A 576,716-nucleotide genomic window follows, 5' to 3' on the forward strand; every position below is an offset into this window, starting at 1 on the left:
ATTCAGCCTACTTATTTGACCTGCTCCACCCCTCTGAAGGCAGGGAGACGCCATTAAGTCTGCAGCCTGTGGTGCCCTGATCAGTCCAAAGCAATCAGTAACTGCTCCACTGATTACAAGGGAATAACCACAAGGCTCATGTTTAATAATATGGAATATTTAAATTATGTACCTATGATTTTTCTTTGTCTGACACACAGCTATGTCCCATATTTATGTACCTGATACCTTTTAATAGAATAATTTTCTGTAAAAAATGTACCTGACAACTTAGCAGCTACCTAGGAGGGTGCTACAAAAGACTTACCTTTAACAGATAACGTGCTGAGGGCCTTTCTGTTTTATTTTTCTTTGTATTCATAGACAGATAACAGGGATGTGCTTATTCCTGCAGCGCAATCTTATCTCCTCAATCTCTCTGCACTTGGATGAAATATTGAAAGTGTTTACATTACCCAAGTGGCTAATTCGTGAGCAGCTCCCGTCTCCATTTCTCAACATGATGTCCTGAATTAAGTCAGGATTTAATTCCCGTGTTCTGTGGCAGAGGCCTTCACCGTCTCCTATAGCAATCCATCAATTCTCTAATTCTGCAACACCTGAATACGTGAGAGTTAAAAACAGCTTTGTCACTTTACAATAACGATGAACGAGCTTCGGCTTTCTGATATCCGACCTATTCACGGAAGAGAAGGTTTAATGTTCTGTGCTACAAAATTCCAAATAGGGTAAAATATATTACAATATATGTTCCATGCTCTTAGCATTTAAAAAGTATTCTTGTGTCATCCTTTGTACAGTATTTCTTTATTGAAAATTCTTATAAACACTTTAATCCAAACCATGGATGTGTGTATGACAGTATTCCGTATATAAATATATACTATACCAGGGCTCAAAATGTCCCTGTCATTGTTGTGGGACGCAAAGCAGCTGCCTCATAAGTGCCAACTATCCCAGTTCTATTCCCTTGTCCCTTGAAGTTTTATTTCTTTGCTGTGTCCTGATATCTCAGTGTGAAGTGCTGCTACTAATGCTGCCCAGCTCTGCTCTTTTGTTGTGTACAGATGACTCACCTGCAGACCCTGGCCCGGATTCAGAAAGAATTTACGTCGGCGTATCTATTGATACGCCGCGTAAATTCAAAGTTGCGCCGGCGTATCTTCTTTCTGTATTCAGAAAGCAAGATACGCCGAAATTAGGCTAAGATCCAACTGGCGTAAGTCTCTTACGCCGTCGTATCTTAGTTGCATATTTACGCTGGCCGCTAGGCGGCGCTTCCGTCGATTTACGAGAGGAATATGCTAATTAGGTAGATACGCCGATTCAGAAATGTACGTCCGCCCGGCGCATTTTTTTACGTCGTTTACGTTAGGCGTTTTTTCCGGCGTAAAGTTACCCCTGCTATATGAGGGGTATCCTATGTTAAGTATGGATGTCGTTCCCGCGTCAAATTTAGAAAATTTAAGTCGTTTGCGTAAGTGGTTCGCGAATAGGGCTGTACGTAAGTTACGTTCACGTCTAAAGCATTGACGATTTGCGGCGTAATTTTGAGCAAGCGCACTGGGATTCTTTCACGAACGGCGCATGCGCCATTCGTAAAAAACGTCAAATACGCGGGGTCACATGTAATTTAAAAAAAAAAACGCCCACATCATCTAGATTTGAATTAGGCGGCCTTACGCCAGACCACATACGTTACGCCGCCGTAACTTAGGGCGCAAATTCTTATGAATACGGAACTTGCGCTCTAATTTACGGCGGCGTAACGTATCTGAGATACGTTACGCCCCGCCGATAGATACACCAATGTATCTGAATCCAGGCCCCTGTGTTTACATGTAAATAACCCACATTCATATATAAATAACATGAGCATTCATATGCAAATAGCGGCGGCATTCATATGTAAATAGTGGCGGCATTCATATGTAAATAAAGGCGGCATTCATATATATATATCATGCCTTCTGCAGTGAAGAGATGATGTGCTGTAACCTCTAGCAACCAATCAGTAAGCAGTATTACTGTACAGTAATCTCTAGCAACCAATCAACAAGAAGAAATCATGTGCTGTAACCTCTAGCAATTAATCATTGAGCCGTTATGTGTGCTCTAACCTCTAGCAACCAGTCAGTAAGTGGTAATGATATGCTGTAACCTCTGGCAACCAATCGCGATCACTGCCTGATCTGATACAGTAAACTGATTTTAAGTCTATCTGATATTTATTGTATGTCTCAGAGCAGGTGGAGATTAAAATTGCATTGGGGGGGCAAGATTTTTTTTGCCCAGGGTCCAATTAACATTAAAGACTGCCCTGGCGTTGATGGGGCTGCTTATGTAATTTAAAAAAAAAAATGTCGTAATAAGGCAGCAGAAGTTCACCCTAAAATTAAGGTTTGGACACATGAACTTTGATAAATTCATAGCATGATGTTTGACTATTCGCACTCGTGTCTAGCAATCCGAATTGGAAACTGACAGCCATTTACCAGTGACACAATACAGCTCACGGCGTCACTCATCCCCCCTCTCCCCATGCTGTCTACATCTTGTGACTGCAAAGCCTGACTTAGAAACTCTCCATCTGTGCCCTGATGCTGTCAAGAGAGCAAGGGGGTGCTGAGTGGCTGGCAGTTTCCAGTTCAGGTTGCTGGACAACTGGAGTGCAGACAGTCCAACACTGTGCTATGCATTTATTAAACGTGCATGTGTTATAGCTAGAGATGGAAAGGCCTTGAAAAAATAGAAAAAATTGGGAAAATAATAATTTTGGTATACATTTCAAAGCATTTTTTTTCAAGAAAGAAAAAAAAAGTGTGGAAAATTATCTTTCTGCCACTAGGGGGCACTGTAGGGGAAAGGCTCCAGGGTAGTTTGCTTGTGGGCACTATCTTGTATTTCTTACAGTTGGGCGATGATTGGGATACAGTTGATGATACTTTAAGGCCTGAGAGGACAGAAACTAATACCGCGTACACACAACCGTTTTTCGGGTTGTAAAAAATTACGGTTTCATTTTTTTTTTATTATTTAAATATATCAAACATGTTATACTTACATTCCCTGTGTAATGGTTTTGCACAGAGCAGCCCAGAGCCTCCTCTTCTCAGGTCCCTCACTGGCGCTCCAGGCCCCTCCCACCTGCCGAGTGCCCCCACAGCAAGCAGCATGCAATGGCGGCATCTGAGCCGAGCCGCTGCTCTGTGTGTCCATTCAGACACGGAGCCACGGTTCGGCCCCGTCCCCTCTTTCTCTCCTCTTTGGTTCACTGACTTTGACTGACAGCAGCGAGAGCCAATGATGTCGCGCTGCTAAACATACAAATTGTAGCGCTAAGTGATGTGATAAAAATAAACACTAAGGCCCAGATTCTCAAAGGACTTATGACGGCGTATCGCCATGTACGCCGTTGTAAGTCCGAATGAGAGCCGTTGTATCTATGCGGCTGATTCTTAGAATCAGTTACGCATAAATTTGGCTAAGATACGAGCGGCGTAAGTCTCTTACTCCGTCGTATCTTAGTTGCATATTTACGCTGGCCGCTAGGTGGCGCTTCCGTAGATTTCCACGTCGAATATGCAAATTAGCTAGATAAGCCAATTCACAAACGTACGTGCGCCTGGCGTAGCAAGATACGTTGTTTACGTAAGACATAAGCCGGCGTAAAGTTACCTCTCATAAAGCAGGGGTAGGCCATGTTAGGTATGGATGTCGGAAACGTACGAACAGCGTCGTATTTTACGTCGTTTGCGTAAGTCGTTCGTGAATGGGGCTGGACGTAAGTTACGTTCACGTCGAAAGCATTGACTATTTGCGGCGTAATTTTGAGCATGCACACTGGGATACGTTCACGGACGGCGCATGCGCCGTTCGTTAAAAACGTCAATCACGTCGGGTCACGAATCATTAGCATAAAACACGCCCACACTAGCCTACTTTGAATTACGCGGGCTTACGCCAGCACAGTTAAACTACGCCGCCGTAACTTTGGGCGCAAGTTCTTTGAGAATACGGGACCTGCCTCACTAAGTTACGGCGGCGTAGTGTATCTGAGATACGCTACGCCCGCCTATAGATAGGCGCGTCTACGAGAATCTGGCCCTAAATGTCTATACCAAAACACCAAGTGACAGATGTGTAAAAAATACATATGATATAAGAAAAAGTCCAAAAAATGTATAATCTGTTGAAAACTTGATAGATGAGATCTAATTCAATAATTTCAGGATCATACCCTTTATCAATGAACCTCTTCTTAAGAATTTTAGCCTGTACATTGAAGGTGTTAATGTCCGAGCAATTTCTACGTAATCTCAGAAATTTACTCCAGGGATCAGTCTTCTTAAAAAAAGTTTTAAAATTAAACTTTGATTATCAACAATGTTGATCTCAAGGTCTAAAAATTTAATCATCTCCTGGCTGGCTGTATAAGTAATAGATATGCCTCTATCATTGTGATTCAAATGACTCATGAAATATCTCAAGTGACGCCATGCTGCCATCCCAGAGGAGGAGGATGTCGTCTATGTATCTGGCCCACAACACCAGTGAACCGGTGTCGTGGGCATAGACGACATCCTCCTCCCACTTGGCCATAAACAGGTTGGCAAGACTTGGGGCATACTTAGCCCCCAAGGCAACACCGCGCAGTTGGAGATAGAACTGGTCATTAAACCAGAAATAACTACGCTTTGTAGCAAATTCCAAAAGTTCCATGATGAAATCAGTTTGAAAAAAAGCTAACGTGTGATCCTTCTTTAAATAATAATGTACAGCCTCAAAACCTCTATCATGTGGAATACATGTATAAAGCGAGGCTACATCAGCTGTTACCATGATGTAGTCACCTCGTATGTCCACATTTTCCAGTTTCCTAATTGTAGCACCCGTGTCACCTAAATAGGACGGTGTGCGTTTGACCAATGGCTGTAAAAAATTGTCAATATATCGACCCCCCTGTGAAGTCACGGAGTCGATCCCACTGACAATGGGTCGACCTGGTGGGTGAACAGGGTCCCTGTGGACCTTAGGTAAATAATAAATCGTGGGTACCCTAGGGACCGTGGGAACTAAAAAATTATTTTCCTTCAGGTTTAAAATCTCTCTACTAAAACCACTATCTACCAAACTCTGGAGTTCTGTTTTGAACCGAGAGGTAGGATTGGTGGACAGCATTTGATATGTATTACCGTATTTTCCAGCATATAAGACGACTTTTGGCGTGTAAAATAATGCCCCAAAAGTCGTGGGTCGTCTTATACGCCGGGTACCTGTGGTCAAACGGCGGCCATCCATGATTCAAAAGCCACGCCTCCGCCTCCAGGCTGTTCCGTGAAAGGCGGAACACTCGTTTTCCCAGCAGAGCCTCTGTTTAGTGTTCAGCCTATCACGGATGCCTTCTCATCCTCACCCTCGGCCTCGGACGAGAGGACATCTGTGATAGGCGGAACACTGAACAGAGGCTCTGCTGGGAAAACGAGTGTTCCTCCTATCACAGCCTGAGGAGGAGGCGTGGCTTTTGAATCATGGATGGCCGCCGTCTGACATACTGTGCATACAGGAGAAGGTAGGGAGAACATCGAGGCATGTTGGTAATGGCACAGTGAGGCATGTTGGTAATGGCACAGTGAGGCATGTTGGTAATGGCACAGTGAGGCATGTTGGTAATGGCACAGTGAGGCATGTTGGTAATGGCACAGTGAGATATGTTCCTAATGGCACAGTGAGGCATGTTCCTAATGGCACAGTGAGGCATGTTCCTAATGGCACAGTGAGGTAGGCAATGGCACTGTGAGGCATGTAATGTAATGGCACAGTGAGATCTGAAAAAAGCCTGTTTATGTCAGCTGTTGTTCCTGTCAGCGGTTGTTCTGGCTACCCCTCAGCTTCCAGACAGACTAGTATGAAGGGGGTAGTCTTATACGGCGAGTATATCCCAAAACTATGTGACAGGGATGGAGACACACCACCTCATATAAAGTCCCAAATTTCCCCCCTTCTCTGCAGGATTGGAGGGAAGCCATAATAGGGAGAATGGTCTCTATACGGACCTGATCTATCCCTATATCTGGCTGGGGAGGCATCATAAAATTGATCATCATGATCATCATAGCTACGTTGGGCATTCGAATGGTGGGAATTGCCTCTCGAATATCCCCTACCATCTCTGTTACCTCTAGGTTTCCCTCTTCCTCGACGTTGTTGATTAGAAGCATGGGGAGTAGAATATTCAACTCTAGACTAAGATGCCTGAAACTCGCCTCCTTGGGACACCTGCATAGAGGGAGTTCTTGGCGGACCCAACAAACCATGACTGCTCCCCAGCCGTAGGTCCCCCAGACAACAAACTTTGCACACTTGTAGAGGAGAAATTGGGCTACGTGTGTGGAAAGTTCTGAGTCAAGGGGACCTACGACCGTCCGGTACCGGGTCCCCAGAGTCACCGGAGAAATGACTGTTTAACATGGTAGTCTATGGAAGGGGTTCCCAGGTTTGAAAAATCGGTGCTCCCTGGCCGTAGATCCCCCGGACAACAAACTTTGCACACTTGTAGAGGAAGAGTGGGGCTACATGGGCGGCTGATACCTGGTCCCCAAAGTCCGGGAGATCAGGTGCAAAAAGGTGACTCGTGTATAAGCCGAGGGGGGCATTTTCAGCACAAAAAAATGTGCTGAAAAACTTGGCTTATACTCGAGTATATACAGTAATCATTTTTAATTCAAATATCAATTTTTAATTGGAATATCCAAATCTGACCAAATGGTAAGGTTCACAGGAGGTTAACATATCTTATACAATGGATACATAATCATATAGTTCTTATCACTACACACTTATGATGGGCTAGCAAATAAACAGGTGGGGATTCAGCAAATAAACAGGTGGGGATTCAGAAACTTAAGAAGAATAAACCAAAAGCAGTACCTCCCCGGTCCTCTTGCTCTGTTCCCATGCCCGCCTGCCTTTTATCAGTAACTTCTTTTCCCGTTTCCTAATACCACTGTATTGACCACACACTTCTTCCTCCCCTCTGTTCCCTTGTCCATTCCTATACCCCACCTAACCCCCCCTTAAACCTAGAATCAACATAATCCTCAACAAAACAAAACAACAACCAAAAAAAAAAAAAAATGGGAAAACCCCGCCAACCCCCCCCCCTCCTCTAATATATAATCAGGTTTATATATTTTAGGATTATGTGCACACACATGTGTTCATTAAGATCTGTGCGAGAATGTTGGGAACATCTTGTTATCATTTCCACATAAATTTTATCTTCATGTTATATTGTGATTTTGTATCATTTACATTAGATCTTGCACTGGTATGTATATTGTTTATCATTATTTATCTTTACTTTATTCATCATTTGAAATCTCAAATTATTGTTGTTATTATTTATTATTTATCATTGTTCTTACCCTAAATTTATGGATGTACACCATGGGAGGAGAAAAACAATGACAATAACCATGGGCCAGATTCACAGAAGAAATACTCCGGAGTATCTACTGATACTCCGGCGTATTTTCAAATTTGCCGCTTCGTATCTTTAGTTTGAATCCTCAAACCAAGATACAACGGCTTTTGGCTTCGATCCGACAGGCGTACGGCTTCGTACGCCTTCGGAACGTAGGTGTAATACTTCGGCGCCCGCTGGGTGGAGTTTGCGTCGTTTTCCGCGTCAGGTATGCTAATTAGCTGTTTACGGCGATCCACGAAGGTGCGCGCGTTCGTCGCATTCTCTTACGTCGTCGCTAGTCGGCTTTTCCCGGCATATAGTTACAGCTGCTATTTCTTGGCCTATCTTTAGACTGGCCATGTTAAAGTATGGCCGTCGTTCCCGCGTCGAATTTTACATTTTTTTTTTTGCGTAAGTCGTCCGTGAATAGGAAAGGACGTAGCTCACGTCGACGTTCAAAAAATCACGTCGGTGCGACGTAGTTTCGCGCAAAGCACGGCGGGAAATATCAAAACGGAGCATGCGCAGTCGGTTCGGCGCGGGAACGCGCCTAATTTAAATGATCCACGCCCCATTTGAATTAGGCGGGCTTGCGCCGGACGGATTTACGCTACGCCGCCACAAGTTTACAGGCAAGTGCTTTGTGAATCAAGCACTTGCCCGTAAAACTTGCGGCGGTGTAACGTAAATGCAATACGTTACGCCGCCTGAATTCTACCTGAATCTGGCCCCATATGTCTAACATACATATATACTGTATATATATGTTTATTTGTTCATTTAATAAACCTTTCTGGTTTGGTGGACCCTTATATAGATCATCATAACTTCAACTCCATATCCCAGGTGTCTCCTATATTTTGGGTGTTGCTCTAAAGTTTGATTGTGTGGGTAGGTCCTTTCTGATTGGCTGTTAAACCTTTGAAGTTTTTTCTATAAATACCCATGATCAATCTTTAGTCATTTTGCTACGACTACACGCCACAACAAGATGTGAAATGCGTTAGCTGTTCCCCCTGTTCCTCCTTATACATGAAGTGACTGCATTTGGATTTTATCTTTTCATTATCAATAAATATGCCTTCTATGGTGTGCAGCTGTCCAGGATCTTTTTCTTCCTTCAAGCTTGTGTAGAGCCAGCACCTGTGAGTTCTATTAGGCCTTGTACACACGGTCGGACTGTCCGATGAAAACGGTCCGCCGGAACGTTTTCATCGGACATGTCCACTGCCGGATTTTGGTCTGATGGCTGTACACACCATCAGACCAAATTCCCCGCGGACAGCGAACGTGGTGACGTGGCCGCGCCATCGCCGCGATGATGACGCGGCGACGTGCGCGACCCTGGAAGGTCAATGCTTCCACGCATGCGTCAAATCACTTTGACGCATACGAGGGCTTTCGGCCGAGCGGACATGTCCGGTGAGTCGTACAGACGACCGAACATGTCCGACGGACAGGCTTCCAGCGAACATGTTTCCGGTCCGGTCGGCCGTACAGACGACCGAACATGTCCGCGGAAACTGGTCCGCGGACCAGTTTCAGCAGACATGTTTGGTCGTGTGTACGAGGCCTAAGGGCGTGTGTTTTGGTATAGATTTGAAAGGCTGAAGTGGCAACCTTTGTTTCAAGCTGTCGGGTGCTGTCGCCGCCATTGCGGGTAAGGGAACCCGGCAGTGTAGCCTTAAGGCTTCACACTGGGAACCCTACTAAGCATGCTTGAGGCTCTGCTTCTTTCTCCTACTGGCCCGGCGACAGGGGAAGGAGGAGGGAGCCGAGCTGCTGGGGTAATTTGCTGGGGTCGAACTCTCGGAAGTGGGGACAGGATACCTGTCTTATCCGCTCCCCCCAAAAGGTGCCAAATGTGGCACTGGAGGGGGTAGGAGACAAATGAGCAGAAGTTCCACTTTTGGGTGAAACACCGCTTTAAAGTGGAGGTTCACCCAAAAAATAAATTTTTAACATTACATTCAGCCGAGTTGTCCTAATGACAATCGGCTGTTTTTTTTTGTTTTTTTTTCGTACATACCTTATTTTCACCGCCGCTTCCGGGTATGTCTTCCGCGGGACTGGGCATTCCTATCTGATTGACAGGCTTCCGACCGTCGCATACTACGCTTCACAAGTTGCCGAAAGAAGCCGAACGTCGGTGCGCAGGCGCCGTATAGAGCCGCACCGACGTTCGGCAACTCGTGATGCGCTGTATGCGACAGTCGGAAGCCTGTCAATCAGATAGGAACGCCCAGTCCTGCAGAAGACATACCCAGAAGCGGCGGTGAAAATAAGGTATGTACGAAAAAAAAATAAAAAAAAACAGCCGATTGTCATTAGGACAACTTGGCTGAATGTAATGTTAAAAATTAATTTTTGGGTGAACCCCTGCTTTAAGTGCTCTGGACTGAGACAAGTACACATTATAGAGGGATATGCTTTGTTTATATTTCATGTTGTTTACAACCCCGTTTTAAGTGTTTGTTAACCCATATATACAAATCACTGCCAGCCCCTCTATTATAGGCAGGCATAGCACACTGCATTAGTCTTTTTATAAAAATTAGGCTTATAAACACCGATTTAGAATGATCTTTAGGCCGGTCATGTGACTGTACATCTCCCATACATGGCTTCTGAAGGAGGGGCTGAGCGGCCATGTGACCTCCCCAGCTGACGTCAGAGGGAGATCTCGGCCCCTCCTTCAGAAGCCATGTATGGGAGATGTACAGTCACATGACCGGCCTAAAGATCATTCTAAATCGGTGTTTATAAGCCTAATTTTTATAAAAAGTCTAATGCAGTGTGCTATGCCTGCCTATAATAGAAGCCCTGGAGACCGGCCGAGAGGCAGAGAAGGGAACACAAGAAGTGGCAGGATCAGCCAGGTTTTTTTTTTTACAGTTTAGAGGGGGTCAGATTACACAGCATAAGCACTGTGGTGTTTAATCTGCTCTAAGGGACCAGGATCTCTATTTTCTTGAGCAATTCATTTTTTTTTAAAACAAAGAAACGTCAGATATTCTTATAGTGTCTTTACTTGTGTTGACTGCAATTCGAATTTCCGAAGAGAATAAAATAGAAAAGAATAAAATAGAGAGGAGCATAATAGAATAGAAAATAATAGAATAGAAAAAAACAGAACAAAATAGAAAATAAAAGAATAGAGTAAAACAGAACAAAATAGAAAATAAATGAATAGAGTAAAACAGAACAAAATATAATAATACATAAAAAATAACTGAATATGAAAAATAGAAAATAATGGAATATAATAGAGAAGAGTATAATAGAATAGAAAAGAATAGAATAGAAAAAAAACAGAACAAAATAAAAGAATAGAGTAAAACAGAACAAAATATAATAGAAAATAAAATAACAGAATAAAAAAATGAAAATAAAGGAATAGAATAGAATAGAATAAAAAGAATATAACCATTTCCCAAAATTCAAATAGAATAAGTTTGAAGGACAATATTCAACAATTATTTGTGCAGTGGTGGTTCTTTAAATCGCAAATTGCAATTTAGATCCTTCCATCCTCATTCTCTCCCCAGCTCCAGCAAGGCTTAGATGTCTCTATGTGCCTCTGAGGTGTTTGCTTCCAGCTTTCTAATGCGCTGTTGGCAGAAGAGCCTGGCTGGCAATATGCTGTTTAGTCAATGGCACTATTGCATCAGGCAGAACTTGAAAAGTGAAGCCATGTAGATTGTGAGTCATCATAGCGTAAAGTCAATGCTTGGCTACCTGTTTCTATATACACAATTTTTGGCTCACCATACAGCTTGCAGTTGGCATTTTATTCTGGCCAATGGGCATCAGGGACCATTCACATTCATGTGCCCAACCTTGTTTATACGAATTATTAGGCACAATTTACATTTAGGTCTGCTTCAGTCTATTGAGTGAGCATTAGGCCCCATACACACGATAGAATCCATCCGCAGATAAATCCCAGCAAATGGGTTTCTGCGGATAGATCCTATGGTGTGTACACGCCAGCGGATCTGTTTCCGCTGAGAAATCTCCTCTGGGATGGATTCCAGCAGATCGGATATTTGCTGACATGCACAACAAATCCATCTGCTGGAATCCATTCCAACGGATGGATCCGCTCGTCTGTACAGACTTACCGGATCCATCCGTCCAAAGGGATTCCCCGCACGCGTCGTAATGATTTGACGCATGCGTGGAATTCCTTATATGACAGCGTCGCGCCCGTCGCCGCGTCATAATAGCGGCGACGGCGCGACACGTCATCGCCAGAGGATTTCAGCGCGGATTTCAATGCGATGGTGTGTACACGCCATCGCATAGAAATCTTCTGAAATCCTCGAGAGGATTTATCCGCGGATACGGTCCGCTGGACCGTATCTGCGGATAAATCCTCTCGTGTGTATGGGGCCTTAGGGTAGGTGGGTAGTGGTATACAAGTCTAGATAGACTTTCCTATCAGCTCTAACAAATTAGGTCCTGCGGTGGTTTCTTTCCAGATCATATAACCTGATCATATAAAGCTCTATTTGTGGGAAAAAAAGGACGCCAATTTTGTTTGGGAGCCACGTCGCATTGTCAGTTAAAATGACGCAGTGCTGAATCGCAAAAAGTGGCCCGGTCATTGACCAGCAAAATGGTCCGGGGCTTAAGTGGTTAATGTCCCACCCTTCCTATCAACACTCTTCATGCTGAAATGTTTAAAGTGGACCTAAAAGCCCAATTTCAGGAATTGGACAAAATCTACCTTGCAGGGGTCCTGCAAGTATTAAATGTGCATTCCAGATGGAGCCAAAGGGGCTGCATTACTTACAGTTTTCAAATCTAATTAGAATAGTTTTCGAATCAAATTCGAATTTCTGAATATAATAGAATAGAAAATAACGGAATAGAATAGAGAAACATATACTAGAATAGAATAGAAAATGTTTTGGACTATAATAGAGCAGGGATATGCAATTAGCGAACCTCCAGCTTTTGCAAAACTGCCTCTGCCTCTGGGTGTCATGCTTGTGGCTGTCAGAGTCTTGCTTTGCCTCATGGGACTTGTAGTTCAGCTGTTGCAAAACTGCCTCTGCCTCTGGGTGTCATGCTTGTGGGTGTCAGAGTCTTGCTTTGCCTCATGGGACTTGTAGTTCTGCAACAGCTGGAGGTCTGCTAATTGCATATCCCTGTAATAGAGTAAAACAGAACAGAATACAAAATAAAAAAATAGCGTAAAACAGAACAAAATATAATAGAAAATAAAAGAACAGAATAAAATAAAATAGAAAATAAAGGAATAGAAGGAAATAGAAAGAATATACCGTATTTATCGGCGTATATCGCGCACATTTTTGCCCTGAAAATCAGGGCAAAATCGTGGGTGCGCGATATACGCCGATACCCGCTTTCCCGCGCCGAGTTTTGAATACTGCGCCGACATATACCGAGCGCAGTACACTCGGGTATAGTCGGCCAGTCTCGGCTTCTTCCGCGGTCACGTCCTGGATACCCGCTTTCCCGCGCCGAGTTTTGAATACTGCGCCGACATATACCGAGCGCAGTACACTCGGGTATAGTCGGCCAGTCTCGGCTTCTTCCGCGGTCACGTCCTGGACGTACAGGACGTGAGCGCGACAGTTGCCGAGCCTGCCCGAGTGTACTGCGCTCGGTATATGCTGGCGCAGTATTCAGAACTCGGCGCGGGAAACGAGCGGGGAGGACGCAAGGACGCCGGACCTGCCGAAGAGGACACCGGACCCGCCGAAGAGGACACCGGACCCGCCGCAGAAGGACACCCGAAACCGCAGAAGGACACCCGAAGCCGCAGAAGGACGCCGGACCCGACGAGGCCGCCGATGGACCCGCGCAAGACACCAAAACTGTAAGTACAAAAATAACTTCTACAGGATTGGGGGTCCCTTTAGGGGTGTGCGGTATACGCGGGAGCGCGTTATACCACGATAAATACGGTAACCATTTCCCAAAATTCAAATAGAATAAATAGAATAAATTTGAATTTGAAAAGAATAGAAAATAATAGATTAGAAAAAAATAGAAAATAAAATAATAGAATTGACTAGAATTGAAAATAAATAAACGAATACAATAGAATAGAAAGAATATAACCATCTTCCGAAATTCAAAGTTCAAAAACAATAGAAAGGAATTGAATAAACAATAGAAAATAAGAGAATTCAATAGAATTAATATAAAAAAAATCATTATTCGAATTTCAAATAGAATAAGTTTTTAATAGAATAGATTTGATTAGAATTTAATGTAAAAGAATAGAACAGAAAATAAAAGAATAGAATAGAAAAAAAAATAGAATGGAATAGAATAGAAAAAATATAACATAATATAACAATACATTTGAGTTTGAATGAAATTCCTTGAAATCTTCAACATCCTGCAGTTGAAGTGGTTGTTGGATCCCTCGCTGCACATTGTGGTTCCGCTAATGACATCGTAACATTGAGGATGGCATAAGTAAGGCTAGACAAACACTGTGCAAACTCCTTTTGCCCCAGGTTTCTGGGTTGCAGGAAATACATTTGCACGATTCTCCCATCAACAGAATCCTTCCTGCCAAGCAATTGTCTTCTCCCCCTGGCGCAAACAAACGAAAAAAAACAAAACAATTTCAGCCACACTGTGCCCATCAAATGCAGCCACTGTGCCATGCCATCAATTGTCGCCACTGTGCCATCAATTGTTGCCACTGTGCCATGCCTTCAAATGCAGCCATTGTGCCATGCAACGCAGCCACTGTGCCATCATTTATCACCACTGTGCCCATCAATTGTCACCACTGTGCCATCAAACCCAGCCACTGTGCCAATCAATTGTCGCCACTGTGCCATCAATTGTCGACACTGTGCCATCAATTGTCGCCACTGTGCCATGCCAAACGCAGCCACTGTGCCATCAATTGTCACCAATGTGCCCATCAATTGTCATCACTGTGCCATCAAACGCAGCCACTGTTCCCACATCAATTGTTACCACTGTGCCCACATCAATTGTTACCACTGTGCCCTTTAATTGTCGCCACTGTGCCCTTTAATTGTTGCCACTGTGCCCTTTAATTGTTGCCACTGTGCCCCTTAATTGTTGCCACTGTGCCCCTTAATTGTTGCTACTGTGCCCTTTAATTGTCGCCACTGTGCCCTTTAATTGTTGCCACTGTGCCCTTTAATTGTTGCCACTGTGCCCTTTAATTGTTCGCTACGGTGCCCTTTAATTGTCGCCACTGTGCCCTTTAATTGTTGCCACTGTGCCCTGTAAAATGCTGCCCCCTTGCCCCCCCCCCACCTGGCACTTACCTTTCTGGGGTCAGACATCCTTCTTTCACAGTCCCTCGATGTCTTCTCCTGCCCTCGATGACGCTTCAGCCAATCAGGTTACCGGTAACCAGAACCGGTGAACCTGATTGGCTGAGACGCCTGTCAGTCTTATCCAAGGAAGTGGCGGTGCGGGAGCAAGAGGGGGCGGCACTCCGGCGCCCTCTATGGACGCACCGCCACTGGCCCCTGTTCACATCGGCGCAATTTGACATGTCAAATCGAATGCCAAATCGCAGTCTATTTCCGGCAACTGCACCGTCTCAATCATTGCAATGTTACTTTGCGGCGCCGCACCGATTTCCAGGCTGAGAGCGCACACTCTCTGCGACCCGAGCCCATCCTATATTGAAGCCTCTCCATTGGAATTCATGCGCTAATGTCCTGAAAGGGGCCTGACGCATGGATAGGGGAATGGACGGGCCGCCCCTGAGATGTTGGATGTTCCCATGAACCGAGTGCTTTTTCAGGTTATTGGAGGGACAAACCCGGGACAATGCACTGGCACCAAGATGGCGGTAAGGCGGCAGATTTGGTTTATTACTTTTCACTGCATTCTTATTGACTTGTATTGGGTAATAAAATCAGCTGAATCTCAGATAAATAGGACATGTTGCATTTCTAGACCGCAATCCCTGCAATAAACTGCGCCAAATATTGATCAGATTTTATCTATTCCCCTGCAAAAGGTATGATGAAATCTAATTTGTATAAGTAATGTAAATGACAGGATGATTTTCTTTTGTACAAATGTCATCTTGAGCTGTAATCAGTTAGATGAATTGGTGGAGTTATTGATCCATTAATCCGATGGCCTTTGACAGGAAGAAGGAATTTATTTTCTGACGTGGACATAAATTCATAACAAACTCATTGGGTTTTGTTTTGCATTTATCTGGATCATCGTTGTTAGTATTAAAATTGGGCTATGGAATTTAATTGTAAAAAAAAACTGGGCTATGGAAAATTAATAAAAATAGAAACACTCTAATGCCCTGTACACACGATCGGTTCGTCTAATGAAAACAGACCGATGGACCGTTTTCATCGGACGAACCGATCGTGTGTGGGCCCCATCGTTTTCTTTCCCATCGGTAAAAAAAAATAGAACATGTTTTAAAATTTTCTGATGGTTAAAAAAAACGATAGAAAAAAACGATCGTCTGTGGGGAAATCCATCGGTCAAAAATCCACGCATGCTCAGAATCAAGTCGACGCATGCTCGGAAGCATTGAACTTAATTTTTCTCTACACGTCGTTGGACACGATCGGATTTTTAACTGATGGTGTGGAGGCAAGACTGATGAAAGTCAGCTTCATCGGATATCTGATGAAAAAATCCATCGGTCCGTTTTCATCCGATGAACCGATCGTGTGTACAGGGCATAAGCCTACCAAATGAAAGGAAATGAGAGCATAATAAATGCCAAAATATTAAAATAGAAATTTAAATATTAACCACTTAACGCCCGCCGCACGCCTATTTACGTCCACAGAATGGCACGTACAGGCAGATGGGCGTATATATACGTCCCTGCCTTCTAGCGGGTCGGGGGTCCGATCGGGACCCCCTCCACTGCGTGCAGCGGGCGGCTTACCTCGGGGAGCGATCCGGGACGACGGCGCGGCTATTCATTTATAGCCGCCCCGTCGCGATCGCTCCCCGGAGCTGAAGAACGGGGAGAGCCGTATGTAAACACGGCTTCCCGTGCTTCACTGTGGCGGCTGCATCGATCGAGTGATTCCTTTTATAAGGAGACTCGATTGATGATGTCAGTCCTACAGCCACACCCCCCTACAGTTGTAAACACACACTAGGTGAACCCTAACTCCTACAGCGCCCCCTGTGGTTAACTCCCAAACTGCAACTGTCATTTTCACAATAAACAATGCAATTTAAATGCATTTTTTGCTGTGAAAATGACAATGGTCCCAAAAATGTGTCAAAATTGTCCGAAGTATCCGCCATAATGTCGCAGTCACGAAAAAAATCGCTGATCGCCGCCAATAGTAGTAAAAAAATTTTTTTTTTATAAAAATGCAATAAAACTATCCCCTATTTTGTAAACGCTATAAATTTTGCGCAAACCAATCGATAACACTTATTGCGATTTTTTTTAACAAAAATAGGTAGAAGAATACGTATCGGCCTAAACTGAGGAAATTTTTTTTTTTATATATGTTTTTGGGGGATATTTATTATAGCAAAAAGTAAAAAATATTGCATTTTTTTCAAAATTGTCGCTCTATTTTTGTTTATAGCGCAAAAAATAAAAACCGCAGAGGTGATCAAATACCACCAAAAGAAAGCTCTATTTGTGGGGAAAAAAGGACGCCAATTTTGTTTGGGAGCCACGTCGCACGACCGCGCAATTGTCTGTTAAAGCGACACAGTGCCGAATCGCAAAACCTGGCCTGGCCAGGCTCCATCGGACATTTGCTGTCAGAATTTCCAACAACAAAAATTTGAGAGCTGGTTCTCAAATTTCCCGACACCAAGTTTTGTTGTCGGAAATTCCGACCATGTGTACACAATTCCGATGCACAAAATTCCACGCATGCTCTGAATCAAGCAGAAGAGCCGCACTGGCTATTGAACTTAATTTTTCTTGGCTCGTCGCAGTGTTGTACGTCACCGTGTTCTTGACGTTCGGAATTTCCGACAACATTTGTGTGACCGTGTGTATGCAAGACAAGTTTGAGCCAAAATCCGTCAGAATGTCCGATTGTGTGTACGCGGCATAAGATAGGCCCACAGGCTAAACAAGAGAAATTGCGTGCATTAGAAACTGCATCAAGCAAGACACAGCCTACCTCATTTCTGGGCTGGAGGATGTCCAGCATCTTCGAGCGCTTTCCTGCGCCCAGGGTGTGCCAGGTGTGCCTGGGAACACCCTATTCACCCTGTGTGGTGCAGATTCCCCTTGTTTAAACCTAATTAGTGTAGGTACTTACACTATCCTGAAAGTCTTGGGGGCAGGGAATGTAGCCTTATGGTCAGGGCCTCCCTTTGGGGGAGCCCCAACTAGCCCCCTGAAGAATGGGGTCTGCCTGGTTTTGGCTTGGTGGACCATGAGTTCCTCAGTCCCCATCGGGAGCCCTGCGTCCAAAGGGATCAGGGCAAGGGTCCTTTCTGGTTGGAGGAGGACCATGTGTACACCTTGTGCACTTTTTTGTGTGCTTTACTTTTGTGTAATGATCCAACATTAGTACAGCAATCTCCCCCGCTGAGCTGTTGCGTTCTGACAGGGGGATGGCCATTGGCTGAGAGCGCTGATCGGCAGCCAATTGGCAGCTGGTTTTCCAGTATGCCCGCCTAACAGAAGCCAGCCAAACAACTGGCATCTGTTGGACCGGCTTGCTTATAGTAAACAAAGGCCGAAGGTCGGCCGGTTTTTATTGGACCGCCCGGTGTCGCATGGCATTTGGCACGTGTGTACTTAAGTGAAGACTTGTAGCCAGATTCAGGTAGCTTTACGCCGGCGTATCAGTAGATACGCCGACGTAACTCTGAATCTACGCCGTCGTAAGTTTAAGTGTATGCTCAAACTGAGATACACTTAAACCTATCTAAGATACGACGGCCTGCGCCGTCGTATCTTAGGGTGCAATATTTCCGCTGGCCGCTAGGTGGCACTTCCGTTGAGTTTGGCGTAGAATATGCAAATGAATAGATACGCCGATTCACAAACGTACGCTTGCCCGTCGCAGTAAAGATACGCTGTTTCCGTAAGAGGTACGCCGGCGTAAAGATAAAGATGCTCCCTAGCTGGCCTAATCAATGTTAAGTATGGCCGTCGTTCCCACGTCGAAATTTGAAAAATTTATGTTGTTTGCGTAAGTCATCCGTGAATGGGGCTGGACGTCATTTACGTTCACGTCTAAACCAATACATCCTTGCGGCGCACTTTGGAGCAATGCACACTGGGATATGTACACGGACGGCGCATGCGCCGTTCGTAAAAAACGTCAATCACGGCGGGTCACGAGTAATTTACATAAAACACGCCCCCCTCATCCTCATTTGAATTAGGAGCGCTTACGCCGGCCTATTGACGCTACACCGCCGTAACTTAGGAGGCAAGTGCTTTGTGAATACAGCACTTGCCTCACTTACTTACGGCGGCGTAGCGTAAATACGATACGATACGCCGCCGGAAAGATGCGCCGCCGTACCTGAATCTGGCTATTGGAGTTCTCAAATGATATAAGGGCCTTACATTTTTCAAATTATCATCAATAGGCCATAAATGAAATGTCATGCCGCATACACACGAGCGGAAATTCCTTGGATGTTTTTTCCGACGTAATTCCGCTTAAGCTTGGCTTGCATACACACGATCGCACAAAAGTTCTCTGAACTTTCGACCGTCAAGAACGTGCTTACATACAATACTACGATGAGGCAAGAAAATTAAGTTCAATGCTTTCGAGCATGCATTGAATTGTTTCCGAGCATGCGTCGGAATTTTGCGTGTCAGAATTGCCACAGACGATCGTATTTTCCGACAGGAATTTTTTCCCATTGGTAAATTTGAGAACCAGCTCTCAATCTTTTGCTGGCAGAAATTCCAACAGCAAAAGTCTGATGGAGCATACACACGGTCGGAATTTCCGACCAAAAGCTCACATCGGACTTTTGCTGGTGTACGCGGCATTCGTATTCAGCAGACCAACCCTTTAATAGCTAGATTTAGGTAGCCGGGCGCAACGTTAGGCAGGCGTAGCGTATGGCATATACGCTACGCCGCCGTAAGTTAGAGAGGCAAGTGCTGTATTCACAAAGCACTTGCCTCCTAAGTTACGGCGGCGTAGCGTAAATGTGGCCGGCGTAAGCGTGCCTAATTCAAATGAGGATGGGGGGGCGTGTTTTATGTAAATGATTGGTGACACGTTTTTTACAAACGGCGCATGCGCCGTCCATGTACATATCCCAGTGTGCATTGCTCCAAAGTACGCCGCAAGGACGTATTGGTTTCAACGTGAACGTAAATTACGTCCAGCCCCATTCACGGACGACTTACGCAAACGACGTAAAATTTTCAAATTTCGACATGGGAACGATGGCCATACTTAAAGCGGGATTCCACCCGCAAATTTTTTTTTTTTAAAAGTCAGCAGCTACTAACAGTGTAGCTGCTGACTTTTAATAAGGACACTTACCTGTCCTACTTACCCGCGCTGATGGCCCCCCCGATGCCGATCCCACGATCGATGCAGGTCCCGCGCCGCCATTCACACTAGGGGAAACAGGCAGTAAAGCCTTACGGCTTCACTGCCCATTTCCTACTGCGCATGCGCGAGTCTCGCGCTGACTTGTGAATGGGCTCACTGAGAACACACACAGTTCCCAGAAAGCAGCGCACCCCATTCACTAGGAGAAGATGAAGAAGAAGACGGACCGCGGCTACGGAAGATGCAGATTATGAACTTCCGCATAGCAACAGGTATTTCGGGTGAGTATACATTTTTTTTTTTTCATTTTTTTTTTTGATTTTTGGGCAAATGTTTTTTTCCTGGGTGGAACTCCACTTTAACATTGGCTAGGCCACCTAGGGGGCAGCTTTATCTTTACGCGGCGTACCTCTTACGGAAACAGCGTATCTTTACTGCGACGGGCAAGCGTACGTTTGTGAATCGGCGTATCTATTCATTTGCATATTCTACGCCGAACTCAACAGAAGTGCCACCTAGCGGCCAGCGGAAATATTGCACCCTAAGATACGACGACGTAGGACAGTTCCGCCGCTCGTATCTTAGCCTAATTTAAGCGTATCTGGTTTCAAGAATACGCTTAAATTTAGGACGGCGTAGATTCAGAGTTACGTCGGCGTAAAGCTACCTGAATCTAGCTATAAATCTTCAATCTCTCTTTTTTTTGTGTGCAAAGTAACTTTGAGTCTAGCTTGATGTTCACTTGACACGGATTCTCAAAATTTTTAGTTCCAGAAAGGTCACTTGTCTCCCAGACGCACAATATATTGATATTTTCCACCGCGCCTCCATCTATGACCTCCCATTCCCTGACTATTCCCGTCGCCTCGTCTCGTCTTGTCTGTCTCAACTTCTACACTTAACAAGGACGATTGCATTTCCTCCACCCTTCACGAGTGCCTTTAAACGTCACCAGAATCCATGTCACCTTTACTCGTGGCGTCTGGGGGACCGCGTCCCTCGCGTCAGCAATGTTGCCTGCAGACTGGGTCATGTAAGGTCAACAAAAAGGCAACAATGACTTCCTATTAATGCTATCATGTTATCACTTACCAATTACATCTTAACTGGCGTCGGACTTAATAATCAAACAAAAGATTGTAGAAGACATTTAAAGCGTTTTTTTAGGCTGCGATTTCTTTTTTTTTTAAGTCAGCCGCTACAAACACTGTAGCTGCTGACTTTTAATTAGGATAAGGTGACAAATAAAATAAAAGTAGGCATTTGGATCCCAAGCCAAAGACCAAAGAGGGGGGGGGGGGGGCAGTTGGACTATTACGGTACGATAAGCAAATGTAGAATGCAAGTGTAAAATAAGGTATATAAAAAAGTTTTTTATTAGTATAAACATAAAATATACAGACAATACAATATAAAAATAGTGACGATCCATATGTGTCACCACAGTATTCAGCCCCTGGAGGGGGGGAAGATCACGGTGGGAATAGGGGTCACTGAGGGTGTCTCTACTAGTTTTGCGGCTTTAGCCGCTTCGTCAGGAGAACAATCTACGACCCCCATCATCCGCGGCGGCAGGAGGGACCAGGTGAGGTCTCCAGTGGCGACCGGGAGGGGGACATATGTGTGAATGGACTAGATCTGTACTGGTAAGTGTCAGAAGTAAGGAGTCCCTGGGAAGAGGACCCAGCCGGAGCTGGTATTTAGATAACATGGTAGTTGAAGGATGCTAGGGCAACGGCTTAGTGCACAATGCAAGGTGCAAAAAGGATGCACCTGAAGCTGGAGGTTCAGAGCCAGAATAGCTGTCCGCTGGGTGAAAAGGCAGCAGTCCCGGGACCGGCAGTCCATCACAGACGCGAGTGAGGAAGAGCCATCAACGGCTCTTCCTGTTTACATCGTGATCAGCCGTGATTGGACACGACTGATCACGTGGTAAAGCACCACCGGCGGAGGCTCTTTACCGAGATCGGAGATGCAGGTTGTCAGGCTGACACCCCGTCAATAGACGTCCAGTCAGGATTTCACAACCACTTCCTGGACGTCAATTGTCTATTGACCGGGCGGGAAGTGGTTAAAATAATGCTGCACTAGGAGTGGTTTGGCGCTTCTCTCCCCCTTTTTTTCCTTGCCCTCCTATTTTTTTAGTAAATCTAAACTGCTAAATACTTTTTCTCATCAGCAGTATATATCAGTCTTGTGACTGCTATCAGTGTCTGGTTAAAGCTTGTAGGACAAGTTTTCATTCTCCTCTGGCTGTCCTATGAAACTGCAAGACCCCTGACTCTCTGTCTGGACAGTGATGCTTGGCCCTGTGCTGATCACATGCACCCTCCTAAAAAAACAAAATAAAACCTCTCTAGCAATACACACCAAACTGAGCATGTACAGAGTGACTCCATAGACTCTGTGTTACGTCCGTGGACATATCCCAGTGTGCATTGCTCCAAAGTACGCCGCAAGGACGTATTGGTTTCGACATGAACGTAAATTACGTCCAGCCCCATTCACGGACGACTTACACAAACGACGTAAAATTTTCAAATTTCGACGCGGGAACGACGGCCAAACTTAACATTGGCTAGGCCAGCTATTTGTTCGACTAACTTTATGCCGGAAAAAGCCTTACGTAAACGACGTAAAAAAATGCGCCGGGCGCACGTACGTTTCTGAATCGGCATATCTAGCTCATTTGCATATTCTACGCCGAACTCAAAGGAAGCGCCACCTAGCGGCCAGCGTAAATATGCACCCTAAGATACGACGGCATAGGAGACTTACGCCGCTCGTATCTTAGCCTAATTTAAGCGTATCTGGTTTCCAGAATACGCTTAAATTTACGACGGCGTAGATTCAGAGTTACGACGGCGTAACTGTCTCTGAATCCAGCTATATGTCTCTATGAGGGCAATATCAATTCTAAACCCTAGAATAAGCGTATCATTTTGCAAAAGCTGTTTTAATGAATATCTACTGCCATCTACTGTTTTATTTGATGTATAGCATGAACATGTAGCCATAAATGGAAAGTTGTGAGAAATAACTGACTATAACACTAAGGCCGCGTACACACGGTCTGTCCAAACCGATGAGAATGGTCCGACGGGCCATTTCCATCGGTTCACCGCTGAACTGGCCTGATGGTCTGATGTGCGTACACACCATTGTTCCAAAAACCGATCGGGTCAGAACGCGGTGACGTCAAACACACGACGTGCTGAATAAAACAAAGTTCAAGGCTTCCAAGCATGCGTAGACTTGATTCTGAGCATTCGCGGGTTTTGAACCGATGCTTTTCTGTACTAACCATCGGTTTGGACCGATCGGGCAGCGGTCCATCGGTTCGGTTTTGAAGCATGTTTTAAAATTTTGGACCGAAAGACAACAGACCGATGGGCTATACACACGGTCGGTTTGGACCGATGAAACTGAACCTCGGTCCATTCTCATCGGTTTTGTCCGACCGTGTGTAGGCGGCCTTAGGGCGAGGGTGCCCAACCTTTTGAAGAGCGAGGGTCACCTAAGGCCCCGTACACACGAGAGGATCGATCCGCTGAAATTGATCCGCGGATCGGTTTCAGCGGATAGATCCGCTGGTGTGTACGATCCAGCGGATATTTATCCGCGGATATATTTCGGGCCGACCGATTTTCAGCGGATAAAAATTTCTTAGCATGCTAAGAAATCTATCCGCTGGAATCGGCTCCAGCGGATCAATCGATCCGGTGGTCTGTACAGACTCACCGGATCGATCCGTCCGAACCCATCCCTCGCATGCGTCGTAATGATTCGACGCATGCGTGGAATTCCTTATATGACAGCGTCGCGCACGTCGCCGCGTCATCATCGCGGCGACGGCGTGACACATCATCGCGATGGGAATTCAGCGCGGATTTCGATCCGATGGTGTGTACACTCCATCGGATCAAAATCCTCAGAGGATTTATCCGCAGAAACAGTCCGGAGTACCGTATCCGTGGATAAATCCTATCGTGTGTACTAGCATAAGCGACTTGGTAACCGGTCGCGGGCCACAATGAGCAGAGCGGGTGGATGGCAGCCCACTCTACTCTATAGAGCCCACTCTACTTTTTTATTTTCTGCGGATTGGAGGTAGGCGTTTGTAAACGGTCACTTACATCTTCTACTCCTTAGAGGTGAATGGAGGGTCCAATTGGGTCAGACTGACTGTGTCAAAGGGGCCTATGGCTCAGTGCAGGTAACCCGCAGGTACACTGCTCTGCACCTGTGGATCCATTTGAAAGCCGCCCAGTAACTGCTACAGAACTGATATCCCCATATACACTGTGATTTTAGTAATAAACTTGCCTTTAATAACAGTATTCTATTCTATTCCATCCCAGAGCAGGAGGTCGCAGGACACATCAGAGGGCTCCACGGGCCACATGTGGCCCCTGGGCCACTGGTTGGGCACCCCTGACTTAGGGGTTTATTGGAAGTGCAGTCGCTGTAAATATGAGGGGAAGACCTGAAATGAGGGGAAGCTCTGCTGATTTTATCATCCAATCATATACAAGCAAAAATGCTGTTTTTTATTTCCCTTGCATTTCCCCCTCAGATCTACAGCGACTGCATTTCCAAATTCCATTTCCAACTTGCAGTGCACTTGTAGTGCAAAATGGATTTGCCTTTAGTAAATAACCCCCTTAGACCCCTTTAACACTGGTGCACTTTTCAGGCATTTTAGCCTTAAAAATAGCGCCTGAAAAGCGCCTCCCTTGCCTCCCCAGTGTGAAAGCCGAAGTGCTTTCACACTGGGGCGGTGCGCTTGCAGGACGGGAAAAAAAGTCTTGCAAGCAGCATCTTTGGGGCATCTCAGGTGTCCCCAGCGGAGTGCTTCATTACATCTCAGGTGTCCCCAGCGGAGTGCTTCCTTACATCTCAGGTGTCCCCAGCGGAGTGCTTCCTTACATCTCAGGTGTCCCCAGTGGAGTGCCTCCTTACATCTCAGGTGTCCCCAGCGGAGTGCTTCCTTACATCTCAGGTGTCCCCAGCGGAGTGCCTCCTTACATCTCAGGTGTCCCCAGCGGAGTGCCTCCTTACATCTCAGGTGTCCCCAGCGGAGTGCTTCCTTACATCTCAGGTGTCCCCAGCGGAGTGCTTCCTTACATCTCAGGTGTCCCCATCTAGTGGAGTGCTTCCTTACATCTCAGGTGTCCCCAGCGGAGTGCTTCCTTACATCTCAGGTGTCCCCATCTAGTGGAGTGCCTCCTTACATCTCAGGTGTCCCCATCTAGTGGAGTGCTTCCTTACATCTCAGGTGTCCCCAGCGGAGTGCTTCCTTACATCTCAGGTGTCCCCAGCGGAGTGCTTCCTTACATCTCAGGTGTCCCCAGCGGAGTGCTTCCTTACATCTCAGGTGTCCCCAGCGGAGTGCTTCCTTACATCTCAGGTGTCCCCAGCGGAGTGCTTCCTTACATCTCAGGTGTCCCCAGCGGAGTGCTTCCTTACATCTCAGGTGTCCCCAGCAGAGTGCCTCCTTACATCTCAGGTGTCCCCAGCGGAGTGCTTCCTTACATCTCAGGTGTCCCCAGCGGAGTGCTTCCTTACATCTCAGGTGTCCCCAGCGGAGTGCCTCCTTACATCTCAGGTGTCCCCAGCGGAGTGCCTCCTTACATCTCAGGTGTCCCCAGCGGAGTGCTTCCTTACATCTCAGGTGTCCCCAGCGGAGTGCTTCCTTACATCTCAGGTGTCCCCAGCGGAGTGCTTCCTTACATCTCAGGTGTCCCCAGCGGAGTGCTTCCTTACATCTCAGGTGTCCCCAGCAGAGTGCTTCCTTACATCTCAGGTGTCCCCAGCGGAGTGCCTCCTTACATCTCAGGTGTCCCCAGCGGAGTGCCTCCTTACATCTCAGGCGTCCCCAGCAGAGTGCCTCCTTACATCTCAGGTGTCCCCAGCAGAGTGCTTCCTTACATCTCAGGTGTCCGTATGTACAAGGGACACACCATCTATGTCCTCTCCCTGACAGGACGTTTACACACACAGATCCACGGTTCTGCTCAGTTACTGGGCAATCGCGGGTGCCCGGCGGTCATCGCGGCCGCCAGGCATGCGCATCGGGTCCCCAGTGACACGGCGGGCGTGTGTGCGCGCCCCCTAGTGGCTTTTGAAGCACAACGTCATATGACGTCTGCCCAGAACAACAGAGTCTTCCTTTCCGCCGTCATTTGACGGCGGGCGGATGACAAGCGGTTAAAGTACAACTAAGACTGGGTTCACACCATTCCAAATTGGATGGGAGTTCCCCGCATCCAATTTGCAATAGCAGGAGATTTTGACCGATTCTCTATGGAGCCATTTCACATATTTCCGCTGCGGCTCTGGGTTTAATTTGCACAGGAGCCCTGTGCGTCTTTTTGTCTGTTTCAGGTGCGAATTCGGGCTTAAATCTGACCTGAAACAGTGAACCAGGATGCATCTACTGGAAGTGGCATAGGCAAAACGCTTCCTCAGGAGTTAAGGCATGTGCGCAAAATCTAAAAAATAATAAATATCAGTGAGATATGACAATCAGTAATGGTTAAGGTTAGAAAGGAAGCATGGGACCTCTGTGAGGCACCCCACACTTACATTATGGTCAATTGGTCCAAAGGACTGATCCTTAATGATGACAAACGGAAAATGCTCCAACCAGGAGCTGAAGAGGCGTGACCCACAGAAACTTAGCCCATGGGACTTTGAATGTGTTGACCATAGAGGTCATAACAAGTAAATGTAATGAATTAATTAGAATTTATTGAAATTCCAAAAACATAATCATGAATGAGCATAACAACATCATGAAGCATGTAGCTTACAACCATAGGCATGTTCGGTACAGTGCTGGAAATACATAATATACATATACATTTCTATACTCGATGCGTTTCACGGGTTCTGCTGGCTTCCTCAGGAGTTGATGCATGTGCACCCTATCTAAAAAATAATAAATATCAGTAAGATATGACAATCAGTAATGGTTAAGGTTAGAAAGGAAGCATGGGACCTCTGTGAGGCACCCCATACTTACATTATGGTCAATTGGTCCAAAGGACTGATCCTTAATGAGGACAATGGAAAATGCTCCAACTGGGGAGCTGAAGAGGCGTGATCCGCAGCAACCACCCGAGGGCCTGGTGGGGGGTGAACATGGCGAAGAAGGAGGGTGAAATAAGTGTGTACCCTGATAAGCCCCATTGGCCATGTATGTCGTGACAACTGTAAGGGAGATTTCTACTGTTTGTATCTAAATCAATTGACAGTAAACTCAATAGTATCCTATGAGTATGAGTATCACTGTTATATAACGAAGTCCATGAAAATATGGGCATGGGTGCAAACAGGAGAAAAAAATTATGAAAAAAAGACAAGTAGTGTGAAAAAGAGATAAAAATAGGAAAGAGGAGAAAAAGAGAAGATGTGCCCCTTAGTATGCCTCATTAACCATATACAGCATAACAACCATGCCTAATGTAAGTATGGGGTGCCTCACAGAGGCCCAATGCTTCCTTTCTAACCTTAACCATTATTGAATGTCATTTCTTACTGATATCTATTATTTTTTAGATATCTTGCACATGCATCAACTCCTGAGGAAGCGAGCAGAGCTTGCGAAACGCGTAGAGTATAAAGATGTATATGTACATTATGTATTTCCAGCACTGTACTGAAAATGCCTATGGTTGTAAGCTCCATGTTTCATGATGTTGTTATGCTCATTTATGATTATGTTTTTGGAATTTCAATAAATTTGAATGAATTCATTCCATTTACTTGTTATGACCTCTATGATCAACTGTGTTGACGAGCTTCAAATTGATTTTGCATTTGTGTACAAGTCTATGGGAATGCAAAGCCTGCCTAAAGCAGGTCAAATACAGGTAAGAAGGAGGTCAACTGCATGCTGGACAAATGAACCTGTCAATGAATTCTGAATGATCTCAGATGCATCTCAAACTGATGTCAAATGGATGACATCGACACAAGCCAAAGCCATAAGAAAGCCAGAGCCATTAAAGAGGAAGTAAATCCTGATGGGTTTACTTCCTCTTTGTTTCCCTGCAAAGGTAAAGCATAATGGGCTACTATGCATCGCATGGTAGCCCCTTATGTGTCACTTACCTGCAGGATAAGCCCTCGCTAGTAGCGAGCACCATTCTTCACCCCTCTTCTTCCGGGGTCCGCAAACTCTGGCTCTGTGACTGTCCGGAGTTGCGTGACGGTGCGTGACGTCTCCCCTGCGAATGCGCGCGGGAGCTGTCACTTACGGCATGACCCCATTCATAAAAAGGCACGCTCAGTGCGCCTGCGCCGTTGTCTACGGCGCGCATGCACCGTAGACATCGGTACAGTCTTTTTTGCAAATATCTCCTAAACCGTGTAGGTTAACCACTTAAGGAACACCTCCTGCACATATACGTTGGCAGAATGGCACGGCTGGGCACAAGCACGTACCTGTACGTCCTCTTTAAGTGCCCAGCCGTGACTCCGTGACCGCGGCCGCGGGACCCGCAGACTCAATCGCCGCTGGAGTCCCGCGATCGGTCCCCGGAGCTAAAGAACGAGGAGAGCTATGTGTAAACACAGCTTCCCCGTTCTTCACTGTGGCGCTGTCATTGATCGTGTGTTCCCTGATATAGGGAAGCACGATCAATGACGTCACACGTCCAGCCCCGCCCCCCTACAGTTAGAAACATATATGAGGTCACACTTAACCCCTTCAGCGCCCCCTAGTGGTTAACTCCCAAACTGCAATTGTCATTTTCACAATAAACAATGCATTTTTATAGCATTTTTTGCTGTGAAAATGACAATTGTCCCAAAAATTTGACAAAATTGTCCGATGTGTCCGCCATAATGTCGCGGTCGCGAAAAAAATCACTGATCGCCGCCATTAGTAGTAAAAAGAAAATTATTAATAAAAATGCAATAAAACTATCCCCTATTTTGTAAACACTATAAATTTTGCGCAAACCAATCGATAAACGCTTATTGCGATTTTTTTTACCAAAAATAGGTAGAAGAATACGTATCTGCCTAAACTGAGGAAAAAAAACTTTTTTTATATATTTTTGGAGGATATTTATTATAGCAAAAAGGAAAAAATATTGAATTGTTTTCAAAATTGTCGCTCTATTTTTGTTTATAGCGCAAAAAATAAAAACCGCAGAGGTTATCAAATACCACCAAAAAAAAGCTCTATTCGTGGGAAAAAAAAGACTCAAATTTTGTTTGGAAGCCACGTCGCACGACCGCGCAATTGTCATTTAAATCGACGCAGTGCCGAATCACAAAAACTGGCCAGGTCCTTTACCTGCATTTTGGTCCGGGTCTTAAGTGGTTAAGGAGATATTGCAAGCACCTACAGGTAAGCCTTAATGTAGGCTTACCTGTAGGTGAAAGTTCTACCTGAGGATTTACAATCACTTTAAGACATGGTCTGATGAGTTTGATGTGGAAAACTCAAGTGGCCTCCACAGAGCCCTGACCTCCACCCTACTGAACACTTTGGGATGAATTGGAATGCAGACTGGAAGCCAGATCTTCTCATTCATCATCAGTTCTGACCTCACCATGGCTCTTTTTGGTGGAATGCAGACACACTCCAAAAACTTGCAAGGTTGGAAATTTGTACATTCACTATAAAATGTGCAAAAGTTTGGATTTGCATTAAAAAATTTGAGAAATTTACAAAAAACTCAGTAATAAATGTGGCAAATGATGCAACTTTGTTGCTTCATAATAAACCCCTGTTGTAAATGTTTGTTATTTACCAGTTAAGTCAAGAATCTGAGAAATTGGACCTTTTATTTTTTTATAAATACCTCTCAGCTCATTTGGTTTATGACGTTCTTTATTCGATAGCTTGTAGCAATGTGATAAAATATTTTAATATCCATTAAAAATACATTACTTTGCTCTTTCATGGGCTTTTAGCACTAATAAACACATTGGGATTATGAAATAAATCTGAACCTGATTAAAAGAAATGAGACTAAAACAGGATTTTTGTAGCCTTTTAGAAATTTTGCTAACAACGTTATAGATCACATTCAGCAAACTATATAAATGTTCTAAAGTAGAATATAATGACACAGTCTATACCTCATTAGTGGTTGTAAAAGAATGGAGGTTTTCTAACTTCATTCATGAATGTAAAAGACCTTCAAGGGTAACTTACCTGATCCTGATCCAGGGATGTGCATGAGAGCAGATGCTGTCCCGGCCAGTGAAGGAGGAGGGCGGGGCCAAGTCCTGCTCTGTTTGTCTTATGGACACACGGAATGGGGTTCGGGAGCGAGCACGCATGAGTATAACCCAAGGGCTTTCACACTGGAGCGGTGCACTGTCAGGACGCTCAAAAAAGTCCTGCAAGCAGCATCTTTGAGGCGCTGTAAGGCCTCGTACAGACGACCGGATCTATCCGCTGGGATTGATCTGCGGATCAGTTCCAGCGGACAAATCCGGTCGTCTGTACGTCCTAGCGTATATTTATCTTGAATCGTTTCCAGCGGATTGATCCGGTCGTCTGTACAGACTCACCTGATCAATCCGTCCGCTCCCCTCCCTCGCATGAGTCGTAATGATTCGACGCATGCGTGGAAGTACTTACCTTCCAGCGTCGCGCACGTCGATGGTGTGTACAAGCCATCAGATCAAAATCCGGAGGAGGAATCTCCACTGGAAACGGTCCGGCGGACCGTTTCCAGCGGAGATCCCCTCGTCTGTACGAGGCCTTAGAGCGGTGCATACACCGCTCCTACAGCGCCCCTGCCCATTGAAATCAATGGGCAGCGCGGGCGAAGTGCCCACAAAGCGGCACTATGACAGCGCTTTTAACCCTTTTCTGCCTGTTAGCAGGAGTTAATAGCCGCAAAAACAATGGTAAAGCACTGCTAAAAATAGAGGCGCTTTACCGCCAACGCCTGGGTGCTGACAACACCCCCCCTCAACATGCTTGGATAATGGTCTGGTATGGATTTTGGGGGGACCACACGCTGTTTTTTATTTATTTTTTAAATTTTGGCTTGGGGTTCCCCTAAAATCCATAACAGACCCGAAGGGTTTTTTATTGCCAGCATTCTTTTTTTTACATTCAGCTGTCAGTGAAGAAACCCGCTGACAGCTGATGAATCATTGGTTGTTAAGGGGAACTGGCCAATGCATCCTTAAAGCGGTTGTAAACCCGCATATACATTTTTTTTTTTTTACACCTGCAAGGCAAAAGCCATAATGAGCTAGTATGCACCGCATATTAGCTCATTATGAAATACTTACCTCGGAACGAGGTAGGGAACTTACCTGGTCCACGCCGATCTGAGCATGTCTTCCGGGTATCGCCGATCCAGCGCTGTGATTGGCTGGAGCGGCAATGACGTCACTCCCGCGCATGCACGCGGGAGATTTCCTTTCCGGCATGGGTCGACGGGGCCGGCCATTCAGCCGAGGATCCCCCCTGCGAATGTGCCTCGCAGCGGCGCATTGCGAGGGGAATATCTCCTAAACCGTACAGGTTTAGGAGATATTCTTTATACCTACAGGTAAGCCTTATTATAGGCTTACCTGTAGGCAAAAGTAAAAAAAAGTGGGTTTACAACCACTTTAACAACTAGCTATTCTTCACACATAATTTAAATCGGTCTAACATTTTCCGACGGATCCGAATTCGAATTGCTCTAAAAATTTAGAATTTGTTAGAGAATTAATAAACAAAGCAAAATTAAAGGAAATTTATTCCAAAACTAATCAGCAAAACAAATTTAGTAACATAATGAATCTATAATAAGATATTGGGGTCTGTTATGTATTTTGGGGGGACTCCACGCCATTTTTTTTCTATTTTGGTTTGGGGTTCCCCTTAAAATCCATACCAGACTCAAAGGGCCTGTATGGATTTGGGGGGACCCTACTCAGTTTTTTTCTGAATTTTTCAATGCCGCCATTTTTTTTTACATTCAGCCGTCAGTGGAGAAACCTGCTGACAGTGATGAGCCTTCAGTTGTTAGGGACACAGTGGCTGGCTTCCCTTAACAACTAGCTAGTCTTCACACAGAATTTCATTTGGTTGATCATTTTTCGACTGATCCGAATTCGAATCGCTCCAAAAATGTGGAATTTGTTAGAAAATGAATAAATGAAACAAAATTAAAGGCAACTAATCCACAAAACGAATTTAGTAACATAACAAATCTATTCAAAACTAAGCACATTTTTCCTTTCTGCACATGTCTACTCCCCCTTTGAAGGAACTGCTGCAATATACAAGGCTAATAAATATAAACTAAATGTTGCTTTCCAACACCCTTCCTCTTTCACATTTGGATTTTTTTACTTTATTGTATTTTTGTACTTCAGATCAGTACTTATGTCTCTCTCTCGCCTAGGTGAGAATGATTTTTGCCAACCCCCCCCCCCCCTCTAGTCTGTGCATTCAGAGATGTGCCATGGGGGTTCAAGGTTGTCGCAGAGCCATGCAGCACATCTGCACATGCGTCTGAAAAGAGCTGGCATGGAAGTCACAACACAGTGCACAAGGACAGATGTGTCACAGGGCCCTGCCGGGACCCGAAGGCTGCGGCATATCTGCGCACATGCCAGACTAACAGAGACAGCAGCAAGGTGGGGCCACAGCTAAAGGGAACTAAAATTCCTCTTTAAAATGTGACTGCTTCCAACATAAAGTGGTACCGTATTTTCTGGCGTATAAAAAGACCTTTTGGGCATGAGGAGGAGGCGCGGCTTTTGAATAATGGACGCCCACAGTACAGGACTAAAGGTATGGCACAGTGAGGCATTTTGACGGCACAGTGAGGCATGGGGTGGCACAGTGAGACATGGGGTGGCACAGTGAGGCATGGGGTGGCACAGTGAGGCATGGGATGGCACAGTGAGGCATGCTGGCATAGTGAGGCATGTTGATGGCACAATGAGGTATGTAATGGGCAGAGTGAGGCATGTAATGGGCACAGTGAGGCATGTAATGGGCACAGTGAGGCATGTAATGGGCACAGTGAGGCATGTTGATGGGACAGTGAGGCATGTTGATGGCACAGTGAGGCATGCTGGCATAGTGAGGCATGTTGATGGCACAGTGAGGCATGTAATGGGCACAGTGAGGCATGAAATGGGCAGAGTGAGGCATGTAATGGGTACAGTGAGGCATGTTGATGGCACAGTTAGGCATGTTGATGGCACAGTGAGGCATGGAATGGCACAGTGAGATTTGAAAAAGCTGAATAAAGCATGTTCCTGTCAGCGTTTTTTCCTGTCAGCGGTTATTCTGGTGTATATCCCAAAACCAAAATTGTAGCTGTAAAATTAGGGGGTCAGCTTATACGCCGGCAAATAGGGTATTTACTAATGCTGGCCATACACTATAAGAAAAATGCAGTCATTTAGGCAGCTCGTTCGTTTTTTCGACCAGTTAAGGGGCACAAAATCGATAATCGATGGGATGTTTTTGAGCCGAAAAAACTAAGGACAAGTCTGGAAATTCTCTATCGTTTGCTCTCACGGCCGAATGGTCGTTTTTCGAAAATGTGTTCGGCTGATTTTTTGTATAGTGTATGGCCAGCATAAGATTCAGCCAATTCACTTCTACCTTTCATTTTCAAAGCTTAACTGAACAAGCTGAAGATAGAAGCTGATTGGTTACTATACACAGCTGCTCCACATTACTCCCTGGATGCCACTAAAAATATCATCTGCACTCTGCGAAATAGCACAGCGCCTAACGATATTATCCCCACCAAACTGCTGAAGGAATGTGCCGATATTTTGGCACCACCCATCAAGCAGCTAATTAACCAGTCATTCAGGGAAGGCATATTATCCCTGTTGAAACAAGGGATAATCAAACCCATCTTAAAGAAATCCACCCTTGACCCCAAAGACCCTGAACATCGTCGTCCCATAACAGGCCTGAACGTTTTCTCCAAGGTAATGGAGAAAGTGGTGGTACAACAGCTGCAACAGCATTTAGACACCCATAATTTGCTCGATCCTTATCAATCGGGTTTCCGTCCAGGGTACGGGACGGAAACAGCATTGCTCAAAATATGGGATGATGCTCTTGAGGCCGCAGACGAAGGAGCACCTTGTCTTCTAGTACTGTTGGACCTTAGCGCAGCTTTTGATACGGTTGACCACAAACTATTGCTAATTCGGCTAGCTGAAGTAGCCAAGATCGCGGAATGTGACTTACCCTGGTTCTCCTCCTTTTTGGAAAACCGATCACAAGTAGTGAAACTGGGACCATTCACTTCTGAAAAACGCACGGTGTCATGCGGAGTCCCTCAAGGATCACCTCTGTCGCCGGTGCTGTTTAATATCTATCTTCGCCCTCTTTTTGAAATTATCAGCAGCCAAAAGCTGCTCTACCACTCTTATGCGGATGACACACAATTGTATTTTCGTTTTTGCAACAAAAAGGATCACCATCTCAATCTAGAGAAATGTCTCTCTTTGAAAGAGAACTGGATGACAAAGAGTTATCTTAAACTCAACGGCTCAAAAACAGAACTTCTTCTGTTTCACGCCAATCGGAAGAATCAACTGGCAACAACCTGGACACCTCCGCCCATTCTAGGAAAAATCATCACCCCTAGCACCAAAGTCAAAAGTCTCGGGGTCTTCTTTGACATCTACATGACAATGGATGCACAAATAGGGTCAGTAGTCAGCGGATCACACCATCTGCTACGCTTATTACGCAGACTAATCCCATTTATTCCTAAAGAAGACATAGCAGTCGTGGTGGGAACAATTGTGAACTCCCGGCTGGACTATTCAAATGCCCTCTACCTCGGACTCCCAAAGTACCAAATCACGCACCTGCAGGTCGTTCAGAACACGGCCGCGCGTCTGGTGACTGGAAAAAAAACATGGGAATCAAAGTCCCCATCACTGAGAAGCCTTCACTGGCTACCAGTGAAAGACAGAATCACTTTCAAAGCACTCTGTCTAACGCATAAATGTATTTGGGGAAATGCCCCCCAATACCTATGCGACAAAATAAAAGCCTACAACCCCAATCGCGCTCTGCGATCCTCCAACCAAAATTTACTCCAAATCCCCAAAACCAGATACAAGTCCAAAGGAGAAAGAAGATTTGCTGTCCAAGGCCCTCGACTTTGGAACACTTTACCAACCGCCATTTGGTTGGAGGAGAACCACTTGGCCTTTAGGAGAAAGATCAAAACCCACCTCTTCTGAGCTCAAGGAAGAAGTGGTCAAACAAGCGCCCAGAGGCGATTCAGTTCGCATGTGTAGCGCTATATAAATTTTTCACTCACTCACTCACTCACTCACTCCCCCCACGGTCTGGTAGATGAGAACAATGGTAGGTTAATGCTTTTATTATCATTGAATGGACACATTTCCAATTTATAAAAAAAAGAGAAGCCATAAAACATATTAAAGCAAGAGCGAGGCGCGGGTGTCAGGATGATGAAGTGGAGGCAGAACTGACCAGACTGAGGTGATCTCATTACCTGCGCTGAGATGTCACTGCTCACCTGATTTGTCATGTTATGGTCTGCACAGTGCAATAAAATGAACTGAAAACTTTATTTTTATTGTCTTCCTGTCTCCTTTCTGCCTCTGTAAACTCGCTGGATTTATTTCTGCTTTGGAAAGACTCCAAATAACATATTTTTCTGTTTCATCGAAGCAAACCTGCTATTTTCAGCAGTTGGGCTCAGCCTTTAGTTTTCAGGGCTGGTTCCAGGGTTTAAATGTTTGTAAAATATGTATACAGTAGCAGGTGCATTGCATCAAAAATCATCCAACCGGTTCCGTGAAGATTGCTGAGGAATGGATGTGCATCGGTGCCATATACCAGTTTTTGCTTCAACATTAATAAATGTTAGGCATGTGCATTTCGTTTCGTTCCGAATCGAAATTCGGACAAATTTTTATTATTCGGACATTCGGATGCATGTGAATTCCCGAATTGTAATATTAACGAATTAACCGAATCCGAACAAACGTTTTCGAATCGAAAACCCGCGTAAGAAATTCGATCGGATTCGAAAACAAATTCTATTTGACTCGAATTCGAAAACAAATTCTATTTGAATCGAATTCGAAAACAATTAGATTTGAAAACAAATTCAAATGAAAATTGAAAGCAAATTTGAATCAAAATCTAAAAAATATAAATCGATTTCTAAAAAAGAATACAATAAAATAGAATATAAAATAATAAAACAATAGAATGAAAATCAAAGAATAGTAAAGAACAGAATGGAATTTAATAGAATGTAATCAAATACAATAGAATATGACCTGGCTTCTTCTATCTATCTTCTATCTATCTTCCATTTTCTGAAATTCGAAATTCATATAGAATGAACTCAAATTCGAATAGAAAAAAATATGAGAATAGAGTAGAATAAAATATATATTTATATACATATATTTTTTTTTTATTATTATTATTCTACTCTTCTAATATTTTTCTATTCGAATTTAAGTTCATTCTATATGAATTTCGAATTTCAGAAAATGGAAGATAGATAGAAGATAGATATAAGAAGCCAGGTCATATTCTATTGTATTTGATTACATTCTATTAAATTCCATTCTGTTCTTTACTATTCTTTGATTTTCATTCTATTGTTTTATTATTTTATATTCTATTCTATTTTATTGCATTCTTTTTTAGAAATCGATTTATATTTTTTAGATTTTGATTTAAATTTGCTTTCAATTTTCATTCGAATTTGTTTTCGAATCGAATTGTTTTCGAATTCGATTCGAATAGAATTTGTTTTCGAATCCGATTGAAATATTATCGAATCCGGTCGAAATATTTCCGAATCCGAATGGATTTTTCGAAATTCGGTCGAAAACGAACGAATTCCGAAAATGAATTTAACACATGTAACGAATCTAACTTAACAAAATTAATTAAATAACAAATTAAAACGAAACGAAACAAATGTTTCCCTTTTGCACATGCCTAATAAATGTTAAAGTGGAACGATGGGCAAAATTAAATAAAAAAATTACACATATGTCATAGTCAGTCAATAGTCCCCTCTGCATTTGCTGATCCTGCCAGAAGATCCGATCCTTTTGGCAGCTGCCTAGCAACAAAGGAGGCTGACAAAGTGTTAGCCACTTATGGCTTGTACCTTGGGACTGTCATCATCTTCCTCTGCCGTTCCGGTGACCTATATACAAATAAAATATATACACAACCAATTATGCACAGCAGGCCAGTCACTGGAATAGGTTTTGTGACTCCGTTGCAAAGTTTCCTACTGACCATTAGACATGGGTGTCTCTAGTGCCGGGCACCGTGGGCGTGTCCCTCAAATATCTCGCCTTGGGTCCCAATACATCCATGTTCAGTACTTTGGTCCCAACACATCAACCGCCCTCAGGGAGGGATGGGGGCGATTTGTACTGCAATGGGGGGAGATCTGTGCTATTTGTATTTTATACTCCTGACTCCTGTTCTCTGTGCATTACACACATCTGTCCCATGTGCTCTATGCATTATGCACTCATGACTTTCACTCCTAATCCCTGTACTCTGTGCATTACACACTAATGACCCCTGCCCTCTGTGTGTTACTCACTCCTAATCCCTGTGCTCTGTGTATTACACACTAATGACCTCTGTTCTCTGTGTGTTACTCACTCCTAATCCATATGCTTTGTGTATCACACACTAATGACCCCTGCGCTATATGCAGTTCTGATCCCTGTCCATACCTCCCAACTTTCTGAGATGGGAATGAGGGACACCTATCAGCAAAAGTATGCAGGCATAGGACACATCCCTTGCCACGCCCCCTTAAAGAAGAATTTTACAAATAAATAAGATTGGTTAAACCCACAACTGCTTTTTCACCACTACTATGCCATTATATTGGCTTTCGGAATTTACAAATGCAACAATTTAGAAATCAGATGAAAGGTTTAGTTCTGGAAAACACTTTTTGATAGATAAAAAGTGAACTTTATACACAACTATATAGATCAGAAATGAGGGACAAATGAGGAGGAATGAGGGACAGAGGGACATTGCTCCAAATCAGGGACAGTCCCTCGAAATCAGGGACAGTTGGGAGGTATGCCTGTCCTCTGTGTATTACACACTAATGGCCTCTGTCCTCTATGTGTTACTCACTCCTAATCAGGGATGGACTGGCCATCTGGACTACAGGGAGTTTCCCGGTGGGTCGATGGCTCAGTGGGCCGGCTTCAGTGACAGCGGACCGCCGCCCCCTCCACTCCTGTCTCCCCCTCCCCACAACGCTCACCTTCTCTCCCTCCCCACAGCGTAAACCTCCTCTCCCTCCCCGCAGCGTTCACCTCCTCTCCCTCCCTGCAACATTCACCTCCTCTCCCTCCCTGCAGCGTTCACCTCCTCTCCCTCCCTGCAGCGTTCACCTCCTCTCCCTCCCCACAGCATAAACCTCCTCTCCCTCCCCGCAGCGTTCACCTCCCCTCCCTCCCTGCAATGTTCACCTCCTCTCCCTCCCTGCAGCGTTCACCTCCTCTTCCTCCCCGCAGCGTTCACCTCCTCTCCCTCCCCACAGCGTTCACCTCCTCTCCCTCCCTGCAGCGTTCACCATCTCTCCCTCCCCCACAGCGTTCACCTCCACTCTCTCCCTGCATCTTTCACCTGCTATCCCTCCCCGCAGCGTTCACCTCCTCTCCCTCCCCACAGCCTTCACCTCCTCTCCCTCCCTACAGCGTTCACCATCTCTCCCTCCCTGCAGCGTTCACCATCTCTCCCTCCCTGCAGCGTTCACCATCTCTCCCTCCCTGCAGCATTCACCTCCTCTCCCTCCCTGCAGCATTCACCTCCTCTCCCTCCCTGCAGCGTTCACCTCCTCTCCCTCCCTGCAGCGTTCACCTCCTCTCCCTCCTTGCAGCGTTCACCTCCTCTCCCTCCCCGCAGCGTTCACCTCCTCTCCCTGGCTAGTTAACTACAGCGTGACTGAATACAGACAGTCGCACTGAGAAGCTCATCATACGATCCGGAAGGATGGCGGTCCTCTGTGTATTACACACTAATGACCCCTGTGCTCTGTGCCTTATGCAATCCTGATCCCTGTCCTTTGTGTATTACACACTAATGACCCCTGCCCTCTGTGTGTTACTCACTCCTAATCCCTGTGCTCTGTGTATTACACACTAATGACCTCTGTACTCTGTGTGTTACTCACTCCTAAACTATGTGCTCTGTGTATTACACACTAATGACCCCTGCACTCAGTGCCTTATGCAGTCCTGATCCCTGTCCTCTGTGTATTACACATAATGACCCCTGCCCTCTGTGTATTACACACTAATGACCCCTGTGCTCTGTGCCTTATGCAATCCTGATCCATGTCCTCTGTGTATTATACACTAATAACCCCTGCCCTCTGTGTGTTACTCACTCCTAAACTATGTGCTCTGTGTATTACACACTAATGACCCCTGCACTCAGTGCCTTATGCAGTCCTGTTCCCTGTCCTCTGTGTATTACACACTAATGACCCCTGCCCTCTGTGTATTACACACTAATGACCCCTGTGCTCTGTGCCTTATGCAATCCTGATCCCTGTCCTCTGTGTATTACACACTAATGACCCCTGCCCTCTGTGTGTTACTCACTCCTTATCCCTGTACTCTGTGTATTACACACTAATCACCTCTGTCCTCTGTGTGTTACTCACTCATAATCCATGTGCTTTGTGTATTACACGCTAATGACCCCTGCGCTATGTGCCTTATGCAGTTCTGATTCTTGTCCTCTGTGTATTACACATTAATGACCTCTGTACTCTGTGTGTTACTCACTCCTAAACTATGTGCTCTGTGTATTACACACTAATGACCCCTGCACTCAGTGCCTTATGCAGTCCTGTTCACTGTCCTCTGTGTATTACACACTAATGACCCCTGCCCTCTGTGTATTACACACTTAATGACCCCTGTGCTCTGTGCCTTATGCAATCCTGATCCCTGTTCTCTGTGTATTTACACACTAATGACCCCTGCCCTCTGTGTGTTACTCACTCCCTCACTCCTAAACCCTGTGCTCTGTGCATTATATATATATTGCATATATTATATGTATAGGAGATGTCAGAGGCTGTGGACATGGTACAGGAGGTGGTCAAAGGCTGTGCAGGCATGGTACAGGGGGTGGTCATAGGCTCTGCGGACATGGTACAGGAGGTGGTCATAGGCTCTGCGGACATGTTACAGGAGGTGGTCATTAGCTCATAGGCTGTGCGGACCTGGTACAGGAGGTGGTCATAGGCTGTGCGGACATGGTACAGCCATACAGGAGATATCATAGGCTGTGCGGACATGGTACAAGAGGTGGTCATAGGCTGTGAGAACATGGTATAGGAGGTGGTCATAGGCTGTGCAGACATGGTACAGGAGAGTAACAGGAGGTGGTCAGAGACTGCGGAGGAATCCGGGCTTACCCAGCCGTGATGTGGAGAGGCGTGCGCCACCGCTGAGACTGAGATGAGTGCCTTACATTTAAAAATGGCGCAGTATCTGTAACACACATACAGGATTAAGTAAAGTATGAAGTGCAGAGGTCAGGAATAAATAACGCACAGATTGCAGGGGTCAGGCGTAAATAATGCACAAATTGCAGGAGTCAGAAATAAGTAACATGTGATGTGCAGAAGCCAGGAGTAAGTAACAAATTTGTTAATTCCGAAATTTCTGAATTTCCAAATTTTGGGGATTTCCGAAATTTAAAATTTACGAATTCTGAATTTTCAATTTTTTTTTTTGAGTAAAGCACAAATTGCAGCAGTCAGGACTCAGGAGTGAGTAACACACAAACTGCAGGTGTCAGAAGTGAGAAACGCACAAATTTAGGGGTCAGGAGTGAGTCACACACAAATTTCAGGGGTCAGGAGTGAGTAATGCACAGATTACAGGGGTCAGGAGTGAGTAATGCACAGATTACAGGGGTCAGGAGTGAGTAACACACAAATTGCAGGGGTCAGGAGCGAGTAAAGCACAGATTGCAGGGGTCAGGAGTGAGTAAAGCACAAATTGTAGGGGTCAGGAGTGAGTAACACACAAATTGTAGGGGTCAGGAGTGAGTAACGCACAGATTGAAGGGGTCAGGAGTAAGTAACTCACAGATTGCAAGTATCAGGAATAAGTAACACACAGAATGCAGGGGTCAGGGGTGAGTAACGCACAAATTGCAGAGGTCAGGGGTAAGTAACGCACAAATAGCAGGGGTCATAAGTGAGTAATGCACAAATTGCAGGGGTCAGGAGTGAGTAATGCACAAATTGTAGGGGTCAGGAGTGAGTAACGCACAGATTGCAGGGATCAGGAGTCAGTAACGCATAAATTGCAGAGGTCAGAGGTGAGTAATGCACAAATTGCAGAGGTCAGAGGTGAGTAATGCACAAATTGCAGAGGTCAAGGGTGAGTAACACACACATTTCTCCAAGCTCGATTATGCTAACGCTATGTACCTAGGTCTCCCAAAATACCAGATTACCCGTCTGCAAGTCGTCCAGAACACGGCAGTGCGACTGGTAACAGGCAAAAAACCCTGGGAATCAATTTCCCCCTCCCTGAGGTCCCTCCACTGGCTGCCCGTCAAGAACCGAATCACATTCAAGGCCCTCTGCCTGTTGCACAAGTGTGCACAAGGCATCGCCCCCAATATCTATGTGGGAAAATAAAATTCCACAACCCCAATCGCGTTCTCCGATCAGCCAACCAAAATCTACTACAAATCCCCAAGAGCAAAGGAGAACGAAGATTTGCAGTCCAAGGACCTCGACTGTGGAACTCATTACCATGTCATTTACGAATGGAAGAAAATCACCAGGCCTTCAGGAAAAAACTCAAGACCCATCTTTTCTGAAGGCTAAATAGAAGGAAAAAGGGATGCCAAGCGCCTTGTGGCGATTCAGTTCGCATTTGTAGCGCTATATAAGTTATTCACTCACTCACATTTCAGGGGTCAGGGGTGAGTAACGCACACATTTCAGAGGTCAGGAGTGAGTAATGCACAAATTTCAGAGGTCAGGAGTGAGTAACGCACAAATTTCAGAGGTCAGGAGTGAGTAACGCACAAATTTCAGAGGTCAGGGGTGAGTAACTGACAGATTTCAGGGGTCAGGGGTGAGTAAAGCACAGATTATAGGGGTCAGGAGGGAGTAACGCACAAATTTCAGGGGTGAGTAACACAAAGATTGCAGGGGTCAGGGGTGAGTAACGCACAAATTTCAGGGGTCAGGGGTGAGTAACGCACAGATTGTAGGGGCCAGGAGTGAGTAATGCATACATTTCAGGGGTCAGAGGTGAGTAACGCACAGATTGCAAGGGTCAGGAGTGAGTAACGCACACATTTCAGGGGTCAGGGGTGAGTAACACACAGATTGTAGGGGTCAGGAGTGAGTAACACACAAATGTCAGGGGTCAGAGGTGAGTAACGCACAGATTGTAGGGGTCAGGAGTGAGTAACGCACACATTTCAGGGGTCAGGGGTGAGTAAAGCACAGATTGTAGGGGTCAGGAGTGAGTAACGCACAAATTTCAGGGGTGAGTAACGCACAGATTGTAGGGGTCAGGAGTGAGTAACGCACAAATTTCAGGGGTCAGAGGTGAGTAAAGCACAGATTGTAGGGGTCAGGGGTGAGTAAAGCACAGATTGTAGGGATCAGGAGTGAGTAACGCACAGATTGTAGGGGTCAGGAGTGAGTAACACACAAATTTCAGGGGTCAGAGGTAAGTAACACACACATTTCAGGGGTCAGGAGTGAGTAACGCACAGATTGCAAGAAGATTATTCCAAGGACGTCGGTTTTCTGGGGACAGACCTCTTTCACAATGGAGACTAATGGTACCCTTAGAGCAGGCAAGTATTTTTCTTTCTTTATTAGTAGTTTAGCTGGACTTTCAGATTACACTCTGCACCACTAATACTCATGTATGTGTACTGTCCTATCCAGCCTGCAGAGGGATCCGTAACCTTCCGCCCAGCTTCCTCTCACCCTCTATGACTATGCCCTACCTCTTGTTCATGGTACAATAAAGCTCAGTGAAGAAAAAAAAAAAAAGAAAGATCGGAAATCCTGTAGGCATGCGCAGTGGGAGGGGTCTCCGGTCCGCCATGCCGGTGATGTCAGAGGAGGTATCGGGCGGGCGGTGACGGAGTTCCTGGCCGCAGCAGGTGCGGTTGGCGGACATGGACTCGGTGCGGGCGGAAGAGGACACCGGAGGACAGTAGCCCCGGGGAAGACGGGGGGTTCCCTCACCTCACCCCGGAGACCCCCATGGCGGCCCCTCAGCGGGTGCGGGCCGTGCTGGATGTGGCCCTGCGGGTCCCTCCTGTCTTCATCATTGACGCCATATTAAACTCGGCCCATGATGCCTCTGCCGGGTACCTGGCCGTGCTGGCCCAGCTCCTCCTCACATTGCTGGGTAAGAGATACACCCTGTGTGCTGTGCTACGTACACTGCTGGAGGAGGTATATACCCTGTATACAGGGCTGTGTCACTGTATATATATATATACCCTGTATACAGGGCTGTCACTGTATATATACCCTGTATACAGGGCTGTGTCACTGTATATATACCCTGTATACAGGGCTGTGTCACTGTATATATACCCTGTATACAGGGCTGTGTCACTGTATATATACCCTGTATACAGGGCTGTGTCACTGTATATATACCCTGTATACAGGGCTGTGTCACTATATATATACCCTGTATACAGGGCTGTGTCACTATATATATACCCTGTATACAGGGCTGTGTCACTATATATATACCCTGTATACAGGGCTGTGTCACTATATATATACCCTGTATACAGGGCTGTGTCACTGTATATATATACCCTGTATACAGGGCTGTGTCACTGTATATATATACCCTGTATACAGGGCTGTGTCACTGTATATATATATCCCAATACACCCCCCCCCTCTCGCTGTGTATATCCCAATACACCCCCCCCCCTCGCTGTGTATATCCCAATACACCCCCCCCCCCTCGCTGTGTATATCCCAATACACCCCCCCCCCCCTCTCGCTGTGTATATCCCAATACACCCCCCCCCCCTCGCTGTGTATATCCCAATACACCCCCCCCCCCCCTCGCTGTGTATATCCCAATACACCCCCCCCCCCCCTCGCTGTGTATATCCCAATACACCCCCCCCCCCCTCGCTGTGTATATCCCAATACACCCCCCCCCCTCGCTGTGTATATCAATACAGCGCCCCCCTCGCTGTGTATATCAATACAGCGCCCCCCTCGCTGTGTATATCAATACAGCGCCCCCCTCGCTGTGTATATCAATACAGCGCCCCCCTCGCTGTGTATGTCTCGATACACCCCCCCTCTCTCGCTGTGTATATTCCGATACACCCCCCCCCCCCCGCTGTGTATGTCTCAGTACACCCCCCCTCTCTCCAATACACCCCCCCACCTTCTCGCTGTGTATATCAATACAGCGCCCCCCCCCTCGCTGTGTATATCCCAATACACCCCCCCACCTTCTCGCTGTGTATATCAATACAGCGCCCCCCCTCCGGTGTGTATATCAATACAGCCAACCCCCCACCCGCCCCTCAGTGTGTATATCAGTTCTGGGGTTCCCAGGACTACAGAACCCGATAAAGGGGGGGATGTGTTATCTCCAGTCACTGTCCCGTGCCCCATCCCCCTACCTTTGCTGGGTACAAAAATCCTGTATAGATGTCCTTGTCACACTATAATGCATTGCAGGGGGTCCTTCCAGCACTGTGCTGCGTACCAATTCTGTATGTGTCCCTGAATATTCCAATGCATTGTGTCCCCTCCTGAGATCCACCTAAACTACTTGGTGAGAGCAATATATTTCCCCTCAGTATACATAAATGTATTACAAGGTGAGCACAGAGTTCACAAAGTCACATGACAAGTCGTACCCCATGATTTCCAATACCAGTCATATCTGTGCCACTTCCATGTAGTCCCTGCACTAAATCATGCTACTTTCACGTCACGCAAGTGTGAAAGGTCCTCAGACCTATGGATGTCCTTGGTGTATGTGGCTGTTACATATAGATTGTGTCTGTACTCAGCTTTTACTATTTTTAAAAGTCCTGCCTTGGAGCAGACGTCCCACCATGCTGGCAGTTTCCTTTATTAGACCGACTCCCCCCGACACCTTGGCTCAGCCCTTCTGGGTCTTGACTGGTCATGAAGCTAGGCCTCAGTAAGAAAATGAAATATTAATTCATGGGGTGTATATATATATATAATTTTATAATGTGTATGTTTTTTATTTCTTTTTTTTATATATTTGTAACTAGCACAGGGAATATGGCGGAGCAGTTTGTCTGCAAATGCTATCTGCCTGGCTAACTGGTTTCATTCTTTGAATTATTGACCAGAAATGAGAAACAAAGGCGTGGAAGAAACCTGGACCACTTCTGACCTGTTTCTGATATGACTTGTTCCTTGGCTGCTTTTGGGTTTGGAGATTTTGGGTCTCAGATTCTGCGACTCAAATTCTGCAGATTCGGGTTCACACATGCTACGGCTCACAGCAGGGGGTCCGGTGCGTCCCTGAACACTGATTCAGGTGCAAATTGGGTCAAAATTTCTGCCAAAGTTCACACCTGATTTGGAGTCAGACGCACACGACCATTTCCAAAGGCAGACCGTGGCCGCCCCGGAGCTGTGTGAAGCTCCATAGAGAGCCAATCACATTCTCCTGTCATTGCAAATTGGATGCAGGGAAACCGACATCGGATTCGCCCAAGTGTGAACTAGAGCTGCGCAATTGTTAAAATCGTGATCTCGATTCAATCCCCCTGGCGATCTCCAATGCAGAGTTTGCCGATTCTTTTATATAACAAATAGAGAGACTTTATCTGCTCACTCAGCTGTCAAAAGAAAAGATCCGGGCAGTCTGCCAAGTTCTTAACAGGAAACATTGTAACTAACGCTTCCTTCGTTGTTCAACCGCTCCTGAACAATTTAACTTGACCGCTAGAAACCAGTGTCTAAAAACGGCTGTTTAGCTGTGTTTACATACGGCTCTCCCCGTTCTTCAGCTCCGGGGAGCGATCGCGTAGCGGGGGGGGGGGGTTCTGATCGGACCCACGTCTAGGCAGGGACGTACAGGTACGCCAATGTGCCTGTACGTGCCATTCTGCCGACGTATATCTACATGCGGCGGTCGGGAAGTGGTTAAGCTAAAATCAATATTCTTTGCTAAAAAATAACGTGAAACCCCCAAACATTATATATATTTTAGCAGAGACCCTAGGGAATAAAATGGCAATTGCTGCAATATTTTATGTCACACTGTATCTGCCCAGCGGTCTTTGAAATGCAATTGTTTTGGGAAAAAATACACTTCAATGAATAAAAGAAACAGTAAAGTTAGCTCACTTAATTATTATTTTTTTTATGTGAAAGATGATGTTACGCCATGTGAATCGTGAGAGAATTGTGATCTATCCTCTAAGGAAAAAAATTGTGATTCTCATTTTAGCCAGAATCGTGCAGCTCTAGTGTGAAATTAAAGTTCTGCTGTTTTCTGCGAGCAGGCAGGTTTCTAATTGCCAAGGAAACATGCAACGTCTCCTCTACAATTAAATACTCACCTGCTAGTTTGCAGCGTCCTTTGGCATGTAAACGGTCCTGCGCATGCGGAGCTCAACTTACACTGGCCAGCCTGATGCATGCGCAGGAGTGACGTCATGCCCTGCCAGCCATTGGAGCTGGCTGAAAACCGGCATACAGAAGATGTCAGAATCAGCAAGGGACCGGACTGTTGTCCTCATTAAAGTGATAGTAAACCGCAAAAAAGCCAAAATATTCTCCCTGCAAGTTAAAGCGGAGTTCCGCCGAAAAATAAATTAAGTCAGCAGCTACAAATACTGCAGCTGCTGACTTTTTAATACATGGACACTTACCTGTCCTGGGAGCCCGCGATGTCAGGTCCTGAAGCCGATCTGTCCGTTGGCTCTTTGGTGCTGCCGCCGCCATCTTTGGTATGGGAATCAGGAAGTGAAGCCTTGCGACTTCACTTCCTGGTTCCCTACTGCGCATGCGCAATCCCACTGGTCCCTGCTGTCTTCTGGGACCTGTATGTCTCCCAGAAGACAGCGGGGGAGGCGATGGACGTGGCGTAGGTCACCACAGTGATCTGCCCGGAAGTGGGAGCAAATACCTGGATTACACAGATATCTGCTCCCTCCCCCTCCCCTGTGAAAGGTGACAAATGTGACACCGGAGGGGGAGAGGATTCCAAATTTTTGGGTGGAACTCCACTTTAAGAGCAACGCATATTAGCGCATTATGAAAGACTTAACCGGAAACAACGCCCTCCAGCAGAGCGCTGCAATGGCTCTCCGGGGGGCTCCAGTCTTCCTTACTGGTTCATGGGCTGCAAAAAAACTAAAACATGGATGACCCATCGTCCAATATTCTTATCGTGTGATCCGGGCATTATGGTTGGAGAGTTTTTAATTTGCTGTCTGGCAAAACAGAGTGCTTGTTGTGCACACAACGTATACTGCGTATTGCAATGTGTTTTATTTTTTTGTTATTTTTTTTTTTAACTTTTATGCTAACTTTCTATGCTTTGCAAATGCAACATGTCCGCCATGACCAGCACATTAGTGTGAATTAAAACCTTCGGACATAAAGGAAATTGCTTTGTTCCTGCGTCGGGAAGTGCTACTGAATACTCACTGGTGTGAATGAGCCCTACGACAGATCTAGGAAACTGTAAAAATCTGACCGGTTCCTAACCAGTCATTTCTCTGTCCAATACCAAGAACAAAACGTTCTGGCTTGGCGTACACTCTGTCCCCCTGGGTGTGAAAGCTGAAGGGAGAAGAACTGAAGAGTGCTTTCATCATGCTACATATTGCCTTTTTACTAATCACATTAACCTTTGTACCTCGACATTTAGCATATATATTTTTATCTGTGTCAGAGCTGCCGGGGCGAGTTTACTCTGCACAGAGCAATACTAGAGCATTGTGTAACACACATTGGGCCAGGTCCACAAAAGGGATACGCAGGCGTATCTACGGATACGCCGTCGTATCCTTGTTTCTATCTATGCGGCTGACTCATAGAATCAGTTACGCATAGATATTCCTAAGATCCGGCAGGTGTAATAGTTTTACACTGTCGGATCTTAGGATGCAGTACCTCGGCCGCCGCTGGGGGCATTTCTCGTCGAAATTCCGTGTCGGGTATGCAAATTAGCACTTACCGAGATCCACGAAGCTTTTTCCCTTCGTTTTTTTTTCCGTAAGTGTTAGTTTGCCGTCGCAAAATTAGGGCTGCTTTTACAAAGTGTAAACTTAGTACACCATGTAAAAGTATACCCTTCTTTCCCGCGTCGCTGTCAAATTTTTTTTTTAACTTTTTTTTTTTTTTCCCGCCGCTACTTCTTTTTTTTTATTTTTTTTTTTTTTTTACTTCCGTCGCGATTCTCAAAACTCGGCGCAACGTAACTTGGCGCAAAGCACATCGGGAGCATGCGCAGTACGTCCGGTTCGGGAGCGCGCCTAATTTAAATGGGACTCGCCCCATTAGATTGGGCACGCCTTGCGCCGGACAGATTTAAGTTGCACAGCTGCAAATTTCTAGGTAAGTGCTTTGTGGATCGGGCACTTAGGTAGAAATTTTGCGGCGGTGTAACTTAAATAGGAACATTTAAGTTAAGCCCGCTGTACGTGGATCTGGCCCATTGTTCTTTCAAAGTGGACTCTGTTTAATCAGGCCTTTTTCTGGCACTTTGTTTACACGTAAACATCGGTATTTTTAGCTAGAAAATTACTTGGAACCCCCAAGTGTGTGTGTGTATGTATATATATATGTATGTATGTATGTGTATATATATGTATATATATATATATATATATATATATATATATATATATATATATATATATATATATATATATATATATATATATATATATATATATATATATATATATATATATATATATATATATATATAATTTTATTAGAGGCCCTGGAGAATAATATGGCTGTTAAAAAATTATATAAGGGGCCAGCCTGAAGTGATCTAGCAGGACTTCATTTTCTGACTAAATTTCCACTTTAATGAAATGATGAGTAAATGGGTGGTGTAGTCACTTTGCTCTTTTAAAACATTTTGGATAATAACATGGAGCATTGTAGTTTTTCTGGTTGTTGGTATGAGAAATATTCCTTTGTAGGACACGCTTGACTGAAGTGTTATTTTCGTTGCTTCATTTTCTTTGTTACATCATTCCTGGTTTATGAAACTTTAAGAACCTGTTTTGTTATTTAACCACTTCCCGCCCGGCCTATGGCCGATTTACGTCCGGGAAGTGGTTATGAAATCCTGACAGGACGTTCTAGAACGTCCTGCAGGATTTCATGCCGCGCGCGCCCGTGGGGGCGCGCATCGCGGCGATCGGTGATGCGGGGTGTCAGTCTGACACCCTGCATCTCCGATCTCGGTAAAGAGCCTCCGGCGGAGACTCTTTACCACGTGATCAGCCGTGTCCAACCACGGCTGATCACGATGTAAACAGGAAGAGCCGCCGATGGCTCTTCCTCACTCGCGTCTGACAGACGCAAGAAGAGGATAGCCGATCGGCGGCTCTCCTGACAGGGGGGGTTAGCGCTGATTGTTTATCAGCGCAGCCCCCCCTCAGATCGCCACACTGGAGCACCAGGGTGGGAAAAAAAAAAAAAAGACAGGAAAAAAAAAAAGTCTAAAAAAAAAAAAAAATCATAAAGAAGAAAAAAAGATGCCAGTCAGTGCCCACAAATGGGCACTGACTGGCAACCTGGCAAAAATCAGTGCTGCCACCCCAGTGTCCATCAGCGCCACCCCAGTGTCCATCAGCGCCACCCCAGTGTCCATCAGCGCCACCCCAGTGTCCATCAGCGCCACCCCAGTGTCCATCAGCGCCACCCCAGTGTCCATCAGCGCCACCCCAGTGTCCATCAGCGCCACCCCAGTGTCCATCAGCGCCACCCCACAGTGCCCATCCATGCCCAGTGCCCACCTATCAGTGCCCATCTGTGCCACCCATAAGTATCCATCAGTGCCGCCCATGAGTGCCCATCAGTGCCGCCCATGAGTGCCCATCAGTGCCGCCCATGAGTGCCCATCAGTGCCGCCCATGAGTGCCCATCAGTGCCGCCCATGTGTGCCCATCAGTGCCGCCCATGTGTGCCCATCAGTGCCGCCCATGTGTGCCCATCAGTGCCGCCCATGTGTGCCCATGAGTGCCGCCCATGTGTGCCCATGAGTGCCGCCCATGTGTGCCCATGAGTGCCGCCCATGTGTGCCCATCAGTGCCGCCTATGTGTGCCCATCAGTGCCGCCTATGTGTGCCCATCAGTGCCGCATACCAGCGCCGCCAATCAGTGCCACCTCATCTGTGCCCGTCAGTACTACCTCATCGATGTCCATCAGTGCCATCTCATCGGTGCCCATTAGTGCCGCCATATCAGTGCCCGTAATTGAAAGAGAAAACTTATTTACAAAAAAATTAACAGAAAAAAATAACGTAATTTTTTTTTCCAAATTTTCAGCCTTTTTTTAGTTGTTGCGCAAAAAAAAAAAAATCGCAGAGGTGATCGAATACCACCAAAAGAAAGCTCTATTTGTGGGGAAAAAAGGACGCCAATTTTGTTTGGGTACAGTGTAGCATGACCGCGCAATTGCCATTCAAAGTGCGACAGTGCTGAAAGCTGAAAATTGGCTTGGGCGGGAAGCTGCGTAAGTACCTGGTATGGAAGTGGTTAAAGTGATTGTAAGGTTTTATTAAAAAAAACAAGCATGTTGGTTGATTTGGCCCCCCTCTCCTGGTGCTACTGCCAGCGGGATGCCTCGTATCCTTTTGAACATGCTAGCACATGGGTGGAAGCGGTGCTGGCTGTGGGCCGGTCTCCGCCCCCTCTGTCAATGCTGATATACTTCTTGGATATTGATTACAGATGGCACTGCCATATTATGTCCAAGAACGGTCGGAGGTTACAGACCTGTATCACGGCGTAATTGCACCATGTATTGTCATGTTTTCTCCTTTACTTTATTTTCTTGATGGTTTATTAATACCATTTATATTTTCTTGATGCTTGCCTCTCTGTCTAGTCATCGACTACCTGAATTTGTATGCTGTTATATGCTAACTTGTTCCTAGATAAAAAAAAAAAAAAAAAGCATGTTATACTTGCGTGCAATTGTTCTGCTCAGAGCATCTCCGATTATCGTCTATGGCCCCCCACTGGCGATCCTGGCTCCCCCTCTTTGATAATGCCCCCATAAAAAAAAAAAAATTATGGCGGTACTCGTGCTTGCTCATGGACCACCCTGTCTGCATCTATTGACAAGGACAGCGTGGCTCAGCGCTTTTAGTTTATAGGTGTTTTTTAGAAACGCTTCTAAACGTGGCATGTAAACACGGTAAAATGGACGTTTTAAATGTGGATTACCATCTGTCAAGTTTAATCCTTTAGGAGCAGTTGTAAAAACGTCCCGTGTACATGGAGCCTAAGGGGGCATGGGGGGATCCTGTGACACAGGTTTTTTTTTTTTTTTTTAACCTCATGCAGGCAGATCTGCATTGGGGCAAAAGAACTTTGGGCATTTAGAACCACTTTAAATCTGCTTCTGCTATCGCAGTGTATGGAAAATGAGAATTTCTTTGCTGAAGGCTGAGATAACGTTCTTTTGTTGGAAATTTATAGAATATGCCTTTTTCATCAGAGTGGAAAGGTGAAGTGGAGGAGTTGCCTGTAGTTATAAAATGGTAATTTGCTTTCATTTGAATTGTGGGGCAGTGGTGATTGTCTCAGATTGTTTTTTACAAAATATATATATATATATATATATATATATATATATATATATATATATATATATATATATATATATATATATATATATATATATATATATATATATATATATATATATAATTTATTTTCTCAGTACAGACAAAGTTTGGACACTCCTTCTCATTCAAAGAGTTTCACACTGAAGGCATCAAAACTATGAATGAACACATGTGGAATTTTACATAACAAAAAAGTGTGAAACTGAAAATATATTTCATATGCTAGGTTCTTCAAAGTAGCCACCTTTTGCAGCAGACACATCTCTAGAACTGTTAAGAGGAGACTGTGTGAATCAGGCCTTCATGGTAGAATATCTGCTAGGAAACCACTGCTAAAGAAAGGCAACAAGCAGAAGAGACTTGTTTGGGATAAAGAACACAAGGAATGGACATTGGACCAGTGGAAATCTGTGCTTTGGTCTGATGAGTCCAAAATCTTGAGATCTTTGCTTCCAATCCCCGTGTCTTTGTGCGACGCAGAAAAGGTGAACGGATGGACTCGACATGCCTGGTTCCCACCGTGAAGCATGGCGGAGGAGGTGTGATGGTGTGGGGGTGCTTTGCTGGTGACACTGTTGGGGATTTATTCAAAATTGAAGGCATACTGAACCAGCATGGCTACCACAGCATCTTGCAGCGGCATGCTATTCCATCCGGTTTGCGATTTAGTTGGACCATCATTAATTTTTCAACAGGACAATGACCCCAAACACTCCTCCAGGCTGTGTAAGGGCTATTTGACCAAGAAGGAGAGTGATGGGGTGCTGCGCCAGGTGACTACCTCTTGAAGCTCATCAAGAGAATGCCAAGAGTGTGCCAAGCAGTAATCAAAGCAAAAGGTGGCTACTTTGAAGAACCTAGAATATGAAATATATTTTCAGTTGTTTCACACTTTTTTGTTATGTATAATTCCACATGTGTTCATAGTTTTGAAGCCTTCAGTGTGAATCTACAATTTCCATAGTCGTGAAAATAAAGAAAACTCTTTGAATGAGAAGGTGAGTCCAAGCGTTTGGTGCGTGTGTGTGTATGTATATCTCAGCATTTTTAGCAAAAGGTTACTATAATAATACTTGTGTGATCTACAGACACTACAATAGTTGATCCTCCTAAAAATACTGAAACCCAATCCTTATGTTGCCTTGAATATTGCATTTAAGTAAACACTTTACCGCCGTTCAGCTTGTTCTCAACGAAAACATTGTTGTGTGATGTGAATAAAATATTGGTTGCTATCCTTGTCTAATAGCTGTCTCTCTTCTTCTCCTTTTGCAGGTATCCTGGCATCTATCGTTGTGCTGGTGTTATCACGTAGAGCGCTTTTCAAATTTTACACCATCAGTATGGCCCTTGTGATTGCTGCAACTTCAGTGTTGGTTAATTATTATACCATTTTGCACATGAACTCCAACTCTGCTTATAAAGTGGAACTCCTTCCTGCCAGCGGCCCATCGCTATGGATGCCGCTAGTTGTCTTACAGCTCATATTTGGTATTGGTTTTGTCACATTACTGGAGGTCCAGTCCACCTACTCCCAGCTCATCATAGTGGATCTTATAGTCCCCAGTATTGGGCTTGTCCTGGAACTTCCAGCTGATGTTCAAGAGACCTTGGTTATTATTTCTGGCCTTGTGCTTGCCATTTATACTACAGTATGCCTGTTGCTCAGGTTTAAGTGGTTCTATTATTCCACAAAGTATACAGTGCTCCTGCTCAAACATATGTACCAGGTTTATGGAATACAAGTGATGATTGAAGATGCCTGGAAGAAGATTCATTTTCCTGATGTGCTTCGAGTGTTCTGGCTGACCAGGTTGGCCACCCAAGCTGTATTTTTAGTCTACATGGTAAAAGTGTCAAGTGCCAATGCTGGAGAGGCATCTTACTTTTTACCTTGGAGTGACTTTTGGGAACTCGTCTGCACCCTCATCATCAGTGGTTGCGATTCCACATTAACCGTGTTGGGTATGAGTGCGGTGATCTCATCTATGGCACATTATCTGGGACTAGGAATACTGGCCTTTATTGGCTCTACTGAAGAAGAGGACAAACGTCTGGGTTTTGTAGCTCCCGTTTTGTTTTTTATACTGGCCCTGCAAACTGGCCTGAGTGGTTTACAGCCTGAAGAAAGACTCATACGCCTCTGTCGAAATATGTGCCTTTTGTTGACAGCCATCTTACATTTTATCCATGGAATGACCGACCCAGTGTTAATGTCACTCAGTGCCTCCCACGTGTCTTCTTTCCGTAGGCATTTCCCAGTGCTCTTGGTTTCGGCCTTTCTTTTTGTGCTTCCAATCCTGCTCAGCTGCGTCTTGTGGCATTGTTATGCCCTGAATACCTGGCTGTTTGCTGTCACGGCCTTCTGTGTCGAACTTTGTATGAAAGTGATTGTGTCTCTGACTGTGTACACTCTGTTTATGATCGACGGCCACTACAGTGTAGTGTGGGAGAAGCTGGACGACTACGTTTACTACGTGCGCTCAACTGGCAGTATCATTGAGTTTATTTTCGGAGTGATCATGTTTGGCAACGGAGCCTACACAATGATGTTTGAGTCGGGAAGCAAAATCCGAGCCTGCATGATGTGTCTTCATGCCTACTTCAATATATACCTTCAAGCAAGGAATGGGTGGAAGACGTTTGTCAACCGTAGGACAGCTGTCAAGAAGATCAACTCGCTACCTGAAGTGAATGTTTCTGAAGGGAATGAAATAGATGATGTCTGCGCTATCTGCTATCAGGAGTTCCGCACGTCCGCCCGCGTTACGCCCTGTCATCATTATTTTCATGCACTTTGCCTTCGTAAGTGGCTGTACATTCAAGATACCTGCCCAATGTGCCATCAGAAAGTATATATTGACGATGAGCCAAAAGAGAGCTCAACCTTTTCTAACAACAATGGAAACCTTGCCCCCAATGAGGAACCTATTCCAGATATTGGAGATGGGGAGCTGGAGCAGGAGCTCAATGACCATGATCTTAGCGATGATGAGGAGGAGGAAGAGGAATGGACAGCTGAACAGCACCAGTTGGCCACCGACGAGGAAGAATTTGTCAATGATGTTCACGCTTTGGGGGACTGAACCTTATTTATTTGTTTCTCTTTGCTTTTGTGTGTCAATACAAAAACATCAAAGAATGGGTTTTTCTGATGTGTGTTTTTTTTTTTTTTTCCCTTTAGTCCTCTAAAAGTATAACTAAAGGCAAAATAATTTTTTATTTTATTTTTTTTGGATAGAGGGGATAGGTCAGGTTTTTATTGCTTTCTGTCACTTTTGGAGAAATTCGTCCTCTGTAATTGTTCTGATCACCAGTGTAATTGGGAATGGTAAAACCTAAATTTTAGGTTGTCGCCAGATAAGAAATGGAGGAGAAATGTTTGATTGGGAATACTTGTTCCCATGACAGCTGTCTAAGGGGCTTTCCCTCACATTGGAAGCATATCCTTCCACTTTAGGCCTCGTTCACATGAAGCGTTTACATCCATGCCCCAAGCAGGACACAGTGAGTGAGAAACTTAAAACTTATATAGCGCAACACATGCGAACTGAATCGCCTCTGGGCGCTTAGTATCCATTCCCTGAGTAAACTTTGCCCTCAGAAGAGATGGGTTTTGATTTTTCTTCTGAAGGCCAAGTAGTTCACCTCCAATAGGATGCTGGTTGGTAGAGCGTTCCAAAGTCTAGGTCCTTGGACTGCAAATCTTCGTTCTCCTTTGGACTTGTATCTGGCTTTGGGTATGTGAAGTAGATTTTGGTTGGTGGGTCGCAGAATGCGTTTGGGGTTGTGAGCTTTTAGTTTTTTGCATAGATATTGGGGGGCATTTCCTTGAACACACTTATGCATTAGACAGAGAGCCTTGAAAGTGATTCTGTATTTTACCTGCAACCAATGAAGGGATCTCAGTAGAGCTGCACGATTAATCGTCAAGAATTGTTATCGCGATCTTTTTCCCGTTGCAATTCTTGACACAGGGTTTCACGATCTTTGACATGAAAAGAATTTTCTCTCTGCGCTTTGGTATGCAAAGAATTTCCTGTCTGCTCTCAGCCAAAAGGCCAAGTCTGGGCAATCTGCCAAGTCTGGGCAATCTGCCAAGTTTTCAAAACATTCTTTATCAGTGGAAAGTTAAGTCTAAACATTGTCACATTGACTTGTACATCAAAGGAATAAACTTCTGTATGCAAGTCTCCATTCACACCTAGGCGTTTTAACGCCTGAAGCCCGACACTATTGCAGCCTAAAATACGCTGGAGGGGTGATTTAACATTGTTCTCTATGGAGATGGTTCACATCTCCACGCCGTACGCTTAAAGCTCAAAACAAGTCCCTGACCCTTTTGTTCAGGCGGCTTCGGCGTTCGGCATAGCCGACAATGGGTAAATCACCCCTCCAGCGAAAACAAGGTTAAAAAACGACGCGTTTTGTCGCAGCAAATCGCGGTACAAAACGCTGCAATTTGTCGCGGTACGAAACGCCGCGCTAAGGTGTGAATGCAGCCTAAATTAGGAACGTTTAACCACTTAAACATCAAACCTTTTTCTGACGGCTCTTCAAGTTAAAATAATTATTTTTTTTGCTAGAAAATTACTTGGAACCCCCAAACATTATATCATTTTTTAGTAGAGACCCTAGAGAATAAATTGGCGGTTGCTGCAATATTTTATGTTGCACTGTATTTGCGCAGCAGTCTTTTTAAATGCAAATTTTTTTGGAAAAAATTACTTTAATGAATTTAAAAAAAATCTAGACAGTAAAGTTAGCCCTTTTTTTTTTTTTTTTTTTTGTATAAATGTAAAAGATTTTACGCCGTGAGAATCGTGATCTTCATTCTAAGCAAAAAAAATTGTGATTCTCGTTTTGGCCAGAATCGTGCAGCTCTAGATCTTGGTGAAGGTGAGATTGATTCCCATGTTTTTTTCCCAGTCACAAGTCGAGCGGCCGTATTTTGAACGACTTGCAGGCGAGTGATTTGGTTTTTAGGGAGTCCGAGATAGAGGGCATTTGCATAGTCAAGTCTGGAGTTGATAATTGTTCCCACCACGACTGCTATGTCTTCTTTTGGGATAAAGGGCGTGAGTCTGCGTAGTAGATGGTGAGATCCGCTGACTACAGACCCCATTTGTGCATCCATTGCCATGTAGGTGTCGAAAATGATTCTGAGACTTTTGACTTTGGTGCTGGGGGTGATGGTTTTACCCAAAATGGGCAGGGGTGTCCATGTTGTTGCGGGATGATTCTTTAGATTGGCGTGAAACGGGAGAAGTTCTGTTTTCGAACCGTTAAGTTTAAGATAACTCTTCGACACAGCCGCGGCTCCAAATGTATCATCCATGCCCCATGCAAGACACAGCCGCGGCTCCAAATGTATCATCCATGCCCCATGCAAGACACAGCCGCGGCTCCAAATGTATCATCCATGCCCCATGCAAGACACAGCCGCGGCTCCAAATGTATCATCCATGCCCCAAGCAAGACACAGCCGCGGCTCCAAATGTATCATCCATGCGGGTGTACGGCCCCCAAATGCACCCCAGATGAGTTTGGGAACACACCCACACAAATGTCGTGTTTGGACACAGCAGCTGTGTCCTTGCAGCCACTATATCCCTATAGGCATGAATGGGACTGCCCACACAAGGATGCATGAAACTCCCATGCTGGTAAAACATGACCCTGCATGGGGCATGGATATAATCGGCCCATGTGAACGAGGCCTTACAGGAGAAGGAAGTGAAATCTCCCTAATGAGACAGATTGCTGACAAACCTGACAATGGCTGTAACAAATCCCTACTCTATCCTAAAATAAGACAGTGTTTGGCTTTAGATATACTTTAACTCTGAAAGCACAATCAGAATCTTGAAGCAAGGCCTGGATGGATAGTGTCTAAGTGCTATTGTGTATATATATTTCTTGGTCTCTTTTGTGACCCAATTAAAATGTGTACATTCTTGTACATGGAATAAAAAAAAAGTTGATTTTGCATCACTTGCTTTCTTGAAAGCCCATTAAACTGTTGCATGCACTTTACTGGTGGTGGGACCAGCCCCTGAGAATAGTCAGATATGGGTGTCTCTGTTGGCATAACATGCATAAGCAAATGTGCATCCTGTGGCTTTTTGGTTGAAATAAATATATATAAATTTCTCAGGGCTCGACAAATCCTGGGCGCCAGGTCACCTCTTTTTTTTTTTTTTGTGAGCTGGCGCCATCTGGTGGTGGCCGTTGGTATTACAAGTTAAGCATTACAAGTTAAACAGCAATTCTAATGTAATTTTTCACTGCCATCTTCTTCCCTCTAATTAGAACCCCCAAACATTATATATATATTTTTTATCCTAACGCCCTAGAGAATAAAATGGCGATCATTGCAATACTTTCTGTCACGCCGTATTTGCGCAGCGGTCTTGCAAGCGCACTTTTTTGGGAAAAAAATACACTTGTTTTAATTAAAAAATAAGACAACAGTAAAGTTATCCCCATTTTTTTTTTAATATTATGAAAGATAATGTTACGCCGAGTAAATTCATACCCAACATGTCACGCTTCAAAATTGCGTCCGCTCGTGGAATGCCGACCAACTTTTACCCTTTAAAATCTTCATAGGCGACGTTTAAAAAAAATCTACAGGTTGCATGTTTTGAGTTAGAGGAGGTCTAGAGCTAGAATTGTTGCTCTCGCTCTACCAATCGCGGCGATACCTCACGTGTGGTTTGAACACCGTTTACATATGCGGGCGCTGCTCACGTATGCATTCGCTTCTGCGCGCAAGCTCGTCGGGACGGGGCGCGTTTTCTGGCTCCTAACTTTTTTAGCTGGCTCCTAGATTCCAAGCAAATTTGTCAAACCCTGTGTGTATGTGATATTATATATATATATATATATATATATATATATATATATATATATATATATATATATATATATATATATATATATATATATATATATATATATATATATATATATATATATATATATATATATATATATATATATAATTACTGCAAGCCACATTGTGCCTTGTTCAGAAGATGTAAAATCCATGCTGGATCCCGACATTATTTAGATGACAGAAGCCATAGATTGCTCTGTTGAGCAAGTTGGTCCTGAATGCAAAGTTTACGAAGTCCACTTATATTTTCTTTCTGAGTTGGGTCAACCACTCTATTTAAATTGCCTCAAGAAAGAGACTTGGCTTCCTTGGTTTGTGTGCGCTCCCTGCCTTTGATGTTTTATTTGTAGATGCTGATCAGAAAAGTTTCCTCTACAGAAAAACATTAAAACCCTTTATAGCAGGGATATGCAATTAGTGGACCTCCAGTTGTTGCAGAACTCCAAGTCCCATGAGGCATAGCAAGACTCTGACGGCCACAAGCATGACACGCAGAGGCATGATGGGACTTGTAGTTTTGCAACAGCTGGAGGTCCGCTAATTGCATATCCCTGTTTTATAGTAACAAAGTGCAGAGGTGCTAAAACTATGTTTGATACCCTGCAGTCCCACAACTGAACCCTAATTTTGATTGTAAAAGTTTTGAATACTGCTGAAGCTGGCCTGACCCTTACACACATTATTCTGGTGGCCTAGGCAGGTCATAGATGATGCGATTTTCCTTTCCTGCAACCCATCGTTGTTTGATTTATTTATTTTCCCCCCATCAACACGCTCTGTATTAAAGTGTTGTAAACTCCCGTAAGTTACACCTACAGGTAAGCCTAGATTAAGGCTTACCTGTAGGTGTTTGCAATATCTCCTAAACCAACGTGTTTAGAAGATATTTGCCAATAGGTATACACCGTTGTCTACGGCACAGTAAAATCCCCATTCATAAAACTGGCAATGCCGTATTTGCCGGCTCCCACACGCATGCACGGGAGTGACGTCATCGCCGGTCCGGCCAATCGCAGCGCCAGAGTGGTGATACCCAGAAGTAACCTTCTGGGTATCTGTGAAGAGATGTCTGTGGCCGGAGGGAGAGACGAGGATGGCTTTGGGGGCTTCGATTCTAAGGGAAGTAATGCATAATGAGTTAGTATGCTAGTCATACTAGCTCATTATGGCTTTGTCTTGCAGGTGTTTTTTTTTTGTTGTATGTTTACAAGGGTTTACAACCACTTTAATGGAGAAATCCCTCCCGTAGAGCTGTTTTGTTCTCCCGGAATAGGGAACCGTCCCTGCTGGGAGAGCACATTGATTACTGCTAGCAGCTATAACCTCTGGCAATCGTATTCTAGAAGTCTGACATGCTGGCTGATCCCAAGTCAATTGATGGATCGACTTGTGTACAATCGGCTTGCCCACAGATGGTTTGAGTCTTGTCCACAACACAAATTTACGAAAGCCAAATCCACTTTGCACTACAAAAGTGCAGTCGCTGTAGATCCGAGGGGGACATGCAAGGACAATAAACGGCATTTTAGCTCGCACATGATTGGATGATAAAATCAGCAGAGCTTCCCCTCATTTCAGATCTTGCCCTTAGATTTACAGCGACTGCACTTCCAAGTGCAATTTGCACTTGTAGTGCAAAGTGGATTTGCCTTTTGTAAATAACCCCCAAAGCATACACCGCTCAGGCCACTGAGGTGCAAATGTCTCCAGGTGCTTGCCCCAGCTCACCACTGTTACTGAAGTATGTAGAGGAAAATGGCCGCACACTGGAAAGAGAAGTTTGCTTGACAGAAATCTTTGTCGGATGCCCAACAGATAATACAGGACCAACCTTAGTCCTGTATCATCTGGCATGTGACAATAAAGATTTATGTCACGCAAACTTCTCGTTCCCTTGTGTGGCCACTTGGTTTGAATCTTGGCCGGTCCCCTGCTGAACCGGCTGAGATTCAGACCATCTATGGCTGGCTTTTATGGGAAAGTAAATTAGGCTGTATGCAGGCAAGCTTTGACACTATGCAAAAAGAACCTCCGGGCAAAGACACCTCAAAAGTTGCCACCAAAATCAGGACCCTGCGGCATTCCACCAACCCTTGATATGCAAATACAACCTAAATAAAAACTTATTTTATCATCGTAAAATATAAAACTACACCTTTCCCAAAGTAAAGACAATATCTTGACCCAAATCTGTATCATAAGAAAATATTTTTATGATCACCATTTGGGTCAAGGCTTTGGCTGTTATTTACTTAAGGCAAATCCACTTGGAAGTTAGAGCTGCATGATTAATCATGAAGAATCAAAATCGCAATCTTTTTCCCTTCCCGATCACCAAAACAGATTGTCACAGAATTCTCATAGATGGAAAAACAAAATCCAGGCAGCCTGCCAAGTTTATAAAAAAAACGCTAATCAGTAGAAACAAAGTATCTTTTCGTTCTTTTATCAAAGGAAAGAACTCTGGCGTGTAGATGAGGGAAGTTTAACCATTTGAAGACCAAACCTTTTCTGAATTTTTTTTCATTACTGGGCAATTAAACCCTCTTCGTGCCCAGACCAATTTTCAGCTTTCAGTGCTGACGCATTTTGAATGACAATTGCGCGGTCATAAAACACTGTACCCAAATTATATTTTTATCATTTTTTTTCCCACAAAAGGAGCTTTCTTTTGGTGGTATTTGATCATCTCTGCGATTTTTTTTTTTTTTTTTTTTTTTTCATTTTTTTGCGCTGTAAACATAAGACAGAACATTTTGAAAAAAAACACTATTTTTTACTTTTTGTTATAATAATATCCCAATTTTTTTTTTTTTTTTAAAATAAAAATTTAGGCTATGTGTTTTTTTTACATATTTTTGTTAAAAAAAATAGCAATAAGCGTATATTTATTGGTTTGCGCAAAAGTTATAGCGCTTAACTTTTGGACATTTTTGACAATTTTGGGACCATTCACATTTATACAGCGATCAGTGCTATAAAAATGCACTAATTACTGTATAAATGTGACTGGCAGGGAAGGGGTTAACACTAGGGGGTGAGGAAGGGGTTAAATGTGTATCCTGGGTGTGTTCTAACTGTGGGGGGAGGTGACCGATGCTGTGTCCCTATGTACAAGCGGACATCGCGGCCGCCAGGCACATGCATCGGCTTCCCAGTGATGCGCCGGGCACGTTGCTTCCCCGCTGCACGCCTGGGGAATGACCAACAGGACGTCCAAAGACATCCACTCTGCACTTGGGATCCGCGCTATGGACGAAAGACGTCCACAGCGCGGCTCTCAAGTGGTTAAAAGTAAATCATTATTTTCTGCTAGAAAATTACTTGGAACACCCAAACATGATTTATTATTATTTTATTTTTTAGCAGAGACACTACAGAATAAATTGGGGCTGTGGCAATATTTTATGTCACACCGTATTTGCGCAGCAGTTTTTCACACTAATCTGTAAAGTTGGATGATTTTTATTAATATATTTTTTTGTATAATGTGAAAGATGTTACACCGTGAGAATCGTGATCTTTATTCTAAGCAAAAAAAAATAATTGTGATTCTCATTTTAGCCAGAATTGTGCAGCTCTATTGGAAGTGCAGTCGCTGTAGATCCGAGGGGAACATGCAAGGAAAATAAGAAACAGCATTTTAGCTTGCACATGATTGGATGATAAAATCAGCAGAGCTCCCCCTCGCTTCAGATTTTTCCCCTCGCTTCAGATTTTTCCCCTCGCTTCAGATTTTTCCCCTCGCTTCAGATTTTTCCCCTCGCTTCAGATTTTTCCCCTCGCTTCAGATTTTTCCCCTCGCTTCAGATTTTTCCCCACGCTTCAGATTTTTCCCCTCGCTTCAGATTTTTCCCCTCGCTTCAGATTTTTCCCCTCGCTTCAGATTTTTCCCCTCGCTTCAGATTTTTCCCCTCGCTTCAGATTTTTCCCCTCGCTTCAGATTTTTCCCCTCGCTTCAGATTTTTCCCCTCGCTTCAGATTTTTCCCCTCGCTTCAGATTTTTCCCCTCGCTTCAGATTTTTCCCCTCGCTTCAGATTTTTCCCCTCGCTTCAGATTTTTCCCCTCGCTTCAGATTTTTCCCCTCGCTTCAGATTTTTCCCCTCGCTTCAGATTTTTCCCCTCGCTTCAGATTTTTCCCCTCGCTTCAGATTTTTCCCCTCGCTTCAGATTTTTCCCCTCGCTTCAACGATGTTGGTGGAATGTTGCAAAACTGACTGGAGGGAAGGTAGACACCCCCTTTCTTACAGGAACAGATCTGATGCTGTCAATCACAGGTTGTGCCCTTCCCTGTCACCATTTTTCTCTTGGTGTCAGCACGAGTCACTTCTGATAGAGTAATGAGGCAGTGGACAGAAATGATACTTGGTGCTCTGGACCCTTTAAACATTATTAATAGTCTTGAGCAGGGCTGTGGAGTCGGAGTCGAGGAGTCGGAGGAAATTTTGGGTACCTGGAGTCGGAGTCTGCAAACAATGCACCGACTCCGACTCCTATACTAAATTTAGATTGGAATAAAAAAAAAAGCAAGTTTAAATGTCCCAATTAACAAAAAGTTATAATTAATGACTTCTCTACTGTAAGAATAAAGACCAATGCATGCAGTGCCTCACGTAACCGCAAAACGAACACGTTAAGTGACCGTGAAGAAGCATGTTTTTCATGTGCTTCACTATATGGCACGCAACGCACAATTAGGAGCTGCAATACTTATACTTTCCATAGTGTTGTGTTCTGCTTTTACAGGGAACGCAGCATCCATGTGTAACCTAGCCTCTCACTGATAAGGGATTAAATAAATATGTTTTTTGCAGGACTAGAGACACTTGTATAAGTGAAGGGAATGGAGGGCCAATAGTTCAAGACTGAAGCTGTAAATCATTGGAAAAACTGCTGTCATTTAGCTAAGGCTATAAAAACTTGTAAACTCCGATTGTTAGCTTAAACATGACTATGGGATTCTCCTAGGAAAATCATGTTTTAGAATAAATGCCCCTTCCTTTGTCTTTTGCTTAAACTGTGCAATACAGTAGACTGTTGGCTTCCCAGCCAGTAGTCCTGTGGTAGGTTGCGTTTCTTTCCCTCAAGGAATGTATAAAATACATTCGCATATTAATACAGAGGAGTCGGAGTCGAGGAGTCGGAAGTACATAAAACTGAGGAGTTGGAACATTTATCTACCGACTCCACAGCCCTGGTCTTGAGGCACCCCATTCTCAAATGTAAAAATGTTTCCAATAGTTTTGCATAATGCCGCAACATCCACACATGTAGGACACCCAACATTGGAGGTGATTTAGTCTTCTGAAGTAAATACATGTTGGAAAACTGGCACTGACTGTTGTGCCAATGTTTCTCTTCTCCATCACTTTGCTAGTGTGACACCAATGCTGATGGAGAGGGGCAGGGTCAAGTCAAACAATGATGCTGTGCAGGTGACTGACATCCTCCGTATTAAATGATGTAATTGAACGTTAGGATACAGGCAGCTAGAAAGTTGTAATGGTGCACAATGAAAATCTGGCTTTGTGTAACAAAAAGGCAGTCTTCATCCACATGCTGGCTTATGTAGAATTTTTAGGAAATGTAACTAGGCACCCCTGAAGAAACCTCAAGGCACCCTGGTTGAAAAAGGCTGCTATGGCTGGATAGGCTTTGTTGGCATTTCATGTCTGAGGTTTACAATCACTTTAATTATCGGCAAAAATACGCCACATAAGGGATTAATATGCTCACTGACTCACCAAGGTATGGTGTGGTATGGAAGTCTAGATAATTGTATAAAGAGGTTACAGCTGTATTGTACAGACTGTAATACAGTAGGTGACACTAATACACCAAGCAGTTTAGAATGCGAAAAGTATATTAAATTGATTAAAAGGGTAGATGTGAAACACTCACAAATTGTGGAGATCAATCACCTACCAAGGATGAAAGATGCACATACAACATGAAAATAATCCGGATTGTTGCCTGTAGAAAAAAAAGAATTGCTATATTAATCCAATAGGGACTCATCACCTGGGATGTTAGGTGATTAACCACTTGCCGACCTCCTCATGTAGATATACGTCAGCAGAATGGCACATCAACGTAGCTGTTACGTGCTCTGCTTGACGTGGGTGGGGGGTCCGATCGGGACCCCCCCCCCCGTTACATGCGGCGGTCGGTAAGCCTCGGGGAGCGATCCGGGACGATGGCACGGCTATTTGGGACTTAATGGGACTTGTAGTTTGGCAACATCTGGAGGTCCACTAATTGCATATCCCTGCTCTAGGGTGTTAGGATAAAAAAATATATATAATGTTTGGGGGTTCTAATTAGAGGGAAGAAGATGGCAGTGAAAAATGACATTAGAATTGCTGGTTAAACTTGTAATGCTTAACTTGTAGTACCAACGGCCACCACCAGATGGTGCCAGCTCACACAAGAAAGAGCTGGGGACTTCACAAGGCCGCAAAGCTGCGGCCTCAATTACCGGATATCATGGGCCCCCCCGCGATCGAGCGGCGGGGGAGGTGGGGGCCTAGTCCGCCGCGATCCTGGGGAAAAGGCGCTCCGCGGACTAGGCCGAAGCTGCGGCCTCACTTAAAACATCCTGCACTCAGCGATCCTAGGCCGCGGCTTCGGCCTAGTCCGCGGAGCGCCGGTCCTATGGTACGATATTTTTTTTTTTGCCCACCTTCCAAGCCAAGTTGCCAGGATGCCATTTCTAGTCGCCATGGTGACTGGGATTTGTCGAGCCCTGGATTAATAGGCTACACGAGCTTCTGAAAAAACAAACATCCCATACTGTAGGCAGTGGGTCACTATGTGAACAATATTTCTCTAGCTACGAAATTAAAAGACTGGCTAGTCACAGGGTGTCAAACTCCATTTCATCGCGGGCCGCATCAGCATTATGATTGCCCTCAAAAGTGCCAGATGTATCTGTAAGATTAGATGTCCAGCGCATCCCCATCCCCTTTACATTAGATGTCAAGAGCCACCCCACCGTCAGATGTTGAGTCCTGCAACCCCCTTACCTTATGCTGGGAAGAAGTTGGATTCATTGCTTGAAAGTAAGGGTCTAGAGGAGGCCTGGAGTTTTCCTACAGCTGCAGGAGAGGTGCGAGGGCCACATGAAATGGCCTGGAGGGACAGATTCGGCCTGTGGGCTAGTGTATTATTTTCATTGTCAAAATGAAATCATTTGGATTATGGTGGTCGTCCCATTTAACAAGTATAGTACAGGCAGTCCCCGAGTTACGAACAACTCCTACTTACTAACGCCCTTAAACACTGGCCACTTGTGCTCCACGCCGGTCCTGGATACCTCCGAACACTTCCGGACACATCCCACACCGCAGTACTACACGGCCAGACAAGCCCCAGATAACAAAACAAGCACCCGGGAACATCCCACATCCATGCACAGGCGGACGTTACACTTACAAATGCAGTGTTGTGACTTGCATACAAACCTACAGTCCTTATTGTGTTCGTAACTTGGGGACTGCCTTTATATGGATATTCATGTAGTCTTCATCAGGATCCTGATAGATGGTAATTTAATTTGGCATTGAAACATTCACAGTTCCTTTAGGAGTATGGTATCCAAATAACAATGTATATGAAGCATATATGGAGTAGAGCAGGGATATGGAATTAGTGGACCTCCAGCTGTTGCAAAACAGTCCTATCATACCTCGGGGAGTCATGCTTGTGGCTGTCGAGTCTTGCTATGCTTCATGGGACTTGTAGTTCTGCAACAGCTGGAGGTCCGCTAATTGCATATCCCTGCTGTAGAGAACTGGCAACAAATATTCAATGCAGAAAAAGCTGGCAGCAAGCAGATAGGAAGAGCAAGTAAATGTTTCCCTTTTGGTCAAAGTTGGCATTTCAGCTTTCCTATTACATTGATTCACTTGATTCTATCAGAGTCACTAAGCCATGTCCTCCCGTAGTGTCAGTGGAAATAAAAGTTACTTGTGACAATTTTGCAACTTGTTGACAGTTGAAAAGTTCCAGCGTGCATACACAGGGAGCCTTAATGTGAAGCAGTGATGGGGAAGGAAGTCTATGAAGTAAGCAGTGTTGCGGGTTATTACTCTACCATTAGTGTAAAGCCGATTACTGCTTCTTCCATATGCTCTCCAATGCTTTAAGGTGAAAAAACATTTACCTTTACAACCCCTTTAAGAACAACCCCATAGACCCTATCTTGTTTGTAACCCGGGGACTGCCTGTACATAGTTTTTTTTACAACGACATTCCATCATGTATATACTTTGCTCGTAGAGCTATTAAAAAATCTTTTGATATCAAATGATCAGAGTCAACATACGGTAAGTTAATCTGGGTAAGTCATTAAGCCAGTTTCCAGGTGTCCTTTTTGTATTTAGAATGCACTAGAAGATCATTCGGGTTAGGTGCTCTGCAGACCACCATCAAAGGTCTAGGGCCAACTATTCGGGAAATGGAAGGATTGGCTGTGAGAATATTGCAATGTTTTTTCAGGATAGATTGAAGGTTCCTCCATTGTTGTTTTGATGTTCTCTTCATTGATGTTTAACTCCCTCAGGAGTTCTCGAAGTTGAATTTCAGTTCCACTCCATAGTATGAAAGGAATAACATTAAACTTTGATTCAAAAGAGATCACATTTCTGGACTTAGATGGTTTTTCCACTATGGAAACATTCATCGACATGAACATTTAGAAAAGAAATGGGGGCTAATACTCGTTACATTCAGATAGCCACCATCCAAAATCTATGAAAAACAGCATTGCAGTAGGTCAGTTTTTTTGAATTTAGAAGAAACTACTGATTAGGGCTGCGCATCTTCACCGGTCTCACGATTCGATGCGATTACGATTATCAAGGCCACGATTCGATTCGATTCGATTCCGCGATGCATCACGATGCATCAAGATTACTGCGTGCGGTTTTCATAAAAAAAATGCAAGCAGTTGGGAGAACTTCGAGAACTCCTCAATTTTTTTATTTTCAACAGACATGATACAGGAGATAGTCAGAGACCGCAGACATGATACAGGAGATAGTCAGAGACCGCAGACATGATACAGGAGATAGTCAGAGACCGCAGACATGATACAGGAGATAGTCAGAGACCGCAGACATGATACAGGAGACGTTTAGAGGCTGCAGACATAGTACAGGAGACGGTCAGAGACCGCAGACATGGTACAGGAGACGGTCAGAGACCGCAGACATGGTACAGGAGACGGTCAGAGACCGCAGACATGGTACAGGAGACGGTCAGAGACCGCAGACATGGTACAGGAGACGGTCAGAGACCGCAGACATGGTACAGGAGACGGTCAGAGACCGCAGACATGATACAGGAGACGGTCAGAGACCGCAGACATGATACAGGAGACGGTCAGAGACCGCAGACATGATACAGGAGACGGTCAGAGACCGCAGACATGGTACAGGAGACGTTTAGAGGCTGCAGACATGATACAGGAGACGGTCAGAGACAGCAGACATGGTACAGGAGACTGTCAGAGACCGCAGACATGGTACAGGAGACGGTCAGAGACCGCAGACATGGTACAGGAGACGGTCAGAGACCGCAGACATGGTACAGGAGACGGTCAGAGACCGCAGACATGGTACAGGAGACGGTCAGAGACCGCAGACATGATACAGGAGACGGTCAGAGACCGCAGACATGGTACAGGAGACGTTTAGAGGCTGCAGACATGATACAGGAGACGGTCAGAGACAGCAGACATGGTACAGGAGACTGTCAGAGACCGCAGACATGGTACAGGAGACGGTCAGAGACCGCAGACATGATACAGGAGACGGTCAGAGACCGCAGACATGGTACAGGAGACGGTCAGAGACCGCAGACATGGTACAGGAGACGGTCAGAGACCGCAGACATGGTACAGGAGACGGTCAGAGACCGCAGACATGGTACAGGAGACTGTCAGAGACCGCAGACATGGTACAGGAGACTGTCAGAGACCGCAGACATGGTACAGGAGATGGTCAGAGACCGCAGACATGGTACAGGAGACGGTCAGAGACCGCAGACATGGTACAGGAGACAGTCAGAGACCGCAGACATGGTACAGGAGACTGTCAGAGACCGCAGACATGGTACAGGAGACTGTCAGAGACCGCAGACATGGTACAGGAGACCGCGGACATGGTGCAGGAGATGGTCAGAGGCTGCGGACATGATGCACCAAGTAGCCAGCATTGGGTTCTGATGCGCTGCTGCTGCCATGGAGACAGAGACCAGCGCTGTCAATAGCAACCATGGTTGTTTGCCCAATGGTTCACTGTCGGATTCCCCCATCCACCTGGAATGTGTAGATGCGATGGGGGAATTGTTTTTTCAGTGTAAAGCCCAAACTAACAAAAAAAAGCGATCAATATGAGTGCTAGCTGGATCTTGGAAGGATAGCAGGAGAGAGAGACAGATAGAGGAGAGAAAGGGACAGTTCAGTTATGTATGTACAATGAAAAATGCAGTGCTCACTCATTCAGGGACGAGGATGGAAGTTCTGTGTAGCTGCCGACTGTGTTGTTCTTCATATCTCCCGCGCACCCCCCCTCTCTCCTTCACAGCTGTACATCGGGATAGGAGAGTGGGCGGGCTGGGCAGACACAGAGGGGGAGAGGAGGAGGGGTAGCCTGTATGCAATGCTTCGTTTTGTTGCTGGGAGGGGGAGTGAACTTTGCTGGGCTGTGTGTGAGCCGAGTGTCAGAGAAGACACTCTGCTGCAGGCACCAGCACCTAAATGTACAGACTGATTTCTTCTGTCCTACGGACGGGAGAAATCAGTTTGTTTTCTCACACTGTTACAGGGATAATGGAGTCTGGAAACACTGCTCTGAACCCCCACAGTGCAGGATCTCCAGGAACTTTGGCAACCCCGATTCTTCCGCCACTCCCACAGATGTGATGACAGCCAGTAATCTGTCTCACGGCTCCATGCGGCTCTGCACTACACGTCAGGCAGATGAGAAGTGTCACTGTCCAGTGTCCCGAGGTACAAATTCTGAGGAGGGGGAGAGCCTGGGTGGGGGCAGCATTCTGAGGCAGAGGCTACATCACCCATTGACGGGGAACAGCGCTAGGTTCAGCCAGCCGGTTGATGGCTTAAGACGCTGCTGTGAGTGAGGGGGAGGAGTGGCAATGACGTCATGCATAATCGATTAACACAGGCTACCGCATCGATGCAGAATCGGGCAGGGCATAATCTCGATGCATCGATGCAACGATTATTTTCAACACCCCTACTACTGATACAGGTCAATTTAAACAAGAGGCTACCCAGATGTACCAACGTTTTAGGGAAATAGGATATTCCCACATAGTCCTAAGGAAAGCTAAAGAAACATCTATAGACACTGACCGTGGAAATCGAAAAGGCACTAGAAAGAGGAGACCCTCTAGATTCATTACTAAATATGGATGACAATGGGGGAACCTTGAATTTATCCTGCAAAAACATTGGAATATTCTCACAGCCAATCCTTCCATTTTACAAATAGTGGGCTCTAGACCCTCTATAGGGGCCTTCAGCGCACCTAACCTGAATGATCTAGTGCAGTGGTTCTCAACCTTTCTAGGGCCGTGACCCCTTGAAAAAAATTCCCAAGTTGTGGGGACCCCTAACAGTAAAATTATTTTCATAGCGTTGGGTTGTTAGCACCCAAGGCAAGACGAGTAATTTGCGCCCCTAACCCACGGACATTTAGGATGTACCATTCCCTTTTATCTCTCTCTCCTAATTTCTTGTCCCCCCCATCCCTCTCTAGCCATCTTTCTTGTTCTTTCTCTCCCTTTTTCTTTGTTCCTCACCCTTCCATGTATTCTCTATTTTTATTTCTTCTCTTACTCCTTGGTGGGTGGGGGGAATGGGGTCGGTGGCAATGCTGGGGGGAGTTCTGATCAGCCAACTTAGTTGCTCTTGATCAAGGTCATCTGCTGATCTGAGAACTGTAGTGGAGACTTTTAATGGCAACTATAATTACAGGTAGTGTCACTCACTGTCTTTGACTTTGTGGTGTCTCATAGCAGTGACACCTATGCCGAAATCAGGAGATAGTGTCTCCTCCAGCCCCTCCCACTTCACATCCCTCACCAGTCAGCTGACCTCTAGTCTCTGCCCCCCAGCCATGCCGTGAAGTGAATGGGTGGCTGTAGGCTCCATGAACAGCCCAGATGGGCAGCCACAGGCTCCAAGGACAGCCCTGCTGGGCGGCAGCAAAAAGGCAGCCAGAGCGATGCAGGCTTCAGGAACAGCCCAGGTCAGTGACCCCTGTTAAATCATCATTCGAGCCCCAGGTTGAGAACCACTGATCTAGTGCATTCTGAGTACAGAAAGGACACACCTGGAAACTGACTTACCCAGATGAATGGCCTTGTGGCCATTGCCAGGTTTGTCCTTATGCTGAAAAAACTTGAGTATTCACTGACTCTGACCATTTGAAAACCTTCGACATCAAAAAAAGATTTATTAAGCAAAAGTATGGAATGTCCTTGTAAAAAAATACTAGTGCAGTTTCAGCCTTCTGCATACACTCTCCAGCAGTCAGCCCATACCTCTGTACGGGCTGTTAGCTTGTTAACTGAAGGGAGTGGAAATGGACTTTGATTGTACTAATCAACACACTTGCAGCCCATTCAAACTGCAATCCCATCTGCAGCCATCTTTTTTTTTAAATGTGACAGTGGGTGCATGGAGAGGATCCCGTGCCCACTGTCATGGCGAGGTTGCTGAACACTTTAAATCCTAAATACAGGTGTAACATGTTCAGAAAGGTGATTCTATCATTTAAAGCGGAGTTCCGGCCACAATTTCACTTTTTAAATATAAATACCCCTGTAATACAAATGTTTTCTAGTAAAGTTAGTCTGTAAACTAAGGTCCGTTTTGTTAGGTTGTTACAGCATTTAGACACTTTATAAAATAGAAATTGACTGGGGCCATCTTAAGTGTGGGCATCATGAAGCCAGACTGTATGACTTCCAGCCTTGCAAATCTCGCACATGCTCAGTGCTGCACAAGCAGTGTCAGATCAGGTTTCAGCACCTGTGCTGTCAAAGTCACATGATTCTTTGAGACTGGGGAGTGCACAGACTCCTGGAAAGTTACACCCACTACATTCCCAGGAGTCTGTGCGGTGTAGGTTAAGAAGCTTAAGCACCTAGGTGCAGGAAGTGGGAAGATTAAGTATTCTGCCTAGCAACAACACTTTGAAGGCATCTAAAAAAAACTAATGACATTTTTTTTAAAACTACTGATGTAATGTTATATTTATGGGTGGAACTCCACTTTAAATAGGCGGTCAATTTTAAATGTATGTCAAAGGCACTTTATAACCTCCTTTTGTACCAGCATATTTGTGTGCAATGCTCAGGAAATAGAAAAGGGCACTTCATGTAGTGTAACACATTTATTATAAAATAAGGCTAGAACAGCAGGTCACATGACATATCTGATCATCGCAAGCGTATACAGAGCTTCAAAAAGCTAGAAACAGTGGGGTTCATTTACTAAAACTGGAGAGTGCAAAATCTAGTGCAGCTGTGCATGGTAGCCAATCAGCTTCTAAAGCCAGCCAAACATCGCTCGAATTCTGAAAAAAATATTAATTTGAAAATTGTATCTAAGAATTTACGTTTGAATTTCACACTATTAGTGGGCTGCAGCAACCGGCAATTTACGTGTGGTCATCGAATTTGAGCGATTGGACATGTTGGGGAATTTTTTTGAAAAACTAACAAATTTTGAATCAATGACGGGAGAATTGTGTGAGAAATATTAAAAAGAAATTGGCATGAGCTGGGAAAAAAAAAAGATTCCCAAGGTGAAGTCGAAGGCTCGGTTGGGCGAATTTTCGAAAACAAGGGTGGCATCATCGGATTACAAAACGCATTAAAATTTGTGATTTTCAAAAGGAAATAAATATGGAATTCGACCCCATGTATGGCCTACATAACTTCAGCTTGTTCAATTAACCATTTGCCAAACGTCTATTTTATATATATATATATATATATGGCAGCAAGGGGGCTCTCCTGCGCTGGATCACATACCTAGTACGTGATCCGGGGTCTGGGGCACACGATGGCGTGCTCCGACACAGCGGGAGCTGATTGGCGGGTACCACGGACTCGATGTCTCGGTACACTGACAGACTGGTGATCTGCCTATGTAAACAAGGCAGATCACTGTTCTGTCACTACAGAAGACATGGATCCTCTGTCTCTGTTAAGCAGAGGCACCGATCCATGCCTTGCACTAGTACAGCACCTCCCCCACAGCAGTAAAGCATGTGGCAGGCACACATTTAACCCCTTGATCGCCCCTGATCCCTCCCCTACCAGTGTCATTGGTACAGTGACAGTGAATATGTTTTAGCACTGATTACTGTATTGGTGTCACTGATCCCCAAAAAGTGTCAGTTAGGCCCCTTTCACACAGGGGGGATCAGTAATGATCCGCCCCGTGCACCTCCGCTTGCTCAGCGGGGATCGCTCCGTTGATCCCCGCTGAGCCGGCGGATGACAGGGCGGTCCCCGCCAGTTGGATGGAAAAGTAGGTTTTTCCTCCGTCACACTTTGGCGGATCGGATGTCAGCGGGCATGTCACCGCCGACATCCGCGGCTCCATAGAGGAGCACGGAGCGCCCGTACAGGTCCGCAAAAAAAACTGACAGGCGGACCTGTACGGCCGCTCCATGTGAAAGAGCCCTTAGTGTCCCGACTGTCTACTGCTATAAGTTGCCGATCGCTGCCATTACTAGTAAAAAAAAAATATCTCAGCTAGTTTGTAGAAACTATATCTTTTGCGCAAACCAATATATACATCCTTTTGAGATTTTGTTTTGTAATATATATGTAGCAGAATACATATTGGCCTAAATTGACGAAGAAATTCGTTTTTTTTTAATTTTTATTGTATATTTTCTATAGCAGAAAGTAAAAAATAGTATTTTTTTTTCCAAATTGTCGCACTTTTTTGTTTAGAGCAAAAAATACAAGGAGCTGTGTAAGGTTTGCATAGGAGCACACATCGGGGGAGATTTACTAAAACCGGAGAGTGCAAAATCTGGTGGAGCTCTGCACAGTAACCAATCAGCTTCTAACTTCAGCTTGTTCAATTAAGCTTTCACAATAAAACCTGGAAGCTGATTGGTTACTATACACAACTGCACCAGTTTTAGTAAATTACTCCCACCATGTCTTAGGGCTCCCAGGACACTTTGGATGGAATGGATCCCACTTGCTTACCCTTTATAAAGCGACCAATGTGCTCACATCAAACCTAAGAAGAGGTCAGCAAAACTTTTATATCTGAGCAATTTGTTCCTGTTTATTGCTTAGAAATCCATGAGTACTTCATTTTACACAAATGGTTTATTCTTACACGTTATAATCTTTGCTCTACCTAACCCCTTCATTTGTCAATGGGGGGGGGGAATAAACTATCCATCATGTGGCAGCACCAGAGCCTGGCAATTGGCTACTCAGGCATGAGGTACTGCATAATGGGAAGAAGTGGCGATAGCCTCATGCACCCTATACATCAAAGTACCAACAATTTTTTTTTTCACATTTGCAGCTAATATGCTATAAGCAGCATCAGGAGCTAGCAGGGTACTGCAGGGGTGTCCAAACTTTTTTTAAAAAAAAGGGCCAGATTTGATGAAGTGAACATGCGTGAGGGCTGACTATTTTGCCTGACATTCTTTAAACCATTAAAATTTGGTCTAAGTGTGTTAGTTTGAGCAACTAATACACCGCCCAACACAAATTGTCTTGCCTTTGTGGCTGTGTGTGGTAAAGAGATGAGCTTGGTTGTGTTATTTGGATATACCGTATTTATCGGCTTATAACACGCACCTTAAAGGATCACTAAAGGGAAAAAATGTTTTGGCTGAAATGACTGTTTACAGGGTATAGAGACATAAAAGTTAACTGATTCCTTTTAAAAATGATTAAAAATTTAATTTAATCTATCATATGATGTGCCTCTAGTTTCACTTTCGGCTTTAAAGGTACATACATGAAGTTCCGGGTGAGAGGTGAGTCGGGAAGACTCACAGAACAAAAACAAACAAATCCAGGGCAGTGTTTTGTTTTTAAAATGAATCTGGTTCTGAGGAGTTTTAGACACACAGTAATGACAGCTTAGACCATCGTGAAAATCTCCCAGTACGATGGTTATAAGGAAACAGGCAACCAGGAAGTGTGGAGATCACAGCAGAATTACAGCTACTTCAAAGCAAAAACGAACAATGAGGACATGAAACCAGGACTGCAGTAAGGTAAAGGAAGCTATTTAGCTAAAAAAATGTTTTCCTTTAGTGACCCTTTAACTTTAAAAAGGAAGTTGCAGTAAAAAAGTCTTACATTTTAAATAAAGAACTGTGCAGCAAAATAAGAGTCAGTGCCCATCAATGCAGCCTAATCAGTGCCCATCTGCAGCCTCACAAGTGCCATAAATGCAGCAAACCCCCTTGCCATTTATGCAGCACCACATTGCCATGAATGCAGACTCACCATTGCCATCAGTGCAGGCTTATTCATGCCCATCTGCAGCCTCGGAGGAGACAGGGAGGGGGTGGGACGAGCGCCAACAGACATACAGGAGAAACTCCTGTTTTCTCTGCGGCCTCTTTAAAGCGGATCTCCACTCTAAAGTGGAGTCCCGCTGATCGGCACCCTCCCCCCCTCCGGTGTCACATTTGACACCTTTCAGGGGGGATGGGGGTGCAGATACCTGTAGACAGGTATCTGCACCCACTTCCGGCCCTACGATACGGGCAAAAGACGGGTTTTTTCCTTACTTCCCGTCCGTCCCCCGTTGTGTTCTGGGAACACTCGGCTCCCAGCACATAGCGGGAGCCAATCGGCGGGCGCAGCGCGACTCGCGCATGCGCCGTAGGGAACCGGGCAGTGAAGCCGGAGCGCTTCACTTCCTGGTTCCCTCACCGTGGATGGAGGGGGGAGCAGCAGGGTGACGAGCGATCGCTGTGTCCTCATCTGCTGTGTCCTAATATTAAAAGTCAGCAGCTGCAGTATTTGTAGCTGCTGGCTTTTAATATATTTTTTTAGTGGCACATCCGCTTTAATAGAAAGTCCTGCTGCCTATGATGGACAAAACAATTGTCCAATGGCAGCGCAGGAGACGGGACTTCCTTTTCCACCAGACACCGTGTAAACTGGAAATACTCCTCTCCTGGATGTACGGCACTCAGCCCGCCCCATCCCTTCCAAGGCAGCCAGCATATATGTCTTTTGTGGCCCCCGACACTCGGGGGTTCGTTGGGGGGCCACAAAAGATATACATGTCAAAATTACCAGCTGCGATTGGCCAGCGGGCCGGACTTTGGACATGCCTGTTGTACTGTGTTCCTGTCACAGTACAGACAACTTCCTGTCTGCTGCAGGATTTAAAGACAGTAGGGCTCAGAACTTCTTCGCCATTCAGGAGAAGCCTTCAGTTTATACCAATTAAAAAGGAAAGTTAAAGTGATTGTAAACCTTCTTTGCTTCCCCCCAGATCCCCCCTTTTACTCGCTTGAGCCCATCTGATCCAGCAATGTGCATGAGCCCAGTTGCTCTAGTCGCTGTCTCTCTCCTCATTGGATAGATTGATGGCAGCAAGGAGCCATTGGCTTCCGCTGCTGTCAATTAAATCCAGTGACACGGGTGGGGCGGAGTCCCGCTGCATGTGTCAATGGATTGCAGCAGTCTACTCTGGAGAGCGCCTGCACGGGTGCCCACAAGAAAAGCAACATTTTGTGAGGGCACCTGATGAAGGGGAGGAGGCAGGAGTGCTGGCTGGGGACCCCAGAAGAGGAGGATTGGGGCTGCTCTGCAAACCCTTGCACAGAGCAGGTAAGTATAACATGTTTTGTTTGTTTTTTTAAAGAAAACCTTTACAATCACTTTAAAGTGTTACTAAACCAAGGACCTTGCAATCACTATATCTGATGTCCCACTGTACACAGAAATGCAATTATTTTCATAAATATAAAGATCAGCTTCGTGGGCGCCCTAGACAGGTAAGTGTCCATATATTAAGTCAGAAGCTGCTGACTTTTAATAATATTATTTTTGGCAGAACTCCGCTTTAAGTCATGGTGTGTCTGTACTTTTTACAAAGTTGCTGAATTTGAGGAATTCAGATTTTAAAGTCTACGGGGCCAAAAATTCAGTATGTTGCATTAAAAGAAGCACCTGCACCATATTTCATTAATGTGAATGGGCACCAATGTGTTCTCCAGCGTCATGCATTGCAGTGCGACCGCTAACGCAGGAAAAAAAAAATCGCACTATTGTGAACAGGGCCACATGGGACCTGAAAATAAGGATACTTTTTAATAAATTGGGAGTCTAAGTACTGGGTGGACCAGAGCTGATTTGGCCATTCTCCTATTTATCCGGGAAGAAGACTTTGCTTGTGTTGTTGTAGAGGGTTTTGGCGAGCTCCTCTGGATCTTCTTCTCTGACCGCCGCAATAATCTCCAGGATTTGTCTGCAAAATCACATACAATATTTTTATTAGAGATACCCATCAGCCAAACACCTTGAAAGTTAAAGATATTTGCCAGCAAAAATATATTTGCGGTGGCTTTATAGCATAATATTTTAAAGAAGGTCTCAAGCCTTTGTGACTAATGTTATAGACTTAGGTAAGGACAGCCATGGTTCACAGGTCCCAATTTTACAGAATATGTCCAGCAAGACCAGACAGATCCAAGGATTGTCCACACTGTAGAATTTTCTCAGGTGCTTCTAACCCCTACCAAGCACTATACATACACCATATAGCTTAAAGGGGTTGTAAAGATACAAATATTTCCCCTAAATAGCTTCCTTTACCTTAGTGCAGTCCTCCTTCACTTACCTCATCCTTCCATTTTGCTTTTAAATGTCCTTATTTCTTCTGAGAAATCCTCACTTCCTGTTCTTCTGTCTGTAACCTCCACACAGTAATGCAAGGCTTTCTCCCTGGTGTGGAGTGTCGTGCTCGCCCCCTCCCTGGACTACAGGAAAGTCAGGACGCGCTCTACGTTGCAGATAGAGAAAGGAGCTGTGTGTTAGTGGGAGTCCTGACTTTCCTGTAGTCCAAGGGAGAGGACGAGCACGACACTCCCACACCAAGGAGAAAGCCTCGCATTACTGTGTAGAGTTACAGACAGAAGAACAGGAAGTGAGGATTTCTTAGAAGAAAAAAGGACATTTAAAAGCAAAATGGACGGATGAGGTAAGTGAAGGAGGACCTGCACTAAGGTAAAGGAAGCTGTTTAGGAAAAAAAAAAAAAAATTTGTACCCATTACAACCCCTTTAATTCACATTGCCCGTCTGGGGCAACTAGACTGAAGCAACAATCAGCGCTAAAGGGACAACAGGCATTATCAGTCCATATTAATACACCGCTCCTAAAGCACCCCTGCCATTGAAATCAATGGGGCAGCGGCGCTTTTAATAACCTTTTTCGGCCGCTAGCAGGGGTTAAAAAGCGCCCCGCTAGTGTCCGAAAAGCATCACAAAACGATGGTAAAGCGCCGCTAAAAATAGCAGGGGCTTTACCGCTGACACCCGGGCGCTGGCAGTGTGAAAGTACCCCAATAAGTGTCCCCTGAATTCATTTAGACCCCTTTCACACCGGCTGTTCGATCAGGTCAGCCGGTCAGTTTTTTCAGGCGGACCTGATCGGACCCTCCACTCTCTTCTATGGAGCGGCAGATGTTAGCGGACACAGTCTACTGATACCTGCCGCCATCGATCCAATCTGCCGAATACAGATGGGTGGTGGTCATATTCCCATTCTTCTCACGGATTGGTCGGTTTCCATCCAATTGCCCCCATATAGAAGAGTGAGTCTCCTTGTCTGTTTGCATAGTGGAGCGGAGATGGGACCTGTCACTTGCCTTCTCAGTGGGGATGGAGTGGAGAGATCCCCCCCACAGAGAAAGCGGATTCTGCTTAGCAGAGGCGCCCATGTGAAAGGGGCCTTACTCTTGTAAGTATATATTTTTTTTATTCAATACATTTCTTTTATGATAATGCACAAGGCTGGTGCACCCTCTTTTTTTGTTTTAGCCATTGAGCTAGGCAGGCCAAATGTTAGTATGTATGTACAGCTCATAGACCACAGCTTCCCGTCAGATTTAAATAATCAAACACAGTTAAATTATCTTCTGTACCAGACACAAAAGGGGCGATTTACTTAAACTGGAGTGTGCAAAATCTGGTGCAGCTCTGGAAACAGCTTCAAGGTTGCATTGTCAAAGCTTAAAGCGGAGTTCAACCCAAAAGTGGAACATTCCGCTTTAAGGAGTCCTAACCCCCTGACATGCCACATTTGGCATGCCATTTTTTTTTGGGGGGGGGGGGGGGAGTGGGTACCTAGTTTTGACAGGTTACCAAGCTCCACTTCCACACGCACTGCCTAGACGACTCTCTCCCCCTGCCTCCCTGGAATCTTCTGGGACACGTCACAGGTCTCAGAAGACTGTTCAGTCATTCACGACAGGGGGTCACAGCCGGGTGCCCACACTGTGATACTGGCGCAGAGAAACGGCAGGGGAGAAAACCAAGGCTTTGGGCAGCAGTATCGCTGGAACGTGGGACAGGTGAGTGTGTTTATTAAAAGTCAGCAGCTATACTTTCTTTAGCTGCTGACTTGTAATAAGCTTGAAAAACGAGTGGAACTCCACTTTAGCTGAACAACCTGAAGTTAGATATGAAAAGGATTACGTTTTTAATGTGTATCCTCACAGGGTGATACTGTGGATAAAGCGGTAGCAGTGTGCCAACGTCCCGACAGGGATGGACTGGCCATCGGGATTACCGGGAGATTCCCGGTGGGCCGATGGCTCAGTGGGCCGGTCGGAGGTCCCCAGCGATCTACCTGTCAATCGCCGACAGCTGGCGCCTGACAGGTAAATCGAGATTAGCCAGCATGCAGAGCAGCGCAGGAAGCATGTGTTCTCAAGTCACGCTGAGGCTGCTCCCCGCCCCCCGGCGGCCCCACCTCTCTTCTCATCCATCCACATTTTCCTGTGACATCATCTGGGATGGACGAGAAGAGAGGAGGGGCCGTCGGGGAGCAGCCTCAGCGTGACTTGAGAACAAACGCTTTCTGCGCTACTCTGCAATGCTGGCTGGTAAACAATGTGCCCTGATGTGCTCTGTGCCCCTATGTGCCCTGATGTGCTATATGCCCTGTGGTGCTATGTGCCCTGATGTGCCCCATGCCCCAATGTGGTGTGCCCTGTACCCTGATGTGCTGAGCTCTGTACCGTACCCCGATGTGCACTGTACCCTGATGTCTTGTGCCCTGGGCCGGTCTGGATGAAGTCCAGGGCCACATTTTTGTCCCAGTCCAGCCCTGCGTCCCGATAATGTGTATATTTTTAGCTATGAACTAAGGGAATTTGGAGTTTTAGAGGCACACGAGTAGGTATTGTAAAACACTAAGGCCCCGTACACACGGTCGGACAAAACCGATGAGAATGGTCCGACGGACCGTTTTCATTGGTTCACCGCTGAAGTGGCCTGATGGTCTGATGATGTGTACACACCATCGTTCCAAAAACCGATCGGGTCAGAACGCGGTGACGTCAAACACACGACGTGCTAAATAAAACGAAATGCAATGCTTCCAAGCATGCGTCGACTTGATTCTGAGCATGCGCGGGTTTTGAACCGATGCTTTTCTGTACTAACCATCGGTTTGGTCCGATGGGGAAGCGGTCCATCGGTTCAATTTTGAAGCATGTTTTAAAATTTTGGACCGAAGGAAAACTGACCGATGGCCTATACACACGGTCGGTTTGGTCCGATGAAACTGAACTTCGGATCATTCTCATCGGTTTGGTCTGACCGTGTGTACGGGGCCTATGGGTTTTTATTGTTTATTGTAGCGGCAATCTGAGTGCACATGTTTTAGTAAATCTCCCCCAATGTGAACAGTTCCTAGGGCTTCAATCACACCAGAGAGAAGTATACATGATAAACACGTGTCATTTAAAATGAATGGGCTGCCAACCCGCAAAAAATAAGTCCTGCACGAGTGCAAGGGAGAAAGCGTACATATGTGTGTTGTAATGCACTGCATCTACTGTGTGCTACAGTAATGTGCTTTTATAATAAAAATCACGATGTTCTGGTGTGATTGAACGCTACCTAAAGATATTTGGTGTATCTGCAGTTTACACTGACAATGATCTGTGCACCTCAATCACTTACACAATGTGGCAAGGCTCATTCCTGTCCTTCAAGCAATGACCGGCCTCCCATTTCTTCTTAGTTGGGAAAGTGGTTTTCACGTACTTGGACCCAGCGTGTGTATTCTTTACTCCACACCAGGGGGCGTCTGTTCATAACACAGAAAATGGCAGTTACATCAGTTTTATAGCATAGTTTTTAAGGTGACCAGATTTTAAAATTTGAAATCAAGGGAATATATATATATTTTTTTACTAGTAATGGGGGCAATCAGCAAATCTCTGCCCGTCGCTGCTACCTGCCACACAGCCTCTCAAGACTTACTCTCCGGGCCCCGGCTACTTCTGGGTGGAGAGCAGAGGAAGATCACTCCACCAGGGAAGGCAAGGAGATAAGCAGGCAGGCGGCTGGCCGGGACTTGAGCCAAGGCAGAAGAACATGCGAGCTGAATGGGCATGCACCCGAAACTGAAGAAATATTCCCTCCGCTCCGACCAGCACATGATCATCAGAAAGAAGCACAGATAATAGAAAAAAAATACATATAACGCTCACCTGTCTCGATCATCAGTCTCTCGCTGGGGATGGTCTTCAGGACCTCCAGGTTTGCAGCCGTTTTCAATGAACTGGGAGATGAGAAATGGAAACCTGTAAATATTGTCACCCTCCTGTCCATACAGAATAAGAGCAGCTACCCACCAGTGTCTTCATTTTGCCCAATTTACAATACATGGCAAGAATTATATCTCCTGCATTGCTATGGCTATTTGAGTGATTTTTTTTTTATAGCATCAATATAAAAATGATGCATTGAGTTAAATGTAATGGGCCAGATTCAGGTAGGAGATACGACGGCGTATCTCTGAGTGTGAGGCGTCGTATCTTGGCGCCTGATTCAAAGAATCAGATACGCCAGAATTTGTCTAAGATACGACCAGCGTAAGTCTCCTACGCCGTCGTATCTTAACTGCATATTTACGCTGGCCGCTAGGGGCGTGTACGCTGATTTACGCCTAGAATATGTAAATCAGCTAGATACGCCTATTCACGAATGTACGCCCGGCCGTCGCAGTACAGATACGCCGTTTACGTTAGGCTTTTTCCGGCGTAAAGTTACCCCTGCTATATGAGGCGCAGCCAATGTTAAGTATGGACGTCGGGCCAGCATCGAATTTTCCGTCAATTACATCGTTTGCGTAAGTCGTTTGCAAATAGGGCTGTGCGTCATTTACGTTCACGTCCAAAGCATTGGCTTTTTGCAGGTTAATTTGGAGCATGCGCACTGGGATACTTTCACGGACGGTGCATGCGCCGTTTGTAAAAAGCGTCATTTACGTGGGTCACAATAAATTAACATAAAACACACCCACATGTTCCACATTTGAATTAGGCGGGCTTACGCCAGCCTATTTACGCTACGCCGCCGCAACTTTGCTTTGTGAATAATGCACGTGGTCAGTCATCTGTAATCAACAGTGATCTCAGCAACTGTTTCTCAGAACAGGAAGAGAATTTCCATATAATGTAAAGAAAAGCACATACAGTAAGGGAAAATAATTATTTGATCCCCTGCAGATTTTGTAAGTTTGCCCACTTACAAAGAAATGAAGGGTCTATAATTGATATCATAGGTATATTAAATGATAGAGACGGAATATCAACCAAAAATCCAGAAAAAACACATGATACAAATATTATAAATTGAGTTGCAGTTCAGTGAATAAAATAAGTATTTGATCCCCTACCAACCAACAATAATTCTGGCTCCCACAGATTGGCTACAGTGTGTACTCATGTGGTACACAGATTAGTCCTGTCAATTTAACCACTTAAGACCCGGACCACTATGCAGGTTAAGGACCTTGCCCCTTTTTGCGATTCCGCACTGCATCGCTTTAACTGACAATTGCGCGGTCATGTGACGTGGCTCCCAAACAAAATTGGCGTCCTTTTTTCCCACAAATAGAGCTTTCTTTTGGTGGTATTTGATCACCTCTGCGTTTTTTTTTTTTTTAGCTATAAACAAAAATAGAGCGACAATTTTGAAAAAAATCCAATGTTTTTAACTTTTTTCTAAAATAAATATCCCCCAAAAAATATATAAAACACATTTTTTTCCCCCTCAGTTTAGGCCGATACGTGTTGTTCTACTTATTTTTGGTAAAAAAAAAATCGCAATAAGCATTTATTGATTGGTTTGCGCAAAAGTTATAGTGTTTACAAAATAGGGGATAATTTTATGGCATTTTTATTAATAATTTATTTTTACTAGTAATGGTGGTGATCAGCAATTTTTTTCGTGACTGCGACATTATGGCGGACACGTCGGACACTTTTGACACATTTTTGGGACCATTGTCATTTTCACAGTGAAAAGTGCTAAAAAAATGCACTGATTACTGTGAAAATGACAATGGCAGTAAAGGGGTTAACCACTAGGGGGTGCTAAGGGGTTAAGTGTGCCTTAATAGAGTGATTCTTACTGTAGGGGGGCGTGGCTGTAGGTGTGACGTCACTGATCGTCTTTTCCTATAACAAGGAACAGACGATCAGTGACACTGCCAGACAGAAGAACGAGGAAGGTTTGTTTACACACACACCTCTCCCTGTTCTTCAGCTCCTGTGACCCTATCGCGGGAGTCACCAGTGGCGGTCACGGAGCTTGGGACCGGGTCGCGCGACCCACGGCTGGACTCTTAAAGGCAACGTACAGGTACGTGCCTGTGCCCAGTCGTGCCATTCTGCCGACGTATATGTGCAGGAGGCGGTCCTTAAGTGGTTAAAAAGGTTCTCCTAAGGACAACTCGTTAATTGTATAAAAGACACCTGTCTACCGAATCTCTTTCTTCCATTCAAACCTCACCATCATTGGCAAGACCAAAGAGCTGACAAAGGACATCAGGAACAAGATTATAGACCTGCACAAGGCTGGAATGGGCTACATAACCATCAGTAAGAAGCTTGGTGAGAAGGAGACAACTGTTGTAGCGATTATTCACAAATGGAGGAAATACAAAATAACCCTCAATTGCCTTCAGTCTGGATCTTCCATGCAAGATTTCGACTCATGGGGTAAGGATGTTCATGATCAAAGTGAGGGATCAGCCCAGAACTACACGGGAGGAGCTTGTGAATGATCTCAAGGCAGTTGGGACCACAGTCACCAAACAAACCATTGATAACACAATACGATGGAAATCCTGCAACCTTACAAAATCTGCAGGGGATCAAAAAAAAAATTTCCCCAATGTATACAAATGAGTTAACCACTTAAGGACCGCCTCCTGCACATATACGTCGGTAAGAATGGCACAAGCACGTACAGGTACGTCCTCTTTAAGTGCCCAGCCATGGGTCGCGGGCACGCGCCCACGACCGGGTCCAAAGCCGCGGGACCCGCTGACCCGATCGCCGCTGGAGTCCTGCAATCGGTCCCGAAGCTGAAGAACGAGAAGAGCTGTGTGTAAACACAGCTTCCCCGTTCTTCACTGTGGCGCTGTCATTGATCGTGTGTTCCCTGAGATAGGGAAACACAATTAATGACGTCACACGTCCAGCCCCGCCCCCCTACAGTTAGAAACACATATGAGGTCACACTTAACCCCTTCAGCACCCCCTAGTGGTTAACTCCCAAACTGCAATTGTAATTTTCACAGTAAACAATGCATTTATATAGCATTTTTTGCTGTGAAAATTACAATTGTCCCAAAAATGTGTCAAAATTGTCTGATGTGTCCGCCATAATGTCGCAGTTCTGGCGGAAGTTCTGCTGAGGACACAGCCGACAACGGCTGTGAAATGAATAGGGAGTGACGTCAACCATAGACTTACGATGGGACTTCCGTTGTCGGCTGTGTCCTCTGCACCCGTCTATACAGCGAAGCCGCAGCTGACAGCTCAGCATGGGATGGGGTCATATCAGCTTCAAAAAAGGTATTTATACAGTTTTCCTCTTTACAGGGCTAGATAGGTTAGTGTTAAATCGTGGCTGTCTGTAGATGAAGAAATGTTTGTGTTAACCACTTAACCCCCGGACCATATTGCTGGTCAAAGACCAGAGCACTTTTTGCGATTCGGCACTGCGTCGCTTTAACTGTCAATTGCGTGGTCGTGCAATGTGGCTCCCAAACAAAATTGGCGTCATTTTTTTCCCCACAAATAGAGCTTTCTTTTGGTGGTATTTGATCACCTCTGCGGTTTTTATTTTTTGAGCTATAAACAAAAATAGAGCGTCAATTTTGAAAAAAATGCAATATTTTTTACTTTTTGCTATAATCAAGATCTCCCCAAAAATATATATAAAACTATTTTTTTCCTCAGATTAGGCGATACGTATTCTATTCTACATATTGTTTTTCGCTAAAAAAAAAAATAATCGCAATTAGCGTTTTATTGATTGGTTCTTGCGCAAAAGTTTATAGCAGTTTACAAGCATAGGGGGTATTTTTATGGCATTTGTAATAATATATTATGGAGGGACACTTCGGACACTTTTGACACATTTTTGGGACCATTGGCATTTTTATAGAGATCAGAGTACTATAAACATAGCATTGGATTACTATAAAAATGCCACTGGCAGGGAAAGGGTTAACACTAGGGGCAGGGGAAGGGGTCAAGTATGTTCCCTAGGTGTGTTCTAACAGTAGGGGGGGTGACCTCACTAGGGGAAATTACCGATCTTCTGTTCATACATTGTATGAACTGAAGATCAGCATTTCTCTCCCTGACAGGACCGGGAGCTGTGTGTTTACACACACAGCTCCCGGTCCCCGCTCTGTAACGAGCGATCGCGTGTGCCCGGCGGCGATCGTGCCGGCCGGGCAGGGAGTCGGGGGGTGAGCGCGCCTCCGGGGGCGCGCAGCGCCCCTAGTGGCCCGCGTGAGAGCCGACGTAGAGCTACGGGCTCTCGCGCAGGGGAGCCAACCTGCCGCTGTAAAACGACGACAGCAGGTCGGCAAGTAGTTAAAAGTGAAAGTGTGCCTGGCTCTTAGGTATACAACCTGTAATACCAAGTTTCACCTACAGCTGGCAATGCATGCAACATCTGTTCCCTATCCTGATCCTTGTCTTATGCTAGAATTCTTCTCTTAAGCAGCTTTGTATTTTATTCTATACAGATACACTGTGTCCAGAAAGTATTCACAGCGCTTCACTTTTTCCCCCACACATTTTGTTATGTTACAGCCTTATTCCAAAATAGATAAAATTAATTATTTTCCTAAAAATTCTACAAACACTACCCCCATAATGACAACGTGAAAGAAGTTTGTTTGAAATCTTTGCATATTTATTAAAGCGGAGTTCCGGCCACAATTTCACTTTTTAAATATAAATACCCCTGTAATACACAAGCTTAATGTATTCTAGTAAAGTTGGCCTGTAAACTAAGGTCCGTTTTTGTTAGGTTGTTACAGCATTTAGACACTTTATAAAATAGAAATCGACTGGGCCATCTTAAGTGTGGGCATCATGAAACCAGACTGTATGACTTCCTGGATTTCAGCCTTGCACATGCTCAGTGCTGCACAAGCAGTGTATTAGGTTTCAGATCGGTTTCAGCACCTGTACTGTCCAAGTCACATGATTCTTCGAGACTGGGGAGTGCACAGACCTCCTGAAAGTTACACCCACTACATTCCCAGGAGTCTGTGCGGTGTAGGTTAGGAAGCTTAAGCACCTAGGTGCAGGAAGAGGAAGATTAGCTATTCTGCCTAACAACAACACTTTGAAGGCATCAAAAAAAAAAAAAAAAATTCTTAAAGGACTAATGACATTTTTTTAAAACTACTGATGTAATGTTATATTTATGGTGGAATTCCACTTTAAAAATAAAAACAGAAAACAAATCCCATGTACACAGTATTCACAGCCTTTGCTTAATACTTTGTTGAAGCCCCTTTGGCACGAATTACAGCCTCAAGTCTATTTGAGTATGATGCTACAAGCTTGGCACACCTATTTTGGGGCAGTTTCTCCATTCTTCTTTTGCAGGACCTCTCAATCTCCATCAGGTTGGATGGGGAGCGTCGGTGCACAGCCATTTTCAGATCTCTTCACAGATGTTCAATCGGGTTCAAGTCTGGGCTTTGGCTAAGGGCCATTCAAAGGACATTCACAGAGTTGCCCCGGAGCCACTCCTTTGTTATCTTGGCTGTGTGCTTAGTGTTGTTGTCTGTTGGAAGATGAACCTTCGCCCCAGTCTGCGGTCCAGAGCGCTCTGGAGCAAGTTTTCATCAAGGATGTCTCTGTACATTGCTGCATTCATCTTTCCCTTGATCCTGACTAGTCTCCAGTCCCTGCCACTGAATAAACATCCCCACAGCATGATGCTGCCACCACCATGCTTCACTGTAGGGATGGTATTCAGGCCAAAAGAGTTCAATCTTTGTTCCTTCAGACCAGAGAATTTTGTTTCTCATGGTCTGAGAGTCCTTCAGGTGCCCTTTGGCAAACACCAGGTGGGCTGTCATGTGCCTTTTACTGAGGAGCGGCTTCCGTCTGGCCAATCTACCATACAAGCCTGATTGTTGGAGTGCTGCAGAGATGTTGTTCTTCTAGAAGGTTTTCCTCTCTCCACAGAGAAATGCTAAAGCTCTGTCAGAGTGACCGTCAGGTTCTTGATCACCTCTCTGACTAAGGCCCTTCTCCCCCATTTGCTCAGTTCGGCCAGGCGGCCCACTCTAGGAGGAGTCCTGGTGGTCCAAACGACTTCCTTTTATGGAAGATAAATAGAAGCAAAAAGGTATGACAACCGCACTCCTATAAATGTAAAAAACAATAAAAGCCTTTAATCCAGTAAAAAAACACTGCACAAACAGAAAACGGCAAACGGTGGGATGATATAGCTGACGCGTTTCACATTGTTATACAATGCTAGTCATAGCTAAGACTAGCATTGTATAACAATGTGAAACGCGTCAGCTATATCATCCCACCGTTTGCTGTTTCTGTGTTTGTGCAGTGTTTTTTTACTGGATTAAAGGCTTTTATTGTTTTTTACATTTATCGGAGTACGGCTGTCCATACCTTTTTGCTTCTATTTATGCTTTGTGCATTGCCTGCACCCACTGGATTTTTCTGAGTCCATATTTACCACCGAGGTGCACTCATTGGAGCGGCGGTCTCTTTCCCTACATTTATGGAAGATGCCGGCCACTGTGCTCATTTTAATCGTCAATGCAGCATATTTTTTTTCTGTACCCTTCCCCAGATCTATGCCTCGATACAATCCTCAGATGTTTTACAGACATTTCCTTGGACTTCATGGCTTGGTTGTGCTCTGACATGCACTGTTAACTGTGGGACCTTATATAGACAGGTGTGTGCCTTTACAAATCATGTCCAATCATCTGAATTTACCACAGTAGACTCCAATCAAGTCGTAGAAACATCTTAAGGATGATCAGTGGAAACAGGAGGCACCTGAGCTTAATTTTGAGTGTCATGGCAAAGGCTTTGATTTTTTTTTACTTTTTGATTTTTAACCACTTGCCACCCGCCAATGACATATTGACGTCGGCAAAGTGGTTGTAGAATCCTGACTGGACGTCATATGACGTCCTCAGGATTCTGAGCCGCTGCGCGCCCCCGGGAGCACGCATCGCGGCGATCGTTGTTGCAGGGTGTCAGTCTGACACCCCGCAACACCGATCTCGTGTCCAATCACGGCTGATCACAATGTAAACAGGAAGAGCCGTTGATGGCTCTTCCTCACTCGCGTCTGACAGACGCGAGTAGAGAAGAGCCTATCGGCGGCTCTCCTGACAGGGGGGGGGGTTCGCGCTGATTGTTTATCAGCGCAGCCCCCCCCTCGGATCGCCACACTGGACCACCAGGGAAGGGCAAAAAAAAAAAAAAAAAGGGGCAAAAAAAAGTCTGAAAAAAAAAAAGATGCCAATCAGTGCCCACAAATGGGCACTGACTGGCAACATAAGTAAATCAGTGCCGCCCCACAGTGTCCATCAGTGCCGCCCCACAGTGTCCATCAGTGCCGCCCCACAGTGTCCATCAGTGCCGCCCCACAGTGTCCATCAGTGCCGCCCCACAGTGTCCATCAGTGCCGCCCCACAGTGTCCATCAGTGCCGCCCCACAGTGTCCATCTGTGCCGCCCCACAGTGTCCATCTGTGCCGCCCCACAGTGTCCATCTGTGCCACCCCACAGTGCCCATCTGTGCCACCCCACAGTGCCCATCTGTGCCACCCATAAGTGCCGCCCATGAGTGCCGCCCATGAGTGCCCATCAGTGCCGCCCATGAGTGCCCATCAGTGCCACCTATGAGTGCCCATCAGTGCCGCATACCAGCGCCGCCAATCAGTGCCACCTCATCTGTGCCCGTCAGTACTACCTCATCGATGTCCATCAGTGCCATCTCATCTGTGCCGCCATATCAGTGCCCGTAATTGAAAGAGAAAACTTACTTATTTACAAAAAAAAAAAAAAACGTAATTTTTTTAAAAAAAAATCAGTCTTTTTTTAGTTGTTGCGCAAAAAAAAAAATTGCAGAGGTGATCAAATACCACCAAAAGAAGGCTCTATTTGTGGGGAAAAAAGGACGCCAATGTTGTTTGGGTACAGTGTAGCACGACCGCGCAATTGCCATTCAAAGTGCGACAGTGTTGAAAGCTGAAAATTGGCTTGGGCGGGAAGGTGCGTAAGTGCCCTGTATGGAAGTGGTTAAAACATTTGCAACGATTTCAAACAAACTTCTTTCACGTTGTCATTATGGGGTATTGTTTGTAGAATTTTGAGAAAAATAATGAAAGTAATCTATTTTGGAATAAGGCTGTAACATAACAAAATGTGGAAAAACTGAAGCGATGCGAAGACTTTCCAGATGCAATATATAAAAAAAGAGAACAACTTCACTTCTTACCAGCCATTAATGCCAATGTAGAGATTCAGATCCATGATAGCTTCTGCATCTTCTTTGGTTCCATCAAATGAATGGACCTAAATATACCAGAATTTATCAGAGGCTTAGATTTATTTGATACAGGTATTTATATAGCATTGACAATTTAGGCAGTACTTTACATATTATACATTCACATCAGTCCCTGCCCTCAAAAAGCTTATGACCTAGGTCCCTATCTGATATACATACAGTGCCTTGAAAAGGTATTCATACCCCATGATTTTATTGGGATTTTATAAGATAGACCAACGCAAAGTGGCACATAATTGTGAAGAAGGAAAATGATAAATGGTTTTCAATTCTTTTTACAAATAAATATCTGAAAAGTGTGGCTTGTATTTGTATTCAGCCCCCTTTACTCTGATACCCCTAACTAAAATCCAATTGCCTTCAGAAGTCACCTAATTAGTAAATGCAGGCCAAGGAACAAGGAGAAGTTTAACCGCTTGCCGACCAGCCGCCGCAGTTATACGGCGGCAGGTCGGCTCTGCTGGGCAAGATCAGCCCCTGATGAAGTCACGTGACGAGACGATACGCGTCGGGATTGGAGCACTGGACATTGCACTTTCTGACGATCGGCAGACGGGCCCGTAGCTCGTGGATGTATGTCACTGTTTTAGCTGCAAAATGAGAATTTTTTATATATTGTTTTTACCAATAAACTTGTTCCTACGGGATTAGGCGATGTGTCTCCCTTCTCTTCTCCATTTCCATTGCCACTCTCTGAGCCATTCTTTGCCGCAAGTGTGAACCCAGGAGATTAGGAGAGAAGACAAGCAGGACATTTGCGAGCTCGGCGCTCGTGGAGATAGGTTCATCGTTCTTTCACTTTGAGTGAGTGCATTTGGTGCCTTATCCTGTTAGAGCCATCAGTAAGTTTACAGAGTTACGCTATATGTTCCCTTGTTGTTCCTCCACATGTGCATACCTGCTATTGGGTCCTTCAAGGGAACTCCCAGATAGATCGTGTCATCTGACGCAAGTGTGGATTATCGTGTTATCAGAGGTATAGCCGTGAGGTGAGCTGCTAGGAGCCACAAGAGGTGTGTTTTGCATCTTTCAACACTTGGCTTTGGGATCACCACTTTAAGTGGAGGTTCACCCGGAAATGTTAATTTTTAACATTAGATTGATGCTCATTTTGTGAAGGGGAATCGGGTGTTTTTTTAAAAACGAAGCAGTACTTATCGTTTTAGAGAGCGATCTTCTCCGCCGCTTCCGGGTATGGGCTGCGGGACTGGGCGTTCCTATTTGATTGACAGGCTTCCGACGGTCGCATCTATCGCGTCACGATTTTCCGAAAGTAGCCGAACGTCGGTGCGCAGGCGCCGTATAGAGCCGCACCGACGTTCGGCTTCTTTCGGCTACTCGTGACGCGATGGATGCGACTGTCCGATTACATTATTTCCCTTCTTCTTTCTTCACGTTCCCCGCCCCTTTGCTACACAGCGCAGACACCATCACTTTTTTCATTTATTATATGGCAAGGAGTGCTAGAGGGTCTATTGATCCTAGTTGCTGGGGATCTAATGTCGATGGTGGGGATCTATTGTTTCTGGGTAGGTCTATTGTTGCTGGGAGGACTCTACTGTTGAGGGAGAGGTCTATTGTTGCTGGCTGCTGGAGAGTCTTTTGATGCTGGCTGCTGGAGAGTATATTGATGCTGGCTGCTGGAGAGTCTATTGATGCTGGCTGCTGGAGAGTCTATTGATGCTGGCTGCTGGAGAGTCTATTGATGCTGGCTGCTGGAGAGTCTATTGATGCTGGCTGCTGGAGAGTCTATTGATGCTGGCTGCTGGAGAGTCTATTGATGCTGGCTGCTGGAGAGTCTATTGATGCTGGCTGCTGGAGAGTCTATTGATGCTGGCTGCTGGAGAGTCTATTGATGCTGGCTGCTGGAGAGTCTATTGATGCTGGCTGCTGGAGAGTCTATTGATGCTGGCTGCTGGAGAGTCTATTGATGCTGGCTGCTGGAGAGTATATTGATGCTGGCTGCTGGAGAGTCTTTTGATGCTGGCTGCTGGAGAGTCTATTGATGCTGGCTGCTGGAGAGTCTATTGATGCTGGCTGCTGGAGAGTCTATTGATGCTGGCTGCTGGAGAGTCTATTGATGCTGGCTGCTGGAGAGTCTATTGATGCTGGCTGCTGTAGAGTCTATTGATGCTGGCTGCTGGAGAGTCTATTGATGCTGGCTGCTGGAGAGTCTATTGATGCTGGCTGCTGGGAGATCTATTGTTGATGGGTTGATATGTTGTTGCTGTGGAAGGTCTATTATTGTGCAGGGGATCTGTTGTTGCTGGAGTGTGTATTGTGTGGGGGATTTTTTGTTGAGGGGTGGGTCTATTGTTACTGGTGGGGCATGCTTTTTCTGGGGTCTATCAAATATACACAAATTATTTAGTAGCACAAAATGATACTTGGTTCTGTATTCTTTAAAATAGGCTGTACTGGGAGGTGGGTAGGAACGGGAACCAATAGATGGTGCTCAGAGATGAGTAGGGGGGTAGACATGAAGGGTGTGTCAGAAAAAGGGGGGGGGGTCATACACCTATTCTTTGAGAAGAAAAAGCCCTGCTAATAGATCTTATACTTACCACTCCCCCAACACATCGATCCCGATTTCTTCCCATAATATCTGTAAATAAAGAAAATGAGAATCCAAAAAAGTGCCTCATTCTCTACCAATTGAGCTAACCAGGCAGACAGAAAAGAAAAAAGTACAGAATGTGATCTGTTAAATATTTCATCTATTAGAAAAAGACATCGAGGTGTCATCTCTGGACCCTGCACCTGTTCTCGATAGCAAACTGTACATTGGGTGTGTATTGTAGGCTCCAGAAACCAACTCCCAAGGCTACTGGACTGGGAAAGGAAACCTGTGCTTGGAGTCTTATATGTGCTTCCACGGATAACCTCTTCTCACCTGCCTGTCTAAGGCAGGGATCCTAAAACTATGGCCCTCCAGCTGTTGCAGAACTAAACATCCCATGAGGCAGGGCTCGACAAAATCCGGGCATCTGGTCGCAATTGGGACAAGAAATTGTGACCTGGCGCTCGCGCCCATCGGTATTTGAAGCTGCCGCTTTGCGGCCTTCACAGAAGGAAGCTTAGGCCTGCAGAAGGCCGCAAAGCCGCGGCCTCAATTACCGGCCGGCGCGGCGGGGGCGCACGGAGACACAGGATCGTGTGTCTCCGTGCGCCCCCACCTCCCCCGCTGAGTGATCTTGTGGTGGCCGTTGGCATTACAAGTAAAACAGCAGTTCTAATGTGCCATCTCCTTCCCTCTAATTAGAACCCCCAAACATTATATATATTTTTTATTCTAACACCCTAGAGAATAAAATGGCGGTCGTTGCAATACTTTCTGTCACACCGTATTTGTGCAGCGGTCTTACAAGCGCACTTTTTTGGGGAAAAAATACACTCTTTTTAATAAAAAAATAAGAAAACAGTAAAGTTAGCCCAATTTTTTTTATATTGTGAAAGATAATGTTACGCCGAGTAAATTGATACCAAACATGTCACGCTTCAAATTGCGTCCGCTCGTGGAATGGCAACAAACTTTTACCCTTTAAAATCTCGATAGGCGAAGTTTAAAAAATCTACAGGTTGCATGTTTTGAGTTACAGAGGAGGTCTAGGGCTAGAATTATTGCTCTATCGCTACCAATCGCGGCGATACCTTACATGTGTGGTTTGAATACCGTTTACATATGCGGGCGCTACTCACGTATGCGTTCGCTTCTGCATGCAAGCTCGGCGGGACGGGGCGCGTTTTCTGGCTCCTATCTTTTTTAGCTGGCTCCTAGATTCCAAGCAAATTTGTCAAACCCTGCCATGAGGCATTGTAAAACTCTGACATTCACAGACATGACTAGGCATGATGGGGATAGTAGTTCCTGAACAACTGGAGGGCCGTAGTTTGAAGACCCCTGGTCTAATGGCTTCAAGACTTTCACTGACCTGAATAAGGTATGTAGATCAGCAGTTCTGACTTTACTAACTGCAATCATGCTTTAGCTCAGTGATCCTAAACTAGTGAAGCCAGAGACAGCAAGTCTGTTTTCATGGGGGAATTCAGCAACGGCAACTTTTGAACTTTTCTTAATTCTTACACACACACCTGGCTGCTGTAGCTTGTAAATCAGGGGGCTGGCTAATTCATTTTCAAAGAGGGCCACATGAGAAACTGGGACTATTGTGGAGGGTCGAACTCCCACAAAACCCACAAAGATATGCTATATGTTTGAATGATGCTGCATGTCAGGGACAGTTAGAGCTACACAGACCCCCAAAAGAGTGCGTGTTTTTATAGAGTAGGCCAGTGGTGGCGAAACTTTGGCACCCCAGATGTTTTGCAACTACGTTTCCCATGATAATCCACAGCAATACAGAGTGCATGAGCATCATGGGAAATGTCATTTCAAAACATCTGGAGCGCCAAGGTTCGCCATCACTGGAGCAGGATGTCCTTTCCTGGTGTTCTTCTTTAACCACTTTAATACCGGGCACTTTCACCCCCTTCCTTCACAGGCCAATTTTCAGCTTTCAGCGCTCTCGCACTTTCAATGACAATTGCGCGGTCATGCGACACTGTACCCAAATGAATTTTTTATAATTTTGTTCACACAAATAGAGCTTTCTTTTGGTGGTATTTATTCACAAATTTGTTTTTTTTATATTTTTCGTGATATAAGCAAATTAATTAGCGGAAATTTGGAAAAAAAAAACAATATTTTCCTCTTTCTATTTTAAAAGAAATCCAATAAAATCAAATGGTGTCATAAATTTAGGCCAAAATGTATTCTGAAACATGTCTTTGGTAAAAAAAAAATCCTGTTAAGTGTATAATAATTGTTTTGAAAGTGATAAAGTGCGGCGCTCAAAATGATATTAGTCATGTGCTCAAAAATTATAATATATGTTAAATATATTAAATAAATATGTATGATTATGATCTTTGTGTAAACTAAACAAAATTAGTGAACCAATGAAGTGATTGAATGTACACACAGGCCCCGGATTCACGTACAGCGGCGTATCTTTGAGCGGGGGTAACGTATCCTATTTACGTTACGCCTCCGCAACTTAGACGGGCAAGTGTAGTATTCTCACTTGCTCCGTAAGTTGCGGCGGCGTTGCGTAAATAGGCCGGTGTAAGCCCGCCTAATTCAAATGTGGAAGATGTGGGTGTGTGTTATGTAAATGTTATGTGACCCCATGTAAATGACGCTTTTTACGAACGGCGCATGCGCCATCCGTGGACATATCCCAGTGTGCATTGCTCCAAAGTACGCCGCAAGGACGTATTGGTTTTGACGTGAACGTAAATTACGTCCAGCCCCATTCACGGACGACTTACGCAAATGACTTAAAATTTTCAAAATTCGACGCGGGAACGACGTCCATACTTAACATTGGTACGCCGCATGTACGCCTCATATAGCAGGGGTAACTTTACGCCGGGAAAAGCCTAACGTAAACAGCGTATCTGTACTGCGTCGGCCGGGCGTACGTTCGTGAATTCGCGTATCTAGCTGATTTACATATTTCTATGCGTAAATCAGCGTACACGCCCCTAGCGGCCAGCGTAAATATGCAGTTAAGATCCGACAGCGTAAGAGACTTACGCCGGTCGGATCTAATACAAATCTATGCGTAACTGATTCTAAGAATCAGGCGCATAGATACGACGGCTCAGACTCAGAGATACGACGGCGTATCTGGAGATACGCCGTCCTATCTCCTTTGAGAATCTGGGCCACAATACATAATAAGTGACAATGAAAACACAATCAAAACAAAACAATAATAATAATTGTTTTGTGTGATGACGGACATATGTATGCAGATGATCATGTACAGATGTGTGCAGATGATCATTGGGACATATGATTTTACTGTTACATATGTTTTGGGGACACCATTTTGGGGACTTTGTGTACTTACATTGTGTTGGGACATGTGTGGGGACACTAGGCCGGTGATCAGTGTGTAAAAAACAGCTCATACTCACTGATCACCAGCCGGCTGCAGAGATCAACACTCCTCTCCTCACTGACAACTTCCGTGTGAGGAGAGCCGATCGCCTAGCAACCGGCTCTCTATTTACATCACATGACGGCTGTGATTGGACACAGCTGTCATGTGATCAGGAGGGCCAATCACAGAGCCCTCCTTCCGATTAGAGATTTGCTTTGTCCGGGTCCGCGCATCGGCATATTGGGATTACGCCGATGCGCAGGCATGTGCGCGCAATCCCTCTCCTTCTGAGGGACGTTCCTGAAGTTTAAAAACTATAATAAAATAAAGACAAAAACACTTGTGGAAACAACACCAGCATATTGCATATTGCTAGGGTAGAACAGACATAGTGATGGGAATGTGCCACTTTAATATATATTTGTTTTATAACTATGACACTCACCTAAAAATTCTTTGTGTGAGTTCCGACAGTGCAGGAACATGGGCAGTTTGGAGTGCTCGGCCAGATGAAACTGCTTCTCAAAATACCTTTGCAAAGAGAAAATTCCAAATTGACTCCATTGGGGACACAATATAAACAATTGCAGACCTTGGGCATACGGCTTATGCCTTGAAAACCTTGTCAAACAACCCTGGGCATACACTGTGGGCTCTGGCCCTCTCCCCCACCACCACTCCCCGGCTCTCACCACGACAGCTGAGGTCTCTCCAGAAAATATCTGTGCCTGCACAGACCTACCAACAAACCCTGCAGATTCGAGCAGTGGGAATATGCATTGATAGTGACGGTACGATTAACCACTTCAGCCCCGGAAGAATTTACCCCCTTCCTGACCAGAGCACTTTTTGCGATTCGGCACTGCGTCGCTTTAACTGACAATTGCGTGATTGTGCGACGTTGCACCCAAATACAATTGACGTCCTTTTTTTCCCACAAATAGAGCTTTCTTTTGGTGGTATTTGATCATTTCTGGGGTTATTTTTTGCACTATAAACAAAAAAACGAGCGACAATTTTTTTTAAAAAGCATTTTTTTTAACTTTTTGCTATAATAGATATCCCCCAAAATATATATATAAAAAAAAAAACTCTGTTTATGCCGATATGTATTCTTCTACATATTTTTGGTCAAAAAAAAATTTCAATAAGCGTTTATTGATTGGTTTGCGCAAAAGTTATAACATCTACAAAACAGGGGATAGATTTATGGCATTTTTTTTATTGGTAATGGCGGCGATCTGCGATTTTATGGCAGACACATCGGACACCTTTGACACTTTTTTGGGACCAATGTCATTTATACAGCGATCAATGCTATAAAAATGCACCGATTACTGTGTAAATGACACTGGCAGGGAAGGGGTTAAACACTAGGGGGCACTGAAGGGGATAAGTGTGTCCTAGGAAGTGATTCTAACTGTGAGGGGGATAGGCTACCGCTGACATGACAGTGACACGACAGTGATCACTACTCCCGATGACAGGGAGCAGTAGATCCCTGTCATGTCACTAGGCAGTAAGGATGAGCTCCAGCGTGTTCGCATAGAACACGTGCAGAGCCCGCCAGGAAGTCTGCACGGCGCTGCGCTAATCACAGCCGGGGAGACATTTCCCGATGCTCGGCTGCAGAGATCGGGAAATGTCTCCCTGGCTGTGATTAGCGCAGCGCCGTGCAGACTTCCTGGCGGGCTCTGCACGTGTACCATGCGAACACGCTGGAGCTCATCCTTACTAGGCAGAACAGGGAAATGCCTTGTTTACACAGGCATCTTCCTGTTCTGCAGCTCCATGACACAATCGCGGTGTGCGTGCGCCCACAATGCCGCGATTTAAAGGGGACGTACCTGTACGCCCATTTGCCCAGCTGAGCCATTGTGCCGACGTATGTCGTTGTGCGCTGGTCGGCATGTGGTTAAAGTGCACATGTGCCCAGACTATGTACATTAAACTACTTCCAAAATACTCATCAAGCAGTAAATGGCCTTAAAAATAAAACCACCCCTCCGTCGGCCTCTTAGGACCTGTGTCAGTCTGTTTTTTTATGTCCGTAAGGCCATTTCCCTGAAGTGGAAGTCTAAGGAGGCCCCTAGCTTACAATTTTGGAAAATCCAGGTAAATAAGATAATGACCCCTTTATAAAACAAAACAACTTATGAATCTCATGGGTGTTCTCGAAAGTTCAACAAGGTATGGGACTTATGGCTTGATTCTCCAACCAAGGCCACATAGTATAGTTATTTGGTGATTGCATCCTCTAGCTATGATTTCAGGACAAAGGTGATCTGAGAAATCTCAGTGGTTTTCTGGGGGAAATAAATGTGATATATTCATTAATGTTTGTAATGTGCTGCACCATGGGTATTGGGAATAATGCAGAGGCCCTTCCATATTTCTTAAAGTGGTGTTCCACCCATTTAAAAGTCTACAAAAAGTGTAGCTGCTGACTTTTATTAATCAGACACTCACTTGTCTTATGGTCCAGCAATGTGGGTGCAGGAAGCCCCGTTCCTCTCCCCCTCCTCTCCGCAGTGCCGGCATTCTAACTATGGGCGCCCGGCTGTGGCTTCATGCACGCTGTGAATGGCGGGGCAAACTTCTGGGACCCGTGACGTATTCCAGAAGATTGCAGGGAGGAAGAAGAGGCGATCTTCCTTCCGGTGCCATAACGCCAGGGGAGGAGGCGGGAGCTGGGTGCCTATAAAAACAGGGTACCTGCTTCCCCCCCCCCGCCAAAAAATTAAATGCCAAATGTGGCATGTCAGGGGGATGACACGATCGATGACGCCGCCACAGTGAAGAACGGGGAAGCCATGTTTACACACGGCTCTCCCCGTTCTTCAGCTCCAGGGACCGATCGCGGGACTCCAGCGGCGATCGGGTCCCGGAGCTTCAGACCGGGTCGCGGGAGCGTGCTGCAGGCGCGCGCCCGCGACCCACGGCTGGGTACTAGTACAGGACGTACCTGTACGTACATGTGCCCAGCCGTGCCATTCTGCCGACGTATATGTGCAGGAGGCGGTCCTTAAGTGGTTAATGTACGACTATTTCTTATTGCAATGGCAAATGCCGATGTTGTATTTGTAAACATTTTTGAATAAAAATCATTGGAAACGAAGAAGTGGAAAATTCAGGGATCTTTTGATACCAAGCCAAGGTCAGGTAAACCAAGAAAGATTGCAAGAAAGATGGCATGTCAGCACAAGGCTGATCATTGAAGGAGAGCAGGCTGAGTTCCCAGCACAGCCAGAAATAGGAAAGCAGAGGGACTAACAGGATCACAAGGGATGTCACACAAAGGAAGCAATACAAAGGGAACGGGATACTCTCTCATACATGGTACAATGGGCACATATCAGGAATATGAAATGTTGGGGTAACATTCTTCAAGTTAATGGACATGTGTCGGGTTGTGAACATGCCCTTACGGCTGCAAGTCATGGACATTCTTTTGGAATAGGATTATTAAAATGTCTCTTACTTTAGTTGGGTTTCCTTTGGACAGAATTCCAGCCTGTCAAAATCTGGAAAAGAAAAAAAAAATGTTATACAAAACAATTCTGAAAAATTAGCAGCTACTGACTTTAAAGATAAAAGTGTAACCATCCTTTAAGAGGAGCCTGTTGGAAGGGCCCGGTCAAGCCTATGTCGGTGTGACTGTGCAATTCAATTGCATGTAGGCACATTCTATTACAACACATACCAAGAAGTTACATTGCATTGCAGTGTGCATATGTTGGCTGGTGCATTTGAGGTGCCATTAAGAATGAATGGCCTCACAGTGTACCTGCTGGAACATGGCGCGTTTCCATGTGTTGTGTGCGATATCGCATCGCATAAGTGTGAACGGGTCCTAAATATGGGAGCCACCACTGAAAGGACAGAGGTCACCTGAAGTTATTGCTGGCCTGTCCATGGTTTTTGTTGTGCCCTTGCAGAAAAACTGACGTCTCTGCACCATGGTGTGAACGAGGCCTAACTCTTGAAACCAGAGCCAGTGTCAAATTTACCCCAATGTGGATTTTGGAAAGTGCTGTCATCCTTTATAACCCTATGGTACAGCACAGTACGGGAATCAAAAGAGAATGTGCATCACTTTACACACTATTTGGCAGGCTCTCATAGACCATATTAGCATCAAATGTAACCGTTTGGTTGAAGCTCCTCTTCAGAGCCGGTTCACACTGGGGCGACTTGGGATCTGACTTGAAGTCGCCTCAAGTCGCGCTGTCGAGAAAAACAATGCAAGTGAATGGGAGCGGTGTTAATATACACGACTCGAGTCGCTCCGACTTCAAAAGAAGTTCCTGTACTACTTCAATCCGACTTGTAGGCGATTTGTACCCATTGATTTCAATGGAAGTCGCCTCCAATTCTGATCCAAGTCTGATCACTGTCTTAACTGAAGCGACTTTCCAGGAAGATAACATACATTTCTCAGGCAAACCTCTCCCTCCCCCTCCCTCCCCTAGAGCCGATTGTTGTTTGATTGGCCACTGCAAAGTCTCCTGTCCTGGAGACGACTTCAAGTCGTGCTGTAAATCCCCCCAGATCGCCCTGTGGTTCATGCTCAAGTCGTGTCGGAGTCACCTCTAAAAGTCGCCCTGGAAGTCGTGTCGCCCTAGTGTGAACGGACTCTTAGGCACCGTGTTGTGACTTACCCAGACCACACTCTCCGACGGCTACAACTTTTTCCCTGTTGTCCTCTATCAGTTTCTGCAGGCTGGATAAATACCCATCAGGATCTCCACCCTCAAACTCTCCGCACCTGGTGGGGTGGCAGCCAACCGTACTGTAAAATCGATCTGACAAGATCACATGGTTAGAGACCGCCTCACTGCATTAAAAAGTGTATGTAAACTCAAAAAAAATTTTTTTCATTATAGGTTTCACATCATGCTTTACTGTATACAGTGGATTATAATATATACAATCTATATATATATATATATCACACACACATACACACATATATATATTACAACTGCGCGATTAATCGTTAGGAATTGAGATTGCAATTCTTTCCCCCTCGCGATCTTAACAATGCATTTTCCTGATTCTATGCTGAAGTCGACAGCTGTAACAAAAAAAAAAAAAAAAGCAGGCAGTCTGCCAAGTTTCACAACATTCCTCTGCCCACTGAACTAACTATAGACTTTGTAACACTGTGGGCCAGATTCACAGAAGAGATACGATATCTCTGATACGCCGTCGTATCTATGCGGCTGATTCATAGACGCAGAGCGGCCGGAGCGCTGAGTCGATCCAGCTTCCCTGCGATTTCATGGCTGACAAGTGAGATTTGTCCCGTAGTAAATCCACCCCACTGTCTCTTTCCTCGGACACTTGACATTCTGAGATACACATTCTTAGTTATCTTTCATTGACTTCTAACAGATAGGGATGGAAAGATTGGTTGTTTTTAGCCCTAAAAAATAAAACTAATGCAGCTACCACATCTAAGGACTGGTAAGCTGCAATATATTACATTTTTGTTCTTGGGTTTAATTATCTTTTAAATGTCTGACCTGAGTTCAGACAGAGCAGCCATTTATGGGGCATTACAGCCTGACAGGGCTAGAATACGGGTACATAATCAGAAATCTCTGCAAGATGAGGCTCTGCTAATATAATAACTGAAAGTGCACATTCAGATTACTGCAAATGCCCCTTTGTGATTGGTTCTTCTTTGTAACTTTACCATACTATCACTGATCGTATGCACAGTGTAAGTCTATATGAGAAATAATAAGGAACGATACCATTGGTCTGGGCAAGTTCGATTGCTTCTTTACTCTCCTGCAGGTTTCCTCCAGTAATCATAAACTGAAAAATAGAAGATGAAAAGTGTCAAAAAGAAATAAAAACACACACACCCAACATGCACCAATTGGTGATGTCACACAGGGGAGATGCCACCAGGTGACATCGGCAGGTGGCTCTGCTCATTACCTATTTAAAGTAGATGTAAATGCATTAAGATAAAAAGCCTTCTGTGTGCAGCAGCCCCCCTAGTACTTACCTGAGCCCCATCTCTACCCAGCAATGTTCACAAGTGCCTCTCCCTCGTAATTGGCTAAAACACAGCAGCGGTGCCATTGGCTCCCGGTGCTGTCAAAGTCAGTCAATCAGGAGAGAGGGAGGCGGGGCCGAAACTGGGGCTCCATGTCTGAATGGGCACACAGAGCTGTGGCTCGGCTCGGGTGCACCCATAGCAAGCTGCTTGCTGTGGGGGCACTCGACAGGCGGGAGGGACCAGGAGCACCGACGAGGCAACCGAGAACAGGAGGATCCAGGCTGCTCTGTGCAAAACCATTACACAGGGCAAGTAAGTATAACATGTTTATTATTTAAAAAATAAATAAAAACCAAGACTTTAGTATCACTTTAGGAACTGTCAAACAGCGGAGCAGGCATTCAGCGGGCAGTGCGTTTTTTTTCAGGTCCGGAGGTGGCAGCGAGCATCATGATTGACAATGTTTTTTTGTATTTTTTAATAAAGGAATTGTCAAAAACTGCCTCCTGTCTATTTTTTTTACACTTTTTTGGGGGGAGGGGGCCAGCAATTGGGGCCCTCGTGTTAAAGGGGGCTTCCAGATTCCGATAAGCCCCCTGCCCCACAACCACAGCCTCGGATTGTAGGGGAAGATGTGGACAAAATGCTTTGGGGTGGGTGTTGGGCAGAGCCTCCCATGTCAAGGGCATGTGGTCTGGTATAGTTCTGGAGGGCATGCTCAGATAAGGGTCTAGTATTTATTTTGAGTGGGGCCTGGTATGAATGGGGGGGGGGGGGGGGACGCTGTTTTTATTCATTTTTTTTGTATTGCTGGCAGTGGCGTGCAGCCGCGGTTAGTCAGTTTAAGTGTCTTATTTTTTACTTTACAAATGTTTTGCTGCAGCAGGTTCTATACATGGTATAGATGTGCCACTTTACAGGAAGACTAAGGGGACCCCCCAGGCACTATATTTAAAGGAATTTTTCATTTTTGTTTCACTTTAAGCATCATTAAAATCACTGCTCCTTTAAAAACAATCTCATCATAAACTGGTGGCAGTGGTGGGGTTGGAGACTTCCCTCATCACATACTGGTGACAGTGGCAGGATTGGAGATTGCCCTCGTCACATACATAAAAAATGTGATCTCCTTCCAAAAGCGGTCATTGGAAATAAGGAGTCGCATGAGTATACTCTATGGCAGCAGTGGGGTTGGAGACTGCCCTCATCACATACTGATGGCAGTGGCAGAACTGGAGACTGCCCTCATCACATATTGATAGCAGGAGTGGAGTTGGAGACTGCCCTCATCACATACTGGTGGCAGCGGTGGGGTTGGAGACTGCCCTCATCACATACTGGTGGCAGTGGTGGGGTTGGAGACTGCCCTCATCATATACTGGTGGCAGCGCTGAAGTCTGCCCTCATAACATTATTGGTGGCAGCGGTGGGGTTGGAGACAGCCACCGTTACATATAGGCGGCAGTGGTGGGGTTGGAGACTGCCCTCATCACATACTGGTGGCAGCAGTGGGGTTGGAGACTGCCCTCATCACATACTGGTGGCAGCGATGGGGTTGGAGACTGCCCTCATCACATACTGGTGGCAGCGGTGGGGTTGGAGACTGCCCTCATCACATACTGGGGGCAGCGGTGGGGTTGGAGACTGCCCTCATCACATACTGGTGGCAGTGGTGGGGTTGGAGACTGCCCTCATCACATACTGGTGGCAGTGGTGGGGTTGGAGACTGCCCTCATCACATATTGATAGCAGCAGTGGAGTTGGAGACTGCATTCATCACATACTGGTGGCAGCGATGGGGTTGGAGACTGCCCTCATCACATACTGGTGGCAGTAGTGGGGTTGGAGACTGCCCTCATCACATATTGATAGCAGCAGTGGGGTTGGAGACTGCCCTCATCACATACTGGTGGCAGCGATGGGGTTGGAGACTGCCCTCATCACATACTGGTGGCAGCGGTGGGGTTGGAGACTGCCCTCATCACATACTGGTGGCAGCAATGGGGTTGGAGACTGCCCTCATCACATACTGGGGGCAGCGGTGGGGTTGGAGACTGCCCTCATCACATACTGGTGGCAGCGGTGGGGTTGGAGACTGCCCTCATCACATACTGGTGGCAGTGGTGGGGTTGGAGACTGCCCCCATCACATATTGATAGCAGCAGTGGAGTTGGAGACTGCCCCCATCACATATTGATAGCAGCAGTGGAGTTGGAGACTGCCTTCATCACATACTGGTGGCAGCGATGGGGTTGGAGACTGCCCTCATCACATACTGGTGGCAGTGGTGGGGTTGGAGACTGCCCTCATCACATATTGATAGCAGCAGTGGGGTTGGAGACTGCCCTCATCACATACTGGTGGCAGCGATGGGGTTGGAGACTGCCCTCATCACATACTGGTGGCAGTGGTGGGGTTGGAGACTGCCCTCATCACATACTGGTGGCAGCGATGGGGTTGGAGACTGCCCTCATCACATACTGGGGGCAGCGGTGGGGTTGGAGACTGCCCTCATCACATACTGGTGGCAGTGGTGGGGTTGGAGACTGCCCTCATCACATACTGGTGGCAGCGGTGGGGTTGGAGACTGCCCTCATCACATACTGGTGGCAGTGGTAGGGTTGGAGACTGCCCTCATCATATACTGGTGGCAGCGCTGAAGTCTGCCCTCATAACATTATTGGTGGCAGCGGTGGGGTTGGAGACAGCCACCGTTACATATAGGCGGCAGTGGTGGGGTTGGAGACTGCCCTCATCACATACTGGTGGCAGCAGTGGGGTTGGAGACAGCCACCGTTACATATAGGCGGCAGTGGTGGGGTTGGAGACTGCCCTCATCACATACTGGTGGCAGCAGTGGGGTTGGAGACTGCCTTCATCACATACTGGTGGCAGCGGTGGGGTTGGAGACTGCCCTCATCACATACAGCGGTGGGGTTGGAGAGTGCAACCCTCACATATTGGCGGCAGAGGTGGGGTTGGAGACTGCCCTCATCACATACTGGTGGCAGTGGTGGGGTTGGAGACTGCCATCATCACATACTGGTGACAGCAGTGGGGTTGGAGACTGCCCTCATCACATTCAGCGGTGGGGTTGGAGACTGCAACCCTCACATATTGGCGGAAGAGGTGGGGTTGGAGACTGCCCTCATCACATACTGGTGGCAGTGGTGGGGTTGGAGACTGCCCTCATCACATACTGGTGGCAGTGGTGGGGTTGGAGACTGTCCTCATCACATACTGGTGGCAGCGGTAGGGCTGGAGACTGCCCTCATCACATACAGCGGTGGGGTTGGAGACTGCAACCCTCACACATTGGCGGCAGAGGTGGGGTTGGAGTCTGCCCTCATCACATACTGGTGGCAGTGGTGGGGTTGGAGACTGCCCTCATCACATACTGGTGGCAGTGGTGGGGTTGGAGACTGCCCTCATCACATACTGGTGGCAGTGGTGGGGTTGGAGACTGTCCTCATCACATACTGGTGGCAGCGGTAGGGCTGGAGACTGCCCTCATCACATACAGCGGTGGGGTTGGAGACTGCCCTCATCACATACTGGTGGCAGTGGTGGGGTTGGAGACTGCCCTCATCACATACTGGTGGCAGTGGTGGGGTTGGAGACTGCCCTCATCACATACTGCGGTGGGGTTGGAGACTGCAACCCTCACATATTGGCGGAAGAGGTGGGGTTGGAAACTGCCCTCATAACATACTGGCGGAAGAGGTGGGGTTGGAGACTGCCCTCATCACATACTGGCGGCAGCAGCGGGGTTGGAGACTGCCCTCATCACATACTGGCGGCAGCAGTGGGCTTGGGAACTGCCACGTCACATATTCATGAAAGTGGTGGGATCAGAGACTGCCACCACCATACAGAGCACTGGAGAAGGAGGCCAGGAAGTAACAATTTCATACAGGTTCATATTTTACAAATTAGGACAACAGGCCTTTACCATTTATAAGAAGCCAGAGAATGTTTCAGCTCACCAGATCTTACCTAATATTAAAGTATATTTTGGCTGGACCTTTAAACACACATTAGGATGCAAAACAGCGATGTACAAGGACAGGTTCATGCAAAAAAAGAGTTTTCTGAGGTCAGATTGCTCTTTTATTCCTCCAGCCACCACCTTATCTATGGTAATGTAATCAGGAAAGAGAGAATATCTTACCTTCTGCACTCCAACCTTCACGGCTCGTTCAATGATGTCGGCAAAGTCATCTGTCACATTAATATAAACATATAATTAGATAATAATCAAACTTGCACTCTGAGGGCCAGATTCTCGTACATCCGCACAATTTTGTGCGGGCGTAACGTATCTGATTTACGTTACGCTTCCGCAACTTAGACAGGCAAGTGTTGTATTCTCAAAGCACTTGCTCCGTAAGTTGCGGCGGTGTAGCGTAAATCGTCCGGCGCAAGCCCGCCTAATTCAAATTTGGATCAGGGGGGGCGTGTTTTATGTAAATCTACTGTGACCCGACGTGATTGACGTTTTTCCCCGAACGGCGCATGCGCCGTCCGTGGAATTTCCCAGTGTGCATTGCTCCAAAGTACGCCGGAAGGACGTCATTGGTTTAGACGTGAACGTAAATGACGTCCATCCCCATTCACGGACGACTTACGCAAACGACGTAACTTTTTCAAATTTCGCCGCAGGAACGACGGCCATACTTAACATTGGTACGCCGCACTTATGCCTCATATAGCAGGGGCAACTATACGCCGAGAAAAGCCTAACGTAAACGTCGTAACTTTACTGCGTCGGTCGGGCGTACGTTCGTGAATTCGCGTATCTAGCTGATTTACATATTTCGACGCGTAAATCAGCTTACACGCCCCTAGCGGTCAGTGAAAAAATGCAGTTACGATCCGACGGTGTAAGAGACTTACGCCTTTTGGATCTAATGGATATCTATGCGTAACTGATTCTAAGAATCAGGCGCATAGATACGACGGGTCTGATTAGGACTTACGACGGCGTACATGGCGTTGCGCCGTCGTAAGTCCTTTCAGAATCTGGCCCTGAGTGTCTTCTATGCAGTCTACACACCCCGAACCTTCTGCATCAAACCCAACTGGAGGCACAATAAAGAACAACGTATTTTACAAACTTATGTGTTATTTACGGTTGTTAGAAATCTGCAGCCAGCTATGACTTTTCATCAATTTCTAAAAATGTCAAACTTCTCTTTTCTTTTCTTCTCACTTTGCCTTCAAGTCTTGCAGAGTGGTACAGGCTCCTGTCCTGTACTGAAATTGTTTACTCTGATTTCACCGCACACTGTGAGCTTCTCGAAATGTACACTCAAAGCTGCAGCAAGTTCAGACAGAACCCGCCTCATTTCCTGCTTTACTGTCCCCGGCCAGTCCCTTTCATTCATTGGATGGGGGCGTTACCTAAGCACCTGCTCTGCACATGCTCTTTTATTCTCTATTCTCTGAACTGTACCTAAAATCAGAGCCACTAGAGGCTGATCAACTGACAGCTTTGAGATTTACAGTTGCTGAATGGGGAAGAAAGCAACAGGAATGACACAGACTGTGACTAGGAAACACAGATTAGGGAGAGAAAAGACTCTGCTGCCAGTAAAACACATACAAGTTAAAGGGGTTGTAAAGGTAATTTTTTTTCCCTAAATAGCTTCCTTTACCTTAGTGCAGTCCTCCGTCACTTACCTCATCCTTCCATTTTGCTTTTAAATATTCTTATTTCTTCTGAGAAATCCTCACTTCCTGTTCTTCTGTCTGTAACTCCACACATTAATGTGAGGCTTTTTCCCTGGTGTGGACAAAGCCTCTTGAGGGGGCGGGCAGAAGTGTCAGGACGCCCACTAACACACAGCTCCTTTCTCTATCTGCAAGGTAAAGAGTGTCCCGACTTGCCTGCTCGCCCCCTCCCCCCTGAAGAGGCTTTCTCCACACCAGGGAGAAAGCCTTGCATTACTGTGTGGAGTTACAGACAGAAGAACAGGAAGTGAGGATTTCTCAGAAGAAATAAGAATATTTAAAAGCAAAATGGAAGGATGAGGTAAGTGAAGGAGGACTGCACTAAGGTAAAGGAAGCTATTTAGGGGGGAAAAAAAATTACCTTTACAACCCCTTTAAATTTACAAGAATAGAGTCAAAACTTATCTCCGTGATATTTTCTCTCCTTACTCCCTCATAGGCAGCCAGTGATCTTCAGCACTGTTTGCTTCTGTCAGATTTCCCCTCTAGCTAAGTCAAGACATATACTTAAGGCTGGAAATGTACATTTTTTTTTCAATTGGAAAAATCAAACTTTATTAAATGGAAAAATCACATAATACATCAAGTTTTCAGGTACACACATCTGAAATAATAAACATAGGAACAACTGTAACAATCTTGTTAGTCCAGCCAGTTCAGTCACAGATGCCAACACCTTGTAAGGGAGCCCAGATGTGCTTGTGCCAAAAGTCCCAAATCAAAACCCTAAATGTACATATTTTAAATTACAGAAAGTGACAGTTTTTGAAAAACCAAGGAGAGGGGGGGAGAGTGACTAATAAGGAAGTAACTGATCTGGGCTTCAACAAAATGGCAGCCTCCAGCAAGAAGAAACAGGAGCAATGCTGGAGGCAATGTACAGCACATACAGTACTCATTTTGGTAGCAAAAATATTAAATGTGAAATGTGTGTTCTTATGTTAAAAAAACATTCATTGTCAATTGGATATGGGTAAAGTCTTGCTTTAAGATTTCATTGACAGGTACATCTGTCCGGCATCTGGTTTTATTTCTATCGGTGTCCCTGTTGGGAATATTTCCCCTTAGTTGTTGTCAAAAAGGGTCAGCAAGTGAGGGAACATCTTCCCAGTGGGGTCACAAACAGAAAAACACCTGACACAAAATTCTAACCAGTGCCTGAATGTGTTTAATGATAAATGAAAAATGTAGTGACAAAATAAATGGGTAGCTAGATGTTAAAGCTCTGAGACGTCAATAAGAGACTCCAGCCCCTGAGACGTCAGTAAAAGAGACCCCAGCGTCTCAGACATCAATAAAAGAGATCTCAGCGAGACGTCAATAAAAAAGACCCCAGCCCCTGAGACGTCAGTAAAAGAGACCCCAGCCCCTGAGACGTCAGTAAAGAGACCCCAGCCCCTGAGACGTCAGTAAAAGAGACCCCAGCCCCTGAGACGTCAGTAAAAGAGACCCCAGCCCCTGAGACGTCAGTAAAAGAGACCCCAGCCCCTGAGACGTCAGTAAACGAGACCCCAGCCCCTAAGACATCAATAAAAGAAACCCCAATCCCTGAGACGTCAATAAAAGAGACCCCAGCCCCAGAGACACCAATAAAAGAGACCCCAGCCCCCGAGACGTCAGTAAAAGAGATCCCAGCCCCTGAGACATCACTAAAAAGAGACCCCAGCCCCTGAGATGTCACTAAAAAGAGACTCCAGCTCCTGAGACGCCAATAAAAGATACCCCAGCCCCTGAGACATCAGTAAAAGAGACCCCAGCCCCTGAGATGTCAATAAAAGAGACCCCAGCCCATGAGATGTCAATAAAAGAGACCCTGGGCCTATGAGATGTCAATAAAAGAGACCCCAGTCCCTGAGACATCAGTAAAAGAGACCTCAGTCCCTGAGGTGAAATGAAAGAAGTTCTCAGAAACATGGCTGCCTCTACTAGAAGCCCTATATGGGCCCCGTGGTAATGAGGGTTTTATTTTATTTTGCCATAGGTGTTGCAGGCTAATCATGTTTACCTTGATGCTTCTTCGTTCCTCTGTAAATGCCTCTAAACATGGGATCTGTCAGATTTATCCCGATATCTAGAACAAAAATAGAAAAAAATGTAAATAAATGGAGGAGTTCTTATTCATGAATGACATAAAATCAATACATTAATCATTCATTGGAGTAACATGGATCATTCCAACCTCCTGCTCATAGGTTTTTCTATAATCCCGGTGACCATTCTATATCATTTTAACAAATAAAATGATCATGGTGGACAAATGACTGTATAATGCAGGGTTTGACAAATTTGCTTGGAATCTAGGAGCCAGTTAAAAAAGTTAGGAGCCCAAAAACGCACCCCGTCCCGCCAAACTATGTGCGCAGAAGCAAAAGCATACGTGAGTAGCGCCTGCATATGTAAACGGTATTCAAACTACACGTGAGGTATCGCCGCGATTGGTAGAGCGAGAGCAATAATTCTAGCCCTAGACCTCCTCTGTAACTGAAAACATGCAACCTGTAGAATTTTTTTAAACGTCGCCTATGGAGATTTTAAAGGGTAAAAGTTTGACGCCATTCCACGAGCGGACACAATTTTGAAGCGTGACATGTTGGGTATCAATTTACTCTGCGTAACATTGTCTTTCACAATATAAAAAAAAATAGGGCTAACTTTACTGTTGTCTTATTTTTTAATTAAAAAAAGTGTATTTTTTCCCAAAAAAAGTGCGCTTGTAAGACCGCTGCGCAAATACGGTGTGACAGAAAGTATTGCAACGACCGCCATTTTTTTCTCTAGGGTGTTAGAATAAAAAATGTATATAATGTTTGGGGGTTCTAATTAGAGGGAAGGAGATGGCAGTGAAAACAGTGAAAAACACATTAGAACTGCTGTTTTGCTACTTGTAATGCCAACGGCCACCACAAGATGGCGCCTGATCACAGAAGGAAGCTTAGGCCTGCAGAAGGCCGCAAAGCCGCGGCCTCAATTACCGGCCACCAGGCGCCGGATGGTAATTGAGGCTGCGGCTTTGCGGCCTTCTGCAGGCCTAAGCTTCCTTCTGTAAAGGCCGCAAAGCCATGGTCTCAATTACCGGCGGGCGCGGGCCCACGGCGATCGCGCCCTGCACCGGCCGGTAATTTAGGCCGCGGCTTTGCGGCCTTCTGCAGGCCTAAGCTTCCCCAAGCGCCAGGTCACAATTTCTTGTCGCAATTGCGACCGGGCGCCCGGATTTTGTCGAGCCATGGTATAATGCAGGGATAAGCAATTAGCGGACCTCCAGCTGTTGCCAAACTACAAGTCCCATCATGCCTCTGCCTCTGGGAGTCATGCTTGATGCTGTCAGAGTCTCGCTATGCCTCATGGGACTTGTAGTTTGGCAACAGCTGGAGGTCCGCTAATTGCTTATCCCTGGTATAATGGGTAACCAGATCATCCAATCTAAAGGAGATTGTATAGACATAATGCACCATGGGGTCAGTTTATTCCAGTTGTAAAGGGGACGTGTGTGGAGTGCAGCTCAGCAGTCTATTGAGTGCATATTGGTTATATCTTCACAAAAATACACTGGGGGAATGTTATGGGTGTATGTGGTGAATCTCTACACCGAGGAAATGCGATAGTGATATATGGTGAATCCCTACACAGGGGAATGTGATAGATTTACAGTTAAGTCCATATATATTTGGCGCAGGCACAATTTTTATACTTTTGGCTCTGCCACCAGAATAAAATTAAAACCAAACAATCCAAATGAACTAGAAGTGTAGACTTTCAGCTTTAATTCAAGGGGTTGAACATAAATATCAAGTACAAATTTTAGGAACTGCAACCATTTTTATACACAGACCCCCCATTTTCAGGGGTTCAAATGTAATTGTACAAATATATAATCATAAATCAAATGTTGATTTTTAATATTTTGATGAGAATCGTTTACTGGCAATGACTACCTGAAGTCTGGAACCCATGAACATTACCGAAAACTGGGTTTCTTCCTTTCTGATGCTTTGCCAGGCTTTAGCTTCAGCTGTCTTTAGTTGTTTGCGGGTCTTTCTGCCTTCAGCAAATGAAATGCATGCTCAATTGGGTTGAGATCGGGTAATTTGACTTGGCCATTGCAGAATATTCCACTTCTTTTCCTTCAAAAGCTCCTGGGTTGCTTTTGCAGGGTGTTTTGGATCATTGTCCATCTGTACTGTGAAGCACCGTCCAATCAATTTTGCCTGAATCTGGGCTGACAGTTTATCGCTAAACACTGCAGAATACATGTCTGCTTCTGTCTTCTGTCACATCATCAATGAACACCAATATCCCAGTGCCACTGGAAGCCATGCATGCCCATGCCATCACACTGCAGGCTCCACCATGTTTTACAGATGATGTTGTGTGCTTTGGATCATGAGCTGTTCCACACTTTTTTCTTCCCGTCATTCTGGTACCTGTCATTAGTTTCATCCATCCAAGTAGTGGCGGCTGGTGAAGTTTTAGGATGGGGGGGGGGGGGCGCAAGACCCCGCCCCTCCACGTTTGGCCCTTCTTACTTCTTGTAAGCCACGCCCCTTATAGAAACCACCTACTCTGTCCCCTGTATTCCACTTGCTTCCGCTCATAGTTTCAGGAGTATACAGCTCAGCATCACAGGACAGAGTATAAAGCCCCAGCATCATAGATCATGGTGTATAGCGCAGCCTTACAGATCGGCGCAAACAAACTGAAAAATTACACTGTTAGTAATGAGGGGTTCCCTGCATAATGAGGGATTCCCACCTGAAAATCGCACGTATCTGCATTCTGCAACCTGTATATCGCACATATCTGCATTCTGCACCCTGTAAATAGAACATATCTGCATTCTGCACCCTGTAAATAGAACATATCTGCATTCTGCACCCTGTAAATTGCACATATCTGCATTCTGCACCCTGTAAATAGAACATATCTGCATTCTGCACCCTGTAAATAGAACATATCTGCATTCTGCACCCTGTAAATTGCACATATCTGCATTCTGCACCCTGTAAATAGAACATATCTGCATTCTGCAACCTGTAAATTGCACATATCTGCATTTTGCACCCTGTAAATAGCACATATCTGCATTGTGCACCCTGTAAACAGCACCTATCTGCATTGTGCACCCTGTAAATAGCACATATCTGCATTCTGCAACCTGTAAACAGCACCTATCTGCATTGTGCACCCTGTAAATCGCACGTATCTGCATTCTGCAACCTGTAAATCGGACATATATGCTTTCTGCACCCTGTAAATAGCACATATCTGCATTCAGTCCATGGAGGCTCCCCACTGTTTTAATTAAAAGTGTCAGTGGGTGGATTGGGGGTGCAGTCCATGGAGAAGCCCCCATTATATGAATGAATTGAGTCATCAAGGGGGATTGGGGGTACAGTCCATGGAGGAGCCCCCACTATATGAATGAATAGATTCATCGAGAGGGATTGGGGTTCAGTACATGGAGGAGACTGACTATATGAATGAATGGGATCAGTGGGGGGGATGGGGGGAGCTGTCCATAGAGTAGCCCTCACTATATGAATGAATGGAGACAGTAAGTGAGGTGCAGGTCATGGAGGAACCCCTACTTTATAAATGAATGGAGTCAGTGGGGGGATGGGAGGTGCCCCAATTATATAAATTGAGTCATCAGGGGGATATTTGGGGTGCAGTTCATGAAGGAACCCCCTCTATATGAATGATCGGAGTCAGTGGTGGGATGCATGCCATGGAGGAACCCCTACTATACGAATGAATGAGGTCATTAGAAGTGCAGTCCATGGAGGATCAGGAGCCCCCACTATATAAATAAATTAAGTCAGTGAGGGGATTAGGGTGGAATCCCATTGAGCAGCCCCCACTATATGAATGAATAGGGTCAGTGGGGGTGCAGCCCATGTAGGAGCCCCCACTATATGAATGAATAGGGTCAGTGGAGGGAATGGGGGTGCAGCTCATGTTGGAGCCCCCACTATATGAATGAATAGGGTCAGTAAGGGAATTGGGGGTGCAGAACAAGTTGGAGTCCCCACTATATGAATGAATAGGGTCAGTGGGGGTGCAGAATATGTTGAAGCCCCCTATATGAATTAATAGGGTCAGTGGGGGAATTGGGGGGTGCAGAACATATAGGAGCCCCCACTATATGAATGAATAGGGTCAGTGAGGGGATGATACACTGGATGCCATAAATGCAGCTCTGCTACAATCAGCCGACTTAGTAGCACCGAAACGCAAAGTCCGCATCCGGAAAAAAAAGTCCGGCTGGTTCAACAACCAGCTGTCCCTACTGAAGCAAGAGCGCAGAAGGGCGGAAGCCGCCTGGAAAAGAAGCCCTTCAGAAGATCACCTCATCATCTACAAGGCAATAACAACACAATATCATAAAGAAATCTTCAAAGCCAAGAAACATCATTTTTCTATGACGATTAACAGCGCCATGAACCGCCCCCGAGAACTCTTCAAGATGGTCACCCAGACCATGAATCCGGGATGTCTTGAAGTCCCCAATTCAGACACCCAAGAGTTCTGTAATGAACTATCGGATTTCTTCATCGACAAAATCGAAAGAATCCGGGTAAGTATTCTGCAAAATAATACCCCCCTCAGCCCCCTCTTCAATCAACCACAAAACACCAACAGAAACCTTCTACAATCAACTAAGTTCACTCTGGAACCCATCTCCATCGATACCACCAAAAATATCATTGGTGCGTTGAGGAACAGCACAGCACCCAATGACATCATTCCCACCAAGCTGCTGAAGGAATGCGCCGACATTCTGGCGCCTCCCATCACACAGCTTATAAATCAGTCATTTAAGGAAGGCATAGTGCCATCCCTGCTGAAAGAGGGCACAATCCACCCCATCTTGAAAAAACCTAACTTGGATCCCAAGGACCCAACTCACCGCCGCCCCATAACAGGCCTAAATATTCTCTCCAAGATAATGGAGAAAGTGGTGGTACAACAGCTGCAACAGCATCTGGATACCCACAATCTACTCAATCCATTTCAATCAGGTTTCCGTCCCGGACACGGGACAGAAACGGCCTTACTCAAAATATGGGACGATGCCCTCGAGGCCGCAGACGAGGGAGAATCCTGTCTCCTGGTTCTGCTGGACCTAAGCGCAGCCTTTGACACAGTAGACCACAAACTGTTACTGATGCGACTGGCCGAGGTAGCCAGAGTCGCAGAAGGTGATTTACCATGGTTTTCCTCCTTTCTTGAAAACCGATCACAAACAGTGAAACTGGGATCTTTCACGTCGGAAAAACGCACAGTGCCATGTGGAGTCCCCTAAGGATCCCCCCTGTCACCGGTACTGTTCAACATCTATCTTCGCCCTCTCTTTGATATTATCAGTAGCCAAGAACTACTTTATCACTCTTATGCAGACGATACGCAATTGTATTTTCGCATCTGCAACAAAAAGGATCATCATCTCAGTTTAGAGAAATGTCTCTCTTTGATAGAAAACTGGATGACTAAGAGTTATCTTAAACTCAACAGTTCCAAAACAGAACTTCTTATGTTTCACGCCAGCCGAAAGAGTCAACTGGCAACAACCTGGACACCGCCGCCCATTCTGGGCCAAAGCATCACCCCTAGCTCCAAAGTCAAAAGTCTTGGGGTCATCTTCGACACCTTCATGACAATGGACGCACAAATAGGGTCAGTAGTCAGCGGATCGCACCATTTGTTGCGCCTACTACGCAGACTTATTCCATTTATCCCCAAAGAAGACGTAGCAGTCGTGGTGGGAACAATTGTGAACTCCAGACTGGACTATGCAAACGCCCTTTACCTCGGACTCCCAAAGTACCAAAGTTTTTCATTCATTCATTCATTGGGGGGTGCAGAACATGTAGGAGCCCCCACTATATGAATGAATAGGGTCAGTGAGGGGATTGGGGGGTGCAGAACATGTTGGAGCCCCCACTATATGAATGAATAGGGTCAGTGGGGGGATTGGGGGTGCAGAACATGGAGGAGCCCCCACTATATGAATTAATAGGGTGAGTGGGGGGAATAGGGGTTCAGCCCATGTTGGAGCCCCCACTATATGAATGAATAGGGTCAGTGGGGGAATTGGGGGGTGCAGAACATGGAGGAGCACCCACTATATGAATGAATAGGGTCATTGGGGGTGCAGAACATGGAGGAGCCCCAACTTAATGAATGAATAGGGTCAGTGAGGGGATTGGGGGTGCAGAACATGGAGGAGCCCCCACTATATGAATAGGGTCAGTGAGGGGATTGGGGTGCAGAACATGGAGGATCCCCCACTATATGAATGAATATAGTCAGTGGGGGGTTTGGGGGGTGCAACTATATGAATGAACAGGGTCAGTGAGGGGATTGGGGGGTGCAGAACATAGAGGAGCCCCCACTATATAAATGAAACAGTCAGTGAGGGGATTGGGGGGTGCAGAACATGGAGGAGCCCCCACTATATGAATGAATGGGGTCAGTGAGGGGATTGGGGGGTGCAGAACATGGAGGAGCCCCCGCTATATGAATGGATAGGGTCAGTGAGGGGATTGGGGGTTTAGAACATGGAGGAGCCCCCAATATATACATGAATAAGGTCAGTGGGGGGATTGGGGTGCAGAACATGGAGGAGCCCCCACTATATGAATGAATGGGGTCAGTGAGGGGATTGGGGGTGCAGAACATGGAGGAGCCCCCACTATATGAATGAATGGGGTCAGTGAGGGGATTGGGGGTGCAGAACATGGAGGAGCCCCCACTATATGAATGAATGGGGTCAGTGAGGGGTGCATAGAATTTAGGGGACCCCACTATATGAATGAAGTGATTATTCACACACAGAATGGGGGAAAGAGCAGCTGTCAGATCTCACCAATGAGCTTGAAGAGTGCCATGGTAGATCCAGCGTGGTTCTGTCTCTCTCCAATCCCATCATGCCCTGCAACATCCTATTTTTGCTGCACAAGGGTGTACAAAGATGGCGGCGACGGCAACATTCCTACGACTTAATACTACAAATGCTCATTGACACCAGGCACAGATTCATGAGAAAGCCCCCACTTTCCTCCCGTCACTATATTTTGGAGTAACTTTAAGGATGACTCTCCCTGCATCCATTTTGGTCTACGGAAAAATGGCCGCCTCCGCACCCTTCTGTCTTTTCATTGGAAGACATATTCTATCAGCGCTCTGCTTCCGGTAACCTAGGGGCAGCAGCCAGCCAATCACTGATAAGGACACCGCAATGAGTTTAAATTGTCTCCATGATGGAAGCCATTTTTCGTAGTAGAATGTCCTTGAAGACTACAGAGAGAGGTCTTCGGAAAAATGGCCAACTCCCTATACACAATGGCTAAAGTGCTGAAGACATAATGTATTCCGGGGAAGGCGTAGGGGGAATCACATGTCAGCATTAGGCCAATAGAAACAGAGGACGTTGTGAACTCGGCTCAGGAGCCTGGAGGAGAAGGGGGCAAGATGGCGGCTTACCTGACCCACAGTCAGAAGGTGCTGCGGCTGTATAAGAAGGCGCAGCGGCACACGGAGTCCTGGGTGGTACACAGGTAATGGAGGAGAAGGGCTGGCTGGGTGCCAGGGAGAGGGGACTGTGCGGGGAGGAGACTCAATGACAGGAGGGGTATGACTTGTAATGGTCAGGTTAAGAGGACCTGTCAGTGACTGAACCAATCCCTGACATGCCCCAGTGTACACTGACAGTGTCATTTCAGAAAACTCCACTTTTTCTCAGTATAAAGCCCTCCCTGAGATCCAGTCAGTGACTCTGCCTAGGCTGACATGTCATCGGTCTGCTGCAGGCAGTAGGGAGCATTTCCCCTCAGTCGTCCCCTTGCTTGGGATTGGAGGGGGGCGGTGTTGGCGTCTGCGTCCCCCTGCTCGGGATGATGGGGATGATGGGGGGGTGGGTGGGTTGGTGTCCCCCTGCTCGGGATGATGGGGGGGGGGGTGGGTTGGTGTCCCCTTGCTCGGGATGATTGGGGGGGGGGGGTGGGTGGTTTGGTGTCCCCTTGCTCGGGATGATGGGGGGGGTGGGTGGTTTGGTGTCCCCTTGCTCGGGATGATGGGGGGGGTGGGTGGTTTGGTGTCCCCTTGCTCGGGATGATGGGGGGGGTGGGTGGTTTGGTGTCCCCTTGCTCGGGATGATTGGGGGGGTGGGTGGTTTGGTGTCCCCCTGCTCGGGATGATTGGGGGGGGGGGGTGGGTGGTTTGGTGTCCCCTTGCTCGGGATGATGGGGGGGGTGGGTGGTTTGGTGTCCCCTTGCTCGGGATGATGGGGGGGGGGGTGGGTGGTTTGGTGTCCCCTTGCTCGGGATGGTGGGGGGGGTGGGTGGTTTGGTGTCCCCTTGCTCGGGATGATTGGGGGGGTGGGTGGTTTGGTGTCCCCCTGCTCGGGATGATGGGGGGGGGGGGGTGGGTGGTTTGGTGTCCCCTTGCTCGGGATGATGGGGGGGGTGGGTGGTTTGGTGTCCCCTTGCTCGGGATGATGGGGGGGGTGGGTGGTTTGGTGTCCCCTTGCTCGGGATGATGGGGGGGGGTGGGTGGGTGGTTTGGTGTCCCCTTGCTCGGGATGATGATGGGGGGGGTGGTTTGGTGTCCCCTTGCTCGGGATGATGGGGGGGGGGGTGGTTTGGTGTCCCCTTGCTCGGGATGATGATGGGGGGGGTGGTTTGGTGTCCCCCTGCTCGGGATGATGGGGGGGTTGGTTGGTGTCCCCCTGCTCGGGATGATGGGGGGGTTGGTTGGTGTCCCCCTGCTCGGGATGATGGGGGGGGGGGTTGGTTGGTTGGTGTCCCCTTGCTCAGGCTGATGGGGGGGGGGGGGGTTGGTTGGTGTCCCCCTGCTCGGGATGATGGGGGGGGGGGGTGTTGGTGTCCCCCCTGCTCGGGATGATGGGGGGGTTGGTCGGTGTCCCCCCTGCTCGGGATGATGGGGGGGTTGGTCGGTGTCCCCCCTGCTCGGGATGATGGGGGGGGGGGGGGTTGGTCGGTGTCCCCCCCTGCTCGGGATGATGGGGGGGGGGGGGGGTTGGTCGGTGTCCCCCCTGCTCGGGATGATGGGGGGGGGGGGGGGTGGTCGGTGTCCCCCCTGCTCGGGATGATGGGGGGGGGGGGGGTTGGTCGGTGTCCCCCCTGCTCGGGATGATGGGGGGGGGTTGGTCGGTGTCCCCCCTGCTCGGGATGATGGGGGGGGGGGGTTGGTCGGTGTCCCCCCTGCTCGGGATGATGGGGGGGGGGGGTTGGTCGGTGTCCCCCTGCTCGGGATGGGGGGGGGGGTTGGTCGGTGTCCCCCTGCTCGGGATGGGGGGGGGGGGGGGGTTGGTCGGTGTCCCCCTGCTCGGGATGGTGGGGGGTGGGTCGTGTCCCCCTGCTCGGGATGATGATGGGGGGTGGGTCGGTGTCCCCCCTGCTCGGGATGATGATGGGGGGTGGGTCGGTGTCCCCCCTGCTCGGGATGATGGGGGGGTTGGTCGGTGTCCCCCCTGCTCGGGATGATGGGGGGGGTGGGTTGGTGTCCCCTTGCTCGGGATGATGGGGGGGGGGGGGGGGTTGGTGTCCCCCTGCTCGGGATGATGGGGGGTTGGTCGGTGTCCCCCTGCTCGGGATGGTGGGGGGGGGGGGGTTGGTCGGTGTCCCCCTGCTCGGGATGGTGGGGGGGGGGGGGGTTGGTCGTGTCCCCCTGCTCGGGATGATGGGGGGGGTTGGTTGGTGTCCCCTTGCTCGGGATGATGGGGGGGGTGGGTGGGTTGGTGTCCCCTTGCTCGGGATGATGGGGGGTGGGGGGGGTGGGTGGTTTGGTGTCCCCTTGCTCGGGATGATTGGGGGGGGGGGGTGGTTTGGTGTCCCCCTGCTCGGGATGATTGGGGGGGGGGGGTGGGTGGTTTGGTGTCCCCTTGCTCGGGATGATTGGGGGGGTGGGTGGTTTGGTGTCCCCTTGCTCGGGATGATGGGGGGGGGGGGGGGGGTGGTTTGGTGTCCCCTTGCTCGGGATGATGGGGGGGGTGGTTTGGTGTCCCCTTGCTCGGGATGATGGGGGGGGGTGGTGGTTTGGTGTCCCCTTGCTCGGGATGATGATGGGGGGGGGTGGTTTGGTGTCCCCCTGCTCGGGATGATGGGGGGGTTGGTTGGTGTCCCCCTGCTCGGGATGATGGGGGGGTTGGTTGGTGTCCCCCTGCTCGGGATGATGGGGGGGTTGGTTGGTGTCCCCCTGCTCGGGATGATGGGGGGGGGGGGTTGGTTGGTGTCCCCTTGCTCAGGCTGATGGGGGGGGGGGGTTGGTTGGTGTCCCCCTGCTCGGGATGATGGGGGGGGTTGGTTGGTGTCCCCCTGCTCGGGATGATGGGGGGGGGGGGGGTGTTGGTGTCCCCCCTGCTCGGGATGATGGGGGGGTTGGTCGGTGTCCCCCCTGCTCGGGATGATGGGGGGGGGGGGTTGGTGTCCCCTGCTCGGGATGATGGGGGGGGTTGGTGTCCCCCTGCTCGGGATGATGGGGGGGGGGGGGTGTTGGTGTCCCCCTGCTCGGGATGATGGGGGGGTTGGTCGGTGTCCCCCCTGCTCGGGATGATGGGGGGGGGGGTTGGTCGGTGTCCCCCCTGCTCGGGATGATGGGGGGGGGGGGGGTTGGTCGGTGTCCCCCTGCTCGGGATGGTGGGGGGGGGGTGGGTCGTGTCCCCCTGCTCGGGATGATGGGGGGTGGGTCGTGTCCCCCTGCTCGGGATGATGATGGGGGGTGGGTCGGTGTCCCCCCTGCTCGGGATGATGATGGGGGGTGGGTCGGTGTCCCCCCTGCTCGGGATGATGGGGGGGTTGGTCGGTGTCCCCCCTGCTCGGGATGATGGGGGGGGTTGGTCGTGTCCCCCTGCTCGGGATGATGATGGGGGGTGGGTTGGTGTCCCCTTGCTCGGGATGATGGGGGGGGGGGGGGTGTCCCCCTGCTCGGGATGATGGGGGGTTGGTCGGTGTCCCCCCTGCTCGGGATGATGGGGGGGGGGGGGCGGGGTTGGTCGGTGTCCCCCTGCTCGGGATGGTGGGGGGGGGGGTTGGTCGGTGTCCCCCTGCTCGGGATGGTGGGGGGTTGGTCGTGTCCCCCTGCTCGGGATGATGATGGGGGGGGGGGGGGGTGGGTTGGTGTCCCCTTGCTCGGGATGGTGGGGCGGAGGGGGGGGTTGGTCGTGTCCCCCTGCTCGGGATGATGATGGGGGGGGGGGGTGGGTTGGTGTCCCCTTTCTCGGGATGGTGGGGCGGGGGGGGGGGTTGGTCGTGTCCCCCTGCTCGGGATGATGATGGGGGGGGGGGTGGGTTGGTGTCCCCTTGCTCGGGATGGTGGGGCGGGGGTGGGGGTTGGTCGTGTCCCCCTGCTCGGGATGGTGGGGGGGGTGGGTCGTGTCCCCTGCTCGGGATGATGATGGGGGGGGGGGGGGGGTTGGTCGTGTCCCCCTGCTCGGGATGATGATGGGGGGGGGGGGGTGGGTTGGTGTCCCCTTGCTCGGGATGGTGGGGGGGGGGGGTTGGTCGTGTCCCCCTGCTCGGGATGGTGGGGGGTTGGTCGTGTCCCCCTGCTCGGGATGATGATGGGGGGTGGGTCGTGTCCCCCTGCTCGGGATGATGATGGGGGGGGGGGGTGGGTTGGTGTCCCCTTGCTCGGGATGGTGGGGCGGGGGGGGGGGGGTTGGTCGTGTCCCCCTGCTCGGGATGGTGGGGGTGGTTGGTCGTGTCCCCCTGCTCGGGATGATGATGGGGGGGGGGGGGGGGGTTGGTGTCCCCTTGCTCGGGATGGTGGGGGGTTGGTCGTGTCCCCCTGCTCGGGATGATGGGGGGGGGGGGGGGTTGTTGTCCCCCTGCTCGGGATGAGCAGAGAGAGAGAGATTCTAGCAAAAAAAGATGATTTTTACATGAATAAAAGGATGCTCCTTTACGAAGGAGAAAAGTGCCAGAATAGGCGCGGTGCTGAAGTGGTTAAATAAATACTGATCTCTTCCTGGTGTGCGAATCTCCTGATTAGTGATGCGATTCTGACTTTTAGCATTCTGAAGTACGGGATAATCCTTCAATTCTTGATTTTTTTTTCTCTCATTACAGAGCTGAAGTCCGCTACCAGGCCTGTCTCCTGAGAGCTCGCTTTGAGGAGCATAAAGATGAGAATGATATGGTGAAAGCCACCTTGCTGCTGAAGGCTGGAGAAGAAGAATTCCACAGACGTCGGCACCCCATGCCATACATCTTCCCCGACTCCCCGGATGGGACCTGCTATGAGAGATACGATTGCTACAAGGTCAGCAGAAATGACCGTGTGACAGGGTTTGCATTCTGACTATTCCACCCTATGCACCTCCAACAGTGAGGTCTGATGTTGGGGCTGGACCTCTAGTACAGATCTATTGAATTATTTTTTTCCTGGTCTGGAAGCATTTCTATTAAGCTTCGTACACACGGTCAGATTTTCCGACGGGAATTGTGTGACAGACTGTTGTCCTAAAATCCGACCGTTTGTACGCTCCATAAGACAATTGTCTGATTTTCCGCCGATGGCAGGCTTATACATTTTTCGTGGACAACGGTCTGTTGTCGGTTTTTCCTATCGTGTGTGCACAAGTCTGTCAGACATAAGTCAAAAGTACAAACGCGCATGCTCGCAATCAGTGCTCACCAAACACAACATTGGCAGAAGGTGCCCAAAGGGTGGCGCTCAAGAGCTGAAATTTCCCGTAGTACGTCACTACGTTCGTGTTTGTGAGCCGTTTGTATGCAAGACAAGATCATGGCCAACGCCCTTTGGACAAAAGTCTGGCGCTTTGTCTGTGGAAAATCCAATCGTGTGTAAGAGGCTTTACGCTCTGACACCATGTGTGGTGTGTGTTTTTTTTTTTTTTTTGTTTTTTTTATAAGAGTAACTTAAAGTGGAGGTTCACCCCAAATTTTTTTTTTTAACATTACATTCAGCCGAGTTGTCCTAATGACAATCGGCTGCTTTTTTTTCCCCATACATACCTTATTTCACCGCCGCTTCCGGGTATGTCTTCTGCGGGACTGGGCGTTCCTAATTGATTGACAGGCTTCCGACCATCGCATACTACGCGCCACGAGTTGCCGAAAGAAGCTGAACGTCTGTAGGCAGGCGCCGTATAGAGCCGCACCGACGTTCGGCTTCTTTCGGCAACTCGTGGCGCTCCTTGCCCCCTTAGAGCTGGACTCGCGCATGCGTTGTACGTGCCCGGCCGTGAAGCCACAAGCTGTCATGGCCGGGTGCCCACAGTAGCAATAATGGCGCCGCAGAGAGGAGGGAGGCTCGGGTGCCCGCATCACTGGACTGTGGGACAGGTGAGTGTCTGTTTATTAAAAGTCAGTAGCTACTTCACTTTCAGCTCAGTAAAATGGTGGTAAAATCGTGTGCATTTTCGGCGCCATTATTGGCACCTTTTCCTCTACCTGCAAAATGCTAAAAACGCAATCTTCGGCCGATATGTTTCGGTTGCCAAAATTTCAGCGCATCTCTAGGTTTTTTGCTTTTATTGTTAACAGATTTCCTTTTTTTTTCTTGTGTGACTGTATACAATATTATTATGTTTAATTTTAATCCAACTTTGTGTTGTGCAGCTTCCAGAGTGGGTCCTGGACTTCTGGCACCCATCGGAGAAGGCCATGTACCCGGACTATTTTGCAAAGCGGGAGGAATGGAAGAAACTGCGAGAGGAGAGTTGGGACCGTGAGGTTAGTGTCTGAGTGTCACTAGGAGCACCAACCCTGCCAAAGTCATCACTAGTTGTGTCCAAAACACACAACTATTTTTTTTTAGCACGTATTTGGTGCTGTGGTCCTAATGTCAATCAAGCGCAAAGGCAGATTTTGTAGCATGTTCATCCAGCTTTCCATTTTTAAAAATGACTGAACAGATTACACAACCAACCAATGTCCCTGCCCTAAGGCCGGGTTCACATTTGTCCGACCGCCGTTCCCAGCATGGGGTGTGGTGTGTTTCTGCTCACCGTTTTCAGGTGCGAATCAGGTTTGACTTTTTGCCTGAATTCACACCTGAGCCGGACACGCACCACAGGATCCGTTTGGAATGCGGTCCGTGGCCACCCCGGACATGTGTGAACAGGCTCCATTGAGAGCCGGTCACACTCGCATGTCATGCGAATTGGATGCAGAGAAAACCCTCATCCAATTCATATATATGTGAACCCGGCCTGAAGCAGATGCAGCGATCAGGAACTGTGGGGTTGATAATATAAATGTTGAGGATAACGGATCCCCCAAAGTTACCGTCTGAGATACCAGGGTTTAAGGAAAAACACTTTATTGAAATAATGTTACAAAAGTTACATGAAAATCACACAATACCACCAGTGCAAAGGATAAAAAAGACAACGTTGTCAATATGGGTACGTGGAGCTATATAAAACTGTATTTTTTTTTTGAAGAATCAACAACAAGTGGGACACAATCATGAAGTGGAATGAAATTTATTGGATATTGCAAACTTTTTTAACAAATAAAAAACTGAAAAATTGGGCGTGCATAATTATTCAGCCCCTTTTACTTTCAGTGCAGCAAACTCTCTCCAGAAGTTCAGCGAGGATCTCTGAATGATCCAATGTTGACCTAAATGACTAATGATGATAAATAGAATCCACCTGTGTGTAATCAAGTCTCTGTATAAATGCACCTGCACTGTGATAGTCTCAGAGGTCCGTTTAAAGCGCAGAGAGCATCATGAAGAACAAGGAACACACCAGGCAGGTCCGAGATACAGTTGTGGAGAAGTTTAAAGCCGGATTTGGATACAAAAAGATTTCCCAAGCTTTAAACATCCCAAGGAGCACTGTGCAAGCGATAATATTGAAATGGAAGGAGTATCAGACCACTGCAAATCTACGAAGACCTGGCCGTCCCTCTAAACTTTCAGCTCATACAAGGAGAAGACTGATCAGAGATGCAGCCAAGAGGCCCATGGTCACTCTGGATGAACTGCAGAGATCTACAGCTGAGGTGGGAGACTCTGTCCATAGGACAACAATCAGTCGTATACTGCACAAATCTGGCCTTTATGGAAGAGTGGCAAGAAGAAAGCCATTTCTTAAAGATATCCATAAAAAGTGCCGTTTAAAGTTTGCCACAAGCCACCTGGGAGACACACCAAACATGTGGAAGAAGGTGCTCTGGTCAGATGAAACCAAAATCCAATTTTTTGGCAACAATGCAAAACGTTATGTTTGGCGTAAAAGCAACACAGCTCATCACCCTGAACACACCATCCCCACTGTGAAACATGGTGGTGGCAGCATCATGGTTTGGGCCTGCTTTTCTTCAGCAGGGACAGGGAAGATGGTTAAAATTGATGGGAAGATGGATGGAGCCAAATACAGGACCATTCTGGAAGAAAACCTGATGGAGTCTGCAAAAGACCTGAGACGGGGACGGAGATTTGTCTTCCAACAAGACAATGATCCAAAACATAAAGCAAAATCTACAATGGAATGGTTCACAAATAAACATATCCAGGTGTTAGAATGGCCAAGTCAAAGTCCAGACCTGAATCCAATCGAGAATCTGTGGAAAGAACTGAAAACTGCTGTTCACAACGCTCTCCATCCAACCTCACTGAGCTCGAGCGGTTTTGCAAGGAGGAATGGGCAAAAAATTTCAGTCACTCGATGTGCAAAACTGATAGAGACATACCCCAAGCGACTTACAGCTGTAATCGCAGCAAAAGGTGGCGCTACAAAGTATTAACTTAAGGGGGCTGAATAATTTTGCGCGCCCAATTTTTCAGTTTTTTTATTTGTCAAAAAAGTTTGAAATATCCAATAAATTTTGTTCCACTTCATGATTGTGTCCCACTTGTTGATTCTTCAACAAAAATTACAGTTTTATATCTTTATGTTTGAAGCCTAAAATATGGCAAAAGGTCGATTATTTATATATATATATATATATATATATATATATATATATATATATATAATATATATATATAATTGTACACACACAGGACATGGGAAGGAGAAAGTTGTAAAAAAAAAAAGTCAATGGATGTGAAAATATGGAGCATAAATTGCACAGTAGGAAATGCAAAGATGGTGTCGCCACTAGAAAAAAAGGTGCAGTTGGCTGCTCAGAAAATCGGTCATTGATTCTTCCCTCTAGAAACAGGAAATGTTCATAATTTCAAGGCGGGTGTCACAGGAAAGTAAAGCCTGAATGGATCACTGCTGCCGGATCAACCGTGTAAGTATGCAGTAAAGTGCTGAAGCTGCTCCGAAAGGCAATAAAAGTCCTCCCCAAAGAGATAAGATAACACTGCAATCAGCTGTCTCCTTGAACAGGGAATACACGGGCAGATCAGATGTCATGTAGACAGGATAGACTTCATGGAAATCATCACTACCATGGCCATGGAGGGTGAGATAATTACTGTCTATGAAGTGACACCATCGCCTCCATTGTGTCTGTCAATCCAGTTTCTATGCAGGCATTCCAGTCCCAATGGTGGTTAGTTGTTTCCCAGCTGGTGTGGATCCTTTCCAATGGCTATGGAGTTAGCATTGGGTGTATGCATGAACAGCTCTCCGACCTCAGTGATGATGTCACACTGACAAGTTTCACCCCCACCAATGAACACAAGCTTCTTCGGAACTCCAAAGAAGCTTGCGTTCATTGGCGGGCGAAACTAGCCAGTGGAGGCGATGGTGTCACTTCATAGACAGCGAATAATCATCTCGCACTCCACTGCAGTGATGATTTCCATGACGTCTATCCTGTCTACGTTCAGTATATCAAATGACATCTGATCTGCCCGGGGTTTCTGACTGCGGTGTTATCTCATCTCTTGGGGGAGGTTTTTATTGCATTTATTACCTTCAGAGAAGCTCCAGCCCTTTATTGCTTACTCACACGATTGATCCAGCAGCAGTGATCACTTCAGGCTTTACTTTTCTGTGACACCGCCTTGAATTATGGACATTTCTAGAGGGAAGATTCAATGACTGAACAATGCCAACCGCGCTTTTTTTTTTTTTGTTTTTTTTGTTTTTTCTTCTAGTGGCGACACCATCAACTGAAAAAAAGCCCTGTGGCTTAGTATCGTCTATTTGTCCACATTTTTTAGTCGGTGGCCATGTTTTCCCAAATTTGCCCCCCCCCCCCCATCTGGGATAGTTCCTTGGCTTTAGCTGTGTGTTATTGATCAGAATATCTTGCTATGTCTTCCCTCAGGTTCAGCAGCTGATGGCGGAGACCCCACCTGAAGGACCACACACTGAAGCTCTGCCACCAGCCCGTAAGGAGGGCGATCTTCCTCCATTTTGGTGGGAGTATGTGACCCGATCTCGCCATAAACCTGTTTAAAGAGCCAGCTGGATGTCGTATCTGCCTGACACAAGGGATGTGTCTAAACATTTAAATTGCTCTATTTTTTTGCAGCATGTAATTTTGTGTTACAACTCCACTTTAATCACCAATATCTATTAAACAACTTGAACCCTAAAGAAATATCGTTCCATTTACTGAGTATTGGGCTTTGATTAATACCTGCAAGATCGATATTTATAGATGCATGGGGGGGAAAAAAAAGTTTGGGTGCGGACATGAAGACCCAACGTCAACATAAACCTGTTTCTGCAAGATAGCAGTTTGCTGAATTTGATTGGTGAAAATCTGTAGGTAGGTGTGACACATACAGTACACACAAATATTTCTCAACTATGAGGAGCAAATGTGCAACGCAGGAAATCTCATCCACTAGTAAATTGTTCAGAAGTGAGGGGGAGAGAAGAGCTGTGAATGTGTACACTGCTGGATCGAATGAGGGCTCAGGTAAGTAAAAGGGGAAGGGATGCTGATGTCTAAAACAGGGTTGACAAATTTGCTTGGAATGTAGGAGCCAGCTAAAAAAGTTAGGAGCCAGAAAACGCGCCCCGTCCCGACGAGCTCGCCCGCAGAAGCGAACGCGTACGTGATTAGCGCTCACATATGTAAACTATATTCAAACCACACATGTGAGGTATCGCCGCGATTGGTAGAGCGAGAGCAATAATTCTAGCCCTAGACCTCCTCTGTAACTCAAAACATGCAACCTGTAGAGTTTTTTTAAACATCGCCTATGGAGATTTTAAAGGGTAAAAGTTTGTCGCCATTCCACGAGCGGACGGAATTTTCAAGCGTGACATGTTGGGTATCAATTTACTCGGCGTAACATTATGTTTCACAATATAAAAAAAAATTGGACTAACTTTACTGTTGTCTTATTTTTTAATAAAAAACTTGTAAGACCGCTGCGCAAATACGGTGTGACAAAAAGTATTGCAACGACTGCCATTTTTTAGGGTGTTGGAATAAAAAATATATATAATGTTTGGGAGCTCTAATTAGAGGGAAGAAGATGGCAGTGAAAACGCTGGGGAAGCTCCATTAGAATTGCTGGTTTACTTTTCATGCCAACGGCCACCACTAGATGGAGCCAGATCACAGAAGGAAGCTTAGGCCTGCAGAAGGTCACGGCCTCAATTAAATTGAAGCCGCGGCCTTCTACAGGCCTAAGCTTCCCCGGGCGCCAGGTCGCTAATTCTAGTCGCAATTGCAACCGTGCACCCAGTTTTTGTCGAACCCTGGCCATTTATTACCTTCATCCAAGGAATGCCTTAAGGTAAAATATGTTTTGGGCTTTAGAACCACTTAGAGGGTATTTATATAAACAATCCATGGGCCTGCATATTGATAAAAGAAGTATAAGTATCATATTGTGAAAATCGGTGTAAGAGCACTACCAAATGACAAATTCCGTGTGTGTATGTATGTATGTATGTATGTGTGTGTGTGTGTGTGTGTGTGTGTGTGTGTGATTGATTGATTGATTTTTATATATATATATATATATATATATATATATATATATATATATATAAATCAATCTCTCAATGGGTATAATACTGATGATCTATAAGTGCCTCCATTATCATTACATGGCATAGTTCAGCTATCCACTGTATAGAGGCGGTCCTAAAACTTTATTCCAGGTATGGATTTGAAAGTATAGTTGCACTGGTCTGGCTTGGACATATGGGGCTGGATTCGGATACATCGGCGTATCTGTCTGCCCGGCGTAACGTATCTGAGACGTTACGCCGCTCTAACTTTGGGCGCGAGTTCTTTATTCAGAAAGAACTTGTGCCCTTAGTTACGGCGGCGTAACGTATCTGTTGCGGCGTAAGGCCGCGTAATTGTAATGTGGAAGGGGGAGACGTGTTTTATGTTAATGTGTGTTGACCTGACGTTTTCCCAAGTCGTCTTTCAGGACAGCACCTTGAGAGATAGTGACTCCACCCTCACCCACAGGAAACACCTTCTACTTCCTCCAGATCTTTAAAGGGAGGCGCCTCCCTAACACACCTCAGTTGTTGTGTTTCCTCCGGCCTGGAGGGAACATCTTCTGTGAGGGGAGTAAATATCTCAGGTGTTCCTGGGAGACGGCTTCCCTCCTACCTTTCTCCAGTTGAGACCGTCTGTCCTCCCGTACTACCCGAACGGAAGCGGTAGTTTTTGGGCTCCTCTTCCCCCTTTGTGCTCGGCGAGAGCCAGAAACACTCGGTGACCTGGAAGGAACGGCGGTCGCGCGCGCGTCGCCGCCATTTTGGCGTGGCCAGGATGGAACAGCAGGTTGCTGGGTTAGCGCGAACGTCTTTTTTGGCGTGACCGCAGGGGGAAGAGGGAGGACAGAGGCTGGGGCCTTTTTCCGTTTCTGGTCCGGTGCAACGGCACTATTGGAGTCCGGAAACGGTGTGTGAGCCACGGTGAAGCGCTGTTCATCTGCAATGGAGGTCGCAGAAGTTACAGCGGTGGGACAGGCACAGGCACCAGCAGGGCCAGGTAGGAGGCAGCAGTTTAAGTCTGCCTGTGTTTTTTTTTTCCTTACCTGTATCTTTTTTTGCTTTCCGGTCTCCTTTTTTCTAATCCCCCTAGTGGCAAGGGGCCTGTCGGGGCACTGGATTGGGCACATTTCTTTCCTAGTGCACCCATGTGGGGGGGATCCATTTATTGGGACTGGGTCTCATTAAGGATTCCCCTGCTTTCTTTCTTCTCCCCAGGTAGATGGGCGAGAACTATAAGAAGGCTCTATGCAGCACATGCATTGCTTCTTTTGTTCAGGAGGAATCAACCCCTATGCAGGACAGCTGGTTCCCTCCGTAAAGAAAGAACTCTTTGCCACGATTCAAACTTTTCGTGACTCTTAGTTTCCCTTCCACAACTCGGGCCTTCACCTCCCAGGAAAGGTCACTCCCATGTTCCTTCCAGTGAGGATTCAGAGGGGTCGGGGTTTATCCCTGGGGGAGGTGTATGGTTGCTTAGAAATTTTTTTTCAGTAAGGTTCTAAGTTTATATGTCCGCAGGTATGCAGATCTGAGTGAGCAAAGCGCAGGACATGTCCGATCTACTCAGTTATTTCTGACGCCAATGGGCAGACAGAGCTGGCAGAATCCAGAAAAAGAGCCTTTTTCTCAAAAACCCATAAAGGGCGATTTTCTTTTGAGGAGATCCCTTAACAGGGTGGCTCAGGTGTCCGGGTCCTCTGATCTACCTTTTTGAGGACTTGGGGGTTCTAAAAGACCCTATGGACAAACGCATGGATTATATTTTTTCCAAAAAGAGCCCATGGCAGTCGATCAGGAAATTGAAACCCGCTATGGCCACGACATGTGTAGCCAGAAACTTAGAGGGTTGAACTATCCAGTTAATGGTGGTAGATTCACCTAAACAAGGACTCCTTTTCTGCCCTATCCTCTGCAGTAGTTTATTTAGCTGATGCTTCAGCTGAAACAATTTGAGGTTGAGAGACCACAGCCTTGATTTAATTCGGCGAGAAGGGCGTGGTGATTAAAGACCTGAGGCCAGGTGATGCAGCTTCAGAAAATTTAAAGCTTGCAGAATTCTCTTTTTGGGCCGGAACTAGGAAGCATCCTAGACAGGTCAGCTGAAAGGAAAAATCTTCCCAAAAACAGCAAGCCAAAGGGAAAGGGGGAATTCTCTCCTATCTTCCTACGCAAGCCGAGAAATCCCAAGGAATCAGCCGTGCGGGTAGGCGGAGGCCTTCTAAGGTTCCTTCCGCAGTGATCAGCGGTAACATCCAGTCAGTACATTCTGATCACTCTTGCCCAGGGTTATGCCATAGAGTTCTCGAGAGCCTGGATAGCTCATTCGGTAGAGCATCAGATTTTAATCTGAGGGTCCAGGGTTCAGGTCCCTGTTTGGGCACTGCCTTTTAACTACCTGTGAGGTCCTTGAACTGAAGATAGGGCAGTCGTTATGCACGTCTGTCAGGAATGTGCACTGGACCAAAGAGTTGAAATGTCCTAGGGGATGGGACGCCAACTCTCCCCTCTAGGCTTAGGCTCTCGGAATCTGCGCCAGAAATAAAGAGGGGATTCCAACTTGTTTAGAAACCCCTCCCAAGAGAGGTTTTGTTGATTACATAAAAACCCTGGCCATGCAGTCTCATTTAGAGAGCTGATTCAACAGACTGGGATGCTATTCTCACTTATTCCTGGTAGAGAAGCCTACAGGAAAGTTCAGAATGAGCTTAAACTTGAAGCCTGTAAACAAATCGGTCAGATACAGAAGGTTCAAGATGGATTCAACTTCTTTTGGTCAAGAATCTATTGATGCCAGACTGTTTTTATGGCATCTTGAGGGGACGCGTACCTGTGCATCCCTACCTCCCCTCAGTCCAGAGGGTTGGCAGTAAAGTGTAGTGGGAGTGGATCGTCACCTTAAATTCAGGGTGTTCTCTTATTCGGACTGTCATCATCGCCTCATATTTTATTTTAATTTTTTCACCAAGGTGGTGGCGGAAGCCCTAGCCCCGCTTCGTCTACAGGGTATTGCAGTTTGGCTTACCTAGATGACCTATTCTTTTCTTCACCCCATGGAAAGATATGTTAGCGAACAATCTATTCAGGGCGAGAAGTTACTCGGAATCACTGGGCTGGATTATTAACCTTCAGGTATCATCCCTAGTTCCATCTCAGGAAGTCCGTTTACTTGGGTTCCAGGTAGATTCGATAAACCGGAAAATGTTTCTCCCACAGGAGAAAAAGGGCCAGGTTTTCAGGACACAGCGTTGCCCTGGGCCCACCCGCCCTCCCGAGCCCCCCGCGGCCACCCCAGGAAGACAGACCGCGCCCGACCATGGCACGTAGCCCTCTCCCCCCGTTGGGGACGAGACAGCCTAACCAGCCGATGGCTATAAGGCAGGTGATGTTGGCATTAGGAGTTCTGACATCAACAATGCCATTCATTCTATGAGCAAGACTACATGTCGGGTGCCTACAGACCTTTCCCCTGAGATCATGGGGTCGCGGTCTCAGTTCCCTGGACTCTCAGATAAAATCCCATCGCAAGGGAGGAGATCTCTCTATGGGTGGAAAAGATCAGGAGAGCCTTCAAAGGGTCTGGAGTGGTCCTTTCCAGTGAAGCGATCCTCGGACTGGAGAGAGCTAAAGGCGATTGCATTGGCTTTAACAGAGTTGTTCCGGGTCTACTAAATCACCATGTTCAGGTGTCAACTGACTATACCACAGCAGTGGTATACCTAAATAGACAAGTGGGCGCAAGAAGCAGACCTCTGCAGATTCTTGTGGCAAAAGCTCTTCTCTGAGCGGGAAAGATTTTGCGGTCCCCATAAGCGATACTCAAACTTAAAGTCCCTGTACAGGGTAGCGCATTACCTGACATCAGGTTTGGGAAGCAGAGTGGTCTCTGAACCCGGAGATCTGTTGTGGAAATTTCCAACAAGTGGGGTCATCCAGAGGTGGACCTGTTGCCTCAAAGGGAGACTCTCAGGTTTTTGCAATTCTTTTCCAAAAACAGACTGGACGGGTCCGTAGGAATTGATGCTCTGACGCATCCTTGGTGGTTTCACCTGTGCCTCGCGTCCCCCCCCCCCCCGTTCCAGTTAATCCCCCCTAGTGCTAAGGAGGATTCAGAGAGAAAAGGTACCGGTCATCTTGATCGCCCCGTACTGGCCCAAGAGAGTTTGGTCCTCGACGATCCTAGGAATGGCGACCAGGCCATGTTGGCATCTACCTCTCAGACAGGAGCTGTCAGTGCAGGGCCCTGTATGCCATCCAGATGGGTCCAGTCTCTCACTTGCAGCCTGGCATCTGAAAGGCAACTCCTAGAGAAGAAGGGTTCTCAGACCGTTTATTTTCTACTCTACTGGAAAGCAGGTAGAAAGTGACGAGGATTTTAGGCACAAAGGCGTGAAAGATGTATACAGCCTGGTGTATCTCGTCTAACCAAGAGCCTATCGAGCTTGGGTCCATTTTAGAATTCTTTCAGGAGGGAGCAGATAAAGGTCTGGCGGTCAGTACATTTAAAAGTACAAATATCTGCTTTGATAGTGTTCCTAGAGGACCACTGGTAGCTCGGTCTCTTTTAAGCCCTTTCGAGGCCTAGAACGGCTCAAATCAGGGGTTCTCGTATCAAAATCTTTTGCGAGTATTAGGATCCATGGCAGGAAAGCCATATGGAACTTTTATAAGACGCATCTCTTAGAGATCTTACCTTACAGCTTATTCCTGGTCGCTATAACTTCAGCGGGCAGGATCAGGGTATTCCATACTCTGTCTATAAGGGAACCTTATCCGTCTTTATTCTTGGATTGAATTGTCCTAAAAACCGATTCAAAATTTTCCTAGGGCAGCAGTTAATCATTGCAGGATATTGTGCTGCCTAATTTCTGCGCAAATCCCTCAGGGGAGAAAGATTTTCCTTATAACAAAGCCTCTTTTTTTTTTTTTTTTGCTATCTCAAAATAACAAAGCGCCTCAGACGTGTTCTATTTGTTCTTTTTTGGGTTGCCAAGCTTTAAAAGGTACCTTGGCTAGGTGGTGGAATTTATCCATTCGAGAAGCCTTCTCTCACGCAGACGTGGTGCCACCAGCAGGAATCGGTGCTCAGTCAACAAGAGCACCTGCAGCCACATGGGCAGAGAGAGCTGATGCCACCCCTAAGCAAATGGACGAAGCAGCGAGATGGTTAAGCTTCCGCACCTAGGTGCGGCAATACAGTTTGGACCTCACATCCGCCAATGACCTGCATTCGGCAGAAGAGTCCTACAGGCTGTTGCCCCACCCTAAAGTTAAGTCTCTGTTATCCTCTCAAGGTGCTGTCCTGAAAGACGACTTGGGAAAATTCAAGTTAGACTTACCGGTAACTTGTTTTCCAGAAGTCTTTCAGGACAGCAACGACCCGCCCTATTGGTTTAATGTGCCATGCTGTGACTAACGTATGTGTTTATATGTTCCAGCTGGGGCCGGAGGTTCTCTGATACAACTGAGGTGTGTTAGGGAGGCGCCTCCCTTTAAAGATCTGGAGGAAGTAGAAGGTGTTTCCTGTGGGTGAGGGTGGAGTCACTATCTCTCAAGGTGCTGTCCTGAAAGACTTCTGGAAAACAAGTTACCGGTAAGTCTAACTTGAATTTTTTACGAACGGCGCATGCGTCGTCTGTGTACATATCCCAGTGTGCATTGCTCTAAATGACGTCGCAAGGACGTCATTGGTTTAGACGTGAACGTAAATTACGTCCTGCCGTATTCGCGAACGACTTACGCAAACGACGTAACATTTCAAAACTCGGCGCGGGAACGACGGCCATACTTAACATTATTTACCCCTCATATAGCAGGGGTAACTATACGCTGGAAAAAAGCCGAACGCAAACGACGTAGAAAAGAAGGGCCGGGCGGTCGTTCGTTTCTGAATCGGCGTAAATCCTCATTTGCATATTCCTCGCGTAAAAATACGGAAGCGCCACCTAGCGGCCAGCCTGGAATTGCAGCCTAAGATCCGACGGTGTAAAACACTTACACCTGGCGGATCTTAGGGAGATCTATGCGTAACTGATTCTCTAAATCAGTCGCATAGATACGACCGTCCGAACTCAGAGATACGACGGCGTATCGGGAGATACGCCGTCGTATCTCTTTCTGAATCCGGCCCATGGAAGTCTACATATACTAGGTGGGACAAAGATGCATACCTGCCCAAATGAGTCTATCAACATGTAACACATACCCACTAAACCAGTCAGTCAAACCCATGCAGCTGCAATAGGAGCTCAGATTTCAAAAATCCATGCCCACCCCTGGGCAGGTATGCATCTCTGTCCCACCTAGTGCAGGTGCCTCATTCGCCCCACTATGGCTTTAAGGTGGAGCACCGCACTTGGTGTTAACGGGTGCTTTAGGGTCCTCTGGTGTGTGTGTGTGTGGGGGGGGGGGTTTGTTTAGGGGAGGGTGGGCTCAGCTCCGCACTTGGACGGTATCCATTCCTTTTTGTAAGGGTGGTCCAAGGTTCTAGTCTGGGAGGGGGTCCTCTGGGGGATTCAGGTGGTTGTAAAGACTTGGACCCCTTTCACACTGGGGTGTTTTTTTTAGGCGTTTTAGCGTAAAAAAAAAAGCGCCTGGAAGAAGCTGCATCTGCAATCCCAATGTGCTTTCACTGAGGCGCTGCGCTGGCAGGGCATCAAAGTCCTGAAAGCAGCTTCTTTGCAGTGCTTTAGGAGCGGTGTATACACCGCTCCTAAAGCCCCCTTCACAGTGAGCTGTTTTTTTGTTGTTTTTTTTTTTTACGCCAAAGGTCCCGAAAAACGCCCCAGTGTGAAAGGGGTCTTAGTTGAGCTTTACCAGTGTTTTTCTGGGCTCTGGCAGTGTGAAAGGGCTCTGAAAAGCACTCAGGCTTTCACATTGAGATTGCAGATGAGGCTTCTTTCATGCGCTTTTTTTAATGCCAAAATGCCCCAGTGTGAAAGGTGTCTTTATGGGGATAGTTTGGGTGATTGTTTGTATTATCTGAGCCTATTGCTCAATAAGTTTGTTGTAAACTCATTTTGGTGTGTAGTGTCTTATTTGGTTTTTATTTTCTTTGTTTATCAGTAGTTATCCCTAGACAACCACCCCCCCCCCTTATTTGTAGGGTGAGTGCTACTCTTTCCTACAAGTGGGATTCCCAGCTTTCTTTTTTTGGCATGGACAATGATCTTCCCAGTGAATGACTCCGCGGGGGTGTCAGGACATGTCTGATCATTGGTGGAGAGTACACTGAGTTCCTGATTTACCTAAAGAACTGACCACGCTGTGCTGTCATGCCAAATGTGGTCAGTTTTTAATAGGAAAGCAGAAGGACTGGCAGAAACACCAGGGATTTCACACAAAGAGAACAGAAGACTTTCTCATACAAGTACGTGGTACGGCAGCCACATATCCGGAATATGAAATGTTGGGATTACATGTTCTTTGATGAAAAAGGCCTTCATTTTTTTGGGACATGGATTCCATAAACATTTCTGTTAGATTCTGTCCTATGTTGACATGATTACGCCAAGCAATTTTACATTATAGCAGCTTTGTCAGTTTTAAGTCCCTTGCAGACGGGGTGGAGTCCGCCTAGCGGATTTGCGTGCTCAGTGAGGAATCTGTCCGATATGTAAGGTGGACACAGCTGGCTCTTCTGTAGGAGGTGGTATAATGGAAACAGACTGCCCGTCCATTGGCATCTGACTGTCATTTGTCTGTCAAAGTGGACCAGATTGGATGCTGGCGGGTGTCAGTGGACATCCTCCACTCTATAGACCAGTGGTCATCAACTCCTGTCCTCAGGGCCCACTAACATGCCAGGTTTGCAAGATAACTGAAATACACCACATATGATGTAATTTGCTGCTCAGTGATTGCAGTATTCTAGTCTGCATCTCCCCAAGGTAATACATAAAACCTGGCCTGTTAGTGGGTCCTGAGGACCGGGTTACTGACCACTGGTCTAGATAGCAGTGGATGGTCTCATTGGGTCTGCATGAAAAGCTGACAGGTGGACCCGATCAAAGTGATAGGGGCCTTACACTCCTGCTTGTAAATCTCCTGCTCTACAACATCCCATAGGTGTTGCACTGGATTTCCATCCAGTGATCGGCCAGACTGACCATCTGTGCCTCAGCAGAAATGGCGATTCATATTACCAGCATATTACCATTTTCCAGTCTTCAACCATCCACTTTTGGTGAGTCTGCACCAACTGCAGCCCCACTTTTTTGTTGTTTTGGATCACAGTAGTGGAACCCCATTTGGCTGAAGATTCGAGGTGCACATTTTGCGTTGATCTTCACTGTTGTAAACTTACCAAAGTGCCTTTAATCAGTATTGAACTAGTCTGCCCATTCTTCTCCCTCATCGACACTTCATATTTCTGTTCACAGAACTGCCGATACTGTCTGTTTTATATGTTTCCATACCATTCTGAGTAAACTCTATAGATGGGTGAGCATGGAAATCGCAGGCGCTCATCAGCTTTAGAAATACTTAATCCAGCCCGACTGGCACCAGCCATCACTAAGAATTAGGGTTGTCCCGATACCACTTTTTTGGACCAAGTACCGATACTTTTCTTTCATGTACTCGCCGATACTGATACTTTTTTTTAAATGTGTCCCCAAATGCAGCCATGTCCCCAAAGAGAAAGCCAAGCCCGAACCACCCAACATTAAGCAACCCTTGTGCTATTAGTGCCTACTTGAACCTCAACACAACCTTTGTGCGGTTTCTAAAGTATCCGCTGCAAATTTCCACATAGGTCCTCAAGCCTTTTTACCTGAATTCCTTTACACAGCCAATACAGGTCTCCCTCTGCAGTCGGGCCCTCCTTCCACCCTGGTCGCAGTGTGAGAATTCCCTCTCCGCGGCTGACCCCTGGCTCTCTAGCAAGTGGTTGCTCTTTGTACAGAAATTGTCCTGACGAAGCATCTATCGATGCAAAACTAGTAGAGATTTTGACTTGTATGACCCCCCCCCCTTCGTTTCACCGCTACCCTTTGTCTAGGGCCCATTCCATCTCGGTGATTGGGACGGTTGGTCGTACAATATGTCTACCATTTTATACTGCTGTTGTTGTTTTTGATGTATTTTATATTTATGTGCGTCTCCTGTCTTTTGATATTATGTTAAAATAAATTGATTTATATCTTTTACCTTTACTACAATTTATTTAAATTTTTTTCACATAGTACCGATATAGTCCCTCTGCCCCCTACTTGCTCTTGGCTTTTTGGGCCTTTGGGGTCCCATTAACCCTTGCTCTATTCAAAATTGATCTCCAGGATGATGGTACCATAATTTTGTGTTCACTACTTATACTAAGAGGTTTATATATAAAATCCCCCCCCCCCCCCCCATCGCCTACTTGATCAACGCGGGGAACATTACAGCTTTCATTTGAATAGCTGTGTGTTCCATCGCCGTGCCTAGTCATATATAGCCCCTCCCCCTTGTCCGGGCACTTTGATAGACGGGTGATCTGTCTATCAAAGTGCCCGGACAAGGGGCTATATATGACGGGGCGCGGCAGGGGAACACAGCTATTCAAATGAAAGCTGTATTGTTCCCCACGCTGATCAACTAGACGGCGAGGGGGGGGGGTCTTGGCTTTCTCATTGAGGACTTCTCTGCTCCGCCCCCTCTCTCTCTCTCTGAAAAAAAAAAAGAGTATCGGTTGAAGCATCGGGAGCATTTGCGCGAGTACAAGTACTCGCGCAAATGCTCAGTATCGGTCCCGGTACCGATACTAGTATCGGTATCGGGACAACCCTACTAAGAATATTTCCCCCATTCTGATGTGTGATGTGAACAATAACTAAAGCTCCTGACTTAGATTTGCTTCTGACTTTATGCTGCAATGCAATTGGGCGATTATATATTTGCACGACTACACAAGTAGGCATGTGCATTTCGTTTCGTTCCGAATCGAAATTCAGACAAATTTTTCATTATTCGGATGCATACTAATTCCCGAATTGCAATATTAATGAATTTACCGAATCCGAACGAACGTTTTCGATTCCGAATCGAAAACCCGCGATCGAAATTCGAAAAAAAAAAAAATTCAAATCGAATTCGAAAAAAAATTCTATTCGAAAAGAGACTATTTGTTTTCCAATCCGGTCGAAATATTTTCGAATTCAACCGGATTTTTCAAAATTTGGTCGAAAACGAACGAATTACGAAAACTAATTTAACACATGTAACGAATCTAACTTAACGAAATTGATTAAATAACGAATTAAAACGATACGAAACAAATTTTTCCCTTTTGCACATGCCTATACACAAATGTTCCTAATGGATTGACAACTGTATGTTGATAGTAATAATAATAGAAGTATATAATTCTTTATGTCACATGATGATATTTAGAATACATTTTTTTCACACTTGCAAACAGACTCCTGACAAAGCGGTGTTAGTGTTTATCCTAACCCATCACTGTCCTGTTACTGGACACCTTTTCTTGTAGGTAAATATGGAGAACAATAACCCAGTTGGGTTTTCATTGGTCATTCACCCTCATTTGTCCTAAAGAAAAATGTAATTGTAGAAACGAACTCAAAGAGAATCCTGGAGACTCTTCTTACTACATCCAAAATGAAAGACCGTTTGTAGGGGATGCCCCAGGGATAGTATGGGTAAGAGAACAACCAGGATAAGGGAAATGCAAAAAAAAATGTATTCCATATAGAAAAGTTTTAAACATACATCAACATTAAAAATATAAAATGGAACAAGAACTAGAATTACAGCTACTACTGGTTGTGAAACAAAATACACTTTTTACACAGTAAATGGAATAAGGGTTGTGACCACAATGTATATATTTTTTACTACTACTTTTTTGCATTTCTCTTATCCTGGTTGTTCTCTCAGGCCTCGTACACACGACCGAACATGTCCGCTGAAACTGGTCCGCCGACATGTCCGACCGCGTGTACGGCCTAGCAGACAGTTTTCCGGCCCCTGGCCTAGACTTTGTGCAACAGATCCAGATAGTCTCCAATCCAAAAATAAAATACACCAGTCTCTGGAAGGAGCAGGGGTGGTTCACTCCCTCCACCCTGTGAAGATGTCTCTTAGGAGTGTACCCTCAGTTTTTGGACTTCTGTCTGGTTCCTTAGGACAGTTTCCAATTTATCAGGGGCTCCTTTTTTGGGTTGGCATTCTAACCTATCTTGACTGGACATCACCTGAGTGCTGGAGGACCTTCACCTTTAGTTAGGTGTGGGAATGCTTCCTGCATAAGGGTTGAGTGACCCAGTCCCTGTGCAGTACCGCACTGCCTTTTGGACCCCTCAACATATCGTGTCCACATGGGTTCAGCACTTTAGTGCCTCTACTTTCCAGCTTGGAAGGAAGCGTCCATTGCTGAATGGCCCTATACTGCCTGGAAAGTGAGCAGGCAGAACATGGCGGGAACCTGCTGCATCTTATTTATGGGTGAGAGTGTTTGTCCAGAGGCCAATGGGGGACCCGATAACCAGAAAATAGGTCCTTACTCTGGGGCTGAACTGCAGCCCTATGAGGAAACCCCCTTAGACCTTTCTTTGCTTTCCTCAATCAGATGATTGTGACAATAGTTTAAAGTTTATTATTCCTACCCCTCTTTCTTTAGTGGAGGATGCTATACTGATTTGGGGGGTAGGTTGGACAATTCTTAGAATCGTGAAATTGGCGATTAGGCAAGCTATCCGATTGTCACCCTCAAGACCACCCCTGGGTGTTTGGTGCACAAGAACTGCAGAATCAGAAGGATTACAACCAGTCTACTGTTTGGTAAATTCATCCTTGCTTACCCTTTGTGTAGGTGCTATCTCACCCCCCCCCCTTCTTCAGATGGACTTCAAGGTTTGTACCCTTGGTTTTTTCCAACAGTCTTGGGAGTCATTTTTTTTCTATCCTTTGGGGTATTATACTGTGAGGATTCTCACTACCATAGTTATGTTGCTCGGAGAGAGTCTGGTTAGACAAACTCTTTCCTCATCAAATATCCTCCTTTTCCGGGACACAAAGAATGTGAAGTTTGAGCCTTCTATTGTTGATGGGCTGGTTATGGACTTGTTATGGTCTTTTAGGGACCTATTTTCCTGGGCTTGGCACAGTGCATTCTTCTATTGCCTCACGTTGGTCTTGTTTCCTCTGTTTAGGTTGTGTCTCCCCCCATTTTTGGTGGGTCCCCCACCCACTCAAGCCTTGATTTGGACATGCAGCTTGGAAAATTTTCAGTTAGGTTGTAAAGGAACACTCTTGCAGTTCATTGACTGGATACTAACATTTATAGGTAAAGTTGATGTAGGGAATATCCAATTGCCTCTTGGAGGGATCAGGAAGGATTCCCCCCCCCCCTGGAGTAAATTGGGTCATCCTTTTCTGGAGTTTATTTGCCTTCCTCTGGATCAACTGTGGGTAGGATTGTGTATATGGGATTATATGATTTTTTTTTTTTTTTATTGGTTGAACTGGATGGACTTGTGTCTTTTTTTTTCCCAACCAGATTAACTATGCAACTACAAGCTGTTAGCCACAATACTGACAGTACTTGTAGTTCTCTCATTCAAGGATCGCTAGGAATAAAGAACGCGGATGTGTGGGCAGAGCCCCGCCATTTTCAAAATGTGACAGCTGCTGCGGGGAGAAGATGGGAGGGCCCGTCTGAAGCAGGTTTCACATTACACCTGAATTACGGGTGTAACATATAACATGCTCTGAAAGGTGAGCTTATCCTTTGACACCAGCACAGTTTTCCCCATATCTCTTGTTCTGGTGAAAACAGTAAAATTTCAATTTCCCATCACTTTCTGTGCCAGTAATAAGGGCTCTTTCACACGTCCCTTCAGTTTCTTTCGTCCGCTCCGTCGGCTCAGCGGGGATCCCCGCTGAGGTGTCGGCGGATAGGGCGGTCCCCGCACACAGTGCAGGGACCACCCTGTCTGAGATCCGCTCTGCCCTATGGGGAACCGGATGCAGACGGACCGTCTGTCCATCTGCATCAGTTCCGTTATGACGGACGGAAGAAAAATAGGGTTTTCTTCCGTCCGAAAACCGGATCCCGGCGGACGCTAGCGGATGCTCCATCCGCTAACGGACGCGTTCCCATAGGGATTCATTACAAGTCCGTTAACGGACTTGTAATGAACGGACAGGCGGAACGGACGTCTGAAAGGGGCCTAAGAGAGGTCACAAGAACAAATAGAAGGGTGACTCTCCCCATCATCACTGTACTCAAAGATTTAGAAGTTACATGTTCCGGGTCAATGGCGCAGTAAGTACTGAAGCCTTTGCACTGAACATAATGGCCAATTAACCAGTCTTGTTAAAAGGATTTCCATACAACCCAACTGAAATTTTACAAAGCTGCATGCCAGTCCCTTCAAACCGTCTTCACTGGTCAGCAGTGAATCTCGAGCCCAGTGTACATAAAGCCGTAACATATTCCTAGCTGAACATTCCATGAGACACAAGTGAATGTCTTTATCCAGTTTTTCTTTATTCTTTTTTGATGTAGGCTTAAGCAGTCATTACAATGTAGAGGGAGGCACAATTACAGCAAAAAATGTATTGAAACAATTTGAAAACAACCCGCACAGGGAGAGAGAGAGTGAGAGATCAACTCTCAATACAAACTATCAACTAAAACACACTAACATAGCAGAAGACATATTTATTGTCATGTACACATCTCTTCTGCTAGGACAGTGCTATACAGGATGCAATAGAATACAAAGGAACAGTCTTATGGGAAAAGAGGGTAGAATCCTAAAGTGAACGTTAACTTTAGTGCGATATATGTATTGCATAAAGTGTACCGATTGCCGTAGCACTGTGCAGGCAGCCATATTGTGGGGGGGTGAACAAATAAGCATTCAACAAGTCTGCCAGGAACTAGCAATATCACGTAGCACCAAAAACCATTGTCTACACTTCCCAATGCGGCTACTTTTGTTTAATATGAATGGCATTGCCATCATCATTGGTTTCTAATGAATTAAATCCTTCCCAAAGTGATCCTACTAGATGGCAAAGTTTGGCATTGGTTTACTCGGCTTTGTAATAAATGTCATTGGTTGCTTCTACAAAATGGCTTCTGTGTTGTCAATAGTCTCTGGTGAACAACTTTATCTGTTCAAACTAATTATTTAGTACGAAGGGGTCTTCAAAAAGTTTTCGCACTTTTTTTTATATTTAATATGGTCAAAAAAAAGTTAAAAAACTTTTTGAAGATCACTATGAAATGGATACGCTATTTACTGTTAGATGCATAAAATTACCTTAGTTTTGTCACTTCCTTCCAGTGAATGGATAGGCTAAATTGTAAGAGAACCAGTGGCCAAACACTATGGGGCATATTTATAAAGCTGTGGGGGTGACATTCACTGGTATAGATGAACATGTAGTCCACAGGAAAAAGCCAGAACTCCGATATATCAACACAAATGGATATTCCTTTATTGAAAGAGGGCGAGTACAGTAGATAAAAACGCCAATGCATTTTACCCATCGGGCCTTAATCACGGTCATGATTAAGGTCTGACGGCCAAAACACATTGGCGTTTTCCTCTGCTGTACTCCCCCCCCCCTCCCCCCCTCTTTCAATAAGGAATGTCCATTTGTGCTGATCTATTGAAGTGCCAGCTTTTCCCTGTGGACTACACATTAGAGCAGGGGTGCCCAACCAGTAGCCCGAGGGCCTGCACTGGGATGGCTGGTTGCAAAGCCCAGATCACTGATCCGTCATCCCAGAGCATCAGTGTTGTGAATAAAGCTGGTGGTAGAGAAAGCAAGTGACTGTGGAGCAGAGCCGCATAAGCCGATGCTTCCTGTACAACACCGGCTCCTGTCACAGGTGGAGTGATACCAAATATGGACATATCTGTTCCTCAGTGGTTACTGGGCTGCTTTCAAACTGATCCACAGGTGCACCGCCTACCTCCAATCCACTAAAAAAAAGAAAAACAGAAAGGGATCCATCCCTTTCCGCCTGGGTGGACCGAATCGAAGGACCCATAGAGTAGAGTGGGCTGTGTCCGTGTCTGCTCTCAAAATGCAGAGCGGACACAGATCTGTCATCCGCCTGCTCCACTCATTGTGGCCCGCGACTGGTTACCAAGTCACTTGAGTGGCCCTCGCTCTTCAAAAGGTTGGGCATCCCTGTATTAGAGGCTATCAGAAACTCTTTTTCCTGAACACTCGGTAAGTGGAGCCGTGGATACTAGGGAGGTTGTAGCGCGGTTTCACATGCTTGTGTAGATGAACATGAGACCTTAGCGCATGACTATTGACAAAGTCAAAACTTACATATTTGTAGAAAGAGTGAGTTTGAATCATCCAATAGAACGGATTATGCTTACCATTATTGTTTACATGCTTGGGAAAAAAAAAAGCTTCCCTTTAAGGATAAGTAAAAAAATAGTTTAGTTACATACTCCTGGTTAGCAGACGAGTTGAAACCCTATTCACACAACAAAATACTCCTGGTGTTGTCAATGGAGATAGGGAAATGAAGACTCCATTGCTAGTCACTTATTAGGTTTTGTATATGTTCAGCATAACAAGATGGCTCTGGTGCTGCTACTAGTTCCTGGTTAACTTTAAAACATGGCTGCCCCCACTGTGTACAGGTAAGGGGTACATTCCAAAGAAAAAAAAAAATCTCCCAAAAGGCCTAGCTTTTGGACAGTGGCAACACCATTCTTTGTATTTAAAAAAGTTGGTTTTTCATTACCCTTTTTCCCCCTCGTGTGGTCACTGCCCAAACTAACCGTAGCCGAACTTACCATATCGACACCGAAAAGGAAGCAAAAATAATAATGACATACTTTTGAACCATGCCCTTTAATAATAATGTCATACTGTAACATAACATCTTGAAAGGAGTCACAGCTGTGTACATCTTCATATATTAACACGACAATTTCACATACTACTTTACGCATTAACAACAGCCAACAAGAAATTTGCAGACATCGTTTCTCTGAGACTAGCACCTTTACGGTATGGATATTTTGGCATCAAACAAATTCGGTGGCTGGACAACTCACTTTGCATTTCGGCCAAGCCACAAAAATCATTGTTGTCCAATGAGCGTAGTCGGTGACATTAAATATATTTATATACTTTAATAGGTTAAACAAATGATATTGCTCTAGAAAAAAATATGTATTTGTATGAACATGCCTTCTCTATAAAAGAGCATTCTGTGTGGAGGGGGAGATTTGTTTCTTTTTACAAAATGATTCTGGCGTGGTTACTGTGCGCTATGGATGAAATATAAGCATTGTCAACACTTCCTTTATTATAATGTGACTAATAAAATGACATATGACACAGTGAACAAAAGGGCAATTTAGTTATATTACAAAGCAGGAACTGGCAAAAATAATAAAAGATATTTCAGGTTTTGTCCAATCAGCGTTAAACAAAAAGCAGGAAGCCATTTTGAATCAACTAGGATTAAACAATATATCATATTACAGTTACCCACAGCCATTTTATGTTGTGCAATATAATTGGCTATATTAGTCGCTTGTTATTTTGCACAAAATATCCCGGACTTTATATTTGTAGAAATAACACTGTAGATTGATGATTAAGGACATGGAGTATCTGATTGCCTTAGAGCTGTCATGGCGAACCTTGCCCCCCCCCCCCCCAGATGTTTTGGAACTACATTTCCAATGATGCTCACGCACTCTGCAGTGTAGTGGAGTATCATGGGAAATGTAGTTTCAAAACATCTGGGGTGCCAAAGTTCGCCATCACTGCCTTAGAGGATCATGTTTTGCCTCATAGAATAAACTGAACCATGCTATATAAAGGGTTTTTACTTTGCTCTGCATCAATTGTGGGTTTAGGGTTCCATTTATTCATTTGTTTGTATTTTGGTTGAATTTAAAGGACAGATTACTTGTATCATCCTAACTAGGTAACCCCTCTCCAGCCCACCGAGTAGTTTCATGAAATTCTCCATTCATCTGCGACACCCACAGGTTCCAAAATGGCAGCTTCCACTGGCATGGCCAACAAATGGCTGCTCGTTGTGTCTTTCACAAAACTATTTGTGGTTTCTGCCAGTGGTCTACAAACTCTAATTTAAAGGCGTTGTGCATTATTTTAAGAGCCAATGATCTTAATGGGTAAACTGGTTAAAATTGTACATATTTATGTTCACAAGATCTTCCGTTATTCTCAATGTTGGTATAAACATCTAATGACGGTATTCATTGGTCTAGCCCACAAAATGGCTGTAGCCATTTGGTGCATCTTTGGTGGACAAGGATACATACCCATTGTCTTTCCCTAACATTTGCACTTTATTTTTTTTTAGAGAAACAAATTATTGTCTGAGATAAAATTATGTTTGTAATGTTACCCTCAAAATTTTCTCATGGCAGAGCTGGCTTGAGGTTAAAGTAATGCAATTTCCTTAATTTATAACACAACCCAGCATTGTTCTATCTGTGTCCACAGAGGAACCCTTAAAATAATACGTCTTGAGGATCAGCTGTATTTATTAGAGTCAGTGGGAAGAATTCCCTTTACAGTGGTGGTCAGTAAGAATAATGTCCCTTACAGTGATGGTCAGAATGCCACTCATACAGTTAAAAAAAATGCCATTGGTGTCATGCTGCTGGCTCTGCCAAGGGGCATTGCTCTGTAGTTGGCAGGCAAGACTCAAGGTCTACAGCTCCGTTAACCTTGTGTTGCCGAAAACTGGTACACTGGGCTGGGATACAAACTCCCAAAACAAGTCCATGATGAGTACAAGCCGGCTACGCTGTGCATTCCGAAATCCAAATCTTTATTTGCTACATCATAAAATTACAATGTATACAGCGAACGCCTTTCGGCCATAGAAGCCTTAATGATATGATTAAGGCCACCATGGCCAAAACACATTAGCAATATCCACTGAAAATTTATCATGTAGCAGATAAAGATTTGGATCTCGGACCGCACTGAATACCCCAGCTTGTACTCATCACCATATGATAGGAGCTTAATCCCAAAATCAGCCACAGTTTAAGGAACACCTAGTAACCTCTGGAGGAGCCCTAAGGTTCCATTGAACTCTTGGTTGAGAATGTCTGGCTCTATTTCTTAGGCCTTTATAGACCCAATAATCCATATCTGCCCCTGGTTCCATGAACCAGCCCTGCTTACTGTACATGCCAAGTGCACAATAGGCAAAAAATTCCTTTATTATAAAAAAAAATGATTGAAATATTTTCTTCTGCTTCTTTTTTTAAATAAAATCAGAAATATTCTTGTAAAAATATACCATTTATGCTTGGCACTTCTTCCGCAAATATTCAAGTACAAGAATGCCATCTCGAGTCACCTCACACCTTCGATGCTGGGTACTACCTCTGTAGATAGCTTTAAGTACATCCCGATTTATAATACTTATTTCCCCTAACAGTATCAATTTTATTCTATTTTTGCTATACGGCTTTTTTAATTGTTATGCCTAACCAAATTAAGAATACAAAAGTCCTCGGTTTAACCTACATAAATGTAGGCCTCAGTGTTTAGTAAATGAGATTCTCCTTTTCAGTCTCCACAGAGAAATCAATATGTTGCTTCCTTCAGACATTTGAGCATGCAATTTCTATAATACCAATACTTATGTGATAATAAATCTGACCTGGGAAATAAGAGTTCAAATTTCCAAAATAGCCATTTCTGCAGATTTCCTATGACCTCTAAAAGTGGGGATCACAGCAAAAGACAGTGTTAATTATTCACGTCTAATTTAAAAGAAAGAAAAACAAAAATCTATACAGTCTTCTTTTCCATCTATGAACAATCCTAAAATACATAGAATACAAAAACAAAAAAAGTCATTCGTGAGAATAGACTTCAAAATCGATTTTTTTTTTGTCCTTTAAAAACTAGACTGGGATGAAGTTGTGCAGTCCCACCACCCAATCAGGTTTCATCTTGGCCTGCTTGATCCGTTTTCTTCACTCTATTTTTTAAAAGCCAGTACCGACGTTCCTTCAATCCGCATAGGCAAAAAAAATTCTGTGCTACATGTTTCTAACATGGTTTAAAAAGGACTTACCTCTATGTTAATTTTAACAGTGCAGCGAACGTCTACACAAAACGTGTTTAGGGGGGTTCAAATGAGACCCAGCCAGCTAGGTCCTGTGGTGCATATGTACTTTTTTTTTTTAATATACTCCCTGCTACCATAAATATAATTATATAAATTGCCTTAGCCTTTTAATGAATTATAATTACCTTTGTTATAACTATCCCTTTATTTAATTAGTGAAATAATGTGAGCACACAGAAGAGAAGCAGAAACACAAGAGTGTGTTTTTAAGATTTAACATCGAAATAAAAACCAATCCCTTTTAATGAAGGCAGAGACTTAAAGTGCACTATGTGAGCAGTGGTGTAGCCATTTTTTGTTGGGTAAAAAATATTGAGAAGATGGAATTTCAGCCAATAAATTGGACCTGAACTGAAAAAGCCAAGATGTGCTTTGTTATAGTGGACATCTAGAAAGGTTCATTGTACCTAAGCAGTATCCTGATAAATGTCCCTGTGGTCTTGAATTCCTCCTGAAAAATAGCAGTGCACTTCCTGGTATGCGAGTGTGCCTAGGCACTCCTGTAGCTGCATATCTGCAGTGTGAGATCTAAGGCAATGCTGCCTCTGACTGCTAGTATCAGGAGATCTGGGGTGAGGTTTTGTGATATCAATGAGGAAGAAAAGCCCTGTCTTTACCAGGATAGCCACGTCCACAAAAAACACAACACAGAACAAGCCATACTAACTCTGTTATTAGGGAAAGTTCAGATGCAGGGAGACCATGGGAAATACTGGTCATTTGTCCTCTGCTTGCCTTTTTTGGGCACAGCTTCCAGGGTTCAGTTCCTCTTTGGGGAAGTCTATAGCAGCCTTTCTCAACCTTTTCAACACAGAGGAACCCTTGAAATAACTTTCCCGTCTCAAGGAACCCCTGGTAAAATTTTCTAGATCTATAACTCACGATACATTAGTGTGATGGTCCGTGAGAAGACTGCTCCTTACACTTGTGGCCATTGGAAATAGTTACCCCCTTAAAAATAGCTAAAATTATCAATGAGAACTTATGTGAGAGGGAGAAATTGCTCAGGGAACCCCTAGAAACTTCTAGAGCAGTGGTTCTCAACCTGGGGGTCGAATGACAGTTTGCCAGGGGTCACCAAATCCTGGGCTGCTCCTGAAGCCCGTGCTGCTCTCCAAGCCTTCTTGCATCCGCCCAGCAGGGCTGTCCCTGGAGCTCGCGGCTACCCACTCAGCCTCTTCGCAGCCGCCCATTCAGTTCAGGCTGGGGGGGCAGAGACTAGAGGTCAGCTGACTGGTGAAGAATGTTAACTGGGAGGGGCTGGAGGAGACCCTATCTCCTGATTTCGGCATACGTGTCACTGCTATGAGACACAGGAGTAACTCTACCTGTGATTAGAGTTGCCATTAAAAGTCCCCACTACAGTTCTCAGATCAGAAGATGACCTTGATCAAGAGCACCCAAGTTGGCTGATCAGCATTCCCCCCAGCATTGGCACTCATCCCATCCCCCCACCAAGGAGTAAGAGAAGGAATACAAATACAGAATACATGGAAGGGAAAGGGAAAAAAGGTAGAGAACAAATAAGAGAGAACAAGAAAGACAGCTGGGGATGGGGGAACAAAAAAAAACAAGACATGAGCATAGAGAGAAATAAAGGGCAAAGAAAGAAGAACAAGAGAGTGGTACATCCAAAAATGTACAATAAGGGGTTTTAATACTGTACGAGTGGAAGGGACTCAGGGAGCGCTAAATGTCCATAGGTTAGGGGCACAAAATTACTTGTCTTGCCTTGGGTGCTGACAATCCACGCTATGAAAATAATTTTACAATTGGGGGTCCCCACAACTTGGGAAATTTTATCAAGGGGTTACGGCACTAGAAAGGTTGAGAACCACTGCTCTAGAGGAACCCTAAACTTTCATGGATCTCTGGTTGAGAAAGCCTCGTCTATAGACTACACAGAGGCAAGACTGCCAAAACCGATTCAAGGTTGTATTTGTTCAGTGACCAAATAGTCTCCAAAACTGATCAAAACACAAAATGGCCGTCTTTACGGTTGGTAGACCATGTTACACTTTAACCCTGGCTACACTGCAATACATTAGGTAATTAAAGTGGCATGCTGGGATTAACAAACTACAACTGAAAGTATGAGATTTAATAGCATTTGAAAAAAATAAAATAAAAAATCGGGAAACTGTACTACTGTATAGATTATTTGGACTGTATCAGCATGGTAGATGCAAGCAGTAATGTCTAGATTACAGTGTGAGTGACAGCATGGGTCACAATGGTAGTCTTCATCACTAAATCCCCCGTTGCATGCTAAAACTTTTTTTTTTCAATTTATATATTGCTCATAATTGTTAATAATTTATATCATCAGCATTAAAAAAACAAAAAAAAACAAAAGAATTTAAAATCATAATAAAAAAAGTCCTTAGCCGCAGTGTTTGTATAGGAAAAGTTAGGTTGCTCTGATGCAAAGGTGGTCTACACCTCATATTAAGTAGCCCCATGGCTGTTCCATTGAACTGCACCCGCTCCTTGCCAAGCAGACGGGTCATCCGTTGTCCATCTGTACAAGTCCAAAACAGAATGCAAGAGGGGGCGCAAGACAACCCCCAGTCCTTCATTCTCCGTAGGAACACTTTCTTATTCTTGCTTTATTTTTTGTTTGTTTGTTTTGTCCTGTCCAAAGCTTTTAAAATTTACAAGGGTTTCTTTCAAACTAAAATATGGGTTTTGGCACTTTATGGAAATAAAAATGAATTGGTGAAATGAAAAGCAGGAAAAGAACATAAAAGGGATTAACTATGTGCAGAAGTAAAATCACTATTTACAATTGGAACACCAACAGATTCTAAGGTTGTCTTTTCTACGCTGCTGTTTTTGGAACTATTGTAGTATTTGTTTCTTGAAGAGTTTGTCAACCCTGTGTATGCTCCTACAAAATCCTCCCATCGTAGATTGGAATGGATTAAAGACAAGTGTCAGGGTGCAGTTCCTTGTACCCGGCTCGGAAGACACTCCCTGTTTTTTTTTTTTTTTATTTCTCTAGGAGATTCGAGGAGCCGAGCGATCATTTGTGGTGGTCCTCTTCAGTTTGACCCCACGGCGAATTGCGTTGAGCATATCTTCTCCCTGCGGTTCATCTGTCAAAGCAGTATCTGCGGTCTCTGGGTATGGTTGGCCTGTGGGTTCAGGAATGACAGGACCATCCTGTTCATCTTCTTCGTCTTCAATTTCTGACCGACCTGGCCTTTGCTCTTCAGCAATAACGCCAGGGGTTCCCGTGAGAGGGGGGTTTACAGAAGCTTGTCCGCTCCATAAAGATGCGGGTATGTCACCGCCCAGCACGCCTCCTTCTGTGATGGATGGCGAGTCGGGGCTCTGCTCAGGTGACTCCTCACTGGTGCTGCTGGGAAGCCCACCTGGAAGGTCTGGGACAGTTGGGGTTTTGACCGGAATAACTGGTGTCTTTATTGGAATGGGACCTCCTCCAATGTTGCCGCGTCTCACTGACGGCTTGGTGGACGGTGTTCTCCGGATGGTGGCCACACCAGGAGTGACCATGACAGGCGCAAAGTTGGCTGGCAATCCTGCAGTGGACGCAGGGCGCTTGGATTGAAACATCCTGCGGTATGACTGACTAATGTCGCTGTTTCTCGGGATGGTAGAGGACTTGTCGAAATCCTGTTGCTCTTGCTCTTGATCTCCACTCACCGAGAAGTAATCATAATCTGAAACTAGAAAGAAGAGGGACGTATGAGTGTGAAGCGCATTTCCTGTAGAAGACTTTGGGCTTTTATTTATTATGTGGCTGGGCTAAATACTGTATTGCTTATTTTTCACAATAACATGCAACCAGGGCTTTCCTTTCATTCTTCCAGACAGGCATAAAAAAAAAAAAAAATTGGTATATGAACAAAAGAAACTAACATAGTTCCCCCTTAACACCGACAAACGATACATTTGGACTTTATCCGCTTCCCAACCGCATTACCTGGACATACAGCGGCAGAGCGGCTCTCCTGCGCTGGATCACCTGGCACTTCCGGGTAGGGGGCGCATGTCACAGCTGTGCCAATAGAGGTCTGCCGGCACCGCTGAGGAGGAAAGATACAGAACAGAGCTCTGCATATTTAAACAAAGCAGAGTTCAGTTCTGACAGGGTAAAAGTGATGGATTGTGTGTGCCTTCAAAGCATGGAATAAAATCCATCACCTCCCCTAGTAAAAGCGGCACACATAGTACACACAAAGACTAGTTAGGCACACATTTAACCCTTTGATCGCTCCAGATGTTTAACCCCTCCCAGCTAGTGCCAGTGAATATTTTTAACACTGATCACCGGCTCCCAAAAAGTGTAGTGTCAGACTGTCTGCCGCAATATTGCAGTCCCGCATTAAGTAGCTGATCGCTGCCATTACTAGTATAATTTTTTATTTCCTGTATATATCCCAGTTTGTAGACGCTACAACTATGCTTAAGATTTGTATTTTTTTTTTACCAAATATGTGTAGCAGAATACTAGTTTATAAAAGGATTTTTTTTATTGGACATGTTTTATAGCAGAAAAATATTGTGGTGACCAAATACCACCAAAAGAAAGCTATCTGCGCCCCTCCATCTCTTTTGTCTCCTCCATCTCCTCCATCTCTCCACAACCGGACCCCTGCACATTACACAGCCCCCTGCACCTCTGGACATGTTTACATTACACAGCACCATGCACCCCTTTACATTATACAACCCCTGCACCACTGGACCCCTTTACATTACACAACCCCCTGCATCACTGGACCCCTTTACATTACACAACCCCCTGCACCACGAGACCTCTTTAAATTACACAGCACCCTGCACCCCTTTACATTACACAACCCCCTGCACCTCTGGACCCCTTTACATTACACAGCACCCTGCACCTCTGAACCATTTTACATTACAGCACCCTGCACCCTTTGGGTTCACACTGGTGTCCTGGAGTTTGTCGCAGTGTTGGGGTATACGCAGTTTTTCTGCATTGTATTCCCATTTTTAGCTGCAGTCCCACAGACTTCTATTAGTTTGTATAATTTTACTGTGTTTTCTGAAAGCTCACCAAAGACGCAGTAAAGTGGACATTTAATGCGCTTTCAGAAAAATTTGCAAAAATGTGTAACCTAATAGAAGTCTGTGGGACTGCAGTGAAAATGGAGGTAAATGCAGGAAAACTGTATATAGACGAGCACTGCAACTGAACCACAGCGCATCAGTGTGAACCCACTTGAGTCCTGGTTCACATATATGAGATGCAGGAAGCAGCGCGATTTCAGTGCAGATTCCTGCATCGTATGACGCTTCCCGGCTGTACACACAGCCCTTTGCAAACTGCTACGCGTGTCAATGTAACCTTAATGACACCCCCAGATCGGTTTGCAGATCGCAGTGTGAACTGTCAAATGGTGCAGGAATCAGATTGCATAGGTGTGAACACCCATCCGATCCCAGTGCGAACCAAAAAAAGTGTCTTGCACTGTTTTGGTGCAAATGCGATTTCAGACATAGTTTATATGACTGAATTTTCATCGCACAGACATCGCATGTGATTTACACAGCAATGCGGTGAGAATCACATGCAATGTCTATAATCACACTAGTGAAAACCCTGGCTAAAGGAACATGATGGGGCCAACTATTAGTATGGGCTGGTTAAAGTGGTTGTATACCCTGTTTTTACACTTTGACCTACAGGTAAGCCTATAATAAGGATTACCTGTAGGTAAAAATAATATCTCTTAAACCTTTACAGTTTAGGAGCTATTCCCCTTGCATGCAGCCGCTGACTTCAACAGCGCATGCGCTCCAAGTTCGCCGGCTGAAAGGTCGGGCAGACGCCGAACCTTGCCGGAAAGAAGTCTCCTGCGCGCCTGCACGGGAGTGACAACATCGTGGCTCTGGCTCACAGTCCCGGAGCCGCGATACCCAGAAGACACGTCGAGGGCAAATGTCCACTCCCTCGGCATGTTCCCAGGATCAGGATGCTCATAATAGTTCAGTCGGTGGCTTCTGTAGCTGTTGGCTACTTGTTTAAACGTTCCCACCCCCACATTCCTTTCAGACGCAGCACACGGGCTGCACGGAGCATGGACGGGACACAGGAACAGAGGGGAGGGAGGGGGCAGAGCCGATGCAGCCTCTTCCATTTCTGTGCTGGGGGGGGGGGTGTACTCGCTGGGCTGTTACAATGTAATGTAGAATGCACAGCATTGTGACAAGTGCAGCCAAGCAGACATCCCTATATTGATGCCCGATGGATCAGTCCACCTGACCTGGGATCTCCCTGCACTGTAGGCGGTCTGACATCGCCGCTGCGCCACCGCTACCAAGCCTGCCTCCTGCCTGTTGTCACTGTTGCTTACAGGGGAGGATGGTGGCGCCGCCTCACACACCCCCCCCCCCAGTGTGTGGCATCCGGTGCGCACCGCCACCCCTTAGTTAGTACGCCACTGGGTGCAGGCCATTTACATACTTCATGAAGCCTGATTGGAATACTTCCAGGATGTTTCTAGGACATTGCTAAGTGAGGTCTAGTCATTACTGCCCTCCTCTCCACCATCATTGAGCCTTTAAAATTCTACCAATGCAAGACTGAATATTCAGATTTTTGCATAAGCCTGGTTATGACTGGCTCTCTTTTATATAACAACTTAGAATAAATTTGATGCCAATCCAAGGCTGTGTGTAACAGTTTTCATCCCTGATGTTTTAGAATAAGGACTATTGTGTCCCTTACCTTGTGATGGGATGGTGTCTTCTGAACAGCACGGGGTGGTGGTTTGTGTGCTGTATCCACTGGAGCACTGCAGGGAATCCCGACTGCTCCTCTGTGTATCCAGCTGCAGTCCTCTGCTCAGGGCAAGAGCCAGATCGTCACAGTTTTCTGCTTCTTCCCCTTGCTGGTGGGGGACACAAGAAAGACAATGAGTAAATTAAAATTTCCTAATAAAGCACAGGTTGTTATAGTGTCCTTTGTGGTAAACAAATATGGGCAAACCGCAGGCCTCCTGGAAAGTATGCTCAATCATGCTTCAACTCAACCTCTGGAGACCCTTTGAGCAATGCCGACATGTCTAACTCTTTGATGAAGACCTGCAGGTTGTCTCCAGACCAGAGGTGCCAGAACTGTGGCTTATGATCCAACCGGACATATTTGTTCTGCTAAAACAAAACTCCTTGGAGTCCTAGAACAAAAGGCAAATGGAAATTTGGGACTGCTGAAATAATAACGTCCATGCATTTGCAAATGAACCCAGTACTGCATTTGCATTGGGATGAGCCACAGTCAAGCCAAAATGGGAGTTATCCGGTTTATGGTCAGAGCCCTATGATGAAGGGATGTCCTAAAACGCAGGCTGGGGTCATAACTGGAATAGGCCCATCTTTTGTTCATTTACTGTGCCAAAATTGTAGGCCAATAACGGTTGCCCTGCTGTAAAAAAAAAAAAAAAAAAAAAAATGGCGGGGCACCTCTGCTCTAGACCATAATAAACCAAATATGCATTCTGGCAAACTCAAAGTTGACAGTCGAAAAGCATAAAGAGAAGATATTGAGAATGTTAAAAGAGCCCTGTCATGATCATTTCGATGCTCAAGCTTATCATAGTGCGGTTGCTAATTTATTAAGAGTTTCTAATTAAGCTGTAAAAAAAGAAAGCAGTTTCCTGAAGACTGGTGTTAGCAGCTAGAGAAAGAAAAGTATTGGAGAACAAAAAGGAACAAAGTGTTAGATACATGCTTTTTGGTCAGATGACACTTTACCCTTGATGCCACGAGCATTCTTGTACTGCGGGGTGAATGAGCCTCATTAATTAGTCCGGGATGCATGAACTGGGCTCCTGAAGAAGGGTCAACTTCACGTTTGCGTCTCTGAAGCGTGTTCATCACAGGCTGGTCGTATGGACCTGGCTTAGCCCAGTCCTGAATGAAAGGTTAGAGGCTCGGTATGGATGTTCTCAACATGACTCTTTTTAAAGGAAAGGTTAGTCTCCCCCAAAGCAAGTACACAGAGAAATGAGAGAACAATGGAATATATCAGGGCTGGATTTTTCATCATATCAGGCTCTTATTTAGCCGGCAGAGGTGGATGCAATATTCTGCTTTAATACATGACACTTGACTTGAAATGAAAAGTAAAACTGCCTCCAGCTAACAATCTGGCAAACTGGCATGGGTGTCCAAGAACTAAAATACTGAAGATTTCCTATCCAGACATGTTATTTGTGCTCTACCAGTACCCTAAATAATGCAAATTTCTTCTGTAATGCTGAAAATAGCTGAAGTGCTCTACTTGTGCCTAGACACTCCTGTACCCTTAGCTTCAGACATTTTTCTAATATGTAAAATTCTGAATATGTTATTAATCCCAAAGGGAAATTACTAAAGAGAGATCATCTAAGCCAGGGGTGCCCAACCTTTTGGTTTCAATGGTGTTTATTAAAGAATTTAAGTGTACAAGATCATACTTTACATTCACAAAATGTAGTTGGCAAAATGACAGTAATCCCGCAGGAGTGCCCAACCTTTTGAAGGCAGAGGGCCACTTAAGCGACTTACAGTAGTAACCAGTCGCGGGCCACAATGAGCGAGGCAGGCAGATGACAGGTCTGTGTCCACTCTGCATATGCAAAGCAGACACGCACACAGCCCAATCTACTCTATGGGCCTTCCGATCCAATCAGATAGAAGGGGGCAGAACCACTCCTGTTTTTTTTTTTTTAGCAGATCGGATTGGAGGTAGGCAGGTGTAAACGGTCCATAGAGGAGAATGGAGGGTCCGATTGGGTCGGACCGATCATGTGAAAGTTAGCTGCACTTTTTCTTATAGACGTCTATTATATCCTGCAGGTGTGGTGCACTTTCTGAAAAGCTGCTTGCTTCCTCTACCGCCGGCTTTATTTACAACACTGATGCTCCAGGATGGCAGGTCTGCAACCTGCAACCTTGGCTTGCCAAATAGCCATCCCAGAGCAGGAGGTCGCGGGCCACATCAGAGGGCTCCGCGGGCCACATCAGAGGGCTCCGCGGGCCACATCAGAGGGCTCCGCGGGCCACATCAGAGGGCTCCGCGGACCACTGGTTGGGCACCCCTGATCTAAGCACTGCTGCTTCTGACTGCTAGACTCAACAGATGTGGTATGAGATTTGGGCATGTCACTAATGTACTCACTGTTTCCCTTGCTGGAGTGCAAGCTGTATCTGGCGGTCTACAGTGCAAGGATTCTATTGCTTTTGGTTTAAATGCTAGTCACTAAATTAAATTTACAAGTGCAACATCACCAGAATTAAATAATCACAGCTAAACGTCAAACTAGGAAAATGTATACATTTTCTGTCACTACCATATGGTGGGGACTTGAAGTGCTACTGCTGGAAATATTTTATTTTGATATATAACAGAATTCCACATTCTCTTTCAAGTGGTCAAACACAATATTCTGTGATATTCCTATCTGTGCTGGCACTTAATATTAAAAATATAATCATAAAGTGAAAAAAATATATATATATGATATACGAATAATAATACACAGTAGCGCAAACAAAACACTCTGCAAATAAATCTAAGAAGAAACTCAATGTAAGAATAAGTCCTATAAATAAAAGTCCATATAGGTGTCACTCACACACACACGCACACACACACACGCGCACGCATGTGTTAATTCTTGCTGGAGATGATGCAACTTAAATCCACCGCCAAAGTGAGAAAAGTATGTCCCACCCCCTTTAGAATAACACTCACCAGACTCACTTATAAGAATGAATGGCAATTAAGTCTGGTGAGTGCTACTCTAAGACCCCCTTTCACGCTGGCAAGGTTTTTCAGACACTTTAGCGTTGAAAATAGCCTCTGCCAAGCGCCTGAAAACTGCCTCCCTTTCATTCAAGTGTGACTTTTCACACTTGGGCGGTGCGCTTGTGGGAAAAGTCCTCCAAGCAGCATCTTTGGGGCGGTTTGGGAGCGCTGAATTTAGCCCTCCCAAAATGCCCTACTAGTTGGAATGAATGGGCAGAGCTTTGGAAGCTCCGCAACACGGGTGTTTTCAATCCCTTCCTTGGGGTTAAAACCCCCCCTCTAGCGGGCAAAAAGCGTTGCTTAGACTGTGGTAAAGCGCCACTAAAACGAGCAGCGCTTTACCACGAACGCGGCCGCAGTGTGAGAGGGGTCCAAAGGGAATGGGACACGCTTTTCTCACTTTGGTGGTGGATTTAAAGTGTATCATCTCCAGCAAGAATTAACACGTGTGAGTGACGCCTATATGGACTTTTATTTAAAGGTTTTATTTTTAAATTGATTTATTTTTATATTTATTTGTTGAGGGTTTTAATTGCCCTACTGGGAAGTAATATTAGTGCATCACTGACATTTTTTTTTATTTTTGTGATTATATTTTATTTTGATAATTGGAGGCAGTTCAAACATGTAATGAGAGTACTGAGAACGTCAACCGCTTGTTTATTTCACATGCTGTTATTTGTGTGAATGAAGCCCAATATGACCAGCAAAAATCGCCGCGTCCCGGTATCCAATGATGAAAGTCCAGCCCTGCTATAAGTACAATAGAAAATTATTAATTGAAGGAGCCATCACAAATGACAGCACGATCTTGAAGACAACATGGACCCATGAAAAGGCCACTTTAGAGTTAGAAGTCAGGCACATATTGAGCAACTCTACAGAATGAGATCAACAGAAGTTTAAAGTTGGAAACTTTAGATTTCAAATGATTACTTAGTTGAGAAGTTTCTTCAGTTAAAACAGTGTTTCTCAATTCCAGTCCTCAGGCCCCCCCAACAGGTCAGGTTTTCAGGATTTCCATTATTTTGCACAGGTGATTTGATCAGTTTCACTGCCTTAGTAATCACCACAGCCTTTTCATCTGAGGGAAATCCTGAAAACCTGACCTGTTGGGGGGGCCTGAGGACTGGAATTGAGAAACACTGAGTTAAAAGGACCTTTGATCATGTAACTGTTTACTTAGAAGTGTGACCAAAACCTACGCTGCGGTGTGTACATAGTTCATGGTTTGGGTTGAGGGTCATGTGGCTGATAAATAAATCTATGAAATACAGGTAATGGGAACTTATTTAATTTTTTTTAAAGAATGCACTATTATTTAAAAATGTAATGTCATAGCTTCATTTACATTGCACGACTACACATGTACAGAACATTAACAGGAGGAAGATTAGTGGCCAAAAAACATAGCTCAAATAAATACAATTGTTTTACCTTTATAACTAGGTGCTATAGATTTGAAAACAAAGCCGTATATAGAATAGGGGTTGTGGCGCTACCTATAAGTTTGAAGAGTAATCTATCAGGTCGCTCTTCTCAAATGAAGGCGCTCCAATTAGTACCACCAATGAGTGAGCGCGAGGTTTGATAGCACTCTTTGCCCAGATCCCAGCCAACTGATGACAGCAATCAAGGATATCCTCCTATATGTTCCCAGTATCAGCTCCTCATATAAAACAAAAGATGGACTCCCATAGCATAAATCCGAGAGATAATAAACTTATTTAAAAACTTTTTAAAAACAAAAAACACATTCCAGGGTGGTAAGTCACCAGCACAAAAAAAACACACAAGTTTCCCTGGCCGATGCTAGTGGCGTGTGTACCACCACCATTCCATCAGCCTGGGTCTCGTAATACTGGAAGTGAGGCATGTGCGTAGCTCCACCATATGCGTTTCGTCATTGACGTCGTCTGAGGCTCCGTGAGGGGTTCTGTAGTACCCTTTATATTATTGCTCATATTTGCACATTGTTTCAGGAGCACAGTCACTTTAATTATCTATTATGGTATAGTCACTTTGTCAACTCACTATAGGCTATAGCACATCCTTATGGTTGCTGGGTGTGACACATGTTAGTGACTCACTACTACCGCTAGTATTTTATACAGGGTTAGATGATGGGGTCATTTCAGACCTCACGCTCACTCATTTGTGGTACTAATTAGAGCGCCTTCATTTGAGAAGAGCAACCTGATAGATTACTCTTCAAGCTCATAGGTAGCGCCACACTGCCTATTCTATATACGGCTTTATAACTTCAGAGCTCCACTTGTGGAGATCTTCAGGGGAGGCTGCAACCGAACCTACACCTAAGCGCGGGATTTCTATTATTTATACTATAGATTTGAAAACAGTTATATGACCAGAAGTCCCTATCAGATGACAACATAGGTTGAAAAAATCCCATCCAAGGGGGCAAATTACTGCCAATTTACAATAAAGGAAGAAACAGATTACAGAACTGAATTTTAGGCAAGAAAACACAATTGGCAGAAAGTTAGGCATGGCACTCCACAATGCCTACTGACATCACCATACTTGAATACTCAATTTACAGCCCATTTATGTTTCCACTTTGTATGTGTTCACTACGTGAATGTCTCATGTATGGTTATGTGTTTAATTTTATGCATTTTTCATGCATTTCTGCAATGTGTGTAAATCCAAAACAAATCTATCATTAACCACTTCAGCCCCGGAGGATTTGGCTGCCAAATGACCGGGCCACTTTTTGCAATTCGGCACTGCGTTTTAACTGACAATTGCGCAGTCGTGCAACGTGGCTCCCAAACAAAATTGATGTCCTTTTTTCCCCACAAATAGTTTTCTTTTGGTGGTATTTAATCACCTGCGGTTTTTATTTTTTGCGCTATAAAACAAAAATAGAGCGATAATTTTGAATAAAAGCTAATTTTTTTACTTTTTGCAATAAATATCCCCAAAAACTTATATATATATATATACAAGTTTTTTTTCCTCAGTTTAGGCCGATATGTATTCTCCTACATTTTTTTTTTGTTAAATAAATTGCAATAAGGGTATATTGATTGGTTTGCGCAAAAGTTATAGCGTCTATAAAATAGGGGATAGTTTTATGGCATTTTTAGTAATATTTCTTTCTTTTTTTACTATTAATGGCAGCGATCAGCGATTTTTATCGTGAAGGCGACATTATGGCGGACAAATCAGACACTTTTGACGCTATTTTGGGACTATTCACATTTATACAGCGATCGGTGCTATACAAATGCATAGAGTCCGCGGCACGGTCACGGAGCTTGCGGCAGGCCCGCGCCGGCAAATTTAAAGGGACGTATCTGTATGCCCATTTGCCTGTCCGTGCCATTCTGCCAACGTAAAAGTGCGTGCGCTGGTCGGCAAGTGGTTAAAACTCTAAACTTTCTGCATTAATCAATGGCTAATGCAGCATTATACTCTACTATAGGTTTTCAGGTTTGTGTGACACATATGTATAGTATGCCTTTTATAAGTGTTTTCCTTATGGAGAATGTTCTTGCTTGAATCCACACTTTAGCTTACAAAGCGGTATGCTGTTGGGGCATTCAGCAGGGGGAGGAGCTCAGAGCGTCAGCGAAGGACCCGGAAAAAGGCGGATCTGGGCTGCTCTGTGTAAACCACTACACAGAGCAGGTAAGTATAAATAAAAAAAAGTGTTCAGTGCCCCAGGGGACAAAGTACATGTAGTACTTGGTTACATGTTCCTACGTACTTTGTAAGCCTAGCTAGGAGATCAGACAGGGGAGCCCCCACCTTCCCAAAGGCCATCCAACACCCACCCTGATTGCCACCACTGGTCTTAGGAAACTTCTTGGAGTGGAGACCAGGGTCTGTGTACAAGCAGCTGTCTCTTTGCTAGCTCGTCCAACCTTGTAGCTAGGCCTACAAAGCATGTAGAAACAAGGGACTAAGTACTCCGTGTACGTTGACCCATTGGGGACAGAACAATGAAATAATGAAGTGCGAGTTCTCCTTTAATCACTTGCCGGCCAGCTGCCGTCATTATACTGCGGCAGTTTGGCTCTATTACGCGAATCGCTGTAGCTGTACAAATCGGTTTGTGTAATAGATACAGTGGGCGCCCGCGCCAATGCACGTGACCAGCGTCTGCAATGTCTGCCGACCACCCACGATCGCTCCACAGATTGACAGATCCCTGTTCTGGCTATGTAAACAAACAGATCCTGTTCTGTCAGGGAAGTAGAGTGATCGTCTGTACCTAATGATCAGGAACAGCGATCTGTCTCCTCTTCCAGTCAGTCCCCTCGCCCCACAGTTAGAAACACCTCCCAGGGAACACATTTAAACCCTTGATCACCCCCCTAGTGTGAACTCCTTCCCTGCCAGTGTCATTTATACAGCGATCAGTGCATTTTTATAGCACTGATCGCTGTATAAAATGTCACTGGTCCCAAAAAAGCGTCAAAGGTGTCTGATCTGTCCACCGCATTCCCGCTAAAAATCGCTGATCACCGCCATTACTAGTAAAAAAAATAATAAAAATGCCATAAATCTCTCCACAATTTTGTAGACACTATGGCCTAGATTCACGTACCCCGGCGTAAGTGTGGGCAGGCATAGCGTATCGTATTTACGCTACGCCGCCGCAACTTGGAGAGGCAAGTGCTGTATTCACAAAGCACTTGCGTCCTAAGTTACGGCGGCGTAGCGTAAATGTGCCGGCGTAAGCGCGCCCAATTTAAATTGGGAAGAGGTGGGCGTGTTTTATGCAAATAAAGCATGACCCCACGTAAATGAAGTTTTGAACGAACGGCGCATGCGCCGTCCGTGGACGTATCCCAGTGCGCATGCGTCGGATAGCATGCCTAAGATACGTCGAACACTGCCTACGACGTAAACGTAACTTACGCACAGCCCTATTCGCGTACGACTTGCGCAAACGACGTAAAAAGATACGCTTGTTCCGACGTCCATACTTTGCATGGGCTACGCCACCTAGAGACCTGCTTTATCTTCACGCCGGCGTATGTCTTACATAAACGGCGTAACTAATTGCGACGGGCGTACGTACATTCGTGAACCGGCGTATCTTGCTCATTTGCATATTCGACGCAGAAAACAACGGAAGCGCCACCTAGCTGCCAGCGTAAATATGCACTTTAAGATACGACGGCGCCGCTCGTATCTTAGCCAAATTTAAGCGTATCTGGTTTCCAGAATACGCTTAAATATACGACGGCGCAGATTCGGACTTACGACGGCGTATCTACTGATACGCCAACGTAAGTCTCTGAGAATCTGGCCCCTTAACTTTTTTGCAACCCAATCAATTTACGCTTATTGCGAATTTTTTTTACCAAAAATAGGTAGAAGTATACATATTGGCCTGAACTGAGGAAGAAATATGTTTTTTATATTTTTGGGGGGATTATTTATCATAGCAATAAGTTAAAAATATTGCTTTTTTTTTTCAAATTTGACGTTTTTTTTTTGTTTGTTTATAGCGCAAAAAAATTAAAACTGCAGAGACGATCAAATGCCACCAAAAGAAAGCTCTATTTGTGGGGGAAAAATACAAATTTTGTTTGGGTACAAGGTCGCAAGAGCAATTGGCAGTTAAAGCGACAAAGTGTCATATAGCAAAAAATGGCCTGGTCATTAAGGGGGTATATCCTTCCGGTCCTTAAGTGGTTAAATCTGTAACAAAAATGAGCAATTACATGGTACTGCACTACAAGAGAAATAAAGCCGAGAGAGACAACCCCAGTGTAAGTAGTATATCAAATATCTACTTTATTAAATCCTAATAATTTGATTATTTTTCTTTGTTTCTGATCAAAAATGATTTTAAACGCATAATAATTTTCGGACAATTTAGAGAGCGATGGTGAGTTCAGTAGGAATGTGTAGTGTTACAAAATGACAGATTATCAAAACTTTACAGAAATTAGGAAACCCCGGACAATGGTTCAATTAGATGACAGGACAAAGGAGATGAGACAAAGCCAAAAAGCGCACCACACAAACACAAACCTTCCAGGAAGGGATCTTGGATGATGGCACTGTGCCTGGACCAATGGTGTAATAGTGATAGTCTGGAAGAGCGGAATTAGATCGGTTCCAGGGGCGGGACACTGGGAGCGGGAAATGGGTGAATTGGCCTGCCATAGGCAGTTCGCCATAGTGAGGATACCCATTAGACAGCTGGAGACGGGCAACACGGAGGAGGGAAAAACAAAAAAAACAGGGAACAAAATGCAAAATCAATACAATGGTAAAGGTGATTAAAAACAAGCCGAGATCGATCCACCTCTAAACCCAGGCGTGGCAGCCATTTTGTAGACAGCACAAAAAAAAAAAAAGATAAAAAAAGGTGTTTCTACAACAACCACATTCTGTGCTCACTTTTCTACCCCAGGTTAGGGTATGAAAGTGGACAACTAATTGGCCTCTGGACAACCCACTCCTTCCTTCTACAACTCTATTCTTCTAATACTGTACATGAGGCCTATTGAGGGACGATCATAACAATCTGCCGACAGTGACAACACTTAGGCCCATTTCTTGAAATGCCTGTGAAGGTTCTCCTTTATCCAGGTCATGGTATAGCTAGTAGTAGTTGGTCACAGATAACTGGGCTTGAGGTGGTCAGCACAGTGGCTCCGTGGTTTGTACTTCTGCCTTGAGTGTTTGGTTTGAATCCCAACCAGGACACTGCCTGCATGGAGTCCTCCCACACTCCAAAGACATGTTGGTAGGTTATTTTTTTTCCTGTCTACAGTATATTGACCCTAGTATGTGTGTATGCATGCAGGGGTGTAACTAGAAATCACAGGGCCCCCCTAGCAAAATGTTGTATGGGGCCCCCCTGCCAGTGTGCCGATCAATTGCCGCCACTGTGCCCCATCAGATGCTGCCAGTGTGCTCATCATTTGCCGCCACTGTACCCCATCAGATGCCGCCAGTGTGCCCATCAATTGCCGCTACTGTGCCCATCAGATGTTGCCAGTGTGCCCATCAATTTCCGCTACTGTGCCCCATCAGATGCTGCCAGTGTGCCCATCAATTTCTGCCACTGTGCCCCATCAGATGCTGCCAGTGTGCCCATCAATTGCCGCCACTGTGCCCCATCAGATGCTGCCAGTGTGCTCATCATTTGCCGCTACTGTGCCCCATCAGATGCTGCCAGTGTGCCCATCAATTGTCGCTACTGTGCCCCATCAGATGTTGCCAGTATACCCATCAATTGCCGCCACTGTGCCCCATCAGATGATGCCCGACACTTACCGGTCTTGCAGTGGGTCAGCGGAGGTCTCCTGCACGTCCTCCATGTCTTCTTCTGTCCTCTCTCAGGCGTCCAATCAGGTGACCAGGAACAGACCCAGCAACCTGATTGGCTGAGAGGCGGATTCGATGTCAGGAAAGCAAATTCCTTCGCTTTGCTAACACACGACCATAGATAGATTCATGCAATGCATGAACCTATCTATGGGGATTAGAGCGGTGAAGGAGAGATGAGGTGGTGCTCCTGTTCCCTTTATGGACGCACCGCCACCAAATTCCTCATACTCACCGGGCCCCACTCGGCTGCGGGCCCCATAGCGCCCACGTGGGTCGCTATGGTGGTAGTTGGGCCCCACTCGGCTGCGGGCCCCATAGCGCCCGCAAGGGTCGCTATGGTGGTAGTTGGGCCCCACTCGGCTGCGGGCCCCATAGCGCCCGCAAGGGTCGCTATGGTGGTAGTTGGGCCCCTGCATGCATGGAAGGGAGCTTAGATTATAGTCTCCTGGAGGGCAGGGACTGATGTGAATGTAAATCACTGTGTAAATTGTTGGTGATCTATAAACACCCAATGAAAAAAATGATGTTGTAATGCTCTAATGCAGGTTTAGTCAACCAGGGTTCCATGGAACCATAGAGTTCCTCCGGAGATTGCTAGGGGTTCCTAGAGCAATTTCTCTTACTCAATGGGAACCTATCTGTAGGGTGATAAAACTTCCCAATCACCACAAGTGTAAGGAACATTCTTACCACTGACCATCACACTAATGGATCAGGAATTGTAGATATAGTCATTTTTAGCAAGGGTTCTCTGAGACCTGAAAGTTATTTCACGAGATCCTCCATGCTGAAAAGGCTTCGGAAATGCTATTCTAAGGTAATAATTGGAACGGAAGACATGCCCTGAATAAGCTATGAAAGGACTTCAACATTACAGAACAATTCCAGTTGAATGTAACCAACTACTACTAGATATTTCTTTATTTGCAATGTACTTTAGTGCCTAGGCTACATTTTTACAATTATTGTTTTAGCTCACAAAATAGCTGCCTTTACCCAAGGTAATGATGGGTCTGTGCAAAAAATAAAAATGATAAAACAAACATGAAATGACAGTAGGGCAAAAAAGATAAAAAATACTATTAAACTGAATAACAATTGAAATGTGAAAGTATATGGAACCAACAGCCGCCACATCCAAAGGATCTTCACAACAAATATATACATAAAGCCCAGATCATAGTAATGGAAAATAAAATAAAAAAATACATTTCTTCAAAACCCAACAACGCATTGCCAGAACAGAAGCACATTTTTATTATTAGTAGTAGAAAGGTAAAATGTTGGAGCATAAATAGATCGTATGAGATGGCAGATATATAGAAAGTTTAAACCCGTACATACACCCAGTGAAGTGCCTAGTCTCAACGTCACATTAGGTTAGGTTCACCCATTGTGGGTGGTGCGGCTCGCGCTTGTGTCGGCACAGTAGCCCGTTGATTTGAATGGGACGCTGTACTTGCAGGAAATGCTGGCTCTTTTTTTTTAAAACACAGCCACATGTAAATGCATGCTATTTTTGCACCCAAAAGGCTCTACTTTTTCCAATTCTTGGGGTTCCATTAAGAATTAATGGCATCCCGGTGCATCTGCAAAAGAGCAGAGCATTCTGCTGGTCAGGAAACAAGTTTGATTTTCATGCGTTCCCCGACACTTGATATTGTAAATTTAGGCTTAATTGGGATGGATGGTTCTCAGAAAGCAGCCCCATGCTTAAATTTGTTGTAAAGGCTCAAGTTTCTTTTTTTACCTTTGTGCATTCTTGTGTGAAGCGGCCCCCCCAAATACTTACCTGAGCCTCGGCTCTCTGGGGATGCTCATCCCTCATTGGCTGAGAAAGATTGGCTCCTGCTGCTGTCAATCACAGCCAATGAGGAAAGAGAGGGCAGGGCTGAGCTTCGGCTGTGTGTGAGAATAAACATGCAAAGCTGCGGCTCGGGAGCGTGGTTGCTTGCTGTGGGGGCACTTGGCAGGAGGGAGGAGCCTGGAGCACCGCCAGGGGACCCGAGAAGAGGAGGATCTGAGCTGCTCTGTGTAAAATGACTGCACAGAGCAGGTAAGTTTAACATGTTTGTTATTTAAAAAAAATATAAACAAGCCTTTACTATCACTTTAAAGAATATTTTATACATGGTTACAGTGATCCAGCTTTAACCAATGTAACTATGTACATACTACAGCTGGCAGATGCCCCTCGAAGCTGAAAATCACTGTAGTCGTTTTTTTTTGTCAAAGATGACGTGAACAAGCTGAAGTAAGAAGCGGATTGGCTACCATGTACGGCTACTCCAGACTGTGTACCAGTGACGGCCTGTGGCAATTTTCAGCATTGCTGGGCAATGGATTTCCCTTCCCCTGGTCTCCACAGATACCACGGCGGCCTCCGTTTCCTCCCTCCTCCATGGCGGCCAATTGGGACTTTTCTCTTTTCGGACAATCAGAAAACGGGTCTCAGACCTGCGTCTGATTGAGGATCAGTGTTTTAATAGCGAATATTCATTCACTGTCGTAACACTTGGGTGGGGTCCTGGCACAATGCTCTGTGCCACAAACCCACCCCATTTTTAAGCCTATTGGAGACTTTTGCTCTAATTAGGTACTTCAAAAAATCACCTGTGCTGCTGTAATTCACGTGCCCGGCGTCCTGAAAGGGGACGGACGCATGAATAGAGGGCGACGGTGTCCTGTCAAAATAGTGGCCGTGGATAGCGTGGGCGGCGCTCCAATCGGACAGGCCGCCACTGCTGTGTACTCTCCAGTTTTAGAGTAAATCAACCCCAAAGTGATATACAATTGGACAAGGTGGAGAGCGTGAGGTCACTGCTTTGTCTCTCCACCGCGTCCAATCAGGGAAGGCTTTTTATTAATTATGAAAATACCATGCAGCAGGGCAACCAGGAAGCAATTAGAAATCACTGGATTACAAGTACTGTATATACTCGCGTATAGGTCGAGTTTTTCAGCACATTTTTTTGTGCTGAAAAAGTCCTCCACGGCTTATACTCGAGTCAGGTTTCCGCTCCCGCCTTGTCAGTCTTGATGCGGAGGGAAAGAAACCCATATTACACTGCGTGTATAGAAAGTCTGCGCCGTCCTGGGCGGCGGAGCTTTGTTACAGTGGACGGCGCAGACTTCCTATACACACAGCCCTGCTGTGAATCAGAGAGGACAATGTACAGTGTACTATGGCTTTCCTCCCCTCCTCAAAAATACTGACACAGTGGATAAGGTAAAGTGAGGCTGAAAATGGGCACAGAGAGGCTGAAAATGGGCACAGAGAGACTGAAAGTGGCCACAGAGAGGCTGAAAGTGGCCACAGAGAGGCTGAAAGTGGCCACAGAGAGGCTGAAAGTCTGAAAGTGGCCACAGAGAGGCTGAAAGTGGCCACAGAGAGGCTGAAAGTGGCCACAGAGAGGCTGAAAGTGGCCACAGAGAGGCTGAAAGTGGCCACAGAGAGGCTGAAAGTGGCCACAGAGAGACTGAAAGTGGCCACAGAGAGACTGAAAGTGGCCACAGAGAGACTGAAAGTGGCCACAGAGAGACTGAAAGTGGCCACAGAGAGACTGAAAGTGGCCACAGAGAGACTGAAAGTGGCCACAGAGAGACTGAAAGTGGCCACAGAGAGGCTGAAAGTGGCCACAGAGAGGCTGAAAGTGGCCACAGAGAGGCTGAAAGTGGCCACAGAGAGGCTGAAAGTGGCCACAGAGAGGCTGAAAGTGGCCACAGAGAGGCTGAAAGTGGCCACAGAGAGACTGAAAGTGGCCACAGAGAGGCTGAAAGTGGCCACAGAGAGGCTGAAAGTGGCCACAGAGAGACTGAAAGTGGCCACAGAGAGACTGAAAGTGGCCACAGAGAGACTGAAAGTGGCCACAGAGAGACTGAAAGTGGCCACAGAGAGACTGAAAGTGGCCACAGAGAGGCTGCAAAGGGCATTGTTGACCCTCTTTTCCACTTACAGTAGCTGCTACATTCACACCCCAGGCTTATACTCGAGTCAATAAGTTTTCCTAGTTTTTTGTGGTAAAATTTGGTTCCTTGGTTTATACTCGAGTATATACGGTAATAGTTTTGTTCTACTTATACCACTATTGTATCTCCTTTACTATATTCCACATACTGCTATGTCATTTTTCTTAACAGACTAGTGCCTGATGACCTTTTTTTCCCTATGGAACACATTATATATATATATAAAAACTTCAATAAAAAAGCCTGCCTGTGTTTATTAGTATGTTTTACACAAGGGAATTTGTTATTCTGATTTATTGGTTCTTAGATCAGGTGACCTGTAAAGAGAATTCAATTGACATTTTTGCTGGATTACAGATTCTACGAGATTGCAGCATCGTAAGAAACAATCAGAAAAGGTATTCATTTGGATGCTATGAAATGATTGTTAGTTTCCAGGTCGTCATCAGCTGTACATATTGGAAGGGTGAAAAAAAAAAAAAAAAAAAAACAATATTCACCTTGTCAGTGGAGGCCCACGCTCCCATGGTGGACCCGGAGCTCACAGACGTGGGAGAACTACACTCACTGACCGACTGGCAGGTCTCAGACGCTTCAGAGGAGGCAGAGCTGGATGAATTCTGGAGGGAGACGTATTAGAAGGGATATTGTGAGCAACCAATAAGCACAGGAAAGAAGCAGCTAAAACATCGCCGTTATTAGACAGTATGGAAATCCAAATGACTTTAACTGTTCATATTATGATCACATAAAAGTGCCAACATGTTTCAGAGGTCAACAATTCCCCCTTCATCAGGGCTGAGTGAACTTTAACAAGGCCTAGATGAATTCTGTGAAATGGACTACGAGATAGATCTGTAGTTTGCCGATAAAAGGGGGATCAAGGAGGACTCATTCACATGGGTGATCAGACCCGTCCCTCATTCCTGAGCTGCTCTCTACTGCGTGTGAATCCACCTCAACGCTGCATGCAGGCAGCCCATAGAAGTGGAAACACACACAGCGTCTGCAAGGACACAAGCGCGTATCAAAATTTGACAAGCAAGCAGGAGTGAGTGCACAGATCAAAACGCACAGAGGTCGATCTCCCTGCACACGCTCCTGCCCGCATATTATACTGTGACCATGCAGCTGCTGCGTGCTTCCCCTTCTATGGGCTGCCTGCATGCAGCACCGAGGTGGATTCACGTGCAGTAGACAGCAGCTCAGATTGTAGGAAGGGTCCGAGTGCCCATCTGAACGAGTCCTAAAACGCAAGAGCTGAAAAACTACGTAGTACGCAACTACTTTCGTGTTTGTTGACAATTGAGTGCTGTTTGTATCAAGACAAGTTTTTGGCCAACACCCTTCGGACAAAAGTCAGAGACTTAGCGAAAAATCCAATCGTGGTGGCAGCATCATGTTGTGGGGATGCTTTTGTTCAGCAGGGACAGGGAAGCAGGTCAGAGTTTATGGGATGATGGATTGAGCCAAATACAGGGCAATCTTAGAAGAACATCTGTTAGGTGGAGGGGCGGAGGTACACAGCCAGTGCTACAATGGAATGGTTTAGAACAGGGATATGCAATTAGCGGACCTCCAGCTGTTGCAAAACTACAAGTTCCATCATGCCTCTGCCTCTGGGTGTCATGCTTGTGGCTGTCAGTCTTGCTATGCCTCATGGGACTTGTAGTTCTGCAAAAGCTGGAGGTCCGCTAATTGCATATCCCTGGTTTAGATCAAAGCTTATTCATGTTTTAGAATGGCCCAAAGTCCGGACCTAAATCCAATTGAGAATCCGTGACAAGACTTGAAAATTCATACGTTGCTGACGAAACGCGTCTGGTAGTACAAGACACATCACTCCCACCATCCTTTGGAACACAGGTGGAATCGATTGGTGTCCCTGCTTGTTTTATAAACTCTTTTTGATCGGCAGCATTGTAAGTGTTACTCTTTAGTTGCGATGCAATTTTTTTTTTACAAACTGCACTATGAGAAGCTTCTTTTCTTCTTCCCGTTATATTTACCATACCCTGCCCGGTGGGTGTGCTTCTTATGGGCCGTTTCTTTTCCTTTGGAGGATATATCTCTGCCATACATGCTTACTATGACTACCTGGGATGGGTGTCATGTATGTCTGGTGAAATAGGAGGTTTACCTAGGGGATGGTGGAAGAAGGCACTTTTGTACATATTGTTGCAGGGGTAGGCAACCTGTGGCACTCCAGCTGCTGTGGAACTACATTTCCCAGGAGGCATTGCAAGGTTGGCAGTTACAATTACTCCCAGAGGCATGATGGGGTTTGCAGTTTGGCAGTTACAATTGTAGTTCTGCAACAGCTGGAGTGCCACCGGTTGCCTACCCCTTATTGTATGGACTATAAAAGAAGAATGGGCAAAAAATGTCCCTCTCTAGATGTGCTAAGCTGGTAGAGACATCCCCAAAAAGACTTGCAGCTGTAATTGCAGTGACAGGAGGTTCTACAAAGTATTGACTCGGGGGGGGGGGGGGGGGGCTATATAAATGCCCCACACACTTTTCACATATCTGTGAACACTTTAGAAAATCATTTATCATTTTCCTTCCACTTCACAATTATGTGCCCCTTTGTGTTGGTCTATCTATCACATAAAATCCCAATAAAATACATTTACATTTTAGGTTGCAACATGCCAAAATGTGAAAAATTTCAAGGGGTATGAATACTTTTTAAAGGCACTGTAGACTATGTAGACTTTGCAATGGCAGTTGCTCCAGAGCTTAGTAAATGAGGTAAAATTTCACTTTACAAGAGATACCAAATGGAACTTGCGCTAATCTGGTTCCTCCCACCTCCGGTGTCACATTTGTCTAATCCAGGTATTTGCTCCCACTTCCGATGAAAGATCATCGCAGTATCCACGGTGTCATGTCCGGCCCCTCCTCCGTCCCCCCCGCTGTCTTCTGGGAGACACACACGTCCCAGAAGTTAGCAGGGACCAGTCAGAACGCACCTGCGCAGAAGGGAACCAGGCTGTGAATCTGCAAGCTTTTACTTCCTGACGGGCGGACTGACAACTCATGGGGCCCTCGGGCAATAGAAGATTATGGGGCCCCTGGGCTTACAGATGGCCACCACACTAGGAGGCAGTGCAGAGGCGGGGCAGCTAAAACTTCAGGATTTTCATATCAAAAGCATGTCAGTTTCAGACATATCAGGGACAGATGTAAAATAAAATAAAAAAAACACAGATTTTTACATACTGTCCCTGGTTTTACTGAGCCTGGCAACCCTGATGGGGCCCCCTAGTGGGATGGGGCCCTCGGGCAGTGCCCGAGTGCCTCAATGGTCAGTCCGCCCCTGCTTCCTGATTCCCTTACTGAAGATGCTGGCGCCTCCACCCGGAGCTGAGGGGCGGTTCGGCTTCGGTTGAGCACATTGCGGGGGCCCTGGACAGGTAAGTGTCCTTACTTTAAAAGTCAGAAGCTGCAGTATTTGTAGCTGCTAACTTTTATATTTTTTTTTTAAGGCGGAGCTCCGCTTTAAGAAAAGGTTTTAGCACATACAGTCCAATAATGGTGTTGGTGAGCATTATGACCAATGACACTTAACAGACCCACAATCACACAGACTTCCGGCTTACCTGGTTGACAGCTTCTGGTGGCATAGGTGATGGAGACTTTGACTGAAAAGCATCTTGGGAAATGAAGCCAGAATCGTGGGAGGAGACACTGGACAGCCTCATCGGCGCCTGCTGGGGCAGGTTGGAGCTGCGATAGCGATAGTGTGAAGTGGGTGAGTGTGAGTGCGAGCCGCTCGACCTCGAATCACTACTGTTAACGCTGTTCAGACTGCTGTGTGAGACAAGGGGAAGGGGGGAGAGGAGAATACGAGGGGGGTAGCAAAACGTGGGGGCAGAGGGGTGAGGGGAATGAAAAGAAAAAAAAAAAAAAGGGGGAAAGGGAAGAAGGGGAGGGAAAAAAAATCAAGCACCAAATTATAACTCCACAAATTTTTAGCAAGCAGGCAGCAAGACCGACAAATGACACACAGACACACTTAGTACAATGGCTGCAGTATCCCACGTTTCGTGCTGTTGGGGATGCTTCTTCAGGGTGCCGACTACAAGCTAGTGCTGCTGTATTGTGGTCAGAGGAAATAAATGAAAGAAAGCTGCACCTCTCTTGTATTTTTTCTTCGACTTCAAAGACCTTTATTGCCACTTGGACAAAAATTTACAGCAAACTAGAGCATGTTGCTCTCCACCAAACACTGTTCGAACTCCTCTGACATGTTTCACCCCAAATGATAAAGTCTAGGGCAGTAGTTGTCAAGGTATGAGCTAAAAGGGGCCTCAAATGCGGCCCCTGACACCAACAAAGGGCCGCACATAATGCATAGCTCCCAAACTATCCCTGATCTCAAAGGACTGTCCCTGATTTGGAGCAATGTCCCTCTGTCCTCATTATTTGTCCCTCATTTTTGTCCGATCTTCATAATTGTATATAAAATGCACTTTTTTCTCTTTCAAAAAGTGTTTCCCAGTGCTAAACATTTCGTCTAAATTCTAAATTGCTGCATTTGTTAATTTTAAAAGCCAATATAAAGAAAGCCGTTGTAGATTTAATTAACCTTTTGTTTTTGGTTAATTCATCTTTAAGGGGGCGTGTCCTATGCCTACATATGTTTGCTAGTAGGTGTCCCAAATTCCCATCTAAAAATGTTGGGAGGTATGCATGATGTTCGGTATATGTAATGTTTAAGAGGACTGTCAGAAACTGCGGACCCAATAGAGGAAATGGGGGTCAGAGTGTGTGGACAGGACACATTGTTGGCTGGAGATATGTTGCAGAAGACCAAGGATGAGCTTGGCGTGTTCGCAAACCCCACGTGCCAAATTTGAGGTAAATCGCAACAGAAGAGTGGGCGCAGGGTCTGGTAGACAGTAACCTCCTGTCATTTTTAAAAATGTTGAAGCTGAAGAAAAAAAAAACATGGCAGCGGTGCAACTTTCTTTCATTGATTTCAGTGCATTAGGAAGGGATGGGCACTGTTGAGCTGACACCCAAGGTTGCCGTCATAAGAATACCTGGAGCGTTATTCTTCCGTGAATTTTCCTTTTTATCAGAGACTCTATTGTTGCCAACAGCAACCAACCAGCCTGCAGGTATCATTTTTCACAGTCCAGGCTTAAATCAAAGCAGCTGATTGGCTGTCATGCACAACAATAAAGAACTGAGCAAAATATATCAAATGAGGGAACATTTTTTCCCCAGAGTGAAGTGGAGAAGGGTGAGAACCTCCATCAGGTTTTATTGCTGTCTCTGTCCCTGTGGATGAGATCTCCTCTCTTCCTGTGTGGTCAGGAGTGAAATCACTGACAGAATGGAAATAAAAAATAACTTGACAGATGATATAACCCTTCTCTATGGCAACAAAACGAAAATATATATTTTTTGCACATTTCTATTTGTATTTTTGGGCAGGTTTTCCCTTTTATACTGTATCTGTACAACACATAATCCAAATTTAGTAGAATCGGCATGTGTCAGCCAACTTAACAAACGCTTTAAGACTAATCTACCTATCTAAATCAATTTTATATTTTTAAGGGCATATGAGCAATAGTGGGGATTGATAGTCTGCATCTGCACAGAGCATTGGCTCGTGGCTCTCAAAGAGGGGACGTTTATAAAATGTATTCCCCACAATGGGCATAGTTACTACAGATGGGAAAGTGTTTAAAGATTAAAAAAAATGTAGACAGGGTGTTAAATGCACATTGCTGCTAGAAACACATCATCCCATATGTTAAAATTTCATGGAACGATAGCAAGGTTTGAAGAACCAAAGTGTGAATGGGCCCTGCAAATCAAATTTTAGCCACAAGGTGGCACTGTAGTAAATAAAATGCAACCCTGCAGAGCATATCCAATGAAACGGACATGAGCTACAGAACTACAGTATGGAAACTCCCTCCCACTTACAGATAAAAATGTATTTAGTATATACAATTGCCACATAAGCCATTCTGTATTAAGTGTCCGGAACCAGTGCGATTCCAGTGCCAGTTCTCGCATCGCATACAACTCACAGGCAGTTCACACTGCCCTATGTCAACCGCTGCGGGTGTCAATACAAAGTTCATGACACCCCCAGATTGGTTTGCATATCGCAGTGCAAACTGAATTTGGACAGGAATCGGATCCCACAGGTGTTCACACCCACGTGATCTGATTCTGGTGCAGGCAAAAAAGGATCCTGCGTGATTTTGGTCCGATGCAAATTCAGCCATACAATCTGTATAGCAGTGCCGTGTGGATCGCATGCGATGTCTGCGATCACAGCAGTGTGAACCGGCCGGAAATACATTTCCACAGACACTATCATTTTCTAAAATCATCTAAATTTAAAGCGGAGTGCCACCCAAAAATTGAACTTCCGCTTTTCGGAAATCCCCCCCCCCCTCCGGTGTCACATTTGCCACCTTTCGGGGGGGGGGGGGGGGGGGGGGATCAGATACCTGTGTAATACAGGTATTTTGCTCCTACTTATGGGCATAGATAACCGAGCCACCCGCGGGTATTTCCTCTACATTCTGCACCTTTTCCGTCCCCCCGCTGTCTTCTGGGAGATACACACGTCCCAGAAGCCAGCAGGGACCAGTGGGAACGCACGTCGCAGGTCGCGCATGCGCAGTAGAGAACCAGGAAGTGAAGCTGCAATGCTTTACTTCCCGATTCCCTCACCGAAGATGGCGGCGGCAGCACCCTAGAGCCATGGAACAGATTGGCTTTGGGTGCTGACATCGCATCCTTAAGTGTCCTTATTTTAAAAGTCAGCAGCTGCAGTATTTGTAGCTGCGGACAAAAAATAAAAATCAGCTGACCCCCTCTTTAAAGTGGATGTAAAGCCACTCTCATCCTTTCTAAACTACTGCCATAGTGCTGATCTATAAGGATATAGATGCCTCCTGCATGTATCCTTACCTGTCAAATGTCTCCCCTCTGTCTGTTATAAGAACTGAAAAACTGCAGATTTTGTGGGTGGATCTGTTGTCTGGAGCTCGGTGGGTGGAGTTGTGATGTCAGTAGACTCCCCGCCCTCCTCTACACTCCCCTTGTCAACATGCATTTTCTCCTATGTATTCCTTACACTAAATTCTGCTATGATCACTAACATCCAGTCAAAATCCAGAAAAGTGACCACATGACTTCAGAAAAGGAGTGGGGGTGGGAATTAAAAAACAATGCCCGTCTCCAGGCTAGTGCATGAGATATGTAAATAACCTGTCACTCACAGCAAGGGGGCGGAACGGACTAAGGTTTTTCTCTGTAAGTCCGTTTTATTTCACTGAACAATAAAAGAGGATTGCTCAGAGCTGGATTAACTCTGTGTGGCAAGACTGGGCACAGATGATAGGAAATCTTATACTCTACATTGTGACATCAGAAAATAAATAAAAACATTTTGGGTTTACATCCACTGTCACTTTCATGTCTTTTTTTTTTTAGGGCATATACAAAAAAAAAAAAAAAAGACAAAAAAAAAAGGGGGTTGCCAAAATCCTTGTATTATAATATAAATAATGTGTGCGTGTGTGTATATATATATATATGTATATATATATATATATATATATATATATATATATATATATCAATATATCATATATATGTGTGTATCTCTATTATATACACACACATACATACATACATACACATATATATATATATATTATATATATATATATATATATATATTTTTTTTTTAAGTAATACTGGAGTTGCGTTTGTGCTTAAGATACAAAATATGTGGGATATACTGCATGTAGGAGATCTGTATATATGTTGTCTATGGCTCATTCTCTGAAAATATATATATATATTATATATATATATATACACACACACACACACACACACACACAGTGTATATGTACACAAACACTCAGATCACACAGGGAAGACACAAACTTGCCGGATTCTTCATGATTCTGAAGTTTCCATAAACAAACTCCATAAGACATTGGGAGGGGAAGATGCACCTCTGGGGGAGACATGCGAAATACCTACCAGAATAATAATGGGGGGGGTTTCAAAACCCATTCAGTATTCAGGCCAAAAGACAGCATGCTAGCAAAACTGTTTCAGGGATCCAAAACAGTTTTCCGGATGGTGAATGTGAGAATATTAATTCATTCATTACACACAGGGGTCTGTGTAACAAGCAGGCACAGTCTTCTTATGTACATCTGTCAGTCTCTACAAAGACTTATTCATAATGAAAGACTTCAAGGTGAACTCTATGAATTTCGTAAAAAAAAAAAAAAAATCCTCGATTCCCCCACCCAGACTCCAGGGGTTACCTGCTTGTAAAGTGCTGGAAAACCTTTGTCAATCAGCGGTTGCAGATAAACAAGCACAGCTGCTGATGAGTGTTTTCTGGCAGAGTCCTGCTGTCAGAGGGGATTCCTCCATCCACCTCGCTTGTGTGGATGGAGGAATCTGTTATTCATTCGGCATTCTGGCTCGATGTAAAAAAAAAAAAACCACCCATCTATGGTCAGCTTTACCTTGTTCTTGGCTCCAGCAGGATTCCACCACTCTGACTGTTCCTTTCCTTTTGGCACTCCATACGGCAGTCGTACTCTGATGTCATCACATACAGTGCAGGCCCAATAGTCTTGCATTGTACATGAGGATAACGAGGGCTGCCCACAAGTTAAGAGAGTCAGAAACAAAGGAGAGCTCTGAAAGAGTGCTAGTGTGAGGAATAAGGTAAGCATATCCCTTCTACACTCCAGACCTAATGAGCCTTCAACCCTGCAAATAAGCCCAGGTCTTATATTAAAAGGGGTGTTGCAGTCAGTTTTCATGTTTATTAAAAATCAGCAGCTACAACAAGTGTAGCTGCTGGCTTTTAATAAACAGACACTCACCTGCTCCACGTTCCAGCGACGCGCCGGCCTGGGGTTCCGCTCCTCTACCCCCCCTCTCCGGCCGGCGTCTTCATTCCAAGTGTGGGCACCGGGCCGTGACAGCTTTCGGGTTCACGGCCGGGCACCCACTGCGCATGCGCGAGCGGCACCGCGCCATGCAATTGGACAGGCGATCGTCTGGGACCTGTCACGTGTCCCAGGTGATTGCCTACAGGGAGGGGCTGCAGAAAGGCGATTAGGCTTATTCGCCTTAGCAGCCCCTCGGCGGAAGGAGGAAGTGGGACAGGAAGTTCCACTCCTCCTGAAGCCCCCACTTCCCCCCCCAAAAAAATTACATGCCAAATGTGGCATGTAAGGGGGCGAGGAGTGGATTAAGCGGAAGTTCCACTTTTGGGTGGAACTCCGCTTTAATTTTGGCAACAAAAGACACAGTGGGGCTTATTTTCTGGGTAGGTCTTACCATGTAATGTGCGGTCTTTTCTCTCCCTCTCTTTCCCTGCCAGGAATCCCCAGTGTGAACTGAGTTAAAGAGTTTGTAAAATCCTATAATCCATTCTATTACAGTATTATATAATGTACAATGTGTGTTTCTGTAATATAATTGTGCCAAATATCTTTGTTATAGCACCGCTGTGCACTTCTGTGACCCATCAGAACTCACTTCCCCGCAATTATATTACAGAAACACACACATTATATACTACAGTAATAGGAGTGGATTATAGGATTTTACAAGCATTTTAAACTAGGGCTTATTTTCGGAGTAGGGCTTATATTGCAGCCCTTCTGGAAAATAACGCTAGGTCTTATTTTCAGGGAAACGCGGTAAATGGCGTTCCAATTTATCCCAGAGGTGTTCGGTGGGGTTGAGGTCGGCGCTCTGTGCAGGCCACTCGAGTTCCTCCACACCAAACAATGTCTTTACGTTGCTGGCTTTCTAGAGGCGTACAGTCACGCTGGATCAAAAGGACTTTCCTAAAGTGTTACCATAAGGTTGGAAGTGGACAGTTATCTAAAATGTCTATAATAAGAATCTTTCATTCAAAAGAGAATGTGGGGGGTTTCTACTTCAGCTACGGTCTTGAACAAATGTTTTCTAGATAGGCGGTGTAGACAAGGACTTACCTGCAGACGCTGGACTTGCGAGACATGGTGGTACTGGGAGAAGATGGAGGGGTCTGATAAGACCAGTTATAGTCTGAGCCCTTCAAATCATGGATCACCTATTTAAAGAACAGAGATCAAAGAGAATGTCAGGCCTACAGGAGGAACACCATCTGTAGGCAACACTTGGGTTAATGCAAGATTCTCAACGTCATGGCGGTTGTTGTGCTTCATGTACATTGTATTTGTCAAAGGTTTTTCTTCTCAAAGAAATTGTAATCCTTTCAGCCAGTCTTCATATTACCTCCCCACCTTACAAACAACCAGGACTTCACTTTTCATTCTCATCCTATATTTGGATAGTGAAATAGCACATTGGTGGGATCAACTTTTCTGGTCTCTTTTCTCCTATCAGTAAGTTCCCTTTGTTAGACAGACAGCACTACACAACACAGTAGGAGTAAGGCATACACAATAGAAACATACATCACTGTTGTCAGGTTTGTTTTTTATTTTCTAATTAGGTTCCTTTAACCACTTAAGACCCGGACCAAAATGCAGGTAAAGGACCCGGCCAGTTTTTGCGATTCGGCACTGCGTCGCTTTAACTGACAATTGCGCGGTCGTGCGACGTGGCTCCCAAACAAAATTGGCGTCTTTTTTTCCCACAAATAGAGCTTTCTTTTGGTGGTATTTGATCACCTCTGCGGTTTTTAGTTTTTTGCGCTATAAACAAAAATAGAGCGACAATTTTGAAAAAAATTCAATATTTTTTCCTTTTTGCTATAAAAAATATCCACCAAAAATATATATAAAAAAAACGTTTTTTTTCCTCAGTTTAGGCCGATACGTATTCTTCTACCTATTTTTGTTAAAAAAAAAAAAAAAAAATCGCAATAAGCGTTTATCGATTGGTTTGCGCAAAATGTATAGTGTTTACAAAATAGGGGATAGTTTTATTGCATTTTTATTAATATTTTTTTTTTTTTTTACTACTAATGGCGGCGATCAGCGATTTTTTACGTGACTGTGACATTATGGCGGACACATCGGACAATTTCGACACATTTTAGGGACAATTGTCATTTTCACAGCAAAAAATGCTTTAAAATGCATTGTTTACTGTGAAAAAAATTACAACTGCAGTTTGGGAGTTAACCACTAGGGGGCACTGAAGGGGTTAAGTGTGACCTCATATGTGTTTCTAACTGTAGGGGGGCGGGGCTGGACGTGTGACATCATTGATCGTGTTTCCCTATATCAGGGAACACACGATCAATGACAGCGCCACAGTGAAGAACAGGGAAGCTGTGTTTACACACAGCTCTCCTCGTTCTTCAGCTCCGGGGACCGATCACGGGACTCCAGCGGCGATTGGGTCCGTGGGTTCCGCGGCCATGGTCACGGAGCTTCGGACGCACGGCTGGGCACTTAAAGAGGACGTACAGGTACGTGCTTGTGCCCAGCCGTGCCATTCTGCCGACGTATATCTGCAGGAGGCGGTCCTTAAGTGGTTAAGCTAGTGCATTGTTGGTTCACTTCCCTTTTCCTTAAATTTCCCTTCTAAATGTTTTTTTTCTTCCTTTTTTTTCCCGTGAATTTCTCATTTCCTGTTCCATCATCCGAGCCGTTCTGGCTGGGGGTTAGTCAGCGTGCTCGCCCCCTCCCTTGGGACTACATCCCTGTGGAAAGACACTGTGAACGTCAGAGTGTCTCCCCGCAGGGATGTAGTCCCAAGGAAGGGGGTGAGCACGCTGACCAACCCCCAGCCAGAACGGCTCAGATGATGGGGGCAAGCTTACATGAAGTGAGAAATTTAGACAAAGAAAAAAAACATTTAGAAGAGAAATTGAAGGAAAGGGTTAGTGAACCAACAATGCACTAGCTTAAAGGAACCTATTTGGTAAAAAAAATAAAAAATAACCTTTACAACCCCTTTAAGACTTGGACATCAGAGATCACATGAGCTCATACAGTTGCCACTTAGTCAGATATGTGACCACAAATACCAGGGGTAGGCAACCTGGGGCCCTCCAGCTGTTGCTGAACTACATTTCAAGGCTGGCAGTTATAATTACTCCCAGAGGCATGATGGGACTTGCAGTTCTGCAACAGCTGGAGGGCCCCATGTTGCCTACCCCTGACTTACACTGTGAGGCCGATTTACTAAGAATTTCCACAAGAAAGGATTAGAAAACAGAAAATACACAGAAGAGGATGAGAACCGGAATTATTGACTACGTGGTTTAAAAAGTGTTTGACTGAAACCTCCAGTTGCCATCTGGAGACTATGGGCCAGATTCAGGTAGATCCGCGTAACTTTGCCCGGGCGTAACGTATCCGATTTACTTTACGCCTCCGCAACTTAGACGGGCAAGTGCAGTATTCTCAAAGCACTTGCTCCGTAAGTTGCAGCGGCGTAGCGTAAATCGGCTGGCGTAAGCCCGCCTAATTCAAATGTGGGACAGGGGGGTGTGTTTTATGTTAATGTTCTGTGACCCGACGTGATTGACGTTTTTCAAGAACGGCGCATGCGCCGTCCGTGGAAATCTCCCAGTGTGCATTGCTCCTAATTCGCCGCAAGGACGTATTGGTTTTAACGTGAATGTAAATTACGTCCAGCCCCATTCACGGACGAGTTACGCAAACGACGTAAAATTTCCAAATTTCGTCGCGGGAACGACGGCCATACTTAACATTGGTACGCAGCACTTACGCCACCATATAGCAGGGGTAACTATACGCCGGAAAAAGCCTAACGTAAAGTGCGTAACTTTACTGTGTCGGCCGGGCGTACGTTCGTGAATTCGCGTATCTAGCCGATTTACATATTTCGACGCGTAAATCAGCGTACACGCCCCTAGCGGCCAGTGTAAATATGCAGTTACGATCCGACGGCGTAAGAGACTTACGCCAGTCGGATCTAATGGAAATCTATGCGTAACTGATTCTATGAATCATGCACATAGATACGACCGGCCGGACTCCGATACGACGGCGTATCTGGAGATACGCCGTCGTATCTCCTCTAAGAATCTGGCCCTATGGGGTTTATTTACTAAAGGCAAATCCACTGTGTACTACAAGTGTACTTTGAAGTGCAGTCACTTCAGCTCTGAGGGGGACAAAAAATAGCATTTAATGCTTGCATATGATTGGATGATAGAAATTAGCAAAAGCTTCCCCTTATTTCAGATCTAGAGCAACCAAGTGCACTTGTAGTGCACAATGGATTTGCTTTTAGCAAAATCAACTCCTAGGACTAAATTTTAAAGTTTACACATCGAAATTACACCTGACATCAGGGTTGTCATTCTCTCCACTGACACTAGAAATATATAATATAATACAAATCTGCATTTGGCTCTAATGTTGGCACTTATTCTGGGAAAAAACATACACATATATACACATACACATACATATATATTTTTTTAAGTATATTAAAAAATTTAGAGTCAAAATTTAATTTGTATTTTTAATAATGTAGCTGTAGCGGACAGCTACGCTATTAAATAGAGGGTGCTGTAGATGTACACTGCAGCCTGAAGGTGGCAGTGTTCATCTGGAAGATGAAGTCTTTATATCTCTGACAATGAAGCCTTCAGTTTGCATCTGATCACTATTTCAGGGCTGACCGTGACCACATGATCAGGAAGAACTGTGATTGGCACCGGAGACTGAGAGCCAGCAGCCGCACAAAGTGTCAGCTTTAAGCTCTCAAAGGATTGGAAAACGTTTATTAGCTCCTCCTTGGTGGGGAATCTGTTTAGTGATTGGTTTGGACGTGTACCGTCTAGGATCTGAACCCACATGTTTGAGTCTGCCACCTGTACCAGGCCAATTATCTGCAGTGGAGGCATTCCTCGCCCTGAATGTATACAAGGATTGTGTAGTTGCGGGATGGTGATTGCCCTGGCCACAGATGATTAGCCCGTACAGATGACAGCTTCCTGGTGGGCTCACACACAATGGTTCAGTTCATAGCCCCAACATGCCCAAGCTCATTACTGCTCCTATTATCCATATCAACTAGATTTTCTCCACACTGCACTGGAAAGGAGATATCTGACTGCCAACAGTAATACAGATCACCCGCCGCCTTTCTTTCTCCACCGATAAATAAGACCTTACGGGTTCTGGAAACAAACCTTAGACAGTACAACAATGCTGATAATGTGGCTTTCATTGCATATTGTACTGCACATAGAATGCCGGCCTTCTCTCCAAGTCTTCAATACAGACCAGTTACCACCTTCTACTCTTTCTGTAATGAAACTCATCTTCTAATGCGGTCATATTACAGTATATGATGTCATCTCTTATACCAACCTGCTCACTGGCAGAAGGAAGTTTGTGGGGATCCATGGTGAGAGTCTTCAGGTCTTCAGATATTGTCTGTAAATGGGTGATCTCCCCCAGCATGGAGATTTCCTCTTCCTGTGGAAGGAGAGGACAGCATGTCAGCAACAGAATAAAGACAAGGTGTTGGATAGATAGATTTTATTTAGAGCAGGTCTATGGTTATTTGTTATAGTCATTGTAAACCATTTTTAACATAAAAAACCTGCCATACTTGCCTGCGCTGTGTAATGGTTTTGCACAGAGCAGCCCCGATCTTCTCGGGTCCCCGCCGGCGCTCCTGGCTCCACCTCTCTGGTGTGTACCCCTAATAGGAAGCCGCTTCATACGGGGGCACCTGTGCAGGATTGATTCCAAGCCGTACTGCCTGTTTCTATAGACATAGAAAAGCAAGGCTCGGCCCCGCTCTCTGCTACCTGGTCGTGGGATTTGATTGACAGCAGCGGGAGCCAATGGCTCCCATTGCTGTCTCTGAGCCAATGAGGGGGGAGAGGCCATACTTCTCCAGTGGATCACAGGAGTTCACTTATTTCTGCACTCCTACTACCCAGAATCAGCCAACAGGGGGCCAAAGCCTTGGCTGACGTCACAGAGCAAATCCAGGCTCTTTAGGGATCCGAACAATGACAATGGGATCCACCCAGATGCCAGCTGGCTCAGCCTCTCAATGCATCACGGCTGAGAGCCTGAGCCAGCCACTCTCTCACCCCTCTGTAGTCTGGCACTCCAGTGAGTGCAGAAGAGGGCAGAGCAGAGACCGAGTGGTGCATTTTAGTTTTGTGCTGCCCTAAGCAAAGCTAAAATCAGCCCCCCTCCACCTTCTCAAGTGGCTCTTCGGGGTCTCTGGAGAGAGAGAGGGAGGGGAGGGAGAGGGAGGGGGGGGAGAGAGAGAGAGAGAGAGAGAGGGGGGGGGGGGGTGGGGAGAGAGAGAGAGAGAGAGAGGGGGGGGGGGGGTGGGGAGAGAGAGAGAGAGAGAGAGAGAGAGAGAGAGAGAGAGAGAGAGAGAGGGGGGGGGGAGAGAGAGAGAGAGAGAAAAGAAAGAGAGAGAGAGAGAGAGAGAGAGAGAGGAGGGGGGGGGGGGGAAGAGAGAGAGAGAGAGAGAGAGAGAGAGAGAGAGAGAGAGAGAGGGGTAGGGGGCGAGAGAGAAAGAGGTGAAGGGGGAGAGAGAGAGAGAGAGAGAGAGAGAGAGAGAGAGAGAGAGAGAGAGAGAGGGGGCCAGAGAGAGAGAGAGAGAGAGAGAGAGAGAGAGGGGTAGGGGGCGAGAGAGAAAGAGGTGAAGGGGGAGAGAGAGAGAGAGAGAGAGAGAGAGAGAGAGAGAGAGAGAGAGAGAGAGAGAGAGAGAGAGAGAGAGAGAGAGGGGGCCAGAGAGAGAGAGAGAGAGAGAGAGAGAGAGAGAGAGAGAGAGAGAGAGAGAGAGAGAGAGAGAGAGGTAGGGGGCCAGAGAGAAAGAAAAAAGAGAAAGAGGTGAAGGGGGGGGGGGAGAGATGGAACCGATCGGGAAATGTTGATATGTTGAGAAGAATATTCAGTGTAGCGATGTTAAGATTGGCAAAAAATACATATAAAATTATGTCCGGAGCACCGCATTAAGACTGGATGGACAGAAATACAAACCACTCCCATATACTGTAGGTATTCCATCTGTGGGTATAGCGTGTGCTTCAGATTTGAACCTCTCAGTAGAAATCTCATCCACAATAATATAAAATGCGGCACACTATTGTTCTATTCCATTCATTTTAAAAAAAGGTTCATATGACAGAAGACATCTCCTCTCGGTTCTGCACTCATGAATGGAAGAAATAGAATTACATGGTGTCTGTGTGCATAAATTCCAACAAGATGAGGACTTACGATGACAGGCCGCAGCATGGAGATAAAGGAGCAGAAGCGGCTGCGTTCTTCGATCAGGGCTTTCCTCACCGCCTGCTTCTCCGTTTCTTCCAGCAATAAGTATTTATCATTGACATCCTGCAAGGCGCTGTCCAGCTGGGGCTGAATGTCTCCTCTCCCTGCAAAAAAAACAATTATAGCTCTAAATCCGGCCATAGATAATAGCTGCACTTAGAAGGGAAGGTGTGACCCAACCATCCACAGATTTCATTTTAGGAGATATTTACATAGATCTGCTAGGTACACAATGGGGGTGCCTACGTCAATGGGGGGGGGGTTACAAAAGGCAGCCCCTATTGACAGCCTAATTTCAGCGGAAGCAACATCTTAACCAGAACTTTAAAGCCTCATTTAAGTATTCTTTTAAATGTCAATAGTCACTTGCAGTTTGACATCTGCTGTCTTGTCAAGTACCTGTTCTCATAGGCCCAGATTCACAGTGTGGGCGCACATTACGCGGCCGTAGAGTAACCAATGTACGCTACACCAACGCAGCGCAGAGAGGCAAGCAATGAATTCAGCAAGCCAGTGCTCCCAACGCTGCGCCAGTGTGGAATTCGAAGGCGTAAGCCGGCGTAGGTGGAAGTGGGCGTGACCCATGCAAATGAGGTTTGACCCCATGCAAATTATGGTCCGAGCGCCAGACAGATACGCATCACGAACTGCGCATGCGCCGTGACGTGGATGCATTCCCCTGCGCATGCTCACAACCACATCGGAACAACTGCCTAAACTACGCCGGATCACTGCGTACGGCGTGAACGTAACCTACGCCCAGCCAGACACACGTCCAACGTAAAATACGCCGGCTTGTGTTCCATGGTGCAGACCTTTGCATGTCTGCTGCCGGGTTACACCTCCTTTATGGGGGAACTTTACGCCAAAATACAACTTACGCGCACCTCGCGTAGCCTGCGTCGGGCGCACGCAGGTTCGTGAATCGCCGTATTTCCCTCATTTGCATGTTTGAATCACTAATCAATGGGAGCGGCACCATGCACCCAGCCTAAAATGTGCGCCCACCCTACGCCGGCGTAAGCAAGCTACGTCGGCGGGGTGTAGTCTGGTTTTAGGCGCATATCGGTTTGTGGGTCTGGCGCACAGATACGACGGTGCACATTTGCACTTACGTTGGCGTAACTTGTTATACGTCGGCGCAAGTGCTTTGTGAATCCGGGCCATAATGTCTCCCAACTCCATACATGGATCGAATCTTGACCAGTCCCTGCTGAACCAGCCAACTTTTGATTCATTCATGGCCAGTTTAAGAAGGGAGTAAAGTGTATACTAAATCTGTAGTAGTTAATCTACAAGTTACAATATTTAATAGAAGTCCAAAAAATTATGCAATAAGCAGCATTTAAAAAATGCAACGTCATGAATGATCGTTGGAAGTCATCTAAAAAATAGAAATCACTTTACGGGTAAATACTACAGCAATCACTCTTCTTACATACACTACTATACTATAGAATCATCAACAAGGCAACCTAGGCGGGAGCTTGTGGTGTGCATAGAACCCACTTACAACCTTCATACGCTTATTATTCAGGATTTGGATAGAACCAACAGTTTGCACAGTGCTTTACAAAATAAAGAGACAATACAGTTACAATACAAATGAAGGCGAGAGGGTTAGGGCGGCCCTGATCATGAGAGTTAACCATCTAAAAGGGTAGAAGAAGAAGGATAAGTTGGTCAGAAGAGACAACTTTTCAGGGAAAGTCTACAGACCTAAAAATATGATAGCTGGACAGATTAGGGTAGGGGGTTCCAGAGAATGGGAGAGGCTGTGGAGAAGACCTTGACATCAGCATGGTAGGAGGTGATGAGGTAGCTAGAGGTCTTGTAAAGTACGAATAAGTGGAAAATTTGAGAAGAGGTTGAGGTGAGGTTGGTGAGGGGCAGAGTTGTTGATGGCTTTGTATGTTGTTAAATTTTTGAATTTTATTAGTTGGGCGACAGGAAGCCAGTGGAATAATTGGCAGAGAGGAGTGGAAGACACTGAGCGATTGAAAATGTGGATAATTCTGGTAGCAGTTAAGACTGAAGGGGGATAGCCTGTGTAGAGGTTGGCCAATGAGGAAGGAGATGCAGTAGTCGAGGGGAAAGATCACAAGAGAGCGAACTTGTAGCTTGGTGGGGTTGGTGAAGAAGGGGCGCATTTTGGAAATGTTAGAGGTTAAGGTGGCAAAATTTGGATAGTGATTTGATGAGGGGCTGAAAGGAAAGGTTGGAGTCTGGGAGTATCCAAAATGGTCAAAGCTTTACTCTTGCCAGGCACTGTACAATGGAAGGTGCACATGTATGTGGTTGGTATTAGATGGAGTGGGCCATTCCAGAACAGACCATCCAAATGGGTGGATTTTGGGCCTATTGTAATTCATATTAATGTGATGCCAAACATAGAGGGGGGTTGTGGCAAACCTGTTAGGCCTTGTACACACGACCGAACATGTCTGCTGAAACTGGTCCGCAGACCAGTTTCCGCGGACATGTTCGTTCGTCTGTACGGCCGACCGGACAATTTTCCGGCGGATCGGACAGGTTTCCAGCGGACAAATGTTTCTTAGCATGCTAAGAAACATGTCCGCTGGAAGCCTGTCCGTCGGACATGTTCGGTCGTCTGTACGACTCACCGGACATGTCCGCTCGGCCGAAAGCCCTCGCATGCGTCAAAGTGATTCGACGCATGCGTGGAAGTATTGACCGTCCAGGGTCGGGCATGACGGCGCGGCCACGTCACCGTGTTCGCTGTCCGCTGGAAATTTGGTCTGATGATGTGTACAGCCATCAGACCAAAATCCACCAGCGGACATGTCCGATGAAAACGGTCCACGGACCGTTTTCATCGAACATGTCCCGTCGTGTGTACGAGGCCTTACTTCACCGAAGGCCTCATTTGGCCTTAATTGAACTCTGCACTGTCATTCCATCCCAGTTTGAATCCTCGTCACTTACGCTCCCTTCTCCAACATTATACAACTCAAACATGACAGATAAAGAGCGTCTGACACTTTCTAAATGCACTCTCCCAGAATGCTTTGCAAGTCTTTTCCCGTCACTCTATAAAATGGAAAATGGCAATCAGCTTGAAGGTGTAAATCCCTTAGGATCAATTATCCTAAGCTTCGATTGCCTTTTCAGAGGCTAAGCCAAGCTATTCCAATTTGCAGGAGGCTTCCTCTATGATATGTATCTTGCATCCACAAGAGACAATTGGATTGATTAAATATTGTGTAAAATTGGACATAGACAAGCACTGGGAGGATTTTTAATTGCTCATTGGGGTCCCTTATTTGATGTCCTGTAAATAGAGAGCATTTTCTTCGCATAGCTGAGTGGAATTGATCTTCTCAGAAATGAAGATAACAGATAAAATTCTGATCCTAGTGTAAGGCATATTCCTATACACAACTGACGTTCTAAATCCTGCTGAAGGACCCTGCAGGCGGTCTGTTGTAGCCCAAGGCTGGCCACAGATGGCTCAGATTTCAGCCAAAATTCAAGCCGTGGATGGCCCTGAAGGCACCACTCGGCTCATCAAAATTGATTTATAAACCAACTGAGCCAGGTGGAAAATGATTGGTTGAACACTGCATCCTAATCAGACGCAGTCACTATTTGGCTGTACCATTATATTTACACAGTCGCAGGTGCCATGGATACTTGAACACAATAGCCAGCAGTGAAGATTCCTCCCGCTATGCTGTTAGGGTGGATGGGGGGGATAGAGTGATTTTTCTCTATGGGCTGAACAACAGACATATAGCTAGATTCAGGTATGATGTTGCAAACTTGCGGCGGCGTAGCTTAGCGTGTTTAGGCCACGCCGCCGTAAGTCAGCTTGGCAAGTACATGATTCACAATGTACTTGCCTGCTATCTTACGGCGGCGTAGCCTAAAGCGGGCGGGCATAAGGCCGCCTAATTCAAATGTGTTTGAGGGGGGCGTGTTTTATGTCAATGAGGCTTGACCTCACGATTTTTATGTTTTATCTTACTGCGCGAATGCTTTGGGCGCCTACATTTCCCAGTGTGAATTGCGGCTAAGTACGCCGCACGGGCCTATTGATTTTGACGTGGACGTAAACGACGTAAATCCCGATTCACGGACGACTTACGCAAACAACGTAAAAAAATTGAATTTCGACGCGGGAACAGCGGCCATACTTGACATTACTATTCCAATAGGGCCTAACTCTAACTTTACGAGGCCTATCTCTTACGCAAATGGCGTAAAAGTACTGCGTCGGCCAGGCGTATGTTCGTGAATCGGCGTATCTCCTCATTTACATATTCTACGCCGACCGCAATGGAAGCGCCACCTAGCGGCCATCCAAAATATTGCAATCTAATATAGGACGGCGCAAGCCGTCGTATCTTAGATATGTTTAAGCGTATCTCTGTTTGAGCATACGCTTAAACATAAGTCGGAGTAGATTCTGAGTTAGGTCGGCTGATCTACTTGAAAAACACTGGTTTAGAGGACCGCTCACTGAAAAGATGGATATCGCGGTTGTGGCAGCGGCTGCTGCCGTTACCTAGATATCCATCTTTAAAAAAATTACGTATATATACTGTGAGGGGTCCTTAAGTGGTTAAAAGTGCCTCTGATTAACCCAAAATAAAGTTCAGCTGTTCTAGTAGGTCTTTCCTGACATTTTCCTGAACAGTTCCAAATACCAGTATATACTGGCACAAAAACATATATAACATTATACTGAAAATGTGTAATAAAGATTTCTATTGTTTTTTTAGGTTTTAGATTTTTTGAAGGTTTTTTTTTTTTTTTTTTGGAGAAAAAATAAAACCTAAACGCATTGCAGAGCCAATATTGGCATTTCTATCAGATGAAGTCTGTTCAGATGTCGGGTTTGTGCAGTGTGAGAAGAGACCGCGGATCACTTGTCATTGAATGCAGACCATGGTTGCCATAGAAACTACAGAACTTCTTTAAAGAGCTATAGGGGAGGATAATGACTTACTATACTACTGTCTGTGAGAAGTCAGGCAAACATACAAATGCACTTCTTTAACTTCACTATCAGCCACCCCTGTGGTACTGACCGCAGTATAGAGAGGCCTACCGGTATTTATTATAGACGTAAATCTGGAAGTAGAAAGGACTCTCCTCTGCTGGCAATGAAAGGATTATTATTTTCATACAGGAAATGAGTGAAATAAACCTTAAAGCCCATCTGGAATTTGGCAATAGACATACTGCTTGCTGTAAAATGAAAGTAGACGCATGCGGAGAAAATGATCAGTAAACTTCAGATGCAGACAGGGGCTCTTCACGTCTACAAGCTGGCGTTTTGACGCTAAGCCCCGCCTCACTTCCGGCTTTTGAAACGCAGACGTCATTTCCGGTCCCTGGCGGTGGAACGCACGCCAGTCAAACATGGAGGAACAGATGCTGGCAATCAGGGACCTGGATGGAAGGTATTTAATGCAATGGGGGGAGCAGAGGAGGACCAGATACCCCAGTAGAAGTCCGTTAGCGACGAAACCGGTCGGGTGATTACTCCACTGCATCCCCATTGCACTCTCAACTTTGTTGGAACGCTCCCTACACCTTCATCCAAGGTGGGAGTTTGCTGCTATATTTTTTATTTTTTGCTTTTGCTATTTTTTCATTTGATTATTAGCAGAGCAATCTATTTTCTCGTGTGGTCATTCCAAGTTTTTATATTTTATATTTTCATTGCATTTTTTTGTCACGTGTGTGTATTTGCAATGCCTTTTTTATTAAATGTTTTTACACTATGAGGAGCACCTCTATATTTTCCTTTTTTTACCAATTTGGGTGTTTTGAGCTACTATCGATCAACCAACCCTGGCTGTCTATCTTGGAAGAACAAGTGCTTCATTAACCATTTCTGGATCTGACACGCGGAGTGAGGACCATTTGACCCAGACAATCGGTCTATAAAAGCCTTGACGACCCTCCCACTATACGGTGGTCGAGAGGGTCCACCAGCTCTGGTAAGGGTACCCACCCATTTATTTATAATTACGTGTCCAGCACTGAAGAGTTATTGATATTGAAGATACTTGCTCCACCCAACATTGGAAGTTCATATACATAATTTCAGACTCCACTTTTCCTAGCAGACTTTTTAATATTTGCAGGATTGGGTTTATGCCTTTACAATCAGGGCACACTTGATCTACAGTGTAACATTGACCTTGGAGGACTGCTCTTATCACTGAACTTTTTTTGTTATATATTAATATTTTTTTACACATGTATGGTTTTTACACCATTGGTTTCACATATGCATATTTGCTTGTTGTTTTTATAGCACAGATCTATATGTCATTTTGCTATATAGGAGCAGTTTTGTATATTTCAGCTCCCACCATTCACTTCACAATTTTACCGTTGTGTACTAAGAAGTATCAGACTTAGATATCTGGTCATTTACCCTCAGGGTACACACTTTATTCACCTTTTTTAAGGGTTTATTCATACTCTTGGGCGCTACATTTTTTCTTTTCACAGGGGCTCTTCACTGCCCAAGCCAGTATCCATGGCAACCCTCAGCATCCATTACAGGCCAATCAATACACCTTACTGGAGCCACAAGCATCAGTACCATAATCAAGAGGATTACTGGCCATGCTTTGTTAGTCAGAAAAGTCCATCTAATTCTGGTTTCTTTTATTACCAATGGGTTGACTTCCCAGATTCACCAATGAGCACAGGGGATGGAAAGTAGATAATGGGTGAAACGAGGACAGGGCGGCGAAGACGAGGACAGGGCGGCGAAGACGAGGACAGGGCGGCGAAGACGAGGACAGGGCGGCGAAGACGAGGACAGGGCGGCGAAGACGAGGACAGGGCGGCGAAGACGAGGACAGGGCGGCGAAGACGAGGACAGGGCGGCGAAGACAGTGCGGCGAAGGCGAGGACAGGGCGGCGAAGGCGAGGACAGGGCGGCGAAGGCGAGGACAGGGCGGCGAAGATGAGGACAGGGCGGCGAGGACAGGGCGGCGAAGACGAGGACAGGGCGGCGAAGACGAGGACAGGGCGGCGAAGACGAGGACAGGGCGGCTAAGACGAGGACAGGGCGGCGTGGGGGGGAAGACAGGGCGGCGGGGGGCGAAGACAGGGCAGCGGGGGGCGAAGACAGGGCGGCGAGGACAGGGCGGGGGGGGGGGGGGGGGGGGGGGGGGGGCGGGGAGGGGGGGGTTGAGGACAGGGCGGCGGGGGGCGAGGACAGGGCGGCGGGGGGCGAGGACAGGGCGGCGGGGGGCGAGGACAGGGGCAGGGGGAACACAGGGTGAAATGCAGACCGAAAGAAGAAGGTGGACTGTGTGTGGTACATAGACAGGGAAGGTTTCAGGCCATTTTCCTAATCTTTATAAATTGGAAAAATTTGCAACATAAAAGTGTGTGAAGTTGTTTAAGTTAATAGAGGCTGCACTGAATAGATAGGGTATACCATGAAGCATATGAACATTTCATTAGCACATCCATAAAGGTGCCCAAACTCATGTGATGAGTCAATCTGATACTTCCATCGGACTCTGTTCAGTATGGTCCAGTGTTGCATCCCCTACCCAAGCACATACACATCACGGCCTAGATCAGTGATGGCGAACCCATGGCACGCACAGCCATCTCTGTGGGCATGCAAGCAAGGCCGCCATCTTTTCTCCTGTGCGTAACAGAAGTAGAGTGCCCATTAAAAATATGCTGGTGCCCGGGCTACTGATTGTATATGCTGTCCCCGCTGCCCCTCCTGTCAAAGTGTAAAACAGAAAGTGACGGGTCCCCTGGAGCATGGGGCGAGGTTGCCATTGCGACCCCTGATGTTGTACATTAGTGCTTGGGGGTTTGTGGTAAAAACACATCTCAACTATGGGATTTTATCGCCTCCCAAACAAAGCAAATGTAAACACGCCTTTACTGTCTTGAGCCCCCTACCAGGTTTCTCTAATACTGATGTGCTGCAATTTACCTGCACCACAGAAGCAGTGTGAGCTAGCTGTGCTTTGCCATAGACTTCTATTATATCTTGCCAGCGCCAGCTCCATGCACTCCGATGCTCTGGGATGGTGGGTCAGCAACTTGTGATATGGGCTTGCTGACTCGCTATCCCAGAGGATGAGGTCGCGGGCCAAATTAGAGGGCTTGGGCCACCCCTAAGTTGCATGATCAAAAAGAAAGGCTCCCCAACAAAGTAATAATTTTAAATGAAAAATCTCCAACTTTAAGCTTCCGTTGATCTCTGTAGCGTTGCTCAATATCTGAAAGATTGCCAACTCTACAACGGTCTTTTTATGGATTCATGTTGATCTTTTATGCTGTCATTTACTTTGATGGCCCCTTCGAAGAATACAGTATGTCAATTGGACCTAAAGTTAAGCTTAGGTGATTATTATGGTTTCCTCCACTTTGGGCAAAGGCTCTCAGTTACAGAATCGGCAGGAAAACTTACCTTTCTTGGCCTTTTTCTGAAGTTTAAGAGTGTCTGATGACTTTTTCTTGATTTCTTGACGGGCCTTTTTGTATTCTGAAAGTCCAAAGAAAGAAATATTAGCAACACACACAAATAACAGTCTGCAGGGTAACATTCTTTGCAGGAAATGTACTGTACATGCATTCCTATTCTAGAGACAGGAGTGTTAACTATAGCGGACCTAATGACTATTCTCTATAATAGGACAGGGGGGCCTTGTCGACTAAATACATGGGCCCAGATTCAAGTAGCAATTGCGCCTGTGTAACCATAGGTTACGCAGCGCAATTGCTTACTTGCTCCGGCGTTACGAATACTCCTGATTCAGGAACATCGTAACGCCGACTGCAGCCTAAAATCTGCGTTGCATAAGGCTCTTATGCCACGCATATTTTAGGCTGCATTCTTGCGATGCCCGCTAGGGGGCGTTCCCATTGTGCTCAGTGTATAGTATGCAAATTGCATACTAACACCGATTCACAATGTTGCGCGAGCCCTGCGTACGCAAGTTACGTCGTTTCATTACGGCGTGTTTAGCGTAAGGCTGCCCCTTCTAATAGTAGGGGCAGCCAATGCTAAAGGATACCTGTCGTTCCCGCGTCGCGATATTTGAATGTTACGTCGTTTGCGCAAGTGATTCGTGAATGGACGCCATTCACGTTCACTCTGAAGCAAATAATGTCCTTGCGACGTCATTTGCCGCAATGCACGTCGGGAAAGTTTCCCGACGGAGCATGCGCTCTACGCTCTCGGCGCGGGAGCGCGCCTAATTTAAATGATTCCCGCCCCCTACGGGATCATTTAAATTGCGTGCTCTAGCGCCGGGCAATTTTGCCGGCGCGCCCTCGCAATTTATGGAGCTACTGCTCCGTGAATCGAGGGCAGCGGAGCAAATTTGCGGGGGCGCAGGGCAAAATTGTTGCCCTGCGCCTCTGCAAAAAAAGCGCAATTCTCTTTGAATCCAGGCCATTGATAATGTCAAGTGAAAAGTAAGGAATTCCTTGTATGCCCTTTAGGGGGCTGGGGTTACGTGGGGATTTTAATGTTCCTAAACACCAGCAAAAAAAAATAAACACAAAGAAATCAATAAAAAAAAACAAAAAAAAACATTTATTTTCAAATTAAAACTGACACATTATAAAAACACACTGTATGTCAGTCTCAAATTGGTGGCCCTCCAGCTGTTGCAGAACAACAATTCCCATGATGCATTGCAAGGCTGACAGTTACAAGCATGACTTCCACAGGCAGAGGCATGATGGGACTTGTAGTTCTGCAACAGCTGGAGGGCCACCAGTTTGAGACCCATGTGTGTATGTCAGCTGCAATTTCAACAAAAAAAAAAATATATAAAATGGGACAAACGTAATACAAAACAGGTGGATCAACATGTTTCGCCCAATGGGAGCTTCTTCAGGATTCACTTCGTTGTTCACTCTTTATAATAGTGCAGCCAATAATATTGATGCTAAAGGTATAAAAAAAAAAAAAAAGCACCAGACTAGCAGCATTTAAGGAATGTAACTCTACATGGCACCATTGTGTGGCTTCTCTTCAGTGCACGGTTTTGCCTTTTTTACAGATACACACCCCCTCCTTAAAGTGGTTGCAAAGTCAGGAGTTGTTTTTATCTTAATGCATCATATAAAAATTCTTCTGTGGGCAGCAGCCCCAACACTTACCTAAGGTTTTTTTCTCTCCGGGCGATGTCCACGAGTGTCTCAGCCTTCCGAGATTCTCCCTCCTAATTGGTTGAGACACAGCAGCAGCGCCATTGGCTGACGCTGCTGTCAAAGTCAGCTAGCCAACCGGGAGAGAGAGGGCGGGGCCGGGGCTCCGTGTCTGAATATACAGGGAGCTGTGACTCGGGTGCCCCCATAGCAAGCTGCTTGCCATGGGGGCACTGAACAGGAGGGAGGGGCCAGGAGCACAGAAGAAAGACCCAAAGAGGATCCGGGTTGCTCTGTGCAAATCCACTGCAACAGAGCAGGTAGTGTTTGCTATTTTTATAGGAAAAAAAAATGAGACTTTACAATCACTTTAAAGTAGAAGTACAGCCAAAGCGTGAAGTGCAATTCATTCTGCACATTCCCGTTTTTAGCAGACAGCTGAAATCTGCACGGTCCAGGCTCTGGCAAGGTCGCAACAATAAAAAACCGGATCCGCCTACATGCAAGCTGCTGAAAGCCTGAGCTGGATGCTCCCACCCCCTCCACAGCCCAGTGCTCCAGTAAGTGGGGGGGCAGAGCAGACAGCAGTGACTAACAGTTAACCGCTCTCTGCTCAGGGAGCTGTGAGAACCGAGCGATCGGCAGTGTTTGATCGTTCAGTTCTCAGTCTTAAAACCAGCGGGGGACCGATGCTGCATTCACTAGATCTTTATCTTAGTGCAGTCCTCCTTCACTAACCTCATCCTTCCATTTTGCTTTTCAATGTCCTTATTTCTTCTGAGAAATCCTCACTTCCTGTTCTTCTGTCTGTAACTCCACACAGTAATGCAAGGCTTTCTCCCTGGTGTGGAGTGTCGTGCTCGCCCCCTCCCTTGGACTACAGGAGAGTCAGGACGCTCTCTACATCCAAGGGAAGCGGCGAGCACGACACTCCACACCAGGGAGAAAGCCTCGCATTACTGTGTGGAGTTACAGACAGAAGATCAGGAAGTGAGGATTTCTCAGAAGAAATAAGGACATTTAAAAGCAAAATGGAAGGATGAGGTAAGTGAAGGAGGACGGCACTAAGGGAAAGGAAGCTATTTAGGAAAAAAAAAAATTTACAACCCCTTTAAGCATCAGCTTACTCTATAAAGTACCTATCACTGCCTATTGCCATCACAGGGGCGTAGCATCATCTTTTAAACTTTTGTTGGTGCATTACATTTTAAAAATAGTGTATTTTCCCCCCCAAAAAATTGTGTTTGAAAAACACCCACCAATTTATTCTCTAGGGCTTCTGCTTTAAAAAATATATAACTTTTTTTGGGCATTCTGAATAATTGTCTAGCAAAAAATACTGATTCTTACATGTGGGAAAAAAAGTGCCAGAAAAGGTCTGGTCTTAAACCGGCAAAAAAAAAAAAAAAAAGCAGAAGTGTACAAACTGGTACTTTTTGTCAAAGCAGGGTGTAAATCCAAAAGTGTTTTTTTTTTTTGCAGGGCCCGTGGAGCTGAAAAATCCTCACACGCCTTTTAAAAAAAAAAAAAAAAAAAAAAAAATCAATAGCATTCAAGTTGGCCCCGGAGGGATTTCAAACATTTTCTCCATCATTGGAAAGCTCCTTTAAATGGCAGACCTTTTATTGATCTCCAGTGATTGCTACCTTTAGCATGATCCTTGTCGAGCTGATTAGCAACCTTCTTCCATTCTTCAACTTGCTCTTGCAGTGGATTGATCAGACAGTCGATCAGAGCGCTGAGATAGAAAATAAACATAAAAGGTCATCAACATCATCATTCCGCAATAAGAAAAAAAAACCGAAAAAAAAAACAGAAAAAAAAAACCGAAAAATTTTTTTTTAATTAAAACTAATTAAACATACAAGCACAGCAGGTGGGTATTCATAGCTTTGCGGACAGTATGTCATCCATCTGTTTTCGGATGAAATACGGACATACATGTATCCCTATGAGATAGCGGGTGTCAGCACATGAACATCCACTGACACCCGATCTCATTGGTCCTATGCTCCGATTCTGCAGACGGAGGAAAATCCTATTTCTTCCATCCGTCTGCGGATCGGATCGGGTGAAGACAGACGGCCCGTGTTCATCCGATCCCCCCATAGAGGAAAGCAGAGATCCGACAGGGCGGTCCAATCCGCCGGCTCAGCGGCGATACCTCACTTGTGGGTGCTACTCACGTATGCGTTCGCTGCTGCGCGTGAGCTCGTCGGGACGGGGCGCTTTAAAGCGGGAGTTCACCCGAAAAATGTTTATTAACATTAGATTGAGGCTCATTTTGTCAAGGGGAATCGGGTGTTTTTTTTTTAAATCGAAGCAGTACTTACCGTTTTAGAGAGCGATCTTCTCCGCCGCTTCCGGGTATGGGCTGCGGGACTGGGCGTTCCCATTTGATTGACAGTTTTCCGACAGGCTTCCGACGGTCGCATCCATCGCGTCACAAGTAGCCGAAAGAAGCCGAGCGTCGGTGCGGCTCTATACGGCGCCTGCGCACCGACATTCGGCTACTTTTGGAAAATCGTGACGCGATGTATGCGACCGTCGGAAGCCTGTCAATCAAATAGGAACGCCCAGTCCCGAAGACCATACCCGGAAGCGGCGGAGAAGATCGCTCTCTAAAACGGTAAGTACTGCTTCGATTTAAAAAAAAAACTACCCGATTCCCCTTGACAAAACAAGCATCAATCTAATGTTAAAAATTAACTTTTTGGGTTGAACCTCCACTTTAAAAAAAGAATTGTTTGGTTTTATTTATTTTAATTGATTTTATTAATTTTTACACTGTTTAAAAAAAAAAAAAAATTGTGTCACTTGTATTCCTATTACAAGGAATGTAAACATCCCTTGTAATAGAAAAAAGCATGACGGGTGCTCTTAAGTATGAGATCTGGGGTCAAAAAGACCTCAGATTTCATATTTAGACTAAAATGCAATAAATAAATAAAAAAGAAAAAAAAAAGAAATAGTTTTTTGAAAAAATGACAAAAAAAAAAAAAAGTGTGTCTTTAAAGCGGGGGTTCACCCAAAAAAAAACAAATTTTAACATTACATTCAGGCGAGTTGTGATAATGACATTAGGCTGTTTTTTTTTTTTAAATCCTTGCCGTACATACCGTTTTATGTACATTTTCACTGCGGCTTCCGGGTATGTAGTCTGCGGGACTGGGCGTTCCTAATTGATTGACATGCTTCTGACCGGCGCATACACTGCGTCACGAGTTGCCGAAAGAAGTCGAACGTCGGTGCACATGTGCCGTATAGAGTCCGGCTTCTTTCGGCAACTCGTGACGCGCTGTATGCGCCGGTCGGAAGCATGTCAATCAATTAGGAACGCCCAGTCCCGCAGATTATACCGGGAAGCCACGGTGAAAATTTACATAAAACGGTATGTACAGCAAGGATTTAAAAAAAAAAACAGCCTAATGTCATTATCACAACTCGCCTGAATGTAATGTTAAAATTTTTTTTTTTGGGTGAACCCCCGCTTTAAGAAGCATGCTATGCTATAATATGGAGACGAGTGGGGGCCATCTTGCCCTCACTCGTATCCCAGCCAAGCAGCGCAGACGGCTCCGGTAAGCCTCTCCTGCCGCCGATAGCAACGATCTCGCGGCGAATTCGCCGCGGAGACCACCGTTATCGTTTACAGGACCAGCCCCATTAAAGATGGATATCGTGTTTGTGGCAACAGCTGCTGCCGTTACCGAGATATTCATTTTTAAAGTGATGACGTATATGTACGCGAGCCGGTCCTTAAGTGTTTAAATTGTGTTTTTGATTTGTGGTGCGCAGAGGCAGTGAAGATCCACTTTAAAAAGTTGGAAATGTGTTACCTTCGCTTTCTATTCTGGTGACAATGGCTACCAAGGTAAATGGAGAGGGCGAATCTACCTAGCCGGGACACCGGCAGCAATAAAACCTGACAGGGGTTCTAACCCCTCATTACACTTTCCAAAACGAAGAATAGAAAAGAATCGGAATTAACAAATACATTGCCAGACCTGGAAAACTGCCTCAGTTTGGACTCTATGCTGCGATGTCTCATACACATCCGGGTCAAAGCGGAACCAACTTCTCTTGTCCCCCCTGAAAGACACAAAGTTTTATAGTGAAATACAAGACTACACAAAGGTTGTAACTTACATGTTACTTAAAGCCCAACTCTACCCAAAACCGCTGTCAGCTCTGCATGCTTTCACACTTTGTCCTCTCCATTCGCTGGGAATGAGATCCTCTCAGAAGTGCCAGTTCTGCCCGACCACAATGGTCATCACAGAGCCACATGATGGCATAAGTGACATCATCATTGTGGGAGGGGCAGAGGCGGCACACAACTAAACCATGCTACATATAACATCTAAGCATAGCTAAACCCAAGAACAAAATGTAACAGATTGCAGATTATAGTACATAGATAGGTTGGCTGCATTTGTTTCTCTTCTCCAAGCCAAGAACATTTTCTGCAAGTACAGGAACAGTTGTGACACTTCAGGACTGCATTAACATCCACATTTTCAGGACAAGCTTTTGGGGGGTGCTTCCCCTTCAGGGTCCAAGCAGTACTGCACAACCCAAAACCTTGTCCTGAAAACTTAGATGTTCATGCAAAGTAAAAAATAAATAAAAAATTAATGCGGACGGCACTCCACAATCACCTCCCAGCAAGTACAGAAAAATACCAGTGGATCCTGAAAGAAATGCTGTTTCTTAGTCACATCTTGTGCACCGAAGAATATTTTCCTTCTTGGCCATCTTCTGTAATCGACAAATTGCCCTGCCCTCCATGTAATGGACATAAAGAGACACAGACATGTTTGGAGTCCATATCAGAGGGCAGTGATGGCGAACCTTGGCACCCCCGATGTTTTGGAACTACATTTCCCATGATGCTCCACTACACTGCAGAGTGCATGAGCATCATGGGAAATGTAGGTTCCAAGGTTCACCATCACTGGCCTAGGGTGGCAACCATGGCTCCCTCCATGGATACAGTTGATTAGTAACATTGCCACCTAGTGGCAGGAAGTAAGTTATTTGAGGGGAACTTGAAAAATAAATGCAACCACAACACCAATGATTGGCAAGATGTAATATATGGAATTTTTGGTTTAGATACAGTCCAAGGAGGGCGGGCCATCATGAGAAGCCAATCGGGTTTTACTCCACAGAGCCCTCAATCTAACACTGCAAGCTTGCTCAGGTAACAGTCATCTTCTATCTATAGGAACCTTAAAAGAGGATCTTCTACTCCAAGAATAAAGAATATGTAAACCCAACATTGCCTGCTGTACCATGTACTTGTATGAGAAAGTTTCCTGTTCTCTTTGTATTGCTTCCTTTGTGTCAAATCCCTGGTGATCCTGCCAGTCCCTCTATTTTCCTATTAAAACTGACCACACTAAGCAGGAAAACACAGTTTGATCAGTGTTCTAGCTGTGCTGGGAGCTAATCTAATGATCAGACTTGTGTCGCCCCCTGCACAGCCATTCACTGGGAAGATCACTGTGCTGCTCTTTATCCCCCCCCCCCCCAGCTCCTATGCAGCCGAGAACAGATGTGAAAAAAGGTATTTATGATTATTTTTATATTTATATACACATTTTTGCCTTACATTTTTATTTTAAACGGAATGGGTTGTTTTACAAGGTAATCATTTAAATAGTTTTGAAAGAAAACCTGTATAAGAAAATACATAAACTGTCATTGTATAGTTTTGTCCAAGCACTTGTGAAAACACTCAAAAGGTAAAGCACCTAATCCACAGGTGTCAAACACAAGGCCCGCGGGCCGAATTCGGCCCTTCAGGCCATTTCATGTGGCCCTCCCACCCCTACTTTCTGCTTTCGAGCAATGCATCCAGCTTCTTCCCAGCAGCAGCATAAGGAAAGGGGGGTGCACTGTGATGTAAGGGAGAGTGGGGGACTCAACTTCTGATGGTGGGGTGGCTCTTGACATCTAATGTAAGGGGAGGGGATGCGTTGGACATCTAATCTTACAGATACAAGCGGCCCTTTTGAGAACAATCATAATGCTGATGTGGCCCACGATGAAATTGAGTTTGAAATCCCTGACCTAATCCCATAGAAAATATTAGAAAAGACAATGGGGGAAAAAAATAGGGATAATTTGCGGTGCACAGGATATGGCAGTAATGATGAGAAAGAGAATATTTTTATGGAAATACAAAATGTTTTTATTAAATATATATAAAACAAAATTAAAAAGTAATATAATAGATAGTAGTGGTCATTAAAATACATAGTTCTGCTTTACTGCACGTGGAGATCCCATATTCCCAACATGTTTCGCAGTACTCAGGGGAAAGCAAAATCCAAGCAAATAAAGTTTATAGCTGAACAAAACAAAATACATAGGATTAGCTATGCAATGTGTAAATAATAATGTGTGATATATATATATATATAAAACATATGTGTGGCTAAGGGCAAGAAAATATTCCAAACTAGGGGAGGCAAACAAAAAAGCTTACCAACCGACCACCAGAGAGGAGGGCGCATGCACTCCCGAGAGCAGGGATGGATGGGTAGGCCCTGGGATAGGGTCAATACCAGTCTCCAAACTATGCTTGGATTTTGCTTTCCCCTGAAGAAGCAAGTACTGCGAAACATGTTGGGAATATGCGATCTCCACATGCAGTAAAGCAGAACTATGTATTTTAATGACCACTACTATCTATTATATTAATTTTGATTATATATATATATATATATATATATATATATACACAGTGAGGAAAATAAGTATTTGAACACCCTGCTATTTTGCAAGTTCTCCCACTTGGAAATCATGGAGGGGTCTGAAATTGTCATCGTAGGTGCATGTCCACTGTGAGAGACATAATCAAAAAAAAAAAATTCCAGAAATCACAATTTATGATTTTTTAACTATTTATTTGTATGATACCACTGCAAATAAGTATTTGAACACCTGTCTATCAGCTAGAATTCTGACCCTCAAAGACCTGTTAGTCTGCCTTTAAAATGTCCACCTCCACTCCATTTATTATCCTAAATTAGATGCACCTGTTTGAGGTCATTAGCTGCATAAAGACACCTGTCCACCCCATACAATCAGTAAGAATCCAATTACTAACATGGCCAAGACCAAAGAGCTGTCCAAAGACACTAGAGACAAAATTGTACACCTCCACAAGGCTGGAAAGGGCTACGGGGAAATTGCCAAGCAGCTTGGTGAAAAAAGGTCCACTGTTGGAGCAATCATTAGAAAATGGAAGAAGCTAAACATGACTGTCAATCTCCCTCGGACTGGGGCTCCATGCAAAATCTCACCTCGTGGTAGGGGTGTAACGGATCGTCACCGATCCGTGATCCGAACGGGCCACCCCGTTCGGATCGGCACACCCCGCGATCCGCGGAGCGCTCCGGAGCCTAGGCCTAGGAAAGTCCCCGGCTTCGGCCTAGCTCCGGAGCGATCTTGCTCCACCCAGTCTGCTTGCCAGAGCCCAGCGTGACACGCCTCCCCGCCTCCCCGGGGAGGCGTGTCACGCTGTGCACTGGCAAGCCGACATGGAGAGGGAATAGTAGCAGAGAAGCACTAGTGTGAGAGGAGGAGGAGGGGGGAGAGCACATTTCACGGGTGGATTAAAGAGGAAGCAGGTGAGGCTGTTTGGGACTTGTTAAAAGTACAATCTTGATGTTTTTACAGCTATATATAATTATATATATATGTATATATATATATATATATATATATATATATCTGTAAAAACATCAAGATTGTACTTTTAACAAGTCCCAAACAGCCTCACCTGCTTCCTCTTTAATCCACCCGTGAAATGTATGTGTGTGTGTGTGTGTGTGTGTGTGTGTGTGTGTGTGTGTGTGTGTGTGTGTGTGTGTGTGTGTGTGTGTGTGTGTGTGTGTGTATGTATATATATATATATATATATATATATATATATATATATATATATATATATATATATATATATATATATATATATATATATTACACACACATTTTTTTTTTTTTTGCGCTGATCCGAAAATGATCCGATCCGTGACTCCTGATCCGAGGATCGATCCGATCCGTGAGTTTTTTGATCCGTTACACCCCTACCTCGTGGGGTCTCAATGATCCTAAGAAAGGTGAGAAATCAGCCCAGGACTACACGGGAGGAGCTGGTCAATGACCTGAAAAGAGCTGGGACCACCGTTTCCAGGGTTACTGTTGGTAATACACTAAGACGTCATGGTTTGAAATCATGCATGGCACGGAAGGTTCCCCTGCTTAAACCAGCACATGTCAAGGCCCGTCTTAAGTTTGCCAATGACCATTTGGATGATCCAGAGGAGTCATGGGAGAAAGTCATGTGGTCAGATGAGACCAAAATAGAACTTTTTGGTCATAATTCCACTAACCGTGTTTGGAGGAAGAAGAATGATGAGTACCATCCCAAGAACACCATCCCTACTGTGAAGCATGGGGGTGGTAGCATCATGCTTTGGGGGTGTTTTTCTGCACATGGGACAGGGCGACTGCACTGTATTAAGGAGAGGATGACCGGGGCCATGTATTGCGAGATTTTGGGCAACAACCTCCTTCCCTCAGTTAGAGCTTTGAAGATGGGTCGAGGCTGGGTCTTCCAACATGACAATGACCCGAAGCACACAGCCAGGATAACCAAGGAGTGGCTCTGTAAGAAGCATATCAAGGTTCTGGCGTGGCCTAGCCAGTCTCCAGACCTAAACCCAATAGAGAATCTTTGGAGGGAGCTCAAACTCCGTGTTTCTCAGCGACAGCCCAGAAACCTGACTGATCTAGAGAAGATCTGTGTGGAGAAGTGGGCCAAAATCCCTCCTCCAGTGTGTGCAAACCTGGTGAAAAACTACAAGAAACGTTTGACCTCTGTAATTGCAAACAAAGGCTACTGTACCAAATATTAACATTGATTTTCTCAGGTGTTCAAATACTTATTTGCAGCTGTATCATACAAATAAATAGTTAAAAAAATCATACATTGTGATTTCTGGATTTTTTTTTTTGATTATGTCTCTCACAGTGGACATGCACCTATGATAACAATTTCAGACCCTCCATGATTTCCAAGTGGGAGAACTTGCAAAATAGCAGGGTGTTCAAATACTTATTTTCATCACTGTGTATATATATATATATATATATATATATATATATATATATATATATATATATTTAATAAAAACATTTTGTATTTTTATAAAAATATTCTCTTTCTCATCATTACTGCCATATCCTGTGCATCGCAAAAAATTAATAGCCCTTTTTTCCCCCATTGTCTTTTCTAATAAACTGTCATTGTTGAACCCTTCTTTAGAAAATGGTCACCTCAAGGAGATCAAAGACAATCTTTACGTCCCGAAGTACAAGTTGGCTGTAACAAAAATTATTTTACCAATCTAAACGATTACGTAGTAAATGGATTGAAAGCCTATCTTTAGCTGAAAAGATAACGCCAGTTTCCTCCAGCAAGGCGCTGGTCACATGATCTCTGCGAAATGGGTTTTTGTGGACTGAAGCGCAAACTTTCCCAGTAGCAGCAGCCATAAAACCAGCCACCAGAGGGCGCATTGTTCCAGTCTTCTCAATGCATTTCAGGACCTCATTTACCTTTCACTCCCATCATTCAGTTGGATTATTAAAATATCTTCGTACAAGTCTTCTCTAATGACAGAAAGAATAACATTTCAAAACACAGAGGCGTTTAACATTCCTGGCATTTTACTTTTTTTTTCTTTCTTTGGAGGGTCAGAGCAATTAAATGTCTCCTTGTACTACTGAACATAAACACAAGGAGGCACTGTTGTATCATCCAAAAACACACCAAAATGTCAATGCATATTCGATGTATCCAATCCCATCAGTAGAAGTATAAGGTTGCAGCTGTCAGAGGATTGTTATTGTGTTTATAATGTAATGTGCCACCGCGACCGCTGAAATTGCATGAGCGAAAATGATTTGTGACATGTAAGGATAGGTTGTTATGATCGGTTATAACATTGTGTCCAAGCCCAGGGCAGAGAGCTTTGTCCAGCGTGAGACGATCTGCAGCAGTGTCTTGCGTAATTCGGAGTACTGAATTTTAGAGCCGTGTATATTTAGGGTTTTTATAACATTTATCTTATATTCGTGTTGATTTATTTGTAGATTAACAATGTCGATAAGAGAAGTCTAAAACCAGTGCGCCATCAATGGGCCATTTACCTCTATGGATATCATCCATCAAGAGCCACTGGTGAGACCCGAGGAAAGGTCTGGGATATCTAGGTATAGTCCAGCTGAATGCTATAGGTCGGGGGTCACCAAACTTCTCAGTACGTGGGGTACATTGTATATTCTACTGATATTTGTGAGCTGAAATATATCAGTTTTATAAAGAGTCCCCTCCTGTCGTCCAGGAATGACCATCGGGGTCCCCCCTTACATTCAGCAATGCCCATTACAGTGCCCCATTAAATCCAGTAGTGTTTATCAGAGTCCCCTCTTATATTCAGCAATTCCCATTAGAGTCCCCCCTTATATCTAGGAAATCCTATTAGTCTTCCCATGCATTCAGGATTGCTCATCAGAGTCCCCCCCCCCCTTAGAGACAGGAGTGCCTGTCAGAGTCCCCCTTAACATTCAGAGATGCCCATGAAAGTCCACCCTTATATTTAGAATTAAAGTCTCCCCTCAAATCCAGCAGAGTCCCTCCTTACACCCAAGCAGTCCCCCCACACCTAGGGATGCCCATCAGAGCCCCCCCCCCCTTATATCAAGGGATTGCCCATTAAGAGTCCCCCCTCCATCACGGAATGCCTATCCGAGTTCTCCCTTACATCCAAGAGTACTCAGCAGAGCCCCCCACCCTTACATCCAGAAGTACCAAGAAATTATCTCTTACATCAGGGAGTGCTACTGAATGTAAGAGGACTCCGATAGGATTGCCCATTAAGAATCCCTCCTACATCCAGGAATGCCTATCAGAGTCCTCTTACATTCAGTAGCATTCCCTGATGTAATGGAGATTTGCTTGGTACTTCTGGATGTAAAGATAGGGGGCTCTGCCAAGCACTCTTGGATGTAAGGGAAAACTCAGATAGGCAATCCTTGATGTAGGGGGGACTCAATGGGCAATCCTAAGTGTAAGGGAGGACTTTGTGCACCCAGCATACCCCTACCATTAAGGAGTTCCAAGCAGAGCCCCTACTCTCCCACTTAGATCCAGGAGCACACAGCAGAGTCCCCCCATACATACAGGGATGCCCAAAAGAGTTGCTCTTTCACTCAGGAGTGCCCACCCTTATATTTAGAATTGCCCATTAGAGTCCCCACTCATATCCAGCAGAGTCCCTCCTTACACCCAGGAGCACCTAGAAGATCAGTACACCTAGGAATGCCCACCAGAGCCCCCACTATACCTAGGATTGCCCATTAAGAGTCCCCCCCTGCATCAAGGAATTCCTATCAGAGTCCTCCCTTACAGCTAGGATTGTCCATTAAGAGTCCCTCCTACATCACGTAATGCTTATCAGAGTCCTTAATTACAACTAGGATTGCCCATCAAGAGTTTCCCTTACATCCAGGAATGCCTATCAAAGTCCTCTCTCACAACTAGCATTGTCCATGAAGAGTCCCTCCTACATCTAGGAATGCCTATCAGAGTCCTCCCTTACATTCATAAGCACCCAGCAGAGCCCCTCCTTACATCCGGGAGTGCTCAGCAGAATCCCCCTTTACACCCTAGAGCAGGGGTGACCAACCTTTTGAAGAGCGAGGGCGACTTAAATCCAAATCCAGACGCTGATGAGCATTTCTTGATGTGGGAGGGACTCTTAATGGGCATTACTTGATGTAAGGGGGGACTCTGATGGAAAATTTTAGGTGTAAGGGGGGGGCTGCTTGGTGCTCCTGGGTGTAAAAGAAGACTCTCATAGGCATTCCTGGATGTTGGAGGGACTCATAATGGGCAATCCTAAGTGTAAGGGAGGACTCTGCGCACGCAGAATATCCCCCTACCATGGAGTGCTCAGCAGAGCCCCTTCTCTCCTCCTTAAATCCAGGAGCATCCAGCAGAGTCCCCCCATACATCCATGAAACCCCAAAAAGATTCCTCTTACATCTAGGAGTGCCCAGCAAAGTCCTCCCTAAAATCCAGGAATGCCCATCAGAATCCCCCATCATATCCTGGATCAGAGCCCCCCCCTTCTTACATCCAGGATCCCCCCATACATTTATGAGTTCTCTCCTGCATTGACTGACAGCCATGGCCTATGCCTGTGGGCCTCTGTTCATCTCTATGATGTGCGCAGGTAACCCAACCTCTGCAGTTCCTCAGCATGGCAGTCTTGTCCTTCTGCGACCCACAGATCGGCAGGTTTGCCGTAAACTCTGTTCATCATTAGGATGAATGGCTGCCAGAGACAGCTGCTATTGGCTGTCATAGGAGAGAACTTGGTGAGGGAATCCTACAGATGTGCGACAGCTGGACAGTAATTGCCAGATATTCTCTATACGAGAACTAAATTAGTGCAAACAAAGAAACTACATACTTGTAAAAGTCCATCATGTTAGTTTGGGGGTCTCTGCGGCTCTCTTATATCCCCCCCCCCCCCAGCTCATTCCTCCACTCGGCATCATGTACGCTCAGCGATGACAGCATTACAGCGGGCTGTGTGTACAAAGTGCCGAACAATGTCATTCTGTTCACTGGGAACATTCTACCCGACCAGGATTCCAGGAAAACAAAAACTGCTCTTTGCACAGGTGCGACCTGCTTATATAAGCTTCCATCTTTCTCATGAAAGCAACTTGGCAAACGTGTCGTAACGTGAAGGTTTTTTCTCACCTCTACAAAACCGTTCCCTCCAGGTGAACTATATACACTTCTATAACCTTACCTGCATCTGTTCTGTAGAGAATCGATATAAAAATATTGTCTTGGTTCTTCCTGAATGCTGCTTAGTCTAGGTCCTATCACACTACTGCATGATGGGAACGCAAGCAAAACAGCGCTCTTTTCCAACATAGTCGCACTGCACAGTGCGCCATTGTTAATGACACCCCAGGCATCTGCAAACACGTTTGTGTGCACCAAACCGCATGCTGCCGTTTGGTGTGGCACGTTTTTGGGAAGTCTTTTTGGCATTTCTTATGCGTAGTTCAGCCTACTAAAATGCATTGGCTGCCCTACACGCGAGAACACGCTTGGAAACGTGCAGTCGCTTCCTTGTATATGTAGGAGTAAAACCAAGCCTTCGAGACAAGTTCTCTGCATTTTTTTGCACATAGGGCAGCCCACTAAAATTATTAGGTTACCCCATACGCAACACATGGAAACATGCTCATGCTCAGTCGCAGTTGTAAGAAATGGAAGGATATACTTTCACTGCAATCAGATCACCAGCCTCAGGGTTGTATGCATGCGTTTACAATTTTTTGTTTTACAAAATTTAAGAGATTTTAGGCTTTATAGCTGCGAATGCCTACAATGTGTGTTCAAACACTGCACGGCCTTCTGGCAAAGCAGTGAGCCCATCACATAGGCAGAAGTATAGAAATCCTGTGAATTCCTGCAACGAGTACTGTAGCCATGGCTGCAAGCAAGAGTTGCCATGGCTGAGTTGCCCTGGCTGCAAGCGAGAGTTGCCATGGCTGGGTTGCCCTGGCTGCAAGCGAGAGTTGCCATGGCCGGGTTGCCCTGGCTGCAAGCGAGAGTTGCCATGGCTGCAAGCGAGAGTTGCCATGGCCGAGTTGCCATGGCTGCACGCGAGAGTTGCCATGGCCGAGTTGCCCTGGCTGCAAGCGAGAGTTGCCATGGCTGCAAGCGAGAGTTGCCATGGCTGCAAGCGAGAGTTGCCATGGCTGAGTTGCCATGGCTGCAAGCGAGAGTTGCCATGGCTGCAAGCGAGGGTTGCCCTGGCTGAGTTGCCATGGCTGCAAGCGAGGGTTGCCCTGGCTGAGTTGCCATGGCTGCAAGCGAGGGTTGCCCTGGCTGAGTTGCCATGGCTGCAAGCGAGGGTTGCCCTGGCTGAGTTGCCCTTGCTGCAAGCGAGAGTTGCCCTGGCTGAGTTGCCATGGCTGCAAGCGAGAGTTGCCCTGGCTGAGTTGCCCTGGCTGCAAGCGAGAGTTGCCCTGGCTGAGTTGCCCTGGCTGCAAGCGAGAGTTGCCCTGGCTGAGTTGCCCTGGCTGCACGCGAGAGCCGCCATGGCTGCACGCGAGAGCCGCCATGGCTGCAAGCGAGAGCCGCCATGGCTGCAAGCGAGAGCCGCCATGGCTGCAAGCGAGAGCCGCCATGGCTGCAAGCGAGAGCCGCCATGGCTGCAAGCGAGAGCCGCCATGGCTGCAAGCGAGAGCCACCATGGCTGCAAGAGAGATCATTTTACATTTTTGGATAACTGACATAAAGAAGGGTTAAAATCAGTTCAAAACCAAGTTTGGGAAAGATTGCCGTGAACTGAAAATATTTTAAAGTAACGAGAAGAGAAGACTGTGCCGCCGCCCATATGGTGAGGTTGACAATTACAGGCCTCTCTGTATAATGAAATACACTGACCACAAAAGAGAGGATTGCGCCAGTTTCTCCATATGACAGGTGGGCAGAGGCGTTCTATAAAAAGTCATGGGACGAAGGAATCTGGAAATTACAGGGCCTGTGGCAGAGCTGCCTTGGCGGAGAGTGTAGCGACATGCCAGGATGGTGGGGTCAGCCTAGGGCTCCTCTCTAGCTGTGACAGGCAAATTTAACAGAGATTACGAAATTAAACTAACGAGGATGGAATGTTTAACAAATGCCGTGCTAGAACTGGGCAACGAGCAGGCAGATATTTTGACAGAATTTGTCACACTCCAGCTGCTGCAGTTACCAAAAGAGATATTAATCTCCTACCTTGCAACAGCCCCCGAGTCCTCCGTAATATCAACACTGGCAGTGCGACGCACGCTGTAGGTGGCCTGATTAAAAAGCGCAACGCTCTTGATTTACTTAGGGGAAGATTATGTTCTATATACAATTTTTTTGTAAACCAGAATAAACGTTGCTTTGTTCATCTCCTATCGTAATTCGCAGGACCACCAGGAGTCCAAGTTGTCATATACATACCATCCGATAACATTTACAACGATGATACAAATAACGTGCGCAAAAGTTTCCATACCTTAACTGAACCGGATTTATATTTGCTATCCACGTTATTGTTCATGCATTTTTTTTTTATTTTGACCCACGTGTTAAAGGTTGTAGCCATTAGATCTAAATAGTTCCTATCGATTATTTTTGTTTAACTAGATCTAAAGCTCAATCATTTATCTTTTTAGTTCTGAACACAGTGTTAAACGGTTAGAAACCCCACAGAGTTTTTTTTTGGGGTCTTTTTTGTGACTTTGTAGAATTGTTTCCTTACTTTCTGTCCAAGAGACGAAATCTGTTATTGGAATTGGTATTCCCTGTTGGATGGATGTAAAATGATGAATCGTTAGATTCCCATCAATCTACTAGGTGGGCTTTTTGCATAGAATACCGTAGACGGGTGCAGTCTATTTTCTACACTGCAGGTGGCGCTCATCCGTAGCGGTAATCCAGGTGGAGCAGGAAGTCGAGAGGAAACCCTTTTCCTCTATGATCTCCTTAGTCACAGAGAGGCAGCATCCGATTGGATCAGGCAGAGTCTATTCAAGACCCTGGCTCACAGGTTTGGTGTGCATTTTGTGTGTGGATAGAGTAGGGGCAGGTCACTGTTCTGTCAGGGACAGGTTCCAGACAAGAAGGGAAAGTGCAGGGACACGCCATCCTTCCAGGAAACCTCCTGACTTGGGTACGGACCAGCCAGGTTGCATTCAGCCCCTCGAGACAGATGCTGTTGGCACACCTGGCACCTACTGCTACTACTCATCACTGAATAACCTATGAGTGAGCCTAGTCTATGTGACGGACCCCCATACTCTGTCCGCCGTATTGCTCCTCTGTCCGGTACCTCACAATCCAAGACCTCTTAGCTTTCCCATTCACTAGTCATAGCTCAGTGTAGGGTAAAACATCAGACAGTTTATTAGAACCAGAATACAGTCTTATATACAGTTAGAGAGGAGGAGGTTCTTACCTCCTGCTCATATTACTCTAACAAATACACAGAAACATAAATAAACATGAGCTAATTAACTAATTCCTTAAAGCAGCCAATGTTACTCCCCAACTACAATACACATCATACATATCAACACAGAACTCCTTCATACAATTGCAGGGTTAATAAGCACAACCAACAATGGGTGAAAGACTCTTAGAAGTTATCCTAGACTCATTTACATTATAACAGACAACAGACAGACAGGTGGCTGGAGTTGACATCAGCATATTCTAACAGTATGTGTCCCAACAGTATGAATAAGTCACTATTTCTAATATGGCATATACAGGGTTCCCAGAGGCTGTGTGTCTTGGGGGGACATGGACCCGAATCCAAAGCAACACCACCCTCAAGGGGCCCCAGGCATACAGCTCACAACGAGCACCATTCCCCCAAATGCCAGGGCCCATAATCGCAAGACAAGAGGCTAGCATTCAGTCCCCTCCAAAAGCCTCTGTTCCGGGTGAGTCTGTCACAGTCGGGTTGTCTTACTGTCGGGCTTGTTGTGCATTACTAAACTACAATTTTAATACAGTTCTGTCTTCTGCAACTGAACTCTGAGTGTTTACTGCCACCGCACCACGCTGCACCCTACCGACACCCCTTTGTCCTTTATGGTTAGAATTCAGTAATATAAGCTTATTGGTTTTAACAGGGGTAGCAAACCAAGTGGATATGCAGTTCTGGTTAGAGTTCTGAAAAGATTTGTAACATACTGTGGGTAGCTAACCAGTTATTTGAGCTGTGCAGTTTTTGGAGAGCAAAAAATAAAACCATACAATGGGTCCTTGGAGCTGAGGAGAACACCTGGTCTTCACCTTTATCATCTCAAAAATTGGTGTTCTCCCACGCAAAGCTGACATCTGGCCCTCACCGTCACCAACTTAAATATTGGTGTTCTCCCACACAAAGCTGAGATTTGGCCCTCACCTTCACCAACTTAAAAATTGGTGTTCTCCCACACAAAAAGCACTACAATGGGCCCTTAAAGTGAAAAACATCTGGCCCTCACATTCAACCCAATTCAAACATTACGGATCCACAAACAGAATCCTACAATGGGTCCTTGAAGCTGACAACGTGTGGCCTTCACATTCACCCGATTCAGAAATTGGTGTTTGCCCATCTCATTGTCACATTCACATGACTGAAAGATTGGTCTTCCCATACATAAAAACCCTACAACGGGCCATTAAAACTGAGAATATCTTGCCCTCACCTTCAACCGATTCATTTGTCCCCCCATGCATAAAACCCTACAATAAAACCTTGAAAGTGACAACATCTGGCCTTTACATTCAGCCGATTCTGAAATTGGTGTTCACCCACACGAAACCCTACAATGTGCCATTGAAGCAGAGAACATCTTGTTCTCACATTTACCCAGCTCAAATATTGGTGTTCCCCCAAACAAAATGCTACATGAGCCTTAAAGCTGAGAACATCTCATTGTCACATTCACAGGACTGAAAAAACGAGTCTCCTCATACACAAAACCCTTAAAGCTGAGAACATCCCGTCCTCACATTCCTTGACCTAGAAACTGGTGTTCCCACAACATTACTGTCAACAAGGTGAAGCATTGGAGCTGAATTGGTGCATAGCAGCTATACCTGGGCGAAAAAGGTAGAAGCGTCACCTGCATGCATTTAATGGCTTTATATTGAGTGGGCAACAGGCACCCTCCTCACATCTCAGAATGCAATGCTCAGCACTTTTAAGATCCAATTGGTAGGCCTGGGTATGGCCCTGTGGGAGGTCTGGGCCATGTCTAGGCAACAACTGACTATCATAATGACGGTACATACATGGTTAACTGGGAGGACAAAAAAACAACAACAATCTGCTGCGCTTGGGTGTTTAGTCTATAGAAAGGTGGTGCGACCAACTCTTGAAACTTAGGCAAAAGCCTGTAGTCTTGCAGCCCTCCTCAAAACAATGGGTATTCTTAAAACTGAAAAAAAAGGAGGGCGCACCGACCTTGTGCATTACCAATGGTAGAATTTTATTAAAAGCATATAAAACCACGTTTATACTCAAAAACAAGCATGTAAAAGAGGCTTATCAATTGGTCAGACTGCGTTTCTGAACACCTGCAAACCGGACCTGGTGTTGAGGAGATCTGAAGAGTAAGTCACACCCACCTATGTGGGCTAACCCTGCTCAATGGCTAATCTGAGCCATTGGGCAGTGTTGGCCCACGTAGGTGGATGTGAATTACTTGGGGTGCTCAATGGCTAATCTGAGCCATTGGGCAGTGTTAGCCCACGTAGGTGGGTGTGACTTACTTGGGGAGTAGACACGTGGATGCATATAGAGGCAACTGGAGAGATGAGCCATTGACCATCCAGGCTCTGAGGAAAAAGGGTACGCTCTTGAAATGTGTCAGCCATTTTGGATACCGTCAGATCTCCTCAACACCAGGTCCGGTTTGCAGGTGTCCAGAGACCAATCAATAAGCCTCTTTTACATGCTCGCTTGTGAGTATAAACATGGTTTTATATGCTTTTAATAAAATTCTACCATTGGTAATGTCGGTGTGCCCTCCTCATTTTTTTTTTCTTTTTTCAACTGGGAGGACTCCAGCCAATTCTGGGGACATGAGGATAACATTAAAAGGGACAACTGGTATTTGTGGGTGGCTATTAGTTGCGTCTTGGGGGGGGGGGGGGGGTGTTCCCCACATACCATTTACTAGAAGTTGTTTTTATTTCAGTTAAGCTTCCAAAGACTACATTAATGTATCCATGAATGTTACTAAAAGCTCTTTTACATAAACCAGCTTGAAATGTATGTTTAGAGGACCTTTAACAAATGTAGGAGTTAAAGCTGCTTACTCGTGTCCTCAAGTCTTCTAGGGTCCGGTCTTCTAAGGTCCTGGTGACACTGCAGTAAGACTACTCTGAGAGCTTCGACTGTGCCTTGGCTTAATCCTTGTGTTATTTAACACTAGGTAGGGATAAAAAAAAAAGGAGGGGGATGAGCAGATGAACACAAGCTGGATCAGATCACGCAACTTAGCGAGGGCAGAGAAACGAAACGGTGACTTCGTGAAATGCCTCAAGGATGTCACGCGCGATACATTTCCTTCCACCATTCGGCCTCCAGAGACATAGGTTTTCTTCAAAGTAGTTAAAATTGACTAAAATGTGCAAACACCATCTTTTTGTCACCTAAAAGTAAGGACTGCTTTAAAAAGAAATCAGAACCTTAGTTATGTGCTGCAAAACGGCACAAGACTCGTGCAATACCAAGAAAGCAGATGGCCACTTTCTTCTTCTAGACTGGGCTACGAACATGCTTCTTGGAATGGGACTGAAGACTGCAGCATGTTATTGAATAAAGCCAAATTATCTATGCTGTACAGCTCTTCATCTATTACAGCGTGCAGGCCCCCCTTAGGCTGGGTGTACGAGGTTACCATGACGACTAGTGCGGCAACGGCGGATAGGACACGCTAGGTCTTTATATCAGTCACATCAAATTCAAATGGAACAGTGGGCCAAATTAAGTAGAATAAACCAGAGAGGGGCCACGTTCAGTGCTGCACTATATAAATTCCCCGAAAAATGCTACAGAACTTTGACAATTAACATAATAATCACTGCAATGTTGAATTTGTGAGAAAAGAACATCAAAAGATTATTTTTTTTTCTTTTGAAATATTCAAATTAATTTTTTAAAAGAAAACATAACCTGCATCAACTATAGAACAGCCAATGCCATTTTCAGCTTAAAGTGAACGTTCAGTTTAATTCCATTTAACATATTCCAGGTACAACAAAACAAAAAAGTGTGCCAAGTCTTTCAATTAATTTTCTTGGGAAAGTAACGACAGCCTGTGTAGAAAAAGCCTGTTCCCTGCCAGCATGCTACAGAAATGGAGCTTTGATCTCTGTGTGAAAGCAAAGGTCTCTCTGCAGAGGTATGACCCAACACCTGGTGAGTCAAGAATATAGTTTCTTGCTGATGGTGGTGCTCTAGCTACAACTCACGGGTGGCTTCAGACCACTGCAAAGAGACAACTGCTTCCACATAGAAAGCAAGGGTGCTTCTCTGCAGCATGCTGGAAGGGGACAGGCTTTTCTACCCCAGCTATGGCTGCCTTCTAAAGAAAATTAAAGGAGAGGGCTTGTTCATATAGTTTTCTGCTTTTCTGCTGCAGCAAGTCAAGGTGCTAACTTTTTTCCCCCACTTTGTTTGAAGTGCACCACACTACCCGATGCATTGCACTGCTGTGTAGTGACTTGTAGTGCCGACCTGTGCACTGTAGTAAAATACTATGGGCCAGATTCTCGTAGAATCGCGCAAAACTGTGCGGGCGTAACGTATCTCATTTACGTTACGCCGCCGCAAGTTTTACAGGCAAGTGCTTTATTCACAAAGCACTTGCGTGTAAAGTTGCGGCGGCGTCGCGTAAATCACCCGGCGCAAGCCCGCCTAATTCAAATTAGGCGGGTAGGGGGCATATAGTATTTGAATTAAGCGCGTTCCCGCGCCGAACGTACTGCGCATGCGCCGTATGTAAAATATCCCAGGGTGCATTGCTTCAAATGACGTCGCAAGGACGTCATTGGTTTCGACGTGAACATAAATGGCGTCCAGCCCCATTCACGGATGACTTACGCAAATGACGTACATTTTTTAATTTCGACGCGGGAACGACGGCCATACTTAACATTGATTGCGCCTCATATACCCAGGGGCAACTTTACGCCGGGACAAGCCTAACGTAAACGTCGTAACTTTACTGCGTCGGCCGCGTGTACGTTCGGGAATTCGCGTATCTAGCTAATTTGCATACTCGACGGGGAAAACGACGGAGGCGACACCTAGCGGACAAAAAAAAAAAAAAAAATTGCATTTAAGATCCGACAGCGTAAGAGCCTTACGCCTGTCGGATCTAATGGATATCTATGCGTAACTGATTCTAAGAATCAGTCGCATAGATACGACGGCCCAGATTAGGACTTACGACGGCGTACATGGCGTTGCGCCATTGTGAGCCCTTTGAGAACCTGGGCCTATATGTCTGCTACATGCCACAGCTCATTGCACCGCAGCATTGAGATATGTTGTAGTGCAAACAGGGCATATAAAAAAAACTATTGTTTTCCATGTGCCCCATCAGTGACTAGTGTTTTTTTTAGTGCAGAAAAATTCCAGTCACGGCACTGTGTGTGAACGAGCCCTAATGCTTCGTACACACGATAAGTTTTCCCATCGGGAAAACTGCCATGACAGCTTTGGGCCAGGAAAACTGGCCGTGTGTACTCCATGGCAGTTTTCCCGACAGAAAAAACACTGGGAATCCTGGCAGAAAAAATTAGAACATGAGAAGTGATGAATTAAAGCAGAGCTCCACCCCCCCCCCCCCCCAGCAGCTACAAGTACTGTACTATGGTTGCTATAGGCAGGGGTCTCAAACTGGCGGCCCTCCAGCTGTTGCAAAACTACAAGTCCCATGAGGCATTGCAAGGCTAACAGTTACAAGCATGACTCCCACAAGCAGAGGCATGATGGGACTTGTAGTTTCACAACAGCTGGAGGGCCGCCAGTTTGAGACCCATGCTATAGAGGAAGAGTAAAGCCTCGTACACACGATCTGACTTCCATCAGACAAAACCGTGGATTTTTGGGGCGTTGTCCATGAACTTGGTATGCATACACACGGCAGAACATTTTTAGCAAACGAACGCAATAGACGTACTACGGGGGTTTTCAGCTCTTTAGCATCACCCTTTGGGCAATTTCTACTAATGTTGTCTTATGGTTAGCATTGCTTCTGAGCATGCGTGTTTGTACTTTGGATTTTAGTCTGACAGATTTGCGTACACACGATCGGATGACCCGACGTAACACATTTGCTGTCGGACAATTTGAGAGCATGCACAGCCAACATTTGTTGTCGGAAATTCCGACAACATTTGTTCGATGGAGCATACAGACGGTCGGATTGTCCGACATAACACGTCCGTCGGACAATTGTTGTCGGAATATCCGATCATGTGTATTGGACTTTACTAACATCTGAAATTTGATCGACGCAAGTTAATGAAAAAAAGCTTTGCATTCAGAACAGCCCTTTATATAATTGACTACCAACATTTATAAGAAACAACATTGAAGAAGATCTATGAAGTTATCCGATTGATTTGGGGGATCAGTATCTCTCCCATACATCTCTCCAAGACTTTGTAAAAGACCATATGGAAAAATAAGCAATGAACCATTGTCAGTTGCTTCTCACATATCATTTTCAGTATAAACCTTTCACATCACCATTCTGATGCCCATGGTGGGGTTGCCAATTGTCCCTTAGTAGAAGAAACAATTTTAAGTAAAATATTCCCGCATTTTCCTCAACTATATGCTCTTTTCGGAGTTCCAAAAACTGGCTTGGTTGTTTTTGCCGTGGGAGTTACATCCCCAGACATTTTCTTATGCACTCTCCGATAGAGAGCTTTACTAGCCAATAGTGAATTGCAAGGTGGTGTTGGGGCCAAGGGAGACTTCAATTTCTAAAGTCAATATTTGACTACAAGATCATAAATGCAAACCTCTATGGCGCCTGCTTTACATCTCTGCCCGTGGATTCCAAACTTTACAATTACCCAGTCAAGGGAGCCGACCTAGAGAGTGAAATGGGTGTAGAGAGTTTATGCCTTCATCTTGTTTGTATGACGCCATGCCTGGAAGGAAAATTATTTAGAAAAGCTTACAACTATATATTGACTTCGGGCTTGTAAATGGTACCATCTACGCCAGGGGTCGTCAACCCCCGGCCCACTACCGGGCCGTGGCGCTTCTGCAGCCGGGCCGCGGGTGCAGGCGGCCGGCAAGGGAGAAGCTGGGCTGCCGGTGTCCTGCCGAGAATTGTCCCCTGGCGCATAATGCCCGCAGAGCACAGGCATGAGAGCGCTGTGTGGATGGGAAAAAGCGAGTGGGCAAGCAGAGATGATATCTCTCTCCGCCCCCCTGCATCACCGCTCTTCCACCCTCAAAGCCAGTGCCTGTCTGTGTCGGAGATGCGGCGGGGAGCAGAGAGATGACATCTCACACTGCCCGCATCACCGATCTCCTGCAGATCCTCGCTGTGTGAAACTTGCCGGCGCACATTGCCTCTGAACAGGGGAAGGGATGGCGACAGGCAACATGGCTAGTGACAATCCACATCTGGTGACAGGCAACGTGGCAATCCACATCTGGTGACAGGCAACGTGGCAAGTGGCATTCCACATCTGGTGACAGGCAATGTGGCAAGTGGCAATCCACATCTGGTGGCAGTAAGCGTGGCAGGTCATGTGTCAAATGACATTCCGCATCTGGTGACAGGCAGCGTGGCAAGTGACTATCCACATCTGGTAGCAGCGACAGTGGCAAGTGACACGTCAGGGCTCCCACTGATTCTACATTATGGTGAGTTGAACTATTCAATTTATTACTACAATGTAATAATAGAAAAAATGCGCTTCAATCACCCCGTCACCATAACAAGTATGGTGCCGGGATGATTGAAGCGCTAACACCAGCCATTAAAGGTTGGGGACCACTTATCTACGCTTTCCGATTCATTTGTACATAAAGAAAAAAAAAAGTTGCATAAACCCACAATTCTCTTTCTATACAATGCTGTTTCAATAGCATTTGCCTTGAATAGGAAAGCTGGTCACAGACATAAATCCTATACTGTACGCCACAGGTCATACTCTTACTCTCTGTGCTGCAGTAAAAGTTTAAGAAACACTTAGCACATTCCTGGCTTGTTACGGTCAAGTACCCAGAAGTATTTTACACAAGTGCCATCCACCGCCAACAAGCTGCGGTATACATCTGTCTGCCGAGGCAGATGGTTAAACTTTACAACGCTGACAGTGTTTACCATCTAATGGCTCATTATGATAGGGGTTTTCATTAATACTTTATTACTCTCTCAGATTTAACCTGCCTTTTCATTAACACAAAGCATTGCTTAATCTAATATGCAAGAGCAAAAAAAAAAAAAGGAGAGGCGGCGGAGATGGAGATGGATAGACAGAAAGCCTACACACTTTAAAATAAAATACTAGCCTTGAAATTGAAGACCATAAAAGGTTGGGTTGAAGGTAACTCTAAGGACGGCCATTGACGGTTCAAATTTTTACCGGTTTAGCGGAATCTGGCCACATGTGGGTAGGCTGAATGTACCAATAATCACGGTCTTGTCCTGGCGGAGATGGCTTCCCCCGCCCGCCCCAGCCATGAGCAGACAGTGGTTCAGCAGGGGGATTCCAGTCAGCACAGTTTGTGTTGATGGAAAGAAAATTTGCACCATCTAAGCTAGGCCTGCTTTAGAGAGGGAAAAAGTTGGCATCTTCTCCTCCTAATTGGCCTTATAATGGAGGAGCATATGAAAAGGCCAGAAAAGGGTGTTCTTGGGTTCAAGGCCCTGTAACTCTTAAGGCCCATACACACAATCGGATATTCGACAATTGTCCGATGGTTTTTTAGACTAAAATCCGAAGTAGAAACATGCATGCTCCGAACCAATACTAAACATCAGACAACAATAGTAGAAGTTGTCCAAAGGGTAACAGTGAAGAGCTGAAAAACCCACGTAGTTTGGTGTATGTTGGCTGAAAATGTTCTGTCGTCTGTATGCAGAACAAGTTCATGGCCAACGCCCTTCGGACAAAAAATACAATGGAAATCCAACCGTGTGTACGAGGCTTTAGAGAGGATAACCTCCTGCTCTTTGGTCTCCATCGCCAAGACTTCAGCAAAGCCTTTCCCATCCTCTGGAACTCTGAGCCTCAGTCTGTCCGGCCATCTTTTACTCTGGCTGCCTCTAGGCCAGGGATATGCAATTAGCGGACCTCCAGCTGTTGCCAAACTACAAGTCCCATCATGCCTCTGCCTCTGGGTGTCATGCTAGATGCTGTCAGAGTCTTGCTATGCCTCATGGGACTTGTAGTTTGGCAACAGCTGGATGTCCGCTAATTGCATATCCCTGCTCTAGGCGATCCCTGAAAACCCATAAGGGAAGCCTATTACACCTCCAATTGAAGTTTTAGTTATTACGGTTTGTACCACTTGCCCTAACTTACTAGATCATAAGCTCTTATGAGCAGGACCCTCTTAACACTCTTGTATTTTATTGTAATGCCCCGTACACACGGTCGGAATTTACGACAAGAAAAGTCTGATGTGAGCTTTTGGTCGGAAATTGCGACTTGTTCTGTTGGAATTTCCGCCAACAAAAATTTGAGAGCGGATTCTCAAATTTTCCAAACGGAAAAAATTCCAATCGGAAATTTCGATTGTCTGTAGCAATTCTGGCGCGCAAAATTCCGACGCATGCCCGGAAGCATTGAACTTAATTTTCTCGGCTCGTCGTGTTGTACGTCAACGTGTTCTTGACAGTCGAAAAGAGAACTTGTGTGTGACCGTGTGTATGCAAGCCAAGCTTGAGTGGAATTCTGTTGGGAAAACAATCCAAGGTTTTTCAGACAGAAAATCAGATCGTGTGTACACGGCATAACTCTGTCTCCCTTTAGATTGTAAAGTGCTGTGCAAACTGCTGACACTTACATAAATCCTGTATAATAATATTGGAAGATTAAATTTCTGGTCAAATAGCCAGAAAAACTTTAATGAGAGCTCCATTACTGGCTACAGAGGTGCTCATGGGTTTGTAGGATAGGGGCGGGTGTGGCAAAGCTTGGAATTGTTGCTGGTGTAGTTACTAGGCCATGCAATCCCTTCTATGAAAATGCAAATTACATATAATCCCAGGGCCATGTTCAGAACGTGTATGTGATTCTTCTACCATCGCCACATTTCAAAGCTCACTAGGTCTGAAATAGGGGAAGAAACTACGCAACAGAAGCTTCCCATCTGATACTTCATGTGTCATTAATGATGTCAATGGTGGGGCGGCTACAGATCTAGGAGGACTCTTAAGCCTTGTACACACCATCGGATTATACAACGGGAATTGTGTGATGACAGGCTGTTTCCAAATTGGAATTGACCCGCCAACAAAACTCCAAAGTAAAAACACGCATGCTCAGAAGCAAAGCTCACCACAACACGTTAACAGAAGTTGCCCAAAGGGTGGCGCTAAAGAGCTGAAAAAACACGTAGATTTGCATTTGTTGGCCGTCAATTCTTTGATGTTTGTATGCAAGACAAGCTCACGGCCAACGCCCGGACAAAAGTCCTATGGTTTGTACGATGAAAATCCGATCGTGTGTACGAGGCTTTAGGTTGCCACCTGACCAGTAAAATTTGGACTTGTTGCCAATGTTATTAACCGCTTGTCCAATGCCTCACGCACTTATACGTCGGCAGAATGGCACGGGCAGGCAAAGCAACGTATATATACACGTTGCTTTTAATCTGCTGCCTAGCGAGCGTGCCCCGCGGACTTGATGTCCGCTGGTGTCCTGTAATCAGGTCAAGGAGGAGGGAGGGGGGGGGGGGGTTTCTTTGTAAACAAGGCATCTCCCTGTTCTGCCTAGTGACAAAACACTGATCGTCTGCTCCCTCTCATCGGGAGCAGTGATCAGTGTTGTGTCACAGTAAGCCCCGCCCCCACACGTTAGAACACATCCCTAGGACACACCTTAACCCCTTCCTCGCCCCCTAGTGGTTAACCCCTTAACCATTTACACAGTAATCAGTGCATTTTATAGCACCGATGGCTGTATAAATGTGAATGGTCCCAAAATAGCACCAAAAGTGTCCGATGTGTCCGCCATAATGTCGCAGTCATGATAAAAATCGCTGATCGCCGCCATTTCTAGTAAAAAAATATTTTTTTATAAAAATGACATAAAACTATCCCCTACTTTGTAGATGCTTTAACTTTTGCGCAAACCCAACAATAAACACTTATTGCGATTTTTTTTTACAAAAAAATATGAAAAATACGTATCGGTCTAAACTGAGGAATTTATAATTATATATATATATATATATATATATATATATATATATATATATATATATATATATATATATATATATATATATATATATATATATATATATAATTTTTTTTTTTTTTGGGGGGGGGGGGGGGGGATTTATTATAGCAAAAAGTAAAAAAATTATTACTTTTTTTTTTAAATTTGTCGCTCTTTTTTGTTTGCAGCGCAAAAAATAAAAACCGCAGAGGAGATCAAATACCACCAAAATAAATCTCTATTTGTGGGAAAAAAAGGATGTCAATTTTGTTTGGGAGCCACGTGGCATAACCGTGCAATTGTCAGTTAAAGCGGAGCTCCACCCTAAAGTGGAACTTCCGCTCATCGGACCCCCCCCCCCCTCCGGTGCCACAATTGGCACCTTTCAGGGGGGAGGGGGGGTGCAGATACCCAAGAGTGTTTGCACCCACTCCCAGGGAGAGACTCTGCAGAAAACTGCAAGTAGTTCGTCAGTCGCCCCCCCCCCCCCAGTGTGTTCTGGGAAACACTCGGCTCCCATGACACAGCGGGGACCAGTAAGCACGGCGCAGCGGGACTCGTGCATGCGCACTAGCGAACCGGTCACTGAAGCCGTAACGCTTCACTTCCTGGTTCCCTCACCGCTGATGACGGCGGGGGCAGCTGAGACAAGCGATTGCTCTTCTTCTGCTGCCGACGTCGCTGGACTACAGGACAGGTAAGCGTCCATTTATTAAAAGTCAGCAGCTGCAGTATTTATAGCTGCTGGCTTTTAAGATTTTTTTTTTACAGCGGAGCTGCGTTTTAAAGCGACGCAGTGCCGAATCGCAAAAAGTGGCCCGGTTATTTGGCAGCCAAATGGTCCGGGGCTGAAGTGGTTAAGAAAGATGGCCTAAAGCCAGTATTTTTCCCCAGAAAATGTGGCAAACTTAGGACTCCTACTGATCTAAAAAACAGGACGAGTGCAGATAGCAAAATATTCAGGTTCCCTGGTTTAGGAGATCAGCCCATCTGAACATGTACTGTCCTCCAGGGCTGTTAAAAAGTTTTATTTACAGATCTTAAAGCGGAGGTTCACCCAAAAAATCAAGTATATAACATTACATTCAGTATACCTCAAACATGTACAGTATGCCGTTTTTTTTTTTGGGGGGTGTACATACGGTATTATCTGCATTTTCCTCCCGGCTTCCGGGTACTCGCTTCCGCAGGGAGTGGGCGTTCCTGTGCAGTGCCGCAATGTCATCTGGGACTTCGCCCATATGATTGACGTTCCTGAGAAAAACTCCCCCCGGCGGATAAGACATGTCACAACTTTCCGAAAGTAGCCGAAGCGCAAGTCGGCTCTATACGGCGCCTGCGCACCGACTAGGAGCCGTGTAGAGCTGACTGCACAGGCACCGTATAGAGCCGACTCGCGGTTCGGCTACTTTCGGAAAGTCGTGACGCGCCTTATCCGCCGGGGGGAGTTTTTCTCAGGCGCGTCAATCATATGGGCGAAGTCCCAGATGAAATTGCAGCAACGGAACAGGAACGCCCACTCCCGCGGGAGCGAGTACCCGGAAGCCGGGAGGAAAATACCAATAATACCGTATTGTACACCCTCCAAAAAAAAAAAAAAAAATATGTCATACTGTACATGTTTGAGGTATACTGAATGTAATGTTATATACGTGTTTTTTGGGTGAACCTCCGCTTTAATTACTCAACTATTAAAAAGTTTTAGCTTAGACTGGAATTCTTCTATTAGAGGAATCGGCTCTAGAATTCCTGGACTCTCCACAGTCCGGCTCTAATAATACAACCCCAGCTGCGTACACAAAAAAGCTAATGAGCCCTGACTCAGGACAATCCATGTTTGCGAATACTTCAGGGAAAATAATTACCACACACTGACTGCAGCAAACTGTTATCTCTCTGCTGATGTAAACTGATGGTGCTCAGTGTACACAAGGGCCTGTAACAACTGGCTTGTACCAACCTAACTCCATAGCTTTGCAGCATTCCAACTTGAGCATGTGAGACAGGGAGCTCACCGAGACCAATGTTTTACTGAAGAACGTCAAGAAAATGAAGAAAACATTGGAGTTCAATTATATGTACTGTCAAAAGTCATGAACGCAACTTTCAAAAACGACCTTAGGCGTGTTTCGTCAATTTTAACCAAAGGAAGAGGTTTGCTATAAGGCCCGTACACACGATTGGACTTTTTGACAACAAATGTCCGACGGACCCGTTTTTGCAGACAAACCGACCGTGTATGTGCTCCATCGGACAAACTTTTTCGCTTTTTCATCAGACAAATGTTCGCTGTGTAAACAGACAAACTTTCCGGCAACAAATGTCCTAATCCGATCATGTGTACAAAGTACAAACACACATGCTCAGAACCAATGCTAAAGATCAGACAACAATAGCACAAGTTGACCAAAGGGTGGTGGTAAAGAGCAGAAAAACCACGTAGTACGTCTATTACGTCATTACGTTCGCGTTTGTTGGCTGAAAAAGTCCTGCCGTGTGTATGCATACCAAGTTCACTGACAACGCCCTTCGGAGCAAAATCCACGGAAAAGTCAGTTGGAAGTCCGATCGTGTGTATGAGGCTTTACTCCTATCTAAACCCAGCATATACGGACTTTTCCGTCAACCCCCCCACTGCTCCATCCACCTCCATGAGCTAGGGAGTCCATAGCCCTGTATTCCACGACTCCAGCATCTTCTAGGTTACTCAGTATTCCATTTGCTCCCAGTAACAGAATATAACAGTGGGTAGATGAAAGGAAAGATGGGCTCTGTAGGAGAACTGTACTGAAGCCTAACGCCATTTTTTTCTTTTAAATTCGTCAATCTACTGTGGTAAAAGACAAAGCAGCTCCCATTGCAAAACCCACCCTATCTCTAGTGCTGTCTCCCACAGATACACTGCTCTGCAACTAAACACCATTTCTCTGCAGGTTGAATGAAACCCATTGCATTCAAACTACTTCCTGATAACCAAAATGTGAAGGACCCATCCCCATGGGCGCCTTTCCTCAAGATACCCTGGACTTACAAGAAAATGCTGCAGAGAATGGAGGCCCTAAAAGCAGGCATGTCTAAAGTCCGGCCCGTGGGCCAATTGTGGTCCGTGTTGCGGTTTAATACGGCCCCACTGGTAATTTGGATATATAGATCTTTTGTGGCCCCCAACGATTTGTTGGGGGAGCCACAAAAGATATATACCGTATTAATAATTCCTCGGAGGGGACAGGGAGGGGGCGGGACGAGCGCCATCAAATTACATACAGGAGAATCTCCTGTGTACCCAGCGGCCTCTGTAATAGGAAGTCCTGTCTCCTGGGCTGGCATTGGACGACTGTTCTGTCTATCATAGGAGACAGGACTTTGACTTTCGAGTAAACAGGAGATTCTCCTGTATGTAATCTGTTGGCGCTCGTCCCGCCCCTTCGCTGTCCCCGCCGTGGCTCCAGACGGGCATGGATCAGGTTGCACTCATGGCAATGGTGAGGCTGCATTCATGGCAATGGTGAGGCTGCATTCATGGCAATGGTGAGGCTTCATATGGGCACCGACATTTTATTTTGCGTCACAGTTCTTTATTTAAAATTTGTTTTTTCATGAAACCTCCCTCTTAAGGTGAAGGTGCGTGTTATATGGCAATAAATACAGTATTTTCAAATAACACGCTCAAGTTCGTCCTGAGTGGCACTTGGGGATTCGTTGGGGGCCACAAAAGATTATATATATATATATATATATATATATATATATATATATATATATATATATATATATAAAAAAATAAATAAATAAAATATACACACACACACACAAACACGCCCAAACTCATCCTTAGACTCACCACACACAGCCACAAAAGGCAAGAGGATTCTTGTTGAGCAGTGTATTAATTTGCATTTAATTTTAAAGATTCAAAGAATGTCAGGCAAAATGGTCGGCCCTAACACATGTTCACTTCATCCAATCTGGCCCTCTTTGAAAAAAAGTTTGGACACCCCTAATCCTAAAGAACTCACCACCCAACACAATGTTTAATACAAACGTCAAGCAGAAAGTGGCCAATGGCTTGGGGCCTATGGAACCTTTCGAGTCTGATAAGTGTTGTGGATTCAAAGAATATTGCTATACAAATATTTTCCAAGTAAATCCTTTGCAACACGAGAAAAGGATACTTGGGGCACCTTATTTTTTCACTTTTGTTTTCTAAAGTCTGGTGTGAGAATGTTCTCTAGTAATTTAAGGTTCGAAGACCAAAAGGGGCCAGTGGCATGTGGTCTACAGAACTGTTGGGTCCGATATGGGTTGTGGAGTGAAAGAATACGGCTTTATTTTGTGATATTGCAGGTAAATCTATTTTGTGATATTGCAGGTAAATCTTTTGCAACACTAGAAAACAAGGTGCCCCAAGTCCATGGCCTGTGCATCCTTTCCACAAGCCTGGTGTGATAACGTTCACTAGTAATCCAAAGTTAAAGGGGCAGAGTGTTAAGGACGCAAAGAATATTTATTTATTTCTTGTCTAGACAGGTATTTATGTAGCGCCAATTTACGCAGCGCTCGACATATATATTGTAGATTAACATCAGTCAACGCCTTCAAGAAGCTTACAATCCAAGGTCCCTAGATCAGATTCATATGTACACAAAGTAGGGCCAACTTAGACAGGAGCCATTTAAAGTGACACTATAGCTTTGGATTTTTTTGTTTTAAAAATAACAAACATGTTATACTTGCCTGCTCTGTGTAATTGGTTTTGCAGAGCGGCCCCAATACTCCTCTTCTCAGGTCCCCTGCCGGCGCTCCTGGCTCCTCCCCCATGCTGAGTGCCCCAGAGCCATCTGCTTGCTCTGGGGGCAGTTGCACATGCTTTCTCCCAGGCCACAGACTCTCTCCATAAGGCACAAAGAGCACAATCTGCCCCCCCCCTCCTTAACTGGCTATGATTGACAGCAGTGAGAGCCAATGGCTCCTGATGCTCTGTCTTAGCCACTGAGGGAGGCACAGGAGAGCTGAGGCTACCCATGCACAGCGAAGGATCGGGCAAGTATTGGGGGGCTGTGGCGGGAGCCGCAAGGTAAAATACCTTCAACCTTTACAACCAATTTAACCTACCAACATGTCTTTGGAGTGGGGGAGGAAATCAGAGTACCCACAGGAAACCCAGGCAGGCACAGAGAGAACATACGAACTCAGGGCAGGTATTGCCGTGTTTGGAATTCCGACCACCCTAGTGCTTCCAGCCACCTAACCACTGTGCTGAATCATGCTTTGCAAATATTTTAGTAAATCTTTGGCAACGCTAGAAAACCAAAGCGAGAAAACAAGGATAGTTTGGCTCCTAAAATACACGACCTATGCATCCATCACAGAAATCTGACCTGGCCCCATCATAGCCCACGTCACCCACGTTCTTTCTCCCTAAAGTCTGTCCCATGCTTGCACTGCAACCGCCATGCAGATATGAACAAAGCACATATAATACAGATGTCTGATCTCTTTTTATCTCATACGGTGAAAATGTTTACAAGAATTAAGTGTGATTCAGATTTTACTTGACACAATCCTCAAACAGCCCCATAAGCTCTCTGCACGTTGATGTGACCTTCCAGCTGTTTAGCTTGTAAGTTTAAATAAACACTTCTCAGAAAGAAAAAGACATTCCATACTTTCTAATAATTCAGAATAATCTCTATATAAACACTCACTGCAGCAGCAACACCCTGTATTAAAGTGAAGAAAGGGTGGGAGCCATTTTGTGACTGAGCCAATGTTCAAGGCTACGGTTTACCCGTTCCGAGATCGCTGTCTGGAGGCACACTGCTCAGCTCAAATCAAACGTTCTACAGGTATAATGAAAGAAACACAAGCCAATTCAAAGTAGAACATTTTAGTTTAATGTGATATCTAATTTCTGCGCAAGTGATACATTCCAGTCAAATCTTAAAATTAAGCTGAATATAGGGAACAAAGTCTCCATGTTTACAGCGTCTTTTATCCAGGCATGGCTGCTAGTACACCAGTGTCCACCCATTAAAATTTGTCTGTCCTATGGCGATCTGGGAACCCGTTTTGGTGACATGCTGCAATGCAAGAGTAAGGGTGTTCCAAAACATTCCCCCTACTGACCCCTTGCTTCTTCTTACATACATACAGATAGGTATGGCTCCATGCTAAAACAAAGATGTTCCATACAGTGGACAATTCGTTTTAACTTGACATTTGGATGTGATACTTTAAGAAACCACTCAGGAAATACCCTCCCACAACTCGTTCGAGCATCTGTGTGAAATATGTCATTAACCAATCATTGATTGATTTCAATTGTTGCCTGGAATTGCTTTTTAAGATCCCAGGTTCTCCTGACATGCCCACAACAAAAGGATCTTATGCCCGTACACACGATCCAAATATTGTACGACAAATTGTACGACTTTTTCGCTTAAGGCTTCATTTCCACTGGCGTTTTTACAACCACTGTTAGCCTTTTTTACAGCTTAAAAACGCCTGTCCATGTTTATTTTGTAAAAAAAAAAAAAAAAAAATGTTTTGTGAGCTGGAGCTTTAAAAATGCCGCGGTAGCGTTTTTGAGCGTTTAACGTCTGGCGTTTTTACAGCTCTACTCTGGAGCTTCAGAACGCCCTGGTCCTGCGTTTTTTTTACAGCTCAAAAACGCCTATGCCATTTGCAGCTCAAAAACGCCTATGTGGGCATGATGGACAGGCGTTTTTAAGCTGTAAAAAACACTCAGAAAAGTGGCTGTAAAAACGTCAGTGGAAATGAAGCCTAATAGTATAAATTAAATAGGTTATTAAAGTCACGAAAATTCTCGTATGACAGAAGAATAAAAAATAAAAAAAAATCGGAAGTGATGTCGTGTGTTGTAATGCATTTGTATTGTATTTTCGGACAGCATCTGTACTGACTAAATGAAAATCGTATGATCTGGTATTGTATGAGAACATTTTTTGTGCAGGTCTGATAAAATAATAAATCGGATGAACTGTCATGATCGGCTCACGAAAGCTCTATACCAACGATCTGATTTTTGTACGATTCTTCCTCGGACAACATTTTTCGTACAATATTCGTATCATGTGTACGGGCCATAACTCTCCCGAACATATCCATTATAAAGAAAGATTCTTTAATGTGAGGCAGAGGTAGAAATTCTGGAGACACAAGTCAATGAGAAGATTCAAGTAAATTCAGTAACTTAAATAACTCAAATTGAAAGGCTAATTGCGCTGCTCACATAAAGTGCTAGATTTAAAACACAAAAGTATAAGGTTAAAGTTTACTACCTATAAAGTAAAAGTTCCACTAGAAAGTGCCGAGTGCAAATCAAATAATTCATAAAAATTCCAATATAAATAATGTGAATGGTGCCAAGTGATATTCCCAAAATAAAGTGTGGATTACATAAGACAATCCACAAATTCATAAAATAAAAAATTCATCAAGAACTTCAAGATTTTATGAATTTGCGAATTGTCTTATGTAATCTGCACTTTATTTTGGGAATATCACTTAGCACCATTCACGTTATTTATGACTTTATTGAAATTTGTATGAATTTTTTTAATTGTTATGCACTTAACACTTTCTAGTGGAACTTTCACTTTATTGGTAGTCACTTACCTTATACTTTTGGTGTTAAATCTAGCACTTTATGTGAGGAGCGCAATTGGCCTTTCAATTTGAGTATTTTTTCAGCTTTTCTAGCTCTTTAGGAGGTTATATTTTTTATTTAGGTAATTTTGCACAGGTTTTCCTTATTACTTACAGAGTAACTGAAATAAACTGATTTGGGTAGATGCTCCAACAGCAAGCTTACTAAAAGCTATTTTTATAGAGTCAGTGTGGGGACAACGCATGGCAGCTCACCATGTGACTCCTGAGCCCAGGACACAAGGTCGAGGTGCTGTAGCCTGGAGCTGTGCTATAAAGCCAACAAGATTATTGGGATACGGCAGTCTAAGCAAGATGCTGTGTGGCTACGACACTGGAAAGGACACAAGAGTCTGCATCACCGCAGGAAATAGAAATGTCCTTCACAAATATTAAAAGCCTTTAAATAAAAAACAACATTTTAAACCACTTTTTAATCTGTACACCCCATCCTTAACTTTGGTGGTGAACAAAGGGTAAAAAAAATGAAAAAAATGTTTTGATTGAAAGAGGTGGCAATGTTTCAATGCAAGATTATTAAGGGGACTTTCTGTAAAATGCAGGCGTCTGAAAGCAACTCAAACTAGAGTCATCACTCCTTCAAATTAAGGGGGGCAGTTGATGTGACCTGGGGTTCGTAAACAAGTGACGCTTTAGAGAAGGCTTTCTCAACTTTTTTACCCCTTGAAATAATTTTCAGCGTCTTGGGGGAACCCTTGCTAAAACCAATTCATTGGGTGGGAAAATTGTCCCTTACATTGTGGCTAGCAGTAAGAAAGCCCCCTTTACGGTGGTGGTCAGAATGCTACCCTGAAACTGAATGGAAACGCTTATTGGTGTTATGTAGTCAGCTTTGCCAAGCAGTGTTGGCCCCCGAACGTAGGCACCATAAAATGAAGGGTCAATCAGCCACAGCTCAAGGAACCTCTGAAGGAACCCTAGTGTGCCACAGAACCCTGACTGAGAATGACTGACTTAGAGCAGGGGTACCTTCAGGTGTGCCCTGGCAAAATGCCTAAACATTGCCCAAATTGTGCATACAAGCCAGTGGGTGAATGAAGCCTGCTTTTTAGTTACACAAAGCCATGTGCTCCTTCAACCGCCACTGGTGTCCTAACAACCAATGACATCATTGGTTGAGAAGAAAGACATCGGGTGCCTGCACATCATCCTTGTTTACCCCTCTCTCCGTCAGCACTGGGGTCACATTAGCTCAATAAGGTCAAGAAACTGAGGGAGAAGAGGAATGTTAGAATGCTAGTCAGTATCAGTGTGCAAAAATGTATATGCTTTAAAATAAAAAAATCCCCTTCAACGTTGGGTGTCCTACATGTGTGGATGTTGCTGTGTTAGATTTTGTTTTTTTTTCTACAATTTAGAATGGGGTGCCTCGAGATTGTGCATAATTTTAAAGGGTGACTTGAATGAAAAAAGGTTGAGAAACACTGCTTTAGAGGAAATAGCACCAGGAACATACAATAGAGACCCCCCGGTCTCCAACTGTCTTGGAGACCCTTATGTCAAGTACACATAAGAAAATTGTACAAAAAATACCTCTTTTTTTGTCGATAATCTGATTAGTATACAGCTTTCAAGAGCCGATCACGACAGTTGATGTGAAATTATCCCAAGGGACAGGCACATAAATTTGTCTCGTATGAACGCCTGATTTTTATTTAATCAGCACAGTATTCGCCTGAGAAAAATCGAGTGACCGAGACCACACATGAAAAATAAAGAATACAATACATTACTTCCAAAGTTGTATTCTGTAACTTTGGTAACCTCTTAATTTGCGATATTAGACTAGCATTAAAAAAAAGGACGATCATTTGTCCGATATTTTCATCGTGTGTACAAGACCTTAGTTCTCGGGCCTGCCCATGTGCCCACAACCTCTCCAGTTTATGACGAGTGGATGTAAACCCGAAAATTTGTATTTATTTTTTTGATGTACAGTATACGATTTCCTATCAGCTGTGCCCGGTCTTGCCACACAGAGTTAATCCAGCTCTGAGCAATCCTCTTTTATTGTTCAGTGAAATAAACAGTGAAAGAAAACGGACTTACAGAGGAAAACCTTAGTCCCTTCCGCCCCCTTGCTGTGAGTGACAGGTTATTTACATATCTCATGCACTAGCCTGGAGACAGGCATTTTTAAATTCCCACCCCCACTCCTTTTCTGAAGTCATGTGGTTACTTTTCTGGATTTTGATTGGATGTTAGTGATCATAGCAGAATTTAGTGTAAGGAATACACAGGAAAAAATGCATGTTGACAAGGGGAGTGTAGAGGAGGGCGGGGAGCCTACTGACATCACGACTCCACCCACCGAGCTCCAGACAACAGATCCACCCACAGAATCTGCAGTTTTTCAGTTCTTATAACAGACAGAGGGGAGACATTTGACAGGTAAGGATACATGCAGGAGGCATCTATATCCTTATAGATCAGCACTATGGCAGTCGTTTAGAAAGGATGAGAGGGGGTTTACATCCACTTTAAACCCCAAGTCAAGTCCCAGCAAGAAAGAAAAAACTAAACCAGAAGGGGCAACGTTAGGCTACTAAAGGTTCTACTAGTAAGCATGTGTTTGCTCTTAGGCAAGACTTAAAACTTAGAGTTTTAACAAGGAACAGGTTTGTATTAATACAGAAAAGCATAGAGCTCTGATTCATGGGTTCAAGATGGGAAGTAAATCGTACACGTCTGCAGGAATCAGCTGTGTTTTTTCTCAGTTGTGTTTTGTATACATTTTGCAGGTATGTGTAAATTTACAATTATCAGTAGTGTGAGAAGGATTAATAATGCTACACCATGGGTGATAGCTAGCTATTAACCCATAGCAGACTCTTGAAACACTGCCAGAAACTCGAAGACAGTTTTGCATTTAGTTGGAGAATAGGGCACATAAGGCGGTGGCACAGGTATAACCGGAGACACAGGCAATTTATTTAATTTATTAGCAGTTCACTTTCCCCAGAGCAGTGAAGTTAAAAGGGAATACATGGGGCAAATATAAACAAGTAATGTACTGAATTTTGTATGTCAAAAGACACAGACCGCAATAAAATATTCACAGAGATTCTAACCATGATTTTTAGTTTCTAACTCGGTCCTCAGTGGAGAAAATGTTCAACAACCGATATTCTGCTACCAGGACAGGAGAGGAAATCTTTCCAATGGGGACCCCATCAGAAATTTCAAGAGAGCTTTTGACCATCATGGGGTCTAATCGAATTTTTGTCAACAAAAAGATCTGAAAAATTTCTTGGACGTGTGTGTGGAGGTGCTGGATAAAAGGGTCTGGACTGTATCGGTGGAAACTGAAAATTGGTGGGTTAAATGGTTATGGTGCGTGGAGCCCGAATGGCCACTTTTACATGGGGTGGATCTGCCCAGCGGACTCCGCTAGCTCAGTGGGGGATCACTCCATTGATCCCTGCTGAGCAAGCAGGTGACAGGTCCGTCTCTGCTCACTGTGCAGGGATGGACCTGTCAGAGCCCCACTGTTCTCTATGGGTAGATCAGATGAAAAAGGACAGCATGTCCGTTTTCATCCGATGGCGAACATATCGCCATCAGTCTGTTTTCAGTGGATCTTGCCGGATCGGATGGCTGACTGGTGTCAGTGGACACATCTCGGCTGACATTAGCCTGCCCATACAAGTCAATAAATGGCCCCGCTCAGATCCACCTGAAAAATAGACAGGTGGATCTTTGCGGGCCCATCATGTGAAAGGGGCCTTATGGTCCATGGCTGCTTGACTTTTAGAAAGACTAGTGAAGGTGTCAGGTCTTCATTGACAGCAACAGCGCTGTATAGTGGGTGAGGATAGCCTTAAACAAACTGATGACCTGGTGGTTAAGGTTAGAACCTTTATTGGTAGTAAAGCCAACACGTTTTGGAGGATTAGAGCACCCAATTCATCAGAGCTTTTAATGATGCTTATTAAAACTTCCAGTTTCCAGAAAGCTCAGAAAAAGAAGGTGCTTGGATCCCCTGGAATGTTTTGGATTGAACCACAATCACCAACTTTGATTTACTGTGTAAAGCTGGCCATAGACGGAGAGACCACGGGGTTGCAGGAAAGAAAATACTGTAGCTTGATTCTCCTGACACAGTGTTGATGGGGGAATCCATCTCATGAGCCGTTGTGTTCTCCCTGCAGGGGGGCGCCATTCCCCACTGGGTGCACAGTGATTACTGCTAGTGGCTGTAATAATCGCTATAATGTAAAATCCGACAAGCTGGTTGTACGAACGATTGATCAACCTAGGTACAATCAGCCTGCCTATACATGGTTCAAATCCTGGCCGAGACTCGAATAGTAATATGTCCAGCTTAAGACACTCCTCATCTACCTCACACCAATTTCTAAAAGCTTTGGAATTATGCATATTAATTTGTGGCCTTAAAAAGGAAGCCTTCAGCCTACATCAGATAACAACGAGTGGTACATATGTGGCTAAATGGGCGATATATCTAAAATTATGCAATTGCATATTTCTGAGATGTAAAAAAAGCCTAATTAATTTGAATGCAAGTTAGAGTGTCACTAAGTACCTATCCAACAAAGCAGAAAGTCTAAACAATTTATCAAAAACAGCATTGTACAATCTGTCCTGGTAGGGACCTGATGTCCTTAGATACAGCTGGGTTTCAAGGGACCTCGATCCACACTGTACTTTCAGCTTCCATAATTGGCGTATAATCTGATTAATTTTATAAGCTCGTAATTACCAAGACAAGTCACATTAAATAAAACACAACATGCTACTGTGTCTATCTGCTAAATTGGCTGCATTATGTGATCTTTATTTTTTTTCTTTTGTACTGTATATTGTCCTTCAATAAAGCACTCCTGATTGTTAAATAAAACACAACAGGTCTGTCTTGGATGCTCTGTAAACAAATCTACAAATTATGTTTTTATATCTCTGCAGAGTCCAGGGGGGTTAAGAAAACCAAAATCCTTATCTGGATTATAATCTGAATATGGGAAAGCATGCAAAATAAAAAAATAAAATTAAAGCAGAACCAAAGTACCGTTCTAAAAATTTTTATAGCAGATAAAAGTTTTTGTTAGAAAAAAAATTCTCCATGTTGCTTGAAAAATTTGGCATTCTATGTTAACTGCACAGGGCATACCCTGACCTAAGCAGCGTACATTCTAACTCATTCCCGACATAACAAAGTTATACCCATCCAGTGAAGAACATCATGAGACCCCATAGAAGAAGTTGCCTGGGGGGTAAGCAGTGGCTTCAGCTGGGCAGTGACTGCAGCTTGGACCTGGCACACTAAGCATACGTGTACATATGGCGACAACCTACGCCCATGCAATGCAATTTAGATGCACTTTAAAAAAAATGTCTTTATGTAAATACTACAATAATAATTCAGAATATGTACTTGGTAAAAACACATTATCGATCCCCTTTAAATCTTAAATGGAGCAAATGTTATGTATAAAAAAACACTAATTTGGGGCTTTACATAATACTTTTTAATTTATTGACAGTAGCTTTTTTTTTTAAACCCCCCCCCCCCCCTCCGTCTCACAGCGACAATAAAGCCACTAAAAAAACGTAGAAAAAATTTAGGTCAGCAGCGTGTGAAAAGGCTGTGATCGATGCAGGTTGAGTGGACAGGTGTGCAGTTTGTTGACTCGCCAAGTCCATCCATTGGAAAAGCAAATGACATTCAGAGCTGAATGACGCATGTGTACCTGCTGCCAATTGTCACAGAGAAATTATCTCTGTAAAGTCTATATTGAACTTATCGCTGCCAATGTGTGTATCTGTTGAATATCAGAGCTGAAACAACACAAAGCGATTAGAGATGAAGACACATCAACAATTATAAAACCCAAGCAGAATTTTTTGCTTCCCTCTCCCACACCCAATATAGTTCAACTCTTCTACAGAGCCCATTGGGATTTACAGTCCTACAACATCCAAACCTAAATCGGAATATTTTAAAAATTGGGCTCCAGCCTGACATCATTCAGCTGTTATTTAAAGCGGAGTTCCGGCCACAATTTCACTTTTTAAATATAAATACCCCTGTAATACACAAGCTTAATGTATTCTAGTAAAGTTAGTCTGTAAACTAAGGTCCGTTTTGTTAGGTTGTTACAGCATTTAGACACTTTATAAAATAGAAATGGACTGGGGCCATCTTAAAGCGGGGGTTCACCCTATAAACCCCCAAAAAAATGTTTTTTCTTCTACCATAAAATCAGGCATTGTAGCGCGAGCTACAGTATGCCTGTCCCGATTTTTTTATCCCCGTACTCACCGTGTACTCGTACATCGAAGATACCGACTCCCCTCGGGGAATGGGCGTGCCTATGGAGACGGAGGATGATTGACGGCCGGCTCTGGCGCGTCACGCTTCTCCGGAAATAGCCGAAATAGGCTTGGCTCTTCACGGCGCCTGCGCATAGCCTGTGCGCAGGCGCCGTGAAGAGCCGAGACCTACTCCGGCTGTCTTCGGGGAGAGTGACGTGCCAGGGCCGGCCGTCAATCATCCTCCCTCTCCATAGGCACGCCCATTCCCCGCGGGAGCCGAAATCTATAATGTACGAGTACACAGTGAGTACGGGGGTAAAAAAAATCGGGACAGGCATACTGTAGCTCGCGCTTCTATGCCTGTCTCGATGGTAAAATCGTGTCACTGAGGGTGAACCACCGCTTTAAGTGTGGGCATCATGAAGCCAGACTGTATAACTTCCTGGATTTCAGCCTTGCAGATCTCGCACATGCTCAGTGCTGCTCAGATCAGGTTTCAGCACCTGTACTGTCCAAGTCACATGATTCTTCGAGACTGGGGAGTGCACAGACTCCTGGAAAGTTACACCCACTACATTCCCAGGAGTCTGTGCGGTGTAGGTTAGGGAAGCTTAAGCACCTAGGTGCAGGAAGAGGGAAGATTAACTATTCTGCCTAGCAACAACACTTTGAAGGCATCTAAAAAAAAAAAAATGTTTCTTAAAGGACTAATGACATTTTTTTAAAACTACTGATGTAATGTTATATTTATGGGTGGAACTCCACTTTAAATCCTAGCATTCATCTTCTGCATCCTCCTTGTTTTCTGAACGTCCCTGGATCTGAGCCTACAAGAATGGTCTTTTTCTTTCCAACTGTAACAATAACTTACACTATGCCATTCCTCTTGCTATTTCGTCTAACAGCATCTGCACATAGAAGTTGTTGCTTTAAGACAGGGGTGCCCAACCAGCGGCCCGTGGGCCACAAGTGGCCCGCAAAGCCCTCTGATGTAGCCCATGACCTCCTGCTTTGGGATAGCAGGTTTTTCAAGCCCAGATCGCAGGTTGCCGACCCGGGTGAAAGCAGCCTTAGGCCCATTTCACATGATCGGTTCAACCCACACAGACCCCCTATTCATCTGTATGGAGCAGCAGATGTACACGGACTTGTGTCCATTGGCACCCACCTCCAATCCTCAAAAAAAACAGAAGGGGGATATGTTCTCTTCCATCTGGTTGAATCGGATGGGGGGGGTCCACAGTAGAGTGGGCTTTGTCCGTGTCCGCTCTGCATATACAGAGTGGACACGGATTCTGTCTTCCGTCCGCTCCACTTATTGTGGCCTGTGACCAGTTACCAAGTTGCTTATGTGGCCCTTGCTCTTCAAAAGGTTGGGAACCCCAGCTTTAAGACCTTTATTGCTCCTGCTCTCAATAGTCAATAGGAAAATGCTATAAAAAATAAAAATAAAAAAATAATTCCAGCTAATCTGGAAAGAAGGAGTTGCTGTATCACTGTGTCTGGGCAGACATATTGGACATCAGACTTCTGAAGGTCTACGGAGAGTTTTCACAGCTGCTATCTAGGGATTGCTAGAGGAAGAGAGAAAGTAATATATATGAGAGGATCACTGTGTCTGGGCAGACATCTTGCACATCAGACTTCTGAAGATCTACGGAGAGTTTTCACAGCTGCTATTTAGGGATTGCTAGAGGAAGAGAGAAAGTAATATATATATGAGAGGAAACAATAAAGATCCTCCATGCATAGGTACTGTTAGACAGCATAGTATAAGTCCAGGGTCTCCAAACTTTCTAAAACAAAAAAGGAAAAAAAGGGGCAGTGTACTGTCCTCCCGGCTGTGGCCAGTTGGATTAGAAAACTCCCTGGCATCAGTGGAAGTAAACAGTGCCTCTTCATTGGTTTTAGAGGGAGGAATAGTGCCCCGTTGTTGGCATCAGCAGGAGAAATCATGCTCTATTGCTGGTATTTAGGGGAGGAATAGTGCCTTCTAATTGGTGTCTGAGGGAGGAATGGTACCCCATAATTTGACCGCTTTATGCCCTTACTCTTCTGGGGTAAATGATGGGCCAATATTAATCAACCCACTTCCTCTGAACTCAAATTACGGACCGACCCCAGCTTGATGTGACAGTGAAGGAAAAGCCTGTGGGAGCGAGGGATTGGTTAGTAAAAGTCCTTATTATAGGGAGGAGCCCCACTGCAAGAGACTTTTTTTCCTTTCCCAGAGTTTAGCTATAATGATAGATCAATAAATACATTTATTTGTGTCATATCTGCCTGGAGTTCAACCTTAAAATGGGTTGTAAAGGTTCGTGTTTTTTCACCTTAATGCATCCTATGCATTAAGGTAAAAAAAACACCTGGCAATGACACAACCCCCCAGCCCCCCCCCCCTGTTTTACTTACCTGAGCCCATTCCCCTGCTCGGCTCGTCCCCGGCGTCCTCTTCTCCACGGAGTCTTGGCATTGATTGGATAGATTGATAGCAGCGCAGCCATTGGCTTCCACTGCCGTCAATGAAATCCAATGACACGGCCGCCAGGGGGCGGGACCGAGTCATACACTCTGTCTATGGATGCCGAGTGTATGAGACGGGGGTGGGCCCGCAAGGTAACCCCCTCGGGAAAGAGATTCCCAGAGGGGGCTAGCTACTGCGGGGAGGAGCCAAGAGAGCCGCCGTGAAACCCCAGAGGAGGATTGGGGCCATACTGTGCAAAATCAACTGCACAGTGGAGGTAAGTACGACATGTTTGTTATTTAAAAAAAAATAACAAATTAACCTTTACAACCACTTTAAATGCACATCAGTGCCTATGGAGGAGAGGGCAGCTAAGTTTACCTGCACCAAATCACAGTATATAAAAGGAAGGCTGTCTGGTAAAATTTATGCATGCACGGTGCTAAGACACCTGACCTCCACCAATTTCTGTATTCTGGGCATCCCTCATTCAATACGCCATCTTGGGTGCATGAGCCAGATGTGCAGTTCCCGGAGATCTTCTAGCACCTGAAGTCAGCACACATTTCCCATGCAGCAGTGAGCTGGTTAAACACAAAATGTAAAACCTTTAAACGGAACGGTGCCCTAGAAGATACAAGAAGAGGTCTCTGACAGCTGGCTCTAGAGATTTCATTTGCCTGAGAGAACTCGACAACAATTACTCTGGCGCAGGGGAAGCGGCTGGGTATAAAGCTTGTTCATTCAGCCGTCTTTCCTTCCCTCCATATGCAGGTCAGGGGTAGCATCCATTAAAACTTCCATATCCTCCAGCAATCTAGTAAGCAATGAAGTGGCCTAAATTCTTCAGATATCCACTAAAACACACAACAATAACCACTGCAAAGCTCTTCTTCTACAAAAGAAATGAAGGCATTTGGCAAGATTTTTTTTGTTAGTATTATACATTTTTCCCTCAACCCCAGATTGACAAACTTTGCTCATAATGACCTTCTAAGTAACCTGCACAGCTAAAGCCAAAATACTTTTAGGCTCCATGCACACTGAAGCTGATAAACTGCAGTTTATTGGCGTTTTGGCTTTTTTTTTTAAAGCCCATAAACTGAACTCTATGTTAGCCTATGTGCACAAGCACACCTGGGCGTTTTTTAGTGTTAATGAGCTTTAGAGTTTATTGGCTTTTTTCTGAACGCCCGAAATTTATGTTCAAAGTGGCGTTTTTTGGTGGGGAAAACGCTGAAAAACGCAAAACGCTGAAAAACGCCGGTGCCAGCGATTTTTAATCAATTGGAAAAAAAAAAAAAGGTAAGAAAAAAAAGCTACACTGAAAAACGCTGATTAAAGCCATTGCAAAAACGCTAGAAAACGTTGAAAGGCTCCCTGTAAAGCTACTGGCGTTTTTTTATAGCTTTTATCAGCTTCAGTGTGCATGGAGCCTTAGACTAAAATAGGTGTACCCATTGGAATTTTTTTACCTCTATTCCTGTTCTGGCGACAGCTTAAAATTTTAGGATCTCCTGAAATGGAGCACAAACAATAAAAAACAAAAACCAAGAACAAACAGGGCCCTGGATTAAGATTTACTAAGGGTCACTGAAATTATCACTGGGCACACTGGCTCTGCTTCGGCAGCACAAAATGGGGACCACCAATGCGAAAAAGGGAAAGGACCCAGAGTTGAGAATCCAGAGAGCATCAGATGAGAGCGCCAAACAAATTTCCAAGAGGCCAAGGTAATTTAATGCTAAAATTGATTCATAGCAGAATAAATCCATATGTGACAGGGACCAAACACACTCCCCTTTTATCAGAACATAGCCAATTCATTCTCCGAGATCAAGGATCAAGGTTCTTGGGGAACAAATTGGCTGTGTACTTGTTCCCCGAAATGTGTTGCATCTATTCTGCTATGAATTATTATTATTAAAGGGTACTTATTTATATAGCGCTGTCAATTTACGCAGCACATTTACATACCGCTATACATTGAACATTCACATCAGTCCCTGCTCTCAAGGAGCTTACAATCTAAGGTCCCTAACTCACATTCATATACTAGGGCCAATTAAGACAGAAGCCAATTAACCTACCAATTTTTTTTTTTTTTTTTTTTTTAGATCTGGGGCCAGATTCAGGTAGATCAGCGGATCTTTAGATCCGCTTGATCTATCTGATTTAAGATACCCTGCCGCAAGTTTGAGAGGCAAGTGGGTAATTCACAAACCACTTACCTCCAAACTTGTGGCGGCGTATCGCAAATTCCACGGCTAGGGGGAGTGTACTATTTAAATCAGGCGCGTCCCCGCGCCGATTTAAATGAGCATGCGCAGGCCGTGAATTTTCCTGGCGTGCATTGCTCCCACTGACGTCACTAGGACGTCAGTGGTTTCAACGCTTACGTAAACGACGTCCATCCGTATTACAGAACGATTTACGCAAACGACGTAAAAAAATTCAAAAGCGACGCGGGAACGACGGTTATACTTAACATTGGCTGCGCCTCATAGAAGCAGGGGTAAGTATACGCCGGGAAAGCCGCTACGGAAACGTCGTAACACTGCGTCGGGTCCGCGTACGTTCGTGAATTCTCGTATCTCGCCGATTTACATATTATTCAACGTAAATCAGCGGGAACGCCCCCTGCGCCATTTTTAAATTACAAATAAGATCCGACGGTGTAACACAGTTACACCTGTCGGATCTTAGCCATATCTATGCGGAACTGATTCTATGAATCAGGCGCATAGATAAGACCAGTGTAAGTCAGAGATACGACGGCGTATCAGGAGATACACCGTCGTATCTCTCTGTGAATCTGGCCCATAGTTTTTAGAATACTATTTAAAACACTCACGTATCGTAGATCGATCGTCGCTTTATTGACGATTTCCGATCATGGGATATATTATATTCTTCTATCCCTGGCATGTTAAGCCCACAAGCACTATCTTCCGGGGTTTCGGTGCAGCGGAGCCACCAGCATGCGTCGCCCATTCTCGCGCATGCGCAGTATGTACGGCTCGCAGTGCCGTACACTTCCAATGTTGCCATCACAACTGCTGTCGAAAGTTCCCGCCCGTTGTGATGGCAACCATGAGAAGCCTATCAAATACCAGGATTCTAGCCCTCGGCGCTGACTCGTGGGAAAAAATTACACACATCGTCAGGGAAGTGACGTCAGGCGCCATGGAGAGGAAGGGGGCAGATTACAAGCGACCCCTTAGCAACAGCCCTGAACAAAAAAAATGTCTAATGTTTTTTCTGATGCTTTTTCCAGTTGATTAATGTAAAGTTTATTTTTTTCCCATTCCATACACTTTAAGCTCTTACAAGCAAGCAAGACGTATCAGTAGCAAGAGCTGAAAGATTTGGAGTACATTTCTTAATAAACCTATCAGCCAACAGACATGTGTCTCCTGCTTTGATTTAATTTTTTTGTGCCAGAAGACAGAAAAGACCACCATAGCACAGCATATGCACAGTATACACATCTGCCTGAGTGCAATAGGAAGTGTGGTGTGACTTCTAATCTCAATAGTGTTGCAATCATTCCCCACTGATAAGTGCTACCAGGGACTGACCTTTAGCAAAATACATCATCAGTGAATTCTCTACACATGCAAACACCAGCCCTAAGCTGCCTAAAGACATGAAATGGTGTTGCTCTATAGCAGTGTTTCCCAACTCCAGTCCTCAAGGCACACCAACAGGTCATGTTTTCTGGCTTTCCATTATTTTGCACAGGCGATTTGATTTCACTGCCTTAGTAATTACCACAGCCGTTTCATCTGAGGGAAATCCTGAAAACATGACCTGTTGGTGTGCCTTGAGGACTGGAGTTGGGAAACACTGCTCTATAGCACTGATGGCGAACCTTGGCACCCCAGATGTTTTGGAACTACATTTCCCACGATGCTCATGCACTCTTCAGGGTCCTTGTGGCTTCGGCTGCATGGACCACAGTTTACTCTTTTCCCTGCCAGGAGTCTAACGCCCCGGGGGATCAGAGCTGGGCCCTTTTTCGGAGGGCCACTTGACGATGCACCCGTCACAGTTTTTTTGTGTTTCACTCTTTTTTTCCTGCACCGGGTGAAGTTTTTGGGTTGTGTTATGCACGCCACAGGCTTTTCAATTGAGCTCATGCACTCTTCAGTGTAGCCGAGCATCATGGGAAATGTAGTTCCAAAACATCTGGGGTGCCAATGTTCGCCACCACCGCACTATAGGATAAATACATGCTTGCAGGTTTATCGACACACTGCACAAATTTTCATAGACCGCAGACTGGTTGATCTAAAAAAAGGAAAAACTAATAATCAATTACTCAGAATGTATTTTTATGCCCGATATCCATTGTTTGATACAAGCACAGCACCAGAGGTATTTACCCCTTAGGTAGACACTATATAGGGAATGTATTTGAACATTCTGGCAAAGCAAACATATTTAGGTACGGTAATAATTTTTCTTATGTTTTTATTGAAGATTTTATAAAATACAAAAAATGATACATGGTCAATCCCAATGTTACACAAGTCGTTTCTATTTGGGACAGTTAAGGAACCTCGACCATAGAAGCAGCTTTGGCAGAACATATGCTGTTATTTCATGAGTATGTATGTAAAGCTTATATTTTCATTGTTTTGACAAAGATTGTGAGGGTAAAAAGGACGTACCTGGGACGGTCTGTTACATGGAGGGTAATAAGGGTTAAAAAAATAAATAAATAGAGCTCAACAGAGGAAAATGGAAGAAGTAACATTTTCTGGGAAAGGAGGGGGGTTGGCAGAACGGACAATAGATTCATGCCACATCATCAATAAAGCCATAATCTTCTTGATTAGAGGTCCAACAATATGCATGCTGGAAATCTTTGTTTTGGTTCGCATACATTCATTCATTGAAGAATTTTGTTTCATCGCATTCGTAATGTTGAACCGATTCGTATTTGGCATTCATTTGGTATATTCGTTGGCCCAGGTGGGTAAGAAAATTTTGAATTTTTTTCAAAAGACTGCTATATATTAGTTTTTTCGGCTTTGATATTTTGGGCAGATTTGTTATGTATATACCGAAACTACTCTTTTTCGGGCGCAATGAAAAAATGTTTTTCAAACCTAAGAATTGCATTAGACTTTGGAACTGAACTGATTGTGACAATTACAAATTCAATTTAAATTGAATTAATTTCCCCATGGGCCTGAACTACTATCACATAATCCGACATCCGAATGAAAGGAATGCATTTGTTAATTTCGCTATAACGATTTTTTGGATATGTTGACATTCATTACAATGTCCATTCGGAGCCTTCTATACATCCAATCTCAGAAAATTGTTGCGTTTTAGATTTGTATATAAATACGAAAAGAAACGCACGTCTATTGATAACGGTGGGGAGATAGTGATCAGCCCAGGATGTCCAAACCTGTTAAAATTTAGGGAGCCTTTGAGAACCATGGCCATTTTTCATCAGATTTTTTTAATCGCCATTTTATATCCACATCAAGCTATGCAAGCATGATCGTTTTTTAGCCATCTATATTTATTTTCAAGTGGTGCACACATTGATGTCTAGGGAGGAGAGTGAGCAACTAGATCTGGCAGTAGTTAGTAGACATTATGCAGCGCAGTCACTCATTGTTTGAGCTGGGGAATGGACAGCAAGTCTTTCCATTGTTTGGTGATGCCAGAAATTGGCCTAGATTTTCATGGGTGCTCAACCTGTGGCCCCTCCAGCTGTTGCGAAACTGCAAGTCCCATCATGCCTCTGCCTTTGGGAGTCATGCTTGTAACGGTCAGCCTTGCAATGCCACATGGGACTTGTAGTTCTGCAACAGCTGGAGGGTCACAGATTGAGCACCCATGGCCTAGATCATGGATATGCAATTAGCGGACCTCCAGCTGTTTCAGAACTACAAGTCCCATGAGGCACAGAAAGACTGACAGCCACAAGCATGACTACCAAAGGCAGAAGCATGATGGGACTTGTAGTTTTGCAACAGCTGGAGGTCCGCTATTTGCATATCCCTGGCCTAGATCAATAAAATTAATCTTGTGTCTATGGGTAATATACTCAGAGGTAAAATAAATATTGCCAGCTGTCAACTATTGGAAGGAAAAATAGCAACTAGGCAGTTGCCAGTTATCACCAAGGGTTCTCTTCCCCGTTGGAAGGTTAAACAGGGACATTTGGTGGACCTGAAGGTTGTTTAGTGCTTTTGCAATAGATACAGATGTTTGAGTGAAACAGCGATCTCCTGCGATTATTAACTTGGAAATTTGAGCAAAGACCTTTCATTTTATAGGTGGGAGATCAACCACATCTCACTGGTGTTGCTCAGGATTATAAAAATAATCAGAAAAAAAAAAAAAGTCACGCCAACATTGCCTTTTTCATTTGTCTGATGCCCACAGCAGGGAAGCACACCCCTGTCGCACATCCCGCCATCGCTCAGCCCTGTCCACAGCTGCTCGATCTGTTATGGTGGACTGGCCACAGCTTGAGTGATGACGGAGAGCTAAAAATACAATGCGATGGAGAAAATATAGGTCTTCATATTTATACGCAGCTGCCGCTTCTTCCCACACAGACAGGTGCTTGGTCCATGCTGTGCTCACCAAAACAGGGATGGGTCCTGCTTGCAGCTTTTACTAGTCTCACCAGAGTGGATGCCAGCGTTTCAGTCCCATACCGGCTATTGTATTAAAAAGCACTTTACTATGAAAATGCAAAAGCTGCATTCAAACTCACTCTGGGAGTACACATTAACATCCTTGAATTCATCTTGTAGATTGTGTCCCGATTTCCAATTCCCTCAGGTTGCCTGTGTCCTCGTTTGCTGGAACCTCCTTCATCTGCCCCCGATTCTGCTAGGAATGCCAAATCAAAAGGACCAATCTAAAATAAGGAAATCATCACGCACAGTGCAGGGAAAGTTACCTTGCATTCTACACAGCCCCATACGCAACAACAAACCGTAATGCATTGTGTGTTGACACCTTTCTATCGGAACCAGCATTAAAGCGGGAGTTCACCCATAACATTTTTTTTACCCGTAGATTGATGCGCATTTTGTCTAGGGGAATCGGCTAGTTGTTTTAAAATCCGAGCAGTACTTACCGTTGTAGAGAGCGATCTTCTCCACCGCTTCAGGGTATGGGTCTTCGGGAGTGGGCGTTCCTTCTTGATTGACAGTCTTCCGACAGGCTTCTGACGGTAGTATCCATCGCGTCACGAGTAGCCGAAAGAAGCCGAACGTCGGTGCGGTCCTATACGGCGCCTGCGCACCGACGTTCGGCTACTTTTGGAAAATCGTGACGCGATGGATGCGACCGTCAGAAGCCTGTCGGAAGACTGTCAATCAAAATAGGAACGCCCAGTCCCGCAGCCCATACCCGGAAGCGGCGGAGAAAATCGCTCTCTACAACGGTAAGTACAGCTTCGATTTTAAAACAACTAGCCGATTCCCCTAGACAAAATGAGCAGGAATCTAAGGGTAAAAAATGTTATTTCCGGGTGAACCTCCACTTTAACTTCTAAAGCAAAATCGGAGATACGGTAGCTCTTCTATTGGATCAGACTACATGGACCAGCCTTCACTCCCCACGTGCGTCAATGAGCCTTGGCCATCCATGACCTTGTTGCAGGTTTGCCAATTTTCCTTCCTTGGACACTTTTTGGTCAGTCATGTCCAGGAACATCCCACAGGAGCTGCAGGTTTGGAATTGCTCTGACCCAGCCATCTGCTGAAGCCATTACAACTTGACCCTTGTCAAAGTAGATCCATCCTGCCTTGTATCAATGGTTCAAGCTGGTGGTGGTAGTGGTGGTGTAATGGCGTGGGGGATATTTTCTTGGCAAGCTTTTGGCCCCTTTGTACCAGATTATTTTTATAATCCTAAGCAACACCATTGAGATGTGGTTGATCTCCCACCTATAAAATGAGCATCATTTAAATGCCACTGCCTACCTGAGTATTGATGCCGACCATGTCCATCCCTTTATGACTACAGTGTACCCATCTTGTGATGGCTCCTTCCATCAGGATAATGCACCAGGTCACAAAGCTCCAATCATCTCACCACTGGTTTCTTAAACATGACAATGAGGTCACTGTACTCCAATGGCCTCCAAAGTAACCAGATCTCAATCCAATAGAGCACCTTTAGGATGTGGTTGAACGGGAGACAAATCTGCAGCAACTGTGTGCTGCCATCACGTCAAAATGGACCAAAATCTCAGAGGAATGTTTCCAACACCTTGTTCAATCTCTGAAGAATTAAAGGGTCACTAAAGGAAAATTTATGTCTGCAAGGTAGACAGACAGAATAGTGTAATGATTCTGTTAAGAAACTAGTAAATACCTATTAAATTCCTTCATCTATATCACCTCCGGCATTCTAGTTTCTGTTCTCTCATTCACTTCCTGGTTTGCGGCGCTCGTTCATGTAAGAACTACATTTCCCAGTATGCATTGCGGCTCGCACAGAAATTCACACCTCCTTGAAGTCTCTAACACGTAGAGAGCGTCCTGCCACACAGATGTAGTTCCCAGGAGGGGGTGAGCACGTTACTGACCACCGCAGTAAACCCTCCCGTCACGGTGGTCAGGAAAATCAGACAAGCAGGAAGTGAACAGAACAGAGAAGAAATAGAGCAATGTCTGAGCAAAAATGAACAATGAGGAAGTGAAAAGAGGAATGTCTACAGGTAAAGGATGCTTATTATGAAAAAAAAATTCCTTTACAACCCCTTTAAGGCAGTTCTGAAGGCAAAAGGGGGTCCAACGTGGCATTAGCAAGGTGTACCCATTAAAGGTGGTGGTGAGTATATATTGGGATTATTTTTGCCTGGAGTTCTGTTTGTCATACAGGTGTGCTTTAAGACAAATGCTTCCTAAATTATTATGAATACTATTAAAGACTAATGTAAGCATTCGGTATCATTAATCTTATATGTATATATGTGATGACGGCAAATTCACAAAATTAAGTGATAACTATGTGTTTCCTGGCAACCAACGTAATTGCATTGGTTAAAAAAAAAAAAAAACAGCACATGCTGCAAACACAGGGTATGACATGATAGGGGCTCTGCTCCTAATGGCCATTAGATACACCCAGCACAAACATCACAAACGAGAGGCCCCTTACACCAAAGGCTGAGGTGACGGGTCATGCGTCCAATTAAAAGCGTTGGAGCATGAAGCTGAGGAATCTGGGAGAATGAAATTGATTTTCGACAAGCCTGTCCTCATTAGCATGCCGGGTGCATCTTATGTATATGAAAACATCGCTGGTCGCAAGCGCAGAACATAGCAACAGCTGCTCCAATCCCAAACACGGTTTAATTACACTATACAGCAATGCCGCGATATATCCGCATCCACTGATCACAAAAGTCACATCTGCAAAGCTAAGAAGAAGAAAACAGACCCGTGAACTTTCAACTCTCAGAAACTCAACCAGTTTTGGTCCAGGTGAAGGCAAAACAGATCCACCTTGGACAACTAATCAATTTTTCATAAAAGCGAAACTTTACCCATAACAACTTGATAAAAAACTATGTTTTTAAGCAAGGAACATACATTCCACATTAATAAATATGTTACCAAGATTAGTGTGTGTTGTAAATTGCCCCCAGCATTGTTCCAGTTTTTTGTTGCTGGATGCCGCCATATTGCGGAAGCCCAGAGTGAACTGCTGTAAATCTTTATGCTGTCAGCAAATCGTTCTCTACATTTTTAGCAGTGCTGTAAAATAAGAGCAACTGAGCATGTGCAGAACGAGACAGTGTATTACTGGATTTTAAACAGTATAGGCACTATATATTTATATATTAGCTATACCTGCAAAAAGGGGGCAGCCTAAAGTGATCTAGCAGGACTATTTTTTGACAAACGTTCCACTTTAATTGGAGGTATAGGGAATCCTCCCTGATGCCACAATGGCAGGTAAATTCCTATAGTATCATTAATTATACCCAGATTTATTTTTTCAATTCCATTATTGATTGCCCACATTGACCTAATCCAAGAGGGGACATTCCATGTCTTAAGGAAGGAAGGAAAATCAATGGGCAAACTACTAATGCTACCAGGAAAATGCTGCAATTTCGCTATCAGAAAGTCCATGACTGACCCTTAAAGCGGTTGTAAACTGCATATATAATAATTTTTTTTTTTTTAAACCTGCAAGGCATACTCAGCTAGTATGCACCGCATAATAGCCGATTATGAAATACTTACCTCGGAACGAAGTGAAGAACACTTACCTGGTCCACGTCGAGCGATATGTCATCTTGCTCCGGCGTGTCTTCCGGGGTATCGCCGCTCCAGCGCTGTGATTGGCTGGAGCGGCGATTACGTCACTCCCGCGCGTGCGTGCGGCTGCCGGTCCTTTCGCCGTGGATTCCCCCTGCGCCGCTGCAATCAGCGGCGCATTGCGAGGGGAATATCTCCTAAACCGTACAGGTTTAGGAGATATTCTTTATACCTACAGGTAAGCCTTATTATAGGCTTACCTGTAGGTAAAAGTGAAAAAATAAGGGTTTACAACCACTTTAACTCCAATTGAAACTGAAAAAGAAGTCTTTGAAGTGCATTACAGAACAGGGCCTAACTGCTCATGGTTCTTCATCAATGTCTAGCACCGGGTTTCTCAACCAGGGCCCTCCAGGAGGTTGTTAGGGGTCCCTCCAGGAGGTTGTTAGGGGTCCCTCGGGCAATAAAATGATTTTTGCCTCTCAAATGCGCATCTATCAATACTAATGATCTTTTTAGCTATCTGAAAGGGGGGGTGGGGGATTCTTCCCAATGACTACAAATGAAAGGAGCATTCTTCCCATTGACCATCACATTAATGTACTGTGAACTGTAATATAATAATAATTAGCCAGGGTTCCCTGAAAACAAAAAAAAGTTATTTCAAGGGTTCCCCTCACGTTAAAAGGTTAAGAAAGACTGGTCTACCTGAAGTGGACTAGTTTAAAAACGACTTCCTTATTTCAGTGAACTGGGAATGCTTTTTTGGTTATTGGCTCATAGCACACGAGTGGAATTTTCACACCCCTATGGCAGACTCCTTGCGGTCTCGTATACAAAAAGCCCTATTCTTGCAGAACCAAACACATGTTTGAGCTCTGAAATCTGGCTTTCGAGGACTATACTGAACTAAAGCCGACTATACACCAGAAATGAATTTAGAAAACGCTGAAAAATCGTTTATCAGAGCATTTGATTTTTCAAATCAAGTTTGTTTGAAAGTTCTTGAAAGTTTGTCCAGACCTACTACTCTTATGTAATCTCAGACGTATTAAACTGGTTTCTTATGGGCCTAGACCATTCACATTACAATGTGTACAATTCTTTCCCCAACGAAAACCATTTACAAAATTAAAATTTTGTTTAAAAGAAAATTCAATTCTGCTCCTTCAAATTTTTTCCTTATGCACTTTGCACTAACCATTAGAAAGATAGGTGTATGGCCAGTTTTAAAGACAAACTCCAACAAAACAATACATTTTTGCCCACCCCTCCTCTAACCTATCCTTCCCAGAATAACGTTTTTCTGGTCTCCCTCCAGGCAAACTTGCCCTTAACGTATCTGCTATATGTGCTCCAACTTGGAAGACTCAAAATTCTAGCGTTAGGACTATAGGGGAGTGAGTTATATTCTTCCCCTCCCATGCAGTTCCCTCAATTACGCAATTTTTTTCCTCCTGTGGGGACTATTAATTCATCGTCACTTGTTACCCCTGCTGGCCGGTCCCCTTCACTACCATTGATTCAATGTCACCCCTCTTCTGAAGATGACCACTTAGCTGGTTGTCCAGTGGGAATTTATCACATCACACAAGCATGATGTGAAATTCCATAAATCAGCTTGAATGACAAACCCCTTTTTTTAAATAAAAGAATGTATTAGAAACAGGGTCAGCTTCCTGTTTATTGTTTTTCCCTGTACCCAATAAGATCCCCATTCTTAACCACTTGCCGCCCGGCCTATAGCTGAATGACGGCCAGGTGGTGGTTCAGTTATCCTGACTGGACGTCATATGATGTCCAGCAGGATAACAGCCGCCGGGCACCTGTGAGGGCACGCTTTGCGGCAATTAGTTGTGCGGGGTGTCAGTCTGACACACCGCTACACCGATCTTGGTAAAAAGCCTTAGAAGGAGGCGCTTTACACCGTGATCAGCCGTGTCCAATCACGGCTGATCATGATGTAAACAGGAAGAGCCGTTGATTGGCTTCTGACAGACGCGAGTAGAGGAGAGCCGTTCGGCTGCTCTTCTGACAGGGGGGGTCTGTGCTGATTGTTTATCAGCGCAGCTCCCCCCCCTCGGATGCCCGCCTAGGACCACCAGGGATGGCCACCACACTGGACTACCGGGAATACCCCCAAGACCACCAGGGAAATGCCAATCTGTCCCCAGGCAGCTGCCAATCTGTCCCCAGGCAGCTGCCAATCTGTCCCCAGGCAGCTGCCAATCTGTCCCCAGGCAGCTGCCAATCTGTCCCCAGGCAGCTGCCAATCTGTCCCCAGGCAGCTGCCAATCTGTCCCCAGGCAGCTGCCAATCTGTCCCCAGGCAGCTGCCAATCTGTCCCCATCAGCAATGCCTATCAGTGTTGCATATCAGTGCCATGTATCAATGCCCATCAGTACCGCCTATCAGTGTCCATCAGTGTTGCCTATCAGTACCACCCATAAGTACCCATCATTGCAGCCTTTCAGTGCCCATCAGTGTCGCCCAGTGCTGCCTATCAGTGCCGCCTATCAGTGCCCATCAGTGCTGCATATCAGTGCCACCCATTAGTGCCGCCTACCAGTGCCACCTTATCAATCCCCTGTCAGTGCCGCCTTATCAGTGCCGAGTGAAGGAGAAAACTTGCTTATTTACAAAATTTTATAACAGAAACAAAAGAAAACCTTTTTTTTTTTTTTCAACATTTTCAGTCTTTTTATTTGTTAAACAAAAAATAAAAACCGCAGAGGTGATCAAATATCACCAAAAGAAAGCCATTTGTGGGAACAAAATTATAAAAATTCTGTTTGGGTACAGTGTAGTAGGACTGCGCAATTGTCATTTAAACAGCGACAGCGCTGAAAGCTGGAAGCTGGCTTGGGCAGGAAGGGGGTGTAAGTGCCTGGTATTGAAGTGGTTAATCAATGTGTACAAGGCCGTTGCCAACTGTTCCAGGCAGACAATTTGGCATATAGTCAGTAGTGTTTATTACTTGTGTACCTGAAATGAAACTGCTGCACAGCAAAAAAAAAAAAAAAAAAAACGGTGCAATCTGCGACTCCCCTTCCCTGAGAAGACCCGGCTAGCAAACATTTACCAAGGCTCATGGTATTGACGGTTCTAGCTGTTCTACAAAGCAAACAGGAGCCGACAGACAAAGAAAGCAACAAAACCTACAAATTGCTGACATTTGAAAATTCTCCCGACTTCCTGTTAACTCAATGATGACAGCAGAAGCAAAGCGCAATTTCTGCTACAGAGTTACTTGAAAGCATTAGAGGGTACGTCGTTCTTCTATGGATGAGACAAACATCAAGACCGATATATGAAAAAGACAGCAACATAAATACTTCTCTATTTCGTCAATAGAATCTATTGTACAGACATCAAAAGAGGCCCATCAGCCAGGGAAATCCGAGGTTCATTAACAAACAAAATCACCTCTATGGATTCATTTCTCTTCATATTGTTTCCACTTTCTACTTCAATCAAATGTGACTCGTTTATGAATCCCTCCGACTATATACATGGTAATTTTCAGGCACATTTATCAAGTGTTTAACCACTTAAGTCCCGGACCATTTGGCTGGCCAAAGACTGGGCCCACTTTTTGCAATACGGCACTGCGTCATTTTAACAGACAATTGCGCGGCCGCGCGACGTGGCTCCCAAACAAAATTGACATCCTTATTTTTTCCACAAATAGAGCTTTCTTTTGGTGGTATTTGATCACCTCTGCAGTTTTTATTGTTTGCGCTATAGACAAAAATAGAGCGACAATTTTGAAAAAAATGCAATATTTTTTACTTTTTGCAATAAAAAAAATCCCCCTCCAAAAAAAATCCTCAGTTTAGGCCAATATCCAATTCTTCTACATATTTTTGGTTAAAAAAAAAAATTGCAATAAGCGTTTGGTTTGCGCAAAAGTTATAGCGTCTACAAAATAGGGAGTAGTTGTATGGCATTTTTATTAATGGTTTTGTTTTTTTATTAGTAATGGCGGCGATCAGCGATTTTTATCGTGACTGCGACATTATGGCGGACACATCGGACATTTTTGACACCATTTTGGGACCATTCACATTTATACAGCGATAACTGCTATAAAAATGCACCGATTACTGTGTAAATGTGACAGGCAGTGAAGGTGTTAACCACTAGGGGGCTAGGAAGGGCTTAAGTGTCCTAGGGAGTGATTCTAACTGTGTGGGGGCTGGGCTTACTGTAATGCCATGTACACACGATCAGTTTTTCAGACAGGAAAACAGTGGGTTTTTTCAGCAGGAAAACGGCTCAAAATGGTCTTGCATACTCACTCAAATCTTGGCTGAAATTCCAAACGTCAAGAACGCGGCGACGTACAACACATACGACAAGCCAAAATCAATGAAGTTCAAAAGGCAGTTAGGCTCTTCTGCATGATTCCGAGCATGCACATTTGTTGCACGTCATATGACGTCCACCCAGGATAGGAGATCCCCTTTGTGGACGTCATATGACGGTGTGCGGTATTGAAGTGGTTAACGACCAATTTAAACATTTTTATTTTTCTCATCATGAAAAACGGTCGTGTGTACCCAAGTATACATTGTACAGCATGGTCAGTAGTAGTCCAGTTGTACAGCAAAGTTGTCCCTTGTTGCTTCTGAATTTGACCAATTGGTTCGACATTAAACAATATAGGCCCAGATTCACAGAGGAGATACGACGGCGTATCTCCAGATACGCCGTCGTATCTGAGTTGTTCCGTCGTATCTATGCGCCCGATTCATAGAATCAGTTACGCATAGATTTCTATTAGATCCGACCGGCGTAAGTCTCTTACGCCGTCGGATCGTAACTGCATATTTACGCTGGCCGCTAGGGGCGTGTACGCCGATTTACGCCTAGAAATATGTAAATCAGCTAGATACGCAAATTCACAAACGTACGCCCGGCCGACGCGGTACAGATACGCCGTTTACGTTAGGCTTTTCCCGGCGTAAAGTTACCCCTGCTATATGGTGGCGTACCAATGTTAAGTATGGGCGTCATTCCCGCGTCGAATTTTGAATATTTTACGTTGTTTGCGCAAGTCGTCCGTGAATGGAGCTGGACGTCATTTACGTTCACGTCAAAACCAATACGTCCTTGCGGCGTATTTGGAGCAATGCACACTGGAATATGTCCACGGACGGCGCATGCGCCGTTCGTGAAAAACGTCAATCACGTCGGGTCATGGATATTTTACATAAAACACGCCCCCCTGTTCCAAATTTAAATTAGGCGGGCTTACGCTGGCCGATTTACGCTACGCTGCCACAACTTACGAAGCAAGTGCTTTGAGAAAACAGCACTTGCCTGTCTAAGTTGCGGAGGCGTAACGTAAATCGGATACGTTACACCCGGAAAAGATACGTGGATGTACGAGAATCTGGCCCATAGTAATCTAGGACTGAATCATGTTTTCCAATGGCATTCTATCATTTTGTACATTGATGGCATTGAGACAGACGGGTTCCATGCACTACACTCAAAGAGTTACAACAGTCGCGAGCGTGTCCTCTTAAGAGCCTTTGTGCTGCACGCCTTTGAACGTGGCATATTTTTAGCAATTCTTGAGCGACAGATCCGCATGCAGCAGGGGAGGGGAGTGACATCTTGCTTTGGCCCGAGGACAACAGCAATGCAGAGACAAACTCAAATCTTCAAGCTGCTGTTTTTGTCCTCTACAAAATCATAAGAGGGAAGCTATAGAGTTGCAAGTGTAGAAATAAAAAAAAGCCCAAGTCCATCAGGTGAAACATACAGGAAGGGTTACTTGCCCAAGGATTTGTCAACAATGCATATACTTGTGAGCAACATCCCACTGCTGTGCTCTGTGGAGTGCATGGGGGGGGGGGGGGTGACCTTCAAAGTCTACAATTCTGCAGGGGAGTCACCGCCCCGCCTCCTACCTGCCGTTTCAATATTTGTGATTATAAATCGCGCCAGGAGCGCTCTCCTTCCCACCTAAATATCACTTTGCTAACCCATTACCTCCAGAGCAAAGCGCGTGATTTCATAGCAACCCTTGTCAAAGTTAAATAACAAGGTACGGTTTCCATTTTAGATACATTATGGTTGTAGTGTAGCCGATTTTAAATACTGTATTTATTGGCGCATAACACGCAATTTTTTTACCCTGAAAATTGAGGGTAAACTGAGCTGGCGCGTTATACGCCAATATTTTTTTTATTACCAACTGGGGGCGGTCCGCCCGGGTGCCACCCATTGGGGGGGTCGGGCCGGCTGCCACGCCTCTCCTGGCCCTGGGACAGAGTTGCCAGCATACGTTAAAGTTAAGAAAACACCACTGCCAGTCCGTTCTCATACACCGCTCCTCCTGTGCAACCCCCAATGAAAATGGAAGCCTCCAAATACCCCAATCAACGCCGCTATTTCTCGCCACTCTCCTCCTCCTGCTCTGCCTCGAGTGTAGCTTTTCATTGGAGGAAGACAGTGGTCATGTTACTGTCAATGATGTGCAGAGGAGAGCAGTCACATGACCAGGTCCACAAAACAGCGGCGGAGGTCTCCAGAAGCCTCGACCCACGACAGACGCAGGAGGAGTGGTGCACGAAAAGAAGAGGCTGACAGCAATGCCCTCTCAACCCCAGAAGACTGGGAGTGTAGGGGGGGCTTTATAATAAATGGGCGTCTGTGTCCCGGCAGGGAGTCTAATGTGCAGGGGGCTGTGGAAAGTTTTTTTTCCCTGAAACTTCCCTCTTAGGCACCATTCACACTGGGGCGGGAGGTGCGTTGGCGGCAAAGTGCCGCTATTTTTAGAGGCGATTTACAGTCGGAATTGCAGTGGTATTCGGCAGCTAGCTGTGCGGTTTTACCCCCCGCTAGCGGCCGAAAAGGGGTTAATACCACGAGCAATGCGCCTCGGCAGAAGCGCATTGCTGGCGGTATAGCCACGGTTTCCCATTGCTTTCAATGGGCAGGAGCGGTAAACACACCGCTCCAAAGATGCGGCTAGCAGGACTTTTGGAGCGACCCTGCTAGCGCACCGCTCCAGTGTGAAAGCTCTCAGGCTTTCACACTGGAGAAACAGCAATCACTGTTTCAGGACGGTTTGCAGGCGCTATTTTTAGTGCGTTATACGTCTGTGTTATACGCCGATAAATACGGTAGTTGCAGAAATACACAATTATCTATGCTCAAAAAGCAATCAGCAGTAAGATTCTCCCACATCAGTACCCAATGCTTTCTAGATTAAATTGCAAATATCCAATATGTGCAGATTCATTTTTTTGTGTTTAAGCGTCTGTGTAGGACAAACTCAACAGCCACTCAGCAGATGCTCAAGGTTATCTGCCAAAGTCTGTCTAGATGCCTCAATCTCCTGCTATGTTTGTACTGCCTATGTAATTTGGCATTTCCTTATTTAAAGAACAACCTCAGACACAAGTAAAATGCATTGGTGAACGTCTAATGCCGCGTACACACGATAGGTTAAACAGAGGACAACGGTCTGATGGTCCGTTTTCATCGGTCAAAACCAATCGTGTGTGGGCCCCATAGGTTGTTTAACCATTGGTTAAAAAAAAAGGCAACTTGCTTTAAATATAACCTATGGATTCCCAACCGATGGGAAAAAAAATATCGTTAGTAGGCACAACCATCGGTTAAAAATCCACGCATGCTCAGAATCAAGTCGACGCATGCTTGGAAGCATTGAACTTCGTTTTTTCACGACGAGAAATTTGTTAAAGTGGAGGTTCACCCGAAAAAAAAAATTTAACATTAGATTGATGCTCATTTTTTTCAAGGGGAATCGGGTAGTTTTTTTTAAATCGAAGCAGTACTTACCGTTTTAGAGAGCGATCTTCTCCGCAGCTTCCGGGTATGGTCTTCGGGACTGGGCGTTCCTATTTGATTGACAGGCTTCCGACGGTCGCATACATCGCGTCACGAGTAGCCCGAAAGAAGCCGAACGTCGGTGCGGCTCTATAAGGCGCCTGCGCACCGACGTTCGGCTACTTTCGGAAAATCGTGACGCGATAGATGCGACCGTCGGAAACATGTCAATCAAATAGGAACGCCCAGTCCCGCAGCCCATACCCGGAAGCTGCGGAGAAGATCGCTCTCTAAAACGGTAAGTACTGCTTCGATTTTAAAAAAAAAACACCCGATTCCCCTTGAAAAAATGAGCCTCAATCTAATGTTAAGAATTTACTTTTCGGGTGAACCTCCACTTTAAATTGGTCGTGAAAAATGGTCGTGTGTAGGCTCCAGAGGATTTTTCTCAACGAGAAAAATGGGCGGTAAAAATTTAAAACCTGCTCTATTTTTTCACGTTGTCGTTCTTCTCATTGTGAAAAACGGTCTTGTGTGTACGCTTTAACGAGAGGGGGAAAAAACGTGCTTGCTCAGAAGCAAGTTAGGAGACGGGAGCGCTCGTTCTGGTAAAAACTAGCGGTAACATACTGAAAAACACGAAGATCGTCTCCCAAACTTTTACCAACACGCGGTAACACGAAATCAGCAAAAGCAGCCCAAACGGTGGCGCCATTCGAATGGAACTTCCCCTTTCATAGTGCCGTTGTACGTGTTGTACGTCACCGCGCTTTGCTAGAGCATTTTTTCCCGCCATTGTGTGGACGCAAAGCAGGCTTGAGAGGAATCATGTAGAGAAAAACTTTGTTTTTTTACCATGACATGGATAACGGTCGTGTGTACGCGGCATAAGACATATTTTCTGTTCAACTGCCACCACTCATTAGGCGTCTTTATACACTGAAGGAGATACGCATAAGGGACGTACTGCAGTGCCAATAAATCAATACCTCCCTCACGAATATGACATAAATCAGTTCTATTCAGAAGCTGGTTCGGTAAGAGATCGCTTACAACCAACACGATGGTGTCATTGTCATTTTGGCTGTAGACAAGTTTACTGACATTTCAAGAACTGGGCTGACGGACAGGAAATATAAACTGATACCATTATAGTCAGAGGCTGGAAAACCCCAACGCATTACATTTTAAGGTTTTAGACTAATCCAGAATTATGCGCTAAAGCTCTAACCAGCTGGCTTTTCTTAAAGTGTATGTAGAGCTAAAAAGGTTTTTATTTTATTTATTTTTTATTTCAGGAGAGAGAAGAGGGAAGTGTAAAATGAATTGTTCCGCCGACTATCTTGTTGGCAAAGTTTTCCTTAATTTTCTTCTCCGTTTGCAACCAGAAATAGGAAACATAAAAAGTCAAAAGGAATTCTTCTCGGAGGCTACTAGCCAATTCTCTGACAAGGTCCATGGTGGACCAGTTTTTAGAATGCTGTTAGAAGATCAGGAGGGGATGCCACCTCCCATACGCCAGGTTTATAAATATTGAGGTCCCTTCTCTTCCCATGATCTATATCCATAGATCTCATTGGGGTAGCAGTATAGCTGCACAATTAATCATCAAGAATCGTTATCGCGATCTTTTTCCTGTTGCAATCTTGACACAGGGTTTCACGATCTTTGGTATGCAAGTTTTGAAAACATTCTATCAGTGGAATGTTAAGTCTAAACATTGTATCAATTTGACTATTACATTAAAAGGAATAGACTTCTGTATGTAAATTAGGAACGTTTAACCACTTAAAGCGGGGGTTCACCCTTAGAGGGCACTTTTTCCCCTTAGATTCCTGCTCGTTTTCTCTAGTGGAATCGGATATTTGTTTTAAAATATGTGCAGTACTTACCCGTTTACGAGATGCATCCTCTCCGTCGCTTCCGGGTATGGGCTGCGGGAATGGGCGTTCCTTCTTGATTGACAGTCTTCCGAGAGGCTTCCGACGGTCGCATCCATCGCGTCACGATTTTCCGAAAGAAGCCGAACGTCGGTGCGCAGGCGCAGTATAGAGCCGCACCGACGTTCGGCTTCTTTCGGCTACGAGTGACGCGATGGATGCGACCGTCGGAAGCCTCTCAGAAGACTGTCAATCAAGAAGGAACGCCCGCTCCCGAAGACCCATACCCGGAAGCGACGGAAGAAGATGCATCTCGAAAACGGGTAAGTACTGCTCATATTTTAATACAAATAGCCGATTCCCCTAGACAAAACGAGCAGGAAGCTAAGGGGAGAAAAAAAAAATTTAATAAATGGGTGAACTCCCGCTTTAAACACCAAACTGACAGTTTTTTTCAAGTTAAAATAATTTTCTTTGCTAGAAAATTACTTAGAACCCCCAAACATTTTTTTTTTTTAGTAGAGACCCTAGAGAATAAAATGGCAGTTGTTGCAATATTTTATGTTGCACTGTATTTGTGCAGCGGTCTTTCAAATGCATTTTTTTTTTGGAAAAAAATGACTTTAATGAATAAAAAAAAAAAAAAAATAAGTAAAGTAAGCCCAAATTTTTTTTTTGTATAAATGTAAAAGATTTTACGCCACGAGAATCGTGATCTTTATTCTAAGCAAAACAATTGTGATTCTCATTTTGGCAAGAAATCATACAGCTCTAGGTAGCAGCAAATTCTCCTTTGTCTCTGGTGGATCCCTCCCTTCTATGTCTGATGGTTGGGGTCACATACAGAAGTAGCATAGAGGTTTTTAATCATATCTCTGACTTTTTGGTGTGATAGATTTATTCTTATCCTTCATGAAGAAATGAACCCTTGGCTGGTGAAACGCATTGGGAACTTACTGTAATCCCAGCATAAACGATGCTATAGGACATGTATCAATATCTATGGTACGTATTACTGACAAGGTTCATGGGGCAATACTTCTATTGTTAGTGAATGCAATACACACCAGTCTTTGTGTTCTTACACAATTTTGATATTTTTTTTGTACAAATATGTGAATTTTAAAGTGGTAGTAAACCCTTACATATAGTCACTGAAGGTGACTAACCTTAGGTGATATATGAGGATTTGTTTAATCTCTGTGTAATTTGTACCTGTGTATCTGAAGTGTTCTTTTCTCTACAACCATTCAAAGTGCAGAATGTATAAAGCTTGTCTGAGCTGTCAGAAAGCAGGGGGTGGATAGCTGAAATTACACATTGCAGGGCTCAGTGAGAAGTGCTCTAAGAGGCGATAGGAAGGAAGGGACACCCCCCACCCCCTTCACACAGCACACAGGAACAGAGCTAAGACTGTCAATTACAGGCTGTGTGCTGGAGACCCCTCCCCTGTCAGTGACTCATGCTGATAGCAGAGGAATGGGGCAGCAGACAGAAAAGACACTTAGTGCTCTGAATGGAGACAAGTACACACTATAGTATAGACACATATGCCTTGTTCATATTTTATATCTGAGGTTTACGACCACGTTCGGTGTGATATTTGTGATCTTATGATTGGGGTATCTAAAATACTTTGTATAAATTTCTTTCCTATTTTGTCATTGAAAAAGATTATAAAATTACTTTTGAAAGGAGACTGAATTATTTCCATTTATAAAAGATAGTATTGTGGGACAGACAGAAAAGTTGGATGTATCTTTTCACGTGCCATCTTTAATTTTATTTTTCCTTTCCCTCTTTTTCTGTTCTTTTTCTTTTAAAGCGGAGGTTCCGCGGCGTTTCGTTTTTTTTTGCCCATTGAATGATTATAACCTCTACAATTGCTTACTCACTGTTCTGACTGTATACATCGCCAGCATTCCGTTATCCGATCAAACGATTACTCATATAAACATCCGAGGGACGTTTCCATTTTGCTTATGGGCAATAGAAGCCTACAAGCACCTACTTCCCAGCATTCTACGCTAGATCCCGCGCATGCTCAAGTGTTGACGGTGCACTGAGGGTTGGCATCACAATGGGCGACGACGTCGAAAGTTCCCACCCCCGTTGTCATGGCAACGTCGTCAACAAAAGATAATAACACAGCACTGCTCAGTGAAGAGACAGGCTACTCTAGTGTGGGCGGGGATTCCCCAAGTCCGGATTGCGTTAATGCCACGCCCCCACACGCCACATGGAGCTCCACGACACTGTGCTCCCTGAAAACCTTCCAAATAGGTCCCACAATGCATTGCGGCGCCGGGGAAAGGATCAGCTACGCCTACTCCCGCAGGAGGGGAATAACGGAAGTAAGATTTTATATGGCAAGAATACGGTATCTAATTTTTTTAATAATAAATGTTTGGCCAATTCAGTATGTGCGTTGTGAAACGAATGTTTTAAAATAATGTTGTAACTTTGGGTGAACCTCCGCTTTAAAGTTTTCAATACTGAATATTTGAGTTTAATATATTGGGTTTGAATTGTTAGCATCGATTTCCATTGTGTACTGATGGTTTGTCACATGCACCCAATGGAAATATTCATACAGTATTTTCTCTGTTGCTAATTTTTATGTTTTATTATTATTATTTGTGCAAAATACTACATAACACTTCAATAAAAAAATTATTGGTGTTTTTATATATATATATATATATATATATATATATATATATATATATTAATTATAAAATCATTTTATTGGAGTTGCTATGTATTTTATTTACAAAAACCTAATAAAAGAAATTGAAAAAAAAAAAAGAAGGATGGTATAAAATTAATTTACATATACTTTTAACTTTGGCTGACATGGCAATGCTGGGTTCTGCAGTCGTAAAACAGCTGATGAGACCCCGTCATTATTGATTATTTTTAGGCACCTGTATCCGTGTCTTCAGTAACTCCAGAGAAAAAACACGGCACATTCCACCAGGAGAAAATCTCTGAAAATAGCTGTAAAAGAGAAGGGGGGAGAGAGTGGCGATACGGCATCTCATCTCTCAGTCACAATTTCAGCTGCCAGCTCCTGGCGTAGTGAATAGAGCCGGCGTGATATTAATAGACGAAATGAGGCAAGGGAATCCACACATGCTTTAATGGGAGCCGTGATTCGGGGATTTGCTGGCAGTTGGCTGCGATTGCAGATTTTCAACTTGCAAAGTATTAGGAAGGATAAAGATTTGGAAAAGGGAAAAAAAAAGGATTTTGCAGGAGGGCAAAAAAAAAAAAAAAAAACACTGACTGCAGCGTGGATGCCGTCTAGATTATAAAATGTGACAGTTACAGTGTAATCCAAAGCTGTGCTGTATATAGGCAATAGGGAGCTTGGATAGAATTAAACCCACAGCAAAAGGGGTTTTGTTTCTGTTTGAGTTGGACAGATTTCAGATTCAGACATCAGTGTGTGCAGTGCTATAGATTTAGGACCAGTGTAGTGGTGCACCGAAATGAAAGAAATTCTGGTGCTGAAACCAAATATTCAGGATGCACTTGGCCGAAACCAATATTGACAGTAAAAAATAAATATATAATACTAAAAAAATAATAAATATTAAATAAATATATACACACACACACACACACACACACAGTGTTATGTTCCACTTTTTAACAGCACAAATTTAAATGAATATGAATTTTGGCTATTATCAGCACCTTTTGAGGTGGTAACTATCCTGCTTGCTGTATTTTTGATGCATATCCACTTCCCACCCGGCCATTGCACATATATGGCCGGGTGCAGGGCCGTTTGAAGGAATTTGGGGGCCCCAAGCAAAATGGGGGCCCCAAGCACCCCCCCCCCCCGCCTGCAAAGCCTACATTAACGCTACACTCATTTTCTTTTTCTATTCTTACCTCATGGTACGAAAAATCCGACAACAATTGTCCGATGGAGCATACAAACGGTCAGATTTTCTGACAAAACCCTGCCATCACGCATTTGTTGTCGGAAAATCCGAATGGGTGTACGAGGCTTAAGCGTAAGCTATTGACATCCACACTATAAAATGGGAAGATCAGTCATGGACATGTGCAGATCCGCACTGCGGCTCAGATTGGTGAACTGAACACAAATAAAAGCTGCGGGCAATTTATGATTTTTTTATTTATTTTAAAGAAAACTTGGGCAGCTCATGTCACTGTTCGCTTACAATGGTGAAATGGTTCGGTGGTGCACTTTTGAGACAAGACAGCATTAATTCCTGTCTGGTGAAGACATCTTCCTGTAAAAATCTAGGCCATGTCAGCAGCGTCGCCTGCATACATCTCTATGTGGCAGACGGAAGTATTTGTCATTACAGCGTTATTACTCCTCTGACAGCAATGAGCGGCCGTTTCTGAACCAAATGCCAAAGCAAGATGGGTTTCAGGCCAAAATCTATCACTGGAAGGTTGTCAGCCTGGCACTGGGTGGTATGTAGGTGGCCTTTACCTATAGCCAAGGCATTACTCAACTTTAACCACTTCAGCCCCAGAGGATTTGGCTGCCAAAGGACCTGGCCACTTTTTGCGATTTGGCACTGCGTCGCTTCGTGCGCGATCGTGCGACGTGGCTCCCCCAAAAAAAAATTGACGTTCTTTTTTTTCCCCCACAAATAGAACTTTCTTTTGGTGGCATTTGATCACCTCTGCGTTTTTTTTTTTTTTGCACTATAAACAAAAATAGAGTGACAATTTTGAAAAAAAAAAACAATATTTTTTACTATAATTAATATCACCAAAAAAAATCTAAAAGATAAATACATTTTTCCTCAGTTTAGGCCAATACGTATTCTAATATTTTTGGTAAAAAAAAAAAAAACACAATAAGCGTTTATTGATTGGTTTGCAAAAAAGTTATAGCATCTACAAAATAGGGGATGGTTGTATGGCATTTTTATTAATATTTTTTTTTTTTACTAGTAATGGCAGCGATCTGCGATTTTTTATGGTGGCTGCGACATTATGGCGGACACCGAACACTTTTGACACCATTTTGGGACCATTCACATTTATACAGCGATCACTGCTATAAAAATGCACCGATTACTGTGTAAATGTGACAGGCAGTGAAGGTGTTAACCACTAGGGGGCAAGTAAGGGCTTAAGTGTGTCCTAGGGAGTGATTCTAACTGTGTGGGGGCTGTGCTTACTGGAATGCCCTGTACACACTATCAGTTTTTCTGTCAGGAAAACAGTGTTTTTTTTTTTCAGCAGGAAAACGGCTCAAAATTGTCTTGCATACTCACTCAAATCTTGGCTGAAATTCCGAACGTCAAGAACGCGGTGACGTACAACACATACGATGAGCCGAAATCAATGAAGTTCAGAAGGCAGTTTGGCTCTTCTGCTTGATTCGGAGCATGCACATTTTATTGTGCGTCGTAATTGCATACAGACGAACGTGATCTGCGATAGGAATTTTTCCTGTCACGAAAATTGAGATCCTGCTCTCAATCTTTTCTTGGCAGGAAAACTGACAGAAAAAGTGTGAAGGAGCATACACACGGTCGGAATTCCTGACAAAAAGCTCACATCGCACTTTTCTTGTCAGGAAAACTGACCGTGTGTACGAGACATGACACGACACTGATCGCTGCTCCCGATGACAGGGAGCAGACGATCAGTTTCCTGTCACTAGGCAGAACAGGGAAATGCCTTGTTTACACCGGCATCCCCCCCGTTCTGAAGCTCCGTGACACGATCGCAAGACACCAGCAGGCATCGAGTCCGCGGGTATGGTCACGGAGCTCGTGGCAGGGGCGCCCACACGGCGGCAAATTTAAACCACTTCCATACCAAGCCAATTTTCAGCTTTCAGCACTGTCACAATTTGAATGACAATTGCGCGGTCATGCTACACTGTACCCAAATGACATTTTTATCATTTTGTTCCCACAAATAGAGCTTTCTTTTGGTGGTATTTGATCACCTCTGCGATTTTTATTTTTTGCGCAACAACTAAAAAACGACTGAAATTTTTGAAAATAAGTACGTTTTCTTCTTCAATTATGGGCACCGATGAGGTGGCACTGATGGGCACCGATAGGCGGCGCTGGTATGCTGCACTGATGGGCACTCATAGGCGGCACTGATGGGCACTCATAGGCAGCACTGTTGGGTGGCACAGATGGGCACTGATAGATGGGCACTAAGAGGTGGCACTGATGGACACTGGGGTGGCACTGATGGACACTGGGGTGGCACTGATGGACACTGGGGTGGCACTGATGGCATTGCTGGGCATCAATACAGTCAGTGCCCATGTTGCCAGTCAGTGCCCATTTGTGGGCATTGTGTTTATTTTTGTTTTGTTTTATGGTTTATTTTTTTTGTTTTGTTTTTTTTTGCTCCATTTGGCAACCGGGGGGCACTCCCTGGTGGTCCAGTGTTGGCATCCGAGGGGGGGCTGCGCTAATAAACAATCAGCGCGAACCCCCCGTCAGGAGAGCCGCCGATCGTCTCTCCTCTACTCACATCTGTCAGACTCGAATGAGGAAGAGCTGATCAACGGCTCTTCCTGTTTACATTGTGATCAGCCGTGGTTGGACACGGCTGATCACGTGGTAAAGAGCCTCCGCCGGAGGCTCTTTACCGAGATCGGAGATGCAGGGTGTCAGACTGACACCCAGCATCACCGATCGCCGCGCACCCCCACGGGCGCGCGCCGGCATGAAATCCTGCAGGACGTCAATAGACGTCCAGTCAGAATTTCACAACCAATTCCCGGACGTCAACTGTATATTGACCGGGCGGGAAGTGGTTAAAGGGACGTACATGTACGGCCATTTGCCTGTCTGTGCCATTCTGCCGACGCAAATTTTAGTGCGGCGGTCAGCAAGTGGTTAAATCAAAGCTGCACAGTTTGCTTCTATCTATAGGCACCCCTTACCTGCATAGGCAGTTTTGTGGTAAATGTGCCAGACAGAATCTTGGACTCCCTTTCATGGCGTTATGAACACCAGAATCTCCCAAACGGCACAAATAGTGGCCCGCAAATCACACCGGTGTGAATGGATTGAAGTCTAAAGTTGTAGGCCTCACTAACAGCTTTTTGGGATAAAATAAATGACATTTGAAGAAAGCGTTCATCTCCTGAGCCAAGAGAATGGAATAACAATGGAAGTGGACTTCACTACCAGTCAGCTTGTCCAGGTGCACGAGCGGCCGGTCCTCAGACTGATGAAGAGCAGCTGTGTGTGTGAAGCAGATAGGACGGTCGCATACTTCATACATCAGGCCGACACTTGTGTGTCCTGTCAGGAGCAGCTTTCTCAGAAGGTCTAAATTTAGCCCGGCTGTCTATATTCTGGGAAAGACTACTGTACGAGGGTAAACATGGCTGCACCCGGGAGCACGCATGCTGTTTACATTACACCACAAGTACAAGTTTTACACAACCTCGTAACTTGCACTTGTAAATTCCGATCGGATGGCTGCCAGCACTAGGACAGCAAAAGCGGAAAAAGACCCATTTCTACCATTTGGTACATTTTACTTTGAGAGTTAACAATTTTACAACCAGATGCTCAACTTCTTTTTTGTATTAAATCTTCCAAAAAAACACACGGGATGGCACGACATTCTAATACTTTTTTTTATTTTATTACCCCCTCGTTGCCTATACATTTATGAGCGGCATGTGTTGTATATTATAAAGTTTCCCATCTTTGTACATGTCTTAGGACGTGCTTGGAACGCCTGATTCAGCAAGCAGCCATCCCGATTGTGGGCATCTGAAGCCTGCTGGGACTCTCTTCCGCGATTGGGTGCAGCTGGCTACCCAGCATGCACCTCCCGATCTCAAGCATGTGCAGTGGGAACGAATCACGGTGTGTGTGGGGATGCCCATTGACTCCTGGGATTGATGCCACTGCTATCTCTGGAGCCAGAGGGAAAAAGGAAATGACGTACCTCACCGCGATGAGGATGGATGGAAATGTAGCTTTTACCCTTAAATGGTAGATATAGAAGAAAAAAAATATTCAAAAATGAATGGGGATTTGATCAGCAACGATTGCAGTCATTGATGGAAACTAGGGTGGAACTCTGCTGTAAGCTGGCCAAAAGTTCTTTGTTTCAAGGACTTTTGTTCAACTATCTAACCTTTAGTGGGTCTAATCAACTGCAGGGAGGAAGGAAGGAAGGGAGGGAGGAAGGAAGGGAGGGAGGAAGGAAGGAGGGAGGGAGGGAGGAAGGAAGGGAGGAAGGAAGGAAGGAAGGAGGGAGGGAGGAAGGAAGGGAGGGAGGGAGGGAAGGGAAGGGAAGGGAAGGCAAGGAAGGAAGGAAGGAAGGAAGGAAGGCAAGGAAGGAAGGCAAGGAAGGAAGGAAGGCAGGAAGGCAAGGAAGGAAGGAAGGAAGGAAGGAAGGAAGGAAGGAAGGAAGGAAGGAAGGAAGGAGGGAAGGAGGGAGGGAGGAAGGAAGGAAGGAAGGAGGGAGGAAGGAGGGAGGAAGGAAGGAAGGAAGGAAGGAAGGAAGGAAGGAAGGAAGGAAGGAAGGAGGGAGGAAGGAGGGAAGGAGGGAGGAAGAAAGGAGGAAGAAAGGAAGGAGGGAAGGAGGGAAGGAAGGAAGGAAGGAAGGAAGGAAGGAAGGAAGGAAAGAAAGGAGGAAGGGAAGGAGGAAGGAAGGAAGGGAGGGAGGGAGGGGGAAAATCTTTTCTAGAATTAACTTTCTAATAGCGTGTGATTGCATAAAAACTAGAAAGGCCAATGCAGCCATGCCCAGGATTAAGCCCTAAAGGCCGAAACACGCTGGGATTTCTGGTTGATTTTGTGCATAGTTCCTTGGAAAATAAAAGGAGATTTGTCTGTGGACATTACAGAAGTGCTGATTTTGCATCAATACAGGACTTTCTTCTACACCACTATGGCAGACTACGTGTGTCCCTCGGCATCCCCACATCCAATGCCGGACTTCGTGTTACTAAACCAAGGACTCTGCATTTACTATATTTGGTCTCCCACTCTACACAGAACAGGAAAATGCAATTATTTTAGTAAATATAAACTGAAAAATACCTTTTCTCATCAGCAGTATATAGCCGATTTAGGACATCTATCAGTGTCTTGTTAAAGCTTGTAGGAGGAGGAGTTTTCATTCTACTCTGACTGTCCTATGGGGCTGCAGGACTCCAGTCACTCTAGGCTGGACAGTGCCGATTTGCCCTGTGCTGATCACATGCACCCTCCCAAGGAAAAAAAAAAAAAAACTCTAGCAATACACACCAAACTGAGCATGTGCAGAGCGACTCCAACGGCTCTGTACTATCAGGAGATAGATTGGGGACAATCACAGAATAAAGGCTCAGTCTTTTTACATAATGCAGAGGATAAACCCCCTTAGGTTCCACAGCGAGTACAACAAGCATACTTTACTGCAGGGGTCTCCAAACTGCGGCCCCAGGGCCAGATGTGGCCCTTTGCTAGCCTTTATCCGGCCCTTGGGACACAATTCCTCCCACTGACACCAACAATAGGGCACTATTTCTTCCACCGCTACCAATCATGGGATACTATTCCTCCTACTAATAGGGGCATTACTCGACCACCAACCCTGGGGCCAAATTCATTTTCACCAATGCCGGACCTGGGACATTTTCTGGCCACAATCCGGCCCTTCTAAAGTCTGAGGCCTCGTACACACGACAGAGTTTCTCGGCAGAATTCGCCGAGAAACTCGGTCAAAACCCGGATTTTGCCGAGAATCTCTGTCGTGTGTACACTTTTGGCTCGATGGAGCCGCCGAGGAGCTCGTCGAGAAAATAGAGAACATGTTCTCTATTTTCTCGTTGTTCTATGGGAGAAGGCGGCCCGCCGAGCTCCTCGGCGGCTTCATCCCAAAACTCGACGAGGAACTCGACGTGCCAAGCACGTCGAGTTTCTCTGTCGTGTGTACGAGGCCTGAAAGACGATAAACTGGCCCTTTGTTTTAAAAGTTTGGAGACCCCTGCTTTACTGCATATACAGACTGTTTTTACTGTTGTGGGTTTAGTATCACTTTAATGATGTCAGATAATCTGCGACCACTAGAGCATAGGGGAGGACAAGGTTGCAGGGAGAAAGTTGGAGGAGATGCGAGGATGAGGCAAGTAAAAGTGTTTTTTGTGCCCCCCCCCCCCCCCAACAGATGTAAAGGAGCATTTAACCCTTGCAGAACAGGACAGCCCACTGCAACGAAGCATTTTGACTTTCTTAGGACTTTAGCTTCGAGATGGCTTTGCTGTTATCCAAATTAAAAGGATAAGTGCACGTTTTTCCTTCATTGGTTGCAGTTAACTTTTCTTAGACCCCTTTCACACTGGGTTGCTTTGCAGGCGCTATGACACTAAAAATAGCGCCTGCAAAGTGACCTGAAACAGCCGCTGCCGGACGGTAAGACCCCTTTCACACTGGGGCGGTGGGTGCTTCGGTGGTAAAGCGCTGCTAAACAGCGGCGCTTTACCATCAATTTTGTGGCACTATTCGGCCAATAGCGGGGCAATTTTAACCCCCGCTAGTGGCCGAAAAAAGTTAAAACCACCCGCAAAGCGCCGCGGTGCCCATTCATTTCAATGGGCAGGAGCGGTGGAGGACCACTCCCTCACCGCTCCAAAGATGCTGCTAGCAGGACATTTTTTACCGTCCTGCTAAGCGCACCTCTTCAGTGTGAAAGCCCTCGGGGCTTCAAATTGGAGCGACAGCAGTGGCTCTTTCAGGGCTCTTTGCAGGCGCTATGTTTAGCGTTCTAGCGCCTGCAAAGCGCTTCAGTGTGAAAGAGGTCTTTACTGCCGACGCACCTCCCGCCCCAGTGTGAAAGAGGTCTTAAGGAAGGGGCCAACTGCATTTAGAAGATGCCTCTGGAGTTGGCGTTTCCAGGTTCAGGGCTTCACCCATTGTAGTTTTCACAGAATGGTAGTGGACAGCAGTCATGTGACACAGTTCCATCCCACGCCTCCTGAATTATGCCGAGGGGGGCAATAGATAAAAGTCAGATTAGGTTAAACTAAGTGGGCTATCTGGCTTAATTACTATTGAAGGTATCTAGGACACAGTGAGAAGTTAAAATTACCAAATTAACTTCCTACTTGGGGCAGTTCTATAATAAAAAGAAAAGCCAAGCTGTGCCCGAGTCTATTAAAAGCAAAACGGAGAAGCAACGAGTTACATCACGTCCTACTTCATGTCCTGGCGCCCAGTCCAGCAGTGAATGAGGCGCTGTATGCATTGACCGGTCCAGGCCAAGGAGCAGCGCGCTCACTGTACAGCTGTGAATGGGCTTTTTCAACCACAGGGCGACGTGTCAGGCAAGAACTGGACTCGATAAACTCCCTCTGCTCTATAGCACAAAAGGCGCCATTGAGTTCAAGACACAGCTTCCATTTGTAGAAGCCTATAAAACGTACACAGAGCTCTTCTGTTCATCAACCCATTCTAAAAGTGCCACTGATACTTCTGTAAAATAAGACAGTGGGGATCATTGGAACAGGACAGGAACAAGCACACGCCTCTATAAACACTAGCAAAGTATATGCAGACTTCTAGTGCAGATTAGAAAGGCAATATAACACCTTATTGGTGGGTGACCTAGAATTTTAATGCATCTTTTCTATACAGGTGTTTGGTATATATTAGGGTTGTCCCGATACCACTTTTTTAGGACTGAGTACAAGTACTGATACTTTTTTTCAAGTACTCGCCGATACCGAATACCGATACTTTTTTTTAAATGTGTCCCCAAATGCAGCCATGTCCCCCCACAAATGCAGCCATGTCCCCCCCCCATATCCAGCCATGTCCCCCATATGCAGCCATGTCTCCCCCCATATATCCAGCCATGTCCCCCCCCCATGCAGCCATGTCCCTCCCCATGCAGCCATGTCCCTCCATATGCAGCCATGTCTCCCCCCTGTATCCAGCCATGTCCCCCATATGCAGCCATGTCTCCCCCCCATATCCAGCCATGTCGTCCCCCATATGCAGCCATGTCTCCCCCTATATCCAGCCATGTCCCCCTTACCTGCATCCCGCTGCCGCCGACAGCTTAATACGTGCGGGGAACATTACAGCTATCATTTGAATAGCTGTAATGATTCGCACCGCGTATAGACACTCCCCCTTGCTCAGGTGAACTGACACTAACATTGTAGCACAAGACGACGGGGACTCTTTCTGTGCTGCCCCCCTGCAAAGTGCTGCCCTAGGTTTGGGCCTTGTTGGCCTAGGCCAGGATACAGCGTTGGCAGGCAGGGGAAACATTTCCCCAGTCTCCTCTTCCCTAGTAAAATCTGAGCAGACACCTTAGCCAAGGAAGTAGTTACTGACCTTGACACTAGTGGGCTGAGAAGCAAATTAGTCTAGCGCCCCCCCATAAAGTGGCCGCACTGCATTCTGCCACTGTGGGGGGCGCTGCTTCTAATTTTGACTGTCCTATCATCCTGGAACCCAAACCTTCCTCACTGTGCTATATGTTTTCTGCTGCACCATTGGCATGGTTATATCTTCTTAGTTCTCTCCATCAAATTATTAGAAATTTGTGGTTTAAAGTAGAACTATAGGCAACACTCCCCCTCCCCCCCCATTTTGGATAGAGTAAGGTATAGCCCCTGTCAGTTTATTTTTTACCATCCCTGTCCCATTGCAGAGATTTCCCTTTGTTTCCTGCCCCATAGACAAACAGGAAGTGAGAGGAAATCTATGCAAATTAAGGGAATTCATTGCCCCCCCCCCCTCCAGGCACTCAGCCCCCACTTAGGGCGGGTCTTAAACAGCAAGGTGTGTGGTTTTGACATTAATGGGTGGGTCATATTTAAATTAGGGGGTGCACAAGTTTAGTCAGGCCTAGGGCAGCACAAAACCTAAATACACTACTGCTGCCTGCAAGTGTCATTTTCAATTGCTGTTTCCTTCCTTTATCAGCATGAGTCACTTCTGACAAGTTTTCCTGACATCAAGAGAAAAAAGGTGACGGGGAGGGATCTCCAGCACACAGCCTGTTATTGACATCCTCAGCTTTTATCCTGTGTGTTGTGTGAAGGGGGTGTGTCCCTTCCCTCCAATCAGCTCTGAGCTCTCCTCACTGAGCCCTGCAAAGTGTAACTTCAGCTCCCAGTCACTTTCTTTCACAATTCTCAGACAGGCAATATAATTCTGGACTTTGAGTGGATGTAGAGAAGAGGAGACTGCAGATAAATATAACTTATGTAGGAGGATTTGTTTCACTTCTGTGTATCACATGAGGCCAATCACTTCACTGGATATATGTAAGGGTTTACAGCCAGTTTAAAGAGGTTGTATATCTCTGGGGAAAAAAAAGACAAAAAGGCATAATAAGCTAGTATGCGATGCATATTAGCTCATTATGCCTTTGTCTTTTTTTTTTTTTTAAATACTTACCTCAGAACAATGCCCTGAATCGGCGTCGGCACTCCGAGTACACGGCAGACATCTTCCACCAGAGTTACTTCCGGGTTTGTGGCTCCGGTGCTGCAATTGGCCGGAGCCATGATGACGTTATTCCCGCGCATGTGAGCACCGTTTATTCAGTGCGCCGACGTCTGCAGCAGCGCATATACTGAATATCTCCTAAACTGTGCAACCAACAAGGCTTACCTGTAGGTAAAAGTGGTGTAAGAGTTTACAATCACTTTAAGACTAATGAATAATGTTGCCACAAAAGACCTCTGGGAGATGCAGTATGACTTTCAGAATCTAAGAGATCTTGGGAAGTCCAATCAAACAAATTGAATTGTGTTGACTAGTTTAAAAATGACAGGAAATTTACAATCAAAGCCTTCATACCCCACAGCTCAGTCTGTTGCCCTATACCAGGGGTGCCCAACCTTTTGAAGAGCGAGGGCCACTTAAGCAACTTGGTAACCAGTCACGGGCCACAATGAGTGGAGCGGGCAGGTGACAGGTCACGGCTACTCTATAGGCCCTCCGATCTGCCCAGATGGAAGGGGACAAATTCTTCTGTTTTTCGGAGGTAGGTGGGCATAAACGGAACATCGATCACTCTATAGAGGTGAATTGGGCGGGTTGATCGCGTGAAAAGGGCCCAAGGCTGATTTCACACTAATGTGCTGCGGTTTACCCACACCGCGGGTGCAGCGTAGTGCACCTGTGTCTATCCTGTGGCTTAGCTGAACTTTGCCATAGACTCTGCCTGTGGCAAAAGCCGGCGCTGTAAAAGAAGCATCGGCTTATGGGGCTCTGCTCCGCAGTCGCTTTCTTCCTCTACCACCAGCTCCATTCACAACACTGGTGCTGCGTTATGGCGGGTCGGCAACCTGTGATCTGGGCTTTAAAACCCGCCATTCCAGAGCAGGAGGTTGCGGGCCACATCAGAGTGCTCCACGGGCCACATGTGGCCCCTGGGCCACTGGTTGGCCACCCCTGCCCTATACGCACCACTATAGGCCCATCGCTGTGTTCAGCAGCTGCTCTAACCAATATGAGGACAAGAGATGTGGAGGAAGAGGCAGAACTGAAGACCACTAGAGATGGGGGGGGGGGGGGGGGGGGTCATATGAGAGAATCCTGGTTTTATGGACTCCCTAGGAAAAAATTACATGGAAATTCCTTCTATTTTTATAGTGTTTTATGTTCATAGGTCTTGTAAAGAGCACCTGTCATCTAAATAGTTGAGCACTATCAACCCATATCTGTAAGCTGTACAGACATGCAGAACTTAAAAAAAATACATGAAGTGAAATAGAACTTCTCCAAACTTTTGATGTTACAGAAAGTTCATCATTAAATCTACTGTTATTACATTGTTCTCTTCATTACATAAAGCTGTCATCGTAGGTTTACACTCTGGTCTGTTCTTCAGAGACGAATCCCAGAGCGCATAGAACATACAGTGCTTGGATGTCTCTTCTAATACGAGAAAGGCTGCCACCCGCTCTGGTAAGAAATACGGCTCCTATAATCTCTCCTATTAATAACATTAGTGACAGGTCCCATAATAACAGGCCAGACTGGTAAAACATTGGCCATGGTTGTGGTCATGACAGATTACAGCTGCAGTCTAACATGTGGCTGTGGGCAACTTGCCTCCCTTCCCTCCAATTTTATGTTAAAATAAAGTGTGTCGAATATATGGAATTGGCCCACTATGTATAGCAATGTGTACTTCTCCATTGGGTAGGAAAGCAGGAGGGGGGGTGACAGAGCTCTGACTTTGGAGCTGTAAGTCAATATGTGCAAAATGAGAGCTTTGAATTAGAGCTCTCTGAAACCACGGCAAGGTACAAGCACACATTTCACAATGCCGCTTTATTACTGATCATATAAGACTTGTTTTCTTCAGGAGAACAAAAAAAAATACTAAAAAAAGATACTAAAAAGATATTCTAAACCAGGGTTTATCCACAAGAGGTTGCTAGGAGTTCCTTGGGCTGACCTCCCATCTGATGTGACCACTTGTGTAAGTGGGACATTCTTCTCACTGACCACCAACATAAGAATTCTGTTGACCAACCCTGTAAGGGACATTATTCCCACTGATCACCAACCTAAGGAACATTATTCCCACTGATCACCAACCTAAGGAACATTATTCCCACTGATCACCAACCTAAGGAACATTATTCCCACAGACCACCAACCTAAGGAACATTATTCCCACGGACCACCAACCTAAGGAACATTATTCCCACGAACCACCAACCTAAGGAACATTATTCCCACGGACCACCAACCTAAGGAACATTATTCCCACGGACCATCAACCTAAGGAACATTATTCCCACGGACCACCAACCTAAGGAACATTATTCCCACGGACCACCAACCTAAGGAACATTATTCCCACGGACCACCAACCTAAGGAACATTATTCCCACGGACCACCAACCTAAGGAACATTATTCCCACGGACCACCAACCTAAGGAACATTATTCCCACGGACCACCAACCTAAGGAACATTATTCCCACGGACCACCAACCTAAGGAACATTATTCCCACGGACCACCAATGCAAGAACATTATTCCCACTGACCATCAATGTAAGATGCATTCTTCCCACTGACCACCAACGTATGGAAAATTCTTCCTGCTGACCACTCCTGTAATGGACATTCTTCCGACTGACCACTTCCCTGCTTCTCACAAAGCACTCTTGCAAACATTATAAGGAGCATTCTTCCCACTGTCCCCCAATGTAAGGAGCGTTCTTCCAATTGTCCCCCAACCTAAGGAGCGTTCTTCCCACTGAGTACCAATGTAAGGAACATTCTTTCAACTGACCCCCAATCTAAGGAGCATTCTTCCCACTGATCAATGTAAAGATTATTCGTCCCACTGATCACCATGAAAGGAACCTCTTCCCACTGGCCACCAATGTATGGAAAATTATTCCCACTGACCACCAACGTATGGAGAATTCTTCCTGTTGACCACTCCTGTAATGGACATTCTTCCCACCGACCACTTCCCTACTTCCCAGGGAAGGCGCCCTATCTTTACTAAGGCCCTTTTCACACTAGGGCGGGAGGAGCGGTGGCGGTATAGCACCGCTAAAAATAGCGGCGCTATACCATCGGATTTGCCGCGGGATTCGGCCACTAGCGGTGCAGTATTAACCCCCGCTAGCGGCCGATAAAGGGTTAATACCACCCGCAATGCGCCTTGGCGGAATTACCGTGGTTTCCCATTGTTTTAAATGGGAAGGAGCAGTGAAGGAGCGGTATACATACCGCTCCTCTCACCGCTCCAAAGATGCTGCTTGCAGGAGATTTTTTTGTCTCCTGCCAGCGCATCGCCTCAGTGTGAAAGCCCTCGGGCTTTCACATTGAGGTTGCTGGGCAGGAGTTTTATAGGCAGTATAGCAGCGCTATTTTTAGAGCTGTACTGCCTGAAAAAATCCTCAGTGTGAAAGGGGTCTTCCTGGACCAGGTTTCCTACTGCGCATGCGCTAATCGCGCTGCACTTTCTGAATGGTCCCTGTTGTCTTCTGGAACCGGTGTCTCTCCCAGGAGGCAGGTGGAAAAGGAGGGCCGGACATGGCGTAGTTTGCCGCACAAGTTTTCAGCGATCTTTCCCCGAAAGTAAGAGAAGATACCTGGATTTGACAGGTATCTCCCCCCCCCCCCCCCCCTGAAATACCAAATGTGCCAAATCTATATCTCTTTCTCCATTTCACAATCCTGTTCTCAGCTTCTTCCGTGCACAGGCTCTCATTGACAGAGGAGCACAGTGTCTTATTTTATATTCACACATGCAGCCAACATTCCACTATCTTCTCCTCTTCTCCGGGCAGCCTGGAGCAGATTAAATCTATCAGCCTTTCAAAGAACGCTGCCCTCAGCACTTCCTCCCGCGCTGTGTACTGGAAGCGAGCTCTGCACTTCTTTCTACTCAGGCAGCACAGATGGGCAACATTAATTCATTTTATAAAAAGAAAAAAAAATGGAAAAAAAAAAAAAACGTTCCAAAAACTCTGTTGGTGCCAAGCTTGTGACAGTCAGGGACAAAGAAAACTTTCTTAAAGCTGAACTCCGGGGCCAACAACTATATACACTGATGGAATGCATACAAGAGAGCAGTTTTACCTGCTAAAAGATTTGTATTTCTGCCTATTACTGGGATTTACACAGCTCTGCCACACCGCACAGTCTTGACTGGCAGTGGATTGTTCTCTGCTGCAGTCTCACTTTCACTTACAGGTCCCTGCCCCACCTCCACCCTGTGACTGGATCATTTTGGTTGAATGTTGTTGCACTATTTTTGGTCAAATATTGTTATGCTTTTGTTTAGGGCGGCTTTCTCTTATGGTTCAAAGTTCTTAGACCAGGGCTCGACAAATCCCAGGCGCCAGGTCGCCATGGTGACTAGAAATAGGGTCCTGGCGACTTGGCTTGGAAGGGGGGCATCTAGTGGTGAGCCGTTGGTATTATTATTATTATTATACAGGATTTATATAGCGCCAACAGTTTGCGCAGCGCTTTACATCAGGGAAGACAGTACAGTCATAATACAATCAATACAGGAGGGATCAGAGGGCCCTGCTCGTTAGAGCTTACAATCTAGAAGATTACAAGTTATTACCATCAGATGTGTAAGCTGGCGCCATCTGGTGGTGGTTGTTGGTATTACAAGTTAAGCATTACAAGTTAAACAGCAATTCTAATGTCATTTTTCACTATTTTCACTGCCATCTTCTTCCCTCTAATTAGAACCCCCAAACATTATATATATTTTTTATCCCAACACCCTAGAGAATAAAATGGCGATCGTTGCAATACTTTGTCATGCCGTATTTGCGCAGCGGTCTTACAAGCGCACTTTTTTTGGGAAAAGATTACACTTTTTTTAATTAAAAAATAAAACAGTAAAGTTATCCCCATTTTTTTTTAATATTATGAAAGATAATGTTACACCGAGTAAATTCATACCCAACATGTCACGCTTCAAAATTGCGACCGCTCGTGGAATGCCGACAAACTTTTACCCTTTAAAATCTTCATAGGCGACGTTTAAAAAAATCTACAGGTTGCATGTTTTGAGTTACAGAGGAGGTCTAGGGCTAGAATTATTGCTCTCGCTCTACTAATCGCTGTGATACCTCACATGTGTGGTTTGAACACCGTTTACATATGCAGGCGCTGCTCACGTATGTGTTCGCTTCTGCGCGCAAGCTCGTCGGGGTGCGTTTTCTGGCTCCTAGATTCCAAGCAAATTTGTCAATCCCTGTCTTAGACTATTGTTTTAACTTTTCAGCACGTTAAAAGTCCCGCTTTTAAACTTTTGGCATTTTGATATCACAACAGGTACACATTTGTATACGTGAGGTGGAGCCGCGATTAAAAAAAAAAAAAAAAGATAAAAAAACCGTCTCTATGGATTGTGCTACAAAGACTACGAAGCCGGGATGGTGCGCCGCACAGATGCCGCCAATGGGTTTAATGGGAGTCTTGCATCATAAATATGCAAAATCCTCCATGTCTTCCTGACAAGTACATTTCCCACAATGCTCTACTGCCATCTCCGACATACTACAGTACCATCCCAGCAATAGCTAGAGAGGGAGCCGTATATCTGAAAATGGCAAGAGAATAGATCAGAATTGGGGGGGGGGGGGGCATAGCGCTGTAATGACACGAAACGGAAAACATTTGTTATTTTTTGCGCTTCGTTAAACGCTTAATTATCTGAGGGCTTTAAATTGGTCTCTAAACCAATGCATTATTACACCCGCCATACAGTCTACAGATAGATTACCAAGCTGTTCAAGGTCTGGCGCAGGATTTCAGGAAAATCTGCAATATGCCAGGATGTAACACGGAGGAGGTAGGGGGTATGAAGGGCCGGTTTAAAAAAACTAATCAATCGAAAAGCAGGATTTTTCTTAAAATGAGGCACTGTTAATGGGTCAGCCCATTCAAAAATGATACGATAGGTGGAGGTGGGCCAAATTAGCCCATGGCTTCCAAAACTTTTTTATTTATGAATAAAAAGTGGTGGAGTGGAACCTTTTATGGATATCCTATTCTTTTTACGCTGTCAGTAAGGAGCATGCGCTTCCCGTGCAAAGCACCAGATTGCAGCCAATAATGCAAATTTGTCCACAGAGCATATCACCAACATGTTGCAGGTGATGCACATGCATTCCCCAAGCACTGTCCATAATGCAGATGGGTCCCCTGAGCACAGTACCAGAGTGCTGCCTGTAATGCACATGCGTCTCCTGAGCCCAGCATCAGAGTGCTGTCTGTAATGCACGTGTCTCCTGAGCCTAGCACCAGAGTACTGTCTAATGCACATGCGTCCCTTGAGCACAGCACCAGGGCTCTGCATGTTATACGCATGTGTCCCCTGAGCCTAGCACCAGAGTGCTGTCTGTAATGCATATGCGTCTCCTGAGCCTAGCACCAGAGTGCTGTCTGTAATGCACATGTGTCTCCTGAGCCTAGCACCAGAGTGCTGTCTGTAATGCATATGTGTCTCCTGAGCCTAGCACCAGAGTGCTGTCTGTAATGCACATGCGTCTCCTGAGCCTAGCACCAGAGTGCTGTCTGTAATGCACATGCGTCTCCTGAGCCTAGCACCAGAGTGCTGTCTGTAATGCACATGCGTCTCCTGAGCCTAGCACCAGAGTGCTGTCTGTAATGCACATGTGTCTCCTGAGCCTAGCACCAGAGTGCTGTCTGTAATGCACATGTGTCTCCTGAGCCTAGCACCAGAGTGCTGTCTGTAATGCACATGCGTCTTCTGAGCCTAGCACCAGAGTGCTGTCTGTAATGCACATGCGTCTCCTGAGCCTAGCACCAGAGTGCTGTCTGTAATGCATATGTGTCTCCTGAGCCTAGCACCAGAGTGCTGTCTGTAATGCACATGTGTCTCCTGAGCCTAGCACCAGAGTGCTGTCTGTAATGCACATGTGTCTCCTGAGCCTAGCACCAGAGTGCTGCCTGTAATGCAAATGCGTCCCTTGAGCACAGCACCAGGGCTCTGCATGTTATGCTCATGTGTCCCCTGAGCCTAGCACCAGTGCTGCCAGTAATGTACATGCATCCCCTAAGCACAGCACAGTCCATAATGCACATGTGTCCACAGAGCAGATCACCATGGTGCTACCTGTAATGCACATGCATTCCCCACACAAAGCACCAGAGCGGTGTCTAATGCACAGGTCAGAAAAAAGTTGTATCTGAAGCAACCAATTCGATTTGATGTTAGATTTTCCTGAAGCTGAACCTTAACTGTTATGGATAACCACACCAGTCCCAATGATCAGTTTTCATAACCCATCCTGGTCGTGTTGTGTTACTCTTCACCATGTATCACATTTCACCACCCTCATCCCACACCTGGTCTTATCACGTTGCAACAGTCCAAACCCATCCCTGTAATTCGCTGACAAAACCCCCCCCCCAGGAAGATACAGGATTTCAACATTGTAAACCTTCCCAGGTCAAACTGAGAGCACACCGCAAACAGCCAGACAATACTTCCCTTTACGCCCTACGTCTCCCTGCCTTTTCCTGAGATCACTGCAGAAAGAGCAACGTTATAATCGCGGTCGGACACAGTGGTGTTTATCGTGCGCTGGTTCAAACACGGACACTTGGGGTGTAGGAAACGAAGGACAATTTCGGAAACACATTTCCTATTGTCTTGTTAAGTGGCGCCAAACCCTCGCAGTGGCCCTTTGATCCATAAAAACAAACAGAAGTAAAGTATAGGGAGACGGTGAAATAATTCATAGTTGTTGAATGCAGAGGAGCTGAGAGAAAAAGTTAGCATAGGGTGCAGTCCTGCTTCTGCCAACAGCCTTAAAATAGCCTTACAGTACGTTTAAAAAATTAAAATAAGCAAAAATAAAAATGAGAAATTTATATATATATATATATATATATATATATATATATATATATATATATATATATATATATATATATATATATATATATATATATATATATATATATATATATATATATATATATATATATACACACATACATACACACACACACACACACACACACACACACATATACATACATATACATACATACATACATACATATACACACACACACACACACACACACACACACACACGATAATACTGAGCAAAGGTTTTGGGCAGGTGTGGAAAAAAAATGCTGTAGTAATTAGTAAGAATGCTTTCAAAAATGTATAATTTAATTGTTTATTTTTATCAATTTACAAAATCTAAAGTGAGTGAACAGAAGAAAAATCTAAATCGAAATTTGATGTGACCACTCTTTGGCTTCAAACCAGCATCAATCCATCTAGGTAGTGGAGATCCACACCGTTTTTGAAGGAACTCAGCAGGTAGATTGTTCCAAACATCTTGAAGAACTAACCACAGATCTTCTGTGAATGTCGGCTGCCTCAAATCCTTCTGTCTCTTTATGTAATCCCAGACTCTATGATGTTGAGATCAGGGCTCTGCCTGATCAATGGTGTCCAGGTCTGAGGGGAGGCCTGTAATGTGCAGTGCTCTTGGTGGTGGTCTGAGGGGAGGCCTGTAATGTGCAGTGCTCTTGGTGGAGGCCTGTAATGTGCAGTGCTCTTGGTGGTGGTCTGAGGGGAGGCCTGTAATGTGCAGTGCTCTTGGTGGTGGTCTGAGGGGAGGCCTGTAATGTGCAGTGCTCTTGGTGGTGGTCTGAGGGGAGGCCTGTAATGTGCAGTGCTCTTGGTGGTGGTCTGAGGGGAGGCTTGTAATGTGCAGTGCTCTTGGTGGTGGTCTGAGGGGAGGCTTGTAATGTGCAGTGCTCTTGGTGGTGGTCTGAGGGGAGGCCTGTAATGTGCAGTGCTCTTGGTGGTGGTCTGAGGGGAGGCCTGTAATGTGCAGTGCTCTTGGTGGAGGCCTGTAATGTGCAGTGCTCTTGGTGGTGGTCTGAGGGGAGGCCTGTAATGTGCAGTGCTCTTGGTGGTGGTCTGAGGGGAGGCCTGTAATGTGCAGTGCTCTTGGTGGTGGTCTGAGGGGAGACCTGTAATGTGCAGTGCTCTTGGTGGTGGTCTGAGGGGAGGCTTGTAATGTGCAGTGCTCTTGGTGGTGGTCTGAGGGGAGGCTTGTAATGTGCAGTGCTCTTGGTGGTGGTCTGAGGGGAGGCTTGTAATGTGCAGTGCTCTTGGTGGTGGTCTGAGGGGAGGCCTGTAATGTGCAGTGCTCTTGGTGGTGGTCTGAGGGGAGGCCTGTAATGTGCAGTGCTCTTGGTGGAGGCCTGTAATGTGCAGTGCTCTTGGTGGTGGTCTGAGGGGAGGCTTGTAATGTGCATTGCTCTTGGTGGTGGTCTGAGGGGAGGCCTGTAATGTGCAGTGCTCTTGGTGGTGGTCTGAGGGGAGGCCTGTAATGTGCAGTGCTCTGGATGGTGGTCTGAGGGGAAGCCTGTAATGTAGGGTGACCAGACATCCCCGGTTTCCAGGGACAGTCCCCGGATTGAGGACACCGTCCCCGGTTTTGTCCCCGGATTAAATTTGAACAGGGGCTGGGGCAATTTCAAAGACAGTCAGTGTAGAATAAAAAAAAAAAAAAAATCTTGCCCTTTCAATTATCCATTATTATTTTTTTTCCATTATCTGTGCCCCTTTCTGATGATCATGTGCTGCTCAGAGCGGAGGGAATATTTCTTCAGTTTCGGGTGCATGACCATTCAGCTCCACTTGCATGTTCTTCTGCCTTGGCTCAAGTCCTGGCCAGCCGCCTGTCTGCTTATCTCCTTGCCTTCCCTGGCGGAGTGATCTTCCTCCGCCCCCCACCCAGTAGTAGCCGGGGCCCCCGAGAGTAGGACTTGACAGGCTGTGAGGCAGGTGGCGGCGATGAGCAGAGAGTCACTGATTGCCGCCAGTACTAGTAAAAAAAAAAATATGTCCCGGATTTCATTTTAAAAATCTGATCACCTTACTGTAATGAGCAGTGTTCTGGATGGTGGTCTGAGGGGAGGCTTGTATTGCACAGTGCTCTGGATGGTGGTCTGAGGGGAGGCCTGTATTGCACAGTGCTCTGGATGGTGGTCTGAGGGGAGGCCCGTATTGCACAGTGCTCTGGATGGTGGCCTGTATTGCACAGTGCTCTGGATGGTGGTCTGAGGGGTGGCCTGTATTGCACAGTGCTCTGGGATGGTGGTCTGACTCTGAGAATCCTGTAATGCTGCACAGTGCTGGATGGTGGTCTCAGGTCTGAGGGATAGCCTGTAATGTACAGTGCTCTGGATGCCGGTGGTCAGAAGAGGCCTGTAATGCACACAGTGCTGGATTGTGGTCCGAGGGGAGGCCTGTAATTGTAATGTACACACTCGCAGCAGTGCTCTCTGCTCTGGATGGTCGTCGTGGGGAGGGGGACTGAGAAGGACCTCAGGTAAGCATTAGGGGGCTGCAGCATACCGAAGGCTATTTATCTTAATGCACAGAATGCATTAAAGCGGGTTCCACCCAAAAATGGAACTTCCGCTTAAACCACTTCTTGCCCCCTTACATGCCACATTTGGCATGTCCTTTTTTGGGGGGGGGGGAGTGGGGGCTTTAGTAGGAGTGGGACTTCCTGTCCCACCTCCTCCTTCTGCCCAGGGACCGCTTAGGCGATAGGTCATATCGCCTACGGCGGCCCCTCCCTGTAGGCGATCGCCTGGGACACGTGACAGGTCCCAGGCGCTCGTCTGACCACTCAGAGCGCAGGGCCGCGAGTGCCCGGCCGTGAAGCCAAAAGCGGTCACGGCTGGGTGCTCACACTAGAAATGAAGACGCCGGCCGGAGAAGGGGGAGAGGAGCAGAGCTCCGGGCGGCGCGGCGCTGGACCGTGGATCAGGCGAGTGTGTTTATTAAAAACCAGCAGCTACACTTTTTGTAGCTGCTGACTTTTAATAAACATAAAAAAAGCCTGGAACTCCCCTTTGAGATAACAAAATAATGACTTTACAACCCCTTTAAGGGCATCAGATACAGCCAACGCATTTTGGGGGGAAAAGGGCCTGCTGCTTCTTCAGGGCTTAAGAAGTCAATGTTAATAAAATCACAACAAAAGGCACCTTGATGAAGACTAGTGTCTCCTGACGGCAAAAGCGGCAACTGAGGCAAGAAGTTATGGGGAATCTTCTCCATGGCAATAAAAACAGCAATAAGCACCTGACAAAAGTTCTAACCCTTCCCCCATTCTATCCAAAATTGAAAAAAATAAATCTGTTGAGGGTCTTTTCATTGCTTTATGTGTCCTCATAGGGTTTTGGCTGGACTGGTTCCAATTGGAGTTGGCTGGACATGATCCAATACTAACAAGGGCATAAATTACGCTAACAGTCAATGTAAACTATATGAAATGACTAACTGGATGCAAGGTATAACTTTCTCTGCTAAGAGGCGTTGACGTGAAATCTTCAGGGTGATGTAAACCTTTGAAGCATTATATACAGTCTTCCTGCACAGGGTAGCCACTTCTGGGCAGCCCCCCCTAAAAACAAACCATCTGCCAACGGGGAATAAACAGTGTGGGCGATGTATGTATACTAGAGATGTACCGGCAGTCTAGAACGCCTTATAGGGGAGTATGCAGAGCTATGGTTTACATAAGTGTCAGCTGTAGAGGTAAAGCCACTTCAAACCAATCTTTTGAGGTTTTGTTACGAGTTCTGCTATAAAGCTCCAAACCCCAAAAATGGCCATTGCTTGTAAAAACTTTTTTTTTACCCAAGAAAAAAAATACTCTGCAGTTTCTAAATGATTGGTAGGCAGAGACCATGTGATCCAGACAGACAATCTCAGGAGCTGGGAGTTCAGAAACAGTATATTTTTTTTTTTTTTAGATCAGGGGTCTCCAAACTTTCTAAATAAGGGGCCAGCTTACTGTCCTTCAGACTTTAGGGGGCCGGACTGTGGCCAGAGGGAGAAGAAAATGTCCTGGCGTCAGTGGGGGGGAAAAGGCGCCCCACCGCTGGCGTCAGTGGGGGGGAAAAGGCGCCCCACCGCTGGCGTCAGTGGGGGGGAAAAGGCGCCCCACCGCTGGCGTCAGTGGGGGGGAAAAGGCGCCCCACCGCTGGCGTCAGTGGGGGGGAAAAGGCGCCCCACCGCTGGCGTCAGTGGGGGGAAATGACGCCACATCGCTGATGTCAGATGGAGAAATAGTAACCCATTGTTGGTGTCAGAGGGAGAAATAGTGCCCCATCGGTGTCAGTGGGAAGACTAGTAACCCATTGTTGGAGTCATAGGGGGGGGAAATAGTGCCCCATTGTTGGCGTCAGCGGGAAAACTTGTAACCCATTGTTGGCGTCAGTGGTAAGAATCATGCCCCATTGTTGAGGTCAGTGGGAAAAATAGTGTTCCAAGGGCCAGGTAAAGGCAAGCAAAGGGCCACAGTTTGGAGACCACAGTTTTAGATCATAGAAAAAAAAAAGAGTACATTTTTACCCAAAAAATAATAATTGTATGATTTTCCCTACAGAATCATGTGAAGTATGAATTTTCATGACTGGTACACTTTAGGAAGTAAGTATCTGTTTTTATTTAAAACCATTTTGCAGGCTTTTCCGATTGCTCACTTGCTGAATTTAATCTACCACCCATGTGGAGCTCAAGCAATTACTACAGGAACCATTACTCTTCGCTACATAAACTCATGGTATTATATTGCATTTTTATGACTATTTAAAACCCATAGTGCAATGAATCCCATACAAGTAGTTCACCTTGAGCAAGACGCTACTGCAATATTAGATTCCTTGTGTCTGTTTAATTATACATGGGTGACAACACCATTAATAAAAGGAATTGCGCACCGATCACATTAAAGTGGTTGTAAACCCCTGAAATTAAAAAATGAACAATGCATATCCCTTTATAGTGTGTACTTGTCTCAATGCAAAGCACCAAGTGTGGTTCTGATCTGCTCCCTGATCCCTCTACATGACTCACCTGCGATGATCTATCCCGACACCACATGATCTTGGCCCCACCAGCATTGTGGCCTAGGCCAGAATGACATGCATCTGGTCCCACAACCCCCTGGGATACCTACATCACATCTCCTAGGAAGAAGCAGGCTTGTGGGCAGGGCAGGTTCATCCCAGAAACGTTGCACACAGAAGAGGGAGAAGAGAGAGGATTTCAAATCCCTGGACTGCTGGGGGTATAGGATTTTTGGGGTTTGTGCTATAAGATGGGGGGTTGTGCTAGGAGGGTGGATGAAAGGAATTTGTGCCAGGAGGGGGTATTTGAGTGGTAGAGTATTTGTGCTGGGGGGATTTAAGTTTCAGCAGGGGGTGGATCTGTCCTGGGAGGTTGGGGAATTTATGCTTAGGGGGTAAGCATCCGAATTACTGCTCAATTTTTGCTTGGGACACCTACCTTTATACGCACATGAACCTTAATGGCATTCCAGTCTTGGTCCACAGGGTACAATATTGAGTTGGCCCACCCTTTGCAGCTATAACAGCTTCATCTCTTCTTGAGGACCTTGCTTCGCGCATTGGTCCAAATCATTTGGTGGAGGGGGGATTATGGTGTGGGCTTGTTTTTCAGGGGTTGGGCTTGGCCACTTAGTTCCAGTGAAGGGAACTCTTAAGGCGTCAGCATACAAAGACATTTTGGACAATTTCATGCTCCCAACTTTGTGGGAACAGTTTGGGGATGGGCCTCTTTCTGTTCCGACATGACTGCACACTGGTGCAAAACAAGGTCCATAAAGATATGGATGAGCAAGTTCTGATCTCAACCCGATACAACGCCTTTGGGACGAATTAGAGCAGAGACTGTGAGCCAGGCCTTCTTATCCACATCAGTGCCTGACCTCACAAATGCGCTTCTGGAAGAATGGTCAAACATTCCCATAGACACACTCCTAAACCTTGTGGCAGCCTTCCCAGAAGAGTTGAAGCTGTTATAGCTGCAATGGGTGGGCCAACTCAATATTGAACCCTATGGACTAAGACTGGGATGCCATTAACCGCTTCAATACCGTCGCAATTTGAATGACAATTGCGTGGTCATGCAACACTGTACCCAAATAAATTTTTATCGCTCACACAAATAGATTTTTCTTTTGGTGGTATTTAATCACTGCTGTTTTTTTTCCCCCTAAAGATAAAAACCAAAAAATTTCTCTCCTTCACTGAAGGGCACCGATGAAGCTGCACTGAAGGGCACCGATGTGGCTGCACTGAAGGGCACCGATGAGGCTGCACTGAAGGGCACCGATGAGGCTGCACTGGTATGCAGCACTGATGGGCACAGGCTGGTGTCACTGATGAGCACTGTTGGGGCTGAATTCTAATCAGGACACTGATGATGAGTGCCCTGATTACCTTCACATGCCTCCCCTGTAAAGAGATGCCGCTGAACGGCTCTCCTCACCTGTGATCGGCTGTGATTGTACACAGCCGATCACAGGGGTAAAGAGCCACGGCTCTTTGCCGAGATCAGGGTTGCGCCGTGTCCCAGAAACATGGCGTGCCCACGATTGCCACGCGCCCCTGCAGGCACACAATTACAGCTAAACTGGGTGCCGTCATATGACATTGCCCCAGAACAAGAGCGGCACCACTCCGCCGTCATTTTACTATACGACGGGTGGGAATTGGCTAAGACCCGGTTCACACTGGGGCGACTCGTCAGGCGACGCAGCCGCCTGACAAGTCGCGTCCCATTCTAGTGAATAGAACCGTTCTAATAGGAGCGACGCAAGTCGCTCCGACTTAGAAAAAGGTTCTTGTACTACTTCGGGGGCGACCTGCATTGACTTCTATACAGAAAGTCATTTTGCAAGTCGCCTTAGATATCGTCTTCATGTCGCCTGGCCGAGTCGCCCCCGAAGTCGTGCCGCCCCTGTGTGAACCGGCTCTAAAGGTTCACCGTCCCAATACTCCTACATCATGGGGGGGGGGGGGGGGCGGCACACTTAGGCATGTTTGCCCTGGGCTCTACATAACCTTGTCCTGGCACTTGGAGGGTGTATAGTGTTCTTTTTTTCACCAACAGAGCAAGTAAAATAAAAAAGGCCACAGGCCTCGCTTTAAGTCCAGGCTGCAATTTAGCGGTCTGAACCAATATTTATAAAAAGGTAGTGTGTCCAGGAACCAGTGACTACACAAAGGTAATCTTTCAAAAACACGGGGAATTCATTAAAGTCTAATTACAAAAAAATTAGAAAGCCCGACTCTTGAGTCCTGCTGTCTGAAACAAGGAGGACTCTACATGGCAGCTCTAAGGCCGTGTAGTGGTTAATCTCCACTTCCTCACTTCAGATAGGTTGAAAGAAACTCTTTCTAAAAAGGTTATTCAACAAGAACACTTGAGATCTGGAGCACCAGACAGCCCACTGAGCCACTAATTCCTGTAGAAGAAAACCGGGACAGAAAACTCACTGGCCCCTTTATACCCAATGCAAATGGAGAGGACAGGGGGGGGGCCAGGACAAACAGACTTTTTAAAGATAATTTTCAACTGCGCCCTTTTAGTAAAGCAGCATGGAGGGGGGGGGGGGACCTATGGAGCGTAAAGAGATTACTTTCCAGTTTCATACGTGATGACAGCTAATAGCGCTCAGCTGATTGAAAATTTGTCAATAAACAGATTATGCAAGAGGCTGGTCATTGATGGCGGGGATCCGTTGTTATACAACTTTATTGGTCACTCACAAAACATGGTTTTAATTTCAATCACAAGTAATCCTGTGACATTATAATGTGTTTTTCGTAAGGTAACCTCTAATTTATATATATATATACATATATATATATATATATATATATATATATATATATATATATATATATATACATATACATATACATATATATATATATATATATATATATATATATATATATATATATATATATATATATATATACACACACACACACACACACACATATACACACACACACACACACACATATACACACACACACACACACACACACATATACACACACACACATATATATATACACACATACATATATACACCCATATACACACACACACACACACACACTAATTTATCCTGTGCTGTCAATGAAATCCAATGACGCGGATGCCGGGGGGTGGGGCAGAGTCATACACACGGCGGCTATGCACGCCGAGTGTATAACACTGGAGCGTGCCCGCAAGCTAACCCCCTCAGGAGAGAGCTTCCCAGAGGGGGTTAGCTGTTGCGGGGAGGAGCCGAGACAGCTGCCGTGAGACCCCAGAAGGAGGATCGGGATCACTCTGCAAAACAAACTGCACAGTGGAGGCAAGTATGACATGTTTGTTATTTTAAAAAATAATAATAATTAACCTTTAGGCTCCATTCACACCTAGGCGTTTTTACGCCTGAAGCACTACGCTCACAAACGCCAGAGGGATGAAATAACATTATTTGCTATGGTGACTGTTCACACCTGAACGCCGAACGCCGAACGCCCAAACGCCGAACGCCCAAACGCCCAAACGCCTGTCGCGCGAAGCTCAAACAAGTCCCGGACCTTTTTTTGTCGCGCGTATCGTGTGGTTTGGGCGTTCGAGCGTTTCCATTTCCCATAGAAAGTAATGGAAACGCTCGATTCAAGCGACTTGCGCGACAACGGGCGTTTGCTACGGGCGTTTCGTCGCTTTAGGCTGCATTCACACCTGAGCGACAAAACGCCCGACGCCGGACGCTTGTGCCGCTAGAGGGGAGAATTCCCATTGCTGTCTATGGAGATGGTTCACATCTCATAGACGCCGAACGCCTGTCGCCTGAAAAAAAGTCCCAGACCCTTTTTTTCAGGCGACAGTGGCGTTTTCCCATTGACAGCAATGGGAAGACTTTTGAAAGAAAAAAAAAAAATGAAAGTTTCATAATCGCGGCAAAATACGCCGCTACCGCCGAACGCGCCTGTCGCTCAGGTGTGAATGGACTCTAAATCAATAGAACTTGTCGCCCATGCAGAAGATTAAAAAAATCTACCAACATAGCAACAAGTGATGAAAAGATGATAATTTTTCCTATTGGCTAAAATAAAAAACGTCGAAGTACAAAAACGTCGGACAACGCTGTATGCAAACGCGCAAATAAGCATGAATACGCGCGACAAAACGCCCAAAAAAACGCCCGACGCTCAGGTGTGAATGCAGCCTAAGAGCCGGTTCACACTGGGGCAGCACGACTTGCCGAGCGACTCGGCAAGGCGATCTGCACATGACTTCAGAGGCGACTTGCAAAAGGACTTCTGTATTGAAGTCAATGCAAGTCGTCCCAAAGTCGTACAGGAACCTTTTTCTAAGTTGGAGCGACTTGAGTCGCTCCTATTAGAACGGTTCCATAGTACAGAACAAATCACGATTTGTCAGGCGGCTAAGTCGCCTGACGAGTCGCCCCTGTGTGAACCGGCTCATAGTGTCCTTTCATTTGTTTTGGCTGAAGAAGTTTTTTTTTGGTTATCCATTTCTCAAATAAACTGTTTGCTTTCACGAAATCACAAGTACATATATATTGATAGTTGCAGGATAGCAAAAGATCAAAGCCCAAAGGCAACCTAGGGACACAATGCAAAAACAGAGTAAAGAAGAAAGAGCAAAAGTTAGGTTGCTTTCCAAAGCAGCTCGATTCCTAAACAAACCTCATTGGCTGCTAAAGGGTCCAATTTTTTGCGCTATAAATCACCTCTTTAGTATTCTAACCTTGAAATATCAACTGCATGTCAGACTGAGAAAAGTCATAGCATGTGAAGCTTCTTTCAAGGAAAGAATAAACAAATTGTAATCTGAAAACCTAACAAACCTGTTTTAACAGGTCTGTCGGCATTAAATCCCCGAAATAAACCAGACTCGCCAAGTAAATGTGGCCAAGAACAGCCGAGAATCTGTACTACTTTGTTATAAATAAATGAGATTCTCAAAATAGATAGAATTTAAGTCTGCCATTTGCGTCGGCATGCCGGTCCTCCACCAGAAAACTGGGTCTTTGGGTCAGACCGGAGAGCAATCAAACTGTACAGCTGCCTGCTCTGTAGTTTGATTAGTTGACATCCAATATGGTGGTCTACAGTTCTGGTTTTAACGCTGCACAGGAGCACACGGCGGATCAACCAATCAAACTGTGTAGCAGCTGTGAGCTCAGTTCATTTGGCCTACCGCATTATCAAGTATGGCAGGTGGCAATGGTGAGCGGACTGGGTTTCTCGAAATATTCCCATTGCACATGTTCCTGGAGATGGCCTGGAGTAAGAAGGTGCTGTAGCAACTGGCAGATGGGAAAACGCCATTGACGCAAGTAAGAGGCATTCATGTTGAGGTCTCATTTCTTGATTAAAAGGAAACCCATCAAGAGAATATTATGCAGGCTACCATGACTGACCCCAGTCTGAAAAATCCTCAAGGGAAGAAGGGTGAACCCTGAATTCCACACATCCATAGTGTCCTACAGAGATGAGTGAAGTGGACTCCTACCAGGCCACACCCCCAACATGTTTCGCTCTGCCCCCTGGAGCTTAGTCATGGGGATTCCCGGCGCTGCAGGGCTTTCATTCTAAAGGCAAGTATTTCATAATGTGCTAGTATACAAAGCATACCAAACACATTATGCCTGTACTTTGCAGGGTTTCAAAAAAATAAATAAAAAATTAGCCTTGTTTACTACCGCTTTAAGACCCCTTTCACACAGGAGTGGTTTTCGGGCGCTTTAATGCTACAAATTGCACCTGAAAACTGCCCCCCTGTAGCCCCAGTGTGAAAACCAAGTGCTTTCACACTGGGGTGGTGCGCTTGCAGGACGGGGGAAAAAAAAGTCCTGTAAGCATCTTTGGGGTGGTGCTGGAGCAGTGAATACACTGCTCCCGCGCCGCCCTGTCTATTGAAAGCAATGGGCAGCGCTGGTGAAGAACCTGCAAAGCAATTCAGCAGCGGCGCTTTGACGCTTTTAACCACTTCTGCGGGAGGGGGGGTTAAAAGCGCCCTGCCAGCGGCGGTAAAGCACCGCTAAAACTAGTGTCGCTTTACCGATGACGCCCCACCACCGCAGTGTGAAAGTAGCCTCTGCAAAGAGATTTAGAAAGCAAGTGTATTACTTTGCAGTATGCTGCCAGGGGACAGGCTTTACTACTACTGCTTTCTTAGCCCGGGTTTACACTAGCGCGATCTCAGAGATCGCATGCGATACACACTTACACGGCAGGTGCCGATCACATGCGATCTGAGCAATGCAAGTCCTGCCATACAGTTGTATGGTTGAACACGCATTGGATTCACACCGAAAATAGTCCAGGGACTTGGTTTTCCCCCCTAGAAGCGGATCGCATGGGTGTTCTCACCTATGCGATACGATTCCTGCGCGAATTCACAGTTCACACTGCGATCTGTGAACTAAACTGGGGGTGTCATTAAAGTGGATGTAAACCCGAATTTTTATTTTTTATGTCACAATGTAGAGTATAAGATTTCCTATCATCTGTGCCCAGTCTTGCCACAGAGTTAATCCAGTTTTGAGCAATCCTCTTTTATTGTTCAGTGAAATAAAACGGATTTACAGAGAAAAACCAAGGTCCGTTCCGCCCCCTTGCTGTGAGTGACAGGTTATTTACATATCTCATGCACTAGCCTGGAGACGGGCATTATTTTTTTATTCCCACCCCCACTCCTTTTCTGGAGTCATGTGGTTACTTTTCTGGATTTTGACTGGATGTTAGTGATCATAGCAGAATTTAGTGTAAGGAATACACAGGACAAAATGCATGTTGACAAGGGGAGTGTAGAAGAGGGCGGGGAGTCTACTGACATCATGACTCCACCCACCGAGCTCCAGAAAACAGACCCACCCACCGAATCTGCAGTTTTTCAGGTCTTATAAAAGAGACAAAGGGGAGACATTTGACAGGTAAGGATACATGCAGGAGGCATCTATATCCTTATAGATCAGCACTATGGCAGTAGTTTAGAAAGGATGAGAGTGGCTTTACATCCACTTTAACTTAGTGACACTCGCATCGGTTCGCACAAGGCAGTGTGAACTGCCTGCGGGAGAGGAGCGATGTGGGAACCGGCGCTGTAATCGCGCTGGTTCCCGCATGGCATCAGTGTGAACCCAGGGTAAAAAAACGCAACTTGGCACACCTTTTGTTTTGATGCACCTGGAATGTATTTAGCTCATTAAACTGAAAGTGCAATAGAGCTTTACATTGAAAAGAAAACAAAAACTAAGCAGTTATGCCATGTGGCGGCCCAGCTCCCCCAGTAAGTTTGCACACAATGATTAACCTCCTGGGACCCGCGCTATAGTCGAATGACGGCTACAGCGCGGATCCCAAAATCCAACAGGACGTCAATAGACGGCCACCCCTTTGGGCGTTCCCCGCGCGCGCTCCAGAGCGCGCAGCGGGGAAACTCTGTGTTGGCCGTGTCCCTTGGACACAGCCAATTACAGATTGCCGCGAACGGACAATCAGAGTGGCCGTTTGCGATGCGATCTGTGCGGCCAATGAGAGATGATCTCGTATGTAAACATATGAGATCATCTCTCATTGCCGTTTTACACAGAGACAGCGGTGCTGTCTCTGGAGAGGAGACCGATCTGTGTCCCTTGTACATAGGGACATAGATCGGTCACCCCCCCAGTCACCCCCCTCCACCTACAGTTAGAACACAATGCAGGGATACATTTAACCCCTTCCTCACCCCCTAGTGTTAACCCCTTCCCTGCCAGTCACATTTATACTGTAATTAGTGCATATTTATAGCACTGATCGCAGTATAAATGTGAATGGCGCCAAAAATGTGTCAAAAGTGTCCGATGTGTCCGCCATAACGTCGCAGTCCCAATAAAAATCGCAGATCACTGCCATTACTAGTAAAAAAAGAAATAATAAAAAATAATAATTCTGTCCCCTATTTTGTAAGCGCTATAACTTTTGCGCAAACCAGTCGCTTATTGCGTTTTTTTATTTTATTTTTTTACCAAAAATATGTAGAAGAATACGTATCGGCCTAAACTGAGAAAAAAAATGTGTTTTTTTTTTTTTAAATTGGGATATTTATTATAGCAACAAGTAAAAAATATTGTATTTTTTTCAAAATTGTCGCACTTTTTTGTTTATAGCGCAAAAAATAAAAACCGCCCAGGCGATCAAATAACACCAAAAGAAAGCTCTATTTGTGGGGGAAAAGGATGTCAATTTTGTTTGGGAGGCACGTCGCACGACCGCGCAATTGTTAGTTAAAGCGACGCAGTGCCGGAAGCTGAAATTTCACCTGGGCAGGAGGGGGGTATATGTGCCCAGTAAGCAAGTGGTTAACTGGTGCTAAGCCTGTTATTATGGGGACAGTTTATTCGCCATTCAGAAGATGAAGCTGTACTGAAATAACCTATTTAACAATATTTCTTAAGGGAGGAAATGCAAAGTGCAAAACTCCGATGAGGTCACAGAAACCGTCCGTTACTCCAATGACACAAAACCTCCATTGTTATTCAATGGGAATAGCAGGAAAAGGATGTGACTATTGTAGAACAATCGGAGTGGAAACAGAATAAGGCTCCCTATGAGCATTCAGCAATTACTGACAAATAATAGGACTCAATTCATGATTCTCCTATTGACTTCTGACTCTGAAAAGGTTTGTGGGCCTCCCGGGATGTGGAATGGCCCGCTGTGAATGCAGGACATCACTCAGAAGTCACGTTACAGTGGATCCTTCTCTGTGCCCCCAATTAAAGGAGAGCTTCAATCAGAATAAAATATGGATTAACCCCTTAATGACAGCAGCCTCCATATTGGAGTCGTTAACTGGTTCTGGGGCGTGCGCCACTGGATCCCCCAGATTAGCTGTCACCAACAGATCGCAGTCCACTACCAACGATCAGCACTGTGCAGCCAATCACTCTGCCACTTGATCCGGAGCCCCTACAACTGGTAGCGTTTGAATTTTACCTGGCATCAGCTTCTTGCAGTCTCTTTACAACAGAGCACAGACTGGGTGGAAAAGAGGTTCAAGGGGGCTAAACAACTTTATTGCAAAGCAAGGAAAATTCTGATAGGAGAAAGCAGAGTGACCGAAAGATGAGATCATCAGTCTGCTGCTTCAACGTGGGGAAGGGACAAAACCTTCAACTTAAGACCCCTTTCACACTGGGGCGGGAGCGGTGGTAAAGCAACGATATTTTTAGCTGCACTTTACCGCCAATTTCACTGCGCTATTCGGCCGCTAGCGGAGGCGATTTTACCCCCGCTAGCCACCAAAAAAGGGTTAAAAACCACCGCAAAGCACCTCTGCAGAGGCACATTGCAGTATAGCCGCAGCGTCCCATTGCTTTCAATGGGCAGGAGCGGTATACACACCGCTCCAAAGATACGGCTAGCAGGACTTTTATTCACGTCCTGCTAGTGCACTGCTCCAGAGTGAAAGACCTCGGGGCTTTTACACTGGAGAAACAGCAGTCGCTGTTTAGGGTCGGTTTGCAGGCGCTATTTTTAGCGTGATAGCGCCTGCAAACCGCCCTAGTGTGAAATTGGTCTTCGTGCGGCAGAGAAACATCAGGTCTCCCTAAAACTCCTTTCACATTGGCATGGGAGCGGTAAGCGCTATTTTAATGGTGCTTTACCGCTAATTTCCCGGCGCTATTCAGCCAATAGGGGGGCGATTTTACCCCCCCCCGCTAGCAGCCTAAAAAGGGTTTAAAACCACCGCAAATTGCCTCTTGCAGACAGTTTCAGGCGAGGGTGAGCGACATGCTGACGTCACTGCGCTTTTCCACATTTCGCCTTGCACGGGCATGTTTAGCGTTAACCATTTGCCGGACGGCTTTTGTTTGTTCTTAATGACACCTAGAGTTTGATGCCAATACAGACCTTTTATATAATAAATTATCATCTGGTTTTACCGATGGCGGTCTATTTTTGCTTTCTTTGCTTGGTTACATCCATCCATTGAGACCACCTCCTCTGCCACTCTCCCTTTCTGGATGAAACAGCAAGTTTTCAACATCTAGCGTGTCAGCTGGTTCTGACACATTGGGACTACCTGAGGATCCGGGCTGCAGCTCCAGGAATGCCAGGCTTGTGAGCCATTTGATCGTAACAACCCAGGCTAGGCGACAACAGTCATTATAGCTTGAGTAGCTGGTAAGCCTTCATTCTGTGTGGTGGCGGATTCAGTGTCCTGTGTCTATAAGACTTGTCACAGGGTGTTAACAGCAGCGTTTACTCCTCTTGAATACCCATGAAAGAGACTTTTTTGTTTATTGCTATTTGTTTATTACACCAATATATGTTTTATTTTCACTTATAAACACATTTGATGGTTTATTGAGGACCTGTCACTGGGTGTTTCAGCATTTAACCTTTTTTAAATATATGAAAGAGGTTTCTTTCACTATTTTTTACGTGTTGTGTTTATCACATTACATTCATTATTTACATGAATATTTAGTTGTTCATTTCATTTGTAAACATCTGAATGATGGGTGCAGCTACAGGCATCATTCAGGTATCTTCTATTAGAGCCGGCGATTTCCTGCACCACAAAAACAATCATAGCGGCTATTCAGCCGCTTGATTGTTCTTACAGGTGGCGGGAGGGGACGGGGACACCACCCGCCAGGGACATCCCACCCGCCCCCCCCCCATCACTCTCAAGTGCCTCTACCGACTCACCTATGCGATCGGTGAGCCGGAGAAAGGATCTGCTGGCGCCAGATGTTGATCATAGAGATTTTCGGCGGGCCAGATGGTCCCCGGAGTCTCTATGATAATTCAGAGGCCGGGCGCAAGGTTAACCACTTCCCGCCTGGTCAATAACAGATTGTGGTTCTGAAATCCTGACTGGACGTCTATTGACGTCGTGCAGGATTTCATGCCCGGGCGCGCAGCAATCGGTGATGCAGGGTGTCAGTTTTACACCCCGCATCTCCAAATTCGATAAAAAACCTCCGGCTGTGCCACCTATAAGTACCCATCAGTGCCGCCCATGAGTGCCGCCCATGAGTGCCCATCTGTGCCGCCTATGAGTGTCCATCAGTGCCGCATACCAGCGCCGCCAATCAGTGCCCATCAGTACTACCTCGTCGATGTCCATCAGTGCCATCTCATTGGTGCCCATTAGTGCCGCCATATCAGTGCCCGTAATTGAAAGAGAAAACTTACTTATTTACAAAAAAATTAACAGAAAAAAATAAAAACATTTTTTTTCAAAATTTTCAGTCTTTTCAGTTGTTGCGCAAAAGAAAGCTCTATTTGTGGGGAAAAAAAGACACCAATTTTGTTTGGGTACAGTGTAGCATGACCGCGCAATTGCCATTCAAAGTGCGACAGTGCTGAAAGCTGAAAATTGGCCTGGGCAGGAAGGTGCGTAAGTGCCTGGTACGGAAGTGGTCACGCCCAGCCTCTGCATATGAAAAAATGCCACTGCATCAGCTGGGAAGACAGGATTTTTTTTATTTTTGGGATTCCAGGCTTCCCAGCCTAGAGGTGAGATGTGGGGATTTATTGACCCAAAATATCACTGTAAAGAGGACCTGTCACACACTATTCCCATTATAGGGGATGTTCACATTCTTTGTAATAGGAATGAAAGTGATCACATAAAAATATTTATTTTTAAAGAGAAAGCATCAAACTAGAAAAATGAAAGTAAAATAAAAAAATAAAAAAACAAGCGAACGCATACGCAAGCCGCGCCCGCATATGTAACTGGCATTAATACCACCACGTGAGGAATCGCTGCGAACGTTCGAGTATGAGCAAGAATTCTAGCACTAGAAATCCTCCAACTCAGAACAAAAAAAAAAAAAAATGCGTCACCTCTGGGGATTTTCAAGTACTGGAGTTTGGCGCCATTCCACGAGCGTGCACAATTTTGAAGCGTGACATGTTAGGTATCTATTTACTCTGCGTAACATCATCTTTCACATTATACAAAAACATTAGGCTAACTTTACGGGTTTTTTTTTGGTTTTTTTTATGTATGAAACTTTTTTTTTTTAAATGCGTTTAAAAAAATTGCTGCACAAATGGTGTGCGAGATAAAAAGTTGCAACCGCCATTTTATTCTCTAAAGATTTTTACATGTCAGAATTGGCCTAGGTAGCACGTGGTTAATTAGCGCCTAAACGCATTTAAAAGCATCAAACACTTTTTCTGCCAAGATGCTGCTGCCAGGAGAAACGGCATCTAGGAGAGATGAGTACATGCCCTTTGTGAATGAGGCCCAAGGCTTCATCGACCCCTGAGGGCACCCTGCACTTATGTGTACTGATGCAGACAGCTAATGATTTTCTCGCGCATAGAGCAGGACTGATGGCATCAGGTGAAGAGTTGGTGTTTTACTTTAATGATTTCCTAAAATGTACTTAAAATGCAGATTGTCTTTCAGCAGAAACTCGCAGAGTGCCGAGGCATGGGGCACATGCTTTCCCATCATCCCCCGTGTCCCACTGACCTCCATATACTCCGTCTTCAGTGAATCAGAGGTAAGCCGACCCGACTCATCAGGGTTCATTTTCATGCAACACAAAACCTGCATATTAATCTTTCATGTCTTCGCTTCCAGTAACAGGATGAGCAACACACACACCTCAAATAGGAAAGTTCTGGAATAGTTCAGCGGTATACTCATCCTGTTTATCCTTAAAAATAACTGATAAAAAAAAAGAAAAAGCTGGATTCCAACTCATTCTGCTTTCTATAACGTGGAACTTCAACCATGATCTTCATTGCATACTTACACCGTGCCAAGCTGGACCAACGTATGCATGGGTAGCTCATGCCTGATGGACCACTGGGGGGAGCCGACACTTACTGTAGTTGTCGGCTCTACTACTATTAATGCAAGGCATTCTCTGATTGGAGGTGATGTCACATAGTTACATAGTTAGTCAGGTTGAAAAAAGACAAGTCCATCCAGTTCAACCACAAAAAATAAACAAACAAAATAAAAAACACAGTACAATCCCATACACCCAACTCCATACCCACAGTTGATCCAGAGGAAGGCAAAAAACCCCATCAGAGCATGATCCAATTTGCTACAGCAGGGGAAAAAAATTCCTTCCTGATCCCCTGAGAGGCAATCGGATTTACCCTGGATCAACTTTACCTACAAAACTTAGTACTCAGTTATTTATGTACATTTAGGAAAGAATCCAGGCCTTTCCTAAGCAATCTACTGAGCTGGCCAGAACCACCTCTGGAGGGAGTCTGTTCCACATTTTCACAGCTCTTACTGTGAAAAAACCTAATCGAATCGAGTCTAAACCTTATCGAATCAGAGGGAGTATAGCCTCTGAAGGTTTAAAACTAGGTATGGCTTTAGAAAGGGAGTACCATCGTCCAACTATGGGAGAATTGGGGAAACTGGGAGATCTTTTTCACCCCGTCGCTGATTTAGATGACCATTACGCTCCACGATGTGGAGTTTGGTCATTTGTATTGACCAACCGTTTGGTATCTCTTTTTATTGTAGGTAACAGCTGGGACTATGGTGTGCTTTTGCTGCGCTGACCTTTCTATCCGCTTACTTCATGCAGTACTAAAAAGGTACTTCTGCTCGGCTCTAGTTCTCATCCATTGAGATCCTCTCCTTGGACCCTAAGCATCATTAATCTTCTATCTAAGGTTAGCCACACTTGACCTTTACGTGTGGCCTTTTCATTTCTTCACCCCCCCCCCCCCTTTTAATTGTTTCAATACGAGTGCAGTTTACTTACCTATCTATATACTATCATTATCTTACCTAGATACATGTCCATTATTTGCACGTCCCCCTTAGCCCCCGGCAGGGGGGAACCCTGGTGGCACTTTTTGCCCTGGTCAGACTTGGGCTGCAGATAAAAAGTGTGCCACCCCCCCTTTTTTTTATTGTCAAATTAATTTCTCACGTGTTGTAAATTGTAATGTTATGACATGTATTGTTTAACATTCTATTAATCAAATTGCAGATACTCTTCTGATGAAGCGGTATTAAGGCAGCAAAACATGTTGAAAAATTATATCCATAAATCCTCCCTCCTAGGGGACCATAATGCTGGTGATACATATGAATTGGTACTATGCATTTTTTTTATGTTCCCAACCATGTTTTTTTTTATTCTGTATTAATAAAATTATCTATTTACTTATTACAACTTGAGTTTATGAGTTTGTTTTTCTTGTTTTGGGCAACCGGTTGGGGACTGATCTCCCAGTTTTCCCAATGTATCCAATCAGAGAACAGTGAAAAACATACAAGGCGTTCTACGAATAGCAGCGCTGATAAGCAAGCGACCCCCTGTGGTCAGTGTGCAGAGGGGAAGCCACTCACTTAGGCTGGCCATAGGTGATTAGTGTGTGTCCCCCCCCCCCCCCCCCCCCGATAATCCAGATCAGCTGATCAGGGTGAGCAGATTCCTTTCACACGAGCAAGATGGATGAAAGAAACCTCCCCACTGTGCTATTGTATGTATTCCAACAGTGGGGACTCCTCCACCGTCAGAATTCCCTGATCCACACTGCAGCTGCTGAACCAATAAAAGTTTTCCAACAGTCCCGTTCAAAAGAAGTCGGTCAAAAGGCCGGTTCAGCAGGGACCAGGCAAATTTCGATCCATCTATGGCCATTCTAGTTCGAAAGAAGTTGATCTAAGGCTTGTTTCACACAGGCTTCAGCTTGTATAAGAAGCCGCTTTGACAACCCATTTGCAGAGCTTTCAGCGAGCTTTGCTGAAGCTTTTAATGTACCATTCAACTCCAGTTTGTAAATGATGAATACAAATGCTAATGAGAGTGCTGATTGCCACTTTAAGCAAGATGCTAGCAGGTACGAAGAGGCTTTCAACAAGCATCAAGTGCTGAAGCCTGCTAGCAGCTTGCTTAAAGTGGCAATCAGCATTCCCATTAGCATTTGTATTCAACATTTACAGATTGCCATTTTAAGCAAGCACTCCTATTAGGATCTGTGTTCAACATTTACAAACTGGAGCTGAATGGCACTTCAAAGCTTCAAAAAAGCTCGCTGAAGGCTCTGCAAAGGCTTTCTGTTCACACTGCTCTTATCCAAGCTGAAGCTCATGTGAAACAAGCCTTAGATCGACTTCTGTCAAGCTAGAATGCCCATAGATGGATTGAAATGTGGCTGGTTCAGCAGGGACCAGCCAAATTTTGATCCATCCATCGATCGATGACTAGCTTTAGAACCTGAGCAGGACCTGGAAGATTGCAGCTATCACTGCAGTAACATCGACTTTTACAGTGATTGTTAGCTTCCCCCGCGGTCTCTCAGGTATGGACTATGCATTGTGCCAAGTTGGATGCAAGGCTGCTGCCGGTTGTCAGGGTACAATAGCCCAGCAGAGCGATTTGTCCATCTGCGCTGTATAGTGTGTGAGAAGGAACCTGTTCGATTTTATTTTTTTTTGTTCAGCACGCAGGCTAATCTATCAGTGTATGGCCAGCCTAAGCATGCAATACAGATCACGCCTGGAAGTCGGCTTTAAAATGAGTGTGTATGCTCCATAAAGTACCAGAACGGTCTACTAACTCAAATTATACAAGCCAGGTGGTGACATCACAGAGTGTGACAAACGTGGTTCATCTCCACAGGAACAAAGTAAATTAAAAAAAATGGTGGAACATGATCTACAGCAGCCATTTTCAACCAAGGTTCTACAAGAGGCAGTGGTTCCTTGAGTTATGGCCGATGAATTCCCCCATTTAATGGTGCCTGGATAGTTCGGAAGCCAATACCACTTGGTAGATCCAGCACAATGACACCAGAGACCTTAGCTGTCTGTAAGGGTAGCAATTGGACCGTCACTGTAAGGTGGTGGGAATTCTTCCAACTGACCACCAATGTTAAGGGCCATTTTTTCCCAATGACTGCCAACTATTTTATTTTAGCAATGGTTCCCCAAGACCCTGAGTTGTGGCCGAATGATCCCCCATTTAAATGGTGCCTGGATAGCTCCAAAGCCAACACCACTTGGTAGATCCAGCACAATGACACCAGAGACCTTAGCTGTCTGTAAAAGCCGGTTCACGCTGGGGCGACCTGGAATCATTAATGGAAGTGAATGAGAGCCATCTTAATGTACACTACTGAAGTCGCTCCGACTTCAGAAAAGGTTCCTGTACTACTTCAATCCGACTTCTAGGCGACTTGCAGGCAACTTGTACCCATTGATTTCAATGGAAGTCGCCTCAGAAGTCGGATCACCGTCTTAACCACTAAGCCCCGAACCAAAATGCAGGTAAAGGACCAGGCCTCTTTTTGTGATTCGGCACTGCGTCGCTTTAACTGAAAATTGCGCGGTCGTGCGACGTGGCTCCCAAACAAAATTGGCGTCCTTTTTTTCCCCCACAAATAGAGCTTTCTTTTGGTGGTATTTGATCACCTCTGTGGTTTTTATTTTTTGCGCTATAAACAAAAATAGAGCGACAATTTTAAAAAAAATGCAATATTTTTTACTTTTTGCTATAATAAATATTCCCCAAAAATATATAAAAAAAAATGTTTTTTTCCTCAGTTTAGGCCGATACGTATTCTTCTACATATTTTAGGTAAAAAAAAAAAAAATCGCAATAAGCGTTTATCAGTTGGTTTGCACAAAATGTATAGCGTTTACAAAATAGGGGATAGTTTTATTGCATTTTTATTATTTTTTTATTTTTTACTACTAATGGCGGCAATCTTTTTCGTGACTGCGACATTATGGCGGACACTTCGGACAATTTTGACACATTTTTGGGACCATTGTTATTTTCACAGCAAAAAATGCATTGTTTATTGTGGAAATGACAGTTGCAGTTTGGGAGTTAACCACAGGGGGCGCTGAAGGGGTTATGTTTCACCTAGTGTGGGTTTACAACTGTAGGGGGGTGTGGCTGTAGGAGTGACGTCATCGATTGTGTCTCCCTATAAAGGGGATGACACGATCGATGCAGCCGCCACAGTGAAGCCGTGTTTACACGCGGCTCTCCCCGTTCTACAGCTCTGGGGACCAATCGCGGGACCCCAGCGGCAATCGGGTTCCGGAGCTTCGGACTAGGTCGCGGGCGCGCGCCCGCGACCCACGGCTGGGTAGATGTACAGGACGTACCTGTACGTGCCTCTGCCCAGCCGTGCCATTCTGCTGACGTATATATGCAGGAGGCGGTCCTTAAGTGGTTAACTGAAGCAACAATACAGGAAGATAACATAATTTCTCAGGCAAAACCTCTCCCTCCCACAGAGCTGATTGTTGTTTGATTGGCCACTGGAAAGCCTCCTGTCCTGGAGGCAACTTAAAGTTGCCTTGTAAGTTGCCTGATGATTCATACTCAAGTCGTGTCCAAGTTGCCTCCCAAAGTCGTGCTAGAAGTTGTGTTGCCCCTGTGTGAATGGGCTCTAAGGGTGGCAATTGGACAGTCACTGTAAGGGGGTGGGTGGGCATTCTTCCAACTGTCCACCAACTATTATTTTAGCAATGAATCCCCAAGACCTGGAAATTGTTTTAACGGTCACTCCAGGCTGGTCTAGAGGGTGGTCTAGTAATAAATTTGGGTAATGTATGGACATCAGTTTTAAAGAAAAAAAATTTTATAGTCCCATAACTTACCATTTATCCACTTCAAGCTCTTTAATCTGAAATGATCCCCAATTTAGTCTTTTCAGGAAGACATCACGGAGATGGGTTGTAAGAGATGCTCAGATAAAGGCTTCTCCGAGGGAAAAGGTGTTATTATGTTACTTAAAATGAAAAATATGTTCCTAAAGCTGCCCATAAGCTAATGGATGTCTCCAGTAATCAACCTTTATCGAGCCGGAAGGGCCAACTACTGTTTTTGGCCAATTCCTCTGAATCGGCCAAAATTGTAACAGTGTATGGCCATCAGAATGCAATATTCTCAGCGCTACATTATTGTTACATGAAATAAATCTGACACAGGGGTTTGGACACAATTTCAGATACCAGATTTTACACCTAAAAAACAGGTAATCAAGATCCAAAAAAATCGGATGAGCCTTGCCGAAAAACATAGAAATTGATTTTCTGAGAGTACAAAATCTGGTGCAGCTCTGTATAGAAACCAATCAGATTCTGGGATTTATTGTCAACGCTTACCGTATATATACTCGAGTATAAGCCGACCAGAATATAAGCCGAGGCACATAATTTTACCACAAAAAAAAAAAAAAACGTATTGACTCGAGCATAAGCCTAGGGTGGGAAATTCAGCAGCTACTGTAAGTGGAAAAGAGAGTCAACAATGCCCATCTGCAGCCTCACTGTGTCCGATTTTCCGCTGTGTCCTGCAGTCTTAACGGCCGTCCAACATGACTGCGCACCAGTGCACACAGCAAGGTCCATAAGAACATGGATGAGCAAGTTTGGGGTGGAGGAACCTTAATGGCCTGCACAGAGTCCTGACGTCAACCAGATGGAACAGATTAGAGCGGAGACTGGAGCCAGGCCTTCTCGTCCACATCAGTGCCGGACCTCGCAAATGTGCTTCTGGAAGAATGTCTATGGGAATGTTTGACCACACTACTAAACTATGTGGACAGCCTTCCCAGAAGAGTTGAAGCTGTTATAGCTGCACAGGGTGGGCCAACTCCATATTGAACCCTACAGACTAAGACTGGGATGCCATTAAAGTTTGTGCGTGTAAAGGCAGGGGTCCCAAAACTTTGGGATGTCCCTACTTTTTGGGATGTATTTTTTTTGTGTTGCATTCTATCCCTGATGAAGGGGGTACAGCCCCTAAAACGTGTTGGCTTCATAAACCATCTCTCTTTGGGAAAATAAATGTTTCTGGACTTAAGATGTAACCCCAACTCAAGATTCACTTCCATCTAGGAGATATCCTTTGCCACGTTGCTTGTCCTGGTATCACAAAGACGAGATGTGAAGAGATCGCTCCAACAAGAGCCCAGGAAGTTTTCAGAGACAATAGGCTCAGGCTATGAAAATGCTGCTCTATTTCATCAGGAAACATGCAGTTTCCCACAGAATGGATATATAAATGTAGGGCACACAAAATCAATGTATACACAGACAGTGGCGTCACTAGGGTTGGTGTCACCCGGTGCAGTAAAACATGGTGTCACCCCCCCTCTGTCTAGGCTGCTCAGCACCAAGCAGGCAGTGCACGGGCCGCACCCCGAAACCAGCTCCTGTAAATGATAGTATAGGGCAGTATAGTGGCAGGTTAGGGTAGTATAGAGTGGTATAGTGGCAGGTTGGTGTAGTGGGGTGGTATAGGACAGTTTAAGGTGGTATAGGGCATGTTGGGGTGATATAGGGTAGTATAGGGAAAGTTAGGGTTGCATAGGACAGGTTGGGGTGGTATAGGGCAAGTTGGGGTGGTACAGGGCAGGTTGGGGTGGTATAGTGCAAGTTAGGGTGGCATAGGGCAAGGTTGGGATGGCATGGGAAAGGTTGGGGTGGTACAGGGCAAGTTGGGGTGTCATGGGAATGTTCGGGGTGGCACAGGGCAGGCTGGGGGGTACAGGGTAGGCTGGGGGGTACAGGGCAGGCTGGGGTGGCACAGGGCAGGCTGGGGTGGCACAGGGCAGGCTGGGGTGGCACAGGGCAGGCTGGGGTGGCACAGGGCAGGCTGGGGTGGCACAGGGCAGGCTGGGGTGGCACAGGGCAGGCTGGGGTGGCACAGGGCAGGCTGGGGTGGCACAGGGCAGGCTGGGGTGGCACAGGGCAGGCTGGGGTGGCACAGTGCAGGCTGGGCATGTCAGCTAAAAAAATAAATAAACGGGATGGTGTCACCCCTCTAGTGGGTGTCACCCGGTGCGGACCGCACCCCCCTAGCAACGCCTCTGTACACAGACAACAGCTTTTATAAAAGTCTGTTCCATGAAAAAACTAAAAGTAAGAAATAGAAACAGCCCCGTCCCACAATGCACCAGCTGTGGTTTGCCTGGAAGGTGGCCGCACAATAGACCAAACTTCCACAGCAAGACGCATCAGCCGTCTATACAAAGAGCATTTTCTATGGGCCACACATGGAAAACATATCTAAACAAACCAATGTCAATATTCCGTCTTCAATCCAGGAATAGAATTCCTGGGAAACCACGAGGAATAAAAAACACAAACAACCTAAAATCACGCCTAGTGCCAGGCGCTCAATCTTCTTTAGCTGGCAGTCAATGTTAATACGATGTCAAAGAGATTGTGAGAGACAATGGGATTAATGTGTGTCCACGTCAATCAGCATGAACTAGTCATAAAGAGAAATCCAACCCAGTTAGAGTCTCTGTACACGAGAGCGATTGCAAAGAAAATACGCCACATTCTTGGATTATTTATCCAAGCCCTACACAAGATCCTATTTACATGGCATTTTTTGGGTTAGGTAAAGCTAAACTTCAGGCGTGGGCATCTCTGCACAGTTTCATTGGTCCAGCTTGAAACAATGTACCATGTTTCCCCGAAAATAAGCCAGGTCTTATATTCATTTTGGCAACAAAAGACACAGTAGGGCTTTTTTGGGGGGGGTAGGTCTTACCATGTAATGTGCGGTCTTCTCTTCCCCTGCCTGTGAGGAATCCCCTGTATGAAACCGAGTTAAAATGCTTGTAAAATCCTATAATCCACTCTATTACAGTAGTATATAATGTACTAGGGTTGTCCCGATACTAGTATCGGTAGCGATAGAGGATTTGCGCGAGTACTTGTACTCACGCAAATGCTCCCGATGCCTTACCCGATACCTGGTTGGCGGGCAGAGACCATGGATGGAGAGGGCAGGCAGAGACTGTGGATGGAGAGGCAGGTAAGCTGGCAGGGGTGTAGAACGCAGTGGCATTAGGATCGGTGCTGTCTCATTTGGCCGCCGTCAGCGACTGAACATCCCTACACCCATCTTGGTGCACCCTGCATTTTGCTGCAGTAAGCCAGCAGCGGACATCTTGTTACACTCACCCATCAGTGCAATCAGTGCCAACGATCAGTGCCCACAAGTGCCACCCATCAGTGCAATCAGTGCCCACAAGTGCCACCCATCAGTGTCACCTATCCGTGCCACCCATCAGTGTCACCTATCCGTGCCACCCATCAGTGTCACCTATCCGTGCCACCCATCAGTGCCACCCATCAGTGTCACCCATCAGTGTCACCCATCAGTGTCACCCATCAGTGTCACCCATCAGTGTCACCCATCAGTGTCACCCATCAGTGTCACCCATCAGTGTCACCTATCAGTGCCCACAAGTGTCACCTATCAGTGCCCACAAGTGTCACCTATCAGTGCCCACAAGTGTCACCCATCAGTGCCCACAAGTGTCACCTATCAGTGTCACCTATCCGTGCCACCCATCAGTGTCACCTATCCGTGCCACCCATCAGTGTCACCCATCAGTGCCACCCATCAGTGCCACCCATCAGTGCCACCCATCAGTGCCACCCATCAGTGCCACCCATCAGTGCCACCCATCAGTGCCACCCATCAGTGTCACCCATCAGTGTCACCCATCAGTGTCACCCATCAGTGCCACCCATCAGTGCCACCCATCAGTGTCACCCATCAGTGTCACCCATCAGTGTCACCCATCAGTGCCCACAAGTGTCACCCATCAGTGCCCACAAGTGTCACCCATCAGTGCCCACAAGTGTCACCCATCAGTGCCCACAAGTGTCACCCATCAGTGCCCACAAGTGTCACCCATCAGTGCCCACAAGTGTCACCCATCAGTGCCCACAAGTGTCACCCATCAGTGCCCACAAGTGTCACCTATCAGTGCCCACAAGTGTCACCTATCAGTGCCCACAAGTGTCACCTATCAGTGCCCACAAGTGTCACCCATCAGTGCCCACAAGTGTCACCCATCAGTGCAATCAGTGCCACCCATCAGTGCAATCAGTGCCACCCATCAGTGCCCACAAGTGCCACCCAGTGCCATCTATCAGTGCCCACAAATGCCAGTGCCCACAAGTGTCACCTATCAGTGCCCACAAGTGTCACCTATCAGTGCCCACAAGTGTCACCTATCAGTGCCCACAAGTGTCACCTATCAGTGCCCACAAGTGTCACCCATCAGTGCCCACAAGTGTCACCCATCAGTGCAATCAGTGCCACCCATCAGTGCAATCAGTGCCACCCATCAGTGCCCACAAGTGCCACCCAGTGCCATCTATCAGTGCCCACAAATGCCAGTGCCCACAAGTGTCACCTATCAGTGCCCACAAGTGTCACCTATCAGTGCCCACAAGTGTCACCTATCAGTGCCCACAAGTGCCACCTATCAGTGCCCACAAGTGCCACCTATCAGTGCCCACAAGTGCCACCTATCAGTGCCCACAAGTGCCACCTATCAGTGCCCATAAGTGCCACCTATCAGTGCCCATAAGTGCCACCTATCAGTGCAAGCCACCTGTCAATGCCACCTATTAGTGACCATCGGCGCCAGCCACCAGTCAGTGCCACCTATCAGTCCCCATCTGTCAAACTGTCACATGACATTAAAAAAAAAAAAAAGTATCAGTAATCAGTATCGGCGAGTACTTGAAAAAAAGTATCGGTACTTGTACTCGGTCTTAAAGTGGTATCTCAGCCGGTTCAGCAGGAACCAGCCAACACCCCCACTGTGTTAATGGGGGAAACTAGTAATTTTCCTTCTTTCTACCCATGGTGGATAGTAAAATTGCATAATTTATGGCTTGCCTTAGGCCCCTTTGACACGGTCGGACCGTTCAGGTCCGCCTGTCAGTTTTGTCGGCGGACCTGAGCGGCCGCTGCATGCAGTCCTATGGAGCGTCGGCTGTCAGCGGAGACATGTCCGCTGACATCCGACCCAATTCGCCAAAATCAGACGGATGGCGGTTCGTCCCCATCTGTCCATGGCGGATCGGGTGAGATCTGATGAAAACGGACTGTCCGTTTTCATCAGATCTCTCCATAGGAGACAGCGGCGCTGCACAAGCCCCTCCCTGCTCAGTGAGCAGAAAGGGACTTGTCATCCGCCGGCTCAGCGGAGAGATCTCCGCTGTGCTGGCAGACTCCGTAGCGTCGTGTGAAAGAGGCCTCAGTCTGCATGAGGAAAAGTGGCCAATAAAAAAAATAAAATAAAATGACAGCCCGGGCACAGTCTATAAACAACCATAATTCAAAAATTGGTGTTCTAGATGGGACCTCCCGTGCAGTAAACCTATTTACGGAATATATATATATACACATACATACATACATACATACACACACACACACACACACCATACATACACACACACACACCATACACACACACACACACACACACACACACACACACACACACTTCACTTTGTGTGAGCTATTCTATATAGGCATTAAAAGAGATAAAAAATAACAGAAATTGTAAAATGCACACATACTTTTCCCCATAACTTCCAAAAAAAATAAAAAATCTTGTTCCTAAAACCGTCTTAATAGGACAAGTCCTCACAAGAAAAAAAAGACCATCTGAAGGAATCAACACGGGCTCGCCTGACTTACTCCATCTTGTCAGAGCCAAGTATCTGCTGGTCTATTAGGAATCACAGCGTGAATACCGCCCCCACACGCAAACACGTGGGATGCAGGCCTTCCTGTTATTGGAAAAACTCTGCTTCCAATTCAAAACAAAGATTTCAAAGGGCCTGTGGAATGTGCGCACACACGAACAAGTGTGCAACACATTGGAAAGTCCTCAGAAAATGGCAAGTTGTGTTCGGGGTGGGAACAGAATTGCACAACTGAAGCTTTCATGTTCGAAAGTAGAAATTACAAAAAAAAAGCCAAACCTGACTGGTTCAAACACCCTGGGTTTGCCAATACGCTCCAAAAGCTGTCTGCTGTATAGGCCTTATTCTCTCTCTGACCCCTGATGTAGATAAGCAGTACAGAGCCGTCAAGGATCCACCTCCATCCTGCTAATTGGACAACGAAGGAGCTATAGCACAATTTAAGCCGACCATAGACAGTTCAAATCTTGGCCGTGAACCACTGACCTGGCTAAGATTCAAACTGCGTATGGGCAGGCTGAATGTACCCAAGTAGATCGATCAAACTTGGAGTACAACCGGCCTGCCGGATTTTACATGCGATTATTGCAAGCAGCCGTTATACCTACAAGCAATAATTATGGTCTTCTCTCGGCAGGGACAGCTTCCCCTGCAGTTCGCTCAGTTCTTGGTGTAGAGGTGGTGAACCAATGCTACATCTGTGTGTATATATATATATATATATATATATATATATATATATATATATATATATATATATACATATACATATACATATACACACACACACACACACACACACACACACACACACACACACATACACACATATATAAAAAATATCCGTAAATAGGTTTACTGCATGGGAGGTCCCATCTAGAACACCAATTTTCGAAATATGGTTGTTTGTAGACTGCCCCGGGGCTGTCATGTTTTCAGTGGCCACTTTTCCTCAGGCTGACTAAGGCAAGCCATAAATTATACAATTGTGTGTGTGTGTGAGAGTGATAGATAGATAGATATAATCTCTATCTATATATAGGAGAGAGGGAGAGAGACACCCCCTAGGTCAGGGGTCTCCAAACTTTTCAAACCAAGGGCCAGTTTATTGTCCTTCAGAATTTAGGAGGGCCAGATTGCGGTCTGCAGGGGCAGAAAATGTCCCGAGCCCAGCATCAGTGAGAATAAATATGGCCTCAAGGTTGGAGATCAGTAGGGGCACTTACCAATAAGTGCCCATATTGGTAAGTGGAATAGTATACCATCATTGGTATCAGTGGGAGGAATAGTGCCCCAAGGGACGAATAAAGGCCAACAAAGGGCCGCGTCTGGCCCTCGGGCCGCAGTTTGGAAACCCCTAGGGCCTAGGTGGATGTAGCATTGATTCACCACCTCTACACCCAGAACTGAGCGAACAAAGATCGCTGATCGCACAGTTCTCGGGTCCACTCTGAGCAGAGAGCGGTGACGAAGTCACCGCTCTCTGGTCTGCCCCTCCGCTACTCAATGGGGCGCCAAACTGTGGAGGGGCGGGAGCAGTTGGCTTAGGCTCTCATTGGCACACTGAGAAGCTGAGCTAGCTGCCAGTCAGGCATATGTGCAGACCCCGATATCATTGTCGGGATTCCTGCCGAGTCTGGACCAGTTTGGTGACGTCAGCTGACAGCAGGCTAAAGTTCGCTGTCAGCTGAATCTGGGTCAGAACTAAGCAGTACAGAACTAAGTGCACACCTGTGACCCACAGGAGAAGTAGGGCCAAATGAGCCAAGGCCATACTTCTTATTTAAGGTTCAAACTTCAATCCTATTCTTGGAAATGGGAAAACAGCTGCAGCCAAAAACTGCCACATAAACTGTCTACTGATCACGTGTCTAGTGGCGGCGTGGTGCACAACTGCTGGCGACAACCATGGGATTCCATAACTCACCGGTAATGGCCAGAACATTTCTTAAAGTGTTTATATTGTTGCTGCTTACATTCTGCGAGTGTCTGAAGCAGAAGCTTCCCCAGCTCACTGTACAGCTGTGCTGTGAAATTTACTACAAAGGTCAGGAAAGATCAGATTACGCAGACTGCAAAAGGATCCAGAGAAGAGGAGCATTCCAGCCCCTACTCCCCAGGTTGGAAGGACACAGGCTGGTCATGCTTTGCAAATTGAACGTCATGATTTCCCTTTAACCAGGAACCACCCAGCTCTTTTTTATAGCATGAGGCCGCAGTGACTACAACTGCGTATAGCCTCCGGACTGTCTGCGAAGTATGCAAACCAGCCAGCATTTACTATTGTGAGCACTCAGGAATTGTCAGTTATCACCTGAGCACAGAGGAAGGGAAAACAGAACAGAAATAGGAGGAGGCAAATGATGCGGCTATTTATGGAAGCGCTCATTAATAGCACACAAATGCGTGCCGGCGGTCTGCCGAAAAATGACAATAAGTCTCCATGGTCAATGAGACTGACAACAAAACAGAGAGCCTAAGAAACATGGACAGTGCAAAGATGGCGCTGGACCCGTTGGGTCAGCTCACTGGTATAGGTATTGATGTAAATCACACGTGTCAAACACCAGGCCGAATCCGGCCCACCAGGTCATTTTATGTGGCCCTCGCACCCTTCATTCCGCTGTCGCTCCTCCCTCATTTCTACCCCACCTTGTCACAGCAGTCAGCATCAGAGAGAGGACGACAAAACTCCTCCTGCGGATTCTGCGCTTCTCTGGCAAGAGAGGGGAGGGCATAACTCCTCCCACAGATCCTACACTTCCCGGGCAGCCGCAGAACTTCTCTGGCAGGAGAGGGGAGGACAGAACTCCTTCAGATCCTGCATTTCCCCGTGCAGCTGCAGGGCGGCTCTCATCTCTGCCTCTTCCCCCATCTCAGTTGTCAGCAGCAGAGAGGAGAATAGAACTCCTCCCAAAGATCCAGGGCTTCCCCAGGCAGCTGCAGAGCTTCTCTGCCCCCTCCCTCATCTCAGTTGTTACCAGGCAGAAGGACAGAATTCCTCCTACAGATCCTGCACTCCTCCGTGCAGCGACAGTACCCCCTCGTCTCTGCCTCCCCTGGTCTCAGCTTTCAGAAGACTCTACCTTTCCTTTTCAATCTGCAGCATTATAAGTTTTTGAAAAATGCTAATTGGCTACTTGGATGGTTTACATAACACCCCCCCACACACGATTGTGTGATTGGCTCACTGATTTGCCCAGAAGTCTGCACCAAGATACAAGTCAGATTTTGGGCATCCCCTGCAACAAAAAAGCAACTTAAAGCGGTTGTAAACCCGCATATACTTTTTTTATTTTTTTTTAACCCTGCAAGGCAAAAGCCATAATGAGCTAGTATGCACCGCATATTAGCTCATTATGAAATACCTACCTCAGAACGAGCTAGGGAACTTACCTGGTCCACGCCGAGCGTGTCTTCCGGGTATCGCCGCTCCAGCGCTGTGATTGACTGGAGTGGCGATGACGTCACTCCTGCGCATGCGCGCGGGAGATTTCAATCCGGCATGGGTCGGCGGGGCCGGCCCTTCAGCTGAGGATCCCCCCTGCGTATGGAATATCTCCTAAACCGTAGAGGTTTAGGAGATATTCTTTATACCTACAGGTAAGCCTTATTATAGGCTTACCTGTAGGCAAAAGTCAAAAAAGTTGGTTTACAACCACTTTAAAGTGATACTATAGCGCTCTCCCAAGGGGGTTACCTTGCGGCACGCTGCCGTGTCCAGCATTTGGCGACCGTAGCCGCCAAATGCAGGACTCGGCGCCGCCCCCCTGGCGCCCGCGTCATTGGACTTGATTGACAGCAGCGGGAGCCAATGGCTGTGCTGCTATCTATCCAATAAAGAGCCGAGATCCCATGGAGAGAGCGACAGCGGGGACACGCCAGCGGAAATTTGAGGCTCAGGTAAGTAAAAACGGCTGGACGCTGCAAGGTGTTTTTTCACCCCAACGCATAGGATGCATTAAGGTGAAAAAACACAATGGCTTACATCCCCCTTTAAAGTGGTTGTAAACCCTCTCTGATCACTTGCGCCTTCAGGTAAGTCTAGATTAAGGCTTACCTGTAGGTGCAAGAAATATCTCCATAACCTACACGGTTAAGGAGATATTTGCAGAGAAAAATGCACCGATGTCTACGGCGCAGGCACGTCATAGACATCGGCGCAGGCGCACTGAGAATGCCAGTTTTTAGAATGATAATGCCAGCTTTGACGGCTCCCGCACGCATGTGCAGAGCGACGTCATCACCGATTCAGCCAATCACAGCGCCGGAGCGGCGATACCCGGAAGTAACCTCCGGGAGAGATGTCTGCGGCCGGAGGGGGACACGAGAAAGGCTTCGATCTCGGGTAAGTAATTCATAATGAGCTAGTATCCTAGTCATACTAGCTCATTATGCCTTTGTCTTGCAGGTTTTTTTTTTTTCAATTTTTGGGGGGGGGGGGGGGGGGGGGTTTACAACCACTTTAACAACCAGGTCGTTAAACAAATTGGTTGTTAAAAGGAGGAGCCACAAGTAATCAATATTTGAAGCATTCTTAACTACTGTACCATATATTGTGGACAAAGGGTCTAAAAAGCTCAACGTTTTAATTTGCATAATTATAGAACACAAAAGAAAATACAATCTGTACAATACAATGAGGTACAGTGCGTCGTTCAGGTGGGGAGAGCTGGTCGTAAGTCCGAGTGGTCGTTAAACGAGGAGCATCTGTACTCCCATAGGGAAAAAAATAAATAAAAATCGCATCCAAAAAGGGATGCAGACCCTGCCACTGTCCTCATTAGAACCCTGCAGGTGCAACAGCCGATTGATAATTATAAAATCACCCCCATATACAGTCATTACACAAACAGCTATTACTTTAGAATAACAAAAAGGCAAGAATCTGCAATGTACATGGATCACCCAGAGGGGAGCGCTTTTTTTTTCTTCTCTTTAACAATCGCATTTCCTAAAGAGGATTAAAAAAATTCAATATCACAGCAAAAAAAAAAAAAAAAAAAATTAGCGTCTGCCTCTACTTTTATCCAGTGACAGCGAGCCGCTAATTAAAAGGCAGAGCAAACGGCACCAGCAAGATACACAGAGAGAAATCCCCGCAGGAGGATTAGGAGGTAAGTCCTTTTACCTTAAATCCCCTTCAGGGATGGGGGTCAGTCAGAAAAGATTTAAAACTAAATTCTTCACCTTAATCCCAAAGAATGGACTCCGGACCTGAAAAGCCGGCACCTCCAACTGCCTGCACAGCCCGGGGGGTATGGTGCCAAGTGCCCAGGGTGGCAGAACTGTAGGGGTGATCCATTATCTAGAATACAGAGATACCATCACATTGTATATGAGAGCAGAGTGACCTTGTCCCCCCGAATCCTATAGACTCACCTTACATGCCCGTCCTCGCATCTCCCCCCTCCCCAGCCCGTCCTCGCATCTCCCCCCCCCCCAGCCCGTCCTCGCATCCCCCAGCCCGTCCTCGCATCCCCCAGCCCGTCCTCGCATCTCCCCCCCCCCAGCCCGTCCTCGCATCTCCCCCCCCAGCCCGTCCTCGCTCACCTGTCACAGTGATTTGTAAAGAAAGCAAAGGGCCCATTCACATCAGTGCATAGGCGTTCTGCACCAAATAAAGCACGCATTCTGGTGTGCGTTGTGAACGGCGGTGCAATGCGTTGTTACAATGCATCATATTTTTGATCTCATGCACGCTGGGCGTTTGCCTAATCCTTCTAAACGCCTTTCCCCTGGCAGGAGAAAAGATGCCTTTTTTGAAAATGTGATTAGGCGTGTTTAAGTGCATCAAGCGCTTAAATAATAATATGAATAAATATAAAATATAATATAAAATATTTAAAAATACATTTATTCTGGCCACTGAAATGAATGAACGTAGCGTATAACACGGCTAGTCCGCCCATTCTCCTCTGACATCAACAAGGCATTTTCATCCACGCAACTACCGCTCACTGGATATTTTCTCTTTTTCTAACCATTCTCTAAACAACACGAGAGATGGTTGTGTGTGAAAATCCCAGTAGATCAGCAGTTTTTAAATATACTCAGACCAGCCCGTCTGGCACCAACAACCATGCCACATTCAGTCACTTAAATCCCCTTTCGTCCCCATTCTGATGCTCGGTTTGAACTTCAGCAAGTCGTCTTTACCACGTCTAAATGTATTGAGTTGCTGCCATGTGATTGGCTGATTAGCAATTTGTGTTACCAAGCAATATAACAGGTGTACCTAATAAAGTGGCCGGTGAGTATATATTCTACTGCTGTATACTGAACCGCTTGTATTCACAATGGAGATCGGTAATATGTTCCCCGCAACGGCGTCTTCAAACCGCAATCATCCAGCCATTCACAATCATCTGCTGTGACAGGTGTTCTGTCCTGTCCTAGTTCTCGCTACGCTCACTATGCGATCACCTGTTCTACGTAACCCGATCCATCCGAGGAGCTTTCACATCGAACAAAGAGTCAGGCAGGGATGAGCGGCGCAGGCTGTTCAATGGTATCTATGGCCCTTTCATGCCGGGGATGGAAAATACACCGTATACAATGGACTGAAAAGACGCCGCATTGTGTACTGTGGGAGAGCTTCTGTCACGACCAAAAAAACGCCCGCTGAACAAAATATCAGGTTATGTCACATCGCCAAAAACCTGAGCTCTAAGATAGAGACCTTGTATTGATGTTTAAAGGGCAACTCCACTTTCAAGTTAAAAAAAAAAAGCAACTTTTTTTATGATTAAATTTTTTATATATATATATATATATATATATATATATATATATATATATATATATATATATATATATATATATATATATATATATATATATACACATACATATATATACACTCGTATATCAAAGCATTGCGACATGACGCTACTCTTATATCAAGACATCGCTTGTATATCAAGGCAAAAATGTATAAAAACATTTTGCTTGTCTTGCAAAACGCTCTCAAACCAAGTTACTCTCAAACCAAGGTTTTATGGTTTTACTGTATTTGGTTTGCGCATTAGTACCTACATTTCATTCATCCGGAAGGCAAGTGGTTAATTTGCAGCCTCACTTCCTGTTTTGGCTATGGGACAGGAAGTGAAGGTGAATCTCCAAAATTGGGCACCGATGGCAAAAACATATGTCAGGGGCTATAACCCTCTCTTACTCTAATGCGTTTTTGTGCGCTGCGGGAAAATGCGCAATTCTGTACGCGTTCTTACACCGCACCTGATGTGAACAAGCCCTCAATGCATTACTGGATTAGAAAGGGATTCATTTTTTTCTTATTTTTAAAACATATTCAACTTCCATGGGTAATGTCAAACGCCTGGCTGTGCGTAGTTCTAACCAATTATATCCCGTCATTTTAGCGGCGTCCCTTTTACACAAGATATTCTTTTTACAATACAATACTTCATGCCCTGTAGCCATCTTGTTGGCAAGTTTGCTGAAATGGCAGAAGTAGTTTCAGGTCACGGGCACACAAGGCGCGGAGATGATGTCACAGCGTTTGCTCAGTCGCCTATAGGTAACAAGCATCATGCAACGCTTGCCAACGCAAAATGACTTTTCTCCTATTTGCAGGGCCCGAAGGCCTAGCGCACAGCCCCGGCCGAGCACTGGCTCTGTCACAAAGTGTTAATTTCAGATAGGATGCGGGGTAAGGCCCTCTCCATCTCGTCTCCCCCCCGTCCTATCGCCTAGCAGCTACGGCGATGGACGGTGAACCCGAGCCGGTTGCCATGGCGACCGTTTCATCCATCACGTTGGTGAAAACCCTCGGCGAGGAGCATCAAAGCAGCACTAATTCAGGTCTGACACGAATGCTAAAATGAGCTTTAATACCTGACCTTCAAAGCATAGAGAGGAAAAAAAAAAGCAAACAGGACAAGCAAGCCCGGCACCGACCTATCAAGAGCTTTTTATAGGACCGCGCTAATTAAAAACCAAGCGTATAACGAGGCAATTTCTTTTAACGCCTACACTCAGCGCTGCGGCTCGCCCTTAAATTAAAATGCACCGGCGCCTACCAGCAAGCCCAGATTTATAGAATCGTCCCCAAGCAGCCAGTCATAATTTATGTCTCTGGGTGCGGGCTGGAGGATTACAGAGGGAAGCCGATTGGTTGCCTAAGACAGCGGCCATATTTTGCAGAAACCTGCTCTAGTGGAAGCCGCAGTTCTGCAGGCTCAGAGATTTTAAGAGAAAGCGACCGGCGGCTTTACTAGGAATCGCTTCTGGGGTCAAAGTTCAGGCTGATTTTTAAGCTAAATTACCACCTGAGCAGTTTGTGAATGCACGCAAAAAAGTGCACAATAGCGCGCATGTGCGAAACGTGCAAAAAAACGCATTCCGCGCTTGGGGTGCCATTTATTGATAATGGCACCCAAACGCAGCAAGCAGATGTGCGCTTTTGCACGCGCCAAACTGCGGTTAAAAAATGTATGAAGCACAACGCCCAAAAAGGAGCAACTTTGGCGCATTTGTCCCGCACAGAGCAGCCCGTTTAAATGAATGGTCTACCCTGTGTGTGCGCAGCACAGAAACGCACAAAGACCCGCGCTTGCAAACTGCTAGGCGTTAATGTAGCCCCAGGCTCTATTTGCGATACCAAATTGCATGGCAACCGATGAGCAACGCCTGAAAAGCGATTCGGCAGCGCCGCAACACCGGCGCTATTAACCCTTTCTTCGGCCGCTAGTGGGGGTTAAAAGCGCTATGCTAGCGGCCAAAAAGCGCCACTAAAACGATGGTAACTAGAACTAGCGGCACTTTACCGCTGACGCACCCATGCCCCAGTGTGAAAGTAGTCTTAACGGCACCCCAAACATGGAGCAATTCAGCCTCTATTGTCGTGCATCAGGCTCGTGCAAAGCTTCTCACCTCAAAAAGGTGCATGAACTACCCAACTTTTATTTGCACTGCTTAATTTTTTAAAGATATTATCAATACACAGTGCCTTGAAAAAGTATTCATACCCCTTGAAATTTTCCACATTCTTTCATGTTACAACCAAAAATGTAAATGTATTTTATTGGGATTTTATGTGATAGAGCAACACAAAGTGGAAGGAAAATGATAAATGGTTTTCAAAAGGTTTTATTGATAATGTGAAAAGTGTGGGGGGTACATTTGTATAGCGCCCCCCCGGAGTCATTACTTTGTAGAACCGCCTTTCTCTGCAATTACAGCTACAAGTCTTTTTGGGGATGTCTCTACCAGCTTTGCACATCTAGAGAGGGACAATTCTGTCCATTCTTCTTTGTAAAATATCTCAAGATCTGTCATATTGGATGGAGAGCGTCTGTGAACAGCAATTTTCAAGTCTTGCCACAGATTCTCTATTGGATTTAGGTCTGGACTTTGACGGACATTCTAACACATGAATATGCTTTGATCTAAACCATTCCATTGTAGCTCTGGCTGTATGTTTAGGGTCGTTGTCCTGCTGGAAGGTGAAACTCCACCCCAATCTCAAGTCTTTTGCAGACTCTAACAGGTTTTCTTCTAAGATTGCCCTGTATTTGGCTCCATCCATCTTCCCATCAACTCTGACCAGCTTCCCTGTCCCTGCTGAAGAAAAGAATCCTCACAACATTATGCTACCACCACCATGTTTCACGGTGGGGATGGTGTGTTCAGGGTGATGTGCAGTGTTCGTTTTCCGCCACACAGAGTTTTGATTTTAGGACAAAAAGTTACATTTTGGTCTCATCTGACCAGAGCACCTTCTTCCACATGTTTGCCGTGTCCCCCACATGGCTTCTCGTAAACTGCAAACCGGACTTCTTAGGACTTTCTTCCAACAATGGCTTTCTTCTCACCACTTCCATAAAGGCCAGATTTGTGGAGTGCACAACCAAGAGCCCTTTTACACTGCCAGCATGGGGCGTCATTTTCGCAGAGCTTTTCAGGTTCTAGCGGGGCACTTTTAACCCCAGTTAGTGGCCAAATAAATGGTTAAAAGCACCCGCAAAATGCGATAGATACTTGCTCAAAAGGGTGGTAATGAAATGGCAATAGAATCCTGCCTGATCCCCTGATGAAGTCATGTGACGTGACGATATGCGTCGGGATTGGAGCACTAGACACAGCACCATCTGACGGCAGGTACACGAGCGAGGCGCTCGTGGATATATGCTACCGTACACTTGCTGCTAATGCGAGTTTTTAAATTGTTTTTACCATTAAATCTGTTTCCATACGGGGTTATGCAATGTGTGTCCCTTCTTCTTCCTATTAGACTGCCACCTGTTTGAGCAACCATCTGCCGCAAGTGTGAGGTAAAGAGGGACAGGAAAGGACACGCAGGATTCTATTGCCATTTCATTACCACCCTTTTGAGCAAGTATCGATCGCAAGTGTGAGGTAAAGAGGGACTGGAAAGGCCACGTAGGATTTATTGCGAGCTCGACGCTCGTAGAGATATGCCCTTTATTTCATCACTTAGATCTCTTCACATATGAACATTTGGGATTGGGTCCCTCAGACATACCGTACCATTGGCTGCGTAGATACTTGATGAGGCTGTTTGAGCAACAGCTGTGAGGTGAGCTGCTGAAAAATCACAGGAGGTGTATTTTGCACTTTGAAGTTTTCATTCCTCAACACTTGGCTTTGGGATCACCATTCAGAGACTTACTTATTTTACTCCATTCATTATAAACTTTTTTGCATGTTTGTGTTTTCTATGCCAGTTTTTTATGCTATTAATTTATATTGTGTTATTTATTTCACTGTGTTTCACGTTGCATTTGTGATTTGTTATTTGGATTACTCAGTGGTTATATTTAAGGCTTAGTCTTTCTATTCTCACGCATTTAGAGTGCATTATTTGGTAATCTCCCCCCCCCCCCCTTTGTAACCCTGCTTTAAACTTCTCTACAACTCTATCACTGACCTGTCTGGTGCGTTTCTTGGCGCGTTTTTTTGACCAAGGTTCTCTTAACAAACCTCTGAGGGCTTCACAGAACAGCTGTATTTATATGGAGATCAAATTACAAACAGGTGGACTCTATTTACTAACTGAGCTACTTCTGAAGGCAATTGGTTCCACTACATTTTAGTTAGGGGTATCAGAGTAAAGAGGGCTGAATACAAATGTACGACACACTTTTCACATATTTATTTGTATTAATAAAAATAATTGGAAAAGAGTTTAATCACTTTCCTTCCACTTCACAATTATGTGCCACTTTGTGTTGGTCCATCACATAAAATCCCAATAAAATACATTAAGGTGAAAAAACATCTGACCCCAGCCCCCCTGTTTACTTACCTGACCCCTTGAAAGTCCTGCTCCGTGAACACGCTTGCTTCTCGGCTCATTCCTTGGTTGATTGAAAGCAGCGCAGCCATTGGCTGGCGCTGCGGTCAATCACATCCAATGACGCGGCGCGCCGGGGGGCGGGGCCGAGTGATACAGTGAGCAGCTATGGCCGCTGGCTGTATCACAGGAGCGCGCCGCAAGAACTCGCAAGAGCTCACATGAAGGTGACAAGTTCTTGCGAGGGGGAGCCGAGACAGCCGCCGAGAGAGCCCAGAAAACCAGGTTTGGGGCCACTCTGTGCAAAACAAGCTGCACAGTGGAGGCAAGTATAACATGTTTGTTAATTTTTTTTTTATTATTAAAAAAATTCCTTTACATAACCTTTAAGCAGCAGCCCTTTATCCTGAATATCTTGAAGCCGGTGCTCTCAGCTTGTCTTGTAAACAGCGAGCAAAACAGGGCTTCTTCGGTGGGCGATAACCTGATAACCTTGTGTGAAGCCCCAGAGTCCTCTGGAAGTTAGCAGTCACAGTCAGGGTGTTACACTGTCCAGGCTGACTGCTGATCCGAGTACAATCATGGCACAGGACATGTGCTGACCGCGGGGTCATACCGACAATAAAATGGACTAGCGGCCTCAGTCAGGGAGCCTCTGGCTACTGCCAAACCTTCCATGTGATATATTATCTCACAGCTGAGCTCCGCTGCTATAGAAAATGAAAACTTAACGCAACAAGAAGAATCGGTGATCCTTACCGTGCGCCTGTGTGGGGTCCGATTTCATCGAAGTTTCAATCTCTTGCAGCAAGAGTTAGCAGGCCTTTCACAGTACTTTTAGGGGATCACGGTAGGAGCCGCATTTTCTGAATGTAGCCAAAGTCATGGGGGACTCGGAGAGAAAGGTGGATTTCATTTTTTTAAAGGACACCAAATTCTGTTGACGTTTGCAGTGTTAAACCCCAAAGCAAACATTTAGGCTGGGTTCACATATACGCGAATTGGATGCGTTTTTAGCCGCATCCCATTCACATAACATGTGAATGTGATCGGCTCTCAATATAACCGGTTCACACATGCGTGGGGTCGGCTGGGGTGCGGTTTTAAAAAGGGTCCTGTGTTTTTTTGGGTCCGGTTCAGGTGCCAATTCAGAAGAAAATAAATAAATAAATCGCACCTAAACCTGTGAACAGAAACGCAAACTGATTTGCATATATGTGGACCCGGCCTCAAATCGGAGTTGATTTACTAAAACTAGAGGGTGCAGAATCTGGTGCAGCTCTGCATAGAAACCAATCAGCTTGCAACTTCAGCTTGTTCAATTAAAGTTTGCCGTAGATTGGCTTCTACGCAGATTTTGGCACATGAAAAATGGACATGCGACTCAAAAATGCACCAAAAAAACGCAAATTGTGGAGTGTTTTTACAGCCATTTCCATTCATTTCAATAGCAAGCTGCATTTTTCAAAACGCACCGCACCTGTAACACAGAGGTGTAAAAAGTCCCAAAAGTGCCAAGTTGTTTTTGTGAACAGACGCACTCAGTCTAAAGAGGTTGTAGCTGGATTCACGTAGGGCGGCGTATGTTTGAGCCGGCGTAGCGTATCGTATTTACGCTACGCCGCCGTCAGTTAGTTAGTTAGTTAGGCAAGTGCTGTATTCACAAAGCACTTGCGTCCTAAGTTACGGCGGCGTAGCGTAAATGTGCCGGGCTAAGCACGCTGAATTCAAATTGTGAAAAGGTGGGCGTGTTTTATGCAAATGAACCGTGACCTGACGTGAATGACGTTTTTTTACGAACGGCGCATGCGCCGTCCGTGGACATATCCCAGTGCGCATGCTCCAAATTACGCCACAAAGACTCATTGGTTTTGACGTGAACGTAAATTACGCCCAGCCCCATTCACGGACGACTTACGCAAACGACGTGGGAACGAGGCCCATACTTAACATTGGCTAGGCCAGCTTTTTGTTGGACTAACTTTACGCCTGAAAACGCATCTTTACTGCAATGGGCAAGCGTACGTTCGTGAATAGGCGTATCTCGCTGATTTACGCATTCTAGGCGTAAATCAGCGTTCACGCCCCTATCGGCCGGCCGAAATAGACAGCTAAGACACGACAGCGCAGGCCGTCGTATCTTAGCTAGATTTAAGTGCATCTCAATTTGAGAATACACTTAAATATACGACGGCGCAGATTCAGAGTTACGACGGCGTATCTACTGATACACCGGCTTAACTCTTTCTGAATCTAGCTAATAGTGTGTACTTGTCTCAATCCAGAGCACCAAGTTTCGGTTCACACTTGTGTGATGCGGGAACCCTGCGAATCCAATGCAAGTTCCCGCATAGCAATCGACTCGCACAGTAGTTCACACTGCACTATGCAAACTGCTGGGAGCGTCAATAGAAAAGTTAATGACACCCCCAAATCAGTTTGCATATCGCACTGCGAACTGTCCATTTGGACATGAATCGGATCAAAAAAAGGGCCCTGTGCAAAGTTTGGTCTGAATGCGATGCAAACAGCCTGTCATTGACAGCTTCGGCTCTGTTCCTGTGTTTAGGGGGGGTCCCTTCCCTCCAAACAGCTCTCACTGAGCTCTGCAGTGTGCAACTTCAGCTCCCTGTCCCCTGCTTTCTGAAAGCGCACACAAGCTGCATAAATGGACTGTGAATTGCTGTAGAGGAAGAGAAGACTGCAGATAAACAGGTACAACTTATGTGGGAGTATTCGTTTCACCTCTGTATCACTTGAGGATAGTCACTCCACTTTAAGCCGCATTTTAAGGAATATACATGAAAACGACATGACAGACCCCAGTGCAGTGATAACCCAAACCACCATGTAGTTATCCGTCATTCTCCATACAGAAGGCATTTGACTTGAGCTCTGCGGATGAAAAAGTGTTAACAGTAAAATTATGTGACAGCGATTGTCCGCTTACCCCGAGTGTTGGTTGCCATGTCAGCCACTTTCTGGAAGGCGTCCAGGAAGGCAGCAGCTGCCACCACAGTAGTCCTGCAGAAGAAGCAACAATGAGTTAGATTGCAACCTTTTCAATGGAGAATTTACTGCTCTTGTATGCAGGTGCAGCACAATAGCGGGCCAAAGTTTTATTTAGAAAAATTACACTGAATAAGGCAAAAAGCAAAAAAATTACCAACAGCTTGTGGCCGGTACCCCAAAAAAAAAATTCAAAATGGGTCACTTTAATTCCTATTACAAGGAACATTCTTTGTAATAGAAAAAAGCATGACAGGTCCTCTTAAATATGAGATCTGGGGTCAAAAAGACCTCACATCTCATATTTACACAAAAATGCAATAAAAAAAATTATAAAAAATGTTATTTAAAAAAAAAATGACTACAAAAAAAATGTGCCTTTAAGACGCATGGGCAGAAGTGACGTTTTGACGTCGCTTCCGCCCTTCTATGCTATGGAGATGGGTGGGGGCCATCTTGCCCTCACTCGTATCCATGGCAAGCAGCGTGAAGGACCCGATCACCTCCATCGCTGCTGACGGCTCCGGTAAGCGGCGGACGGCGCAGGAGCCCTCTCCGCCACCGATTATGGTGATCTCGTGGCAAATCCGCCGCAGAGACCACCATTATCGTTTACTGGACCGGCCACGGAAAAGATGAATATCTCGGTTATGGCAGCAGCTGCTGCCGTTACCGAAATATTCATCTTTAACCACTTAAGACCCGGACCTTTAGGCAGCTAAAAGGACCCGGCCAGTTTTTGCGATTCGGCACTGCGTCGCTTTAACTGACAAATGCGCGGTCGTGTGAAGTGGCTCCTAAACAAAATTGGGGGCCTTTTTTTCCCACAAATAGAGCTTTCTTTTTGTGGTATTTTATCACCTCTGCGGTTTTTATTTTTTGCGCTAAAAAACAAAAATAGAGCGACAATTTTGAAAAAAATTCAATATTTTTAACTTTTTGCAATAATAAATATCCCCCAAAAATATATAAAAAAAAACATTTTTTTTCCTCAGTTTAGGCCGATACGTATTCTACCTATTTTTGGTATAAAAAAAATAAAATAAAAAAAAAAAAAATAGCAATAAGCGTTTATCGATTGGTTTGGGCAAAACTTATAGCGTTTACAAAATAGGGGATAGTTTTATTGCATTTTTATTAATTTTTTTATTTTTTTATTTTTTACTACTTATGGCGGCGATCAGCAATTTTTTTCGTGACTGCGACATTATGGCGGACACTTGGGACAATGTTGACACATTTTTGGGACCATTATCATTTTCACAGCAAAAAATGCATTAAAAATGCATTGTTTATTGTGAAAATGACAATTGCAGTTTGGGAGTTAAAGCGGGGGTTCACCCGAAAAACACATTTTTAACATTAGATTGAGGCCAATTACGGGAAGCACAATCGGGTGTTTTTTTTTTTAAATCAATGCAGTACATACCGTTTTAGAGATAGATGTTCTCCGCCGCTTCCGGGTATGGTCTGCAGGACTGGGCGTTCCTATTTGATTGACAGCCTTCCGACCGTCGCATACAGCGCGCCACGAGTTGCCAAAAGTAGCCGAACGTCGGTGCGCAGGCGCAGTATAGAGCCGCACCGACGTTCGGCTTCTTTCGGCAACTGGTGACGCGATGTATGCGACGGTCGGAAAGCTGTCAATCAAATAGGAACACCCAGTGCCGAAGATCATACCCGGAAGCTACGGAGAACATCTATCTCAAAAACGGTAAGTACTACATCGATTTAAAAAAAAAAAAAAAACACCCGATTGTGCTTCCCGTAATTAGCCTCAATCTAATGTTAAAAAAAAAAAAAAAATGAACCCCCGCTTTAGCCACAAGGGGGCGTTGAAGGGGTTAAGTGTGACCTCATTTGTGTTTCTAACTGTAGGGGTGTGTGGCTGTAGGTGTGACGTCATCGATTGCGTTTCCCTATAAAAGGGAACACACGATCAATGACGGCGCCACAGTGAAGAACGGGGAAGCTGTGTTTACACACAGCTCTCTCCGTTCTTCAGCTGCGGGGACCGATCGCGGGACTCCAGCGGCGATCGGGTCCGCTGGTCCCAGAGCGTCGGACCGGGTCGCGGGCGCGCGCCTGCGACTGGGCACTTAAAGAGGACGTACCTGTACGTGCTTGTGCCCAGCCGTGCCATTCTGCCGACGTATATGTGCAGGAGGCGGTCCTTAAGTGGTTAAAGTGCCGACGTATATGTACGCAAGTCGGTCCTTAAGTGGTTAAAGTAAAGATCCACTTTAATCAATAGTAGTAGAGGTAGCATGGAATTACTGCATGCTTGGAGAGGTCTGTATCTTGGCCTAAGCATTAAAGTGCTCAGACATGAACAAAGTATATCCCTCTATAGTGTGCACTTGTCTCAATCCAGGGCACTAAGTGTCTTTTCGGTCTGCTGCTTCCTTCCTCTGCTATCAGCATGAATCACTTCGGACAAGTTTTTTTTTGTACAGCTCAGCTTGCATTGCTGGGCAGGTTTCTGAGTGGTGAGCGTGAACCCATCCGCTGCTGGCCAAGAGTCCCGAAGACTGGCACTCAGACAGTACCTGTCCAACCAATGTTGGACCGTTAACGGTTCATCCTGCCGTTCTGTTTTTAAGGTGGTTGTAAACCTCAGACATGAAATATGAACAAAGTATATCCCTCTATAGTGTGTACGTGTCTAAATCCAGAGCACCAAGTGTCATTTCTCTCTGGTGCTTCCTTCCTCTGCAATCAGCATGAGTCACTGCTGAAAAAGTTTTCCTGACATCAAGTGAAAAAAAGTGACAGTGAAAGGGGCTCACACACAGCCTATGATTGACAGCCTCAGCTCTGTTCCTGTGTGCTGTGTGAAAGGGTGCATTTTTCTTCCCTCCAATTTGCTCTGAGCTCTCCTCGCCAAGATCTACAGGATGCAACTTTAGCTCTCTGCCCCCCGTTTCTATAAGCTTTTTAAATCCTGAACTCTGAAAAGAGGTAGAGAAGACTGCAGATAGATAGGTACAACTTATGTAGGAGTATTTGCTTCATCTCTGTGTATTGCACAAGGCCAATCACTTCACTGGGTACACAGAACCAATTTTAAACAGTTTTTTTAGTTTGTGGTTCTCCAATACATTTAGGGCTCTTTCACACGGGGCGGATCAGTAATGATCCGCCTCCGTGTGTCCGTAAGCTCAGTGGGGATCGCTCCGTGGATCCCCGCTGAGCCGGCGGCTGACAGGGCGGTCCCCGCACACTGTGCAGGGACCGCCCTGTTTTTTCTCCGCTCTCCCCTATGGGTGGATCGGATGAACACGGACCGTGTGTCCGTGTTCATCCGATCCGCAGACGAAAGAAAAAATAGGACATTCTTCCGTCTGCAAAATCGGATCTTTGCGGAGGCGAGTGATTATGAATACGGTGTCAGCGGATGTTTATCCGCTGACACCCGCAATCACATAGGGACCCATGTATGTCCCTTTTTCATCCACAAACGGATGGATGAAAAAGCGGACACGTCTGAAAGGGCATTAAAAGTGGATGTAAACCCGATTCATGAAATTTGAGCTGGGCACATATATCTGCAGTATTTTGTCATCTCATTTCAATGAGCCAAGTCTTATAGCTCTCTTCTGAACAGTTCCTCTGTTATCAGCCTGAGAACTCCGGACATATTTTTGGGCTTTTTAGACAAAGGCAGCCAGAATCTTTTGTCAGAGGAGGTTGCTAAAATAGATTAGCAGAGAGCTGCTCCAATTACAAAACAGCTCTGAGAGTCTCTGCCTATGAGGAGAGGGGGTGTGTGCCTTTCCTCCAATCAGCAATGTTAGCTATCTTGGCTGTATGCCCAGGCATCACAACCAGGAAGAGAAAATCTCCTAACACAATCTCAACTTCCTAAACAGTATATAATGTGAAGACAGCAGATATACATGTAAAAATTATGTAGGGAGATTTGGTTCATCCCTGTGTATCATCTCAGACTGTTCACTTCACTGGGTGTATGGAGGGTTTACATCCACTAGAACTAAAGGCAAAACGTTACCACTTTTGATAGAGTGGAGATGGATTAGAACATTTGTCAGTTCTTATTGCTGTCTCTGTTCCCGATATGGAGATTCACCCTCTCTGTTTGTCAGGCCCGTCGCTACAGGACAGGCAAAACAAACAATTGCTTGGGGCCCCCAACTTCCCCTTCCCAGGCTGTAGCGTGGCCTGAGCTCCTCTTCTTTCCTCTTGTCAGTCTGGCCGAGTACCGTGCGGTACAGGAGATTCAGTGTCCTGTTCCCGGCCGGACTGACAGGAAGTGCACACTGAGTGCCCACTTCCTTTCAGTCCGGGCGGGAACAGGAAACTGAATCTCCTGTACCGCACGGGACCCGGCCGGTGTTCTGCCGAATAAGTTCCGCCCGGCGGATACGGACCCCCCTTGTACTGCGCATGCGCGGCACAGAGTCTCCGAAAATACGGCAGGACACCTGACTGACAGGAGGAAGAGGAGCTCGGCCACGCTACAGCCTACAGGTAAAAAGGGGAGGCGAGAATGGAAAAACATGGGGGGGGGGGGGGGGAGTAAAAATAATGTGAGAATGACCACAGTGATAATGGATCAACAACTCATAATAAATGAATGTGACAATCATTTATTATGATGCCGCGCTATATAAGTTTTTCATACACACACACAAGTACATGATAACACAAACGAAAGTTGTAACAAGTGATGCTATATGGTGATAGTAAGAGTCTCTTCAGTGACTGTGAATAGAAAGAAGAGAGCTCACTGGCACAGCCAGGTGGATAGAAAGTGATCACAAAATGATAAAATATGAATAAGAGCAATGTGGGAAGCATAAAGATGCTGGCATCTTTATGCTTCCCACATTGCTTTTATTGTGCGTGCGGGGGGGGCCTCCATGTCCATTTTGCTTGGGGCCCCCTAATTCCTTCAAACGGCCCTTCTGTTTGTCCTGCTTACCATCATCATTGGTGGGGGGAGGGAATCTTCCAATGGGGACACTAGTTCTGGTGACCTGGGGGAGTTCTTTCAATTTGTAGGGATTTCCCATCACTTCCAGTTTGGCTATGGGACAGAAAGTGAAGGGAAATTTCCGCAATAGGACACAGATGGAGAAGAAGAAAAAAAAAAAAATCTGATGGGGGTTATAACCCTCCCCTACGCTATCCAAATTGAAAAAAAGTTTTGTCTTGAGTTCTACTCTACGTTCTGCTATGGACACTAAAGGTTACATTTTTTTTAAAATAACAAAACATATCATACTTACCTCCACCGTGCAGTTCATTTTGCACAGAGTGGCCCCGAACATCCTCCTTTGGGGTCCCACGGCGACTGTCTCGGCTCCTCCCCGCAAGTGCTAACCCCCTTTGGGAAGCTCTCTCCCAAGGGGTTACCTTGTGCATAGCCGCCGAGTTTATGACTCTGCCCCGCCCCCCCGGCAGCCGCGTCACTGGATTTGATTGACAGCAGTGGGAGCCAATGGCTGCGCTGCTATCAATCTATCCAATGAGGAGCCGATCAGCCATGGAGAGAACAACATGGGATCACGCCCACAGAGATACGGGGCTCAGGTAAGTAAAATGGGGGCTCGGAGGGGCCGGAGAGTGCAAGGTGTTTTTTCACCTTCATGCATAGGATGCATGAAGGTGAAAAAACACAATGGTTTACAACCCCTTTAAGGAAAGGTCAGAAATGGCTGTTCCCAAGCATTCCACATGGCAGGTATCCTTTAGGAGCACCATGTACTCCGGCATTTACAGTGATGAACCCAAGCCCAGCACATCGCTAGAAGCAAATGTAATGGAACCATCCCCTGCGGGCTTCACCACCTGCTCATAGAGCCTTCCTAAAATGCTACTTGCCTGGCTGCCCATGCACACCCTCTCTCAGTTCTGTACTGAACAAGCATACAAATAAGGACTTTTTTTGGTCAGTGGCTCAGGACAACAACCAGACATCTTGTATTCTCAGCTGCAGGACTGACCCTCCCCATTCCACTAAATTCTAATAGTTACCATTGGCATTCTGTAACCAAGAGCCCCAGTATGTTCAGAGGAATCCATCGATTGAAATCATCCTAACCTGACTGTACCAGCAATCCACATTCCACTTCATAGAAGGTGGACTGCTTTAAAAAAAAAAAAAAAAAAAAATTATATATATATAAATTTATAAAAAAAAATTATTACCGGCCTTATCCCCTTCATACAAATCACACCAAGAAACCCATTTTTACCAGACAAGCTGGTAAAATATTGGCCAGGTGGCAATCCTAAGCTTGGCGCAGCTTTAAAGCTGAAGTTTAATCTGCTTAAGTTTTGCCTTCCCTGCTTCTTCCATTACCCATCTCATCAACACGCTAATTACATTTTTATATTAAATCTTTCTATTACATAACTTGTCATCACCGAGTCTGTGCAATGCAGACTAGTCATGACTGGAGGAAGAGACCAGAAGGGTGCTGTACATACCTTCCTGAAACCAGCACAGCACCCATCTAAAAACTCCTCAGCCCTCATACAATCAATGGCTCTTGGGAAAAGTTATGCAAATATTAAAAAGCCTTGATGGGGGGGCATTGTTTCCCACCGATAATTAATATGTTAATGTAAGAGGTATTTTTCCCTCTGAACACCAATGTAAGCAGGGCCGCCATCAGGGGGGTACAGGCATTACACCTGTAAGGGGCCTGGTGACCCCCTTCCGTTTTTTTTTTAATTACACTTCCCCCCCCCCCCCCATCAGCACCCCCCCTTCTCTGCCCCAGGGGGGCCCTGCCTAAGGCTGTGTAAGGGGCCCCAAAATGTGTAATGGCTGCCCTGAATGTAAGGAACATTCTTCCCACCGACCATCAATATAATGAATATTCTTCCCACTGACCACCAATGTAAGAGGCATTTTGGCCACTGACCACCACACTAATGAACCATGAGCTGCTGGTACAACAATTATTGTTGAGGGTTCCCCTGAGACCTGAATGTTATTTTAAGGGTTCCTCCATGTTAAAAAGGTTGAGAAAAGTTGCACTAGACCAGGCTTTCCTCAACCTTTTTACCCCACAGGAATCCCTGAAATAATTTCCAGTTCTCAGGGAGGCCTTACAAAGCCAATTAAAATTTAAGGTCAAGGCCATTAATGGTTAGGAGGAAGAATGCAACGCAACCCTTGCAGTTGTCCTGATACTATGAAGGCACCACCAAATAGAAAGACAGACAATCAACCACAGCTCAAGGAACCCCTAGCAACCTCTGGAAGAACCCAGGCATTGGCCCCAATACTATGAAGGCACCTGCAAATGGGAGGCCAATCAACCACAGCTCAAGGAACCTCTGGAAGAACCCAGGCATTAGTCCTTATACTATGAAGGTAGCATCAAATGGGAGATCAATCGACCACAGCTCAAGGAACCCCTAGAAACCTCAAGAAGAATCCTGGCATTAGTTCTGATACTATGAAGGCACCATCAAATGGGAGGTCAATCAACCAAAGCTCAAGGAACCTCTAGCAACCTTGAGAGGAACCCTGGCATTGGCCCTAATACTATGAAGGGACCATCAAATGGGAGGTCAACCAACCACAGCTCAAGGAATCTCTGGGGGAACCCAGGTATTAGTCATTATACTATGAAGGTACCATCAATGGGAGGTCAATCAACCACAGCTCAAGGAACCCCTAGCAACCTCTGGAGGAACCCAGGCATTAGTGCTTATACTATCAAGGTACCATCAAATGGGGGGTTAATCAACCACAGCTCACGGAACCTCTAGCAGCCTCAAGAGGAACCCTGGCATTGGTCCTGATACTATAATGGCACCATCAAATGGGAGGTCAATCAACCACAGCTCAAGGAACCTCTGGAGGAACCCAGGTATTAGTGCTTATACTATGAAGGTACCATCAAATGGGGGGTTAATCAACCACAGCTCACGGAACCTCTAGCAGCCTCAAGAGGAACCCTGGCATTGTTCCTGATACTATGAAGGCACCATCAAATGGGAGGTCAACCAACCACAGCTCAAGGAACCCCTAGAAACCTCAAGAAGAACCCTGGCATTAGTCCTGATATTATGAAGGCACCATCAAATGGGAGGTCAATCAACCACAGCTCAAGGAACCTCTAGCAGCCTTGAGAGGAACCCTGGCATTGGCCCTAATACTATGAAGGGACCTGCAAATGGAAGGTCGATCAACCACAGATCAAGGAACCTCTGGAGGAACCCAGGTATTAGTCATTATACTATGAAGGTACCATCAATGGGAGGGTCAATCAACCACAGCTCAAGGAACCCCTAGCAACCTCAAGAGGAACCCTGGCATTGGTCCTGATACTATTAGGGCACCATCAAATGGGAGGTCAATCAACCACATCTCAAGAAACCTCTAGCAACCTCGAGAGGAACCCTGGCTGAGAAAGGTTGCAGTAGACAGTAGGCTACATGATGTCAGGGAAGGATAAGAACCCTCTATATACAGAATAAATGATTGCAGAATTATTCTATGCTCTACAAATAAAGAAAAGATATTGAAGAATCCTGCCCTCTACTCTACAGAGGACTTCTAATACTCGGGAAAAAAAACACAAGTCAAAAGCATTCGTCTCGTCACGAAGCCTTCCTTAACAATAACTCTGCAGGAGCCGATTCTCTTTGTTGTCCCCAAACAGAAGTACATCAGCCTCGGTGCGCACACAGGAAATTGGCGGCTCTATCTAGGTAGCCTTTGCTCACTTCGCTCTTTCTTAGTTGAAGCCAGCCTGCGCTACCCAGCTCTTGTGTTGCTATGGCAACAGATCCATCTCTTGGAAGCTGAGGAATAGCCGTACAGAGCGGACTGCGCATGAAAGACGTCAGCTCTCTCTCCCCCCTCCCCCTCCGCCTCACTGCAACCCAGTTTCAGAAAGCATTGACTGGGATTTTCATTGACAAATTGTCACGGCTCTCCGGTGAAATCAGACTTAAAGTGAAATCGCACTATGCGCATAATGGACAAAAAATAAAATAAAAAAAATTCTTAGTGTCGGGACCAATGCCTCGCTGGAGGGGATAAACCTTCTATTCCATGTGTTTATTTAGGACATTTCTATACACATACAATGCATAGGATGATTCTTATTTGCAACATTCTCCCTGTGCGTTTAACGGTGTTCAGTGTAGCAAAAATAGAATGTTGCGTGTCCATAGCCAGATTACATACTATGGCCCGGATTCACAAAGCGCCGACAACGTATCTCGAGATACGCCGCGTAAGTGTAAATATGCGCCGTCGTATCTGTGCGCCGTGCCCACAAAACTAGATACGCCTGAAAATAGGCTTCCTACGACCGACGTAACTTGCCTACGCCGTCGTATCGTGGGCGCATATTTACGCCAGGCGCATTTGCCGCTCCCATAGATTTTCTATGCACATATGCATAAGGGAGATACGCCAATTCACAAACGTAGTTGCGCATAATATACGCGGTTTGCATAAGTCGTACGTCCGGCGTAAAGTTATTCCCATATAGGAGGCGCAACTCATGCAAAGGTATGGAACAGGGAACACAAGCCGTCGTATCTTTTGTAATTTACGTTGTACGTGAATATGACTAGGCGTAGGTTACGTTCACGTCGTAGGCAGCGATTCAGCGTATCTTAGGCAGTTGTTCCGACGTGATTCTGAGCATGCGCACTGGGATGCGGACATGGGACGGCGCATGCGCCGTTCATTTTAAGTACTTCTATGGCGCTTGGCCCATCATTTGCATGGGGTCACGCCTCATTAGCATGGCTCACGCCCACTTCCACCTACACTGGCTTACGCCGAGGAAACGAGCGAGTGGGAGCAAGTGCTTTGTGAATCCAGTGCTTGTTTTTGTGCGCTGCGCCTGCGTAGCGTAAAAGAGATACGCTACGGCGGCATAAATATGCGCCAATGTATGTGAATCCGGGCCTATGAACGCATCTAGTTGCAAAGATATGTATATACATAAAATGTTTTTTTTTTTTATAATTCAAGGGCTGATCCAATGGGGTGGTACCTGAACAAGAGCATCAACTATTCGCCCGATTACCTTTAAACCCCGTACACACGATCGGATTTTCCGTCGGAAAAACCTTGGATGGTTTTTCCGACAGAATGTCGCTCAAGCTTGGCTTGCATACACACGGTCACACAAAAGCTCTCTGAACTTTTGACCGTCACGAACGCGGTGACGTACTACACTACAGCGAGCTGAGAAAATTAAGTTTAATGCTTCCGAACATGCGAAACATTGTTTCCCAAGCACGCGTCGGAAATGCTACAGATGATCGGATTTTCCGATAGGAATTTTTCCCGTCGGAAAATTTGAGAACCAGCTCTCGATCTTTTGTTGGCAAAAATTCCGACAGCAAAAGTCCGATGGAGCCTAGACAGTGTCTAGGCTCCATCGGACTTTTGCTGTCGGAATTTTTGCCAACAAAAGATCGAGAGCTGGTTCTCAAATTTTCCGACGGGAAAAATTCCTATTGGAAAATCCGATCATCTGTAGCATTTCCGACGCGTGTTCGGGAAACAATGTTTCGCATGTTCGGAAGCATTAAACTTAATTTGGCTCTTGGAATTGACAAATGCAGCAATTTAGAAATAATATGAAAGGTTTAGCACTGGGAAACACTTTTTGATGGTTAACAAGTGCATTTTATGTACAACTATATAGATCAGACCAAAATGAGGGACAAATGAGGGACAAATGAGGAGGGAAGAGGGACAGAGGGACATTGTTCCAATGTGAGCTTTTGAACGGAAATTCCAACCGTGTCTAAGCTGCAGGCATCACCCCGATACCGCGCTTTAGAGCGAACGGTCAGCTAGCTTGCGAGAACTTTCAGGTCCCAGATAAAGTGGAGAATCAAATTCTGTAGGAGGCAAAGAACAAAGGGGGGCATTGGCACTGGTAACACGTGTCATAATATTAGTATTTTTAAACAGCCCTTGGACTACAGAATAAAAATAATATCAATTTAAAACTGTTTTGTATGGTCATACAAATATTTGAAATAAAATCTTTATTTTTTGGGCAATAACATGGTGTGGGTGGATTTCTGACAGTCACATGCTGTGTCAAGCCCCTCCAGCCTGTGTCTTAGAATAAGAGGGAGGTGAAGAATCAATCAATCAATCTACAACGTAATATCCCACACTTGTTGGGTTTAGCTGGAGGAGGAGAGAGGGAGTGGGCTTTCATTTACCACTGTGTATATTGCCCACATGTGTGACTCTATAGCAGGGATATACAATTAGCGGACCTCCAGATGTTGGAAAACTACAAGTCCCATCATGACTCTGCCTCTGGGTATCATGCTTGTGGCTGTCAGGGTCTTGCTATGCATCATGGGACTTGTAGTTCTGAAACAGCTGGAGGTCCGCTAATTGCATTTCCCTGCTCTATAGTCACATGGGCTGCTCAGGTGTGATAGGGAGGAAATGCTCAGCATAGAAACGCACTGAAAACTGAGCATGTGCAGATCTGCCAACACTGCTCTGCAAAATCCCTAGCTGAACTGGGGACATGGACATAAGGGGGAGATAGAGAGCAGCAGGATCAACTGGGTTTAATACAGAAAACAAATTTCATAGTGACTGAGTATGAACAGCATGCAATACACCATTTATTGATCGTTTTTTATGATGTGGGTTTAGTGACACTTTAAACATCACTCACCGGAGCTGAGACTGCAATTTTCCTGCTTTGTTGATGAAATCTTCCCACACGGGATAACTTGCCTGCAAAAAGGTAAAAACAAATCCAGTATTACAAAGGGTTCCTATTACCAATATTCCATGGTATATACAAGCGCAACATTTGGAGGTCCTCTGATGAAGCCTCTGAACCTTCCATAGGGCTGCGAGTTTTATTACTTTTATTTATTGGAGAAAGAAGGAAACAATATAAGACAATATACAGAGGACTGAAAATCTTATTTACAGCGGCACTAATACCTATTCACCAACACTGGTTCCAACTAACAAGACGATATTATGAATAGGCGCCAAAATCCTTTAGTCATCTTATTGTACAGATGGAGATGGATTACCAAAATCTGAAACATTTATTCACTTTTTCCAAGTCCATTATACACTTCAGGCAAAAACTTAAAAAAAAAAAAAAAAAGTTTTGCAATGCATACAAGCTCGGCACAGCTGCAGCTGTTGACTTTTAATATTAGGAGTAGGACACTTACCTGTCCTGGAGTCCAGCGCCGTCGGCAGCAGAGGATGAGCGATCGCTCGTCACTCTACTGCCCCCACCACCATCCTCTGTGAGGGAACCAGGAAGTGAAGCGCTCCGGCTTCACTGCCCGGTTCCCTACGGCGAATGCGCGAGTCATGTGCGCCATGCTCACTGGTGCCCGCTGTGTTCTGGGAGCTGTGTGTTTCCCAGAACACAACAGGGGGGACAGGATCTGACGTCCTGCCCGCAGTCTACCCGCAGACTGTGTGGCCGGAAGTGGGTGCAAATACTTTTCTTTAGAGAGGTATCTGCACCCCCCTCCCCCCTGAAAGGTGTCAAATGTGACACCAGAGGAGGGGAGGATTCCGATGAACGGAAGTTCCACTTTAGGGTGGAGCTCTGCTTTAATATAGGACAATATGTATTATGCTATATATTTTTGGTAAAAAAAAAAAATCCCAATATTCGTATATTGATTGGTGAAAATTTTACAAACTATGGGATAGATTTATGGATTTTTTTTTACTAGTAATGTCGGCAATCAGCGACTTCTAGCAGGACTGCAACATTGTGGCGGACAAAATCGGACACCGGCACTTTTTAGAGACCAGTGACACAAATACAGTGATCAGTGCTAAAAATATGCACTGTCACTGCATGATGACACCGGTAGGGAAGGGGTTAACATCAGAGGCGATCAACAGGTTCAAAGTGTTCCTAGGGAGTGCTATGGGAAGGCAGAGATCCGTGTTCCTGCTTTGTAGGAATACAGGACTACAACCTTCACTTCTCACAGAACAGCAATCTGCCTTTTTTACATAGGCACACCACTGTTCTTCCTGTGTCCTGACTGATTAGCGTGCCCGATGGACATCGTGCCCGCCAGACCTGCTGATTGGACACCGTGGCAGCCAATCAAGCCAGAAGCGGGTCGCCGGTGGTGCACGTGAATGCCCTAGGCCCGGAAGTGCAGGACCACGTACATGTACGTGATCCTGCCCAGAGGAGCCGCCTTGAACACGCCAGACATGAGAGCACAGTGTGGTCAGTTCTCTAGCTGTCTCCAATGATAAGACTTGTCTTGACACACCCTACCCTGCACGGCCATTCACTGGGAAATTCAGTGCGCTGCCGTTTCTCCTCCCTCAGCTCATTATGCAGCCGAGAGCAGAGATTATGTGACAACTTATAAAAAAAAGGGGGAAGACAACAGATGCTTTCCCCGACTTGTTCATTCCCCGACTTAGTTGGGGTAGGCGGTACACTTTGGTGGGGGTGAGTCAGCCACGCCCTTTGACCTCTGGGAACCCGCCTTCTGACCTTTGGGGGAGGTCCCTGTTCTGAGTCCTAGTCATATTCTTCAATGGGAAACCCTAACCTAACCCTAAGTGCATTTAGAATGATTTTTTATATCTGTACACAAATGTTCTGCGTGAACAGTTGCAAGAACATGGAGGAGACAGTTAGCCCCCTGATGGACCACAGTGTGTGAGCTATGGAGTACCCCAGGGCCTACCGGGATAAGTGACTCAAGCATCACAAAGAGCTGTGGGCACCTGCATATGTCACTGTCTGACATCAGGAGCCGGGTGTCTCTTCCTGGTTCTCGCAGCCTGCCCACCCTGATGATGTGCATGAACCACGCCATGTCATCAGTGAGCCGGCTGAAAGAACCAGGAAGAGACAGCTGGCTCCCTGATGAAGGACCATGGTGCATGAGCTATGGAGTACCCCAGGGCCTACCGGGATAAGTGACTCAAGCATCACAAAGAGCTGTGGGCACCTGCATATGTCACTGTCTGACATCAGGAGCCGGGTGTCTCTTCCTGGTTCTCGCAGCCTGCCCACCCTGATGATGAACCACGCCATGTCATCAGTGGGGCCGGCTGAAAGAACCAGGAAGAGGGAGCTCTTAACCCCTGATGATGTACCATATAGCATAGGGCCTCCTGGGATACATGACGCACGTATCGCAGAAGGCTGCAGGCGACTGAATACGTCATTTTCGAAAAGGAGAGAATCCAAGAAGTGCAAGGATGTGTTGTTCAAAAAGGTATTTTTTTTTTTTTTTAAATTACAGATTGGGTGTCAAGCTTGGCGTTTCTACTGTAAAGAAAAATATTTTTTCGGCGGAACAGGTGCAAAAAAAAAAAAAAAAACACACGCCCGTCTTGCCCTCACATGCAGCTACTCCCAAAGCTTTATTAGTCTTTTCAGACCACTTTAAGGCTTTGCAAGTTTCTATTGAATTTCCGAGGTCTGAGTGAATACAGCAGTCCACCGTTCTGGTACACGGCACCTGTACAGCGGTTTAACTGCCGTCACTGAACCATAGAAACAATCATGTCAACGCGGGTCCTCAAAGACAAGATGGATATTCCAGCCCTTGCAAGAAAACCTAATATATAAAAGAACTTAGCCAGGATTGGACAAATCCCACAGGACCAGCAACCAATCCATCTGAAAATAGACATTGTACCGTTACCATTTATGAGCCTCAACACTAAAACCACGTGGTTAGAAGTAGAACTATAGGAGTACAACTATAGGCAAAAGGTTAGTTATTTTTAATTTGGATAGAGTAAGGGACCCCTGCCAAGTGTTTATTTTTGTTGCCATCTGTGTCCCATTGTGATGATTTCCCCTCACTTCCCATATCCCAACAGGAAGTACGAGGAAGTACGAGGAATCCCCAGATCACCAGAACTTGTGTCCCCATTGGAAGGTTTCCCCTCGTTTACTTTTCTGGGTAAAACCCAAAAATTTGGGGTTTCTTTTACTTTCAATGATGATGGTAACCGGGACAAATAAAGAGGGGAAATCTCAACAGGGGCACAGGCAATAAAAACAGACAAGTGTTCTGATCCATCCCCACTCTATCCACAAAAAAAAAAAAAAAAAGAAGTTTTGCCTTACTTTAACCCCTTCAACTCTGGAAGATTTACCCCCCTTCACAACCAGGCTATTTTTTTGCGATACAGCACTGCGTTATTTTAACTGACAATTGCACGGTCGTGCGACGCTGTACCCAAATAAAATGTACCGTATATACTAGAGTATAAGCCGACCGGCATATAAGCCGAGACACCTAATTTTACCACAAAAAACTGGGAAAACTTATTGACTCGAGTATAAGCCGAGGGTGTCCATGTGCATGCCTCCCTGTGTCCATGTGCATGCCTCCCTGTGTCCATGTGCATGCCTCACTGGGCCCATGTGCATGCCTCCCTGGGCCCATGACTAGACTTACGTTTAGCATGGGAGTACCGGGTCCCCAAAGTTACTGGAGAAATTGCCGTTTAACATGGGAGTCTATGGAAGGGGTGCCCAACTTTGAAAAATCGGTGCTCCCCGGCCGTAGCTCCCCCAGACAACAAACGTTGCACACGTGTAGAGGAAAAGTAGGGCTATATGTGTGCCACGTTTGGAGTCCAGGGGACCTACGGGTCCCCAAAGTCCGGGAGATCAGACGGAAAAAGGTGACTCGAGTATAAGCCGAGGGAGGTGTTTTCAGCACCAAAAAATGTGCTGAAAAACTCAGCTTATCCTCGAGTATATACGGTATGTTCTTTTTTCCCCACATATAGAACATTCTTCTGGTGGTATTTGATCACCTCTGATTGCCTCTTGAGGGGGAAGGGGGCAAGCAGGCAAGTCAGAACACTCTCTACTTTGCATATAGAGAAAGGAGCTGTGTGTTAGTGGGCATCCTGACACTCCTGCTCGCCCCCTCAAGAGGCTTTCTCCACACCAGGGAGAAAGCCTCACATTACTGTGTGGAGTTACAGACAGAAGAACAGGAAGTGAGGATTTCTCAGAAGAAATAAGGACATTTAAAAGCAAAATGGAAGGATGAGGTAAGTGAAGGAGGACTGCACTAAGGTAAAGGAAGCTATTTAGGGGGGGGGGAATAAAAAATTCCTTTACAACCCTTTTAATGAACAGGATACGATTTTGATCCAACTTTGAGAGATAGTCCCACTTGTCCTTTGACCAATAAAAACAATCCCGGTGTGACATACTGTATATATTCGAGTATAAGCCGAGTTTTTCAGCACATTTTTTTTGCTGAAAAAGCCCCCCTCGGCTTATACTAGAGTCTCCCTGCCTCACTGTGCCCATCTGCAGCCTCATGCACCTGATCTCCCAGCGCCGTGACGTGCAGTCTAGTTGGCGGCCACCCAGTGTAACAAAGCCCCGCCTTCTCCTCGTCTGTGACAGGCGGAACACTGAACACCGATTCACTAATGGGAAACTGCATCAGTGTTCCTTCATGGACGAGGAGGCGGCGGCAGGGCTTTGTTACACTGGACAGCCGCCGACTAGACTGCATGTCACAGTGCTGGGAGATCAGGTAAATGGGGCACGGCGAGCGTGGCAAATGGGGCACGGCGAGCGTGGCAAATGGGGCACGGCGAGCGTGGCAAATGGGGCACGGCGAGGGCCGCAAATGGGCACGGCGAGGGCCGCAAATGGGGCACGGCGAGGGCCGCAAATGGGGCACAGCGAGGGCCGCAAATGGGCATTGCTGATCCTCTTTTTCCCACTTACAGTAGGCTTATGCTCGAGTCAATACGTTTTCCCAGTTTTTTGTGGTAAAATTAGGTGCCTAGTCTTCTATTCGGGTCGGCTTGTACTCGCGTATATACTGTAAATTCCTTTTCCTGCCGCTGTAATCCATGTTGGATCTCACAAGTCGGATAGTTAGAATGGTGATCCAACTTTGATACGACTTCACTGATATTCAATGGGCTGAAAATCGGACCAAAGTAGTGCAGGAACCTTTTCCTAAGCCACAGCCTTGTCTCCTTCCAGCAGCTACAGAGAAGGACCCTTGCTTTCTGTGTGGAAGCAGTAGTCTCTCCGCAGAGCTCTTACACTGAGAAAACAACAAAATTCATGCAAGAACCCGCATGACTCCTGTATTTTGACAAAATATTTGAGCCTGGAGCTCACAAAAGCTGCATTTTATAGAACAGGGGAACTGTATGATGATTTTAGTCAACAATAAAAAATGTCAGTGTCAGAAGTTCTGCTTTGAAGGGAACAAACTTGCTTTGACATTTCAGTTTAGAAAAACACGCCACACTTCTGCCAATGGCAATACATGACTTCAGAGCGTTATCTGCGACTGTCCAGACTCCTCTATTTACGACCAAGAAAAGCAAAAAACATCAACCAGGCCAACCAGCCCATTTGGGGATTCAGCAAAGAGCAAATCCCAGCTGACATTTTTTTGTAATGCATACCAAGCACCCTGGCAGTTCTGGATAATACTGGTGTTTTAGCATTAAATATAGAAGGCCCAGCCAGTCAGTTGACATTTTCTGGCTAAATGTCACACACAAACAGTAATTATATTGGAAAAACACTTAACACGGGCCCTGCAAAAACCTTCTGACATTTTGCTGCCAACTGCATGTGTGTGTTTATAACGTATATACAGTATATACAGCACCGCCATATCATGACCTGCTAACAGGCTGGATGATGAGTAATTACCACTTGGGTCTGCTCGCAAACATTGGTTCTCTGTCTGTTACTTTACTATGGCCCGCTGCACACTGTGCTCCCTACAGTAAACACAGCAGACATGGGAGAGTGAGAGGGGAAAAAAGAAAATGCGCAGGAGGAACAAAGAAAGAAAGAAAGCACATAAGAACGAACAAGGCATGCAAGACAGGCAAGTAAAGAAAAATAGCACAACAAAAGAGAAAAAGGAGAGCAGGGAAGAGGGGGTTTGGGAAGAGAGTGGGCATGCAAAAGGGGGTAAAGAAAGATATTGCACAAGAAGGGGTATATATATATATATATATATATATATATATATATATATATATATAAATAAAAAAAAAGGAACGGAGCACGAGGGGGGGGGGGGAGAAGGAACGGAGCACGAGGGGGGGGGGGGAGAAGGAACGGAGAACAAGCAAGAGGGGGGGGGGGGAGAAGGAACAAGCAAGAGGGGGGGGGGGGGAGAAGGAACAAGCAAGAGGGGGGAGAAGAGAGAAGGAACGAGAACGAGGGGGGAGAAGAGAGAAGGAACGAGAACGAGGGGGGAGAAGAGAGAAGGAACGAGAACGAGGGGGGAGAAGAGAGAAGGAACGAGAACGAGGGGGGAGAAGAGAGAAGGAACGAGAACGAGGGGGGAGAGGAGAGAAGGAACGAGAACGAGGGGGGAGAAGAGAGAAGGAACGAGAACGAGGGGGGAGAAGAGAGAAGGAACGAGAACGAGGGGGGAGAAGAGAGAAGGAACGAGAACGAGGGGGGAGAAGAGAGAAGGAACGAGAACGAGGGGGGAGAAGAGAGAAGGAACGAGAACGAGGGGGGAGAAGAGAGAAGGAACGAGAACGAGGGGGGAGAAGAGAGAAGGAACGAGAACGAGGGGGGAGAAGAGAGAAGGAACGAGAACGAGGGGGGAGAAGAGAGAAGGAACGAGAACGAGGGGGGAGAAGAGAGAAGGAACGAGAACGAGGGGGGAGAAGAGAGAAGGAACGAGAACGAGGGGGGAGAAGAGAGAAGGAACGAGAACGAGGGGGGAGAAGAGAGAAGGAACGAGAACGAGGGGGGAGAAGAGAGAAGGAACGAGAACGAGGGGGGAGAAGAGAGAAGGAACGAGAACGAGGGGGGAGAGAGAGAAGGAACGAGAACGAGGGGGGAGAGAGAGAAGGAACGAGAACGAGGGGGGAGAGAGAGAAGGAACGAGAACGAGGGGGGAGAGAGAGAAGGAACGAGAACGAGGGGGGAGAGAGAGAAGGAACGAGAACGAGGGGGGAGAGAGAGAAGGAACGAGAACGAGGGGGGAGAGAGAGAAGGAACGAGAACGAGGGGGGAGAGAGAGAAGGAACGAGAACGAGGGGGGAGAGAGAGAAGGAACGAGAACGAGGGGGGAGAGAGAGAAGGAACGAGAACGAGGGGGGGAGAGAGAGAAGGAACGAGAACGAGGGGGGAGAGAGAGAAGGAACGAGAACGAGGGGGGAGAGAGAGAAGGAACGAGAACGAGGGGGGAGAGAGAGAAGGAACGAGAACGAGGGGGGAGAGAGAGAAGGAACGAGAACGAGGGGGGAGAGAGAGAAGGAACGAGAACGAGGGGGGAGAGAGAGAAGGAACGAGAACGAGGGGGGAGAGAGAGAAGGAACGAGAACGAGGGGGGAGAGAGAGAAGGAACGAGAACGAGGGGGTAGAGAGAGAAGGAACGAGAACGAGGGGGGAGAGAGAGAAGGAACGAGAACGAGGGGGGAGAGAGAGAAGGAACGAGAACGAGGGGGGAGAGAGAGAAGGAACGAGAACGAGGGGGGAGAGAGAGAAGGAACGAGAACGAGGGGGGAGAGAGAGAAGGAACGAGAACGAGGGGGTAGAGAGAGAAGGAACGAGAACGAGGGGGTAGAGAGAGAAGGAACGAGAACGAGGGGGTAGAGAGAGAAGGAACGAGAACGAGGGGGTAGAGAGAGAAGGAACGAGAACGAGGGGGTAGAGAGAGAAGGAACGAGAACGAGGGGGTAGAGAGAGAAGGAACGAGAACGAGGGGGGAGAGAGAGAAGGAACGAGAACGAGGGGGGAGAGAGAGAAGGAACGAGAACGAGGGGGGAGAGAGAGAAGGAACGAGAACGAGGGGGGAGAGAGAAGGAACGAGAACGAGGGGGGAGAGAGAAGGAACGAGAACGAGGGGGGAGAGAGAGAAGGAACGAGAACGAGGGGGGAGAGAGAGAAGGAACGAGAACGAGGGGGGAGAGAGAGAAGGAACGAGAACGAGGGGGGAGAGAGAAGGAACGAGAACGAGGGGGGAGAGAGAAGGAACGAGAACGAGGGGGGAGAGAGAAGGAACGAGAACGAGGGGGGAGAGAGAAGGAACGAGAACGAGGGGGGAGAGAGAAGGAACGAGAACGAGGGGGGAGAGAGAAGGAACGAGCACGAGGGGGGAGAGAGAAGGAACGAGCACGAGGGGGGAGAGAGAAGGAACGAGCACGAGGGGGGAGAGAGAAGGAACGAGCACGAGGGGGGAGAGAGAAGGAACGAGAACGAGCAGGAGGGGGGAGAGAAGGAACGAGCACGAGGGGGGAGAGAGAAGGAACGAGCACGAGGGGGGAAAGAGAAGGAACGAGAACGAGCAGGGAGAGAGAAGGAACGAGAACGAGCACGAGGGGGGAGAGAGAAGGAACGAGAACGAGCAGGAGGGGGGAGAGAGAAGGAACGAGAACGAGCAGGAGGGGGGAGAGAGAAGGAACGAGAACGAGCAGGAGGGGGGAGAGAGAAGGAACGAGAACGAGCAGGAGGGGGGAGAGAGAAGGAACGAGAACGAGCAGGAGGGGGGAGAGAGAAGGAACGAGAACGAGCAGGAGGGGGGGAGAGAGAAGGAACGAGAACGAGCAGGAGGGGGGGAGAGAGAAGGAACGAGAACGAGCAGGAGGGGGGGAGAGAGAAGGAACGAGAACGAGCAGGAGGGGGGAGAGAGAAGGAACGAGAACGAGCAGGAGGGGGGAGAGAGAAGGAACGAGAACGAGCAGGAGGGGGGAGAGAGAAGGAACGAGAACGAGCAGGAGGGGGGAGAGAGAAGGAACGAGAACGAGCAGGAGGGGGGAGAGAGAAGGAACGAGAACGAGCAGGAGGGGGGAGAGAAGGAACAAGAACGAGCAGGAGGGGGGAGAGAAGGAACGAGAACGAGCAGGAGGGGGAGAGAGAAGGAACGAGAACGAGCGGGGAGAAGGAACAAGAACGAGCGGGGAGAAGGAACAAGAACGAGCAAGAGGGGGGAGAGAAGGAACGAGAACGAGCAAGAGGGGGGGGGGAGAAGGAACGAGAAAGGGCAAGAGGGGGGGAGAGAAGGAACGAGAACAAGCAAGAAGGGGTAGAGAAAGAACAAAAGGTGACAAAGAGAAGAGGAAGAAGAAAAAAAAGAAGGAGAAGGGAGGTAACAGTGAAGAGAATAAAGGGGTAAGAAAACAAAAGGGGACAGGAAGATGACAGAACACAGAAGACAATAGCGCTATACAAACCAGTAACTACAGGATGATCCTTTAATCGCCTCTCTTATGTAAATTAGCAGTCTACAAAGCCCCGTTGTGTCTAATAAACTGGAAGCACAATTTTGAAGGTAGGCTGCTGCAAGTGCCTAAATAATAGATACTGTTGGAGCACCTAAACCCGGACTTCTCTACTACACAAATGACTTCTCCATTGGGGAACGCGGAGCTCCAACCCACCACTTTCACGCATTTTACTATTGGTCCCTCAAAGTCAGGGATCCTCAAACTACGGCCCTCCAGCTGTTGTAGCACTACACATCCCATGAGGCATTGTAACACACTGACATTCACAGACATGACTAGGCATGATGGGAATTGTAGTTCCTGAACAACTGGAGGGCCCGTAGTTCGAAGACCCATGCTCAAAGCGATGGCTAGCTGCAATGACCAGCGGTAAAACACAGAACATAGGCTTGTCCTATTCCATTAAGGATAACAATTTAATTACAGAGCACCTTAGTATTTCATGCCCCCTGGATGGTCCAGCTGGCGTATAAAAGGGGTTTATTTGAAGAATATGGTCACCCGTTTATGCCAAGTCATACTGACATTTAAGGCCCTATGCCAGTGATGGTGAACCTTGGCACCCCAGAGGTTTTATAACTACATTTCCCATGATGCTCATGCACTCTGTAGTGTAGTTGAGAATCATGGGAAATATAGTTCGAAAACATCTGGGGTGCCAAGGTTCGCCATCACTGCCCTATGCATTCCGTGACAAATGCTTATAATCAAGACCTGCGTTCCAGACATTCATCCCTGAAAGGCGAAGGTCTTAAATGGGAATACCACTCAGAACGGCATCTAGCTGCAACTTGCCATAGACTGACAGGCTGCAGGCAGCAGGGCTGGATGGGATGCAAAATAAAATATTTATTTAAAGCGGTGTTCCAGCTCAATTATTATTTTTTATTTTTAAGTCAGCAGCTATAAACACTGTAGCTGCTGACTTTTAACCACTTTTTTCTACTTTGGGTGTTTTTCAGATTTGGTGTTTACAAGACTAAAACAGTTTTTTTTGCTAGAAAATTACTTAAAACCCACAAACATTATATATATATTTTTCTAATACCATAGAGAATAAAATGGCGATCATTGCAATACTTTTTGTCACACCATATTAGCGCAGCGGTCCTACAAGCACACTTTTTTTGGAAAAAAAATCACTTTTTTTAAATTAAAAAATAAGACAGCAATAAATTTGGCCCAATTTTTTTATATATTGTGAAAGATAATGTTACGCCGAGTAAAATGATACCCGACATGTCACGCTTACAAATTGCGCCCGCTCGTGGCATGGCGTCAAACTTTTACTCTTAAAAATCTCGATAGGCGACGTTTAAAAAATTCTATAGGTTGCATTTTTTGAGTTACAGAGGAGGTCTAGGGCTAGAATTATTGCTCTCGCTCTAACGATCGCGGCGATACCTCACTTGTGTGGTTTGAACACCGTTTTCATATGCGGGCACTACTCACGTATGCGTTCGCTTCTGCGCGCGAGCTCGTCGGGACGGGGCGCTTTAAAAAATGTTTCGTTTTTTTTTTTATTATTTTTTACACTGGAAAATAAATAAATAAATAAATGATCACTTTTATTCCTATTACAAGGAATGTAAACATCCCTTGTAATAGAAACAAGCATGACAGGTCCTCTTAAATATGAGATCTGGGGTCAAAAAGACCTCACATCTCATATTTAGACTAAAATGCAAAAAAAAAAAATTGAAATTGTCATTTTTTCAAATGACAAAAAAAAAAAAAATGTTTCTTTAAGACGCTGGGCGGGACTGACGTTTTGACGTCACTTCCGCCCAGCAGAGTTATGGGGACGGGTGGGGGCGATTTTTCCCTCACTCGCTTCCCCAATCAGCAGCCGAGCACACCCGATCTCCTCCGCCGCTACCGACGGCTCCGGTAAGCGGCGGAGGGCGCGGGAGGAGCCCTCTCCCGATAACGGCGATCTTGCGGCGAATCCGCCGCGGAGACCGCCGCTATCGTTAACAGAACCGCTCACACTAAAGATGGATACCTCGGTTGAGGCCGATCCGTCCATTGGATCGGGTGCCGGCGTCGCCATTCGTACCAAGGAAAACAGGCAGTGGAGCCTTGCGGATTCATTACCCGTTTCCTACTGCGCATGCGCGATTGTGGCAGCCGGCAAGCGGTTAAAATACGGGATTTGTCTGTTCTTTTACTGGATGACAGGGTCTCTTTAAAGTCATTTGTATGTGTTTAAATGAACTAGTGAAGATTTGAGTCGGGTTTAAGGCCACGGCCTGTTGGAATTTGGGCTTAGAAGCCTTTGTTCTTGGAGAGACATCTGCCTGTCCTTGGCCAAACTAATAGCCCAGTGTTTTTCTTTGAACCCATTTTCGTACATCTGGCTCATTGTCATGTTTGAACAATGGTAGATGTATTAAAAAAAAATATGAATGGAAGGAAGGCCATGTCATCTATTGCCTAGGAAAGAAGTTTAAATAAACAACCCGAGGGATGGCGTGAAGGACAGAAGAGGTTGGAGGTCGGATGACAGGAGCCTTAGCACAACACGGGTGACCTCCCTGACCTGCACACAATAACATTGCCACCTAATTGCCTCGGTTCCTTGCAGACTGGACTTTCCGATTCCAAAGGGAAGAGGAGAAGTGTGGTGGTCTCGACTTCAAAGAGCCTCCCGCACCCCGTAAACAACATGTGTTTATAGTAAAGTTTATGCTGTGGATCTGCTTTACAGGCTTGTACTTATTTAGCTGCATTAACTCTGAAATTATAATCCATCCCTTTTTGGTTTTGTAGTTTCTCAGCGTTCCTTTGCCAAAATCCAGTCTTTGCTTTTTTTACTTCCGACATAGCATTGGGACAATTAAAGCGGAGGTCCACCCTAAAAAAAAAATTGCATAAAAATGGCTCCTAAAAATGTGATATTTTTATTTTTTAGAGCATAGGTGTCAAACACAAGGCCCTCCAGGCGCACCTCTCCTGCAGCTACAGGAGGGCTCCAGGCCTCCTCTGGTCCTACTCCAGGCCCCTACTTTCTGCTTTTAACCGCTTCCATACCGGGCTTTTATACACACCTCCATACCGGGCCTATTCTGGCACTTCTCTCCTACATGTACAAATCATCATTTTTTTGCTAGAAAATTACGCAGAACCCCCAAACATTATATATGTTTTTTTTAGCAGACAGGGAATAAAACGACGGTCATTGAAACGTTTTATCTTGCACGGTATTTGCGCAATCATTTTTAAAATGCCTTTTTTTTGGAAAAAAAATGTTTCATGAATTAACAAAATAAACAATAAATAAACAAAATAACAAAAAACAGTAAAGTTAGCCCAATTTTTTTGTAAAATATGAAAGATGATGTTACACCGAGTAAATAGATACCTAACATGTCACGCTTTAAAATTGCGCACACTCATGGAATGGCGCCAAACTTCGGTACTTAAAAATCTCCATAGGCAACGCTTTGAAATTTTTTACAGGTTACCAGTTTAGATTTACAGAGGAGATCTAGTGCTAGAATTGTTGCTGGCACTCTAACGCACGCGGCGATACCTCACATATGTGGTTTAAACGGCGTTTACATATGTCGGCGGGACTTGCGTGTGCGTTCGCTTCTGCGCGCGAGCTACTGGGGACAGGGGCTTTAAAAAAAAATTTTTTTTTTTTTTTTTTTTTTTTTTTTTACATAATTTATTTTTTTACACTTTTTTTTTGATTTTATTTTTTTTATTATCACTTTTATTCCTATTACAAGGAATGTAAACATCCCTTGTAATAGGAATGTGTGTGACAGGTACTCTTTATGGAGAGATGCGGGGTCAATAAGACACCACATCTCTCCTCCAGGCTGAAAAGCATGAAAAAAATTCACCAATCTCATGATCAGTGTTGCTTAGCAGCCGCAATTGCGGCTTTGTTTATTTACGGGGACCCGGGCGTGACTTCATCACATCGCGCCCGGGTCCTCCGACGGTCATAGAGATGACTGGTGACCATCTGGTCACCAGTCATCTCTATGCTTCCTGCCAGCGCCGGACGATTCATTCTCTGGGCCCCCGATGGCACGGGAGAGCCCGGAGAAGCACCGGATGGCGGCGGGAGGGGGGGGGGGATGTCCCCTCCCGCCGCCTGTAAGAACGATCTAGCGGCGGAACCACCGCTATGATCTTTCTTACCTTGTGCAGAATCGCCGGCAGAAGAGAAGGATATCTGAATGATGCCTCTAGCTGCAGGCATCATTCAGATATCCACCGCAAAGCCCAGGACGTCATATGACGTCCACCCAGATCGTTAGAGGTCCTTTGTGGACGTCATTTTACAATGGGCTGGTATGGATGTGGTTAAGCAATGCATCCAGCTTCTTCCCAGCAGCAGCATAAGGAAAGGAGGGTGCACTGTGATGTAAGGGAGAGTGGGGGACTCAACTTCTGATGGTGGGGTGGCTCTTGTCATTTAATGTAAGGGGAGGGGATGCGCTGGACATCTAATCTTACAGATACAACCGGCCCGTTCGAGGGCAATCGTAATGCTGATGCGGCCCACCATGAGATTGAGTTTGACACCCCTGCTATAGAGTGTCACTTGACTAATCTGTCTGCTGGGGCTGGCAATTCTATATGATGGCACCCAGCAGCAGTCTCAGGGCTTTGGATATCTACACAAGGAAGGCTTTTACAGACAGATAACAAAATATGCTTAATATGAATTTCAAGTATAGCCATTTTTTCATTGTTATATGGGTCCAGCTTGGATCAATGTAAGTATGCATGTGCCATTCCCATGGAAACCCCTTGGAAGCTGCAAATCACTGTAATAGACACCACTAGCTAGCTTCTGGGTCCAGTGCTGGGCGGCTGCCCCACCAACACAGGAGGTCTCTTGCTTAGCATTGGCACCGTTCAGAGAACACCTCAGTGAATGCAAAGCATTATCTGATTGCATAAAGTAGAGAGGTGGCGTGGGGATGCCACAATCGCCACCTTGTCCATTCAAAGAACATTTTTCATTTATTTTGAAAAGGGAAAGTTTAAATGGTGCCCATGCTGAACGGAACACCCCCTGTGTAGCCTCTCGACGTGGGACCTAAAAGCTAGTAGAGATCACTGTAGTAGTCATGCCTACTACAGTGATTTCCAGCTTCCACAGGGATCACACAGGTACAGCACATACATAGGTTGGTTAAAGATCATGGTCTTCAACCGCATGGAAGAAAACCATCGGGCCTTCAGAAAAAAAAACTTAAGGCCCACCTCTTCTGAAGACACAGGACGGCACTGGATGCAAAAAGCGCCTTGAAGCGATTTAGTTTGCATATGTAGCGCTATACAAGTTACTCACGCAATGTAAAACTAGAGGTCGACCGATATGGGTTTTTCTCTGGCCGATGCCAATATTTAGATATCAGGGCGGCCGATGGCCGATATATGATGCCGATGGCCGATATATGATGCCGATTTTTGCGGCCGATATGTTAGGCCGATTTCTATTTATTTTTTGGTGCCACTGGATAGCACTAATTGGCACTGGAAGACGGCACTAGCAGAAGGCACTGAAAGATGGTACTAGCAGATGCCACTAATTGGCACTGGCAGGTGGCACTAACAGGTGACACTGGCAAGTGGCACTGGCAAGTGGCACTGATTGGCATGTGGCACTGGCAAGTGGCACTAACAGGTGGCACTGGCAAGTGGCACTGGTTGGCACTGACTGGCAGGTGGCACTAATTGGCACTGGATGGCAATAGTTAGCACTGGCAGATGGCACTGGTTGGCATTGGCAGGTGGCACTGGTGGCTTTAGTTGGCACTGGTAGGTGGCACTGGATGGCACTGGCAGATGGCACTGGATGGAAGGTGGCACTGGTATTGGCACTGGCAGATGGCACTGGATGACAAGTGGCACTAATTGGCAGAGGCAGGTGGCACTGGTGCAAAAAAAAAAAATGGTGTCCCCCCCCCCCCCCTCCGTACAGACCCCCTCTCCCTCCAGTATAGACACCCCCCCTCCTCAGTACAGACCCCCCCCTGCCCCCGTAGTACAGACACCAGAGAGCGGTGTGTGTCCCACGAGCGTGGGCCCCTCCTCCTCTGTGGGTGTAAACAGACAGGAGGGCCGCCGCTCTGGGTGTACCAAGATGGCCGCGGCTCCGGAGCTAGGCCGAAGCCGCGGCCTTTCCCAATGCTGTGACCGCGGCGGCAATCCGCGGATTACCGCCACGGTCACAGCATCAGGAAAGGCCGCGGCTTCGGCCTAGCTCCGGAGCCGTGGCACTGCTAGCGGCCATGTTAAATATCGGCCTAATTTGGATAAAAATCGGCCTGCCGATATATCGGTCGACCTCTATGTAAAACTGCCATACCTAAACTTCAGCTTTAAATGCACATCATTTTAGTAGAAATTAATGGTCTGGCCACAGCGTCTCCGACAACCTTCACTTGCCAGAGATAAGTGTCTGCTCAGCAGATACTAAAAGAAAGGCCTTACCATACACAGCATGTGGAAGATGTGTCCGCTACAAGAATTTTATCTACAGACTCATAAAGCAGGCCAAGCAGAACATTCGTTCAGCAACAAAATGTGTACACAACGCCCCCAACAAGTATGCTGTTATGGCTGCAGGGAAATTTGAATTTTCTTCTGGCAGTTTTTCGGAGATCGTAACCGGCTGTATATTCAAATCCCAGAAGCAGGCACTGTTGTAAAACTCTTATAAAATCCAATGTTATTGACAGAGATCATGCGTCTCCAAAATCCTACATCAAGTTTGATATAGATTTTAGGAAATATAGCAATCAAGTTGCAAAGGTAAACAGGATTACCTTGTTACAGAAAAAGTATGGCAGATAAGGAAAGTTCCTGAATTAAAATGGGGTTCCACCCGCGATTTTTTTTTTTTAAAGTCAGCAGTTCCAAACACTGTAGCTGCTGACTTTTAATAAAGGACACTTACCTGTCCTAGACGCCCGTGATGTCAACCCCCTGAGGCCGATCCCTCAATCGCAGCAGGTCCCGGCGCCGCCATCTTCACTAAGGGAAACAGGAAGTGGAGCCTTGCGGCTTCACTGCCCGTTTCCTAGTGCGCATGCGCGAGTCTCGTGGCGCTTTGTGAATGGGCAGCTGCTCTCTGGGATACACACAGTTCTCAGAAGGCAGCGCCCCCCACTGACCAGAAGACAACGTGAGGAGGATGAGGAAGAAAACCTGCCGTGGACTAGGAAGAGGTAGATTAGGAATATCCGCATAGCAACCAGAATTTCTGGAAGTAAAACATTTTTTTTTATCAATTTTTTTTTGCATTTTGGTGCAATTTTTGGGGTGGACCTCCACTTTAAAGTGTTACTAAACCCATGAATCTGCATTCCCTATATCTGGTCTCCCACAGTACACAGAACATGGAAATGCAATTATTTTTGTATAAACTGCTACACTAGCAACACTTAAAGGGGTGGTTCACCCTAAAAATTACTTTTTTTTATTAGACTGGCCCCCCACATTACAATACGATTAAGGCTATTATTTTTTTTTGATGCTGTACATACCTTTGTACAGCATATTCACCCGTGGCTTCGGGGTTGCGAGTCCCGCGGGAGTGGGCGTTCCTAACATGTCTGTGATTGACATTTTGACCAAAAACGAGCTCCCCTCCCGTCGCGCAAGCCGCGTCACGATTGGCGAAAGGAGCCGAACGGCGATGCGCATGCGCAGTATAGCGCCGACTCGCCGTTCGGCTCCTTTCGCCAACCGTGACGCGGCTTACGCGACGGGGGGGGAGCTCGTTTTTGGTCAAAATGTCAATCACAGACATGTTAGGAACGCCCACTCCCGCGGGACTCGCAACCCCGAAGCAACGGGTGAATATGCTGTACTAAGGTATGTACAGCATCAAAAAAATAAAATAAATAATAGCCTTAATTGTATTGTAATGTGGGGGGCCAGTGTAATAAAAAAAAAAAAGTAGTTTTTAGGGTGAACCACCCCTTTAACATTGTATTCCGACGACAGAGAAAGCTCCCCGGCTGTCAGAATACTATTCCACAGTGGGGAAGATTACCACATCCACCTCAAATGTGTGGATGGGGGATTTAGCTCGTTTTTTTCCATTCAACCTGCTGGTTGAAAGAAAATAAAATGAATCATGTATGGCCAGCTTAGCCTTGGACACATTATCAAGTCTTTATTGCTGTGCCCCTGCTGGGGGGACTGACCATTCTATTCTGCTTGATGACATATCACAGAGAGAGAACGTGATGGGAAATCCAAAATGGTAAGAGTTATGAAAGCAAGAGGTAAACATCTCCCAATAGAGACCAATGTTCTGCTGACAACCATCTACAATACTCACAGTAGGTGATTCCTACTGTGTCTGAGCAGGTTTGACCCCCAAAGTCAAGTTTGGTTAAATAGTGTAATCGCTCCATACTGTGTTTGGGAAAGTTTCAGCGAACTGTGCCTTGGCTTGCTTGAAGAGGTAGTCTTGGGCAAGGATGAGCTCCGGCGTGTTTGCACAGCCCACGTGCAGAGAGCGCCAGGAAGTCGGCACTGCGCTAATCACAGGCAGCGAGACATTCCCCGATCTCTGCAGCCACGCATCGGGACAATGTCTCGCTGCTTGTGATTAGCGCTGTGCAGACTTCCTGGCGGGCTCTGCACGTGGGGTGTGCGAACACGCCGGAGCGCATCCTTAGTCTTGGGCATGTTTGGTTGGATTTGAGTATGGGAATATCTGGGTCTGTGGCAGCAGTGATGACATAAACATACTCAAGCCCAGCTCAATGCCAGTAATCGAGTGGGTAGGATTATATATGGGCAAGATAACAGGCAACCGTACCTACAGGGCCAGGCTCCGCAATGCACCCCCTCCCTGCCAACCAAACCACCCCCCCCCCCCCAATCAACGGAGAATGGTAACCAGGGCGTCAAATATTTTTTTTACTTTATTACTTTTTTTATTTTTATTTATTTGTAGCTTGTCGTTTACTTTTTTTTTGTATACTTTTCTTTTTTTATTATTATTTTTCTTATTCTTTACTTTTTAATTTTATTAATTTAATTATTATTTCTTATTTTTTTTCACCTAACTTTATTGCTATCACACAGGAGAAAACAATTACCTGTGTGATAGCAATTGGAGGTGACAGGTTCTCTTTATTGACCCTGTCACCTCCATAACAGGAGTCCTAGCACTGCGCTAGAACTCCTGTCACAGCTGAGATGGGAAGAGCACAGCTCACCCCTCTAACTGTGTACATTGGGGGGAGGGACAGGAGACAGACTTGGCGGCTAGGGGGAGAACGGAGAGAGAGGTATGTTGGGGGGGAGGGGAGGACGGACGGCAGCACACATTTTACAAGTGATTTCAGCGATCCCACTGGTCCCTGCTGTCTTCTGGGACTGGAAGTGGCGTAGACACCCGTGGGTGGCTCGGGTATCTATGCCCAAAAGTGGGAGCAAAATACCAGTATTAAGACCGGTATCTGCTACCCCCCTCCCCCCTGAAAGGTGCCAAAATGTGACACCGAAGGGGGGGGGGGGACAAGAAAAGCGGAAGTTCCATTTTTGGTCTGTACTTACCCATACCTGATTGGTCATGTATATGAGGTGATTGGGAGGAGCAGGAGAATATAATGCTAGGTAGCAGTGGTTTATGTCCACTTGCAGAGAAGAAATCATTAGAATAAAGTGCCTCCATCTAGCTCTATTTTTCGGGGTAGTACTTTTGTTGTTCTTTGACGGGGGTCTAAACCTGGTGTTATTGGTAAAACCTTGGGGACCCATCTTAGGTATGGCGTCCTCTAGTTGCTTTGGTTCAATAATTCATAGTGACCAGGTAATGGAAAGCCCGGTGGGTGTTTAAGGTCAGCTAGGTTAGCCCCCAAGGCGGTGTTTGGGGGCTGGGGTCATAACTTAGCCCAACTGGTGCCACAGACACAGTTTTAGATATATGGTAGTGTCAAGGACCTGTAACCATTGTTACCTGGATTGATATGTTTATTGTTGTTTTGTAATTTATAGGCTTAGGTTTAACAATTTAACTCCAATTACTTTTTCCTAGGGGTTACACCATGTTTCCCCGAAAATAAGACCTAGCGTTATTTTCCAGGACGGCTGTAATATAAGCCCTACCTGAAAATAAGCCCTAGTTTAAAAATGCTTGTACAATCCTATAATCCACTCTATTACAGAATGTACAATGTGAGTGTTTTTGTAATATAAGCCGACCTCCCGCTGCTCTCCTCCTCTTCTTCTTTCAGCTGTCAGCAAGGGATCTCGCCCCCCTGCAGTGCTCGGAGCAGGGAAGAGAGCTCCGGCGGGTCACGGAAGCTATAACGAAGGTACAGTGAGGAAAATAAGTATTTAAACACCCTGCTATTTTGCAAGTTCTCCCACTTGGAAATCATGGAGGGGTCTGAAATTGTCATCGTAGGTGCATGTCCACTGTGAGAGACATAATCAAAAAAAAAATTCCAGAAATCACAATTTATGATTTTTTTTGATTATGTCTCTCACAGTGGACATGCACCTACGATAACAATTTCAGACCCCTCCATTATTTCCAAGTGGGAGAACTTGCAAAATATTGCAGGGTGTTCAAATACTTATTTTCCTCGATGTATGTGGCACAATTTTATTACAGAAGCACACACATTGTACATTATATACTGTATTTATCGGCGTATACCGCGCACTATTTTGCCCTGAAAATCAGGGCAAAATCGTGGGTGCGCGGTATACGCCGATACCCGCTTTCCCGCGCTGAATTTGAATACTGCGCCGGCATATACCGAGCGCAGTACACTCGTGTATCTTCGGGCAGTTTCGGCGCCTCTCGCGCTGACGTCCTGGACGTACAGGACATCACCACGAGAGTAGCCGAGCCTGCCCGACGATACACGAGTGTACTGCGCTCGGTATATGTCGGCGCAGTATTCAAACTCAGCGCGGGAAACGAGCGGGAAGGACGCCGCAGAAGGACGCCGGACCCGACAAAGAGGACACCCGAAGCCGCAGACGGACCAGACGAGGCCGCCGATGGACGCCGCGGAAGACACCAAATCTAAGTACAAAAAAACATTTTTTCACAGGAATCCGGGTCAAGTTTAGGGGTGTGCGCTATACCCTGATAAATACGGTAATACTGTAAGAGTGGATTATAGGATTTTACAAGCATTTTAACTGGGTTCACACTGAGTATTCCCGACGGGAGAAAAAACATCACATTCTCAGACCTACCCCGAAAATTAGCCCTACTGCTTATCTTCGAGATTGTCACCAGAACAGGAATAGAGGGGAAATCTTCCAATGCCCACACTAGTTCTGATCACAACCAGAATGTCCCTCCCTTCGGAAGGGTTTCCTTTTGCTTCTTGTTTTGGGTAAGGGACAAGTGGTGAAGGGAAGTCTACCAATGGGACACCAATGGCCAAAAATCGGAAAGGGGTTATAACCCTTGCTTATTCCATCTAAAATACACAAAAAACAGAAGTCTGTACGGAGGTCAACTTTTATACATCCCATGAAACATGCTACACCCAGCAAGGCCTTAGGCTCGGTTCACACTGCCGGGATTTGGGATCTGACTTGTGAGACCAATTCACAAGACATGTGAAATCCTATTTTAGTCAATGAGAGCTGTCTTAAATTAGCACTACTGAAGTTTCCTGTACTACTTTAGGTCGACTTCTATCCGACTTGTATCTACTATCTCATCGACTATAATGGTAGTTGCCTCCAAGTCGGATTATTATATTGTTGGAACTGGTCATGTGATTACATTAAAAGGCAGAACCCCTTAAACGCTCTGTGGGCACGTGCACTGCTATTGCCTATTTAAATATTTACAGAACAGAAGCGAGTATGGATCTGCAATAAAGTTTGCTTAAATCCTTGCAATGTATACACACGTCGGACCTAGAGGGACTGTTAGTTCTCAACAAAATCTGAGTTTTTCTGTCACAGTTGGGCACATCTAATGCTGGAGAGCCTTTGCTGCTTATGTATACGTCACGTGTATGACATATACAATACAAAGGATAGGATAACACAATTCGAAGGCAGACAGGAGGACTTCACCCCCTCTGGTTTCAAGTACGTAAATCACATAGACACATGTTTTGGCAGCCTGAGCCTTTGTATATGGCCCACACCTGCACTGTGTTATACACATTGTAATTATCATTGCGCACATAGAGGTAGGGGGCCATTGTACTCCGATGTCCCTCATCTGGAACCTCTATGCCTCTGCTCTTCAATTTAAGAGCACAGACTTCTCTCGCTCACAAAAGTGGGGATGGGCAGCATTTATCAACAGCTGTGCAAGAGTGAAAATTACACAGAACAGTGGAAAAAATGGCTCAAAAATGTTACCAGCTAAAGTGGGGGGGGGGGGGGGGCGCGCGTTTAGTTTATTTAGCCTACCTACCAAAAGGTTCATAGATACTAAAATTAAAAAAAAAGGGGAGGCGCTCTACCCTACCCAACAAAGGATTCTAAAGTGGTCATAGATAATAATAAAAAAAAAATAATAATAATAATAATAATAATAATAATAATAACAATAGAAAAAAAATAAAATAAACATACCTACCAAAAGGGTCCTCAAGTGTTCATAGATACAAAAACAAAAAATAAAAAGGAAGTTCTCTACCTGCCAAAGGGGTCTTAGGCTGCATTCACACCTGAACGCAGCGTATTTTACCGCGATTTGCAGCGTCAAATTGCGGCGTTTTGTCCCGCGATAAAACGCAGCGTTTTTTAAGCCTAACATACACCGGAGGGGTGATTACATTCTCGGCTATGCCGAACGCCGCCTAAAAAAAAAAAAAAAGAAAAGAAAAAAAAAGAAAAAAGGGTCCGGGACTTGTTTTGAGCTTCAGGCGTACGGCGTTTCAGTGTTCAGCATGGAGATGTGAACCATCTCCATAGCCGACAATGTTAAAATCACCCCTCCAGCGTATTTCAGGCTGGAATAGCGTCGCGCTACAGGCGACAAAACGCCTAGGTGTGAATGGAGCCTTCAAGTGCGCATAGATAAAATAAAAGTAAAAACAATTTTCTACCTACTAAAAAGGTTCCTAAAGAGGGCATAGATACAAAAAAAAAAAAATATTATAATAATCTAGGATTTTAAAGAGCTCACAGACAAAAAAAAGAAATACAAAAGTAAAAGAAAGGTTCTCTACCTACCAAGGGTCCTACAACAAACAAAAAGGAAGTTCTTCACCTGACAAAGGGCCCTAAAAGGCACATTGATAAGAAAATAATAATAATAATAATAATAATAATAATAATAATAAATCAAGAAGAAAATAAAAAAAGGACCTACCAAAAAGGTCCTAAAGTGATACAAAAAATAAACTAAAAACGAGGTACTCTATTTACCAAAAGGGTCCTAAAGAGATCTACAAGCAAGGCTTAGCGTAAAAGATGACATTTTCTGTGTGGGCGTTCTTCCATTTATCAGGGGAAATCACAAATATCTGAAGTCTGGATATTGCAGAGCCCTATACTGATACATCACCTGAGGGGGGAATTTAATTGGGCTGAAATCGCCATGGAAACCTCCTAGGCCGAGGCCTTGCTCACCAAGAAGCCCCTAGACTATTTCATAAGTGAACCATTGCATCAAATATTAACGACTATCAATGGACGGGAGATAAACATAATCGATGGCCGCTATAACAGTTAACTCTGACAGTTTTCCCAATATAGTGTACTGTATTGGTTAAAAAAAATAAAATAAATAGACGACTTGTGGACCCACCAACAACAAACAACCCATAAAAGTACAAAATACACATGAAATTCTCTCAGCGAGTTCAGTTTGAATGCCAAGTCCAGGGTTGCCCATCATCCGCAGATTATTATTTTTTTAATTCACAGTATACATACCCGAAATCCCGCGGTCTTATGACCAATCATGTGACATCACAGGTCCTTCCTCTTATCTGACATTGATGGGCAGCGACTAGGGTTGCCACCTCATCCCTTTAAAAAGCAACACATCTGAATTACACAGGTTCTGTGGCTGATTAAGGTGGTAATTAAACTCACTTGGTGCCTTATCTGCATTAAATTAGCCTCAGAATCTGTGTAATTCAGATGTGTTCCTTTTTAAAGGGATGAGGTGGCAACCCTAGCAGCGACGGCATGCCGTTTCTGCACTAATAGGCACTCATGTAATGGACATATGAACACCGGTCTAGGCTGCAGTACTGTGACCCTAAGTTGGTGTGGTGCCTTTGTCACCCTGGGCTCACAGAAAGTGGATTGAATGACACGGGTGTCATTCAACCTGGACAAGAAAAACTTTCTGCGGGGAGTATTGCAGTGAAAGCGACATTCTGTACAACCAGCCTGCCCATAGATGGATCAAAATTCGTCCAGTCCCTGCAGAACCGGTCAAATGTCAATCCATCTTTGGCTGGCTTTAGGCTTAAAAGCCAATCATCATAATATTAACCCATCACTGCTTGCCTGACGTGGACACTTGCTGCTGGGGGTCTTCTTAGTATCCAAAAGAGGCGTGACATCAGCGCCAAAGGACCGACCAGCGCAGTGCATCTGCAGCGCTCAGTTTACAATGGCCTGAACTCGGAAACTGTGCTGGTTAGGGACCAGGAAGCCGGACACAGGTGGGTGTAAATACTTCATGAGGTAAGGAAAAAAAAAAAAAAAAAAACTACCATTACTAGTGATGCACATGGTTTTCAGCGTTGTGCCAACAGGAAAACGTGATTTTACCGCGTTTATAGTGCATTTTTATAAGTCATGTGACTCAAAAAATGCATCGAAAACGCAACATAGGTGCATTTTTCATGCATTCTTACTGCGTTTTCAATGAATTTAGATGGAGAGGTGCGTTTTTTTGGCAAATATGCACCAAAAATGCAGCAAGCAGGATTTTTAAACACCACTTCGAAATGTGCCAATAAATGCATATTCATTTAAATTCATAATATTAATTAAAAAGTCAAATACAATACAATAATTTATAAAAATATATATTTTCAGTTAAAGCTGAGTTTCACCCAAAGTGGAACTTCGGCTCATTGGATTACCCCCCCCCCCCCCTCCGGTGCCACTATTGGCACCTTTCGTGGGGGAGGGGGGGCACAGGATACCCGACTTTGACAGATATCCTTTGCCACTTACAGGAGTCCGGGCCGCGGCCCGTGATGTCAGCGCCACCGGGCCAGTAGGAGAGAGGAGCGGGCCTCGCGCATGCACAGTAGGGCTCCCGGCGTGAAGTCAAAAGGCTACACTGCCGGGAACCCTTCTCCGCAATGGCGGCAGCAGCACCCGACAGCTAATGGAAACATCAGCCGCAGGGCGAACACCGCTGGACTCCAAGACAGGCAAGTGTCCATTTATTATTATAATTTTTTTGGACGGAACACCGCTTTAAAGTGCATCCTCAATGTTCGGTTCCAACATTTTGTTTCCGATGCACCACTAGTACAAATGCGTCACCAGCTAATAAAAAAATAAATAAAAAGAAAAACGTGCAAAATTAATCGGGGGGAGAGGGGGGGGGGAGAGACTTTAAAGTGGAACTAAAGGCACTATTACTTTTTCTTCAACAGTTCCTGTCCCTTGCCAGCACCGGCATCTTCTCCTGACCAGTCTTCAGCCATCTTCATTAACCGGCATGGGGTGGCATCACTCCCGTGCATGTCCAGGAGGCCATCATTCAGCACGTAGACTCCATGCCGGAGACGAAAGCTGAGCTGTGCATGCGCAGCTCAGAATACATCATTGGAGAAGACAGCAAGCAAGTGCATTTTATGGCAGAAGAGACACTGCATTAAAAAGCTTGCCTGTTTCACGGTTTGCGACAGCTGAATTTTAGTTCCACTGTCAGCCAACTCAGGATGTCAGCAAAATATGACAGTTTACATCTCATCAAAACAATCGCCACGGTTTTCATTGTGCACCCTTGGCAGAAAAAAAAAACTGGGAACAAGAGGCAACACAGATACAAGAATGTTGTGCTGAACTAAATCAGCAAAGGTTTAGTTGACACCTATAGGCGCGACCAAGCGCGAGTGCATTTCCCACTTTGTGTGTAGGGCAGCTCATTCATTTCAAAGGCAAAAAAGAAGTTCCAGACTCTTTATCCATAGACATGCCGCACTAAACGGGATGGCGCTGCGGCACCATGTGGTTTGTCGTATGTCAGCAAATGCGTGGGGGTGCCATCAACAAATTTTGGCACCGATGCCCGTCTGCTAAATGGCAGAGTGCTGCTAAAACGCAAATGTCTGAACCTAGCAGAATAACAGTTAACCTCTTGCCGCCCACATAACGCATATGTGCCACGGCAAAGGGGGCGGGCTTTAACGTCCACACGCAGCACATATGCCTCAATGGACGGCCAAGGTTTCTGTGCTGAGCGTGTGCTCACCGCATGCTCCCAGCACAGAGACGGAACTGTCAAAACAGCTCACAGTTTATTTGTTGGCACTATATAAATCCTGTATAACCGCGGTCTCCAAACTGCGGCCCTTTGCTTACCTTTTTCCGGCTCTTGCGGCATTTCTGCCACTAACAATGGGACACGATTCCTTCCACTGACAGCGACGAAGGGGAACTATCCCTTCCACCGACGAGGGGGAACTATCCCTTCCACCGACGAGGGGGAACTATCCCTTCCACCGACGAGGGGGAACTATCCCTTCCACCGACGAGGGGGAACTATCCCTTCCACCGACGAAGGGGAACTATCCCTTCCACCGACGAAGGGGAACTATCCCTTCCACCGACGAAGGGGAACTATCCCTTCCACCGACGAAGGGGAACTATCCCTTCCACCGACGAAGGGGAACTATCCCTTCCACCGACGAAGGGGAACTATCCCTTCCACCGACGAAGGGGAACTATCCCTTCCACCGACGAAGGGGAACTATCCCTTCCACCGACGAAGGGGAACTATCCCTTCCACCGACGAAGGGGAACTATCCCTTCCACCGACGAAGGGGAACTATCCCTTCCACCGACGAAGGGGAACTATCCCTTCCACCGACGAAGGGGAACTATCCCTTCCACCGACGAAGGGGAACTATCCCTTCCACCGACGAAGGGGAACTATCCCTTCCACCGACGAAGGGGAACTATCCCTTCCACCGACGAAGGGGAACTATCCCTTCCACCGACGATGGGGAACTATCCCTTCCACCGACGATGGGGAACTATCCCTTCCACCGACGATGGGAAACTATCCCTTCCACCGACGATGGGAAACTATCCCTTCCACCGACGATGGGAAACTATCCCTTCCACCGACGATGGGAAACTATCCCTTCCACCGACGATGGGAAACTATCCCTTCCACCGACGATGGGAAACTATCCCTTCCACCGACGATGGGAAACTATCCCTTCCACCGACGATGGGAAACTATCCCTTCCACCGACGATGGGAAACTATCCCTTCCACCGACGATGGGAAACTATCCCTTCCACCGACGATGGGAAACTATCCCTTCCACCGACGATGGGAAACTATCCCTTCCACCGACGATGGGAAACTATCCCTTCCACCGACGATGGGAAACTATCCCTTCCACCGACGATGGGAAACTATTCCTTCCACCGACGATGGGAAACTATTCCTTCCACCGACGATGGGAAACTATTCCTTCCACCGACCATGAGAAACTATTCCTTCCACCGACCATGAGAAACTATTCCTTCCACCGACCATGAGAAACTATTCCTTCCACCGACCATGAGAAACTATTCCTTCCACCGACGATGGGAAACTATTCCTTCCACCGACGATGGGAAACTATTCCTTCCACCGACGATGGGAAACTATTCCTTCCACCGACGATGGGAAACTATTCCTTCCACCGACGATGGGAAACTATTCCTTCCACCGACGATGGGAAACTATTCCTTCCACCGACGATGGGAAACTATTCCTTCCACCGACGATGGGAAACTATTCCTTCCACCGACGATGGGAAACTATTCCTTCCACTGACACCAACGACGGGGCACTACTCCTTCCAATGGGGACACTAGTCCTGGTATCTTTTTTTTTTTTACATATTTCTCAAGCATAGGGCCACCCACCGACATTAAAAAGTATAGGTTTTTGTTTGTTTTTTCAAAATCACTTATCTAGATGGATGCAGCATCGGTCCGATGTTGCATCTGTTCCCCGCTGGCTCTAAAGTCTCGTACACATGATCGGATTTTCCCTCGGGAATTGTGTGAGGACAGGCTGTTGTCAGAAAATTCGATTCGATTTTGTATGCTACGTCAGGCAATTGTTGTTGGATTTTCCGCGTACAAATGTGGGATAGCATGCTTTAAAATCCAATCGTGTGTACCAGGTTTAAGACTGAGAAGTGAGTGATCAAAGATCGATGATTGATCGGTTTTCAGAGTTCCGTGAGCAGAGAGCTGGTGACCTGTCAGTTCCCGGCTCTCCGCTCTGCCCCCATTGAAGCACTGGGCTGTGGAGGGGGCGGGAGCCTGAGGCAGATGCCAGTCCAGGGTTGTGGGTGGATCACGACTTTACTGTCACGATCTTGCCCCAGCCTGGTTCGGAACTGTGGCATTAGTGGGCTTCCGACCGCTAAAAACGGACCACAGAACGAATTGCACTCCTGTGATCCACAGGAGAAGTACAGCCAAACAAGCTCTTTAAGGGGCTGCCCCAAACCATAAGGCGCTGGAGCATGTAAAAAAAGTGAGCGCGCTCAGACGCACCTCTTCGACTGTAAACAAAGTCCCCAGGACTGTAAAACAATGGTGCTAACCACCAAGTCACTGAGAATGGGGGGGGGGGGGTGGCATCATACGCAATATTTGTATAAATTGATCACAAATAACTTTTACGACAACAATGCGTGTTCAATGTCAAACACAGCAGGATGGCGGACGCTCAGCCGCGGTTCTGATTTTGGTCCAAGTTTCCTCGTCTTTGACGGCTTAAAAATAAACCTAAAAGACGTGCTTATTAAATACTGCGTACAAACAAGAGTCTCACTTCCCAGGCTGCGAGCGCAGACGCTGCCAACACAAAGCTGATAGCGGGGGTGTAATAGGAGGGTCACGTCAGGCCTCAGCTTACATCTGCCGGTTTGTTTGTGTCGCTCCCTCCTCCCTACAGCTCTATTAATTGTGATTGATTTTATTATGAGCTGTAAAAAAAAAAATGGAATGATGTTTGACTGAGTCACACGCTTATTTTTATCCAGAGGACGCTGATGGCGAGAAAAAAAAACAAAAGTCGCAACCCAATGCTGAAACATCTGTCTGAAGTCTAATGTGCAGCATTAAAGTGCATCTATAGGCAGTGAGGAAGGAAGCATCCCTGTCAGGTTTTACCGCTGTCGGAGAGAGATGACTTCACTTCCTGTCGGCTGAAAGGATTGTCATTAGGACAGGAAGCAAGGGGAAATCTCTCCAATAGCAACACAGACAGCTTAGCACCTTTACCTTGCAGCACTGGTGTCCTCAGTCATTGACTCGTGCTGCTGTCAATCAAATCCAATGACGGGGGTGCAGGACCAAGACTATGGACGCCAAGTGTATGACACGGGAGTGCACCCGCAAGGTAACCCCCTCGGGAGAGAGCTTCCCAGAGGGGGTTAGCCGAGAGAGCTGCAGAGGGACCCCAGAAGATAACATTCGGGGCCACAGCTGCACAGTGGAGGCAAGTATAACATGTTTGTTATTTTTAAATAATAAAATTTTAACCTTTAGTATCACACAAGACGGAAAGCATGGCAGGTCCAGACAAAGGGCGGGTGAGAAGGCAGGCGATCTATTTCTGGGACCCGCTTCTTAAAGTAGAACTAAAGCCCAAACTTTTGACAAAGGTTAGAATATTTTATTTCCTGAAGTTCTTGTATTACTATCTATTTTTTACTTTTCAAGAAAACTTGTGCCGAAAAATATACTTGTTTCAGGAGGCGAGTGACTCAAAATATTGAAGCCTTCGGATCAGTTTTACAGCTGAACTACACTCTCCTGGCCAATGCCTCGTACACACGACCGGTTTTCCCGTCTGAAAAACTGGGATGAGAGCTTTTGGCTGGGAATTCTGACCGCGTGTATGCTCCATCGCAGTTTTTCAGACGGTAAAACTGCAGAAAAAAAAGGGGGGGGGGGGGGGGAGGGCAAGGTCAGGAAAAAATTCTAGCCGGAAAACCATTCGTCTGTATGCTTTTCCGACGGGGAAAAAGACACGTATGCTCAGAAGCATAGAACTTCATTTTGTCGGCTCATCGTAGTCTTTTACGTCACTGCGTTCTTGGCTGTCAAAAGTTCACCGCACTTTTGTGTGACCGTGTGTATGCAAGGCAGGCTTGGGAGGAATTTCAAAAAGGTAAACCATTGTTATTTTTTATCCGACAGGAAAACCAGTCGTGTGTATGAGGCATACGACTCTTCTCTTTCCTGGATCTCCTCCTACCACCCGCTTATTCTGTGTCACCTTTCATCACTTCCCCCCCCCCCCCCCCCCCATAGAGGTCGCCCAAGGCACCATCTTCAGACCCTTCTATTCTCCATCTACACCTCCTACCTGGGTCAACTGACAACTTCCCATGACTTCCAGTACTAGGTCTATTCTGCTCCACTCCTCCGCTCACCCCTTCAGTCTCCTCACCCACCACTAATTTGCCAACATGGTGATGGATGTCAAACCACTTCCTAACATTCAATCTTTCCAAAATGGAATGGACGTTTGTTCCCCCTCCAACTTTTCCAATGGGATCAACAGCACAACTATCAGTTCCTCCCATTATAACAGGGTACTAGATGTATTCCTGGACTCTTATGCCGCGTACACACGCTCGGAATTTCCGACAACAAATGTTCGACGGGAGCTTGTTGGTCGGAAACTCCGACCGTGTGTATGCTCCATCAGACATTTGAAAAAAAATGAGGGGGGGGGGGGGGGGGGGAACTGCGCTAATAAAACAGTGAATAAGACCCATAACTCAAACGGGAGAGTGTTGGCTAATAAACCAAAATGTAGAGCTGCACCTTACTGTGTGACATTAAACAGTGATACAGATATAAAAAAACAAGTTGCGCTAAACATTATAAAACAATTGGTGTGACCAAAAATTAAAGTGTGTCATATGGTCAATAGAGTTTGACAATCATGTTACGATCATATAAAACATACAGAGACATTCAAACAAAAGTCCATAAGTGATGTGATTGAAATGTTGAATCACGAAGTGATCAAAGTGAGATGCTGTTCCCCAGTGACGGAAGAAAAGTCCTCAAAATTAATAAAACCAGATGAACCACCAATATGGAGTGACAACCAGGTAGCTAGAATCCTCCTCCACCAAAGCAAATATGTCTGCTTACCAGAGCCTGGCGGCCCCTCGATTATAGGGGACCCAAGGTAGCCTGTAGGTAAATGGGATAATGAAGCCGCGAGCTGGATGGAGCCAATCAGCAGATGACACTTCCCCGATGCTCTACACCAGGGGTCTCCAAACTGCAGCCCTGGGGCCAGATGCGGCCCTTTGCTTGCCTTCGTCCGGCCCTTGGGGCACTATTCCAGCCACTGACACCAACAAGGGGGGAATCATTCTTGTTGCTGAAGCCACCAATAGGGCACTATTCATCCAACTGACACTATCCAAAGGGTACCATTCCTTCTACTGACACCAACAATGGGGCACTAGTCCTCCCACTGACACCAAAGATATGGTATTGTTTACTCCCACTAGACATTTTCTACTCCCAATGGCCCTAGTCCGGCCCTCCTAAAGTCTGAAGGACCGTAAACTGGCCCTTTGTTTAGAAAGTTTGGAGACCCCTGCTCTACACCATCAATAAAGGTTTGTGTGGAGCCCGCAGAGAAAGGGAGCACACATGTAGCCTCATTTCTTCTCTATAAGTGTGCAAAGTTTGTTATCTGGAGAACCTACGGCCGGGGAGCACCGATTTTTCAAAGCCGGGCACCTCTTCCATAGACTCCCATGTTAAACGTCAGTCTACTCATGGACACAGTGAGACATGGGCACAGTGAAGCAAAGTGAGGCATGCAGATGGACACCCCAGGCTTATACTCAAGTCAATACGTTTTCCCAGTTTTTTGTGGTAAAATTAGGTGCCTCGGCTTATACTCGATTATATACAATATGTATTTTCTCCTTACAGGTTTCCTTTAACCACAGACCTCGGCAGGCATTATATAATAATACGTACATTGTTAACGCACGGTGCATTCCAACACAGGAAAGGTTACAGCACAGCTGACACATGCCTCCAGCTCATTACTGTAACCTGAGGTAGAGACCCGTGCAGGGCGTGCACATCAGACTGTACGTACATGTGGCCAAACAAAAGGCAGCCAAGGGCAAACACAGAATGACAAGCGTCATGCAAAGAAACATCTGAGACAAGTGTTCCGTCAAGCATGAAGGATAAATCGGAGGAAAAACAAAAAGATATGAGGAACAAGCTGTAGGTTCTTGTAATATATTCTATTAAAGTGCACCTGTCATTTAGTGATAAACACAAGGCCAAGGAGTAAAAAGGTAACAGAGACAGACCCTAGACTTGTGTATTCCACTAATGAGGGTCTAGAACAGGCTCTCAACCAGGGATCCGTGTAAACCCAGGGATCCTCCAGAGCTTGCTAGTAGATCCTTGAGCAATTTCTGCCTCTCCGATAAATAACCACCGACACCATATAACTTTTTAGCTATCTGCAAGGTTGGGTTCTTCCCAAGGACAACCAATGTAAGGCGCATTCTTCCCACTGATCATCACACTAATGTGCTGTGAGCAACTATTGGCAGGGGTCCCCTAAGCCCAGGAAGTTAGTTCAAGGGTTCCTCCATGTAAAAAAAAGGTTGAGAAAGGCTGGTGTCGAATTTTGGAAGTTTTATGCGTCTTTGTATTGTTTGCAGGCGACCATGGCTACATTAGAAGGGAAGAGTTGGGAGTGAACAGCTTCGTCGTCAATCAGCACCTCAGGACACCACCTAGCAAACATTTCCATAACTAACTGCTTCAAATCTGTACAGGAGGGAAGCGTACACGTTAGGAAACTTTACTTAAAATGTGCAAACAGGCAAGATTTTTAATGCACAAGAGACATACAGTACTTTTGCTTGTTCGCACTGTGCACGCGCAGCTCAGTGTACTATTTTGGCAGCTGCCGAGATGAAGGGCCTTCAGCGCATGCACAATAATGACATCATCCCAGCCTGAGCAATTCAAGGGATGTATAGGTTAAATTATTATTTTTTTAATTAACAAACATATCGTACTTACCTCCACTGTGCAGTTGGTTTTGCACAGTGGCCCCGATCCTCCTGTTCTGGGGTCCCACAGCGGCTGTTTTGGCTCCTCCCCGCTAAAGCCAACTCCCCCCTCTGGGGAGCCCTTTCCGGAGTGGGTTAGCTTGCGGGCACGCTCCCTGTCCTACACGCTGCGTCCATAGACACAGAGGCCCAGATTCACGTAGAATCGCGTATCTTTGTGAGGGCGCAACGTATCCTATTTACGTTACGCCTCCGCAACTTTGACAGGCAAGTGCCATATTCTCAAACCAAAGTTGCGGCGGCGTAGCGTAAATAGGCCGGCGTAAGCCCGCCTAATTCAAATGTGGTAGATGTGGGCGTGCGTTATGTAAATTTAATGTGACCCCACGTAAATGACGCTTTTTACGAACGGCGCATGCGCCGTCTGTGAAAGTATCTCAGTGCGCATGCTCCAAATTAACCCACAAGAAGCCAATGCTTTCGACGTGAACGTAAATGACGCCCAGCCCTATTTGCGAACGACTTACGCAAACGACGCAAAACGTGAAAAATTCTACGCTGGCCGACGTCCATACTTAAAATTGGTACGCCTCATATAGCAGGGGTAACTTTACGCCGGGAAAAGCCTAACGGAAACGGCGTATCTGTACTGCGTCGGCCGGGCGTACGTTCGTGAATTCGCATATCTAGCTGATTTACATATTTCTAGGCGTAAATCAGCGTTCACGCCCCTAGCGGCCAGTGTAAATATGCAGTTAAGATACGACGGCGTAAGAGACTTACACCGGTCGGATCTAATACAAATCTATGCGTAACTGATTCTAAGAAACAGGCGCATAGATACGACGGCTCGGACTCAGAGTTACGCCGGCGTATCTAGAGATACGCCGGCGTAACTAGTATGAGAATCCAGGCCAGAGTGTATGACTTGGTCCAGCCCCCTGGCGGCTGCGTCATTGGATGCGATTGACAGCAGCGGGAGCCAATGGCTGCGCTGCTATCAATCTATACAATCAACGGCCAGACTCCGTGGAGGGGAGGACGCGCACAGCAGGTGAACTGGCTCAGGTAAGTAAAACGGGGGGGGGGGGGGGGGAGGGGCCTGTGGCAATGAAAAAAACACGAACCTTTAAGATGCCCAGAGATTGGAACCCAACTGAACAGGTTAGTGGCCACTAGAGAATGAAGCTGGAGAAGAGGCGATATAGTTCCATTCTAAGGAGAACCTTTGCCTACTTTTTAAATTTTTCATAATATTACTCCTGCAAAGGAAGAGGGAAGAAGTACACAGTGTATGCGCTCTGTAAATGCCTTTTTCCAGTCAAACCAGACCAGCATTTTCATAGGCGGGACTGATATACCCCCAGCCTCCTTCACTACTCAGCTTCACACATCCTAGGAGGCTTTGTGGCAATCTACAAAACATGTGCATGCCCCACAGCACAGCATCAGCAGGGCCAGTTGTCCCTTCTTGGTTCTTGCAGCCGACCCTGTGATAATGCATCATTGAGGAGGCGGCTGCAAGAACCAAGAAGAGACAACCAGCTCCCGATGATGCAAGTGAGGAATAGAGATGAACTCAAGCGTAGGTCAAACTTTTCTCTAGCCAAGCGCATTTTTTTGAGCGAAAGGCCAGGTTATTTCTGATATGCAGCCCACCTCTTTGTTTACGTGAGCTGCAAGGCAGGAATGACCTTGCCCTCAGCTCACTGAAGTAAAAAAGGATCCAAGTTCAGCTGGAGAAGAGTTTGGGGGGTGCCTAGGAAGGAGGATGGTAGATTAAAGCGGAGGTCCAGTTAGAAAAAAAAAAAAAAAAAAAAATTAAAAGTCAGCAGCTACTAACACTGTAGCTGCTGACTTTTAATAAGGAGACTTAGCTATCCAGGGATCCCTCGATGATGGCAGCCGAAGCCGAGCAATCACTCGGGTCTCGGTTGCCCCGCTGCCATCCTCGGTGAGGGAATCAGGAAGTGAAGCCTTGCGGCTTCACCGCCCTTTTCCCTACTGCGCATGCGCGAGCCACACGGCGTGAATGGATGAGGTCTCCTGGGACACACACAAGGTCCCAGAAGACACCGCTCCACCATTCCACAGGAGGCAGCCGAGGAACAGAAGAAAGAAGACTGACCGCGGATCAGGAAGTGGCAGATTAGGACGATCTGCCTAGCAACAGGCACTTCAGGTATGTATAAAAAAAAAAAAAATTCTTGGTGGAGCTCCGCATTAAAGATTGGAATTTTTTTAAATAAATTTAAAGTTTCTCTTGAACTCCAGCTGAAAGGGTTGATTCACCTTTACAAAAAAAACTACCTATGCAGGTAAGGGGCGCCTGTTGATAAAAACAAACTGTGCCACTGACTAAAATTGGATAATGCTCTTGCTATAGGTGTAAGCAGGGCTGTGGAGTCGGTAGATAAATGTTTTGACTCCTAAATGTTTCGACAACCTAAGTCGGAGTTGGAGTCGGTGCATTGTTTGCTCACTCCGACTCCAGGTTCTCAAAATTTCCTCCGACTCCAGGGTACCCAAAATTTCCTCCGACTCCAGGGCACCCAAAATTTCCTCCGACTCCAGGGCACCCAAAATTTCCTCCGACTCCAGGGCACCCAAAATTTCCTCCGACTCCAGGGCACCCAAAATTTCCTCCGACTCCAGGGCACCCAAAATTTCCTCCGACTCCAGGGCACCCAAAATTTCCTCCGACTCCAGGGCACCCAAAATTTCCTCCGACTCCAGGGCACCCAAAATTTCCTCCGACTCCAGGGCACCTAAAATTTCCTCCGACTCCAGGGCACCCAAAATTTCCTCCGACTCCAGGGCACCCAAAATTTCCTCCGACTCCAGGGCACCCAAAATTTCCTCCGACTCCAGGGCACCCAAAATTTCCTCCGACTCCACAGCCCTGGGTGTAAGCAATTTACGTACCTCTCAAAGCCTGGCACAAAACAAAAACAAAACAAAAAGGGGGGGGGGGGGGAAGTGGCATTATTCCCTCCAGCCTTGTTGCTAGGATGTTGCTATGACACACTCAACCATTACTGCTCACCGCCACCATCACAGGAGCAAGAAAAAGGGGGAGTTACCGATCCAGGTGGGTATGCTGAACAATCAATAACTTCTCAGGAAATCAAGGGTGCCGGCAATGCACAAGGCAAATGGTAAAGACTAAAAAATGCACAGCCGCACTCCAAAAAACCTTTAGGTTGTCTTTATTGTAAAACGGATGGAAAATGCACTACAAAATACAGCAAAAAAAATGGGGATAGCAGCCTACGCATTTCACACTATAGATCAGTGCTTAGTCATGGCACTGATCTACAGTGTGAAACGCGTAGGCTGCCATCCCCATTTTTTTGCTGCATTTTGTAGTGCATTTTCAATCCGTTTTACAATAAAGACAACCTAAAGTTTTTTTGGAGTGCGGCTGTCCATCACAGGAGCAAGCCGTCAACCTCCACGCACATGAGTTGTTTACGGTCTCCTCCATCGCAGCATTGCTGAGCTCAGAGCTACTACGACAGGGGAGAGAGAATAGGTGTAAGGGGTTTTGCATCAGCTAGGAGTGTCTTGGTAAAGTCCTAGTGACAAGATAAGGGTAAGATGATGCCATCTCTGGGAGTTTTCAGCCAGGCTTTAGGAGGAATATAAATGGCCTACACCTAGAACAAGGGCATTATTTTAATTTTGGTAAAATCTGCAGTATTACCAGCATAGGAACTTTTTTGGTAAAAGGTGAATTAATCCTTGAATCCCTTACCACCAGTTCTTTAACCCCCCTGGCGGTATTCCCGAGTCTGACTCGGGGTTACATTTTTGTGCTGCGATCGGTAACCCCAAATCAGACTCGGGCTCGCCTCGCAGCATCCATAGGCAGGGTTTACTTACCTTGTGCCTGGATCCTGCGATGCCACCGCGCTGTGTGAGCGAGCGGGTCCTCGCTCGATTCACACAGTGACTCTGTGTGCCGCCGATCTCCGTTCCCTGTGACGTTACGACGCACAGGTGCGGAGAACGGCACCAAATTCAAAAAGGTAAACAAACACCTTACAGTATACTGTAATCTTATAGATTACAGCACTGTATGCAAAAAATACACACCCCCCTTGTCCCTAGTGGTCTGCCCAGTGTCCTGCATATAATAAAAACTGTTCTTTCTGCCTGCAAACTGCAGATTCTCCATAGCAACCAAAAGTGTCCCTTTATGTCAAAAATGATTTTAGAGCAGCTAGAAAACAGCGATAATAAATTATAATCACTTGCAGAATTGTGCGATAGCGATTTGTGGGGAAATTCGTCATAAAAAAAATCAAAAGTAATGACAGCGACAATTCTGAAACTGAGCAAATTTCAGTGATTTTGAGTTGATTACATTATTGAATAATTTTTATTATAATTATATTATTATTTGTTATAATTATTTATTATATATTATAATTCATGATTTTGTTTTAAAAAAAATGTCATACCCGGGATGCCTACTAGACTCCTGTTTGGTCAGATTTAAGCAAGTTATTCCTAAGAATTACAGGCCTACAGTATAAAACGCCAAATTTTCTTGCAAATAATTGTACCGCTTTCAGCACCTTTTTTCTGAAATAATCATACCGCCAGGGAGGTTAAAGGGATTCTTAATGGTGGAGGTGTTTACTAGGCTTCATGATCATATGATCACTATGATTGGCTAGCTCAGTGATCACATGATCAATTGTAAACAGTATTGCATGTTAAACTACACTTAAAAAAAATTTAGCGAGACCCATACTGATATCCACAATTAAACTTTGACTAGTACGTTCCTTCTAGATGACCACTTCTGTGCAGTCAGGAAATAATTACCCCTTTAGGGTGGTAAACGGTCAGCGTACGAGTAATGTCCAGCACTGCCATGGTGACTGTAACAGGGCAAGTAGAGCATGAAATTTACAGAGCCAATTTAATGAGCATAATCAGTGCATTCACATTTACTGCCTACTGATCACACAGCAGAGAGGGCATCCATCGCTGCAAGGGGTTCTGGGTAATGGTACGGAAAACAGCTTTCCCCGCTCACAAAACAGCGCAGCAGACAGACAGCAGTAAACATCCTATATACAGAAGTAACCAGCAAATGATATAGCCCTGTATGAGATACGTCGACGACATCCCCATTTGACAGCACCTTCTCTTTTTGTAAATGCATTGCAGAATATTAGAACCATTAAAAATGAAAGAATGTTTTTTTACTGCAGTAATGCCTGATGCCGCGTACACACGACCATTTTTCGGCATGACAAAAAAACGACGTTTTTATAAATGTCATTTAAAATGATTGTGTGTGGGCTTACACATCATTTTTCGGCTTCTGAAAAAAGACAAAAAAAAAAATTCGAACATTCTGCATTTTTTTAACGTCGTTTTAAAAAAAAATCGTTTTTCGGGTTGTAAAAAATTATCGTGTGTGTGGGCTAAAACAACGTTTTTAACCCGCGCATGCTCAGAAGTTATGAGACGGGAGCGCTCATTCTGGTAAAACTACCGTTCATAATAGAGTAAGCACATTCATTACGCTGTAACAGACAGAAAAGCGCGAATCGTCTTTTACTAACACGGAATCAGCTAAAGCAGCCAAAAGGCAAATAGAACTTTCCCTTTAGAGTGCCGTTGTACGTGTTCTACATCACTGCGCTTTGTTCAACATTTTTTTTTAAACGATGGTGTGTTGGCAATGTAGTTTTTAACCACATCCCTACCGCGCCATTGTGAAATGACGGCGGCAGGAACCCCTCCTCGATCCGGGTGGACGTCATATGACGTCCTGCGTTCCCGACGATCTAGAGCGCGGCGGCACGCGCCCGCGGCGACGCTCGTGACCCGGGTGCCAGCGATTGCCGCCGGGTGCCCGCGATTGTCGGTAATCACGGCAGGAGTGTGGATCTGTGTGTGTAAACACACAGATCCACCTCCTGTCAGCGGTGAGGAGACCAATGTGTGTTCCCAGTACAGAGGAACACACATCGGTCTCCTCCCCGAGAGTCCCCTACCCCCTACAGTTATAACACATCTTAGGGAACATATTAACCCCTTCAACGGCCCCTAGTGGTTAACCCCTTCCCTGCCAGTCACATTTACACAGTAATCAATGCATATTTATAGCATTAATCGCTATATAAATGTGAATGGTCCCAAAAACGTGTCAAAAGTGTCCGATGTGTTCGCCGCAATGTCACGGTGACAGTAAAAAAAAAAAAAAAATATCGCAAATCACCGCCAATACTAGTAAAAAAAAAAATAAAATAAAAATGCCATAAATCTATCACCTATTTTGTAGACGCTATAACTTTTGCGCAAACCAATTAATATGGATTATTGCGATTTCTTTTTACCAAAAATATGTAGAAGAATATGTATCGGCCTAAACTGAGGGAAAAAGAGGTTTTAAAAAAAAAAATTGTGATATTTATTAAATAAAAAAGTAAAAAAGTTTTTTTTTTTTTAAATTGTCGCTATTCTTTTGTTTATAGCGCAAAAAATAAAAAACGCAGAGATGATCAAATACCATCAAAAGAAAGCTCTATTTGTGGGAACAAAATGATAAAAAAATTGTTTGGGTACAGTGTAGCACTACCGCGCAATTGTCATTCAAAGTGCGACAGTGCTTAAAGCTGAAAATTGGCTTGGGCAGGAAGGTGCGTAAGTGCCCCGGTATGGAAGTGTTTAATGATGAAGTTGGAAAAACTTTGTTTTTTGGAAATTTTTAAAAAAGACGTTTTTTTCCATGCCGAAAAATGATCATGTGTACGCGGCATTAGGGGTAGCTCACATCAGAAAGCGGTGTGCAAAAGATGCGTTCTGGAAGCGTTTCCAGCACAGTGCTGAAACGCATTGCCCTTTGCAATCACACTGCAGTACCGTGCAATTTGGTGAGGTATGTTTTTCAAGGTAGTGCATGCACACATTTTTTTTGCCATTCCGGTGCAAATTGCAGCCCACTGATGAGCTGCAAAAATAGCATTGTGTGGGAATCACACAGGAATGCGGAATGCATTCCTGTGTGAACTGGCCCTCGGAAAGGCTGGGGAAGGATTGTAAGCTTTATATTACCGTTTCTGTCCCCATTTGGGAGATTCCCCCCCCCCCCCCCGTTCCCATCTTAACAGATGACAGATCATTATCTTTGTGATCTGCGAACCTCTTCTTGTGATGTAGGGGAAGAATTCACAGACACATTCCCATATTCCCTTTATCCCATTGTTCTGAAAATCTATGTACACTATGACATCCAGCATGATAAACCACTGGGTGATCAAAGATGTGGTGTGTCCGTGTGACATAGGCTCTTTACCATGTGATGAGCTGTGTCCAATCACAGCTGGTCACATCGTAACCAGGATATGCCGCTTATCGGATTTTCCTCCATTGCGAGCTGCTCTCCTGACACGGGGGATCTGCACTGATAATCAGTGCATTGATTATCAACGCAGATCCTCCAAGGATACCCACCCATGACCACCAGGGATGCCAATCAGTGCCCATTAGAGGTGCCAATCAGTGCCCCCTGTCACTTTGTTGCAAATTCCAGTTGTTTGTTTCTCTGTGTCTTCTTGATACTGATTATGAATGGGAGTGACTTTTTCATTATTGATCAGGTGATGCACTTGTAGTGTTATAAAGAAAGTGGCAGAGTCTGCATTCCTTTAGAAGTGATTAAAGGGGTTGTAAATCCGTGTGATTTTTCACTTTAATGCATTCTATGGCCGAGTCCTGCGGTCCGTCGTTAGACGCAGCAGCAGGATACAGGAGTGTGCCCGTACCAGTTCCGAGGGAGAGCGCTTCTCTCTCTCTTTTTTTTTTTTTTTTCCGAGTACCAATACTTTTTCTATTAGTACTTGCCGATTCCAATACCTATCGTTTTGTTTTCACTTCAGCTGTCAGCACTGGTACAAAGCATTGAAAAGTTATTTACAAATTACATATTTTTTTTTAAATTTTGCACCTTTTCAATGTAAAAAAATTATAATATATATTTATTACACACACAAAAAAAATTAAAGTTTTAATTAAATAGACATGAACACAAAAGAAAAAGCCAGGAAATAATTATTAAATGGAAGAATAGGGAGTTAATTAAGGCAGATTAGAGTAAATTATGAGTTAAACAGAGGAACATTTGTTCATCCCTTTGATCTGCAGATGAAAAAACAGAAGGCTACAAAAAGAAACAATGTTTCTTTTTTTTTAGTGTTTCAGTGGCTGGGCAACATTGGTGGCTGCTTTTTTCCCTTTTTTTTTTTTGACAGCTCCAATTACCGGACTTCTTTAACACTTCAGCTGCCAACAGGGGGAGACCCACTGACAGCTAAAAGAACCGAGCCTGAAAGTATCGGTTTCAGGTATCGTGCATTTGCACCAGTACCGATAATTGTGCAAATACTCAGTATCGGGACCGACACTAGTATCGGTGCAACCCTACTTTAAATTTTTACTTTAGCATTTTATTAAAATAAATTTAATAAAAAAAATATACGGATTTAAAAATTAAAAAACAAAATTCAGATTATTTGATAAAAAAAAAAAAAAAAAAAAAAAAACAATTAAGCTAGATTCAGGTACAGCCGCCTATCTTTAGGTTGGCGTAGCGCATCCCATTTGCACTACGCCGACGTAACATAGTTAGGCAAGTACTGTATTCACAAAGCACTTGCCTCCTAAGTTACGTCCGCGTAGCGCAAATGGCCCAGCATAACCCCGCCTAATTCAAAATAGGCAGGTAGGGGGCGCGTTGTATGGTAATGAATTCACGATTCAATACCATACATGTAAATGAAGCGCCGATCGTACGGCGCATTCTCAGTATCACGTCGCAAATACTCCTTGCTTTCGACGTGAACGTAACCTACGCCCAGCCCCATTCTGAATCGGCTTACGCAAACGACGTGAAATGCGACGGCTGTCCGACGTCCATACTTAACATTGGCTGCGCCATCTTTTTGGTGGTTTATCTTTACGTCTGAAAACGCCTTACGTAAACGGCGTATCTTACATGCGACGGTCGTGCGTACGTTCGTAAATAGGTGTATCTTGATCATTTGCATATTCTCGGCGTAAATCGACATACACGCCCCTAGCAGCCAGCGTAAATATGCAGCTAAGATACGACGGTGTAGGAGACTTATGCCGGTCGTATCTTAGCAACAGATAAGCGTATCTCAATTTGAGCATACCGCTTAAAGATACGACGGCGCGGATTCGGACTTACGACGGCGTATCTACAGATACGCCGTCGTAAGTCTTTATGAATCTAGCTAACTGATTTTTATCCACCCCGATAGTGTAGTAATTGTAGAAGCGAATTAAAATAATATATATATATATATATATATATATATATATATATATATATATATATATATATATATATATATATATATATATATATATATATATATATATATATATATATATATATATATATATATATATATATATATATATATATATATATATATATATATAGATATAGATATATATTTTTATTTATATATTTTTTTATTATTATTATTATTTTTTATATTTGCTACATTGTTTTTCCCCACGAAAAGTGGTATGGTATTATTCAGTACTCATATACAGGGCTGGTGAAACCCCCGGAGCCAGGTAGCCAATGCTCCTTAAACATTACAGCTGCCACCTATCTTTTGTCAACAGCTGAGCTGGCTCCTAAGAAAAATGCTGCAGGCTCCTGGATGGCACAGACGGGCTCCTGAAATCCGTATTATTTTCTCCATCCCAGCTCACGTGGGCTTTCTATAATTTCATTCTGAAGTATCCCAACCTATACCATCTTACTATCTCTTAAAGATGAAAAAGGATTTTCTGCATGCGTCCGACAATAAAATATCCATATGCAACACTGAGATAAGGAAGGATTTAAAATGCACAAGATCAATATATATATAAAAAAAAAAAAAATGAATGATTCGGCAATAGAAATAAAAATACAGAGGTCATTTTTCTTTCTCATAGATACTAGGAGATGGTGCAGCGATAAATTCACAGGGTGTCAATATGCTATTTTTACAGAGGCAACATACCATCCATTTTATATACAAAGCAGTTATTTCCAGCAGCGAGCCCTTTGCCACATAAGCGGATTTGTACACAACGACCTTCCATTTGCAGGCATTTTTTTTTTTTAAAAGGACATATAACCTGACTATTTACCAATGATTTTATTCTGACAGATAGTTAAGCGTATCTAAATGCATAAAACAAACATTTTATATATTGCAGCTTACCAATTCGTAGATGCTGCATTATTTTAATTTTTTTTTAATACCAGGTATTTTATTTTTTAGGCCTTTTTCACTTCATTTTTACCTGGTGATCTGGGACAATAAGTCTTATTTTTGAATTCCTTTAAAGCGGTGGTTCACCCTAAAAAACAAGTTTCTACCATGAAATCCAGCATACTAGCGTGAGCTACAGTATGCCTTTATTTTTATTTTTTGCGCCGTACTCACAGTTTAATCCCTTAGTTAAGTTTCAGACAGTAGGCGTTCCTATGCAGAGGGGAACATGATTGACGGCCGGCTATGGCGCGTCACGCTTCCCGAAAATAGCTGGAGTAGGACTCGGCTCTTCACGGCGCTATACGGCGCCTGCGCACAGACTAGGAGCTGACTGCGCAGGCGCCGTGAAGAGCCAAGTCCTATTTCGGCAAGCGTGACGCTCCATAGCCGGCGGTCAATCATGTTCCCCTCTTCATAGGAACGCCTACTCCCCGCGGGGAGTCTGAAACTTAACTAAGGGATTAAACTGAGTACGGCGCAAAAAAATAAAATAAAGGCATACTGTAGCTCACGCTAGTATGCTGGATGGCATGGTAGAAAAAAAAATTGTTTTTTTGGGTGAATCCCCGCTTTAAGTAAAGCCTCGTACACATGATCCAACTTTATGGCCATAATTGTCTGACGGACGCGTCGCTTCGGATAATCCGACCGTGTGTATGCTCCATCAGACAATTATTGGCTGAATTAACGACAACAAAAGTTGGCTGTTCATGCTCACCTATTGTTTGGCAATAAATCTGTTACGTCGGTTTATCCGATCGTGTGTACGCAATTACATCCAACTAAAATCCAAAGTACAAACACGCATGCTCAGAACTAGGGTTGTCCCGATACCACTTTTTTAGGACTGAGTACAAGTACCGATACTTTTTTTCCCCCCAAGTACACGCCGATACCAAATACCGATACTTTTTTTTAAATGTGTCCCCAAATGCAGCCGTGTCCCCCCACATATGCAGCCATGTCCCCCCTATATGCAGCCATGTCCCCCCTATATGCAGCCATGTCCCCCCATACCTAGATGCCGCCGCATGGGTTAAACAGCGTGCGGGGAACATCACAGCTTTCATTTGAATAGCTGTAGTATTCCCCGCTGCGCCGCGTATAGACACTCCCCCTTGCTCGTGATTGGACAGATCCCGAGCAAGGGGGAGTGTCTATACGCGGCGCGGCTGGAAATACTACAGCTATTCAAATGAAAGCTGTGATATTCCCCGCACGCTGTTTAACCCATGCGGCGTTGTTGCGGTATGCGACGGGGTCGGCGGCGGCATTCGTTGCGGCGGCGGGGGGGTGGGTGGATGGGGCAAGTATTCTATTTAGGTATCAGGGGTATTTGCAGGAGTACAAGTACTCCCGCAAATACTCGGTATCGGTATTGGGACAACCCTACTCAGAACCAATGCTAAACATCAGACAATAGCAGAAGTTGCCCAAAGGGTGGCGGTAAAGAGCTGAAAAACTGTGCGATTTGTTGAATGTTGTGCCGTGTGTATGCAGAACAAGTTCATGGCCAATGACCTTCAGACCAAAATCCACGGAAAAGTTGGATGGAAGTCCGATCGTGTGTACGAGGCTAAAGTAAAATTAACCCAACCATGGGAATAGATGCAACTGACTTTGCGTCTACCTTTACCGAACAGTTTGAAAACCCAAAGCAATCATACACCCCCAGGCACATTTTGATGGGTCATCCCTGTGTTCACGCCTCATGTATATCAAGGACAGCACATATGCAGTGCAGCACATCCTGATTGGTTCAAAGCCCTGCTTCTCCCTTTCCTTTGTCTTGGTGAGGATATGAATACAGGTCTAAGTCCTTACACTAGGGAGCATTACAAATAAAAAGATTTAGGGCCCATTTATACTTGTTGCAATGCACAAAAGAACACGCTCGTTCGCGCACTATATCCTTCTACAGAGCTTTGTGATGACATTCATTGTGTAGATTGCCGACACACAAAAATTGCCATGGTGAAAAAAAAAAAGGGTCATGTGCATTGCCTGGTCCAATGTGGAGTATTGGAAGCCCCAGACCTAATGAGCCCGAATATGTCCTCAATGTTTTCTTTAACCACTAGAGCACCGGGCCATCGTCAAATGACGGCTCCACGGTGACTTCCTGTATTCTTGCGCCCGGCGCGTCCCCGAGATGCCGATGCGCGTGCCTGGCGGTCGCGATGTCCGCCAGGCACTCGGAATCGGCGGCTACAGGGACAAGACGTGGAGCTCTGTGTGTAAACACAGAGCTCCATGTCCTGTCAGGGAGAGAGGAGACCGATCTGTGTCCCTTGTATATAGGGACATAGATCGGTCACCTCCCCCAGTCACCCCCCTTCCCCCATGGTTAGAACACAATTGAGGTATACATATTAACCCCTCCCTCACTCCCTAGTGTTAACCCCTTGAATGCCAGTCACATTTATACAGTAATTAGTGCATATTTATCGCATTAATCGCTGTATAAATGTGAATGGCGCCAAAAACGTGTCAAAAGTGTCCGATGTGTTCGCCGCAATGTCACGGTGACAGTAAAAAAAAAAAAAAAAAAAAAATCGCAAATCGCCGCCAATACTAGTAAAAAAATTAATAAAATAAAATGCCATAAATCTATCAGCTATTTTGTAAACGCTATAACTTTTGCGCAAACCAATCAATATATGATCATTGCGATTTTTTTTACCAAAAATATGTAGAAGAATACATATCGGCCTAAACTGAGGAAAAAAAACGTTTTTTTTTAAAAAAAATTGTGATATTTATTAAATAAAAAAGTAAAAAATAGTGTTTTTTTTTTTAAATTGTCACTCTTTTGTTTATAGCGCAAAAAATAAAAACCGCAGGAGGTGATCAAATACCACCAAAAGAAAGCTCTATTTGTGGGAACAAAACGATAAAAAAAATTGTTTGGGTACAGTGTAGCACGACCACGCAATTGTCATTCAAAGTGCGACAGTGCTGAAAGCTGAAAATTGGCTTGGGCAGGAAGGGGCGTAAGTGCCCGGTATGGAAGCGGTTAATGAACACATAACTCCCACCTGTGTTAGGTGCCTGAAGATCAGCTTTGAAGAACATCAGAGATTCACCAGTGTACACAAGCCCTGAGTTCATCAGAAACACCTCTGCATTGTAACAATAACATAATCCTCCTTCTACATCATAAAGCACTAATAAAAGTTCCATTCACCACAAAAAAAAAAAAAAAGGGAAGAAAAGTGCTGAACCTGCACTCTGGGTCAAGCACCCACTCAAATCTCCTAACTTCCAGATCAAAGCACATTCCATGCCATACAAGACTAGCAGCCTACAGACTTATGTGCCATTCTCAACCCCGGTTCCACGGGGGGAATCCTCTGGTAACTCTAGAGTAGGGATGGCAAACCTTGGCACCCCAGATGTTTTGGAACTATATTTCCCATGATGCTTCACTACACTGCAGAGTGCATGAGCATCATGGGAAATGTAGTTCCAAAACATCTGGGGTGCCAAGGTTCAGCATCACTGTTTTTCAGTTTCCTTGCTCCATGGCTGATGGACTTCCCATTTAATGGCGCCTGTATAGTTCCAGGTCCAACACCATTTAGCAGAGCTAGCAGCATGAGACCAATCATCTTTTTATCCGTTTGGAAGGGTGGCATTCGGACCACCAGCGAAATGCCACCCGCCCCGACCTCCAACAGAAGTAATGGACCTTCCCCCCCCCCCCTCTTCGACCTCCAACAGATGCAAGGGACATTCTTTCCACCACCAACAGAAGGGGCACTCTTCCACCCGCCCACCAACGGAAGAGACATCCCCCAGACCACCAACGGAAGGGGCATTCTCTCCCCCCCCCCCCCAGACCACCAACGGAAGGGGCATTCTCTCCCCCCCCCCCCAGACCACCAACGGAAGGGGCATCCTACCCTCCCCCCCCCCCCAGACCACCAACGGAAGGGGCATCCTAGCCTCCCCCCCCCCCAGACCACCAACGGAAGGGGCATTCTACCCTCACCCCCCCCAGACCACCAACGGAAGGGGCATTCTCCCCCCCCCCCCCCAGACCCCCAACGGAAGGGGCATTCTCCCCCCCCCCCCCAGACCACCAACAGAAGGGGCATTCTCCCCCCCCCCCCCCCAGACCACCAACAGAAGGGGCATTCTCCCCCCCCCCCCCCAGACCACCAACAGAAGGGGCATTCTCTCCCCCCCCCCCAGACCACCAACAGAAGGGGCATTCTCTCTCCCCCCCCCCCCCCCGACCACCAACAGAAGGGGCATTCTCTCCCCCCCCCAGACCACCAACAGAAGGGGCATTCTCTCCCCCCCCCCCAGACCACCAACAGAAGGGGCATTCTCTCCCCCCCCCCCCCAGACCACCAACAGAAGGGGCATTCTCTCCCCCCCCCCCAGACCACCAACAGCAGGGGCATTCCCCCCCCCCCCCAGACCACCAACAGCAGGGGCATTCTCCCCCCCCCCAGACCACCAACAGCAGGGGCATTCTCTCCCCCCCCCCCAGACCACCAACAGAAGGGGCATTCTCTCCCCCCCCCCCCCAGACCACCAACAGAAGGGGCATTCTCTCCCCCCCCCCCCCCCCAGACCACCAACAGAAGGGGCATTCTCTCCCCCCCCCCCCAGACCACCAACAGAAGGGGCATTCTCTCCCCCCCCCCAGACCACCAACAGCAGGGGCATTCCCCCCCCCCCCCCAGACCACCAACAGAAGGGGCATTCTCCCCCCCCCCCCAGACCACCAACAGAAGGGGCATTCTCCCCCCCCCCCAGACCACCAACAGAAGGGGCATTCTTCCCCCAGACCACCGACAGAAGGTCATTCTTCCCCCAGACCCCCCCCCCCCGTAAATTAATTTGAGCAAGTCTTCCCCAAGGCTTTAAAATTACTTCAAGGGATCCTTTGGGATAAAAGGTTGAGAACGCATGCTATAGACAATTATAACTCAGTAACCTCCAATTTTGGAAAATCCTATAACTCAGGTCTTTCAGCAAGTCACATGATCTCCTAATACCGACTGTTAATGAAGCAGCTCTTCCGAGTCACCGAGGAGCGCATATTATCCACTTAGATTATGAGCACATAATCCAATTTTTAGCCGAGTAATGTGAAAATACCATCTAATCCGGGACCCCAGACTCTACCTGAACAGCAAAAACATTACAGACGAGAAGAACACATCTGGGAGTAATTACTCCTGAAAAGATCTCACAAAGAGAAATGGTGGATGGGTACGAGGTAGAAAGACGATCAAGATAGGGATCGACAAAGGACAGTCAAATATGACATAAAAAGACAAAACAAATGGCCCCATTGACATAGACAGGCGTTTTGCGGAGTACAGAAGGAAAAATTACACATTTTTGGCCCCATAGACTATTAAATGGGAGCGCTTGAAAAACACACATTTTTTCCAACCGTTTTCAGGCGCACTCCCATTAAAGTTTGGGACCAAAGAAGCGTGAATCTTTTGCAAAGAAGCTTGCGTTTTTTTTTTAGCTTCAACAAAGCCAACAAGTGACAACATTCGGGTGTAAATGGGCCTATTAGGGATAAAAGGATACTTTATCTTGAGCGTTGTCACCCTTTGGAAAATGAGCGACATGTGCTCTGGTGTGAATGGGGGCTTAGACAGAAACAGAGAGTGGGGGGGGGGGGGAGATAGCAAGGAGAGAGTAAGTGGAGGCAGAGATGAGGAGGGAGAGATACTGGAGGATAGAGGGAGCGAGGAGGAGGAGGGAGAGATACTGGAGGATAGAGGGAGCGAGGAGGAGGAGGGAGAGATACTGGAGGATAGAGGGAGCGAGGAGGAGGAGGGAGAGATACTGGAGGATAGAGGGAGCGAGGAGGAGGAGGGAGAGATACTGGAGGATAGAGGGAGCGAGGAGGAGGAGGGAGAGATACTGGAGGATAGAGGGAGCGAGGAGGAGGAGGGAGAGATACTGGAGGATAGAGGGAGCGAGGAGGAGGAGGGAGAGATACTGGAGGATAGAGGGAGCGAGGAGGAGGAGGGAGAGATACTGGAGGAGAGGGAGCGAGGAGGAGGAGGGAGAGATACTGGAGGAGAGGGAGCGAGGAGGAGGAGGGAGAGATACTGGAGGAGAGGGAGCGAGGAGGAGGAGGGAGAGATACTGGAGGATAGAGGGAGCGAGGAGGAGGAGGGAGAGATACTGGAGGAGAGGGAGCGAGGAGGAGGAGGGAGAGATACTGGAGGAGAGGGAGCGAGGAGGAGGAGGGAGAGATACTGGAGGAGAGGGAGCGAGGAGGAGGAGGGAGAGATACTGGAGGAGAGGGAGCGAGGAGGAGGAGGGAGAGATACTGGAGGAGAGGGAGCGAGGAGGAGGAGGGAGAGATACTGGAGGAGAGGGAGCGAGGAGGAGGAGGGAGAGATACTGGAGGAGAGGGAGCGAGGAGGAGGAGGGAGAGATACTGGAGGAGAGGGAGCGAGGAGGAGGAGGGAGAGATACTGGAGGAGAGGGAGCGAGGAGGAGGAGGGAGAGATACTGGAGGAGAGGGAGCGAGGAGGAGGAGGGAGAGATACTGGAGGAGAGGGAGCGAGGAGGAGGAGGGAGAGATACTGGAGGAGAGGGAGCGAGGAGGAGGAGGGAGAGATACTGGAGGAGAGGGAGCGAGGAGGAGGAGGGAGAGATACTGGAGGAGAGGGAGCGAGGAGGAGGAGGGAGAGATACTGGAGGAGAGGGAGCGAGGAGGAGGGAGAGATACTGGAGGAGAGGGAGCGAGGAGGAGGGAGAGATACTGGAGGAGAGGGAGCGAGGAGGAGGGAGAGATACTGGAGGAGAGGGAGCGAGGAGGAGGGAGAGATACTGGAGGAGAGGGAGCGAGGAGGAGGGAGAGATACTGGAGGAGAGGGAGCGAGGAGGAGGGAGAGATACTGGAGGAGAGGGAGCGAGGAGGAGGGAGAGATACTGGAGGAGAGGGAACGAGGAGGAGGGAGAGATACTGGAGGAGAGGGAGCGAGGAGGAGGGAGAGATACTGGAGGAGAGGGAGCGAGGAGGAGGGAGAGATACTGGAGGAGAGGGAGCGAGGAGGAGGGAGAGATACTGGAGGAGAGGGAGCGAGGAGGAGGGAGAGATACTGGAGGAGAGGGAGCGAGGAGGAGGGAGAGATACTGGAGGAGAGGGAGAGATACTGGAGGAGAGGGAGCGAGGAGGAGGGAGAGATACTGGAGGAGAGGGAGCGAGGAGGAGGGAGAGATACTGGAGGAGAGGGAGCGAGGAGGAGGGAGAGATACTGGAGGAGAGGGAGCGAGGAGGAGGGAGAGATACTGGAGGAGAGGGAGCGAGGAGGAGGGAGAGATACTGGAGGAGAGGGAGCGAGGAGGAGGGAGAGATACTGGAGGAGAGGGAGCGAGGAGGAGGGAGAGATACTGGAGGAGAGGGAGCGAGGAGGAGGGAGAGATACTGGAGGAGAGGGAGCGAGGAGGAGGGAGAGATACTGGAGGAGAGGGAGCGAGGAGGAGGGAGAGATACTGGAGGAGAGGGAGCGAGGAGGAGGGAGAGATACTGGAGGAGAGGGAGCGAGGAGGAGGGAGAGATACTGGAGGAGAGGGAGCGAGGAGGAGGGAGAGATACTGGAGGAGAGGGAGCGAGGAGGAGGGAGAGATACTGGAGGAGAGGGAGCGAGGAGGAGGGAGAGATACTGGAGGAGAGGGAGCGAGGAGGAGGGAGATACTGGAGGAGAGGGAGCGAGGAGGAGGGAGATACTGGAGGAGGAGAGGGAGCGAGGAGGAGGGAGATACTGGAGGAGAGGGAGCTAGGAGGAGGGAGATACTGGAGGAGAGGGAACGAGGAGGAGGGAGATACTGGAGGAGAGGGAGCGAGGAGGAGGGAGATACTGGAGGAGAGGGAGCGAGGAGGAGGGAGATACTGGAGGAGAGGGAGCGAGGAGGAGGGAGATACTGGAGGAGAGGGAGCGAGGAGGAGGGAGAGATACTGGAGGAGAGGGAGCGAGGAGGAGGGAGAGATACTGGAGGAGAGGGAGCGAGGAGGAGGGAGAGATACTGGAGGAGAGGGAGCGAGGAGGAGGGAGATACTGGAGGATAGAGGGAACGAGGAGGAGGGAGATACTGAAGGATAGAGGAGGAGGGAGATACTGGAGGAGAGGGAACGAGGAGGAGGGAGAGATACTGGAGGAGAGGGAGCGAGGAGGAGGGAGAGATACTGGAGGAGAGGGAGCGAGGAGGAGGGAGATACTGGAGGATAGAGGGAACGAGGAGGAGGGAGATACTGGAGGATAGAGGGAGCGAGGAGGAGGGAGATACTGGAGGAGAGGGAGCGAGGAGGAGGGAGAGATACTGGAGGAGAGGGAGCGAGGAGGAGGGAGAGATACTGGAGGAGAGGGAGCGAGGAGGAGGGAGATACTGGAGGAGAGGGAACGAGGAGGAGGGAGATACTGGAGGAGAGGGAGCGAGGAGGAGGGAGAGATACTGGAGGAGAGGGAGCGAGGAGGAGGGAGCGAGGAGGAGGGAGAGATACTGGAGGAGAGGGAGCGAGGAGGAGGGAGAGATACTGGAGGAGAGGGAGCGAGGAGGAGGGAGAGATACTGGAGGAGAGGGAGCGAGGAGGAGGAGGAGGGAGAGATACTGGAGGAGAGGGAGCGAGGAGGAGGAGGAGGGAGAGATACTGGAGGAGAGGGAGCGAGGAGGAGGGAGAGATACTGGAGGAGAGGGAGCGAGGAGGAGGGAGATACTGGAGGAGAGGGAGCGAGGAGGAGGGAGATACTGGAGGAGAGGGAGCGAGGAGGAGGGAGATACTGGAGGAGAGGGAACGAGGAGGAGGGAGATACTGGAGGAGAGGGAACGAGGAGGGAGATACTGGAGGAGAGGGAACGAGGAGGGAGATACTGGAGGAGAGGGAACGAGGAGGGAGATACTGGAGGAGAGGGAACGAGGAGGGAGATACTGGAGGAGAGAGGAGGAGGAGGGAGATACTGGAGGATAGAGGAGGAGTGACATACTGATACTGAAGATAGAGTGACAGAGGTTTATAGAGATAGCAAAAAGGGGGGGGGGGGGGGGGCGTGCGTGAGAGCAAAGAGGGGGAGAGTAAGATACACATAGATAGCAAAAAGAGAGAAGGGGGGGGGGGAAGAGGAGGTAGAGATAGCAAGGAGGGAGAGGATATGGGATGAAAATGAGGGCGATAGGGTGGGTAGAAGGGGGAGGGGTGGCAGAGAGATATAGTGGGCGAGGGTAAAGGGGGAGAGATGAAGGGGGTGAAGGTAAAGGGGGGTAGAAGGTGGAGGGGGAAGACAGAGATAAGGAGGCGGTAGGGAGGGAGAGGGAAGACGCTGAGGGTAGAGGGGGAGACAGATAAGGAGACGGTGAGAGTAGAGGGTGTATGGGGGGGACAGAGATAACAAGGAGGAAAAGGGCAGGAGGTGGAAGAGAGATGGAGAGGGGGAGAGAAGGAAGGTAGAGGCGGCAGAGATAAATAGGGGGAAGAGAGGAAGGGTAGAGGGGGAGAGATGAAGGGGGTGAAGGTAAAGGGGGGGGTAGAAGGTGGAGGGGAAGACAGAGATAAGGAGACGCTGAGGGTAGAGGGGGGGAGACAGATAAAGAGAGACGGCGAGAGTAGAGGGTGTATGGGGGAGACAGAGATAAGGAGAAGGTGAGAGTAGAGGGTGTAGGGGGGAGACAGAGATAAGGAGAAGGTGAGAGTAGAGGGTGTAGGGGGGAGACAGAGATAAGGAGAAGGTGAGAGTAGAGGGTGTAGGGGGGAGACAGAGATAAGGAGACGGTGAGAGTAGAGGGTGTAGGGGGGAGACAGAGATAAGGAAAAGGTGAGAGTAGAGGGTGTAGGGGGGAGACAGAGATAAGGAAAAGGTGAGAGTAGAGGGTGTAGGGGGGAGATAGAGATAAGGAGGCGGTGAGGGTAGAGGGTGAAGGGGGGGAGGGGGAGACAGAGATAACAAGGAGGAAAAGAGTGGGAGGTGGAAGAGATGGAGAGGGGGAGAGAAGGAAGGTAGAAGCGGCAGAGATAAATAGGGGGTGAGGGTAAAGGGGGAAGAGAGGAAGGGTAGAGGGTAAAAGTGGAGACAGAGATAAGAAGGGGGTGATGGTAAAGAGGGGGGGGGGGTAGAGGGTGTAGGGGGAGACAGAGATAACAAGGAGGGAAAGGGCAGAGGTGGAAGAAAGATGGATAGGAGGAGGGTAGAGGAGGAGACAGGTAAGGAGAAGGTGGGGGTTGGGGGGCTGAAAGCAATAAGAGGGGATTGAAGATGGAACAAAAGATGTACACACACACACACATATATATATTATACACACACACAAACACGGTGTACTCTATATACATACACACACACACACACACACACACACACACACACATATATATATTCTACACACACGGTGTACTCTATACACACACGGACCTCAGTGGTATTTTTCCTCAGGCGACGCATCGAATATTAACAAGTAAACATGAGCAGAAAATCCGACTATAATGAAGAGAAGGGCTGACACATGAGTGAGGGTAAACGTTCTCGGACACGCTGACCGCGGTGGATACGGCTCGTTCTCAGGACCCTAGCAACATGATCAGAGCCCTGCCCCCAACATCGCGGAGACGTGTTGGCTGATTTTAGTGATGGAGACGTCTTCTGTGCTGATGATCCAAATTCTGATCATCATGAACAACGACAGAGAGAACAGATCAATAATAACATCCAACGTATCAATTATAGATCAGGAAACGCAAGGCGATTTTCATTATTTTATTGTAAGAGAAGAACATCCCTGCACTGAATTATCCGAACAAAAACAGCAATTGAAGAGTGTCTCTGTCACGTTAATAAACGCACAAACAAAAAAAAGGAAGAAAATTGCGCCAATCTAAACAAGTGAATAATAAGCAGCTACACAACAATGTGACAAAAATTGGGCAAGTGATAGAAAAAATATGTGGCGCTAATAATGTCACCTAAAGTGACCAAGGTAACAAGTGGGTGATATAGACAGAAATGTGAAATAAGGAAAAACAACAGGTAATGTGCAGATGAATGTCCATCAATAAATGGGTAAAAAGCTGAAAAACATGTGGCCACGTTGATCATCATGGACAGGAAGTAGGTAAAATACTAATACGGGATCGAGAGGATCTGCCTGTCAGTGACAACAGATCACGAACGCATGGATGGTCCATGATGGGATCCACTCGACTTGTCCAACGGCTGAATGGTGAAGGCCACACGTGACACCTGGATGTAACCTCTCGGTAGAAGTGAATCAAACAGATGACCCCAAAGGGAGAGGTAGAGACCCCCTACTTCGAGCGGATGGCGCGTGGAAGGAAGTACCCCTCAAAGGGATAAAAAGGCACGATGATGAAGCTTAAAACTTTGTCCAGCAGGTCATGCAAAGGAAAAAGAAAAACAATGCCCCGGATGGTGCAGATTAAAAAATATAGGGGCAGATCCTCAAAGAAATTACGCCCCGTAATTCCAAATTTTGCGCGTCGTATCTTTGTTTTGGTATCCACAAAAACAAGATACAACAGCATCTGTGTTAGATCCGACAGGCGTACGCCTTAGTACGCCGTCGTATCTAAGATGCAATTTTTGGGTGGCGTTCACGTCGTAATCCGCGTCGAGTATGCAAATTAGCTTTTTCCGACGATCCACGAACGTACGAGCGGCCGTCGCATTCTTTTACGTCGTTTCCGTTCGGCTTTTTACGGCGTATAGTTAAAGCTGCTATCTGGTGGCGTACGCAATGTTAAATATGGCTGTCGTTCCCGCGTATACATTTTGAAAATGTTACGTCGTTTGCGTAAGTCGTCCGTGAATGGGGCTGGACGCCATTTACGTTCACGAAGAAAACAATGACGTCCTTGCGACGTCATTTGGAGCAATGCACCCTGGGAGTTTTGACGGATGGGGCATGCGCAGTTCGTTCGGCGCGGGGACGCGCTTCATTTAAATGAAACACGCCCCCTACTCGCCGCATTTGAATTCCGCACCCTTACGCCGCGAGAAATACACTACGCCGCCGTAACTTACGGCGCAAATTCTTTCTGGATTCAAACCAAAGCCAGGTAAGTTACGGCGGCGTAGCGTATCTCAGATACGCTTCGCCGGTGCAGATCTTTGAGGATCTGCCCCATAAGGTTTTATGGGGCCCTCCAGCTGTTGAACTACATTTCCCATGAGGCATTGCAAGGCTGGCAGTTACAATTACTCCCAGAGGCATAATGGGAGTTCTGCAACAGCTGGAGGGCCTCGGGTTGCCTACCCCTGGTGTACACTATAGCTGCAGCACCTAATCGCATACAATTACACAGTTGTGTGCGGGTTGAATGGCAGACTAAACCCTGGGCAGCCATTTGTTTAGCGATCCTTTTCCTGTTCGGCAAAGTGAAGCTCGCAATTTTTAGTAACATAATCAAACTGTTAAAAATCGCTAGCCTACGAAAAGAAACGCCATCTGCCCACGGAGGGTACGGACTCTGCAGAAATCCTGTTCTGCCACCTGTTTCTCTCCACCCCTCCCCCGACTCAATGTAATCAGCTGTTTATTCGCAGCCCCCAACAACTGCAGCCTGAGACACAATACGCCAAAACGCAGCACTACGCGTATAATGACGCCAGCACAGCCAATGCAAACACATGCACTGAATGTTATCCATCGGTGTGGTGGAAGGTAATGAATAATGAGAAGACACCCAGAGGGAAGCAGATCCCCGTGTGAAACGATCGCTGCATACAGACACGCTGCAGTCCAGCGCGGAGAAGAGCCTGAGCACACGCTCGTTCCAATCAGCTCCCTTTGCAGTGAAGGGGTTAAAACATCAAAAATCTTTTAACGGACATTGATATTAGAGAATGTTTTAGAAAAATCAATCATCCTCTGTTACAGGCTCGAGGGATCCGATCTGCCCTATGGGAGTCATTGGAATTGTCCTGAACCACATTATTATTTACGCACATAAATGCTGCGTCTGCGCTGACTGTGGGGTTACGAAAACCGTACAGCGCAAAATCTGGTGCAGCTGTGCATGATAGCCAATGAGCTTCTAACGTCAGCTTGTTCAATTAACCACTTAACCCCCGGACCATATTGCTGGTCAAAGACCAGAGCACTTTTTGCGATTCGGCACTGCGTCGCTTTGACTGACAATTGCGCGGTCGTGCGACGTGGCTCCCAAACAAAATTGGCGTCCTTTTTTGGTGGCATTTGATCACCTCTGCGGTTTTTAGACACACAGCTCCCGGTTCTCGCTCTGTAACGAGCGGGTGATCGCGCGGGAGTCAGGAGCGAGCGCCCCTAGTGGCCGCTTCGCCTGCCGACGTAGAGCTACGGGCTCTCGCGCAGGAGAGCAGAACTGCTGCGGCTGGTCGGCAACCAGTATAAAGGGTTGTAAAGGTTCGTGTTTTTTCACCTTAATGCGTCCTATGCATTAAAGGTGAGAAAAACACCTGGCAATCACCAGCCCCCCCCAGTTTTACTTACCTAAGCCTGTTCACCTGCTCGGCACGACCCCCCCGTCCTCCTGTCCACGGAGTCCTGGCGTTGATTGGATAGATTGACAGCAGTGCAGCCATTGGCTGCCACTGCTGTCAATCAAATCCAATGATGTGGGGGGTGGGGCTGAATCATACACTCGACGTCTATGGAGCGCTTCTCCAAGGGGGGGTTATCTAATGCGGGGAGGGGCCGCGAGAGTTGCCGAGGGGACCCCAGAAGAGGACATTCGGGGGCCACTCTGTGCAAAACGAGCTGCACAGTGGAGGCAAGTATCCCTTTAAGCTTTGACATGAAGCCTAAATTCCCATTGATGTCATTTGACATGTCAAATCGCATGCCAAATTGGCAGCTATTGCCGGTGACTTGACCTTAAGGTTCCCCTAACGTGAAAGTTCCTTCAAGGACTGCGCAGGTGCAAACTTTCCGACGGAAATCTCCGAACCTCGCCCGGCATCCAGGCTCATTCTTTAACATCCCCGTGGATTGGAGGAAGTTAAAAAAAGAGCCAGGAGGCCGAGCGAGCGGAGCGAGCCATCCAAGCGAAGCGAGGATGTGAGGCCGACTGGCCACTTTCCTCAAAATCCACGTCGCCCTGGACGCCGGCCGAGGTTCGGAGATTTCCGTCTGAAAGTTTGCGCTTGCGCAGTCCTTGAAGGAACTTTCTCGTTAGCCGGAACCATATTGGCAGATCAGATTGCTCCTGCGCAGGAACTTTCACGTTAGCCGGAACCATATCGGCAGATCACCGGCAATGGCACCGTCCGAATCAGTGCAACGTCGTATTTGCGGCGCGGCACCAATTCCCAAAAGTGGTTTCTGTACTACTTTTGGGGACATCGGGGTGCGATTCCTACTGACATATGTCAGGACTGACAGGCGGGTATGAAATCGCACGAGTTCAGCCGAACTCACGCGATTTCATTTCTACCGTCAGTGTGAATCAGGGCTCAAACCTGGAAGCTGATTGGTTTCCATTAGTGGTGCACCGAAATTAAAATCCTGGTGTCTAAACCAAAAATTCAGGATGCACTTGGCCGAAACTGAATTATTTAATTAATATATATATATATATATATATATATATATATATATATATATATATATATATATATATATATATATATATATATATATATATATATATATATATATTTTTTTTTTTTTTTAAATAAATAATTGTATTTTATTCGACTATCATGAATTTAAATGAATATGATTTTTTTTTTTCTCAGCAGGGTGGATTTGATTTAAATCACTAGTAAAAAGGCTTGATTTAAATCAGGGGTGCCCAACCAGTGGCCCGCGGATCCCTCTGACTGGGACCACGACCTCCTGCTCAGGGATGGAATAGAATAATATTATACCCTTACAGACCACTTTAAAGTGTAAGTAAACCCTCCTATCGTTTTCAGCCAAGGAAGCCGCCATCTTTGCCTCTGTTTAATCTACAACTGCCATGGTGCTGCACATGTGATCAGTTATGACACCAGCCATTGGATGGTTTGACAGTTTGGTTGAGAGCACAACCAATGGGAGCATTACATTTCCGGCACTACCTGCAGATGAAACTGTTTTGTGGATGGGTTTAATTCCGCTTGAACCTACAGGTAACCCTAGATTAAGGCTTATCTGTAGGTGCAACAAATATCTCCTAAACCTACACGGTTTAGGAGATATTTGCAAACGAAAGGCACCGATGTCTAGTGGCGGCACCCCCCGCGTATGCGCGGGAGTGACGTCATCGCGGCTCCGGAGCTGCGATATGCGGAAGTCACTCTTGAAGATGATGGCGCTGACGGAGGAGGGCAACGAGCACTGCTGCGGGGGCTTCGATCTCAGGTAAGTACTTCATAATGAGCTAGTATGCTATGCACCAGATCTCATCATACATTGCCCAGTCAAGAACGCTTGGTGGCACCTGCGCCAAATCTCACCATGCATTGCCCGATCATAGAATGCTTGGTGGCACCTACATCACATAACACCCAGTCATAGGAACACTTGGGGGGGGGGGGGGAACCTACAAACGGATCTCATCATACATTGCCCAGTCAAGAACGCTTGGTGGCACCTGTGCCAAATCTCACCATGCATTGCCCGATCATAGAATGCTTGGTGGCACCTACATCACATAACACCCAGTCATAGGAACACTTGGGGGGGCCTACAAATGGATCTCATCATACATTGCCCAGTCAAGAACACTTGGTAACACCTATACCAGATCTTCCTATACACTGCCCAGCCATTAAACACTAGGTGGCATCTACACCAATTCGCACCATACATCGCCAAGTCACTTGGTGGCACCTAAACCAGATAGCCCTATACATTGCCAAATTCTAGCATGCTTGGTGGCACCTACACCAGACCTCCCCAGATATTGCCCAGTCACAGAACGCTTGTTGGCACCTACACCAGATCTCCAAATACATTGCCCAATCATAGAAAGCTTGATGGCACCTACACCATATTTCCCCAATCATAGAATGCTTGGTGGCACCTGCACCATATCTCCTTATACATTGCGCAGTCATAGAACACTTGGGGGGGGGGGGGGGGGGACACTACACCGGATCTCAACATGCATTGCCCAGTCATAGAATGTTACACCACACCTCCCGATATATTGCCCGATCATAGAATGCTTGGTGGCACCTACATCACATATCACCATACATTGTCCAGTAATAGAACGCTTGTGGGGGAACCTACAAAATGGATCTCATCATACATTGCCATGTCAATAACGCTTGGTGGCACCTACACCAATTGCCCGATTTATTGCCGAATCATAGAACGCTCTTTGGACACCTTCCCAGATTCTTTGTGCCCCATACACAGCCCAGTCATAGAACGCCTGGTGGCACCTACACCAGGTCTCCCCCATACAACATTGCCAAATCATAGAACGCTCTTTGGCACCTACACCAAATCTCCAAATACATTGCCCAATCATAGAAAGCTTGATGGCACGTACACCATATTTCCCCATACATTGCCTGGTCACAGAATGCTTGTTGGCACCTGCACCAGATCTCCCCATACATTGCGCAGTCATAGAACGCTTGGGGGAACCTACACCGGATCTCACCATGCATTGCCCAGTCATAAAATGCTTGGTGCCACCTACATACCTCCCTACACATTGCCCAGTCATAAAATGCTTGGTGGCACCTACATACCTCCCCACACATTGCCCAATCATAGAATGCTTGGTGGCACCTACATCACCATACATTGCCCGATCATAGAATGCTTGGGGGAACCTACACCGGATCTCACCATGCATTGCCCAGTCATAAAATGCTTGGTGCCACCTACATACCTCCCTACACATTGCCCAATCATAGAATGCTTGGTGGCACCTACATCACCATACATTGCCCGATCATAGAATGCTTGGGGGAACCTACACCGGATCTCACCATGCATTGCCCAGTCATAAAATGCTTGGTGCCACCTACATACCTCCCTACACATTGCCCAATCATAGAATGCTTGGTGGCACCTACATCACCATACATTGCCCGATCATAGAACGCTTGGGGGGGAGCCTACCAAACGGATCTCATCATACATTGCCCAGTCAACAACGCTTGGTGGCACCTACACTGATTGCCAGATATATTGCCGAATCATAGAATGCTCTTTGGACATCTTCCCAGATTCTTTGTGCCCCATACACAGCCCAGTCATAGAACCCCTGGTGGCACCTACACCAGATCTCCCCATACATTGCGCAGTCATAGAACGCTTGGGGGGGGGACCTACACCCGATTTCATCATGCATTGCCCAGTCATAGAATGCTTGGTGGTACCTACATCACATATCACCAAACATTGCACAGTCAAGAACGCTTGGTGGCACCTGCAACAGATCTCCCCATACATTGCGCAGTCATCGAATGCTTGGTGGCACCTACATCACATATCACCATACATTGCCCAGTCAAGAACGCTTGGTGGCACCTGCAACAGATCTCCCTATACATTGCCCAGTCAAGAGCGCTTGGTGGCACCTACACCGATTGCCCGATATATTGCTGAATCATAGACCGCTCTTTGGACATCTTCCCAGATTCTTGGCGCCCCCATACACAGCCCAGTCATAGAACCCCTGGTGGCACCTACACCAAGTCTCCCCATACGTTGCCCAATCGTAGAACCTTCACCAGATCTCTCCACTATACATTGCCCGGTCATAGAATGCTTGGTGGCACCTACATCACATATCACCATACATTGCCCAGTCAAGAACGCTTGGTGGCACCTGCACCAGATCTCCCTATACATTGTGCAGTCATAGAGCGCTTGGTGGCACCAACACCGATTGCCCAATATATAATCATAGAACGCTCTTTGGACATCTTCCCAGATTCTTTGCGCCCCCCATACACAGCCCAGTCATAGAACGCCTGGTGGCACCTACACCAGGTCTCCCCATACGTTGCCCAATCGTAGAACACTTGGTAGAACCTTCACCAGATCTCCCCACTATACATGGCCCGGTCATAGAATGCTTGGTGGCATCCTCACCAGATATATGGCCAAATCATAGCACGCTCCTGCACCAGATCACCTCAAAATGAAGCCCAATCAAAGAACGCTTGGTGGCACCTACACCAGATTGCCAAACCATGATGGAACATTCTTAGACGCCCGATCGCCCCAAACATTGCCCAGTCATAAAATGCTCTGTGGCACCTACACCAGATCTCTCCATACATTGCCTGGTCATAGAATGCTTGGTGGCACCCTCACCAGATATATTGCCAAATCATAGAATGCTCCTGCACCATATCACCACAAAATAAAGCCCAATCATAGAACGCTCTTAGGCACCTGCACCCGATCACCCCCATCCATCGACCAACCACCGACCCCCCCCCCCCCCCCAATCCTGGATGGATGGGATTCCACCTTCTCTCTTACCTTCATATCACTGATGATGGTCTGGAAGAGCCCCCCCAGGGCACTGCACTCCTTCTCTATCACAGCCTCCATGTTTCAGCAATGGGATCCAATCCACAGAACAGAGAGCCAATCCGGGGACGAGGAGCGGCGATCAGGATCCCTCTATATACCTCTATGTCACCTGGACGGATGTCACCGCGATTCCTGGCACAGGGGACACACAGGACGATCAGATCACACCCTCAGAACCACAACCCCCACAACATCACCCCTCTGTACAAGATCCATGGTCAGCCGAGATCCCTGCGATCACTAAGGAAGGAGAAAGAGAAACGAGCTGAAAACACAGAGCGGCCAGTCCCATCCAGCGCGATCCCAGCTCTGCCCAGCACTGCGCTGCCTCTCTCTTCCCCTTCCGTCCGCAGAATGAGAGCCCGGCGACCAGCGCCCCCTACCGTACAGCCCGGGAACTGCCGCCGCCAGCCACAGCTATTGTGTCTGCGGGGTGTCCGCTCTGCGGTATTCACACTGCTCCCCTCCCCTCCCCCAACATCATTTATTGGGGGGGTCAATCACTCCCATCATCCGATCACACCATCCGATCATCAATACAGTAATCACAGGGGATGTATAATCACTTCTTATATTGTACCATTGTCTTCTTAGTTCTTACATTGTATCATCCTGATAAAGAGATACAATCAGGATTTACAGCTCAGCAGCCAATAGGATGAGAATTCTGAAGCCCCCCCCCCCCCCCAAAAAAAAAAACAGTAAGACCGACAATTTTTTTATTTATTTTTTATTTTGAGAGAAATTAACACAAAGGTCTGGAAAAACGTAAAATTTTAGCATTTTAGAGCAAAAAAATGCAATAAGCTACCCAGATGTTTGATAAAATATAAAAGTTTAGGTTGCACCGAGTAAATAGATACCCAACATGCCAAACCTTTAATGTGCGTGCGCCCTTCCATAAGGGGCCGCCCCCCTATGCCAGCGTTTATCGCTAAAAATAGCGCCTGAAAAGCACCTCTCAAGCCACCCCAGTGTGATTTGCACAAACCAATCAAAATACCCTTATTGGGATTTTTTTTTTACAAATTTATGTAGCAAAATACACATTGGCCAAAATTGATAAAGAAATTCGATTTTTTAAAACATTTTTATTGGATGTGTTTTATACCGGTAGCAGAAAGTAAGAGCTATGGCCCGGATTCAGATAGGAGATACGACGGCGTATGTCATGATACGCCGTCGTATCTATGGCCGGTCGTATCTATGCGCCTGATTCAAAGAAGTGTAAGTGTCTTACACCGTCGTATCTTAGGCTGCAATATTTACGCTGGCCGCTAGGTGGCGCTTCCGTATAGTTCCGCGAGGAATATGCTAATTAGGTATTTACGCTGATTCAGAAACGTACGTCCCGCCGGCGCATTTTTTTACGTCGTTTACGTTAGGCTTTTTCCGGCGTAAAGTTACCCCTGCTATATGAGGCGTAGCTAATGTTAAGTATGGACGTTGTTCCCACGCCGAGTTTTGAAAATTTTACGTTGTTCGCGAATAGGCCTTTGCGTAAGTTACATTCACGTTGATACCAATGAGGCTTTGCGACGTAATTTCGAGCATGCGCACTGGGATTTTTTCACGAACGGCGCATGCGCCGTTCATAAAAACTGTCAAATACGCCGGGTCAAGTGAAATTTAAATAAAACACGCCCCCAACATCCCCATTTGAATTAGGCGGGCTTACGTCGGCCCACATACGTTACGCCGCCGTAACTAAGGGCGCAAGTTCTTTCTGCATACAGAACTTGCGCCCAGATTTATGGCGGCGTAACGTATCTGAGATTACGCCAGCAAAAAGATCCGCTGATCTTTCTGAATCCAGCCCTATATATATATATTTTCTCAAAATTGTCGGCTTTTTTTGTTTATAGTGCAAAAAATAAAAACCGCAGAGGTGATCAAATACCACCAAAAGCTCTAGTTGTGGGAAAAAAAGGACATCCATTTTTTTGGGTATACAGTTGCATGACCGCGCAATTGTCAGTTAGACCCCCTTGACACTGGGGCGTTTTTCAGGCTCTTTGGCGTTAAAAAAAAGCCCCTGTCAAGCACCTGAAAGAAGCCTCATCTGCAATCTCAATGTGAAAGCCCGAGTGCTTTCAGAGCCCTTTCACATTGCCAGCGCCCGAAAAACGCTGGTAAAGCTCCGCTAAGACCCCTTTCACACTGGGGCTTTTTAGTGTGAAAGCACTCGGGCTTTCACATTGGGATTGCAGATGCAGCTTCTTTTAGGCGCTTTCCAGTCGCTTTTTTTTAAGGCGCCTGAAAAACGTCCCAGTGTGAAAGGGATCTTAACCACTAAGGCTGCATTCACACCTGAGCGACAAAACGCCCGACGCCGGACGCTTCTGCCGCTAGAGGGGAGAATTCCCATTGCTGTCTATGGAGATGGTTCACATCTCATAGACGCCGAACGCCTGTCGCCTGAAAAAAAGTCCCGGACCCTTTTTTTCAGGCGACAGTGGGACAGCAATGGGAAGACTTTTGAAAGAAAAAAAAAAAATTGAAAGTTTCACACCCGCGGCAAAATACGCCGCTACCGCCGAACGCGGCTGTCGCTCAGGTGTGAATGGGGTCTTAAGCCCCGGACCAAAATGCAGCTAAAGGACCAGGCCCCTTTTTGCAAATCGGCACTGCGTCGGTTTAACTGACAATTGCGCGGTCGCGCGACGTGGCTCCCAAACAAAATTGGCGTCCTTTTTTTCCCACAAATAGAGCTTTCTTTTGGTGGTATTTGATCACCTCTGCGGTTTTTATTTTTTGCGCTATAAACAAAAATAGAGCGACCATTTTGAAAAAAAATGCAATGTTTTTTACTTTTTGCTGTAATAAATATCCCCCAAAAATATATAAAAAAAAAATGTTTTCCTCAGTTTAGGCCGATACGTATTCTTCTACCTATTTTTGGTAAAAAAAATCGCAATAATCGTTTATCGGTTGGTTTGCGCAAAATTTATAGCGTTTACAAAATAGGGGATAGTTTTATTGCATTTTTATTCATTATTTTTTTTTTTTACTACTAATGGCGGCGAACAGCGATTATTTTCGTGACTGCGACATTATGGTGGACACATCGGACAATTTTGACACATTTTTGGGACCATTGTCATTTTCACAGCAAAAAATGCATTTAAAATGCATTGTTTACTGTGGAAAAGACAGTTGCAGTTTGGGAGATAACCACAGGGGGCGCTGAAGGGGTTATGTGTGACCTAATATGTGTTTCTAACTGTAGGGGGATGTGGCTGTGACGTCATCGATCGTGTCCCCCTATAAAAGGGATCACACGATCGATGACACCGCCACAGTGAAGAACGGGGAAGCTGTGTTTACATAAAGCTCTCCCCGTTCTTCAGCCCTAGGGACCGATCTCAGGACTCCAGCGGTGATCGGGTCCACGGGTCCCGCGGTCACGGAGCTTCGGACCCCATGGCTGGGCTTAAAGGGCAATGTACATATACGTTGATGTGCCCAGCCGTGCCATTCTGCCAACGTATATCGTCGTGCAGCGGTCCTTAAGTGGTTAAAGTAATGCAGCGCCATATCGCAAACAAATGGCCTGGTCATGAAGGCGATTGCTGTTTGGGGTGCGTGCAGGGCCAAAACGCGTGTTCGTCTCTGCGGGGGCACTTAAATATATTTTTTTAATTATACATTTTTTCATTTTATTTATCACTTTTATTGCTGGCATAAGTGTAAACATCCCTTGTGACCGCAGTCGGTATGTGACAGGTCCTCTTTATGGAGGGATTGGGGGTCTATAAGATCCCGAATACCCCCTCTGCACTTAAAAGCATTCAAAACACCAAGATCAACAGTTTTTGAATGCTTTAGATTTATCAAACAGTCACCAATTGTTTCCAAATAAACCGGAAGTGATGTCATGTCATCGCCTCCGGTTTCCTGTTAGGAACAGCCGGTCCCAGCTTTGCTTGGCTGTCCAGCCACGGGGCGGACTGGCTGGCTGGTCGCTCTGGTTTTTCAGTGGGATGGGAGAACTGCAGAAGGCGACGGAAGTGGGGGGGGGGGCGTCCCCTCCTGCTGCTTGTAATAGCAATCAATTGGCTAGTAAGCCGCTCTGATTGGTATTACACAAGAGGCAACTGAAGGCTTTAAAAAACTATACTGGCATCATCCCGATACAGACGCCGCTCCCCCTAACAAATACCGCCCAAGGTATACACCTCTTTCGCCTCCAGGCAAATACGCCCCTGACTTTAGTGCCTTATATTTTCTATAGATGACACTTCAAAAGCCCCCCTATAGGTCATCAGTTTAGTGTTACGGAGGAGGTTTTGTGCTAGATTTATTGCTCTCACTCCGACGTGTGTGGCGATATGTAACATATGTATCGCAATCAGCGTTTTCACATGTAGGCACCCCCAACTCTTGTATTTACGTTTGTACGTGCCTATATGTGGGGGTGTAACGTCACACCAATAACTTTGCACTAAGTACAACTATAGTTGCTTCTTTCCCAGTCAACTCTCTTCCTTCTTTCTGAATAGCCTCTCACTTCCTGCAGCCTTGCTCCCCACGGTGGTTGCGGAGGTGCGCCACCTAGTGGTACTTCCTGGTTCGCTCCTGTGCGGCCTATTTAAACTCCCAGCACTGACAGGAAGGTGTTCCTCTATTGCTGACAGAACGCCACTGTCAGCTGGGCTTCCAGACTCACCTGAACTGAGCTCCAGCTTCCTGAACTGGATCACCAGGACTCCTTGTTTGCAGCTACCGCTCTCATCAACCAGGTCCAGGCTCCCAGGACGCAGATCCATGCCCAGTTATCTGCAACTGCAAGTACTCTGCTATAGAAATTACTAAATGCTGATCTCTATACTTGCTGCTTGCTTCCAAGTTATGTTCACTGCTATGCTAAAGTACTAAGGAGTTTCACTCAAGTTTGATCTGCAGCTCACATGTTATGCTCACTGCTATAGATACCAGTTACCTGCTTTGCTTCTATGCCTGTGTTCATTACTGACCTCTAGTGTGCAGTCCCAGTACTGCGGCTACACCTATCCTTATACCTGTTCTATACCATTGGTACCAAGATTTACTTTTATGTTGCTTATGCTGGAATAAGCACTATTTACTTTAGTGAGGCTGTGATGATAGAACTCAAACTCTCAACTGAGTTAAGAGTGAAACCTGGGTTCGAACCTGAGAAGTCTCCGCAGTTGCGATCCATAAACCTGAAACTAATTTTGGCGTATTGTTACAGGGGGCCTCAAAAACTTGACAGAGTGACCCGGAAGTGATGTCATAAATGTCACAGCAAGAAGGGGAGGAGAGTGGACGTGAGTCCACTGTTTCCCCTCCCCTCCACCCGTCAGCAGCCACCATGTCAGCCCCGGGCCCACGGATGGGCAAGTGGAGCCCAGAATACATGACAGGGGTGCATGCGCGGGGGGGGCACTTCTCCCCTCTCCTGTGTGTGTAACGTGGGAAGTCTGAGCTCATTAGTTTCACACTTGACTTCCCTCGAAGCACACACGGGGGAGGGGAGAAGGAGCAGATCGGCTGTGTCTCCTCTCTCATCATTCCGTGCGAGAGAGGAAGGAGGGGGGAGAGAACTATCAATGCTGGCTCTGATGTGACTGGTTGCTAGATGCGAGTCGGCTCCAGCAACCAGTGGCCGGAAGTAGACTCAGGAGGTGGAGGAGGAGCCAGAGCCAGCAATACGGCGGCTCAGTCCATACCTGTCCCCTGCATTCCCAGTGTCCATTTTATTTAATTGGGGGGCACAGTATAATGTTGGGGGGGCCATGGCCCCCTTTGGCCCCCACCAGTGACGCCATTGGGAGGCAGTACCAGGGCAGTGTGGAAGAAATCATGCCGCTTCGCAGCCGCCCGAACACTTCCACCCGACAGGCAGGAGTCTACCTGTCTGTTTCACACACAATCCTGGTGGCTGCAGCCATCGGATTTTGTGTGAAACCCCCTGCTGTCAGGTCTGGCAGTGAAAGGGTTAAAAAAAATCATAAACACAGGCGCCCCTCTAGGAAGGGTGCTTGTAGGCACATGTCTACAGTGCCTAATGGGAAATCAGACCCTGGACACATGGTTCTTAGGACTGGGGAGTCGCATTATTGGCCGACCTGACTTTTCTCTGCTGCGGATAGAGAAGCACAGCCTGGTCACCTAACCAACCGATAAACGCTTATTGCGATTTTTTTTTTTTTTTTTTACCAAAAATATGTAGAAGAATACGTATCGGCCTAAATTGAGGAAAAACAATGTTTTTATATATTTTTGGGGGATATTTATTAAAAAGTAAAATATATTCATTTTTTTCAAAATTGTCGCTCTATTTTTGTTTATAGCGCAAAAAATAAAAAACGCAGAGGTGATCAAATACCACCAAAAGAAATCTCTATTTGTGGGGAAAAAAGGACGCCAATTTTGTTTGGGAGCCACGTCGCACGACCGCACAATTGTCAGTTAAATCGTCGCAGTGCTGAATCGCAAAAACTGTCCGGGTCCTTTAGCTGCCTAAAGGTCCGGGTCTTAAGTGGTTAAAGGGAACACAGTCCTAAATCAATATTGAACTATGGATTTCTCAAAATACTGAATTGGAGATTAAAATTGAAAGAATATTTGGGCTACCTAGAAAGTTTTTATTTTTTTTTATAATAGACTTGCGTCTATTTTTTTAAATCTGCTTCATGTTTTTAGGACGCCTGTATTCAGAGAATTAGGAAACCTGTTCAGCAGGTTGCATTAGTTCCTCAGCTGCCAATCACAATAAAAGACAATCGAATCATCGTTCTCCTACCAGAGTCAAGAGACTTGTATATCCTGCTGGAAAATAACCAAGTACAAGTAAACAATATTTTTAGGGGGTCAGAGGTAAAGGCCTGTGATGTCATTTAAGCTAACAAGAAGAAAGCATGCTCTTTGGCTGGCGACAGACAAACAATGGTGATTGGCTGAATAATTCGACCACCTGCAACCACAGCTATTGGTTAGATGCAGTGGCGTCACTAGGGTTGGTGTCACCCGGTGCTGTAAAACATGGTGTCACCCCCCTCTGTCTAGGCTGCCCAGCACCAAGCAGGCAGCGCACGGGAACGGGGCGCACCCCAAACCAGCCCCTGTAAATGATAGTATAGGGCAGTATAGTGACAGGTTAGGTTAGTATAGAGTGGTATAGTGGCAGGTTGGTGTAGTGGGGTGGTATAGGACAGGTTAAGGTGGTATAGGGCATGTTGGGGTGATATAGGGTAGTTTGGGGTGGTATAGGGCAAGTTAGGGTTGCATAGGGCAGGTTGGGGTGGTATAGGGCAAGTTAGGGTGGTACAGGGCAGGTTGGGGTGGTATAGTGCAAGTTAGGGTGGCATAGGGCAAGTTGGGATGGCATGGGAAAGGTTGGGGTGGTACAGGGCAAGTTAGGGTGGCATTGGGCAGGTTGGGGTGGTATAGGGCAAGTTATGGTGGCATAGGGCAGATTGGGTTGGTACAGGGCAAGTTAGGGTGGCACAGGGCAAGTTGGGGTGGCATGGGAAAGTTTGGGGTGGTACAGGGCAGTCTGTGGTGGCACAGGGCAGGCTGGGTGGTACAGGACTGTTTGGGGGGGGGGTACAGGGCAGGCTGGGGTGGTATAGGGCAGGCTGGGGTGGTATATGGCAGGCTGGGGTGGTACAGAGCTGTTTGGGGGGGTACAGGGCAGGTTGGGGTGGTATAGGGCTGTTTGGGGTGGTACAGGGCAGGCTGGGGTGGTACAGGGCAGGCTGGGGTGATACAGGGCAGGCTGGGGTGGTACAGGGCAGGCTGGGGTGGTACAGGGCAGGCTGGGGTGGCACAGAGCAGGCTGGGGTGGTACAGGGCAGGCTGGGATTGCACAGGGCAGGCTGGGCATGTCAGCTAAAAAAAAAAAAAAAAACAACGGGATGGTGTCACCCCTCTAGTGGGTGTCACCCGGTGCGGACCGCACCCCCTGCACCCCCCTAGCAACGCCTCTGGTTAGATGTCAGTTAAGCATGTATGGTTGGCTTGCTCATATATTGAAGTACAGTACTATGTAAATCAGCCTTTCTCAATCTTTTTACCCTAAAACTAGGGTGTCAAACTCAAGATAAGATAAGGGCCCCCCCCATGTGAATAGGTATTGGGTACATCGTACCCTTACCCATTCACCAAAAAAAGTGTGAAAAAGTAAAAACCACAAGAAAAAGACAAAAAATAAAAAACAAAACAAAGTGTCCCACGATGTAAATCCACCGTCAATCACGCCGAAAAACAGCAAAAATGGAAACGCTCCGCCTCCATGGGAGGCCTCCCGTCGACTGCTCTCTCTTCCCTTTGACAGCTTTTATATATAGGCAAGGGCAGGGCCACCCGGTAAGGTAACTGGTGACCCCGCCCCCTTTTGACGTCATGCGTAATTTTATTGGCAGCTGAGATCTCACTCTCATCCACCCACAAGGATAACTCCATTATACGTTGAGTATCCCTCAAAACAATAAAACCTGATCTAGTGCTCTCCATTAAAAATACTTCATTAACCAGACAGGCAATCCAATCTACTCACATAGAACATCGGCATGTGGAGATCGGGACAATAACAAGCCAAACGCCATATCCAGCATCCCAAAAGCCGAGCGGCCAGCATGCTGACACTCACCCCTTGGCAGTCAGCACCTCTCATCCAGATGTATCTGGAAGCCATAGTCCTGTCTGAATAATGTGTCCGGGTTTCAGACAGTCCAATACCTGGACGCATGATGCCAAACCTGAACTGTCTGGGTGAATCCCCGACAGGTGGCAACCCTACCTCAGGTTCCATGGAACCCTGGTTGAGCAAGGCTGCTCTAGAGAGCTATAATGACCACCTTGGGCAGCCAAAGGAGTTTATTCGCACATAAAGATTATGCCGTTTCCAAGAAATTCTCCCTCTGAGTAGGACTTAAGGCAAAGAAGTCTAGCATAGATGTCTCCTTCCCTGTCACTCTCTGACAAATATCTTCATGTCTATGGCCACCCAAACACTTTGGGCCAGATTCATGTAGACTTACGGCGGGCGTATCAGTAGATACACCGTCGTAAGTCCGAATCCCCGCCGTCGTCGTATATTTAAGCGTATTCTCAAACTGAGATAAGCTTAAATATTGCTAAGATACGACCGCCGTAAGTCTCCTACGCCGTCGTATCTTAACTGCATATTTACCCTGGCCGCTAGGGGCGTGTATACTGATTTACGCCTAGAATATGTAAATCAGCTAGATACGCCTATTCACGAACGTACGCCCGGCCGTCGCAGTAAAGATACGCCGTTTACGTAAGGCGTTTTCAGGCGTAAAGATAAACCACCAAAAACATGGCGCAGCCAATGTTAAGTATGGACTTCGGAACCGCGTTGAATTTTTCACGTTTTACGTCGTTTGCGTAAGTCGTCCGTGAATGGGGCTGGGCGTAAGTTACGTTCACGTCGAAACCAATGAGTCTTTGCGGCGTAATTTGGAGCATGCGCATTGGGATATGTCCACGGAGGGCGCATGCGCCGTTCGTTAGAAACGTCAAATACGTGGGGTAAATAGTATTTTGCATAGAACACGCCCCCAACCAGCCTATCTTGAATTAGGCGGGCTTACGCCGGCCCCCGGTTACACTACGCCGCCGTAAGTTAGAGCGCAACTTCTTTGTGAATACAGGACCTGCAGCTCTAACTTACGGCGGCGTAGTGTATCTGAGATACGCTACGCCCGCCGAAATCTATGTGAATCTAGCCCAATATTTCCAACTAGCTCTGAGAGGTGATTGTAGCATACACTATATTCACTTGACTGCAGTATTCAGTGCGATAAAATCTTTGTGCTGCATTCTGTGGAAACAAACATTGCTACATCTAAGACTAAGGCCTCGTACACACGACAGAGATTCTCGGCAGAATTCACAGAGAAACTCGGTCAAAACCCGGATTCTGCCGAGAATCTCTGTCGTCTGTACAGTTTTGGCTCGATGGAGCCGCCGAGGAACTCGACGAGAAAATAGAGAACATGTTCTCTATTTTCTCGTTGTCCTCGTTCTTCTATGGGAGAAGCTGGCCCGCCAAGCACGTCGAGTTCCTCTGTCGTGTGTACGGGGCCTCAAGCATTTCTTTTGAAGAAGACAAGTAAAGCTGTTTTGCCTGGAGATGTCTCTGAAAAGAATCAATGCATAATTTAATGTCAGAACAAGTTACTTCTGCCATGTGTTTGCATGGCCTCTATGGTGCAAACAATGTAATGTTAGACCAGGGTTTGACAAATTTGCTTGGAATCTAGGAGCCAGCTAAAAAAGTTAGGAGCCAGAAAACGCGCCCCGTCCCGCCAAGCTCGTGCGCAGAGGCGAACACATATGTGAGTAGCGCCCGCATATGTAAACGGTATTCAAACCACACATGTGAGGTATCACCGCGATTGGTAGAGTGAGAGCAATAATTCTAGCCCTAGACCTCCTCTGTAACTCAAAACATGCAACCTGTAGAATTTTTTAAACGTCGACCTATGGAGATTTTAAAGGGTAAAAGTTTGTCGCTGTTCCACGAGCAGACGCAATTTTGAAGCGTGACATGTTGGGTATCAATTTACTCGGCATAACATTGGCTTTCACAATAAAAAAAATTGGGCTAACTTTACTGTTAACTTATTTTTTTATTTAAAAAAGTGTATTTTTTCCCAAAAAAAGTGCGCTTGTAAGACCGCTGCGCAAATACGGTGTGACAGAAAGTATTGCAACGACTGCTATTTTATTCTCTAGGGTCTTAGGCCTTGTACACACGAGAGGATTTCCGCTGGAAACGGTCCACCAGACCGTTTCCAGCGGATAAATCCTCTGGCGGATTTTGATCTGATGGCTGATCAGATCCGGTCGTGTGTACGGGGCCTTAGAATAAAAAATATATATAATGTTTGGGGGCTCTAATTAGAGGGAAGGAGATGGCAGTGAAAGCAGTGAAAAACACATTAGAACTGCTGTTTTACTTGTAATGCCAACAGCCACCACAAGATGGCGCCAGATCACAGAAGGAAGCTTAGGCCTGCAGAAGGCCGCAAAGCCCGTGCCCGCCGGTAATTGAGGCCGCGGCTTTGCGGACTTCGGCAGGCCTAAGCTTCCCTGGGCGCCAGGTCACAATTTCTTGTCGCAATTGCGACCGGGCGACCGGATTTTGTCGAGCCCTGTGTTAGAGTTTAACTTATTTTATGTAGGCTAAGTCTACCTTAGTACAGTGGAACCTCGGTTTACGAGTAACGCGGTTAAAGGAATAACAAGCAACTTTAAAAAAAATATTCTGTCTCGGTTTGCGAGTGTGGTCTCGCAAAACAAGCAGAATTCAAGCTAATTTGACGTGCAGTACCGCATTTGGCCAGAGGTCGGAAGGGGGGGCCAGGAGGGTACAATACTGGGACCAGAACGGCACAGTGCATGTTCCGGGATGCTACCCGGGACACGGCCAACTTAGGCAGGACTGCTTAGAAAAAAAATGTGACTGTCCCAGCAAATCCAGGACAGTTGGCAAATGTGATGTAAAGCAAGATTATCATGGGGTCTCCTCCCCATGCACTTGGGGCTCCTGGGCAGTGCCCAGGGTTGTCCAAGCATTAAAATAGCCCTGCTCCTGAGATCAGTTGCTACAACCAGTTCGCTATATTTAATTCTGTTGTGATTGACTATGATCACATCATGCAGTTTTTATAAACCTAAATTATTTATTTTTTATTTTGGATAGGGAAGAAATTAGATGCTTGGGGTAGGGAATGAGTAGAAACTTATTTGTTCACACAGGCTTCAGCTAGTGTAAGCAGTGTGAACAGCAAGCTTTCACAAAGCATTTTCAGAGCTTTCAGTAAGCTTTTAAGGTACCATTCAGCTCTAGTTTTTTAATTTTTAACACAGATACTAATAGGAGTGCTGATTGGCACTTTAAGTAAGCTGCTAGCAGGCTTCAGCACTTCGTGAAGCTTAAAGCCCTGTACACACGATCGGTTTGTCTGATGAAAACAGACCGATGGACCGTTTTCATCAGACAAACCGATCGTGTGTGGGCCCCATCGGTTTGTTTTCCATTGGTGAAAAAAAATAAAACGTTTTAAAATTTTCCTATGGATAAAAAAAAAAAAACGATAAAAAAAACAGATCGTCTGTGTAGAAGTCCATCGGTCAAAAATCCGCGCATGCTCAGAATCAAGTCAACGCATGCTCGGAAGCATTGAACTTAATTTTTCTCAGCACGTCGCAGTGTTTTACGTCACCGCGTTGGACGCGGTCGGATTTTTGACTGATGGTGTGTAGGCAAGACTGATGAAAGTCAGCTTCATCGGATATCCGACGAAAAAATCCATCGGATTAGATTCCATCAGATATCCGATCGTGTGTACAGGGCTTCACTGGAAGCCTGCTGAAGAATTCAGACTTTGATCCGTGTGTGGATGCTGACGCTCAACAGAAGTCAATCAATCAACTGACTTTTTTTAACCACTTGCTTATTGGGCACATATACCCCCTTCCTGACCAGAGGACTTTTTGCGATTCGGCACTGCGTCGCTTTAACTGACAATTGCGCGGTCGTGCGACGTGGCTCCCAAACAAATTAGCATCCTTTTTTTCCCACAAATAGAGATTTCTTTCGGTGATATTTGATCATCTCTGCGGTTTTTATTTTTTGCGCTATAAACAAAAATAGAGTGCCAATTTTGAAAAAAAAAATATATTTTTTACTTGTTGCTATAATAAATAGCTCAATTTTTTTTTTTTTTTTTTTTCTCAGTCTAGGCCAGGGATATGCAATTAGCGGACCTCCAGCTGTAGCCACAAACATGACACCCAGAGGAAAAGGCATGATGGGACTTGTAGTTTTGCAACAGCTGGAGGTCCGCTAATTGCATATCTCTGATCTAGGCCGATACGTATTCTACATATTTTTGGTAAAAAAAAAAAATCGCAGTAAGCGACTGGTTTGCACAAAAGTTATAGCGCCTACAAAATAGGGGACAGAATTATTATTTTTTATTATTTATTTTTTTTACTAGTAATGGCGGCGATCTGCGATTTTTATTGGGACTGCGACATTATGGCGGACACATCGGACACTTTTGACACCGTTCACAATATGCACTAATTACTGTATAAATGTGACTGGCATTGAAGGGGTTAACACTAGGGGGTGAGGGAGGGGTTAAATGTGTACCCTGCATAGTGTTACTAACTGTGGGGGAAGGGGACTGACTGGGGGAGGTGACCGATCTGTGTCCCTATGTACAAGGGACACAGATCGGTCTCCTCTCTCCCTGACAGGACGTGGATCTGTGTGTTTACACACACAAATCCACGTCCTTGTCTGTGTAACCGCCGATCGCGGATGCCTGGCGGACATCTCGCGCGCCCCCCAGTGGCCAGGAGGAGCGGAGGCCGTATAAACACGGCGAGTCAGAGGATTACAACCACCCTGCGGCCGTATAAAGTCGTACGGCCGTCGGGAAGTGGTTAAACAGACCTGTTGGAAAAAAACACTAGATCAGAGGATGCAGCCAATGACTGCAGGGCTGATCTGTGTATTCTGACGGTGACAGGAATCTCCCCACTGTCAGAATACAATAGCGCAGTGGAGGATTTCCCCCATCCACACATTTGAGCCCTCTGGCTGCATCGAAAATAATTGAGCCATGTATGGCCAGCAGTAGAGGAGAATAGCCCTCACTTTGTGGAGATTTACTCTCACTTCCTGTCATATCTTCATCAATTCTTCCCAACAAGACACAGACAGCAAAATGATATATCAGAGGTGTCTTATACCTTCATTACTCTATCCAAAACAAAACAAAAAGTTTAATGTAAGCCTCTAAATATTGCTCACTATATGCTGCATATTATAAATGTCTTAATCCTCCTCCAAGCTAATCATTAAAGCTGACGTTTAATCTGCTTATATTTTCCCTCTCCTGTTTTTTCCCTTCCCCCTCATTAACCCGTTAATGAAAAAAAAGAAAAAATCTTTCCATTTTCATTACATACCTTTTTTAGACACAGTGGTATTATCACTGGATCTCTGTCCTTCTCTAGGCGACGTAGGCAGATGGCTAAGGGGAGGGGCTGGCAGCCGTGGCGGTGTGTCCATAAGGGCGCACCGGCGCTGCCCCCTCTCTCCTGTCACCCTCTCTATGACCAATGGATAGAATCATGCATAGCATGAATCTATCCATGGCCGCCGCTGCCACCCCCTATTCAGGCGCCCGGCCCCTTTTCGGGCGCCTGGATTACAGCAGAAGGGTGTTTTTGAAGCACCGTCAAAAACGGCGACCTGCGAGCATCATGCTTGGCGCTCGCAGTTCATACTAGCTCATTATGAATTACTTACCTGAGATCGAAGCCCCGAAGCGGTCCTCGATCACCTCCTCCACTGCCACCATCTCTCCCGGAGTGAGTTCCGGGTATCGCTGCTCCGGTGCTGTGACTGGCCGGAGCAGCAATGACGTGCACGCGGGAGCCGCTAGTGAGGGCACAATCGCCTTCACTAATGGCACGCTCAGTGTGCCTGCGCCGCTGTCTACGGCGCGCCTGCACTGTTGTCTACAGCGCGCATGCGCCATAGACATCGGTGCCCCTTTTTTGGAAAATATCTCCTTAAAGCGGAGGTTCACCCTAAAAAACTTCTATGTACTATCCCATCCAGCATACTAGCGTCAGCTACAGTATACCTTTTTTTTTTTTTTTTTGGCGCTGTATTTACCGTTTAATGCTTCAGTTTCTTTTCAGACTCCCGCGGGGAGTAGGTGTTCCTATGAAGAGGGGAACATGATTGACGTCCGGCTATGGCACGTCACGCGTTCCGAAAATAGCCGGACTAGGTCTCGGCTCTTCACGGCGCTATACGGCGCCTGCGCACGGACTAGGAGCTGACTGCGCAGGCGCCGTATACAGCCGAGTCCTATTTCGGCTATTTTCGGAACGCGTGACGCGCCATAGCCGGACGTCAATGATGTTCACCTCTTCATAGGAACGCCTACTCCCCGCGGGAGTCTGAAAAGAAACCGAAGCATTAAACGGTAAATACAGCGCAAAAAAAAGGCATACTGTAGCTGACGCTAGTATGCTGGACGGGATGGTATATAATTCTTTTAGGGTGAACCTCCGCTTTAACCACATCAATAGCGGGCACTTTATCCCCATTCCTTCCCAGACCTATTTTCAGCTTTCAGCGCTCTCGCACTTTCAATGACAATTGCGCGGTCATGCTACACTGTACCCAAATGACATTTTTATAATTTTGTTTGCACAAATAGAGCTTTCTTTTGGTGGTATTTATTCATGACTCATGACGTTTTTTATTTTTTGCGATATAAGCGAAAAAAAAAAAAAAGAAATTTGGAAAAAATATATATATTTTCTTCTTTCTATTTTAAAAGAAATCCAATAAAATCAAATTTTGTCATAAATGTAAGGCCCTGTACACACGGACGGACAATCCGCTGAAAACGGTCCGCCATGTACACACCATCAGACAGAAATCTGCGCGTAAACAATACGCGGGGCGGGGCCGCACCGTCGCCGCGACGATGACACGGCGACGTGGGCGGCCCTGGAAGTTCAAAGCTTCCACGCATGCGTCGAATTAGTACGACGCATGCGAGGGATGGCGGTTGGTCGGACGTGTCCGGTGAGTCTGTACAGACGACCAAACACGTCCGACGGACAGGTTTCCATGCTAAGAAATTTTTGTCCGCTGGAAACTGTCCGACAATTGTCCTCTCGGGCCTACACACGACCGGATCTGTCTGCTGAAACTGGTCCGTCGGACCAGTTTCAGCGGATAGATCCGGTCGTGTGTACGGGGCCTTAGCCAAAATTTATTCTGCTACATGTTTTTGGTAAAAAAAATTCCCGTTAAACGTATAGTAATTGGTTTGTGTGATCACAGACATATGTGTGCAAATGATCATTGGGACATGTGATTTTACTGTTACATATATGGGGAACAGGTGTTTTTACTATGTGGGAACATGTGTATGGGGACATGTGTTTTGGGGGACATGTGTTTTGGGGGACATGTGTGTTTACTGTGTGTATATTACATTGTGTGTGACACTAGGCTGGTGATCAGTGACAGTGAGTAAAAAGCTGTAAAAAACAGCTCATACTCACTGATCACCAGCTGGGCTGCAGCGATCAACACTCCTCTCCTCACCGACAACTTCTGTGTGAGGAGAGCCGATCGCCTAGCAACCAGCTCTGTGTTTACATCACATGATGGCTGTGATTGGACACGGCCGTCATGTGATCAGGAGGGCCAATCGCAGAGCCCTCCTGCTGATCTGAGATGCGCCGTGTCCGGGTGACACGAGTGCATCGGGATCGCGCCGCCTGACCGGGAATGCGCGCGAATGCCCTCCTTCTGAGGGACGTTCCCGAACGTCCACTCAGAAGGAGAGAGCGCCCGCCCGGCCGTTTATGTACAGTGGCCGGGTGGGAAGTGGTTAACCTTAATCTAGGCTTACCTGTAGGTTAACCACTTAAAGTGGAAGTAAACCCTCCAATTTGATAGTTACAAAAACAGTTAACATTCCCGGCATGCCGGAAATGCTAGCTGTCACATTTGTTTGTGCTCTCAACCAAACTGTCAAACCATCCAATGGCTGGTTTCATAACAGGTCACATGTACAGCATCATGGCAGTTGCAGATTAAACAGAGGTCAAGATGGCCGCTTCCTTGGCTGAAAACGATAGGAGGGTTTACTTCCACTTTAAGGACCCCTTCACCCCGATATACGTCGGCAGAATGGCACGGCTGGGCACATCAACGTATATGTACGTTGCCCTTTAAGCCCATTCCTGTGCTAGTGTCCAGCCGTGGGACCCGGTCCGAAGCTCCGTGACCGTGACCGCGGGACTCGCGGACCCAATCGCCGATGGAGTTCCGCAATCGGTCCCCGGAGCTGAAGAACAGGGAGAGCTGTATGTAAACACAGCTTCCCCGTTCTTCACTGTGGCGGCGTCATCGATTGTGTGATCCCTTTTATAGGGGGACACAATCGATGACATCACACCTACAGCCACACCCCCCTACAGTTGTAAACACATATTAGGTCACACATAACCCCTTCAGCGCCCCCTTGTGTTTAACTCCCAAACTGCAATTGTCATTTTCACAGTAAACAATGCATTTTAAATGCATTGTTTACTGTGAAAATGACAATTGTCCCAAAAATTTGACAAAATTGTCCGAAGTGTCCGCCATAATGTCGCAGTCACGGAAAAAAATGCTGATCGCCGCCATTAGTAGTAAAAAAAACAAAATTAATAAAAATGCAATAAAACTATCCCCTATTTTGTAAACGCTATAAATGTTGTGCAAACCAATCGATAAACGCTTATTGCGATTTTTTTTACCAAACATAGGTAGAAGAATACGTATCGGTCTAAACTGAGGAAAAACATTTTTTTATATATATTTTTGGGGGATATTTATTATAGCAAAAAATTAAAAACATTGCATTTTTTTCAAAATTGTCGCTCTATTTTTGTTTAAAGAGCAAAAAATAAAAACCGCAGAGGTGATCAAATACCACCAAAAGAAAGCTCTATTTGTAGGGAAAAAAAGGACGCCAATTTTATTTGGGAGCCACGTCGCACGACCGCGCAATAGTCTGTTAAAGCGACACAGTGCCGAATCGCAAAACCTGGCCGGGTCCTTTAGCTGCATTTTGGTCCGGGTCTTAAGTGGTTAAAGTGGTCTGTAAGGGCATACAACCACTTTAATGGCATCCCAGTCTTAGTCCGTAGGGGTCAATATTGAGTTGGCCCACCCTTTGCAGCTTTAACAGCTTCAACTCTTCTGGGAAGGCCGTCCACAAGGTTTAGGAGTGTGTCTATGGGAATGTTTGACTATTCTTCCAGAAGCACATTTGTGAGATCAGGCACTGATGTTGGACGAGAACAGAAAAAAAGAGGTTGGGACTTTAATTGAGATATACAGTAGGTATTGTGGCTAATCAAAGGAGTCAATGTAAAAGCATATATTAGTATTTATTTGTTTGCTATGATGGAGTAGACACATAACAAACCGTGCATGCATATAAAGACACATAGGGCCAGATTCTCGTCCAGCGGCGTAATTTCGTGCGGGCGTAACGTATCCGATTTACGTTACGCCTCCGCAACTTAGACGGGCAAGTGCTGTATTCTCAAAGCACTTGCTCCATAAGTTGCGGCGGCGTAGCGTAAATCGGCCGGCGTAAGCCCGCCTAATTCAAATTTGGATCAGGGGGGCGTGTTTTATGTAAATGTGCTGTGACCCGACGTGATTGACGTTTTTCCCGAACGGCGCATGCGCCGTCCGTGGAATTTCCCAGTGTGCATTGCTCCAAAGTACGCCGCAAGGACGTCATTGGTTTCGACGTGAACGTAAATGACATCCAGCCCCATTCACGGATGACTTACGCAAACTACGTAACTTTTTCAAATTTCGACACGGAAACGACGGCCATACTTAAGATTGGTACGCCGCAGTTATGCCTCATTAACGCAACATTACGCCGGGAAAAGCCTAACGTAAACGGCGTATCTTTTCTGCGTCGGCCTAGCGTACGTTCAGGAATTCGCGTATCTAGCTAATTTACATATTTTGACGCGTAAATCAGCTTACACGCCCCTAGCGGCCAGCGTAAAAATGCAGTTAGGCTCCGACGGCGTAAGAGACTTACGCCAGTCGGATGTAATAGAAATCTATGCACAACTGATTCTAAGGCCTTGTACACACGACCGGATCTATCCGCTGGGATTGATCCGCGGATCAGTTCCAGCGGACAAATCCGGTCGTCTGTACGGCCTAGCGGATATTTATCCGCGGAGATTCCTCGGGCCGATCGATTTCAAGCGGATATAAATTTCTTAGCATGCTAAGAAATCTATCCGCTTGAATCGGGTCCAGCGGATTGATCCGGTGGTCTGTACAGACTCACCGGATCAATCCGTCCGCTCCCCTCCCTCGCATGCGTCGTAATGATTCGACGCATGCGTGGAAGTACTTACCTTCCAGCGTCGCGCACGTCGCCGCGTCATCGTCGCGGCACGTCACCGCGGATTAATTCCGCACGGATTTGGATCCGATGGTGTGTACACGCCATCAGATCCAAATCCGTCGTAAGTCCTCTAAAAATCCGGGCTATAGTATTACAAACCACGTATCAAAGTAATTTACATGTTAAAAACCATAAACAAAATATACAAATACGATGTACTCAATAATAAAAAGCACTGTAATATAACAATTGTATTCAGGATAGTGCCTTAATCCAAAGATCATGTATGTATATATGAATTGCATCTAGGGAAGTCCGACGCGTTTCATGGAATGTTTCCAGTCTTCAGGGGCGGATGCATGATAAATATATTCTGACCCAACCGTCTGAACGTCACAGCTAAAATCAACAGGCAACGTTTTTCCAATCTTCTATTGTCCAATTTTGGTGATCCTGTGCAAATTGTAGCCTCAGTTTCCTGTTCTTAGCTGATAGGAGAGGCACCCGGTGTGGTCTTCTGCTGCTGCAGCCCATCTGCTTCAAGGTTCGATGTGCTGTGCGTTCAGAGATGGTATTCTTCATACCTCGGTTGTAATGAGTGGTTATTTGAGTTGCTGTTGCCTTTCTATCATCTCAAACCAGTCTGCCCATTCTCCTCTGACCTCAACAAGGCATTTTCCTCCACACAACTGCCGCTCACTGGATATTTTCTCCTTTTTCAGACTATTCTCTGTAAACCCAAGAGATGGTTGTGTGTGGAAATCCCAGTAGATCAGCAGTTTTTGAAATACTCAGACCAGCGAGTCTGAAGCTCAGTTTGAACTTCAGCAAGTCGTCTTTGCCACGTCTAGATACCTAAATGCATTGAGTTGCTGCCTTGCGATTGGCTGATTAGCAAATTGTGTTACCAAGCAATTGAACAGGTGTACCTTATAAAGTGGCCAGCAAGTGTAATTGACAATACTCAAGCCTTGTACACACGGCCGGGAATCTCGCAGAGAAAAAAAAGTCCGGTTTTCCCGACGAGATTCCTGGCAAGCTTTTCTTGCAAAGCCGAGTGTACACACGGCACATTCAAAAGAACCCGCCGTTCTTTTGAATGGCAAGAACGCGGTGACGTCATCGACACGACGAGCATGCACTCTTCACATTCGATGCCGTCGCCGCCATCTTGCTTCACCCTACACTACCCTTGTAAGCTACCGAGCTTGCGTCAAAGTCTCGTCGAGCATGCGCGGGCTTACCGGAGGACAGGTCAGCTTGTAGCCGCATACACACACAGGGCCAGATTCTCAGTCGAGATACGACGGCGTATCTCCAGATATGCCGTCGTATCTCTGCGTTGCGCCGTCGTATCTATGCGCCTGATTCTTAGAATCAGTTACGCATAGATATCAGTTAGATCCGACAGGCGTAAGTCTCTTACACCGTCGGATCATAACTGCATATTTACGCTGGCCGCTAGGTGGCGCTTCCGTCGAATTCCGCGTTGAGTATGCAGATTGGCTAGATACGCGAATTCCCGAACGTACGCCCGTCCGACGCAGTAAAGTTACGTTAGGCTTTTCCCGGCGTATAGTTACCCCTGCTATATGGTGGCGGAAGTGTGGTGTAACAATGCTAAGTATGGCCGTCGTTCCTGCGTCAAAATTTGAAAAAGTTACGTCGTTTGCGTAAGTCGTCCGTGAATGGGGCTGGACGTCATTTACGTTCACGTCGAAACCAATGACGTCCTTGCGGCGTACTTTGGAGCAATGCACACTGGGAAATTCCACGGACGGCGCTTGCGCCGTTCGGGAAAAACGTCGATCACGTCGGGTCACAGTACATTTACATAAAACACACCCCCCTTTTCCAAATTTGAATTAGGTGGGCTTACGCCGGACGATTTACGCTACGCCGCCGCAACTTTGCTTTGAGAATACAGTACTTGCCCGTCTAAGTTGCGGAGGCGTAACGTAAATCAGATTCATTACGCCCGCACAAAGATACGCGATCGGACGTGAATCTGGTCCTCAGTTTTCTCGTCGGGAAACAGGCCGACGAGAATCCCGACGAGAAAATAGAGAGCAGGTTCTCTATTTTTCTCGTCAAGATTACCGGAAGTTTTCTTGACGAGAAAACATACACACGACCGGTTTTCTCGGCAAAAAGCTCTGCCGCCAGTTTTCTTGCGAGAAAAACGGCCGTGTACGAGGCTATAGATTAGTAGTAAAAGTTCACTTTTCTCTATAGATTGTGCCAGTTTGCAATGGGGTAGATTCAAGAAGCAATTGCGTCTGTGTAACCATAGGTTACACAGCGCAATTGCTTACTTGCCCCGGCGTAACGAGTGCTCCTGATTCAGGAACCTTGTTACGCCGACTGCAGCCTAAGATCTGCGCGGCATAAGGCTCTTATGCCCGCATTTCTTAGGCTGCATTCTTGCGGTGGCCGCTAGGTGGCGTTCCCGTTGTGCTCAGTGTATAGTATGCAAATTGCATACTAACACCGATTCACAACGTTGCGCGAGCCCTGCGTACGCAATTTACGTCGTTTACGTACGGCGGTTTTCGCGCAAGGCAGCCCATGTTACGTATACCCGTCGTTTCCCCGCGTCGCGAAATTTTAATTTTACGTAGTTTGCGTAAGTGAATCGTGAATGGCGCTGGACGCCATTCACGTTCACTTTGAAGCAAATGACGTCCTTGCAACGTCATTTGCCGCAATGCACGTCGGGAAAGTTTCCCGACGGAGCATGCGCTCTACGATCGGCGCGGGAACGCGCCTAATTTAAATGATTCCCAATCCCACCCCCTACGGGATCATTTAAATTGCGTGCTCTTGCGCCAGGCATTTTGCCGGCAATTTACGGAGCTTCTGCTCCGTGAATCAAGGGCAGCGAAGCAAATTTGCTCTGTAAATAATGCGCAATTCTACCTGAATCCGGGCCAATGTGTACAATTTAAATGCCACTCATTCCGTACAGAATATGCCGTTCTCCGGTGGAGAGAATGCTGTGAATGCTCAGACAGCTGGTATAATAGTGGCTTTCTACACAGCATAATAGACACTCTACACGTCATATAAGCCTTTTATACTTCATACCAAAACTGATTTTATTTTTTCTGCGGTCTTCTTGGCCGAGCAACAATTCCTTACAGGGAAACCTGGCTGAGAATGTTAATCTTCTGAGCCAAGCACATATTTACTGCTAACAAGTGGGTGCTGATGAAAATAAATGTTTCCCATGAATGTGGAAGGAATCCGAGAACTTAAAGACAAATAATCAGCCAAGCCAAATTGTTCGAGGTTATCGGTTCCTGTACGGCTGATGCTGACTTTATCAAATACAGACTATTAAAGTGCACCTGTACTAAGGCAATACATCCAATAATAGGAAGGAGAGGGATTGGGGATAGGAGACTGTTCTTGCTGCCTTCAGAGTATATAGGGGCCAGATTCACCAAAGAGATACGACGGCGTTTCTCCTGATACGCCGTCGTATCTCTGTTTCTATCTATGCGACTGATTCATAGAATCAGTTACGCATAGATATCTTTAAGATCCGACAGGTGGAATTGTTTTACACTGTCGGATCTTAGGATGCAATACCGCGGCCGCCGCTGGGTGAAGTTTGCGTCGTAAACCAGCGTCGGGTATGCAAATTAGCAGTTACGGCGGATCCCCAATGGATTTTCGCGTTCGCTACATCGCTGCTAGTCTAGTTTCCCGTCGCAAAGTTAGTCGTCGTTTGACCTGCCCTAACTTTAGTCAGCAATCGTATTGCTGTCTAAAGTATGGCCGTCGTTCCTGCGTCGAAATTTTAAATTTAACATCGTTTGCGTAACACGTCCGGGAATACGGAAGTACGCTACGCGCGTCGCCGTTCGAAAAAATGACGTCACGGCGCGCAAAGCACGGCGGGAGTTAGGAAACGGAGCATGCGCAGTAGGTCCAGCGCGGGAGCGCGCCTAATTTAAATGGCACACGCCCATTTGAATTGGCCCGCCTTGTGCCTTGTGAATCAGGCACTTGCGATGAAAACTTGCGGCGGTGTAACGTATCTACGATACGTTACGCCGTCGCAGTTCTATGTGAATCTGGCCCATAGGTTTTAGGGCTTGATGCTTACAGGTATTGGGGTTGGATGAGAAGGAATTTTCATCTCACTCATTTCGGATAGGGGCAACGGAGGCAGCCAGAAGTGGTATGGATGTGGAGGCGTTAAAAAGTATTGGGCGTTCGGGTGTGCCTGCCACTCCTGACCCTTCCCCCCCCCCTCTTCTGGGTGCCCCCTCTGTTTGGGCACCATCCTGTTCTTCTTCCTTCATCCTACTCTACTGTCTTTTCCCTCATCTCTTCCCCCCCTCCTTTTGATATACAGGAAAATGGGATGGAGGGCTGGGCCCACGGGACCCTGGATCGCCTATTTTCATGCCCTCTCGGTCTCGGATGCTCCGCACCGAGTGGGGGACAGAGTCGGGTATTATTTCAGCTTTGACAGGGTTATATATCCCCGTAGACTTGCCACCTAAGGACCTCTATTTTCTGCCTGGGCGGTGCTTGCACTAGTGGAGTATTAGTTTTGTGATGTTATCAGTTGTACTGCTGTGATTGTAATGCTTTACTGTTTGCTGTTTGCCCCTCTGTTAAAAATAAAGAATAAAAAAATTTAAAAAAAGTATTGGGCTATGGGAATCAAGGAGGTTTCAAACATACGTTCGGCCCAGGGGCAGACTGACCATTCGGGCGCTCGGGCACTGGTAGCTATGACTAAGCATGTGGCGGGTGTTGGTCTTTGCAGGGGAAGGAAGATATTGCACAAGGAAGAGTTTTGGGAACTATCGTTGGTATGGGTCCTGATGGTGGTTCTCAGCTAACGGAGGTTAGCTGGGAAGTGGTAATGGGGGCAGTGGTTGTCTCTGAGCCGGCCTGTCGGCCACTTGGAGAGGTACCGCAGTGCAATATTGTTTTCCCACATATGGGTATGAAGTTCCTGCAAAGACCAACGCTAAGTAGATTTATGGGTTGATTTACAGATGTTTGGATGTTTATGTTAATTTGAATATATATTTGTTAAATAAAATAGGCTGCTACGGCCTTTTATTACTCCAACATTGGTGTGGTCTCAATTAATAAGGTCAAGGTGAATAAGTTGGGGTTAAATTAGTGGGGGGAGTAGTTACCGTATTTTCCGGCGTATAAGACGACTTTTTAACCCCTGAAATTCTTCTTAAAAGTCGGGGGTCGTCTTATACGCCAGTAACCTAACATGCAGACTGCGGTCGTCCATTTTTCAAAAGCCGTGCCTCCTTCTTCTGCTGTTCCGTGATAGGCGGAACACTCAGCTTCCCAGGAGACACTGGGCCATATTCTCTCTAAATATCCGCCTGCTGCGCTTAGGGCACTTACACTCCGCTGTCCCAACTTACTGGAGCAGGTGTTGTATTCCCCAAACACTTGCTCCATAAGTTGGGACAGCGGAGTGTAAGTGTCCCGGCCCCCGATGCGAAAGAACTGGGCATGCGCCGGGCTGCAAAAAGCCCAGTGCGCATGCTCCAGTTCTCGGCGGAAAACGTCAATGACGCCGACGTGTGCGTCATTGACGTAAAGTCGTATTCAAGAACGACTTACGTAAACGACGTACCCGACGAAAAAACACGACGGGGACCCGACGCCATCCGTAACATGGCCTACGCGAGACTTGCGGAAACTTACCCCTCATATAGCAGGAGTAAGTTTCCGCTTACGCAAACGACGTTAGCGATGGTTACGCGACGCGAACTCGTTCGGGAATCGGCGTAGAAGGATCATTTGCATACGCAAATGACTCCTTCACGTAAATGCCATCTAGCGGCGGCCGGCGTCATTGCATTTAAGATCCGCCAGTGTAAGTGACTTACAGATGGCGGATCTTAAGTGTATCTATGCAAAAATGATTCTGAGAATCAGGAGCATAGATACACTGGCCAAAAAAGGGAGATACGATGGAGTATCCTGACTTACTCCATCGTAACTTCACTGAGAATATGGCCCACTGTGTTCAGTGTTCCGCCTATCACGGAGGCCCTCTCGTCCGAGACCAAGGACGAGAGGGCCTCCGTGATAGGCGAACACTGAACACTATGGGCCGGATTCAGAAAGAGATACGACGGCGTATCTCCTGATACGCCGTCGTATCTCTGAGTTCCGACGGTCGTATCTATGTGACTGATTCAGAGAATCAGTTACGCATAGATATCCCTAAGATCCGCCAGGTGTAAGTGTTTTACACCGTCGGATCTTAGGCTGCAATTCTAGGCTGGCCGCTAGGTGGCGCTTCCGTTCTTTTACGCGAGAAATATGCAAATGAGGAGTTACGCCGATTCAGAAATGAATGACCGCCCGGCGCTTTTTTTTAACGTCGTTGCGTTCGGCTTTTTCCAGCGTATAGTTACCCCTGCTATATGAGGCATAGCTAATGTTAAGTATGGCCGTCGTTCCCGCGCCGAGTTTTGAAATTTTACGTTGTTTGCGTAAGTCGTTCGCGAATACGGCTGGACGTAATTTACGTTCACGTCGAAACCAATGACGTCCTTGCGCCGTCATTTAGAGCAATGCACACTGGGAGATTTTACGGACAGCGCATGCGCCGTTCAAGTAAAATGTAAAAAACACGGGGGCAAGGGACATTTAAATAAAACACGCCCCCTACATCCCCATTTAAATTACGCGGCCTTACGCGGCAACACATACGCTACGCCGCTCTAACTAAGGGCGCAAGTTCTTTCTGAATAAAGAACTCGCGTCCAAAGTTAGAGCGGCGTAACGTATCTCAGATACGTTACGCCGGGCGGACAGATACGCCAATGTATCTGAATCCAGCCCGGTGTCTCCTGGGAAGCTGAGTGTTCCGCCTATCACGGAACAGCAGAAGGAGGAGGCGCGGCTTTTGAAAAAATGGACGGCCGCAGTCTGACAGATACTGCATGTCTTAGGATAAGGTAAGGGATCGTCAAGACATGCAGTGACACAGTGAGGCATGTAATGGGACACATTGAGTCTGGCATGTAGTGGCATGTAGTGGCACAGTGAGTCTGGCATGTAGTGGCACAGTGAGGCATGTAATGGGGCACAGTGAGTCTGGCATGTAGTGGCACAGTGAGGCATGTAATGGGGCACAGTGAGTCTGGCATGTAATGGCACAGTGAGGCATGTAGTGGCACAGTAAGGCATGTAATGGGGCACAGTGAGTCTGGCATGTAATGGCACAGTGAGGCATGTAGTGGCACAGTGAGGCATGTAATGGGGCACAGTGAGTCTGGCATGTAATGCATACCTCCCAACTTTTCAACTTCAGGATGAGGGACAAATGAGCATACCCCCCAAACGAAGTTGTTGAGCGGGGGGGGGGGGGCGCAGATCAAAGTTGTTGCGCGGGGGGGTGGCGCCATTCGCCACCCCCTCCAAAACCAACATTTTAGCTGGAAAATTAGGGGGTCGCCTTATACGCCCAGTCGTCTTATACGCCGGCAAATACGGTACATCTGTTATACAACAGTCACGGCCTGCACAGAGATGCACAGAACACCTGTTCATCCCCATATGGGTAAACACAGCCCTCACATAGGTGTACACTGTGGAAGACCGAATGTAAACAAGGCCTAAAAAGCCAATTAGCAGTGGAAGCTTCCATAGTTCTTATTCTGACAGTTTTACGTTAAATGTAATACTAATTGTGTCAAATGTTATAATAGCAGGATACAGATACGAAAGTAAAAAGAAAGTTAGGTGATTTCCATACCGAGTCTGCAAAGGAAAACGGACCTCCCAGGAGATTCAAATGTTTCCTTTTACTACCAGGGAATTTACAGCGATAAGGGGAACAAAGTTTTCTATTTCCATTTACACTAAAGCATAATATCACATACAGTAAATGAGGAACAAAGGTGAAGGTATTTACTGAACACTGAACTTCAGGTGTAACAAAATCTATTACAACCCAATTACAGTTAAGAATTGTGGTAAATTGAGGTGTTTTTCTGCACTGTACTGCAACACATGTTAAAGTGTTACTAAACCCACAACGATAAAATCTGTCTGTATATGCAGTAAAACATACTGTACTTGTTATACTCACTGTGGAACCTAATGCCGCATACACACCATCACTTTATGTGATGAAAAAAAACGACATTTTCTGTGAAGTAAAAAACGACGCTTTTGAAACTTCAATTTTCAAAGACGAAGTTGCCTACACACCATCGTTTTCCTCACAATGTTCTAGCAAAGCGAGGTTACGTTCCACCACGTTTTTCCATTGAAGCTCGCCTTATAAGTAGCTTTTGGGCATGCGCGGATGAAAAAACGTCGTTTTAAACAACGTTTTTGCTACACACGGTCAATTTCTGTGAAGTAAAAGTTGACGTTTTGAAAAACGACACATAAAATTGAAGCATGCTTCAATTTTTTTTGGTCGTTTTTTAGAAGACATAAAACGACGTTTTCCCCCACACACGGTCAATTAAAGTGACGTTTTTAAAAACGTCATTTTTTTTCATCACATAAAACGACCGTGTGTACGCGGCATAAGGGGTTTATCCTCTGCATAATGCAAAAAAGGCTGTTTGATCCTGTCTTCTCTCATTCTCCCTTTGTTCCACTGTTCCTAAACCATCTCCCCATAGTACAGAGCCTTGGGGGCAAGCGGCACATGCTCAGTTTCGTGTGTATTCCTAGAGAGTTTTTTTTTTCTTCTTAAAAGAATGCATGTGATCAGCACAGGGCCATTCAGCACTGTCCAGACAGAGGGTCGTGGTCCTGCAGACTCAAAGGACAGTGAGAGTAGGATTAAAACTCCTCCTACAAGCATTAAACCAGACACTGATAGAAGTCGCAAGACTGTTATATACTGCTGATGAGATATTTAGCGGTTTATATTTATGAAAATAATTGTATTTCCATGTTCTGTGTACTGTGGGAGACCAGATATAGTGAATGCAGAGTCCTGGGTTTGGTAACACTTTAAAGCGGTGTTCCACCCGCATTTTTTTTTTTTTTTAAAGTCAGCAGCTACACTGTAGCTGCTGACTTTAATAAGGACACTTACCTGTCCTAGGCACCCGTGATGTCGGCCCGCGAGGCCGATCCCTCGATCCTGGGGGTGAAGGACATTGACCCAATATGGTTGGTCACATGGCCATATTAGGTCAATGATATTGCATGCATCAGGGTGGGGAATCCCCTTCCTGTAGCTTGTTGGACCAGTGATGAAAGCAAGGACCAAATCCAAACCCGAACCCAACCTCATCACTAAACTGGAAGATCTGGAATACACAAAAGTGGAAGGAAACAACCAAATCTCCAAGATGGACAGGAACAGGGTTATAAATACTGTGTTTCCCCGAAAATAAGCCCGGGTCTTATATTAATTTTGGCAACCTAAAACACACTAGGGCTTATTTTCGGGGGATGTCTTATTTTTTTTACGATATGTACAATGATCTTAATGTGGTTGTAACCCTAAAAAAAATAATAATAATAAATCATTTTCCTTTAAATCATAATAGATTGCATAGTGCTTCTGCTGTGTCATTTATCTAGTGGATCCCCTGTCTTATCCCCCCCCTCCCTGTCAGGTCAGAACCTAAAAAGCATCCTAAAATCCATCCTCATAGAATTACCGTATGCACTTACATTTTTAGGAATGTGGGGTGCAGTGTGTCTCCCTTTGTGATTTCTTTGTGAGCATTACCCGTACCTTTCTTTCAGCTGACCTGGCGGTCGCATGGTCTCCTTGGGCTCTTCTCTGCTCCGGGATCCCCGCTGGTGTTGGCCCGCTCCGTGCACTGGAAGGGGATGCCGTGGGCATCGGGTGGGAGGAGGGGGGAGCCGGTGTCCCGCTGGCATCTGTCCGCTCCGTGCACAGAGGAGGGAGGGGCTGCAGGAGGAGAGCAGAGGGGGGAGCCGCTGTCTTACTGGCATTGGCCCGCTCCGTGCACTGGGAGGGGGGGCCGCGGGCGTCGGGCGCGAGGAGAGTGGAGAAGGGGGGAGACCGTGTCCCGCTGGCATCTGTGCGCTGGGGAGGGCGGGGCTGCGGGCATCGGGCGGGAAGAAAGTGGAGGGGGGGAGCCGCTGTCTCACTGGCGTTGCCCAGCTCCATGCACTGTGGAGGGGGGGCGGGTGTTAGCCAGGAGGAGAGGAGAAGACCTACAAGGTGGATTAAAAACATTTTTAACACATTTTATTAGGGCTTATTTTCAGGGTAGGGCTTATATTGCAGCCCTCCCCAAAAATCCTGCTAGGTCTTATTTTCGGGGTAGGTCTTATTTTCGGGGAAACACAGTAATAAAGGGGAGATTTTGCTGATGGAGTATCCAAGACATGGGGACTGGCTGTACCCACCAGGCCCAAGCAATAACTAAAAGTGCTTGTAAAAGCTGAAGGTTTTTTACCTTCATGCATTCCTTGCATGAAGGTAAAAAAACTTCCGTGTGCTGCTCCCCGCACAGCCCTTCCCATATACTCACCTGAGCCCCATCTCGATCCAGCAATGTGCACGGAAGCCTCAGCTGTCCTGGGTCTCTCTCTCCTCATTAGGCTTCCACTGATGTCATTTACAGCCAGTGAGCCAATAAGGAGATAGTGGGGGGGGGTGTCGAGCTGTGGCTCTATGTGTCTTATGGACATAGAGCGGGGCCCACGTAGCAAGTGCCACTGGTCAAGAGGAAGCTGGGAGCGTCAGCGAGGGACCTGGGAAGAAAAAAATCAGAGTTGCTCTGTACAAAACCATTGCATGGAGCAGGTAAGTATGGCATGGATGTTATTTAAAGAAAGGAAAAAAAAAAACCATTAAGCCTCGTATACGCAATCTGATTTCCATCGGACAAAGCCTCTGACTTTTGTTTCGAAGGGCGTTGGCCATGAAGTTATATTGCATACAAATGACAAAGAATTGTCGACCAACAAATACGAAACTACATGGTTTTTCAGCTCTTTAGCCCCACCCTTTGGGCAACTCCTGCTATTGTTGTGTTATGGTTAGCATTTCTTCCGAGCATGCGTGTTTGTACTTTTGATATTTTTCCGAGGGACACACGATCGGATAATCCGACATCACACATTTGTTGTCGGAAAATGTTAAAGCATGCTACCCCACATTTATTGTTGGAAATTCCGACAACAATTGTCCGATGGAGCATACAAACGGTCAGATTATCCGACAACATCCTGCCATTACACAATTCCTGTTGGAAAATCCGATCGTGTGTACGAGGCTTTAGAATCACTTCAATTATTACCTTTAAGTGGATTGACCCCTTTAAATCTACTTATGATGTTGCATTAGCTATGACCAAGTGACATGCAAGCAACAATGTTATTAATATTTCTAATAAGTTTCTAATAAGTTGCAAAGTTACGCTTTTCTTTAGAAAAGTTTTAATAAAATTATATTAACCACTTAAGACCCGGACCAAAATGCAGCTAAAGGACACGGCCAGGTTTTGCGATTCGGCACTGCGTCGCTTTAACTGACAATTGCGCGGTCGTGCGACGTGGCTCCCAAACAAAATTGGCGTCCTTTTTTTCCCACAAATAGAGCTTTCTTTTGGTGGTATTTGATCACCTCTGCGGTTTTTATTTTTTGTGCTATAAACAAAAATAGAGCGACAATTTTGAAAAAAATGCAATATTTTTTACTTTTTGCTATAATAAATATCCCCCAAAAATATATTAAAAAAAAACATTTTTTTCCTCAGTTTAGGCCGATGCGTATTCTTCTACCTATTTTTGGTAAAAAAAAATCGCAATAAGCGTTTATCGGTTGGTTTGCGCAAAATGTATAGCGTTTACACAATAGGGGTAGTTTTATTGCATTTTTATTCATTTTTTTTTTTTTTACTACTTATGGCGGCGATCAGCGATTTTTTTCGTGACTGCGACATTATGGCGAACACTTCGGACAATTTTGACACATTTTTGGGACCATTGTCATTTTCACAGCAAAAAACGCATTTAAAATGCATTGAGCTAGATTCAGGTAGGGGGACAAAAAATTTGTGCGGGCGTAGCGTATGTTATTTACGCTACGCCGCCGCAATTTAGAGATGCAAGTGCAGTATTCAAATTGTCAAGAGGTGGGCGTGTTTTATGTAAATAAAACGTGACCCCACGTAAATGACGTTTCTCACGAACGGCACATGCTCCGGCCGTGAACGTATCCCAGTGCGCATGCTCCTAAACACGTCGCAAAAAGTCAATGCTTTCGACGTGAACGTAATTTACGCAAATCCCTGAATCCCTGAAATCGACGGAAGCGCCACCTAGCGGCCAGCGTAAATATGCACCCTAAGATACGACGGCGTAAGAGACTTACGCCAGTCGGATCTTAGCCTAATTTCGGCGTATCTTGCTTTCTGAATACAGAAAGAAGATACGCCGGCGCAGCTTCGAATTTACGCGGCGTATCAATAGATACGCCAACGTAAATTCTTTCTGAATCTAGCCCATTGTTTACTGTGAAAATGACCGTTGCAGTTTGGGAGTTAACCACTAGGGAGCGCTGATGGGGTTATGTGTGACCTCATGTGTGTTTACAACTGTAGGGGGGTGTGGCTGTAGGTGTGACGTCATCGATTGTGTCTCCCTATAATCACACGATCGATATTGCCGCCACAGTGAAGAACGGGGAAGCCGTGTTTACACACGGCTCTCCCCATTCTTCAGCTCCGGGGACTGATCGCGGGATCAGGTCCGCGGGTCCCGGTCACGGAGCTTCGGACCAGGTCGCGGACACGCGCCCGCGACCCACGGCTGGACAATAGCACAGCACGTACCTGTACGTGCATGTGCCCAGCCGTGCCATTCTGCCGACGTAAATGTGCAGGAGGCGGTCCTTAAGTGCTTAAACAGAGAAAGCCAATGCTGAGCCTTGTATGTGGATAACATGTATGTGTATGGGCCCCACGGGTCAACGTGTTTGTAGCTTATAGCACACGCAGCCTGCTGCCTCGATAACAGCCTTCCCTCAGTTCTCTTTCAGATAAGTAATTGTATTGTGAAGTATAGAACCTCATTATGAGCTGTTAAACAGATCTGTGTTTCCACTACTCAACCCCAGACATCAATGATGATTAACAGAGTAAGTTAGCCAAATCCCAGTACTGAATGGGCCCCATTGTGTGCTACTGATTTACACACGGCGACACAATACAAACATGTACTGTGGTTGTATACTTAACAATTATACTGTGTGCTGCAGAGATAATATTATGAGTCCTCTGTAGAGCGGCAGAACATTTACTCTGAACAAGTTTATAAAATGATTGTGTTTTAATCTAGAGCAAGCAAAACTCAGGTTTCTTTTATGCATCGGCTAGGAAAGTGCCTTATTATAGATCTGCAATCCATTAAAAAAAAACTATAATGATTTTATGCCACTTTAATTTTGTTTTAAATAGAAAGATTGTACTGTAACTAATGTTTTAAATCATTTTTTTTTTACTAAATATTTGTGGGGGCCTAAAAGTTCTTGGCCCGACCCCTTTACCAACATGTAACACCAATTTTGGTATTGTAGTTGTCAGGGCTTTTTTTCTCAAACAATAGGTGCTGGAACTTAACCACGACCCCACAAAACCCCTCCCCCTACAGCAGGGGTGGGGAACCTGCAGCCTGCGAAATCATTCCCGCCGTGCCGCTGAGTGTGTGTCTGCGGAGCTTTCAGAAGGAGCCGATGTTAACCTTGTAGTTCCGGCTTTTTTCTGACTAGGGGTGCAATGGATTGTCACCGATCCGTGATCCGAACCCATCACCCCCTCCGTACTCCTCTCCTGTAAGTACTGCCCCCATCATCCCCTCCGCACACCTCTCCTGCAGATTCAGATATAAAGGTAAACTCTGTGGATTCAGATGTAGAAGGGGAACTATATTGACTCTGATGTAAAGGGGAACTCCTGTAATTAACTCCATATGATTAGAAATGTATTTAATCACACAATTGCTGTGCATTGCTTTGTACAGAGGTAATGCATTGAATGTACTACAATTTTTTTTTTTTAAATGGCGTGCGCTGCTGAAGTGTTCGGGTTTGGCTTGACGAAAAGGTGGCAACCCTAGTCTGAGGTCTGCACTATTGTGGGGGTTACTGTCTGAGGTCTGCACTACTGTGGGGGTTACTGTCTGAGATCTGCACTATTGGGGGGGGGGGTTACTGTCTGAGGTCTGCACTATTGTGGGGTTTACTGTCTGAGGTCTGCACTATTGGGGGGGTTACTGTCTGAGGTCTGCACTACTGTGGGGGTTACTGTCTGAGGTCTGCACTACTGGGGGGGGGGTTACTGTCTGAGATTTTTTTTTTTTTTTGCTGATCCGAAAAATGATCCGATCCGTGACTCCTGATCCGAGGAACGATCCGAACCGTGAGTTTTTTGATCCGTTGCACCCCTACTTTTGACAGTGTGAGTCACAGCAGATTGTGTTTTGGGGATTGGGGGAATCGCATTGTGGGGATTGTGTTTTTGTATCTACCAATACTAATATAACAGGCTAATTTTTAAGTTGATCATTTTGTACGGCCCCCGAATGATGTTACAAAAATCCAAATGGCCCTTGGCAGAAAAAGGGTTCCCCACCCCTGCCCTACAGACACCCTCCAAATCACATCAAATAGTGGGTGTGGCCAGTCAAATTTCACAAACAGTAGGAGGGTCTTAAAGGGGCATTAAATACCAGGATTGCATGACATACAGAGTGCAGAGCTGTCACTTGTAAACACAGAAACCAGACTTCTGTTTACAAGAGATTGTGGTGAGCAGGTACCAAATGGTCTAAGCCAGAGGTGGTGGAACTGAGTTCCACCATGTTCTCCCTGAAAAAAAGCCCTGGGAGTTGTAAATAGTGTTACATAGCTCCCAACTGTCCCTGATTTTGAGGGACTGTCCCTGATTTTGAGGGACTGTCCCTGATTTTGAGGGACTGTCCCTGGTTTGGAGCAATGTCCCTCTGTCCCTCATTCCTCCTCATTTGTCCCTCATTTTGGTCTGATCTATATAGATGTATATGTAGCGCCTTGCTCCCAAATGACAAAATGTTAAATTTAGTGGGTGTCTGAGCCGATAATGTGGCTCAGACTGTATGATTTATACTAAATTAGCCTCTGTCCTGGCAGTGGCTGTGCCTGATAGAATTTTCCTACTGTTGCCTGTAGGTGGCTGTGAAGGATGTCAGTGTAAATCTCCCTGCTTGGTTCATGTGTCACAAGCTATTGACATGTTAATGACCCTTCCTCAGCCAGCTCCCTAGTTCAAATGGTAATTGATTTATTGTGTGTGGGAAGGAGACCGGCCTTACTGTTTACAATGATTAGATAAGGGGCTCATGTTAATTATTCTGATTGCTTCATTGTGGTCAGGCTGTTACACCTAGTAATTAACTCCGCTGATGTCTTTATCTAAAGAAACATGTCTGCATGGTCGGCTCCGACTTGTCTCCTATAATCTGTATGGGAAACCCCACTGTGTGAGGGGGGCGTTCCTAACAGGCTGTAACCACATATAAGCTGAGTTTCTGTGTCATTAAAGTGTCTTGTTCCAGCAGTAAGCTTGTCTCATGTGTGGCTTTCTGGGCGATTCCAGGGATATCCCTCCTCGTGGAATATTGGGGTGATTGTCGTTATGGGAAGAAGGGAACGTTGACGGAGATATCATACCGATACCGTCACAATTGGTTGGTAGCAGTGGGATTTTTCCCTTCTATTCCCCTTCACACCCGGATTCCAAGCAGACACTGGAAGAACTACTGGAAGTTCGTGGAAGGATTGCTAGCAACAAAACCAAGCGGGTCATCATAGCAGAATCAATGGAGCTAGACCAGGAGGATGGGATTGCAGCAACGCCAGCAGTACAAGAGATGGAGACACCAGTGATTCAGGAGGAGGAATCGCCAGCCAACAAGCTAATGAGAGAGAAGCTAGCGTGGTTCGGCCCGAACCCAACGCCAGATGTGGTACTGAAAGTGATGGACATGTTAGTAAACGCAGAGCTACAGAAGGATAAACAAATAAGAGACGCAGAGCTACAGTTAAAACTGGCAGCAGTCCAACAAGCAGCCGCACCTTCTCCAAACAGTGAGTACAGCACAGCAGACGCAAGGAAGATTCCGTTTAGCGCTTTTAAAGCTTTTGATGAAAAGGACTGTGAGATTGATAACTTCCTGGCGGATTTTGAGCGACAATGTAACCTGCACCGAATAGCTAGAGGAGACTGGGTTGCAATATTGTCAGGCAAACTGTCAGGCAAAGCTTCTGATGCTTTCCGGACCGTGCCAGATCAGGATATTCAAAGCTACGCCCGGGTTAAAGAAGTGCTCCTGGCTCGTTATGCAGTAACCCCAGAGTCCCACCGACAGAAGTTCAGGGACTCACGCAAAACCACGAAAGACTCTTATGCGGAATGGGCATGCCAATTGTCCCGGTCGGCCTCTAACTGGGCTAACAGCAGCCAGGCCACCACCGCAGAGGACATTTTGCAACTAATGCTCCTGGAGCAATTTTACAATCACATCCAGACGGACGTCAAGGATTGGGTGAGAGATCGCAGGCCCATGACTCTACCAGAGGCCGCGAAGTTGGCGGATGAATATGCAGATACTCGCAAGACGAACCAGGTCACACCACAGGAACAACCTCCACCACAAACGGTGCCCTCACACCCACCAACCGCTAGATACCAACCGCCTAACAGACCGATGACATCTAGCCCTCGCTACCCACGCCAGGAGGACAACGAACAACGCTGCTTCCGGTGCAAACAGTTGGGTCACTTCAAGCAGAATTGCCCCATGAACGACAACACCAGGTCAAATTGGTCTCAACCTGGGTACCGCCCACCAGCAGCAGCCCATTGTGTAGACTCGGCTTGGGATCTCCAGGAGCTGGGTCCGGAAGAACCATTGGGCACCCCTTACGAAGCCCTCATGGTACAATCTGTTATTACGGACAACAGGGAACACCATTGTCAGCTGGTCATGGGCGACCGCCATGAGCCGGAGGGGCCTTGGAGGGAGCTGGGCAGAAAGAGGCACCGCCAGCTACCCTCCAAGAAGAAGAGGTCCTGGAAGTCATATAACCAGCGGACCTGGGAGGAGAAGAAGCGACTGGAGGAGATGGAATCGCAGCGGGCGCCCCAGATGCGGGCCGAGATGTTCGCCAAGGGCCCACCGGTGGCCCCTTACACCACCACCCAGTTCCTGATGATGAAGGACCACGTGGAGAGCCTGCAGGACATGAGCAAGCAGGATCTGATCCGTGAGTACATAGAGCTGGAGGAGTGCATAAGCCGCATGGAGGAGGAGAACAACCACCTGAGGTCACAGCGGGCTGACCCCCCCAGGCTCCATGAACTGGAGATGGAGCTGGAGAAGCTCAAAGAGGAGAACCGGCGGCTGCGGAGGGAGCAGGGGGTGGCTGACCTTATGGGGCTCTGAGTCCCCTCTTCCCCCCCCCCCGGACTCTGAGCACCAGTGCTACAGCATTTCAACAAATATAACTTTTTCTTTTTATGAATCTCCTGTGATTGTCACTTCAGAGCCATAACCTGCCCCCTCCCATAGCGGGACACCTAGACGGCGGCGCACAGACCCATTCGCTGTCTTCACACTGACTTCTGGTGACTTTGCAGATCGCACAAAGACTTGGGGACTGACCGGCGTGTGATCTGACGACCCGGTAGCATACCTGAGTCGGAAGCAGTTACCAATGGAGGTCAGTCACGCCAAACGGAGTTAACCTCGGACTAAAAGCTCTGAACCCGTCAACCCTACTGGACCAGGGAAGGTCCAACCGGGTTTGCCGGAGCAGGGAGAAAAAGGGGGGCCATTGTGAAGGATGTCAGTGTAAATCTCCCTGCTTGGTTCATGTGTCACAAGCTATTGACATGTTAATGACCCTTCCTCAGCCAGCTCCCTAGTTCAAATGGTAATTGATTTATTGTGTGTGGGAAGGAGACCGGCCTTACTGTTTACAATGATTAGATAAGGGGCTCATGTTAATTATTCTGATTGCTTCATTGTGGTCAGGCTGTTACACCTAGTAATTAACTCCGCTGATGTCTTTATCTAAAGAAACATGTCTGCATGGTCGGCTCCGACTTGTCTCCTATAATCTGTATGGGAAACCCCACTGTGTGAGGGGGGCGTTCCTAACAGGCTGTAACCACATATAAGCTGAGTTTCTGTGTCATTAAAGTGTCTTGTTCCAGCAGTAAGCTTGTCTCATGTGTGGCTTTCTGGGCGATTCCAGGGATATCCCTCCTCGTGGAATATTGGGGTGATTGTCGTTATGGGAAGAAGGGAACGTTGACGGAGATATCATACCGATACCGTCACAGTGGCGATACCCCCACAGGCCAGTGTTGGAACACGGACAAGCCATAGATCATTGAGTATCTTTCCTCAGGAACAGCCCAGTGGGAGTGGTGCCCCGTTGTGCATGCCCGAAAGGGATACTTTATCTTGCAAGAAGCACCTGGTCGTGGCCGGTTTCTAGTGGAATGATGTTCTTTCCACTTCCGGATTATGGCCCCAACAGTGCTCACTGGAGCATTCAGAAGTTTCTGCTAAAACAGTAAAGGAAAGTAGGAAAGAGAAGATAGACATTTGCATAACTTTGAGATACAAATATTAGCTTCCTTGAATACTACAGGAAGAACTATGGTATTACACAACACTACAATAACATACACATCCCTATCTATCTACTCTGCCCCAGTCTCGACAGCGTTGATAGTAGGTGGGTCCACAACCTGAAAAAGAAACAAAAGAACATACATACAAAATATATATAGATAAACTTAAATATTTTTTTTTATTTACAACCTCCAAGATCGGAATTGAGACTGCACCCTCTCCCCAGAGAGTGAAATCTCCCTTCCTCCCAGGGAGTTTAAACATAATAAGTGCTAAGCATCCCGATCAACTTCCAGAAGGATGGCGGGTGGAACATATGGGTATTCGTACCCGTATTTGGTGGCAACTTTGCATATCACCACGCACTGCAACCGGGCCAAGTTGGGCAGCATTCGTGGATCTCCGCGTCCCGGCAGCACAACAGCGGACCCACGCGGTGCGCTCCAGTCGGAACGTTTCTTCTGTCTCGTGCGAGGGGCTCGAAATCCTCCGAATCCCTGTGATTCCGGGAACTCTGGCTCGAAGAGATGATCAATGGTGTCATCGTCTGAAAAGGAGTCCATTTCTGAGGAGTAGTATTCCTCCGCAGGCAGGTAGCCAGGAGCCTTGGATGGGTCTCTTGGCCAATCCGGTAGGGAATGACGGGCAGGTAGGCCTCGACTGCAGCCGCGGGAGCCCTGTGCAGGGCCCTCTTCAATGGTAGCACGCTGAACGGAGACCGCTGTGGTTGTGGTGGTCTCCGGTACGGCTTCGTCCTGTGTGTTTGTCACACAAGACACAAAATCCCTTTGGTCCGTCTTGCCCAGTCCGCTTACCTCCAAGGAGCGAGATGGAGAGGCAGCGGTTAGCAGAGTCAGGGTGGATGAGACGGCCATGACCTCCGGGTCAACAGCCTCCGGCTCCACGATCTCCACCGACGGGGAGGGTTCCGGCCATGTGGCTTCCTCCTCCGCGGTAACAGTTCCCGGAAATCCAATTCACCCGGTACTCCCAGGGAGCTTCAGCAGGTGACTTTGTTTTTGAAGAGGTAGGCCCGACATCTAGGGCACCGAGCGAAGGGTGTGATCCGTATGGACAACTCCTTGCAGCAAGGGCAGGACAGTCCCAACATCTCGGATCCTCCACTGGAAAGGAGGACGAATTTTCCCTCCGTGGACATCCGGATTCCCGTATCTGTGAGGGGTACTCCGGCTACAGCAGACATGGTAAAGACCCCTGGAGCAGTCATCGAGGGCCTTAATCGTTGAGGAGCGACAAATGGCAGCGAGGGAGCAGACATCGTACGAGTAGTCTCTCTCTCACAAGTAGGGCGTTGGTCTGCTGGTTTGGCGTGAAACTTTTACTCTACGTCTCACGCAGGGGTGGGTGACTCCTCCCACTTGAAGAACTTGTCCAGACACGTTGCAGGCACGCACTCCGCTGCACGTATGCCCAGGCCTTGCTTATCGAGATTAACTCCCTCTTCGCCGCACAGTTCAACACGCGACACTTCTTGCTCTCGGTAATAAAGTAACTCACGGTTTCGTTGCCAGAGGTAACAGCCGAATCCCGGACGAGCCCCTACGTGTTAGCGCTACCCCCGGAGGAGCCGCTGATTAGATTTGGGATCAGCGTATTTAAGTTACCTCCGTGATATGTCTAGGTGTGATGATAGTGATGAGAGCAGTAACGGAATGTCCAGACTGTTGATTGACGTTTTCAATGCTTTATTTCTGGCCCAACATGACCAACAGTCAACTTGAGGTAGATAGGACAGATTGATGAAAGAGAATAAACCTTGCCGGCAATGGATGAACAGAAGCAGTCCTGCCTCTGAGTAGCAAATCTTTCCTCGTCGCCACTTCAGTCGAAGTGGGTAAAGTGCCCCTGGACAGGTCTCTCTCACAGGCCTGGCAGCCAGAGCGCCACTTAGCTCTACTGGGAAGGAACAAGTCTCTGCCACAGACTTGGCTCTAATAGAATTTAGATCTTAGGGTGAGACCTCTGCCACAGGCCTAGTGCTTTGGAAGTTTGGATGGTAGAGCGGATCCTCTCCGTGTATAATTTGGGACCACCGACTGACAGTTCGTAGCATACAAACTGATAGTGTCCGGTACCCAGATCCCCGATGGTTCGTTCAAGCCCTGTTGGATCACCTGCCTCTGGGTTCACCTCAGACCGACTCCCAGGGCCAGATTAAGAACATCATGGGCCTGGTGCTGAGGATTTTGGTGGGGCCTTTTAGGCTGCATTCACACCTCCACGACAAGTAAAGTTTACTACCGCTTTATTATCACAGGATCCCAGGAGCCTCTCATGGGGCCCCCTACTGACCCGGTGGACGGTGGCCCTTGGGCAGTGCCTAAGTGCACAATTGCCAACATTTAAAAAATATTTTCAGGGCCACTTTTTTATATAAGTGCTATATTTAGAGTAGCTGAGATCCCCGATGTTCCTCTAGACATCATAGTAGTAATCACAAAATTAAATGAGTACTAATAATGGGGCAGAACAAATATGAGAACTGATATTTCCTTTAGTTGAACTAACAAAAGTGTGTCCATTCTAGAGCTGGTAACATTGAGGATATTCAGTATAATTTTAAAGAACTGTTTTTGTGGGTAAGCGACATAGGGGAGGAGTATGGACGGTATATAAGTGGGAAGTATGTGCAGGTGAGGGAGAGGAATGTGGAGGGTCTAACAGTGGGCACTATGTACAGGAGAGGAGTACAAAGGGTACGGAAAAAAGCACTATGTACAGGAGAGGAGTGTGAAGGGTATGACAATGGGCAGTATGTACAGGAAGAGTGAGGGGGTATGACAGAGGGTAGTACGTACCAGAGAGAAGTGTGGAAGGTATGATGGGGCAGTATGTACAGGAGAGGAGTGTGGAGGGTATGACAGTGGGCAGTATGTACAGGAGAGGAATGTAGACGGTATGATAGTGGGCTCTATGTATAGGAGAGGAGTGTGGAGGGTATGACAGTGGGCGCTATGTATAGGAGAGGAGTGTGGAGGGTATGACAGTGGGCACTATGTACAGGAGAGGAGTGTGTAGGGTATGACAGTGGGTACTATGTATAGGAGAGAAGTGTGGAGAGTATGACAGTGGGCACTATGTACAGGAGAGGAGTGTGGAGAGTATGACAGTGAGCACTATGTACAGGAGTGGAAGGATATTTAGGGACTGAGTAGTGGTTAAGCGGGTCATACATGGATTGAAATTACGCCAATTATGCAGAGACCAGCCATAGTCAATCTATGTATGGGCTAGCTGGTTTTACACAAGTCAATCTATTAATCAACTTGAGTACAACCAGCCTGTTTTTTTTTTCTTAAAACAATCAGTGCTGCCAGCTATAGTTAGCAACACTGTTCATTGTACGCACTGGCAGAACACAATAACACTGCAGGAGTGATTCCCCCATCCACAGGTCAGCAGGTGACAGGGTGTGTGGGGACAGGCTGGGGAGAGATACTAGTCAGTGGCTGGGTAGGCACTGGTAGTATCAGAGCCAGATACACACAGGTTACATACGCCACGATCGTTAGAGTGAGAACAATAATTCTAGTACTAGACCTCCTCTGTAACTCTAAACATGTAACCTAAAAAAATGTAAAGCATCGCTTAGGATACCAAAAAAAATTGTGCTAACTTAATTAACTAACTGTTTTTTTAATGAATGAAACATTTTTTTCCAAAAAAACATGTTTGAAAAATTGCTGCGCAAATACCGTGCTAGAGCTGCACAATTAATCGTTAAAAAAATCGTGATCTCGATTCAACCCCCCTGACGATCTATAATGCAGAGTTTGCTGATTCTTTCATATAACAAGTGGAGAGACTTTCAGCTGTCAAAAGAAAATATCTGGGCAGTCTGCCAAGTTTTTTACAGGAAACATTGTAACTGACACTTCCTTCTTAGATCAAAGGGATACACTTCTGTGTGTAAAGAACAAATCTGGGCAGTCTGCGAAGTTTGTAAACAAAATGAAACATTGTAACTAACTAACATTGTAACTAAATTTAACCACTTAAAGTCCAACACTTGTTTCTTAAGTTAGAAAGCAATATTATTTGCTAGAAAATTACTTGGAACTGCCAAACATTATATATATTTTAGCAGAGACTCTGGGGAATACAGTGGCTATTGCTGCAATATGTTATGTTACACTGCATTTTCCCACTTCAATGAATAATAAAAACCATAAAAACAAAACAGTGAAGTTAGCCCATTTTTTTTTTTTGTTTTGTTTTAATGTGAAAGATGATGTTACGCCGCAACAATCGTGAGAGAATCGTGATCTATCTTCTAAGCAAAAAAATTGCAATTCTCATTTTAGCCAGAATCGTGCAGCTCTGTACCGTGCAACATAAAAAGTGCAAAGACCACCATAGAGTCATTTTCTAGCAAAAAACAAATGATGATTTTTACATGTTGTAGAGAAGTGTCAGAATTGGCCTGGGTGGCAAGGGGTTAATTACCATGAGTAATATACAAATAATTATTATAAGCCCTGTGATCCTATCTGTCTGCTGTAGTGTATCAGCTTGTATTTATATTGGCCGCTCTGAATGTAGCTTCTGACAGGCTGTGCATGCAGGCCCGTATCTACGGAACCATAAATGATAGCCGTCCCATATTTTAACCAGTTGTGGGGTAGCTCTTCCCATGCCTACCCCCAAATGTGGGGTTTATGTGACCTCTGGTCATCGAGCTACAACCCCCCAAATTCGATCTTAAAAAAAAAAAAAAAATGTTTTTTTTTTTTTTTTTTGGGCAAATGGGCTTATCTTGAGAAAGGGGCCTGGAGCTGCAGCTCCATCAGCCCCATTGTTAATCTGGCCCTGCCGACTCCCCACCGAATAGCAAAACTCGCCTGGGATCTTCTCAATAGAGGTGGGGGACCCAGTAAGTCACTGGGGCCCCTTTACAGCATCAGATGCTCCGGGCCATGAGGGCCCAGAGTCAGGAACTCCGCGTAGCACGTGCGCCCCGGCCTGGTAGGCCATATCGCCGAGGCCCGTGATGTGCGCACACCCTAAAGGTGGGTACCGCACCCGGAACCAGGAACCCGCAAAAGAACCCCGAGCAACGGCCTGCGCCACAGAAATACCCCTCTCCAGCTTGCCCCGCGAGGAAAAACTCCTCTAATCGGCTGCTGGGAAGAAGCGGCTCCACCTGGACCCCCTCTGGCGCCACCTGCCTTCCAGGGATGAAACAGCATCTCTGAAGCACAGAATGACCCGGAGAACAGTTCAGGGCTGGCGACAGCCAAATTTAAATAAATCAACATGGATAAGAACAGGTAAGTCTCTCATCCTACGAAATTTAACATAGCACCTGCACTGATACGCACACAGGCGCTACATGAGCAACTGCTAATTCAACCAGAACTTGCTGCCCCAGGAAATTCAGTTCAAGAACAGTGTGATGCTAAAAAAAAGTCCCCAATAACCCCCAAATTTCATCTTAGTGTAGCAAGGTCCCAGGCCTCCTTCGGTCTAATGAGAAACTTCCAGGCACAAATACAGCTGACATCCTTCTGTATGTGGTGGGTTGTGAGGCATAGTGGGTGCAGAGTAGTTAAAGTTATTGGGTGCCAGACACTTCTTGAAAGCAAAAGAAAGTTTATTTCTCTTGCCAAACTTTTTTGGGGAGAGAGGGTTAGGGCCAGAACACCCTTAGGTAGTTGCAAGATTAATTGTCAGACTCAGAGACTTCAATAGGAGGCAAGCCATGCAAAGAGGAAGTAAAACCCATCAGGGTTTACTTCCTCTTTAAAGTGATGTGCATGGACAATTTTGTGTTTGAAAGTTTGATGCCATTTTACGGGCATGCACAATGTTAAGTCTGAACATGCTTGATATCTATTTACTTGACACAACATCATCTTTTATATTTTTCCCAAGCAATTGGGTAATATTGTGTTTGTGTGCCCTAAAATGACATTAGTGTAATTTTTACTGGTAAGTTGCGTTTAATAATGTAATATAATAAAAATTTAACTACCACCATTTTATTCTCCAGGGTCCTTGTTTTCAGAAAAAAAAATATATATATATATTGTGATGGTTTGGGTCTGTCTTCCCTGAAGGATGGCTGGTTTTCGCCATATTTTGGAGAGACAGACGCCTTAATTACTCAGCTGTGTGGGCAGCTATTTAGTGCTGGCCTGGCTGTGGCTCAGAGCCCCACCCCACAGACAGGAGGTCTGTGCTAAGGAGTCAGGTGACTCCCAAAGCTCTGTGAGAGAAGTCATAGAGTGGATGTATCTCTGCAGGAGGCAGAGGTCATTAATATTGGAGCAGCAAGACGTAAGCTAGATGTGTGCTTATCTCTGAAACTGGTAGTTCTGAGGAGCAGAACTTGGGGCCTGGGCTAAAGGCCTGAAACAGCAGGACGGCTAGTGTGAAAGCCGGGAGGCTGAACTATTGATTCTTTTTCAAGATACAGGAATGATGGAACCCCTGCAAGGGCTGCAAATGTATATGTGAACTTTTGATGTTTTTAAATAAAAGTGGGCTACCAAGCCCTTAAAAACGCACCTACCGTTGGAGTCTGTTCCCGCAAGGTTACAATATTGTGGCAGCAGTGGGATGCTGGATGCTCCGGGCAGTTTGAAAGAGTTCCAGACTCATGCATACCAAAAACAGTGCGTAAAAAGAAACTGTGCGTTTTTGCAGCAATGCTGTGTCGCAGCCAGGCGAAAACCAGCCATCCTTCAGGGAAGACAGACCCAAACCATCACAATATATATATATATTCTGAGAGCAAGGACCCTGGAGAATAAAATGGTGGGGTAGTTTATCTAATCAGAAAAATGTCTCTGGGGTAAAATTTGGTTAAAGGGCTGGCAGCCAAATTTAGTGCATCTCTACACCCATATCATGGAGATGAGCTGAAGTTGGCAATAGGTCCAAAAAGTTACTAGCATAATAGGGAACTGGAATACTATGGGGGGGTTAATATATATTTTCTACTCATCTCCCCCAACTTACCTATCCTTTGTTGGTATTAAGATTACTGCAGTTTCCCTTTGAGAGTTCCCTAAAACTTTGACCCCCAAAGAGAGAAGAGTGGAAAGTTCACAGCAGACATTCATGGATCCCGCTTTTCGGTCATTTCCTAACAAAAGATTCTGTGTCCACACACAGGAAACGGGAGCTTCAAAGTAAAAACGAACAATGGCAGTAGAGAACACGTTCTGCTTGATGTCTGCGGTGGAGCTCCCTGTAACAGAAGGAGGTCTCTTTGAACATTTGGTTCATGAAGGTGCTAATGTTTATAAAGGGAGTGTCTTCTATAACCACGTTTGATATAAACACAACATGAGGGAGATGTCTGATCTGGAACATGAAAAACATCCTTATGAAAGCTAACAATATTAATATGACACAATATAACGCGGTTAATGAGCATTTTGAAAGATGAGCAACTTTTAAAAAAAAATTCTGACTCGGTTTGCAAGTGTTGCCTCGCAAAACGAGCAGAATTCAAGCTAATGGGGTGTGCAGTACGGCATTTGGCCTGAGGTGCGGGGGCACTGGAGCTGAGCCGATCAGAGCTGCTCGGAAAAAAACTTAGTTCCCGGGTGTTTCCGAGCCTTTCCAAGGGTTTCCGAGGTCAGTTGAGCTGTCCTCAGGCCTTTCCGAGTGTTTCCGAGGCTCTCCGACGCCCCCACCTCTGGCCACATGCGGTATTACATGCTATTGAAGTCAATGCGGAGCAAATTATTTTCGTTTCCATTGACTTCTATGGGGAAACGAGCTTTGATATGCGAGTGCTTTGGATTAAGAGAATTCTTGTAATCCAATGTTTCACTGTATTCTTAACTCGGAAAAGTCCCTTCTATTAGGCTCCTTTCACGCAGGCGCCCTACGTGAAGTGGGATCCTTTTGCTCAATGGGAGATCTCTCTGCTGATTGCCGCTGAGAAGGCGGATGACAGGTCCATGTCCACACCAATGTGCAAAGCAGACACGAACACAGCCCACTCTCCTCCATGGGGCAATCAGTTGGAAACGGACTGCCTTTTCATTTCCATCCGATCTGATTCACCAGAGGAATGGGGAATAGGTCCCCCATCGGTCTGTGTTTGGCGGACAGGATCAGATGGCGGCGGGTGTCAGCGGACATGTGTCCATAGAAGAGACTGGAGGGTCCGATCAGGTCTGCCTAAAAAACTGTTTTTCAGGCAAACCTGATCAGATTGCCTGTGTAAAAGGGACCCAATGATTGGTAGATCATAAGCTCACAAATAGCATGCAATGCCAAGCTGCCGTTTCCAAAGTCCTTTCTTGTATAAGAGAGGTATGGACTCCAGAGAGAGAGAGATATAATTTTGCCCCCCTGTACAAATCATTAGTAAGACCTCATCTGGAATATACAGTTCAGTTTTGGGCTCCAGTTCTCAAAAAGGATATCGGGGAACTGGAGAAAGTGCAGAGAAGGGCAACCAAACTGATAAGAGGCATGGAGGAACTCAGCTATGAGGAAAGATTAGAGGAACTGAATTTATTCTCTCTTGAGAAGAGTAGAATAAGGGGGGATGTGATCACCATGTACACATATATAAGGGGTCCATTCCAGTAATCCATGTCATTAGTTTGCTTGTCTTCAGTAAACTGTTTGCAGGTTTTCTTGTGCATCATCTTTAGAAGAGGCTTCCTTCTGGAATGTATGGTCTGAGCACTGACAGGCTGACACCTCACCCCTTCAACCTCTGCAGCAATGCTGGCAGCACTCATACTTCTATTTCCCAAACACAACCTCTGGATATGACGCTGAGCACGTGCACTCAACTTCTTTGATCGACCATGGCGAGGCCTGTTCTGAGTGGAACCTGTCCTGTTAAATCGCTGTATGGGTTGGCCAACGTGCTGCAGCTCAGTTTCAGGGTCTTGGCAATCTTCTTATAGCCTAGGCCATCTTTATGTAGAGCAACAATTATTTTTTTCAGATCCTCAGAGAGTTCTTTGCCACGAGGTTCCATGTTGAACTTCCAGTGACCAGTATGAGAGAGTGAGAGCGATAACACCAAGTTTAACACACCTGCTCCCCATTCACACCTGAGACCTTGTAACACTAACGAGTCACATGACACTGGGGAGGGAAAATGGCTAATTGGGCCTAATTTTGAAATTTTCACTTAAGGGTGTACTCACTTTTGTTGCCAGCGATTTAGACATTATTGGCTGTGTGAGTTATTTTGAGGGGAGAGCAAATTTACACTGTTATACAAGCTGTACAATCACTACTTTACATTGTAGCAAAGTGTCATTTCTTCAGTGTTGTCACATCAAAAGATATAATACAATATTTATAAAAATGTGAGGGGTGTACTCACTTTTGTGAGATACTGTATATACCCTGGCAACATTTATGATTTCTTGGCCATTTTTCGGAGATTATCAATGATAACACAAAAACTTTTCTTTCACTCATGGTTAGGGTTTGGCTGAAGCCATTTATTATCAATCAACTGTGTTTACTCTTTTTAAATCATAATGGCAACAGAAACTACCCAAATGACCCTGATCAAAGTTTACATACCCTGGTGATTTTGGCCTGATAACATGCACACAATTTGACACAAAGGGGTTTAAATGGCTATTAAAGGTAACCATCCTCACCTGTGATCTGTTTTCTTGTAATTAGTGTGTGTGTATAAAAGATCAATGAGTTTCTGGACTCCTGACAGACCCTTGCATCTTTCATCCAGTGCTGCACTGACGTTTCTGGATTCTGAGTCATGGGGAAAGCAAAATAATTGTCAAAGGATCTGCGGGAAAAGATAGTTAAACTGTATAAGACAGGAAAGGGAAATAAAAAGAGAACCAAGTAATAGGGGATGACAATCAGCAATGTTCAAACTCTAATCAAGAAGTGGAAAATGAGAGGTTCTGTTGAAACCAAACCACGGTCAGGTAGACCAACTAATATTTCAGCCACAACTGCCAGGAAAATTGTTCGGGATGCAAAGAAAATCCCACAAATAACTTCAGGTGAAATACAGGACTCTCTGAAAACATGTGGTGTGGCTGTTTCAAGATGCACAATAAGGAGGCACTTGAAGAAAGATGGGCTGCATGGTCGAGAAGAAAGCCATTACTACGCAAATGCCACAAAGTATCCACTTACAATACGCCAAAAAGCACAGAGACAAGCCTTAAACCTTCTGGAACAAAGTCATTTGGAGTGATGAGACCAAAATGTAGCTTTTTGTCCACAACCATAAATGCTTCATTTGGAGAGGAGTCAACAAGGACTATGATGAAAGGTCCACCATTCCTACTGTGAAACACGGAGGTGGATCGCTGATGTTTTGGGGATGTGTGAGCTACAAAGGCACAGGAAATTTGGTCAAAATGGATGGCAAGATGAATGCAGTATGTTATCAAAAATTACTGGAGGAACATTTGCATTCATCAGCCAGGAAGCTGCGCATGGGATGTACTTGGACTTTACAATATGACAATGATCCAAAACACAAGGTCAAGTGGACCTGTCATTGGCTACAGCAGAATAACGTGAAGGTTCTGGAGTGGCCATCTCAGTCTCCTGACCTCTGGGGAGATCTCAAATGTGCAGCTCATGCAAGACGGCCCAAGAATTTACAGGAACTGGAGGCTTTTTGCCAAGAGGAATGGGCAGCTTTACCATCTGAGAAGATAAAGAGCCTCATCCACAAATACCACAAAAGACTTCAAGCCGTCATTGATGTTAAAGGGGGCAATACACAGTATTAAGAACTGGGGTATGTAAACTTTTGATCAGGGTAATTTGGGTAGTTTCTGTTGCCATTATAATTTAAAAAGAGTAAACACAGTTGATTAATAATAAATGGCTTCAACCAAACACTAAGGCCCCATACTCACGACCAAACATGTTTGCTGAAACTGGCCCGCGGACCAGTTTCAGCAGACATGTTTGGTCGTGTGTAGTTACGAGCGTACAGAATTTCACCGTACATTTGCCCGCCGGGCCGTTTTTCAGCAGACATTTATTTCCAAACTTGTTTTAAAACCGTCCGCTCAAATCCTGTCCGAACGGACATGTTTGGTGGTGAGTACACAAAACCAACGTACAAAAACCCCGCGCATGCTCAGACTAAATGAGGCCACGGGAGCGCTCGTTCAGGTAAAACTCACGTTTGTTTGGGATATGGCACATTCGTCAATAGAAAGATTAATTCTAGCAATAGAACACTGAAGCAAACCACACAATAAACAACGCTTGATGCCGTCGTTTTATTCATTCTTCTCTTGCTATAACTAATCAGTTATTTAGCTCATGTTATTTCAACTGAGTTGTTCCATACTGAAAAGTGACATTTGTTAGCTGTGATGTAGTAAGATTTTTGCAAACTTTTATTGGCCCGACGTATCATATTTTTAGTGGTCCTCCACATTTCAAATTTTTTGCTTTTAATGTTTAATGGTTATCTTTCCCACTTTCTTTAGGTGTTTATAGTTATGTCACCATTTAGAATATTTTAATAGGAAATAGTTTTGATTTTGCTTTTGTTTGTATATTTAACTGGATTATTTTGAATGTTGTTTAAATTGTCTACCATGTTGGCACACCAAATGCCCCCCCCCCCCCCATGAGTTAGTGAATATTTTAGATTCAACATTTTATTTGTTTGTAATGTTTGATGCCTAAAATAATACCCACAGTATTACAAACAATAGGCACGTTTTTCAAATCAACAAAAAGGCTTTTATTTGAGCAAATTATAAAAAGGATCAAAAACAGAATGGCAGCACTTGAACAGCTAGCAAAATACATGCAAACTTGCATTTGAAACATGGTGAAGGATAAACTAGCCAACCTCAGGAAGCACACAAAATAAAATCTGAAGCAGCAGCACATAACCAAAGGAACCCAAGCTGTGGTAGTCCAAACAAGATGCCATTTGTGGGGGATCAAATGGAAGGCAGGGCATCAACGTCTCCTCTTCCTTGCAACCTTCCTTCCAGGCTGCCTTCCAGCGGGTCTTCCCTGGGCCCTTGCAGGTGGGGATGATGTGGCAGCAGGAGTATGATGTTCAGCAAGCCGGGCCGGGTCACATAGCCCAGTGTCTGGGGTCAGCATCTCCCTCTGCATCCACCAAAGGGCCTGGTTGATGATGCCCTTGGCCAATTGCCTCTGCTCCTCCGTGCCTTTATTGAGATCATGTGCCACGGAGGCACTGTAGGCCTCAGTGGGGTTGAGGGGGGCCCTCATGATGGCACTCGCCTCCTGAATCATTTTGAGGCTGGCTTCCTCCACTGCCCCCAATTTCTTCTTACGGCCTGGTGGCCTAATATAAAGGGGAGGAGCCTGGCTGGTGGTGCTTGTCCTGGGGAGCTGCTGAACGCCACTGGGCCCGGCCTCCTCCTGGCTGCCACTGACCCCTTCGTCCTGGCTGACAGTGAGGAGAGGATCTGCCACCTCCTGGCTGGTCTCTTCTTCCTGTGTAAAAAAAAGGGACATGTTGTAATATATTTAGGAATATACTCACTCACATTTTCATGCTTGAATCTTATTTTTTGCCTTGAATTTGAACTTGAAAACAGACTCACCCTCTGACCCCTGCAGTTGTCATCCCTGACACCTATTTGTTTGCCCACAATTTTAGATTTTTACTTCCCAGCTTGTATTTTATTAACCAATATCAAGTCAAGAATCAAACAATAATTAATATTATTACATAACTAGTTATGAAACTACTATACCTCATCATCGTAGAGGCGCAGATCTGCCTCTCTGTCAGCCAGGCCCTCTTCATCTGACTCTGCAGGGCTGTGGTGATCTGGGGAAGTCCCGCTGGGAGGTAGCGTGGAGGAAAGGTTGGGATTCAGACTTGACATTGATGGCCTGCCTTCCAGTTGATCCCGCAAAAATGACATCTGGCTGTAATACCACAGCTTGGGTTCCTTTGGTGGTCTTGCTGCTGCTCCAGATCTTAGCTGCTTTTGGTGAGCTTTGTACGCTCTCCTATATGTGCCCCTGAGGTTGGCAAGTTTATCCTTCACCATGTTGGCACTGCATTCTGGCACCCATGTCCTCATGTATGCTGCTAGCTGTTCAAGTGCTGCCGCTCGTACGTCCTTATTGTGGTAGGTGGGCTGCTTTGAATCCCACAGGATGGGCATTTCCCTAAATTTATCCAGCAAATGCTGGATAATCTCTTGGGTCTGCAGGAGATCCATTGTGAAATTATGATTTACTGTTTTTTATTCTAGATTGAAAAAATAAAAAGAAACCAAAAACACAATTAAAAAAAGCCTCAGCATTTACATTGATAGAATATGTTGTTTAAAAAGTAGTACCTATATAGAAATACAAACACAGTGTCTCTTGTTTAGAAAATGCTGGCCAGCTCTGCCCCATTGGTTGGTTTTAGCTAACATTTTTTTTATACATGCCGCCCCTTTGGTTACATTGCAGGAAATAATAGAAATGTACAACCATACACAATTATTACAAATGACAGCATTCATCAAGGCACTATTGCATGTGTAGATATCCTGCCCCTCAGCATTGATTACATGAAAGAAACTTCCTAATGACCTCTGTCCAACCAACACAGAACAATACTTGGCCTGATCTGAATACACCCTACATAATTGATAATGAGTCACAGCATTTTTGACCTCTCTATTTTGTGATGTCTACAAAAGCATTTGGGTACGAAAATCACATTCTGGTATCCAAGAGACATAATAGCTTAATAAAACTGTGCAACCAACAGACCAAACCCCCATCCCATTGCTCTACATTTTAGAGCCCGCTGCTGATCCCATGTTTAAATTTCTTACCTGCCTCTCTCAAAATCCTCGTTTCTTACGCTCGCTGAATTAACACGTAACCTACGTAATCACGTCAAGCGCCTTTTATCCACTCCGCGTATGTATGAAACGCCGCCCTCGTCACCTTTGCCATGCCCCTAATCAATTGAAAAAGTAAATATGGCGTTAACTGTGTAGGTTCTGGAATCGCGCTAATATTCTCCGCGTAACCTACGTCAATACGTTGTTGGCATTCGCGACACTCCGCATATGCAAGAATCCCCGCCCTCATCTCCGCCCCTGACGGGACATTTCCTCGTTTCCACGCCCCTAATCTCTGTGGGAAGGAAAGATGGCGATGTCACACGAGCGGGCACGGAGCTCTCATGGCGCAAGTGAAGGGACAGAGGCAGGACCGTCCCGATCCAGGCCTAAAAGATATAAAGCCACTAATATGGCGTTCGAAGAAATGGTGGAGTTGGTTTACATCATGAGGAGGAAGGATTATGATGGTGAATGTGGGCCCTACAAAACACCGAACCGTAGAAAGTCACACATAATGGACAAGGTGGCAAGGAGAATGAGTAGAATGTTTGGTGTCACCAGGTCAAAGGAGCAACTACGGAAGCGTTGGTCCGATTTAAAATTGAGGGAGCCACATCACATGAAGAAGATCCTCAAAATTCTGCGTAAAAGTAAGTCCATATTATTTAAGGGGGGGGGGAATGTCTGCAATAATGTGTTGACATGTATTTTTTCACATCTGCCTCCTTGGCCTGCTTGTACTTTTGAACACGTGTAGATACTGTATTGTGTTTATGTCAAATAACAACCCTTACCAAATTTTGTGAAATAGTAAACACGCGTAATATGACATTGTTTTGCAAAAATGTGACGTTACTCCAGGAACAACACACCTGGACATGGCTGACTGGACCCAAACTTGGTTTTCCAACATTGTTGAATAGCAAAATCACAGAAATTAAATTGAGTGAATGTGACAGGCAAACAAGATTCATTCTCCAAAATGCAAATAAAGATGATGTTTTAACATCTTGAAATGCAAAGCACCTGTGTCTCAAAAATCAAAGTATATTTATTTGGAGGGTCGACGAGAATTAATGTTTTGGGGGGACATCCATGTGTGTCACTTCTTTGCAAAAAAGGGGCAGGATCAGAGCTTGGCCTAGAACTACGCCAAAAATGGAGGATTGCTGAAAGAATAAACAACCAAAAATCATCATAAATGTATCGTCTATGCAATGTGTGCGATTTATGATATACAATATCTGTGTGCTGATGAGTATCCCTTTTGTTTTTTATTATTTCTTATAGGGGAAAGAAGACGCCAGCAATTGGAGGAGGCAGAGAGGGCCAGACACCCGCAAAATCAAACACCTCCACATGTTGAGCAGGAGGAGGCTGGGGAAGGAAGAGAGGAGGATGTGGAAGGAGAAGAGGATGTGGAAGGAGAAGAGGAAGGAAGAAAGGAGGAAGGAAGAGAGGAGGAAGAAGTTATTTTGGACTTAGAATTTATAGCAGATGAAGGGCAAGTGGCGGAAGAACAATTTGGCGAATTGCAAGAAGGTGGATTGATGGATGAAGGAGGAGTCGAAGATGATGGGGAGGTGGTGGAAGAAGGAGGAGTGATAGAAGATGATGGGGAGGTGGTGGAAGAAGGAGGAGTGATAGAAGATGAAGAAATTGGGGATGTGGAAATTATCAGGCCATCAGGTCAGTGTCACCCCTATATTAATAGGGCCAAACATATGCAGATAGGCTGGAAATTATTTACATATTTTGAATGCCAATTTGTTTCTTTTTAGGGGATGAAGATGGTGTAGCACATTTTTCACGTGCAAGTGCTTCTATAATTGTACAGCAACTAATGGAGTGCAGCACGGAAATGGACATTATGCGGGAAAGGATGCTAGTCATGGAGCAGAATGTGCGAAATGTCATTTCAGAGTGTAGCACGGAAATGGAGAACATGCGACAAAGGATGCTAGTCATCGAACAAAATTACAAAAATATCATTGACATGATGGGCCGTGTCAAAGACTGAACCACAGAAGCCCATCCCCCGCCCACAAAACCCTTTTTAATTTTTGTACTTTATAATACGCCAAAATTTCTAAATGCACACACAGTGTGCCAATATGTGCTATCTGCCATCACAGACTATCTATTGTCTGTGCTTTGTGGGTACAAACCCCTCCTCGATCCTCAAGTAGTTGAGAGGAAGGGTTTGCTCCCACAAAACACAGACATTGATCACCCATGATGTCAGATAGCACATGTGGCCATTTGTCTGTTTAACCAATGACATTTGGCGAGTTTTCACTGAATGTGTGCATTTAGAAATTTTGGCGTGTTCCAGTGTGAAAGCACACCATCCATATGACTGACTGCTGTTCTTTTTTAAAATTTTTGTTTGGTGTTGATCTTTTTTGGTTTGTAAATGTTTCCAGTTTCAGATCACAAAACGAACAAGAAATCTCACCTAAAGAAAGAAGTTAACTAATTTTTCTAAAAATAATAAAAAAATTTGTGTTGTGTTAAAATCTTGTTGAAAAAATTAGACACAAACAAATACAAAGCCAAAAAATGTTTTGTATAAAAACAATACACAAACATTTCTAAATGTAAATAAATGTCTTCGAAACAAATACCCCAAAAAAAATTAGAAAATAAAAAATAACCCAAAAAATTTCTACATAAATTAGTCTGGGTTATTGAAAACCAAACTAAATAAGAACTTTAATTTTGAACCAAAGTCTAAAAAAATTATGTTTAGAAGTGTGTATATATATATATATATATATATATATATATATCTCTAGAGATAGATATATAGGAGACAAGCCCAAAAATTCTTGCGTATAGTTTCAGTGAAATTATTCTTACATTGTGTTTCGATCAGTATTATTGCTAATCACTGTCAATAAAGACAAAAAAATAAATAATTAAAAGCCAATATTTTGTTACAAAAATTTGCAGGAAATGTTTTCTGCCTAAAAATACACATTTCTTGTTAAAAAATGACTAAAATAAAAAAAAGAAAATGTGACATCAAAAGCAGAAAAATGAGTGGCTTCTTATTTCTAGACTGAATACCCAGTTAGTAGATGAGTGAATAATGTGCAAATGTGGTTAGTTAATACATCTGAGTAAGTAAATCTGGCACTAGAAGTGCACTATTTTTGGAGATAACCTGGAAGACAGAAAAATAGAGAAAAAGCAGTAATGACAAACAACTGTATAAAGTCCAATGGTCTAATTATTTATTAGTTGTGAGAATATTCCTTTCTTTGGGGGCCGAATTAGAAAGAAATATGATCTGGCATAGCAATGGCCCCCCGACCCATGAAGTACTCAACATATTTGTCGCGTACCTCACGAGCAGATTGGGGGGCCAAGCCAGCGCGACCAGTGTCCAGGCCAGGAATGTTCTCTGAGGGTAGTCCTGCCTCAGAGCCCATGGAGGCTAGGTACGTCTGGGAGTGCCTGCGTAGAAAATTGTGCAAAATGCAGCAGGCAAATATAATGGTGTTCAATTTATATTCCGCCAAATGTATCGATGTCAGGAACAGGCGGAACCGGTTGCTGAGGATCCCAAAGGCATTCTCGACTACCCTCCGAGCCCTGGACAACCGAAAATTGAACACACTCCTCTCTGAGGTGAGGGTCCTCTGGGGAAAAGGCCGCATTAGGTGAGGTCCAAGGCCGAAAGCCTCGTCCGCTAGGAACACAAACGGAAGTCATTCCACATTATCTTCATCTGGTGGCAATGCCAGACCACCAGTTTGGAGACGATCATAGAAATCAGTCCGTGCGAACACTCCCCCATCTGACATCCGGCCGTTCTTCCCCACGTCCACATATAGAAACTCATACTGTGCCGACACCACCGCCATCAACACAATACTATGATAACCCTTGTAGTTATAATAGAAGGACCCCGAGTGGGGTGGGGGCACAATGCGGACGTGTTTCCCATCTATTGCTCCACCGCAGTTAGGAAAATCCCACCGCTCGGCAAATTGGGAAGCCACAGACTGCCATTCCTGTGGTGTGGAGGGTAGCTGTGGGGACAAACAAAAAAAGAGATTTAGTACTTTGGCACATAAACATTGCAAACATAATCATACAAGCATCCTTGTGCAACTTTACATTTTTAAAATAGCATTTGCAAATTATGAAGGGAGAATTTCGGGGCACAAAGATATAGGCCCACTTAATTAATAAGAGACTCCACAGCCCTCTGATGGGGACAAAAACACTTTGAAGGGGGGGGTGGGGGGTGTTTAAACTGTTTTTAGAAAACAAAAAAAAATAAAAAAAGTGGCATGGTGGGGGTTGGCCCGAAGATAGCATGCTGGACAGGTTAATATTGGGTAAGATCAAAATATGCAGGTAGGCCAAAATAAAAAGAACATGTAAAAGCTGATATCAACATGCATAGGGAGAAAAGGGAACGTTAGTTAAACACACAGCATATCTGGGAAATAAAATAAAAAGTTAGTTTGCCACATTATTAAAGACACATTGTGAGGTTAAAATGAGGAAACTTACCTTCATATACTCCTCGTGCATAACTTTAATGATGGCAGCACACGTGTCCGGTATGATGACCCCAAGCGCCTGCGGAGAGATGCCTGTCGAGAACTTGAGGTCCTGCAGGCTCCTCCCAGTCGCCAGGTACCGCAACGTGGCAATAAGCCTCTGCTCGGCCGTGATGGCTTGGCGCATCACAGTGTCCTGCCTCGTGATATAGGGGGACAGAAGTTCCAGCAGACTGTTGAATACGGGGTCCGTCATGCGGAGAAAATTCCTAAAGTCATTAGGATTATTCTCCTGGAGTTCCCTAAGCAGAGGCATATTTGAGAACTGGTCACGCTGGCGCAACCAATTCTTGGTCCAGAAACGCCTCCGCCCCCTGTTTCTGGCCAAAGTACTGGAATAATGAACATATCCAGCAGCCATCCCATAAACAGCACCAACTCGCGAAAATTGACGCTGCTGCTCCATCATGGCTTCAAACCGGCCGGCTGGTCAGTCAAGAACACACTCCAACAGAAAGCACAATCAAATCCAGCGGTACCTGCAAAGAACGCACGACACACAGATACGAACGCACAGTACGAATCTGCTAAGCAGAACGAACTGCACGCCTGTACCCGAATGCCAACTACGTACCCACAAGCACACGCACTGAACGAGAAAATACTACCTACTAAAGCCTGGAGACCGAGAAGCGCGAATCAGCTCTAACCAAACCTTCACTAACACGAGCAAAGCCGTAACTAGCAAAAGCGGAACAGAGGGCGTCGCCATTGACTTTGGCCTTTCCCTTTATAGTGACGTCAAACGTGGATTACGTGCACGCGTTCAGGTCCGCAGGGAAATATCGTCCGCTGGTGTGTACAAGCCAGCGGGCCAAATGAAAAAACAGCCTTGTACGCCGGAAACAGCCCGTCGGACATTTCGAGCGAACATGTTTGGTCGTGAGTACTCGGCCTAAAAGGCTGCATTCACACCTGAGCGTTTTGTCGCCTGAAGCGCGACGCTCAAATACGCTAGAGGGGAAAAAATACATTATTCCCTATGGAGATGGTTCACATCTCCACTCCGAGCCGCCTGACGCCGAAAGCCTGAAGCTCAAACAAGTTCCGGACCCTTTTTTGTCGCGCAGATCGGGCAGTTTGGTTGTTTTTGAGCGTTTCCATTTCCCATAGAAAGTAATAGAAACGCTCTATTCAAGCGATTAGCGCGACAACAAGCGTTTGCTATGGGCGTTTCGTCGCTTTAATCAATAAAACATTTCACCCAGGCAGAAGATTAAAAAATCTACCAACATAGCAACAAGTGATGAAAAGATGATCATTTTTCCTATTGGCTAAAATAAAAAACGTCGAAGTACAAAAACGTTGGACGACGCTGTATGCAAACGTGCAAATAAGCATGAATATGCGCGACAAAACGCCGGAAAAAAACGCCGAAAAAAAATGACCGAAGCTCAGGTGTGAATGCAGCCTTACCATGAGTGAAAGAAAAGTTTTTGTGTTTTCATTCATATTCTCTGAAAAACGGCCAAGAAATCATAAATTCTGCCAGGGTATGTAAACTTATGAGCACAACTGTATATACAAACATTTTGACTTTCATTTCTAATCACACAAGCAAGATATTATGTTTCTGGGGGGCGCTCTGTACTCATTCTGTGTACAGAACACCTCCAGGTTGCCATATTGCATTTTACGGAAAATTACAGAGCTGCGGATTGAAAAGGAAATGTAGTTTTTAATAACATTCAATAACAATATGACTTGTGTCGCAACTCAATATTATTATTATTATTATACGGGATTTATATAGCACCAACAGTTTATTACAGTGCTTTACAATGTTAGGGCAGACAGTAGAGTTATTATACGAATAAATACAGGAGGAATCAGATGGCCTTGCTCATTAGAGCTTACAATCTAAGAGATGACAGGGCTCGAAAAAAAAAAGCGCAGGCGCCAGGTCGCCATACCGTCAATAAATTTCATCCTGGCGTCTGAGCTGCTGCCCGAATGCTCCACACACCCTGCAAGCGCATACCCCCCACCATGTATCCCAGGCAGGGGCGTTTGAAGGATATTGGGGGCCCCAAACACCCCCGCCCCCACATGCAAAGCCTACGTTAACGCTACACAATTTTTTTGTTCTATTCTTACCTCCCCTTCTTCCCTGTAGGCTGCCGCTGTAGCGTGACAGAGCTCCTCTTCCCCCTGCCTCTTCCCCAGTCCCCTATCAGATAGTGCCCGGGCCGGGCCGGGTACCGTGCAGTACAGGAGATTCAGTTTCCTGTCTTCCCGGCCGGACTGAAAGGAAGTGAGCACTCAGTGTGCACTTCCTGTCAGTCCGGCCGGGAACAGGAAACTGAATCTCTTGTACCACGCGCGGTACCCGGCCAGACTGACAGGACTCCAGGTGGAAGTAGAGGAGCTCGGCCACGCTAAATCCTGGGAAGGGGGAGTTGGGGGCCCCAGGCCAGCTCGGGGCCCCAAGCAATTGTTTGTTTTGCCTGTCCTGTAGCGACGGGCCTGATCCCAGGCTCCGCTTGCCCATCTGCAGGCCCAGGACTAGCATAGCGGGTGCCGCAGGGTAGAGGGGAGGGAGGAGAGCGGACACTCCGCTCTTCTCCACTTCTGGTTGTTGACCCGGAAGTGACATGTGACGTCATTTTCGGGCCCCCGTTGGCAGCTTTCCTGTCCATCAAGTCTGGGAAAGAATGTAATGCAGTGCTATGTGTGATTTCTGACACCCTAGGCGAAACCTCATTTCACAGCAGCCCCATTGGCTCCACCCCTTACTCCACCCCCTTTGTCCAGCCCATGTATACCCCACCTTTTTAATGAAGCACCATCAAATGCAGCCTCTCCAGCGCCATAAATACAGCCTCACCAGCGTCCGTCAATGCAGCCTCACCAGCGCCCATCAAATGCAGCCTCACCCGCGCCCATCAATGCAGCCTCACCAGCTCCCATCAACGAATGTTTACTTGCTTCCGTTCATTCGGGAGTTGGGACACAGACACAGTCCTCCGCCGCCAGTGCGCCCTGACACTATATACGAATGGAGCAGCGGCTACCTGCTGATGCTGAGACTTAGTTAGTTGTTGAGAGAGAAGAGAGTAGGAACACCAGTGGCCGGGTGACCCTAGGCAGCAGTGCGCCCTAGGCGGCTGCCTAGTTTGCCTAGTGGTAGCACCGGCCCTGGTGATGTTGTCAGTGGGGGAACAAGATCAGAGCACCTGGTATCTGAATTGGAGTGGAGGTCAGGATGGTGAGTCGGATCTCGCCTGATTACCAATGAACAATGGTTAATTCTACAAATTATAAATAATTGCAAAAGCACAACACACGTTTTCTAATTTTTTCAGCTTAAAAAAAGGATAATTATGCATTAGGAAAGCACAGGATTAAAAATGTATTCATGCTGCAGTATGGTTTCTGCATGGCAGGATTAAAAATCTGAATGAACAGAAGAAATCCTACAATCAGACTGGAACATGTAGGTCATCGTTACTCATACTGTTCAAAGGATTTCTAATTCTGCGCAGTGTGCATTTACACTACTATGGGGCTGATTTACTAAAGGAAAATAGGCAGGTGCACTCTGTAAGCGCAGTTGTTTTAGGGCTAAGTAAATGAGGTGAAATTTCACTATATATAGTATACCCAATCACATGCAAGGAAAAAAATAAAACAGCATTTTTGATTGGATGATAGAATTCAGCAGCACTTCCCCTCATTTACTAATCTCTGGAGTAACTGCACTTGCAGAGTGCACAATCTATTTGTCTTTGGTAAATCAACACCACTGTGAATAAAGTGATATTAACCACTTACAGACCTGAAGATTTTCCCCCTTAATGACCGGGACATTTTTTGCTATACGGCACTGCGTCGCTTTAACTGACAATTGCGCGGTCATGCGATGCTGTACCCAAACAAAAACGTATTTTTTTTCCCACAAATAGAGCTTTCTTTTGGTGGTATTTGATCACCTCTGCGGTTTTTATTTTTTGCGCTATAAACAAAAAAGAGCGACAATTTTGAAAAAAAAACAAACCATATTTTATACATTTTGCTATAATAAATATCCACAAAAAATAAAAAAAAATAAATGTCTTCATAAGTTTAGGCCAATATATATTCTTCAACATGTTTTTGGTAATAAAAATCGCAATAAGCGTATTTTGATTGGTTTACGCAAAAGTTATAGCATCCACAAAATAGGGGATATATTTATGGCATTTTTTTTACTAGTAATGGCGGCGATCTACGTTTTTTTGCAGGACTGCGACATTGCAGCGGACAGATTGGACACTTTTGACACTTTTTTTGCCGTAAGTGTACAGTGCACAGAGCAGCCCCAATCCTCTTGTTCTTGGGTCCCTCCCTGTCACTCCTGGCTCCTCCCCCTTGACCAGTGCCCCCAATAACAAGCCTCTTGCTACAGGGGCACTGGTGCATGTTCGCTCCCCAGCCCTGCTCTACATGTCCATAGGACACATAGAGCTGTGGCTTGGCCCCACGCTCTGCTTCCTTCTCATTGGTTCGCTGGCTGTAATTGACAGCCTTTACAACGACTTTAAAACGTTTGTTAACCTTACACATTACAGTGCTTGTGCTGTGTAAATTGACCCCCTGTAACACCTGAAATACCTGGCTGATTATATATGGTTTTGCTCTCCCCTCTGTAAACTGACCATGGTTTATCATGGCTGCTGAGCCCTGACACCACGGTCAGTTTACATGCCTCTATCATCTGCAGCTCTGCTCTCTGTCTCCTCTGTCCTCCTCCCCCCTCCCCTCCCTGCCTGTCAGCTCTTACCAAAACCGCCCCCCCCCCCCCGCAGCTGCTGAAATACCTTTATAAGCTACACACAATCCCCTCTGTTATAAAGCCTCCCATGCTGCAGTGTATGTTCTTTGTAAAAAAGATGCCTATTTTCTACCTGAATTGACAGCGTCGATCGCGGTTAATGTGACTCCTCGAGGCTCCCTTCCTCCCAGGCCGACGTCTCAACTCTCTACTCCTCTCCTCCCCTCATCTGACTGACATCAGTGGGGGAATCTCGGCCCCTCCCGCTCTAGCTGTCAGATCGGGAGAGGGAGCCTTGAGCAGTCACTTGACTGCCGATCGGCGCTGTGAATTCAGGTAGAAATAGGCATCTTTTTTACAAAGAACATACACTGCAGCATAGGCGGCTTTATAACAGAGGGGATTGTGTGTAGTTTATAAAGTGATTTAACAACCACTTTTTTTGCTAGAAAATTACTTAGGACTCCCAAACAATATATATATATATATATATATATATATATATATATATATATATATATATATATATATATATATATATATATTTTCAGACACCCTAGAGAATAAAATGTCATTGCAATACTTTATGCCACATCGTATTTGCGCAGCAGTCTTACAAACGCAATTATTTTGGAAAAAATACACCTTTTTGAATAAAAAAAATACAAAAACAGTAAAGTTAACCCAATTTTTTTATATTGTGAAAGATAATGTCACGCCGAGTAAATTGATACCCAACATGTCACGCTTTAAAATTGCACCCGCTTGTGGAATGGCGACAAACTTTGACACTTAAAAATCTCCATAGGCGACGTTTAAACATTTCTATAGGTTACCAGTTTTGAGTTTCAGAGGAGGAATTATTGCTCTCGCTCTAACGATCACGGCGATACCTCACATGTGTGGCTTTAACAACGTTTTCATATGCGGGTGCGACTTAGGTATGCGTTAGCTTTTGTGCACGAGCACGGCGGGATGGGGTGCTTTCAAAAAATGTTTTCTTATTTATTTTACTTTTTTTTTTTAACACTGTCCCTTTTTTGGATCACTTTTAGAAAAAATGTATGGCAGGACCTCTTCAATGTGACATCTGGGGTCAAAAAGACCTCAGATCTCACATTTACACTTAAATGCAATATAATTAAATAAATACATTTATTTAAAAAAAAAAAGATATACCGTATTTATCGGCGTATACCGCGCGCCGGCATATAACGCACACCCCAAGCTTAGAAGGGAAGTTTAAGGGAAAAAAAACGTTCATTTTGAATGCTCGTCGGTGCAGCCATGTCGGTGTCTGTCTGCTGTCTTGCCCGGCGTCCATCGGCGGCCTTGTCCGGCGTCCGTCTGCGGCCTTGCGTAGAGTCCATCCAGCCTTGTGGGTGTTCATCTGCGACTTTGGAGGTCGGTGCAGCCTTGTCGGTGTCTGTCTGCTGTCTTGCCCGGCGTCCATCGGACGGCCTTGTCTGGCGTCCGTCTGCGGCCTTGCGCAGAGTCCATCCAGCCTTGGCCAGGTGTCCATCTGCGGCTTTGGAGATGTCCATACTGTACATGTACAGTAAAACCTTGGTTTGAGAGCGTTTTGCAAGACAAGCTAAATTTTTTAATAACGTTTAACTTGATATACAAGTAGCATCATGTCACAACTGAGTATAAAAGAGAAGAGAGGCGCCTCTACGTGTAGCAATATGGTTACATTTAATGAATTTACAACATTTAGCAACATATTGCTACACTTAGAGGCGCCTCTCTTCTCTTTTATACTCTGTAGCTCCTGCTGGATTTTTCTGCTAATCCTCTTGGGGAGACTGCCATTTGTGGATGGCCATTTATATGGTTACACAACCTGGTCACATTGCTATAATCTTTTTATATGGACTATAAACTGAAAGACCTTTGAATAAATGGTTGTGGAACGAATCATTTGATTTTCCATTATTTCTTATTGGGAAATTTGCTTTGATATACAAGTGCTTTGGATTACAAGCATGTTTCTGGAATGAATTAGGCTTGCAATCCAAGGTTTTACTGTATTTTAAATACAGCTTACAGTGGGGAAAATAATTATTTGATCCCCTGCAGATTTTGTAAGTTTGCCCACTTACATAGAAATGAGGGGTCTATAATTTTTATCATTGGTGTATTTTAAATGATAGAGACAGAATATCAACCAAAAATCCAGTAAAAACACATGACATGAATGTTATAAATTGAGTTGTAGTTCAGTGAGTAAAATAAGTATTTGATCCCCAAGCAAAATATAACTTAGTACACCAGTGTCACCTATCAGTGCCCATCCATGCCCACCTATCAGTGCCCATCAGTGCCAACTATCAGTGCCCATCAGTACCCATCAGTGCAGCCTTTCAGTGCCCATCAGTGTCGCCTATCAGTGTCCATAAGTGCCACCTATGAGTGCCCATCAGTGCTGCATATCAGTGCCCATCAGTGCTGCCTATCAGTGCCCATCAGTGTTGCATATCAGTGCCCATCATCAGTGCCACATCATTGGAGCCCCCTCATCCACACTTATCAGTGGCACCTTATCAGTGACCGTCAGTGCAGCCTCATCAGTGCCCATCCGTGAAGGAGAAAACATACTTATTTACAACACTTTATAACAGAAACAAAGAAAATCATTTTTTCACCAAACTTTTTGGTCTTTTTTTATTTGTTTTGCAAAAAGTGAAAACTGCAGAGGTGATCAAATACCACCAAAAGAAAATTCTATTTGTGGGAGCAAAATGATAAAAGATTCTGTTTGCGTACAGTGCAGCATGACCGCGTTATTGTCATTTAACCACTTAACCCCCGGACTATATTGTTGGTCAAAGACCAGGTCACTTTTTGCGATTCGGCACTGCGTCGCTTTAACTGACAATTGCGCGGTCGTGCGACGTGGCTCCCAAACAAAATTGGCGTACTTTTTTCCCCCACAAATAGAGCTTTCTTTTGGTGGTATTTGATCACCTCTGCGGTTTTTAGTTTTTGCGCTATAAACAAAAATAGAGCGACAATTTTGAAAGAAAATTAATATTTTTAACTTTTTGCTATAATAAATATCCCCCAAAAATATATCGTTTAGGACAATACGTATTCTTCTACATATTTTTTGTAAAAAAAAAATCGCAATAAGCGTTTATTGATTGGTTTGCGCAAAAGTCATAGCGTTTACAAAATAGGGGGTATTTTTATGGCATTTTTATTAATATATTTTTTTTACTAGTAATGGCGACGATCAGCGATTTTTTTTTTTTTGGTACTGCGACATTATGGCGGACACTTCGGACACTTTTGACACATTTTTGGGACCATTGGCATTTTTATAGCGATCAGTGCTATAAAAATGCATTGGATTACTATAAAAATGCCACTGGCAGGGAAGGGGTTAACACTAGGGGGCGAGGAAGGGGTTAAGTATGTTCCCTGGGTGTGTTCTAACTGTAGGGGGGGTGGACTCACTAGGGGAAATGACAGATCGCTGTTCATACATTGTATGAAAAGACGGTCGGGCATTTCTCCACCTGACAGGACCGGGAGCTGTGTGTTTACTCACACAGCTCCCGGTCCCCGCTCTGTAACTAGCGATCTCGGGTGCCCGGTGGTGATCGCACCCGCCGGGCACGAGCGTCGGGATTAGGGACGAGCGGGGGGCGCGCACGCGCCCCTAGTGGCCGCTTTGCGAGGTGACGTAGAGCTACGTGCTCTCGCGCAAGGGCGCCGACCTGCTGGTTGGCAAGTAGTTAAACAGCGACAGCGCTAAAAGCTGAAAATTGGCTTGGACAGGAGGGGGGGGGGGGCATGTGCCTGGTATTGAAGTGGTTAACTAACATTGAAAAAAGTGAGGTCACTGCCTATATGTCACCTGCCAGAGATTCCTTCATGACAAGAATAGCTGGACAGAATCTCTTGACAGGGAGTACAGTACAAACTCTTCAAATGTTTATTTAATTTGTTTCCCAGACTTCAGCTTTTTGCTATGGAGAAGTTTAAAAGTTAAATTAATACATATACAGATAAAATAAAAGAAAGGAACATTTCTTCATCCATCGTTGTTTTTAGCAGTGGTGCCCCAGCCTAGTAAATAGATAACAGATCATGTCACTATGCCGTGTGGATTTACTGCAATTGATAAGTTGCACATGTAAAGGTATCTGCACACGTGCCCCATTCCCAGGATCTTTTAATCATCCATCCATTCAAGCTCCATCGCTGCTCGTTCAGGTGGATCGGCCTTATCAAATTTTGTCAATAATCTGCGCACAGCTGAATCGCAAGGCAGAAATAATCCTCTTCATCTATCTGAAGCTTGACATGAGATACCCCTAATAATACCAACACAGTCCGCAGACTCCACAATGGAAGAGCGCTATATTGTACCATAGCCAAAAATTGTGTCTGTAATGTTAACAAACCTGTTTATGTGCTATGAAAAAGTTTTAGGGCCAGATTCTCATAGAATCGGCGTTTGCGTAGTGTAAGCCATTTACACTACGCCGCCGCAAATTACTGGAGCAAGTGCCGTATTCTCCAAGCACTTGCTCCGTAATTTGCGGCGGCGTAGTGTAAATGGCTCGGCGTAAGGCCGTGTAATTCAAAGGGGGCGGCTTGTATTTAAATTAAGCGCGCCCCCGCGACGATCGAACTGTGCATGTGCCGGGCATAAAAATAGCCCAGTGCGCATGCTCCAGCTCACGACGGAAATTGTCAATGACGCCGACGTGAGCATCATTGACGTAAAGTCGTATTCGCGAACGACTTACGAAACTGACGGAAAAAGACGACGCTGACCCGACGCCATACTTAACATGGCATACGACAGACCTTCGTAAACTTGCCCCTCATATAGCAGGGGCAAGTTTACGCTTACGGAAACGTCGTAAATTCACTGCGTTGTCCACGCGTACGTTCGGGAATCTCGCGTAAATAGCTAATTTGCATAGACGACGGGAAACGAGGTGACACCTAGCGGCGGGGAAAAAAATTGCATTTAAGATCTGACAGCCTAAGAGCCTTACGCCTGTCAGATCTAATAGATATCTATGCGTAACTGATTCTAAGAATCAGTCGCATTGATACGCCGGGCCAGATTAGGACTTACGACGGTGTACATGGTGTTGCGCCGTCGTAACTCTTTTGACAATCTGGCCCTTAGAGTCCACTTACATATTTGTGGAGCATTAATGCACATAGACTAACGCATTTGATGCTGCATGTTAATGTGCGTTGCAATAAGACAGTTTAGGTCAGGGGTGCCCAACCAGTTGCCCGGGGGCCACATGTGGCCCGCGGAGCCCTCTGATGTGGCCCGCGACCTTCTTCTCTGGGATGGCTGGTTGGCAAGCCCAGATTGCAGGTTGCCGACCTGCCATCCCAGAGCATCAGTGTTGTGAATGAAGCCGGCGGTAGAGGAAGCAAGTGGCTTTTCAGAAAGTGCACCACACCTGCAGGATATAATAGAAGTCTATGGCAAAGTGCCGCTAACCACCGGGAAAACCACAGGAACACTGCGCCGCACCCACAGTGTGGGTAGACCGCAGACCATCAGTGTAAAATCAGCCTTAGGCCCCTTTCACACGATCGATCCAATCCAATCGGACCCTCTATTCACCTCTATGGAGCGGCAGATGTAAACAGACTTTTGTTCGTTTACACCCGCCTACCTCCAATCCGATCCACAGAAGTGGATCCCTCCCTTTCCATTTGATTGGATCAGAGGGCCCATAGAGTAGATTGGGCTGTGTCTGTTTTGCATATGCAGACTGCCCACTCCACTCATTGTGGCTCACAACTAGTTACTAAGGGCCAGATTCTCGTAGAACGGCGTATCCTTGCGGTGGCGTAACGTATCCGATTTCTGTTACGCCTCCGCAACTTAGACGGGCAAGTGCTGTATTCTCAAAGCACTTGCTCCGTAAGTTGCGGCAGAGTAGCGTAATTCGGCCGGCGTAAGGCCGCCTAATTTAAATGTTGAACAGGGGGGCGTGTTTTATGTTAATGTGCTGTGACCCGACGTGATTGACGTTTTGCACTTACGGCGCATGCGCCGTCCGTGGAATATCCCAGTGTGCTTTGCGTCAAAGTACGCCGCAAGGACGTATTGGTTTCGACGTGTACGTAAATGACATCCAGCCCCATTCACGGATGACTTACGCAAACGACGTAAAATGTTCAAATTTCGACGCGGGAACGGCGGCCATACTGAACATTGGTACGCCACAGTTATGCCTCATATAGCAGGGGCAACATTACGCCGGCAAAAGCCTAACGTAAACGGCGTATCTTTACTGCGTCGGCCGCGCGTACATTTAGGAATTCGGGTATCTAGCTAATTTACATATTTCGACGCGTAACACAGCTTACACGCCCCTAGCGGCCAGCGTAAAAATGCAGTTAGGCTCCGACGGCGTAAGAGACTTACACCAGTCTGATGTAATAGAAATCTATGCATAACTGATTCTAAGAATCAGTCCTCTGAGAATCCGGGCCTCAGTCGCTTAAGTGGCCCTCGCCCTTCAAAAGGTTGGGCACCCCTGGCTTAGGTAGTTGAACGAGCTGGCTAATGCACCAAAACGCAACACAAAAATGGGCATGCACTATTTTTAACATTGCGGTGCACCACAAAGCACTATTGTGTGTTGTGCTACGATGCAAATCGTGTGTTTAGTAAAGTTGTGTTGGGCGTAATACTGAATGAATGGCACCACAGCACATAACAACATGTATTGTGTAGCACAGGTCTACTTCCAAATGTATTTATTTACCAAATTTAAATGTATTGTTCTTTAGAAAGGGTTTGGCTCTAGTGGCCATTGAAACTTTATCAGGATATTTCCTTCTGGTTACGAAAAACAGTTATGCATTGTGGGATATATAGAACAATGAGGAAGTACTCATGTTGTTAAATCAGGCTGGGAACTACAAACCCACAATGCCAAACTAAAAACCCACAATGCCAAGTCACAGCACAGCCTGCTGGGTAAGCAGATAAAAGGACAAGCGTGGCCTGCTTTCTCTCTCTTTGGAAGCCATTCAACAACCAGAAAGGTGCCTGTGTGTGTGCCCAGGGCTGGGAGAGCCTGCGGCCTATAGCAGAGAGCGGATCGCCTGCCCCAGAAGGATCCTTGTGAGCAGCACTGCTGATCGAGCTGGAGAACCAGCCAGCGCTTCAGAGGTTTTGTAGCCACCTGCCTTAAAGCACACCAGGAGGAGCAGCACGGCGCGGAGACAGAGTCCACAGCCAGCTGGGATCCAGAGTGGTGAGAAGGCATTTGCCTATACATGCAGTAACTGTACTATTGCTAAGTGATTGCCTGCTATACAGACTGCCCCTGAGACCTGTAGTTCCACGGCTGTGGATCTATTGCACCTGAGTATTCTATAGCTGGATCCTGGGGTTTTCTGTTTTGTATTGAGTATTGAGGATCTATTCCACTGTGCACCTGTTCACATATACCCTTATCAGGTTGCTATTGGATACAGTGGTGTGACGTTATTGCTTTGAACAAATATCTCTGCCAGTCAATACTTGTGTTATTCATCTGTTATTCACACCATTTATTTATGTTATTCTTCATTTTTCATCATAGTAAACTTTTACAAGTTGTTCATTGATATCTTGTGTAAGTCTCTATTTACTGCCACAACTGATAAAGTGACAGAACCCAAGGGCTCGGTAAATGCTCTTTCATTATTGTGTCACTTTCTGTTGCTGGGTTCTACACTAACATTGTTAAGCATGTGTGCCAGAGGGGTTGAGACAGTTCTTGGGGTTGAGCGACAGAGTGCAGAACCAAACAAATATTAAGCGGCTCCTACAGGGGTAGCGCTACAAGTTTTGCCACATGTTGGTGTAACAGGAACTTTACTGCGACATACAATAGCATGAATTGGCCCTGTGAGTCCAGGAAGAGAGTGGAGTGCTGCAGGTTGCCTGTTTTGTGTTACAGAGGAGTACTAGGGCTAGAATTATTGCACTCGCTCTAACGATCACGGCAATACCTCACATGTGTAGTTTGGGGACACCGTTTTCATATGCGCTGCTCACGTAAGTGTTCGCTCCTGCACACGAGCTCGTCGGGACGGGGTGCTTTAAAAAAAATGTTTTTTGTTTTCTTATTTATTTGACTTGATTTCATTTATTTTTACACTGTTTTTTTTTTTTTTTAAAAGGGTCACTTTTATTCCTATTACAAGGAATGTAAACATCCCTTGTAATAGAAGAAAAGCATGACAGGTCCTCTTAAATATGAGATCTGGGGTCAAAAAGGCATCAGATCTCATATTAACACTAAAATGCAATAAAAAATAAAAATATTGTCATTTGAAAAAATGACAACAAAAAATGTGCCTTTAACCACTTGACCACTGGGCACTTAAACCCCCTTCCTAACCAGACCAATTTTCAGCTTTCGGTGCTCTCACAATTTGAATGACAATTACTCAGTCATACAACATTGTACCTATATGAAATTTCTGTCCTTTTTTTCACACAAATAGAGCTTTCTTTTGGTGGTATTTGATCACCTCTGGGTTTTTTATTTTTTGCGCTATAAAAGAAAAAAGACTGAAAATTCTGTAAAAAAATAAAAATAAATTCTTGTTTCTGTCATATTAGCAGGTTATTTCTCACACACAGCATATGCATATCACACCCCAAAACACATTCTGCTATTCCTCCTGAGTATGGCGATACCACATGTGTGAGACTTTTACACGGCGTGGCCACATACAGAGGCCCAACATGCAGGGAGCACCATCAGGCGTTCTGGAACACCCAGACCAATTCTGACATTTCTCTCCTACATGTAAAAATCATCATTTATTTGCTAGAAAATTACATAAAACCCCAAAACATTGTATATACTTCTTTAGCAAAGACCCTAGAGAATACAATGGCGGCCATTACAACTTTTTATCTCGCACGGTATTTTCGCAGCAATTTTTTGAACGCGTGTTTTTTAAAAAAAAAGTTTTGTGCTTAAAAAAAACCACAAAACAGTAAAGTTAGTACAATGTTTTTATATAATGTGAAAGATGAAGTTATGCCGAGTAAATAGATACCCAACATGTCACCCTTCAAAATTGCACACACTCGTGGAATGGCGCCAAACTTTGCTACTTAAAAATCCCCATAGGCAAAGCTTTAAATATTTTTACTGGTTATATGTTTTTAGTTACAGAGGAGGTCTACGGCCAAGATGATTGCTCTCGCGCTAATGTTCGCAGTGATACCTCAAATGTGTAGCTTGAACACCATTTTCATATGTGGGCGGGACTACGTGTACGTTACCTTCTGCGTGCGAGCACACAGGGACAGGGGCGCTTTAAAAATATATATATATATATTTTATTGTTCATTTTACTTTATTTATTTTAGTTTGACACTTTTTTCCCCCAAAATAATTTTTTTGATCACTTTTATTCCTATTATAAGGAATGTAAACATCCCTTGTAATAGGAATATAGCATGACAAGTCCTCTTTACAGTGAGATATGGGGTCAATAAGACCCCACATCTCACCTCTAGGCTGGGAAGCCTGAAATAAAAAAAATGATCCTGGCTTTGATCGTAGCGGTGAGTATTGCAGGGTATTGCGGAGTATTGGAGTATTGCAGAGTATTGGAGTATTGCAGAGTATTGGAGTATTGCAGAGTATTGGGGTATTGCAGAGTATTGGGGTATTGCAGAGTATTGAGGTATTGCAGAGTATTGAGGTATTGCAGAGTATTGAGGTATTGCAGAGTATTGAGGTATTGCAGAGTATTGAGGTATTGCAGAGTATTGAGGTATTGCAGAGTATTGAGGTATTGCAGAGTATTGAGGTATTGCAGAGTATTGAGGTATTGCAGGGTACTGCAGAGTATTGCACAGGGAGGGATGGCTGGATCTGTGACTGCAATTGTCACAGATCCAACCACAGCAGCTGCTGCTGCCACCCGCTCTCCCCCCTCTCCTCTCACACTGTACGATCGGTACAGAGAGGAGAGGGAGGAACCAGCGTCATCACATGACGCCGGTTTGTTTACAAGTGATCGCTCCGTCATTTGACGGAGCGATCACGTGGTAAACGGCCGCTATCAGCGGCAATTTACCGCGATCCGTGATGCGCTGGGTCTTCTAGACCCGGCGCTCACGGATGTTTCTGTGAGCGCGCCCCAGGGGGCGCGCGAGTGGAGGATTCTGGGAGGACGTCCCAGGGACGTCCTCCCAGAGTAACTCGACCGCGCTGTAGACGTCTTTTGTCTATAGCGCGGTCGGCAAAAGGTTAAGACGCATGGGCGAAAGTGACGTTTTGACGCCGCTTCCGCCCTGCTATGGATACGGGTGGGGGCCATCTCACTCGTATCTATGGCAAACAGGAAGAAAGTCCCGATCGCCTCCGCCGCTACCAACAGCTACCAAGGGTGCAGGAGAGCTACGGAAGGGGGGCCCCTCTCCCGCCGCCAATAACGTTGATCTCGCGGCCAGGGCTGCTGATATTAAAGCTATATTTCACTAAAAATACAGTAAAATCATTATTAGCAGACACAAACACAACATAACTCACATAATCCCTGCTAAATCTAAAATATAAAACTAAGTTAATTTAAAAGGGTTGCAAAGGTAATTTTTTTTTTTCCTGAATAACTTCCTTTACCTTAGTGCAGTCCTCCTTCACTTACCTCATCCTTCCATTTTGCTTTTAAATGTCCTTATTTCTTCTAAGAAATCCTCACTTCCTGTTCTTCTGTCTGTAACTCTACACAGTAATGCAAGGCTTTCTCCCTGGTGTGGAGTATCGTGCTTGCCCCCTCCCTTGGACTACACACAGCTCCTTTCTCTATCTGCAAAGTAGAGTGTCCTGACTCTCCTGCTCGCCCCCTCCCCCCTCAAGAGGCTTTCTTCACACCAGGGAGAAAGCCTTGCATTACTGTGTGTAGTTACAGACAGAAGAACAGGAAGTGAGGATTTCTCAGAAGAAATAAGGACATTTAAAAGCAAAACGGAAGGATGAGGTAAGTGAAGGAGGACGGCACTAAGGTAAAGGAAGCTATTTAGGGATTTTTTTTTTTACCTTTACAACCCCTTTAAAAAAATGAAGACGAGATGAAAAAAATATACAGGCTGGGCTGTTAGAGCTCCGGAATCAGAAAGACAGAGGGAAAGAAACAAAGTTACATAGGTAACAAACTCAGGAGCAGAGCTAACCTTAGAGCCAGTGCTGAGAGGGAAAGGGCCCGGCACAGGGAAGGGGATTAGTGAGGGACGAGTATCTCTTTCTCAGCAGATAAATTGGCAGGAGGGAGATGGGGAGAGACCAGCTTTCAGAGAAAAAGAGTTCTGCAATTGTTGTCCATCACTAATCCTCCTCCTTGTGTGGGCCCCCCTGTGTGCTCGGGCCCCCTACAAGAGGACTGGTGGTCCCCTCCTATCAGCGGCCCTGCTCGTGGAAAATCCCCTGCAGAGACCACCATTATCGTTTACAGGACCAGCTACGGAAAAGATGGATATTTCGGTTGTGGCAGCAGCTGCTGCTGTTACCGAGATATTTATCTTTAAAGTGCCGATGTATATGTACGTGAGCCGGTCCTTAAAGCGGGGGTTCATCCAAAAAAATTTTTTAAACATTACATCTAGCAGAGCCAGCATACAAAGGACATTTACTTTCGACAGGTAATTTTTTTTTTTTCTCCGTACATACCTTTATATTATGTTTTTGTCCAGGGCTTCCGGGTTCCGATGACTGCGGGACTGGGCGTTCCTATCCTTTGGTTCGATGATTGACGGCTTGTGAAACAGGTGACCTGTCGCACAACGCACGTCACCAGATGTCGGGAAATAGCCGAGCTGCGAGTCGGCACTATACGGCACCTGCGCCCGCCGTGTAGGGCTGACTGCGCAGGCGCCGTATAGTGCCGACTCGCAGCTCGGCTATTTCCCGACATCTGGTGACGTGCGTTGTGCGACAGGTCACCTGTTTCACAAGCCGTCAATCATCGAACCAAACAGGTGACCTGTCGCACAACGCACGTCACCAGATGTCGGGAAATAGCCGAGCTGCGAGTCGGCACTATACGGCGCCTGCGCAGTCAGCTCTACACGGCGGGCGCAGGTGCCGTATAGTGCCGACTCGCAGCTCGGCTATTTCCGGAAATCTGGTGACGCGCGTTGTGCGACAGGTCACCTGTTTCACAAGCCATCAATCATCAAACCGAAGGATAGGAACGCCCAGTCCCGCAGTCATCGGAACCCTGAGGCAGGGATAGGAACGCCCAGTCCCGGAGTCATCAGAACGCGGAAGCCCTGGACAAAATCAGAATATAAAGGTAAGTACGGAGAAAAAAAATAAATGACCTGCCAAAAGTAAATGTCCTTGGTATGCTGCCTCTGATGTTAAAAATTAGTTTTTAGGGTGAACCCCCGCTTTAAGTGTTTAAACTCTATTAAAAAAAAAAAAAAAAAAAATCATGGTGCACCTACCCTGATATTTTGTAACATTTTCGATTTTTTTTTTTTTTTTTCCTGACTGGAGTTTTCTTTCAGCTGAGAATTGAATATTAAAAAGGATACACTGAAGTAAAAAAGAAAAGCGTTAGGTAAAATTACAAGGCAATAGGTCAGCATTCTGCTCATTTCTAACCAAACGTGTATTATAGAAGATAAGGATAAGCATTAATTAAATCTGCATAATCATTTCTGAGATGATCGTAATAATCCCAAAATTTCATGGACTGCTATAGTAAGAATGACCTAAACAGCAATTCATATTCAAATGCAGAAATATACTTTAGAGCCTCAATCCAGTTTAATCTACAAGTCATGTACCTTGATGATTATATTGGGTAAAAGACATTTAAAGACGCACAGCAAAGTCAACAAATTTTAAATTCAAAGAGGATTATAGTGGATTAAATAAGGGGCTCCATATAATGAAAATTGCACAGAATATTGAAAATAAAATACAAATTTAAGCCTGGTAATGTATGTTAGTGGCAAGACTTTACCCAATACCAGAATCGCCACATAAAAACATGCTCAAGATTGAAACGGGATGTAATATTTTTTTTGGGGGGTGGGAGCAGGGGAGGGGGTGTTTCATGTATACCCCTACAGCTTGGCATATTGAAAAAATAATATCATAAAACTTTTAATGGTAAGCTTCAGCTTATAGTGTAGTAAATTCACTTCACGTGCAGAAAACATGCTGAATGGCACTGCGCAGGTTAATTCATGACATCTGTCTGTAGTATGAGAACTGACAATTCCTGTGAAGATATATAAAAAACAGGGTGCAATCAGCGCAAATATATAGATCAAAAAATGATGATATTAAAGTGTATTTATGTGATACAGACCCCCAGGGTTCAGATCACTGGTAATGCCAGCTGAACACTAAGGGAAATTCGCAAAAATCCTAAACAAGTAAAAAATAAAATAGAAAAAGTGCAGCGCAAAACTCAAATATATAAATGATACTGGTATACTCAAACACCAATACCATAAGTGTGAATATGAATATGCAGAAAAAATGAAAAAAAAAAAAAAAAAAAATATTAAAAATTAAATACAATTCAAACAAACAGTCCAAAAGTCCATAAGTGTCAGAAGATGAGTGAATTAAACGAAAATAAATCTCCACCACGTGACAATCCACCAAAATTTTGAAGTGATCCCTCCACCGTTGTAGATGGCTACTCTCACCTTCATATATGGACCACTGAGTTAACAGATGGTCCGTAAAGCAAATCAAATAGGCAGGTCATGAACAGGAACCAGGCTGATGTATTAGATCCTCATAAGACAACCAAACCGCAAAGGACAGGTGCATGTAAAGAGATAATCACAGACTAAGTGCTTACTGTTGCAATGTGTAGATTTATTCTTTAAAAGAAGCAAAAGTCAGGCTACTCACATTTGGCCAGACAAAAAACGGCATGAAGTAACAATCTTTAGGAATGAACAGCAGATGAGCGACGTGATGTTTCAGGAGCCTGAAACATCACGTCGCTCATCTGCTGTTCATTCCTAAAGATTGTTACTTCATGCCGTTTTTTGTCTGGCCAAATGTGAGTAGCCTGACTTTTGCTTCTTTTAAAGAATAAATCTACACATTGCAACAGTAAGCACTTAGTCTGTGATTATCTCTTTACATGCACCTGTCCTTTGCGGTTTGGTTGTCTTATGAGGATCTAATACATCAGCCTGGTTCCTGTTCATGACCTGCCTATTTGATTTGCTTTACTGACCATCTGTTAACTCAGTGGTCCATATATGAAGGTGAGAGTAGCCATCTACAACGGTGGAGGGATCACTTCAAAATTTTGGTGGATTGTCACGTGGTGGAGATTTATTTTCGTTTAATTCACTCATCTTCTGACACTTATGGACTTTTGGACTGTTTGTTTGAATTGTATTTAATTTTTAATATTTTTTTTTTTTCATTTTTTCTGCATATTCATATTCACACTTATGGTATTGGTGTTTGAGTATACCAGTATCATTTATATATTTGAGTTTTGCGCTGCACTTTTTCTAATTCCTGTGAAGAAACTACTTATCCCATAATCCCTGGATCTCTCGGTCTAGCACCAGTGCAAGTGAGCGCTAAACAGTAATTATACCTGACACAGCCACAAGCAGGCAGAACAATCAACAGAGTGATTCAGAGACATTTTCCACTTCTTGATTAGAGTTTGGTTTGAACACTGCTGATTGCCATTCTCAAATCCTTGGATATCTTTTATCCTCTTCCTGTTTTATACAGTTCAACTACCTTTTGTTGTCCTTTGACAGATCCTTTGACAATTCTTTTGCTTTCCCCATGACTCAGAATCCAGAAACATCAGTGCAGCACTGGATGAAAGATGCAAGGGTCTGTCAGGATTTCAGAAACTCATTGACCTTTTATACACACACACTAATTATAAGCAAACAAATCACCGGTGAGGATGGTTACCTTTAATAGCCATTCAAACCCCTTTGTGTCAACTTGTGTGCATGTTATCAGGCCAAAATCACCAGTGTATGTAAACTTTTGATCAGGGTCATTTGGGCAGTTTCTGTTGTAATTATGATTTAAAAAGAGTAAACACAGTTGATTGATGATAAATGGCTTCAAGGGGTTGTAAACCCTTGTTTTTTTAGAAAAAAAAAAACATGTTATACTTACCTCCACTGTGCTTTGTTTTTCACAGAGTTGCCCCGATCTACCTCTTCTGGTGTCCCTCAGCGGCGGTGGTGGCTCCTCCTTGCATCGAGTGTCCACGTTGGAGAAGCGCTCTCCTTGGGGGACACCCATGCAGGCGCGCTCCCGAGTCCCGCATCTGTGTCCATTCACACAGAATGCAGGACTCTGCCCCGCCCCCCTGGCGCCGAACCATTGGATTTGATTGACAGCAGCGGGAGCCAATGGCTGTGCTGCTATGAAGCTATCCAATCAGGACACAATACACCAGATGGAGCTGGTAGGTTATGGTAGTAGCATGAAATATACAGATACATTTGAAAAAAAAAATGTTATTATTATTTTGGTAAAACAAAAATCCCCGAAAATAAGACCGGGTCTTATATTAATTTTACTCTCAAAAAACACACTAGGGCTTATTTTCAGGGTAGGGCTTATTTATTTACGGTATGTACATTAAACAACATTTACCGGTATTCAAATACAGTCATATCCATTTCCCTTTGAACCATTGGTCCTAATCTCTCATTTACAGCAATTTATTCATTTATCCCTCTCTATTTTCTAAAAAAACTGTTAAAATCTAAAAATTCTGTGTCCTCGGTCTTCCCCTCAGGTCTTCCCCCCCCACCCCCCATTGTCATGTCAGTAGTCCATTTTTAAAATCATTATTACTGGTACTGTATGCAGTTTTATACTGGTATACTGTTAAAAGTACCTGTTTAACACCGGTACCGTATTCTTCCCTGAGATCTCTGATCTCTGAGGTGATGAAGAGAAGTTCGGCTGTGGTGACGTCAGCCCGCTCCGTGCACTAAAGAGGGAGGTGGGCGCAGACGTCAGCGGGAGGAGAGGAGGAAAAAGAAGAGCCGTGATTGCGGCCCGTGCGCTGAAGACATCTGGTGGGAGGAGGTGGGAGGAGGGGAGGAAAGAGAATAGCCGAGATCCCCGGCTGACGCGCGCACAAGAGGAAGCAGCAGCAGACATCAGCCGGGAGGAGAGAAGAGGACCTCCGGCGGGGCAGCGGTGGGTGCAAACATGTTTGTTTTAAATATAGCAGCAAATGTAGACAATAGCCAGCATTTAAAAGTTTTTTTTTTACGGAGATTTACTAGGTCTTATTTTCGGTGTAGGGCTTATATTGCAGCACGCCCCGATAATCCAGATAGGGCTTATTTTTGGGATAGGGCGTACTTTCGGGGAAACACGCTATTCACTACCAAATGAAAGCCCAATTTGTCCTGAAAAAAAAAAAAAAAAACGCAGTATAATCCACCTGGACGCACAAAGTAGTTGTAATGATATGTACAGTTTTTCTATGTAAACATTTCCCTGTTCTGCCTAGTGACAGGACAGAGATCTACTGCTCCCTGTCGTCGGGAGCAGTGATCCCTGTCGTGTCACTGGTAGCCCATTCCCCCCTCAGTTAGAATCAATCCCTAGGACACACTTAACCCCTTGATCGCCCCCTAGTGTTTAACCCCTTCCCTGCCAGTGTCATTTACACGGTAATCAGTGCATTTTAATAGCACCGATCGCTGTATGAATGACAATGGTCCCAAAATAGTGTCAAAAGTGTCCGATGTGTCCGCCATAATGTCGCAGTCACGATAAAAATCGCAGATCGCCGCCATTACTAATAAAAATAAATTAATTTAAAAAATTTCCAAAAAAACCCCAATACGCTTATTGCGATTTTTTAAACCAAAAATATGTAGAATGCATATCGGCCTAAACTGAGAAAGAAATTAGTTTTTTTATATATTTTTTGGGGATATTTATTATAGCAAAAAATATTTTTTTTCAAATTAGTCGCTCTTTTTTGGTTTATAGCGCAAAAAAAAAAAAATCGCACAGGTGATCAAATACCACCAGAAGAAAGCTCCATTTGTGGGAAAAAAAGGACGTAAATTTTGTTTGGGTGCAGCGTCGTACGACCGCGCCATTGTCAGTTAAATCGACGCAGCACCGAATCGCAGAAAATGGCCTGGTCATTGAGCAGCTAAATCCTCAGATGATTGCTGGTTAAGCATTTTTTCCCAAGCAGTTCAATAAAATGAAATGAAGACTTTTCACATCAACAAAGTTTCACGAGAAAATTTGTTTTGACAAAATGACTGCTCATTCCTATTAGTGAGTTTACTTTACAAGGGGAATTTTTAACCCTCTTATCTTCTCCCTAAATATCCTATACAGTATGGTGGTACAGTGGAATGTAGCATATTTTCCTTCTGGAAACCACCTCTCTCTTCTTCCTATATCTCATAATACATAACAGCTGGTAAAACTGAGTGGGTGGGTGAAGAAACACCAACACAACATCCATAGCCGTCTAGCGGGACGAGCGGATATTTTTGTGGTTACGGAATGTCGCCCAGATTATATAAGGTGTCACATCAGACACTTCGATAAACACAGTGCAGACTAATGAACACAAGTTAATTGAAGTTAATGACACACTTTAATGTCCCAGCCTCGCCTAGCCCATACTTGGTGATGGAGTAGGCAACTTGTGTTTCTGCCGCTCTCTGCAAACTACAAGGGCATGCTGGGACTTTACCACTGCAGCCATTTTGTCTCTACATTCTATGGTCACAAAGTCCTTGAAATGTAACTTATTTTTAGAGTGTAACAACACTCAACACTCTACATACTGGGGCAGATCCACAGAGATCTGCACCCGCGCAGCGTATCAGAGATACGCTACGCCGCCGTACCTTACCTGGCTTTAGTTCGACTCCTTAAAGATTTTGCGCCGTAAGTTACGGGGGCGTAGTCTATCTCTGGCGGCGTAACGGCGTGTTTCATTTAAATGAAGCGCGTCCCCGCGCCGAATGGCACGGCTGTCCCAGCATCCACCGCTCGATCTCGCGCATGCGCACTGGCAAAGGTGACCAGCGGCGTGAGCATCTTTGTTGTCATCGCAACGGCAGGCGTACAAGTTATACTCTGTGAACTGTGGTCGCTGGATGTGGGCTTTACTTCCTGTTGGGTCTACTTCCAGGTTTTACGATTTGGGGTGGTGTTGACTTAGATATCTTGGGTTTTATTGTCCCACGTTATGATCCAAGGGGTGAATGTATGGAAGACCACTTCCCAGTGTTCACAATGGTTTTGTTGTTTTATATCCATGTTTTTACATAGAATATGTTATTCCTGTCCACTTCTGTTGGTGGCCAAATGCTCACCTGTGAGCTTAGCGAATACCACCCAATTACCAAGATCAATGCAGCATTTACTTACAGTACCTGGCGCCCCTTCATTCCCTGCTGCCGTTGCTATTGCAAGCATGGCAGCCTTGGCATCCCTCCAACTGTGCATTTGCCTGGCTTGTCAACCTAGGCTGCTGCGGCTGCTATGTTTGCACGGCATCCCTGGCATCCCTACATTCGTGCATGGGCTGAGCTTGTCTGTTTCGGGCCACTGTGGCTGCTATGGTTTATTAGAATCCCCAGCATCACTCCAGATGGGCCTGGGCTGCATGCTAAACTCTCTGGGGCCACATGTGATCCATGGCCCATGGGCTGGACACACCTGTTTAAGGGTTTACATACACTTGAACTATAAGGAAAATGGGTGCAAGGGGCATAGACACGAGTCTTTAAAGTTGAGTAGACATGAAATAATTGTTGGACAAACTACTTGTAATGTAAATTACTGTGAACTATATATATACGTATATATATATATATATATATATATATATATATATGCATTATACCTGTCTATACCAGTAGGTGGCACTGCATTATAGTATGTTATCTATGATAAGGTAATTAGAGGAAGAACCATCCTTATGTTATATGCTTTTGTTTGTGTTCTCTTCCTGTTCTATGATAAAAGGCATGTAGTTTATTTCTCCATAAAAGTAAAGCCGTTTGCTGTATCCAAGAAGTTTCAGAAGCATGATTTCAATACCCTGCTAATAATAATCTCTTCTTTCTCCAGTGTATTTGTGCAGTTTAACCACTTGAGATCCGCGCTATAGACAAAAGACGTCCACAGCGCGGCTCTCAAGTGCCAAGTGGACGTCTTTAGACGTCCTTCTATGTGCATTACCGGGTAAACACTGTCACGGCGCATCGCCGAAGAGCCGATGCGTGTACCTGGCGGCCGCGATGTCCGCCGGGTACACGCGATCGTCGGTGACACGGCAGGTGACAGCAGGGACGTGGAGCTCTGTGTGTAAACACAGAGCTCCACGTGCTGTCAGAGGAGAGGAGACCGATCTGTGTCTCTTGTACATAGAGACACAGCATCGGTCACCTCCCCCAGTCACCCCCCTCCCCCCACACAGTTAGAACACACCCAGGATACACATTTAACCCCTCCCTCACCCCCTAGTGTTAACCCCTTCCCTGCCAGTCACATTTATACAGTAATTAGTGCATTTTTATAGCACTGATCGCCGTATAAATGTGAATGGTCCCAAATTTGTGTCAAAAGTGTCCGATACGTCCGCCGCAATATCGCAGTTTCAATAAAAATCGCAGATCGCTGCCATTACTAGTAAAAAAAAAAATAATAAAAAAAATCATAATTCTGTTCCCCATTTTGTAGGCGCTATAACTTTTGCGCAAACCAGTCGCTTATTGCGTTTTTTTTTTTTTTTACAAAAATACGTCAAAATATGTATTGGCCTTAACTGAGAAAAAAAATAGTTTCTTTAAAAAAAAATTAGGATATTTATTATAGCAACAAGTAAAAAAAATATATATATTTTTTAAATTGTTGCTCTTTTTTTGTTTATAGCGCAAAAAATAAAAACCGCAGAGGTGATCAAATACCACCAAAATAAAGCTCTATTTGTGGGGAAAAAAGGACGTCAATTTTGTTTGGGAGCCACGTCGCACGACCGCGCAAATGTCAGTTAAAGCGACGCAGTGCCAGAAGCTGAAATTTCGCCTGGGCACGAAGGGGGTTTATGTGCCCAGTAAGCAAGTGGTTAAAAGTTATTCTGCCTATAAAGTAGACCCTAATAGTGCATTACAGCATCAGTGACTACTATGACAATCAAGGAGCGGAGGATTACATAAGAGTGTTATCATTATAGAGTTGCATTAAATACTATCTAGACCAGCCCAAAACCAACACTGGCACTGATTATATTGTTGCATTGAATTCATATGTGCACAGATTCAGCAATTATTATTAGTTTGTTGATGACAGGTCCCCTTCAAACATGCACCAAATAATGACAGCTACAATCGAATCACTTGCTCAGAAATTATACGTTTTCTTACTCTGAGACCTTCAGTCTCCATAAACATTAAAAAACATTTTATTCTAAAATATATTGGCAAATCCAAAAGTTAGTATATGTACAGTCCTATCACTTACATCTCTATTACGTTTTTAGTCAGTATTTATGAAGACATCTCCTGAGTGTAGACTTAGGGCCCTTTCACACGGGGCTGTCCGTGTACGGGCTCCGCTTTGCTCAGCGGGGGTCGCTCCATCGATCCCCACTGAGCAGGCAGATGACAGGTTTGTCTCTACACACTGTGCAGGGACCGACCTGTCAGAGCACTGCTCTCCTCTATGGGGGATCGGATGACGACGGAACATAGAGTCCGTTATCATCCGATCCATTAGACGGATGGAAAAATAGGGTTTTCCTCCGTCACACTTTGGCGGATCGGAGCGGGTCGGATGTCAGCGGGCATGTCACCACTGGGCCGGATTCAGGTATAATTGCACTTTTTTTTGTGCTGCCCTCGATTCACGGAGCAGAAGCTCCGTAAATTGCGCGGGCGCGCCGGCAAAATGCCCGGCGCAAGAGCGCACAATTTAAATGATCCCGTAGGGGGCGGGAATCATTTAAATTAGGCACGTTCCCGCGCCGATCGTAGAGCGCATGCTCCGTCGGGAAACTTTCCCGACGTGCATTGGGGCAAATGACGTCGCAAGGACGTCATTTGCTTCAAAGTGAACGTGAATGGCGTCCAGCGCCATTCACGATTCACTTACGCAAACTACGTAAAATTCAAATTTCACGACGCGGGAACGACGGGTATACGTAACATGGGCAGCCTTGCGCGAAAACCGCCGTACGTAAACGACGTAAATTGCGTACGCAGGGCTCGCGCAACGTTGTGAATCGGTGTTAGTATGCAATTTGCATACTATACGCTGAGCACAACGGGAACGCCACCTAGCGGCCATCGCAAGAATGCAGCCTAACATATGCGGGCATAAGAGCCTTATGCCGCGCAGATCTTAGGCTGCAGTCGGCGTAACGAGGTTCCTGAATCAGGAGAACTCGTTACGCCGGGGCAAGTAAGCAATTGCGCTGTGTAACCTATGGTTACACAGGCGCAATTGCTTCTTGAATCCACCCCACTGACATCCGTGGCTCCATAGAGGAGCACGGAGCGCCCGTTTAGGTCCGCCTAAAAAACTGGCAGGTGGACCTGAACACCCGTGTGAAAGGGCCCTTAGACATCATTTTAGCAATAATAAAACCAATAGGCTGAATTAGAAAAGCAGAATCAAGATTTGTACATTGAGATGAGATCTTGGGCCCGGATTCACGTAGAAGCGCGTCTCTTTGTGCGGGCGTAACATATCCTATTTACGTTACGCCTCCGCAACTTTGTCAGGCAAGTGCTGTATTCTCAAAGCAAAGTTGCGGCGGCGTAGCGTAAATAGGCCGGCGTAAGCCCGCCTAATTCAAATGTGGAAGATGTGGGCGTGTGTTATGTAAATTTAATGTGACGCCACGTAAATGACGCTTTTTACGAACGGCGCATGCGCCGTCCGTGAAAGTATCCCAGTGCGCATGCTCCAAATTAACCCGCAAGAAGCCAATGCTTTCGACGTGAACGTAAATGACGCACAGCCCTATTCGCGAACGACTTACGCAAACGACGTAAAACGTGAAAAATTTTACGCTGTTCCGACGTCCATACTTAACATTGCTACGCCTCATCTGCGCCTCATATAGCAGGGGTAACTTTACGCTGGGAAAAGCCTAACGTAAACGGCGTATCTGTACTGCGTCGGCCGGGCGTACGTTCGTGAATTCGCGTATCTAGCTGATTTACATATTTCTAGGTGTAAATCAGCGTACACGCCCCTAGCGGCCAGCGTAAATATGCAGTTAAGATACGACGACGTAGGAGACTTACGCCGGTCGGATCTAATACAAATCTATGCGTAACTGATTCTAAGAATCAGGCGCATAGATACGACGCCTCAAACTCAGAGTTACGACGGCGTATCTGGAGATACGCCGGCGTAACTCGTACGAGAATCTGGGCCTTGGTGGTTAACAACTGACATTTTGCAGAGGTTTGCACTTTGTACTGAACAATCACTTTGGCAGTACAAGTCTATGGTATCTGCACCTACTATTTCAGACATTATTTCATGATTATACTCAGAAAGATAAGATACACATTTAATATGAGTTGAACATTAACAGTAAGCGAAAGTGTAAGTAACATAGCGTTGCGATTAGCATGACATTTCCATCAACCAAGCTAAAAGTTCATGTGCTCAGATGCTCTGCTCAGTTTGAGTTCCTTCCCTTCTGGGTAAACAGAATATTCAATGATTTCCTGAGGACTGACTCCCTAGAATGATGTCCCTGATTTGGAGCAATGTCCCTCAGTCCCTCATTCCTTCTCATTTGTCCCTCATTTTGGTCGGATCTCCATAGATGTATATAAAATGCTTTTTTATCTATCAAAAGGTGTTTTCTCAGTGATAAACCTTTCATCTCATTTCTAAATTGCTGCTTTTGTAAATTCCTTGTGAGTTTAACCAATGTTATTTTTTGTCCTTTAAAGGGGGTGTGTCCTATGCCTGCATACTTTTGCTGATAGGTGTCCCTCATTACCATCTCAGAAAGTTGGGAGGTATGCTTTTGGCTGTTTAATTACTCCTGACTCTTACCCTTTGTGCATTTTGGCTGTTTAATTACTCCTGACCCCTGCACTACATGAATTTAGCTGTTTAATTACTCCTGACATTGTCAACCTGTGGAAACATACAGGCCCAGATTCTCAAAGGAGATACGACGGCGTATCTCCAGATACGCCGTCGTATCTCTGAGTCTGAGCCGTCGTATCTATGCGCCTGATTCTTAGAATCAGTTAAGCATAGATTTGTATTAGATCCGACCGGCGTAAGTCTCTTACGCCGTCGGATCTTAACTGCATATTTACGCTGGCCACTAGGGGCGTGTACGCTGATTTACGCCTAGAAATATGTAAATCAGCTAGATACGCGAATTCACAAACGTACGCCCGGCCGACGCAGTACAGATACGCTGTTTACGTTAGGCTTTTCCCAGCATAAAGTTACCCCTGCTATATGAGGCATACATGCGGCGTACCAATGTTAAGTATGGACGTCGTTCCCGCGTTGAATTTTGAAAATTTTACGTTGTTTGCGTAAGTCGTTCGCGAATAGGGCTGGGCGTCATTTACGCTCACGTCGAAAGCGTTGGCTTCTTGCGGGTTAATTTGGAGCATGTGCACCACACGCCCACATCAACCACATTTGAATTAGGCGCCGGCCTATTTACGCTACGCCGCCGCAACTTTTGTTTGAGAATACGGCACTTGCCTGTAAAAGTTGCGGATGCGTAACGTAAATAGGATACGTTACGTCCGCACAAAGATACGCCATTCTACGTGAATCTGGGCCACGATGTCTCTTCTAAAATAATGGCTTCATACCTTTCTCCTCTCAAGACACAACTCAGTGTACAATTCTTGGCATTCTTGGTATTCTATAATAAAGCTTACCTGTAGGTAAAAAAAATATCTCCTAAACCTATACGGTTTAGGAGATATTCCCCTCGCAATGAGACGCTGACTGCAGCGACGCAGGGGGATTCTCGGCTTAAGGCCTGGCAGATGCCGGACCTTGCCGGAAAGAAGTCTCCCATGCGCATGTGCGGGAGTGACAACATCGCAGCTCCAGCCACTCACAGCGCTGGAGCCGCGATACCCGGAAGACACGCCAAGGCAACATGTCAGCTACCTCGGCGTGGACCAGGTAACTTACCGATGCCTCGTTCTAAGGTAAGTATTTCATAATGAGCTAATTTGCGGTGCATATTAGCTCATTATGCCCTTTGCCTTACAGGTGACAACAAAAATAAAAAAATGATTGGACTATACAACGGCTTTAAAGAAGAAGACACATCACAAAGGACGTGCCATCTTCTTACAGACAATCAAATTCTCCAACCCTTGCCTTATTTGTGCCACTGGGTTAGTAGTAATATGATGATGGTGAGGTCTTTCTCTGAGCCTACCATTGGAATGAAGGAACATTGCTATACTTGAAATGCCTATATAACCACTCACGCTCAAGAAGAATTTAAACACTAGAAGAGGGCTTGGTGGTATGGAGGATAAAGCATCATAAGATTGCTATGGAATGTACTGAAGAAACTTTATCTTTTCTTAAGAGGTTCAAGAGTAAACTAAGGATAAGGAAAGCCTTTTAAAAATGTATGTAGTACACTATATACTGTATTTCAATAAACCAATATGCCGCTATCACTGGAAATGGAAGTAGAAGCGTACATTGACCGGTAGAAGAAATCTCTCCGATGAGGGTGAGTAGAAATATGCCCAGTGTAGATGCACACAGTAATAACAGGCCAACAAATGTCCTTACCCTTGGGACTGTAGGCCACACCCACCCCACCAATTCCCCAGACACAACCACACAAACCAAACACCATACCCTGTTTTTTTTGGGCAGAAATGGCCGCGGCACTTTATTGGTTTACAGAATGTTTTAAAACAACCATTATAAATGAAAACTCTTGCATAATAATACACACATCATCACATAATCTCTGCCCAGTTTTTGGAACTAGGACAGCTTAACTGTATGTAGCGCCCCCTAACTTTCAGTATGGGCACTACGCTAAAGTTAGTGGGGAATGGGAGAGTTATTTTGCTCCCATTCACAATTTGCTCAATTCTGGGCTGCTGTCATTCCTGAACTGTCCTGTAGGTCAGTCTGCGCTCCAGGGGTGCCGATCCCACCCCTGGGCGACAGTTGGCGCTAGAGGGGTTCTTGCAGAGCCACTTTTCCCCAGCAGCCAATTAGAGGAGTTTTCCCTCGCGGGGCATGATAGGGGAGAGTATATCTGTGGCAGACGCCATTTTTGTTGGTTCTTCGCGGGTTCCAGGTGCGGCACCCAGCTTTAGGGTGTGCGCATCCAACAGACCCCGGCGATATGGCCTACCAGGCCGGGGTCGCATGCTACGCCGAGCTCCATGTTGCTGAAAGGGGCCCCAGTGACTCGCTGGGTCCCCGGCTCTATTGAAGAGATCCCAAGCTATGTGCTATGCGGTGGGGGATCGGCTCAAGGAAAACCCAGAGGCAGGTTATCTGAGGGGCTTGAACAAACCATCGGGGATCTGGTGACCGGGACAATGATAGGTACACTTCAAGTGTCACCCGGTGACCCTAATCTAATCTACTGGGAGGATTCGCTCAATCCATTTAGCTCATTCAAGTACTAGGCCTGTGGCAGAGGTGCCGAGAGCCAGGTCTGTGGCAGAGGCCTGCTCCTCCCAGCAACCTTAAAGTGGCACTTCGGCTGCCAGGCTCGTGGCAGGAGTCTGTCCGGAGGCACTTCACCCACTCTGGCTAGAGTGGCGACGAACCGTATCTACTACTACTGAGAGCAGGATTGCTCTTTCTCATATCCAGGCCTGAAACTGCAAAGTGCCTGAAACTGCAAAGTGCTTCATCAACCTTTCCTCTCTACCTCATGTTGATGTTGGTCATGTTGGGCCGAAAATAAAGCATTCAGAAAACCTTCATTTATTGTCTGGACATTCGCTCACTAATCTACTCATCAACTTCACCCCTAGACAACGGTAAGAGGTAACTTAATATGCCGATCCCAACAACAATCAGCGGCTCCTGAGGGGGTAGCGCTACACGTATTACCACCGAATACGTCCCCCCAGATTCCGAGGTCACCCTACCACATAAAAATGTCGCAACAGGAAAAGGGAGTTCCTTTTCCTCTTCTTCCTGGGCCACTGCATAGGAAGACTTAGACCCTCTGCAAATCTTATATAGCCTTCCCTGGGGGAATCCAAAAGCTTCCCAGGTTTCTCATTGGATAGCCCCGATCCATACTTAAATATTTAAAGGGACAGTGCTCCCACACCCTTACCTACACCTATTAACCCCCTAACTACCCTAAAACGGAGCCAGGTGGCCCCAGTCCCAGGAAAGCAGGCCCCAAATGACAATTGTGTGGTCGTGCAATGTTGTACCTAAACAAAATGGATGTCCTTTTTTTCCAACAAATAGAGCTTTCTTTTGGTGGTATTTGATCACCTCTGCGGTTTTTATTTGTTGCACTATAAACAAAAAAAGAGCAACAATTAGGAAAAAAAAGCAATATTTTTGTTGCTATAATAAATATCCCCCAAAAATATATATATATACAGTTTAGGCCGATACGTATTCTTCTACATATTTTTGGTAAAAAAAAAAAAAATCGCAATAATCGTATATTGACTGGTTTGCGCAAAAATTATAGCGTCTACAAAATAGAGGATAGTTTTATGGCATTTTTTTAAACTAGTAATGGCGGTGGTCTGCGATTTTTTATCGTGACTGCGACATTATGGCGGACACATCGGACACTTTTGACACATTTTTGGGACCAGTGACATGTATACAGCGATCAATGCTATAACAAATGCACTGATTACTGTGTAAAATGACACTGGCAGGAAAGGGGTTAACCACAAGGGGGCAAGGAAGGGGTTAAGTGTGTCCTAGGGAGTGATTCTGACTGTGGGAGGGCTGGGCTACAAGTGACATGACAGCGATCACTGCTCACGATGACAGGGATAGCACTGAGCGCTGTATAAATGACAATGGTCCCAAAATAGTGTCAAAAGTGTGCGATGTGTCTGCCGCAATATCGCAGTCACAATAAAAATCGCTGATCGCCGTCATTACTAGTAAAAAAAAAAAAAATGAATAATAAAAATGCCATAAATCTATTCCCTATTTTGTAGACGCTATAACTTTTGCACAAACCAATCAATATTTTTTTTTACCAAAAATAGGTACAAGAATACATATCGGCCTAAACGAGGAAAAAATGTGTTTTTTTATATATTTTTGGGGAATATTTTTTATAGCAAGAGGTAAAAAATATTGCTTTTTATTTTTTCTAATTTTTCGCTCTTTTTTGGTTTATAGCGCAAAAAATAAAAACCGCAGAGGTGATCAAATACCACCAAAAGAAAGCTCTATTTGTGGGGAAAAAAAAGTCGTCAATTTTGTTTGGGAACCACGTCGCACGACCGCGCAATTGTCAGTTAAAACGACGCAGTGCCGAAACGCAAAAAATGGCTCGGTCATTAGGCAAGCAATTCTTCCGGGGCTGAAGTGGTTAATCCATGCATTAAGTTGTTTGTTCTGAGATCAGCTTTAAGGGGGGCAACTGTAAGGTTTTTGCACATTATGGACATCTAAGCGCTGTCAGATTTGCTGGAATAAGCATTCTCGGAACAATAATATCATCATAACCTAGAAGTCATGTGCACTCTGGACATTGAACTGCGCTAATTTAAATGTTATGTGAATGTTCCTCTATTCCGCTCTGTTATCTCCTTCAGCATCTTGATCTTTCATGCGGCTGCGTTCCAGATTTGCGTGCAAAAAGATGAAACCCAATTATGTTGATTTTAAACTTGATTTGATGGTCTATGCATCCTGGTTGCACAATTACACTGACACCCCGGTTACCATGGAAACGCTGTCTAGTAAAGTCACTATGGAGCTTCCTATTGGTTGTCAAAGTGATTTTATTACGGTTGCGGCGACAAGGGAGGCAAACAGTCTTCTGGGTTTCTTTGAGGTAAAGGCAGACCTGCTTGTTCTATATATTATTGTGGGATGCACAAGCTAAGCCATTAATTTTGCAACCCCACCCAAGTAAGGTTTCTCTATTCTGGGTGACCTAAGTATAGATCTTTACAGTATAGTCTGAGAACGTGAGGATGACTTTCCACCACTTAGCGTGACTATCTATCACAGGCCTCAAAGCCAAACTACCTATCTCTGACTTCTCATAGAAGAATAAAAAAAAAGCCCAGTGATGTGTCCTTGTAATAGAAGAGGCCCAGTGCTTACCAGTGGCGGCTGGTGCTCAAAATTTTTGGGGGGGCGCAAACGAAAAAAAAAAAAGAAAAAAAAATTGCAGCCTCACTGTGCCCATCAAATGCAGCCACTGTGCCATGCCATCAAATGCAGTCACTGTGCCATGCCATCAAACGCAGCCACTGTGACATCAATTCGCACCACTGTGCCATGCCATTAAACGCAGCCACTGTGCCATCAATTGTCACCACTGTTCCATGCCATCAAATGCAGTCACTATGCCATGCCATCAAACGCAGCCACTGTGCCATCAATTCGCACCACTGTGTCATGCCATTAAACGCAGCCACTGTGCCATCAATTGTCACCACTGTTCCATGCCATCAAATGCAGTCACTATGCCATGCCATCAAACGCAGCCACTGTGCCATCAATTCGCACCACTGTGTCATGCCATCAAACGCAGCCACTGTGCCATCAATTTGCACCACTGTGCCATGCCATCAAATGCAGCCACTGTGCCATCAATTTGCACCACTGTGCCATGCCATCAAACGCAGCCACTGTGCCATGCCATCAAACGCAGCCACTGTGCCCTTTAATTGTCACCACTGTGCCCTTTAATTGTCGACACTGTGCCCATTGATGTCACTGTGCCCTTTAATTGTCGCCACTGTGCCCATTGTCCCCACTGTGCCAATTCTCCCCACTGTGCCCATTGTCCCCACTGTGCCTATTCTCCCCACTGTGCCAATTGTCACCACTGTGCCCATTGTCGCCGCTGTGCCCTGTAAAATGCCCCCCCCCCCCCGCCTGGCACTTACCTTTCTGGAAGTCAGCCATCCTCCTTCCACATCCCTCGATGTCTTCTCCTGCCCTCGATGACGCTTCAGCCAATCAGGTTACCGATAACCAGAACCGGTGAACCTGATTGGCTGAGACGCCTGTCAGTCTTATCCAAGGAACGTGCGTCCCCTGGATAAGCATCCGGAAGGCTGAGGGCTGTACTCGGAAAGCCTATCAGAGCCGCTGGCTCTGATAGGCACTTCCGCACAGCCAACCAGCTGCTGTTATTCAGGTGGCCGTCGCTCAAGGTCCGGCCATCTGAATAGACCAGCGGCCGGCAACAATAACATACATTCATGCAATGCATGAATCTATGTTATTGTAATCAGTGGCGGTGCGAGAGCCAGAGGGGGCGGCGCTCCAGCGCCCTCTATAGACACACCGCCACTGGTGCTTACCTTTCCATCTGGGAGTGTCGATCTCTTGAATCCCCCCGGTACTCACTGGTTCCTCCTAATCACCTGAATGCAATACAAGATATACAGTATCTCACACAAGTGAGTACACCCCTCACATTTTTGTAAATATTTTATTCTATCTTTTCATGTGACAACACTGAAGAAATTACACTTTGCTACAATGTAAAGTAGTGAATGTACAGCTTGTATAATGGTGTAAATTTGCTGTCCCCTCAAAATAACTCAACACACAGCCATTAATGTATAAACCACCGACAACAAAAGTGAGTACACCACTAAGTGAAAATGTCCAAATTGGGCCCAAAGTGTCAATATTTTGTGTGGCCACCATTATTTTCCAGCACTGCCTTAACCCTCTTGGGCATGGAGTTCACCAGAGCTTCACAGGTTGCCACTGGAGTCCTCTTCCCCTCCTCCGTGATGACATCACGGAGCTGGTGGATGTTAGAGACCTTGCGCTCCTCCACCTTCCGTTTGAGGAGCCCCACAGATGATCAATAGGGATTAGGTCTGGAGACATGCTTGGCCAGTCCATCACCTTTACCCTCAGCATCTTTAACAAGGCAATGGTCGTCTTGGAGGTGTGTTTGGGGTTGTTATCATGTTGGAATACTGCCCTGCGGCCCAGTCTCTGAAGGGAGTTGATCATGCTCTGCTTCAGTGTGTCACAGTACATGTTGCCATTCATGGTGGTTCCCTCAATGAACTGTAGCTCCCCAGTGCCGGCAGCACTCATGCAGCCCCAGACCATGACACTCCCACCACCATGCTTGACTGTAGGCAAGACACACTTGTCTTTGTTCTCCTCCCCTGGTTGCCGCCACACACGCTTCACACCATCTGAATCAAATAAGTTTATCTTGGTCTCATCAGACCACAGGACATGGTTCCAGTAATCCATGTGCTTAGTCTGCTTGTCTTCAGCAAACTGTTTGTGGGCTTTCTTGTGCATCATCTTTAGAAGAGGCTTCCTTCTGGGATGAGAGCCATACAGACCAATTTGATGCAGTGTGCGGCGTATGGTCTGAGCACTGACAGGCTGCCCCCCACCCCTTCAACCGCTGCAGCAATGCTGGCAGCACTCATACGTCTATTTCCCAAAGACAACCTCTGGATATGACGCTGAGCATGTGCACTCAGCGTCTTTGGTCGAACATGGCGAGGCCTGTTCTGAGGGGAACCTGTCCTGTTAAAGCGCTGTATGGTCTTGGCCACCGTGCTGCAGCTCAATTTCAGGGTCTTGGCAATCTTCTTATAGTCTAGGCCATCTTTATGTAGAGCAACAATTCTTTTTTTTAGATCCTCAGAGTTCTTTGCCATGAGGTGCCATGTTGAACTTCCAGTGACCAGTATGAGAGAGTGAGAGCAATGACACCAAGTTTAACACACCTGCTCCCCATTCACACCTGAGACCTTGTAACACTAACTATTCACATGAGACCGGGGAGGAAAAATGGCTAATTGGGCCCAATTTAGACATTTTCACTTAAGGGTGTACTCACTTTTGTTGCCAGCGGTTTAGAGATTAATTGCTGTGTGTTGAGTTATTTTGAGGGGACAGAAAATGTACGCTGTTATACAAGCTCACTACTTTACATTGTAGCAAAGTGTAATTTCTTCAGTGTTGTCATATAAAAGCTATAATAAAATATTTACAAAATTGTGAGGGGTGTACTCACTTTTGTGAGATACTGTAGTACTGATTTGGAGGTCAGCAAGAGGAACCAATGAAAACTGATGGGGACCCAGAAGATCAACACTCCCGGACGTGTCGGTTTCCCTATGGAATGCATTAAGGTAAAAAACCTTAAAGGGGTGGTTCACCCTAAAAACTACTTTTTCTTATTCCACTGCCCCCCCACATTACAATCCGATTAAGGCTCTTATTATTTTTTTCATGCTGTACATACCTTAGTACAGCATATTCACTCGTGCATCCGGGTTGCGAGTCCCGCGGGAGTGGGCGTTCCTCACATGCTGGTGATTGACGTTTTGCCCAAAAACGAGCCCCCCCCATCGCATAAGCCGCGTCACGGTTGGCGAAAGGAGCCGAACGGCGAGTCGGCGCTATACTGCGCATGCGCATCGCCGTTCGGCTCCTTTCGCCAATCGTGACGCGGCTTACGCGACGGGGGGGGAGCTCGTTTTTGGGCAAAACATCAATCACACACATGTGAGGAACGCCCACTCCCGCGGGACTCGCAACCCGGATGCACGGGTGAATATGCTGTACTAAGGTATGTACAGCATGAAAAAAATAATAAGAGCCTTAATCGGATTGTAATGTGGGGGGGCAGTGGAATAAGAAAAAGTAGTTTTTAGGGTGAACCACCGCTTTAAGACTTTAGAATCACTTTAAATCTTAAATAATTATGGTTGTGCAAGCCTGCCTACGGCTCATTTACATTTGTGGCTGGGGGGAAGTGGTAAAAACAGCAAATAAAGCTGCATTTGTACCACCCCAATCTCCCCCTTAAGCTGCAAAAGCAACTGGACAGGGGTGTACTAGCTTAATCTAAACTTGAGAGTCAGGTGTCAGAGGCCAACTAAAACTGTCCTGTCAATTTCCTGATCTTACTGCTGCCTTCCAACTTTCGAGTATGCACAACACTGTCAAATAATAGAACTTTTTTTGTTTTTTACATTCCTAACTACAGGGCTCTGCTATTGGATACTGTTTATTTTCTAAATAGGTTCCTTTAAGCTAGTGCATTGTTGGTTCACTTACTCTTTCCTTCGATTTCCCTTCTAAATTATTTTTTTTCTTTGTCCGAATTTCTCACTTCCTGTTCCTCCTCAGTAAGCTTGCCCCCATCATCCGTGCCGTGGTTAGTCAGCCAGAACAGCTTACTGAGGAGGAACAGGAAGTGAGAAATTCAGACAAAGAAAAATTTTTTTTAGAAGGGAAATGGAAGGAAAAGGTAAGTGAACCAACAATGCACTAGCTTAAAAGAACCTATTTAGAAAATAAAAAATTAACCTTTACAACCCCTTTAAGAGCTAGATGCAGGCCTGTCGTGACAAGGCAAGCAAACCAAGCAATTGCCTGGGGCCCCGAGCTGGCCTGGGGCCCCAAGCAGGGCCCTTGCCGCGCTTCCTATAAATGCTGCAGCCGCCTGAGAGCTCTATAGAGAGCCTCAGGCAGCTGCAGCACTGCTGCCTCTCTCGTCACTTCTTCCCCTTCCCTGTAGCTTGGCCAAGTTCCTCTTCCTTCCTCCTGTCAGGCGGTACAGGAGATTCAGTTTCCTGTTCCCGGCTGGACTGACAGGAAGTGCAAACTGAGTGCTCACGTCACTTCCTTTCAGTCCGGACGGGAACAGGAAACTGAATCTCCTGCCGCGCGGTACGGTGGGGTGGGGGTGTAAAAAGAACATAGGGAGGGAGGATGGGTTGGGGGGCCTCCATGTCCATTTTGTTGGGGCCCCCAAATTCCTTCAAACAGCCCTGGCTAGATGACAGTGTGAAGTCCAGGAGTTTACAGAGCAGTCAGATCTCAAGTGACCTCACAACCTTGAATCTAAAGTGGAAAAGTCACTTTTACAAAACATAAAGCTAAATAAGGATAAAACTATACTGAACATCTTTTATATGTAAACCTGCATGTAGGCAGGGCTATCCAAACGTGAGCATAACGGGTACCACTAATATGCTACCTGCCTCAACTTCCTGTTAGTGTGAGTCCCTGCTTCAGGAGGGAGCCAATTCTGTCCAGCAAAACCAGGTATCAGTTGCTAGGATAGGCCATTAGTAATACGAATAGGCAAGTTCAATACCTTTTCAAGGTTTTACTTGTACAACTTTCAAGGTAGGGGTTCTTCTTGACATGCAACATCAAATAGCATTCCCATGACCTGGTAAAATGATTTCCACCCAATCCATCTCTGTGTACCCCACCCTCGATGTAAGGCTACCATCCACTGTTATGGAATCTGGGGCAGTGCATTTACATTCCATACTGTAGCTACATCTACATGGCCTGAAACAAGATGCTTGGCAATGGAATGGATAGAACAGCTGTCATCCATCTATAGGAAGGCCTGGAATGTACAATAGGATATTCAAAACTATACTGCTATGTGTATGATGGCCTCAGGGCCGTCTTTACCGCAGGGCAAATGGGGCAGGTGCCCTGGGCCCTGTCACTGTTGGGGGCCCAAAGCAAACCCCTTTGAAAAAAAAAAAAAAAAAATTTTTTTTTTTTTTTTTTTTAGGGGTCCGGAGGGGCCCGGAGGCCCCTAGGGCCCCAGATGGCAACCCCCCTTTTTTTTATTTATTTTTAAATTTAAAAAAATATTTTTTTTTATTTTTTTTTAAATAAAAAAAATTTTTTTTTTTAATATATTTTTATTTTTTATTAAAGGGACAATTTTTTTTAGGGGTCCCCAAGGGCCCGGAGGCCCCCAGGGCCCCAGATGGCAACCCCCCTTTTTTATTTATTTTTAAATAAAAAAAAAATGTTTTTTTAATATATTTTTTTTTCATTTTTTATTAAAGGGCCAATTTTTTTTTTAGAGGTTTGGGGGTCCCCAGGGGCCCGTAGTTCCCCAGGGCCCCGGATGACAACCCCCCTTTTGTTTATAAAAAAATATTTATAAATGTTATTATTATTATTATTATTAAAGGACCCAGAGGTCCCCAGGGCCCTGGATGGCAACCCCCCCCTTTTTTTTTTTTTTATAAATGTTTCTTTTTTTATATATTTATTTTTTATTAAAGGGCCCAGAGGTCCCGGATGGCAACCCCCTTTTTAAAATATATTTTTTATATATATTTTTTATTTCTTTTTTTTTTTTTATTAAAGGGCCCAGAGGTCCCCAGGGCCCCAGATGGCTACACCCCTTTTTTTATATATATTTTTCTTTATTTCTTTCTTTATTTCTTTTTTTATAAAGGGCCCCCGCTTCTAAATTCGCGGCAGCCCCCCCCTGCTTCTCACTTTCAGGCGGCAGCACCCCCCATCCCGGTTCTCTGCTCCAGGGGGCCCATGCCTGAAGCTGTGTAAGTGGCCCTATAATTCCTGATGGCGGCCCTGCCGCCCGTTAAGGGTGCATTCACACCACGATTTTATCATCCTACTTGTTCTCACGATTCTTAGGTTTGAAATCGTACAAATCTGTATGGCAAAACGTATCCATTCACTTCCATTCATTAATGTAGGTCCCCAAGTGAATCCGATTTGATCCGCATCAGATTTGATACGATTTAAAATCGCATCAAAAAACGTGTTTGACCACGATTTTTGGTCCTGATTTGAAATCGTATTAAAATCGTGTCCGATTTGTTTTATATTGTGGTCAATCTAAATCGTAATAAATCGGATGACTGTGCGTTTTTATCCGATAAATCGTACCCGATTTTTTATTACGCATGCGCACTAGACACTGGAACGAGCTAGAAACTTCAAGAATCTTCTTTTTCCCAGAAAGCACTTCTCTACATAATACTTTATGGCCATTGCCAGACATTATTTAAAATCAGGATCCGATTTTTTAGTGAAAATCGGATGGAAAATTTAGCTGTGCGATTTATGAATCCGATTTAAAAAATACATTTTGACATACGATTACATACGATTTTGTCATATACGATTCCATTCGATTTAACGGTCCGATTATCGGATGTAAAAATCGTGATGTGAACCTAGCCTTAGCCCCTGTGCTGCCCACAAATCAGGCTGAAAATCATCAGCGGCACGCAGCCAGTGACAGTACTGCTTCCCTTCCCAGTGTTTTAAAATGTACAGCACCCCTGGCTTCCCTTTAGACGTGCACTTCTCCATTCCTGCCACTGGGTGCTGCTTGTATATAAAAGTGAATTAGAATGTGATTTAATAACATCCCCAGTTTGCTCTTCCCGAGGCTGACTTCTTCATGTCCTGCTCCTCAAGGTATGTCACTGTTTGCTAATCTGTATTGTAAATAGAAGTTTTCTGTAGAGTGTGCCCAAAGTCTTTATAATATTTGATGATTCACTGCAGGTCTGGTCAGTGTTTTAAAAAGTTCCTCTATTTTACACATGGCATGGCATGGGGTCACAGCACCGTCTGTCCATTCTGCTTTAGCACCATGGGACCCCATGCCATGCCATGTGTAAAATAGAGGAACTCTTTAAATCACAGACCAGACCTGCAGTCCAGGCTGAGTAAGGCCTCAGAGCACATGGCATTACTGTCTGTATTTAACTGCTTGACGGGCTTATTTTGGGCCTGGCTGGTTCACATGTATGTGTTTTGGCGGCCCACATTTGCGCAGGCACAGCAGCCCATTCATTTGAATTTGCCGCCATGCCTGTGTTTCCTGCAAAGAAAAGCGCATGCCTCATGTAATAGGCTGCGCACACGGCACGCCTATGCCCATCAAGCACTGAAATACAGCACTGTCTGTCCATTCTGCTGTCTGCTGTGACTTATCTGCAGTTCCCGCACTGTCAAACTTGCTGCATTTTTAGACGTTTAGGTCACGCTTTTAAAAACACAGTGCGTTTGTGTGTGCAAGAACTGCAGGTAAGTAGCATGGTGCAAAAGCAGAATGGATTTCAAGGCAACTGTATTTTTAAAATGCTGAATGCACCTTTTTTCTGCAGGAAATAAAGGCATGGCAGCCCATTCAAATCAATGGGCTGCTGTACCTGCACAAATGAAGACCGCCAAAACATACATGTGAACCAGCCAGGCCCAAAAAAAGCTGGAGGGGGGCCCAAAAAAAATGTTTGCCCAGGGCCCAAACCATATTAAAGACGGCCCTGGATGGCCTCATGGCTAAAAATATGATTGAATTACAGAAGCTGTGATATCCCTGAAGTATGAAGCCTCCAGAAAGTTCAGTTGATAAATGGTGCATATATTGGGAGACTAACCTATAAAAGACTATTGGTAATGAATACACCAGGAGCAAAAATGATTCATTGTTTGTTGATGGGTGTTGAATAGTGCCTTGTATTAGTGAAAGGAAAATTCCCCCAAGGGTGGTATGAAGGCAAGCAAAAGGTTTCATCTGGCCCATAGGCAGTGGCGTCGCTAGGGGGTGGCTATTGGGGCTACAGCCCTGAATCTGGAGCCCATAGCCCCATAACTCTAGGGTAGGGGTCGGCGGCCCTCAGGCCCGCCACTGCTGAATGCAGGCACCCGGCCCGCGGACATTTCACAGGGCTGTATGGGGATGGGAACTGCTGGAGTTAACTTTTTACATTAAACAGCAGGTGATTGGTTGCCAGGCGATCCTAGCAACCAATCAATTATGTGAAAAGTTAACTTCAGTAGTTCCCGCCCCCATCAAGCCCTGTGATGTCGATCTCTGCTGCTCTGTTTGCTGTACACCTGTGTGAGGTAGGAGAGTTCTATCTACACGGGGTGTGTGGGGTGCAGGGGACAGAGGACACTACAGTGGGGGTGCAGGGGACAGAGGACACTACCTTTAGGGGGGTGCAGGGGACAGAAGACACTACCTTTAGGGGGGTGCAGGGGACAGAGGACAATACCTTGGGGGGGTTCAGGGGACAGGAGCCACTGCAGTGGGGGGGTGCAGGGGACAGAGGACACTACAGTGGGGAGTGCAGGGGACAGAGGACACTACAGTTGGGGGGTGCAGAGGACAGATGACACTAAAGTGTGGGTGGGGGTTCAGGGGAAAAAGAGCACTACAGTGGCGGGTTCATTGCTGGGTACTGGAAAGGCTGCATTGCTGGACACAGGGGAGGCTGCATTCCTGGGCACAGGTGAGGCTGCATAGATTGCCACAACTAAGCCCTGCATTCTTTATATATAGAGTACACACACACACACATTGTATACATGTGTATGCACGTCCAAGTGTATGACTTTTTTTACTTCGCTGCTATAGGCTCTAGCCCCAGATCTTTTGTAGACCTAGCAACGCCCCTGCCCACAGGCCAGAATTTGGAGATATAAACAAACATCACCAAAACTTTTTTCAGGTTTGCCAAAACTTGTGTTTACTGTTGACCATAGCGTAAAATTGCAGTCTCCATCTCAAGGCTCTGTAGCAGCATGGCAGAAAGAAAATCTGATTGGTATTTTTAGAGAACATGGACAGTGTACCTTACATATACTTTTATGTGGGGAAACCCTCCATTTTGTATTCCTTCAGTTGCAATTTGCTGGTTCAACAGCTCAGGCCCCGTACACACGACCGAGTTTCTCGGCAGAATTCAGCCAGAAACTCGATCGGAGCCGCATTCTGCCGAGGAAACCGGTCATGTGTACACTTTCGGCCGAGGATCTCGTCTGGCCAAATAGAGAACATATTCTCTATTTCCTCATTAGTCAACGGGGAAACTTGGCTTGCCGAGATCCTCGGCGGCTTCACAAGGAACTCGACGAGCAAAACGATGTGTTTTGCTCGTCGAGTTTCTCGGCCGTGTGTACGGGGTCTTAGATATAATCAACGTAATACTACAAAAATGCATTATATCATTTTTCTTGCACATATAAAAGAAGACGTATGTCAGCTTTTTCCGTTTTTCTTTTAGCTTTCTTCGTATCTGTAGTTTTCTGAGATCTAAATAATTCATCTAAACTACATAACGATGCAACATAAATTTTTTTTTTTTCATTTGTATCCCATTTTGCTCTCATAAGAGCTCCTTTTCACTGATCAAACCCAGTTGGCATTTTTCTCAGAAAGCAAACTAGGTCAAGTATACATTAACCATTGGTGATGTAGACAAGTTCACTTACTTTAATCTTAGTTTAATCTGATCCAAAGTGACAGCTGTTTGAAGTAAGGAGCGAGGCATTGCGGAGGGCTGCAGAGCCAACGCAGCCATTCTCAGCATTTATCATTGGCACGCTTAGAAACGCTACAAATGATTTTCTACCAGATTTGGGTCTGCAGAGAATTATTGATTTTTGGCTTCAGATGCTCTCTTTGAAATGGACGGGGAATGTTAGAACTGAATAGATAAGTAAGTGTCATCAATTGGGCAAAAGGGTTACCTTAAGGGCGATGTCAGATAGCTGCTTCAGACATCACATCCAAGAAATTATAAAGTAGTTCTTTAGTAATAGGGCAAGAATGGAAGGAAGAAAGGGGACATGTAAAGGATGAAAGAAAAGAAATGTAAGAGAAAAGAAGGAAAAATAAAGGAAAGTGTAACGGAATGACCCGTGACAAACAGAGACTTTGGAAGGATGAGGGGTACTCCTGTACCGGCGTCACCAAGGAGTCTTATGTCTATTGTCACCTTATGTCCGATAGGGCCATAGGGTGACTGAGAAATTATATCCTAAATTACAGGACAGGGGACATTACTGATAGTTCATGTTGCAGGAGATATTGCAAAGTGTTGGTTTATTCTATGACTCATCTCTCCGTGTAGACTGTTGACATGCTAATTGAGTCTGGTCCAGGATCTCTCATTATGTATGCTAAATACTGTTTTGTGTGTGGAATGGAACTTGTCAAGCTGTATGCGGAGACAGAACGTCTGTCTAAAGATGTGGATTGAGGAGAATTCATTGTGTAATGGTGTTTTGTTTTAATTCTGTTAATGAAGGAATGTGACTTCTCAGGTGCAGTGATAAGGTCATGATGAATATAGACCGGCGCCGAGATGTCTGGAATGTTTAGCAATTAGCCATCTGAAGGTGTATTGAAGCCCCCCCAGGGTGTGATGTGTGGGTGGAGAGTTTGATTGTTCCTGTGATCACTGAAACATGCCTTGAAAACTGTATATAAACTTGAGAGCTAACCATTAAAAGTGTTCATACATTTTGAAGCAGAGAATAGAGCGGTCAGTCTCATTTTCTGGGGAATGGATATGGATCGTGCCTGCTGGTTTGTCTGTGTGTCGGATAAGCTGTCGTGGGTTGATGGAAGATCGTAAATGGTGGTGACCGTTACAGAAAAGAAGAAGGGAAAACTGAAGAAAGAAAAAGGAAAGGACGTGAAAGGAAAATAAAGTAGTATAGGAAAGAGGATAGGCACAAAAAGAAAGGATGGGAAATAAAATAAAAAGAAAGGATAGAAGATTAAACGGAAAGATTAGGCTAGGAATTAATAAGAAAAGGAAAAATAGAAACCGAAAAGGAAAAACACAGGATATGAAAGGACAGAGAAGGATGGGAAAGGAAAAGCAAGGGAAGGAGAAGAAACGAAAGGGGAAGAAATAGAAAGAAATGGAATTCATACAGTGGAGAAAATAATTATTTGATCCACTGATTGTGTAAGTTTGCCCACTTACAAAGAAATGACGGGTCTATAATTGTTATTATAGGCCTATTTTAAATGATAGAGACAGAGGCCTAGATTCACGTAGGGCGGCGTAAGTGTGGGCGGGCGTAGCGTATCGTATTTACGATACGCCGCCGCAACTTAGAGAGGCAAGTGCTGTATTCACAAAGTACTTGCGTCCTAAGTTACGGCGGCGTAGCGTAAATATGGCGGCGTAAGTGCGCCTAATTCAAATTGTGAAGAGGTGGGCGTGTTTTATGTAAATAAAGCATGACCCCGCGTAAATGACGTTTTGAACGAACGCCGCATGCACCGTCCGTGGACGTATCCCAGTGCGCATGCGTCGGATAGAATGCCTAAGATACGTCGAACACTGCCTACGAAGTGAACGTAACTTACACACAGCCCTATTCACGTATGACGTAAAAAGATACGCTTGTTCCGACGTCCATACTTTGCATGGGCTGCGCCACCTAGAGACCTGCTTTATCTTTACGCCGGCGTATGTCTTACGTAAACGGCGTAACTAAATGCGACGGGCGCACGTACGTTCGTGAATCGGCGTATCTAGCTCATTTGCATATTCGACGCAGAAATCAACGGAAGAGCCACCTAGCGGCCAGCGTAAATATACATTCAAGATACGACGGCGTAGGAGACTTACGCCGCTCGTATCTTGGCAGAATGTATGCGTAACTGATTCTATGAATCAGGCGCATACATACGACGGCGCTCATTCGGACTTACGACGGCGTATCTGGAGATACGCCGTCGTAAGTCTTTGAGAATCTGGGGCAGAATATCAACCAAAAATCACGAAATAAAACACATGATACTAAGTCACGTGTCTTAGTGACGTAACGCGTGGGGGAGGAGCTACAAGCGGGACGGATCGTACATCCGAATGAGGAGAAACATCTATAGCTGAGCGGCTAATGGAGGATTGTTTGTTGCCTGTTTAGATCGGTGGATTCGTGAGTGTGCCCTTGTTACAAGCTTACTATCTGTTTCCCATTGATGGTTCATGCGAGATTGCGCTATGAGAATTGTTTTCTCTCTCTTTGTTTCTTATGAGCTGTGCAAGTGTGGAGGATCTGCTATTCACATGTGAAACAACCAGCTAAGATTCTGAGAGTGTGATCGCACCATACATTTTTCAAGTCAATATACAGCATTGGGTGTTGCACACAGGAGGAGCACTACATTATATACGACTAATTTATTTATTTAGTTTTTATGTTCACCATTGATTTATTGGAATTATCTGTATTTTTTGTATAAGTTTTCACATCACAAGAGTTAATACTCAGCGCATATTATTATCATTATTGTTTCACTATTTTTGTTTGGCTAACATTATCATATGCTGTGATTTATTATTTAGTATTTTTTTTTGATGTCATATATATTAAGTATTTAGTAGCGCTGTAGTACTACATTTACATACAAATGTTATACTTTGAGTTGCAGTTCAGTAAATAAAATAAGTATTTGATCCCCTACTATCCCCTGCAGTACTTCCGGCTCCCACAGACTGGCGACAGTAGGTGCTCATGTGGCTACAAGACCATCAGCAAGAAGCTTGGTTAGAAGGAGACAACTGTTGGAGCGATTATTCACAAATAATAGAAATACAAAATAACCATCAATCGCCCTTGGTCTGGAGCTCAATGCAAGATTTCGACTCATGGGATAAGGATGATCATGGTGAGAAAAGTGAGGGATCAGCCCAGAACTACACGAGAGGAGCTTGTGAATGGTCTCAAGACAGTTGGGACCACAGTCACCTAACAAACCATTGGTAACACAATACGCCAATATAGATTGAAATCCTGCGGCGCCCGCAAGGTCCTCCTGCTCATAAAACACATGCATTGGCCTGTCTGAAGTTTGCCAATGAACATCTAATTGATTCAGAGAAGGATTGGGAGAAAATGCTGTGGTCAGATGAGACCAAAATTGAGCTCTTTGGCATTAACTCGACTCACTCACTGTTTCTGAAAGGAAGAAAAATGCTGACTATGACCCTAAAAACACCATCCTTACAGTGAAGCATGGAGGTGGAAACAATATGCGTTGGGGCTGTTTTTCTGCTAAGGGTACAGGCCGACTTTGCCGCATTGAGGGGGCCAATGGACGGGGCCATGTATTGTAAAATCATGGATGATAACCTTCTTCCCTCAGACATAACACTGAAGTTGGCTCATGGATGGCATTTCCAGCATCACAATGACCCATTACATACCACCAAGGCAACAAAGGAGCAGCTCAAGAAGAAGCGCATTAAGGACATGGAGTGGCCTAGTCAGTCTCCAGACCCTAATCCTGTAGGAAATTTATGGAGAGAGCTAATACTTTGAGTTGCCAAGCGACAGCCAAGAAACCTTAAGGATTTAGAGAAGATCCGTAAAGAAGAGTGGACCAAAATCCCTCCTGAGATGTGTGCAAACCTGTTAACCAACTACAAGAAACGGCTTGCCAACAGATGTTTTGCCACCAAGTACTAAGTCATGTTTTGCTTGGGGATCAAATACTTATTTTACTCACTGAACTGAAACTCAATTTATAACATTTGTATTGTGTTTTTTTCTGGATTTTTGGTTAATATTCTCGGTAATTTAGGATACACCTATGATAAAAAATTATAGACCCTTAATTTCTTTGTAAGTGGGCAAACTTACAAAATCTGCAGGGGATCAAATATTTATTTTCCTCACTGTATAAAAGGAAAAAAAAAAGGGGAAGGGGTAGAACAATTAAAGAATAGGAAAGGAAAATAAAGTATAGAATAGAAAAGAAGAAGATGTTATATAAGAAAGGGAGGGAAACAATAGAAGGGAAATGAAAGGATAGTGAAGGAAAGAATAAAACATTGAAAGAAAATAAAATGAAATGAAAACATTGGAAATGGTAAGAAATGATAGGATAGGAAAGAAAAGTATATGAAAGGAAAAGAGAAGAAAGTATAGTAAAGGAAAATAATTTATAGAAAATTAAAGGAAATATAGGAAAGGAATAAAGAGCATATGAGGGTAAAGGGTTGCAATAAAAAGGCAAGTATCTTAACCACTTTATTACTGGGCACTTAAACCCCCTTCGTGCCCAGACCAATTTTCAGCTTTCAGCGCTGACTCATTTTGAATGACAATTGCGCGGTCATACAACGCTGTACCCAAATTATATTTTTATCATTTTTTCCCCACAAATAGAGCTTTCTTTTGGTGGTATTTGATCACCTCTGCGATTTTTATTTTTTGCGTTATAAACATAAAAAAACAGAACATTTTGAAAAAAAACACAATATTTTTTACTTTTTGTTATAATAATATCCCAATTTTTAAAAAAAAAATCAAAAATGTCCCTCGGTTTAGGCCGATACGTATTCTTCTACATATTTTTGTTAAAAAAAATCGCAATAAGCGTATATTGATTGGTTTGCGCAAAAGTTATAGCGCCTACAAAATAGGGGATAGATTTATGATTATTTTTCTTTACTAGTAATGGGGTGATTTGCGTTTTTTTTTGTCAGGCCTGCGATATTGCGGCGGACGTATCGGACACTTTTGACACAATTTTGGGACCATTCACATTTATACAGCGATTAGTGCTATAAAAATGCACTAATTACTGTATAAATGTGACTGGCAGTGAAGGGGTTAACACTAGGGGGTGAGGAAGGGGTTAAATGTATTCCCTGGGTGTGTTCTTACTGTGTGGGGGGAGGGGACTGACTGGGAGAGGTGACCGATGCTGTGTCACTATGTACAAGGGACACAGATCGGTCTCCTCTCTCCCTGACAGGACGTGGAGTTCTGTGTTTACACACAGAGCACCACGTCCCTGCTGTCATCCACAATCGCGGGTGTCTGGCGGCCATCGCTTCCTGTCTAATTGATTACACCATTGTCGAGTGTCCAGCATGGAATGGAGAGGAAAAGATAGGGGAAATGGAAAGGAAAGGAAAAGAAAAAGAAAAGGAAAAGGAAAAGGGAGAGGAGAGGAAAAAAGAGGAAAAGGAAAGGAAAGGAAAAGGGAAATACCTATTGATCCTACCAGATACTTGCTCCTATATAAATAGAGTATGATACATGAGCGTTGCAACTCTAGGGAAGGAAGTGTGTTACTGGCAGGATCACCAGGTAAAAGTATAGGAAAACAAATGCATCCATCACAGCTAAGGTCTATGGTATGCTGCAATAGATTTTCTTGAGTTTAGAATCAGTTTAAAGCAGACCTTGCAGTACAAGCTAGCCTATATGATACTGTATATGCATATTTCTGTTGTAGTCTCCTTAGGAACTAGAGGAAGGAAAAATATATGCATTGTCCATACCAGACAACAGACTACAGACTACAGTTATGTAGCCAGATTCACGTATCTTTATGCCGGCGTAGCGCATCCCATTTGCACTATGCGGACGTAACATAGTGAGGCAAGTACTGTATTCACAAAGCACTTGCCTCCTAAGTTACGTCGGCGTAGCGCAAATGGCCCGGCGTAACCCCGCCTAATTCAAAATAGGCAGGTAGGGGGCGTGCTCCATGTAAATTACCCGTGACCCCATGTAAATGAGGGCCATTTGTACGGCGCATGCTCAGAATCACATCGCAAATTCTCATTGCTTTCGTGAACGTAACCTACGCCCAGCCCCATTCACGTACGCTTACGCAAACGACGTAAAATTTGACGGCACTTCCGACATCAATACCTTGCATGGGCTGCGGCATCTTTTTGGTGGTTTATCTTTACGCCTGAAAAACGCCTTACGTAAACAGCATATCGGGCGCAAATACGTTCGTGAATAGGCGTATCTTGCTCATTTGCATATTCTAGGCGTAAATCCACGTACACGCCCCTAGCGGCCAGCGTAAATATGAAGCTAAGATACGACGGCGTAGGAGACTTACGCCGGTCGTATCTTAGCAACAGTTAAGCGTATGTCAGTTTGAGAATACGCTTAAAGATACGACGGCGCGGATTCGGACTTACGACGGAGTATCTACTGATACGCCGTCGTAAGTCTTACTGAATCTGGCTAATGGTCTTTGCAACACTTTCAAGAAAAAAAAAAGAGAACTGTGATTGGTTGTTACGAGCAACAGAACTTTCCTTTTCTCCAATATACATTATAAATGTATGGTGCCCAAGAAGGCCTCGCTCATGGCAGGGGTGCGTTCACTAACACGTAGTGGATTTGCTACAGCTCATTTCTCACAGTGTATTTGATGTCATTATAACTATAAAGCTCCTCAGAAATTCCTGGGCCTCAGGAAAAATAAGCACTGGCAAAATCAGATTAAGGAAAATCCCTGTATGCAGAATCCACAAAGGATTAATGGAAGAAGCTACTTGCCAAGATTAACCCCACCAGTGCCAGGAACTTCTGAAGAAAGTCACTTGCTTCTGGTATTTATGTGTTAATATCTGAATGTTGTATCTGAAATGTAGTTAAAGTACAATACTTTTATGGTCATATGTTGCTTCAGTATCAACTGTCAACCAGCAGCAGGTGGAGTATTTAGAGAAGAAAGACATGGAAGAGGTCAGGTGACTTCTCATCAGTTGTCACTTGCAATGGGTCTTGGGACGTGTCATCCACTACCACCCGTTACTTTTCATACATCATATTCATTAATAACTTTGATGCACATTATGAAGTTTTTTAATACACTTTAATCAAAATGTCTACTTTTATAGCTGCCGTTTCCATAGAAACTGCTGGATTGTCTATTGGTTGTGAGGGACCTGTAGTGCCATTTTTGGAACATCACCCTGTAATGCCCATTTTCACCACTTTCATTCTTCCTAGCATAAGCTGTTGATCAGTTTCTCCACTCTTTTTCTGCATAATGGCGCGTACACACAACCGTTTTTTGCGATGTGAAAAATAAATGTATTTTTTTTAATGTCATTAAAAACGATTGTGTGTGGGCTCCAGAGCATTTTTCGCGACGTTAAAAATGGCCATTGAAAATTTAGAACATGCTCTAAATTTTTCACGTCGTTTTAAACATTGCCGTTTTTAACGTTGTAAAAAATGGTCGTGTGTGGGATTTAACGACGTGAAAATAATGCGCATGCTCAGAAGCAAGTTGAGATGGGAGCGCTCGTTCTGGTAAAACTAGCTTTTGTAATGGAGATAGCACATTCATCACGCTGTAACAGACTGAAAAGCGCAAATCGTCTCTCACCAAAGTTTTACTAACACAAAATCAGAAAAAGCAGCCCCAAGGGTGGCGCCACCCGAATGGTACTTCCCCCTCATAGTGCCGTCGTACGTGTTGTACGTCACCGTGCTTTGCTGGAGCATTTTTATTTTTTTCGATTGTGTGTAGGCAAGGCAGGCTTAAAAATAATCAGGTTGAAAAAAACATTGTTTATTTTAGATCATTCAAAATGGTCGTGTGTACGCGGCATAACATTTATGATTTGGCCACTTGAAGTGATGGACTGGATAGTGCCGAAACCAAGGCTGTATCCTGGCCAAGGCCAACAAGGCCTAGGGCAGCACTTTGCAGGGGGGCAGCACAGAAAGAGTCCCCACCGGCTTGCGCTACACTGTTAGTGTAGTGCCAGTCTTATGGGGTGGGCTGGGCTAAGAGGCAAATTAGTCAAGCGCCCCCATAAAGTGGCCACACTGCTTCCAGTATGCGGGCGGTGAGCTTTCTGCAACTGGGGGGCGGCACTGCTTCTAATTTTGACTGTCCTATCATCCTGGACCACAAACCTTCCTCACTGTGCTATATGTTTTCTGCTGCACCACTGGCATGATTATATCTTCTTAGTCCTCGCCATATGATTATCATAAATTTGTACTTAAAGTAGAACTATATGCAACACTTTTTTATTTTCATTTTGGATAGAGTAAGGGAGGGTTATAGCCCCTGTCAGTTTATTTTTTTACCATCCCTGTCTCATTGCAGAGATTTCCCTTCACTTCCTACCCCATAGACAAACAGGAAGTGGGAGGAAATCTATGTAAATTAAGGAAATCCATTGACCCCCCTGGCCCTTAGAACTAGTGTCCCTACTCAAAAATTTCAGGGTGGGTCTTAAACATAAAGGGGTGTGGCCTTGACAGGAAGGGGTGGGTCATATTTAAATTAGGGGGTGCACAAGTTTAGTCAGGCCTAGGGCAGCACAAAACCTAAATACACCACCTGCCGAAAGCCAAGGTAGACATTGCTTGGTACCTGCGATTGATTAGTTAAAAACTATAATTGTATTATCCCATTGGGGCGTCTGGTTTCTATGTGGGCTGCTTGAAACACAGAGGGACTCCCAAGGGCACCTATAGTTGGGACAGAAGATTGGAACGTGACACTGAAGAGTTCAAAACCAGAGGAGAGATTTTGGTTTTGGCTTTCAAAATATAATCTCCAAATTCCTCCATCCACCTAGTTGGATTCATGAATTGGAGAGTAAGTAGGGAAAACACCTTGTTGTGCACTTCTCGGGCAGAGCACAGGATTGATTTTAACCTAGTTAACCCCAAAAATCAAGCTATTGGGGCACCAGTCTTATGCCGCGTACACACGACCGTTTTTCACATCATGGAAAAAAACAAAGTTTTTCTCAACGTGATTTCTCTCAAGCCTGCCTTGCCTACACACGATCGTGATAAAAAATGCTCAAGCAAAGCGCAGTGACGTACAACACGTACAACGGCACCATAAAGGGGAAGTTCCATTCGAAAGGCGCCACCCTTGGGGCTGATTATGCTAATTTCCCGTCTCATAACTTGCTTCTGAGAATGCACGTTTTTTCCCCCGTCGTTAAAGCGTACAAACGACAACGTGAAAAACGACGAGAAAAAATAGATCAGGTTTTCAATTTTTAATGCCCATTTTTCCCGTCTAGAAAAATGCTCTGGAGCCTATACACGATCGTTTTTAACGACCAATTAAAAAAATTGCATTCTTCTAGTCATGAAAAACGGTCGTGTGTATGCGGCATTAGGTACAAATTGCACCAATTTTTTGCAGCACCGATTTAAAGGTAAGAAATTCTGCTTCAGGTCTTCGCTATTACCTTGCGCTGTCAGCTACCTGTTGCTGCTGTTCACGTTACAATTTAACACAGGTTCATTTTATATACTGTATTTATCAGCGTATACTGCGCACTTTTTTCCCCTTAAAATAAGGGGAAAATCGTGGGTGCGCGATATACGCCGATACCCGCTTCCCGCGCTGTGTTTGAACCGGCCGCCGACATATACCGAGCGCAGTACACTCGGGTACACTCGGCTCCGCTCACAGGCACGCCCTGTGGCGCCTCCTAGCCTTTATGCGAGAGGAGCCGAGCGTGCCCGAGTGTACTGCGCTCGGTATATGTCGGCGGCGGCGTTCAAACACAGCGCGGGAAGCGGGTATCTGCTCAACAACAGCGTGGGAGAAGCGGGGAGGACACCACCAGGGCCGCAGACGGACGCCGGACCGGAGAAGGCCGTCGATGGACGCCGGACAAGACACCAAAACTGTAAGTAATTCAAATTTTGCGCGCTATAGGCAGATAAATACGGTACATATCAGCGTTGGGATCTCATAATCATGTTACACACTTTAATTGAATCCCAATGAAAGTTAATTAATCCAACTTGTTGCTGAGTTGTTTATAATTGCATCGCCCCATTCGCTAGAGTTTTACTGATTCAGTCTATCTTCCTTGCTGCAGGATACAAGGATATTGCATTCCTACAACCTGAGCATATTATCTCTAGCAACATTGCCTCTTATCCTCTGTGGGATGTGAAAGCACTCTATGAAGGGGATGGAGATAAGAGATATCAGGATAAGAATTCCTTTATGTCTGAGTGGGACTGGTTGGTGAAGTGTATAATGTGGGGGGAATCACAGATACTCATCGTTTGAATACACCGTCATTATACTGGAAACTTATATATATAAACATGTACCGTATATTGTGAGAAAAACAATCAGCGCCACAATGCTTATAATAAAGTACTCCTATAATGACATGAAAAAAATCAAATATACCCCTCTGGTCTACACAGGTGCTGAGCACTTATAGTGATACACCACACCTATTGTAATATTAATTTTGTGAAAATAGTGCAGCACTGCGTATCTATAAATCTTATATAAACAAATAATTATACATTCCATAAAACAATTTATGAAAAATAAAATAAAAAAACTGTTCATAAGCTGTCACCGCTGTGTAAAATCCTATTTAAATGGATCCAATATTAAATTCACACCACCACCTGCTAAAATGCCTGCTCACCTCAAGGATGAGTTGAAAACTCATAGACAGATCACTCCTTGTGTCCGCTTCGATCAATCCACTTTACCAATGGTAGTAATTCCTACAGTAATTCCTACAGAAGGCCTTCCTCCGGTAGACACACACTGAATGGAGGCCGCGCCAACTGAGACGGCCTCGCGGGTGGTCTCGGCCTTGCGCACATGCTGCGCGGGCCACACAGTCACTTGGTTCCCCCATCCCGTCCAATGGGCTTACCTTCTGGGGGTAGGAGAACAAGGTAGCCGACAACGAAACCTTAGTGGACGGGACGGCGGTACTTCCATCATCTGGGGCCTCTGGCTCCGCGTTCCCCTCGGAGGGGAGAACTTCCGGCCATGGGGCCTCCATCTCCGTGGCGACCTCTCCTGAGTAAGGATCCACCCGGTAGACAGCACACCTCTGCATCCCCAATTCACAGCTCACCTCTGCACTCCCCTATCTACAGCTCACCATTGCACTCTCTGTCCACAGCTCACCTCTGTATCTCCTATTTACAGCTCACCTCTGCACTTCTTGTTCACAGTTTGCCTTCGCTCCCTCCATCCACAGCCTAACTCTGCACCCCCATCCTCAGCTCTCCTTTGCAATCCAATGCACAGCTAACCTCTGCCTCCCCCATACACAGCTCACCTTTGCATCCTCCCCCATCCACAGCTTACCTCTGCATCCCCCTTCTACAGATCACCTTTGCACCACCCATTCACAGCTCACCTCTGCATCCCTGTTTTACAGCTCACTTCTGTATCCCCCATCCACAGCTCACCTGTGAACCCCCTGTCCACAGCTCATCTCTATCTCTGTACCCCCCTGTTCACAGCTCAGCTTTCTGCACCCTTTGTCCACAGCTTGCCATTGCACCCTCCATCTACAGCTTAACTCTGCACCCCCTGTCCACAGCTTACCCCTGTCCTTGCGTTCACAGCTCATCTCTGCACTCCTTGTCCACAGCTCACCTCTGCACTCCTTGTCCACAGCTCACCTCTGCACTTTTTGTCCACAGCTCCCCATTGCACCCTCCATCCACAGCTTAACTCTGCACCCCCTGTCCACAGCTCACTTCTACATTCCTTGTTACCAGCTCACCAGTGCTCCCTCCATCACAGATTAACTCTGCACACCCATCCACAGTTCACTTCTACACCCTCCCGTCAACAGTTCACCTGTGCAACCCTGGCCACAAAACTCAGTACAATCCATTGTAAAAAATGAAACTATCCATAATATATGTGTTTTGCACACACATCTATAGCTCACCTCTGCCCACTTTCCTTCACAGCTCACCTCTGCACTTCCCTGTCCAGAGCTTACCTCTGCACCCCTTATGCACAGCTCACCTCTTCACTTCCCGTCCACAGCTCACCATTGCTCCCTCCATTCCACAGCTTAGCTTTGCTCACCTATTCACGGTTTACCTTTCTATCCTCCTGTCCTCACTGGGTGCTTGGGGTAGTGGGTTTGAGCCCTCTTATTCTTCCCCAAATCTATGTGCCAGGTGCTGCCATCTGCAGATGTGTGCCCAAATCTGGCTACAGCTGGTCATCAGGTATCAGGTTCCTTTATTTTTTAACTATAGGCAAGACAAAAATGACATATACAATACCAATTGTCATTCATTAACACAGACATGCATGAATCTATCTATCTATGCGCTCCTGCGCCTACTATGGACGCACCGCCACTGAATTCAGGAATCCTTTGTCCCAAATTATTCAGACAGAGCCCATGAGTTTGCATCCCAGCATTCATTTTACTTGATCTTAGGACACCCGGCAAACCTACCCTTGTTATTGAACAAAGCCCATGCAGAACCTTACCCTCCCCTCATCTTCCCTTCACACAACAGAAGAATGTCCAGTCAGGTTCAGTTAAAGAATCTCCATCTTTATTTCTAAATATTTGGCAAAGAATCATTCCAGTAAGAAACAAAACAAGTAACTGTTAAAGGGGTTGTAAAAGTGTTCACAACGTCTCCCCGCAGGGATGTAGTCCCAAAGGAAGGGGGCGAGCACGCTGACTAACCCCCAGCCAGAACGGCTCGGATGATGGGGGCAAGCTTACTGAGGAGGAACAGGAAGTGAGAAATTCAGACAAAGAAAAAAAAACATTTAGAAGGGAAATGGAAGGAAAAGGTAAGTGAACCAACAATGCACTAGCTTAAAGGAACCTATTTAGAAAATAAAAAACGAACCTTTACAACCCCTTTAACTTCTCCAGCGAAGTGGCAATAAAATACATTTTTGGATGGCAAAGATTATTTTCCTTCTAGTAACCTCAATCAGTTTCCATAAATTGGGTTCTCTCTCTTAATTCCTCCTGTCGCTCTCATTCCCAAAGACACAGCATGTTTATTAGCCCATCATGACAGGGAATACCTAACCGCATACTCCATGGGCTGCACTCCAATCACTGACACCACCCACCCATCCTTGTATAACCAGTTGGGGGTCTAAGTGACAAGCCTGGTACCCACGAGGTGGGACCTAGCCTTTAAGGGGTCTAACACCTTGTTACAGAAGATGTGTATATATATATATAATTACTTTTATTAAAAAAATAAAACAAACAGTTCTGAGAGTATAACATTTTAAAAATATCCCTCTTTGGTCGATTTCCACATCAGGCAACGATGTAAACTATTTTTGTAAAATAGATACAATACAACTCCAAGCCTCGGTGCTGGGCAGATGAGCGTTCTTGTCTTGAGATCACCACACGTGTCTAGAAGTGAAACCTCTTCTGTTTTTTTTTGTTGTTCCAATCGTTAGACAGTACAATACAGTGCTCATTTCCTTTCCTCTGTGTAAAAAGGGCTCATCATTCTAGAAAACAAAATCAGATAAGGAATAAGCTTTCTGTTGAAGAACAACTCTGTCTATAAAAAATAATAATACAAAAAGTGTGCTGTTACTATACTATTTAAGTGTAAGTACATTTTTGTTGAGAAAAAAACAACTCCCTTTAGGTAAACCATACAGCTAGAAAGTATTTATAATGACTTTTAGATTTTTTAGATCACTGCATCCCTTCATAAACTGATTTAGGAATGGGAGGGTCAGCCTTTGATGTATCCTATTACCTGTGAAGGGTCTCATTTATTCAGGCCACGGTACAGTTAGTCTAATCAGATGGACTTATTTAGTAATTATCATTCAAGTGGCATTCTCAGTTAAAGGGTTACTAAAGGATTTTTTTTTTTTTAAATAACAAAACATGTTATACTTACCTCCACTGTGCAGTTTGTTTTGCACAGAGTGGCCCCGATCCACGTCTTCTGGGGTCCCTCGGCCGCTCTCTCTGGTCCTCCCTGCAAGAACTCATCACATTCATGCGAGAGCTCGCATGGTGTTGAGTCCTTGCGGGCGGACTCCCATGATACAGCGAGCGGCCATAGCCGCTCACTGTATCACTCGGCCCCGCCCCTCGGCGCGCCGCGTCACTGGATGTGATTGACAGCAGCGCCAGCCAATGGCTGCGCTGCTCTCAATCCATCCGCTCTAGCCAATCAGCGGCCAGGCTGAGCGGCGAAGAGGATCTCAGGACCGAGCACAGGACTTTCGACGGGTCAGGTAAGTAAAACCGGGGCATGGGGGGGGGGGCGGCATCATGAGATGTTTTTTCACCTTAAAGGGTCACTATAGGAAAAAAAAATGTGCCTAAAATTATTGTCTGCAAGGTAGACAGACAGAATAGTGTAATGATTCTGTTAAAAAACGAGTAAATACATATTAAATCCCTTCATCTATATCACCTCCGGCATTCTAGTTTCTGTTCTCTCATTCACTTCCTGGTTTGCGGCGCTCGTTCATGTAAGACCTACATTTCCCAGTATGCATTGCGGCACGCCCAGTAATTCACACCTCCTTGAGGTCTCTAACACGTAGAGAGCGTCCTGCCACACAGATGTAGTTCCCAGGAGGGGGTGAGCACGTTACTGACCACCGCAGTAAAACCTCCCATCACGGTGGTCAGTAAAATCAGACAAGCAGGAAGTGAATAGAACAGAGAAGAAATAGAGCAACTTCTGAGCAAAAACGAACAATGAGGAAGTGAAAAGAGGAATGTCTGCAGGTAAAGGATGCTTATTATGAAAAAAAATGTTTCCTTTACAACCCCTTTAAAGCGGATGTGCCACGGGAACAAAATATTAAAAGCCAGCAGCTACAAATACTGCAGCTGCTGACTTTTAATACTAGGACACTTACCTGTCCTGGAGTCCAGCGCCGATCGCAGCAGAGCACGAGCGATTGCTCGTCTCTCTGCTGCTCCCCCCGCCATCCACGCTGAGGGAACCAGGAAGTGAAGCGCTGCGGCTTCACTGCCCGGTTCCCTACGGCGCATGCGCCAGTCGTGCTGCACCCGCCGATTGGCTCACACGCTGTGTGCTGGGAGCCGAGTGTTCCCAGCACACAACGGGCGACAGACGGGAAGTCAGAAAAACCCGTCTTTTGCCCGTAGCGTGTGGCCGGAAGTGGGTGCAAATACCTGTCTTTAGACAGGTATCTGCACCCCCCTCCCCCCTGAAAGGTGTCAAATGTGACACCGGATGGGGGGGAGGGTTCCGATCAGCGGGACTCCACTTTAGGGTGGAGAACCGCTTTAATGCATAGATTGCATTAAGGTGAAAATTTTTTTCCCTTTACAACTCCTTTAAGTTGAGTGTTAAATTCATACCCCAAAATGTATTCTCATACGAGCAACTCAGTCACCTTAATACATTTACCATGGTAGCGTTGTTAAAAAATCTGAAACAGAAAAAGTAAAATTTTTGTGACAAGTGTAATGCCGCGTACACGCGATCGGAAAATCCGTCAAGAAAACCATGGATTTTTTCAGACGGAATCTTTGCTCAAACTTATCTTGCATACACACGATCACACCAAATTCCGACCGTCAAGAGTGTGATGGCATACAACACAACAACGAGCCGAGAAATGCCTCTGAGCATGCATCGACTTGTTTCAGAGCATGCGTGGTTTTTGGTGCATCGGAATTGCATACAGATGATCGGAATTTCCTCCAAGAACTTTTCTTATTGGAAAATTTGAGAAGCAGCTCTCAAATTTTTCTTGGCTGAAATTCTGCCAGAAAAATTCTGATGGAGCCTACACACGGTCGGAATTTCCGACCAAAAGCTCAGATCAGACTTTTCTTGTCGGAATTGCCGATCGTGTGTACGCGGCATAAGGTTTACTAGTTCACATTCTGCTCTGCAAAAGTAGTGGAGCTAATGTGAGTTTCACCTATAGAGGCTGCCTTTCTTTTGAGGCCAGTATGCCTAGTGGTACTTGGATGCCCCCAGGGCTTGAGGAGCAACGGCATATTCATAGGATGCTCCAAAACAACCTTCTGAAAGGAAAATTCCATGTACTGTATCATATGGCCTCAGGAAGTGGAAGAGATTTAAGGCAGGTACTCTATGCAGATGTGACCAGGGTTGGACCCCAGGTTTGCTGAGGACTGGCAAATAGTTGGCATTGTCCCTTATCCAGGCAAGGATCAAGGCTGAGGGTGGCTAGTAGAATGGTCCATATCCAGGCATGAGGTCAAAGCAGGCTGCAGTCATAGAGGTAGTCCATTAAGGAGTTATCAGGGACAAGGCAAGGCACGAGGTACTGGGAAGCTTCAGGTTATCACAAGCCCAGAGCCCTGAGCTTGTGATGCTCAAATAACGCACCAGGGGAAAGAAGAGGGGTATGTCAGAGATAGATACATAGATAGAATCAGGGCTTTTTTTCAGCTGGAACTTGGTGGAACTCAGTTTGGAATTTGGTGTGACCGTGTGTATGCAAGACAAGTTTGAGCCAAGATTCCGTCGGAAAAAATCCATGGTTTTCTTGACGGATTTTCCGATCGCGTGTACGCGGCATTACACTTGTCACAAAAATTTTACTTTTTCCGTTTCAGATTTTTTAACAATGCTACCATGGTAAATGGATTAACTCAGTTCCACCACCTCTGGTTCAGGCCCTCTGCTGCCTGTTCACCTCTATCGCTTGTAAACACAGAAGTCCGGCTCCCAATGGGCAAGGGATATGCAGGTGCCCAGGGTACAGTGCAGATGCCCATACCCCTACGTGATGATTTCCCCACATCCTACCCCTTTACGATCCTCCCACTGTTAGTGACCACAACCACAATTTGATGCGGTTTGGAGGGTGTATGTGTGGGGGGTGAGGGGTGAAGGGGGTTTTGGGGGGGGGGGGTTGTGGTTGAGTTCCTGTACCTATTTTCTGTGAGGAAAAGCCCTGGATAAATTATAATATAGATAGATAAATAGATATTGCTTCACACTAATGTAGATGAACACAAGGCGCCCAATAAATGATTGCAATCTAATTAATGACCATGTAGACTGTACTGTAATGAACTGACTCATTTCCTGGCCCATAAAAAGAAAACACATTGCAATCTGCCAGCTACAGCAGACGATAACATTTCTGTGTTCCGGGGTGAAGTCTGCCTTTCATATCAGCACTTTTGTTTTACTGTTGATTATATTCTCAGAAAAGGTCTGATTGAGCTGATGTTCCTTAGATATTACAATAATGTACCTGTTACCTCTAAAAATATCCTTGCAAGAGCCTATTTTGTAAACTGAACCATGCTAGCCTATACATTTGTTATGGTGTAGATATTGGAGCAGTCTTTCTCAACCTAGGGTTCCTCCAGAAGATGTTGGGGTTCCTTGAGCAATGAGCAAATTTGGACTCCCAGATAAGTAACCACTGAAAGCAATGATCTTTATAGCTATCTCTAAAGACTGGGGGGGATTTTATGCCTTTTTGTTGGTGTATTCAGCATTGTAGGTCAAAAAATTAACTGTAGTCATGATATAGTTATTTGCAACCTGTTTTCATAGAGATGTAATCTATTTCTAAGTTTACGATTATTCTTTATGGGGTCATTCAGTCCACTACTTCTAAGCCCAGGTTGTCCCGGACCTTCCGGAGCCTGTGACTGGACAGTGAAAGGAGAAGCGGCACATTGAAGAGCTTAGCTGTCATTCTAATTTCTAACAGAATGCTCCGTCAGTAAATTAACTGATTGGCTCCATGCGCCGCTTCTACTGCCGCGTACACGCGATCGTTTTTCAGCATGAAAAAAAACGTAGTTTTTAAAAACGGCATTTAAAATGATCGTGTGTGGGCTTCACATCGTTTTTCATGTTCTGAAAAACGACCAAAAAAAAATTCGAACATGCTGCATTTTTTAACGTCGTTTTTAAAAATGACGTTTTTCGGGTTGTAAAAAATGATCGTGTGTGGGCTAAAACAACGTTTTAAAGCTGCGCATGCCCAGAAGCAAGTTATGAGAAGGGAGCGCTCGTTCTGGTAAAACTACCATAATAATGGAGTAAGCACATTCATCACGCTGTAACAAAAGTGTGAATAGTCGTTTACTAACAAGGAATCCGCTAAAAGCAGCCCAAAGGCAAATAGAACTTCCCCTTTAGAGTGCCGTCGTACGTGTTGTACGTCACCGCGCTTTGTTCATCATTTTTCAAAAAACGATGGTGTGTAGGCAACATCGTTTTTAATGATGAAGTTGGAAAAACTTCGTTTTTTGGACATGCTGAAAAACAATGTTTTTTTAATGCCGAAAAACGATCGTGTGTACGCAGGATATCTCTCACATTCCAGCCCTGCTGAATTTTGGACTGCAAGAGGCTGATGCCAGGTGAAACTCAAGTACTTACACAGCTTGGCCAGGATTCACATACATCGGCGCATATTTATGCCGGCGTAGCGTATCTAATATACGCTACGCCGACGCAGCGCAGAGAGGCACACACCGAATTCACAAAGCCCCTGCTGCCCAAACTGCGATGGGTTTCCTCGGCGTAAGCAGGTGTGGGTGGAAGTGGGCGTGAGCCATGCTAATGAGGCGTGACCCCATGTAAATGATGGGCCGAGCGCCATACAAGTACCTAAAACGAACGGCGCATGCGCCGTCCCGTGGACGCATCCCAGTGCGCATGCTCAGAATCACGTCGGAACTACTCCCTAAGATACGTCGAATCACTGCCTACGACGGGAACGTAACCTACGCCTAGCCATATTCACGTACTACGTAAACAACGCAAAATACGACGGCTGTGTTCCCTGGTGCAGCCATTTGCATGGATGCTGCTGACTTACACCTCCTTTATGGGGCATAACTTTACGCCGGATGTACAACTTACGCAAACCGTGTATATTATGCGGCAGGCGCAACTACGTTCGTGTGTACACTTTTCGACGAGGAAAATGTCGAGGATCTCGTCGAGCCAAAAAGAGAGCATGTCTTCTTTTTCCTCGACGGCAATGGAGAAATTTGTCTCGCCGAGATCCTCGACAGCCTAACAAGGAACTCGACGAGCAAAACCATGTGTTTTGCCCGTCGAGTTTCTCGGTCGTGTGTACGAGGCCGCTTTCATACTACAGCGTTTTGGATCACGGGCAGATTTCCTGTGGATCTGCCCGCAATTTGACAGAGCTGAGGTGTGAATGACAAAATGCCGGTACTCGCAATCGAGACGCCATTCATAGTAGTGTGAGTGCAGCCTAACTGGATCACATTTAGTTTGCCAAAGCACTGTGTATCAAACAAGTGCTTGCTGTAAGTTTTTCTTTAGAATATACCTACTTTTCACCCTTTTTCCCCATCTCAGTTCCACTGATCTTCTGCAGCCTCTTACTGTCTATATGCACTCACTCCAACTTCTGCTGCACATCATTGCACTGGACCTACTTCCTTATACTGACAACAGTGGACCATACCCGAGCAACATAGGCGAGCAGCACACCCTAATTACCCTGGTCCATTAGCATTATTGCTCTGTGTGCCAGCAGTAGGGCCACCAGTGGCGGTGCATCCATAGAGGGCGCAGGAGCGTCGCCCCCTCTCTTTCCTGCACCGTCACTGAATACAATACATAGATTCATGCATTGCATGAATCTATGTTTTGTCGCCGCTGCCCACTATTCAGATGGCCGGCCCCCTGGTGAGCGCCGGCCATCTGAAATACGGCCGCTGGTTGGCTTTGGAAGTGCCTATCAGAGGCAGAACCTGTTGGCTGTAATCAGCTTCCAAATAGTTAACCAGGGGACGCACGGGGGTGCGTTCCCTGGCTAGCACTGACAGGCATCTCAGCCAATCAGGTTCACCGGTTCTGGTTACTGGTAACCTGATTGGCTTCATCGAGGGCGGGAGAAGACATTGAGGGACCGTGGAAGGAGGATGGCTGACCCCAGAAAGGCAGCATTTTACAGGGCACAGTGGAGACAATTGATGGGCACAATGGCTACAATTGATGGGCACAGTGGCGACAATTGATGGGCACAGTGGTGACAATTGATGGGCACAGTGGTGGTGACATTTGATGGGCACAGTGGTGACAATTGATGACACAGTGGTAACAATTGATGGCACAGTGGCTGTGTTTGATGGCATGGAACAGTGGCTGCATTTGATGGCACAGTGGCTGCGTTTAGCATGGCACAGTGGCGAAAATTGATGACACAGTGGTGACAATTGATGGCACAGTGGCGACAATTGATGGCATGGCACAGTGGTGACAATTATTTGGTACAGTGGTGACAATTGATGGCACAGTGGCTGCGTTTTATGGCATGGCACAGTGGCGACAATTGATGGCACAGTGGCTGCATTTTATGGCATGGCACAGTGGTGACAATTGATGGGCACAGTGGCGATAAATGATGGCACAGTGGCTGCGTTTGATGGCATGGCACAGTGGTGAAAATTGATGGGCACAGTGGCGATAAATGATGGCACAGTGGCTGCGTTTGATGGCATGGCACAGTGGCTGTATTTGATGGCATGGCACAGTGGCTACATTTGATGGCATGGCACAGTGGCGACAATTGATGGCATGGCACAGTGGCGACAATTGATGGCACAGTGGCAACAATTGATGGCATGTCACAGTGGCGACAATTGATGGCACAGTGGCAACAATTGATGGCATGTCACAGTGGCTGCGTTTGATGGCACAGTGGCTGCATTTGATGGCACAGTGGCTGCATTTGATGGACACAGTGAGGCTGCAATTGTTTTTTTTTCCGTTTGTTTGCGCCCCCCAAAAAAAATTTGAGCACCAGCCGCCACTGAGGGCCACTGATAAGGCAATGCAGCCTGCCCTTATGTACCATGCCAAAAAGAGAGCCCGGGCACCCGCCGAGCAGGAGCAATGTGTGTTGGCAAAGTTGCTTGTAGTCTGCACCAGGTATGTGTGTGGCAGGATGACAACACAGAAGTACAGTTGTCACCCCTTAACAGAAATTGACCAAGCAAAGACCTTTACAACAGAATAACCAGGTATTATTTTTATGAAAGCTGTAAATAACTCCATGTTAAGATTGATATGGGATTTTAGTCATTGGGTTTATTTTAACCCTGCTTGCATATTCATCGAGTGAAATTTATCAAAATTTGGGTTGCCAGAAATCTGGAGCAGATGTGCGTGGCAACCAATCAGTTTCTATAATTCATTTTCTAAGCTCCATGCACAGCTGCTCCAGTTTTGATAAATTCCCCCCACAGAGTTCTATTTAGTCTTCATTTTGCTTTCAGTCCTTCAGTATGTATCACAAACCAGCCTCCAAACCCAACCATGACAGATAAAGAAAACAGATAAAAAGATTAAGGAATAGGGTTAGCACAGGCTTAAGAAAAATAAATAAAAATTCCAGTATACAGTGTTCCAGGAAAATATATATATATATAATGTGTGAATGATCATTAGAGACAAGCCCTGCAATAATTGATAATTGAAAGAAGAAGGGTTGATAACGTTGCATGATCTAGACAGAAAGAAAAAACATTATGAAGAATTGAAAAAAAGAAAAGAAAGAAAAAGACACTGGTGGGGTAATAAATAAATGAATAAATAAGACGACCTGCTGTCATTCATAAAACAAAAAACAGAATTCCCCCAAAAAATGTTTGTAGACCATTGAGGGAAAAGAGTTGAAATGTATTAGAGACCGAAGATGAAGTCCAAGTATACCCAAACCCAGTGGCAGCTTTTTTTTTTTTTGTGGGGGTGACACATCCCCCTCCCCCGCTGTCAGTCGGTCAGGTCACCCGAACTACCCATCCGCGCCTCCTGTGGGCGGTTTTGGTCAGTCATCCAGCCCCACCCTTACCCCATGTAGGTTGCGGATGGGCGCCGGCTTGCGGCTTCTACTGGGTCTTCTCCTCCTCTGCATCACAGCGGGTTTCGCCGTGCATCACCTCCCTCCTCCTCCTAGGCGTCCAATTAGATCGCCTGTCCTTTCAGCCAATCGGGTGACGAGTCTCAGGATCCACTTCCTGATTGGCCAGGAGGAGGATCAGTGTGATAATAGCGAATAGTCATTCACTATTGTAACACACCTAGGTAGGCTCTGGTTCGCACCCCGAGCACAACCTACTTTGAAGCCTATTAGAGCTTATGACTCTAATCACATGCTTAAAAAAAAATCCCCCCCACTGTAATCTATCCTGGGTCCTGCATGGTGGCCGGACGCATGGATGGGGGGGGGGGCGGTGCTCGTGCGCCCTTAATGGTCAGGCCGCCCCTGAACCATTTTGGCCCATCCTGCATTCTGCCTTTTGGAGACACTCACCATATATTCACAATGGCATATCTCTTGTTTGGCCAATAATATCCACTATCACACTAGGTTCCGAATCATCGTCATTCTGTCTTCTTGATGGATAGTTTGTTCCCGGATGACCTTCGCTAAAGATAAGATGGAAAGAACAAGAGTTTATTGCACACATGTGAGGAGGACCATATGGACATACTGAAGAGGGGGAGACCAAAAGTGGAGCCAACTGATTTTTGGAATGATACCTTGGCCCAGATTCACGTAGTTCCTGCGGCGGCGTCGCGTAAGCCATTTACACTACGCCGCCCCAACTTACAGGAGCAAGTGCTGTATTCCCCAAACACTTGCTCCGTAGTTTGGGGCGGCGTAGTGTAATTGGCCCGGCGTATCCCCGCGTAATTCCAAGGGGGCGGCTTGTATTTAAATTAAGCGCGCCCCCGTGCCGTTCGAACTGCGCATGCGCCGGGCTTAAAATAGCCCAGTGCGCATGCTCCAGTTCTCGACGGAAAACGTCAATGACGCCGCTGTGTGCGTCATTGACGTAAAGTCGTATTCAAGAACGACTTAGTAAAACTATGTACCCGACGGGAAAAGACGACGCGGACCCGACGCCATACTTAACATGGCATACGTGGGACTGGCGTAAGGTTACCCCTTATATAGCAGCGGTAACCTTACGCTTACGCAAACGACGTTAGCGACGGTTACGCGACGCGATTTCGTTCGGGAATCGGCGTATCAGGCTCATTTGCATAAACAAATGAGACCTGAACGTAAACGCCACCTAGCGGCCGGCGGCGAATTACATTTAAGATCCGACAGTGTAAGTGACTTACACTAGTCGGATCCTAGCCTAAATCCGGCGTATCTTGTTTTGTGAATACAAAATAATGATACGCCGGCGGGAAATTCGATTTACGCCGGTGTATCAGTAGGTACACCGGCGTAACTTGTTTGAGAATATGGCCCCTTGAATATAGATATTTTTAACAGGTATAACATATCGAACAAAATTCGAAATGACTGGTGAATAAAAATTTACAAAAAGGGAGAATACAGTTAAGAAGGGAACATTTGACATGCCAATTGACATGTTTTATCTAGTCTTCAGCACTGCTGAATCTTCATATCAAGAATAGAAAACCAGATAATTGTTTAGGAAAGGCTTTTCCCACAATTCTATGCGCCAAACAGCAAAATAATTATTTTCCAAGGGGATCTTTTAAACAAGCCCGGGGTGTTCTATAATGGTCATTCATGTGGCCCTACCTCAGGATCAAGATACCCCAGGGTCAAGATACCTATATTCGTAATAAAGCAGATCAAATATTTTGCAATGGCATTGCACAGAGTGGCTCTGAACCTCCGCTTCTGTGGTCCTCTGCCGCGCTGTTCACTCCTCTTTTCCCAGTTCCCCCATAGCAAGCCGCTTGCTATTGGGGCACTTGTGTGGCCACGCTCCCGAGCTGGACTGTATCAACAGATACACAGCATGATTTGGCCCCACTTCCTGCTCCCTCCTCATAGGATTTGATTGAAGACAGGAGCCAATGGCTCCCACTGCTGCAGACGGGCACAGCACTGAATTAAGAGGAGCCAGGTAAGTATTTGGGGGGGGGGGGGTGGTTGATCATGAAAGGTTTTTCATCTTAATGCAGAGAATGCATTGGGGTAAAACAATATTTAACAGGTTTACCATCACTTTAAGACTGTGGAGAAATGATACATGCAAAAATCACTCAACATATAAGGAATACAGGGATGATAAATTCAGCTTAACACTCACCTCTCTACTGGCGCACTGCCACTGTACTCCATGCTTCTGTCCTCCCAGGCCAACACAGATGATGACCCTGACAGAGACATTTAGAGGACACAATTTATCTTTAATTTTTACGAAAGGAACTCCAATTTACCTTTAAACTCCCATTCCCAATGCATAGACATACTGAAAAAATCAACAACTTTTTGCCTTTGCTACAGCCCCCAAAACAACTTAATTCTATCTACTGCCTGTGTAAGCTCTGTGTCATGTACCTTGGTTGAAGGCTCAGGCCCTGTACACACGCTCGAACATGTCCGATGAAAACGGTCCGCGGACCGTTTTCATCGGACATGTCTGCTAGGAGATTTTGGTCTGATGGTTGTACACACCATCAAACCAAAATCCCCGCGGACAGACAGCGCGGTGACGTGGCGGTGACGTTGACGCCGCCACGTCCGCAAACCAGGAAGTAAAATGCTTCCACGCATACGTCGAATCCATTCGGCGCATGCGGGAGATTTTGGTCCGCTGGTTAAGCGTACTAACCACGGACATGTCGGACGGACGGGTTTCCAGCAGATAAGTTTTAAAGCATGCTTTAAAACTTTTGTCTGCTGGAAACCTGTCTGCTAGGCTGTACACACGGTCGGATCTGTCCGCTGAAACTGGTCTGCGGACCAGTTTCAGCAGACATGTTCGATCGTGTGTACAGGGCCTGAGTTGACGAGAGGGCTTCCCTTGTGGCTCCAGTCGAAACGCCCCTAAATGTGATGACAGAGGTACAATGCTCAAAGAAGCACGGGTGCCGGTAGCCATGTAGCAGGTAATGGCCACAGGCAGAGACCTAGTCAAGATGAGCCGGTGTCATACACGGTGAATCAGCAGCGTGGACAAAGAGCAGGCTGAGCAAGATTCAGTAGCCGGCTGAGGTCAGTACCAGGAAATCAGGCAGAGCAAAGTCAAGCAGCAGGCCGAGGTCAGTACCAGGGAAGCAGGCAGAGAAAGGTCAGAGGCAAGCCTAAGTTGCTATGCAGAATTTTGGATGCGGCACAACCAGACCCCAATAACACATGAATCCAAATAAAACTTTTTCCTGTTCAGAAAATGATATTATATGGGAATCTAGACCATAGGTAATATATTTTTGTTCACCTGCCTAGATTTAAAGACTTCAGAAGTTCTATTAGTTCCTGCAACAAACCTTTCATCCAGCAGTCGTCCTTCACAACCTTATCACATTATTTAGAGTATTTCTTTCTTGATTCTGGGATTTGTTTGTCTGGATGGATGATATTCCAGATTATCACATCTAAGTGAAGATTCTGTACCACGTCTTCCTTTTGGGGATCTATGCCTCGTTTTAAGTTCTGAAGCAGTGTACTTCCTGTTCAGAGACTTCACCCCAGGCTAAACCTGTTTCTAATGTGAGCTTACTGTTCCAGTCTCCCACAGCAACAACTCATCTCAGCAATTCCTTTAAATCTAACCCTTTAGATCTTCAATGCAATCCTTCTGTACACTTTCTTGAGTATTTGTGTGTAGGTGAAGGGAAGCGCTGATAATTGAGAAACCCTGAATACCAGGAATGAAGAGTGACTTAGTGAGGCAGGTTCTGTATTCACAAAGAACCTGCGCCCTAAGTTACGGCGGCGTAGCGTAAATGTCCCGGCGTAAGCGCGCCTAATTCAAATTGTGAAGAGGTGGGCGTGTTTTATGTAAATAAAACATGACCCCACGTAAATGACGTTTCTAACGAACGGTGCATGCGCCGACCGTGAACGTATCCCAGTGCGCATGCTCCTAATCACGTCGCAAATAGTCAATGCTTTCGACGTGAACGTAATTTACGCAAAGCCCTATTCGCCGAACGACTTACGCAAGCGACGTAAACAACGTAAAATTTGACGCTGTCCCGATGTCCATACTTAACATTGGCTATGCCTCATATAGCAGGAGTAACTTTACGCTGGAAAAAGCCTTACGTAAACGACGTAAAAAAATCCGCCGGGCGCACGTACGTTTCTGAATCGGCGTATCTAGCTCATTTTTTCTATTCTACGCGGAAATCAACAGAAGCGCCACCTAGCGGCCAGCGTAAATATGCACCCTAAGATACGACGGTGTAGGAGACTTACGCCGGTCGTATCTTAGCAACATTTAAGCGTATCTCAATTTTAGCATACGCTTAAAGATTTGACGGCGCGGATTCGGACTTACGACGGCGTATCTACTGATACGCCGACGTAACTCTTTGTGAATCTGGCCCATTGTGTTTGAATTGCATTGTTTATATTTTTTGATTATATTTTTTGATTATGCACATACAGTTTTAAGAAATTTTGCTTATTCACACGTGTTACAGGTCAATCTAGACCACACACATGTTTCCAATATACCCCTTGTGTTCACATGGGGCAACATTATTGTGCATTATTTTTTATATCACTGTGGTTTTCCCCCACCCTTTACATAGAATCAGTGCACCTTTACACTATCAATCACTTTCTTGAGTATGACTGCTGATGAGGACTGAACTGGCTGTTCTAAGGATGAAGCAGAATATAATAGTTCTTGGGACCCCAAGTGGATCCTGAAGACAAGACTCACTGTTTTGAGGATAAGATGAAGAATCAGCTTCTGTGTCCATGTCTAGAACCAAGTATCGATCTTGGGATTCTGAGACTATTGTGATCCCCAAAAGACTGATATCCAAGTCAAGTATCTTAATCTCAAATACTAAAACATTTTGGAAAAACTGTTCAGAGAAACAGTTTAAACCTGAGGGCAAAAAAGGAAAATTTCCCTGCTAACTGTGACTCCTGTACAAGATTCGTCAGCACTCGTGTTGTCTTCTATTACTGAACCAGACCTGGCGGCTTCTGACATATACCTCCAGCTGGTTTCTGGTGCCCACTGCTTCAAATCTGGCTTCAAAATCCAGATTCATACTGGTCTTTTACACTCTTCCGTGACCCTGAAAGTGCCATGGGTGCTTGAGACTTTGCCAGAGCCATGCCCTTTTAAAACCTTGTCAGTGCCACACTCTTCTAAGATCTTGTCAGTACCACTCTCTCCTGAGACTTTGCCAGTGCCATGATCTCCTGAGACTTTGCCAGTGCCATGGTCTCCTGAGACTTTGCCAGTGCCATGGTCTCCTGAGACTTTGCCAGTGCCATGGTCTCCTGAGACTTTGCCAGTGCCATGGTCTCCTGAGACTCTGCAGAGCGGTGCTTGCCCCAGACCTTGTCAGTTCCACACTTTTTCAAGACCGTGTTAGCTCTGATTCTCTCTGAGGAATTTCCCCAGACTGATGCCGCGTACACACCATCACTTTATGTGATGAAAAAAAACGACGTTTTAAATCATGAAATAAAACGACGTTTTTGAAACTTCATTTTCAAAAACGACATTGTCCTACACACCATCGTTTTTTTCAAAATGCTCTAGAAAAGCGCGGTTACGTTCAGCACTCTTTTCCATTGAAGCTAGCATGCGCAGGTTTAAAAACGTTGTTTTAAACGTCGTTTTGCCCACACACTATCATTTTAATTGACACAAAAAACGTTTTGAAAAACTACACAAAAAATTGAAGCATGCTTCAATTTTTTTTTGTCGTTTTTTACAAGACATAAAACAACGTTTTCCCCCACATCACATAAAGTGATGGTGTGTACGCGGCATGACTCTTTAGAACCTCTAAATCTGATGTCTGATTCTGTAATGGATTTTGTTCTTGAGATTTTTTTTCTGTGCGTCTGAAGCCTCCCAGTTTCTTTCTGTTGTATATTTAGTTACCCGGTCTTCCTTAACCACTTGCCCACCGGGTTAATTCTGGCACTTCTCTCCTTCATGTAAACATCCCAATTTTTTTGCTAAAAAATTAATCAGAACCCCCAAACATTATATATTTTTTTAAGCAGACACCATAGGGAATAAAATGGCGGTCATTGCAACTTTTTTTCTCTCACGGTATTTGCGCAATAATTTTTCAAACGCCTTTTTTGGGGAAAAAAAACGGTTTCACGAATTAAAAAATAACAAAACAGTAAAGTTAGCCCAATTTTTTTCTATAATGTGAAAGATTATGTTACGCCGAGTAAATATATACCTAACATGTCACGCTTTAAAATTGCGCACATTCATGGAATGGCACCAAACTTCGGTACTTAAAAATCTCCATAGGTGACGCTTTAACATTTTTTACAGGTTACTATTTTCGAGTTTCAGAAAAGCTCTAGTGCTAGAATTGTTGCACACGCTCTAACGCACGCAACGATACCTCACATGTGGGGTTTGAACGGTGTTTACATATGTGGGCGGGACTTGCATGCGTGTTCGCTTCTGCGCGCGAGATATCGAGGACAGGGGCGTTTTGAAATTTTATTTTTTATTTTTATTTTACTTAATTCTTTTTATTTTTACACTTTAAAAAAAAAAAAATAATTGGATCCTTTTTATTCCTATTACAAGGAATGTAAACATCCCTTGTAATAGGAATCAGTGTGACAGGTCCTCTTTATGGAGAGATGTGGGGTCAATAAGACCCCACATCTCTCCTCCAGGCTTACAAGCATGAAATCGGTGAAAAAAGAATCACCGATCACATGCCGACAGCCGCGATTGCGGCTTTGTTTACTTCTGGGTACTGGGCGTGACGTCATAACGTCGCGCCCGGTCCTCCGACGGTAATAGAGATGACTGTGACCGTCTGGTCACCAGTCATCTCTATGGTTCTGCAGCGGACGGCTGGAAGGGCACGGGCACTGGAGAGCCCGGAGGGGCACCGGATGGCGGCGGGAGGGGCGTCCCCTCCCGCTGCCTATAAGAACAATCCAGCGCCCGGAACCGCCGCTTTGATCATTCTTATGGTGCAGAGAATCGGCGGCTGAAGACGGGAATATCTGAATGATGCCTGTAGCTGCAGGCATCATTGAGATATCACCGCTCAAAGTGGAGGACATCCCAGGGACGTCCTTGGTGGTAAAGAGGTTAAACAAAAGCAATTGTTTGGGCATATTTTCTGTTGCTAAGAGGTCCAAGTGACACTCTGTTGCCTATTCTGTCTCTGTGTGCCCCGATGCTAGTCCGCAGTAGAAACAAATACAGTGGAACCTCGGATTACAAGTATAATCCGTTCAAGGAGAATGCTCGTAATCTAAAGTACTCGCATATCAAAACAAGTTTCCCTATTGAAGTCAATGGAAACGAAAATAATTAATTCCGCATTGACTTCAATGGCATGCAATTTCCGCATGCGGCTAGAGGCGGGGGGCTCCAGAGAGCCTTGGAAACAGCCGAAAAGGCCCGAGGACACCTCGGCTGACCTCAACAAGCCTCGGAAAGACTTTGTTCCCGAGATTTGCCGAGGTCAGCCGAGCTGTCTTCGGGCCTTTCCGTGCATTTCCAAATAGTGCCGATCGGCGCCACTCGGCTCCGGCGCCCCCCACCTCAGGCCAAACGCGGTACTGCACACCGCTTTAGCCTGAATCGTACTCGTTTTGCGAGACAACATTTGCAAACCGAGTTACGATTTAAAAAAATACAGTGCTCATATTGCGAAACGCTCGTTAACTACAATCCAAGGTTCCACTGTACTGTAAAAAAAATAAAAACACGTAACAAAAGTTCTACCCCTTCCCAGCCAAAAAAGTTTTGGCTGGAGTTGAGAGAACAAACCAATGCATGGTCAAAACTAGGGTTGTCCTGATACCACTTTAAGACCAAGTACAAGTACCGATACTTTTTTTCAAGTACTCGCCGATACCGATTACCAATACTTTTTTTCTAATGTCATGTGACAGTGGCACATATGTCAGTATTTTATTTTTTTTACAATTTTTGTTATGTTTTTTTTTTACAATGCTTTCTTCTTTTTTTTTTAGGGGGGAGTGGATGGTGTCAGTGTGTTTTTTATTTTTATTATTTTTTACATTTCATTTATTTTATATTTATTGCAATTTTTTTTATTTTTTTTAGCACTGTGGGGGGCTTGGGTGAGATTTCAGGGGTCTTAACAGACCCCTGACATCTCACCTTTGAGACAGAGAAAGGGACTAAGGACACAGATTCCCCAGTCCCTTTCTCTGCAGTCTCAGCTAAAATGAATGGACAGGACACAGAGGCTCCTCTCCATTCATAAACTAAAGCACCGTAATCACAGGTTTTGATGTTTCAGTTATATGAATGGACAGAGTTAGTGATCACTGACTCTGTTCATTCAGAACAGTTACCTCCGCTCTCCATCCTGACGAGGACAGAGGGAGTGGAGGAGGACATGGAGGGGAAACAGAGCACAGAGGGGGACAGCAGCAGGAGGGGAGGACACGGGACATGCAGCATGGAGCGCCGACAGCACATCACTCGGAGGGAGAGCAGCAGCACGGAGGACACAGTGAACAGAGGACACAGTGAACGGAGGACACAGTGAACGGAGGACACAGTGAACGGAGGACACAGTGAACGGAGGACACACAGCACGGAGGACACACAGCATGGAGGACACACAGCAAGGAGGACACAGGCATCGGGTAACAGAGCATGGATGAGGACAGCAGGATAACGGAGGGGGACACTGAGCGCGGACAGCAGCATCACGGAAGGGGACACACACAGAGGGGGAGAGCAGCATACACCCGCCCTCTCCGCTCGCAAACTCTGCCTGCTCTCTCTGCTCAAAACCTCCGCCCGCTGACCAAGTATCGGGTAAGGCATCGGGAGCATTTGTGCGAGTACAAGTACTCGCACAAATGCTCTGTATCGGTACTAGTATCGGTATCGGGTCAACCCTAGTCAAAACCGCACCTGACCCATTTTCGTATAGTGCTGAGCTACTGTTTAGGAGAATTGTTTTAGTGTATTGGTGTTTGATTTAATATGAAAAGGCTCTATGATGCACCAACATATTACACCAATGTAATAGTGTGATCCCAGAATAAATATTAGTTGTAAACCAAAGATTGGATCCAATTCATGAAAACATAGCCTAAAAGATCAATCTATCGACTGCTAAATACTTTAAAAATAATATAATAAAGTTGACAAAAATCATAATAGTTTCCCTTTACCAACATATGAGGTGTGGATTATTATAATCTCTTTTAAAATACATTAAAAACATTAGCAATTTAAACTAATACGTTTAGCGCCCTCTTCCCTTCCCTACTTTGTAGCATACTGTTAGAACCAAAATGACAGGTGCTCTTCAATATCCTCGGCGTGTTTAAACAAATAATTAAATGGCTTTAAAAGTTACTTGTCTGCTTTTATGACATTGATGTTTTTCCATCAGCCTAAAAAGGCTCAATATAAATTCTTTATTCTCTTCGATCTCAGTTACGTTTGACACAATTGATTTCCTGCATTTTAGCCAGTCATCTTTGATTTCATGCTGTTGTGTTAGGACGGATTGCTTCCTTTCTTAAAAAGCTTTAAAGTTGGATTAGCACAATCTCTGTAGCTCACAGCAATAAAACTGCTCCAACTTCTGGCGTTGCCCTAAGTTTATTCCTTTTAATTATACTAAAATACGTTCTATTCCATACTAGTGAAATGCTGTGCTCTTTACACTTACTATGGATCTGGGTTCCATTTAGTGATTAACAACCCTCAGTTCATTCATAAATAACGGAGGGCTGTTGAATGTCTGAGCCCTTATCGGAAACTAGATGTGCCATGCCGGGCAGGGTGTTTAGGGAAGGTACTGCCACAGATAACTCTTCAATTCCATGAATATCTCTGACAGCAACTGTATCTCACTTAACAACCAAAGTACTTCAACATGACGGATTAGAGGTAAGGGTCCTAACATTAACTACTTAAGACCCGGACCAAAATGCAGGTAAAGGACCCGGCCAGTTTTTGCGATTCGGCACTGCGTGGCTTTAACTGACAATTGCGCGGTCGTGCGACGTGGCTCCCAAACAAAATTGACGTCCTTTTTTCACCACAAATAGAGCTTTCTTTTGGTGGTATTTTATCACCTCTGCGGTTTTTATTTTTTGCGCTATAAACAAAAATAGAGCGACAATTTTGAAAAAAATGCAATATTTTTTACTTTTTGCTATAATAAATATACCCCAAAAATATATATAAAAAAAATTCCGATCGTGTGTACAGGACATGAGAACGCTTATCTGGGTCTGGGCTCCTTATAGAGCAGCCCCAATGATTGGCATTAAGGGACGTTTTCTCATATGGTGATCATGCAGCCTGCACCTGCAACTGCCTGATGGGTCCACTTGGCATTTGGGGCCCATCTTAGCAGGCACTAAGGCCCAGATTTACAAAGCACTTACGCCGACGTATAACAAGTTACGCCGACGTAAGTGCAAATGTGCGCCGTCGTATCTGTGCGCCCAGACCCACAAACAGATATGCGCCTAAAACCAGGCTACACCCCGCCGACGTAGCTTGCTTACGCCCGTGTGGCGAGTGGGAGCACATTTAGGCTGGGCGCATGGTGCCGCTCCCATTGATTAGCCATTCAAACATGCAAATGAGGGAAATACGGCGATTCACGAACCTGCGTGCGCCCGACACAGGCTACGCGAGGTGCGAGTAAGTTGTACGTCCGGCGTAAAGTTATTCCCTATAAAGGAGGTGTAACCCAGCAGCAGACATGCAAAGGTCTGCACCAGGGAACACAAGCCAGCGTATTTTACGTTGGACGTGTTTCTGGCTGGGCGTACGCAGTGATCCGGCGTAGTTTAGGCAGTTGTTCCGACGTGGTTGTAAGCAGGTGCAGGGGGATGCGTCCACGTCACGGCGCATGAGCAGTTCGTGATACGTATCTGTCTGGCGCTCGGCCCTTCATTTGCATGGGGTCACGCCTCATTTGCATGGGTCAGGCCCACTTCCACCTACGCCGGCGTGCGCCTTAGAATCCCACGCCACGCTGGCGCAGCGTTGGGAGCACTGGCTTGCTGAATGCATTGCTTGCCTCTCTGCGCTGTGTTGGCATAGCGTACATTGGTTACTCTACGGCGGCGTAATGTGCGCCCACACTCTGTGAATCTGGGCCTATGTATGTACTGGCATTCAAAATGCAGCTTTTTTTCACAGATATAAACATTTTTAATGAACTGAGAAAACTGAGCCAAACAGGGCAATATTTTCATGTTTCCCGGAATGCAGTTTCTAAAGTGTGAACCTATGAGATGGACACATCGCCTTTGTCACCCTCTAATCCTGTTACCTGGTGGAGCTTTAGCCTGCAGGCTGAGACGAATCATCCTTTCCAAAGTCTTCAGCCTCTGGTTCATCTGCTGGAGAGCGTCTCTCTGTTCCTGCTGACTTGCTATCAACGTGGATAATAACGGTGAACTTTCTGAACTCTGTGGCTGAAGCCTGGGAAGAAAACAAAGCAACAGGGACCTTAGAAGCAGACTCTTCATCTTCTATAGACTGTGCAGGCCATAGACCCCGCCATAGTTCCAATCTTCAAGGAGCAATTAAGGGTAAAAATAGTTCCTTCTCTTACAAGTGGGTACGTTTTTTGAGATCAAGTGTTCCGTACAAAAATTCATTTCTTAGCGCTGGGTATAGTAAAGCAATTACGGAACGCCTGCTGACCTCTGTTATTGTCAGACTAAACATTCCCATATGCTATGGAACTTTTCGCCTGACCTTAAAGTGCACCTGCAGCTCCGAAAAAAAGGCAAAAGCTCTAAAAAAAAAAAGTTGTATATGAAAGTTGGATGCTATTCTCGATTTAATAATCATACATCAGCCAAAATTTCCTTAGATTGGACCAGCATAATGTATCAATAACCATATAGGGCCAGATCCACAAAAACGGGCGTATATTTAGACGGGCGTAGCGCATCTCATATGCGCTACGCCGCCGTAAATAAGAGTGGCTCTTAGGGTATCCACAAAGAACTTGCTTCCATATGCGGGCCGGCGTAACGTAAATCTGCCGGCGTAAGCCCGCGTAATTCAAAGTAGGCTTGGAGTGGGCGTGTTGTATGGCAATCTGGTATGACCCCACGTAATTGACGCTTTTTACGAACGTCGAAAGCATTGACTATTTGCGACGTGATTTCGCGCATGCGCACTGGGATACGTCCATGGATGGCGCATGCGCGAAATCACGTCGCAAATAGTCAATGCTTTCGACGTAAACGCAACTTACGCAAAGCCCTATTCGTAAACGATTTACGCAAACAACGTAAACAACGGAAAATTCGACGCTGTCCCGACGTCCATACCTAACATTGCGTACACCTCATAGAGGCAGTGGTAACGTTACGCCGAAAAAAGCCTTATGCAAACGATGTAAAAAATGCGCCGGGCGGACGTACGTTTGAGAATTGGCGTATCTAGCTAATTTGCATACTCTACACGGAAATCAACGGAAGCGCCACCTAGCGGCCAGCGTAAATATGCACCTAAGATCCGACGGCATACTAAGACGTACATCAGTCGGATCGAGCCCACATTCAGTCGTATCTTGTTTTGTGGATACAAAACAAAGATACGACGGCGCATCGTAGAACTTACGCGGCGGATCAATAGATACATAAATAAATCTTAAGTTTAGCAACTGTTTTTTAAAGATCAGCACAAGCGACAGTACAGTGGAACCTTGGATTACGAGCATAATTCGTTCCAGGAGCACTCGCATTTCAAAGCGGGTTTCCCCATAGAAGTCAATGGAAACTAAAATTCATTTTGCATTGACTTCTATGGCATGTAATACCGCATGTGGCCAGAGGTGGGGGGCACCAGAGAGTTTTTCAGAGTATTTACAAACGGCTCTGATTGGCTCGACTCCGCCACCCCCGCACCTCAGGCCAAATGCGGTACTGCACACCGCTGTGGCTTGAATCCTGCTTGTTTTGTGAGACAACACTAGCAAACCGAGTCAGGATTTAAAAAAAAAAAGTGCTCGCATTGCGAAACGCTCGTTAACCGTTAACGTTACTCGCAATCCAAGGTTTCACTGTACTTACATTGAGTGAGTGAGAAACTTATATAGCGCAACACATGCGAACTGAATCGCATCTGGGCGCTTAGTATCCTCAATGAGGAAACATCAGCCTAGCTGACAGGAACGGCAAACCAAGCCTAGCATGCAGTTTCAGCCACATGAACAAACCACTCATTCATGCAATCAAAATACCTGTGAGAATGAGCCCTTAATTACGTTTTTATTTTATTATTTCATTTTTTGAACAACCCTGTGGGGGTTGGTGAAAAATCAGGGGTCTAAACAGACACCCAACATCTCACTTTTGAGGCAGAGAAAGATGTTGAGGCCACAGATTCCTCCATACTTTCTCCGCAGCCTCAGCTACAGAGTGAACAGGAAGCGCTCTGTACAAAGGCTCCCTGTTCATTCACAAGCTGAGGCATTGTAAACACAGCAAGGGAATAGGTTCTAGTAAATTGTGTCCACTTCTGCTGCTCTGGGCCCCTCTGTTGAACTTATGGAGCCCTGCAAGAGGGCAGGTGCTACCCCCTTATCTGCATCCTTGATGCGAAGTGTCCCTTGTGCTGGTGTTGGCTATCTTAGTTAAAATCTTCTGTCCTCTGCCCCCCCCCCTATACTCTTGTAGAAGTAATCTTTCCGTGTTGCAGGTGCAGCACCTGGTTACTTTTCAGAACTGGTGCTAGTGTAAATTTAGAGGGGGTCAGAGAGTTAAGTGACTCTGACCAGGTTAAATTGTTTAAATTTGGAGCCTCTGTCCCAGCTTTGGCTGTGCTGTGGGTTCATGCTGTCGTTTCTGGGGTGCTGGTAACACCCCAGGCCGACAGGTGGCAGCAGTGGAGTCAAGGGTTTGGATATTTCTTCCCGGCAGCCTATCAGAAGGAGGTTTTCTCACTGTGCATGCTGGGGAGGGGTATTTATGGGGCAGACGCCATTTTTATGGGGCTTCTTCCCGTGTGGCGTCCACCTCCAGGGTAGCCATACCACGGCACCCCGGCATGATGGCCTACCGGGCCGGGGTGTGTGCGCTAGGCATGTGCATTTCGTTTCGTTCCGAATCGAAATTCGGATGAATTTTTCATTATTCGGACATTCAGATGCATACGAATTCCCGAATTGCAATATTAATGAATTTACCGAATCCGAACGAACGTTTTCGATTCCGAAATTCGATCGGAATTCAAAAAAAAAATTAAAAAAAATTGATCGGAATTCGAAAAAAATAAAAATAAAATTCGAATCGAATTCGAAAACGCATTCTATTCGAAAACAGACTATTTGTTTTCGAATCCGGTCTAAATATTTTCGAATTCGACCGGATTTTTCTAAATTCGGTCGAGAACGAATTCCGAAAACGAATTTAACACATGTAACGAATCTAACTTAACGAAATTAATTAAATAACGAATTAAAAAAAAAAAAAAAAAAAAACACATTTTTCCCTTTTGCACATGCCTAGTGCGCGCTACTGTGTCCGGGGACCATGTTGGCCCGGAGCATTTGATCTGCGGCTGGGGCCCAGTGATGCGACTGGGTCCCATATCTGATGAGGTCCTGAGCTGTTAGTCCTTCTAGAGGAAGCTGTCCGTTGGAGAGTCTGCTTGAGGAGTGCCAAGAGAGGCTGGTGTTCCAAGAGGGGCCTGACTATCCATCGGGGACCATGGAAACCGTGTACTGAGAGGCTGGACGTTGGTCGCCCATCAGTCGGCAACCTAACCAAAACTACCTAAAGGAGATCCGGGTGCATTGATTACTATAAAAATGACACTGGCAGGGAAGGGGTTAACACTAGGGGGCGAGGAAGGGGTTAAGTATCTTCCCTGGGTGTGTTCTAACTGTAGGGGGGGTGGACTGACTGGGGGAAATGACTGATCGCTGTTCATACATTGTATGAACAGACGGTCAGGCATTTCTCCCCTGACAGGACCGGGAGCTGTGTGTTTACACACACAACTCCCGGTTCTCGCTCTGTAACGAGCGATCGCGGGTGCCCGGCGGCGATCGCGGTGGCTGGTTGGCAAGCAGTTAAAATGTATGCTTTCCCCTTTTATGACCTAGAAAATAATGACGTTTGCTGGTGGGCCGGTATAAAAATGCTATGGGGCTGGTATGATTTTTTTTCCAGGGCTGGTTTTTATTCCCAGTCCGGCCCTGGCTGCATGCCTCTCAGAGCATAATGCAAAGGTGTCAATCAGGTCACCCCTGTAAAGGAGGCATTCTTCCTTTTTACCACCACCAACGTAGGGGGCATTTCCCAATGGACTAATCTTACCAGGGATTCCCTGAGACCTGAATTTTTTTTAAAGGGTTCCTCTGGAGTAAAACGTTTGAGAAAGGCTGGTCTATAGTGTTAGACTATTTTCTGTACTGGTCAACTCAAGGACGTCTTACCACTACCAAAGCCACTTCTTCTACCCTCAATGTCAAGGACTCACCGGGTGCTAGAGCCCAGGAGGCCACTCTCTCTTCATTTGGCATACCGGCTTAAGCATCCAAAAAGTTTTTTTAAGCAAGCAGGAAGATGACAAAACACACTGCAAAGACCTTCTACCCCTGGCCACACCTCCAACGTGTTTTGTCCTTGATATGGTCTCCATGATTGAACCCTGTCAAGGGTGAAACGTGTTGGAGATGTGGCCAGAGGTAGAGGTCTTTGCAGTGTGTGCTGTCATCTACCTACAGTACTGGATACTTTTGGATGCTTGAAAGGTCATTGGTGTGTGGCCCGTCTCTTCAGTTCTTCTGGTTGAATGCTATTTTCCCTTAGGATCAATATTACAACAGGCAGCAAGTAGAAGCTGACATTTTCCATGTATTACAAGCACTACGAGCATTATTTGTGACTTTTGCACAAAAGCTGAGACATTCTCAATGCAAATTGCTTTCATAAGTAGACCAATAGGCGTGCGCAGGGGGTGTGCCTAGGCACACCCTAATCATTATGTGCGGTGCCCATTCCCCCTACTTCTCGGGGTTTTTCCCCATGTTGGCCCCCCTGCTCTGCAGTGCTACTGGCTTCCCGCCTCTCCTCTCCCCCTGGCTGCTGTGGGGGGGTGTTTCAGGATGAATAGTAGGGGAAAGGGCTAGTAAATATGTAATTTGCCAGCCCCTTCCTTTTCAAAATAAACACAGTGGCCCAGATTCAGGTAGCCTTGCGCTTTTTTTACGGAGGCGCAGCGCACCGTTTTGCCGCTGCGCCTTCCGTAAATTTCCTGCGCTACACGCAATTCACGGAGCAGTAGCTCCGTAGATTGTGTGGGCGCTCCGCCAAAATGCCCGGCGTAAGCGCGCGCAATTTAAATGATCCCGTAGGGGGCGTGGATCATTTAAATTAGTTGCGTTCCCGCGCCAAGCGTAGTGCGCATGCTCCGTCGGGAAACTTTCCCGACGTGCATTGCGGTAAATGACGTCGCAAGGACGTCATTTGCTTCAAAGTGAACGTGAATGGCGTCCAGCGCCATTCACGATTCACTTACGCAAACAACGTAAATTAAAAATTTTGCAACGCGGGAACGACGGGTATACTTTAGCATTGGCTGCCCCTGCTATAGAGGGTGCAGCCTTACGCAAAAAACCGACGTACGCAAACGACGTAAACTGTGTACGCAGGGCTCGCGTAGGGTAGTGAATCGGCGTTAGTATGCAATTTGCATACTATACGCTGACCACTACCGGAACGCCACCTAGCGGCCTGCGTAAGAATGCAGCCTAAGATATGACGACATAAGAGCCTTATGCCACGCATATCTTAGGCTGCAGTCGGCGTATCGAGGTTCCTGAATCAGGAGCATTCGATACGCCGGAGCAAGTAAGCAATTGCGCTGCGTAACTATAGTTACGCAGACGCAATTGCTACCTGAATCTGGGCCAGTGAATACACTTGCTCACTGTGTCCATTCATAACTGAACTGAAGGATAGAAAACTGTGTTTAACCACTTGCTGATGGCCGTACGACTTTGTACGGCCGCAGCGCGGCTCCCAATCTCCAACAGGCTGTCTTTTTACGGCCGCCCCTTTGCACGTTCCCCGAGCGCGCAGCGGGGAACTGCTGTGCTGGCCGTGTCCCTTGGACACAGCCAGTCACAGATCGCCGTGAACGGCCAATCAGAGCGGCCGTTTCCTAGGCGATCTGTGCGGCCAATGAGAGATGATCTCATATGTTTACATATGAGATCATCTCTCATTCCCGGCTCTCGCAGACAGCGGTGCTGTCAGGGGAGAGAGGAGACGGATCTGTGTCTCTTGTACATAGGGACACAGATCGGTCACCCCCCAGTCACCCCCCTTCCCCACAGTTAGAACACTAATATTAGGGTACACATTTAACCCCTTCCTCACCCCCTAGTGTTAACCCCTTCCCTGCCAGTCACATTTATACAGTAATTAGTGCATATTTATAGCACTGATTGCAGTATAAATGTGAATGGCGCCAAAAATGTGTCAAAAGTGTCCGATGTGTCCGCCATAACGTCGCAGTCCCAATAAAAATCGCAGATCGCCGCCATTTCTAGTAAAAAAAAAAAATAATAATAATAATTCTGTCCCTTATTTTTCAGGCGCTATAACTTTTGCGCAAACCAGTCGCTTATTGCGATTTTTTTTTTTTTTTTTACTAAAAATATGTAGAATAAATATCGGCCTAGACTGAGGATAAAAAAAAACGTAAAAAAAAAATTGAGCTATTTATTATAGCAACAAGTAAAAATTTTTTTTTTTTTCAAAATTGTCGCTCTATTTTTGTTTATAGCGCAAAAAATAAAAACCGCAGAGGTGATCAAATACCACCAAAAGAAAGCTCTATTTGTGGGAAAAAAAGGACGTTAATTTTGTTTGGGAGCCACGTCGCACGACCGCGCATTTGTCAGTTAAAGCGACGCAGTGCCGAATCGCAAAAAGTCCTCTGGTCAGGAAGGGGTTTAAGTGCCCAGTAAGGAAGTGGTTAATATGCTTCAGTTTGTAAATAAATGGGAAGCCACAGATCACTTCCCATTCATTCGCTGTCCAGTGCAGCTGAGGCTGCAGAGAAAGGCGTGTGTGTTTGTGCTTTGGGGTGCACACCCTAATAGAATAGGCTGCGCACACCTATGAGTAGACCCTTTGGTGTGCACGTTCTAGGCGCAGGTTCACTTTAAGAATCACTACACCTCCCATCACACATTTAAAGATTAAAAACCTCTTATGTTTCTGACTTATGATTATTCTATGCCTCTCTACAGGAAACTAGTCACTTTCTCAGCATTAAAACTTCATGCTGAGGAGAGATTTATCCCACGAGTCATGTTCGCCGTCTCCGATGCGTTTCATAGTGACGTACCTCTGCAGGCTATTGGTCTGTTGAGGTTTCGGGCCGGATTTTGTGTTTCCATGGATACACTTCTTTTTCTGCATGCCGGCTAACTCGCTCTTCAGCTTCTTCTCTTTGACTATCTGCATCAGTTCCCCCAGTTCTTCCTGCAGGAGAGAAAGTAGGTTGTTGCTGTGATCGGGCACTGGAGAGTAGTCTGAATACATTAGCCGAGAGGAACGAGGATTCATACATTTTTCAATAGTCTCTTCCCACCAGAACATCACAGAGACTCCATAAAGAGGAATATTTCATGGTATTAAGACTAAACGCTGATGGGGGGAGAAGAAGAAGGAACTGACAATCTGAATACAAGAGTCAGATTTGTAGCCACTAGGTAATTCTCTAATAGAAAAAGATGTTTTTATTTAGAGGTCCCAGCTTAAACAATTGCCCTAGATGCATGGAGTTTGCTGGAAACTGATGAAACAAGAGCATAACTTTTTTTAAGCAACAGCTACTTAAAGGACCTACTGTATGCTAGTACAGCCGCGCAGAGACAGGCTCAGTGCAGAAAACTGTTAATGGAGATTTCAACTTTTATATAAACTGCGTATCTTATGCCGCGTACACACGGTCGTTTTTCGGCATGAAAAAAAAGTCGTTTTTAAAAACGTCATTTAAAATGATCACATCGTTTTTCGGCTTCTGAAATACCACCAAAAAAAAATTCGAAAATGCTGCATTTTTTAACGTTGTTTTTTAACCACTTCCCGACCTCCTCATGTACATATACGTCAGCAGAATGGCACGGACAGGCACATGTACGTACCCGTACGTCCTCTGCTTGACGTGGGTGGGGGGTCCGATCGGGACCCCCCCCCCCCCCCGGTACATGCGGAGGTCGGGTCCGCTCGGGAGCGATCCGGGACGACGGCGCGGCTATTTGTTTTTAGCCGCTCCGTTGCGATCACTCCCCGGAGCTGAAGAACGGGGAGAGCTGTATGTAAACACGGCTTCCCCGTGCTTCACTGTGTCGGCGCATCGTTCGAGTGATCCCTTTTATAGGGGAGATCCGATCGATGATGTCATTCCTACAGCCACACCCCCCTACACTAGTAAACACACACACAGTGATCCCTAAATGTTACAGCGCCCCCTGTGTTTAACTCCCAAACTGCAACTGTCATTTTCACAATAAAGAATGCAATTTAAATGCATTTTTTGCTGTGAAAATGACAATGGTCCCAAAAATGTGTCAAAATTGTCCGAAGTGTCCGCCATAATGTCGCAGTCACGAAAAAAATCGCTGATCGCCGCCATTAGTAGTAAAAAAATATTTATATATGTTTTTGGGGGATATTTATTACAGCAAAAAGTAAAAAATATTGCATTTTTTTCAAAATTGTCGCTCTATTTTTGTTTATAGCGCAAAAAATTAAAACCGCAGAGGTGATCAAATACCACCAAAAGAAAGCTCTATTTGTGGGGAAAAAAGGACGCCAATTTTGTTTGGGAGCCACGTCGCACGACCGCGCAATTGTCTGTTAAAGCGACGCAGTCCCGAACTGTAAAAACCCCTTGGGTCTTTAGGCAGCAATATGGTCCGGGGCTTAAGTGGTTAAAATGTTGTTTTTCGGGTTGTAAAAAATGATCATGTGTGAGCTAAAACAACGTTTTAAACCCGCGCATACCCAGAAGCAAGTTATGAGACGGGAGCGCTTGTTCTGGTAAAACTACCGTTCATAATGGAGAAAGCATATTCATCACGCTATAACAGACAGAAAAGCGTGAATCGTCTTTTACTAACACGGAATCAGCTAAAGCAGCCCAAAGGCGAATGGAACTTCCCCTTTATAGTGCCATTGTACGTGTTGTACGTCACTGCGCTTTGTTCATCATTTTTCAAAAACGATGGTGTGTGGGCAAAGTCGTTTTTAATGATGAAGTTGGAAAAACTTCGTTTTTTGGACATGCTAAAAAAAAACGATTTTTTTTTCATGCTGAAAAACGACCGTGTGTACGCGGCATTAGAGTCTTTACAACCATAAAGTGGATTTTTATTGAAATGCATATACAGTCATGGCCAAAAATATTGTCACCCCTGCATTTCTGTCAGATAATGCACCTTTTCGGCCAGAAAATTTTCGCAATTAGTCATTCTCATGTTTATTTCTTTTGTTTGTATTGGCAGGACACAAAAAAGTGGAGAAACAAAAAACCAAATCTGACACATTCCACGCACAACTCCAAAAATGGCCAAAATTATTGGCACCCTCTGAAAATTGTAAATAAAATATTTAATTCCAAGTTTGTGATACTCTTGTAATTTGTAATAAAACTTATATCAATTAACAGGTGTTGACAATATAGAAATCAACCATTTAAATCAAATCAACCAGTTAAAATTGTGGAAAATTTACTCAACCTTTCTGTTGCGTGTCTCTGTGTGCCAAACGGAGTATGCTTTGTCCAATGCCCTGCATGCACTTTTATATTATATATACTGTTCTTTCTGCCTGGAATCTTGAGATTGTCCATGGGAACCAAAAAGTGTCCCTTTACATAAAAAGCGGTTTATGCCCAGTGTATTGCTTCACACTGACCTGAAGATCTCCTCTTTCCTGCTGCTGGCACCACTCTGGAGATCGCTAGCCAGGATAATAGATGGAGTGCAGTTGGTATCACTCCATATGGGACAGGAGCCAGCACGTCAGAGGAGGCACCACCTTATGCGGCTCTTGCTCCCTACTACAGCTCCAGCTTTACAAGTAGTCCCTCTGCATTGCACTCTGTTTGATTCTCTGGAATGGCGGGTCAGCAAGCCCACTCCGTGATCTACCAGTCACCTGGCTGCGATCTACAGGTAGATCACGATCTACAGGTTTCTGACCCCCGCTATAGAGGGAAATGCTTTGTTCATATTTCATGTCAGAGGTTTACAATGATGGCTACAGCGCTATTGACACCCCGGGGCATGCATCAGCAGCGCTCTGTTATCTCTGTGTCCATTGGGCACAGCTGATCACAGATCGTGTTAAAGTGCCCTGATGATCAGTGCATCCTTTCAGTGCATATCAGTGCCGCCTGTCAGGGCCCATTAGTGCTGTCTGTCAGTGCCCATCAGTGCTGACTTTTAGTGCCCATCAGTGTCACCTATCAGTGCCCATCAGTGCCACCTATCAATGCCGCATATCAGTGGCCATCAGTGCCCCATATCAGTGCCTCTTCATCAGTGCCCATCAGTGCTGCCTAATAGTGGCCATCAGTGCCACCTCTTCAGTATCCATCAGTGCCTATCAGTATAGCCTATCAGTGCCCATCATCTTTCACATTAAAACAAAAAAAAATTGGGCTAACTTAAAGGAGTTGTAAAGAATTTTTTTTTTCACCTTAATGCAATCTATACATTAAGGTGAAAAAACATCTGATGATGCCGCCTCCCCCAAGCCCCCGTTTTACTTACCTGACCCCTCGAAAGTCCTGCGATCGGTCCCGAGATCCTCTTCGCCGCTCAGCCTGGCCGCTGATTGGCTAGAGCGGATGGATTGAGAGCAGCGCAGCCATTGGCTGGCGCTGCTGTCAATCACATCCAGTGACGCGGCGAGCTGAGGGGTGGGGCCGAGTGATACAGTGAGCGGCTATGGGCGCTCGCTGTATCACGGAAGTGCGCCCGCAAGGACTCATCACCATGTGAGCTCTCTCGCATGAAGGTGATGAGTTCTTGCGGGGAGGACCAGAGACAGCCGCCGAGGGACCCCAGAAGACATGGATCGGGGCCACTCTGTGCAAAACAAACTGCAAACTGCAAAACAAGTATCACATGTTTGTTATTTTAAAGAAAACATTTTTTTTCCCTTTTATTAACTGTTTAAGAAACAAGTGTCAGAAAAAGATTGAGGCCCGGATTCAGAAAGCAGTTACGACGGCGCATCTCCAGATACGCAGTCGTAACTCTGAGTGCGGGCCGTCGCATCTTGGCGTCTGATTCATAGAATCAGATACGCCTCAATGTTACCTAGATACGAGCGACGTAAGTCTCCTACGCGTTGTATCTTAGGGTGCAATATTTACGCTGACCGCTAGGGGCGCTTCCATCGACTTCCGCGTTGAATATGCAAATTAGGTAGATACGCCGATTCTGAAACGTACGTCCACCCGGCGCATTTTTTTACGTTGTTTACGTTAGGCTTTTTCCGGCGTATAGTTACCCCTGCTATAAGACGCGTATCCAATGTTAAGTATGGACGTCGGGCCAGCGTCAAATTTTCCGTCGATTATGTCGTTTTCGTAAGTCATTCGCAAATAGGGCTTTGCGTAAGTTACGTTCACGTCTAAAGCATTGACGATTTGCGGCGTAATTTGGAGCATGCGCACTGGGATTCTTTAACGGACGGCGCATGCACCGTTTGTAAGAAATGTGAAATACGTGGGGTCATGATAGTTTTACATAAAACACGCCCACTACCAGCCAAATTTGAATTAGGCGGGCTTACGCCGACACATTTACACTACGCCGCCGTAACTTAGGGCGCAAGTTCTTTCTGAATACGGAACTTGCGCCCTAAGTTACGGCGGCGTAGTGTATCTGAGATACTCTACGCCTGCCGATAGATACGATAATGTATCTGAATCCGGGCCTGAGACTTTAAGTGGTTAAACTTCCTGCATTTACACACAGAAGTTTATCCCTTTGATCTAAGAAGGAAGCGTTAGTTACAATGTTTCATGTTAAAAACTTGGCAGACTGTCCGGATTTTTTCTTTTGACAGCTGAGTGAGCACAGGGCTGGCGCAAGGATTTTTGATAGACGGAGCAGCTGCCTGGGACTGAGTTAGTTACATGCTGCAGCCTGCAGAGCATGCAGACGTGGAGGGAAACCAGTGTCTGGGCGCCCCTAGGTAGCAGTGCGCCCTAGACGGCTGCTAGTTTTCCTAGTGGTAGCACCGGCCCTGAGTGAGCAGATAAGTCTCTCCATTTGTTAGGGCTCTTTCACACGGAGCGGACCGTTTCCGGGTCCGCTCCGTGTGTCTCCGTCGGCTCAGCGGGGATCCCCGCTCAGCTGTCGGCGGATAGGGCGGTCCCCGCAAAAAGTGCAGGGACCGCCCTGTCTCTGCTCCGCTCTGCCCTATGGGGAACCTGATGCAGACGGACCGTCTGTCCGTCTGCATCAGTTCCGCTTCGCCGAACGGAAGAAAAATAGGGTTTCTTCCGTTCGGAAAAGCGGATCCCGACTGACGCGGACGCTAGCGGATGCTCCATCCACTAAGGGACGCGTTCCCATAGGGATTCATTACAAGTCCGTTAACGGACTTGTAATGAGCGGACGAACGGTCCGCTAGTGTGAAAGGACCCCTATATGAAAGAATCGACAAGCTCTGCAATAGAGATCTCAGGGGGGTTGAATCGAGATCACGATTTTATAACAATTAATTGTGCAGCTCTATTTTGCACTACAATTGCACTGCAAGTGCACTTGGAAGTGCAGTCGCTTTAGATCTGAGGGTAAGATCTGAAATGAGGGGAAGCTCTGCTGATTTTATCATCCAATCATGTACAAGCAAGAAATGCTGTTTTTTATTTTCCTTGTGTGTTCTCAGATCTACAGCGACTGCACTTCCAAGCACACGTGTAGTGCAAAGTGGATTTGCCTTTAGTAAATAAACCCCTATGTCATGCTGGAGTTCTTCTTTAGGAAACAGAGCTAATCTTGGATGCAGGGCCGTCTTTACCGCAGGGCAAATGGGGCAGGTGCCCTGGGCCCTGTCACTGTTGGGGGCCCAAAGCAAACCCCTTTGAAAAAAAAAAAAAAAAAATTTTTTTTTTTTTTTTTTTTTAGGGGTCCGGAGGGGCCCGGAGGCCCCTAGGGCCCCAGATGGCAACCCCCCTTTTTTTTATTTATTTTTAAATTTAAAAAAATATTTTTTTTTATTTTTTTTTAAATAAAAAAAATTTTTTTTTTTAATATATTTTTATTTTTTATTAAAGGGACAATTTTTTTTAGGGGTCCCCAAGGGCCCGGAGGCCCCCAGGGCCCCAGATGGCAACCCCCCTTTTTTATTTATTTTTAAATAAAAAAAAAATGTTTTTTTAATATATTTTTTTTTCATTTTTTATTAAAGGGCCAATTTTTTTTTTAGAGGTTTGGGGGTCCCCAGGGGCCCGTAGTTCCCCAGGGCCCCGGATGACAACCCCCCTTTTGTTTATAAAAAAATATTTATAAATGTTATTATTATTATTATTATTAAAGGACCCAGAGGTCCCCAGGGCCCTGGATGGCAACCCCCCCCTTTTTTTTTTTTTTATAAATGTTTCTTTTTTTATATATTTATTTTTTATTAAAGGGCCCAGAGGTCCCGGATGGCAACCCCCTTTTTAAAATATATTTTTTTATATATATTTTTTATTTCTTTTTTTTTTTTTTTTAAAGGGCCCAGAGGTCCCCAGGGCCCCAGATGGCTACACCCCTTTTTTTATATATATTTTTCTTTATTTCTTTCTTTATTTCTTTTTTTATAAAGGGCCCCCCGCTTCTAAATTCGCGGCAGCCCCCCCCCTGCTTCTCACTTTCAGGCGGCAGCACCCCCCATCCCGGTTCTCTGCTCCAGGGGGCCCATGCCTGAAGCTGTGTAAGTGGCCCTATAATTCCTGATGGCGGCCCTGCCGCCCGTTAAGGGTGCATTCACACCACGATTTTATCATCCTACTTGTTCTCACGATTCTTAGGTTTGAAATCGTACAAATCTGTATGGCAAAACGTATCCATTCACTTCCATTCATTAATGTAGGTCCCCAAGTGAATCCGATTTGATCCGCATCAGATTTGATACGATTTAAAATCGCATCAAAAAACGTGTTTGACCACGATTTTTGGTCCTGATTTGAAATCGTATTAAAATCGTGTCCGATTTGTTTTATATTGTGGTCAATCTAAATCGTAATAAATCGGATGACTGTGCGTTTTTATCCGATAAATCGTACCCGATTTTTTATTACGCATGCGCACTAGACACTGGAACGAGCTAGAAACTTCAAGAATCTTCTTTTTCCCAGAAAGCACTTCTCTACATAATACTTTATGGCCATTGCCAGACATTATTTAAAATCAGGATCCGATTTTTTAGTGAAAATCGGATGGAAAATTTAGCTGTGCGATTTATGAATCCGATTTAAAAAATACATTTTGACATACGATTACATACGATTTTGTCATATACGATTCCATTCGATTTAACGGTCCGATTATCGGATGTAAAAATCGTGATGTGAACCTAGCCTTAGCCCCTGTGCTGCCCACAAATCAGGCTGAAAATCATCAGCGGCACGCAGCCAGTGACAGTACTGCTTCCCTTCCCAGTGTTTTAAAATGTACAGCACCCCTGGCTTCCCTTTAGACGTGCACTTCTCCATTCCTGCCACTGGGTGCTGCTTGTATATAAAAGTGAATTAGAATGTGATTTAATAACATCCCCAGTTTGCTCTTCCCGAGGCTGACTTCTTCATGTCCTGCTCCTCAAGGTATGTCACTGTTTGCTAATCTGTATTGTAAATAGAAGTTTTCTGTAGAGTGTGCCCAAAGTCTTTATAATATTTGATGATTCACTGCAGGTCTGGTCAGTGTTTTAAAAAGTTCCTCTATTTTACACATGGCATGGCATGGGGTCACAGCACCGTCTGTCCATTCTGCTTTAGCACCATGGGACCCCATGCCATGCCATGTGTAAAATAGAGGAACTCTTTAAATCACAGACCAGACCTGCAGTCCAGGCTGAGTAAGGCCTCAGAGCACATGGCATTACTGTCTGTATTTAACTGCTTGACGGGCTTATTTTGGGCCTGGCTGGTTCACATGTATGTGTTTTGGCGGCCCACATTTGCGCAGGCACAGCAGCCCATTCATTTGAATTTGCCGCCATGCCTGTGTTTCCTGCAAAGAAAAGCGCATGCCTCATGTAATAGGCTGCGCACACGGCACGCCTATGCCCATCAAGCACTGAAATACAGCACTGTCTGTCCATTCTGCTGTCTGCTGTGACTTATCTGCAGTTCCCGCACTGTCAAACTTGCTGCATTTTTAGACGTTTAGGTCACGCTTTTAAAAACACAGTGCGTTTGTGTGTGCAAGAACTGCAGGTAAGTAGCATGGTGCAAAAGCAGAATGGATTTCAAGGCAACTGTATTTTTAAAATGCTGAATGCACCTTTTTTCTGCAGGAAATAAAGGCATGGCAGCCCATTCAAATCAATGGGCTGCTGTACCTGCACAAATGAAGACCGCCAAAACATACATGTGAACCAGCCAGGCCCAAAAAAAGCTGGAGGGGGGCCCAAAAAAAATGTTTGCCCAGGGCCCAAACCATATTAAAGACGGCCCTGCTTGGATGTGTGTCGATGACAGCTCTTGCTTAGTTTGCAGGGGTTGTTAATTAGCCTGCAGTGTCTTTTTCATGTCAAGCCTTGTTTTAATCATTACATCAGAAATTAATTGCCTTATTGTGAATGAGGCAGTAGAAATCAACAGCAAAACTCAAATGAGATCTAAGAGGATAAGCAGAGAAAAAAAAAGCCTGACTTGTGAATTTCAATTAGATCATAAAAAAAATTAATTAAGATCAGAGACTGACACTTTTAAATTGCTAACAATTACATTTGAGCATTTTAGTAGAGAAGCTCAGTGTGTGTGGTGGGCACGGTGGTCCGGGTATACCTGGATAATATTTGCTGATTATGATGCAGGCTGAGTACAAACCTATATTACATGACCTGCTTAGGTATTATCTGGCCCAATAATAATCTTCGGGGGTCAGATCACAGAATATAAGGCCCAGATTCTCAAAGGGCTTACGACGGTGCAACGCCATGTACGCCGTCGTAAGTCCTAATCTGGGCCGTCGTATCTATGCGACTGATTCTTAGAATCAGTTACGCATAGATATCCATTAGATCCGACAGGCGTAAGGCTCTTACGCCATCGGATCTTAAATGCATTTTTTTTTTGTCCGCTAGGTGTCGCCTCCATCGTTTTCCCTGTCGAGTATGCAAATTAGCTAGATACGCGAATTCCCGAACGTACGTGCGGCCGACGCAGTGAAGTTACGACGTTTACGTTAGGTTTTTCCGGCGTAAAGTTGCCCCTGCTATATGAGGGGCAACCAATTCTAAGTATGGCCGTCGTTCCCGCGTCAAAATTTATACATTTACGTTGTTTGAGTAAGTCGTCCGTGAATGGGCCTGGACGCCATTTACGTTCACGTCGAAACCAATGACGTCCTTGCGACGTCATTTGGAGCAATGCACCCTGGGATATTTTACAGACGGTGCATGCGCAGTATGTTCGGCGCGGGAACACGCTTAATTTAAATGGTACACGCCCCCTACCCGCCTAATTTGAATTAGGCGGGCTTGCGCCGGGTGATTTACGATACGCCGCCGCAACTTTACACGCAAGTGCTTTGTGAATAAATGAAAAACTTGCGGCGGCGTAACGTAAATGACATACAATACGCCACCGCAGAGATACGCCCGATCTACGAGAATCTGGGCCACAGTGTTTGTTTTCTTAACAGAAAATTATCTGGGAAAACATTGGCTAAAATTGACCGTGCAAAAGTCCGCCGTGACCCCAATGGACAAAAAGAGAACAGGTTCTCTATCTAAGGTCCGTCTGACTTACGACAAAAAAAAGTCTGATGGAGGCTACACACGGCCGGACTTTCTGAGAAAAAAAAGCCTGTCTGATTTTTTTTCTCGGAAAGTCCGGCCGTGTGTACGAGGCAGGAGTCAATCTTCACGTTTGGTTACTTGGGTAGGGCCGCTCTATATCAAACTGGGGGGGTCCCTGGAAAAATTGGGTAGCCAAGACTAGGAAATCAAAGTGTATTCGAACCAATGAGGACCCAAGCCAACGTCTCAAAAATCCAAATAACAAAACCATTGTACTCATCATAAGACATTGGTTCCCATACACTTTTATTTACTATATGGTGACCTAGTTCAATGATCAGCCCCTGATGAAAGGTGGAACAGTAATAGGCCTCAGGCACAAAGGACGTTTCTTTTTTGTTTTTAATTTCTCTACTCCAAGGGAGAAAAAAACAGCGGAGAAAATGTGTCTAAATCCGCGTTTTGCATATATGTTTACGCGTTTAGGTGCATCAAGCGTCTGGGCGTTGCTTAACCACTATACGTCGGCAGAATGGCATGGCTGGGCACAATCACGTACCTGTACGTGTTTCTTTAAGCACACCGGCGACCTGATCCGAAGCTCCATGACCACGGCCGTGGGACCTGTGGACCCGATCACCGCCGGTGTCCCGCGATCGGTCACAGGAGCTGAAGAACGGGGAGAGGTGTGTGTAAACACACCTTCCCCATTCTTCACAGTGGCAGTGTCATTGATCGTCTGTTCCCTGATATAGGGAAAGGGGATCAATGACGTCACACGTCCAGCCCTGCCCCCCTACAGTTAGAAACACATATGAGGTCACACATAACCCCTTCAGCGCCCCCTAGTGGTTAACTCCCAAACTGCAATTGTTATTTTCACAGTAATTAATGCATTTTTATAGCACTTTTTGCTGTGAAAATGACAATGGTCCCAAAAATGTGTCAAAATGTTGTTTTCTGTCAACTTAGCATTGGGACTCTTGTGTACGCAGTGTGAGCATTCCTGTGTTCTTCTGATCCCAGCATCCAGGGCCTCCAGAAACTCTCCCATCTGTGATCCCAGCACTCCAAGACATTCTCACTATTGTGTTCTTGTGATTCCAGCACCCCAGTTCTCCCAGATAGAAAGAACCCCGATCACCTGACTCTCTTCAAATAGTCTATCCTGGCAGCCTCATTGGCCAAAGAAACTCCTGCTGATTGGCTGAGAAAGGCATATTTTCTCATAACCTGAATTCACTGTAATCTATGATACTAATGCCAAAGGTAACAGTGCCACCTATTGACAAAAGAGAGATATTACAGTTAAACCCAAGTTTAGGAAAAAGCCATTTGATCAAAGACTACAAATTGGCCAGGCTAGTTACCACCTAGCAGAACTAAATTTACTAGCAGCCCTGTTTAGGACAAGGGTGCTACACAAACAAGTGGCCACTGCCACCACCTATAACTGGTCTTTGCAACAAAAAGCCCTGGAAGGGCTATGTATGTCAAACAAATACAAAGAGATTTCCAAACTCCAACTTACCAACCAGCCAGCAACCAACCAAATTGACCTGTCTAACAATATGCGTTAGGAACAGGGGTTTAGTCTGCACACATTTGCAAATACATGTGTAAGCTACGGGCCCCGTCAAAGCAGCCTGTTTTCTGTAGTCCCTAACGCTAACTTCCAAAAGTCTCCACAATGGAAGCGCATGCATTTTAATGGATCAGCAGAGGGCAAGTGAACCCGTAAAGAGCCCCTAAACCCCTGATTTTAACGCTTATTGTTAGACAAGTAAATTCGGATTGGTCACTGGCTGGTTGGTACGTTTGAGCTTGAAAATCTTCGTATCCAGTAAAAATATAGCCTATTAAAATATAGAATCAAATAAAACAAAACTATTATAGTGTAATTGTTCACATTGTGCGAATTTCTATCTACAGTGCTACATATGGACACATAGGGGGTTATTTACTAAAGTCAAATCGACTTTGCACACACTTGGAAGTGCAGTCGCTGTAGATCTGAGGAGGACATGCAAGGAAACTAAAAAACAGCATTATAGATTACACATGATTGGATGATAAACTCAGCAGAGCTTCCCCTCATTTCAGATCTTCAGCGACTGCACTTACAAGTGCACTGTCAGTGCACTTACAAGTGCACTTACAGTGCACTTGTAGTGCAAAGTGGATTTTCCTTTCGTAAATAACCCCCATAGACCAAACTGCATACTGTTTGTTATATATTCTTTTTCCTAATAAACCTTTATGAAACTAAAGTAAAATAAAAACAATTTGTGCGGCAATACTTACCTCGCACCTGAAGCTGACCCTTGCAGTACTTCTTTTCTACCACACGATGTCATCAGTTTTCTGGGTTGTATGACTGCCATAATAATCCAGCTAAATTTCTCCAGGCTGTCATGTTTCTGTTACACAGCCTGTAAAGAAGTAACACCTGGATGTACAGGGACTGCAATAGTCCCATTCTGGTCAAATTCAGGTATACACACTGCTTGCATAAGGGGAAAATCGTGGGTGCGCGATATACGCTCATAGCCGCTTCCCGCGCTCAGTTTGAATGGAGCCGCCGTCACATACCTAGTGCAGTACACTCGGGTACATTCGGCTAGGCTCGGCTTCGCTCGTGCTCACGCATAAACGTCACACGTGAGCACGAGCGAAGCCGATCCTTGCCCAATGTACCCGAGTGTACTGCACTCAGTATATGTTGGCGGAGGCATTCGAACTGAGCGCGGGAAGCGGGGATTCGACTCGAGGCGCGCGCTGGAGAAGCTGGGAGGACACCACCGAGGCCGCAGATGGACGCCGGACCGGACGATGGACGCTGGGAAAGACACCAAAACTGTAATTAATAAAATCTTATAAACATTTTTTTTACAGGAATTTCGGGGCAACTTTAGTGGTGCGCGCTATACGCGGGAGCGCGCTATACCCCAATAAATACGGTATGTTAATGGTCACAGAGCTAAATTAACCTCTATCTTTTATATCTGCCTGTGTTCGGCTTTAAGTGGTTTTGAAGAAGCATGGAGGTACAAAGGGATACAACACATCCAAGAAAATTCAAATCAAAGTGTCCCAACAAAGTTTGAAAAGCTTTGCTGTAGATCTCTCTTTCCTGGATCTGTCCTCAAGGACAATCAACATGAATCGAGTATCACATGCTTAGAGCAGATTTTCCAGTTCTAATTTTGGCTTGACTAATTGATTCATTAAGTGTTAATTAGGGAAGCATTGAGATCCTTGCCTGGTGGTTGCCCTTGAGAACTTGGCAACACACAACCTTGTCTGCTATTTCACAAATTAAACTAGGGGGAGCTGTAAAGAGGCTACAAGGATTAAACTGGGGCAATTTTCAAGCCATTATCTCATGATACTACTTTGCAATCACATATGAGCTATAGAACTTTGGCTTAAAGCTGAACTCCAGGCTGATGTAAAAGACGCAAACTAGCATAGCTTAGTGTTTCAAATACATTATTGATATTGTTTTTTAATGCAAACAGTGTGTGTACCTGAATTTGATTTTGTATTAGCCTATTTCAAATCCCCGTGTCAGGACCTGGGCCTTCTTCTGTATCCAACATTGACTCTTCCCACTGAGCTATCTGGGATGCTGGACAGCTCCCTGCCTGATCTATTGGACAATCCTAATTGATCCCATTGGACAACCCTGCCTTGCTGTTGAACCTTGAACTCCTTGCTCCTCCCATGAACTTCCTATATAAGCCTTGTCTCAGCACTTCCTGTTTGCCAGGTTTTTGTGCCTTTTCAGCCAGTGCCTTGCTCTTGTCTTCCCTGCCGCTGTCTGTATTTTGCTACCACTCGTGATCGACCCTTGGCTTGTTCCTCGACTACTCTACTGCCTGATCCCAACCTGCAACTACTCAATACCGACCCTTTGGTTTATTTACTGACCACGCTGCTGTTTGATTCTTATCTGCTCATCCACTACTGGACCTCGGCTTGCTTACACCATTGTGGGGCAAACCTGAGGACCGCGACCTGGTACTTACACGCAGCTAAATCCATCTTCACCATTAGGAGCTCTGGTAAACACTGGTTAGTACTTAGACTCCGCACCTCAGATGAGCCTGTGTCATCTGCCAGAGTGACTGCTTGTGTACCTATCCTGCTGGTTGGTGGTAGTCCTGCAACTGCTATGGCAACTGGTCTTCAAGCCTGATGCCTGATCGTGACACCCTGTACAGCAGACTGGAAAAGGGCAGCAGTAGAAACAAATATGGTGTGCCGTATGCACATGTTCTCGAAAGGTCATGCCAGCATGTGAACCAGTATTCCCAGTCATTACGGATGTCCCATTTAGTCTAGGGTGACCAGACATCACCAGACATCCCCAGTTTCAGGGGACAGTCCCCTGATTGAGGACACTGTCCCTGGTTTTGTCCCTAGATTGGATTTAATAGGGGGCAGGGGCAATTTCAAAGCCAATCAGTGCAGAATTAAAATAAAAAAATTGAATTACACCCCCCCCGCTCCACCGTGCCTACTAGCATAGGGGGGTTGTATTTTTCCCATTATCTGTGCCCCTTTCTGATGATCATGTGCTGGTCGGAGCGAAGGAAATATTTCTTCCGTTTCGGGCGCATGCCCATTCAGCTTCGCTCGCATGTTCTTCTGCCTTGGCTCAAATCCTGGCCAGCCACCTGCCTATCTCCTTGCCTTCCCTGGCGGAGTGATCTTCCTCCGCTCCCCATCCAGTAGTAGCCGGGGCCCAAAGAGTAAGACTTGAGAGGCTGTGAGGCGGGCGGCGACGGGCAGAGAACGCTGATTGCCGCCATTACTAGTAAATAAAAAATATATCCCAGGAGCTGCCAATTCCGTTTGGAACAGCCAAAAAGTCGGCTGAAAAAATGGGGGGGCAGGGCTTTTTCTGTCCTTGGCCCGAGAGAATGGAATCTACTTCCCCTAAGTCTTAGACAGAGTCCTGACCTACCCACATTCAGGAGGGATCTAAAAACCTATCTGTGGGCAGAGGCAGATTGATAGGAAGAGTGAGGTTAGGGTCATTCTAGAGGGAAGCACTGTTAGATCTGTTTGTGTGGGGAATTGTGTGTTGTCTCTCCTTTGGTCTTATGTAATTTCTATGTTTTTTTGTACTGTTTTGGTTTTATGGTGTGATATTGTTGTTTTATTAGTTGATTTTAATTGTGGTACATATTTTATATTGTTACTATGTTAATTTATGCTTGTAACACTCGGTCTTGCTGTGAATTGTTAAGGTCTGGAAGCGTTTCGATACCTTCGGGTGATTCTACGCTATACAAGCAATAAGCAATAAACAATAAACAATAAACAATTTCATTTTAAAAATCTGGTCACCTTAATTTAGTCCCGTGACTACTACGAGATGGAAATTCCCCTCACTTTCTGTTGCATCTACAGTATGGACAGGAAGCAATGGGAAGTTTCCCCAACAGGAGACAAACAGCAAAAAATAAGCAGAGTTTTTAACCCTTCCCTATTCCAGCCAAAGTTTGGCTATACATACACTTTGACCCTTTTACTGCTATCATCATGCTATAAGCCTTATGTTGGGTTTTCAGTTGTCAGATGGAAACGATCATGCAGCTGTGCAGCCACCCATTTGCTTACATACATTACCATAAGTGCTGCCCGAATTGCTTACACAAATCCCAATAAGTGACGCTCCCCCATGGCAGGGGCCACCAGGGAGAGGTGAGGGACAGATGTTTGCTAATCTGCATTCACCAGACAAAATTTTAATTAATAAAGTAGGTCTATAACAACCTACAACAGCCTTTTGCATACCTCCCAACTTTTTGAGATGGAAATGAGGGACACCTATCAGCAAAAATATGCAGGCATAGGACACACCCCTTGCCACGCCCCCTTAAAGGAGAATTGTACAAAAAAAACAAGATTGTTAAACCCACAAGTGCTTTTTTTTTCCATCACTATTCCTTTATATTGGCTTTTGGAATTTACAAATGCAGCAATTTAGAAATCAGATGAAAGGTTTAGCACTGGGAAACACTTGTTGATAGATAAAAAATGCATTATATATACATCTATATAGATCAGACCAAAATGAGGGACAAATGAGGAGAATGAGGGACAGAGGGACATTGCTCCAAATCAGGGACAGCCCCTCAAAATCAGGGACAGTTAGGAGCTATGCTTTTGTAATGTTCCACTCCTCCACAGTACTTCCCGATCACGTATACTTTCTCCTCCATAATTCTAATGCAACACTTTACAAGGTGGTATCAAAAAGTTTTGAGACTAGCTTGGTTTACAAAAAAAGTACTTTATCTACATTTACTACATTTACACACTATCACCCTCAAAATAGTCCCCTTGCACAGCAATACAGCGTTGCTGCCACTTCCGGAATGTGTCCTGGAAGTCTTCTTCTCAAAGTGTGTCAAGCACCTTCTTCGATTTGTGCTGGATCACCACAAATCGCAGAAGGTGACCTTTGAGCTGGATCTTCATCTTCGGGAAGATCGCGATGTCTGCAGAAGCCAAACCTGGTAGCATGGGTGCGGAACTGAGAAATATGTACCAGAATTCTTTTTTTGGGGGGGGGGGGGGGGATATGTATTATAGCAGAAAGTAAAAAAAATATATAATTTTTTTCAAAATTGACGGTCTTTATTTGCGCAACGTAAACACCGCAGAGGTGATCAAATACCACCAAAAGAAAGCTCTATTTGTGGGGAAAAAAGGCCATACATTTTATTTGGGTACAGCGTCGCACCCCCCTGCAACTGTCAATTAAAGTAATGCGGTGGCATATCATAAAAAATGGCCTGGTCATTAGAAGGGTAAATCCTTCCGGGGGGAGTGGTTAAAGGAAGTTTTACAACAGACTGGCCAGATTATCGTACGTGAAAAAAAAAACCACACACAAAAAAAGAAAATTAATGCAGCCACGATCTAAGAATTTGTAATTTGCAATATAATACATCAGGGTTTGACAAATTTGTTTGGAATCTAGGAGCCAGCTAAAAAAGTTAGGAGCCAGAAAACGCGACCCATCCCGACGAGCTCGCGCGCAGAAGCGAACACATACATGAGTAGCGCCCGCATATGTAAACGGTATTCAAACCACACGTGAGGTATCGCCGCGATCGTTAGAGCGAGAGCAATAATTCTAGCTCTAGAACTCCTCTGTAACTCAAAACATGCAACCTGTAGATTTTTTTAAACCTATGGAGATTTTAAAGGGTAAAAGTTTGTCGGCATTCCACGAGCGGACGCAATTTTGAAGCGTGACATGTTGGGTATCAATTTACTCGGCGTAACATTATCTCTCACAATATAAAAAAAATTGGGATAACTTTACTGTTGTCTTATTTTTTTTTAAAAAAGTGTATTTTTTTCCCAAAAAAGTGCACTTGTAAGACCGCTGCGCAAATACAGCGTGACAGAAAGTATTGCAACGATCGCCATTTTATTCTCTAGGGTGTTAGAATAAAAAAAATATATAATGTTTGGGGGTTCTAATTAGAGGGAAGGAGATGGCAGTGAAAATAGTGAAACATGACACATTACAATTGCTGTTTAACTTGTAATGCCAACGCCAACCACCAGATGGTGCCAGCTCACAGAGGGTATAGCTTGGGACTTCACAAGGCCGCAAAGCCGCGGCCTCAATTACCGGCCGTCGCGGGCCCGCCTCGATCGCGCAGCGGGGGAGGTGGGGGCGCACGGAAACACAGGATTGCGATCGTGCACCCCCCCCGCGCGATCGCGGCGGGCCCGCAGCAGCCGGTAATTGAGCCCGCGGCCTTGTAGGCCGCAAAGCCGCGGCCTCAACTACTGGCGGGCGCCAGGTCACAATTTCTTGTCGCAGTTGCGACCTGGCGCCCGGATATTGTCGACCCCTGTAATACATGTTTGTTTTTGGGTTTAATACCGCTTTAAAATGCAGACAGGGGTAGCCCAAGTTTGGCTTTACAGATGTATTACTTTTGCCTTGCCTGTAGTTCTCCTTTAAGGCCATGACACGATTACATTGCATGTGTTAAAAAATCGTAATGTGTGCAACTTCGTCAAAGTGTGTCACCCGCGGTTTGGCTCATGATCAGAAGTTAATTAAAGTCTCTTTGAAGTGCAATTTGAATAATCTCTGTGGCGTTTACAATCAGTAAAGATTTCAGCATGTTGTTTCCCTGATCATTTCTTTTCCCCCGTCATACGCTTTCATCTTCCCCAGCACCCGTCTCCCCCTCTGTGTTAAATGAAAACATTGGTCTCGCTCGTCCTGTTCATCCTGTGTGGTAACAATGATACGGTGTAACAAGGGAGCTCATTATTTAAAGGGGTGCTACTATCCAAATGAAGACAATATCCAGAACGTGACATAGTCCCAGCCCAAGAACTGCTGCACCATGACTCAGCTCCGGAAGTTTTAACCCCCCTTAACAACCGGTGTTTCATCACATATGGCGACCAATCACATTTGGCTATGCTTTCCAACACTTTTACAAATGCTTAATTCTCATCGAAAAGCAAAAAATTGCAATATTTATAGCCTCTACAAAACAGGGGATAGATTTATGGCATTTTTTTTATTAATTTATTTTTTACTAGTAATAGCGGTGATCTGCGATTTTTAGTGGGACTGCGACATTTAGCGGTGGACAGATCGGACCCTTTTGACACTTTTTGGGACCATTGACATTTATACAGCAATTAGAGCTAAAAATAGCCACTGATTACTGTATAAATGTCACTAGACATGTGCAATTCGTTTAGTTTCTAATTTGTTTTTTAACGAAAATTCAGAAATTCGTTAAATCCGAATTTTCGTATTAACACATTTTTTATTTCCGAATTTTCGGACTTTCGAAAATTTTGAATTTCCGAAAATTTTGAATTTCCGAAAATTTCGAATTTCCGAAAATTAGAATTTCTGAATTTCCGAATTTTTCAATTTCCGAATTTTTCAATTTCCGAATGTTTCAATTTCCGAATTTTCGTATTTCCGAATTTTCGTATTTCCGAATTTTTTCAATTTCCGAATTTTTTCAATTTCCGAATTTTTTATTTTCAGAACTTCCGAATTTGTAATTTCAGAATTTTCATATTTCAGAATTTTCGTATTTACGAATTTCGTAAATTCGGATTTTCGGAAAACGAAATTTTTTCGTTTTGAATTTTTCAAATTTTTGAAATTTACGAATTTTCGAATTAAACCATTTTTCATTTTCGAATTTCTAATTTTTCAATTTTCGATTTTTTTAATTTTCAAATTTTTAATTTTCGAATTTCTAATTTTTTATTTTCAAATTTTTCATTTTCGATATTTCGAATATTCGAAATTTTTAATTTTCAAAAATGAAAAATTCCAACAAATAAAAAATTCGAAAATTCTAAATTCTAAATTTCGAAAATGAAAAATTTGAAAATTAAATAATTCGAAGATTCGAAAATTAAAAAATTCGAAAATTAAAAAAAATCGAAAATTCGAAAATTAAAAAAAAACGTAATTTTCGAAATTTTCTGAATTTCCGAAAATGTTTTTTTCATTTACGTTTCATTAGTTCTTTTTTGGAAATTTCGTTTTTTCTGTTTTATCCGTTTTTTGCTTTTTCGGAAATCTCTAAATGAATTTTCGAATTTCCATTTTTTTTTCCGTTTTATTCGTTTTTTTTTGCTTTTTTTCGGAAATTCGTAAAAAGCAAAAAAAAAACGAATAAAATGGAAAAAAAATATTTTTCGATTTTCCAGAATTTCCAAAAAAAATAAAAAAACGATTGAAACAAAAACAAAAACATTTTTTTCTTCAATTTTCAGAATTTCCAAAAAAAAAAAAAGAAACGAAAATAACAAAACGAAAAAAAACGATTTTTTTGGCAGTGCACATGTCTAAATGTCACTGCCAGGGAAGGAGTTAACACTAGGGGGCGATCAAGGGGTTAAATGTGTTCCCTAGGTAGGTGTTTCTAACTGTGGGGGGGGGGGACTGACTGGAGGAGGAGAGAGATCACTGTTCTTGATCACTAGGAACGCAGATCTCTCTACTTCCCTGTCAGAACAGGGATCTGTTTGTTTACACTGAAACCCTGCTATAGGCTTTAAAAGAACTGCTGTACCGGTATGGCGATTTGCACAGTATAACTGCGGCGGCTGGTGGGCAAGCAGTTAAAGCTGAACTGCAGGAGCAAAAACTTTCATTTAAATATATTACTCAATAGTCACAAAAGGATATTAATTCCCTCTAGACATGTGCATTAGTTTTCGTCCGAATAAATATTTGTCCGAATTTCAGCTATTTTCGTTTTAACAAACAAAAATGAAAGTGCAGAAACAAATGCTTTATTTTGTTTTTTGTCGGTCGAATGTGCCTAACCTTAAAGCGGAGCTCCACCCTAAAGTGGAACTCCCGCTGATCGGAACCCTCCCCCCCCTCCGGTGTCACATTTGACACCTTTCAGGGGGGAGGGGGTGCAGATACCTGTCTAAAGACAGGTATTTGCACCCACTTCCAGGCACAGTCTACAAGGCAGGACGTCACCTCCCCCCCCGTTGTGTTCTTGGAACACTCGGCTCCCAAAGCACAGCGGGAGCCAGTCAGCAGGCGCAGCGCGACTCGCGCATGCGCCGTAGGGAACCGGGCAATGAAGCCGGAGCGCTTCACTTCTTGGTTCCCTCACCGAGGATGGCGGGTGGGGGCAGCAGAGTGACAAGCGATCGCTCGTCCTCTGCTGCAGGCGACGGACTCCAGGACATTACCAGTGTGCCGATATTAAAAGTCAGCAGCTGCAGTATTTGTAGCTGCTGACTTTTAATTTTTTTTTTCAGCGGACATCCGCTTTAACTCTATTAGTCCAAGATTATTCTACATAGAGAGAAAAGATTTTGACATTATAGAGAGAAAAGATTCGACATTATAGAGAGAAAAGATTCGACATTATAGAGAGAAAAGATTCGACATTATAGAGAGAAAAGATTCGACATTATAGAGAGAAAAGATTCGACATAATAGAGATAAAAGATTTGCCATAATAGAGAGAAAAGATTCGAAAAAGAGAGAAAAGATCGCTGCTGGAATTGAGTGGGGGATGTAAAATAAAAATAATGATGATGAGGAGGAGCAGTAAAATAGCTAAAACTAACTTGACAATTCAACATGAACGACGAAGATTCAACAAAGCATCGAAAAACATACAAACGTCAAATCTGTCATTGAAGACTTATGGTGTCTGTCGAATGTTCAAAGAAGATTTGACGGAGCAGCTAAACTGTTCGACGCTGCAATCATACATTTCAGGTCAAATGCTCGGCCCATAGGCTATAGAAAATTCTAATGTTGGTTGACTAGTATTAATAATTAATAAATATAATTATTACTAGTGTTATACAACATTAGAATTCTTCTATAGCTTGTATGCGGAACATTCAACCGGAAATGTACGATTCGACGTACAGTTTCGCTGCTCCGTCGAATCTTCTTTGAACATTCGACAGACGCCATAAGCCTTCAATGGCAGATTCAACCTTAATTCATTCTGATTTTCGGACGAATGCAATTTCTAACGAAAAACTAAATAAATAAAAACGAATTTCGGGAGTAACTAAATAAATATATTTTTCGGACGAAAACGAAATTCCGAAACAAAATATTTCAGTGTGCACATGTCTAATTCCCTCTGTGTGCACCTAATGCCTTTACAAACCTTGTAAAAGTAGCAGTGACACCATCACTGTGCTGTACAGAGAGCAGATTGGTGGGAGTGACCCAGTAGGCTCCACCCACTACAGGCTGCCCATAGAAAACTACTGGAGGGGGCGGAGTCCAGACCAGTCACCATGCACAAGGCGAGAGAGCAGCAGTGAGCGGTCTTTATTACAGAATGCTCCAGTACAGAGGGAAAGTCACGTGTTAATACATAGCTCCCAACTGGCTCTGATTTCCAGGGACTGTCCCTAATTTGAAGCAATGTCCCTCTGTCCCTCATTCCTCCTCATTTGTCCCTCATTTTGGTCTGATCTATAGAGTTGAATATAAAATGCACTTTTTATCTATCAAAAAGTGTTTTCCAGCACTAAATCTTTAATCTGATTTCTAAATTCCAAAAGCCAATATAAAGGAGAGCAGTGGTAAAAAAAAAGCACTTGTGGGTTTAACCAATCTTGTTTTTTGTACAATTCTCCTTTAAGGGGGTGTGGTAAGGGGTGTGTCCTATGCCTGCATACTTTTGCTGATAGGTGTCCCTCATTCCCATCTCAAAAAGATGACTCCACAGAATTGTTTCTCAAAACGCTGTGCAATCCGTCACCACTCTCACTACATTGAACTCACCAAAAATATAGGCTGTTCAGATTATAAACCAGAACATATACGCCCACTCCAAATGCAACCACTGATTGCACTCCTCTCTCGATTAGGCTACATTTAGCAACATCTCTCCTATGCAATAACGCTCAACATAGGATAGAAGGAAGGAAGCTTCCATCATGTGAGATCATCAACACAGGCTTTTATTTAAAACAAAGTTTTACACTCACATGGAAAAAGTGCGGACACATCACTGGATTTCAAGATTTTGAGACTTTTTAATATCCATTTAATTTTGGAGACTACACTGTCCAGTCTATACTGTCCAGTCTATCTGTAGGAAACTTTTTTTGATTTGTTGATTGGGATTGTATTGCACTGATTTCATTTTGCACTACAGCAGTTTTATGATATATCCTTGCACATCGTTTATGTTATGAGTAGACATGTGCAATTCATTTAGTTCCAAATTATTTTTTAACTAATTTTGACAAATTTGTTAATTCCGAAATTTCCAAATTTTTCAATTTCCGAATTTCGGAAATTCGAAAATTTGAAAATTTCGAAAATTCGAGAATCTAAAATTTGGGAAATTGCGAAAATTGGATTTTCGAATTTCCGAATTCCAAATTTCTGAATTCCGAATTTCCGTATTTTCGAATCCCCCAAATTTCAACATTTCCGAGTTTTCTAAAAAAGCAAAAAAACTAAAAAAACAAAAACACAAATTTTTCGGCAGCGCACATGTCTAGTTATGAGGTATTTCTGGATTTTTTGTATGACACGTAATAACACATATTTATTACTAGGGTTGTCCAGATACCGATACCGGTATCGGGACCGATACCGAGTATTTGCGGGAGTACTCGTGCAAATACCCCCGATACCTAAATAGAATACTTCCCCCCCCCTTTCCCCCCCCCGCCGCTGCCGCCGCATCGCGCCGCCGCATCGAGGGACATGGCTAGAGGGACATTGCTGCATATGTGAGGGACATGGCTAGAGGGACATTGCTGCATATGTGAGGGACATGGCTAGAGGGACATGGCTGCATATGTGAGGGACATGGCTAGAGGGACATTGCTGCATATGTGAGGGACATGGCTAGAGGGACATTGCTGCATATGTGAGGGACATGGCTAGAGGGACATGGCTGCATATGTGAGGGACATGGCTAGAGGGACATGGCTGCATATGTGAGGGACATGGCTAGAGGGACATGGCTGCATATGTGAGGGACATGGCTAGAGGCACATGGCTGCATATGTGAGGGACATGGCTAGAGGGACATGGCTGCATATGTGAGGGACATGGCTGCATATGTGAGGGACATGGCTGCATATGTGAGGGACATGGCTAGAGGGACATGGCTGCATATGTGGGGGACATGGCTGCATATGGGGGGGGGGACATGGCTGCATTTGGGGACACATTTAAAAAAAGTATCGGTATTCGGTATCGGCGACTACTTGAAAAAAAGTATCGGTACTTGTACTCGGTCCTAAAAAAGTGGTATCGGGACAACCCTATTTATTACTATGTGTAACGAACCCTTGTCCTCAAACAAAACTTGGTCCACTGTCAATGCTTCCTCTGTATAGAACCAGCACCATTCAAGACTCTCCTGCCCCCCCCCCCCCCCAGTCACCAGCAACACCTCAGTGTAGGGTAAAAACCAACAGACTACTTTATTTGAGCACATGTTACACAGATCTCTCACTTCAAAACACTTCCCCCCACCCTTGGAAAACAGAGCGTGTTAAACTGTCCAATCACAATAGACGACACACAGGTCAGATGTATTCAAACTTCTCATCAGTAAACACAGTTACACATCCCATAATAGTTGAGGCAGGCAGCCACAATATAATACAGTCACACCCCAAACCATCACAGCAAAGAGTACACAACAGCATGAGACAACACACAATTATGTATACACACAAGATTAAGTATGACAAGCACAGATCATAGTGGGGTTCTTATTCACCATGTGTCCCTATTAGGCCCTGTACACACGGTCAGACCAAACCGATGAGACTGGCCCGTCGGACCGTTTTCATCGGTTCACCTCTGAAGTGGCCGTACGGCCTGATATGCGTACACACCATCAGTCCAAAATCCGATCGGGTCAGAATGCGGTGACGTCAAACACACGACTTGCCGAATAAAAAGAAGTTCAATGCTTCCAAGCATGCGTCAACTTGATTCTGAGCATGCGCGGGTTTTGAACCGATGCTTTTCTGTACTAACCATCGGTTTGGTCCGATAGGGCAGCGGTCCATCGGTTCGGTTTTGAAGCATGTTTAGAAATTTTGGACCGAAGGAAACCAGACCGATAGCCTATACACACGGTCGGTTTGGTCCGATGAAAATGAACTTCGGTTCATTCTCATTGGACCAAACCGACCGTGTGTACGGGGCCTTAGAGACACAGGGTGATTTACACATAAGAGGGCTCAGGGAAGCTGGGCACGGATTTTCCAGAGCTCTCCAGGGTAAGCTGAGTTCCACAAACCCCCCACCCAATGTGACCCCTGTCACACTATGTATTTATGAATAGGGGATACAGGGTTGGGGTGTAGACTAGCGCTGCTCATACTATATTGCCAATTACAATTTGATGGTTCATCAAAAGCTAGAGCAGCAGCGGCCTATTACACCATTTGTGATTTAGCGGTTACATCAGTTACTTTGATAGACACTGGATCACTGCACAGATCTGGAAGTACATCAAGATTCAAGGAAGAATACAGGAAGAATACACATGACTTATCTGTTTTAAGTGTACAATCTGTATATGTGACAGCAAACAAAACTAAGCAAACTCTAGGGATGAATCAATTTATCCAAACCTAGGTTATTACCAGTGGCAGCTAACGAACTGAAAAATACTGAAACAAAAACATCAATTGCAGCCTCACTGTGCCATCAATTGCAGCCACTGTGCCCATCATATGCAGCCACTGTGCCCAGCAAAAGCAGCCAACTGTGCCCATCATATGCAGCCAACTGTGCCCATCATATGCAGCCAACTGTGCCCATCAAATGCAGCCAACTGTGCCCATCAAATGCAGCCAACTGTGCCCATCAATTGCAGCCTCACTGTGCCATTAATTGCAGCCACTGTGCCCATCATATGCAGTCACTGTGCCCAGCAAAAGCGGTCAACTGTGCCCATCATATGCAGCCACTGTGCCCATCATATGCAGCCAACTGTGCCCATCATATGCAGCCAACTGTGCCCATCAAATGCAGCCAACTGTGCCCATCAAATGCAGCCAACTGTGCCCATCACATGCAGCCAACTGTGCCCATCACATGCAGCCAACTGAGCCCATAACATGCAGCCATCTGTGCCCATCATTTGCAGCCATCTGTGCCCATCATATGCAGCCCCTGTGCTAATTATATGCAGCCTCTGTGCCCATTATATGCAGCCACTGTTCCCCGCAAATGCAGCCAACTGTGCTCCATCAATTGCAACCTTTGTGCCCATAATATGCAGCCACTGTGTGTGCCCCACTCCACCCGCCTGCTGTCTGCCCCAGCACTTACCCCATCGTGGTGGTGGGTCAGGCAGCTGATCAGGAAGCAAGCTGTGGGATGTGTAGCACGGCGATGGATGCTGTGTCCTCCGTGCGTGTCTTCTTCCTGTTTTGCTAGGTGGCGAATGAGATCGCTTCTACCTTCAGACAATCAGGTGCCCAGTATTACATCCAGGCCTCCTGATTGGCTGAGAGGCGATTTTGTGTTAGCAAAGCAAATATTAATTTGCTTTGCTAACACACCTGGGTGCACTGCGAGTGCAATGATTTGCGCTTGCAGTGCACCTTTTTTGAAGACTATTAGAGCCTACGGCTGTATTCAGGTGCTTCAAAAACACCCCCTGCCGCTGTAATTCACCCGAAAAGAGAGGGACGCCTGAATGGGGGTGGCTACAGCGCCCGTGGATAGATTCACGCAATGCATGAATCTATCCATAGTGCACAGAGGGGGTGGCTAAAGAGAGGGGGCGCAAGTGCCCCTAATGGACCATCACGGGTGATTACTGAACTTTAGCTGTTCACGCGTCGGGACGAATGTCTGAACTTTTGACCATTTGGCCCCTTTTGTTTTGAATTACAATGTGCTACAGCAAAAGTGGCATTTACAAAGAAAAAAAATTCATTTGAAATTGCTAGCAAATCACTGTCTTTAAAAAAAAAAAAAAAAACAGACCGCTCCAAAGTCCCACAAAATACATAGCAGCCTTGTATTTTTTGGCACCTTTGGAGCGGTCTGTGTGCCATTTTTAAAAAAAATAGAAGCCAGAAGGGAAATATCATGTGTTGTCAATTTAAACCATTATTCTTTTAAAAATGTCTGCTTTAAAAAAAAATCACTGCTCCTGCCCCAATTTTTTTTTTTTTTTTTGCACTGGCACATGTTACATAGGGCAGTGCCCACCCTTGCCTCAGTGCATTTTTTTTTGCCAACCCTTTGTCTATTAACCCAGAAAATGGTAATTTTCAGTTTTGACAGATTTGATTTCTATTGATTTCAATGGGTTTTAGTTTGGCATGAGAACTTTTTTGAAGTTTGCAGAACTCTGCTCAAACCCAATTCAGGGAAATTACCGTAGTTATGATAACAGGGGCCCTTCCACTTTCTTGGATGGGAACAAAGAAGGCTGGAACTCTAAATGTCATGGAGCAAGGCAAGTATTATTATTATTTACATCTAGACCAGGGGTCTTCAAACTTTCTAAACAAAGGGCCAGTTTACTGATGTCACGGTTGGAGTAAAAAAAAAAAACTGATGTTTTCACTGGTGGTGGCTTGAAGTTTCTGTTGAGCGGACCTCCTTACAGACGTGGAGTGTTTCCATACATACAAGCCTATGTTGACTATGTAATAGGTGGTCAACGCTCTTTGGTAAAGGAGAAAAGGTAGGTCCCCTGCTGACTAAATATCAAATTACTGGGCCGGATTCAGATACGAGATACGACGCCGTATCTCCAGATACGCTGTCGTATCTCTGAGAGCGGGCCGTCGTATCTATGCGCCTGATTCAGAGAATCAGTTACGCATAGATTTCCCAAAGATCTGACCGGCGTAAGTGTCTTACACCGTCGTATCTTAGGCTGCATATTTATGCTGGCCGCTAGGTATAGTTACGCGATGAATATGCTAATTAGGTAGATACGCCGATTCAGAAACGTACGTCCGGCCGGCGCATATTTTTACATCGTTTACGTTAGGCTTTTGCCGGCGTAAAGTTATCCCTGCTATATGAGGGGTATCCTATGTTAAGTATGGACGTCGTTCCTGCGTCGAGTTTTGAAAATTTTACGTCCTTTGCGTAAGTCCTCCGTGAATGGGGCTGGACATCATTTACGTTCACGTCGAAACCAATACATCCTTGCGGCGTACTTTGGAGCAATGCACACTGGGAAATTCCACGGACGGCGCATGCACCGTTCGCGAAAAACGTCAAATACGTGGGGTCACAGTTAATTTACGTAAAACACGCCCACATCATCCCCATTTGAATTAGGCGGGCTTACGCCGCCACACATACGCTACGCCGCCGTAACTAAGGGCGCAAGTTGTTTCTGCTTACGGAACTTGCCCCCCAAGTTACGGCGGCGTAACGTATCGCAGATATGTTACGCCCGCCCATAGATAGAGCATTCTATCTGAATCCAGCCCAGTGTGTAAAGGGTATGATCTTAGCACAGTATCCCATTCATTGCGGTCTCACCAGTAAGGTACGGTCTCCGTTAGCCAGATAACAGTGCAAAAACAAGCCCACCGGTGGCTTCTTTATCCGGGGGGTTCTTCTTTGTCTCCCCGGTGGGCTTTTTTTTTGCTCTTTGGTAAAGGCCTATCCTATTTTTGTGGTGGTGATCGCACAAGGTGGAGAAAGTTGGTGACACTACATTCAAACTTTCACTATTTGTGACTCTTGGACTCACTTGTTTATAGTATTTATTTACTGTTTATCTCATTTAAGCGCAACATACTTGTTCACCTATTTAATTTTTGTGATAATATCTCACTTGATTGTTGAGATCATTTTTGTTTTTGTTTATCATAAACAATGCCTCAGGCTTGGTGGTCAGTGGGATTAAAACAAATACATAGTGTCCATGGTCAGTAGGAGGAGAAATGGTATCCCATAATTAGTAATGGTGGAAGGAATAGTGCTCCATCCTTGGTGTCAATGGAAGGAATAGTGCCCCATCAGTGGTATTAGTGGGAGGAACCTTGTCTCATTGTTGGTGTCACTGGGAGGAACCGTGTCCCATTGTTGGTGTCAGTGGGAGGAATTGTGTCCCATTGTTGGTGTCAGTGGGAGGAATCGTGTCTCATTGTTGGTGTCAGTGGGAGGAATAGTGCCTCATCCTTGCTCTCAGTGGGATGGAATAGCGCCACAAGTGGTAGATAAAGGCAAGCAAAGGGCCGCATCTGGCCTGCAAGCCGCAGTTTGCAAACCATTGCCCTAGACTTACTTAACATTATATCCCGTACATACAGGGGGTGATAACCACGTAACATTTTCTTTAAATTGACTAGAGTTACTGACACAAGATAATCATCTCAATCGAGTAATCTATAAGTACAGTATCTCTTACACGACAAAAGTGGAGTACCAGAGAAACTGGAACAGTATTTGGCTCAAGTAAGCAACAAATTTGGCATGCAGAGTGTATTGCTCACTGACAATGGAACCACTTCCGGTGATCTATGCCCGGAAGTGGGAGCAAATACCTGTATTAAACAGGTATCTGCGCCTCCTCCCCCCTGAAGGGGCCAAATGTGACACCGGAGGGGGGGAGGATTCCAAAAAGCGGAAGTTCCATTTTTGGGTGGAACTTCGCTTTAAGGTAACTTTCTATTTATTTATTTTTTTAATGATGACACCTTCTGAAGCAATGCATTATGGGTATTAGTTTCAATTCTAAGGCCTTGTACACACGACCGAACATGTCCGTTAAAACTGGTCCGTCGGACCAGTTTCCGCGGACATGTCCGACCGTGTGTAGGGCCTACCGGACAGTTTTCCGGCCTAGCGGACAGGTTTCCAGCGGACAAAAGTTTCTTAGCATGCTAAGAAACTTGTCCACTGGAAGCCTGTCCGTCGGACATGTCCGATGGTCAGTACGACTCATCGGACATGTCCGCTGGCCCGAAATCCCACGTGATTCGACGCATGCGTGGAAGCATTGAACTTCCTGGTGCGCGCACGTCGCCACGTCATCGTCGCCGCCACGTCACCACGTATTCTGTCCGCGGGGAATTTGGTCTGATGGTGTGTACACACATCAGACCAAATGATCCCAGCAAACATGTGCGATGAAAACGGTCTGCGGACCGTTTTCATCGGACATGTCTGGTCATGTGTACGAGGCCTAAAAGGTTCTAGAAAGGGAAGGATTGGATATGCACCATGCAACAAAAGACGGGAGAGTTTTTGTGATCTTCTAATGCCGCGTACACACGATCGGAATTTCTGACAACAAATATTCGATGGGAGCTTGTTGTCAGAAATTCCGACCGCGTGTAGGCTCCATCAGACAATTGCTGTCAGAAATTTCCGCCAACAAAATTTTGAGAGCTGGTTCTCAAATTTTCTGACAACAAGTTTTGTTGTCGGAAATTCCGAACGTATGTACACAATTCCAAAGCACAAAATTCCACACATGCTCGGAATCAAGCAGAAGAGCTGCACTAGCTATTGAACTTCATTTTTCTCGGCTCGTCGTAGTGTTGTACATTACCACGTTCTTGACGTTCAGAATTTCCGACAACATTTGTGTGACCGTGTTACAAGTTTGAGCCAACATCCGTCCGGAAAAAAATCCACAGTTTTGTTGTCAGAATGATCGATCGTGTGTACGCGGCTTTATAACGCACTAAATCCAGATCAAGAAAAATGGCTGCAAAGGTTACATTTCCCTTTAACAAACCACTCAACAGCCAGACTCATCGCTGCTGAAGTGATGCGCTGACAAAACACTTCCCACTTTCACACGCTTCTTGGAAGAGGCTGAGGAATTGTCAAAACACGCTTTAACACTGCAGCTATATGCAACTTGTTTTCAGAGGTTTAAAGTTTCCATCTTTGATTATGTCTTCAACGATAAAAGCGCAAATTCAAAATGTCATTTTCACATTTATAGCAGACCTATACCAAAACATCAATGTTTGTGTGTCTAACAGGGATTCATTAGCATGGTTTAATGTGACAAAGTTGCAGGAAAAAAAATGTACTGTTGCTATATACTGTAATGCCGCGCACACACGCTCGGAATTTCCGACAACAAATGTTCGATGGGAGCTTGTTGTCGGAAATGCTGACCATGTGTAGGCTCCATCGGACATTTGCCGTCAGAATCTCCGACAACAAAAATTTGAGCTGGTTCTCAAATTTTCCAACAACAAAATCCTTTTGCTTTCAGGTACCGACTGACAGGTGACCAGCCTCTCAGTGTCCGGATACCTCGATCCCCGGTGGTTTGTCGAGACCCTATTTGATCGCCAGCCTCTCATTGGCTCTCCTCAGATGGACTCCCCACCGAACAGCTATACTGATTGGGATCTTCAGGATTGGGAACCCAGTCGACCACTGAGCTCCCTGCCACAGCTCAATTGTTCCGGACCAACTTGGTCCCGGAACCAGGAACTCCGCATGGAACGCACGCCCCGGCCCGGTAGGCCATAACGCCAGGGCCCTGTGGTGCAGGCACACTAAAGGTGGATGCCGTACTCGAAGAAGAAGACTCAGAACTAATGGCGTCTGCCCCATAAAATACCCACCCCCAGCATGCACAGCAAGGCTCAACACTCCTGATTGGCTGCTGGGGAAGAGCACCCAAACCTTGGACTCCACTGCTGCCACTTACTGTCCTGGGGTGGGAAGAACACCCCAGCAACAACAGAATGAACCCACAGCACAGCCAAGCTGAGACAGAGACCCAAATTTGAACACATTAAAGTGGGAGTTCACCCTAAAAAAAAATTTAAGATTAGATTGATGCTCATTTTGTCAAGGAGAATCGGGTAGTTTTTTTAAAAAACGAAGCAGTACTTACCGTTTTAGAGAGCAAACTTCTACGCCGCTTCCGGGTATGGTCTTCAGGACTGGGCGTTCCTTCTTGATTGACAGTCTTCCGACAGGCTTCCGACGGTCGCATCTATCGCGTCACGAGTAGCCGAAAGAAGCTGAACGTCGGTGCACCGACGTTCGGCTACTTTCGGAAAATCGTGACGTGATAGATGCGACCGTCGGAAGCTTGTCGGAAGACTGTCAATCAAGAAGGAACGCCCAGTCCCGCAGCCCATACCCGGAAGCGGCGGAGAAGATGTATCTCTAAAACGGTAAGTACGGCTTCGATTTAAAAAAAACTACCCGATTCTCCTTGACAAAATGAGCATGAATCTAATCTTAAAAATTGTCATTTCCGGGTGAACCTCCACTTTAACCAGATCAGAGTTTAACTAACACTCTGATCTCCCTCTTGAAGTAACCAGGCGCTACACGAGATTAGCAGAAGGAGCCCAAAGGGTGGCGCAAGATTTGCAAGAGCACACACTTGCGTACACACGCACACTCTATGACAGATGGTGGTGCCAAATGGGCTATTTAAACTGGGCCAGTACTCAGGATCAGTGCTGTCTTGTCTGCAGTATTCTCGTGCTGACCTGCAATCTGTTACACTGCATCTGTCTCCAGTTTTTGACCCGGCTTGCCTTAACCACTCCAGAACTCTGCCTGCATCAACCCCGGCTTGTCTCTGACCTTGCTTCAGCCTGTGTACATTACTGCTACTCTGCTGATTTGTTACTGACCTGGCATGTACCGTGATTTTGATTGTGAAATGTCTTTGCTGACTTGGGGGTAGATACATACCGCTTAAAGTGGTTGTAAACCTCAGACATTAAATATGAACAAAGAATATTGTGTACTTGTCTCAATTAAGAGCACTAAGTGCCATTTCTGTCTGCTGCTTCATTCTTCTGTTATCAGCTTGATATCAGCACTTCTGACAAATTTTCCTGACACCAAGAAAAAAAAAGTGACAGTGGAGGGACCTTCAGCTGATTGTCAGCCTCAGTTCTGTTCCTGTATGCTCTGTGAAGGGGGGTCTGTCCCTTTCCTCCAATTAGCTTTCAGACCTCTCCTCACTGAGCTCTGCAGAGTGCAACTATAGCTCTCCACCCCCTTTTTCTGTCAGCTCAAACAAGCTTTAAATATTCAGCACTTTGAACAGATGTAGAGAAGTGAATACTACAGATAGACAGTTACAACTTATATAGGAGGATTTGTTTCATCTCTGTGTATTACCTTAGGCCAGTCACTTCACTGGGTAAATGTAAGGGTGTACAACCACTTTAACCTCTTCACGCCAGGGCCTCCCTTCCCATTATGAGGATTATGACACCGGGAGGTGGGGTGGGGCTTAAGAGCATGTGACCACCGTGATTGGCTTTCATGGCGGTAACTTGATCCGAAAACTCCCTTTTGGTTAGGTAACTGTGTTGGGAGCATGCACCGCACACGCTCTCGGGACAGCTGTATGGGAAGCAATTCACGCAAATACTGGGCCCCTCTGCGCCAAGGATCAGGCGCTGTGAGGCCGCATATTTGCGTGCGGGCGGCACCAAGGGGTTAAGCTAGATCCTAAGAGAAATGTTAGGTGACCAGTACCATTGCACTATAGACTGGGTCCCCAAATTTGCAGACAAAAAGCTTACCAGCTCTTACAGTGGGGCAAGTGGGCTTTTCTAGAACTAATATGAGAAATCCATCTGGTAAGAAAGCACATTTTATGTTAACTTTGATTTGGCCTTTCCAACAATAACAAAAAATACCTGAATATCAGGGGTTTAAGTTGCATTACCTCTAAGCTAACCCTTATCTAAATGTGGGGCGGAGGATTGACAGAGGAGACAGGAGACTCAAGTTCTTTAGTTATGAAGCTTTATGCGTCTTATTTAAATAGAACCAGTCACAACCGGGTTATGCAATCTGATTTTTCAGTACTATATTATTATAGTGCACAGGCTGACCTATGAAAGATTTATATTGCGTCCCACATTTAGCTTTACTTACTTAGCTTGTCTCTTTATCTTGAGTGTTAAGGGACAGAAGTCATCTGATGTCTGACAGCTCCTGCTTTGTCAGCTCCCTGACCTCACACATTCTGTCTCCCAGAGTCTATGGGTACATCAGTCTTTCTGGAGTGAGGTGCATGATGGGAAGTCATGTAGCGCCTGCTGAGCTGGCACAGATTTGAACATCTCTAAAAGCTCAGAGCAGCATTCTGCTGTAACACTTTAAATGACACAAGATTCGACAAGTGATAAGACGTTGGTCTTTTCTGTACCACTGTGCAGCAATATTGGTTTTCCAGAAGCTGTGGTTTATTGTTAAAGGGGTGGTTCCCCCTAAAAACTACTTTTTTTTATTACACTGCCCCCCCACATTACAATCCGATTAAGGCTATTATTATTTTTTTGATGCTGTACATACCTTTGTACAGCATATTCACCCGTGCATCCGGGTTGCGAGTCCCGCGGGAGTGGGCGTTCCTAACAGGTCTGTGATTGACGTTTTGCCCCAAAACGAGCTCCCCCCGTCGCGTAAGCCGCGTCACGGTTGGCGAAAGGAGCCCAACGGCGAGTCGGCACTATACTGCGCATGCGCATCGCCGTTCGGCTCCTTTCGCCAATCGTGACGCGGATTCACGCTCCGTGAATCGAGGGCAGCGCAAAATATTTGCGGGGGCGCAGGGCAAAATCGTTGCCCTGCTCCCCCGCAAATATCGCGCAATTCTACTTAAATCTGGGCCACTGAACTTCCCAGTGATGGCTGTGCGGGGTGGAAGGGGGCGTGTCAGGACAAGTCTGATCATTGGAGGAGAGCAGACTGAGCTCTCAGCACAGCCAGAAAACTGACCACGCTGTGCTCTCATGCGTAGGCGGGTCAAGCAGAGGGACATACTAGCACACATACACGTAAATGGTACAACAGGCACATAACAGGAATATGACATTTTGGGTTGACATATTCTTTAACTTGCAACTAATAGAGGATATGGCCAGATATTAATAAGTACCTTTATCTGAATGGTGACTTTCTTCAGATCGTCATCTTGGTTTATGGTGAGGTCATCATCGTAAAAGAGCGATAATGGAGCACCGGTGGTTTGGATGTACCATTCTAGGTTGGCCTTGTTGTTTTTGTTGAGGGTCTCTTCTATCTGCAGAAGTGTAGTCGCTTGTTGCATTACGGCATTTGCAGCGGCATTATCATAGACCCTGTGGCAGAGTTATGGAAGAAATTAAAGCAACTCCACCTCTAAATATGTTTTCAGTGGTGAATTCATTAAATATGCGCTAACATTTTTCTTACTTTATAAAATGTTTAAGTGGCTTGATTAAAACATTAAATTGGACTCTCGTAGAATCGCGTATCTTTGCGGCGGCGTAACGTATCCGATTTACGTTACACCTCCGCAACTTAGACGGGCAAGTGCTGTATTCTCAAAGCACTTGCTCCGTAAGTTGCGGCGGCGTAGCGTAAATCTGCCGGTGCAAGCCCGCCTAATTCAAATTTGGAACAGGGGGGCGTGTTTTATGTAAATCTTCTGTGACCCGACGCGATTGACGTTTTTCACGAACGGCGCATGCGCCGTCCGTGGAAATCTCGCAGTGTGCATTGCTCCTAATACGCCGCAAGGACGTATTGGTTTTGACGTGAACGTAAATTACGTCCAGCCCCATTCACGGACGAGTTACGCAAACGACGTAAAATTTTCAAATTTCGTCGCGGGAACGGCGGCCATACTTAACATTGGTACGCCGCACTTACGCCACCATATAGCAGGGGTAACTATACGCCGGGAAAAGCCTAACGTAAACGGCGTAACTGTACTGCGTCAGCCGGGCGTACGTTCGGGAATTCGCGTATCTAGCTAATTTGCATACTCGACGCGGAATTCGACGGAAGCGCCACCTAGCGTCCAGCGTAAATATGCAGTTACGATACAACGGTGTAACACAGTTACGCCAGTCGGATCTACGGGAAATCTATGCGTAACTGATTGTAAGAATCAGGCGCATAGATACGACGGCGCAACTCAGAGATACGACGGCGTATCTGGAGATACGCCGTCGTATCTCCTCTGAGAATCTGGCCCTAAATGTTTGCTTTAAATTGTTTTAACCACTTCAATACCTCCTTCCCGGGCCTATTCTGGCACTTCTTTCCTACATGTACAAATCATCATTCTTTTGCTAGAAAATTACTCAGAACCCCCAAACATTATATATGTTTTTTTAGCAGACACACTAGGGAATAAAATGGCAGTCATTGCAACTTTTTATCTTGCACCGTATTTGCGCAATAATGTTTCAAACAGCTTTTTTTTGTAAAAAAAATGCTTTTATAAATAAAAAAATAACAAAACAGTAACGTTAGCCCACTTTTTTGGTAAAATATGAAAGATGAGGTTACGCCGAGTAAATAGATACCTAACATATCATGCTTTAAAACTGCGCACACTCATGGAATGGCACCTGTGACGGTATCGGTATGATATCCCCGTCAAAGATTCCCTTCTTCCATAAGAACATCACCCAATATTCCACTAGGAGGAATGTTCCTGAGATCGCCCATTAAGCCACACATTAGTCCAGGCTTACTGCTAGAACAAGACAGACTTTAATGTTATATCACACAGCTTATATGTCATTTCCAAAACTGTTACAATGACAAATCTCCGCCCCCCTCACACTGGGGCTTCCATACAGATGATTAGGCAGACACGACGGAGCCGATGCTGAAAACACATTTTCTTTAGACAATGACATCAAGGACGCTGATTACTAGTTGTACTAAATACATTAACTAGACCACTCGACCCCGCATATAGAGAGATAATTACCACACTGGAGCAATCAGAATAATTAACACAAGCCACTTAAACACAGATCTCCTTCACACAACACAATAGATCAATTAACCTTTAGAAATAGTGAGGGGACATTAGCACGTCAATAACCTGTTAGCCGAGGACAGAATCACACAGGGCAAGCAGGGAGAATTAGACTGAGACATATAGGCAAATGCATCACAGCACCAAACTTTGTTACTTAAAAATCTCCATAGACACTTTAACATTTTTACATGTTAAATTGCTAGAATTGTTGCACACGCTCTAACGCACGCGGCGACACCTCACATGTGTGGTTTGAGCGACGTTTACATACATGGGCGGGACTTACGTGTGCGTACGCTTCTGAGCGCAAGCTACCAGGGACAGGGGCATTTTAATTTTTTTATTATTATTATTTATTTTTTATTTTACTTATTTTTTACACTTTTTTTTTACATTTTTTTTCTCAATCGCTTTTATTCCTATTAAAAGGAATGTAAACATCCCTTGTAATAGGAAATGTGTGTGACAGGTCCTCTTTAAGGAGAGATGCGGGGTCAATAAGACCCCACATCTCTCCTCCAGGCTGGAAAGAATGAGATTGTGGTCTGCCCAGTGCCCTACATGTACTTTTATATAATAAAAACTGTTCTTTCTGCAAACTGTAGATTGTCCATAGCAACCAAAAGTGTCCCTTTATGTCAAAAATGGTTTTAGAGCAGCTAGAAAACAGCAATCATAAATTATAATCACTTGCAGAATTGTGCGATAGCGATTTGTGGGGAAATTCGTCATAAAAAAATAAAAGTAATGACAGTGACAATTCTGCAATTGAGCAAATTTCAGTGATTTTGAGTTGATTACATTATTGAATAATTTTTATTATAATTATATTATTATTTGTTATAATTATTTATAATTATTTATTATATTATAATTTATAATTTTGTTTTTTAAAAAAAATTCATACCCGGGATGTCTACTAGACTCTTGTTTGGTCAGATTTAAATTAGTTATTCCTAAGAATTACAGGTCTACAGTATAAAACGCCAAATAATGGTACCGCTTTCAGCACCTTTTTTCTGAAATAATCATACCGCCAGGGAGGTTAATACAACTGTTTTGGGCAGGTTAGGACTATCTTTAGACTAATTTACACCACCTTCCTTGTGGCCGTCTTGTGGCCATCTCGTGTTCTACTAACTATAACTTACCTTTGGAATGAATCGGCAAGTAAGGCAATAAGCAGGTTGATACAAAGGATGGCTGAGATTCCAAGGAACGTGCCACACAAAATATAGGCCATGACAGGATCAACTCCATACATGTCTGAAAAGGCATAATCATCCACCAATGTGATGCGAAAGACGGTGAACAGCATCTGAGGAACAGTAGCCATATTTTCTACTAGACCTAGACAAACGAGATGCCATTGCATTATCAACTCATATAGCTCCTAGTTATTATAAAAACATCATAAGTGTCAAATAAAAACAAAACAAAAAAAACTTTAATGTCTAGATTTTGTACCTAAACTGTTGAATGAAACAACGAGACAGGAAATATCTAGGAGTAGAGCTAGTAGTAGTTAGTCACATTCAATTGACTTGTTCTAGAATGTTGAAGACATTTTTTAGCTTCTCCAAGCCACTTCTTGAGTGTCGGGAAGATACCCCAGCATTTACATCCACACAGATAGCACAGACACCCTTATCCAAGATCCGGAAGGAAGGTATAAAAGCTGAGGAACCACCATATTCTAGTTACATAGGGCCATATTCTGAGTATAGTTACGATGGAGTATCTCAGGATACTCCATCGTATCTCTCTTTTTTGTGTCATTTTCGCATAGATACGCTTAAGATCCGACAAGTCACTTACACTGTCGGATCTTAAATGTAATTACTCCGCCGGCCGCTAGGTGGCGTTTACGTTCAGGTCTCATTTGTTTATGCAAATGAGCCTGATACGCCGATTCCCGAACGAAATCGCGTCGCGTAACCGTCGCTAACGTAGTTTACGTAGGCGTAAGGTTACCCCTGCTATATGAGGGGTAACCTTACGCCAGTCCCACGTAGGCTATGTTAAGTATGGCATCGGGTCCGCGTTGTGTTTTCCCGTCGGGTACGTCGTTTTACTAAGTCGTCCGCGAATACGACTTTACACGTCGGCGTCATTGACGTTTTACACCGAGAACTGGAGCATGTGCACTGGGCTATTTTAAGCCCGGCGCATGCGCAGTTCGTTAGAATCGGGGGCGCGTTTAATTTAAATAGAAGTCGCCCCCTTGGATTTACGCGGGGATACGCCGGGCCAAATACACTACGCCGCCCCAAACTACGGAGCAAGTGTTTGGGGAATACAGCACTTGCTCCTCTAGGTTGGGGCGGCGGAGTGTAAATGGCTTACGCGCCGCCCGCCTACTTTATACAAGAATATGGCCCATAATCCCATCCTTGGTGTCACAAGAGGTGCGATACAGGCCATCCAAGCAAAACTGGGACAACCATCCCTCAACAGGGTTGGGGCCTTCCTCACCATCTATCTTCCCGATATAAGGCCCATTTTAACATCGCTCCCTGGTGATTTGACAACAATTCACACCTTAAGCCAAGTAAATCACTGGATTGAAGAATTTTTTTATGCAGGCTCATTTTACGTTTTTAAAACTTGTAGTGATGATATGTATATTTTCCCTATTATGACCCTGTCTATCCTCTCTTATAGTAGTGATACACAAGATTCATCGTCAGTAATAATCTCAAATGATGCAACACACGTGGCATTGTTCTGCACTTTTGCAATCATCTGAAAAGTTGTATCCAAAATACGTTCCATTAGTTATAAATGTTCTCTGAATTCTGATCAGCCCTTCCAAAAATTGGCAAGTTAGTTCGATTGTCAAAATTCCACCACATACAATTCTTTGACGGAGCCAAAGTTGTTTGAGAGCTCAATAAATCGATCAAATGGATTCAATTGGTGCTTGATTAGTTGCATTGAATGAATGTTTGTACGAGCACCAAAGAGGATGGGCTTTTAGGCCCACCACTGCACGTAAGCATCCATGGATGACACATAAGCCTCCATTGATTGTGCTCCCAGCACTTTGACCAAGCTGTCATAGAAAGTTCTGGGTCTCCAATAATGATCGAAAGCAGGTGGGATCATTTGACCACTGTGATAGCCAACTACAGTGGTCATATTATCCAGGTATTCATCCACCCATCTCTAGGGCATTAAGACCCACCTTACTAGATCCTGGGGCTGGACAGGAAAGGGTTAAGCTATAGTCCACTAGGAAAGCCGGCACAGTGGTATAAATCAGCAAATAACTCCTTTATTTATGATATGCAAGGAGATACAGCCAGTAAGGGTCAAAGAGTTTCATCCATTACTGCCTCAATCGTGACTAATGGCTGAAACGCGTTGACTTTCACTGGCTGATTTATACCACTGTGATGGCTTTCCTAGTGGACTATGTGTATGTGAGCCTTCAGAAACCTACAGCCTGAGCACTGGTTCCAGATATTTAAATTTTCTGCAGGTAGTCATACCTTCTGTCTGTTCCTAAAGGGTAGTGCCGGGTACACACGAGAGGATTTATCCGCGGATACGGTCCTCCGGACCGTTTCCACGGATAAATCCTCTGAGGATTTCGATCCGCTGGAGTGTACTCACCCTCGGATCGAAATCCGCGCCGAATTCACACCGCGGTGACGTGTCGCGCCGTCGCCGCGATGATGACGCGGCGACGTGCGCGACGCTGTCATATAAGGATATCCACGCATGCGTCGAATCATTACGACGCATGCAAGGGATGGGTTCGGACGGATCGATCCGGTGAGTCTGTACAGACCACCGGATCGATCCGCTTAGCATGCTAAGAAATTTTTATCCGCTGGAAATCGGTCGGCCCGAAATATATCCGCGGATAAATATCCGCTGGATCGTACACACCAGCGGATCTATCCGCTGAAACCGATCCGCGGATCAATTTCAGCGGATCGATCCTCTCGTGTATACGGGGCCTTAGGCTACCTCTAAATAAATAGTTAAAACAGAATACAAAAAAAAAGGAAACGGAGAAAGAAGAAGCAAACCTCCAAATATGATCCAGAAGGCACAGGCGTAGGGGATATAAAATTCTCCATAGAGAAAGAGGAATTTGAGCACGTCATTCACAATCTTTCCAAGCATCACAATAAAAGGACCAAGAAGGCTGATTAAGATAAAAAAAGTAAACATTACAACAAAAATGAATCAAGAAATGTGTAATACATTCAGTTGAATGATACCCCACTTATATATGACCTCTGGTTAGTGGTTATATTTTGTTAGCCATGTGTCTGGAGGCCAATATTACATTCTGCTTATGTTCATTAAAGGTCATTTAATACTTGATGGGAAATTCACTTTAATGTTTTAGGTTTGTTGCCAAGGTGATAATTCTTCTGGTTTCCAGAGCCGTAATTAGAGGAGGGCAGAAGAGATGGTTGTCAAAGGCACAGAGGAGGCAAGGAGTACAATATCACACAAAGGATAAAAATGAAAATGGGTTTGGGATCTGCTTGTGGCTCATAATTTAACATGCACTTCTGCCCAAACTATTTTCATATTCTTAACATGCCGTAAAAAAAAACTTAAAAACAAGCCCACACTGACCCCTGCAGATGTATGTACTGTGAAGAAATGTATCTTCAAAATTCATAATTGAAATCACAGCTCTTCTCCTTCTATCTTTCTTGTTTTCTAGGGACTTAATAACAAAATGTAGTGGATAGCAATTGAAGCCATCTATGTTCTGGTCTACAAGATGTGTTCATTTATTTCCCTCCAATTAAATTTGTTTTGCTTTAGCTGCTTAAAACAAGGACACATTTGTGGTTGGAGCTGATAGAAAGCAACAAAATTGTAAAATGTGCTCCAAGCATTAAAATGATCCAAACTGCATGTAATGGGGGCAGACAGGTTGTTCGTCATGTCCTCCATGTTTCCTTCTCTCTCTTTGGGCACCAAGCGACGGTCACAGGAGAGCCCCTGTTCTTTGGGTTACAATAGACATTGAACAGGGTCCCTGACCCTTGCACGTGGGGTAATACTTTTACCGAACGCCTGCTCACCAATGCCTGGGGACCAGGCAGGAGCCACGGTCATGTAAAAAGTAAAATATTAAGGCGGTCTCTTAAAGGGGTTGTAAACACCCATTTTTTTTTTTTACAAATAACAAATATGCCTATACTTACCTGGTCTGTGCAATAGTTTTGCAATAGCGATCGCCTACAGGGAGGGGCCGCCAAAAGGCCCCTCGGCAGGCAAGCAGGAAGTGGGACAGGATGTCCCTCTCCTCCTGAAGCCCCCACTCCCCCTCCCAAAAAAAATACATGCCAAATGTGGCATGTAAGGGGGCGAGGAGTGGATTAAGCGGAAGTTCCACTTTTGGGTGGAACTCCGCTAGAACTACTTTATGAGAGGCTGCACCTATGGATTGTCTGTGTACCATGATCCAGTGAGTAAAGCCCCTG

At 45.5% G+C, this 576,716-nt stretch overlaps 5 protein-coding genes across 12 annotated transcripts in view; 2 read left to right on the forward strand and 3 right to left on the reverse strand.

Moving 5' to 3' along the window:
- Positions 1 to 43,042: 43,042 nt before the first annotated feature.
- RNF139 (ring finger protein 139) lies at positions 43,043 to 54,977 on the forward strand. Its single transcript, XM_040354938.1, has 2 exons — positions 43,043 to 43,383; positions 53,111 to 54,977. Exons 1-2 carry the CDS (start codon positions 43,236 to 43,238, stop codon positions 54,919 to 54,921), a joined length of 1,959 nt encoding a protein of 652 aa, XP_040210872.1. The 5' UTR covers positions 43,043 to 43,235; the 3' UTR covers positions 54,922 to 54,977.
- A 22,078-nt stretch (positions 54,978 to 77,055) lies between these two features.
- On the reverse strand, positions 77,056 to 116,659 carry TATDN1 (TatD DNase domain containing 1). Its single transcript, XM_040354939.1, has 12 exons — positions 116,474 to 116,659; positions 109,613 to 109,678; positions 106,046 to 106,095; positions 101,621 to 101,684; positions 100,520 to 100,663; positions 99,340 to 99,382; positions 96,304 to 96,389; positions 92,472 to 92,512; positions 89,836 to 89,912; positions 81,514 to 81,584; positions 80,981 to 81,107; positions 77,056 to 77,257 (listed from the first exon to the last, which is right to left on the reverse strand). The coding sequence occupies exons 1-12, from the start codon at positions 116,493 to 116,495 to the stop codon at positions 77,155 to 77,157; spliced, it is 894 nt and encodes a 297-aa protein (XP_040210873.1). The 5' UTR covers positions 116,496 to 116,659; the 3' UTR covers positions 77,056 to 77,154.
- A 374-nt stretch (positions 116,660 to 117,033) lies between these two features.
- NDUFB9 (NADH:ubiquinone oxidoreductase subunit B9) lies at positions 117,034 to 127,106 on the forward strand. The gene is made up of 4 exons (XM_040354940.1): positions 117,034 to 117,164; positions 121,695 to 121,887; positions 123,210 to 123,323; positions 126,831 to 127,106. The coding sequence occupies exons 1-4, from the start codon at positions 117,079 to 117,081 to the stop codon at positions 126,960 to 126,962; spliced, it is 525 nt and encodes a 174-aa protein (XP_040210874.1). The 5' UTR covers positions 117,034 to 117,078; the 3' UTR covers positions 126,963 to 127,106.
- A 22,576-nt stretch (positions 127,107 to 149,682) lies between these two features.
- On the reverse strand, positions 149,683 to 396,338 carry MTSS1 (MTSS I-BAR domain containing 1). Of its 8 annotated transcripts, none has more exons than XM_040354946.1 (15): positions 395,911 to 396,338; positions 334,373 to 334,434; positions 322,648 to 322,721; positions 199,094 to 199,178; positions 196,706 to 196,824; positions 193,396 to 193,470; positions 184,908 to 185,065; positions 183,024 to 183,131; positions 178,713 to 178,810; positions 172,290 to 172,416; positions 169,185 to 169,304; positions 163,408 to 163,578; positions 155,352 to 155,510; positions 154,327 to 154,489; positions 149,683 to 151,294 (listed from the first exon to the last, which is right to left on the reverse strand). In XM_040354946.1, exons 1-15 carry the CDS (start codon positions 395,980 to 395,982, stop codon positions 150,603 to 150,605), a joined length of 2,283 nt encoding a protein of 760 aa, XP_040210880.1. In that variant the 5' UTR covers positions 395,983 to 396,338; the 3' UTR covers positions 149,683 to 150,602. The 8 variants fall into 8 exon arrangements, with proteins under 8 accessions (XP_040210880.1, XP_040210876.1, XP_040210875.1 ...); XM_040354942.1 differs by having other exon boundaries at positions 172,290 to 172,497; XM_040354941.1 differs by having other exon boundaries at positions 172,290 to 172,500.
- A 112,144-nt stretch (positions 396,339 to 508,482) lies between these two features.
- The window catches only part of LOC120941515 (transient receptor potential cation channel subfamily V member 6-like), a 199,907-nt gene continuing 131,673 nt past the window's right edge, over positions 508,483 to 576,716 (reverse strand). The window contains exons 15-22 of the mRNA XM_040354950.1: positions 575,295 to 575,413; positions 572,406 to 572,604; positions 569,371 to 569,572; positions 535,344 to 535,480; positions 528,292 to 528,443; positions 519,120 to 519,186; positions 517,349 to 517,464; positions 508,483 to 508,555 (exon numbers count right to left, since the gene is read on the reverse strand). Of these exons, the coding sequence (XP_040210884.1) occupies positions 517,356 to 517,464; positions 519,120 to 519,186; positions 528,292 to 528,443; positions 535,344 to 535,480; positions 569,371 to 569,572; positions 572,406 to 572,604; positions 575,295 to 575,413 (985 nt within the window). The 3' untranslated portion in view covers positions 508,483 to 508,555; positions 517,349 to 517,355. The remainder of the gene's footprint in view (positions 508,556 to 517,348; positions 517,465 to 519,119; positions 519,187 to 528,291; positions 528,444 to 535,343; positions 535,481 to 569,370; positions 569,573 to 572,405; positions 572,605 to 575,294; positions 575,414 to 576,716) is intronic.

The sequence above is a fragment of the Rana temporaria genome, chromosome 5 (genome assembly GCF_905171775.1).
Source record: "Rana temporaria chromosome 5, aRanTem1.1, whole genome shotgun sequence".
NCBI lineage: Eukaryota > Metazoa > Chordata > Amphibia > Anura > Ranidae > Rana > Rana temporaria.

What these genes read in the sequence shown, in the direction of transcription:
- RNF139 (XM_040354938.1), top strand. Translation starts at nt 43,236, where the DNA reads ATGGCGGCCCCTCAGCGGGTGCGGGCCGTGCTGGATGTGGCCCTGCGG. An exon ending in GCTCCTCCTCACATTGCTGG is followed by an intron (nt 43,384 to 53,110) that starts GTAAGAGATACA and finishes CTCCTTTTGCAG; the next exon opens with GTATCCTGGCATCTATCGTT.
- TATDN1 (XM_040354939.1), bottom strand. Translation starts at nt 116,495, where the DNA reads ATGGCACTCTTCAAGCTCATTG. An exon ending in CTCACACAAAGAATTTTTAG is followed by an intron (nt 92,513 to 96,303) that starts GTGAGTGTCATA and finishes CTTTATTTACAG; the next exon opens with ATATTATGGGAAGAAATCGG. An exon ending in AATGAGCCTTGCCACATTGT is followed by an intron (nt 77,258 to 80,980) that starts GTAAGTGATTGA and finishes GTGATTTTGCAG; the next exon opens with ACAAATCCTGGAGATTATTG.
- NDUFB9 (XM_040354940.1), top strand. Translation starts at nt 117,079, where the DNA reads ATGGCGGCTTACCTGACCCACAGTCAGAAGGTGCTGCGGCTGTATAAG. An exon ending in GAGTCCTGGGTGGTACACAG is followed by an intron (nt 117,165 to 121,694) that starts GTAATGGAGGAG and finishes CTCTCATTACAG; the next exon opens with AGCTGAAGTCCGCTACCAGG. An exon ending in AGAGATACGATTGCTACAAG is followed by an intron (nt 121,888 to 123,209) that starts GTCAGCAGAAAT and finishes TGTGTTGTGCAG; the next exon opens with CTTCCAGAGTGGGTCCTGGA.
- MTSS1 (XM_040354941.1), bottom strand. Translation starts at nt 395,982, where the DNA reads ATGGAGGCTGTGATAGAGAAGGAGTGCAGTGCCCTGGGGGGGCTCTTC. An exon ending in AAATTGCAGTCTCAGCTCCG is followed by an intron (nt 322,722 to 334,372) that starts GTGAGTGATGTT and finishes CTTCTTCTGCAG; the next exon opens with GACTACTGTGGTGGCAGCTG. An exon ending in TTCCTTCTGCCAGTGAGCAG is followed by an intron (nt 178,811 to 183,023) that starts GTTGGTATAAGA and finishes TTCTTTAAATAG; the next exon opens with GTGATCCATGATTTGAAGGG.